Below are 542,159 nucleotides of genomic sequence, written 5' to 3' on the forward strand. Positions count from 1 at the left end.
TACTAAGTGAAGTAAGTCAAAGAAAGACAAATACCATATCATATCACTTACATGTGGTATCTAAAATATGATAGAAATGAACTTATTTACAAAACAAACAGACTCACAAACATAGAAAACACACTTCTGGTTACCAAAGGGGAAAGGAGGGGGGAGGAGTAAATTAAGAGTTTGGAATTAGCAGACACAAACTACTATATATAGAACAGATAAACAACAAGGTCCTACAATATAGCACAGGGAACTATATTCAATATCTTGTAATAACCTGTAATGAAAAAGAATATGAAAAAGATTATATATATGTATAACTGAATCACTTTGCTGTACACCAGAAACTAATACAACGTTGTAAATCAACTATACTTCAATTAAAAAAAAGAAAAAGAAAACCTCCTTAATATCTCTTCTAATATGTCTGTTGAATTCTCATACATGTTCCTGCACTTAATTTGTTGTCATTACGGTACATAATGAATCTCTGGAAAATTTTGCCATACATTCATGAGAAAATGAGAGTGAAAAAGGTAAATAACTTTATCTTACAGACCCTGTGAAAGGTTGACCTAGAAAAATAAAAGAACTCACTCTTTAGTAAAGTGGTATAATGCAACATTATTGAACAAAACTCACTATTTCATTTTGAGCAAATTAGACCATAGATATATTAAAATGTAGTTGATAATATTTAGTTCTTGGTAAAAAAGATGTTTAAAAATTAGCAGGATGACACACTTTAAAAAATAAAGTCGATCAAAGTTTGTTAGAATACAGTTCTTATTAAGAAAACTGAGGTGGCTCTGAAAAGATCCTTTGGTTTGCGATGCTCAGGTGGTCCGGAGGCAGCTCATTTGCCGGTTATGTACCGAATGACTGCCTTGGTGGCGCTGGATATGGCGTGCTTGCCCCTCTTCCCAGGCAGCAGCAGGCGCACGGAGGTCTGCATGTCTCTGGAGGTGAGGGTGGAGCGCTTGCTGGAGCGGACCAGGCGCGCCGCCTCGTCGGCGATTCGCTCAAAGATGTCCTTCACGAACGAATCCATGACGTTCACGGCCTCCTGCGAGAGGCTCAGGCCCTCCTGGACCCGCTGCAGCACCCTTCCGAAATAGGTGGCAAAGCTGTCGAAGCCGTCAGAGAGGCGGCGGCGGCTGCAGCGGCGGCGGCGGCTGCAGCGGCGACGGCGGCTGCAGCGGCGGCGGCGGCGGCGGCTGCAGCGGCGACGGCGGCTGCAGCGGCGCTTCGGGTTCTTCGGCTCGGCTTCCTTGGTGCCCGGGCTTTCTTCAGACGTCTCTTTGGTGCCCGGGCTTTCTTCAGACGTCTCCTTGGTGCCCGGGCTTTCTTCAGACGTCTCCTTGGTGCCCGGGCTTTCTTCAGACGTCTCCTTGGTGCCCGGGCTTTCTTCAGACGTCTCAGACGAAGGCTCAAGCATGTCGGAATCGTCTTCCCCGCAGCTCAGAGGGAAGGACAGTGCGGCCGTCGAGGTCCCTTGGCCCGGCTTCTACTCCCTGCCTTCTATGACGTCACGGGCAATGCTCACATCTGATTGGATAAAATGCAAAGCAGGGAGGTCTGTCACTAAGGAACCCCATGTCCCCTGTGATTGGATGGCCCCCTGCTTGGCCTCCAGTCAGCCAATCACAGTGGAAATCTGGTGACTTTAAACTTTCCGTGACCTCTACCAGAAAATCTTTGAACTATGCCCCATGTAGGCAAAGTTCACCTCAGCTGATTTATGCCTACTATTTATGCATGAGAACTCTGAAAAGATGTCACCCAAGTCACCTACACGGAAGAAAAATCAGTTTGAGCTTCCTGAGCGAGTCTGACCTCCCTAACTCAAGTCGTCGCCGCCATCAGAATGACTTTAGCCACTTGGCGGGCCATTTTACTCCCACATAGTATCTTGTCTTTCCATGGCTGAGCCTCCGTGGCTTGAGCCGGAAGTCTCTGACATGGTCTGCAGAGTGCTCCTCGAAATCATGGGACATAATTGACCACCTACTGCCTCCAATTACGATCAAAACCCCCAGTGAATTAGAAAACATTGGAATCTCAAAGCCACATTGTCCAAAGTTGGAACACAAACAGAAATGGGAATACTTTTAAAATTAGTAAAAATACTTAAACATTTCTCAAATATAAAATTTTCTTAACATTCCTTAGGTCCTCAAAATACCCCACATGCTTGAATTTGTGAACAAACGTAAGAGTTGTTGATTGAAAACAATGATTAATTCTCTAAGAAAACACCATAGGAAGAATGGAAGGAATAAATGGGAAGTTCTTTAAAATAAAAGCGTATTTCTTGCAAGAACACATGACAATACAGACAAAGGCATTTCTTTAATGTGTTTCCTTACCAATAAATTGCAGAATTGGAATCAAAAAATGACTTAAGAAGAATTGAAAAAAGGGGGGGGTGGTTCATCAATGTGGTTTCATCTGAAATGGTCAAGATTCCAAAGCTGTGTCCATTTGCACTTTTAAAGAACTGCTATTTCTACTGCTCATGAAATGTTTCCAATTATGAAAGCGGAAAGCTCATCTTTATTACCAGAAAATGTAATATGGTGATAAAACCAGTGAAGGAAGCTTGCCGTTCCTTATTTCTAAAGAATCCCATTTACCAATGAAAATACAAAAATCCCACTTGATGTGTTAGTAGTCAAATCCTTCCCTTACTTGTATACAAGGGACAAGAGACACATACAGTACAATCTCTGAATTCAAATCATTAACTTACAGTGATTAAAAACAAGCTAGCAAGCAAACAACAGGGAAGGAACCCCTCCAGTTTCCTCCACAATCTCCAAGTCTGAACCTCCCAAGAATGCTTTTATTTGTTTTTCCCTGGCCACTTTCCCACACTGGGCCAAAGGCTGTGGCTCACAAGCTTCCAGTCCATCACTGGCCGAACCAGTGAACAGGACGTGAGCTGCTCTCATTGGACACTCTTATCATCCAAGTGTTGCATAACTGCAGTATTTAGCTATGTCTTGTTTACTTGATTCTTCAAAGGAACTGTAATCATTATTGCAACTTTTGTGTACAGTCATTGTTTTACATTTACCTCTACTTGCTAATTTATTCTATTAACATTCCTACCTGCATCTCAGATCATCTGCCGTGATCTTTTTCCATCTTCCTAAATTACATTCTTTAGAAGTTCCTTTAACATGGTGTCAGTTGATGTAAACACGATAAGATTTCATTTTTCTCAAAAGTCTTTATTTCTCAGTTAAGCTCTAGAAGGAAGCCAGCACTGAGATGGGGTTAATTATGTGGGAATGTTAATCAGGATTACCATCTGAGGATGGGATGAGACATATATTTATACCCTCCCCTTGTTCAGACATTGGATGTGACCTTCTCAGGAAGTCCCTAACTTTGGGCAAATTAGCTCTCTGAAGCTGAGGAAATATCTGAAAGGGTCAATGGCTGAGGATTAGCACCTGACTGTACTCTCAGCAGCCGGTGGAGCAAGCCTACATTTGAGTGTGGTTTGGGGAGGTCCATCTTCATGTGTAGCATAGCTTCACTATTAAATGATACCTTGGCTAGATATGCAACTCTAGGATGACAGTTACTTTCTCTCAGCACTTGCTTTTGGCTTCGATTTATTAAGACAAAGAGGTCTGCAGCCACACTATTTGGTATTCCTTTTTTAGGCACTGCGTCTTTTTGTCTGCTATTTTGATCTCTAGGGTTACCTTGAAGGTTTACTATGATTTGTCAGGTCTGCTTCCTGAATGGAGGAACTTATGGCTCCCCCTAACTCTGGGAATTACCAGCCATTTTCCTTTGAATAGTATTTTTCCAATATTCACCCAGTTTTATGCTTCTGGAATGCCTATGTGATACTTATCACCTACTTACTCCATTCCTTGAGTCTCTTTGCCTCACCTTTATCCTTTTTTTTTCCTTTTACTTTCTGTGAAGTATTCTATATTATTTCTATTATTTTATCTGTCTTCTAGTTCACCAATCCTCTGTCCAGCTATATCTCATTGGTTATGTAAAATTTCTTTAATCTTTTGTTCATATAATGAATGTTTGCATTTTCACAAAGAATATATTACAAACTTGGAAGGAATAGAATCAGATTCATCTGAATGACTTAGAGTAGCATCTCCAGATATTAGGGAACGGGGAATAGGTTTTGTTCTTGAACTTTTTGATTTTGATATTTCTGTACCATGTTTGGCTTTTCTCTTATGTTTTCAATGAATTCTGTAACAAAGATAATGTTGAATAAGTTTGATTGGGATATGTTTGCTATATTAATACTATTTTCCAGGGTTGCTTATAATTTCTTGTTGAAGTAGTAAACCTGTTTCCCTCAATTAGTCTTTTTTATTGAGCTATAATGGACATAAAACATTAGTTTCATAATGATTCGATATATGTATATATTATGAAATGATCACCCCAATAATTCTAGTTAACAGCCACCACCACACACAGTTACACATTTTTTTTCTTGTGATAAGAACTTTTAAGGTCTACTTCCTTAGCAACATTCAAATATACAATACAGTATTTAACTATAGCCACCATGCTGTATATTACATGTCTGCGAATTATTTAATTAAAACTGGAAGTTTGGACCTTACTTCAATCTTTACTGTTAACCATACCATTAGATCATAATTGCCCCTTTTCTTCAATCACCTTCTGAAGTGAATGATCAGATGTACTCATTTTATCTTCCAGTCTTCAACATCAAAACCCATTTTTCCTCTCTCTATCCTAGATTTCATATCTGTCATTCACCTTTGCACTCCCAGTCTTCACTGTCTATATGGTATATTTTAAATGGCATTTCACTAATCCTTCTATTCTATTTCTGAAATTTTAGGTGCAAAACACCCAAAGAGCTATAAAAATGTCCCAACAGATTCATTTTCTTAAAATAACTTCTCACATAATACAATATGTATGAGACTAGTATGCAAGATCAAGATTGGCAAAACATTTGTATGTCATATGGACAAACACTAGGATTTTGAAGCAGCGGTAGTGAGCATGATGGAAATAAAATGACTTACGCTGTGCATTCCAACTGGTTTACAGTTCTATCTTTGAAATGAGCATGGTTTCAAAAGAGGCTTTGGCTCCCAAAGTTTTGTCCCCTATGTGTATGACGATCTCAAGGCACTATTCAGAGGGATTTACTTGTAGTTGATCTCCTGACAATTTTCCTGATCACCTTGGAAAGAAAATTCTTTTTTTTTTTCAAGTTCTTTAATGAGATTTTTCTAATATTCCCGAATAATTTTAACTAATGACCCTCATGAAGGGGGTCCAATTATCCTAAATCCTTACTCTAATTTCCCAAGGAGAACTCTGGAAGTATAATGGCTCATCAGAGATCTTCCACAATGGGCTGAAAAACAAACAAAGAAATTTGTACCCAGTCCTGGATCAGGCGTTTCCTCCCTTCGTGCTGCACTACTTAGGAAAACAATTTCTAGTTTCTTGCCCTGCCCACAACCTTTCTCTTGAGTTCATACAGTTCTGCTAAAGCTACATAGATTTGTCTCTCCTGGAGGTTCCTGTCCCTCTTCTGATGGGTTCAAGGAAAGTTTTTTTTTTTTTTCACACACACACACTGTATTTTATTTTTACAAGAGATAAATAGACTGACACCAAGCATTGTACATGGCTGACCACAACAAAAGCAACAATGATTGCAATTACCTAACATGAAACACACTCATACTATGTCATAATATTGACATTCGGTCCAGTAATCCTCCACTGTAACAGCTGCTTTACTTTGCAGTGAAAACTGATTTGTATATTCTTTGCCTCTGAGTCCTTGTGGGATTTTTTTTTTAATTCAAACAGAAAGTCACACAAATTATACTCATCCTCATCAGTTCACTCAGTCCCATGTAATTAATTTTTTTTTCATCTTGATCTTTTGTTAGCACTTTTATGAGTTCATCAGTTATTCATTAGAGTTCTGAAAATGCTTATTCATTCAGTTCAGCAGTACAGTCAGTTACCAGAAACCTGTACTTGTCAGAGTCTTTTCCATGAATTTCTTGAAGATGAAACCCTTTTATAGGAACATATTTGCAAAAGCATCAGAGTACACCCAGAACTGTCTGTAAATGACAAAAGACTTAAAAATGACCACGGTTAAAGATTTGATGAAAGTTCATAATAATGCAGTTGACAAGAAAATTAGTTATTTCTGAGATATACATTTTAAAGTAATAACTAGGATTATGACCTATAACATTATACCAGAACATATAAGGTTTTTAGAAATTTCATGTAATGTCTGAAACATTTATATTAACATATTTCCATACAAGTAACCCAATGAAAGTTTAGTCTTCGTTGTTTTGCTTGTTTGTTTGTTTATACTGCAGGTTCTTATTAGTCATCAAGGAAAGTTTTGATTTTTGCAGATTATCCAGCTTTTGCCTCTTTGTTTGGCTCAAAGTGATATTCTTCACAGAAGAAATTACAAATTATTTTAAAAGTACAAATACAGTCCTTTAAAATGTTGAACTAATAATGGAGTTTAAAGAAAGTCATAAACAATTCCTAAGGGTTGAAATCACTGAGTATCTTCTCTCTTCACAGAAGTAAGAAGCTAAAAATAAAAAAATTAAACTAAGCGATGAATAGTCGGAGTGAAAAGAGGATGAATGAAGTCACCTTTTTTCTCTTAATGGGAAACTAAATAATCAATATGATGGAAGAGTCAGCACATGTGCCAATCTACAGCTCAGGTTTCATATCACATATACTTTGAGTTGCGTCCCCTGAAATTCTTATATTGAAGTCCTAAACCCCAGTACCTCAAATGTAATCTTACTTGGAGTTAGGGTCATGAATGAGGCAATCAAATTAAAATCTGATATCCAGACCAGATTCTGGTAGAGTTCTTTGAAGCATGTACTCACTCGAAACATTCTCCTTTCTGTCAATCTGTGTGTCTGTATTTCTATGTCCAGGGGCCCAGGAGTAGGGGCATGGTATGTCTACAATGGTCAGAAACTTCATGCCACCAGAGGGAAAGGTTTGCCCTGGATTATAGGGATTCACTGCATGCAGGAGTTCACCCAGATAAGAGTGAGTCAAGTGGGAAAGTATTCCATAGTTTAACAACACTGTGGCCCAAGGAACCCAGGACCTTGTGCTACGGACATATCATGTGTGTGGCACCCAGCAGCATCTCAAAAAGCATGTGTTGTGTGGCACTGTTTGTTAGATTTGTGAAAGCTGCTCATTCCCAGACACTTCTCGGATGGATTAAGCATGTCTGTTCCCCTGCCTCTTGACTCTGGCAGGCCTATAATTGCCTTGACCAATGGAGTATGAAAGAAGTGATGTTATGCCCATTACAGAGCTAATCTTTAAGAGGACACATAGCTTCTGCTTTGCTGTTTGAGAGTTCTGAGCCGACAAGTAAAAATCTGCCTATCCTGCTGGACAACCCCTTGGAGAGGTACCTCCATGGCACCAGTATGAGTGTTAGTTGTCTTTTACGCTGCAGAGTAGTTTAAAGGGCCAGTTACACTTCTGTTTTGGTCAATAAATGGAATAGAAAATGGGGGAAATTTCCATTCAAGACATGAAAAGTAACTTGACAAAATTATTTATATACATTATTGAAAATGCTCACCTCTGTGTGAAAAGTGACAGAAATTAATACTTCATTGAGATCCTTAATAATTGTGGTTGCTTGAATGGCTGCACCCTTAATGAAAAACTGGACTTTTTCTAATGGAAAGGGAAGATGCCAGAAAAAAAGAATTCTACACCATGCCCTAGATTTGGGGTCAGGAAAAGTCTCCTTGAGAATTTGTAATCACAAAGGTGTCCTCCTGTAGCTTTGGGGTTCATGTTAACACTATCATTATGGTCCAAAGAATTCCCTGTTGTAAACTTTCTTCCATGGTTTGATCATCATATTGTATTTACCAGTAATAAAAAATAGCATTTATCCTTTCATGATTGGAACTATTTTGTTAGCAGTAGAATTAGCCGCTCCTTGAAGCCCTCACAGGAAACACACTTGGAAACCTGACCATTAGGATCTTAGCTCATTGAAGACCTCCATTTCTTCAAGTCTTCCTAAGTCCTTCTTGGTTCAATGTCTGTAATTTATTTTTACATAAATACATTAAAGATATACTTTGCTTGAGTTACGTAGGTTTTTGAAAGGAATGTGTTTCTAATTTTTAAATATTTCCCTTTTACTGATTAGTTTCTTCTCACTCGGAAGGTTTCTAGGGAATTAGAAAAATAATTTCTTTCAACTAACACATATTTTTTCATCAATTCCAGTATGTGTGGTATTTGGGGTACCTAAGTAATGTTAAAAAAATTAAAATTTGCTAAATGTTAAATATTTTTAGTATTTATGTACAAGTATCCGATTTCTGTTTGTGGCCTGTCTTTGGAGAACGTGGTTTTACTGTTCTTTCTGATTCCCTGTAAGTTTGATAAGAATTGGAGGTAAGGGCTGGTCAGTTATGTCCTATGACTGATTTTGAGGAGCGCTCTGCTGACCAAGTCAGAGAGTTCCTGCTCAAGCCACGGTGGCTCAGCCATGGAAAGAGAAAATTCTGTGTTGAGAAAAATGGCCCCCAAGTGGCCAGAGTCATTTTGATGGTGGCAAAGGTTTGAGTTATAGAGACTCTCTCAGGGAACTCAAACTGATTTTTCTTCAATGTAGGTGACTTCGGTGACATCTTTTCAAAGTTCTCATGCATAAATAGTAGGCATAAATCAGCCGAAGTGAACGGATGACCTTTTCCTACATGGGGCATAGTTCAAAGATTTTTCTAGTGCAGGTCACGGAAAGTTTAAAGGTCACCAGATTTCCACTGGGATTGGTTGACGGGAGGCCAAGCAGGGTGGCATCCAATGACACGTGACATGGGGTGCCTTAGTGACAGGCCTCCCTGCCTTGCATTTTGTCCAGTCAGATATGGACGTTGCCTGTGACATCAGAGAACGCAGGGATTATAAACCCGGCCACTGGCCCTCAGCAGCCTCATTGTCCTTCCCTCTGAGCTGTGGGGAAGGTGGCTCCGACATGGCCGAGCCTTGCCGTGAGACTTCTTCTGAGGAAAGCCTGGGCACCAAAGAGCCCATAGAGGCCGAACCAAAGAGCCCAAAGCAGAAGATGCCAAGGCGTTGTCGCCGCTGCTGCCCAGACAGTTTCATCACCTGTTTCCCCAGGGTGCTGAAGCAGGTTTTCACGAGGGCCTGGACATCTTCGAGCCCATCGCCGAGGAGGCTGCACCCCTGGCCAGCTCCACCAAGCGCTCCACCATCACCTTCAGAGAGATCCAGACCTCCGTGCCCCTGCTGCTGCCCAGGGAGATTGGCAAGCACGCCATGTCCTAGGCCACCAAGGCAGTCATCAAGTACACCATCCTCAAATGAGCTGCTTCAGAACCACCTGAGCCTCGCAAACCAAAGGGTCTTTTCAGAGCCACTCACTTGTCAGGAAAAGACCTGTAGCACTGAAGAGTCAGATTGACTCTAGTTTTTCGACCTGTGCCATGCTACTGCCCATCACTAAAACATTTTTAAGTTGAAGTAAACATCAAACATTATCAGTTCTACTTGAATATATGTCTGTAGTGCAGTTTGTGCCAACAAAAATTGTGACTATTCCTTAACCATACTGCATTTCATAACTTACCTGAACAGTCATTTTAGTTCTAGGTCAGCCTTTATAGAGTTCCTTAAGGTCTAAATTATTTTTGTATTAATTTTATTTTGCATTTTAATTCTCATTCCCTGGGAGGATGTTGTGGAATTTACTAGAGATACTTTATGTGTGATATAGCCAGAGATAAAGTGAGGAAGCAAATAAGCCCACCAATACATCCCTCTTCAACCTTTTTCGACATGTCCCATAATATTAAGTCATTTAAATGCACACATGAGTACTCAAACATATTACAAAATAGCTACCTGAAACTTCCAAGAAACAATTCACTTTTTTAAGTCACTGGTTTCTGAAATTACTACTGGAATTCATTCAGATTCATACAATTTATTGTTTCCCAATCGAGAATTTTTTGATTTTTAGAACCTTCAGGACCTTGCAGGAACCTTCAGACCTTCAGGACCTGCAATTTTGCATCACTGGATGATGAGAGTATCCAGTGAGAGGAGCTCAGGCCCCACCCTCCACTGATGCAGCCGAGGAGGGACTGGCAGCCCGTGAGCCACAGCTATTGGTCCAAAGAGTGGTGGAGTGACCAGGCCTGAACCAATAACAGCCTTCCTGTGATACTCAACCCCGAGATAGAGTAGGAAGGAGGTGTGATAGCTTCCCTGTTGTTTTTCTGTTCAAGTACTTGCTTTGCACCGTGGTGATTTAAGTACAGGCATCCAGATTTGGTAGTGGGACATGTCTCCATCTCCTTGCATCAAAATAAGAGGAGGATGTTCAGCAGTTAAGAGAAGTAAGATGACTCCTTCTCCTACCTCAAGTCATTTGAGTGTTAATGCTTATGATAATATTTATTTAATTTAACATCTGTTGTGTTCTCTTCTTGGTGCATTGACTTTTTTAGATTTGGTTTTTCTATAGAGGAGAACGTACATGCGCAAAGAATTAGAGGGAGGTGTCAAATGGACACAGAGGTCAACTTGAAGGGCTAACACTGGCCAATTCTGGGACAATTTGAGCATCAAAATACTTAATGATAATAAACCCTTTGAGAAAAATAGGACTTTAGTGGTCATACTTATACAAACGAAAACAATTATTTAATAATTAATTAATGATGGGGAAAAGGGAAAGCTTGACCCTACACTCAAATGCTAAGTAATAATTCTAGAAGAAATGACAAAATTGGAAAAGCAATACTTAAAAGAAACCATAGCAACAAGTGATTCAGGTAAGAATCATAAATAGATGCTCAGACTGCGTCAAATCTCACTGCAGTCACAGAGTCACCATGGTAACTATGCTGGCCTAGTAAAACTGGGAAAAAACAAACAATATCCACCCTGATTACATTCCAATATGTGATAGGAATTAAATAGAACTGACATAACACACAGTAATTAACCTCAAGTATTCTGCACAATAAAGGTTCCTGGAAGCTTTAGCAATATACACATAAGTGTATACGTACATACATACATACATACCCACATACACACATGCTCTCTCTTTCCCTCTCCCTCCTTCTCCTCCCCCCCCCCATTCTCTCTCACCACCCAATATCCCAGGAATTCACTGAATGGATTCACTGGTGTATAAAGAAGAAAATCCCCACAATTCAACAGATTCATTTCTGATCACACATAAATTTCAAAGCTACTGGACTATTTTAGTGATGGATTTTTCTGGAGATGACTTGTAGAATTGTCTCTGGGACATTTTTCTCCATAATTTCAGTAGATTGCCAATAATGGGTAAAAGCTGATGTGGAAATACAGGAAACGCAAGTTACGCATCAAATACACTTTCCATTCTACAGTAGCCTGTGCTTTCACTCAAAAAGCTTCCCCAACACTTTCTGTTGAATATTTGGCTACTGACAATTCAACAAAAATAAAATACATGAAAATTTTAACATTTTAATTAAAAATACTGCCGTTTATAATAGTAACAAGAAGTACGAGATACTTAGGAATAATTTGTCCACAGATGTGCAATGCCTATACTTTGAACACTACAAAACATTGCTCATAAAAATTAAACAACACCTGAATAAATAGAGAGACATGCCATCTTCGTGGTTTGGAAGACACAGTATTGTTAAGATGTCTATTCTCAAACTGATTTACAGATTCAATGAAATCACAATAAAAATCCCAGCAGACAGTTTTTTTAAAGAAACTGACAGGATGATTTCTAATTTCATATGGAAATAAAAAGGACCTAGACCATGAAAAATCACTCTGACAATAACAGGGTGGGAAGATAAACACTACCTGATTTCAAGACTCATTTTAATTCTGCAAGAATAAAAACAGTGTGGTTTATGGTGAAGGTGAAAATGTATATCAAAGGAACAAAATGAAGAGTCAAAAAATAGACCCACACATATGTGAACAACTGATTTACAACAAAGCTACAAAGGTAATTTGGTGGACAAAAAATAGTCTTTTCAACAAATGGTGCTTGGAGAAGTGGATATCCACATGCACAAACATAAACTGTGATCCATATATAGTACCATATACAAAACTCAACTCAAAATACATCATAAACCTAAATATAATAGCAAAAACTGTAAAATTGTACCAGAAAACACAAGAGAAAGTCCTTGTGACACTAGATTAGGTAAAAATTTCATAGATGATAAATCAATACCACAATCTGTAAACGAACAAATCGATAAATTGTACTTCCTGAAAGGTAAAAATTTCTGCTCTTCCAAAGACACTGTTGAGAGAATGAAAAGACAAGCCAATGACTGGGAAAGTGTTTGAAAATCATATAACTGATAAAGGACTTGTATCCAGAATATAGAAAATCTCACAAAAGCCAATAAGAAGGAAAAAGACACTCAAATAAATGGGCAAAAATTATGAGTAGACATTGCTCACACACCAAAAATCAACTATCAACTAAGTACTACATGGAACAATGCTCAACATCATTAATCATTAGGGAAATGCAAACGAAAACTTCAATGAAATACTACTACATCCCTGTGAGAATGACGAAAATTAAAAAGACTGAACACACCAAGTCTTGGCAAGACTATAGGGGATGGAACTCTCATACAACTGCTAGTGGAAATGAAAAATGGTGTGACCACTTTGGAAAACAGTTTGTCACTTTATTGTAATGTTAATCTCACATCTATCACATGATCCAGCCATTGCACTCCTAAGTATTTATTCTAGAAGAAGAAAGTCTATGTCTCTACAAAGACTAATACGCAAATGCTTATAAAAGCTTTATTTAAAAGACCCCTAAATTGGAAACCACCCAAACATCCATTAACAGGTAAATGGATAAAAGAAATTGTGGTATATTCATATACTGGAATACTACTAAGCAATACAAAAGAATGAACTATTGATATATGCAACAAAATGAACAAATCTAAAAATAATTACAATGAATGAACAAACCCAGACCAAAAAAAAATAATAAAACTTCTTTGGTTCTATTTAAATACATTTCTGGGACATGAAAACTAATCCATAGTGGCAGATAACTGTTTTTGCCTAGGGACAGGGCAGTGGGAGGACTAGGGAGGCCATGTAGTACAGAACTAAAAATGTTATGTGCTGGAAAAAATAATACTAATGACATTTAAACCTATATGGTTATTTTAGGGGACATGGTTTGGTATCATTATAATAGGGCAAACTATAGGGTAATTAATATTTTTGAAAATACAAACATTCTTGTAACTGACATTTTAACTAACAGTTGAAAAATTCCTGGCATCTTAAAAATTTCATTATACAATGGATAAAAACATGGTGTCCATGGAAGAATCCATATTACAATATTAAATTGCTAGGAAGACCTTTGAACCAATGGCATATTTCAACAACCATCTGAGAGATATATAGGAATCACTGATTATTATTTATACAGTCAGAAAAATATATATAAATTTATGCACATGCATGTTAAACATAAAGAGCCTTCCTCAAGCTAGACAATTAATTGCTTTCAAAGAAAGCATCTCTAAGATGGGCATCAGGGCTACTGCAAAGCATGTAGCTGCTGATGGAATTAAATGCCACCTGCTAAACCTCTTCTTCCAAGATGAGATCAAAGTAGTTTCCCTACTTTTAGGCTAGTTTGTGAACCTCACAGGAGCTATTCTACAACATGCTTTTGTTCAGATCTATGAACTCACTTGAGTCAGGTGTCATATCCAACTAAAGATGTGACGTGTTGTGGTTTCCTGAGGACTGCTGCCCTTGAACCTGGAGTAGAAGCTCCAGCAGCCATCAGGACACAGATGCTCAGAACCTGCCTCTTTCAGACACCTGATATGAGCAAGGCCACCAGCATGAGGATCTGCAAAGGGAGAGACAAATCCAGCAATCACCATGCTTTAGCTTTACTGGTGTAACTATGTGCCCCGCACCGTGGTAGGCACTGGGTTAGTGACAATGACACTGAAACAATTGGGTAGTGATTGTAACAACCCAATGTTACAATGGGCTTCTCATCAGGGCTTTTCTTTTTTTTCTCAGTTATTCCTCTATCTACTACTTAAAAACAAAAAACAAAAAATGTTAAAAAGGAATAAGAAGTGGTCTGAATTCATACAGGCACTCATGATCCCGCAACAACCACAGGGCCGCTGGCTTATTCATGTGTTATCACTGAATGTTCACAGCGACCCTGTGGGGAGGGCATTCTTATCTCCACTTTACAGAGGGGAAAGCTGAGGCTCAGAGAGAGTCGTTACTTGTCTCACCTCCCGCAACCCTGCCTTTAGAAGGAAAGTGGCTCCTGGACACCCCTGGAGCAGGACACCGCACCCACTGGGGCCAGGAGGGACCCCAATGGCTTTACCTACGAGACAGCGGAGGCACCGAGCCCCAAAGCGGGAAAGAGGTGACTTGGATGTGGGTCCCTTAATCTCCCCACACCCCAGGGCAGCCCAGCCCCCACCTCACGGACCCACACTCTCAGCTGAGTCCCAAAAACCTGAAGGCGGGACCTGCTTCTCTCATCAAGCAGCGTCCGTCTGTAACAAAAAATCGTCACGGTCGCCATATTGACGTCAGGTTTCTATGGCAACCGCGAGGCGCAGGCTTGTTTCTCCACACCGGAAATGCCTCTTCACAGCCATCCATCCACACCCTGGATTTCGCTGAAAGCAGAGTACATTTGCTCTTCAGGCTGCCACCGGAGAAATAGAGGCACTAGACTGGGACCCGGGCGGTTGGCGGAATTCTGCCCACGTTGTTGTAACAAGGCATGTGCCTGTCGTCAGGAATTTTGTGTTCTTTAAAATGAGACCGGAGGGAAGTATAACAAAACTCAGGGAGGTGTCCTAGGGTTCTTGGAGGTGAACTAGCCCTCGGAGGGTGAACGTGTAAAATCAAAGGCCATGCTAAGCAGTTAGCTATCTGTGGCAGAAAACTAAGAGACTGACTGTAATCATGTGACTGAATGATCGAGGAACACACAAAATAAATGCCATTTAGGCAATTTGGGAATTATTTAAAGAAAGCAGGCCTAGAATATTATAGTTATTTAGTAGGCAGAAACTTAGTCAGTTGGACCATACATTGGTTTGTCCTGGGGAATTCTAATCCTACATTCCTGTTAACTTCTTCTATATAAAGGGGCATCCATGACCAAAACACTTCTAGCCTCTCCATACACTCACTTCTTCTCTATCACAGGAACGACTTACCTGATTAGTGAGACTGGAAGGAGAAACTAATTGCACAGCCCAGGCCCACTCCCTTCAAAACTCTTGGTGGTGAGTTGCCCTTATGGAGCACACGTTCTGCTCTGCCCTCATACGTGGGTCTTACAATTGGCCCACAGTTCTCTCACCTTTCTGTGTCTTGCTGGCTCCCAATTATTCCTATGGTCTTGCTCCAAATGCTTGGGCTTCTAAGGGCTCCCCCACCCCTAATACATCACTGTTCCACATCTGAGCTCTAAACCAATTAAGAAATATGAAAAAAGAATAAGGAGAATATATCAACTTTATTCCTCGTAAAAGTGATATTGAGAAAGTGGCTTAGATCTACAGGCACCGCATTTCCTATTAATGAACCTAGAATCAGATAGACTTATCCACCCAGCAGTGCTACATTGGAACTGTCACAAAGGTCAAGGACTACAGTGCATATCTGTTGGCTGTCTGGTGGCTGTCAGCTCAGGGTGCTATCAGTTCCTAGAGGCAACTCTAATTCCTTGTCACGTGGACCCCTCTTTCTTTGAGCCAGCAACAGCACATTTAATCCTTCTTGTACTTTGAATCTCTGACTTCTCCTCCTGTAAACAGCCAGAGAAAATTATCTGCTTTAAATGGCTTGTCTGATTAGGTCAGGCCCAACCAGATAGTCTCCATTTTGCAATATAACATACCATAAACATGGAAGTGATATCTCTTCATATTCATTGGTTCCACCCACACTCAAAGGTGAGGGGATTATACAAGTTTGAGGATCATTGGAGATCATCTTAGAATCCTGCCTACCACATGGAGTTTCAGACCAAAAAATGTTGTGCAACCTTTAATCAGTGATATCCAGCTTTAAACTGAGTTTTCTGACCCAAAGCTCAGGCTACTGGTATAGAACATCATATTGTTAGGGCTCAGGCCAGAACAAAGGGAGTGTCTCAAACGAGGTTCTATAGTCAGGGATATGTCTGGTCTCCTGACTCCAATTTCCTCTCCAGCATCCACATTATTTTGCTCTGTACTATCTCTTCTACCTCAGAATCAATGGGAAACTGCTCTTCCTTTAGTGTCAAACTAGATGATAAACTAAGGGGACAGGAAAGCATACACTTTAACAGGAGACGGAGCGGTGATTTTCTTCTCTTTCCCCAACTTCCACAAGTAACTCATCCCGTAATTCATAACTGGCACTAAAGCTAATACATTATGGGGATATATTTCAGCTCTTGCTATTACCTTTCCAAATGCTCTTTATGGCAGTAGTGCTCTTTGGATTAGGTTAATGTCATCTCCTCTCTGGAAGGGAGGAGCCCGGTGGGCCAGAACTGATACGTGTTGAAGTCTTACTACGTCCCATATGTACTTTACAGGTTTTCTCATTTACAGCCCAGGACAGCACTGTGAGAAAGGTATCATGATAAATCACAGATAACCAAGCTCAGGCTGACAGAGCCTATGTCACCTTTTCAGAGAAATGGCAGGATGGGATGAGGTCCCATCTCTTTCCCTCCCCACAGTATGACCAGGAGCTTCCCATTTAGAAGATGATAGTTTTACACTTCCCCAGTATTGTGCCCTCATGGGTACACACTCAACAACTTCTCTTGTTGAGGAAGATGATAGATGATTAAATCCTGCTCCTTGGACCAAGATGCCTAGCGGTGGGGTCACACAGTTTGGCTGGTCCCTGAGATCACTCCCAGGCTCACTGATCCCACCCCACTGACATCAGGCTTGGGCATGTGACTAGATGTGGCCAAATATAAGAGGAAATCAAATGTGCCCCTTGAGTGGAAGTGTTAAGAACCATTGAGAGGTTCCGTCAGTACTCTTTTTTCCCTCTGCCTCAGAATGTCCCAGATTTCTTGTAAAGTAGTTTCACTCATCTAATCTTTCAGTAACACTAGAATATGAGAACTTAAATGATGACAGGAATGCTTGTGAAGAGAGAAGCTAAATGGCTTATACCCAAATTTGGCCTGATAGAAGATCAATTCAAATCTTATGCCCTAAAACTGAATCAAAAGCCAGGAGAAGTTATGCATCTTACCCAGGGTCATACAGAAAATAGTTAGGGACCAACATTTCCTTCCTTTTGCTCCATTGCTTTCTCCAGAACACCCATCATCATGCTTGTGCTTCTCTGGATGTTTATGTTTACTGAGCCACAAGATGAACTCACATACCCAGTTAATGGGCATTCCTGATGTTAACTCTCCAAGAGGGCCTCATAAGAGCTCAGTAAAGGTACACTGATTCCATGGAAATGGGGTGACAATTTTTCCCCTAGCTCACCTCCGTTAGACAACTTTACAACACAAAAGTGGCACCAACTCTTAAACACAAGGTGGGTCTGTGTGAGTTACATTCCTTCTTGTTGTCATAGTTCCAGAAGCTCTTTAGGACATAGTTATGCTGTTTAGGGCTATGTAGTTTAGGTTAAAGTAATCTTGGAAGCAGAAGTTAGGAAGTGGGGTAGGAAGGAAACTAACACTTCAAGGGCCTACTACTGGCCAGACAGTGTGTTAAGAACTCTACATACTGTTTTTATAACTTCTTACAACTGTTCTGTAAGTTAAGTATCAGTATTCCCTGTTACAACTCATTCCTCCCCCAAGGCACACTCTACCGAGGCTCAGAGAGGTTAAATACATTTTCCAAGGACACACGTGGTAAGAGTGTATCCTAATCCAGGGTTGTTGGATTCCAAAGTTGGGTTCTACCCTGAATCTGTGCACATAGGGTGGGTAGTAACGTTTACCTTGCTCTAGAGCAGGTTTTCTCAACCTCAGCAATGTTGACACTTTGGGTCAGAGAACTCCTTGTTGTGAAGGCTGTTCTATGTACTGTGGGATGTTTAGCCTCTACCCACAAGATTTCAGTAGCACCCCCAGTTGTGACTACCAAAAATGTTTTCAGACATTTCCACATGTCTCCTGGAGCTGGGGAACAAAATCACCACCATTTGAGAACTACTGCTCTAGATATACATTTCTGACAGGTAGTTGGATACATGGGTCTGGAGACTAGAAAAAAGTCCTGAGATGAAGACATGATTTGTAGGCTTAATGGAGCCTGGCATGTAATAGATGTCCTATAAATATTTGTTAAATAAATGCAAATGGCTTATAAAATTGAGAGTTGTCAAGCCTTTTTCTATCCTTATACCAGTTCTACAAACTGAAGTAGGATCATTCTTATAAACTTTATCAAAATCTGCATTTTCAACCCAACATTTATTGCTTAGCTTTTGTTTCCCTTTGTAAAAGTAATGTATTTGAAATGGAAGAACATGTCTAAGTGAGTTACACTACCACCAGGTAAAGCCAGAGCCAGAACTCAACATTAAGATGGTGGAACATGTGGTGGCCCCCAAGCTGTAAGCTTATTCAGCTTTCTGCTTTCCGGAGAACTGCTTGTCTCTTTCTTGGTATGCACTCCTGACGCTGCGGTATTGAGCGTAAAAAAGGAAAATGGCTTGCGGCCAGTTTCGTTCCAGGTGCCTGCTCTGGATCTAAGAGCCCCTGGTTGTTCCCCAGAAGAAGGACGTGCTGCCCTGAGGGGGAAGTCTGTATCTCCAAAGAATGGCCCATAAGGCATGCTGACGCATAGATAGTGGCGACAGAATTATGTGGAAATACAAGGTTTACTGATTTGTTGTCTAGTATTCGTTCCGTACTAAACCTATATATACATTCATGCTCTTTGAATAAACTTGCCTTGCAACCATCAGTTGTCTTGGCCCTTCTGACCCCATACTGGTGCTTTTCAGTTCCTTACCCCTCACCGCCAGGAACTTCTAGCTTTCTGCAGCCGGTCTGCGGCAGGAACAGAAGACTAAAGGTCCAGTGTACCCTATATTTCTGTGACAGACGCCATGCTAACTACTTTAATGACATTAACATATTTGATCTTCACAACAGCCCTTTAAGGTTTTATCACCATTTATGGATCAGAAATTCAAGGCATGGAGAGGTTAAGGAACTTGTCTAGGTCACACAGTTAGTAGGAGACAGAGGAAGGGCCCTTCCCAGGACTGTATGGTATTAAAGCCCATTGATATTAACCACAAAGATATCCTACCATGCATCAACAGATATCTCTAAAGCCTTGCCCAGGGTCTGGAACTCGGTGACTTTTTAACTGAATTGAACTTAGATACAGTGACTGAATGTAGAATTCTTGTGAGCCTGCAGCATGACTCTTAAAATAAGTCCTTGAACTTACATGGAAAAATATCTCCCTTCTAGAAACTCAAAGTGTTTTTCTGAATAGAAATGACTTTATTCTCTGGCCCAGACCTAGCTGGCTGGGAGAAGAGGCTGGTGTGATCCTCTTTGACAGGTGAGACCACCTCCTCCTTGGGCGGTGACTTACCCAAGGTCATCCCAGAGTTTTGAGGTGAGGTCTGCTGCTGGGACCCAGGGAGATCTCCTGGCTGGTACTGTAGGGTCCTGTACAAAATACACAGAAATAGTTTTTGATCCTATGTAGCACCCTACCTTTGAAAGGTTCAATGGAAAAGTATTTTCTTGAAGTTATCTGCAGGGAGAAGTAAGAGAATATGACAGCACATGGAATGAGAACAAACAGGATGATGACTTTCTTCCTTTTCCCCAGCTTCTCCAGGGGAGGAGAGCAGAAAACAGCAGGTTTTCCAGGGGCTCTCTCTTTGCCCCCTTTCTTACCCCTTTGCTCCAGCCCAGCCCTTTGTGACATTAGAGGAATGTAGACAGAAGCCAGGAACCTGGGGTGCCCTGATAGTAGGGACAGAAAGGTGGGAGGTGCCTGACAACCAGAATGGTGCATCAGGAAACACAGGTACTGAAGTCCATGCCCTGGCCATTGGTTCATCCATCAAGCTCTCAGTTTCCACCTGTTTCTGTTTGCAGTGCCATTACTCTACCCCATAGCAATGAAGCTCACACATAACACAAATATATATATATATTCAGAATTGTTTTAATGACAATAAGATTATAACTGCACAAAAAATAAAAATCTAAAAACCAGACATTGAAGTAACTAACAGCAGAAAAATTACCTTTTATCACACATCATTCCTAAATGTCATTAGTTGTGAATTCCTTTATGCCTTTTTCTACTTTTATATGCACATTCCCATATATAATTATATACCTTAGTTTTTTTTATTAGAGTGCCTGTAACGTACACCATTGATTCAGAAACACTTTTTTGAGAAAAAAGCAAAACCCATCACATAAAATCTACACATATATTTTATGCCATATCCCAATGTAAGAAATGTTGAAGATTTTTTAAAAATTGATGATAACATAGAGTAAGACAATTTAGGTCATATGATATATGCGTTGCTAGGATCTCTGGCATTTTCATGTATTTCCTTGTAGCCTGTTTCTAGGCATGTTTGTATTCAATGTAATTGTGTTTCCACTATGCTACCAGTGGTTCTCAGGTGTTAATGTGCATTAGAACCTCTCAAGGGAACATGATAATAATGTATGTTTTGGGGCCCAGTTGGAAGTGTGTTTGATTCATGAAATCTGGAGAGAGGTGCCAAAGTCTACATCATTAGCAAGAGACACAGAAGACTCTGAAGCAGGTAGTCTTTGGGGAATGCTTCAAAAAATCACTGATACATACAGACAAGGACTCCCTCTTAGACCAAAACTTTACTCAGGCTCCTCTGGCCTTCTTTTCAATGAGGTCTTGTTCTTGGTTCTGGCCTTGGCCTGGTAAGCCCAGTTTTAGCAAGAAATTCTGATTAGACAATTTATCAAGAATTCCCCCAACCTTGATATCTAATGAAGCTTGATACATAGCCAAGTTCCTCTTCATAATTTTCCATCCTCTCCCTCACCCTTCCCATTGGCCATAAATCCCTAGCTGTCCCTGTTGTATTTGGAGTTGAGTTCAATTTCTCTCCCTTATTGCAATAGTCTTGAGTAAAGTATTTCTTGCTGTTTTTAATAAGTAATAGTGTTCAAGAAGCTGGAGGAAAGACTGAAGGTACTTAGTGGAGACATGGAATACAAAAAATATAAAAAAGACCCAAATTGAACATCTAGAGATAAAAACTACAACGTCTGAAATGAAAAATATGTTAGATGGGGTTAATGGCAGATTAGATGTTGCAGAAGATTAGTGAACCTGAAGACACAGCAATTGAAACAATTCAAAATGAAATACAGAGAGAAAAAAGACAAATAAATGAACAGATCTCTTAATCCCATACCCCTATTTTATAGCACAGGGAATTATAGCCCTTTTCTTATAATAACTTTGAATGGAGTATAATCTGTAAAAATACTGAGTCACTATTCTGTATACCTGAAACTAATATCATATTATAATTCAACTGTACTTCAATTAAAAAAATGAACAAGCATTACTGAGTTGTGGGACAATCATACTGATAATCATTTTAAATGGAAATGGTCTAAGCTCTCTAATGACATGACAGAGATTGTCAGAGTGGATAAAAGACTCAGCCCCTAATATCTGAATGTTATGGAGAAGAGAGGCCTGGCTGCACACACAAAAAATCATATACACATGCTGAGAAAAAGATCTTTTTGCTAAAAATATACATACCACGGTCCAAGCATCATTAAGACAGTACTCACCCAAGCTAGTACAATTCTAAGTCAGGTAGAGGATAAAAATGCACACCTCTATAGGAGACAAACTGGGACACTGAGGTGTTTAGAAGAGAAATCTGTAATGATGGAGGGTGGAGGTGGCTCACCACAGCAGAGGAATGGAGTGGGCTTGTGACACAGTTTGGATGCTACTTCCAACAACTGAGGGGAATCTGAGGGACTTGGGTCCTGCAAGTGCAGATGAACATAAGAAGTAGTTAAACATAGCTCACACTCTCTTTACCTATTTTAGTTCTCTAGGCAGCCCTAGAAATTATCTCCATTTTACCAATGAACAGAGTAAAATAACTGAGGCACTGTCATGGTAACAACCACTGTTTATATTACTAGCTAAATGATTCAGAAGTAATTTGAAATTCATTATTCTTGTTTGTTGTTGCTTTTTCATCAAGTTTTCATCAAGTTCTTCACTATCTTTAAGTTGATTGACACATTTAGTTTGCTTTCTTTTTTTTTTTTTTGGCCGTGCAGCATGCAGGATCTTAGTTCCTGACCAGGGATCAAACCTGGGTCCTCTGCAGTGGAAGTGCGAAGTCCTAACCACTGCGCTGTCAGGGAATTCCTGCTTCCTCTTTTAAAAATCAAACTTTAATATAATTAGAGATTAATACTTGTTGATTTAGGAAAAAAAGATAAAAACTTAAAATTAATCTACACACGTGTAATCTCAGTAAAGGAAACAGGGTGTTGAAAGTAAGATTTAAAATTTTTCTTCTTAGTACATTTTCTCTCTGTTCCAAAGCAACAACAAAACCACTTTAGGATGCATATTTTACAGTCAGAAACACAATAAAGCTCTTTCCATTTGTGGGAAAATGATTTTTTTTAATTGGCATACATCTGAAGATTTCTCTCTTCATATGAAATTCACCAAAGTTTATTTTTACTAAATGGAAAATATTTTCCATCAGCCACAAGGGAAAGAGTAAATTTCTAAACAGGCTAATTATAACTTTTAAAATAATGTTTGGGGGAAAATTAAATATACAAATAAATGTTAAGATTTTTAAATTTATAGGGATGCCTTATTTATTTGGTTATGTATGTTTATATTACTCAGAAAGCACTTCGACTGGTTACACAAGATAGCAACTACATTACATGCTATATGCTTGAAAATTTTAAAATGGGATCTTTCTAAACAAAATCAGCATGTTTATTACATGAAATATGTGATATCAGGGAAGAAGACAGTGAATAGACATAGGATTTTGTCCATTTCATTCATGTAATCCAGTTCTTTTTCTACTCTCAGGACAACTTTTAAGTTTCATATATAAATAGCTCCGTTCTATTAAGTAAATGTATTCACTTAATGTTCCCAAAGTTGCCAACTGAGAGTAGACCTGCTGAAACATGACTGTTATTTTCACAGTTTTGAAAAACAGGAGCTAACTGAAAGTTGGTCAAATGTGATCCAATTAGCTTTAAGGAGAGGAGAGGAGACACAAAAAATAAACATAGCAAGTTAAACATCTCTCCTTGGCAGGGGCTTTGAAAGAGGCAGTATTCCTCTTAAGAGGCTCTGAGCCTTGTTTAATCATGACTAAATATAGGATGATGATAGAAAATTTTACAAGTACTTTCTTTGGATGATTGGATTATGGTTTTGTTTATATTTTTCCTTATGTTTTCTGCATAATCCAAATGTCTAATGACCTTGTATTACACAAATAATTATAAAAAGTATTTCATTTAGAAATGTTCCTCATAGGAACTTTTAAACATGAGCGTGTAAAGAAATAAACAACTCACAAAGACTCAATGTTAATTTTTGTTATATGTTATTTTAGATAAATTATAATTGCTAAAATCTTTAATAATAAAAATTAAACGCATTATTATATTATTAAATATCTACTACATCAGACACTGTGCTGGAAATTGAGCTCCAGGGTGATTAAGACAAAATCATTGTTGTAAAAGGGCACAGGCTTGCATAGAAAAGATAATGCCTAATTTATTTAATAGTTATATAATTATACATTTATTATTAATAATAGATTCATAATGCATTAATTTAACAGGATATTTGGAAGGATTACAAAACAGTATTGGTTTAATAACAAGGTCATACTGTATAGCACAGGGAACTACATTCAATATCCTGTGATAAACCATAATGGAAAAGAATATTAAAAAAGAATGTATAAAAATAAGGTACTGGTTTAAATATAGACATACATTGACTGTTGAATGCAATCCAATTTTAGAAATATTAAAATTTGGAAAGGTATATTCCTTGTGAAATCAAATAAGTAAGGTAATTTAGATCACAAGGTTTGTAGAACAGTGTAATCACTGTCAGTGTTTCTCCATGCCTATGCTGGCAAAACTGAGATGCATTAGAATCACCTGAGGAATTTTCAAAACAGTCGTTACTGATCAGGTGATTCAAGGGTGACAATGGGAGGTGGGAGCGGGAAGGGCACCCATGTGTCAGCATTTTTAACATTTCCCTCAGGTGATTATGATGGAAGTAAGGGGTCTGCGTTTACCTAAACACTGGCACATACAAGGTTTTTTAGTACTTTTTTTTTTTTTTTAATTTATTTATGGCTGTGTTGGGTCTTCGTTTCTGTGCGAGGGCTTTCTCTAGTTGTGGCAAGTGGGGGCCACTCTTCATCGCGGTGCGCGGGCCTCTCACTATCGCGGCCTCTCTTGCTGCGGAGCACAGGCTCCAGACGCGCAGGCTCAGTAGTTGTGGCTCACGGGCCTAGTTGCTCCGCGGCATGTGGGATCTTCCCAGAGCAGGGCTCGAACCCGTGTCCCCTGCATTGGCAAGCAGGTTCTCAACCACTGCGCCACCAGGGAAGCCCCACATACAAGGTTTTTAAAACAAGATTGCAGAGCTTGGGTTAGAGACCTTCCTTGCTATGTTCCTTTGGAAATTAAAAGTAATACTTTACAGGTAAATAGTTACTTGCTTAGGCCACTTAATTAAGAACAGTCAGGAACAGTATTGAGCTTGGTTATGAACTCCATTATAGTTTGTGAATCAATTAAAATAATAATTAAATATCTACTATGTTAGACAATACACTAGAAACTGAGCTCCAGGATTATTAAGAAAAAATCATTGTCTTCATATGGGCACACAATCACATAAAAATGATAAAGCCAGACATTCAAAAGTTTTTAAGAACTTACAAAGCAGTTTCATGTTTCATGCATGGAAGGGATAGAAATGGGAAAGGAGTGCATTTCAGCTTTAAAATGTGTTCCTCTAACATAATTTACATGGCCTGTGGTTCTGTTAAACTGGTTGGGCAGGGCTACCCAGACTCTTTTCTGAGAAAAATCCCCCACATAGGGTAGAAACACAGGCAAAACAAAGCTTTCAGCCTGTTTGTGTTTTGGAGGTTTGAGGTAGTACAATTCTGGGCATCTACATGTGTCTCCTGAGCTGGGCCCCAGTGCATTCATGTCTGAGTTTTCAAAAGGAGGAGCATAAAAATAAAACCAAAAGGGCTGTTTTGTTCAGAACCAACATAAGAACAAGAACCATGGGAATGGTACTCTCAGGAATATAACTCCAAAGTGAGGATAAAAGCCTTCTCCACACTTTTATAGAGGTCAAAGGGGGGATTTATCTCACCAGGGACTGCAGAGAGATCAGTGGGGTTTTGTTACCTTGTGGACTCTAGCACATCAGCAACAGGAACAGAAACAGGAGCCAGCAAAAGGGAAAGTATACCCAACTGACATGGCAATAATCAGGTGAGTAGGGGTAGTGCAAATATGATCAGAATGACAGGGTGGAACCCACCTATTTTGCCCTCTGGACTTGTGAGCCTGGGTGAAAACTCCCTTTAGTACTTCCCAAGTATCTGATAAGGGCCAGGGTCCTGCTAAATGCTGGAGAGTTGCCTAGGAGGCAGCCCAACACAGTTCCACACCTCATATATTCCACTCAGCAGCCCTGTAAGGCAAGCATTATTCCCCATTTCACAGAAGAGAAGACTGACTCTTTACAGGAATGTATCTGTAATAAAGGGAGGGTTTACTTCCAGTTAAGACTGGAAGATGCTTAAAGTTCACTTTTCTTTAAGTTTGCTGAACCAGTAATTATTTTGTACATTCACAGACTCATTGAAAAACCGTTTTCATTGCTTCTAAAACTCCAGATAATTAAAGGGAAAAAAGTCACATATTATCCAACCATAGAGAAATGTGCTCCAATTAACATCCTGGGGTATTTGATTTCAGATTTTTGGAGGGTTCATATAATATATATATATATTTTAATGAAACAATAATAAATGTATAGATTGATTTTTAATTGCTTTATTAACTTTACATTTTTCCATGCAAATGGGTGAAACGCTACTGTTGACAGAAACAGATTGCGTGCCAAGGCAATCTCCAATTAGAAGCTGGTAACACAAGAACCCACCTGACACATGGAAATTACATAAGGTTCACAGCAAACGGATCAGTAAAGGCATATCAGGAAAATGCAAGGAAAAGGAGAACAACAGTGGGAATCACAGTATTAATCTCATGGAAAATGGCAGGAGTCAAGGCATAAGGCAAAATTCATCATGATGGTCATGGTGATTAGAGAGCTCCCCCATAAGGATACGCAGGCAATTCCTCAATTGCAGCTCCCTAAGTTTTCTCCTGATTTCTCTCATCTCCTCCATGAACATTTCCATATCATCTCCATCTCCACCCATCCCATCGTTGACCTGCCTATTGGGTATGGCCCATCGGAAATTAGGGGCAAGTCGGCGAGCCTGTCCCCGTCTATTATTTCCTGCTGGCTGGTGGCCTTCGCCCCCTCCCAAAGGGCGGTCTTCCTCTCCATTCTGCACGGGCTGCTCCATTTCTTCGTTTTCCTGGTGGATATTTGCCATGATGAGATTTTTTCCCCTGGTGATTTTTCTTTGAACAACAAGTAAGACAAAGGCAAGGAGAGAGACTGAATGCTTGGTGCACTAACCAGCAGGATTCAGAGCCCTGATATCAAAGACTTTTAAATTTTATTTTTTCCCACCTCAGGAGCCTCGTGCGCCTTCTAGGGAGCCTCCAATTTGAGCCCCTTCCCCAGCTCTCTCCTTTTCTCTCCCTTCCCCAAACCCAAAGCCCACCATTTTTCTTTTCCCAGGATTCTTTCCCAGAGCGCAGCAGGCACCAAAATGGAGGACGGGGGAATAGGGCCTGGGGGAGTTAGGAAGGGGTCTCAGACTGGCTTTGCACCAGCACCCCCCGCACCGACCTGGGCCTATCCTTGCTGTCTCCTGCTCCTCCTGATTCTCGCCACGAGTGCGCCGCCCCGACGCCTAGTCCCGCAGACCTGCAAAGGGCCGGGGTGGGAGCAGGGCGCTGCTGCAGCCGGGCGCTCGGCCCCTTCCCGGCCCCACGCCCCCGCCAACCCCTCCCTCCCCGCGTCCTCCGCCCCCACCCTCAGCCGCTCCCATCCCCGCCCCCCTCCCGGGTTCACCATTGCCCTGCAGGAACTCAGGAATGATTTCCCATTGCTCTTAGTTGCTCTGCTGCCCTCCCTGGAACCCTGCAGTCCCTGTACCCCCACCCAAGGGGCCCCCATTTCTGTTCCCAAGAAAGCCGAGGCGTGGAGAGAGCTCGCCGGGACCCGCCGCGCTGAACCCCTGCGCCGGCCTCTGGGGTTGGCGGGCCGCTGCCGCCCTGGCGTCAGCGCGCGGGCCCCGGGGCCCTTACCTGCTCCGCTTCCCCAGGGCCCGATGCCAGCCCGCCGTGCGCAGGGCAGCGGGGAGCTGGTACCCAGACAAGAGTGACGACTGCACCAAAGGCTGCGTCGCTCTGCAGCTCGCGGTCACGTGAGGGCTTCGCGTCACCGCCGAGCTCTCCCCCAACTCCTGCGGCCGGTGCAGCAGGAGCGCCCCCCTCCAGCCTAGTGCACACACACAGACAGCCCCCTCCGCCTGTTTGTGCGCAGGGCCACAGCGCGCACCGCTCTGTCACTCATCTTGCTTCTCTCCAATCTGAGAGCCCACAAGTGGCATCACCTCCCTGCGGTTGGAGTTTGCCCATCTCTGGTTACCAGGGAGGGTCTGCAACACCCTCCACCTCTCCCACTCCCGCCCCAGGCTTTGGCGTTGGGTTTTTCTGCTCTCTCTTCTCGCTAACCACGGGCCCCCCCCCCCCCCCGCCTCCACTCCCTTGCCACACACATGTGCACAGCCACCATTGCCCACCATGCCCCTGAATTCATACCCTTCTAGGAAATTTAGATTGAGGGCTGGGGTGAGGAGGGAGCAAGGGACTTGTCAGAGAGGCGAGGAGAAGTGGGCTGTATAATATATATCCTTCCTAATAATTTCTCTTTATTTCCTTTTTAAGAAAATCAGCGCGCCATCAAAAAATTAAAAATTATGAGGTTTCATTTTTGAAAGAAATGCTTCATCCTGCGGGATGAAAATGCCTCATTGTTTGATTACATTCACCTATACCACCCAGAAAATATTTTCTCTGGGCTCCACACATCAACAACACTTTTGAAACATTTTATTTTATTTTGAAATTTTGTTTTGAAAAAATACAAGCATCTTCCTGAATACAGTTGGTATTTTCAAAATGACCTGTAAAGTAAATCTTCAGGTAGAAGTCCAGTTGTCAGACCTTGGCCATTTTATGTAAATGTAATGTGATGTTCTTGATACCACAGTCTTTGGAGAAAAGGAGCCTTTTTATTTTCTGCTTTCCTTTCCAAACCTTCCAAACCACTCCTACACATATCTCCTTAGAATGATCTCAGAAGTTAAGTATAAAATAGGTAAAAGTTCCAAAGACATTTGCTTTTTAATGTGAATGTTTTCAAAAAATATTAGAAATAAGCATGGAGTATGAGAAGCAATTAAACTTGAAACTCATCTTGAGTATAACTGTTCCTTTTTTCAGCTTGAAATAACTGAAAACGTTTTTTTTTTTTTCACGGTTAGAAAATAGAGATGTCTTTAGGAAAGTGGCATTATTATAAAAAAATATTAAAAAGTGTTGGTTGTGTTAAAGGAACCGAAAGAGTTATATGTACTGAGTCAAGACAGGCCAGGCAAATTCTTACTGCCTCTAGTTTTGGCTCCAAACTACTATGTAATCTCCTACCCTGCTGAACTAGCTGGGACATTGAATAAAGAAAGAGTATATGCCTACTGCATATGTAGTTTGAAATATATAAAATTATATATATGAGATATATAGAAATATTGACATATAGCTCCAAACGCTCAAATTACAAAATAATTGTCTTTTAAAGGAATGCTAGTGATTCCTGGATTCTGTCTCACTGTTAGCAACTCTTCGTATAGGTAGCTCTATTAATGATATCCACTGGAAGGATGCTGATTAGAGGCATGAGCTGTAGTATCAGACATATCTGGGTTTAAATCCTGTTTCTGCTACTTACTTGTTGTATGACTTTGGGTCAATTACTTATCAAGGTCTCTGTGCTTCCTCTGTGAAACAGGGATTGTTAGAAGAAATAAATCACATATTTCAAGTATGTACCACAGACCCTAAAGAACCATCAATGAAAGTTGATTCATTACTTTTGTTTACTATTATTAGATGGTTTCTAACAAGATTTGAAGAGTAGGCAAAGCATAGTTCCGTCCTTAGCTAGATCCACTTGTCTTTAAAATCTGTGAGAGCCCAAAACACATCTGCTGTCTTCTACTTTGCAAAGCCAGTGACTTATAGAATTCTTTGTACCAAGTAGGTGATTGGTAAATATTTGTTGACTGATACATCCACTACTAAGGCTAATAGGTTGCTTTTCATTCAGAGGACTGTATTTAGAGCAATATGGAAAAGCTTTCATGAAAATTAGGAATTACCTAGAAAGAATCCCCTGAAAGTAGACAAACCACTATGACATAACCATTGAATACAAAGTTAAAGAAGTGGATTTTTAGTTCTCTCAGTGGCTAAATGTTTTGCTATTATCTTTTTGACCCATCTTGGATAAGTCTTTTGCTTGAAACCACCAAATTTTCTTGGATGGAAAACATGCATCTGTATATTTTTCCAGATTAGATGTTATGCTACATAGGAGATTAGTTGTAATGAAGTGCTGTTTTAAAGATAGGTGAAAATTGTCCTGGAAATGATGTTATCTTCACTAAAATGCTGTGAGGTATTGATTGAGATCTTTTCTTGTCCTTGGTGTTTTCTGAGGAGTTGAAGATAACAACCTATTGAGAACAAAATGTTTTTAATTTCTAAGGCTGAGTTAGAAGGACACAAGAGTCTTAGTTTGGGACTCATGTGCCCTGAAGGACAGAGAGAGGGTGAACTGGTTTGATGGCTTTTACCCTAAAATAATAGAGAAGTAGTGTAATACTGGGAAGGAGGAGACTGGGTTCACGTTTGGGGAAGTGCAGTATTCGTGAAAAGAACCTATTTCCTCTCCTTATCTCCTGTAATTATAGTGGATGGTGGCACTTGATTGGTTCCCTTCCCCAAAGCCAAGGGAGTGGGATCCCAAAAGAACTGTACATAAAGTTTAGGGATATCTACAAAATGTTAAGGTTCACTAATTCCTTTGCTGGATATCTGCATTACCATTGGGATTTTGAGCTACCCAGATGCTATAGGAGACTGGAAAGAACATTTTGGAGAGATTATGTGGTGGTGTGGCCAGGTAGAGAAAGGGCTACCAAAGTTCCCAATTCTGGAGAAGCATGAAAAATAAATCCTACCATGCCTACAGGTTCCAGAGTTGGGGAGTGGGGAGTTATTGAGATACAGATTTACCAGTAACTGATACAGAGTAGGGCAAAGAGACCTATGAATCATAGGAATGCCATGTGAGGGTTATAAGAGTCACATGCAAGATATGGCCCAGTCTTCCAAGGAGACACTTGGAAGGGAGCTGCTTGGATGTGAGTCCTTATCAGCAGGTTCTCTAGAAGTCAGACTTGAGCTTCAGTGATGATTAATCACGTGGGGATAGCAATCTTACCCTAGGTATTCACATAAAGAGTTGTCTTTTTATCCGTCTTCAAACTCTCAAGTCATCTGAGTAAACACAGGGAAGGAGGGTGTGATTGTTAATTTTATGTGTCCACTAGGCCATTGGATGCCCACATATGTGGTTAAATAATATTTCTGTGTGTGTCTGTGAAGGTGTTTCTGGAAGAATTTAGCATTTAAATTGGTGAACCAAGTAAAGCAGATGGCCCTCCCCAGTGTAAGTGGGCATCATCTAATACCATTGAGTGCCTGAATAGAACAGAAAGGCAGAAGAAGGTTGAATTCATTCTCTGCCTGATTGCTTGAGCTGGGACTTTGATCTCCTGCCCTTGGTGTTCCTGGTTCTCAGGACTTCTGACTCAGACTGGCACCTGCATGTCAGCTCTCCAGCTCTCAGGTCTTTGAAGTACACCATTGGCTTTGCTGGCTCTCCAGCTTGTAGACAGCATACCATGGGACTTCCCAGCCTACATAATCATGTGAACTTGTAATCAATCAGTCTATAAACCTTATAATCAATAAATCTATCTATCTATCTATCTATCTATCTATCTATCTATCTATCTATCTATCTATCAATCTATCTATCTAGAGTCTATCTAAATGACAGATAGACTCTAGGTAGATAGACTCAGATAGATAGATAGATAGATAGATAGATAGATAGATAGATAGATAGACTCTAGATAGAAAGATAAATCTCATAGAGGGATGAGGAGGATTCTGAATCAAAAGTGATATTGGTGTTTTAAAATACATAGAACCAAGAAGAAAACTGCTATATATAGAAAGGTTAAACAACAAGGTCCTGCTGTACAGCACAAGGAACTATATTCAATATCTTGTGATAAACCATAATGGAAAAGAATATGAAAAAGAATGTATACATATGTATAACTGAGTCACTTTGCTGTACAGCAGTAATTAACATAACATTGTAATTCAACTACAATAAAAAATAAATTTAAAAAAAGACATAGAGCCAAATCTTTAACAGTTTAACTGAACCTATTTTAATAAGCAAAAGTGACTGAAAAGTTGGGGAACAGGACTGAGATACAGTTAAAGAAGCCCATTGTCCAGTAGAAAGTGGAGGGTGGGGATGATAGAGCACTACTGAGGCAGCTACTGGAAAAATAAGACTGTTTTGTAATTTTACGTCAACTAGTTATCCCTCAATCAAATTGTGGTGATAACAGGTTAATATTCCAACAGAGGAAGCTCATTTTTGCTGAGATCTTTTTGCATGTTGCCATGATATATATTGTAGCTCACATGTATTTGGCTGGAAATGCACCCAGTTGGACTGTAGTTATTGTCCTATTCTCCTCTCATTATACTCTCCTGGGTGAGTGCTAGGCTTGGGAGAAGATAGTCTGGCGCATGGTGGGCTCTGTGGGTGTGGATATCTCTGTTCCTGCCTAGAATGGTTCTCTATGTGTCGTCCTGATGCTTCATTGCTGCAGTCTTATTGTGCTTCTCTTTTTTTACTACATTTAAGCACCTATTAACAAAATGAAACTAAGTATTAAAAATCTAGGAAATTATGCCTACTCTAGCTTCCCTATAAGCTATGGCCATTATAACTTTGATGCCAAGACCTTTGAAGAATTGAGAACAGACCTGATAAAATTTTAAGGGTGTTACTGTAAGAGTTTGAAACATTTGAAAGATAATGTATTTCATTCAAGAGATCTAGTCTTAAATAATAACAAAGCTATAAGGCTAAGACGTCTGAGTGTGAAATCAACAGATATTCAGGACCTCACTATCTATTAGAGAGCTGAGGGATGTTATTTTATTTTAGAGACTGCAGATGCTGTCTTGAGACACCAGAGACCCATGGCCACTCATTCCTGTGGTTTAGGACTCTGGTGAAAAAGAAGTTCTGTCCTGTATAGTCTCTAACTGATTAATTGAACTACACTATGTATGGGCCAAGAGAACTCCTTTGACCCTTCTAGCTACAGGCCTAGGCTAGCATCATTCTTACTTTCCCCTGGACTTTGGGATGAACTTAGAAGAGTATCAGGAAACTTAGCATAAATGTTTACCTTGCCTTACTGTTGCTAGTCCCATGTAAGTTCCATTACTGATACAGTTTTAGCACCTAGCAAGGTCCTAGTACCCAGTAGGCCCTATTAGTTCAGGGGTTGCAATTCATATGGCCACAGGTGACATATATTGAGTGAAGCCGGCTGAGCAGGAATCTGGTTAACTAGGGAGCATGTGCTCTATCAAAATGAGATAGCCTTGGGGACTTCCCTGGTGGCGCAGTGGTTAAGAATCTGCCTGCCAGTGCAGGGGACATGGGTTCGATCCCTGGTCTGGGAAGGTCCCACATGCTGCGGAGCAACTAAGTCCGTGCACCACAACTCCTGAGCCCGTGTGCCTAGAGCCCATACTCCACAACAAGAGAAGCCACCGCAATGAAGACCCAACGCAGCCAAAAAAAAAAAAAAAAAGAGATAGCCTCTGCCAATTATTATCATGAGACAATTCAGGCCCTGTGTTGCCAAATATTCCTTTTTTTCCCTCAAGAGATATCAGAAATATAAAAGTTTATGCGAAATTGCCCCCTCCCCCCAAATGAGCTGCTAATTTAAAATTCTGCATTCATTTTCTCACCTTTCCTCACACTTAACTCTATTTGGCAGACTTGATAAAACATTGGCTTCATACTATTGTGTGCCTATAGCTATTGCCTGCAGCATGACCCAGGACTCTTCCAGTTATCTACTGGTAAGTAGCAAACCATCCCAAAATTCACTGGTGTAAACTGTAACTGATATTTATGCTCACAAACTCTGTGAATCAGAGGTTCAGAAAGTACACAGTGGAGGCTACTCTGCTCTAGGATGTCTGAGGCCTCAGCTAGGATGGCTTGGCTGAGGATAACTTGAAAGGCTGTAGATGACTCAAACAGTTGGGTCCTGAAACAGCTGAGACTGAAATGGCTGCAGGACAGGCTTATGTAGGAGTATCAACCAGAGCTCCCACAAGTAGCCAGTCCAGCATGGCTATCTCAGGATGTTAAAAGCAAATGTTCCCTGCAAACAAGGTGGAAGCTATATGCTCTTTTATGACCTAGCCTTGGAAGTCACATAGATCAGTTCTACTGTACTCCATTGGTTGAAACAGTCATAAGTCCTCTTCCAAGATTTAAGGGGAGGGACTATAGACTTCAACTCTTGACGGGAGGAGTGCCAAATAATTTATAGCCATGTTTTAAAACCATCACACACATTACTGGTATGTGCTTCTCACAATTCTTTTCTTACCCTCCAGCAAGACAAGGCAGTCAACATGTTATTGACACTTGCTTGATTACAATCATTAAGTACAAAATAATTTTTGAATAAGACCTAAAATGGAATTCCCACAGCTTAGTTCCACTCATACTTTTCCTGCCTTAAGGATTTCTAAGAAATTAATTCTTACTAGAAAAATATTTAGCATATTTGCTTATTTGTCCACAATTATCCACCTGTGTACTGATTGGGTACTGATGTGCATAGTTATCAGAAAGGATTGGAAATAGGAGATCAAAATAAACTGTGAGCCCAAAAGAATGGATTAGGAGGGTTATAGAACATTGGATTTTATAGTCATGTTTTCTGTGCTTTTGCATAATTTTGGATTTATAGGGTAGGATTTATGATCTCACTTGCAGTCCCAAGCTTTCACAGATCATGTATTGTCAAAACTGGAACGACCTTAGAATTATTTTAGTCCAAGAGCCTATTTAACAAGTTGGAAAACCAAGATAGAACAATTAAGAGGCTTGGCTAGGTTACCAAATAAGATAGTGGCAGAACTAGAAATAGAACCACCTATGCTTTCTTGGCTAATACTACCTATCTATCTATCTATCTATCTATTTGCCTTGTAGGTCTATACATATTTTATATAAAATCAAAGGAAATATACTAACATTTTGTTTATAATTGTTTTTGGCTCTTGTGGTGATGGTTGATAGGCTAAAATCATAAATCCAATTTATGATTTTCCACATTTTCTAAATATTCTACAATAAATTAGGTAGATATGAGAATAAGCAAAAAATTAAAGACTAGTGAAACTGATAATTTTATGTGTTTTTAGTACAGATGAGTTTATCTATCTCTAACTAAAGAGTAAACTAACACCCTCTCACACACACACACACACACACACACACACACACACACACGCAAACACACACTGCTCCCCTTCCTCCCTTCCTCCTCTCTTTTTACACCCCTGCCCCAGCTCCTGAGTCAAGGGCTACTTTTCCCACCACAAATCTAAGACTTTTAGGCATCTGTAGCATGACAGTATCTTGTGCCATATTTTACACTTAGAGACCTATGCCTGGTGACTTGGTGACTCCCCACTCCCACTCTTCCCTCATCCCCTCCCATTTAGTTGTCCTCACCTCTGAGATTAAAAATGCATTTCTAATGCTGGACATCAGGTGGTGATTACCTCTATCTTCGAAATTATCTCAAAGGACAATGTATCCTTTTTGTAAGTAGAAGGGAAAAATCTTTATTTTTCTTTTAAATTCAGGTTATGAAATAGTATGTGCAGAATTATCCTAGTTTCCTTAAACATACATAGTGATGAGGGCTTCCCTGGTGGCGCAGTGGTTGAGAATCTGCCTGCCAATGCAGGGGACACGGGTTCGACCCCTGGTCTGGGAAGATCCCACATGCCGTGGAGCAACTAGGCCCGTGAGCCACGACTACTGAGCCTGCGCGTCTGGAGCCTGTGCTCCGCAATGGGAGAGGCCGCGATGGCGAGAGGCCCGCGTACCGCGATGAAGAGTGGCCCCCGCTTGCTGCAACTAGAGAAAGCCCTCACACAGAAACTAAGACCCAACACAGCCAAAAATAAAAAAAAAATAAATAAATAAATAAATAAATAAATATGAAGTACTGTGTATCTGTAAAAAAAAAAACAAACAACATACATAGTGATGAAAATGAAATAAAACAGCACTTACATAAATGCTGATTATGTCGAGCATTGTTGTATATGTATATTCATTATTGCACTTTATCCTCCCCCAAATCCTATGAGGTAGGTGCTAATATTATCCCCTATCTTATTTTACAAATAAGAGAATTGCAGGATAGCAAAGCTATGCAACAGATAGGAGGTGGTAGAGCAGGAATTCAAACCCATACAGTCTAGTTCCTAAGTCCATGTTCTTACCCTCTACTCAGTTTCATTAATTAATAAGTCCCAAATCTATATCTCATTCTTTCTTTTATTCATCTATTGTTTGAGACCTTTTCTGTGCTATGCACTGCCTGCCCATTACACATCTCAATCTCAGTACCATATTTAGGAGTTCTGATTCCCTTGACATAGTTCTTTCCACTTAATAAAAATATAAGAAATATACTTTTCATTCAATCAATTTATTGAGCATCTACTATGTCCCAGGCAAGGCCCTGGAGATATAAAAGACAATAAGACAGATACAGCCTTCATATTCTTACAGAGCTCATGGTTTAGTGGGAGGAAACCAGGAGAGTGTGGTAATTACTGAAGGGGAGATTGGAGCACTGAGTAAGAGGACTTAAACCAGTTGCCAGTAAAGTCTTCCAGGAAGAAGCAATGTCTAGGAGATCAATTTCTGCTATGACAGTGTGAGGAGCTCTGTGGAACTGCTTTCCTGTGAAACTCATAAAAAAACCAAACAAAATAATTTAAAGGCTCTAGAAATGGTTTTAAGGGCATATATTAAGTGGAAAAACATCTATTCAAGAAAATCTATAAAAACTTCATAAGAAATATGAGTCTGTGGTATTTGAACCTAGACCTCTCCCTCCCTCTCACTCCCAGGTCAAGGAGGCATAAACTGCACTCCTAACTGTCAGTTAAGAACACAGCACATCCTCTTCCTGCAGCTTGCAGCCATGGGGATTTCTTCCTGGGAAGAGAAGGATATCAGCATTCCTTATCCTGCCCCAACTACTGAGATTGTGAGGTTAAGCTCCAGGTGAGTTCAGTTGAGAGGTGGGGGCTCTTTCCTTCCAACTAGCCCCCACTGATAGAATGGAGGCTGTCCTGTGGGTGTGGCACCACTGAGAACACTGGGGCCCTGATCATTCTTGGTTTGGCTTGAAAGGCGTGGTTCCACACTATGAGAAGCAAGGTGAGAGGACATCAGGCTGCTGTTTCCTTTCTACCCACATTGAGACACCAGCTCCTAAAGCAGAAGTGTCATTCAAAGATAAGAGTGCCATTGTCCCCACTCCCAGATCCAGAGCCCTGGCTCAGAGATTTTGCCTGGGGAGAGAAGAAAGCCATAAGTCATATAGGTTCTAAAATTTCCCCAATGGAACTTACTTTATTTGCAACAGAGCATGGAGACTGTTCAAGCCAAAGGTGCTCTAAAAACAGTAGTGGTTGTGGTGGAGGCAATTGGGAAGTGATTCTTAAGTTAACTGTAAGCTGGCTAGATTGTTTTAAAAAGCCAGGTAAGAAGATGGCTGTGGGGAGTTCTCTTACCCTGTTTGGAACAAATATTAAACACTGACCTTTGGAACTATTTCTGCAAGTGAGCCCAAATTTGATTGAATTAGGCTGCAGAGCAATTGATGCCCAAGGGCATTATTAAAAATAACAGATTAATCAACTGGCAATTATAGGAGCCTAACAGCTGGGTATGGTCAGGGCTACGACCTTTACAAGTGCTTCTCAGTCCCTCACCTCGCTCTCACTTAGTTGGGACAGGATGACTAGAGAGGGGTTGGGATTGGATATTGTCCTTCCTTCAGGTCAGTTAGGCTTATAGGTTAGGCTCTGGTAAAATAGTTTCTCTTGAGGGAAGGCCTTATTTAAGAAGAGTAGAATGCTCTGGGTGCATTAAAAAATGGCTACTTTTCCTTTCCCCCTGCCAGAAGCACAAGGAAATTTTCTCTAATATTCACCGTGAGAACCTCATAGGGCTCTGAGAAGTAAAACTCATAAAGTTGTGGGAGCACTCCTTAAGACTGGGCCTCATGGAACAGGATAGAAAGCCCAGAGATAAACCCACACACCTATAGTCAACTAATCTATGACAGAGGAGGCAAGGATATACAATGGAGAAAAGACAGTCTCTTCAATAAGTGGTGCTGGGAAAACTGGACAGCTACATGTAAAAGAATGAAATTAGAGGGGCTTCCCTGGTGGTGCAGTGGTTAAGAATCCGCCTGCCAATGCACGGGACACGGGTTCGAGCCCTGGCCCGGGAAGATCCCACATGCCACGAAGCAACTAAGCCCGTGAGCCACAACTACTGAGCCCGCGTGCCCGTGCCACAACTACTGAAGCCCTCGTGCCTAGATCCCGTGCTCCACAACAAGGGAAGCCACCGCATTGAGAAGCCTGTGCACCACAATAAAGAGTAGCCCCTGCTCTCTGCAGCTAGAGAAAGCCCGTGCGCAGCAATGAAGACCCAACACAGCCAAAAATAAATAAATAAAATAAATAAATTTATTTAAAAAGAAAAGAATGAAATTAGAACACTCCCTAACACCATACACAGAAATAAATTCAAAATTGATTAAAGATCTAAATGTAAGACTGGACACTATAAAACTCTTAGAGGAAAACATAGGAAGAACACTCTTTGATATGAATCACAGCAAGATCTTTTTTAACCCACCTCCTAGAGTAATAGAAATAAAAACAAAAATAAACAAATGGGACCTAATGAAACTTAAAAGCTTTTGCACAGCAAAGGAAACTATAAACAAGATGAAAAGACAACCCTCAGAATGGGAGAAAATATTTGCAAATGAATCAATGGACAAAGGATTAATCTCCAAAATATATAAACAGCTCATGCAGCTCAATATTAAAAAAACAAACAACCCAATCAAAATATGGGCAGAAGACCTAAATAGGCATTTCTCCAAGAAGACATACAGATGGCCAAGAGGCACATGAAAAGCTGCTCAACATCACTAATTATTAGAGAAACGCAAATCAAAACTACAATGAGGTATCACCTCACACCCGTTAGAATGGGCATCATCAGAATATCTACAAACAACAAATGCTGGAGAGGGTGTGGAGAAAAGGGAACCCTCCTGCACTGTTGGTGGGAATGTAAATTGATACAGCCACTATGGAGAACAGTATGGAGGTTCCTTAAAAAACCAAAAATAGAATGACCATATGACCCAGCAATCCCACTACTGGGCATATACCCAGAGAAAAACATAATTCAAAAAGACACATGCACCCCAATGTTCATTGCAGCACTATTTACAATAGCCAGGTCATGGAAGCAACCTAAATGCCCATCAACAGACGAATGGATAAAGAAGATGTGGTACATATATACAATGGAATACTACTGAGCCATAAAAAGGAATGAAATTGGGTCATTTGTAGAGACATGGATGGACCTAGAGACTGTCATACAGAATGAAGTAAGTCAGAAAGAGAAAAACAAATATTGTATATTAACGCATATATGTGGAATCTAGAAAAATGGTACAGATGAACCGGTTTGCAAGGCAGAAATAGAGACACAGATATAGAGAACAAATGTATGGACACCAAGGGGGGAAAGTGGGGGGTGGTGGGATGAATTGGCAGATTGGGATTGACATATATACACTAATATGTATAAAATAGATAACTAATAAGAACCTGCTGTATAAAAAAATTAAAAAAAAAAAGACTGGGCCTCTCTGGAGTTTTAAATCTCAGACTTGTCCACACTGAACTTCCAGCAATTCGTAAATTATAGTTTAGGTTTTCCTACATCAGTACTGATTCCTGGGGAAGTTTCTGTTAATAGGTTTTACTCCAGCAAATTGTGATTCTCTGTATCTGACTGTCTGTCTCTCCTTTTTTGGGGGCAGTGATTTGCTCTGTGATTTCAATTCTCTAATGGATCTAAGAAGAGTTGTTGATTTTCAGTTTGTTCAGCTTTTTACTTATTGTTAGAATGGAGTGATGACTTCTAAGTTCTTTCCATGCCAGACCAAAGCAAGAGGGAATTTAATGATAAAAGAGTTAATCCATAAGGAGTATATAACAATTATAAATATATATGCACCTAACAACAGAGCACCAAAATATATGAAGCAAAAACTGACAAAAATGAAGGGAGAAATAGATAATTCAACAGTAATAGTTGGAGACTTTAATACCCCGCTTTTAATAATAAATAGACCAAATGGGCAGAAGATCAACCAGGAAGTAGAAGACATGAGAACACCACACACCAACTAGACCTAACAGACATACAGAATATGCCACCCAACAACAGCAGAATGCGCATTCTTCTCAAGTGCACATGGAACATTCTTCATGGTAGACCATGAAGGCCATAAAACAAGCCTTAATAAATTTAATGGGTTAGAAGTAAGACAAGATATGTTCTCTGACCACAGTGCAATAAAATTTTGTATAAACAACATAAAAAAATTAGGAAAGTCACAAATATCTGGAAATTAAGCAAGACACTCCTAAACAGCCAATGCATCAAAGAACAAATCAAAATGGATATCAGAAAATACTCTGAGATTAATGAAAAATGAAATATGACATATAGCATACCAGAACTTATGGGAATGGAACTTTGGTATGTAGAAACACAATGTACTCAAAACAATGGGATGGAGCTAAGCTTATGCTTAGAGGGAAATATATAGCTGTATACATAGCTGTAAATGCCTATATTAAAAAGAAGAAAGATCTCAAATCAAGATCTTAATTTTCCACCTTAAGATGCTGGGAAAGAAGAGCAAACTAAGCATAAAGCAAGCAGAAGGAAGGAAATAATAATGATGAGAGCAGAAATTAAAGTAATGGAGTATAGAAATAGAGAAAATTAGTGAAACCAAAGCTGGTTCTTTGAAAAGATCAACAATATCGACAAATCTCCAGCTAGACTGATGAGAGAGAGAGAGAGAGAGATGTGTGTGTCAAGTTACTAGAATCAGAAATGAAAGAGGGGTCAATATTACTGAACTTATAGATATGAAAAAAGATTATAAACGAATAATATGAAATATGACATGCCATTATGTTATATAACAGACAAAATGGACAAATTCCTAGAAAAATACAAACTACCAAAACTATCTCAAGAAGAAATAAACAATTTGAATAGACCTATAACAAGTGAAGAGATTTAATTAGTAATAAATTTTTAAAAACTACCCATAAAGAAAATTCTAGGACACGTGGCTTCACTGCTGAATTCTATCAAACATTTAAAGAAGACTCCTTCACAAATTCTTCAAAAAAAAAAAAATAGAAAAGGAAAGAACACTTCTCCTCTTATTTTATGAGACCAGTATTATCCTGGTATGAAAATCAAAGATATGACAAGAAAAAACTACAGACCAGTATCTCTTATGAATATGGATGCAAAAAATCCCCCAACAAAATACTAGGAAAACAAGTCTAGAAACATATAAAAACAATTATACATCATGACCAAATGGGATTCATCCCAGAATGCAAGTTTGGTTTAACATCCCCAAGCCAGGAATTCCCTCAACATAATAAAAGGTATCACAAAAAACCCTCAGCTGACATTATACTTAATGTTAAAACACTGAATGCCTTGCCCCTAGTATCAGAAACAAGACAAAGATGTGTGCTCTCACAATTTCTATTCAACATTACACTGAAGGTTCTAGCCAGGACAATTAGGCAAGAAAAAGAAATAAAAGGCATCCAGATTGAAAAATAAGAAGTAGAACTGTCTCTATTTACAGATGACATAATCTTATATATAGAAAGTCTTATGGAATCCACTGATAAACTAACAAAACTAACAACTTCAGCAAGGTTGCAGGATACAAGATCAATATACAAAAATCAACCATATTTCTATACACTTGTAATGAACAATCTGAATAAGAAAATTAAGAAAACAATCCTACTTATAATAGTATCAAAAAGAACAAGATATTTAGAAATAAATTTAATAAGGGAAGTACAAAATTGATACTCTGAAAACTGCAAACCATTATTGAAAGAAATTAAAGAAGATGCAATTAAATGGGAAAAAAATTCCATGTTCATGAATTGAAAAATTTAATATTGTTAAAATGGCAATGCTTCCTAAATTGATCTACAGATTCAATACAATCCCTTTCATAATCCCAGCTGATTTCTTTGTACAAATTGACAAGCTGATTCTAAAATTCATATATATTGCAAGGGACCCTAATAGCCAAAACAATCTTGGAAAAGAATAAAGTAGGAGGACTCATGTTTCCTGATTTCAAAATTGCTTCAAAGCAATGGTAATCAAGACAGTGTGATACTGGCCCATGATAGACATATAGGTCAACAGGACTGAATTGAGAGTCCAGAAGTAAAACCATGTGTCAGCTGATTTTTGACGAGGGTGCCAAGACCATTCACTGGGAAAAATAAAATAGTCCTTTCACAAATAGTCCTGGACCAACTAGATAGCCACTTGCAAACTAATGAAATGAGACCCTTACCTCACACCATATACAAAAAAATTAACTAGAAATAGATCGGAGACCTAAATGTAAGAGCTAAAATGATAAAACTCAGGGAAAAAAAACATAGGGATAAATCTTCATGACCTTGGATATGGCAAAGGATTCTTAGATATGACACCAAAGTAATGAGCAGATAAAGAAAAAATACATTGAATTTCATCAAAACTAAAATTTTTAGGGCATCAAAGTATACCATCAGGAAAGTGAAAAGATAACCCACAGAATGGGAGAAAATATGTACAAATCATGTATCTGATAAGGGACTTGTATCCAGAGTATATAAAAACTCTTAGAACTCAATAATAAAAAGGCAAATATCCCAATTCAAAAATGGGCAAAGGATTTGAATAGACATTTCTCCAAGTAAGATATACAAGTGGCCAATAAGCACATGAAGAGATGCTCAATATCATTAACAATCAGAGAAATGCAAATAAAAACCACAGTAAGATACCCCTTCACCTCTGCTAAAATGGCTACAGTCAAAAAGTCAGAAAGTAAAAAGTGTTGTCAAGGACATGGGGAAATTGGAACCCTTACACACTGCTGATGGAAAGGTATAATGGCCAGTCAGTTTAGAAAACAGTATGGCAGTTCCTGAAACAATTAAGCATAGAGTTACTGTATGACCCAGCAATTCAATTCCTAGATATCTACCCAAGAGAAATAAGAACATATGTCCTTAGAAAACTTGTACACAAATGTTCATAGCAGCATTACCCATAACAAGCAAAAGATGAAAACAGCCCAAATATCCACCAATGGACTAATGAATAAACAAATGTGGCATATCCATACAATAGAATGTTGTTCCGCCATAAAAAGAAATGAATACATGGTACACAATGGGCGAACCTTGAAAACATATGCTAAGTGAAATAAGCCAGTAACAAAAGACCACATTTTATGAGTACATTCTGATGAAATGTCCAGGGATAAGCAAATCTATAGAGACAGAAAGTAGATTAATGTTTACTTAGGGCTGGGGGGATAGAGGCGTAGTGGGTGGGGTCATAGGTAAGGTATGGTGTTTCTTTTTGACTTGAAAATGTTCTAAAATTGACTGTGGTGATAGCTGCACATAACTGTGAATATATTAAAACCATTGAATTGTACACTTTAGGTGGGTGAATTGTATGGTATGTGAATTATATCTCAATAAAGCTGTTAAAAAAAAAAAAAGAAGTAACATGTATTCTGGGATAAATGAGTAGGAGTTATCCAGGCTAAGTGCGTGAGGAGTGGTTGAGAGAAAGTTTCAGGCAGGAAAAACTATGGGAACAAAGACCAACACTTGAAAATGCATGGAGCTTTAAGGAAATGATGGGAATCCGTTTAGCACAGTGTTGCTGTTGTTGTTAGTATTTATTAAATACTAACTGTTGCAGAGCAGAGATTAGGAGTGAGGGCTTTGACCTTAGGCAGGCATTCCATTTAACAGCTGGGCGACCTTGGCTTGAGACATGTAATCTCTCTAAGCCTCACTTCCTTTTCTATTAAATAGTAGGTTAATGATATAACACCTGGAAAAGCACTCAGAATTCATGCAAGGGGAGTAGGACTTTGTATAAACCCAAGAAGTTATTTTGACAGTTACAATGCAAGGATAATAGAATTATCTATTAGGAGAAATTTTTAAAAAAAATAATCATTTCTTAAACAATCAGATAGCAGGAGGCCTGGTGAGATATCAAAATGTCACTTTAAAAGACATAATCCCTCCCTTTAGTGAGCTAATGGGCTTTATCTTGGTATTTGTGGGTATGTGTATGTATGTGTGTGTATATACATATATATTATACTGTACCTCCTGTCCTTCATTTTTCTTTTAATAATGCATGGTGAACATGTAGTACGTATGGATCTACCTCATTCTTTTAAATAGATTCTTTACCCACACTATATTGAAAATATTAAGGGGGGTGTTTAGGCAAAATATTTGAATAGACATTTCTCAAAGTAAGATGTATAAATGGTCAATAGTACATGAAAAGATGCTCCATGCCCAACTAAATTATCCAGCAAATGATGCAGCTGTTTTTGCTAAGGCTCTTGCAAAACGCTGGTGTCAAAATATCAAATAATTGCTTTTGGATACCATTATGTGTCAAAGGTTCCCCCTCCCTCGAAACTTTCCCCGTAGAGGGAACAGACCAGCTTTCCTCTTAGCTCTTGGCTTTTCCTTTTATAGAGGCAGTGGCGATTACATGTATATGGAATCTGGGGTTGCCTTACAAACACACACACACTCCTGTTAGTTTTTCAGTGAAAAATTTCACATAAGATTACTCCTGTCATTAGCATCTTGATAAACCCATTGGTTTTGCTCTTCTACTTCTGTAATTTTGTGTGTCATGGTAGCTATGTCTTTAAAGTTCCTCATAGATTATTTACTTTTAGTTTCTTAGTTGATGTTCTTTTCATTGAGTTAATTAGGATTCATTCAAAATCCTATGTATTTAAGTAAAAACTAGAGAGTTACAAATTCCCTGTTTACAGTCTACAGTATAATGCATTATCTGCTTTAACTTGGAATTATAAATCAAAATGTGTGATATTAGGAAAGGCTTACCATTCACATTAAGATTTACTGCACAGAGAAAAGTGTTACCGGGAGAGGCAATCCACCTTGGGTCCTGAGCATCCCTGCATGTTCTTATTGGGTATACCAAGAATGTAAGGCCCTGACCACTCTTTATGCAAGCAGTCCATTTCTCAGAGTTGTGTTTGCAGCAGGCAACTTTGAGGGATGAGGTAACGTCTTTCCCTGGACACAGAGCAGGCTTGCTTTTGCTTACTATGAAAGCAGTGAATTCTCCAAACTCAGGTATCTTTCCTAAAACACAGTGCACTGCATGTGCAGGCATCCAAGGGACTTGAGGATAATGGGGAACTGATATAAACCAATATGAAGCCGTTGCTACTGCTTTTACCATGAGTAATAATGTCCTTAGTCTCTGATCAGGATTCTAGTGTCTTCTGTCATAGCAAAAGCAGGTTAAACAGTAGCAGGTTAATGTTAACTTGTTAATTTGTAAGTAGGGTAAAATCTCAGACTGCACACTTCTTGCCAGGTGTTTCCAGATATTATTCCCTAAATCAATTATGCTAGGGCAATGTTTCCCACTAGGCTGATTTTTGCCATATCTATATACCACCTTTGCTGTTAACACTGTGTTCTACTTCATGTTTGTCTTCAAACAGACTCATTTAATTTGAATATTTTTGAAAAGGAAATTTGAGTACTTTTTTGAAAAGGAAACTTTATAACACCACCCTAAATCTAAACTATCATCATTTGCCTTAAAGAGAGTATTCATTAATACACATTCAAATAAATATCAATACATGAATATTACAACTTAAAATATTTGTGTATTATCTGAAATCATCTCCACCTACCACCAGGCCCTTCTACGTTAATCCCAAGTTATCTGATTGCATCCAGAGTAGTCATGGCTGGGACAAAGACTATCACAACTAATGTTTTCAGTTAGTGACTTTTGAAGTCTTTTCTTTAAAAGTTATATTCTTTCCTTTAAAAGTTCCCATCAAGCCCCCTTGTGAAGGAAAAAAGGGGTAAAGGAAGTCCAGTACTCTGACCTGCAATGGGGACAGTCATTGTCCTCCAGGTATGTATGTCCAGGACAGCCTGGCCTTCAGCCTAGAAGAGTCTGGTGCCTGCTGCAGGCTGGAACACAGAAACCAAAGTCAGACCACCCTGGAGAGGGGTGTGCCTTGGGGGAGCCCTTCCACATCCTGCCCCAGCTCCACCCCTCAGAGTGTCAGGGGGCTGGATTCATACCATCCTATAAAAGTGGCACAGTAAGTCCTTGGACCCTCATCTCACTCCAGCCAGAATCCAGACCGACCAGCAACCATCAGACTGTTGCAACCTTGAATGATAGTCTGGAGAGATTAATTGCCCCAAAAAGAGCATCACAGAGGAAAAATAATACACAACTGGCACAACTGTGAGCCACATATACATATATAGATACATATATAGTTATGAAGATTTGGATGCAGATATACGTACACAGTAAGTCTTACACAGCACTTCATACATTTCCAAGTAAGCATGGGAATATCCCGAAATCTTACTTGAACCTCCCTTTAAAAATTTACACAGGTCTAAGGGTATCTTTTGAGCTGGTGAGGAGGGCCTGCCACCAGTCTTTTGGGAGAGATTGCTCACCCTAAGGAAATAAGAGTCAGGAAAATAAAACCAATCTTTAGGCTCATAAGCAACTCTGACTAAAGCATAATGTCTGTAACTCAGACTTATCTTCTGGTCCCACCCCCAAAGAGACCCATTGTGTCCGAGTCTTATGGGGAAGAGGGGGTCTGTGATTAAAATCCCAAAGTTGCCAAGGTACCAATAAGATATCACAGCCCAAGTGGCCCTGCATAAATGTCTATCTAAATTTAAGAGATGGGCGTTTCCCCCACTTCTGTAGAGGTCAGACTGGAGTCAGTCCATTGGGGGTTCCAAAGAAATATGTTGGGCTTCACTATTTGAGATTTCTAGCACATCAGCAGTGTTAGGGGCCTGAGAAGTACAGAACCTGAATGAAGGGGCAGAAATACCCAATACACATGGTAGTATCAAGGGGAGGAGGATGGAAGGTTGGGCAGGCACAGCAGGGGAGAAACACAAAGGTAGTGCCCACCTAACAGTTGTCTGGATTTGTTCTTAAGCACAGGTGAGAACTACTTTCTCCCTCCAAAATACCTGAAATAAATCTCTTAGGAGGTGGGATCCTGCATGAGCAGATGGGAACAAAAGCTTGTCAAATATAGTTCACAGTCGCTACCTTATTTAGTCCTCATAAGATCCCTGAAAGTTCTTTATTATCTCTATTTTGCAGATGAGAAAAGATGTAAAATTTATTCTTCTAGCTAAGTGGTCTGGTGGTAATTTGGAGTTCACATTTGCTTCTAAAATTCTGCCATTAAATATTGTGTCCCAATGCCTTTAGAAATATACTCAGTACTGTTGTTTACTCCTTTTTTTAAATAAACCTTTTATTATTTTTAACAATAATGTGTGTACATTCTAGGAATAAGGAAAAATACAAATAAGCTGAATAAAAAAATCACTCATAATCCTACCACTGACTGTACTTTTTGTCTTTCATCCTTCACATGTTCTTCTGTGCATATATGTAATATACAAATGTACTCTTCCCTTTCAAAAATACGATATTCACATATTACTTAGCAACTTTTTTTTCATTTTATATCCTGTCAGGAACCTCTTTTTGTACAAATGAGTAAAGTTCTCTTATTAAAAGGCAAAGACTTGTAGATTGGTTTGAAGTAAAATAAACAATGAGATGCATCTAAAACCACTAATAGCAACAAGTTAAAAGTAGAAAGATGGACAAAGGTGTATTGGGAAAACGCAAATCAAAAGAAAGTAATGTTAACATCAGGAAAAATAAAAATCAAGGTAAACTACATTAAATAGGGGTAAGGATGGTTTCGATTAACCTTCCAACGCATCACTATAAGTTTGTTTCTTACTCTCCTTATCTCGTCTAATTCATTCACTTCTCTAAACATATCTTCCTTGCTTAAATGCCTGTTGTGTATATCTTCTTTAAATTCCTGGAGAGACTGAATCAGCCTTTCTCTAAAAGTTCCTTCTGTTTTTTCCTCCCCCTCTGGCTCTTCCTCCTCCTCTGGCTTTTCCTCAGGCTTTGGCTCTTCCTCAAGTTTTGGTTCACTCTCATTTTCTGGTTTTCCTTCAATCTTTTGACAGGGTTTCATCTTGTATCTGTCTCTCTTCCTTCCGTTCCCTCTTCCTTTCTTTTTTTCTGCTTATTCTTCTTTGAAAACAACTACTTCTAGGAAACAAGAAGGAGACATTAAGTCAAAAGCTTGGTGAACGGACCAGTGCTCTGGACACAGGTCTCCGTATTTGCTTTTTGTGATTCAGAGCTATCACCAAATATTTTCCACTTGGGAGACTCAGTCTGCCATCTGGGTTTCCCCGAGCCTGCCGCTCCTACCCCCACTTTCCATCTCCTCACCGCCCTCGTCCCTCCCTCCAACCTTTTCCAAGGCTCTCCTCAACCATTTCTCCCGTCACAAGGCATAACGCAAGACCCTCCTAGAACAGAGTAGGCTGGGGGAAGGGGGGTGCGGGGGAAGAACAGGGGCCGACAACCTCAGTCCCTCCCTTGCCCACCTCCACCCCAGGGGTCTTTATATTTCCTTCACCTACCCGTACTGATCCGGTCAGTTTCTTCCTCGCCTTTTTTAGCCCTGCGTACTGCTACGAACAACAGACCTGCAGACCTGCGGACAAACGGGAAATGGGAGGGGGAGGGGGGAGGGGGGAGGGGGGAGGGTGGGGGTGGGGGTGGGGCGAGCGCTCAGTGGGCCGACCAGCACCACGCACTTTTCTCATTAAGGTTCTCGGTTATGGAAACTTTCCCACCTTCTTATTCCCGCATTTGTCCCCCTCTCCACAGTGCAAGTTAAGTCGAATTTTCCATCAGACAGGGAGTAGGAAAAGCAGATTATTTCCAAACTATCTTTAAGACTGAGGGGGGCGGTTGAGGGGTGGGTAGGTGTTGGGAAAGCGGTCTGAGGTGGCAGAGGATGATTATTTTTAAACTCTCACAGGTCTCCCTGTCCTTCTCCCGGGACCCCAGTCTCTTTCCCAAGGGTCACCATTTCCTGCAGACCTGGAGGTGGGAGGTGGAGAGATGGAATTGACCAGGGCTCCCTCAAGTCTCTGCTCTAGGCCACCCCCACCCTAGAAATTCCCAGACAGCACCTATTTTGCCACCAACCTGAAAAATTCCGGCAAGCTGACTCCTTCTCCTTCTCCTAGCCTCGGGCCCCACCGGCTGCGCTGCTGAAGCAAACTGGTACCCAGACGGGAACAAGGACCAGACTAGCAGGACTTCTGCACACGTCGACTCCTGGTCACGTGATATCTACGTCACCGGTGAGCTCGGGTCCCCAGTTTCCACTCCCACCAAAAGCGCGGCAGAAGTGGGCCGGCCCTCTGCCCCCTCCCCCCTTATACATTTGGCCCTTTCCATCCCAGAGGGGGAAAATGTTGTTTGCCTTTCTCTGATTACTAGGGAGGGGCTGCATCTTTTTCTGGAGCTACTAAACTTTTCTACTTTTTTCAAGAATTGTCTTTTCCTGCCTTCTGCTCCCAGGATTAAGAACTCCAACCTACATCCATCGCCCCTCCCCCAGCCTCCATTTCATCTGCAATCTAGTCCTTGGCTGTTGTGGAGCAGGGTTGGTTTGGCAGCAGGTTGTTTAAAAAAAAAAAAAAGGGTGGTGGGGGAAGCCTGGGACAGGAGTAAGATTTTTTAATGTAGTTTTTTACTTTATTCTTAATACTTTTCTATATTTTTTAAAAAGTAACTGAAGAAACCAAAATTCAGCTGAGTAAATGTGAAGAGCTAATTGGCTTTATACAACAATTCATGAACAGGGCAGCAACCCATCTAGCAGCTAGAAGGGCGCTCCCACGGGTTGTACAAAATGGAAGGTTTTTATAGGCAGAAGAGTGGGGCAAGGGAGCTATTAGCAAAATAAAAGAAAGGATTATTTTTAGGCCAGGACAACTTTTTGGGGGCCGAGGGGAGAGGAAGGGAGCAGCAAGGGTTTTATCATGCAGATTGCTTCTTCTTTCTCTGGGAGATGGAGGAGCCTATGCCACAGATTACCTTACTGTTGCTTGACCAGAAAATTCCAGACTGGTTGATTTAAGATTACATTTCTGGGAGAGGTTGAAACTGCAATTAGGTCAGGTATTAAATCTAGGTTTGGTATCATAGGCTTTAGCACAAGAGATGTGGTTTGGGGCCTGTGGTTTTCTTTTTAACAAATTTTTATCTTTTTATAGTCGGAAAAGACAAAGACAGAATTACTTTAGTTAAGTGAGGTAGTATGTGTACAGTCCTGAGAATAGTGCCTGGCATATGGTAAGTGCTTTAAAAATACAAACTATTATTATAATTATATTAAGATTTCGTTTGGGGAAAAGGATTCAAAATGACAAAAAGTAATGTCTGACTCCAGAGTCTTGGTGGTGGTATTTGCCAAGAAGTAATTGGTTTGGTCCTCTGGATGCCCTCTTCCCCAGGTAGTGAAGTGTCAACCGGGCAAGAAGATGTGCCAACTTGGAAACTTCACTTCTATCCTTCTAAACCACATTCTAGATACCTAGGACCCTAGAATATCCTGCCCAAAGCACCTGGAGCCCAAATGCAAGACCTGCTCATGCCTATTCTCCAGATCTATCCTCCTGAGAGTGACCCACATCCCCTGTGGGTTCACACTAGGGTTGGAGTAGATGATACAGCTGGAAAGGCAGAACCCCCTTCATATGAGGCCATTTGGAGAAAGGGCTAAAGGAAAGGGTGGACTGCCAGGCCAATAGGAGCTCAGAGAAGGCAAAGGCCAGTTAGCCCAAAATAGCCAGAGGAAGCCTCATGGAGGTAAAAGACCTTGACCTGGGCCTCACAGGGTGGGTAAGACCTAGATGGAGGGGGGAAGGAAAGAAGAGACCAGTCTGACTGAACCTAGGCCCTGTGGTCTTACCCTGGCCTGTCTCATGCTGCCTTGCTGGGTCAAGTCCACTCGTTCCTCCTGAAGGGTTTTATGTCTCTTGATGGTGGCTATTGTCCGAAAGCAGGTTCAATGCAAGCACTTTTTGACAAGCTCTGCACTACCCCCAAGGACTTTCTCACTTATTTCCAGGTTACAGAATCTGAATTGGTCAACCTTTATGGATAGTTCTTAGGCAGTTGCTAAGCACTTAAATATGCATTCCCTTTGAGCCTGTAAATCCATTCTTAGGTATTCACCCTGAGGAAATATTTAACAGTAGTCACAATGATTTACAACAACACCGTTAGTTTGTAGACCTGAATTCCTGGCATCAATCCTTTGAGTTGGACCTGAATATGCAAAGAGAAGCCACAGGTGAAAGGCAGCAATGAAGGAAAGAGAATTGTTCTAGGAAATAACAGACATGTGCCCAAGCATGTACATATGCACCTGCACATTCACACGTGTGTATGCATTCTCATAAACCAACGATTCTCCCAGATGAATTTGCTACAAGTTAAAGAAGGCAAACTTCATAATTCTGTTAAAACAATTCAAACTGCACCAACAGTATGTACCATTTAGAAATGGAGAATGACTATTAGGATATTCGACACAATTCTTTATAAAAGGTGCAATTAAGAAGCAAATTAGGGCTTCCCTGGTGGCGCAGTGGTTGAGAATCTGCCTGCCAATGCAGGGGACACGGGTTCGAGCCCTGGTCTGGGAAGATCCCACATGCCGCGGAGCGACTAGGCCCGTGAGCCACAATTGCTGAGCCTGCGCGTCTGGAGCCTGTGTTCCGCAATAAGAGAGGCCGCGATAGTGAGAGGCCCGCGCACCGCGATGAAGAGTGGCCCCCACTTGCCGCAACTAGAGAAAACCCTCGCACAGAAACGAAGACCCAACGCAGCCATAAATAAATAAATAATTTAAAAAAAGAAGCAAATTAAATAGATTACAATAGGGAACAGGTTAAATTAATTATGTAACAACCATATCAGAATTCTAAGAATTAAAATGAGATCTATTGAGAATATGAGTTAATTTTCCACCTATGCAATTAGAAAAAAATGAAAAATATTGATCATATTCAGAGTTGGTGAGGGTATGGAAAAGCAAACATTCACATGTGCTTTTGAGAATATAAAATAATATATGAATGTGAACTAAACTTATTGTGGTGATTTCGCAATATATACAAATACTGAATCACTGTGTTATACACCTGAAACTAATATAGTGTTATATGTCATTTATACCTCAATTTAAAAAGTAAAAGTACAAGCAAGATGCAAAAATAATAAAAGATAGAATAAAATAGTGCATTTCTGGAGGTCATTTTGGCAATATTAAACCTTAAAATATATGTGCTTTTGGACACATCACTTTCTCTTCTAGTGTTTTATCATGCTGAAATACTCCCATGACAAATATGGTCAATGTAGTAGTTGTGGTAATAGATTTTTTTAAAGGAAAAAACTAAATATTCCTAAAAGGGGATTGGCTTAAGAAAAGTTTGATAATTCACTAATGCAATACTATGCAGTGATGAAAAATAATAATGTGGAGTTATATTTACTCACATGAAAAAATGTCCAACATATATTGTTAAGAAAGAAGAAAAATTGAAGGTTAATATATGTGGTAGTACATGTTTGTCACAGCATACATATATTTATTTTTGTGTATTTAAAATATAAGTAAATAAAGAAATTCTACCATAGCATGATTAGTAAAGTCCACAAAATTCATTCCTGTAAAATTATGGGTTATATTATTGAGAGATGAATGAAATTACTGATGTGAGCCTATTTGGTTAGTGTGGTGGCCCCCAAACCGTAAGCTTATTCAGCTTTCTGCTTTCCGGAGAACTGCTTGTCTCTTTCTTGGTATGCACTCCTGACGCTGTGGTATTGAGCGTAAAAAAGGAAAATGGCTTGCAGCCAGTTTCGTTCCAGGTGCCTGCTCTGAATCTAAGAGCCCCTGGTTGTTCCCCAGAAGAAGGACGTGCTGCCCTGAGGGGGAAGTCTGTATCTCCAAAGAATGGCCCATAAGGCATGCTGACGCATAGATAGTGGTGCATAGATAGTGGTGCATAGATAGTGGTGCATAGATAGTGGGACAGAACTATGTGGAAATACAAGGTTTACTGATTTGTTGTTTAGTATTCGTTCCGTACTAAACCTATATATACATTCATGCTCTTTGAATAAACTTGCCTTGCAACCATCAGTTGTCTTGGCCCTTCTGACCCCATACTGGTGCTTTTCAGTTCCTTACCCCTCACCGCCAGGAACTTCTAGCTTTCTGCAGCCGGTCTGCGGCAAGTGGCGCCCAAACAGGGACCTGAGTGCGTGAGGCATTTCGGAAGATTTCAGGTAAGTAGAACTCTCGAGTGAGATAGTGTGGCCACAAGAAATAATTTCGTTTTTAGGACGGTAACTCGAGAAAGAGTCAGAAGTAAAATAATATGGGACAAAAGGGCTCTAAGGAGCGTGATTTATTTGCTCAGGTTTTGCTTTCAATGTTAAAAGCCCGTGGAACTAAGGTAACTACCTCACAACTTCTGGAATTTTTGCAATTAGTATATGATGCTTGTCCTTGGTTCCCTGAAGGAGGATCAGTGGACTTAACAATTTGGACTCGTGTAGGAGATGAATTATCTAAATATCATGAAGCTCATGGACCATCTTCTGTTTCAGTTTCCATTTTTAGCTTGTGGAATTTAATAAGAGATTGTTTTAATCCAATTTATGATTCAGTTCCAAAATTAACAGCTAAATCTGTAGAACATATTGCTGCAGTAGCTACTGCTCCTCCGTTGCCACCGAGGATAAACAGTGTTAATTCACTTGATGATGATGACTTTTCTTTTGATTTAGCGGGTGAAGAAACCAAATATGAGGCTGAAAAATATCCTGATGAAAATATTCTTCCGCGGTTACAGCAATTGCATGTCTCTGTCCCTATCCCTCCTAAGCTTAGTCCTTTACAACAAGCAGTACGGGGAGCTCTTAATAGAGGGGAGGATCCTTTATTCTGCTGCCCGGTGGTGGAACGACCCAATCCTCAAAATCCACAACAAAATAATCGGGAATATCAGCCTCTCTCCTTTAAGGTTTTGAAAGATTTAAAAGCAGCCTGTGCACAATATGGGCCTATAGCCCCTTTCACTATTACTATGTTGGATACTATTGCAACAGAAGCATTGCCTCCAGCAGACTGGAAATCTATTGCTCGTGCTTGTCTCACTGGTGGCGACTATTTACTTTGGAAATCAGAATATTATGAAAAGGCTGCTGAACAAGCTGAAAGAAATACTGCACATAATGTGCTAGTAAATTATGAGATGTTGATTGGGGAAGGACAACATCAGTTATTACAGGATCAATTAGCTTTCCCTTTTGTGGCTTATGCTCAGATCAATCATATAGCTCTACATGCATGGAAACATTTACCTGCCTCCACTAGGACTGAAGACCTTGCTAAAATAAGGCAAGGGGCAGATGAACCTTATGCTGATTTTGTGGCTAGAGTATTACAGGCTGTTAATAGAATTATTTCTGATGGTCCTTCTGGAGCAATTATCGTCAAACAATTGGCTTTCGAAAATGCTAATAATATTTGTCAAGCAGCTATACGTCCATGGAAAAGGAAAGGAAATTTAGAGGATTATATTCGAGTTTGTTCTGATATTGGATCATCTTACTTACAGGGAGCAGCTATAGCTGCAGCCCTAACTAAGGCAGGATTTAGGCCAAATGCTAAAAGTAAAAACTGTTTTAAATGTGGGAAGCCAGGTCATTTTGCAAAAAATTGTACTGTTGATACTCCTAATATGCCTATCGTAAATTCTGTGCCTCAAGGTAAATCTCCTCCTCCCACAATTTGTCCCCGATGCCAAAGAGGACGGCATTGGGCTAAAGAATGTCGATCAGTGACTCATAAAGATGGAACTCCCTTGTCGGGAAACTTCCGGAGGGGCCTGCTCCGGCCCCATCAAACAATTGGAGCAATGTCAATAATCCCCCCACACCCTGCTCCACCGCCTCCAGCTCAGACCTTTGTTCCTCAGGGAATGGAATCTCCTCCCTTCAAAGGGCCACGCCAAATAGTGCAGGACTGGACCTCTGTGCCTCCACCCAATTCTTATTAACCTCGGATATGGGACCCCAAGCCCTTCCTACGGGAACTTTTGGGCCTTTACCCCAGGGAACGGTTGGTATAATCCTTGGAAGAAGTAGTATGTCTATGAAAGGCTTAACTATTATTCCTGGGGTGATTGATGCTGATTATGAAGGGGAATTAAAGGTTATGGTTCAAACATCAAAAGGATCTTTTCTTATCATGCCTGGTATGCGAATAGCTCAGCTTCTATTAATTCCATACATACCAGAAGGAAAAATTTTACAACATAACAAAAGAGGAACTGGGGCTTTCGGTTCCTCTGATGCAGTTTACTGGATTCAACAAATTGGTAGGGAAAGACCACAATTGGTATTAAAAATAAATGGAAGGCCTTTTTCTGGGTTATTAGATACTGGTGCTGATGTTTCTGTTATTTCGTTTATACATTGGCCAAAAAATTGGCCCGTGCACCAAACCATTACACAGTTGCAAGGTATTGGCCAATCTAATTCTCCACAACAAAGTTCGCAATACCTACATTGGCAGGATGCTGAAGGTAATCAAGGAATATTCAAACCCTACGTATTGCCCGGATTGCCAGTTAACCTTTGGGGAAGAGATATATTACAACAAATGGGAATCCTATTGCTTAGTCCCAACCCTACTGTAACTAATATGTTGTTAAATCAAGGGTATGATCCTAGGAATGGTTTGGGAAAAAATCAACAGGGAAATAAATTACCCTTGCAGACTGATAATAAACGGGATAAAACAGGCGTGGGTTTTTTCTAGGGGCCTTGGATTCTCCTCCACCACATGCTGACCCTATAACTTGGATTTCTGATAATCCTGTCTGGGTGGACCAATGGCCCCTTTCTAAGGAGAAATTAATGGCGGCCCATAATATAATTAATGAACAGCTTGCTTTGGGCAGACTAGAAAAGTCTAATAGCCCTTGGAATACTCCTATATTTGTTATAAAAAAAAAATCGGGAAAATATCGTTTATTGCAAGATTTACGTGCTGTTAATCAAACTATGGTAATTATGGGAGCTCTGCAACCAGGTTTGCCTTCTCCTGCAGCCATACCTAAAAATTATATGATTATTATTATTGATCTTAAGGATTGCTTTTTTACTATTCCTCTATTTCCGGCTGATAAGTTGCGATTTGCTTTTAGCTTACCCTCTTTAAATTTTATAGAACCTATGCAACGTTATCAATGGAAAATGCTGCCTCAGGGTATGGCTAATAGTCCTACTTTATGTCAACAGTTTGTAGCTCAAGTTATTGCCCCTGTTCGTAAACAGTTCCCTCAGATATATTTTATTCATTATATGGATGACTTATTACTTGCTTATTCTGATAAACATATTTTACTTAAGGCTTATAATTCCTTTCAAAGTCATTTGTCACGATCAGGACTAGTCATTGCTGCTGACAAAGTACAGATGAACCCACCTTTCTCATATCTTGGTAAGTATATCACAAATTATAATATTACACCTCAGAAGATAGAGATACGGACTGACGTTCTTAAAACTTTAAATGATTTTCAAAAGTTATTAGGAGATATTAATTGGCTGCGACCTTCTTTAAAATTAACTACGGGTCAGTTACAGCCTCTTTTTAATATCCTAAAGGGAAGTCCTGATCCTTCTTCCCCTCGTATTTTAACTTCTGAAGCTCAACAAGCACTCAAGCTTGTAAACAAAGCAATACAATCTGCTCAGTTAACTAGAATTGAGCCTTCTTTACCTATACTATTAATAATCTGTGCTACGTCACATACCCCTACCGCCTTATTATGGCAAGAAACAGGAATTCTTGAATGGATTCATATGAAAAATACGCCTAATAAAGTCATTACACCTTATTATGAGTTAATAGCAACCCTTGTTCAATTGGGTCGTAGAAGACATATTCAGTTGGTAGGATATGAACCAAATTCTATTATTATACCTTATACTACTTATCAATAATTCTTGGCTATTATTTGTCTCTGATTTTTGGGCTCTTGCTTTTGCTGGATATTCAGGAATTATTGATAATCATTATCCTTCTAATAAGCTCCTTCATTTTGCTACTCAACATCTATTTATTTTTCCTAAAACTATCTGTTCAACTCCTATTCTCAATGCCCCAAATGTTTTTACTGATGGTTCTGCCAATGGCATCGCTGTTGTTATTTCTGATGACTTACTTCATAAAGAACAAACAGATCATACCTCTGCCCAACGAGTTGAATTACATGCGATTTCCTTGGCTTTTCAAATATTTTCACATTGTTCTTTTAATCTCTATACGGATAGCCATTATTTGGTTACTATTTTGCGTAACATAGAAACTGCTATAATTGGCAATACTGTTGATTCTCAATTGTTTCAGACTTTCTTTCAACTACAAAAGATTATTCGTCAGCATGACTTTCCTGTAGCCATATTACATATTCGAGCCCATTCAGGTCTCCCTGGCCCATTGTCTTTGGGAAATCAATTGGCTGACGAAAATACAAAGATTATAGGCTTAAGTTTATCTCAACCTCAGGATCTTGCTACTCAATCACATAATTTACATCATCAATCTGCTGCTATGCTTCAAAAACAATTCTCTATTTCTAGAGAAACAGCCCGATACATTGTTAAGTCCTGCTCTAAATGTTTACCCCACCTTCCTGTTCCACAATTTGGAGTCAATCCTCGGGGTTTACTCCCTCATCATCTTTGGCAAATGGATGTTACTCATATTCCCTCTTTTGGTAAATTACAATTTGTTCATGTAACTGTTGATACTTACTCTAATTTTATATGTGCTACGCCTTTGGCTGGGGAATCTACTAAATATGTAATTACTCATTTATTTCATTGTTTTGCATCTATGGGAATTCCTAAAGCTTTAAAAACAGATAATGCTCCAGGATATACGAGTAAAGCTTTTGCCAATTTTTGTGCAACTTTCCATATTTCACATAAAACAGGCATTCCCTACAATCCTCAGGGTCAAGGTATTGTAGAACGTGCCAACCAACAATTAAAAATTACATTACAAAAAATAAAAAAGGGGGAATATGATAGATCTCCTCAGATTATGCTTAATCATGCTTTATTTATTTTAAATTTTTTAACTTTAGATGCATTTAGTCACACGCCTTATGAACGATTGTTTACAGGTCTTTCTGGAACCCCTCCTGAAAAAGCGCTTGTTAAATGGAAAGATCCCATGACTAACCTTTGGCATGGACCAGACCCTGTTTTAGTATGGGGCCGAGGCCATGTTTGTGTTTTCCCTAGGGAAGCAGACTCTCCTAGGTGGCTCCCGGAGCGCTTGGTTCGACATTATCATGCCATCACCAATAAACACCCTGACTCGAAGAATGCATCGCCTGAGGCTCTCGCAATCGACCACAGCACACCCCAACCGGTTCCCCCGGCGGACGAGAAGAATGCAGCGACGGAGTAGGAGACAACTTGTCAGGGAGGCGAGGGGAGATCGAAATCAAATTACTTGGTATCAATTGCAATGTTTAGTATTTCAAGCACGTAGGATTATGGAGGAGAGTGCTCATCCTCGCTCTCCTCTTACCTTTTTTTTTAGCCATGATAGCTGTATTGGCAGCCCCACCTATAGAGGCTAAATCTTATTGGGCTTATGTACCCGATCCTCCTTTATTACAACCTGTTACATGGTCTGAAGCTGACCTTCCAATTTTCTATAATGATTCTACTTTTGGAAGAGTGCTAGGAAATTTGCCTATTACTAATACTTCTGTTAATTACTCTAATTGGTTTAATACTCCCCCTGTTTGTTTAAGTCCTATGAGTACCAATTCGGGTTGTGTTAAGGCTGTTGCTTTAGAACATGCTATTTCTTACCAAACCACTGTAAATTCTCAATTTTTTACTCATTTACGTAAAAATTATAAAGCTGTGGGATCTAATATTTGTCTTCCTTGCAAACAGACTGTTTCTAGACGAGAAGATTTATCCACCTTTGTATTTTGGTATAAGGATAACGTTCCCATTCACATGAATGCTAGAGTAACTAAGCTTGCTTCTAATACTTCGTTGGATCATTCTCTATGCATATATCGCTTGAGGATTGAAGATACTGGACATTATTTGTGTATTGAAACTACCATAGGTAATCAAGGGACGTTATTAGCTGGACATCAAATTACGGTCGTAAAGACTGTCACAGGACTACAATTTCCTGCTTTTATGGCTTCTGAATTCCCGCAGTTTGATTTTCCTGTTTGTAATGATACATGGACTAAAGCCTCTGTCTGGTGTACTTTAGATTATGATAATGGCACCATACTAGTTTCTTCTGTCCCCGTTAATAATAACAGCCTTGTTTTTTACAAGCAATGGGAATTCTGGAAACTTGCCTTATCCTTTTCTTATAGACCAGTGATTACTTGCGTCGCTCCTCCTTATGCTTTATTGATTGGAGATTTAATTGTAGAAAACACTATGAATCCTATAGGTTATAATATTACTTGTGTTAATTGTATCTTTAGTAGTTGTGTTTTGCCCGTTAAAGGATCTACATCTGTTATGATTATGAAGCAACCTTCTTATATAATGTTACCTGTTAATTTGTCTGAACCATGGTATCATAACACTGGCATGCAAGCCTGGCTGGAATTGACTGAAGCATTAAAACGACCAAAGAGATTTATAGGTGTTCTAATATGTGCAATCCTAGCCTTAGCAGCTTTAACTGCTACTGCGGCCACTGCTGGGATTGCTCTTTCACAAACTATTCACCAGGCTCATTATGTTAATCAGTTATCTAAAAATACTAGTGTAGCATTAGCCCTACAAAGTCATATTGATACCCAACTAAAAACGGAAGTAGATGAATTAAAAAATGTTCTAATAGGAATAGGGGATCAAGTTATGGCTTTAAAATTAAAAATGCGTTTGATTTGTCATGCCAAATATACCTGGATTTGTGTAACTCAACATTTATGTAATGATTCACAATGGGATTGGGAAAAAGTAAAAATGCATATATTAAGTGTATGGACTGATGGACACATTAGCCTTGATATTCAAAAGTTAAATGCCGAAATACAAGCTATTCAAGAGGCCCACCTGGACGAAGATGGACCCCAGAATTTGATTCAAGGATTATTAGATCAACTACAAGGGCTAAATCCGATACAATGGATTCATGGAGGGCTCTCAGGCCTGATATCAATTGGTGTACTACTTTTATTGGTGATCGGTTTATTACCTTGTGTTGTTAGATTTGTAATGGGGCGCTTCGCTGTCTTGCGTCAGGATGTTCATGGCTTAAAACTACATTATCAAGCTTTAAAAAATAATAAAAAAGGGGGAAATGTGGTGGCCCCCAAGCTGTAAGCTTATTCAGCTTTCTGCTTTCCGGAGAACTGCTTGTCTCTTTCTTGGTATGCACTCCTGACGCTGTGGTATTGAGCGTAAAAAAGGAAAATGAAAATGAAAAAAAAAAAAAAGGAAAATGGCTTGCAGCCAGTTTCGTTCCAGGTGCCTGCTCTGAATCTAAGAGCCCCTGGTTGTTCCCCAGAAGAAGGACGTGCTGCCCTGAGGGGCAAGTCTGTATCTCCAAAGAATGGCCCATAAGGCATGCTGACGCATAGATAGTGGTGCATAGATAGTGGTGCATAGATAGTGGTGCATAGATAGTGGTGCATAGATAGTGGTGCATAGATAGTGGTGCATAGATAGTGGTGCATAGATAGTGGGACAGAACTATGTGGAAATACAAGGTTTACTGATTTGTTGTTTAGTATTCGTTCCGCACTAAACCTATATATACATTCATGCTCTTTGAATAAACTTGCCTTGCAACCATCAGTTGTCTTGGCCCTTCTGACCCCATACTGGTGCTTTTCAGTTCCTTACCCCTCACCGCCAGGAACTTCTAGCTTTCTGCAGCCGGTCTGCGGCAGGTTAGCTCGCTGCACAACCCAAGTCCATTAGAGACTCGCTGTGTTTTGATGGCACCTCATAACAGTTGTTTACTCAGCACTCAAGCTTAAACATCATCCTTACGTTTTCCCCTTTCCCCATGCCCATCGCCAATCATGTTATATCCAGTGTCAAGTTACTGTGGAGTCTTACTGTGTTTCTCTATCATATTAGAAATTTGAATGAATATATACTGAACTATTCCGATAGGATATATTTGAAATGAGTAGTCAATATAAAAGGAACTTTTCCTTTCTAAGTGTTGCATTTATATATTTAAAATGTATCTTTAATAGGCATGCATTAATTAATAACATTCAAAAAAATGATTGAGATAAAACTTTGAAAACATGCAGAAGAAATAAAATATCTGACAAATATAAGATAGTCATATATATATATAGAAATGAAAGTGTTTTTATGATATATTGGTAGGTGAAAAAAGCAGATTATAAATGGTAACCTGCAGAAGGTCCCATTAAAAAATAATATATATGAGTAGATATTTATATGTATACACCAGAATATTAGAAGTGGGTATGATTGGGTGATTGGTGGGCATATAGGTGATTTATATATTATTTTATATACTTCTTTGTAGATTCTTCTACATTTTCTCAGTGGGTATGTGTAAATTCTATAATAAAGAATAGTCTGCAAACAGTATGACCTTAGCTTATGACACACATTTCGCATATATACTTCTCTGTAGCGGAGCAGAATTTGATTCAAGGCCTCCACTACCTGTTTGAGGTGTGGGCTCCTTGCAGTGGTTGAATGCCTCACATTTGCTTCCCTTGCCCCATTAGTGACTAGTATCCATTAAAACAAGGCTCTCCTCCCCATGCTCTGGCTATACCTCCCTCCAATTCAAGTTTGAGATAGTCAAGCTGTAGTACTAGTCATACATTGGACAGGAGGTATCTCTTTCCAAATTTCACCTTGTGAGAAATCATTTCTTTAGGAAATTTTTTTGCTAGGAAAAGTAATATTGTTGGCACTAATATAATATTTTAAGCAGATTATAAAATAGTCTTAATTACCAATTCAATGCTTTTAAAAATATATATGAATAGAGCAAGAAAGGATTGTATTTCTGGCTTTGCTCGACAAATGGCATTTATGTATAGTTCCTTGACTTTTTTTCAGTGAAAATGTTTTACTTTTGCAAATAAAGGCAATAAATACTATTTAAAAGCAGGTTATAAAACAATGTGTATAAAATTATTCGTTATATTTAAAAACACACACAGAAGGAAAGAAAACCCTCAAAATCTACACTCAATTTCATTTATTTCATGACTCTCAAACATACATTATTCCCTAAGGAAATATTTCTAAAAGTAAAATTGCTAGGTCTAAAAGTCTGAAAAATCTTATGATTTTTTTATGTGTATTGCCTGAAGGGCCAGCAAGATAATTTAACAAATTTACACGTGTACTTACAGCCCATGTGGATGTTCTCATATAAAATGGATGGTATTTTTTTTTTAATTCCCCAATTTGACAAGGGAATAAGAGTACCTTGAAGTTTTAATTTGTATATATATATATTTTAAGAAGTAAAACTTTCTTTATTCATAGATGACATGATTGCCAATTTAGAAAATCCTACAGTCTACAAAAAAGCCACCAGAACTAATGAGTACAGTAGACCTGTAGATAGGATATCAATTATATTTCTAAATACTGAAGCTGAATAACTTACACTTATTTTCCACATAGATGTCTTCTTTGGTCATTACCCTATTGATGGCTTTTCACCAGTTTTCAGGCAGTGATAACTACTGTTGTTTTGTTGATTTTTAAGGAACATTTTATTACAGATAGATAACTATCATTTCAGTTAGTCTCATTGGTTGTAAGGAATAGAGACTTAGGCCAGCTCAGCTGAGGCAGATCCATGGTGAGAATTTATGAGATGGTAAAGAAGACTACGATCTTGAGGAAATCTGAGAATTGACAGCCAGTTTCGAATGGACCTCTAGAAGTTAGGCCTGAGCATTTTTAGTGTTCTGCCATTAACTTGGTTCAGCTGTGGACCCAGTCTCTTCTCCCTTCCTCTCACATCCCCCACTTCTCCTTTGTCTTGTCTCTACTTCATAGCTTCAGCTTCCCCATAATGTTGCCCTGCTCATGTATCAGGCTTTCTCAGGTTCCTAAGGTACAAACCCTCTTCCCACAAAAGTGCATGTACCCCACTCACCCCAAACTTGGACAAATTTGCATAGAATTTCAGGTGGTCCACAGACTTCCCTAGTTGAGAACACCTGGTCTAGGTTAATTAATATGGTCAGCTGGTGAGAGTTCCTTGGACACTGGCCTAAGCCTGGTTGAGGGGCCATCAGGATGGGGATGGACTAGCAGGCAGCAACCCTACTGCAGGGCTAGACTCCTCCTGGGTTTCCTGGAGGTAAAGAGGCCAGAGGTGAGAGGCCTAGCAGGCTGCATCCCTCTACAGAACATAACTGAACTAATTAGTATTTATGAAGATTAAAAACTCCTCAAAGTGGAAGAGATAGATTATTTTTCTAAAATGACAAAAATAAGACACTTACTAAGGCTCTACAGGGATTAATTTCTGAACATGTAAAATGTTGATTTGTTTTAGAAAAATTTAGGTTTAAAAATTTCAAAATAATTAGCCTGTTTTTTTAAAGCTATTTGGGAAGTATCACTAGAAGCATTCTGTAAATGATAAATATAAACATGACCAAGTTATGAAGGATTTCCTATTTAGTAGAAAATCTTATATTTTATTGTAAATTACTTTTCTCCCCAAAGAGTATGTCTTAAAGATTGTGAACAATTAATATGTTTTAAAAAATTGCTCTTTCCTTTGTAGCTGATGGAAAATATTTTCTTTCTTTTTTTAAAAATTATTTTGTGTCCCTCATGACTTTTAAAGAGGGCTCCTTTTTTAAAATTTATTTTATGTATTTATTTTTGGCTGCGTTGGGTCTTCGTTGCTGTGCGTGGGCTTTCTCTAGTTGTGGTGAGTGGGGGCTACTCTTCGTTGTGGTGTGCAGACTTCTCATTGCGGTGGCTTCTCTTGTTGTGGAGCACCGGCTCTAGGCGCACGGGCTCAGTAGTTGTGGCACGTGGGCTTCAGTAGTTGTGGCTCGCGGGCTCTAGAGCACAGGCTCAGTAGTTGTGGCGCACGGGCTTAGTTGCTCTGCGGCATGTGGGATCTTCCCGGATCAGGGCTCGAACCCGTGTCCCCTGCCTTGGCAGGCGGATTCTTAACCACTGCGCCAGCAGGGAAGCCGGATGGAAAATATTTTCTATTTGATATATGTTAAGTTAGCCAAATAACAAAGCACTCAAACGAAAAGAGAAGTCTTAGGATGAACACCCATACTCTTCCTCCCCCCAACATGTAAGTATCGTATTTCTGAAATGTAAAAACAAAGCATTTTAAATTAAAAAATTGGAACATAAAAGTACATAGAAGAAAGATAATGTTCCACTTTCCACTCCCAGCCTCCTTTCCTGATACCTAGCTTTCTGGCCATTTAGGTGCAGGTAAGGGCTTCAGGGGGAAAATAATAATGACTACCAGGAGAGGAGGTTCTGGGGAGGAGCAGGTTGGGGAGCAGTTAGAACAGGGGAAAGGGCTAATCCCACAAGAAGATTAAGTGGACAATAACTCCAAGAGAAAATGCTGCCTCTCTCTTATACTACATCTGACCTCCTGAAATGCCAAGGTGGAAAAAGAGACATTCCAGATCCAGGGTGACAAGAGGAGGAGGGGTTGAGGGTTCCCGCTGCCTTGCTTGGCAGGATCGGGAACCTGAACTCCCTTAGTGTCACTTGATGAGAGTCTACCTGGGCCCAAATCCCTTTCTTCCTGTCTTTTGTATCCTCTGAGTAATGATTCCTGTTGCAGAGGAGGAAAAACTTCTGGTCAAGGAATGGGGGGAAAAGCAACGGTCCAGGAACGCTGTAAGTCTGTGTTCCGACTGAAGAAGCTTGGGGTAAGCCTGGCACCAGGATGGCTGGGGACTGAGGGCAGAATCCTCAAGTGGGTCAGAGTCTGTTTTCTGGTCACACCTTCCTTACCCAAAGTCCATTTTGAGTGGTCCTGGGGGCAAGCAGTTTATGAATATGGACACAGGTATATGCTGGAAAGCTTTCCACTCAGCCCCTGCTCCCAGTGTCCCACACCCATTTTGGTGCCAAACATTTTGGTAGTAGGAGTGGGGAAACCAATCACCGGAGGAGGAAACAAAGAGACACAGAGAGCGAAAGTTTTACTCTAAATAGTCACCCCTCGTCCACCATTGTGGGTATTTAAAAGAGGAGGAGTACCAAAGGCTGAGGATGGCTATGGATAAAGGAGGGACAAAGTTGGGATATATAGTTTTGGGAGACGCCGGGCGGGTCCGGGAAGGGCCGGGCGGCTGCAGGTCCGCACTGAGTTCTTGCTGCAGCCCCCGCTTCACCGACCCCAACCATCCGCAAGTCTGAGGTTCGTCGGGTCAGGCGAGAATGCGGCGGCGGCGGAGGAGACAGCAAGGAAAGGCGCAGTCGATGCGAGGGACAGTGGTGGGGGGCGGGAACAGAGCCCAGCCTGAAGCTCCCCTCCGGATCCTCCCTTTTTGTGCCCGCATACGCCTGGGGAAGCATCTACGTACAGGAAAAAATGGTGAGTTTTAAAGGAGGAAGGAGAGGGAAGCGTGCGGGAAGACGGAGCTCCGTCTGGAGGCCCCCTGGACGGCGCACGAGTCCTCTTAGGTGGGAAAAATAGAATTTCAGAAACCATTGAAATCTGAATCTTGAAAGGTGCATAGTAGGGCCTCTGTCCTCGGTGCTGATCTTCCCGTCAAGCATTCAGTCCTTTCGCTTGCCTCTTGTCTCCTACGAGTAATGGAGTCCAAAGTAGAATAAGCAGGGGGAAAAAAACCTCAACATGGAAAATGTTCCCCAGGAAAAAAAGGAAAAGGAAAAAGAAGGAGGAGATCCTGCCCCTGTGGAGAACGGAGAGGAAGCTCGCCCTGTGGGAGGGAATGAAAGCTAGAAGCCTGAAGGCAATATTAGAAGGGGTTGGGCTCTGCTTTCCCAGGATTTTAGGCTTGTCAATAACATTAACGTGATAGACATAGACGGAGATGCAGATGATACCGAAAGGTTCACGGAAAAGATGAGAGAGTTAAACTCAGGACAATGAAGTTAAGGTATAGTTTATCTGGCCTTAGTAGGACCACCCTCATCATTGCCACCATGAGGAATTTTTCCTTATGCCTTGAAAACTGAGGTTTTCTCTGAGGTTAATACTTTTCAACCTTGTTTTCTGTTTATTTGCCTTTTCTTGGTGTAATTTTACTCATTCAATTGCTTCAAAACTTTCAGTACTGTCAGCATCTATTTGAATATTGAATTCAGACCAAATCCACAAGTTTTTCTTTGTCAGCAGAGGTGTTTCACCCATTTGAATAGAAAGATGTTCATTGTGTGTTTCAAAAGTGAAAAAAAAGTTAGAAAGCAGTGTGTAAATTTATCGTTGCTTCATTTTAGAGCATATATATTTATGTATTACATATATTAACAATGAGTCTTAAAGTATATATACTAAAATGTGGGTGTTTATCTTTAGATGGCATAATTTTGAATGATTTAATTTCTTTCTCTTTGATAACTGTATTTTCCCCAAATTTGTATTTATTACTTACACCCTTAAATGTAATAAAAGTAACAAAAGTCATGTGTCAATCAGCTTTTTAAACAAGTGTCATTTAATAAAAACTTGTTAAAAGAACAAAAAATGCATTTCAAGGTTTTTTTTTTTAGAATTTCTTTTTTAGCAATATAACCCTAGTATTTATCACCCTGACATTCTTTTAAAGGGTCACCCTTGTCATTCATGAAAAGAGAATACTCTTTACCTCCCAGGGCTGCTGAGCGGATCAGATGAGGTACCCTATGTGTGAACTTTGTTGGCTTGGACCCTACCTGACTCCCCTGCCCTTTCAGAACCCTGGACTGCAATGATACTTAGGGAGAACTGAGGGATATCTAACCTATGCCCAGGGACAATTTCAGGCAACTGAGAAGTAGGTGCCACCCTCCTCTGGATACTGCCATGTCTTCTAGACTCTACTGTCATTTCTCCTTCATCTTATTCCTTCTGCTGACAGAGGTTTTGGAGTCCTCAAGGTGACAAAGCCTTACTGATTTCTGTGAGATCATTGTTACACTTATGAAGGTGGGTACTACACAAAAGTGCCTCAGCAAATAATGTCTTAGCCAAGTTCTTAGTAAAAACAGGAATTTCTTATTTTACTTATAGGTCCTCTGCTCTCTAGGGACTCAGACATGATTCCATTTGGGTGGAGAGTGCTGGGTTAAGACATGAATAAAACAAAATGATGACTTGAACAGTTGGAGTCAGCTACTTACTACCTTAATTATAATAAAGACTATATATTTTTTCTGCTAGTAAAAATTTACAAGAATAATCTCCAGATGGTGACAACATTGACTTTCTGCCTGCCATGTTATTTCCAGAGGTGACTTCTCTCTCAGGACACTCTACAGTCTCTCATATAAAAATTCTCGGCAGACCCACTCACTAGGGCAACAGACACACATGAAGTATATAAACTACAGAGATATTCACTTTCTTTGATCAAAACTGAGTAACATTAGCCAAATCTGATATTATCCCTACCTGAAAGAGTTTAAAATATTTTGTAAGATAAAAAAAAATTCCTAAAAGTGTTAGCAATTACTCCTCTGCAGAACTGTGCCATTCTCATAGCATGTACAGTTTCTTTATCAACCTTATACTCCTAGTGTCTATTACAATGTTTGAAATATTGTAAATGTTGAATAAATGTTTAATAGGGCCATTTTGACTTTGTGGGGATCCTCAAGTCCTTTACCTAGTCCTACTCTTGACTAAAGAATAGCAGGTAAGTCATTTCATTTCTCTAGAGGCAAAGACATGCATTTCCTAGGGAGCCTAGTAGAGGCCAGATGGCACACTAAATTAAAACACGAATAAAATTTAGCGAGATTTTCATAGTGTGTCACACAGACTACCTGATTTAGAATCTCCTGTTGTAACAGAGAGGAACAAACCTGACTCCATATTGGATCTACTCCTTTAGCTCTAACTTTTGTGCTCTGTTGCCTGTGCTTAGTTATGCTGGCTCTGTACCTTTGTAAAGGAATGTTGCCTGTAGCCTGAAATATACATAATAGCCCTTTCTCAAGGCTCTGCCTCCCAGGCTTGTCCTTTAAAGGTCTAACACTTTTCATCCATATAGAGATAAAAGTTGTAGAACAGAGAATAACACTTGTCTTGTTGGAGGTTTACAGGAACATCGTGACCAGACCTACCTGGATAGCTGTAAGAACAAAGGATTATCACGTCCCCTCCGGGGTCTGGTGGGCACCAAGAAGTTTGTAACAATCAGCCACACCCTCTCCTCTTTTTGTATAAAGGAAGCCTGAATTTTAACTCTGGTAAGACGGTTCTTTGGGACACTAGTCTGCCATCTTCTCGGTCTGCTGGCTTACAAATAAAGTCGGTATTCCTTGCCCCAACACCTTGTCTCTTAATTTATTGGCCTGGTCTGTGGCGAGCAGTAGGAGCTTGGACTCGGTAACGCTCTCTATTGCTAATAATGTAGACTTTGGCACCCTTCTCTGGATTACATGAATCAATCATACTTCCAACTGGGCCCCAGAACATGTATTGTTAACATGCTTCCCTGAGAGATTCTGATGTGTACTAACACTGGAGAACCACTGGTGGTACAGTGGAAACAGTTATATTAAGTACTGCCTTAGTTCATTTGGGCTGTGATAACAAAAATACCATAGATTGGATGGCTTAAATAACAGAAGTTTATTTTTCCTTGTTCTGGGGGTAGGAAGTCCAAGATCAAGGCACTGGCAGATTTGGTTTTTGGAAAGGGCCCGCTTCCTGATTCGTAGACTACAATCTCCTTTCTGTGCCCTCATACTGTGGAAAAAGCAAGGGAGGTTGCTGGGGTATCTTTTATAGTGGCACTAATCCCATTCATGAGGGCTCCATCCTCAGGACTTAATCACTTTTTAAAGGCCCAAACTCCAATTACCATCACAGTGGGGATTAGGTTTCAACATATGAATTTCAGGGGGACACAACAAATAGGCCTAGAAAAAGACTGCAAGGAAATACATCAAAATGTCAGAGATTCTAGCAATGCATATATCACATGACCTAAATTGTCTTATTCTATGTTAGGATCAATTTTTTAGAATCTTTTAACATTTCTCACATTGAAATATATCATAAAATACATGTGTAGATTTTATGTGATAGTTTTATTTTTTCTTTAAAAAGGTGTTACTGAATCAATGGTGTATATTGCTGATGCTGTAATCTAATAATCAAGAAAGTAAAGTGCATAAACGTATATGGGAATGTGCCTACACAAATAGAAAAAGACATAAAGGAATTCACCATTGAAGACATGTGGGAATGGATGTGTGATAAAATGTAATTTTTCTGCTGTTATTTACTTCAATGTCTGGTTTTTAGATTTTTACTTTTTGTACAGTTATAATCTTATTGTCATTAAAACAATTCTGAATATATATATGTCATCATGTTAATTTGGACTATGCAGAAAAATGGTAATAATAACAATATTCATAACATACTTTTAGCATGCACCATATTAGTGACAGTGTTCTCAGCTATTTACAGGTACTAATCAATCCATTCCTCAGAAGAAATCTGTGAGGGCTATACTATCAATGTACCCATTTTACGTAGGAGGAAACTGAGGCACGTAGAGATTAAGCAAATTACCTGTAGTTGTATAGCTAGTAAGTTTTAAAACCAGGATATAGCCCAAACTATTGGGTCCAGAATCAGTGCTCTCAGCCTCTCAATAAAACAAATACCTAATCCATTAAAGCAATGATTGGAACAGCCACCTAATTTCTTAAATATAATTTTAAAATGGCTGTTTTTTAGATATCTTAGTAGTGGCAAATTGCAATCCTATTGTTTCCTCTAAAGGGAGATGGGTTTCCCCTCACATTGAATAAAATTAGGCATAGTAGAGATAATCAGGCCATCGATGTTGGGAACCAAAAAGGAAAAAAAAGCAAAAGGAAAAAAATGGAGTCCCTAATATTGAGGACTTGAGAGATAATCATGTTAAGTCCAAGGAGTTAAGGAACACCTGGAGACAGCCACCTATTTTCTTAAATATAATTTTAAAATTTTGTTGTTTTGAAACATATTTTAGTAGCAGCAAATCCTAATCCCACTGTTTCTTCTAAAAGGAATTGTATTTTCTCTCACATTGAATAAAACTGGGCATAGTGGAGATAATCAGGCAATCGATGCTGGGAAGCAAAAAGGAAAAAAATGGAGTCTCTGACTGGAGAGGTAATCATGTTAAGTTCAACTTGTGAGGAAGATGAAATTAGGGGAAAGCAGAAACTGTGAAGAAGTAGAAGCAAGGACACAGAGAAAAGCTTTCCAGGAGAAAATTAAGTCACCTGTCAGCAGTGGGTGAAGATAGGCATTTGTTGTATTAATGCATATTTTGTGGGAAAGAACATGCCAAGTAGACTTTGTCAATCTCTTTGATTCATACACATTTTCAAAACTGAATAGGTACTGTGGGGTAGATAATATCTCCTAACTTGTTTTTAAAAATAATGACAGATTTATTTTTCTCTTTTAGCAAAACTTGGATGTCTATTGAAGAAACTTAAAAAGTAAAAGGTCACCTTTGTGACCAGAGCCAGCATTGCAGCTTGAACATCACTGAGCTGGAAGCCTGGGACAGAGAAACAGTGTTAATCTTGATTAATGGTGGAACAAATTTTGGACCTGTTGAGACTGAGGTAAGTTTGGGACATTCAGGAGGAAAGTTCCACTAGAGAATTGGATAAAAGTCTGTAGGGCCAAAGAGTAGTTGGGCTGGACATGTGGAATTGTAGTGATAACTGCAGAAGTGAATGGGATCAGCCAAGGAGAGCATGGAGACCAAGAAGAGAGAGGACTTGCAATATTCAGGGAAGCAATACAGCTCAGGCTCTAAGAGTCCAGGTGTTGGAACTTGTCACTTCTAATTGGTCTAAATCTCCACTCGGCCTCTCAGTATTCCAGTAAAATAAAACTATGAGATGGTTATATAAGATTCACATTGAATATAAGAACAGAGAAAGGGTGAAACCAAGAAAATGTTGAAAGGTATATTATGCAAATTGTATCTGTAAGAATGCTGGTACCGCTTTTTAAATATCAAACAAGGTAGAATTCAAGGCAATGGATATTTATATAGATAAAGAGGGACATTTAATAAAGAGAAAAGATCAATCCACCAGATGGTATCCTAATCCTTTATTTATATGCACCTAAAGGCATAAAGCAAAAAATAAAAATCAGAATAACAGGACAAGTAGAAAAATTCATAATTATAGTGAGAAGGAATAATGTAAGTTTCTAGGTAACTAATAGTATGGTGGTGCAGTGGTTAAGAATCCACCTGCCAACGCAGGGGACATGGGTTCGATTCCTGGTCTGGGAAGATCCCACATGCCGTGGAGCAACTAAGCCCGTGTGCCACAACTACTGAGCCGGTGCTCTAGAGCCCGTGAGCCACAACTACTAAGCCCACGCACTGCAACTACTGAAGCCCGTGTGCTCTAGGGCCCACGTGCCACAACTACTGAGCCCGTGTGCTGCAATTACTGAAGCCCGCGCACCTAGAGCCCGTGCTCCGCAACGAGAAGTCACCACAATGAGAAACCTGCACACCACAACAAAGAGTAGCCCCTGCTCACCACAACTAGAGAAAGCCCGCATGCAGCAACGAAGACCCAACACAGCCAAAATTAATTGATTAATTAATTAATTTTAAAAAAAGAACTAAGTACACATCCCCAGAAATTCCATTCACAGGAATTTTTTAAAAATAATAATACATGTAAAAAAGTATCCAACAAAGTAGGCCTTAAGGAAAGAAATATTACTAGGGATAGAGATATATTTTATAATGGTAACATAGTCAATATAATATGAAGGTACTAAAATTCTAAATCTGTATGCTTCTAGTAACATTGCTTCAAAATATACAATACAAAAAGTATCAGAAATAAAAGGAGAAGTAGAGAAATCTAAAGTAAGTGTGGGACATGTAAATATACCTCAGTAAAAGATTGATAGAAGAATCAGAAAATAATATCAGTAGAAGTATTGAAGATTTAAGCAACTAGAATAACAAATTTGACCTAATTTACACACATAGACCAATACAACCTACAATTGCAGAATATAAATTCTTTTCAAGGCAAATGGGACATTTGCTAAAATTGACCTTCTACTAGGTCCATTAACCAACTATCAATGAATTTCAAAGTATTGGAATAGTTCAGAATATGTTATCTGATGACAGATGAATAATAAAGCTAAGAATTAATAACAAATAGATAACAACAAGAAAATCTCAAAGTGTTTGGAAATTAATCAGTACATTTCTCATGAGTAAAAACAGAAAATCAAATTTAGCATTATTTTTTTTTCTTTTCTTTTCTTTTTTTACTGTATTAAAATACTGAGTTTATTTCACATGTATATTTTTGTCTCCCCACCATTTCCATTTGTCTGACCACCACTACTACTATGTCCTATCATAACATTCCATACATACTTAAAACCAAGCAAAGGGTGGAGTTCCAACTTGAAAAACTAAACAGGCATTTTGGACAACACATTCTTGGCAATGGAACCTGGACAACATTTATCAGACATGGTAGGGAAAGTTCTCACTCTGCATTATAAAAAGGACAGCCAGATATCAACTGTTACAGAGATGAAATAAGATGGAAAAATTTAACAAACTGTTTAAACTATTTTCTTAAAGAGACTTCCTCCACTGCAGAGATCTTGAATAGCCTCCTGGTCTGTCATCCGGAAACAATTCTTCACATAATTGATGAATTTGGCTTCCACTTTGGGAAGGGAACCACCTTTTTCTATACTTGCTTGCATTTTTGCTTTAATGTCTTCTACAGAGCTAGGTCCTTTCGGTGTTTTAGGAGTTTTTTCCTGTTTTTTGAAGGATTCTTGACCTTTTGATCTTGGTGTTGATGGTTTTGAGTCTTTTCCATTCTGGTTTGATTTTTGTGCATTTTTGGCTGGAGTATCTCGTACGGATTTCTTTACTGGAGTTTTTCTTCAGCTTCCTCATCATCAGAGTAATCATCATCATCGTCATCATCGTCGTTGTCATCATCATCATCATCATCTTCATCAGCAGCAAGTTTCACTTTTTTCTGTGGAACCTTGCTACCACTTCCAGGGCCAGAACGCTTTCCAGATATACTTAGGAGTTTCACATCCTCCTCCTCTTCATCTTCTGACTCTGCATCTTCCTCCACAGCTACTAAGTGCTGTCCGCTAATATGCACAGGCCCTGAACCACACTTCAACCATAAGACCACAGGTGGTGTTATTTCAAAGCCCCCAAGGGAAACCGTTGGCTGCACAGACATTTTCAAAGTTGCCAGTGTTACTTTAATTGGACTGCCTTCATAATTCATCGCCTCTGCTTCGACAATGTGCAATTCATCCTTTGCGCCAGCCCCTAAACTGACCGTTCTTAAAGATAACTGGTGCTCATTTTCATCATTATCCACCTTAAAGTGATAATCTTTGTCGGCCTTTAGTTCACAACCGAAAAGATAGTTCTGGGGCCTCAGGGGACTCATGTCCATGTCCATCAAATCTTCCATGGGTTGGTGGCACACACTTCGGTGGGAGAGAAAGTGAACGGAGATAAAAGACTACCATTCGAAGGAACAGTCGCGCAGGACGGAATCAGACCAGGGAAAAAGCTAGCATTATTTTTAATTGAGTGATAATGAAAACACAGCATATGAAAACCTGTGGGATGCAGCTATCTGTGCTTAGTAAGAAATTCTATATCCTTAAATGCATATATTAGAAAAGAAGAAAGGCTGAAAAATATCGATGATCTAAGTTTGCTTGTCAATACATTTTGGAGAAAACACCAACAAAAATCTTAAGGCACAATTCTTAAGGCAGGAAATAAGAATAGAAACTAATGAAAGAGAAATGAAACACACAAAAGAAAGAAACAGACAAAATTTTAGTCTAGGTACATACTAATAAAATCAAAACCCTCTAACAAAATTGATCAAGATAAAAAGAGAAGACACAAAGTAAATGTCAGGGGTAAAAGAACAACAGTACATATTCTACAGATTTTAAAAAAGAGAATAAAAGGATAATATGAACAATTTCATACAATTAAATTTAAGAATTTAGATTGTGCATGAATTTATTAAAAAACAACTTACCAAAAGGGAAAAAAGAAGAAATAGAAAATCTGAACAGTCCCATATCTATTAAATGAATTGAATTGCAAGTGAAAATAATGCAATATATCCACTTTGGTGATGACAGCGCGAGGACCTATGAATACCCACTTGAGAGCTAAATGAACAGAGCAGGAAAAAACTATAAAAACATTTAATGTCTCTAGAAATTGTCCTAAGGGAAAACAGCAAATGAAGAAACATTTATTTCAAAAAATCTACTAAAACTTGGTAAAAATAGCAAGGATTTCTGGCATTTGAATCAGGACCTGCTCCCTCCTTCCTTTCTGTCCCTAGCTCAGCTTAAAGGAAACTCTACTCTGGACAGGCATGGCCAGGAAGGCAGGATTCCCTTTCCCCTCAGCTCCCAATCAAGGCTTATGATATCTTCACTGAGAGGGCAGGCCACCAGCATTTCTCATTCCCTCCAAATCAGAGTTGAAAGGCTAAGTTCTTGGTGAGTATGGCCAAGAGGTCATGGATTCCCTTCTTCTAACCAGTCACTACCCATAGGGCAAAGGCTCTACCCAACAGTGGCAGACCAAGAATATAGTGGCCCTGATTGCTCTCACTCCAGCTTGCTCTTAGAGCAGAGGTTCCAAGCTAGGAGAAACAAGCCAAAAAACCGAAGAGCCTACTGCCCTGCCTAGAGTAGCAGCTCAGAGTCTTTGCCCAGAGAAGGAAGCAGTCCTTAAAAACAGAGGGCTCCTAAGTTCTCCCCAAAAGGACTGGCTTAATGTGAAACATAGTTTGGGGAAGATCAAGCTTAAAGGTACTCTAGAAAACAATATCTTCCCTTAATTAAGAACAACAAGTTAAATCATAGGCCAGCTGGTACACCAGAGAGAATCAGGGAAAGAGTTAGTAAAGAAGAATCCATATATACAATGGAATATTACTCAGCCATAAAGAGGAACAAAATTGAGTCATTAGTTGAGACGTGGATGGATCTAGAGACTGTCATACAGAGTGAAGTAAGTCAGAAAGAGAAAAACAAATATCGTATATTAATGCATGTATGTGGAACCTAGAAAAACGGTACAGATGAACTGGGTTGCAGGGCAGAATTTGAGACACAGATGTAGAGAATAAACGTATGGACACCAAGGGGGGAAAACTGCGGTGGGGTGGGGATGGTGGTGTGCTGAATTGGGCGATTGGGATTGACATGTATACAGTGATGTGTATAAAATGGGTGACTGATTAAAAAAATAAAAAAGAAGAATCTGCTGGGGGTCAGAATAAACGTCAAAGACTGGCCTCAAAAACTACTCCTGACTGAATTTAATTTGATCAGACTGTTGAGCATATTATGCCCCAAGGCTTTGTTGAAAACAACAGAGCACTCAGTCTATAATTAGTGGAGCCTAACAGGCCAAGTGTAATACCAAATGAAGCAGACAGTTTAATACCAAGATTAAAGAAAGAGACAGTCAAAAAGAGTGTTGGTAAAAACCAATTGTAATCCTAGGATACCTGTGCATGTCCCCAAGTTTGCACCATCTGAGGAGTGACACCAGAAGGTTCACATAGTAGGGAAAATGGGCCAAGTCACAAGACAAATGAGTAAACAACAACCAAAGCAAGGAGTAGGAAAAAGGGGGAGGTGAATCAGTATCCAAAGATGTAAAAATACATTAAACTATACAGATTTCAACAAAAATTACAATATATGCTGTCAAAGAAAAATTGCACTGGACAGAGTTAAATATCAAAGGAAGATGTTTTTCTTGAGACTGAACTCAACTATAAATACAACAATGACAGCAGGGGATTTATAATCAAAATGTAGGGAGAGGGAATCACTAGATTAAAAATTAACAAAAGTAACTTGATTAGATATCAAGAGTGAGGGGAAGAGGAACTTAATTGAATTTCAAGTATGGGAGGATTCTTGCTAAACTGGCTTAGCAGGATTCTTGCTAGAACTGGGCTCAGCAGGATTCTTTACTAAAACTGTTCTTGACAGCCCAGTCAAGAAAACTCAAAGGATCCCGATTAGCCGCAAGAGGGAGGGGATATGGGGATATATGTATACGTATAGCTGATTCACTTTGTGATACAGCAGAAACTAACACACCATTGTAAAGCAATTATACTCAAATAAAGATGTTAAAAAAAAAAAAGAAGGGAGTCCTTCTCAGTACAAAGAAACAGGCATATGAGACCCACATACAGGAAAGAGGGCCAAAAAAGGTATAACACATACAGAAAGAAATGGTAGAAGCCCTTCCTTATCAGTAATTACTTGAAAGGTAAATGGATTAAACTCTCTAATCAAAGAGCAGAAATTGGCAGGATGGATACAAACCATGATCTAACTATATGCTATCTACAAGAGACTCACTTTAGATTCAAAGACATATATAGATTGAAAAGATAGTAAAACATATTTCATGCAAATAATAACCAAAAGATAGCTGTATATCTATAGGATTATTAAACAAAATAGACTTTAGGATAAAAAAAAGTTACAAGAGACAAAGGACATTATATATTGATAAAAAGTTAAATTCATCAATAAGATGTAAAAATTATAGGCATATATGTATGAAACAACAGAAGCCCAGAATATATGAAGCAAACATGACAGAATTGAAGGGAGAAATAGGCAGTTCTAGACTAATACTTGGAGACTTCAACACCCCAGTTTCAGTAATGGATATCACATCTAGACAAAAGACCAATAAGGTTAGAGGTCTTAAACAACTCTATAACTCTATAAACTAACTAGACCTAGCAAACATATAGAACATGACACACAACAACAGCAGAATAAACATTCTTCTTAAGTGCACATGGAACATACTCAAGGATAGGACTTCATTTAGGCCACAAAACAAGTCTCAATACATTTGAAAAGATTAGGGTAATACAAAGTATCTTCTCTGGCCACAATTCAATGTAAAAAGAACTCCTACAACTCAACAAGAAGACAAGCAAATTAAGAATGGTGAAAGGACTTGAATCTCCAAAGAAGATATAATAACGAGTGACCAATAAGCACATGAAAAGGTATTCAACATCATTTAACACAGCAAAATACAAAGTAAAAGTAAAATGAGATACCACTTCACACTCACTAGGATATCTATAATAATAAAAAAAAAGGAAAATAACAGGTCTTGGCAAGGATGTGGAGAATTGGAACACTTGAGCATTGCTGGTGGGAATGTAAAATAGTGAAGCTGCTATGGAAAACCTTTGGCAGTTCCTCAAAAAGTTAAACATAGAATTACCATATGACTCAGTAATTCCATTCTTAGGTATATCCCTAAGAAAATTGAAAACAAGGACACAAACATATACTTGTTCATGAATGTTCGTTGCAGCATTATTCACAACAGGTAAAAGGTGGAAACAATTCAAGTTCCCACCAAGAGATGAATGTGTAAACAAAATGTAGTATATGCATACTATTGAATATTATTCTTCCATAAAATGAAGCTCTGAAGCATGCTAACAACATGGATGAATTTTCAAAACATCATGCTAAATGCAATAAGCCAGACACAAAAGGACAATATTGTATGATTCCACGAATATAAAATATTCTAAAATAGACAAGTTAGTTGAGCTGGACAGTAGATTGGGGATTACCAGGGATGGGGGGAAGGAGGGAAATGGGGAGTTATTGCTTAATGGGTACAGAGTTTCTGCTTTAATTGATGAAATAGTTTTAGAAATAGATAGGAGTGATGGTTGCACAACATTGTAAATGTATTTAATGCCACTGATTTGTACACTTAAAACGGTTTAAATGAAAAGTTTTATTTTATATATGTTTTACCAAAATAAAACCCAAAAACTACAGGGATGACATGATCTGAAAATCCGTTGTTACTATGTTGCTTCTCTCAGTATTCAACCTGTTGATTGAATTCTTATTAGGATTCACTTTCAGCCATTAGCTCTCTTAGTTGCTTTACTAAATTTGTGTTTATTTCTTAGAGAAAACTGAAGTAAACAGTGAACGTCAGTTTTAAATGAGACTAGAATAAGATTTTACTTGAAACAAAAATCAATTCTATTTCTATTTCGCATCAATGAGCACACTGAAAATAAAATTAAGAAAAAATCCATTTAAAATAGCATCAAAAAGAATAAAATATGTTGGAATAAATTTGAAAAAAGTGCAAACTTGTACTCTGAAAACTACAAAATATTTTTGAAAGAAATTTCAATACAATTTTTATCAAAATCCTGCTACCATTTTGTATAAATTGATAAACGATCCTAAAATTCATATGGAAATTAATGGGATCCCAAATAACGAAAACAGTCTTGAAAAAGACCAAAGCAGGAGAAGTCCACTTTATGATTTCAAAACTCTCTACAAAGCTACATAATCAAAACAGTGTGATACTAGCATAAGGATAGACATAAAGATCTATGGGACAGAATTGAAGATCCAAACATAAACCCATATATTGATGGTCAATTGATTTTAGATAAGAGTGCCAGAGTGTCAAGACTATTCAATGGGGGGCGGGGGGAACAGTGTTTTTTTTTTTTTTTTGAGGTGAGGTTTATTTATTTATTTATTTTTGACGGATGGATGTCCAGTTGTTCTAACACCATTTGCTGAAAGGACTATTCTTTCTTCATTTTCACCTTTGTCAAAAATCAATTGATCATCTTTGTGTGGGACTATTTCTGGACTGTTTATTCTGTTTCACTGATCTATTATCTTTCTCTTACCAATACCACACTGTCTTGATTACTGTAGCTTTGCATTAAGTCTTAAAATCACATAGTGTGATTTCTCCAACTTTTTTTCATAATTGTTTTGGCTATTCTAGTTCCTTTACCTTTCCATTTAAATTTTAGAATCAACTTGTCTATTTTTTATTTAAAAAGTTCTTCTGGCATTTCGATTGGATTTGCATTTAATTTATAGATCAATTTGGAGAGAACTGACATCTTTACAATGTTTAGTCTTCCAATCTATGAATATAGTATGGGAACGGTCTTTTTAACAAACAGTGCTTGGAGAACAGATATCCAGAAGAATGAAGTTGGATACTTACCTCACACCATATATAAAATTTAGCTCAAAATAGACCGAAGACCTAAATGTAAAAGCTGAAACAATAAAACTCCTAGAAGAAAACAAAAATGTACATCTTTGTGACCTTGGACTAGGCAATGGTTCTTTAGATATGATCTCTAAAGCACAAGGATCAAATGAAAAAATAGGCAAACAGGACATCATCAAAATGAAACTTTTGTACTTCAAAGACAATCAGAATGTGAATAAACAACCCACTCATTTATAATTAAAAAAAACTCCTATTCAACTAAAAACAGTAGGTAACTTCCTTAATGTGATAAATAGAACCTTAAATAATAATTAATAAACCTTCAACAACCCTGATACTTTAATGGTACAAAATGGAGGGTTTACCCCTTGATAGCATGGTGGAGACAAAGATTCCTTTCATCACTTCTACTAAAAAAATGTGTTGTAAGTCATAGCCTATACAGTAAGGTAAGAAAGAATGTTTAAGAATTGAAAAGGAAGAAATAAAGCTGTCATTATTTGCAGGCAACATGATTGTTATATACAAAAATCCAAAAGAATCTACAGACATAATATATACATTAATAAGTAAATTTAGCAAGTAGCTGGGTGCAATGTCAATATTCAACACTGAATTGTATTTCTATGTATCATTAACAAACAATTAAAAAAGAAACAAAAATTTACCATTTACAATTGTGTAAAAGAATATTAAATACTTGGGAGTAAATCTAACAAAGATGTGCAAGACCTCTACACAGTAAACTACAAAATATTATTGAGAGAACTTAATGAATACTTATGTAAATGAATACATAAATGCATAAATAGACAAAATGTGACAAACTCCTCAAATTGATGTATCCCAATGGAAATAACAATATTTACAAAACATCCAGCTATATCAAAAATAAAAACTAATCAAAGAAAACTTTGATCCTCTTTCCTAATCTATTTTTCATCTCTTATCACAAGTAGCTGATTTTGTCCATATTTCCTCAATTTGAATTTTTGAAAACAAAAATTTTATTTCACCAGCTTATCCCCAACCACACTTACAAAAAACGTTAGTCATTTTTATGTTTATTTTACTCATTTAAAAATATTTTGTATTTCCTTGAACCAAAAACATCCTCAATTGTAAGCTGCATCACTTAATTTCAATACTCTTTTCAGGATAAACAATATAAGGGTAAACATTCCACGTAAAATACATTCCAATTTCAGAAATGCTAAAATATGAAAAACCTGCAAGCCTTAGAACTCATAAACAGAAGTTAATTATGTTCATTCTTTGGATACAATGTTCAAACAACAGTGAATAGTTTGATTTGTTTCTCTGTACCCTTTCTGTGTATTATTATAATTAATATTTTTGACATTATCTATAGGGTTTCACAACACTTATTTGCTCTTTCCATTCCTTTCCTTGTCTCCAGGACAACAGGGCGCTAGTACCTGAAAGACTTTATGGGACTAGAAATACTTCAACACAATTCAGTTGTTCATTATGGGAGGGCTATGTCACCAGTGAATGCCAGTCACCAATTTCCCTTCACTCTATCCCTGCCCTCTTATTTCACTCTCCCCCCATCATCACATCACGCATTTTTGTCTTTGCCAATCTGAGAGGTCAAAAGTGTTCTCTTCTCCTTGTGGCATTCATTTCCCTTTCTCTGTTTAACAGAAAGGGACTACAGTTTCCCTTATGGCTACTGGACATTGGCACAAGTTCTCTGATATATTTTTTTTCTTTCCTTTGCTCCCCAGGCATAGATCTCCTATGTCCACTTCTTTCCTCAACATTCACTGATATTCATTTTTCCTGTGTTTTGAAAATGCATGAAATTAATACAGAGCAGCGTGTCAAGATGGGATGAATAGACTTTAAGGAGGGATTTTTCTTTTTAATGTTTTTTCTTTCTTTCCCCTTTTCCCATAAACTTCTCTTATTCTGATAATCAGAAAAGTTAATAAAGGTTTTTTTATTTGACGAAAGAAAACATTCAAGGTAGGAAAAAAATACGTTTCCTAAAGAAAATTATTTGTTTCAGTAGAAATACAACATTACCTTTATAGCACTAATTTGTACCAAGTACAAAGTGTGTTTGTTTGGCTACATACATAATGAAAGTTTTCAGCGTTTTAAAATAGATGCTTCTGATCTGGAGCATGAGTATACTGTGCCCTTCACCCACACCCCACCCTAGTTCATTGGGCCTTTCAACCATCCTCCTATTCAAGGGGCCACAAAGACCAGAGTTTACCATTTTCTGATTACCAGGAAAGCTCTGTACTACCGCCTCTATCCTCGCTAGGCCTGCCTGTTCTCTGCCTTTATTCACAGTGCCCAGGTGGAAGCTGCCCTGGACCCTGTCTACTCTCTCCCACATGGATTATGCAGTCTGCTGCACCTTTCACCTCCAAATTACCATTTCTAGAGCCCTGGGAGGAGCCTAGGCTTACTGAAGTGTTGCTTCCTACCGGACCATCTTCCCAGTGGCCTCTCAACCAGACAGGTCAGTTTCCAAGGAACTCTTACCTTCTGACCAGATTGATTAACCTAGACTGGGTACTCTCACTGGAGAAGTCTGTAGACTACCCAAAATTGCATCCAAGTTCCCTCTGAGTGTGTGTGTGTGTGTGTGTGTGTGTGCACGTGTGCACACATGTTATAAGCAGGGTTATATGCACTTTTGTAGGGAGGTCGTTCTAGTCAAAATATGTAGATATGAGGTCCATGGAGGTTATATAACATGTTTAAGTTCACCCAGCTAAATGAAGAGTCAGATCTGGTATTTATATCCAGGTTGTTGGACTACATGGCATGTGGTCCTAGACATTAAGTTCTGTTGCCTCCCAAATGGTGTTTCTTAAGATCCTGTTATATTTTCACTTCTCTGTTTACAGTGTATCAAACAGCCCCACCTGGATATCCCATAGACATCTCAAACTCAATCTATCCAAATATGATCTTGCCATCTTCCCCTTGCCCTTATAACTTTCCTTACCTGATTCCTCCTCCTTTTCTCATGAACCTTATGGTGATTGGTGCCAACATACAAACAATACCTTCTCTCTCATCCCATACAATCAATCAATCCACAAGTCCTGGAGAATGTAACATTTGGGGGGATATGATTCCATTTGTGTATAATTTTTTAAAAGTAATATTAAAAAGTATTTTTTAAAAGAAAAATTTTAGGGCTTCCCTGGTGGCACAGTGGTTGAGAATCTGCCTGCCAATGCAGGGGACACGGGTTCGAGCCCTGGTCTGGGAGGATCCCACATGCCGTGGAGCAACTGGGCCCGTGAGCCACAATTACTGAGCCTGCGCGTCTGGAGCCTGTGCTCCGCAACAAGAGAGGCCGCGATAGTGAGAGGCCCACGCACCGCGATGAAGAGTGGCCCCCGCTTGCCACAACTAGAGAAAGCCCTCGCATGGAAACGAAGACCCAACACAGCCATAAATAAATAAATAATTAATTAATTTAAAATAATTAAATCTTAAAAAAAAATGCTGACTTCCATCTTAAAAAAAAAAGAAAAATTTTAGTTCACAACAAAATTGAGAGGAAGGTACAGAGATTTCCCATATACCCCTTGCATAGCCCCCATCTTTATCAACATTACTCAACAGAATGGTATATTTGTTACAATTCATGAACCTAAATCAACACGTCAAAATTACCCAAAGCCCATAGTTTACCTTAGCGTTCACTCTTGGTGTTGTGCATTTTATGGGTTCAGAAAAGTGTATGACATCTATCATTATAGTATCATACAGAGTATTTTCACTGCCCTAGAAATCCTCTGTGCTCCACCTATTCGTACCCACCCCCAACCCTTGGCAACCACTGATTTTTTTACTGTCTCCATAGTTTTGTCTTTTCCAAAATGTCATGTATATAGTTGGAATCATATAGTATGTAGCCTTTTCAGATTGGCTTTCTTTCACTTAGTAATATGCATTTAAGTTTCCTCCATGTCTTCATGGCTTGATAGCTCATTCCTTTTCAGCGCTGAAAAATATTCCACTGTCTGGATGTACCACAGTTTATTTATCCATTCATCTAGTAAAAGTCATCTTGGTTGCTTCCAGGTTTTGGCAATTATGAAAAAACTTCTACAAACATCTGTGTGCAGGTTTTTGTGTGGACATAAGTTTTCAACTCCTTTGGGTACATATTAAGGAGCATGATTGCTGGATCATATGGTAAGAGGATGTTTACTTTCGTAAGAAATTGCCAAACAGTCTTCCAAAATGGTTAAACCACTTTTCAGCCCCACTAGCAATGAATGAGAGTTCCTGTTGCTCCACTTCCTTGCCAGCATTTGGTGTTGTCAGTGTTCTGGATTTTGGTCATTCTAATAAATGTGTAGTGTATCTCATTGTTGTTTTAATTTGCATTTCCATGATGACATATGATGTGGAGCATCTTTGTATATGCTTACTTCCCATCTGTATCTCTTCTTTGGTGAGGTGTCTGTTAAAGTCTTTGGCCCATTTTTTAATCAGGTTTTTGTTTTCTTATTGTTGAATTTTAAGGGTTCTTTGTATATTTTGGATAATGGTCCCTTCTCAGATGTGTCTTCTGCAAATGTTCTCTCCCAGTCTATGGCTTGTCTTCTCATTCCCTTGAACTGTCTTTTGCAGAGCAGAAGTTTTTCATTTTAATTAACTCCATCTAGTCAAGTATTTCTTCCATGTATCATGGTTTTGATGTCGTATCTAAAAAGTCATTGCCATGGCCAAGGTCACCTAGGTTTTCTCCTATGTAACCTTCTAGTAGTTTGATAATTTTGCATTTTACCTTTAGGTCTGTGATCCATTTTGAGTTAATTTTTACGAAGGGTGTAAGGTCTGTGTCTACAGTCATTCTTTTGCATGTAGATGTCCAGTTGTCCCAGCACCATATTTTGAAAAGACCATCTTTGCTCTATTGTATTGCCTTTGCTCCTTTCTCAAAGGTCAGTTGACTCTATTTATGTGGGTCTATTTCTGAGCTCTCTGTTCTGTTCCATTGATCTATTCTTCTATTCTTTTGCAAATACCACACTATCACGATTACTGTAGATTTACAGTAAGTCTTGCATTTGGGTTGTAGTGCCAGTCCTCCAATTTCATTGTTCTTCAATATTGTGGTGGCTATTCTGGGTCTTTTACCCCTCCATATAAACCTTAGAACATTTTGTGATGTGCACCAAATAACTTGCTGGGATTTTGATTGGGATCTAACTTTTTAATATGCTTCTAGAACTAGTTTTTCTATCCAACTCTTCTACCACTACACACATTTAAGCTACCACCATGTTTCCCGTCTAAATAAATAATGCCAACATACTTTTAAATGCCAAATCAGAAATGTGGGTATTATCCTTTCCTTTTATTCCCTCACTTCCCTCAATCTCATCAATGACCAGTTCCTTGAGAATTCAACCTTCTAATTATCTTTCGCCTCTGCCTACTTTTTCCCAAACCTACTGCCTGTTATTGCCATGGTTCAGGTTCAAGATACCCAGTTATATTTTTCCTGGAATACCGTGAAAGTTTACTTGCTGGCATTCCTACATCATATATTGTTCCTGTTTAATGGATTCATTTTTTTCAAATATGAAATCTTATAAAATCACTGCTATTCAGTATCTTATTTCTTCTTCCTCCCATAGTCCTGTGAGATAGGTACTTTTGGAGAAATGCTCTTTAAGAGGATGATGTAGTGGGGTAGAAACCTCTACCTTCTCCAGGATAAAAAGGAACTTTGAGTTACTTATTTACATATAAGTTTTTAGCAGCTCACAGCCTTGTTACCATGGAATGCTGAGAGGATAGACAATAAGTACACCTTTGGATTATTTAGAAGATAGGAGTCCAAGATCTTATGTGGGACAACTACTGTAAAAAATGAAAATTATGCATAAATTCCTTTATATAAATTAATTTCAATTTCAATTCAAATTACAAGGAATCTGTTTTGGAACTTGAAAATGTTGCTCAAAAATTCCTCTGAATTATAAATACACATACACAAATTACAAATATACATACACATACAAATACACAAATTGATGAAAACAAATAATAAAAGCAAACTGTACTGCCAGATAAATTAACAATAAATTTTTAAAAGTGACTGCCCAAGAATAAAGAAAATAGCTAAGGAATAGCATTTGAAAGTTGACACAGATCTAGAAACAACTTGGCTTTTAGAATGTAATAAAGATAGCCTTTCAAATCCATATGGTCCTCAGTCCCAGACTTCTCAGCCTGAAGGACGGAAGTTCACTGCCATTCTCATCCTCATCAGGGGGTGTCATTAAGTGAACCTACATATATGCATTATATAGTATGGCCATTAAAATGTGAATGTGTAGAAGCTGATAAACTGGTCTCATCAATTCATAAGAAGGACACACGGAATGATAAGTAGATTAGGTGCTAGAATCCCAGCCTTGACACACTCCAGCGTTAAAAAGTACATAAAAACTTTGAACCTCAGTTTCTTTATCTGTAAAATTAGCATAACATCTATAACATAGTTTTAAGTCCATGGATCTAAATGTAGAAAACACTAAGGCAAAGCACTTTATTTCTAACATTGAGATAGGTTTAAGAGGACACAACTGACCTGTTGGAAATGGTGTTCTGGCTAAGTAGGTAAAACCCATTGACATGAGCATATTTAGAGAATGATTATGGACTAAAATGTGAAGGTCAAAAACAGTTTAGAGAAAGTGGCAGTCTTCAAGAGCTGGGGTAGTCTGAAAAGACTACAGATCAAAAAGGTTTTTAACACAGTCCTGGTGATGTGAGGGGAATAGACAGCCTTATGCATTGCTGATGCTACTGTAAATTGGTACAAACTCTTAGGAGCAAAATTTGGAAATATTTCTAATAATTAAAATGCATATAATTTTGTATTGAAGTGAAATTCACATAAAATAAAATTAACTATCTTAAGTGTACAATTCAGTGACATTTAGTATACTCACAAAGTTGCACAACTGTTACTTCTATCTAGTCCCAAACATTTTCATTACTCCCAAAGGACACCCTGTACCCATTAAACAGTCACTCTCCATTCTGCCCTGTCCCCAGCCCTGGCAACAACTGATTTGTTTTCTGTCTTTATGTATTTACATATTTTGACATTTCATACAAATGGCATCATACAATATGTGACCTTTTATGTTTGGCTTCTTTCACTTGGCATAATGTTTTCAAGATTCATCCACGTTGTAGAATGTATCAGTACTTCATTCCTTTTTAGGAGTGTATAATAGTCCATTGTATGGGCATAACACATTTTGTTTATCAACTCATCATTTGATGGATATCTGGGTTGTTTCCACCTTTAGGCTATTGTGAATAGTGTTGCTATGAACATATCTGTACAGCAGTTTGTTTGAGTACCTATTTTAAATTCTTTGGGGTTCATTTCTAGGAGTGGAATTATTGGATCATACAGTAATTCTGTTTAACTTTTTGAAGAACTGGCAAACATTTTCTCTACAGGGGCTGTAACATTTTACATTCCCACCTGAAATCTATAAGGATTACAATTTCTTCATGTCCTTACCAACACTTGTTATTTTCAGTTTTACGGACTAGGGTCATCCTAGTGGGTGTAAGTGGTATCTCATTGTGGTTTTGATTTCCAGTTCCCTAATGACTAATAATGTTGAACATATTTTAATGTTATTTTTGACCAACTGTATATCTTTTTTGGAGAAAAGTCTAAAGTCCTTTGCTAATTTTTTAATTGAGTTGTTTGTCTTTTTGTTGTTGAGTTGCAGGAGTTCTTTATATATTCTAGATACTAGACCCTTACCAGATATATGATTTATAAATATTTCTTCCATTCTGTAAGTTGCCTTTTCACTTTCTTGGTAGTGTCCTTTGATGCACAAGTGTTTTTAATTTTGATGGCGTGCAATTTATCTATTTTTTTTTTTTTGCTCATGCTTTTGGTGTAATTTTTAAGAATCCATTGCCAAATACAAGGTTATGAAGATTTGCTCCTATGTTTTGTTCCAAAAGTTTTATGATTTTAGCTCCTATATTTAGGTCTGTAATCCAGTTTGAGTTTATTTTTGGATATAATGTGAGTTGGGGTCTAACTTCCCTCTTGTGCATGTAGATATTCAGTTGTTTCATCACCACTTGTGGAACAGCTTATTCTTTCTCCAATTGAATGGACTTGTCACCCTTGTCAAAAATCAATTGACCATAGACATATTTCTGGACCCTCGGTTCTATTCCATTTATCTATATATTTATCCTTATGACAGTACTACACTCTTCTGATTTCTATAAATTTGTAGGGTTTTGAAATAAGAAAGTGTGAGTCTTTTTACTTTGTTTTTTTGCCCAAGGTTTCTTTTTTACCTATTTGGGATTTCTTGCAATCCCATATGAATTTTACTATTAGCTTTTCCATTTCTGGAAAATAGATTGTTCTTGTTTTGATAGGAATCACATTGAATCTGTAGATTGCTTTGGGACTTATTGCCACCTTAACAATATTAGGTCTTCTAATTCATGAACATGGGGTATCTTTCCATTTACTTAGGTCTTATTTAATTACTTTCAGTAGTTTTTTAATTTTCAGTGTACATATATTGAACTTCCTTGGTTAAATTTATTCCTAAGTATTCTGGTCTTTTTCATGCTTTTGTACATAGAATTGTTTTCTTAATTTCATTTTTGGATTGCTCATTGCTAGTATATAGAAATACAACAGAATTTGGATGGCTGATCTTGTGTCTTGCAATTTGCCAAGTTCATCTATTAGCTCTAGTAGCCTTCTTGTATATTCTTTGGGATTTACTATATATAGTATCACACCACCTGCAAATAAAGATACTTCTTTTTCAATTTGGATTTGATTTATGTCTTTTTCTTGCTTAATTTCTCTGGCTAGAACTTTCAGTACAATATTGATGAAAGCAGGCATCCTTGTCTTATTCCTGATCTTACATGGAAAGATTTCAGTCTTTCACTGTTGAGTATTATTTAGCATTGAGTTTCTCATAAATGCCCTTTATTGTGTAAGACAATCCTCTTATATTCTTAGTTTGTTAAGTGTTTGTATTACAAAACAGTGTTGGAGTTTGTCAAATGCTTTCTTTTGCATAAATTGAGATGATGTGGTTTTTTCCTTTCTTATATTAATGTAATATATATTACATCAATTGATTTTCATATACTGAATCACCCTTTCATTTTGTGCATAAATCCCAATTCATCATGATGTAAAATCCTTTCAATATTCTGCTGGCTTAGTTTGTTAGCATTTTGTTGAGGATTTTTGCATCAATATTCATCAGGACTTTTGAGGTGAGGTATATGTTTCTGGCATACACTATGGTAAATAAACAAACAAGTAAAATTATGCACATACCATATGACCCAGCACTTCCACTGCTTTGATTAACCTAGATATATATACACACATGCTCAGAAATGCATAGATGGAATTTTACTGTGGAACTGTTTGTAAGAGTCAAAATGTTGGAAATAGCCCAAGTCATCAAAAGGGAAAGGTCAAATAAACTATCCTCAAAAAAAACTACATAGTCATTAAAAAGAATGATATTCTTTATTGAAGCATCTCCAGGAATATTGTTAAGTAAAAAACAGTAGGACAGTAAATGTAATTTTATAACATTTAGTTAAAATGTATAACAGAAATATATAAATTTCTAGATGGATAGCTGTCAAGCTGTTAAGTGTTTAATTGTGGGGAGGGGTTTGAAATTGTGTTAAGGTGTAGTTAAAGCAGTATATTAAGATGAACTAGGCTATCTCAGTGACTTTAAATGGTTTATTACTCCTTCATGTCAGTTCAGTGAGAGTTATTGGCTCTACAGCATAGCTCTGCTCCATTGATTATTTGGGTATCTAGCCTGCATTCATCTCACAGTTATGTGTTCCAGATGGCACACATGGTTTCCAAGGTTACTGAAAGGAGTGTGGAGAGGTCACCCCGCAGTGTTTATAAGCCTTAGATATGTCTTATATTACATTTGATGGCCCCAACATATGTGCAAGGGAGGCTAGGAAATGTAAAAGAACATGAAATTTTTTGGTTTTTTGGCCTCGCTGCCTGACTTGCTGGATCTTAGTTCCCCGACCAGGGATTGAACCCACGCCCTCTGCAGTGAAAGTGCAGAGTCCTAACCACTGGACAGCCAGGGAATTCCCAGAACACGTACTTTTTGATAAAGCAATCTTACTTTCCAGAATCTATTCTATAGAAATAAAAGCACCAGTAAATTGAATATCTGTACAAGCATGTTCATTGCAGACAGCAATTCTTTTAGTGGGCAAAATATAGAAATAGTTTGAATGTTAATTAACAGGGGAATGGTTTGAATAACATAAGTTATAGTCATACTAGAGAAAGTAGATTCATTTGCATTTGTATTTACTGACCTTTGGAAAGTCCTATAAGACTTCCAAGCTGAAATAAAGAGACACAAGGTAAATGTGTAACTCAAAGTCATATGATGACATAAACGATAATGGTAAAGGTAGCTACATAGCTAAATAAAAAAGCAAGTAGTTTTGCATATTTGGTTTATAACTCCTTTTATTCTATGTGACTTAAAAGACAAATGCATAAAACAATAATTGTAAAGTTATGTTAATATGCACACTCACCATAGACCCTGTTTCAGGTGAGCTGTGCAGAAGGAGTCTTCTTATGATCAGAGAGCCTACTGGTTTATAATTCATAATTAAGAGCTGCTGAAAGTCATAATGTAACATCATAATATTTAGTTAAAATGCAAAACAGAAATATATAAATTTCTAGATGGATATCCCTAAAAGTGATAAGTATTTAATTGTGGGAAGGAGGTTGAAATTGGATGTGTGGTTAAAGCAGTATATTAAGATGAACTAGGTAATTCATTATTTGTGACAATAGCAACATAAAGATATATAATGTCTTTATTTAACAATTATTCCTGGAGAGGCTTCAATATAAGAATCTCATTCTTTATAACTACCATGTAGTTTTCTTGGTATAGCTAGACCACAGTTTATTTGACCTTTCCCTTTTGATGACTTAGGCTAGTTCCAATATTTTGGCTCTTACAATGTCACAAAAACATCCATCTAGGCGTTCTGTGCACATGTGTACATATATCTCTATTGTAATACAAAGCAGTGGAATTCTGGGTAATATGGTATGTGCATATTTTTATGGGTTTGTTTATATTTTTCCTTTCCATTTGTAAAAGCTATTGGGGTATTAGAGATATTTTCCTGTTATCTGTTATGATATTGCAAATATTTTTCTCCCAGGCTATTTCTTGTTTTTGGATATTTAATATTTTTTTCCTTTACAACTTCTGGATTTTCTTTCATGTTTAAGAAGATAATCACATTACAAGACTATATAGTTTTCCTCTTAATTTTCATTGCAATATTTTATTTCTGTTTTTCACATTTTCATCTTTAATCCACCTGGGATGTATTTTTGTGTATGTGGCTAGTAGGAATCTATGTTCATTTTCTTCTGATTGGATAGTCCATGTACTTGATTCTTAGGTTAAAAAACCTCCTTGAAAATGTGTAAAATCTTTAAATAAAAATGCTTATAGCTAAATATTTGCTCACTGCTGTGATTATTTCCTTAGGACAAAGTTCAAGCAGTAGAATTTGGGAATCATGGAGTATGCAGAGTATAGAGCTTTTGGTACTTACTGTGAATAGAAGCAAAAAAAATGAATATAACAATTTACTCTCTCATTGAGTATGAAAATGCCTACATCCTCAATAAAACTGACTATTGTAAGTAAACATTTGTCTATTTGATAGGTAGATAACAACTTGTTTTTATTTTATTCATTTTTCATTTGTCTTTTTGCCTTCTACTAAGGTTGAATAATGCTTATTCTCCACATAGATTTACTTGATGGGTACCCTCAATTTTCAGGCTATGGTACCAACCATTTTGACTTTCGGGAGCCCTTAATTATGAATTGTAAACGATTAGGCTTTTTGGTTATAAGAACACTCCTTCTGCACTGCTCAGCTGAAACAGGGTCTATAGTGAGGATTTTTGAAGCAGTTTTGAAGAACATGATTTCATGGGAACCCCAAAATGAAGATTCCAAGGCCATATGCACAGAAATTCTGACTTTGTAAGAGTATGTGTGTGTATGGGGAACTATTTGTCATAAATTTGTATTTGTAATAAGCACTCTAGAAGATTATAATGTCAGGAGCTGACTTTTTGAGAGACATCAATTAATTATACAAGGTTATAATAGTTTTATAGACTGAATTTGGGGAATAACCCCTTTCTTATTGGGTTCTTTTTGAAAATGTAAGTTATAGTTTCTAGAGAAATAGATTATTTCCAGTTTTATGCAATCAGAAGTAAAACTGGGCCAAGAACACTAGAATTCTAATTAAGTAAACATTTATTAAGTACCCACTATGTGTAAGTCACAGCAGTAATCAAAAGAAATATAATGAAATGATAAAATATAATGAAATATAATAGTCTTTACTTTGAAATGGAAAATGCAAAAAGTCCAGTTAAGAAATAATGCTTAAGTATACATATATACATATACATAAAACGATATATGTACATATATACACTAAAAGGTATAAATACATATATTTCTATATATATGTATATATTCATATATATAATATGTGTTATACATATATTAGTCTTACAAAGAATTCTTACATATGTTTCAGGATTGGAAGGGATGGAGAGAAGGGGATTGTTTCCCTAGATCTATTTCCTGCATTACTTTGTGCAATTTACACATGTCTCCTGAGAGTCTTCTGAACCTGTAGGGCAGGCCTGACAGGAGCCTTCAGGGAGAAATCATCACACAAGAGAAAGAAGACAAAACCTCAGTTCTTAGACTTCGAGCAGCAACTCTGACTATAGTATGACATGTTTTGCTCAAATTTGAACCCTGGTCCAACCCCCAAAATAGACTCATCATGTCTCACCCCTATGGAGGAAGTGTCCTGTGGCTCAAAATGGAAAGGGCTGTGTTACTAAAAACTCTGCTAAACACTGTGGCCCAAGCAATCCTGGAACAGTCCCCACCTGTGTTAAGCATCACTATAAAGCAGAGAGAAGTTTTAGAAGACAGAGTGGGGGTTCAATGCACTGGGGACTCCAGGAAACTCAGTGGGGCTTTGGCACTCAAGGACTCCAGTGCACCACCAGCAGCAGGGACAGCAGAGAGCAAAGGGCCCAGGAGAAAAGGCAGCAGTGCCCAGCAGGCCTGGCAGGACCCAGGGGAGCCAGGGGTGGGGCTCAACAGCAGAGGCCTGGCATGGGAGTCCCCACCTCCCTGCCTGTTGGACTTGCTCCTGAGCGCAGGTTGAGTCATGCCAGGACCCTCCCTCCCTCAAAACTGATGTTCTGTAGTGGGTTGGGGTTCTGTATGCATAGGTGGGAACAAGAGCCCACCAAGCACAGCTCAGAGTCACCTCATTTCTTCTCCACAGCAGCCCTGTGAGGCAAATGTTTTCCCATGAAAAGACTGGGTCTTAAGCAAGTGTATCTACACTAATTGCCAGTTTTATTTCTCTGGCTAAGAGATCCAGAGATAATTTGAAGTTTACATTTCTTTCTTATAGTTCTGTTATTAAGAGTTTATTAAGTGTTTCATTGCCCTTCAAAGGTGATTGACAAGTTCTTTTATTGTGTCTGTTTATTTTAGTTTTTTGTGACACAAGTAATACACACATATACACACATTTATATTATTCATTTTTTTGGAAAATGGGAAGATGCAAATAGGCAAAAAATAAAATAAAATACAGATCACAGAGATTCACTTAACCTTTTGGTGTATAATAATTCAGACATTTTTTGCATTATGACATGTATAAATGTACATATAAGATATATATAGATAGATATATCTATATATATCATTTTGCAACATATTATTTTCACTTTACAATATACAATGAGCATCTTCCCATGCAAACGAATGAAACAACCCTATTAAATGAGTGAGATTGGGTTAAAAGATGAAATGGTAACGAGTCATATGTAAATCAAAGGAACACTGAAGGATTGGAATAAAATAGTAGCAAATATTTAGCAAGAAAACGCAGACAAAAGGAACCAATGTTGCAATATTAATAACAGAAAATAGTTGAATTCAGGGGAGAAATGCATTAAATGGGATAAGGACGGTCCCGAGAATGCCTATGGTTAGAATGCAGAGCCCTAAATTTCTTTCTCAGACCCCTTATCTCTTCCAAACACCTTTCCATCTCGTCTCCCTCTCTTGTCATTTCTTCATCCTTAAAATGCCTATAGTCTATGTCCTCTTTAAATTCCTCGAGAGACTGAAGCAACCTTTGCCTAAAATTCCCTTCTGTTTGTTGGCGTTCGAATTCTCCATAGGGGCGTTCTTCCTCCCTCTTTGGCACGCTGCACTTGGGCTTTCCTTCATTTTCTTTGCAGGATTTTTGCATGATGTTGTGGTTTCCTGCTTAAGTCCAGGGAGAAAATGTAGAGTAAGATTGCTTCATTTCTTTTCATTCAAGATTGTCAGTTTCTCTCTGAAGCTAGATACTCGCCTAATCTCCCACCCCTGCTTCACTGGTCCAGCCCTCCGAAGTTCGAGATGCCCCCCCCCTTACCCCTTCTCCGCCTCCTTTCCCCTCCCTCAGCAGCCCACCATTTCTCCAGCAGACGAGGCTAATGGCCTCTCTGATGGGCGGCAGGAGGGGAGCAGACAGGGAGTTGAGCTGTGGGGCCGCAAATTTTACCCAGCTCTCGCCCTTCCCAACTCCCACCCTCAGAGACCCCCTTCTGAGTGCTTCCCTCCCTGAGACGATTCGTGATAGTCTCCTCCTCTTTTACTTGCCTGCAGATGTCTGTGAACCCAGACCCTCAGACCTGCAGACAGAAAGGAAGGGGCGGGAAGGAGGGAGTTCTCTGTGGATCGACGAGCGCCAGAGACAAGACACACGTTATTATCTTGAATCTAGGATCCTCATCACCGTTGTCGCCCCAAATTTCCTACCTCCTGTTTCCCCTCCTGTTCTTATCCCTTCCTACTGAATCTCTGCCCCCAACCCCCACCCCTCACCCTCAGGCCTAGTCCTGCAAGGGCCCTGTCCCCTCCCTCCCCACTCCCCCGCATCCCTCTCGCAGGCTAGCACTGAAAGAGGCGAACTAATTTCAAATTATCTCTAAATCTCTCTGTCTCCACCTCAGGATTCCAGCCTTTCTCCACGCACCAGCCCACACCTCATTTCCTCCAGCGGAGTTGGGAAAAGAGAAGAAGGATAAAGGGAAATCTTGCTAGTCTGAGAGAAGCTGATTATTTCTAAACTACACTAAACCTCTGGGTGTCTCTCAGGAGACTTCCACCTACTCCAGCGCCACCCCCCTTCAAAAATATAATTATCTCCGACGAGTTTGCACGGGTTTGGAGAAAGCAATCCTAGACATATTCTAGGCACTAGATTCAGCCACTACCACCCCAAGAGTCCCAGTGGTTCCCTCACACCAACCTTCTGGGATTTAAAGAATTTACGTCCTCTTTCTCTTGGCCACAAGCACGAACGCCTGCAGGGCAGTAAGGAGCTGGTACCCAGAGGAGAAAGAAGCCCGGGAATATGAGGACTTCACGTCAGCTCCTGATCACGTGAGAATTATGTCATCCTCCAACTCTGGTCCCCACTTTCCCCTCCCACCAGCTGTGCTGCAGAAATGGAACGGCTTACCAACCTCCCACCACCCCCCACCAGGCCCTGTCACTCATTTTTGTCATTGCTAATTCCAGAGGTCAAAAGTGGCCCCTTCTCCCTGTAGTTGGAATTTGCCTTTCTCTGATCACCAGAGAAGGGCTGCATTTTCCCATAGTCATATTAACAATTGCTACTTTTTTAATGGTTGTGTGGAGAGAGAGGATTATTCATCCTCTTCTAAAATACAGGAACAGAAAGGTAGCAGTCTTCCCTCCACCCACCCTCTCCCCAGTCACTAATAGCCACCATTTTCCTTGCACTTCAGTTCTTGCAACCAAATTGGAGGGGGTGGGGTAAATTAAGAAAGGAAGTAATGACTGGGATTGTGGTTTTTACTTTCATTCTGAAAATGTCCTATTCTTTTCCCCTTTTCCCCCATAAACATATTATATTCTTTTAATAATCAGAAATATGGTAACAGTATGTACATTTGGAAAAAAGATTCAAGATAGGAGGATAAAAAGACCCAGCCACCTGTTTCTGTTGCTGAGTCATAAGATAAATATAGACCCTCCAAGCAGACACATTCTTGGAAGTTTAAAATGTACAGGGCAACTGGAGGCTACCTTTCTGAGGCACTCCTGAGCATGTGAGGCCTTTTCATTAGGTGAGCTCCTGAGTCCATAATCCTACACACCTAGATTTTCAGATCTCAAAAGTCAGTCATGAAATTTTACTACTTCGATCTCAGTATCATGCCCTCTGTCTCCCAGTTTGTACCATGCCCTTGTATTTCCCTCAGTACTGTGTTTAAAAGATCCCACCTTTCCTCAACACTCTTATTTAGAATCCAGGAGTTTTTCATTTCTCCCACACATCTCTATCCTATTTATGTTTCCTTAGACCTTACTCAGCCACACTGGGGAATTAGAAGCACTAACAGAAACTGGCCCCATTTAGTCACTTATCACACAAAACTTTTTGTTGCTAAGGCTTTTGGTACTAATCTAAGTGAATCTGTTGTTGATTGGTTAGCTTGAAATATATGCAACAGAAAGAAGGATATGTTCTTTTTTTTAATTTTTTTTTTTGGCTGCACCGCGTGGCTTGTAGAATTTTAGTTCCCTGACCAGGGATTGAACCGGGCCCTCTCAGGCAGTGAGAGCACGGGAGTCCTAACCACTGGACCACCAGGGAATTCCCAGGGATGTGTTCTTAGTATTTGTTTTTAGGAAAACAGTGGCTCATTATAAATGCAAAGTTGCCACTAACCACTTTGAAGTAAATGGTTCCAGAAAATATTTAAGAAGAGAAAGAGAAGAGATCTTAAAAAGAGTAGAGCATTGTTATCACAGTTATTAAGGAATGGTTAGTTGTGATAGAAGCAAAAGATTTGTTGTTGGGGTGGAGAAATCCTGAATCCTCTGTAAACGGCTTTTCATGCAGATCGTTAGATTTATGTGTTTTTTTTTTCCAATTTGAAAGCAGTCGTTCTTTATTAACTGACCAGATTACAAAAATGATGGCAAATACCATAGTTCATCCTTCTAATAAGCCTGCTTTTCTGGTCTTCCCTGTTGCCAGCATCTCCACCTTCTGTAAAATGCGTGGTCTTTTTCTTCATTGTCTTCATGACTGACAAATACCAAGTACTCCAATAAGTGGCAGGTCTCAATGATTACCTCCAAAGTATCTCAGGAATCCTTCCAATTCCCACTCTGGCTTCACTGCCACTTCCCAAAGGCAAGCAGCCATAAACTCTGACCACTACAACAACATTTACTGGCCTCTTTACCTTACATCTTGCTACCTTCCAATAAAATGAAGATTCTAAACAACAGATATGACATGTCACTGCCCTGCCTTATTTTACTTCATTCTCCAAAAATTCTATTAGATCTGGACAGCTTTGGTTTATCTAAACATTTCACAGAATACATCTCCATTTATAAGTAAAAGCTGTTATAAAAATACATGCAAATGCAAGCAAAGTAAGATATTGAGTTAGATTTAATTTGTTTCCCTACTATTGGTTGATGGGACTCATAGGTGAGGACAAAGAGGCATTATGTATCATGAAAAAAAAGTCCAATAATTGGGACCTGATACCTTCATAAGACCTTACCAAAACCCGCCTAACCCGTGTATCTACAACAATGTCCCAGTCCTCCTTCTCCCAAATCAGTGTAAGGAGACAGGTAAGGGTGACAGGTAAAGAATTGTGGGAGCCATAGACTTTGTGGGGAGTTCAGTGTCATTCATTATAACAACAATAACAACAACAACAACAATAGTACTTCATACTTATGTAATACTTGTCATATACCAGGCACTCTTCTAAGCACTTTACATATACTAACGGAATTACTATTCGTTACTACTCACAATGCTATTATTAGCAAACTAAGGAGTACAGAGGTTAAGTAGCTTGCCCAAAGTCACACAGTAAATAGTGGAGATAGAATTTTAACCAAGGTATTCTGACTCCAGGGTTGGCACATGGTGAAAGTCAATTCTATCCCTTTCTCGTGGATGAAAGGAAGAGCATAGTTCTTTCCTCTTTTAAACCAAGTGGAGGTGGAAGCTGTAAGAGAATTACATACAGAGAGAGGTCTGCAAGAACAAGGTACTGGTGTATGGTTCTTAGTTAGATCACTGCTGATTCTGTTGATCCAAAAGAGATAGCAGGGTGAAGATAGACACATAGTGTACTCTCCCCTTTGCTATGACAAGGAGGGGTGAATTTTCCTGTGTGTTAGGTGGACACCAGGCTGACTTGCTGGTTCCTTTTCCAATATGGCTTCACACAGGGTGAGGGGACTCTATAAGCAAATAGTCCTAGAATTGTGCAAAATATGCTCAAATAAACCAAATGACAAATGATGGAAAAACTTGGATTAGGCATATCCTCCTGCCTTGAAGAACTAGATAACTGGGCAAATATATCAAACAACTACAAATGTTTTTAGACTCTAGACAATTGGCAGAACAAGGGTGTGGTCCCTGAGAGAAGAGAAGCAATCAAGATGAGCCCTATGATTGCTTTGGATTTTGACTAAAGGCATCCTGTGGATTGTGGCATAGAGAGGAGGAGCATTTGCCTTCCTGAGTTGACAAGAAAGAGATTGGAAGTAGAGGTGGCTGAAGTTTGTGAGGAAGAATACCAGAGATGATGGATTAGTGCAGAAAAACATTCTCCAAAAGTCTTTTAAAAGTTTCCCTTGAGCCTGTTGCTATATATTAAGCTGCACATACATAAAGTGAAACTTCATGAGGCTGGGCAAAGAATGACAAGTGAGTTACAAGCCAGACACAAAAGGCCACATATTGTACGATTGTATTTATATTAAATATCCATAATAGGCAAGTCCATAAAGACATAAAGCAAATGAATGGTTTCCAGGGGCTAAGATAGGAGAGAATGGGGGGTGAATGCTTAAGAGGTCTGCGGTTTCCTTTTGGAATGAAGAAAATATTCTGGAGCTAGATAGTGTTGATAACTGTACATTTGTGAGTATACTAAAAGACACTGAATTCTACAATTAAAAATGGTTGACGTGTGACCAACATGGTGGAGTAGGAAGACCCTGAACTCACCTCCTCCCACAGGCACACCAAAATTACAACTATTTACAGAGCAACTGTCTATGAGAATAAACTGAAGACTAACAGGAAAGATTTCCACAACTAAAAATATAAAGAAGGAACTACAATGAGACAGGTAGGAGGGGTGGAGTCATGGTATAGTAAAGACCCACACCCCTGGGTAGGCAACTCACAAATGAGAGGATAATCACAATCGCAGAGGGTCTCCCCAGAGAGTGAAGTGTCCAAGCTCCACATCAGACTCCCCAGTCCAGTGTTCCTGCACTAGGAAAGCAAGTTCCCAGAAAATCTTCTTTGAAAGCCAGTGGAGCTTGTGTATGGGAGAGGTAGAGGGCTGTGGGAAACAGAAACTCTGTTCTTAAAGGGTGCACACAAAATCTAACAAGCTCTAAGTCATAGTGCCTGATTTGGACCCACTTGCTGATCTTGGAGAGCCTCCCAGAGAGTGAGGAGACAACTGGGACTCCGTCTGGGCCATAGATGCTGGCAGTAGCCATTTTGGGGAACTCCTTCTACCACAAGGACACTGGTACTGGCAAGCACTATTTTGGAGTCCTCCCTCTAGCCTATAGCAACAGGAGCTTACCCACCCACCAGCAGGCTGGCACCAGTCTCGGGCCCTCCAGCTGCACAGCCAGCTGCCCCAAGACCCAGTCCCACCCATGAGCAGATTGGCAACCATGACAAGAGGCAGAGCCTGGCAACCAACTGGGCTGGGGGCCAACCCAATCTACCACTGTGACCACAGTAGTCTGCTCCACCACAATAGAAGAGCCCACGTAGCCCACATAGGGGGCATCCTTGGAGCACAGAGCTCTGGTGATGAAAAGGGAGTGTGGTACTGGGCCCAACAGGACATCTCCTACATAAGGTCACTTCTCCAAGATGAGGAAATATAACCAACCTGCCTAATACATAGAAATGAGCACAGAGAATCAGGCAAAATGAGGAGATAGAGGAATATGTTTCAAACGAAGGAACAAGACAAAACCCCAGGAGAAGAACTAAGCAAAGTGCAGATAAGCTATCTACCCAATAAAGAGTTCAAGGTAATGATCATATAGATGCTCACTGAATTCAGGAGAATGGATGAGCACAGTGAGAATTTCAAAAAAGAGTTGAAAAATATAAAGAATCAAACAGAGCTGAAGACTACAATAACTGAAATAAAAAATACAGTAGAAGGAATCAACAGAAGATTAGATGATACAGAGGAATGAATCAGAGAACTGGAAGACAGAGTAGTGGAATGACCCAAGCTGAAGGGAAAAAAGAATTTTTTAAAAATGAGGAGAGGGGGCTTCCCTGGTGGCACAGTGGTTGAGAATCTGCCTGCCAATGCGGGGGACACGGGTTCGAGCCCTGGTCTGGGAGGATCCCACGTGCCGCAGAGCGGCTGGGCCCGTGAGCCACAATTGCTGAGCCTGCGCGTCTGGAGCCTGTGCTCTGCAACAAGAGAGGCCGCAATAATGAAAGGCCCGCGCACCGCGATGAAGAGTGGCCCCCACTTGCCGCAACTAGAGAAAGCCCTCGCACAGAAACGAAGACCCAGCACAGCCATAAATAAATAAATAAATAAAAATTGTATAACTTTAAAAAAAAATGAGAGTTTAAGAGGCCTCTGGGACAAAATCAAGTGTACTAGCATTCACATCTAAATACATAAAGCAAATATGAACAAACACAAAGGGAGAAATTGACAGTAACACAATAATATTAGGGGACTTTAACACCCCAATTATATCAAAGGACAGATCATTCAGACAGAAAATCAATAAGGAAACACTGGCCTTAAGTGACACATTAGACCATATAGACTTGATGGATATATGTAGAACATTCCATCCGAAAGCAACAAAATATGCATTCTTTTCAAATGCACATGGAACATTCTCCAAGACAGATCACAAGCTACACCAAAAAACAAGTCAATAAATTTAAAAAGATTCAAATGATATCCAACATCTTTTCTGACCACAACAGCATGAAAGTCGAAATCCAGTACAAGAAAAAAAACCCTGCAAAAACCAGAAACATGTGGAAGCTAAACAATATGCTACTAAACAATCAATGGGTCACTGAAAAATCAAAAAGGAAATAAAAAAATACCTGGGACAAATGAAAATGGAAACACAATGATCCAAACCTAATGCGACATTGCAAAAGCGGTTCTAAGAGGGAAGTTTATAGTGATACAAGCTTAGCTCAGGAAACAAGAAAAATCTCAAAGAAACAACCTAACCTTACATGTAAAGCAGCTAGAGAAAGAAAAACAAATAAAACCCAAAGTTACTAGAAAGAAAGAAATAATACAGATCAGAGCAGAAATAAATGAAATAGAGACTAAAAAACCCAAGAAAAGATCAATGAAACTAAGAGCTGGTTCTTTGAAAAGACAAAAAAAATTGATAAACCTATAGCCAGATTCATCAAGAAAAAAGAAAAAGGGCCCAAATAAAATAAAAAAATGAAAGAGAAGTTACAACCAACACTGTAGAAATACAAAGGATCATAAGAGATTACTATGAACAATTACATGCCAGTAAAATGGACAGCCTAGAAGAAATGGATAAATTCCTATAACTGTGCAATCTCCCAAGACTGAATCAGGAAGAAATAGAAAATATGAAGAGACCAATTACCAGTAATGAAACTGAATCAGTAAAAAACAAAAAACAGAAAACTCCCAACAAACTAAAGTCTGGGACCAGACGGCTTAATGGGTCAAGTCTAACAAATATTTAAAGAAGAGTTAAAACCTATCCTTCTCAAACTATTCCAAAAAATTAAAGAAGAAAGAGTACTTCTGAACTCAGTCTATGAGTCCAGCATCATCCTTTGTCTGATACCAAAATCAGACAAAGAGACCATAAAAAAAGAAAATTATAGGCCAATATCACTGACAAACATAGATGGAAAAATCCTCAACAAAATATTAGCAAACTGAATTCAATAATAGTTAAAAGGATCATACGCCATGATCAAGTGAGATTTATCCCAGGGATACAAGGATGGTTCACTATCTGTAAATAAATCAATGTGATACACTACATTAAAAATTGAAGAATAAAAACATATGATCATATCAATAGATGCAGAAAAAGCTTTTGACAAAATTCAACATCCATTTATGATAAAAAATCACAACAAAGTGGGCATAGAGGGAACATACTTCAACATAATAAGGACCACATATGACAAACCTACAGCCAACATCATTTTCAATTGTGAAAAACTTAAAGTATTTCCTCTAAGAACAGGAAGAAGACAAGGATGCCCACTCTCACCACTTTTATTTGATATGTATTTGATATATTCCAATAAAATATATATTTTGTTGGAAGTCCTAGCTACAGCTATTAGACAAGAAAGCAAAAGAAAAGTAATCAACATTGTAAAGGAAGAAATAAAATTGTTACTCTTTGCAGGTGACGTGACACTATATATAGAAAATCCTAAACATGCCATGATAAAACTATTAGAACTAATAAATGAAGTCAGTAAACTTGCAGGGTGTACAAAATCAATATACAGAAATCTGTTGCATTTCTATACACTAACAATGAACTATCAGAAAGAAATTAAGAAAAACAATCCTATTTACAACTGTATCAAAAAGAATAAAATATTGATACCTAGGACTATATCTAACCAACGAGGTAAAAGACACGTACTCAGAAAACTATTAGATGTTGATGAAAGAAATTTAAGATGACATCAATGGAAAGATATTCCATGTTCATGTATTGGAAGAATTAATATTGTTGAAATGACCATACTCCCCAAGGCAATCTACAGATTTGATGCAAGCCCTATCAAAATTCCAATGGCAATTTTCACAGAATTAGAACAAATAATTCTAAAATTTGTATGGAAACATAAAAGACCCCAAATAGCCAAAACAATTTTGAGAAAAAAGAACAAAGCTGGAGGTATCATCCTCCCCCTTTCAAACTATACTACAAAGCTACAGTCATCAAAAACAGTATGGTACTGGTACAAAAAACAGACACATATATTATGGAAGGGAATAGAAAGCCCAAAGATAAACTCAATCTTATATATGGTCAATTAATCTACCACAAAGGAGGCAAGAATATACAATGGGGAAAAGACAGCCTCTTCAATATATGGTGTTAGAAAACTGGACAGCTATATGCAAAAGAATCAACTGGATTACTTTCTCACACCATATACAAAAATCAACCAAAGTATATTAAGAATTTAAATATAAGAACTGAAACCATAAAACTCCTGTAAGAAAACATAGACATTGAGCAATTTGATATTGGTCTCAGCAATATTTTTTTTGGATATAGTCTCCTCAGACAAGGGAAACAAAAGCAAAAATAAACAAATGGGAATACCTCAAACTAACAAGCTTATACACAGTGAAGGAATCTATCAACAATACCAAAGGCAGCCTACTGAATGGGAGAAGATATTTGCAAACAGTATATCTGATAAGTGGTTAATATTCAAGATATACAAAGAACTCATATAACTCAATATCAAAAAAAAAACAACCCAATTAAAAAATGGACAAAGGACCTGAATAGACATTTTTTGAAAGACATACAGATGGCCAGCAGACACATGGATAGATGCTCAACATCACTAATCATCAGAGAAATGCAAATAAAAACCACAATGAGGTATCACCTCACACCTGTCAGAATAGCTATTAACAAAAAGACAACAAATAAGTGTTGGAGAGGATGTGGAGAAAGGAGAAACCTCGTGCACTGTTGGTGGGAATGTAAATTGGTATAGCCACTATAGAAAACATCATGGAGGTTCATCAAAAAATAAAAAAAATAAATGTTTGTTGTCTTAAGCCCCTAAGTATTGGGGTTATTTGTTATGTTGCAATACTAAACACAAACAGTAGAATAATAAAAAGGAACAAACTGATGCAGGCAATAATATGGATGAAGCCAGGCACAAAAGAATATGTACAATATGATTCCATTTATACAACATTCCTGAGAAGGTAAAACCTGTCTATAGTAATAGAAATCAGTTTATTTGTTTCCTGGAATAAAGTTTATTGGGGTACTAACTGCAAAGGGGCATGACTTTCTGAGGTAATGGAAATGTTCTATATCTTAAATGCGGCAGTGATTATGTGGGAATATACACTTTTCAGTACTCACCACTCATTAGAAATGTATTCTTCATATGTGTACAATTTAATGTCTGTAAATTATATCTCTAACAGTTGTTAAAAAGTGATCAAAACAAAATCAACACAAGGTGAACCTAACGCTTCTGCAAAAAAGGAAATGAATTTGGACTGTGAAAGGCTATACAGGAGCCCCTCAATTGTCATAATTTTGTAGCAGTTTTATCCTAGATGGACACTGCCTGCAGATTGAGTGAAAACCACAGTGATATTTTGAATAATTGCATGCAACTGTAGAACAAAGAAATGCAGGACTAGTTATATAAACTGGGAAATCACTGAGTCAATTCATGTGGTAGAATTCTTAACAACCCTGATCTTGTTTATTATGAGGTCATTAGGAGACCCTGAAACCTCACTATCACTACCCTTGTTATCATGTTATGATTCTTGAAACTCATGTAAAATAAGAAAGCTTGTAAATTTTAAAGCATTTTTATTATAAAATATAACCTAGAAACATTTAAAATGTACAGGGTAGTGAAATATTGTGAGGTGAACACTCCTGTAACCATAATTCAGATCAATAAATAGAACTTTTTCAGCTACCCCAGAAGCCCCATTAGATGCCCCACACTGAATGAAACTTCCCATTTCCCCCCTGAAAGTAACTGCTATCCTGGCTTTTATAGTAATCACTGTCTTTGGTTTCTTTATGGTTTTATCTTCCAAATGTACATAGCTATATACTATAGTTTATTCTTGCTCTTTAAAAAAATTTGTTTATTTAAAGTCTCCATTAATGTATGGCTTTTTCCTCCATCTCTTTCTTTTCCTTACAAATTATCTATGGAAGAACTTGGGCTGTTTCACTTGTAGGGTTTCTCACAGTCTGGAATTTGCTAACTACCTACTTCTGGTTCAACCTGATCCTCTTTCCTCTAATCCTGCAAATTTGCAGCTATATCTAGGAGATTAAAATATTGACTCCAACAGTTTGCCCTTACGCAGTTGATATAATTTGGTGACTACAGGTCTATGGGGGCCAACTTGACTTTTAGGTCTTCCGTTGATATTTTATAGTCATCTTTGAGTGAGATCGTGTGCCTTTAACATTAATTAACCCAACCTACCATATTAACTTGTCTAGTCACTCTGTCTTGAAATTTCAGAGCCTTGTCTGACTCTCACCCACTTTGATAGCCAGTAAGCCTCCATCTTTCTTTATTGTGACAGCTGAACTTATTATGCTGGTTTAGGCCCTTCTGAGCTTGCATCTGAACTGTTATGGCACACTCTCCTCTGGTGTTCTTCCCTCCATTCTCTCTCTCTCTCCTTTTGAGAGGTTTAAGTAAGGTGTCCAAGGTTACACAGCTGGTTAGTGTTGAGTCTGGGAACCAATCCAGGCTTTAGAATGAAGACTGTCTCAATATAACCCTATGTCCTCTCCCATATTCTCCATTCAATTTCTTCCCTTTGTTCATGGTTGAGTCAATAGGTATTTTGGGGACCTCCTCAGATGCCCAAGCCCTGCCCTGTGTGCTCTGAATGATAAGGGTTAGGTCTCAGAGGAGGGTACTACGCTGGTGAAAGATATACTCTCTCTGGGTAGGCCAAATAACCCTACATATGAGGCCATTTGGAGAAAGCTAAAGGAAAGGGTGAACTGTCAAGGCAATAGGAGCTTGGAGATAGCAATGGCCAGGTTGGCTCAAAATAGAGAAAGCCTTGAGGAGGAAAAGGACCTTGACCTGGGCCTCAGAACATGGGCATTACCTAGAAGTAGGGTGGGAAAGAGGAGACCTGTCTGACTGAAGCCAGGCCCACTATGCTTATCACTAATTACTCTGGCCTGTCTCATGCTGCCTTGTGAGTACAAGTCTACTTAGTCCTCCTTTAGAGGTACTTAAGTCTATTGATGGTGTCTATGGTCTCAAAGTGGGTTCAGTGCAAGCTCTTTATGACACAAAATCAGGAAGTCTGTACTCTACACTCCCCCAAGGGCTTTCTCACTTATTTCCAGGTAATGGAATATGAATTTCTCCACCTTTCTGTATAGAACTCAGGCATTTACATTTAAAATATGGGTGCCCCTTGAGCCCACAAATTCATTCCTAGGTATCCATCCTAAGGAAATAATCAGTGGTGTTCACAAAAATTTAACTATGACAAAGTTATAGTAAATATGGATGATCAGGGTCTCTGTACACCACACGGCTATTCACCCAGTTGATTTTTCTTAGACATAGAGAAAACTTTGTTTTGCACTAAATGGAATTGTGTGTGGATGTAGTATCTCAGATGATCAACTTTACCAGTTTGGCTGATGATTGTTAACTTTATTGCCATCACTTCTTTTACCCAAGACTGCTAATTGCCCCCAGTGACAATTTTCCCTATCTCCCTCTAAGTAACAGGATTTCCTTTCCCAATGTTTTAGAAGAACTCTTGATCACCCAACAAGAAATTAACATTCCCTAGCCTCCTTTGTAGCCAAGTACAGTATGTCTTTTGTTCAAGTTCTTTGCAATAGAATATGAGCAGATGTGGAATGTGCAACTTCTGTATCAATTTTTAAAAGGGAATTGTTTGCCTACTACTTTCTCTTTCCTCCTTCCTGTGTCCTAGAACTCAGACGAAGTATAAGGACAACACTTTAGGAGATAGCAGAGCAACAGAATAGAAGGCACCTGACCTCATACAGCAGGCAAATTCACCTGCTCAAAAGTCCCTTCCTATCTCTGGACTATTTTGTATGAGAGAAATACACTTCCCTCTTGTCTGAACCATTGTATTCTTGGGGTCTCTATTACAGTGGCTTATCCTGTATCCTAAATAAACTGTGAAGGGAGTGATAGATTTTCCATGTGAAAAGAAAGGATTTCTCCATATCACTTTTTTCTGAAGCATGGAAAAATGAGGTTAAAATTGTGCATGTTTCCTAGTTTGTTATTTGCTATGCTTGTTTCTGATGGTTTTATGTACAGAAATTGCTTGTTTTAATATTGATTGTATAAGAATATTCAGAAATAAGGATTGATTATATTTTATCAACTACATTCTATGTTTATATGTATACATATGCATATAGATATATAATACAATCCCATTGAGCATATTGTTTCTAATCTACTTTTCTATTATTTAAAGTGTAAATCATGAAAGGTATTCTTTATCATTAAATACACTTTTACAGTGTACTTTTACTACTTAACAGAACTCAATTATGTGGATAGGCAATAACTTGTTTAAGCCCAATAACCTATATTTGTATACTTTGTTTCTTCTATTGTTTTGCTTTATTTGTTTTACTACAAAGAACATCTTTATGTGCAAATCTTTCCACACATGTATGATTTTTTTCTGTAGAATAGAATGCAAAAAATTAAATGACTATATGAAACAATATGAACATTTCTTTTAATAATTCCTGTCAAATAGCTCTCCAGAAAGAATGAACCAAATTACAGATAAACAACAAGGTCCTACTGTAAAGCACAGGGAGCTAAACTCAATATCCTGTTATAAACAACAATAGAAAAGAATATGAAAAAAATGATATATGTATAACAGAATCACTTTACTGTACAGTAGAAATTAACACAACATTGTAAATCAACTGTACTTCAATAAAATAAAAATTTAAAAAAGAATGTACCAAACTATATACCCACCAATAATGTGAGAATTTTTTTTGAGTTTAACAGTTTACTATGAGAGGAATGATGTAAGTTTGTTCGGCATTTAGGGAACATTTTAATAGAAATAAAATACATATGTAAAAGTGCCCAAATCATAAATATGTAGCTCAATAAACTTTTACAAACTAAAACCATTTAACAAATGCTCAAAACAAAAAACCCAGAACATTAACAACACTGTAGAAATTCCATTCCAGTAATTTACCCAAGACTGCCACTACCCTGAATTCTAGCATCATAGATAGTTATGATGGTTATGCCTATGTTGAAATACATACAAACTCATATACATTATTCTTTTTCACTCTGGCTTCTTTATCTCAATATTATGTTTGTGAGATCCATTTATATTATGTGTAGTTGTAATTTGTACATTTTTTAACATCTTTATTGGAGTATAATTGCTTTACATTGTTCTGTTAGTTGCTGCTGTATTACAAAGTGAATCAGATATATGTATACATATATCCTCATAGCCCCTCGTGCTTGTGTCTCCCTCCCACCCTCCCTATCCCACCCCTCTAGGTGGTCACAAAGCACCGAGCTGATCTCCCTGTGTTATGCGGCTGCTTCCCTTTAGCTACCTATTTTAAATTTGGTAGTGTATATATGTCAGTGCCACTCTCTCACTTCATCCCAGCTTACACTTCCCCCTCCCCGTGTCCTCAAGTCCGTTCTCTATGTCTGAGTCTTTATTCCTGTCCTGCCCCTAGGTTCTTCAGAACCATTTCGTTTTTTTAGATTCCATATATATGTGTTAGCATATGGTATTTGTTTTTCTCTTTCTGACTTACTTCACTCTGTATGAGAGACTCTAGGTCCATCCACCTCACTACAAATAACTCAATTTTGTTTCCTTTTATGGCTGAGTAATATTCCATTGTATATATGTGCCACATCTTCTATATCCATTCATCTGTTGATGGACACTTAGGTTGCTTCCATGTCCTGGCTATTGTAAATAGAGCTGCAATGAACATTGTGGTACATGACTGTTTTGAATTATGGTTTTCTCAGGGTATATGCCCAGTAGTGGGATTGCTGGGTCATATGGTAGTTCTATTTTTAGTTTTTTAAGGAACCTCCATAGTGGCTCTATCAATTTACATTCCCACCAACAGTGCAAGAGGGTTCCCTTTTCTCCACAGCCTTTCCAGCATTTATTGTTTGTAGATTTTTTGATGATGGCCATTCTGACCGGTGTGAGGTGATACCTCATTGTAGTTTTGATTTGCATTTCTCTAATGATTAGTGATGTTGAGCATCCTTTCATGTGTTTGTTGGCAATCTGTATATCTTCTTTGGAGAAATGTTGATTTAGGTCTTCTGCCCATTTTTGGATTGGGTTGTTTCTTTCTTTGATATTGAGCTGCATGAGCTGCTTGCTAATTTTGGAGATTAATCCTTTGTCAGTTGCTTCGTTTGCAAACATTTTCTCCCATTCTGAGTGTTGTCTTTTTGTGTTGTTTATGGTTTTCTTTGTTGTGCAAAAGCTTTTAAGTTTCATTAGGTCCCATTTGTTTATTTTTGGTTTTTTTCCAATTCTCTAGGAGGTGGGTCAAAAAAGATCTTGCTGTGATTTATGTGATATTGTTCTGCCTATGTTTTCCTCTAAGAGTTTTATAGTGTCTGGCCTTACATTTAGGTCTTTACTCCATTTTGAGTTTATTTTTGTGTATGGTGTTAGGGAGTGTTCTAATTTCATTCTTTTACACGTAGCTGTCCAGATTTCCCAGCACAACTTATTGAAGAGGCTGTCTTTTCTCCACTGTATATTCTTGCCTCCTTTATCAAAAATAAGGTGACTATATGTGTGTGGGCTTATCTCTGGGCTTTCTCTCCTGTTCCATTGATCTATATTTCTATTTCCATGCCACTACCATAGTGTCTTGATTACTATAGCTTTGTAGTATAGTCTGAAGTCCAGGAGCCTGATTCCTCCAGCTCCATTTTTCTTTCTCAAGATTGTTTTGGCTATTCGGGGTCTTTTGTGTTTCCATACAAATTGTGAAATGTTTTGTTCTAGTTCTGTGAAAAATGCCAGTGGTAGTTTGATAGGGATTGTACTGAATCTGTAGATTGCTTTGGGTAGTATAGTCATTTTCACAATGTTGATTCTTCCAATCCAAGAACATGGTATACCTCTCCATCTGCTTGTATCATCTTTAATTTCTTTCATCAGTGTCATATTTTTCTGCATACAGGTCTTTTGTCTCCTTAGGTAGGTTTATTCCTAGGTATTTTGTTATTTTTGTTGCAGTGGTAAATGGGAGTGTTTCCTTAATTTCTCTTTCAGATATTTTGTTGTTAGTGTATAGGAATGCAAGAGATTTCTGTGCATTCATTTTGTATCCTGCTACTTTACCAAATTCATTGATTAGCTCTAGTAGTTTTCTGGTGGCATCTTTAGGATTTTCTATGTATAGTAGCATGTCATCTGCAAACAGTGACAGTTTTACTTCTTCTTTTCCGATTTGTATTCCTTTTATTTCGTTTTCTTCTCTGATCGCTGTGGCTAAAACTTCCAAATCTATGTTGAATAATAGTGGTGAGAGTGGGCACCCTTGCCTTCTTCCTGATCTTAGTGGAAATGGTTTCAGTTTTTCACCATTGAGAATGATGTTGGCTGTGGGTTTATCATATATGGCTTTTATTGTGTTGAGGTAGGTTCCCTCTATGCCCACTTTCTGGAGAGTTTTTATCATAAATGGGTGTTGAATTTTGTTGAAAGCTTTTTCTGCAGCTATTGAGATTATCTTATGGTTTTTCTCCTTCAGTTTGTTAATATGGTGTATCACATTGATTGATTTGTGTATATTGAAGAATCTTTGCATTCCTGGGATAAACCCCACTTGACCATGGTGTATGATCTTTTTAATGTGCTGCTGGATTCTGTTTGCTAGCATTTTGTTGAGGATTTTTGCATCTATGTTCATCAGTAATATTGGCCTGTAGTTTTCTTTTTTTTGTGACATCTTTGTTTGGTTGTGGTATCAGGGTGATGGTGGCCTTGTAGAATGTGCTTGGGAGTGTTCCTCCCTCTGCTATATTTTGGAAGGGTTTGAGAAGGATAGGTGTTAGCTCTTCTCTAAACGTTTGATAGAATTTGCCTATGAATCCATCTGGTCCTGGGCTGTTGTTTGTTGGAAGATTTTTACTCACAGTTTCAATTTCAGTGCTTGTGATTGGTCTGTTTATATTTTCTATTTCTTCCTGGTTCAGTCTCAAAAGGTTGTGCTTTTCTAAGAATTTGTCCATTTCTTCCAGGTTGTCCATTTTCTTGGCACATAATTGCTTGTAGTAATCTCTCATGATCCTTTGTATTTCTGCAGTGTCAGTTGTTACTTCTCCTTTTTCATTTCTAATTCTACTGATTTGAGTCTTCTCCCTTTTTTTCTCAATGAGTCTGGCTAATGGTTTATCAATTTTGTTTATCTTCTCAAAGAACCAGCTTTTAGTTTTATTGATCTTTGCTATTGTTTCCTTCATTTCTTTTTCATTTATTTCTGATCTGATCTTTATGATTTCTTTCCTTCTGCTAACTTTGGGGTTTTTTTGTTCTTCTTTCTCTAATTGCTTTAGGTGTAAGGTTAGGCTGTTTATTTGAGATTTTTCTTGTTTCTTGAGGTAGAATTGTATTGCTATAAACTTCCCTCTTAGAACTGCTTTTGCTGCATCCCATAGGTTGTGGGTCATCGTGATTTCATTGCCATTTGTCTCTAGGTATTTTTTGATTTCCTCTTTGATTTCTTCAGTGATTCTTTGGTTATTTAGTAGTGTATTGTTTACCCTCCATGTGTTTGTACTTTTTACAGTTTTTTTCCTGTAATTGATATCTAGTCTCATAGTGTTGTCAACGGAAAAGATACTTGATACGATTTCAATCTTCTTAAATTTCCAAAGCTTGATTTGTGACCCAAGATATGATCTATCCTGGAGAATGTTCCATGAGCACTTTAGAAGAAAGTGTATTCTGTTGTTTTGGATGGAATGTCCTATAAATATCAATTAAGTCCATCTTGTTTAATGTATCATTTAAAGCTTGTGTTTCCTTATTTATTTTCATTTTGGTTATTTGTCCATTGGTGAAAGTGGGGTGTTAAAGTCCCCTACTATTACTGTGTTACTGTCGATTTCCCCTTTTATGGCTGTTAGCATTTTCCTTATGTTTTGAGGTGCTCCTATGTTGGGTGCATAAGTATTTACAATTGTTATATCTTCTTCTTGGATTGGTCCCTTGATCATTATGTAGTGTACTTCTTTATCTCTTGTAATAGTCTTTATTTTAAAGTCGATTTTGTCTGATATGAGAATTGCTACTCCAGCTTTCTTTTGATTTCCCTTTGCATGGAATATTTTTCCATCCCCTCACTTTCAGTCTGTATGTGTCCCTAAGTCTGTAGTGGGTCTCTTGTTGACAGCATATATATGGGTCTTGATTTTGCATCCATTCAGCCAGTCTTTGTCTTTCGTTTGGAGCATTTAATCCATTTACATTTAAGGTAATTATCAATATGTATGTTCCAATTATCATTTTCTTAATTGTTCTGGGTTTGTTATTGTAGGTCTTTTCATTCTCTTGTGTTTCCTGCCTAGAGAAGTTCCTTTAACATTTGTTGTAAAGCTGGTTTGGTGGTGCTGAATTCTCTTAGTTTTTGCTTGTCTGTAAAGGTTTTAATTTCTCTGTCGAATCTGAATGAGATCCTTGCTGAGTAGAGTAATCTTGGTTGTAGGTTTTTCCCTTTCATCACTTTAAATATGTCCTGCCACTCCCTTCTGGCTTGTAGAGCTTCTGCTGAAAGATCAGCTGTTAACCTTATGGGTGTTCCCTTGTATGTTATTTGTTGTTTTTCCCTTGCTGCTTTTAATATTTTTTCTTTATATATAATTTTTTAAAGCTTAATATTGATAGATTAATATGTGTCTTGGCGTGTTTCTCCTTGGATTTATCCTGTATGGGACTCTTTGCAATTCCTGGAATTGATTATTTCCCTTCCCATATTAGGGAAATTTTCAACTCTAATCTCTTCAAATATTTTCTCAGACCCTTTCTTTTTCTCTTCTTCTGGGACCCCTATAATTTGAATGTTGGTGCATTTAATGTTGTCCCAGAGGTCTCTGAGACTGTCCTCAATTCTTTTCATTCTTTTTTCTTTATTCTGCTCTGTGGTAGTTATTTCCACTATTTTATCTTCCAGGTCACTTAACCATTCTTATGCCTCAGTAATTCTGCTATTGATTCCTTCTAGAGAATTTTTAATTTCATTTATTGTGTTGTTCATCATTTTTATTTGCTCTTTAGTTCTTCTAGGCCCTTGTTAAACCTTTCTTGTATTTTCTCCATTCTATTTCCAAGATTTTGGATCATCTTTACTATCATTACTCTGAATTCTTTTTCAGGTAGACTGCCTATTTCCTCTTCATTTGTTTGGTCTGGTGGGTTTTTACCTTGCTCCTGGTGCCTGTGTTCTGGTGGATGTGCCTGTGTTCTGGTGGATGTGTTCTGGTGGATGAGGCTGGATCTTGTCTTTCTGCTGGGCAGGACCGAGTCCTGCCTTGTCTTTCTGCTGGGCAGGACCGAGTCCAGTGGTGTGTTTTGGGGTGTCTGTGAACTCAGTATGATTTCAGCCAGCCTCTATGCTAATCGGTGGTGTTGTGTTCCTGTCTTGCTAGTTGTTTGGCATGGGGTGTTAGTACTGGAGCTTGCTGGTTGTTGAGTGGAGCTGGGTCTTAGTGTTGAGATGGAGATCTCTGGGAGAGCTCTCGCCGATTGATATTACATGGGGCCAGGAGGTCTCTGGTGGAGCAATGTCCTGAACTTGGCTCTCCCACCTCTGATGCTCAGGCCTGACACCTGGCCAGAGCACCAAATCCCTGTCAGACACACAGGCAGGTATGTGGAGAGTTTCTTGACTTTTGGGAAGTCTGAGGTCTTCTGCCAGCCTCCAGTAGGCGTTCTGTAGGTGTTGTTACACATGTAGATGTATTTTTGATGTATTTGTGGGGAGGAAGGTGATCTCCACGTCTTACTCCTCTGCCATCTTGAAGGTCCTCTAATTTGTACATTTTTATTGCTGAATAATACACTGTGTTAATACACAATTAACCTGTACATTTTCCTGATGAAGAACATTTGAGTACTTGGTAATATTGGGCAGTTTAAAAAGTGCTATTATGAACATAGGTGTAAATGTTGTTGGGTAAACCAATGCACACATTTTTATTACGGGCGAATCTAGAGTAAGAGTGCTGGGTCATAGAGTATACATATGTTTACCTTTATATATTCTGCCAAATAGTTTTCCAAAGTGATAGTACCAGTTCTAATTGTACTTGTAAAACACTTGGGGCTTCCCTGGTGGCGCAGTGGTTGAGAATCTGCCTGCCAATGCAGGGGACACGGGTTGGGGCCCTGGTCTGGGAGGATCCCACATGCCGCGGAGCAACTGGGCCCCTGAGCCACAATTGCTGAGCCTGCGCGTCTGGAGCCTGTGCTCCGCAACAAGAGAGGCCGTGATAGTAAGAGGCCCGTGCACTGCGATGAAGAGTGGCCCCTGCTTGCCGCAACTAGAGAAAGCCCTTGCACAGAAACGAAGACCCAACACAGCCAAAAATAAAAATAAATAAATAAATTAATTAATTAAAAAACACTTGATATTTTCTGTCTTTATTATTTTAGACATTCTGGGTGGTGTTTAGTGGTATCACATTTTGGTTTCAATTTGCATTTCTCTGCACACTAATGAAGTTGAGCATATTTTCACAAATTTACTAGACATTTGGATATTCTGTTTTTTGAGCTGCTGTTTTAATGTGTTTGCCCATTTTTCTCTTGGATTGTCTATTTCTTATTCATTTTTGAGAGTTCTTTATACATTATAGATACAAATCATTTCTCAGATATATGTGTTCCAAAAACCTTCTCCTAGTTTGTGGCTTGCTTCCTTATTCTTTTGATATGTCTTTTGATGAATGGAAGTTTCTGATATTAATAAAGTACAATTTATAATCTTTTTTATCCTTTGTAATTAGTCCTTTTTGTGCCCTCTTTAAGAACACTGCCTACTCCAAAGTCATGAAGATGATTTCCTGTGCATTTTGCATTAGAATGACATTTTTACCTTTCCCATTTAGATCTGCAATCCTCTGGGAATTTATTTTTGTGTGTTACTTAGGTGGAGTTAACAAATATTCTTCACACATGGATATTTATTTGACCTGCTATGACTTTTTTTTTTTTAAATCCTTTCTCCACTGCACTGTCATCTTTGCCATAAATCAAGTGACAGTATGTGTAGGTATGTTTCACAGGTCCATACGTGTGTGTCTGTGTCTGTGTGTATACACATATATGTTAATATTTGAGACAATGTCATACTATTTATTCACTATAGCATTGTATTAAGTTTGGTATCTAGTATGGAAATCTTGGAGCTCTCTTCTTCAAAGTTGTCTTGGCTATATTTGGCTCTTTCTTTGCATTTTCATATACATAGTTGGAATCTGCTTGCCAACAGAAAAATAACCTGCTGGGATTTTTATAGGGATTGCATTGAATTTATATATCAATTTGGGAATAACTGACCACTTGAAAATATTGAGTCTTTCAATCCATATTTCTATACTTATTTAGGTCTTCTTTAATGTTTCTCAGAATTATTTTATAATTTTCAGTGTAGAGGTCTTATAAGTATTTAATTAGATTTATTCCTAGATAATTTGATTTTTAATTTCCTTTACTGGGGTGTAATTTACATACAATAAGATACATACATTTTAACTATACAATTCAATGATTTCAACAAATGTATTTTCCAGTGGAGTCACTACTCTGTCAAGATAGAGAACATTTCCCTCAGCTAAGAAAGTTCTGTTATGCCCCTTTTACAGTCAGAAAAATCACAACCTTCAAGCCAGGCAAACATTGATTTGATTAAATTTATATCAATATAATTTAGTTTTGCCTCTAACTTTATATAAATGGAATCACACAGAATGTACTATTTTGTGTCTGGTATCTTTCCCTAAGTATAATATGTTTTGAGATGCATCTCTGTTATTGCTTGTACCAGTAGTTTGCCTCTTTCTATTGCTTAGTAGTATTCTAATTCATGAAAACATCAAATTTGTTTCTCTATTCATTTCTTGATGGACATTTGGATTGTATCCACTTAGGGCCTATCATAAATGAAATTGCTGTGAACATTCCTGTGCAAATCTTTTTGAGGAAATGTTTTAAATTCTGTTTGGGAAAATTCCTAAGAGTGGAATTTCTGGGACATATGGTAAGTATAAGTTTAACTTTTCAAGAAACTGTTGAAGTCTTTCAAGGTGGTTGAACTTCTTACCAGCAATGAATGAGAGTTCCAGTTGTTCCATATCCTCAAAAATACTTAGGATTGGGAACTTCTCTGGTGGTACAGTGGTTAAGACTTCGCCTTCCAGTGCAGGGGAATCGAACTAAGATCCCACATGCCTTGTGGCCAAAAAAACCAAAACGTAAAACAGAAGCAATTTTGTAACAAATTCAATAAAGACTTTAAAAAAAAAGTGGTGACGTAAAGACATGGATAAGAGACTACTATTTAAAAAAAATACTTAGGATTGTCTGACTTTTAAATATTAGCTACTCTGATGAGTGTGCAGTGATATTTAATTCTGGGTTTTGTTTTGTCTTGTTTTTTACATTTTCCTGATGATTAATGAGATTGAGGATCTTTCCATGAGCTCATTGGTAATTTGCATATGTACTTTTGTGAAATTTTTTAATTGCATTGTTTGCTTTCTTATTTTGAAATTTAAGAGTTCTTTATATATCTTCTGGATACAAACCTTTTGTTGGTTATACATATTATAAGTATTTTCTCCCAGCTTCCCACTTCATTTTCTTAACCATATCTTTCAAAGAGCAGACATTTTTTTTTTTTTGATAAGCCCAATGTCTGTACATGCCACTACTACACTACCTTTACTACTACATCATAAGTCTGGAACTCAGATAATGCAATTTTCCAGATTTGTGGTTTTCTTTTCAAAATTATTTTGTCTATTCTAGGCACTTTGCATTTCCATATAAATTTGGGATTAAGTTTATCAGTTTACATGAAGTTGCCTACTGCAAGTTTTATTCTGACTGCACTGAATTTATAGATCAATTTGGAGAGAATTAATATCTTAAGAGTACTGAATTTCTTGACCCAGGATCATGGTTTACCTTCACATTTATTCTGACCTTTAGCTTCTTTCAGCAGTCTTTTGTAGTTTTCAATGTATATGTTTTCTACGTTTTCTTAAATTTATCCCTAAGTATTTCACGTTTTTGGAACCTATCATACATTTCATACACACACACAAAATTTCAATTTCCAATGGTTCATTGCTAGCATACAGGAACACAACTGAGTTTTTGTATATCTATCCATAACTACAACCATGCTAAATTAAATTCTTACTTCTACAGTAGGTTTATTGTAGATCCCTTAGGAGTCTATCAATACATGATCATGCGATTTGCAAATAGGCATACTTATTGCCTTTTGAATCAGATATTTGTGAAGGCGTTTCTGTTGTTGTTTTAGTTCTGAAAAACAAACAAGGCTCTGCTGCACTACACACTTATTGGCTCACCTCATGGAAGGGCCTCATGTATCTAGTGGCCACTCACAAGGGGAGCCATCAGCTTCCCTGTCCTTTTCCAAATTCTAAAAACGTAGCTGCCTGTAGAGTCTATATTTATATAATGACTGCAGAAGAGACAGGTGGTTGGTCTTTTTTCCAACTTTAACACTGTTTTTCAAATAAAAACGATTTACTTCCTTTTTAAAAAGTATATTGACTTTTTTGTCCAAAATAAAAGGAGCAAAACAGAGAGATATTAAGAATTTTTTAAAATCCTCTCTCCTGGGCTCTTTTCTGGACACATTTCTTCTATGCATTTTTGTGGAGGGAAAAGGGAGAGATTGGTAGCAGAAAGCACAGCAGGTGGAAGGAGGTGTGTCCTGGGAGCAGAGGAGGGCAAAAGCAAGTCCCCAGAAGAGCATTGGTAAGGGTCAACGGCCCCCCGCCCCCCGGGAAGATACTGCCCTTCCGTGGCCTTTAGAGAAAGGCCCAGGAACACACAAAGAAAGGGAAGTGTCGGGGCCCAAGCCGGTGCTTGGACAAGTGACACGGGGGGAAGGGGGAGGTGAGCACCGCCGGCTCTTCGCGACCCCACGGGGCAGAAGGGGGGCGGTGCGAAGGCGTAGCGTCCCGCGGTGACGGAGGGCGCACGTGACCGGCCCGCGCCAACTCGAGCGTGCCCTGCTCTAGTGTTAGACCCGGCCGTCGCTCGCTCCCTTCTCGGTCCCTGCTCCCGGTGGCCCTGAGGGAGTGCGGGCTGAGGTCGGCCCCCAAGAATACGAGGCGCGGGGGCAGCAGGTAAGGGACCCGGAGGGGGGTCCGCAGAGGTGGCGTTGGCGAGCGGACACGGCCTGCGGACCCCTCCCTGGGGGTCCGGTTGCCCCGGGGCGGAGACCGCAGCCCCCACGCCCCCTGCGGCCTGGCGTTTGGCCACAGAAAACGGTAGGCCTTCTCTGGGGGCGGGCCGAGCGGCCCTGAGGCGACAGCCTGCTTCTCGCAACACAGCGAGATTTTCCGACGCCCCCGCCCCGCCCCGCCCCCTTCTTCTCGGGGTAGAAAATGGTGGTCGGCGCGGGGGCGGCTGAGGATGGGAGCGGGGGACGCTGGGTGGGGGTGGCCGGGGGTGGGAGATGCGGGGCCGAGAAGGGGCCGAGCGTCCGGATGCAGCAGCCCCCCTTCCCCCACCCTTACTCTCTGCAGGTCTGCGAGTGGAAGTGTCGCGGCGGCGCACTTGCAGCAAGAATCGGGAGGAGCAGGAGACCGCGAGGATAGGCCCAGGTCGGTGCGGGGGACAGTGGGCAGGTGGGGGGAACGTGTGGATAGCCCTAAGACCCCCCAAATGCTCCCCCCGTACCCCGTCCTCCATTTTGGTGCCTGCAGAGACGTGGGCATGGATAGGCAGGGAAAATGGTGGGTTTTGGGCGAGGGAGGGGGGAGAGCTCGGACTGGGGGCCCCCTAGAGGGCGTAGGGAGCCTCTCAGGTGGGAAAACGAAAATTTGAAGAGCCTTTACATCCGGGGCTGGAAGTCTTGAGAGGTGCTTAGTAGGGCCTCTGTCCTCGGTGCTGATCAGTCCACCCAGAAAATAGTCCCTTCTCTCTTTTGTCTCGTAGGAGCAATGGCGTCCAAAGAGGAGCAAGCAGTAAAAAATCTCTACATGGAAAATGCCAACCAGGAGAATGAAAACAAGGATGAAAAGGGGCAGGATGCTAATAAAGGAGAGCCTTTCGCCCTCCCTTTGGAAGCTGGTGAATATTGTGTACCTAGAGGAAATCGTAGGAGGTTCCGTGTTAGGCAGCCCATCCTGCAGTATAGATGGGACATGACTCAGAGGCTTGAAGAGCCACAGGCAAGGATGAGAGAAGAGAATATGGAAAGGATTGGGGAGGAGGTGAGGCAGCTGATGGAAAAGCTGAGGGAAAAGCAGTTGCGTCATAGTCTGTGGGCAGTTAGCACGGACCCCCCTCACCATGACCATCATGATGAGTTTTGCCTTATGCCTTGAATCCTGATGTTTTCCCTGAAGTTAGTAGGGAGACACACCTGCTTCCTAAACTTACATGTTTGTGATGTACCTTTGTTGTAAACCTTTTGGTGTTACTTGTTTCTTGTGGGTCTCCTGTTACCAGCTTCTAATTGAATGTTGTGTTTCTGACCTAATCTGTAAGTTTCTGTCAGCAGGAGAGTTTTACCTATTGCATGGAGAGATGTTCTTTATATATTGTGACGTTAATAAAGCAGTTTAAAAAAGCATTCTCTGTTTTTTTCCCTTAAAATCGTTTATATTTTATATATGAATAGACAGTCTAAGGATATATAAAGTAAAAGTATCTCTTTCTGGTAGAACTATGAATAATTTTTATTTTCTTATCTCTATTTTCTCGTTTTTTTTTTTTTTTTTTTTACCTGCATTGGACAACTCCCAGATGCTGCTGATTGGAGTACTAGATCTTCCCAACGTTTTCAGTATCACATCCACAGATAATTTCTTGTGTTATTCACAGAGACGGAAAGCCATGTTCATTGTCTATCAGATTTATCCATTTAGAACTCTCAGAGGGCATCCTCATTTTTAAGATTTGAGGTCCTGGCAACCCACACATTATATCCTCCATGTACTTTTTTTTCCTTTGGCCACGCCGCCCGGCTTGTGGGATCTTAGTTCCCAGACCAGGAATTGAACCCGGGCCACAGCAGTGAGAGCTCCGAGTCCTCACCACTGGACTGCCAGGGCACTCCCTCTATTTTCTCATTTTTCAAAACAACACCTACTACTTAATGAAAGAGCTTGACAACCTGATAAAAGCAACGTGAGCACTTACTAAGCACTTGTGACAGAATCTTCGTTTTAGCTTACCTTGGTCTCTTATTTAGAAGTATAAACCTAATAATGATGAGACATACCTCTTTAAAAATCATTATGTTTATCAGCAAGATGAAGATAATAATCACCTCCCAGGGCTTTTGTGTGCACTTGATGAGGCAATAAGTTTGTAATCTTTCTTTAAGCTCTTATTCCCAGTGGCATATGCATGACCCAACCCTTTAGATATTACCTTCAGCTATTTGGGGAAGTTCCCAAAGCCAGGTCTTCCCTATACTCACAAACAAGTCCAATAGGCTAAGGGGTAGGTAAGTCCATTCCTCTGTTGTTGTGCCCCATTCTCACCATCTCCACAGGTTGTTGATGTTCAGGAATCCTTAAGGTGAGAAAGTCCCACTATGTCTCTGGAATTCCCAATGAATTGAATCTTCACTCTGTTCTATAAACTGTGGATAAATCCCCTCTCCCCGTTTAGCTTCATGGAAAAGACCTTGCCTGTCTGGGTCTTTCTTAGGTGTAGTTCTTTCCCAAGAAACTTCCATAATTCATGAGACTATACAAGATGTGTGAGGGAACAGCTCACTTAAAATTTGAGACAGTCCCTCCTCACACCACCCCCGTGAAACCTATGAATGTGAAAAATTATCCTATATTGAGTTGGTTGCCAGGAGATTATGTCAGTGAATTCAGTGGATACCCAAATGTGGAGATCTTTATGAGAAGACTGATTGGAGGACTCTTGGGTTTAAGTGTTCCAGTAGAACTTGGGAAAAAAAGTTGCCTTGCAGTGTGCTAAGTAGGTGAAATACATATTATGCATATTATTTCTTTTGTGGAAATAAACTTAGAATTCTAGAACAGAAGCTGGCAAACCACAACCCATGAGCCAAATCAGGCCTACTGCTCATTTTTTTGGCCAATGAGCTAAGAATAAATTTTATGTTTTTTAATGGTTGAAAAAAATCAAGAATATTTTGTGACATGTAGAAATCATATGAAATTCAAATTTTGGTGTCCATAAAGTTTAATTGGAATACAGACATGTTTATTAATTTACATATTATCTATGGCTGGTTTTGGCCTACAGTGGCAGAATTGAGTACTTGTGAAAGAAATGGTATGGCCCGCCTGTAAAACCTACATATTTATTATCTGGCCCTAACAGAAAAAGTTCGGTAACCCTGCTCTAGAATATAACATCGCAATAGCACTTATGAAACCAAAGGGAAAAGTGGCTAGGCAGGCGAAAATGACATGTAACACAGCAAACCACAGACATCATGAATCAGATGCCTAATCAATTTCAAAGCCCTCCTTCCTCCAGGTACTTGAGACACAAGGTATTACATTCATGTGAGACAGAAGTTTATAGAGAGAAAGGCTAAAGTTGAAAAGACAGGAAAATTGATGAACTGAGAAGCTTATGCCCTACCAAACTTCTCACTCTTTTTCTTATTTTATTTTTTAGCCATGCCATGCGGGATCTTAGTTCCTGACCGGGGATCAAACCTGCGCCCCCTGCAGTGGAAGTGCAGAGTCTCAACCACTGGACTGCCAGGGAAGTCTCCCAGACTTACCGCTCTTGATTGCCAATATTTGCACCAGCTTCTATGGAAAACAGAAGCATTCTGGCTTTCTTGGCCTAAGGATATTCAGCATTTCCTTCCTGAAGAGAAATTGGAAGCTCATATGTGAGTGAATCCATGGTATACCTTGATAGGTTAGACATGCATATGCCCAGAAAAATGTACATCTCTTCGTATATAGGTAGATTCAAGATGCCCTGTCAACCTCAGAGAATGATGAATTTAGGATTCTAGTCTCTGGACAGAATGCTTTCTGCTAACCAGCTTCCCTTGGCTCTTAACAGAGTGTTTGGATCTGAAAGGGCATCTAAGGGAGTAGTATGTGGGTGGTCAGGCTCCATGTAAAACCCTTGGGCAACAAACAACCAGCAGAAAGTGAGCAAAAGACAATAAAGGAGCAGGGCATGAAGTTCCTTTGAGGAGAACAGCTATATCTAAGGTCTGGCTGCATTTGCCTGTTGACATCATCTCTATGTGTTGAGCCTCCTTTTCTCCCTCACAGTGGCCATTCTCCACAAAAGGGATAGACAAATTCTTCCCATAAATGCCTAAAAAATCTAGCAAAGAGAAGGCAGTGAGATTAGAGAGTGTGCCCTTTGTTATCAAAGAAAAACGGTGTTCAAGAAAGTTTTGAGATGTAGATATGGATTGGGTCATTGGAGTTTTAGCACATCATACATATCTAGTAGATATCTGATGAATGTAAAACTGAGTAAGTATAGATTTAGTGATATTCAGCAAATGATAAACAAGGATACATGTTTGAATCTTTATGTATTTCTAACAAAATTGAAATAATAATGCAGATAATATAACAGTTGACTACAAATAATTACTGAATTTTTTTCTTTAAAAATTCAAATCTATTGAAGGAAATTCAGAAAATAAACTTAAGGGCCACCTTGTGACCAAAGAAAGCAATGCAGTTTGAATTTTCTAGCCAGAGGAAGAGTGCACAGACACTGGACTCTTCCAGGGAGTCGAGATACATAGGAAATGCACTTTGGTTAGAAGTGAAATAAAGCCTCCAAAATTAACCATCACGTGAGACATCAAGCCACATTTATGCTTCAAATGAAAATAGAGTAACAGGGACTGGATTTACTTCCCTAACTAAAACAACTAAAATCAGGACAAAATATATAAAAGAACAATTTTCAGTTGCTGAACATCGGACAGTGGAGGGAAAAGTTCTCTGAGAGAGGGGAAACAACACGAGCCTTTGGATTGCCCCCAACTGTGTACTGTAGGATTTATAGCGTGTGGGAGTAAAATATATGTCAATAGTAGCACAAAGGCCAAGAGATAGGGAATGGAAGTACACAATCTTAAAGTTCTTATTCTATACCTTAATATCACTTGAAGGTAGGTTCTGAAATGTTAAAAATGTATATTACCAACATATGAGATAAAATGGAATCTTAAGAATACTCATTCAAAAAAATGTTGGAGGGAAAAGAGAACAAAGAACAGATGGGACAAATGTAAACAGATAGCAAGATGATTAAAACCCAAACATGTCAATACCAATAATCACATTAATGTAAATGGTCTAAAGACCTCAATTATAAAGCAGAGATTGTCAGATTGTATAGAAAAGCAAGACACAAATATATACTGCCTATAAGAACCTTAATTGAAATTTAAAGATACAAACTGATTACAAGTAAAAGAATAGAAAAAGATGAACAATCTTAACCAGTCAGAACAAAGCTTGAGTGGCTATATTGATATCAGTTACAATAAATTTCAGAGAAAAGAATAATACCAGGGAAATTATGGTCATAGAATGTCATTACATAATTTTAAGTGGTGAGTTTGTCAAGAGGACAAAACAATCATAAACATTCACATATTGCAGTGCTTCAAAATACATGAAGCCAAAATTGATAGAACTACAAGGATAAACAGACAAATCCACAATTACAGTCACCTTCTCTAAAATATTGATAGAACAAGTAGACAGAAAATCAGCAAGTACAACACTATGAACCAATTCACCTAGTTGACAATTGTAGAACTTGCCACCAACAACAATAGAACGTACATTTGTTTCACATGCACGTGGAATATTTACCAAGATAGTCCATATTCAGGACCATAAAATAAGCCTCAATAATGTTAACAAGATTCAAATCATAAAATGTATGCTATTTTGAGTACAATAGAATTAAACGAGGAGCTAATGACAGAAAGATCTCTGAAAAATCCCCAAATATTTAAATTAACATGAAATAATACAGATCTAAATAACTCAAAGAAGAAATCAAAAGGGAAATTATATTTTGAACTGAGTGAAAATGAAAACTCAACATATAATAATTTGTGGGATGTGGCAAAAGTAGCACTCAGGAAATTTTATAGTATAAACATTTATATTAAAATAGAAGAAAGGCCTATAGTTGTTAAGTAAATGGAAATTTCATTTAAAACACTTCCTTTGAAGAAAACTATAGGTCGAGATGGCTTTACTGGTAATTCTACCAAACATTTAAGGATGACATAACACCAATTATATGCCAAATCCTTAGAAAACTGAAGAGGACGGAATACTTCCCAACTCATCCTACAAGGGTAGAATTACCCAGATAACTAACCAGACAATTATATTACAAGGAAAGATAACTACAAACCAATCTCCTTCATGGACATATATGCAAAAATTCTTAACAAAACTTTAGTAAAATCTAATTCAATTATATATAAAAATTACAGTACACCATCATCAAGTAAGGTTTATCCCAAGGATTCAAGGCAAGGTTAATCTTTGAAAATCATAATTCACCATATTGACATAAAAGAGAGAAAAACATATGATCATCTCAAGGGAGAATGAAAAAAAATTTGCTAAAATTTTAAAATCTCTTACTGATTAAAATACTCAGCAACCAGATATAGAAGAGACCTTCCTCAACCTGATACAATACATCTATGAAAAACCTACATAATGATGTGTGACTAAAGGCTAAATGTTTTCCCCCTAAGATAAGAAACAAGGCAAAAATGGACACTTTCACAAATTAGATTCAACACTGTATTAGAAGTTCTAGCCAATACAATAAGAAAGAGAAATAAAAGTCATACAGATTGCAAAGGAAAAAAATAGAAAAATCTTTATTCATAGAAAACATGATAGTCCATGTAGAAAATCCTATGTAATATACAAAAACTACTAGAGCTAATAAGTGAGTTTAGAAAGGTTGCAGGATAAAAGATCAGTATACAAATTTAGTTGTATTTCTAGTTTTCTGAGACTGCTGTTAACAAATAACCATAAACTTGGTGGCTTTAAAAAAACTGAGAAATTTATTCTCTCACAGTTCAGTACACCAGAAGTCCAAATCAAAGTGTCAGTAATGCTAAGTTCTCTCTGAAGGCTCTAGGGAAAAATGCTTCCTTACCTCTTCCAGCTCTGGTGGCCCTAGGCATTCCTTGGCTTGTGGCCCATCCTAATTCAGTATGCTCTCATCTCAATTCTTAGTTAACTATGTCTTCAAAGACCCTATTTTCAAATAAGGTCACATTCTGAAGTGCTGGGTGAACATGAATGTTAAGGAAAAATATTCAGCTCTCTACAAGTAATGAACAGCCAGAATAAAATTTAAAACACGTCATTTACAGTAACATCAGAAATATGAATTATTTAGGGATAAACTTGACAAAAGATGTGTAAGATCTGCACATTGAAAACTATAAAACATCCATGACATAAATCACAGCAGTTTTTAATAGAAACTGACAATCTGATTCTAAAATTTACATTAAAAAATCCAAAGAACTGAGAATAGTCCAAACAACTTTGAGAAGAGAAACATTTTGGAAAACTTTCACTACCTTATTGCAAGACTTATAATAATGGTGCCATAATCAAAACAGTGTGGTATCAGCATAAATATAGACAAATTGATCAATGGAACAGAATAGTCAAGAAATAGATTCACACATATATGCTTTTGACAAAGATTCCAAGGCAGTTTGATGGTGGAATAGACACTCTTTTTGATAATTGATGTTGGAACAACTAGTTCCAATTGAACCTTTATTAATGATCATGATCATGATCACCATCATCATCATCATAATTAGAATAACTTTATCTCATATCATATAAAAAGTTGAGTCAAACTGTGTCAAAGACCTAAATGTAAGGTAAAACATAAAATTTCTAGAAATTTTATGTAAAAAATAAATTTTTTATAATATAATAATAATATAATATAATAAATAATTTATAATATAATAAATAATTTTTTAGGTACAAAATAATTTTATGTAAAACAAAATTTCTAGAAAAAAAATAGGAGAAACTTTTAGGGACTTTGAGTTTGTAAAAAATTTTAAATTAGAATTCAAAAAAACAAACTCTAACAGAAAACAAATCAATATATTGGACTTCATCAAAATGTAACCTTTCTCGTCAAAAGACATTTTGATTCTCAGAGATGGATAGAGACAGATTGTTAGAAATCCTAAGACCTCTCTCTACAACAATAAATAAGGACACAGGCTAAGAGAGTACAAGTGTCTTGCCATACATCTGAGAAGCTATAGGACCATAGCCAGACCTGAGCTGGATTCAACTTTATTGAACAGCAAAAATCTGACCTGCAGACTTCCAGTTCTGGATAAGATAGAGCCACACCATCCCTTCCACACCTTTCATCTTACAACTGAAAAACCATAGACATATCACAACAAGAAGCATAGGAAAACACTGGAAAATAGAAAGATGAAGATGGACTGCCCAGAGATCTTGGGTTCCAAAGGAACTCAAGAAAAGTTTATTAAACTTTGACCAATGGGTCAAAGAAGAAATCACAAGAGAACTTAGAAAATATCTGAGACAAATGAAAATGACACATCATACCAAAATTTATGGGAGGCAGTGAAAGCAGAGTTTAGAGGGAAACTTATAGCTACGAACACTTACATTAAAAAAGAAAAAAGATCTCACACGAAAAGCTGACTTTACATATCAAGGAAGTAGAAAAAGAATAGCAAATTAAACCTAAAGCTATTAAAAGGAATGAAATAATAAAGATTAGAGCAGAGACAAATATAATAGATAATAGAAAAGCTATAGAGAAAAAAAATGAAACCAAGAGTTAGTTCTTCAAAAAGATCAACAAAATTGAAAAATCTTCAGCTAGGTTGAGTAGGGAAAAAAAGAATATCTATGTACCTAAAATTAACTTACAGAGGGGACATTACTACTAGTTTTACAGATATAAAAAAGATTAAAAGAGAGGACTATGAACAATTGTATGTCAACAAATTGGATAACCTGGATGAAATAGACAAATTCCTAGAAACACACAACCTACCAGGACTGAATACTGAAGAAATATAAAATGTGAGCAGAACAGTAATGAGTAAGGAGATTGAATCGATAATCAAAAAGTTCTCAACAAAGAATAAGCCCAGGACAGGATGGTGTCACTGGTAAATTATACCAAATATTTAAAGAAGAACTAACACCAGTCTTTTTCAAATGCTTCCAAAAAATTTGGAACACTTTATAACTCATTCTGTCAAGCCAGCTGTATCTTAATACTAAATCCAGACAAAGACACTACAAGAAATGAAAACTACAGACTAATATCCCATATGAATATTAATTCCAAAGTACTAGCAAATGGAATTCAGCAGTGCATTAGAAGGATTATACACCATGACCAAGTGGGCTTTATTCCTGGATGTAAGTATTGTTCAACATATAAAAATATATTAATGTAATAAACCACATTAAGAGAAGGAAGGAAAAAATACATGATTATCTCAATTGTTGCAGGAAAAACATTTGACAAAATTCAACACTCTTTCATGATAAAAACACTCAGCAAACTAGGAATAGAAGGAAACTACCTCAAAATAATAAATGCTTTCTATGAAAAGCCCACAACTAACACCACACTTAGTGGTGAAAAATTGAAAACTTTTCCTTTGAGATCAGAAATGAGAGAAGGAGGTCACCTTCATCACTTCTACTCAATATAGTACTGGAAGGCATAGCCCAAGCAATTAGGTGAGAAAAAAATCCATACTGTATTGGAAAGGAAGAAGTAAATATCTCTGTTCACAGATGACATGATCCTATAGGTTGAAAACCCTAAAGAGTCCTCAATAAAACTGTTAGAACTAAGAAATGAATTCAGCAAAGTTGCAGATAAATCAACGCATAAAAATTGGTTGTGTTTCTATACACCAACTGTGAACAACCTGAAAAGGAAATTAAGGGAATAATTTTTTTACAATAGCATCAAAAAGAATAAAATATTTCGGTATAAATTTAAGCAAGGGTGAAAAGCACTTTTACACTGAAAAATACAAAACACAAATAAACGGAGACATCTTGTGTTTGTGGAATTGAAGACAGTATTGCTAAGATGTCAATACTAGTCAAAACAATTTACAGGATTCAGTGCAACCCCTATCAAAATCCCAACGATGTTTTACTCAGGTACAGAAAAATCTTATTTTAAAATTCATATGAGGACTTCCCTGGTGGCACGGTGGTTAAGAGTCTGCCCGCTGATGCAGGGGACACAGGTTCGATCCCTGGTCCAGGAAGATCCCACATGCCACGGAGCAACTAAGCCCATGTGCCAAACTATTGAGCCTGTGCTCTTGAGCCTGCGAGCCACAACTACTGAGCCCACGTGCCACAACTACTGAAGCCCGCACGCCTAGAGCCCGTGCTCCACAACAAGAGAAGCCACTGCAATGAGAAGCCAGCGCACCACAACAAAGAGTAGCCCCCGCTCTCTGCAACTAGAGAAAGCCCGAGTGCAGCAACAAAGACCCAACGCAGCCAATAATAAATTTTTAAAAAATTCATATGGAATCTCAAGAGACCCTAAATAGCCAAAACAACCTTGAAATTGAAGAACAAATTTGGAGGACTCACACTTGCTGGTTTCAAAACTTACCATAAAGCTACAGTAATCAAACAGTGTAGTTCTGGCATAAAGACACATATAGACCAATGGAATAGAATAGAGTGCCCCAAAATAACTCTCACATGTAAGTCAAGTGAATTTTGACAAGAGTGCCAAGATCATTCAATGGGGAAAGACTTCATGCCAGTCACTAAGACTAGAGTCCCGGCAATGCCTATGTGTTACCTTTCCTAAGACACTGACAAATTGGACACAATAAATTTATTGCTTTTCTCCCTTTGATTTTAGTGATTTTATTACATGTCCTGAGTTCATAATTTACTTAGCCAATGACCCTGGTTTATGTTTTGCTCTCTGCCAAAAGGTGTACACCTCTATACTCTTATGCCTAAAGGGAAATCTTATAGAGGTTACTACAGTACTATTAATGCCATTATAAAAATTAATGGAGATTATTGCTTTCCTCAGGGGGCAACTGCCTCCTAGACCACTCCTCAACCACCTGGAAAGAGGACCTCCCACTCTCTAGCACTTTATCCTACTCCCCCACTCCAACTTTCCACCATTACCTCCTGTCTTACGTCTCTGACCATGAACACAACTACCCCTTCTCCTTGGCTATAAATACCACTAACTTTTTCTATATGTTTTACTAAACTATCAGTTCGTACACTCCAACAACATAACTACTGGACTTGTCACCAAGATTTTTTGTCATAAAATATATAATTCATATTTATAACACTTTTCAAGTCTACCAAAAATATTGTTAGAGACCCTGAAAACTTCAGATCTGTTTTCTTGGCTAACGCCATATCAATAGGGAATTTGGTTATGGCTGGCCTACAAAGACTCCTCATTCTTCTATTTGTTTTCCTTCTTTTAATTCTCACAATAAAATGTTTTCTATGCTGTTTAGGGCAACTTATTCCCTACTCTCTGTAAATATCCTCTACTATTTGGGCCACTCAAATATCCCAAATAATTGAACTTAAAACAGATGTCAAGACATCAAGGGGGTAAATTGTAATATATTTTTTTGCAAAAATGCCTTTTATTCATTTGTGTGACAGTGTGTTGTGCACTGACATCAGAAGAATCTTTACATCTTATAAAGCCATAAAGAAAAATGAACTCGCACCATATTAAAAAAATTAACTCAAAATGGACCCAAGACCTAAATATATGAGCCAAAACTTTAAAACTCTTAGAAGAAAACAAAGTGATAAATCTTCATGTCCTTGGATTTGGCAATGGATTCTTAGATATGACATTAAAAGCATGAACAACAAAAGAAAAACAGATACATTGCATTTCATAAAAATTTAAAAGTTTTGCGAATCACAAGACACTATCAAGAAAGTGAAGACAATCTACATAATGGGAGAAAATATTTGGAAATCATATATTTGATAAGTATCCAGAATATATGAAGAATTCCTACAATTCAACAACAAAAAGACAACCCAATTAAAAATGGGCAAAGGAGTTGAATAGATATTTCTCTAAAGAAGATATATAAATATCCAATAAACACATAAGATGCTCAATATCATTAGTCATTAGGAAAATGCAAATCAAAGCCACTTCTCACCCACTAGGATTATAAAAATTAAAAATGGAAATTAACAATTGCTTTGGAGAATGTGGAGAAATTGGAACCCTCATACATTGCTGGTAGGAATGCAAAATGTTGCAGCCACTGTGGAAAACAGTTTGGCAGTTCCCCAAATAGTTAGATATAAAATTACCATATGAGGAGATTAAACAAGATGGTGGAGTAGAAGGACGTGCTCTCACTCCCTCTTGCGAGAGCACCAGAATCACAACTGGCTGCTGGACAATCATCAACAGGAAGACAGTGGACTGCACCAAGGAGGATACCCCACGTCCAAGGACAGAGGAGAAGCCACGGTGAGACGGTAGGAGGGGCGCAATCAGAGTAAAATCAAATCCCATAACTGCTGCGTGGGTGACGCACAGACTGACGAAAACTTATACCACAGAAGTCCACCCACTGGAGTGAAGGTTCTGAGCCCCACGTCAGGCTTCCCAACCTGGGGGTCCGGCAATGGGAGGAGGAATTCATAGAGAATCAGACTTTGAAGCCTAGTGGGAATTGATTGCAGGACTTTGACAGGACTGGGGGAAACAGAGACCCCACTCTTAGAGGGTGCACACGGAATAGTGTGTGCATCGGGACCCGGGGGAAGGAGCAGTGATCCTGGGGGAGACTGAACCAGACCTACCTGCTAGTGTTGGAGGGTCTCCTGCAGAGGTGGGGGCTGGCTCTGTTTCACCGTGGGGACAAGGACACTGGCAGCGGAGGTTCTGGGAAGTACTCCTTGGTGTGAGCCCTCCCAGAGTCTGCCATTAGCCCCACCAAAGAGCCCAGGTAGGCTCCAGTGTTGGGTTGCCTCAGGCAAAACAACCAACAGGGAGGGAACCCAGCCCCACCCATCAACAGTCAAGTGGATTAAAGTTTTACGGAGCTCTGACCGACACAGCAACAGTCAGCTCTACCCACCACCAGAGCCTCCCATCAAGCCTCTTAGACAGCCTCAACCACCAGAGGGCAGACAGCAGAAGCAAGAAAAACTACAATCCTGCAGCCTGTGGAACAAAAACCACATTTACAGAAAGACAGACAAGATGAAAAGACAGAGGGCTATATGCCAGATGAAGGAACAAGAAAAAACCCCAGAAAAACAACTAAATGAAGTGGAGATAGGCAACCTTCCAGAAAAAGAATTCAGAATAATGATAGTGAAGATGATCCAGGACACAGGAAAAAGAATGGAGGCAAAGATTGAGAAGATACAAGAAATGTTTAACAAAGACCTAGAAGAATTAAAGAACAAACAAACAGAGATGACCAATACAATAACTGAAATGAAAACTACACTAGAAGGAATCAATAGCAGAATAACTGAGGCAGAAGAACGGATAAGTGACCTGGAAGACAGAATGGTGGAATTCACTGCTGCGGAACAGACTAAAGAAAAAAGAATGAAAAGAAATGAAGACAGCCTAAGAGACCTCTGGGACAACATTAAATGCAACAACATTCGCATTATAGGGGTCCCAGAAAGAGAAGAGAGAGAGAAAGGATCAGAGAAAATATTTGAAGAGATTATAGTCGAAAACTTCCCTAACATGGGAAAGGAAATAGCCACCCAAGTCCAGGAAGCGCAGAGAGTGCCATACAGGATAAACCCAAGGAGAAACATGCCAAGACACATAGTAATCAAAGTGGCAAAAATTAAAGGCAAAGAAAAATTATTGAAAGCAACAAGGGAAAAATGACAAATAACATACAAGGGAACTCCCATAAGGTTAATAGCTGATTTCTCAGCAGAAACTCTACAAGCCAGAAGGGAGGGGCATGATATACTTAAAGTGATGAAAGGGAAGAACCTACAACCAAGATTACTCTACCCGGCAAGGATCTCATTTAGATTTGATGCAGAAATCAAAAGCTTTACAGACAAGCAAAAGCTAAGAGAATTCAGCACCACCAAACCAGCTCTACAACAAATGCTAAAGGAACTTCTCTAAGTGGGAAACACAAGAGAAGAAAAGGACCTACAAAAACAAACCCAAAACAATTAAGAAAATGGTCATAGGAACGTACATATCGATAATTACCTTAAACGTGAATGGATTAAATGCTCCAACCAAAAGACACAGGCTTGCTGAATGGATACAAAAACAAGACCCATATATATGCTGTCTACAAGAGACCCACTTTAGACCTAGGGACACGTACAGACTGAAAGTGAGGGGATGGAAAAAGATATTCCATGCAAATGGAAATCAAAAGAAAGCTGGAATCGCTATACTCATATCAGATAAAATAGACTTTAAAATAAAGAATGTTACAAGAGACAAGGAAAGGACACTACATAATGATCAAGGGATCAATCCAAGAAGAAGATATAACAATTATAAATATATATGCACCCAACATAGGAGCACCTCAATACATAAGGCAACTGCTAATAGCTATAAAAGAGGAAATTGACAGTAAGACAATAATAGTGGGGGACTTTAACACCTCACTTACACCAATGGACAGATCATCCAAAATGAAAATAAATAAGGAAACAGAAGCTTTAAATGACACACTAGACCAGATAGATTTAATTGATATTTATAGGACATTCCATCCAAAAACAGCAGATTACACTTTCTTCTCAAGTGTGCACGGAACATTCTCCAGGATAGATCACATCCTGGGTCACAAATCAAGCCTCAGTAAATTTAAGAAAATTGAAATCATATCAAGCATCTTTTCTGACCACAACGGTATGAGATTAGAAATCAATTACAGGGAAAAAAACGTAAAAAACACAAACACATGGAGGCTAAACAATACGTTAGTAAATAACCAAGAGATCACTGAAGAAATCAAAGAGGAAATCAAAAAATACCTAGAGACAAATGACAATGAAAACACGACGACCCAAAACCTATGGGATGCAGCAAAAGCAGTTCTAAGAGGGAAGTTTATAGCTATACAAGCCTACCTCAAGAAACAAGAAAAATCTGAAGTAAACAATCTAACCTTACACCTAAAGAAACTAGAGAAAGAAGAACAAACAAAACCCAAAGTTAGCAGAAGGAAAGAAATCATAAAGATCAGAGCGGAAATAAATGAAATAGAAACAAAGAAAACAATAGCAAAGATCAATAAAACTAAAAGCTGGTTCTTTGAGAAGATAAACAAAATTGATAAGCCATTAGCCAGACTCATCAAGAAAAAGAGGGAGAGGACTCAAATCAATAAAATCAGAAACGAAAAAGGAGAAGTTACAACAGACACTGCAGAAATACAAAGCATCCTAAGAGACTACTACAAGCAACTCTATGCCAATAAAATGGACAACCTGGAAGAAATGGACAAATTCTTAGAAAGGTATAACCTTCCAAGACTGAACCAGGAAGAAACAGAAAATATGAACAGACCAATCACAAGTAATGAAATTGAAACTGTGATTAAAAATCTTCCCACAAACAAAAGTCCAGGACCAGATGGCTTCACAGGTGAATTCTATCAAACATTTAGAGAAGAGCTAACACCTATCCTTCTCAAACTCTTCCAAAAAATTGCAGAGGAAGGAACACTCCCAAACTCATTCTATGAGGCCACCATCACCCTGATACCAAAACCAGACAAAGACACTACAAAAAAAGAAAATTACAGACCAATATCACTGATGAATATAGATGCAAGAATCCTCAACAAAATACTAGCAAACAGAATCCAACAACACATTAAAAGGATCATACACCACGATCAAGTGGGATTTATCCCAGGGATGCAAGGATTCTTCAATATACGCAAATCAATCAATGTGATACACCATATTAACAAACTGAAGAAGAAAAACCATATGATCATCTCAATAGATGCAGAAAAAGCTTTTGACAAAATTCAACACCCATTTATGATAAAAACTCTCCAGAACGTGGGCATAGAGGGAACCTACCTCAACGTAATAAAGGCCATATATGACAAACCCACAGCAAACATCATTCTCAATGGTGAAAAACTGAAAGCATTTCCTCTAAGATCAGGAATGAGACAAGGATGTGCACTCTCACCACTGTTATTCAACATAGTTCTGGAAGTCCTAGCCACTGCAATCACAGAAGAAAAATAAATAAAAGGAATACAAATTGGAAAAGAAGAAGTAAAACTGTCACTGTTTGCGGATGACATGATACTATACATAGAGAATCCGAAAACTGCCACCAGAAAACTGATAGAGCTAATTAATGAATTTGGTAAAGATGCAGGATACAAAATTAATGCACAGAAATCTCTTGCATTCCTATACACTAATGATGAAAAATCTGAAAGAGAAATTATGGAAACACTCCCATTTACCACTGCAACAAAAAGAATAAAATACCTAGGAATAAACCTACCTAGGGAGACAAAAGACCTGTATGCAGAAAACTATAAGACACTGATGAAAGAAATTAAAGATGATACCAACAGATGGAGAGATATACCATGTTCTTGGATTGGAAGAACCAACATTGTGAAAATGACTATACTACACAAAGCAATCTACAGATTCAATGCAATCCCTATCAAATTACCAATGGCATTTTTTACGGAACTAGAACAAATCATCTTAAAATTTGTATGGAGACACAAAAGACCCCGAATAGCCAAAGCAGTCTTGAGGCAAAAAAATGGAGCTGGAGGAATCAGACTCCCTGACTTCAGACTATACTACAGAGCTACAGTAATCAAGACAATATGGTACTGGCACAAAAACAGAAACATAGATCAATGGAACAAGATAGAAAGCCCAGAGATAAACCCACGCACCTATGGTCAACTAATCTATGATAAAGGAGGCAAAGATATACAATGGAAAAAAGACAGTCTCTTCAATAAGTGGTGCTGGGAAAACTGGACAGCTACATGTAAAAGAATGAAATTAGAATACTCCCGAACACCATACACAAAAATAAACTCAAAATGGATTAGAGACCTAAATGTAAGACTGGACACTATAAAACTCTTAGAGGAAAACATAGGAAGAACACTCTTTGACATAAATCACAGCAAGATCTTTTTTGATCCATCTCCTAGAGTAATGGAAATAAAAACAAAAATAAACAAATGGGACCTAATGAAACTTAAAAGCTTTTGCACAGCAAAGGAAACCATAAACAAGACGAAAAGACAACCCTCAGAATGGGAGAAAATATTTGCCAATGAATCAACGGACAAAGGATTAATCTCCAAAATATATAAACAGCTCATTCAGCTCAATATTAAAGAAACAAACATCCCAATCCAAAAATGGGCAGAAGACCTAAATAGACATTTCTCCAAAGAAGACATACAGACGGCCATGAAGCACATGAAAAGATGCTCAACATCACTAATTATTAGAGAAATGCAAATCAAAACTACAATGTGGTATCACCTCACACCTGTTAGAATGGGCATCATCAGAAAATCTACAAGCAACAAATGCTGGAGAGGGTGTGGAGTAAAGGGAACCCTCTTGCACTGTTGGTGGGAATGTAAATTGATACAGCCACTATGGAGAACAGTATGGAGGTTCCTTAAAAAACTAAAAATAGAATTACCATATGACCCAGCAATCCCACTACTGGGCATATACCCAGAGAAAACCGTAATTCAAAAAGACACATGCACCCGAGTGTTCATTGCAGCACTATTTACAATAGCCAGGTCATGGAAGCAACCTAAATGCCCATCAACAGACGAATGGATAAAGAAGTTGTGGTACATATGTACAATGGAATATTACTCAGCCATAAAAAGAAACGAAATTGAGTCATTTGTTGAGACGTGGATGGATCTAGAGACTGTCATACAGAGTGAAGTAATTCAGAAAGAGAAAAACAAATATCGTATATTAATGCATGTATGTGGAACCTAGAAAAATGTTACAGATGAACCGGGTTGCAGGGCAGAAGTTGAGACACAGATGTAGAGAACAAACGTATGGACACCAAGGGGGGAAAACTGTGGTGGGGTGGGGATGGTGGTGTGCTGAATTGGGTGATTGGGATTGACATGTATAAAGTGATGTGTATAAAATTGATGACTGATTAAAAAAAAATTAGAATAAAAAAAAATTAGCATATGACCCAGCAATTCCATTCCTAGGCATATACCCAGGAGAAATAAAAACATACATCCACATAAAAACTTATACACAAATGTTTAAGGCAACACTATTCACAATAGTCAAAAGGTGGAAACAACCCAGATATCCATCAATGTCTGAATGGATCAACAAAATATGATATAGACATACAATGAAATATTATTCAGCCATAAAAAGGAATGAAATACTGTACATGCTACAATGTGAATGAACCTTGAAAGCATTATGCTAAGTGAAAGAAGCCAGGCACAAATGGTCAAATATTGAATGATTTCATTTATATGAAATATCCAAAGTAGATAATTCCATAGAGGCAGAAGGTAGATTAGTTGTTGCTAGGTACTAAGGGAAGAGGAGAATTGGGAGTGACTGCTTAATGGGTATGGAGTTGATGAAAATGTTTTGGAACTAGATAGACGTGATAGATTCACAGCATCATGAATGTACTATATGCCACTGAGTTGTACACTTTAAAATGGCTAATTGTTCTGTTAGTTTCTCCTAAGAAATAGACATAGTCCTATTTGAAAAAAGATGTATATGAAAATATATTTTCTAGGCCAGTTGACCTTCTCCCTTTTTTTTATATTACCCCTTTCAGCATCTAATGAAAGTAATGGATCCTATCCTAGGCAAATGTACACACCCAGTAAAAATGTGTATACCCTACCCCCACACACACACATGCACATTATTTTGAACATAATTCCAGGGGTTTCTTTAGTTAAGAATGCCAGAACCCAAGGAGTAAGTGCTCTCCCTCTAACATAGCTCAGCTGCTATTTGTCTCTTCTCCTTCCTGTCTCATTCCCAAGTAGCTCCTTCTCCTTCTGTCTTTTTTCTGCCTCATAGCTTCTGCTTCTTCATGATGTCAACCTGCTCATGTATCAGGGTTTCTGAGGCTCCTAGGGTACAGCTCTTCTTTTCATAAGTCTACATACTCTACTACCTTCTAAGCATATGCTACCTTGCATATTATTTCAGGTGGTCCACAGACTTCCTCAGCTGAAAACACCTGGTCTAGGTCAATCAGTATGGTCGGCCTGTCAGAGTTCCTTAGACACTGGTCTAAATCTGGCTGAGAGAGCACCAGGGTGGGTGTGGACTGGCAGGAAGCAACTCTTCAGCGTGGCTAGGCTCCTCCTAGGTGCCCTGGAGGTAAAGATAATAGAGTTGAAAGACCCAGCAGGCTGCATCTCCTTAGTTAGGTGGTAAGCAGTAGACAGGGTCAAGGAAGTTTCCACCTGGGCACTGGGAATAAGGGTAGACAGCAAGCAGGTCTGGAGGCTCTCCCCCCAACAATCACTTCTACAGGCTTTATGGAAACCCTCTGCTGCAGGGGTCTAGAAGGGATCTGTTTTGGTTTCCAGTTGTCAGAACAGCATTCCCATCTCTGCTGGAGTTGCGTAATCTCTGTGGGAATTTGGGGGAGGGAGGGAAGGAGCCAAAAGCATTTATTGAAGTCACCACCTTGGTCACCTCTCCATGTATATTTTTGGGTAAGCAACAGTCAGGTGCCTGAATGCAAAGGATGAGAGGCTCTGAAAGGTGAGAAGGGGTCGGGACAGCATATTCCTCCCCTCTTGATAGGGCAGGGAAGATCAGACCATGTCGGCACCCCTCAGATCCTCAGCTGCTTTGCTGCACAGCTAAACCTCTGAATGAAAATAGCCATGGGCCAAATTTTCAAGACTGATATTGTGTTAGCCATCATGTTCCAGCAAGTGCACTTGACACTCAGCTATTGTTTGGGAATATTAAATACATGTATTTTCGGTAGAACATGACAGAAGCAGCTATTTATGAAAACTTTAAAAATTCTTTTGTAGGTAGACAGTCAAATCCATTTTCTAGTAAAAATTAATATTAGGAACTTAAGTTGCTCTCACAATTTGGGGATGTTGGTTGTTTCCTCTACCTTAAACATGTTCTTTTTCCCAAATGAAAATAGCTTTATTTAACTTTTTGCTTATAAAAATAACCCACGGTGAGGGAAATAAGTTAAATAAAACTGAAAAAAATTATTTAGAAGAAAATAAAATCCCTATTTCAACTACCTGCTTCCCTACCTACCAATGCACCCTGTACCTATTATGTGAAGGTCTGGAAGACAGGAATGAGCACCAGTGTCAGAGTGGAGAAGTAGATGGAGGGGGTAGGCACTTTGAGATCAAACGAGAGAAAGAAAGAAATTCCTCAGAGATGGATCAGTGGGGCCAGTAGCCCTGGGAGAAGACGCAGCCCCTGATAAGACAGAAGAACAAATACATACCACAGGGAGAAGGGTTCCCATTTGACCTCTGGGATTAGCCACGACCAAAATGAGTGACAGGGCCTCAAGCAGTCAGGGGAGGGTACTGAAGAAGGGTGAGGCGGGAAGGGGCCAGTGAAGGGAAGAAGTGGGCTGACTCCTGAGGCACTTCCTGCAGGAGGGAGAACTAGGGACCCGAGCCCACTGGTGACGTTTCCTTCATGTGATCGGGAGCCGATGCGTACGGAAGTCCCTCTCTTCCAGGCATCAGCTCCCTATTTCCGTGGAGGAAGATAGATTTCAGACTGAGGGACCAAGGGGAAAACTGCCCTTATAGCCCCGCAAGGTTGCAGGTCGGTACTAGCCGGAGTGGGGAAGGGGACACTTGAGGTAGGGGTAGTAACAGACAGAGGCTACACAGGATCCGGTCTGCTTTCCAGATGCCACCCTCCTCCCACCCTTATTCGTTCTGGCGCAGAAAATTGTGTGAGTGTTGGGGGAGAGGTCCGGGTACCATCTCTTATTTCCCTGGATAAGTACTGGCTTATGGCAGCAAGAAATGTGAGAAGGAGGCATCTCCCTGAGATGGTCACAAATTCACTGCCTCCTGCGGACACCTGGGGTGGGGGTGGCAGAGGGCAAAGACCAGAGCAGGTCTAGGACTGGATTCTCTCTACCCCTTCCCTGATGCCCATCCATTTGGTGCAAGAGATGGAGGGCTTGGTGGGAGGAGATGGAGAGGGGCCAGAGGATAAGAATGGGTACCAGTTGGGATCTCTTAGGAGGCAGGTTATCGGGGGACATCTGACAGAGGGAAAGGGCTAGCGGAGGGGGATGGAGAGGAAATGGCCTGATCCTTCCGGGGTGGAGGGAGGAGGGCAACGCCTGTGAACCCAGGATGGGGAGGGCAGACCCCCTTGCAAAGGGGCCAGGCCTGCTCTTCTCCACCTTCGTCCTTTTTGCAGGGGGGGATGTGGGGGGAGGGGGATGAGGGAGAGGGGAGAGGGAGAGGTGCTACAGAGGAGGGGGACTGAAGTTCAGTCTGGAGACCAGCTCCCTATAGGGCAGGAGTGACTCCTGAACTAGGAAGAGTTGAGAGGAGGTAACATGGACCAAAATTTTTAATGAGTTTGGAAATAATTTGTCTCTTGCATTGCAGGAAAATGTGGTCTTTCTGTGTATGTGGAAAGGGAAGCGGTGGCAGGAATGCTCTGGACATTTCTGCCATGCTCCCTGACTCTACCATCACCATTTTCAGAATGAGGGATGGGCTCGTTCTATCTGGGCACCCTGGGGTGAGGGTTTGGAAGGCAGAGACCTGAGCAAAGCTGGATATGCCTTCTGAACATCACTGTCCTGAACCTCACAAGGAAAAGTGAGACAGAAATTTGGAAGGAAGATTGGGAAACATAGAAACACTTTGGAAATAATCTCTCTCTGCCATTTCTCAGTGGTTAAAAAAAAAAGGAGGCTGTTAGGGAGGAGCTGTAGAGGGGGATCAGAGAAGCAAGGGAAAGGGCAAGGGTATGGCAGGAGCTGGGAAAGTATTGACAGCTAGAGTCGGAAAAGAATCAGTGTCCTCATTGCCACTCATTCACTTCTCAGTCCCTCATTCACCATCTGTCTCCTGTCTCTCTACAGGTCTTTGGGTCTGTGGTTGTAGGCACCAACCCAGACAAGGAAAGGAAAGACCTGCAGTATCAGTGCAGGTCAATGGAAGAGGGCAACTGCCCCAGGACCCCTGGGAGTAGGATTGACTAAAGCCTGAGCAGAAGTTGGGGAGTTCACTACCTGCCACCCCTCCTCCAAGCCTCCCTATTCCGGTCTCAGAATACATGGCCTCTGTCAGGACCCTAAGGGAACCTGGTGCTTTATGGCTGGTGAAGACAGAGGGGAAAACAAGGAAGTGAGAGTTGGCAGGTGTGGCATCTGTGAAGTCCTTGAAGATAACAGAGTATCTCTGATATCTGAGAACTGGCCATTGTCTGGTTGTATCTGCAGTTCTACAAGTCTTACAACTGTAGACAAGGGGAAAAAGAAACTGGCCAGGATTCTTGCGGGTCAGCCTAAGTTGGGACCACCCAGTTAAAACTGTTACCGGCATAGCCAAGGCCGGAGCAAAGTTTAGGGACAAATCTGCTCTTATACACTTGTCAGCACAGCCCACTTAAATGTAGGGAGAAGCACCTGTGGAAGTGTCTGCAAGGTAGGCTCATGTTATCATGTGTGCCAACCTTGCATACACTGGGAAAGAAAGGAGAAAATGTATGGGCGGGAGTGCACACTGCCCATAGGGGTAGGCCATGAAGATCCTAAATCACAGAGGCAAATACTTATCAGAACCTGTATTTCACCACCTAAGTCCTCGGTCTCCTTTGTCTCCGTTTTGTCTCCTAGAACAGGCAAAGGAGGGCAAATCTCAACATGGAGAAGGTCTACAGAGAAAATGAAGGAAAGCCAGAAAATGAAGGAAACCCAGACAATGAGGGAAAGTCAAAAGATGCAGTAGATACAGAAGATGAAGGAAAGTCAGATGAGGAAGAAAAGCCAGAAGTGGAGGGGAAGTCAGAACATGAGCAGGAGCTCCAGAATGAGGGACGGCCAGAAGACGAGGGACAGCCAGAAGATGAGGGGAAGCGAGAAAAGCAGGGCAAGTCCGAAGCTGAGGGAAAACCACACGGTGAGGGCAAGCTGGAATCCCAGGCAAAGCCAGAGAGTCAGCCGTGGGCGGCGGAAAAGCGCCCCGCTGAAGACTATGTGCCCCGGAAAGCAAAAAGAAAAACGGACAGGGGGATGGATGATTCCCCCAAGGACTATCAGGACAACTTACAGGAAGGCATCTGGGCAGTGAGGAGATGATGAGAGAATGTGCAGATATGTCAAGGGCTCAGGAAGAGCTAAGGAAAAGACAGAAAATAGGTGACTTTCATTGGATGCAAAGAGATGTACAGGATCCATTCACCCCAAGGGGCCAACGGGGTGTCAGGGGAATGAGGGGCGGAGGTAGGGGCCAGAGGGGCTTACATGATATCCCATATCTTTAATGCCTTTGGCCTTCAATTCTGACTCCTCTGATGAGAATATCGCTGACCCTGCTTTCCCTGGCAGGCATTTGCCAGGCTATGTGCTTTAACCTTAAGCTGATACTTTGCTTTAGGTGTCACTCTCATTACCAGCAGCCTTTTGATCCAACTACAGTGCTCTCTGTGTTTCAGTAGGGGATTTTCACCCACGTGCATGGAAGAGATGTTCATGGTACATTGTAAAATAACAATAAAGAAAAACACCAGTTTTTAGAACCGCATATACAGCATCTGCCCGTTTTTGAAAAAAAAAACCCAAAAAAGTTACACAATACATCCATGTACAGGGAAAACTGAAACTGAGTAGACCAAAAGCAAAATAATGGTTTTCTCTGGATGCTGGTGGTAGAGATTATCCTTTCACCTGTACTTTTCCCCCTAAAATACACAGATTACTTTTGTCATAAAATAAATAATAAAAGATTTGAAACATAGGAAAATACCAAGCAATCAAAATAACTGCTCAGTGAGTTTATGAAGGTAGTGGAGACACTTAAAATTCCTGTTGTCAGGATGTGAAATAATGCATAAAACACATCATCTCTGGGACTCGCAGCTGGAGGAATCAACCTGGCAGTTATTACAGAACCACTGCCGTAGGGAACAGTTTTCTCATCTGTGAATTGGGGATAAAGCTTGCCTTCCAGGGCTGTGGAGAAGATCCGATGACATACTGAGTGTGTGAACTGTGTTGGGCTGGTTCCTACCCTCTCCCCTGCACTAGCAGGACCAGAACCCCATCAGATGTTTGGGAGAGGGCTGAGGGAGCTCTCACTTGTGTCCATAAATAAATCCAGACAGCTGAGAGGTGGGTGTCACTCTCCCCCAGGTAATGCTGTGTCTGAAGGACACTCTCCCTCTTCTCATGTGTCCTGTACTCTCCTAAGGGCCTCACTGCTGCTGGTGAGCTGAAGTCCTCAAGGTAACAAAGCCCCTTTGATTTCCCTGGAGTCTCTAGTGAGTTACACCCCACTATGTTCCCTACTGAACTATGGAGAAGGTCCACCTTCTCACATTATAGTTTTATTAATCCTGACATGAAATGTGGAAAAATGCTTTGTAAAATCTTAATTAATGCATTTTCAGGCATTATAATTAGCCCACTAGACTTGCCTTATTCAAAGCAAAGAATTTATCTTATTCATTTTGGTACCTACAACACATGATAGAAGCTTAAAAATCAATACATTAATCGTTGAGTCAGAAGGCCTCAATTTTTGGCCCAGTTCTGTCCCTGATTGAATACATAACCTTGAGCACATAATTTCATTCTTTAGCAATTGAAACTCGCCACTCCAAAAGGAACACAGCAAGAGAGGGATTATACCACAATCCATTGTTAAATAACTTTAACATTGGATATAGTAGTGTTTCTCAAAGTTTGCTAGCTACTAGCAGACCACCTGCATCGAAATCACCTACCTTGTTGAAAATGCAGAATCCTGGCTCCTGCCTCAGATCCAAGGTATCAGAATCTCTTTTGACTTTTCCTCAAAATGTCTCTGTGTATATAAGTCCATGCCACTCTCTCACTTCGTCCCAGCTTACCCTTCCCCCTCCCTGTGTCCTCAAGTCCATTCTCTACATCTGCGTCTTTATTCCTGTCCTGCCCCTAGGTTCTTCAGAACCATTTTTTTTTTTTTACATTCCATATATATGTGTTAGCATACGATATTTTAGATTGCTAGTGGGAAGCAGCCACATAGCACAAGGAGATCAGCTCGCTGCTTTGTGACCACCTAGAGGGGTGGGATAGGGAGGGTGGGAGGGAGACACAAGAGGGAGGAGATATGGGGATATATGTATAGGTATAGCTGATTCACTTTGTTATACAGCAGAAACTAACACACCATTGTAAAGCAATTATACTCTAATAAAGATGTTAAAAAAATGTCTCTGTGTAGGTGTCCTTTGTTTTTAGCTCATTTTTATTTTTATGGATATATGTATAAAATTTAAAAATCCAATAGTGTAAAAGAATATGTTATTAAAAACTGCAGTCTGCCTCATCATTCCACATTCTCACTGTCCAGAAGCAACTACCATAAATGTTTTTGGTTTCTTCTGGTATTTACCTCCATATTTCAGAAGAATATGCTTATGCTGCTATTTCTTTCTTTTTTAAAAAATTAATTTAATTTATTTTTTTATGGCTGCATTGGGTCTTTGTTGCTGCACGTGGGCTTTCTCTAGTTGCGGCGTGCGGGCTTCTCATTGCGGTGGCTTCTCTTGTTGTGGAGCACGGGCTCCAGGCATGTGGGCTTCAGTAGTTGTGGCGTCTGGGCTCAGTAGTTGTGGCTCGTGGGCTTAGTTGCCCCGCGGCGTGTGGGATCTTCCCGGACCAGGGCTCGAACCCGTGTCCCATGCATTGGCAGGTGGATTCTTAACCACTGCGCCACCAGGGAAGTCCTGTTATTTCTTTTTTTAACGCCTTTATTGAAATATAATTCACATATCACAACATTCACTCTTTTTTTCATAAAAACTCACCCTCTTAAAGTGCACAATTCAGTGGTTTTCAGTATATTAACAGAGTTCTGAAACCATCACCATTATTCAGTTACAGGACATTTTTATTGCCCTAAAAAGAAACCTCATACCCGTTAGCACATAATGGTGCTCCCATTCCCTCCTCTCCCCGGCAACTGGCAAACGCTGATCTGCTTTCTGTCTCTAAGGATTTGCCTATTCTAGACATTTCATAGAAATGGAATCATATAGTACATGGCCTCTGTTGTCTAGTTTCTTTCATGTAGCATAATGTTTTCAAGGTCCATCCACATCCATATCAGTACTGAGCATTCGTGTACATTTTCTTTTGCCTTTTAAAATAAACTCTATTGAAAAGTCAAAATATAAAATTTACAAGTACAGAAATGATGGTTCTGTCTTAGTTTATTATGTAGATAACCTCAGAGCATGCTAATGATTATGTCCAAAATTGCTTTAACTTCATTTGAATGCTTTGATTCATTTTATGAAGAGGTACTGTAATATATTTGTTTTGTTTCTGATTTAAAAAAAAAACACAGGTATGTAGTATTTGATACACTAGTTAATCATCTCTGCTAGAAGAAGCAAAGGTAATTTTTTTCCCATTTTTTCTTTTTTTAATTAAATTTTTTACCAGTTTTGTTGAGACATAATTGACATACATCACTGTATACATTTAAGGTATACAGCGTAACGGCTTGAGTTACATACATTGTGAAGTGATTACTACAATAATTTTAGTTAACACCCATTATCTAGGTACAATAAAAAGAAAAAGAAGAAAAGGAAAACATTTTTCTCCTTGTGATGAGAACTCAAGATTTACTCTCTTAACAAATTTCACATATATCATACAGCAGTGTTAACTTTTTGCATGTAAATATGTTTTCAATTTTCTTGAGTATATACCTAGGAGTGGAATTGCTGGTTCATGTGGTAACTCTAACTTTTTGAGGACCTGCCAAACTGTTTCCAAAGCAACTGTGCCATATGACAATCCTATCAGCAGTGTATGAGGGCTCCGATTTCTCTGAGGGCTCCTTATTTGCATTTGCTTGATGGCTAATGATGTTAAGCATCTTTTCATGTGCTTATTGGCCATTTGTATATCTTCTTTGGGGAAATGTGTATTCAAGTCATTTTACCCATTTTTAAATTAGGTTGATTGTCTTTTTATTGTTGAGTTGTAACAGTTCTTTGTTTATTCTGGACGCAAGTTCCTTATCACACATATGACTTAACAACTGCTATTTCTTGACTTGTTTAGTTATTACCTATTGACTTTCTGATATGCTACGTGAGTAGTACTCTCTTACCATCATAATCACCACTATCATAATCACTTGCCTCCCAATATAGTTTTCCCACATATAAAGTGTATTTTAACAAGAATTCCAGTGATTCTGTTGCTTAACTCTGAGGACCATTTGTGTGTTTGTCAGGTTAGGCTAAGCTTATGATAGGATAGCTACCAACCCCAAAACATCAGTGGCTTAACACAACAAAGGTTTATTTCTCACACTTCATGAGAATTGGGGATGGAGAGGTTCTGCTCCCCCTAGTTTCCCAGAGATCCAAACTAATCATGATACCACTGCAGCAGAGGAAAAGAATACATGGAGATCTCACACACCTTTTTCTACACTGTGGCCTAGAAGTGATGTAAATCATCACTGTTCACAGTCCATTTTTTCATATTTCTAGCTCTTTTAATTCTGACAGGCAATTTTGAGAGAGGTGTTATTGTGCCTTCGATATAGGTGACTAAACTGAGGCTCAAAGAGTGTATGTGATTTATGCAAGGTTACATACCTGTAAGGGGAAGAGCCTAGATTGGAACCTAAGGATTTGAATTTTATCTTCACCTTATTGCCCAGCCAATCCTTTAGGATGTCCGAATAGCGGTAATGTTTCTTCAGATGACAGACCTAAAGAGCAAGGCTCACAGTGGCATTGCTTCCTCCACCATTAATGCCTTAAAAAGGCATTTAATGCCAGTTCACAGCTTGACTGCCTTAGTACCCAAATCAGATGCTGTGCCTACAACACATGAGGGTATTCAAACAGGTGGTAACACTCGTTTTCTCCTGAGTTGGAGGACCACATGCCTTTGTAAGCTCCCTTTACCTGCTGTCTCCTGTACTTCTGGGACTGGGCTGAATCAAACATCAGAAGCACTGCATCAGGCAGATACAGAACTGAATTCACCACAAAACCACTAAAACAGGCCCAGGCACAACCAAGGCCCTTCTGGGAGTCTGAGCAAGGTTGTTTGGGGTTATTGTCCAACTGTATCCCCATCACTATTGTTCTGGGTGCTACTTCACTGGACTCTGAGAGAAGGGTTCAACCCTTCTACTTTAAACTCAAAATTATCTGGTCAGTCCTAGTTTGTAGCTGAAAAGGAGAAATTCTTTACATTTTTAGGCTATGGAGTTTTATTTCCATCTCTACAAAATTCTCCTTCATACCTCAAAGGGAAAGAGGACAGGAAAAAAATGCAAAGCTTTATGACTGACAATTTATGAGTTCCCATCTTTCCAATGATAAGAATAGTCTCCAGACTATTTAACCTTTCACCTGTTCACCTTGAGCCAACAGACAATGACCAATGTTCCTAAAGACAGCCATACAATGAGGAATATCTACCTTGCTTCTCCCTCACTATCCTCCCAGACCCAAGAATATTTTTGGGATAATGAAAGAAATGTTTCTGAAATAGGCCCCAACTCCCTGTCCAGTGCAAGGCACAAGAGCAAAAGAGATTGTACTGCTTATGGGAACCAAAAGGAACTTTAAATCAAATGCTATATTTAAGTTGTAAAATGAACAAGGCAAATTTTGGTTTCAGCTCCAAATGGAGAGCTGAAAAGAATGCTACTCACACTTAAAACAGGAAAAAAAGTTGGATAAATGCAAAATAACATTTTGCATTTTTTAACATTTATTTATTTATTTACTTGGCTGTGCTGGGTCTTAGTTCGGCATGCGGTATCTAGTTCCCTGACCAAGGATCAAACCCGGGCCCCCTGAACTGGAAGTGTGGAGTCTTAACCACTGGACCACCAGGGAAGTCCCCAAAATAACAAATCTTCTTAAAACCTTTAGAGAACTGAGGTCACAGGGCAAATGATTATCCCAAAATCTAGAGAGAGACACGTGGAGGGAGAAATAGGACCCAAGCATTTGCTTATCTGGAATAGACACCACCAAACACCATGTAGACCAGTAGGAAAATTCAGCTTGAAATTTCTAATGAATTTCTAAAGACTGAAGGCTAGCATGAGAGTGTTCAGTCCCTGAAGTCCACAGACATAAAGAGCTTGCACTCTCTTTCAAGCTTTCATCCAGAAACCCCACTAGATGTTCTCCGGGAAGATCAGGGAGAATTTGAGAGAGCTTTCCCCATAATGCCAGCTAAGAGAGGGAGATAGCAGTCACTGCTGAAATTCCAACCAGACCTATCTCCCCTAGTAAACAAAAGACTTAATCTGCAGGGAAACGGACAACAAAACCCATATCCTAAAGTCACTAGTAGAAACCCACTGCAGCTAGGAAAGGGAAACAGAAAAACAAAAAAATTCTATGAGGGGAGGCTTAGCATTAAACCTGGAGGAGAGGCATGAACACATGTGAAGATTACACCACCAAAACCCAGGTTCACAGTGGCTGCCTAAGATGAAGACCCAATCAAAACACCAGAGAATGCTCGTCCCTCCCCTCAACACCACACTAACAAACATTGAGTAAAAATAACAGTGGAGGACAGCAAGAAACAGATTCCTTTTGGGGAGAAATACAAAGGGAAACTGCAAAACCAAGTGGAAAGACTCAGAGCCAAATAGGAAGAAAACATCAAAGTCAGCCCAACTTCTAACTAGATTAATGCAAACTTCACACTAAAAGCTTTGTAGGAATGACAGGCTCATCTCCAATAATAAACTCCATTTACCTCAGTAATTACTGTCTTATACAAATCCAGTTTTCAAGAAAAAATTATGAGAAATACAAAAAGGAAAGAAAATAAAACATTCTGAAGAGGCAAAGTAATAATCAGAAATGACACAGATCTTGACACCATCAGACAGGAAATTAAAAATAACTATGGTTGGTGTTCCACTTCTGGCAAGGCAATATGAGGAACTCTGAGGATCCATTTCCCAGTGAAATTGTTAAAAGTTATTCTCCTAAAATACAATCATTTAAATTCTTTGGAAATGGTCCTAAGGGCATACAGCAAATGAAGAAACGTTTTTAAAAGACAATCTACTATAACAATAAGAACCATGAGAATCTGTGGCATTTGAACCAAGATTCTTTTCTTGCCTTCCCACTTCCAGCTTAGCATGATGGAAACTCCACTCCAGAAGGGTGCAGTCAAAAACACAGGTCTCCTTCTCCCCCAGCTCACATCTGAAGCGTCACAGTATCTTCCCAGGAGAGACAAAACTTCTCATCCTGCCTTGAGTTGACTGTTGCTCAGGCTAAGTTCCAAGTGAGTGCAGCTGAAAGGTGAGGGCTCCCTCTGCTCCTCCCCCATTCATCATAAGGAGGCTCTACCTTCAGCATAGTGTGCTAAGAATACTGGGGACTCAATTTCCTGGGAGAGGCAAGCCAGGAAGACCTGAAGGAACTGCCCATCCTGAGTCAAGTGTACAGCTCCTAAAGTAGCAGTGTCACTCAGAGAGAATTGTGCTACCGTCACCATCCTTAGCTCCAGAGCCTTGTATCAGAGATTTTCCCAGGGGAGAGGCAGGCCTTAAAACAGAGAGCTCCAAAACTCTTTCCAAAGGAACTGACTTCATTTGTCACACAGTGTGAACTTGAAGGCTAAAGGTGCTATAAAAAATGGAGGTTGTAGTGAATAACAATTAAGGGGAGGTCAGTAGATTCATTAGAGATATAAGCTAAACGTTAGGCCAGCTAGTCTACCAGAGAATTAGGAAAAGAGACAGCTAAGTAGAGTCTTCTTGGAGTCCAAACAAATGTCAAACAATGACCTCAAAAACTATATCTGAAAAGGAGCCCAAATTTAATCCCATAAATCTGTGGAGCAACTTATGCCCCAGTGTATTGTCAAAAACAATAAAGCAATCAACCAGTCAAGTATGTTCAGGTAAGGAGACAGTAAAGAGAGGACTGCCAAAACCACTGTCATCCCAGAGTGACTATGGGCATACCAATACTGTACACTCTGAGGATCAACATAGAGGCATCATATAGCAGGGAGGAAATAGACATGATTGAAATAATTCAGCCAGTCACTAAAAAAACAAGCAAATAACAACAACAATAAACCCCAGAGAGAGAGGATCAGTACTCAGAGTTGCTAAAATATATTATCTGAAAAAGCCAAAGACAAGGAGAAAATGTTGAAAGCAGCAAGAAAAAAAATGACTCCTGACTTATAAGAGAACTCCAGTAAGATCAACAGCTAATTTATCACCAAAACAATAGAGGCCAGAAGGAAGTAGGACAGTATATTCAAACTGTTCAAAGATACAAACGGTCAACCAAGAATCCTGTATTCACCAAAGCTATCTTTCAAAAATAAAGACATTCCCAGACAAAGAAAAAAATGAGAGAACCTTTCACTAGCAGACCCACCTTACAAGATATACTAAAGGAAGTTCTCTACTTCTGAAAGCAAATGACCCCAGACAGTAATTTGAATCCACTGGGGAAAAAAAGCACATATAAAGTTAATTATGTAATTATAAAACACAGTTCAAATGTATATTTATTTCCCCTTCCTTCTCTCAACTGGTTAAAACAGTACATATATAATGTATTATTGGGCTTATAACAGAGAAAAGAAATATATTTGCCAATAAAAGCACAAAGGAGATGGGTGGGAGCAAAGCTGCATTAGGCTAAGGAAACAAATCCAGAGGGTAACTAAAATCCCCTGGAAGAAATGAAGAAAACCAGAAGTGATAAATAAAAAGGTTAACATAATAAATTCTATAAATATATACTTGCTTTCCTTCTTTCATTTTCCATAAGAGATGTAAAGTTATGTAAAGTAATAATGGTAACAGTGGATGGGTTTATAACATTTTTGTTGTAACATGTATAACAATATCACAATAAGTGGATAAAGGGAATAGAACTATATAGGAGTGATGTTTCTATACCTCACTGGAATTAAGTTAGTATAAATCTGAAATAGAACCCAATAAATTAAGATGTATATGTCAAGTCCTATGGTAACCACAAAGGAAATAACTCTAAAAGATATAATGAAAAAGTAATTAAATAAATTAAAATCCTTCAGTAGAATATATTTAACTAATGTAAGAAAAGTGGAGGAGAAGAAGAGAGGAACAAAAAACACATGAGATATATGACAGACAAAAAGTAAGTTGACAGAGGGACTTCCCTGGTGGTCCAGTGGCTAAGACTCCGCACTCCCAATGCAGGGGACCTGGGTTCCATCCCTGGTCAGGGAACTAGATCCCACATGCCGCAACTAAGAGTTCGCATGTCACAACTAAAGATTCCACATGCCACAACTAAAGATCCCGTGTGCTGCAACTAAGATCCGATGCAGCCAAATAAATAAATAAATAAATATTTTTTTTAGAAAAAGTAAGTTGGCAGAAATAAATTCAATCATATCAATAATAACATTAAATATGAATGGATTAAACAATTCAAACAAAAGGCAGGGATTGTCAGATTAGATTTTTAAAAGATCCAACTGTATGCTGTTCACAGGAAGCATGCTTTAGGTTTAAACATATAAAGATTGAAAGGAAAATGATAAAAATATATATATCATGAAAACAGCAACCATAAGAAAGCTGGAGTAACAATACTATTATCAGACAAAATAGAATTAAAAATAAAAAAGGTTACTAGAGGTAAAGAGTGACATTTTATAATGATAAAATGGTCAATCCATCAGGAAGATAAAACAATATTACAAATATATGGAACTAACAATAGGACTAAAAGTACATGAAGCAAAAACTATGAAAATTGATGGGAAAAATAGACAATTCAACTATAATAGTTAGAGAGTTCAATATTCCACTTTCAATAATGCACAGAACAACAAAGCAGAAGATCAACAAGAAAATTCAAAGACTTGAAAAATGCTATAAACCAATTAGACCTAACAGACATCTATAGAACACTCCACCCAGCAACAGCAGAATATACATTCTCCTCAAATGCACAATGAAACTTCCTCAGGATAGTCCATATAGGATAGGCCATAAAAATCTCAATAAATGTAAAAAAAAAAGAAATAATAAAAAGTATGTGTTCTGACCACAGTAGAATAAAATGAGAAATCAACATCAAAAAGAAATTTGGGATATACACAGATATATAGAAATTTTAAAATGCTCTCCTCAAAAATCATTGGGTCAAAGAAGGAATTAAAAAGGAAATTAGAAAACACAATGAGGTGAATGAATATGAAGATATGACATCCAAGACTTATAGGATGCAGGTAAAACAGTACTTAAAAGGAAATATATAGCTGTAAATATTTATATTAAAAAAGAAGATCCCAAATATATAACTTAAACTTCTACCTTAAGACACTGGAAAAAGAAAAACAAACTAAACATAGAACATAAATAAGGAAACAAAAAGATTAGATTTGAAATGAATGAAATGGAGAAGAGAAAAAAAATCAGTTAAACCCAAAGTTTATTCTTGGAAAACATCGAAAAAATTGACAAACCGTTAGCTAGATTAACTAAGAAAAAGAAAGAGAAGACTCAAATTACTTAAATCAGAAATGAAAGAGGGTGGGCTTCCCTGGTGGTGCAGTGGTTAAGAATCCACCTGCCAATGCAGGGGACACAGGTTCGAGCCCTGGTCCGCAAAGATCCCACATGCCATGGAGCAACTAAGCCCCTGTGCCACAACTACTGAGCCTGCGCTCTAGAGCCTGCAAGCCACAACTACTGAGCCTGCGTGCTACAACTACTGAAGCCTGTGAGCCTAGAGCCTGTGCTCCGCAACAAGAGAAGCCACTGCAATGAGAAGCCCGTGCACCACAACAAATAGTAGCCCCTGCTCGCCGCAACTAGAGAAAGCCTGCGTGCAGCAACGAAGACCCAACGCAGCCAAAAACAATGAATAAAATTTAAAAAAAAGAAAGAAAGAAAGAAAGAAATGAAAGAGGGGCATTACTATTGACCTTTCAGGAAAAAAAAATGATTAAAAGGAATACTATGAACAACTGTATGTCAATGAATTAGATAACTTAGATGACATGGACAAATTCCTATCAAAACTGACGCAAAAAGAAACCAATAATCTGAATAAACCAATATAATAATAAGTTAAGAGATTGAAATAATAATAAAAAATAATTATTTGCCCCCCAAAAGCCCAGGCCTAGATGACTGTGCTGGTTAATTCTACCAAGCATATAAAGAAGAATTAATACAAATCCTTAGCAAATTCTTCCATAAATAGAAGAGGAAGGAACACTTCCCAACTCATCGTAAGACCTGTATTACCCTGATACTAAAACCGGTCAAAGACATCACAAGAAAACTACAGACCACTAACTGTTATGAATATATATGCAAAAGTACTAAACGAGATGATAGGAAATTGAATCCAGCAACATATAAAAATCATTATACACTACAACAAAGTGGTATTTATCTCAGGAATGTTAGGTTGCTTTAACATCTGAAAATAAATTAATATACATCTGTACAATGGAATACTACACAGTAATTAAAAGGAACAAACTTCTGCTTCACACAACATGTATGCATTTCAAATGTATTTTGCTAGTTGAAAGAAGCCAGACTCAAAAACATATGTATTGTCTGATTCCATTTATATGACATTATGTAGAGGTTAACCTATACAGATATAAAAGAGGCTTCAAGGGTGAGGATGGGGGGAGTAGTTGACTACAAAGGGGCCACACAAGGGAAATTTTAGAGTGATAGAACTCTTCAGTATGGTACTGTGGTGGTTGATACATGACTATATGAATGTTTTCAAATTTCACAGAACTGCACACCACAAAGGGTGACTTTTGCTCTATGTCCATTAAAAAATATACAAATCAAGATGTAGGGGAGCCCTAGATGGAAAGCACACTGTTGCAAATGAATCTCCTGTATTATAGATGTATGCCATAACTTCAATAAAAAGGGTAGGGAAAAAAAAGAGCTGACCTAAGTTGCTTTGAAAAAGTGACTGGATATTATAAGGGTCAAGACAAAAAGAACTATACAGAAATGCTGTGTTCTGGTGGGGAAATTTGTTTCTCACAGGGGTACATGATAGAAGTTCTGAAACTACTTTAACTATATACTAGAGTTAAATAAATAAGTAAATAAATTATGCATAAAGGAGAACCAGGTTTCTCACTGTCAGAGATAGAAATTAAAAATAAGAGGAGGGGCTTCCATGGTGGCGCAGTGGTTAAAAATCCACCTGCCAATGCAGGGGACACGGGTTCGAGCCCTGGTCCGGGAAGATCCCACATGCCGCAGAACTAAGCCCGTGAGCCACAACTACTGAGCCTGCATGCCACAACTACTGAAGCCTGTGTGCCTAGAGCCCATGCTCTGCAACGAGAAGCCACCACAATAAGAAGCCCACGCACTGCAACGAAGAGTAGCCCCCGCTCGCCGCAACTAGAGAAAGCCCGCATGCAGCAACGAAGACCCAACTCAGCCAAAAATAAAAATAAATAAATAAATTTATAAACAAAAAATAATAAGAGGAGAGAAAGCTTAATGGATACGTGTGGTAATGGATTAGAGTCACATGTATCAGTATGAACTTGTGTGTGTGTGTGTGTGTGTGTGTGTGTGTGTGTGTATCTGTATATCATCTATATCTATAGAGAGACAGATAGTTACAGATATACACAATAAATAAATGTAGAGATTGTGTATATACAGCTTAATATTACAGGCATTTATCTCCTTGCTCTATCAGCTTAGAAGTTTGAGAAGCAATGACACCCCAGTAGCAACCAGAATACCCTGCATTCAGATCTTAATTACTAAATATGATTATCCAATAAAAGTAACCAAGACTCCTCAGAGAAATGTCTGATTATTAGGCTGGGAAAAGGATAATACAAGATGAATCTGGAACATCTTGTAGCACCAGAAAGTAAGGAAGCAGAAAAAGAATAAAGGTATGCTGACCTGAAAGAGCTCCCAATTGCCAAGCCTGGAAAATTTGGGCAAAAAACCCCAAATGATTGTATTGTATTATAACCCCGAAGACAAAAATTCATGAGTCACACTGATAGAAACAAGTAATCGTATGAATAAATACATGGGGGAAGTGGAAATCTTTCTTACATAATAATTTCAAATACTAAATGTAGAAGGAAATGAGGGATATAAAAAGTTACCATCAGAACATCACAGTAATAATTGTTGCAGGCAAAATCCACAGAATGTTTGCATAGTCTCAAATCAACTGACCCCAAATATTTGTCAATTACTGTGGTTGTTTTCAGATATATATCCACAAATTCTTTGATATTCCTCCCTCCAGGTGGTAGAGTTTAAATCCCTTCCTCTTTAGTGTAGGCTAGACTTAGTAACTTGCTTCTAACAAACAGAATACGAAAAGAGAAAAACAGTAACTTTAGAAGTGGAGAAACCCGGCAGACTCATCTTAACCAAATGATCAAGGTTAACCTCACAAGTGATCAGTCATGTTGATGTCATGTAATCCTGACATTGTGATGAAAAGGGCACTTCAACTCTGTGGTATTCTTTCAAATCAATAACCCCAATGTAATTATAAGAAAACGTGAGACAAACCCAAATTGAAGAACATTCTACAAAATACCTCACTCATTAAAAGTGTGGAGGTTATGAAAAATAACGAAAGACTGAGGAACTGTGATAGAATAAAGAGACATGTTAGGGCTTCCCTGGTGGCGCAGTGGTTGAGAGTCTGCCTGCCAATGCAGGGGACACGGGTTCAAGCCCTGGTCTGGGAAGATCCCACATGCCGCAGAGCAGCTGGGCCCGTGTGCTGCAACTACTGAGCCTGCGCGTCTGGAGTCTGTGGTCCGCAACAAGTGAAGCCGCGGTGGTGAGAGGCCCGCGCACCGCGATGAAGAGTGGCCCCCGTTTGCCACAACTAGAGGAAGCCCTCACACAGAAACGAGGACCCAACACAGCCATAAATAAATAAATTAAATAAATTTAAAAAAAAAGAGAGACATGTTAACCAAATGCAACATTGTATCCTGGATTGAATCCTGGGACAGGAAAAAGACAGTAGTGAAAAACCTGGAGAAATCTTAATAATAAAGTCTGTAATTTAGTTAATAGTATTGCACAAATGTTAATTTCTTTGTTTTTATAAATGTACCACAGGTATTAGGCAAAGCTAGATGTAGGGTTTACAGAAATGCTTTGTACTATCTTCTTTAGAACTAAAATTATTTCAAAACAAAAAGTTTAAAAAATAAACCAGACTGAGTTTCAAAAACCCAAAACAAAACTCTCTTAATGAATGAAAGTGATTGAATAGTTGAGGAAACAAACTGAAATGTCATTAAACGAATTCATTATTCAGTGAGAAACAGAAGATTTGACAGACCATAGTTGACAGCAATTACTGGAAAAAATAAAATTGTTCCATGTTTATACCAGAAAATTAGAACTACTTAATAAACTAGTTGCATGCACATATATGTATGCATTATGTGTATGTGCGTGGAACGGTATTCTCTAAATACTCTTCTGCCACTTTCTTCACTCAAAAATATAACTTCAATATAATTTGATGTCACTACACATTTTTTAGTTCATTACTTTTTATATCTACACAATTTCCACAGTGTGGATAATTTATTTAACCATTCCCATATTAGCGAAAATTTAAATCGTTTCCACCAACTTGAACTTTCAACATTGGAGTGGTTACAAAGTTGAACCAGATAAGGTTTTTGTCCTATGGCACTTACAGATAAGTAAGGGATACAAAGCAGAAAGTCAACAAAACAGGATGAAAGAGTTAGGATAGGTAAATAGAGTGCAGGCAACTAAGGCAGAATCAAGAGGTCAGCAAAGACTTTATTTCCATTATAAACTTAATTTTTAAAAGCACCTAGCCAGCAACAACAGCACTCTCTCCCCAACAACTCTGCTTTTGCCACAGGAAAAAAGTTGCCTGGTCCAAGCTGTAGTACAGCTGAAGTGTGCCTCTCCGCAACCTAGCAAGATGCTCTACATAGATATGAACCTCAATGCTTAAGCAAAGCAATCTCAAGAATCTAGCTGAGGTGGATCTTAAGCATTCTGTCACATAGTAAGAAAGTCTAAGCAGACCAACTCAAGGATTCCTATTACTGTGGTCAACATAGACACCATGGGGACATATGAAATGGCAGTGGTTATGACACAGCATTTCAGGTTCACAGCAATTCATAAGCATTATGCCCTGGATAACTAGAAACTCTTGGCCACAATAATCCACAATGTGTGCAGCATTTAGCTGTGAGTTCAGGAAGTGGGCAGAATTATCTGGAAGAGATGAAAAGTTGTGCTTCAAGTTAAGTTCATTTGCTTGGATGTGGCCAGTGGCTATTCTGAAGAGTTTGTGGAACTTTTGAAACTTATGCATGCCAAATTTCCAAATGTCAGGGAACGTAGTGACAGGAGGGATGGTAGAAGAGTTTACTTTCTGAAGCAGAGACTTACAATCTAAGTGGAAATCAGCCTGGGCTCTGTGTGTACCACTTACCTCAGAACATGAGTGGACTACCCGCAGCTGAGCAAAGTGACGAAATGTGTTGGGTCTGCTTGCACTCCAAAGGGGCAAATCATCTCAGAAGACAACTGCTTGAGTCCATGTACGGCAGCCAAACCTTTGGATCTGGAGCAGATTTTGCCATACTGGGAGGGATGTTTTCAAGCCATAGACAGCGTGCTAGAGAAACGAGGGAGAGAAATAGCCCTCTCAAGCTATTCTATGGGATGAGCTTTGAAAGAGCAGTAAGAAATATGCAGGAGTTGCTGAATACAGAGCCTCAGGAAATGACTTCGAAAGAGAACATAGAAAACAATATTCTGGATATCATATTCTTGTATAAGAGCTCCTTTCTCCTCCCCTCACACCACTTGAAAGGCTTTAGACTTTGGAGCTATCCCCAGTGCCCTCTTGGTGTATAAAAACAGAATATTGATTGGGTCAGAGGTACATGGTGTCTACTCTCCAGAATTCATGTCTTCATTGTTTAAATCAATTTGTGCCCCCTTTTCATTCCTTTTTAAAAAGTTTTTAATTGACAAGAATGCTCTTGTCTCCAAAAATCTTACATTTAAAAAGCTACTGTGATTAACTTAATTTCAAAGGCAGCTGAATGCTATATTGATGCACTGAAATTGCTCAGGGACAAGGATGAAGGTAAAGGCCTGTACCATCTGGCTCTCGGTAAGGTGTGCACCAGTGAGCTGACTGATCTCTCTATGACTATTTAGGAAAACAGGACAATATCCTCTGTCAGTAGCTCCATAAAAATGGTATTAGGGTTGTTCTGACTATCTGTAAGCAGAATAAGCAGAGGAGGGGGACAATGAAACTTCTGCTCCAATTTTTGTGCAAGCAGAAAGAAGGTTCGTCTGTGAGCCAATTGGCATACAGCTCCTTCTGAATCTCTGAGATTTCTGGGAGATGCACTGTTTAAAATCACAAGAGCCACTCAAGCAGCATGAGAGCTGGAGCCTGACCCCCACTCTCCATCAACCCACATCTGAACATCTGCCTGGTTAGATAACCCCCACCCAACACAAACACAAACACACAGGAAAGGGGAAAGGTAAAAGGCAACCTTTGCTAAGGGCAATATGAGGGGTGCAGACCCTACGTGCAGCATTGGTGGGGTGGGGTGGGGGAGAGATCACTTCCAGCTGGGGTGGCTTTAGAGGCTGGGTGATGAAGGCTAGGTCCCTAAGAATGAGCAGGACCAGGATCTAGGAGGAAGAGGAGTGCAATCAGGTGGAAGAACATATCATGCAAAGACAAAGAGAGAGAAGAAGGCATACTTGGGCATAGTGTATGAGAGTTCCTTTAGGATAGGGCAGAGAAGTAGATGACAAGTGTGGCTCAATTCTGATCAACACTGAATGTCAGGATGAGGAAAGTAGGATTTAATTCACAGATGGTGGGGTTGCCATCCAGGGCCTCTGAGCAGGAGAATGACAAGTTGAAAATAAGAAAGAGTGAAGTTTAATTTGACGGTAATGTGCAAAGTAAATTGAAGACAGAGAGGGAGGCCTGAAGGTAGATAGGTCGGAGAAAAGGTTACCCTCGTAGTCCAGTTTGAAGCAATGTTTATAGCAACTCTTTTCATTATTACTCAAAACTGGGAACAACACAAATGTCCTACTGAGGGTACATGGACAAATAAACTGGAACATCCATATAACAGAATACTACTCAGTAAAGAGAAAAGAATGAACTATTAATGCGTGAAACAGCTTAAATGATGAATCTCCAGGGCATTATGCGGAGTGAAGGAAGCCTGTCTCTAAATGTGACATGTTGTAGATTTCATTTATGTAACATTCTGAAAAAGACAAAAGATAGGCGTTGGGAATAGATCAGAGGTTGCCAAGAGTTCAGGAAAGGGGGTAAGGTATGACTGCAAAGGGGTGGCATGAGGAAGTTTTTTGGGGGGTGATTGAACTGTATCCTGATTGTGGTGGTAGTTCCACAAATCTATACATTTCTTAAACTTCACAGAACTGTACACCCAAAAAAGAGTCAATTTCGCTATATGATAATAATTTTATAAAAATATCAGTTGTCCCCTGTTAAATATAACATCTGAAAGGATGGAAATATTTTGTGGTAGTTAATGGTTACATCTTTATAATTCAGTAGCTATATTTATATTAAAAACTCTCCCTCGAATAATAGGAAATGTATCCATCAACTGTGGAATAAATTCTTCATGCTTAAATATAAATGATAAAACATTAAAGACAGCAAAAATACTTTTTCCAACCCTGCTATCTCGGTGGTGGGCTCTGTTTTTGGCTACCGCATCCCACCGTGACCATCCTAGATAAGACACCCCTCTCTGCCTCCTTCCCCTGACTCTCCAGCTGGCTCCACTGGCCAGATTGCCATTCCCGGCACCAACATACCTCCAAGTACCAGTGGATTCTGGGTTGCGGGGACATCAATTTCCTCTTTTAACTAATATTTTTACTGCAATGATGTCCTCTCTGCTTTCTGATCATAACAATTATGCATGTTGATAGTTCTCTTTTCTAATGGATCAAAGTGAATGATATCAGAATATCTCAAGAGTGGCACGCATGAACAAAAATTCCACCTGCTAAAAAGCCTCACACCAAATGGTGAGATACAGGGAACTCTCTCCTTTCTGAGTGTTTCAAGGATGTATGAGAGTTATTTTCCAACACATTTTTTTGAGTTCCAAAGTAAAGTTGACTCCTTTATAGACTCATCTGATTAGCAAGGCACTGGATCCTACAGAGGACATAAGAGGCAGTGTGCCTGAAGCCTCCACTTAAAACTCAAGCGGAAGCCATGCAGCAGTCCTCATGAAAAGGTCAGACATCTAATACTTGATAACTTGAGTTCAGTCAGAAAGAGAAAAAGTAGTGGATTACTTACATAAAATTGCTAACAAGAGAAAACTGGGCCTCTTCCCACAGATTAATTTGGGGTCAGTTTTTAAAGGCGCTGTTTTAATAAGATTTTAAAAACCTTTTCTAACAGATCAATATGTTGTGAAAACTGTCATTTCATTTGCAGCCATTAGAAAACTTTTCCAAAGTCTTAAAAATTCATGTAACTAATTTGTCCTCCATATTGTGTCAAATATTGCTTATGTAGTATCTCTTTTCTAAAAAGCATTTTTAAAAAGTATGCTGATTGTTTAAAACATTACACAAAGCAGAAAACTATTCTAGAGAACTAGTAAAAAAAATCCCACACCCTCACTCTCACATTCTTTTCTAGCTGCCCTCCCGCCCCCATCTACCACCTTCGCCCATTTTAATGCTAGACAGGACTCCAAGGGAAATGGTGGACTGAAGGACCTTGGGGGAGGCGTGGAGGTGAAATTGGAAGCAGGAGAAAGAGATGATTCCCCAAAGAAGAAGGAGAAATGGTCGATTCACCCCGAGAGGCTGATTCTCCCTGGTAACCCGAGAAAAACGAGTAGAAACTGCAGGGACAAGATACCAGTTTTGTTGTCTCTGATTGGCAAATACGAAAAAAGATTGACAGTATCAAGTGGAGGGAACGCAGGGGGCGGGCTGCAGTGTTAAATGGGAGGGGTAACCGAAGACTCGAGCTCATTGATGACGCGACCCTCACGTGACCAGGAGTCGACGTGTGCAGAAGTCCTTATAGTCCAGGGCCTGTTTCCCTGTAGCAGCTCCCTATTGCTGGAGGAGAAAAGTGCCCCGGATCCTTTCAGGTCAGTATAAAGGTGGGCGCTGCCTTCGGGACCCTGGGGCCTAGGAGTCAGAGAGCAGAAACCAAGCGTGGCCGGTACCGCTTTCCCAACACTACGGTTCCGCCAAACTCTCATTTTTGTGCAGGAAATTTGGGGCTGTTTGGGGGTGGGTGGGGGTGGAGAGGGAGAAGGGTAGCCAATTGAGGGTCCCGAGAGAGAGACATAGAAACAATTTGGAAATAACTTGTCTCCCACTCCCTGCTTGCAGGGAACCGGTGGGCACGGGGGAAGGAGGGCGGGGTTGCCTTAAAAGGAGGGAGAGGATGAGGACGTGGGGAAACTTTAGACGAACAAGGCCTAGAATCGTGAAAGGGACCCGTGATTCAGGTACTGACCTGCTCACCAAGCACTCCTGTCTGCAGGACTCTTGGTCTTTTGGGAGCGACCCAAATCGAGTGAGGGAAGAGGGAGGAAAATCCCCTGGATCCCTGCAGGTCAGTGTAAAGCTGGAATTGCCTCAGGTCCCTTGGGGGTGGCCGTGGGGGTGGGGGTGTGAGTGCGGATGACACCAAAGCCCATCCCGGGGTCGCTGCCGCCTCTCTCCATCCGGTTGAAGCGCCGGAGGCCTGTGCAGAGCCTGCAACGGAAATGGGGCGGGGGCGGGGGCGGGGGCGGGGGGGGGGAGACTGGAGAGACGTGGAAGGGGGAGGGGAGGCCAGAGACCGGACCAGCCGGTCTCAGGTGAGAGGCAGGAGGTTGGAATGGCTTGGGAAAGCCCAAAAGGGCGGGAGTGTTGGAGACCCGAGGCGAGGGAGGGGTTAATTGCTTCCGCGCTGCTCCCGTTTCGGTGCTAGGAGAGGTCTGTAGCAGGGCCTGCTGGGAAATGGTGGGCTGGAGCGGGAGCGGAGAAGATGGAGCTGGAGCTGGAGGGGGAGAGCGGGGAGGGGGAGAAAGGGGTGGGGCCAGGGGAGTTCGGAGCCTGAGGATCTAGTCTTCTGTAGTTGGAAAACTTTGACAATTAGGGACCTGAATGTGAAGAGGCCAGTCTCTATGGAAACCCATGCTCTGACTGCTGGTCCATTTGCCTGGCATCTAGTCGTTTTGTTTCTTTGTTTTCCAGGATTAATTTATTCAGGAAGGAAATAAAAGAAAAATACTCAACATGCAAAAGTCTTGTGAAGAAAATGAAGGAAAAGCACAGAACATGCCAAAGGCTGAGGAAGACCGCCCTATGGAAGCTGTACCACAGGAGGCAGAAAGAAATCCTCTACCTTCTGAAGAAGGTGTAAGCCAGGAAGCAGAAGGAAACCTTAGAGGAGGGCTGACTCAGCCTGGTCAGGGATATAAAGAGGACACTCCGGTTAGGCATTTGGACCCAGAAGAAATGATAAGAGGAGTAGATGAGTTGGAAAGGCTTAGGGAAGAGATAAGAAGAGTAAGAAACAAGTTTGTGATGATGCATTGGAAACAAAGACATTCACGCAGCCGTCCTTATCCTGTGTGCTTTAGGCCTTGAATTCTTTTTTTTTTTTTTCTGTCTGATATTAAAATCTGGCCCCTGCTTTCTTTCTGTTAGCATTTTCTGATGTATCCTTGACTTTTGTTTTATTTTTAATCATCTGGTGGAGTTTTGTTTTAGGTAGTGTCCTTATTACCAGCATCTGGATTTTGTATTTTGACACATTCTCCAGGTCTGTTTTTCAATTGGGAAGTTTCACACATATGCATGAAAATATGTTCATTCCATATTGTAAAGTAAAACATAACAGGTTACAAAGCAGCATATTTAGTATCAGCTCACATATGTAGGAGAAAATCTCAAATTGTGTGTGTGTGCGTGTGCGTGTGTATGCATACATACAAATATCAAAAATTTAACTGTGCTTATTTCTGTGTGGTGTGAGTTTTTTTCTTTTTGCTTATATGTATTTTTTAATGAACACGTCACACATACAAAAAGAATTAATTTTTTTTTATAATTAAGAGTCAATCAAATAATTTGCAACCAGCTTATAAGGGCAATGGGGGCACCTAAATTCTTGATGAAAGAACTATTAAAAAAAGTGTAAACCTCAAATTACCTCTGGATCTCTTAGCCAGAGGAATAAAACTGGCAGTTATTACAGATACACTTGCTTAAGACTCAGTCTTTTCATGGGAAAACATTTGCCTCACAGGGCTGCTATGGGGAAGAAATGAGGTGACTCTGAGCTGTGCTTGGTGGGCTCTTGTTCCCACCTATGCATACAGAACCCCAACCCACTACAGAACATCAGTTTTGAGGGAGGGGGGGTCCTGGCCTGACTCAACCTGCGCTCAGGAGCAAGTCCAATAGGCAGGGAGGTGGGGACTCCCATGCCAGGCCTCTGCTGTTGAGCCCCACCCCTGGCTCCCCTGGGTCCTGCCAGGCCTGCTGGGCACTGCTGCCTTTTCTCCTGGGCCCTTTGCTCTCTGCTGGCCCTGCTGCTGGTGGTGCACTGGAGTCCTTGAGTGCCAAAGCCCCACTGAGTTTCCTGGAGTCCCCAGTGCATTGAATCCCCACTCTGTCTTCTAAAACTTCTCTCTGCTTTATAGTGATGCTTAACACAGGTGGGGACTGTTCCAGGATTGCTTGGGCCACAGTGTTTAGCAGAGTTTTTAGTAAAACAGCCCCTTCCATTTTCAGCCACAGGACACTTCCTCCATAGGAGTCAGACATGATGAGTCCATTTTGGGGGTTGGACCAGGGTTCAAATTTGAGCAAAACATGTCATACTATAGTCAGAGTTGCTGCTCGAAGTCTAAGAACTGAGGTTTTGTCTTTCTCTTGTGGGATGATTTCTCCCTGAAGGCTCCTGTCAGGCCTGCCCTACTGGTTCAGAAGACTCAGAATATGCATAAATTGCACAAAGCAATACAGGAAACAGATCTAAGGGAACAGTTCCCTTCACCCCATCCCATCCCCAGTTGATAAGTGAAAAAAAAAAAAACTTGGAAAGGCAAAAACTTTATAAATACACTTAAAATAGAATGGCTACTATGTAAATGTTAGGAATTATATTTTCCCTACAGATCAAAGACTATCTTTTCCTCCTGATATCCCACCTACTTGTAACACATCATGTTTCAATATTTAATTGATTTCTTGATTGATTATTGCTAAGGAGCCAGTAGGTTTGTCCAAATTCTGCTATTGACTCAATAATCTTCCACAAGTCTTTTTTTTTTCTAGTATTATGACAAGCAATTCCAGAAAGAAACAGTTCATGGGATGGATTGCACTCCAAATGTTTTATCAAAGCCTTGCATAATCACCTGCATCAGTATCACCTGGGGAGCATCTTTAAAATACTGATTTCTGGGCCCCACCTAAGACTTACTGCCAGGAGGTGGGCTGTAGAAGTAACAGGTAACAAACTCCTCCAGGTGCTGATGCTATACACTGAAGCATGAGGACAACTGGTATATACAGTATGCTTTCCATTATTACAAATATGAAAGTAAAATAATTAGAAGAAAATACTGGTGAACTTTAACTGAAATTCAGGAAGTAGAAGCCTATAACAGCATTTATCTTTTTAAGTATGAACTTTTAAAGGAAAAGGTTGACAGGTTTATATATAAAATTTTAAAGATTCCTTTTAACAAAGACAAGATAAAAAGTCAAGGTGGGGAACTATATAAGATGCATTTTTCTTGACAGAACACCATCAAGAAAATGTTTGGCCATGCATTCACTCCTTCCAATATGAGTAAAATATATTAAAGTTCTCCTGTGATCAGCTCAGAAAACAATGAGCCATCCCTGTGCTCTTTGGCTTTTTGAAAATTTTTTCTCTGTGTGATGCCATTTTGGGGGAGTCTTCATGTCACCAGCCCATTCTTCAAGGTTATGGCAGCCTGATGGATGCTGGTCAGGCTGGAGTGAGATGAAGGTCCAGGAACTCACTTGCCAGCATTATAAGATGGGATGAATCCAGTCCACTGGCACTGAGGTTTGGAGCTGGGGCAGGATGTGGAAGGGCTCCCCCAAGACACACCCCTCTCCAGGGTGATCTGACTTTGGTTTCTGTGCTCTAGCCTGCAGCAGACACCAGACTCTTCTAGGCTGAAGGCCAGGCTGTCCTGGACATACATACCTGGAGGGCAATGACTGTCCCCATTGCAGGTCAGAGCACTAGACTTCCTTTACCCCCTTTTTCTTTCACAAGGGGGCTTAATGGGAACTTTTTTTTTCACTGTTTGAAAAGCTTTATTTTTTTTTATGGAAAGGCATTTTATTTTAAATACAGCCGTGTGTACATGTCAATCCCAAATTCTCAATCTATCCCTTCCCCCCACCCTTCCCCCTGGTAACCGTAAGTTCATTCTCTAAGTCTATGAGTCTGTTTTGTAAATAAATTCATTTGTATCATTTTTTTTAGATTCCGCATTTAAACAATATCATATGGTATTTGTCTTTCTCTGTCTGACTTACTTCACTTAGTATGATAATCTCCATGTCCATCCATATTGCTGCAAATGGCATTAGTTCATTCTTTTTAATGGAGTAATATTCCATTGTATGTATATACATACCTCAACATAATAAAGGCCATATATGACAAAACCTACAGCTAACATCATACTCAACAGGGAAAAGCTGAAAGCATTTCCTTTAAGATCAGGAATGAGACGAAGATGTCCACTCTCGCCACCTTTATTCAACGTAGTTTTGGAAGTCCTAGCCATGGCAATCAGAGAAGAAAAAGAAATGAAAGGAATCCAAATTGGAAAAGAAGTAAAACTGTTACTGTTTGCAGATGACATGATACTATACATAGAGAATCCTAAAGATGCTACCAGAAAACTACTAGAGCTCATCAATGAATCTGGTAAAGTTGCAGGATACAAAATTAATATACAGAAATCTGTTGCATTTCTATACACTAACAATGAAAGATCAGAAAGAGAAATTAAAGAAACAATCCCATTTACCATCGCATCAAAAAGAATAAAATACCTAGGAATTTATCTACCTAAGGATGGGAACTTTTTAAAGGAAGAAGTTAAGACTTCAAAATTCACTAACTGAAAACGTTGGTTTTGATAGTCTTTGGCCAAGCAGTTGTCTGAACTGGATCTGATCAGGTAACTTAGAGTTAAAGCAGGAAGGGCTGACCCTTCTCTCAGTGTCCAGTGAAATCGCTCCCAAAACAATTGGGGTGAAAATGGGGATAGATCTTAGACAAGATCTCCGTCATGCCTCTCCCACCCACCTTGCTCAGACTTCCAGAAGGGCCTCTGTTGTGTCTGGGCCTGTTTGGGTGGTTCTGTAGTGACTTTAGTTCTGTGTGTGCCTGATGCAGTGCTTCTGATGTCTGCGTCAGTCCAGACCCAGAGGTAGAGGAGAGAGCCCAGGTAGAGGAAGCTTGCAAAGACATGTGACCCTACAGCTCAGGAGGAAAGGGGTGTCGCCTCCTGTTTGAACAACCCCATGCACTGTAGTCCTAGCCCACAACTTGGGGGCCAGGGCAGTCAAGTTATGAATTGGTACAAAGATGCTTTTGCAGGCATTGATCGTGGAGGAAGCAATGCCATTGTGACCCTTGCTCTTTATGTCTGTCATCTGAGAAATCATTACCACTTTTTCTGGTTGGGCAATAAGGTGAAGATGAAATTCAAATTCTTGGGTTTAGGAAGGCAAAGTGGTTAAGTATATGACCTTAGAGTCAGATAAACTTGGGTTCCAATCTGGACTCTTCCCTTTACAGTATGTGACCTTGCATAAATCTTTTCTTGGAGACCCATGGGGTGCCCGCACATAAAACTCTTAGATCAAAAATAAAGTTTCCTTTCCATTACCATCATTGCTGTTATCATCATAATTATCATCATCATCACCATTATGATCAAGGGATAGTACTGAGTGAATAACCAATGGATTCCTGTTGGGCACAGGTGTCATACTATGAAGGATTGTAACAATCACTGGCAAAGCCTTGGAAATCCATCATCTGAAAGGGTGGACCCAGTATAATCAGAAAACACTGGCTAGAATTGGATTCTTTGCTTATAAGAAGTGTGAGGCCAGATTGGTTCATTCATCTGTAAAATGAGTATAACCCACAAGATTGTAGTGGGAAATAATGCAGAAAACTATGAAATTCCTGGCATATAATGGCTTTCAGAGAATGTTAGATCTTTGATCATCGTTATCATCAGTGTTGTCATTATCATTGTCATCATCATTATCATCAGATAATGCTGAGATAATACTCAAATAGGAACCCCAAAAGTCTGTGCTCATTCCTTTCATCCAACCTTCTCCCTTGCCTAAAAGAAACAAATAGTACATAAACTAAAAGGAAAAACTGTCATTCATTTGGAATTATAAAAGAAATAATTGCATTCTATATACATTTACATCATTTATGAACTCTGGTGCCATTTCTGTATTGTAGGATGAGAAAAAATTCCCTTCACATTTCCATTTTATTTAGTTATGTGCTAGAAAATGTGAAATCATGAGGTTGCTGTCAGGAATGACAAAATATAATCTAGAAATGTATCATTGACATGGAAAGCTGTTTCTTACATACTGTTTTGTGAAAAAGCCAGCTGCAAAACACAAACACAGGTTAAGGATAAATATCAAAATATTTGAAGTGAATATTTCTAGATGGTGTTATTACAGGAAATTTATAACTTCATCTTTATCCTTCTCTCTGTTTCCAATTTTAACATTTTCAATGAGCATGTTCAGTTTCTATAATTAGAAAAAAAAAGTCGTGAAGGTGAAAATAGTATAATTCTGTTCCTCTTTTCTCTTTAGCTGAGATAGGGGCTGTTGGATCTTGCAGTTCCTCATTTGCTTTCTGTTCCCTTACTTCTGAGGAGAACCTGGCATAAGTGTCAGAACTCTGTGGGTCCTGGCTGAGAAACTTCCCCTCTCTATGCTACCTCCTTGCCACTCTCCCTTGTCAGCTAAATTTATGCTGGATTTCTGTCTTTGGTCACAAGGTGGCATTTCATAATTACTTTCTAAATATTCTCCCATTAAAATGATCTTATTTTTCAAAAATAAAATAGCAATAAACAAAAATTTCAAAGAACATTATGAAAATGATTCCTAATTCTGCTAAAAAATGTACAGGTATAGCAAAATATTGGAAGGATATACACTCAGTTGAATTTGCTAGAGACTCACAAATTTAATTTCATTTATTTACTCATTCAACAAATACTTACTGGTTGCCAACTATGTGTCAGCCAAAATCAATTTATCCATCTCAGACTTTTGTCCTGAAACTCTATTTTCAACTGCCTGCTGATATTGACCACTTGGACTAAGATAAACATTATCCAACAATATGGGCATAGCCCTACATGGACACATACTCATCACTTTTAGCCAGTTTATCCCTTAATCCTGGAGGCTCACCATGTAAAGTGGAGAACGTATGAAAAAGCAGGAAAAGCAAAGGGTTAGAGTCAGAGAAACTTTTGCTGTAATAGCAATTTTTTTAAATTTCAAAACCTTTGTAAGTGATCAAAAGGATTCTTAGTAAGGCAAGAAGTGGATCAATAATATCAAGTTTCAAATGCAAGACATACCTATACTATTTAAAGTTGATATTCAAAATCTCCATTATGCATTTGAATACCATTGATTTAGATGATTTCCAAGGCCTGCTTCTTTTTTCCCCAATGTTTACTGAGCTCTTGCTAAGTGACCTGGCCCTTCGTTAGTTCCTGAGACTCAGCAGTGAACAAAACAAAGTTCCCGCCTTCATGATGCTTATATTCTGATTTACACACTTTAAAAAATTGAGGTAAAATTTGCTTGCATACAGTGAAATTCACAGATCTTAAGTGAATACTACTGAGTGTAAAATAGGACATTTCCATTACTCCAAAAAGTTTCCTGTCCTCTTCCCAGTCCCCCTCCCCCCACAAGTAATCACTCGGCTTATTTCTATCAATTTATATTATTTTTATCTGTTGTAGAATCTCAGATAAATGGAATCATACAGCATGTACTCTTTTGTGTCTAGCATCTGCCACTCATTTTACTTGATATAATGTTTTTTAAGATTCATCCTTATAGTTGTGTGTATTGGCAGTTGATTCTTTTAAAATCATTGCTGGGTAGTATTCCATAGCGTGAATATACAACAATTTGTTTTTCTATTCAGATGTTCTGGACATATGAGTTGTTTCCATTTTTAATCTATTATAAATATAGCTGTGTTGACTTAAAATGCACAACGTGAGAGTTGTGAGTTAAGTTTTATTTGGGGCAAAATGAGGACTGCAGCCGGGGAGACAGTTTCAGGTAACTGAGAAACTGCTCCGAGGAGGCAAGGCGGGGAACCAGGTTATAGAGAAGTTTTGTAAAGAAAACCAGTTATCTCAAGTTAAGGAATTTAGCGCTTTTCTGTGTATGGGAAGGTGCAAGAGTCTGGGCTCACTGAAATCATTCCTTTGATATGCACCTCAGCTCTCTGGGGCCAGTATCCTGTGTTTTCACATCCTGAGTTTCCTCAGGGCTCACTGGCTCACCTTGGAGGGCTGCAATTGTTGATGACTGTGACACCCTTTGTTTGCTGATATGGCAGGAAATATTCCATTTGTAAATATTCCATTCCAGTATCAGCTGCTATGAACATTCTTGTGTAAGTTTTTGGTGCATATATGTCCTTATTTCTCTTGGGTAAATAGTCAGGAGTAAAATTGCTGGGGCATAGAAGTAGCAACTGTTTGATTTTATATGAAATCGCTGAACAGTTTTCCAAATTTCCTGTACCATTTGGTACTCATATCAGCAATGTTTGACAATTTCAGTTGCCCTACATTCTCACCAAAATGTCAATGCCTTGAAAGAAGACTAGAGAAATGTTCTAGATTAAAACAGATTAAAAGACATGACAACCAAATATAATGTTTGAATAAGGACTATAGTTTAGATAATAGTATTATATCAAGACTAAATTTCCTGAATGTGATCATTGTATTGTGGTTGTTTAGGAGACTGTTCTTGTTGTTAGGAGACAAAATGCTGACGTATTATAAAGTCTGCGATTAACTTAAAATAGTTCAGCATTGAATGAAAGATAGAAAAATATATAACAAGAGAGAGAAAGCAATTGGAAAATATTAATTGGTGAGTCTAATCTAGATGAAGGGAATGAGTATATGGGCATTCACTCTATTATTCTTGAAATATTTTGTAAGTTTGAATTTTTTCAAAATAAAAAGTTGGTGGTAGTGATGGTTGGGGAAAGACAGAGATACCTGGTCAGTTCTCCAGAAGAAAAGGTGGCGCAATGGGAATCTAGAATCAAGATTGACAAATTTAGTTATCTTCAAGCATGAGGTATGTCGACTAAAGAAAAACAACCTAAACTTTATGAGCTATGTTTTATTCGGGGACCTTACTGAGGACTATAGCCCAAGAGACAGCCTCTCAGATAGCTATGAGGAACCGTTCTGAAGAGGCAAGGGAGGAGCCAGGATATATAAGAGTTTTTGCTGAAAAAAACCCCAGAAAATATGTAGTGGAATGAGAGATTACTGCTAATCACAACAAAACAAGACAAAATAAAACCAGACATTTCAAGTTAATGATTTTACTATCCTATGTATGGGAAGATGCACGAATCTGGGCTCATTGAAATTATTCCTTAGATATGTATCTTAATTATCTAGGGCCTATATCTTGTTTTTCTTTTCCATCCTGAATTCCCCTCAGGGTGCACTGTTAGGGGGTGGCTGCACACGGCTTGCTGGCGGCAACATTCTTTGTTTACTGAAATGACAGGTGACATTCTTTGTCCACAGGTGATAGGTTATACAAACAACTTTAGAGGAACACAAAGACAGGGACAGCAGGCTGAACTCTGATTCTGCAAATAGTGTAGGAAATCGTTCCATAGGCCAGCTTGTTGGGACAGACCACCACATGTCACCAAAATTTTTTTGTGAGAGTTAAAATAGCAATATCTACACACCATGAATATGATCAGACTCCTGTGGGAGGAAGAGAGTTAGGGACTTGAGAACATTTAAGTATCCAGTTAAAGTGGACTAGGAGCAACCTTAACATTAAGACAAAAAGAAGAATGTAGTTTAATTAGAAAAACCCATAGTACTGTATCAGATCTTGATGTGGACAGACTATGCGAGCTGCTTTGCCAGCAGTGAAAGTATCAGAAAAAGAGAGTCACAGGGATCAACGTCAGCCCTGTCCCATTCAATCACCATCCAGTGCAGGAGGAAAGCAGTGGTCTGGAACCCTGGAGCAAGTGTTCAGAAAGTGAGTGGAAGGAAACATAAGAATGCTAGGAATGGAGTAACAGGGTATGAAGATGTAGCAAGGATGGGAGTAGAGCAAAAGAATCCAAAACAAGAGTACTGTATTCCGTATTTACACATGGGCTAAAGGTGCAACTGGATTCAGACTAGAAATATACCAGAGCTATAGTATAGTGGTCTGTCAGGACATAAAGTTGCCCCCCAAGAGCTACATTTTACTCTCATCTTCTAAACATTACACAAATGGCGTTCATCTCCAGTAACAGCTAAAAGTTGATATGAGAATACATGAAAATGTTCTCTACACATCAGGTTCTTCTTATCTTTGAGAATTCTGCAAAAGCAGAATGAGAATTTCCCAAAGAGATGCTGATTTCATAGGGTTGTTTTAAGGATTATTAAATGTGACATCTTCCTGTATGGAATTCTGGAATCATCCTTTTATGGGATGGGGCAATTCTTCAGGTAGGAAGTGTGAAATAAAATTCATATTTTATGGTAAGACAAGAAAAATTTAAACATAAAAAACTTTCTCTGCCCTTTGGCCTCCTCTCTCCCCTCTACTGTGCATTGTATATCTGTATTATGCATTGACCAAACCTCCCCATCAGCAGAAATACCTGCTCATCCATAAAGAGCAACATTCTCCTAGCACCAATAAGACAACTCTTTAAAAGATAACATTCCTTCTTGATCTTGTAAGGGGCCATGACAACCCAAGATCCACTACTCACTTTGTACACTTAGATCTGTCAATAATACGTCATTTCATGTACAGCCCTCTGTCTCAAAAACATATAACCGCGCTTTGACCTCTTATGGGTGGAACAGTTCTCAGAGCTTTCTGAGAGGCTGTTTCCGGGTTATAATCCTCAATTTGGCTCGAATAAAATTTTCCATTTCTTTCTTAGAGGGACTGATTAATTTTTCGTCGACAGGAGAACAGAAGGGAGGCTGTTACAGTAGTTTAAAGGAGGATAAGCAGCAGGTGTTGGTGACTGATTGCATGGGGACACTAAGAGAAAGTCTGGTGTGGGGAACTGGCTGAATCCTGGTGCCATTAATTTAGCTATAGACCCCAGAGAGAGATTTTGGGTGTGGAGAGAGAAGAACTGAGAAAACACTTAGTTCAGGGTAGGACATTTAGGTGGAAAAGTCCAAAAGTAAGTTAGATAAAATAATATGGAGCTCAAAAGAGAGATATAAGCTAGAGACACAGATCTGGGAGTCAATGTTTATATGAAAGTAAAAATCATAAGATTATTTGAACATTGTGGTAGGCTGAACAATGTTCCTCAAAAGTATCTAGGTCTTAAATCCCTGGAACAGGTGAATTTTACCTTATATGGTAAAAGGGACTTTGCCGATGTGATTAAGTTAAAGATCTTGAGATGGGGAGATTATCCTGGATTATTCAGGTGGCCCCTAAAATGCAATTGCAAGTGTCCTTATGAAGGGAGGCAAAGGGAGAGTTGACTTCAGAAGATGAAAAGGCAATGTGATAATGGAAGCAGAAAGTATAATGGTGCAACGACAAGCCAAAGATAGCAGGCAGCCAACTAAAAGCTGGAAGAGGAAAGCAATGGGTTCTCCCCTGGAGCCCTCAGAAAGAACCAGTCCTGCCAACACCTTTAGTTTAGTCCTGTAAAACTCAAACTTTGGAGTTCTGACCTCCAGAACTTTAAGAGAATACATTTCTGTCATTTTAAGCCACTAAGTTTGTGGTAATTTGTTACAGTAGCAATAGGCAACTAATATAAACATTTTGAGAATGAAAAAAAGGTCTAGAAAGAACTGTAAGGTATACCAATATTTCAGGGGGCCTACAGTATAGCTTACTGGCTATGACCACAAGTGGTGGTGTCAAACAGATCTGGATTCAAATTCAGTTCTACACTTAAGAGCTGTGTGACTTTGGGCAAGTTTTTAAAACTATATACCTAAGTTTCCCTGTCTGTAAAATTGGGACAATAACACTATACCTCAAGGGACTTTTGTGAGGGTTAGAGGTGAATAGGCAACTAATGTACCTGGTACATAGCAAGTACTTCATAGATGGTAGTTTTGGAGAGCCACATGTGTAAGCATGATTTATAGCTATTATTGTGTAGTTAATAAATGTTTTAATGTGGAGATGAACCAAAGCTCAATGTTATTTTTTAGAGGAGTTGTATTAGTTTGTCCAGCTCAGTTTAGCAATGTAAGAGACTATATGAGGCTTGATGCCAAGGCCTGCACTGTTAATAAAGAATGCATCCATCTGGACTGCCGTACATGTATATGTGTGTTGCATACATATATACATTTGGGAACAAACAGGTAAAAATGCAGTTTGTTGAGGATATGAGATGGCAGAAAAATCTTTTTCTACTTTAATAGTTACTTGATGACTGTGATAATAACACCACGTTCTCTGTTAAGGTCTCTCTCCTTCCTGATCCCCTTAAAATTTTCAGGTATCATTTACATGCAAGTGAATTATGGTTACAAAGTTAATGATAAGTTGCCTCTTTGGAAGAGCATAAACTCAAACTGTTTTTCAAATCCCTTGGTTCTTTCTAAAGTTTCTAAAGTAGAACTTAAAACAACCAATGACCAAGAAATGGGAAAAGAATAATGTTAAAATTGAATCTGGAGCTGGAGGAATGTTAACAATCTTTAAAAAAACCAAAGCAAAAAACATTTTCTCCTCCCAAATAAGATAGCTTTATTGTATTTATGATTTCAAAAAGAAACTATGCAGAAAAATCTTGAGAATTAGTAAAAATCACACTTTAGATCCCTGCCACCTTGCATGACAAAAGCAAGTTACTTGGTAGGCATTGGTGGTTGGGGGGGAAAGGTAGGAGGAGGGAGGGAGGTGGCAGGAGAGGCAGAGGACAGAAAAGCAGAAAACGCCAAGGCCTGGTGGGAGTAAGGATGGGAAGTGGTTGGAGACCTTCATTAGTAACCAGAGAAGTGGAAACTCCAACCTCAGGCTGTGATGCCACTTGTAGTTCCTCAGATTGGTGAGGACCGGAATGAATGACAGGGCAGTGCGCTGACGGGGCTCCCCGTACAGATGGGTGTAAGGAAGGGCGCGGTCTCTGTGAGTGTGTATGTGGCAGGAGTGTGGTGGGAGTTCCTGATGCACAGCCTGCTGGCTGAAAGGTGGGTGGGGGTCCTCGGAGCCAGTTGAGGTGGGTGGGGCGGTTGGCAAGCTCGGTAATGACGCGAGGACCTCCTGTGACCAGGAGCCAAGGTGTGCGTAAGTCCCTCTAGTTCAGGTCTTTTTCTCTGCAGTACTCACTCCCCTTTTCTGTCTTTCTTTTTTTTTTTTTTTGTTTATAGCAGATTTATTCATCATCACTCCAATCTGGAAATATCCAAGATGTCCTTCAACAGGCTCACTCCCCTTTTCCATTGAGGGAGGCTGGCATCTGGCCAAGAGAGGGAGGGGGATGAACACACTTCCCTAGAACAAAGCAGGTCTGTGTGAGCAATTAGACCAGGAACTCTGCGTTGGTGGTGGCATGAGTGGGTGCGTGGAGGCGAAGGAAGGCAAAGAATGAAGTCAGTCTGGGCCTGTTTCATCGACACCTCTTTAACCTTTTGGAACAAAAATGATGGGTTTTGGGATGGAAGGAAGGGCTGGAGAAGAAGGGTCAGGAGGGAAGGAGGGAACACAGAGACTTGGGAATAGTTTGGAAATAATTCGTTGATTTTACAGCCTGTCTACAGGGAAGCGGTGGATAAACACGGAGATGAGTCTTGAAATGAAGAGGGAGGAGGTAAAACAAATGATTATCTAGGGGCGCACAGTGCATTAACAAAGACTAAGAAATCATTAAAACGAATTCCCTACTCCAATAAGGTGGGTATTTCATGGCTGGGGGTGGGGGCGAGGCAGGGCAGGGAGCGGGAGATTTGAGACTTGAAGAGATGGTGTAGGCCAGTCTTAAAGGAGACCCTTGTCTAGTATACTGGTCTGTTCACCAAGCACTGCCATACCACACTGTCTTTCATCTGTCTGCAGGTCCAAATGTCCATTAGCTGTGTCTCAGTCCGAGAGGGAAAAGGGAGGAGGAAACTGCTTGGGATTGGGGCAGGTAGGTATGACACAGTGCCCCGGACTGGAGCCCCTGGTGCTGTTGGGCTGAAGGAGTGAATATGGCCCAGGCCAGAACATAACTAGGACTTCACACTGCTCCTACTTGCCCCTCAGTCAGTAAAAGAAGACTCATAGAAAGAACTAAAGGGGAAATTGTGGAAAGAGACTGAGGGAATCTAGACGTGCCCTTTGGGTATGGGAGAAAGGCAAGAAAGAAACTGAAGAGAACAGAGGAGTGAATTACAGGATGAGAGATACTTTTACACCCCTTTACTTGATTCAAGAAAGCAGATGGGTGATGGAATGAACAACACAATAGAAAAGTGTCTGGAAGAGACAAAAAAGATTAAGAAATAAATTTAGAGTAATGCATTGGAAGCAACCACAGTCCAGGAAGCAGCCATATCCCATTTAATGCTTTTTGCCTTCAAGTCTTTTTTTTCCTATATAATTAGAGCCTGACTTTTATTTTTGGTGGCATTCTCTAGTTATAACTGTGCTCATCTTATTTTTGAACTTTTGATGGTACTGGTTTTATTTTTTTAATTTGTTTTTTATTGAAGTATAGTTGAATTACAATGTGTTAATTACTGCTGTACAGCAAAGTGACCCAGTTATACATATATATACATTCCTTTTCATATTCTTTTCCATTATGGTTTGTCACAGGATATTGAATATAGTTCCCTGTGCTATACAGTAGGACCTTGTTGTTTATCCATTCTATATTTACCAGTTTGCATCTGCTAATCCCAAACTCCTGCTGCTACCCTCTCCCACCCACTCCCCCTTGGCAACCACCAGTCTATTCTCTTTGTCCCTGATTCTGTTTCTGTTTCATAGATAAGTTCATTTGTGTCATATTCTAGATTCCACATATAAGTGATATCATATGGTATTTCTCTTCCTGACTTACTTCACTTAGTATGGTAATCTCTAGTTGCATCCATGTTGCTGCTAATGGCATTATTTCATTCCTTTTTATGGCTGAGTAGTATTCCATTGTACTTATGTACCACATCTTCTTTATCCACTCATCTGTTGATGGACATTTAGGTTGTTTCTATGTCTTGGCTATTGTGAATAGTGCTGCTGTGAACATAGGGGTGCATGTATCTTTTTGAATTATAGTTTTGTCTGGATATACGCCCAAGAATGGGATTGCTGGATCATATGGTAATTCTATTTTTAGTTTTCTGAGGAACCTCCATACTGTTTTCCACAGTGGCTGCACCAACTTACGTTCCCACCAACAGTGTAAGAAGGTTCCCTTTTCTCCACACCCTCTCCAGCATTTGTTATTTTTAGCCTTTTTAATGATGGCCTTTCTGACCCACGTGAGGTGGTACCTCATTGTAGTTTTGATTTGCATTTCTCTAATAACTAGCAATATTGAGCATCTTTTCATGTGCCTATTGGCCATCTGTATTTCTTCTTTGGAAAAATGTCTCTTTAGGTCTTCTGCCCATTTTTTGAGTGGTTTGTTTGTTTTTTTGTTGTCAAGTTGTATGAGCTTTCTGTATACTTTGGAAATTAAGCTCTTGTCAGTCACATCGTTTGCAAATATTTTCTCCCATTCTGTAGGTTGCCTTTCATTTTGTTTCTGGTTTCTTTTGCTGTGCAGAAGCTTGTAGTTTGATTAGGTCCCATTTGTTTATTTTCGTTTTTATTTCTATTGCTTTGGGAGACTGAGATGGTACTGGTTTTACATGTTCCTGTTGTTAGCAGTATCTCATTGGATTTTGTCTTGTGATTCTATATGCAAGTTTGCATTTTAGTAGGGGATTTTTTTCCAATTTTCACAGAAAAAAAGTCATTATATATTGTACTGTGAATAAAGCAGGTTGAAAAGTAGTGTGTGTGTGTGTGTGTGTGTATCAACTGACTTATTATTTTAATAATTTTCAATTTTTTCTTTTAAAACATTTTATTAATTTTTGTGACACAAGTAAAACATGTTCTCTTGGGAAAATGAGAAAATACAGATATGCAAAAAATACAAAAAATGTTTTTCTCTCCACTTTAATATTTACCCAGATAGGTACTGTTGCTTGGGCCCTGATGCATCATACATACAAACACAAAGTTATTTTAACTTACAGGCACCTCCTTTTTATGATGAATGCATTGGGGGCTAGGGAGGTGGGGAAGGAATTAAATTTGAGCAACAGGCACCACACTATAGTGAGGATTGCTCCTGCTTTACCACTCTGACATGCATAACTCTGTCTGCTTCACTGTTTTGTTAAGTTCAAATCATTATATTTTCTCCTATTAAGGCCACTCTTCCAGGTCAGGAGACTTATCTGAACTTGTTAATTTTATAGAGGCCCACTAAGTTCAAGCTGGAACATTACACTCCTTACTCTCACACAATCTATATCCCACAAATCAATCTATAAGGCTAAGTACTGTGTTAAGTATCATTATTTTCCCATATATTGTGCCCAGTTAAAACAAAGATATCTTTTGTCATCTTGGTCTCCTAAGTGCCTACTAAGGTACATTACTATCTAAATATCTTACACATATTAAACACCCCATCAAGGCAGGAATGTACCACTCCTACCTACTTTGGGATCAATTTTTAAAAGGCCCTTTCCTTTGATATTTGGCTTTTGTTCTTGTTCTTGTTATTGGGTTGAATGTTTACCACAATTTCACCACAACTATTACAACTAGTGCAATAGTGGAGTACTGCAACCTCCATCTCCCTTTCCAGAAGTTCATGCTGTTTGGTGGACCAACAAATGTGCTTGGAAAATTCCTGCTTAGAAAAGCATAGTGAAAAGATAGTACATAATGTCATTTTATTCGTTCTCAGGGCTGTCCTGATTGAGTGCTTATGAGACAAGTGCTTCGTATTTGTAACCTTCAATCTGTTTCTTCTGTCTGTCTTGGGCTCCATTATAACCCTGGTGCCTAGAGCAGTGGTTCTCAAACCTTAGAGCACATCATAATCACCTGGCAGACTTGTAAACACAGATGGTTGAGGCCTACCCCCAGAGTTCTGATTCAGTCTGGAGTGGGGCATGAGAATTTGCAATTTTAACAAGTTCCTAGGTGATGCTGCTGGTCTGGCCGTTACACTTTAAGAACTACTGACTTAAAATAGTAATTGGTAGGTACTCAATAAATTTGTTGAATAAATTAATGAAATAAATTAATCTTAACAATAACTATTTGAAATACATTAGAATTACTTTTTACGAACAGGGCACCTGAGGGACAAAGGAGTTAAGCGAATTGTGCAAGGTAAGAACTGAACCCAATTTGCCTATATCTAAGGTCACAGTTCTTAACAACTATGTCTTGCTGTGTCCTCTGGGCCAATTTAATGTTTTTAACTTTAGGATATTAGAAAAGTTATTACCATACTCTAGTGTTTGAATGTTTTTCCTATTAGCATGTTCAAATTTTCTTTTCCTTTTCTTTTTCTCCTATAAGCATGTATTATTACTGTAATCAGAAAATTCCATAAAGAATATTATAAATGCCTTAAAACAAAATAACATCATAAAGCATGTTAAAATACATATAAACAATGCAATGCAATGCAATATTTACAACATGTATTATAGATTTGGAGTTAATCATATTTGAGTGGCTCTAACAACTCAATAGCAAAACGGGCTCAGGATATGAATGGGAAATTCACAGTAAGGGAAGCATAAAGGGCCAATAAACAAATGGAAACTCAACTAACAACAGAAAAATTACAAACAAAAACAAAAGAAATCCTTCTTTTGTCTAATCAAATCAGAAAAGATTAAAAAGGCTGATAAGATTCTGTGCTTGTTTGGGTGTTAGTAAATAGAACTATTATATGCTGTGGGTGGGAGTAATATATAAGCACAACCTTTATGGAGTGGGGTTTGTATACAGATGTCAATTAGAACAATAATGATAATATTGAAATTTGAAAACAACACAAATACCCATGAGTAGAGGATTGGCTCAATACATTATGATACACATAATTAAAGGAATACAGGCATACCTTGGAGATATTTTTGGCTTGGTTCCAGACCACCACAATAAAGGGAATATTGCATAAAGTGAGTCACACTGGTTTTCCAGTGCATATAAAGTTATGTTTACACTATACTGTAGTCTCTTAAATGTGCAATAGCATTATGTCTAAAAAAAAGTACCTACCTTAATTTAAAAATACTTTATTGCTAAAAAAATGTAAACTATCATTTGAGCCTTCAGTGGGTCGTAGTAGTAACAGCAAAGATTACTGATCACAGATCACTATAACAAATATAATAATAATGAAAAAGTTTGAAATATTGCAAGAATTACTAAAATGTGACAGAGACATGAAGTGAGCAAATGTTGGAAAAATAGTGCCAATAGACTTGCTTGACGCATGGTTGCTTCAAACCTTCAGTTTGTAAAAAAGTAGTGTCTTCGAATCACAACAAATTGAGGTATGCCCCTGTATAGATGTAAATGTGTGAATGTATTGATATATATGTGTGAGTACCTATGTCTGTGTGTGTATGTATACACATACAAATATGTCTAATTCCACTCTAATTCTAATTCACTCTAATTCTTTCTCCCAGAGAGCCTGGGAGCCCAGCACCCCAATAGCAATAAGCACACCTAGTATCCATATCTTGTCTTCTAAATACCATTATTCAATAAAAAGAACAAGAATTCCTTGGAGAAATGTGTGATTACATGGATGGGGCAGGTAAAGAACACAATGGGCCTGGAACATTTTGCTGTGCCAGAAAGCAAAGTGCTCAAAAAATGATGGGGTGAGGCATACCAAAAGGACACAGAGGTCAGTCTGAAGAGGCTCCTCACAAACCTGATAGGATAGAAAGAAAATACTACAGCAACACTTCTGTGATATTCCTGCCAAAGATGCATAACCTGAATCCACTCAAGAAGAAATATCAGGCAAACCCAAATTGAGAGGCAATGTAAAAAATAACTAAACTATAACGTCATGAAAGTCATGACTTGAGGGCATATTTTATACTGAAGGATAATAGACATGACAACTAAATGCAACCAGTGATTCTGAACTGGATCCTTTTGCCATTGTTAGAATAACTGCTAAAAATCCACTGAGGTCTGAGTTTAGATGGTAGTAATGTATCAATGTTAATTTCTGATTTTGATAATTGTATTGTGGTTATGCTGGAAAATGTCTGTGTTTGTGGGAAATGTGCACTAAAGATGCTTGGGGTTATGTTCATTTTCTACTGCTGTGTAATATATTACCATGAACTTTGCAGATTAAAACAATGCCTTTTATTAGCTCACAGTTCTGTAGGTCAGTAGTCTGGGAGGGCTTGACTAGTTCTCTGCTTAGAGTCTCACGAGTCTGAAATCAAGGTGTTGGCTGTCCTGGGCTCTTATCTGGAGGATCAGGGGAAGAAGCCCCTTCAAAGCTCATTCAGGTTGTTTGCAGAATTCAACTTTTTGCAGTGATAGGACTGATGTCCCCATCTCCTTGCTTGCTTTTGACAGGGGGTTGCTGTCAGCTCCTAGAGGTTTCTCTCTGTCCTTGCACTTGACCCCTGCCATCTTCAGAGCAGCAATGGTGATGCATCCAAGCCTTATCATGCTTCCAGTTTCTCTGACTTCCCTTCTGCCAACAGCCATATAAAAGTTTCTCCTTTTAAAGGGCTTATGTGATTAAATTAGCCCCACCTGAATAATCTCCCATATATGTAACATAATGGTAGGAGGTGAAAGTCATAGGGGCCCTCTTCAAATTCTGCATACCATAAGATTAACGGGGCATCAGGCTGGCATTACTCTCAAATAATTCAGGGAAAAAAATTCTCTGTACTGTTTTTGCAATTTTTCTCTAAGTTTGTGATTTTTCTTCAAGTTAAAAAATTAAAAGTAAACATAAAGATTTAAACAGTGCTGTTCTGGTTCCAAGTAAGATAGAATAGGCACATTTTAACTTTCTGTAGTACTGAACACAGTTGTGAAAAACCAGACAGAATGTGTGGTGCAGCTATTTGAGTTCTCTGTAAAGGAAACATTAAATGGCAGATGTATTGGGAAAGAACACCAGAATCCAAAGTACCATCAAACTGTTAGATTTAAACAAGACCCAAAATCTCGTAACATGATATTCAATGTCCAATATACAAACCAAAATTACTCAGCATATAAGAAACCATGAAAATCTCAAAAAGCATGGGGAAAGGCAGTCAACAGATACCAGTGATGGGATGACAGATGCTGTCTGTAAATATTTGCTAGCCTTTAAAGCAACTATTATAAAAATGCTCAAAAGAGCCATCACTCTTGAAAAACTAATTAAAAATGAAATTATCAGCAAAGAAATAAATATAAAAAAGAACTTAATGTAAGTTTTAGAACTGCAAAATACAATAACTAAATTTTAAAACTGACATGATGGATTCAATGGAAGTATGGAGATGACAGAGGAAGGAGACAGTTAATTTGAACACAAATCAATAGATATTGTCTAATTTGAACAGCACCCTAGATAAAATAGATAAACTCAGTAGCCCTACAACTATTAAAGAAATCAAGTTCATAGTTTAAAACCATCCAAAGAGAAAACTCTAGGTCCAGATGGTTACACTGGCAAATTCTACCAAACATTTAAAGAAGAAACAGCACCAATTGTACACACTCTCTTCCAGAAAATAGAATATGTGGTAGGCAGAATTATGATCCTCCAAATATCCACACCCTAATCCCTGGAACCTATGAACATGTTATGTTACATGGCAAAATGGACTTTGCTGATTTGATTAAGGGTTTGGACCTTGAGATGAAGAGATTGTCCTGGATTATCCATGTGAGCCCAATCTAATCCTTAAATGCAGAGGACATTTCCTATTTAGGTCAGAGAGATGAGATAGAAGGAGGAGGAGAAATTCAAAATGTGACAAGCACTTTACCAGCCATTGCTGGCTTTGAAGATGGAGAAAGAGGGTCATGAGCCGAAATATGTGGGTGGCTTCTGGAAGCTGGGAATGACCTTTAGCTGACAGTCAGTAAGAAAACAGGGATCTCAGTCCTACAACCACAAGGAACTAAATTCTGCCAACAGTCTTTGTGAGCAAAGAAACAGATGTTCCCCTAGAGCCTCCGGAAAGGAATACAGCTCTGCTGACATCTTGATTTTTGGCAGGTGAGACTTATGACCTAGATAATCATAAGGTAATATATTTGTATTGTTTAAGGCTCTAAGTTTGTGGTAATTTCTTATGACAGCAATTGAAAACTAATACAGAAAAGGAAGAAATACATTCCAACTCGTTTTGCAATGTCAACATTACTCTGATACCAAACCAGAGAAATATAGTACAAATAAAGAAAACTAAAACCAATATCCCTCATATTACCAGATTAAATTTCTCAATATATAGAAAGAACAATCTACTGCAACCAAGTGGGGTTTATCCCGAGAATGAAAGGCTAATTCAATATTTGAAAATCAAGCAATGCAATCCACCACATTAAGAACCCAAAGAAGAAAAATCACATGAGCATAGCCATAGATGCAAAGAAGTCTTTTGACAAAATGCGATCTCTATTAATGATTAAAACTCTTAGCAAACTATGAATAGAAGTCAACGTCCACAACCTGATAAAAGGCTTCTACGAAAAACCTTCAGCTAACATATTAAATGGTGAAGGACCGAATATTTTCTCTCAAGACTGGGAACAAGGCAAGAATATCCACTCTCAGCACTCTTATTCAACATCATAATGGAAGTCTTATCTGGTGCAACAAGGCAAGAAAAAGAAACAAAAGACATACAATTTGTAAAGTAAAGAAAAATTTTCCATATTTGTGGATGACATTATTGTCTATGAACAAAGTCCCAAGAAACATATATTGGAAAAGAAGAAATGAAACCAAAATAATTGGACATGCATAACTAAAAAAAATGGACTTCAAAACACACACATCTTATAAAATACTTATATCTTGAATATTTAAAGAACTCTTAAAACTCAGCAAAATAAAACAAAAAATTCAATTAAAACATTGTCAAAATATCTGAACAGTGACTTAACTGAAGAAGATCTCTGAATGGCAAATAAACATACATGAAAATATGTTCCATATTGTTAGTCATTAGGGAAATCCATATTAAAACCACAGTGAGATACTAGTGTACACCTATTAGAATGGATAAAATTTTATAACTCTCCACAATTGCAAATGCAGGTGAGGATGTGGAACAAGAGGAACTCTCATGCATTGCTTTTGGGAATGCAAAATGATACAGCTACTTTGGAAAACAAATTGGCAGTTTAATATAAAGTTAAACATACACTTACCATATGACCCAGGAATCTCACTTTTATGTATTTGCCCAAGTGAATTTTAAACTCATATTCACACAAAAACCTGTACACAAATGTTCATAGTAGCATTATTCATAGTCTCCAAATTCTGGGAACAATCCAGATGTCCTTCAACAGATGAAAATATAAATAAATACTGACACATCTATAAAATGGAATACTACTCAGCAATAAAAAGAAATAAACTCTTGTTTTATACAACAACATGGATCAATTTTAAGTGCATTATACTAGTTGAATAAAGCCAGATACTAAAGGCTACATATTGTATGATTACATTTATATGATATTCTGGAAAAGCCAAAATTATGGAATCAAAATCAGATCAGTGAAGGAATTCCCCGGTGGTCCAGTGGTTAGGATTCGGCGCTTTCACTGCTATAGTCCGGGTTCAATCCCTGGTTGGGGAACTAAGGTCCTGCAAGCTGTGCAGCCAAAAAAAATCAGATCAGTGGCTCACAGGGGTTGGGGATGATGGATGTGAATGATAACAAAGAGGCTTCACAAGGGAATTTTTAGGGTGATAGAACTCTTCTATATGTTATTATGGTGATTAACATACATGCTCAAACCCATAAAACCGTACACCACAGAGTGACTTTTACCTATGCCAGTGGTTCTCAACTGGGAGTGATTTTGCCTGTCAGGGGATATTTAGGAATGTCTGCAGATATTTTTTTGTTCTCACACTGTGGAAGTTGGTGTTACTGGCATCTAGTAGTTAGAGACCAGGAATACTGATAAACATCCAACAATGCACAGGACAACCATCCAAACAAAGAATGATCCAGTCCAAAATGTCAATAGTGCCAAAGTTGAGAAACCCTTATACATGGAAATTTTAGAAGTCAACTAGAATATCAGGGGAATCCAAGAAGGAGTACAGACTGTAAAAAAATGCATCTAACTGAATTACAAATGTGTCTTAGTCCATTTGGGCTTCTATAATAAAACACCACAGATTGGGTGGCTTATAAACAACAGAAATTTATTTCTCACAGTTCTGGAGGCTGGAAGTCCAAGATCAAGGTGCCAGCATGGTCAAGTTCTGATGAAGGCCATTTTCTGGGTTGTAGATTGCCAATTTCTCACTGTGTCCTCACATGGTGGAAGGGACTAGGGAGCTCTCTGGGGTCTCTTTTATAAGGGCACTAATTTCATCCATGAAAATTCTGCCTTCATGACTGAGCACCTCCTAATACAATCACATTGGGCATTAGAATTTCAACATATGAGCTTTGGGGGGGACACAAACATTCAGACCATAGCAAAATGTATGAGATCACTTCACTGAAGTGGGTGGGAAATAATGGAACTGACCTAAGCAACTTCAGAAAACGATGTTTTGGGCTTCCCTGGTGGCGCAGTGGTTGAGAATCTGCCTGCCAATGCAGGGGACACGGGTTCGAGCCCTGGTCTGGGAGGATCCCACATGCCGCGGAGCAACTAGGCCCGTGAGCCACAACTACTGAGCCTGCGTGTCTGGAGCCTGTGCTCCGCAACAAGAGAGGCCGCAATGAGGAGTGGCCCCCGCTTGCCGCAACTAGAGAAAGCCCTCGCACAGAAACGAAGACCCAACACAGCCAGAAATAAATAAATAAATAAAGAAAAAGAAAACGATGTTTTGACTGGGTACTGCAAAGCAAGACAAAATGACCTGAACCCTAGTTGGTATATCCGTTTTTCTCAGAGTATGGTATAGCAATTCATTACATGTATAGCCATACATTGCATGTGTATGAAGGTTAAACAAAGAAGTTAGTATGTTGTAGATAGTGGGAGCCAAGTTTCTCACATCAGAGAAAGAAGTTGCAAAGAAGAAAGGATTTAGTGTCAGAGATATCAATATGAACTCGTGTGTGTGTGTGTGTGTGTGTGTGTGTGTGTGCGCGTGCATACATAGAATAGTATAGATACATATATTTACTAGTTCTGTCCACTGAGAGGGCCGAGACACAATGCTGCCCCACTAACAATGAACACACATAAGGTGTAGATCTTGGTTTCTAAATACCATTTTCTAATAAAAGGAACCATGACTCCTTGGAGAAAAATTAGTTGATCCTAGCGTCAGGACAGGGAAAGTACAAGATGAACCTAGAACATCTGGTAGTACTAGAAAGTAAAGAAGTGCTTTATAAAGAATATGCAAATGTGTTAGTTCTCTTTTGCTGTATAACACATAACTATGAAGGTAGTGGCTTAAAACAGAAGTCCAGGTGGGCTCAGCTGGATTCCTTGCTTAAGGTCTCAAAATGCTGAAATCAAGGTGTCAACAAGCTTGGGCTCTTATCTGGAGGCTCTGAGAAAGAACCTGCTGCCAGGCTCATTTAGGTTGTTGGCTGAATTCAGTTCATGCACTTGTAGGACTGAGGTCCCTGTTTCCTTGCTGGCTGTTGGCTGAGGGTTTTTTTCAGGTTCTAGAGACTCCCTACATTCCTTAGCTCTTGGCCACCTCCATTTACAAAGCCAGCAATGACAAACTGAATCCATCTCTGGCTTTGAATGTCCCTGACTTCCTCTTCTTCTTTCTTTTCTGCCTTACTCTTCTGCCACCAGCTGGAGAAGGTTCTATGCTTTATCAGCTCATGTGATTTTATTCAACAGATCAGGATAATCCAGGATAATCTCTCAATCTTAAAGTCAACTGATTGAGTATTAAATTACATCTGATAAAAATCCCCTTACAGCAGTACTGAGATTAGTGTTTTATTGAATAACCAAAGGACAGGAATCTTGAGCGGAATATCTTTAAAGTTCTGCCTAACACATTGGACATGTCAAAGGGACATGAACCAACACCAAAGAGCTTCTGAAGGACAAAACTGGATCAATTTGAGAAAAAAAGATGTTATTTGATTATATCCCAATGAATAACAACATCCAAACTGATATAAATTAAGGATTAAATAAATAAATAAACTAATAAGGTAGAACTTACTTACAGAATAATTCCCAGTAATAAATGTAGATGATATGAAGGACATAGAAAATCACCATTAGAACACCAAAGTAGTAATTTGCTGCAGGTAAGATTCACTGATAAATGTTAAGCTTAATGGGTAAAACTTTAAGGAAAAACAGGATATTTGCATAGCTTCAAAGTACCTTACCTCCAAATTTTAATTAATAATTATGGCTGTTTATTTTTAAACATATACCCACAAATTCTTTGATACTTCTTCCTCCAAGAGGTGAAGCTTAATTCCCCTTCTACTGAATATGAGCTGGACTAGGTGACTCACTTTTAAGAAATAGAGCATGGAAATGGAGAAATAGAAATTTACAGAGGAAAAACTTGGCAGGATTTGCTTTTGTGCTTTTCATTACAAGAAACACTATTTGCAGGTAATATGAATTCATAAGTAGAAAGCTGCAGAAAATCTACAATCAGCTACTAGAACTAATAAACGAATGTAGCAATGTCATAGTATACAAGGTTAACATAGAAAAATCAATTGTATTCTTATACAGTAGCAGCAAACAATTGGGAAGCTAAATTTTTAAAATCCCATTTAAAGTAGCAACAAAAACATAAAATACCTAGGAATAAATCTAGCAAAATATGTCCAAGACCCCCACAATGACAACTGCAAAACATTGCTGAGAGAATTTAATAAGATCTGAGTAAATGGAAGTGTATACCATGTTCATACGTTTAAAGACTCTGATAATATAGTTATTATCATTAAGTTAATCTACAGCTTCAAAGCAATCCCAATAAAAATTTCTGCAGGCTTAAATAAATAGATAACTGGCTGATTCTAAAATTTATATAAAAATTCAAAGGATCTAGAATATCCAAAGTAATTTTAATAAAGAACAAAGTTGCAGAACTTTCCCTAATTTCAAGATTTACAATAAGGCTACAGTAATCAAGACAGTTTGATATTGGTGAAGAGATAGACATGTAGACCAATGGAACAGAATAGAGAATACAGAAATAGACCTACACATACATGAGCACTTGATTTTTGACAAAGGTACAAAGGCTATACAATGAAGAAAGGAAGTTCTTTTCAATAAATGGCTTTGTATTAATTGGATATCAATATGGAACAAAACAAACACCAGAATTTACTTCACACTGTACACAAAGATTATCTTGAAATAGTTCATGGACCAAAATGAAAAGCCTAAAACTATAAAACTGTTAGAAGAAAATATAGGAGAAAATCTTCATAACCTTGTATTAGGCAGCACACTTCTTAAATAGAACACAATTATAAAAGAAAAAGTGGATTAACTAGACTTCATAAAAATTTAAAACTTGTTCTTTGAAAGAAACCATTAAGTAAATGAAAAGGCAAGCCAAGACTGAGAGAAGAATTCACAACATATGTATAAAAGAAATTGATTGTAGAATTTATAAAGAACTCTTGCAACTCAGTAATGAGGTCAAATAATCAGATTAAAAAATGAGCAAAATATTTGAACAAATTATTTCACAAAGGAAGATATATGAATGACTAATGACTACATGAAAATATGCTGTGCATCATTAGTCACCAGAGAAATGAAAATGCAAACCACAAGATACTACTACACACTCTTTAGAATGGTTAAAATTTTAAAATATTGACAAAAAAATCATGACCATACTAAGTATTGGTGAGAATGAGGAGAAATTAGAACTCCAATACTCTACTGATAGAAATGTAAAATGGTGAAACCTCCTTGGAAAAACAGTTTGGCAGTTTCTTAAAAATGAAACTTACAATTTCCATACAACATAGCCATTCCATTCCTGGGTATTTACCCAAGAAAATTAAAACATACGTCTACACGAAAATTTGTATGTGCATGTTCATATCAGCTTTATTTGTAATAGCCAAAAATTGGAATGTACCTAAACGTCCATTAACAGATGAATGGATAAGCATTCACCATACCATGTAATACCACTCACCAATAGAAAGGAATATGCTATTATTTCATGTAAAATCGTTATGTTTAATGAATGAAGCCAGACAAAAATAAAAGAGCATGTGCTCTATGATTCATTTTATATTTAAAAATACTATAAAATGAAAACTATAGTGACAAAAAACAGCTCAGAGGTTGAGTGGGGTTGGGGGTGTAAGGAGGGAGGGATTACACATGGGATGAAAGAGATTTTGGGAGACGATGGAAGTGTTTGCTATTTTGATTATGATCATGGTTTCATAGGCCTAAATATATGTAAAACAGATCAAATTGAATACTTTAGGTACTTCTAAAACTTTAATTGTACATTTAAAAAAAATTGAAGTATAGATGATTCACAATGTTGTGTAATTGTACATTAATAAAGCTAAATTAATTACTCACTTGTAGGTACTAACTGAAAAGGCTGAGAGTGATAACCTGTCTTGTTGTTTATTCTCATGATATTTGATTTACTTGTTTTTGCTTTTTTCATTGTAAGTTCATTTTTTTCCTTGCTGGTCTCTTTAAATACTCCCTCAGTGATATTTCCACTTTCTGTAATTTGAAGAAAATAGCATATGCTGCTGAAAGGTTGACCCTCCTCAGAGATCTCCTCTTTTTCTCCTTATTTACTAGACTTCTATCCCAATCCTTCCGTGAAAATCTGTAAAAACATACATATTTTCCTCAAGATACTAAAAATTTACCAACATGAAAGTATAAACAACTGATAGGGATGAATGTGTTAGTCCCTTTTGTTGTTCCTGGTTGACTCACTTTTGTTTTCATAAGAGATTCATTTTATTTCCTTGCAGGCTTCTTTAGGACACTCCCACTGACATCTCTCCATCATCACCTTAGAAAGTCAGATTGTACTGTTCACCAAGATCAGGAAAAACAGACTTTCCTATGGGATATATAAATTAATGGAAGCATTCATGAGGTACTCAGTTCTCTTTCAATCACCTTCTGACTTGGCTCCCTGACTTTTACTTTTTTCCGGAAAGTTCTGGCCTCACTCCACCCTTACAGAAACATCCAGGAAAGGGCACTTCCTTCAGTTCGACTTTAAGCAATCATGTTTTGATCATGGTACCTGAACGTTACTGCTTCTAGAAAATTCTGTACTCATCCCCTACCATAAGAGGAACTCCCAGGAGAGGGATGTTAATTTGATTCTCTTTCCACAATCACATTGTGACCTTATTCCTTGAACTTTATCACTTCCAGAAAGTTCTGGCCTCATCATCCCGCTCCTTCAGAAACACCAATGGGAGGGGATTTCAGTTCTTCAAAAAACCATACTCTGAACCAAAATATTGACCCTTACTTCTTCCAGAAAGTCTGTTCTCATCCCCCACCATCCCCAAAAACCCTGGTGAGGCTTCCTTGCTTTCCTTCGACCAGTCAAGTTCTGATCTCATTCCCATATTTTTTAAAAATTGAGGCTGCCTTGGGAAATCTAGGATTGGGGTAGAAGGCACAGTATTGATTTTCTGAGGGACCAAAAAGCCATTTATGAACATCACTCCATCAGCTAGCCTTTATGAAGTGCCTATGAGTTCACCACCGTGCATTTTCAGATCAGACTCTCCCTTCCTCTAGACAGAAAATGAAAGATCATTCCAGCCCCAAAATATTAAGGGTCAGAGTCCTCCTTAAATATGTTTATCAATTGAACATGCAGGGACTCTGATGACTAAAGTGTGAACATCAAATGAACAGTGATTTTGTATAAGTTGTGCAAGTTTGTCCATACACACCACTGGCAATCAGCACACACTGCAAAAATTTCCAAGTCATGTCTTATGAAGGTACTGTGGTGAGGAGACAATCACCCTGAACTGGAAACTGTGGTCCCAGCTCTACTACTCACTGGCTGTGTGACCTTGGAAAAATCACTTTCCTACCTAGGTTCCTCATCTGTGAAATGAAGTTTGGACTGATAAAATGACTTCATTTTTTTACCCTGTGACCTACAGTTAGAAATACATCTTATAAGGTGACAATATTTCTTACATGTAAAACTAAAACAAGTTTCTCAAAATAATTCTTAACACTACTCATGGGTGATGAACTCTGATGTTTTTTGGTCTATTCTTTTTAAAAAATTGCTTGTGACCCACAAAACTGATTTCAAGAGTTGTAATAGGTGGCAATTCTCACTTTGAAGAACACTGGATTGAAGAATCTTTAAGATTTCTTTCTGCTCTATTCTAAAAATTAAAATGTCTACACTTTTTCAAAGTGTCTACACTGGAAACACTAAAAAGCAAAATATAGAACAACAGCCTCAGTCTTGCTGAGTTTGATCTTCCTCAGCTTGTTATCAGTTACAAAAGTCAAATATTCTCCACCTCCAGATGACAAAGTCCTATAGAAAATATTCCAGATCAGACCCCCCCCCCACCAAGATGTACAGCAGAGGGTAACCTTGGTACTTAGCATCTCTGAACTCCAGTACCCTCATCTGCCACTGTCCCTACCACTCTTATAATCAGTCTATTTTAGGGTCTTGTAGTTTTTTAATGTTTTTGCCCATTGAATTCAGGAAGTATTCATCCTATGTTATTCCACTTACTTTGTTTACACTTAATGACACGAAACACACATACGTTCATGGAATATACATACACACAATGATACACACATATGTACACAGATATCCAACATACATACACACAATACTGGCCTCAGACTTCAGTGTACACTAGAATTACCTGGAGAGCTTACTAATAAATGGAGATTTTGGAATCCAACTCTGTGGGTCTGGAAGATAGGAGCCAGAGGTCCTACATTCTCAAAAAGCTCCCCCACCAAGGTATTTTTATGCAGATGGTGGACTCACACTCCTTGAAAACCAGTACAACATACATTCTTAAAATATCAGATACTGAATTATGAATACGATCCTTCCTGGTTGGTTGAGGACAAGAAAAAATAGTCAAAGACAACTGAGATTTTGAGTCCAGGGAGCTAGGAGAGGAAGGGTAACATTAACAAAAAATAAACACTGGTGTGTCACAGGAAGATTGCTTTTTAAACTGCTTTATTAATTTCATATTATGAAAAGAATAATTTTTCCTTAACTGGATGAAATTGCCCTGCTGACAGAAAGTTTTACAGAGACAAAGCAATATTCAATTAGAAACTGGTAAGTGGAAACACCAAAAGGTTTACAGAAAAAGTAAATCACAAAAACTACAGGTATGTAGAGCAGAGGCCACATTACTGACCTCAGGGAAAAATCTTAGGATTCAAGGTATAAGGCAAAACTCATAATGATTGTCAGGTTCTGGAGTTTGGTAGCGCACATGATGCCTCATTTGCTGCTTCTTAGTCTTCCTCCTGATTTCCATCATCTGCCCTGCATGCTTTTCTACATCATCCCCCACTTCACTGTGATCAATATGCCTGCTGGGTATGGCCCATCGAAAATTAGGGACAAGTCGTCTAACACGTCCCAGCCTGACATTTCCTCCAGGCTTCTGGCCTCTACCCCCTCCCAAATCGCGTGATTCCTCTCCATGTTGCAAAGGGGCCTGGTCCCCCCCTTCGTTTTCCTGTTGGGTATTTTCCATGTAGAGATTTTTTACTGCTTGCTCCTCTTTGGACGCCATTGCTCCTACGAGACAAAAGAGAGAAGGGACTATTTTCTGGGTGGACTGATCAGCACCGAGGACAGAGGCCCTACTAAGCACCTCTCAAGACTTCCAACCCCGGATGTAAAGGCTCTTCAAATTTTCGTTTTCCCACCTGAGAGGCTCCCTACGCCCTCTAGGGGGCCCCCAGTCCGAGCTCTCCCCCCTCCCTCGCCCAAAACCCACCATTTTCCCTGCCTATCCATGCCCACGTCTCTGCAGGCACCAAAATGGAGGACGGGGTACGGGGGGAGCATTTGGGGGGTCTTAGGGCTATCCACACGTTCCCCCCACCTGCCCACTGTCCCCCGCACCGACCTGGGCCTATCCTCGCGGTCTCCTGCTCCTCCCGATTCTTGCTGCAAGTGCGCCGCCGCGACACTTCCACTCGCAGACCTGCAGAGAGTAAGGGTGGGGGAAGGGGGGCTGCTGCATCCGGACGCTCGGCCCCTTCTCGGCCCCGCATCTCCCACCCCCGGCCACCCCCACCCAGCGTCCCCCGCTCCCATCCTCAGCCGCCCCCGCGCCGACCACCATTTTCTACCCCGAGAAGAAGGGGGCGGGGCGGGGCGGGGCGGGGGCGTCGGAAAATCTCGCTGTGTTGCGAGAAGCAGGCTGTCGCCTCAGGGCCGCTCGGCCCGCCCCCAGAGAAGGCCTACCGTTTTCTGTGGCCAAACGCCAGGCCGCAGGGGGCGTGGGGGCTGCGGTCTCCGCCCCGGGGCAACCGGACCCCCAGGGAGGGGTCCGCAGGCCGTGTCCGCTCGCCAACGCCACCTCTGCGGACCCCCCTCCGGGTTCCTTACCTGCTGCCCCCGCGCCTCGTACTCTTGGGGGCCGCCCCCGGCTCGCACTCCCGCAGGGACCGAGAAGGCAGCGAGCAACAGCTTGGTCTACCACTAGAGCGGGGCGAGCGCCAGTCGGCGCTGGCCGTTCACGTGGGGCCTCCGTCACCGCGGGACGCTACGCCCTTGCCACGCCCTCTCCTGCCCCACGGGGTCGCGCAGAGCCGGCCGTGCGCACCTCCCCCTGTCCCCCGTGTCACTTGTCCAGACACCGGTCTGGGCCCCGAAGCTCTCCTTTCTTTGTGTGTTCCTGGGCCTTTCTCTAACGGCCGTGGAAGGGCAGTATCTTCCCAGGGGGCCACTGGCCATTCCCACTGCTCTTCTGGGGACTTGCCTTTGCCCTCCTCTGCTCCCAGGATACACCCCTACACCTGCCAGGATTCAGGCGTAACATTTTAGGGTGTGCAAAACCCCTCTGTACTGAAGATAAATCGCACTTTAATGCAATATTCTAAAAAAACAAAATTAATGCAAGAATATCTATGATGAGCAAGGTGCCTCAAACACCCCACCCCCAAACTGTTGTCCTCCTTGTTACCAATGCCCACCGTTTTCTCGTTTTCTCTATACACAAATGCATGGTGGGGGCAACAGGAAATGAATCAAGGAGATGGAATTGTTTCTAATTATTCTTAACACTTTATTGTTTTGTTCCTATTTTTGATTAAAAATTCCTTCTATTTATAGTTTACATTATCTTTTGTTATGGAAAAATTTCAAACATGCAAAAATAGAATAGTATAATGAAAGGCAATGTACTCATCACCCAGTGTACATAACAACTGGAAGTGTACTGGAACAACTCATGGTCGATCTTATTTCATCTATATCCTTACCCACTTCCCACCCTTAGAGATTATTTTTGAAGCAAATCCCAGATATAATATCACTTTGTGCATAAGTATTTCAAAGTGCACATCTACAAGGACTCTTTTTTACTGACAATCATAATACCATTATCACACCTAACAATTAATCATCCATTAGTACCATTTTATGTCCAATCCGTGTTCAAGTTTCCAATTCTGTTATAGTTATTTTTAACAGTTTGCCTGGACCAGGGTCCAAATAAAACCTGATGCCTACTGCTGCTTTCAGGATACTCTCTTTGTCTTTGGTTTTGAGAATTTGACTGTAATGTGTCTTGGTGAGTGTATCCTGCTTTAAATTTGTTGAGCTTCTTGGATGTATGTATTTGTGACTGTCCTTAAATTTTAAAAGTTTTACCTATCATTTCTTCAAATAATCTTTCTTCTTTCTCTCTTTCTCCTTTTTCTCTTTGCTCCTCAGACTGGGTAATTTCAATAGACTTATCTTAAAGTTCCCTGATTCTTTCTGCTGACTGTCTACATCTGATGTTGAACCTTGCTACTGAATTTTTCATTTCAGCTACTGTACTTTTCAGCTCCAGAATTTCTATTGGTTTTTTTTTTATATAATTTCTTCCTGTTTATTGATATCCCCTATTTGGCGAAACATCATTCACCTGGTTTATTTTAGCTCTTTTTCCTTTACCATTTTGCTCATATTAAAGGCAGTTGATTTAAAGTCTTTTTTTAATATATATAAATTTATTTATTTTATTTTTGGCTGCATTGGGTCTTCGTTGCTGCGCACAGGCTTTCTCTAGTTGGGGCAAGCAGGGGCTACTCTTGATTGAGGTGTGCAGGCTTCTCATTGCGGTGGCTTCTCTTGTGGCGGAGCACGGGCTCTAGGCACGTGGGCCTCAGTAGTTGTGGCGTGCAGGGTCAGTAGTTGTGGCTCGTGGGCTCTAGAGTGCAGGCTCAGTAGTTGTGGTGCACAGGCTTAGTTGCTCCGCGGCATGTGGGATCTTCCCGGACCAGGGCTCAAACCCGTGTCCCCTGCACTGGCAGGCGGATTCTTAATCACTGCACCACCAGGGAAGCCCTGATTTACAGTTTTGAGAGACAGTTTCTATTAATTTTTTTCCTGTGAATAAGCTGTACTTTATTTGCTTGCCTCATAATTTTTTGTTATTGAAACTGGACATTTTGAATATTACTATGTGGTGCCTCTGGGAATCATATTCTTCCCTCTCCCCAAGATTTGTTGTTGCTGGCTGTTGTGGTTTGTGGTTGATTGTTTGTTTAGTGATTTTTTAAAACTATTTTTGTAAAGTCTGTATTCTTTATCATGTGTGTCCATTAAAGTCTGTTGCCTAAGCTTAGTGGTCAGCTGATGTTTTGACAGTTACTTTAAATACCTGGAGTCAATAAAAGTTAAAGAAGAAGAGAAAAGAAGAAACACTCTCCCAGTCTTTGCAGATTGGTCCTTGCTGGGGAACTCATTCAGTCTTAGCCAGGCCATTTACAACTCTGCATTAGTTTTCACTTCCTACTTGCCTGAGTCTGAAGGACAGCCAGAGGTGAAAGCTTTGAGTCTCCTCAGGCTTGTAAAGCACATGCCCACCTTTCCCTTTCATGCCATGTTCTCTCCTTTGGCAGCCATCTCATCTATACTTATATCTTCAATTGCTGTCCATCCACATATGATTCCTGCATTTCCCTCTCTAGCTCAGTCTCTGATCTAAATATCTTGCTGCATTCTTAACATTCCCACTTGGGTATACAAAGATACTGAGAAATCAGGATGGCCCATCATGTTCCCTCCAGAAAGGATCCATTACGTGTTGCTCATCCCAGTTAATATCACTACCTGTCACACAGATAATCAGGTGAAACATCTGAGAATCACACTAACACTTCCCTCTATACCCCCAACCCAACTCTCAAATCTTTCATGAGTTCACCTGTTTGTTCATTCATGCACATATTCACTCATCTAGTAGAAAGAGGAATATTGCTGGCTCAAGGGAAAATGGGGATAATCACACAATCAGAGTCCTGGAGTAGGTGATCCATTGCAAGGAGAAGGGCTACCATAGGAAGATTTGTCACTGCAGGGAAAGTAGGGAGCATAGGTGCTGAGGCAGATAAATTGGTATGTTTGGTGTTGGGGGACATATAGACAATCTCTTCTGTGATAGCATTTATTTTTCCAAAGAAGCAAGAAGCCAAAAGAGCAGTTGAGAATGTTGAGGTGTGAGAGAGTGTTGAAGGTTTGTGCACAGAATAGATGTTGTGCCCCAGTGGTCTCAGATATTGAAAAAGTATACTGACTATGGAAATGTGGTAAAATTGCCTGCTAGGCCTGAGTTTTTTTCCCATATCTTACAATAGCTTTCTTTCTGCTTTGTCTCTCACAACTCTCCCCACTTTTCCCACCAGGCTCTCACACTGGTTTTTGTCTTTTTCTGGAACAAGTCATACTCACTCCCACTTCAGAGTGTGCTGTTCCTTAGGCTAATATCAAAGGTTCTTCACACACTCAGCTCTTTCTTATCATCCAAGTCTCAGCTGAAAAGTCACGTCCATAGCATGGCTTTCTCTAGTGACAAAGTATGGCACAGCTCCAGGGATCATCATGTACGGTGTAGTCAAAGTAAGTGATGGTCTTTGAAGTTGTCAAACTGGGTGGCCCTGGAAATCCTTGACTGTCTTCTCCATAAATGTTATTTTTGATCCCATTTCTCTTTTTTATTTTCTTCATGGCATTCTTCACCCATTGAAATTACATTAGTTATTTTTTATTTTATGTGTATCCAAAAGAGAATGTAAACCCCATAAGGGGGAGGGCCTTTCCTGTCTTAAGGACTCAGTAAACAAGTGCTGCATGTCTCAATTGTTATCTACCAGATACACCAAAACAGAAACATAATTAAAGTTGAATGGCAAAACCAATTGACATTGGAATCAGAGATCACAGTATGCAAAATATTTAAAGAAATCTTGGACATTTGCTATCCAGCAGTTCTCAAACTATAGTGAACATCAGAATCTACCAGAGAAATTGTTCAAAATACAGATTCCTGAGCCTCAAACTCCAGGGAAAGGTCTAGGGTAAGGTCTTAAAAGTTGCAATTTTAACAAGAGCCCAGCTGATTCTTATAAAAGTGGCCTGTGCTTCATGCTTAGACCAACAAATACCTTTTAAAATGCTGTTTTCCTCATTCTCAGACATAAATCGTAGCAATATTTTCTTAGGTCAGTCTCCCAAGGCAAAAGAAATAAAAGCAAAAATAAACAAATGGGACCTAATCAAACATAAACTTTTGCACAGCAAAGGAAACCATAAACAAAACCAAAAGACAACCTACAGACTGGGAGAAAATATTTGCAAATGATGCAACCAACAAGGGATTAATTTCCAAAATATGCTAACAGCTCATACAACTCCATATCAAAACAAACAGCCGAATCAAAAAATGGGTAGAAGACCTAAATAGACATTTCTCTAAAGAAGACATACAGATGGCCAACAGGCACATGAAAAGATGCTCAATATTGCTAATCATTAGAGAAATGCAAATCAAAACTACAACGAGGTATCACCTCACACTGGTTAGAATGGCCATAATCAAAAAGTCTACAAATAATAAATGCTGGAGAGGGTGTGGAGAAAAGGGAACCCTCCTACACTGTTGGTAGGAATGTAAATTGGTGCAGCCACTATGGAGAACAGTATGGAGGTTTCTTAAAAAACTAAAAATAGAGTTATCATATGATCCAGCAATCCCACTCCTGGATATATATCCAGAAAAGACAAAAACTCTAATTCAAAAAGATACATGCACCCGAATGTTCATAGCAGCACTATTTACAACAGTCAAGACATGGAAGCAACCTAAATGTCCATCAACAGATGAATAGATAAAGAAGATGTGATATATATATATATACACATATATGTATATATATGTGTATATATATATATATATATATATATATAAAATGGAATATTACTCAGCCATAAAATGAATGAAATAATGCCATTTGCAGCAACATGGATGGACCTAGAGATTATCATACTAAGTGAAGTAAGTCAGACAGAGAAAGACATATATTGTATGATATCACTTACATGTGGAATCTAAAAAATAGTACAAATGAACTTATTTACAAAACAGAAACAGACTCACAGACATAGAAGACATACTTATGGTTACCAAAGGGGAAAGTGGGGGAAGAGATAAACTGGGAGTATAGGATTAACAGATGCAAACTACCATATATAAAATAGGTAAACAACAACGGTGTACTGTATAGCACAGGGAACTATATTCAATATCTTGTAATAAACTATAATGGAAAAGAATCTGAAAAAGAATATATATATATGTACATATATAATGGAATCACTTTGCTGTACACCTGAAACTAACACAATATTGTAAATCAACTATACTTCAATTTAAAAAATGGTGTTTTCCTAGGGGAAATTGCTTCTATACCATTAGTCTGTTACCTATTATGCAGAGTTCTATGATATCATCAGTTTGACTGCTGGTGTAATTACTGGGAAGCACAGTGTTCATCTAGGACCTCAGACTGCTTTTCCAGATGGGACCTCATTTAACTCTTGGTAAACTATCAGGGTCCACTGCACCCAATTTTTGTTTTTGAGCTTTTCTTTGAGCATTTCTAAGTACTTTTAAGGATTGCTATTTTATGTTTTCTATTCTTTCCTAGAAATCTTCCTAAGAATGAGGAGAATATTATCTCTTATTTTTAAATAGAGATAATAATAATAGAGATGGTGTGTGCATTCTACCTTGCACACACCACGTGGGACAACTGGGCCCTTTTGTAAAATTAACATATGGGATCTTATTGATCTTATTTTTTCTATATCTTGAGACATTCAGCTATTCATCATCCTAAGAATTATTTTATTATTAGCTAATTCCCAGCTATACTAAAAAGACTAAAAAAAATTGAGATAATGCAAGAATGATGGACTAGCTTACATTAAGAATGACGCAATACTGAAACAAGTCATATCACATCACCATTTAGTTTTTTACTGCATTGTCCAAAGTATTACACTATCTTTCAAGAAGGTATAAAAGAAGTCAAAAGACTCCATCTTTGCATTTATTTAATCCAGCTTTCATTGAACACAGGTGAGATTTTTTTTTCCATTTTCTTCCCATATGATGGAAATTGAGAGAGGAATTCATTTTATGGTTATTAGACAGATCAGAAGACGAAAGTACAGTGACAGCAATATCAAACTGTGAGTCTTCAAACGACAGTGTCTTAGATGAACTTTCTCAAACTCAAAAATCAACCAGTGAACAATGTACTTCTAAGGACCAAAATGATAAATGGTGTTCTCAATCAGTTTGACGCTAGTCATACAATATGTTGTGACAAGAACTAGAAATGCCGCGTTTTGCTCAAAGGACATGGGAAAACTTTCTGTCATCTTTATGATATTGTATATTTAATATATGTCCAATATTTAATCAGTAAGTTTCTAAGTAGACAACTGCTGAAATCAGGTAATTAGAAGGAAATAGATCATGTATAAGTGGAAAAAAATCATTGGATTCATCATTCTAATTGGTGTTCATCAATCTAAAAATGAAAATGTTTTGCAACTATGGAGCAAAGATGATGGCTGTCTTCCCTTAAATGAAATTATGAGCTGTCAAAGTTTTGAAAAGTTTTGTTTTGATGATTTAAGTACAAGATGAACCAGAAGTAGTGATAAGACAGAATTTATTGGGGATATAAGTGAGATAAAAGTGAAGAATCAGTATCTACAAGATGTATATATTCCAGATTCAGGCATGAGAGTTGATGAGTAAGTTACATTCACAGGATGATGCCTATTTTGTGTATACCTATCTTCAAAGCCAGGAAAGTGAGGAATAAAATTTGGGTTTGATATGTTTAAATTCTTGTTAAATGTTCTGATTTAGCTGTCCTCTGTTATCTCTTTTTTTTTCACTCCTGTAAATTATTCATAAATTGACTTAATACGCAAAACATCAAATGAGTATTTTGTATCCAGAAGGTGATGATGATTTTGTCCTGGTATTCTTTTTTTTTAAAATATATTTATTTATTTGGCTGCTCCAGGTTTTAGTTGTGGCATGCAGGATCTAGTTCCCTGACCAGGGATCAAACCTGGGCCCCCTGCATTGGGAGCACAGAGTCTTAACTGCTGGACCACCAGGGAAGTCCCTTGTCCTGGTATTCTGAGTGGTAATATTCCTGAGTGGCTAGGAGAACTCAATATTTTTATCTTGTTTAATCAATGCGGCTGGTGGGAGTGACCTCTCCAAAGTGCCTTTATGATGGGAACCCCTGACTCTCATTTCAGTGTTCTACTTAGCCAAGTCAATATCACACTGTGTGCTTCCTTATCAGCTTCTGTGCCTCAAGATCAAAGTTCACAAACTTTTCTGATGTTAAATCTAGAAGTCAAAATAAGACAACTGGAGAGCTTATGAAATAGAGGGGTGGGGGAGATTTTCTTCTCCTATCCTAGACTCGACTGGAGATCCTTCAATTAAATGGAAATGATATAATGACATTCCTTTTTTTAAATTTATTTATTTATTTATTTTTATTTTTATTTTTTTGGCTGTGTTGGGTCTTTGTTTCTGCGCACGGGCTTTCTCTAGTTGCAGCGAGCTGGGGCTATTCTTCATTGCGGTGTGCAGGTTTCTCATTGCAGCGGCTTCTCTTGTTGCAGAGCATGGGCTCTAGAGTGCAGGCTCAGTAGCTGTGGCAAACGGGCTTAGTTGCTCCGTGACATGTGGGATCTTCCCGGACCAGGGATCGAACCCATATACGCTGCATTGGCAGGCGGATTCTTAACCACTGCGCCACCAGGGAAGTCCCTATAATAACATTCTTTCTCCAGGACTCCATCAGGCAGCCAATTCTAACATAACAAATTGGCACAGAAACTCATGTGGGCAGGTAATGAATTTGTATGCATATCCCTTTATTCTGTTACATTTTCAAGTATTCCCTCTAGTAGTCAAGCTTTTCAGTTCATGTCCAGGACACCTCTTTTAAGAAGGGAAGAGTCAAAGTGGAAAGCAAATTGGCATCTCCTGAAGTGTCCCACTAGGTGCCCAACACTGGTGGTTTAAAAATGAGGAAGGCTGAGGGTCAGAGCAGTTAAATATCATTCCCAGGCCCCACAGTTAGTAAAAGGCTGAGGAGATCTTCTCACCAAGGGTTGTCTGACTCTAGTGACCATAGTCTCGCCACTCTCCCACTTGGACTTCTCTTTTAGATGGTAGCCTTGCAAGGATGAGGAATGATTGAGTTTATGCTTTTTTGGGTAGGGGAATCCATGCTGAGTGGTACAGGTTACCAGGGGATTTGTAGTAATATTTATCTTCCTCCATTTCAAGATTTCTGATAGATACACAGGATTAGAGCTCATGTAAGAAGTCTGGAATGAAATGTGAATTGGAGCCTGCATACCTTGATCCCATTAGGTGCCTAACACATGCATGGTGGCCATGTTCTACTTTACTCTTTCTGAGTCTCATTACTCTCTCTGCAAACTGAAGTTGCTGGACTAGGTAACTGCTAAGGTCCCTTTCTGCTCTGTTTTCATAAGGGCTAAAGATGGCCACTTAGTAGTTTCTGGATGCTGCAAAGTGAGTCAGAGCTCCTCATCAACCGCCCCATCCCTCCGTGTAGGCTGCACTTCAGCCATATCAGACTGTCTCCTGGCTGTGTACCCCAAGCACATTGGGTACTTTTCCTCTTCCATGCCCTGTGCATAGCCAGGAATGTCCATATACGTATTCCACTTCCTCTCACTATCCTACACTTCCTGTATGATTTAGCTCAAAGCCCATCTCCTTCTCTGATGATTTTGACTGGCATTGCCTGGCACACAATATTTTCTCAAGAAGGTCATGACAAAAGAATGAGGCCATTAACCAGTGAAGGTTTAATATTCTTAATGCATAAAAAACAATAAATATCAGAAAAGGTGGTTAATTGTATCAGTAATTAGGGAAATGGAGGTGAAAACAACAGAAAGCAATATTTCAGAGTCATCAGTTGAGGAAGACTTATTTTAAAATTCTCTAAATACCAAAGTTCTGGTTTGTTTTTGGTTGTATTTTTTTGTTAGGAGTATGATGTATAAATTGAGAATTTTCACCCACTGCTGGTGGCAGTTTAAAAAGGTGCAAACATTTGGGGGAACAATTTTATAATTTCAAGTAGAGCTTATTCATATCCTAAGACTCAGACATTTCATGCTTAGGCACATAACAGCTGGAAACTCATACATACGTACATACATATATTCATAAAACACTATACCACTTAAGGAATACTGCAAGTATTTCGTAACAATTTTCAAGGCCACATAGCTTGGTAAGAGGCATTACAGGGATTCTAACCCTGATTTTTCTCACTCTACACTAGCACGCAGACAGTCAGTCACCTTCTAGGGCTCAGTGTTGGGTTTGTGTAAACTTATTCGATGTGAAAACTCTGCTAGAATCTTGCAGTTGTAAAGGACAGGGCCACTAAGTAGGCAGTTGTATGGACAAGTTTAGGGCTGAACAGAGAGAGGTGTGAAATGGGAGTTTGAATACAGGTAGCCAGTGCCTGGCACATAGAGGTTGCTCATAAATATGTAGTGAAAGGATGAATGAAATGTCAATTTTGGAATGATCAGCCTCTGGCAGTGATCATACATCTTTACAACCTTTTCCTAATTGTATATGAGATAGAGGCTTGTTTCATACTTCCAGTTTTAGAACCTGCTTTGTAAAAATTATTTTTTAAAATGTTTATACTTTTGACAACGTGAAATATGGACTTTGGGTGATAAAGGGTGTATAGATATAGGTTTATTGATTGTAACAAATGTAGCACTCTGAGGTGGGATATTGACAGTGTGTGGGGGGGGAATTGTGTGGGTTTGTGGGAGCAAGGGGTACATGGGAACTCTCTGTACTTTCTGCTCAATATTTCCTTGAACCTAAAACTGCTCTACAAAATAAAGCCTATTTAAACAAACAAAAATCTTTATTGCTTTGGTTTTCTTTCCTTGCTAAAAAAATATTATATGCTTGGAGAAAATTGAGAAAGTAGAGGTCTTCACCAGCTGGTGGGGAGAATTGCAACTTGAACCTCACAGTTGAGGACAACAGATTAGATGGGGATGAGGGAGGACCAGGGGTTCCCTTAAACCCACTTGATGGACTTTTCTAGATGTGAAATGTGGCACAAGACCCTGTGCTTCCACTGCTATTACCTGTGCAGTCTCTGAGCCTCATGACAGACGGATCCTGTCTGTTGAGTAAAATTTGGGATGATGCTATACATAGTTTCTAATTTGCTTCCTCCCCAGCCCCTTCACTATTAATTATGGACATATTTTCAGAAAAGTAAATCTCTCTGTACAACAAAAAACTTGCAAATAAATTTAAGACCAAATTCAAACCTCCTGTTTTAAAATGTTATTTTTATTATAGTTACATAAGTAGTAAATCTTGGATGTAAGGTAAATTCGAACAACACGGAAGTGTATATAACATCTATATTTCGCCACAACCCTGGAAATATCCATTACTGTAATTTGGTGTATGTATAATTTATATATATTGTACGTTATTTGAAGAGCTTTATAGAAAGACCTTCTTGTAGGAGAACATCCTCCACACCCAGCCACCTGAAAATACTGAATTCAGTGTTTGCACACTGTCCTGGCAATGCAGAAGAGTCAGAAAAACTAAAGGCTGAGCATTTCTTATCTTCATCAACTTTTAGACCTTGAACCCTCTATTTTCTTTACAAGGCCTTTCCTTTTCAACATTAATACGAACTGGCTTATGTTTCTCCTTCCAATGAATAGCTAAACAAATATACCAAAAATCCTTCCCTACAAATCAATATTCCTAAGCCACATCCTCCCCTCTCTCCTCTCATTTTCATAAACAAAAAACTTCTCAAAGCAGGGGGAACTATATTCACTGTCTCCACTTTCTAACCTCCCTGTCATTCCTCAGCCCACCCCTGTCTATTGCCTCTCCATTCAGCTGAATCTGCTCTCAACAAGGTCACCAATGGCATCATTGTTATAAAACCCAAAGGAGTTCCTTTCAGCCCTTATCGATATAAATGAGCCCATGTTTCTGATGAAAACAATACATGCTCCTTGTTTTTGGTTGTTGTTAAAAACAAATCACAAACTTACAGAAAATTTGCTGGTATAAAACAAAGAATCCCCTGCCCCACTCCCTTCCCTGGACCATATGAGAGCAAGTTGCCAACACGATGCCCCATAGCTCCCAAATACTTTACAGTGTATGTCTTACAGACAAGACCATTCTCCTATATAACCAGAAGACAACCATCAAAATCAGGAAATTATCATTAATAAAATTTATCACAAGCTAATCCTCAGACCCTGTTCAAGTTTTGCCAGTTGTCTTAACGATGTCCTTCATAGCAAAGAATCCAGGACAGAATCTTGTACTGTGGTGTCTCTTTAGTTTTCCACAGTCTAGCAAAGTTCCTCCGTTTTGTCTTGACTTTCATGACCTCGACATTTTTGAAGACTGTGGGCCGGTTATTTAGTACCCTTTCCTCCCTCCCTTCCTCTTCCATTGCCTGCTGCCTTGAGACTTTCAGAGCTACAGTTCTAGATCTGATCACCAGGGGAGTATCTAACAACATTGACTACATTTTACAAAGGAAAAGCCATGATTTTCTTTTTTTTCCTACTCTTATTACAGTGACTCACCAAACTGTTTGCTAATTCCTTTCTACTTTCCAGGTCTGTTTTGTGTATGACCTCTCTGGCATGTGACTGATTTGAACCAACACTTCACCTAAGAAATTATATAAATGGCAAATGGGTACATGAAAAGGTGATCAACATTATTCGTCAATATGGAAATGTAAATTAAAATTACAGTGAGATATCACTACACCCCTATGAGAAAGGCCAAAATTAAAAATGCTGACTATGCTAAGCACTGACGATATTGTGGAGGATCAAACCCTCATACACTGCTGATGGGAATGAAAAATGGTATAACCACTTCAGAACCAGTTTGGTAATTTCTTACAACATTAATCTTACATCTACCATATGCTCCAGCCATTGAACCCCTAAGTATTTACCCCACAGAAAGAAAGCATGTGTCCCTGTAAAGACTTAAACCCAAATGTTCATACCAATTTTATTTAAAAGAGCTTCATGTTGGAAACAACCTCATATCCCTCACCAGGTTAATGGATAAAACAAACTGTTGATATATCTGTATAATAGAATACTACTCAGCAATAAAAAGAAACTATCTATACAGGCAACAAATGGATAAATCTAGAAATAGGCTGAATGAAAGAAGCTAGGAAAAAAGTACATTCTATACAATTCTATTTACATAAAATCACAATGAAATTAATTAATAGTGACAGAAGTTCAGTGGTTGCCTGGGAACAGGAAAGGTCCAGGGGAGGAAGTTGGAGGCCAGAGGCAGGTGGGTGGGAGATTACAAAGGGGCACGAGGAAGTTCATTATCTCCACTGTAGTGTTGGTTTCATGATGTAGACATATACAAAACCTTATTAAAGCATACACTTCAAATGTGTGCAATGTATTGTATGTCAATCATAGGTCAATAAAGCATTTAAAATATATTTTTCTAAGTCTTTGATGCAATTAAAATAACCAGGAGAACAATACCCATCAATATGCTCTTATCATATTAATAGGTCCACACCATGTCTCACCAAATTCGTCTACACCACATATTACCAAAATAGAAATCATCTTTTGCAATGAGGTATGTTGAAATATTTAGTGAAAGTTGATGCACATGTCCTTCTGAAGTACAGACTAAAAATATTATTTCTTGGAAAATAATCATAAAGATATTTTAGAATATCTGGTTATTTTAGGGGACATGGCTGAATATTATTATAATAGGGAAGCTCTAGAGTAATTATTATTTTTCAAAATACTAAATCCTCATAACTGACATTTTATACTAACACTTGGAAACTTTTTGGCATTTAAACATTTCATTACGCAATGGATAAAAATGTGGTGAGCAGGGAAGAATCCATGGTACAATCACAGATTTCTTTTGTTTTTTCTTTTTTTTTTAGAAACTGTTTATTTTCCGTCAACCTATTTCCGTTTTAAGAGTTTGTGGAAGAACAGTTTAAGACCACTCAGTGGTTGTTCCTACCCACTCAATGGCCTGAGCAGTGGGAGCTGCAGACCAGTCTTTAGTGGCAGGCTGAGCACTCCAGTCTTCAGGGGGGAACTGCTTAATAGGCACAGAGGGCACCTGCACACCTTCGGACCAGTCCACCACCTCAGGCTGAGTAGCATTGAACTCAGAAGCTGGAGCAGTCCATTCACTCTGAAATTCCTCCTTGGCCACAGCCTTCTCAGCTGCCGCTTGCTCTTCCTTTTCAATCTCTTCAGGATCTCTGTAGAAGTAGAGATCAGGCATGACCTCCCATAGGTGTTCACGGGAAATGGTGCCACGCATGTGCAGAACTTCCCGGGCAAGCATCCACCACATCAGACCCACTGAGTGAGCTCCCTTGTTGTTGCATGGGATGGCAATGTCCACATATCGCAGAGGAGAGTCTGCGTTACACGGAGCAATGGTAGGCAGGTTAGCTTAAGAGGCCCCTGTGAGAGGCTGGTGGTCAGCCCTGGGATCAGTAACCACTAGAAGTCTTGGCTCCCGGAACGCTGCCTGGATCTGGTTAGTGAAGGTTCCAGGAGTGAAGCGGCCAGCAATAGGAGTGGCTCCAGTGGCAGCAGCAAACTTCGGCCCAGCTCGCTGGCCAGTATTCCTGGAGGATATGACACTGACATCAGCTGGGTTTTCAATGGCAACAATGGCACGAGCTTCCAACAGAAGCTTCTCCCAGGTTCCCTTCAGATTTATGATGTAGATGCCATCACTTTTCCTTTTGTAGATGTACTGTTCCATTTGGAAGTCAAGGTTGGTGCCATCTAAGTGGGTTTCTGCTGCAAGGAATTTGAGAACATCCTTCTCCTTCATTTGCAGGACATCAAGGGCTCCGGACATTGTGAAAGTTTCCCTTTAAGTTACAGTGGGAATACAGAACAACGTCGTATGGACCCCTGTCTGGCTGGCGCGGAAAAGGCAATTGCATATTTCAATACCCATCTGAGACATACATGGGAATCACTGACTATTATTTACACAGTTAGAAAATATATATGTAAACTTATTGCAAATGCATATTAAACATCAAGTAGCTCCCTCAAGCTATAGAATTCATTGCTTTTGCACAAATAAGGCATTTCTAAGATGGGCCTCAGGACTACTACAAAGCAAGTAGCTGCTGATGGAATGACATTCCACCTGCTAAACCTCTTTCCCATGATGAGATCAAAGTAGCTTCTCTACTTTTAGGCTAGAATCTCACAGGAGCTATTTCATAACATGCTTTTGTCCAGATCTATGAACTCACTAGAGCCAGGCGTCATATTCCACCAGGAAGTGAAGTGTTGTGGTTTCCTGAGGACTGCTGCCCTTGAATCTGGAGTAGAAGCTCCAGCAGCCATCAGGACACAGATGCTCAGAACCTGCCCCCTTCAGACACCTGATGTGACCAAAGCCACCGGCATGAGAAGCTGCACAGGGAGAGACAGATCCAGCAATCACCATGCTTTACTGGTAACTGTGTGCCCTGCACCGTGCTAGGCACTGGGTTAGTGACATAGACAGTGAAACAACTGGGCAGTGATCCTAACTACCAGATGTTACAATGGGTTTCTCACCAGGGGCTTTTTCTTTTCCTTTCCTCATCTCTCCCCCAACAACGAAGTTGATAATAAATAAGAAGTGGCCAAACATTCATGTTCCCACAATAACCACAGGACTATAGGCTTACTCATGTGTTATCACTGAATGTTCACAGCGATCCTGTGGGGAAAGCATTCTTTTTTTTTTTTTTAAACAAATCAATTTTTTAAATTAATTAAGTTATTTATTTATTTTTAGCTGTGTTGGGTCTTCGTTTCTGTGTGAGGGCTTTCTCTAGTTGCGGCGAGCGTGGAGCCAATCTTCGTTGCGGTGTGCGGGCCTCTCACTGTCGTGGCCTCTCTTGTTGCGGAGCACAAGCTCCAGACGCGCAGGCTCAGTAAGTTGTGGCTCACGGGCCCAGCCGCTCCTCATCATGTGGGATCTTCCCAGACCAGGGCTCGAACCCGTGTGCCCTGCTTTAGCAGGCAGATTCTCAACCACTGCGCCACCAGAGGGAAAGCATTCTTATCCCCATTTTACAGAGGGGAAAGCTGAGGCTTAGAGTCGTTACCTGTCTCACCTCCCGCGCCCCTGCCTTTAGAAGGAAAGTGGCTCCAGGACACCCCTGGAGCAGGACACCGCACCCACTGGGGCCGGGCGGGACCCCAATGGCTTTACCTACGAGACAGCGGAGGCACCTAGCCCCAAAGAGGGAAGGAGGCGACTTGGAAGCGGATCCCTTTGTCTCCCCACACCCCAGGGCGGTCCAGCCGCCACCGCCGGGACGCACACCCTCAGCTGAGTCCCAAACACCTGAAGGCGGGACCTGTGCTACTCGTCAGGTCACGTCAGTCTCTGCAGAAGAGTCGTCACGGTCGCCTCACTGACGTCAGGTTTCCACGGCAACCGCGATGCGCAGGCTAATCCCCCACACCGGAAATGCCTCTTGCACACTCCTCCACTCCCTGGATTTCAGTGAAAGCAGAGGACCTTAGCTCTGGCTACCACCAGAGAAAGCATACTAATTAGAGGCACTAGACTGGGATCCGGAAAATTGGCGAACTCTGCCCAGGTTGATGGAAAAAAAAAAAGTCCCTGTTGTCAGGAATATGTTTGCTTTAAAGAGACAAGAGCGGAGTTATTCTCAGTATACAGAGACCCAGGAAAGTATCCTAGGATTCTTGGAGATGAGCTAGCCCTCAGAGGGCTAACAGAAGTTCGTCGTCTGTGGTAGAACATTAAGAGAATGTCTATAATCGTGTGACTGAATGATCTAAGAAGTCGGAAAAAAGTCATTTATTTATTTATATATTTATTAAGTCATTTAAAGAAACATTCAGAGGTGCTTCAGGGAGGCAGGCCTAGAAAAATATAATCATTTAATAGGCAGAAAGAAACCTAGTCAATTCCCCAGACAACTGGTTTCTGTTGGGGAAATTCTTATTCTCCATTCCTGATATTTTCTTCCATGAGGAGGGACATCCATGACCAAAATACTTCTAGCCTCTCTGTAATTCACTTCTCTATTGTGGGAATCACTTATCTGATGAGTGACTTTGGAAGGAGGAACACACAGCCCAGACCCTTTCCCTTCAAAATTCTTGAAGCAAGCTGCCTTTATAGAGCACATGTTTACTCTGCTCTCAGGGGTGGGTCTAACAATAGATCCACAGCTCTTCTCCCCTTTTCTGAGTCTTGCTGGCTCCCCAACTTTTCCTATGATCCGTTACAAAATGCTTGTGTCTTTAAGGGGTCCCCCAAACACACCCTTTATCCACATCTGGGCTCTATCTCAAGAACTATGACAAAAGAATAAAAAGAACAAAACATCGATTCTATTACTTATAAAGGTGATATTGGAGAAAATGACTTAGATTTGCAGGCAATTGGGCTTCTTTTTTAATGAACCCCAGAATCATACTGACTTGACCAACTAAAGTGCTTCATGAGACAGTCATAAAGGCCAAAGACTATAATACAGAGCTATTTGCTGCTGGTGAAGAAGCTCTGTCTATATGTGCTCAAGGAAAGTAACTTCCTTGCCAAAGGTTATCCCTGTAGCAGGAGAGTGTTTCAGGAAACAATCTTTGAGAATCACTTTTCAAAGTGAGTAAACACCCCTTGTTCTATTAGTCACCAAGCAACGTTCTGAGGGTATGGTGTTCCATGTGGTTCATGGAGCCAATTGTAGCAACAACCTCTCAGTTCCTTAACACAGGAGATTGCATTGGAGGCTCCTCTTGTGGAGGGGGATTGGAATTAGGTTCTAAATTCCAAAAGTAGGGTGAAAATCATATGTCATGAAAATTTCCTGTGGAAATCCCTTCAAGAAGGAATAGAACTGTTCAGAAATCGATACCCACATATAAAGCTATATGCAATCTATAGCCGAAACTATAATGAAGTCCTACCAAGGCTTCAGGAATCAGTGAATCCCTATCCTTTCCAATGATTACAGATCACAGAAAAAAAGTACACCCCAAATGCATGTTTTGGATATCCATTTCTACTTAATAAAGTCCCCCAAATAATAGTCATTTATTATCTCTCAGGATTCAGTATGTTGACTCAGCTGAGTGTTTTTCTGCTCCACATGGTCTCTGTCACTTTAGGTCACAGTCATCTGGAGGCTTAATTCGGCTAGGACATCCAAGAAGGTGTACTCACATGGATGATTGGTGCTGAATGGGGGGCTCAACTGGGGCTGTTAAACTTAGATTCACAGTCTCCTACCCCAGGGTGTCCAGATTTAGCAAATAAAAATAAAAGACACCAAGTTAAATTTCGATTTCAGATAAACAAAATCACATTGCATTTGACATACTTATGCTAAAAATTATCCCTTGGTTCTCTGGAATTCAAATTTAATTGGGTGTCCTGATTTTATCAGGCAACCCAACACAAAGAAGGCTTTGTGGAGGAGAACCAAGGTGCTGGTGGTGAGGTATGGCTGTCTTGTCTTCATGATGTATATGACAAAAAAGCATTGGCGCCTCACCAGAAACAGGTGGCAAAGAGCTTTCTCCCCAAGCCCACTGCCATAGCTATGGATATAACCGGCAACCTGAAGAAGAAACACAGGTGTCAGACAGCTTCTGCTCCAAACCCTGTCACAAACTTCCCTGGAGGCAAGGGGAAGGGGCATCAAGCCTGGCTCCCTGCTGCAGGGAAGGTAAACACAGGAGATACATTGTGTATACCCAGCGATCTCTTATGTAGGTGATAGGCTACCAGGCCTTAAGGACTGGTCATTTTACACTCCCCTATGGGCACTCACTCAAAAACCCCTCTTGGTGATGATGATGATGATGACAGTAATGAAATCCTGTCCCTGGGGCCAAGACACCTGTGAATGGGGACCAAGTGAATTGACTGGTTTTAAGGCGGTAGACAAGGTCTCAGTCAGAACAGGTGCTTCCTCTAGGATAGGTGGTCTGAAGAGTAGGATATTAATGTTGACAAAACTATTTTATGCAAGTGGAACTCTAAATTATATATCCTTTAATCTTCACATTTATTTGAGTAAACTATTATTAAATCCACTGTTTACATCAGAGTATAGGAAGTTTGGAGAAGTTAGATAAAAGGGGGAAACTGCTTTGTTAATGCCTGCTTAGTAGTGTAACCTGGACTTCACTAAAGCTTCTCCTATTGTGTCCTGAAGCCACCAGGACATGTCCTAATCCTAGTTTCTTTCAGTGCTCATATTTCATGCTGCCCAGGGTATCAATTTTTTAAATATAATGAGCCATATTACTCTTAAATTATAATATTAAAATTTAAAAGACTGTATTACAAAATAATCATTAAAACTTGCTTGACAAGGCTGGAGTAAATACTTGAAAATTATATGAAGTGAATTATCATGATACTGAAGCATTCCCAGGAACCAATATAAACAGATAATCTAATGATGTTGTGGTAGGCAGCCCCTAAAACAGTCTCTAATGATCTTCGCCTTCTGGCATTCACTTCCTTATATAATTTGGCCTATTGTGTGTGGGCTGGAGTTAGTGACTTCCTTTAATGGCTAGAATATATGAGAAGAGATGGGGTTCAATTTTGAGACAAGGTTACAAAAAGGCTGTGTCTTCCTTGTTGGTCTCATGCTCATTCTGAGAGAAGCCAGCTACCATATTGTGAGCTACCCAAGTAACAAGGAACCCATGTTTCTGGCCAGAAGTAGTGAGGCCCTGAGACCTGCCAGTAACCAGCTACCTTTGCCTTGATTGCAGCCTTGTGAGAGACCCTGAGCCAGAGCCTTCCACTTTAGCTTCTCCCTGATTCTTGATCCAAAGAAATGGTGTAGTATTATATATTTGTTATTTTAAACATCTAAATTTTTGAGTAATTTATTTTTCACCAATAGATAACTAATATAAATATAAACAGAATTCATTAAAAGAGCAATATACATGTCTTAGAAACATTTAAAAACACAGCTAATGAAATACAAATTAAAACATAAAGAGATACTATTTTTGATGCAAAAAAGCAAGTTGCAAAATATGAATAAGATGATTCCAATATTGAAAAAAATATATGTATGAATAAATATTTTTGTGTATCTGTGACTATGATAATAATTCACCTATAGAGAAACACATCTGGAGAACATGCACCCGTCTGTTGATAATAGACACCTTTGGGTCAGGAGACAGGAGTCAGGCAGGAGGGAGATTCAGGGTAATTTAATTTTATACATGTACAGTTCTATATTGCTTGAAATTCTATAAACAGAAACATTTATTGATAAAAATTTGAAAACACAAAATACTTTCACAGATAAAGTAGTTATAGTTTTATTGTTTTGGAAATGTATTCAAAGAATACTGATTCATACAGAAAAGAATCTGATTACAATTTTTGACAATGGATCTGTACATGTAAGTGTGTGTCAGTGTGGGTTTCTCTGGCTGAAACTTGATAATATCTGTGTGCTTCCATGTCTCAAGTTCTATCACCTTATATATTCATGGGCTGTGGATCCTTGTTATTTGGATTCAAAATCCTTGATGGGCCCCTTTTTAAGTTTGCGAGCTTACGCAAAGTACTTAACCTTTTAGTTTCTTATCTATTTCATCTGTACAATAGGGATGAAAATGCCACATAATAGTTTTATGAATAAATGTTGCCTGGGCCAAAACAAATGTTACTTAATTTTGATATTGTGATGTGTTTAAAGGCCACTAGTATTTTTGCAAGCATAATCATATAGTTGATTTATATCAGTTTCAGGTGTACAACATAGTGATTCAACATTTTTATAGATTATACTCCATTTAAAGTTATTATAAAATAATGGCTATGTTTCCCTGTGCTGTACAATATATCCTCGTAGCTTTTTTATTGTATACATAGTATTTTGTACCTCTTAACTCCCTACCCCTATCTTGCCCCTCCTCCCTTCCCTCTGCCCACTTAGTGAGCAAAATTGGGCACCACTGTGCTATAAGGTAATGGTTACCCACTGGTAACCCCTAGTTTGTTCTCTGTATCTGTGAGTCTTTTTCTTTTTTGATAAATTCACTAGTTCATTTTATATTTTAGATTCCACACATAAGTGATATCATACAGTATTTGTCTTTGTCTAATTTATGTTGATAAGCATAATATGTTCCGAGTCCATCTATGTTGTTGCAAATGACAAGATTTCATTATTTTTTATAGCTGAATGACATTCCATTATATATATACCACATCTTCAACAACCATTCAACTGTTGATGGACACTTAGGTTGCTTCCATATCTTGACTATTATAAATAAGGCTGCTATGAACATTGGGGTGCATGTATCTTTTCCAATAAGTGTTTTTGTTTTCTTTGGAGCTAGACCCAGGAGTGGAATTGCTAGATCATATGGGAGTTCTATTTTTAGTTTTTTGAGGAACCTCCATACTGTTTTCCATAGTGTCTGCACCAACTTACATTCCCAACAACAGTGTACAAGTGTTCCCTTTTCTTTACATCCTCGCCATTTGTTATTTGTAGAATTTTTGATGATAGCCATTCTGACAAGTGTGAGGTGATATCTCATTGTGGTTTTGATGTTCATTTGTCTGATGATTAGCAATGTTGAGCATCTTTCCATGACCTGTTGGCTATCTGTATGTCTTCTTTGGAAACATGTCTATTCAGGTCTTCTGCCCATTTTGTATTCAGTTTGTTTGGTTTTTTGCTATTGAGTTGTATGAGCTGTTTATATGTTTTGGATATTAACCCTTTATTGGTCATATCATTTGAAAATATTTTTCTCGCACTCAGTAGGTTATCTTTTTGTCAAACTGGGTTTTGATGCATCACCAAATTAATCAGATTCAAGGGTTTTGCTCAAAGTATCCATGAGTATGAATGAAAGCATCTTAATTCTTACCTCAATTACTATAGTTTGTTACCTATTGGCAAACGCGTTGTAATGCAGATTTTAATTGTAATGAGTTAAAAGGAAACTCTCTAATTTTGAGAACATAAATTATTTTTGAGAAACGTGTATTTCTACTTGGTTTTGCCAATGATATTCTTACAGCCGTTAATTCATTTCCATTGAGAAATGATATATAGCTTTTCTTTTCTGTTAAAAGCAATATCTCAGTGATATGGTTTTTTTGTGTGTGTGTGTGTGAGTCTATAGGTATAATTTGCTACAAATTGTAACAATTTAAAATTATTATAAATTGGAGGAATAGTCTCCCGTGATCTGAAACTATTACACAGTTCAGCAAAGAAATCACTAGTCATTGAAAAACTAGTGAACATAGTAGTTTCCAACATACATCTTTATTGTTTCACTTTTATAAAACTAATTAACATAAACAAAAATACCAATCAGCATTCATGTAGGAATTATACTTGTTCATCACTGTCTGTTTATGGATACAAACATTGCACCAAAATCAATGAAAGCCTTTTGTAAGAATCAATTGGCTATATGAATTTATAATAAAGAAGATTTTATATTGTATTATTTGTAAATAGCGTGCTGCATATCTTTTTATCACTGAATTTATAATACATATATGAGTGTGTGTGTGTACATGCATGCACATATTTTTTCAGAGAACATATTGTTAAGCTAAACATACCACTGTGTACCTAAATGCTATAATTTCAAATAATCTAGCCTAAATTACCTCCCACTTACCTATTCTAGGCCTCAAATTACTCCATTAAAGATTATCCCATTAGCTTAAAATGTTGAGCCCTTTCAAAAGGCAACTATTTCTCAACAGGGTATTGATGGTAGCTCAATTATATATACTTTTTTTAAACATCTTTATTGGAGTATAATTGCTTTACAATGGTGTGTTAGTTTCTGCTTTATAACAAAGTGAATCAGTTATACATATACATATGTCCCCATATCTCTTCCCTCTTGCATCTCCCTCCCTCCCACCCTCCCTATGCAGCTCAATATCAAAAAAACAAACAACCCAGTCCAAAAATGGGCAGATGACCTAAATAGACATTTCTCCAAAGAAGATATACAGATTGCCAACAAACACATGAAAGAATGCTCAACATCATTAATCATTAGAGAAATGTAAATCAAAACTACAATAAGATATCATCTCACACCGGTCAGAATGGCCATCATCAAAAAATCTACAAACAATAATTGATGGAGAGGGTGTGGAGAGAAGGGAACTCTCTTGCACTGTTGGTGGGAATGTAAATTGATACAGCCACTATGGAGAACAGTATGGAGGTTGCTTAAAAAACTAAAACTAGAACTACCATACAACCCAGCAATCCCACTACTGGGCATATACCCTGAGAAAACCATAATTCAAAAAGAGTCATGTACCAAAATATTCATTGCAGCTCTATTTACAACAGCCAGGACATGGAAGCAACCTAAGTGTCCATCAACAGATGAATGGATAAAGAAGATGTGGCACATATATACAATGGAATATTACTCAGCCATAAAAAGAAATGAAATTGAGTTATTTGTAGTGAGGTGGATGGACCTAGAGTCTGTCAAACAGAGTGAAGTAAGTCATAAAGAGGAAAACAAATACCGTATGCTAACACATATATATGGAATCTAAAAAAAAAAAAATGGTCATGAAGAACCTAGGGGCAAGACGGGACTAAAGACACAGATCTACTAGAGAATGGACTTGAGGATACAGGGAGGGGGAAGGGTAAGCTGGGACAAAGTGAGAGAGTAGCATGGGTGATATGGTTTTAAAACAGTGGAAATAAAAACAAAACTTGTCTCAAATCGTCACAGTAAATTGAAACTAGCTTTTATATTGTTTTCAGTTGTCAGCAAGGGAAACCATAAAGTTAACTATGTATGTCAGTGTTTTGTAGTGTTGCTGTTATTTGCAATTTCCCTCCATCCTTGAATGTATTTTCCACATTGTGCAAACTGAGTGTGAATTCCTGTTATGGTTGTAAACAAAGCCCATAAAATTATATCCAATAAATAAAGCAAGGCCTGGTGAATCAGTAGGAAGAGAAAAGGCCTCGGGTTCAGAAGACGTGGTTTCCAGTCTGGAATCAGCCAATGAGTAGGAGCATGACATGGGGCAGTGTGGGACATTAAGGTCCCAAACCTCAGGTTCCCCATCCCGGGAGTGAGGATTCTCCCCTTCATAGGGTCCTTGTCAGGATTTATTGAAATCACAAGACAGTGTAGCTCACAAAAGTGCTTTAGTCTCAGCCAGGCCTGAAACCTGAGGCTCGGTTTCCTTATCAGTAAAGAATGAATCACAATATGGAGTTTGTAGTTATGTCAAAAGGATTAAATGTTATATGTAGATTAAAAGATAAGCCAGTGTCATATTATGCACATAATTAATGAGAATATAAAAATGATGATATCTCATCAGGGGTTAAAGGAACATTTTGCTTCCTTCCTTAATTTTTTAAAAATATTTTCCAAGTTCATTTAAATATTTTGAAATATATTTAAGAGTATTCCACGCAGCAAATTATTCAAAAACTTTCAAACCTGGAATTTTACCTCTGGAAAGTTCATTTGGTCTTTACTATGCAAAACTACGCCTGCTAAAAATCACAGACTCTCGTTGTAGTACTCTCATGGGCTCTTGTAGAGGAAGGAGCATCAATCCACAGCCTCCTCAGCTTCTCTGAACTACACGCTCTGATTGCTGTCTGTGGAAGAACTCTGCATTTCCGTTGCTGAACTGACCTTTGTCCCCAGCACCCCCCTCAAAAGTGGCAGAGAGAATCTGAGGCAAATCTTCAGACAAGATATTTGAAAATGTCAGCATCTTAAGTCCACTGTGTGATGCTACAGCCTATGAAACATTGTGAGCTCACAGTCTTTGGTCCCCTTTCACATGAAAAATGTGTCTGGAGATGGTAAAGGTGGTGCAGTTACTAGATGCCTAGTGGTAATCACACCAGTAGGGTATGTCTGAGACTTCTCATGTGAAGTGAAGTTTAAGCTGAGATCTGAGCCTAAGAGGCTTTAGCCAGCAGAAGAGGAGAGGGTGGAGACTAGCCAGATATAACAGGAAGGAAATACCCTGTAACCTGGTTTATCCATTTGGAAAATCCAGAGTGGCAATCCCTTACCCAGAAGTTTGTCACGCTGGGAAAAACTTTGTGAAACTTAACAGGACAGTTGTAGAAAGTACCTGAACCCCTTCTGCCCTCCTTGCTCCCACCTCAGGCCTTTACTGACCACCAGCCCTCTAAGAGGAGTCCTATATTATTACTCTGATTTCTGTCTGTGAAACCATAGAGAAGAAGAAAATCGTTAGGTAAAGCAATTTGAGCATGATTTTATTTTACATGTTCTTCCACCACACGCAGTGCAAGGTAACTTTTAATAGATTTTTCTTTCCCTTTCCCAAATAACATTTTTCACTGGAGAAAATTCAGAAATTGGAGGTCTGTGCCACCTGGTGAGCATATCTGGAATGGCAGCTTGGATGTCACATAGCAGGAAGCCTTGGCAGGAGGAAGGGAGCAAGGTGCCCATCGGACGGAAATATCTGGAAGATTTTGTGGCGAATGAAGCATTAAGGGTGAGTTAGAGCCCAGGTACATTAAGTCTAGTGGCAAGAATTTTCTTCAGCCCCTTCCTCCCAATAGTGACAGGAAACCTTTATATGTATAATTGAGAGACAAGGGTAATGTGAAAAAATATATAGATTTATATATAAACACAGTTGTCACATACATAATTTTTTTGCAGTGAAATTCCCAGCTAGGTATATACTATAATGTTATAAAAATTTGCATCATTTATTCTTCTGATTTCAAATTAATATCTTTCTTTCCAAAACTAATGAAATGCAGGAATGTGTATATGCTAGAGAAAATATTTTTCTATTTTTTTTCATCTTTTTACATAGCAAGATGTATATTGTTGGTAAACTCAGCCATAAAAAGAAAAGAAATTGAGTTATTTGTAGTGAGGTGGATGGAGTTAGAATCTGTCATACAGAGTGAAGTAAGTCAGAAAGAGAAAAACAAATACAGTATGCTAACACATATATATGGAATCTAAGGGAAAAAAAAAAGGTCATGGGCTTCCCTGGTGGTGCAGTGGTTGAGAGTCCGCCTGCCAATGCAGGGGACACGGGTTAGAGCCCTGGTCTGGGAAGATCCCACATGCCGCGGAGCAACTGGGCCCGTGAGCCACAACTACTGAACCTGTGCGTCTGGAGCCTGTGCTCCGCAACAAGAGAGGCCGCGATAGTGAGAGGCCCGCGCACCGCGATGAAGAGTGGTCCTCGCTAGCCGCAACTAGAGAAAGCCCTCGCACAGAAATGAAGACCCAACACAGCCAAAGATAAATAAATTAATTAATTAAAAAAAAAAAGGTCATGAAGAACTTAGTGGCAAGATGGGAATAAAGACACAGACCTACTAGAGAATGGACTTGAGGATATGGGGAGGGGGAAGGGTAAGATGTGACAAAGTGAGAGAGTGGCATGGACATATATACACTACCAAACGTAAAATAGATAGCCAGTGGGAAGCAACCGCATAGCACAGGGAGATCAGCTCTGTGCTGTGTGATCACCTAGAGGGGTGGGATAGGGAGGGTGGGAGGGAGGGAGATGCAAGAGGGAAGAGATATGGGAACATATGTATATGTATAACTGATCCACTTTGTTATAAAGCAGAAACTAACACACCATTGTAAAGCAATTATACTCCAATAAAGATGTCAAAAAAAAAATAGTTTATATTTCCCGGATGTATTTCTCTGTGTACAGTACTATATAAGTTAGTTTACGTGAACATACTTATTCTTCCAAAATTTGCTCACAATATGTATGCATACTATGTATACATATGTTATATGTGTATGCTTATGTGTATATGTATATGTAAATATATGTACACATACATACATGCATATATAATTGTTTTTGTATTTGTTTAATCTTTATATGTTTGTGATTCATAGTTCTTATTTAAATTTTTTGATAGACTTTGAATGATGCTCTTTTACTAATCAGATTTATTTATGTTATATAATATTAAACATTTGGCTATAAAATATGTCCCAAACACTTTCCCAATAATTCGCATTCCTTTATATGTGACATTTCTGTTTGGGAGACATGGGCTTTTCCTAACTTTCCTTCAATTTCTCTAATTAAGTTTGTGACAGAGTTAAAAGCTTTTCTTGGGTCACATATATCGTTTTGGTTGTCCTAGTGTCAATGCCACGCTGATAGGGTACTCAAACAGCCCTCTCCCCCATGTCTTGGTCTTGAAGGGGATGTAGATGAAATCTACTCCCTTGAGCCTGGAGGCCTGGATATGGGGTACAGAGATTGAACTGTCCTGGGGAATTTGTGTGGGGCTCAGGTTGAAGCAGAGGAAATTAACCTCCATGGAGGGAAGGAAATGATCATTTATGGAATTATTTTAGGCCAGAGGCACTTTACATGGTGTCTCCTATAAGCAAACATGTATTCAAATATTTTCCCCAATATTCACCAATGTAGAATTTGGTCTAAAGCTCTTTTCCATTTTGCCCTGAAGCCATCAAGGCTTTGAATCTAGAATTCCCAGTGGACTAGTATTTGATGCAACCCTATGTATTACTCATTTTTTCTGTCATAGCTGTGTTATTTTTAAATTTAAAAAATCCATGAAAATTAAAGCAATTTCTGTATTGTCAAAAGAGAAAAAATTAAAAGTTTGAAAAGCTGGGAGACAACATTTGAAACAGTATTACAGATTTTGTGCTCATGTGCGAGAACAAACAGGATTTCTGTTAATCAGCAGAGAAAGGGACAAAAGATAACCACAAATAATTCAATTCATCTAAAAATAAAAATGCTTCTTCAGTAAAGATCTAGAAAGATGCCAAACCATTAACTGAAGAAGCGAAAATCGAAAGATGTCATAATAAATGAAAAAAATCAATTTGCATAAAATTGCTTATGAAATTGAAAATTTTATTTTTATTTATTTATTTGTTTATTTATTTATTTTTGCACCTTGCAGCATGTGGGATCTTAGTTCCCCAACCAGGGATCAAACCTGTGTCCCCTGCATTGGGAGCGCAGAGTCTTAACCACTGGACCGCCAGGGAAGTCCCTGTAATGGCAAAATTTAAGAAGAATATGTACAGAACTGCATAACTACACAAATGTTTTAAGTTAGGTATTCACACCACCTAAAGAGAAACACATCTGGAAAATGTGCACCAATCTTTTTACATTGGATATATTGGGTATCTGTGAGTCATGGTGAGGGGATCACGTAGATGGAAGGTGCAGAATGATTTTATTTTCTAAGTATACATTTTTAATGTTTAAGATTATGTGATTAGGCTAATCTGTCGAGAGGAACACTTGAAAGGATTTAATAATCGACTGACAAAAAAAGTTCACGTATATTTACCATGTTATCAAAGAGTTCACATGATACTGTTTCATAAAAAGTCAGAATTTTCAACTTTTGACTTGACAGTGTATCTGTGTATTCATATGCATTTCTGTCTTACATTTCCCTCACCTCAGATGTTCACACTCTCATGTGCAGATTTTTCTTCACCTCTCTCAGGCATTGGACTTCAGGGCATAGAGATCTAGGAAGGGAAGGAGGGCAAGTAGTGGAAAATTCCAGAAGGTATTGGAAAATTCCACAAAGTTCTGGCTCATAAACTGGAGCCCAGGCTCCTCCCTCCTTCCCTCTTTACAAATCCCTCTGATTTGAGACTTTCAGAGCTACAGTTGTGGTTCTAGCCACTAGGGGATATCTGCCTACAGTGACTACATTTTTTTTAAAAAAGGAAAGGCTATGGGTTTCTGTTTGTTTGTTTGTTGTTTGTTTTCACTGTCATTACAGTGACCCACCAAACTCTGTTTGGTATTTACTTTATATTTTCAAGTGTCTTTTGTTGTTGTTGTTTTGGTATTATCTCTCTGGAATGGGTTAGAGTTAATTCTAGCCATTTGATTATTTTTAGACTATTCAGTTACTTTGTGTAAACTTCAGAAAATCCCCTATATTGCACCAAGAATTTAGTAAAGCTATGCATGGAGAAGTCATCTTCCATTCCATGGAGCTCAATTCCAGTCTCTGTTTCTCTAGGTAGCATCTGAATGACCCTAGACAAGCTCCAGCACCTCAGTAAGCCTCAGCAACCTTGGAAAGTTGGTGATTCTGATATCAGAGTCCCCTTGTGAGGAATTCATGAAAGAATAGAGGCAATGTAGCAAGTACAGAGCCTGGCCTACAGCTGGCACACAGAGTTCTCTGGGTTTGCCGAATGAAGGAACACAATGTAGTGTAGCTGATCCAGAGTCTGGCATACAGAGCTCCCTGTGTTTGTAACCAGAATTACCAAGGTCCCCTAAGCCTCCTGATTCCAGATGGCCTCCTCTGCAAGGGTGGTACAGTTGGAAAGAGTTCCCTGGGTGTTAGGCTGGTAGCAAACTCAGGGGGCAGTAATTACAGGAAGTTAAGTCTCCTCTGGCCCCCAGGGCTCTCCTCCTCTATGCCCTTGGGGAAGGGACTTCCTGTTAGGACGCCATCTTGTTTGTGTGGCTCTGACAAAGTGGTTTGGGGCTTGCACTCTCCTTCTTCGGCAGCCCTTCCTGATATTCTCCAAACCTCCAGCTCCAGACCCACAGATTCTCTTCACGAGCGGCCTGTGAGGAGGGCGGTGACAGATCACTGCCTTCAGGCCACCCCATGGGTGAGTTGGTCAGCATGAGACCTTGTCCTCAGGTCCCCACAGGGCAGGAGGGGTTCTGGGGTCCCTCCCTAACCCCAACCCACAGGACCCCCAACAAGCTAACCCTCCTTTAGAGGAGGCATGCAGAGGGCTCAGGCTCACTATTTCCCACTCTCTTGAGGAAATGGGTCAAGTGGGCTCTGACACACCCATCCTGATTCCATGTGGAAAATCTCCCCTCTTATGGAAATGGCCATGGCTGAGGTGAATTATTTCCCCTGGCTAAGGAAAAGGCACAAGTCATGTGATCTTCTCAGGTCTAGGGTTTGGAGAGTAGGGAGGGTCACCTAGGTGGGGCGTGGGATTGTGTAAACTAATATTCCTTGGATTTATACGAGGTGGGGGAGGGGCAGAAAACCCACCATTACCACTGAATATTACATTAACTAGTCAGGGTAAATTGTATTAGTCCATAGAAGCTTACTGAGGCTTGCTTTGTTGCCCAGCATATGATCTATTCTGGAACGTTCGATGAGTAGTTGTTATGTGCATTGTTCTATGTCAATTAAATACATTTGTTAACTTAAGTAACATTTTGAATCCTTCTCCGTCTAGCTGAGTTTTTGTCTGCCATTTTGTGCATCACCCAGTGAGCTGTGTTAAAATGTCCCACTGTGACTGTGAATTTGTCCATGCTCTATTTCTGTTAGATTTTGCTTTGCATATTTTGGCTCTATTTTAGGACATGTATACAAGTTTAGAATTTTATATTAATATCTCCTTATTGCATTGAACCTGTTATCACAAAGAAATCTCCTTCTTTCTCTAGTGATGCTTTTTTCTTTAAGGTGTACCTTTTCTTTTACTAATAGGGTTATACCAGCTTTCTGTAGGTTGCTGTGGAAAAGGTATACATTTTGCCATTTTTTTAATTTTCAAATTTTCTAGATGATTAAAATTTGCATGTGTCTCTTTTCAGGAGCATTTGATGGAAGGTTTCTTGTCCAGTCTGATAATAGCTGTCTTTCTATTTGGAATATTAATCTGAAATTTTTAATGTAAAAGTAGATGTAATTTGGTTTATATATACTATCTTACTGTATATTTATTTTTGCCTCTTCTAAGTTCTTTTTCCTTTCCTTTCCTTTGAAATGATTAACATTTTATAGCTATTAAATTGTTACCTCATGTGGCTAGATAAACATTCTTTTGCCATTCTTGTAGTGTTTACCCTTCAGATTACAGTGTACATTTTTGCCGTTTCAGTCTAATGTTAGTTAATTAGTTCTTTAAAACTCCTCAGACAATTAGGGGACCTTGAGACACTTTGATTCCATATATCCTCCAAATTTATTGTTATGCATTTTCATTCTCTATATATTTAAATCCCCAGAAGAAATTACTATCATTGTGTTATATAGTCAACACTCATTTAAATTTGCCTACATATTCACAAATGTCATTAGTCTTTCTTTCCTGTATCTATGTGCCTCCACCTGGGAGGATATTTCTTCTGCCCAAAGAAGAGCCTGTAACATTTCTTTTAGTTTGAGTCTTCTGGTCACATATTTTCCAAGTTTTTGCTACACGATGATGAAATGAATGCATATTTTAGGACTGTTTTTCCTTAAAGCATACTTTTTCTCCTATTACAATAATACTGTTACACTGAGTTGATATCTTGTTACTTTTGGAAACTTCTCAACCAAGATCTCTTCAAATACCACTTCTCCGCTGTTCCCTCCCCTTCTTTCCGGGACTCACATTAACCATGTGTGAGGTATGTTCACTGCATCACCTTTAATTATCTCCCCCTCGCTTTTGGTATTCTCCATGTTATGTCTCTCCAGGCTCCATTGTGGATCTTTTCATCGGACTTATCTTTCATACCTCTAATTCTTCCGTCAGGCAGGGAGGTCACCTCTGACCCTTGAACCATCACACCAGGGTAGATTTCAGGGTAGGTTTTATTGTGCTCCTAGAGCCGAGCAGAGAAGAGAGAGTTAGAGATGAAAAGCCACTTGTCCCAGGTCACATAACCTGAACCAAGCAGAGCAGGGACTAACATCACAGACTAAACCCTGGGTCCAGACCCTTTCCTCTGTGCTTGTTTTCTTCTTGGCTGTGAATGCTCCCCACCTCTTGTTTCCTGAGAAGCAGAAACACAGTGAAGTCTCTCAGCCTTTTTTTTTTCTTCCTAACTATGATAATTTCCTATTTAGATTATAAAGTTGGTGATATTTCTTCATTAGCCGGATATTTACCCAGGAATTTTTCTGGTACTGAGACCATTGATGTGATATTCTCAATTTCAGGGTACAATAAGCAAGTTACCTCCTTACAAAGAAGAGCAAGACGCTGGCGTATTTACCAAAGGAGGTATAACAATTGGTCTGAACAAGTCAGGTCTGGTATTCATCCTTCATCCCAGCAACAACAAGATGGAGATCAAGCAACAAGTGATGTTCACAAGGATACTGGAGTAAGATAGTAAGTGACGAGGCAGCATGGCTGACAAGTATCAACCAGTGAAAAACAAAACCTTGTAGTTAAATATGTCATTCTTCTCTCTAACCTGGAAGAGTGAGGAATGATGGGATCAGGTTAATGGTTGAGCAATCTTTATTGTAGCTCTGCTATCATTGGGGAAAATGTAGAGAAGACTTCCCAAGGCTATACGGACCACTTTCTTCTCTCCACTTCCCCACAGTGCTCCCTATGCCATTCCATCCTGTCATCGGAGAGGCAATTTTCAGAAACAAGACGAAACCCATGTTAACAAGGAGACAGAGCAAAAGCCTCCAGAGAGACGAATGGAGAGAAACAGGCAGGATGAGACCTTGGGGAGCTGGTTCAAGACCACAGTGAGTGTGCTGGCTAAATGGACCTGACATGTAGAAGAAGATGACAGAGGGAGTCATGTTGGGCGCGTGTAGAGATGCTGGGAACTTTTCTCTCGTGGCAGTGGAGTTGGTAATCTGTCTTGTTATTACTAGGAGTTAACTTCCTAGATCATGTGAGGGCAGGTTCAGAGAAGCAACATAAAGGGAGCAGACTGACTGCAGGGAGCATGGGAGAGGCTGTCTAAAAGCAAAGGAGGAAACTACTGCCAAGGAGATGGAGCAACTTCACACCAGAAGACGCAGTTTGGCTCAAGCTGAGTGTGGGAGGAGGTTGAGTCTCTGGGGTCCTTGTCAGAGGGGCAGGCCAGGTCTGCCTTAGGTAGGATCTCTTAGAACTTTATAAAAGTAAGTACATGTGAAAGACATGAAGTCGATTATTTCAGGAAAAGTATTTAAGTGGAAAGAAAGGGTATTTAGGAAGTCCATGTCTGGTGTAAAAGTTAGCGATAACAGATATTGTCCTACCTTAAGAAATTACCTAAAGCCTGAAAAAAGGTCCTAAAGCAAGACACAGCTGGGTCTTATCTTAACCTTGGATTCCATTGTATCAATTTTCTTTCCCCAATTATTTCTTTGGCTCCTAGATTCCCTTCGGTATTCAATATGATGAAAAGTGGCTGCTGAATTTGATTCAGAAGCAATGCAGTGTCCCCTTCACCCCAGTCGAAGTAAGAGAGGACATGGAGGCCCATGAGAGGAAACGGGGTAGATGGCAGGCCCAGATGAGAAAAGCCTCTGGTCTCATATTATGCTTCTCTTGTCACTCTCCCTACAGTTTCACTATGAGAAAATGCAGGCCCAGTTCTTCGTTGAGAATGCCAACATTGCCTTCGCACTGAAGAATGTCAACGGCAAGATTTACAATGAGGCTAATGAAAGGGTGTGTGTCAAGGGCATGAGCAGGGCTAGCAGGGGGCAAGAGGGCAGGACAGGGGCATGGTCTTGCTTGTTCCCAGGGCTCAGATTTCCTGGAGCTTACCCAGCCCCTCTTGTGTTCTCAACAGATATCTATCTTTGTTGATCCCTGTGATGCACCCCACTCTGTGCTGAAGGAGCTGAGGTCAGAAAAGGTGGAGCAGATAAAGGTAATGCAGACTCAACACAACCTGTGCACTCACAGCCAGACCCACCTATTGCCCCCGATCACCACCTCAGACTCAGAGCCCTGAACCCCATCCCTAACTCTGCAGCTGCCCGTGAAGGAACGACACGATGCCTCCCAGCAATCTCTTGACATCCAGAGGCTCTGCTCTGACCCTGGTATGGCTACAGCAGTAATTGTAGAGCAGGTGAGGGCAGAGGGGTCTAGCTGGGAAGGATACTCAGGAATGGTACCTCGGGGAGGGGTTGGTGCTGGAGCTGTACCAGCCAGGAGCCTCTCAGCCTCTGTTTCCCTCCTCCTGGCTTCCTGGAGACTTGATGACCCGTGGTACTGGAATGCCGCGAAACCCTAGAAATGGCATGGCCGCCTCCCTGCAGATCCATCCAGGGAATATGCCCAAGGTGAGGACCTTAGACCCAATGTTGGGGCTGGTGGTGATGGTGGGAGAGATTAGGTAGAAGAGGCAGATTGGTCTCAGGTATCCCCTGCTGGGGTCCTCACTCCAACTCTTTCTTCATCATAGCTTTTGCCCTTGGAGCTGAGCAATAAGAAACCCTACCAGCTGCATGGCCTGTCCAACTCTATGCCGAATGCTTCCAACACCAAGAACTTGAACCTCTCCAACACTGAGGTGAGGTGTGGTACCCAGATCCATCTTTGAAGGGAAGGTGGGAAAGCTCATGTGATGGTGACAGAGGAAGGGAAATGGATTTGTAGGAAAAGGAAGGGACTGGGGTGCATGGCCATCTTGGCTCTGTTTCTCTGGCCCATGTGGTTCCTCCTCATAATCACAGGTGAAGTCTGCAGGGGAGATGGACAAGGGTGAGCGGCTGGAGCCAGAAGGGATGTGTGCAGACAGAAACCCCCTGTGCACCAGCTTCCCTGATAAGTCAACCAACATAAGGTCAGATGTATCCTCTGTTACCCACTGGGAGCCTGAGCTACTCCCGAAAGTGGCCGTTTGCAAGGGGCAGCTGACATGGACCTCAGGGAGGACTACAGGCCCTATGCTCTCCTCTCTGCATCACAAAGTTGACAAAGTTTCAACCAACATCCAATGGGCCCCCAGCCCAATATCTGCATATTTTACATTCTTACCTGCTGTGTCTGAGCCATTCTGGGGCAGGTGAAGAGCTGCAAAAGGGGCGCCGTTTCCCCTTTCTTCTCTCTTCTTCCCTTACCCCCACCATGGGAGAGCTTCTTTCCCTTCCCTTTGTTTTCTCTCTCTCCCTTGCCTCTAGGCCCGAATGTCTCTGTCATCTCTCCCCTCGTACCTTCACTCCTTTTCTGTCTTCATCCCCCTTCATCTCCCTCCCTGCCTCCTGAGCCCCACCTCACTCACCTCCCTGCCCCAGCATCCTGGGCCATCCATGGGGGGAGTCCAGGTCTTGGTCCAGGTCTTGGCAGAGTGCTGGACCCCCAGTGAGGTAGCAGAGCCTCGGACACACACCCCATTCCCTCTTCTCTCCACATCCTGCAGTGGGGCCCGGGAGGAAGGAAGGGAGGGGAAGGAAGCCCTGCAGCATGGGTTTGAAATGCTGGTCCTTGTGGCACTGGAGAAGAGAGTCCGGGCATTCTGTGGGGGAGCTACCCAGGGGAAGGAGAGGAAGGGAGGGAGGGAGGCGGAGAGGGAGGTAGGGCATGCTCTCGCTCTGTGTCAGTCGATGGGGAACGTGTTCAGGGCCCTGGAAGGCTGGGACACTGGGGTGTGGGTGTACTTGCTCCCATGAGGAGGAGGGTCACCACCATAGTTTCACTGACTTTTCTGTTTTGTCTTGATTTTGGCAGCTCCATCCTGGAATTGTTCCCCAAGTTACTAACCTTGGTAAGTGTATACCTTGTTCACTGACTCCTCTAACTGGCACTGACAGCACCCACAAACTACTCTGAACCCCGTTGGGTCTTGCCCCAGTTACAGTTTTGAAACTGACCCTTAAAAGTCCTGGGCGGAGGGGGATGGTACAGCCCCTGTGGGAACCTGACAAAGGCTCTGGATCTTCTTCAACCACGTTCTTCACAGGCTTGGGGAACCCACGGTGATGATCCAAACTGTAGTCCTGCCCATGGAATTTCCAGGGCCCTTTCACCCCTCACCTCTGACCCTCACCCTCTCTTGGGCCCATCCTTTTCCCTGATCATCCGGTACCACCTCCTGGTCTGCACTGCTGACTTCCTCTTCTCTTCCCCAGGGCGGCCAGGAGACATCCCCACTGGCTAAGTGTGGTATTGAAGCCTGCAAGCGCTTACCAACCTGCAAGGTGAGGATGGACGATCAAGTCGGGTTGTAAGTGGTGCATGAGAAGGGGGTGTCAGCCCTGGTCCTGAGGACTGTTTTGATTCCAGGGCAGCTACTTTGGATCTGATGAGCTGAAGAGCCTAGTCCTGCAATTCCTGCAGCAGTAAGTACCTCTGGGAAGCTGAGCAAGGGGGGGAGGGCGAGGACAGGTGAGGCCACCTAAGCACAGGTCTGCTCAGGGCAGTTTCCAAGTCTCATGTGAGGTCCAGACCACAGAGATAGACTGTCCTCAATGCTCCCCCTCAGGTACTACTTGATCCATGACTATGGAGACCGACGGGGTCTCGTGGGTGCTTATCACGAGGAGGCCTGCTTCTCCCTGACCATTCGCTTCCACCCCGAGGACCCATCCCCGTGAGTATCACAGCACAGGCTCTGCTCCTGGGTCATGTGGCTCCCCAGCAGACACAGGCCAGGTCCTGCAAACACCCACCACCCACTGTTGCTCTTTGTCTCCTAGAAGCAGCTTGTGCAAGTACTTCAAGGACAGTAGGAATATGAAGAAGCTCACGGACCCCCGTGAGTGTGTGATGGGAAGACTGGGTGGGAAAGGGCGGTGAAGGGGTCAATCATAGGGCCCAGGGCGTGGCAGCCCCTGACCTTCGCTCGCTTCCCCTCCCCTCACAGACCTGCGGGTCCAGCTGCTGAAGCACACAAAACGTGACATTGTGCACACCCTCTGTGTGTTGCCCAAGACTCAGCATGACTTAAGCTCCTTCGTGGTGGACACGTGGTCCCAGACGGTGAGCTCCTGCTTCCTCCCTCGCGGGGGGCCCAGGAAGCCGCAGGTGGGTAGGAGGTGCAGGTGGTGACTGGGCGCCTGGGCTCTTCCCTTTCAGGAAACGATGCTCTGCTTCTCTGTCAGCGGGGTGTTCAAGGAAGGTGAGTGTGTGTAGACCCCCTCCCCAGTTGCCCCACTGATGCCTCCCCCAGGCCAGGCTCAATCCCAGAACCACCCAGCTTCCCTGACCCCTTCCCTTCCTTTCCGTTCCCTTCCCTTTCCTTCCCCTTCTCTTCCCTTCCCTTCCCTTTCTTTCCCCTTCTTTTCCCTTCCTTCCCTTCCCTCCCCTCCTCCCCTCCCCTCCTCGCTTCCCCTCCTCCCTTCCCCTCCCCTCCCTCCTCTGCCCTCCGCTCAACCTCCCCTCCCCTCCCCTCCCCTCCCCTTCCCCACTGTGTTCTCCAGCCCTCAGGCTTCCCACAGACAATCCAGGTCTGAGCTGTGTCCATGCCTGTCTGCCCTGCACACCCTGGGCGTTGGGGACACAGGCTGCGGAGTTTGGTGGCTCTCATCCCAGATACTCACTCTGAGAACTTGGGCCGTTACTTAACCTCTCAGTTTCCTCATTTGCAAAATGGGGTAGTAGTATCCACCTCTTGGGCGGCTGTGAAAAACGCATCCCGTGAACCTGTGTAGTCGTTGTCAGGGGCCCTGTCACTGGGCGCAGACTGCTCCTAGAGTTGCCCTCCCGATTCCCGACACCCTGGCCCCCGTGAACAAATGCCCTCTCAGCATGAGTGTGAAGTCACAGCCTGACTGGGGACCGCCGTGTGAGCGTGTACAGCACGTGCGGCTCTAAGGGGTACTGTTGTTTGTTTGCTGTTGAAGTGGAAGGAAGTTCTCAGGGCTGTGTGCGTGCCTTCACCCGGACCTTCATCGCTACCCCTGCCAGCTACTCCAGGTGAGAGCCCTGTTGTGGGCGGGAATGCCCATCCCCGCCTGCGCTCAGGGGCGTGGGAATGCGGTGGCACAGACCTTAGGTCTACTCGGTATTGTGGGAAGCCAGCAGGGAGATCTCAGGAGCAGTCTAGCCTAGTGGTTAAGAAGAGCATGGCGTCTGGAATCGGCCTATGCGTTCTCTCCTTGACCCAACACTCACTCGCTGTGTGACCTTGGTCAAGTCACATGACCTCTCTGTGACTCAGTGTCTTCTTCCGAGAATGGGGATCAGAGTGTCCACCCCTTGGGCTGTGGTAAAGGGTAAATGCGAAATTGCCCGTGGGTTGGGGATAAACCTATAAATCGAGTGAAGGTGGTAGACAGTCTCTCCAAAGGTGGGCTCTGTGGGGAGGGCCAGAGGTACCAGTCAAGGAACCTGGGAGACAGACAGAGGAGGGGCGTGGAAGGAATCTGGTTGCTGAGTGCCAGTGGCAGCGGAGTCAATATTGGGGGTGTGGGTGTCCATCCAGGCGTAGTCTGAGGGCCCATTTTTCCTTCAGTCTGTGCATCGTGAATGACCAGCTGTTTGTGAGGGACGCCAGCCCCAGTGAGACCCAGAGTGTGTTCTCCATCCCAGTGCCTATGCCCACCTCCAGCTCCATGCACACCCTCTCCCAGGAGCAGCAGGACATCATGCAGGCATCTTCCACCCGACCTGAGGTGAACCGCTAGTGGAATCAGAAGTGAGTGCTTGGTTTGCCTGGGCATAGGAGGGAGCTGGGAAGAGTAGAGGGGTGACTAATGGGAACTTGAAGGTAATTATTTTACATCTATTTTTTTCTTACAACCGTTTAGTTGTGAGAAATTCCCTAATTTCATGCTAATACCTTTCCATGTATTATAAAATACAGGTTTCCTATCTTATATACTGTTTTGAAACTTCTTTTGTTTATTATTAGTACCAGCATTTCCTCTCAGTATATGTGAAGCTACATTATTCTTTCTAAGATCAATATATTAAACAATTGAATTCCAGGAAGCCATAAGCTATTATTGATAGGCATTTACCTTTTCGCTTCTTTTTCAGCATTACATGCTGTGGCATCTGCTCATTCTGGTACATACATGTTGGTAAACTTGAAGGCGTGCTCTTGTAGCATAGATTTAGCTGTGACGTTGTGTGGTCAAGTGTCTCCAGTTTGGTCCTAAGGGAGGTCATCTATCCTCCCCCACTACAGGTGCTTTCAGTACGATGACTAGACTATACCAGAACTAAAAAATTCTTTACTCATTAAAAAGTCAATTCTGAGAATTCAGAGATAAGAAGAAATAGACCTCTAGGGTTTCAGAAGGTGAAGGCGGACAGAAGTCAGGTGCCCTGGGGTTGAAACTCAACGGCTGCTGGCTCTGCTGACATCCCAATTCTTTCTCTTTACTTTCTTCAGCCCAAGGGCAAGATTCCAGATGAATTTTGGGATGAGACCCTCATCCACTGACCTGGGATCTTGAGAACAAAACTCTGCAAATGAGCCTTTAGATGTCATTTTCATCCTCCTCATATTTGTTACCTCTCTTCTCTTAACTGAAGCCATATCCATGACTAAGCTTGCAGTCCAGCTAATCAGGAAACCAAAGTTTACCGTGTAGGCCTGCCAGTTGTTCTGTATTTTTCCCACGCATGATCCTTGTTTATCTTTATATTAAAGAGTAACATTGCACGTTGTATGTTGTGTGTCTTGGATTGCTCTTCCCCTGACCCAACCATGAGTTAGTGGGGCCAGAACCAAAAGGTCCCATCTCCCACATCATCCCTGGCAGTCTCTAGCATTTATAGCCGACCTATACAGTGCTTGAAAATTATAGAGTAAGGACTCCATTCCTGGACTACCCTAAAATCCAAGCTTTGCCTCCTGATAATCTTCTCTCCACCACTTCAGTACTCACAAGTTGTTACCGTTCTGATGTTCACTTGTATAAACAAATATAACGTATTTAGCAAGTAAAGTACCATATTTACTCTAATAATTATGGTATTCTTAATCATTTAACAGGTCTAAAACTGTGCTAACATTTTTATTAGGTTCTTAGGTTGTGTAACTAACACTATTTTCCCCACAACTCCTATGTTGTTTTTTTAACTTATTTACTTTGAAATAATTATTGATTTACCAAAAGTTGCAACAAAATGTGTAGAGAGGTCATGTATACCCATCACTCACCTTCTCCTAATAATAACACCTTGTATTACTTTAGTACAGTATCGAAACTAAGAAATGGACATTGGTACAGTCCACTGAGCTTACTACAATTTCGCCATTTTACATGCACTCATTTGTGTGTTAGAACACCTGTGAATAATACTTATATATATAATTCCATGCACTTTTACCAGCTATGTAGGTGTTCTAACTATCACCACAAACCAGATCAAAAACTGTTTCATCACCACACGTTTCCCTCATGTTAGCCTTTATAGCCACACCCACCTTCTTCCTGATCCCACATCCCTAAACTCTGTCAGACACTTTTATAATTTCCTAAATGTCATAGAAATAGAATCACATAGTATATTATCTTTAGGAATGGATTTCTTTCACTCAGCATAACTCTCCTGAGATCCATCCAAGTTGTAAAGTGGGTCTATAGTCTGTTCCTTTGTATTGCTGAATAGGATTCCATGGTGTGAATGTACCACAGTTTGTTTAGCCATTCCCCCGTTGAAAGACATCTGGGCTATTTCCACTTTTTAACTATTGTGAGTAAAACTGTGATGAACTTCATGTAAAGGTTTTTGTGTAAACATAAATTTTGATTTCTCTGGGTAAACGGCCCAGAGTGCAACTGCTGTATCATATGGTAATTGCATATTTCGTTCTGAAAACCCTGCCACATTGTTTTGCAGACGACCTGTACCATTTTGCTTTCCCATTGGCAATGTATGAGTGACTCAGTTTATCCAGTGTTGTCTGCATTTGGTTTTGTCACTGTTTTTTTCAGCCATTCTGATAGGGGGGTTTAATATTTCATTGTGCTTTTAATTTGCATTTCCATGATGGCTAAAGATGTTGAATAGCTTTTCCTAAGCCTATTTGCCCTCTGTTCATGTCTTTCATCCATTTCATAATTGGATTAAGAGGCAAGAAGTTATCTCTAGAGAGCTGCCCTGGCTCTGGCTAACAGGCAGAGTAAGAGAATATGAGGCCCCTCGAGACTCACTTTTCTTGACAGGGAGGGCAGAAGTGGGGCTGAAGCTATTAAATGTTCCTCAAATTAGGACGGAACTTGGATATGGAACAGGATTAAGAGGTGGGGGCATCTCTGGGTCCATCTGTGGAGATCTGGATACGGCAGAAAAAGAAGGGGGATGTGGGGCAGAGGAAAAACAGTGGAAGGAGGGAGATACAGGGGGATGCCTTCTAAATGATGCTAGATTCATCACTCTCAGCCTGCTCAATGGAGTGCAAAAAACTACTCTCCTAGACATGTGGTTTTCAACTCTGGATATCCATTAGGATCCCCTCTAATGCTCAGATTCAACCAACTGAATCAGAGCCTCTAGGGGTAAGCCCAGTCATCAGTATCTTTAAGGTTCACCTCAGTTGATTCTAATGAGCTGTCAAAATTGAAAACCTTATCTGACGGTGTATTAGTTTGCTATGGCTGCCATAACAAGATACCACAGGCTGAGTAGCTTAAACAACAGAAATTTATTTCTCACAGTTTTAAAGGTTGGAAGTCCAAGATCCAGGTGTTCACAGGTTTGGTTTCTTCTGAGGCCTCTCTCCTTGGCTTGCAAATGGCCTCCTTCTTACTCCTTCTTCACATGGCTGTCCCTCTGTGCATACACCCCCTGGTATCTCTTTATGTGTCCTAAGCTCCTCTTATAAGGAAACCAATCATATTGGATTAGTGTCTACCCTAACGGCCTCATTTTAATTTAATCACCTCTTTAAAGGCCCTATCTTCAAACACAGTCACATTCTGAGGTACTGGGGGTTAAAGCTTCAACATATGAATTTGGGTAGGCCACAGTTCAGTCCACAACAGATGGTATGAGAAATACCTTGGTCTGAGAAATTCATCTCCCTTTTAGCTACCTTCCTGGAACTACTATACAACACTTCTGCCATCACCTCATTAGGTAGAAGTTGGTCATGTGACCATTGTTGGCTGCAAAGCAGGCTATAAATGTGGTCTTTTACTGGAAACATTACTGTACCAAATAAATTTGGGATTCTTTTATTAAGAAAGAAGGAGAATTGGTATAGAACATATGCTACACTTTCATACCCAAGGCAGCTAGAAGCACTACCTCAATTATCATGTCCTTTCTACCCAGTTTTCCACCCACGGTTTTCATGGGTTCAAACAAAACTGCTGCTTCAGGGACACCTGAGCTCACTCTCCCATCCTCCCAAATCCCATGTCCCAGACTATGCCTGAGTCCTCACAACTTAGCATGTTTAATCTACGTCATTCACTCACTCATTCATTCATTCAACAAATATTTATTGGTTACCAATGATATGTGAGGCACTGTGATAGGCACGGGAGATAAATCAGAGAACCTGACAGACAGGGTCATGGTTCTCATGGAGCTCACATTCTACAGGGGTTGATACACTCAAGGTTTAAGAGCCAGTAAGAAAATAATATGGGAAAATGTGACAGAGAATGACTAGGGTGGGGAAGGCAAGGAAGGATGTTCTGAAGACGTAACTTAGATTTAATATTCAAATAACAACAAGTACACAGTCAGCAGTGGGAAGATATAGGAGCTGAGCCCTCGAGGCAGAGGGAAGAGCAAGACGAAAGGCCCTAAGATATGGGCAAGCTTGGCAGTTTTAGGGAACAGCTTGTATGCCAGTGTGTATTGGGAGGACAGTGTTAGAAAATGAGGTGAGAATGGTAGGAGGGGCCCAATAACAGAAGGTCCTGTGGGCCATGGTAAGGACTCTGGGTTTTGTTCTTATTATGATGGAGCCATTGGGTGCTTTCTGAAAGGAAGGGAAGTTATTATTATCATCTCCTTTATTAAAGCTCATTCTAAATGTTCTTTGGAGGACAGACTGAAATAGGGCAACTGTAAGATCAAGAGACAAGATTAGGAGGCTACTACACACATGACAGTGAGAGGTGACAGTCTCGTAGACCACAGTCGTAGCAATGGAAGGGGTGAGATGGGGTTTGAAATGAGATGTATCTCGGAAGTACTGAACTTGTTGATGAAGTTCACGTTTGTGGTAAGGGATAGAGAGCGATTACGTGTGTCCCTTGGAATGTGGATTTTTGCAGCTGGGTTAGGGTGGTTTTCTTCGATGGGGAAGTGAATGGAGGACCAGTTTCGGTGCAATGCCAGGAAACTGACAGTTCTATTTTGACCATGTCGTTTGTGAAGCCTATGAAAAATCTGGGTGGGGAGCATGTGGTTGGATGTATAAGTCAGGAGATCCTGAGAATATTCTTGGCTGTGGCAAAAAAAACCCCAAAACAAAACAAAAAAGCAAGCATGAAAGCAAAGAAATGAAAAACCCAACTGTACAGTTCAATCTGAAAATACAGGTTGATTCCACATATGAGCATGACACAGCTCTAGATTCTGGAAGGGATACAAAGACATATTAAAAACCAACTTCACTGAGCTATAATTTTTGTTCAACATAATGCATCCTTTTTTTTTTTTTTTTTTTGGCTGTGCTGTGCAGCTTGCAGGGTCTTTGTTCCCCAACCGGGGATCGAACCTGGGCCCCTTGCAATGAGAGCACTGAGTCCTAACCACTGGACTTAGCTATAAGGCTAAGATGCTGGCCTGCCAGGGGCTACTAACTGTCAGAGAAGAAAGATATATGTCTGGAATATAACTATCATTCATCCACTTATTCATTCATTCATGCACCTAGTGCATGTCAAGATTAGTGCTAAAAAGGGAAGATAGAACCATGAAAAATTTCAGGCAATATCTCTGTCTTCCTGAAGATTAGGAGTCAAAATAGAGAACTGCAAGTGGCTCTGGTTGCTAAATAGTAAGGGAGGTATTTGGTGAGATAATTGGGCCCCCAAAAGGTCTAACCCCAGTGCACAGAAGCAACTTTTCCCCTTCTGCATGTCTCATAGACAATGCTGTGGCATGACCTAGAATATAGAGCTGTTAGAATAGAATGAACCTGAACCTTCTGTGCATAAATGGCTGAGGAAACAGCTTTCCAAACCTTCCACCTAGCAAACAGCCCTGATTATGTGCAGAAGTATATCTCAATTTCATTGAATTCTCACAGTTGGAGTTGTATGACTAATTATTTTATCTCTGTATCTAATTAAGAAGCTGAGGTTAAGAAGGGTCAAGTGTCTTGGAAGAAAATAGCAGATCTATTGATGATAGGAAAGTGTTAGATTTTAAGCTGTGAGCTATTAACTAGTGTGGAATACTCGTTCCCATCCTTTAGGTCCAGGCTGAAGTAGTAGCAGTGCAAATTTCTCAGTCAAATGCCTGGGATTCATTGGTCATTAGAGAATTTTAGGAACTGGAGAAGCTATAGGAAAATGAAAGCCTAACATACCATCCTCCTGCCTGCTCCGCATCATTGTTCCTGCCTCTGCTCTCTTGTTTTCTATGATAACGTCATCTTAACATTAGGTTTTGTTATTGACTGAACTGTGTTCTCCCAAAATTCATATACTGAAGCCCTAATTACCAGTATCTCAGAATGTGACTGGATTTGCAGATAGGGCCTTTAAAAGGTGATTAAGTTAATTTAAGGCTCTTAGGGGATACGTTAATCCCATCTGACTGGTATGCTTATAAGAAGAGGAGTTTAGGAAACACAGAGAGACATCAGAAGTGTGTATACACAGAGGGACAACCATGTGAAAAAGCAGCAAGAAGTTGGCCATCCTCAAGCCAAGGAGAGAGGCCTTAGAAGAAATCACCCCTGCTCACACCTTGATCTTGTACTTCCAGCCTCCAGAACTGTGAGAAACAAATTTCTGTTGTTAAGCCACTTAGTCTGTGGTATTTTTGTTGTCGCAGTCTGAACAGTCTAATACAGGCATTATGAACGTGTTTCAGCAGGGCATGAAGCAGGTAGAGTAGACTGTCAGAAAGGATGAAAATAAAGTGATAGAAAAAAATAGCAATGATCAATAAAACTGAAAGAAACGTGGTTAATTTGTATTACTATCAGGCAAAATAGGCATCAAGCAATTGCAACAAAGAAGGCCACTATCAAATCATAAAGAAAATGTATTAAGAAGATTAAAAATTCTGAACTTACATTCACCTGATAACATATCTTCAAAAACATATATAGCAGTAAGTAACAAAGTTACAAGTAACAGAAAGTAAAATCCACTTTTGTGTATACGATAAGGAAACATATTTTCTTATATAACTGAGAGCCCAGAGGTAGAGGAGACTTTAGGTTAGTTGATCCAGTGACTCAAAGATATAAAGACTCAGGCCCAATCTTGAACCAATGACTGTGGCTAGGGACATAGGATTATTGCGTGAGATCTAGAGTAACTCTGGTCTCACCCTTGGAACTAGCAGTCAAATTCCCCCCAAACGTGACTGTATGAGGAAGGAAATGCACTCATGAAAATTTGAGACCAGTTAGGAAGAAGAGGAATGTACATTGCGTAGGTAAACAAAAATGTCACCTTCAGGCACCATTTGAAAGCACAATTATCAATATGAGCATAATACCCACAATACTCAAGCTCAAATGGTTTTCAACTACTATGTCTTTCCAGGTAACAGATACTTCTATTCAGGAAATACCTACATTGAATTAGTGAATGGGTAGTTACAAAGCACTAGAGCTCTCACCCCTGCAGTAAGTTTAGGAAGAACCACAAAGGCATCCATGGTAGCGTACTTAAATCTCATTTTCCTTCTCAAATTTTTGGCAAAGCTTTTTCTTTACTATCGTACTTTGATATTCTTGTGTCAGGATAGTTTGACTAGAAGGGAATGGATTCTTTATAGTTATAATTTTATCAAGTCTTACCATTCTGTAAACATACAACACAGAGTTCATAAAGATATGAAAGATGAGAAGCAAGAAAATTGTCAGCATTTATGATCAGCAACAATTTTCTTTAAAGAGCACCATTAAATTTCAATATGGAATATCTTTAAAAGCTTCAAGCTTTTAGAAGAAATTCAGTCTCATAAAAATGTAAAAAAATTAAAGGACATCTTCTGTTAATGTACATATTTGTAAATATGTAAAAAGGAATATTCCTCTTGGAACACTACCCCAAGATCCACCGCAGCCCTGCCGCCTGGCATACCAGGACCCAGCACATACACCAACAGGCTGGCACCAGCTCTGGGACACATTGGGCCCCTCAACCAGCTGCTCCTGGATCTGGCCCCACTCCCCACTCACCAGTGGGATGACGCCAGCTTTGGGACACCCCAGACCGCATACCCAGCCATGTCAGGAACTGGCCCCACACACCAGCAAACCGACACTAGCTTCAGGACTCCAAGGCCCTGCAGCCAGAGACCCAGGAACCTGGCTCTGCCCACCAGCGAGCCAGCACTAGCTCCAGGACTCCCTGGGCCACAGCCCCACCCACCAGCAGGCCAACACCAGTTCCAAGACACCTTGGACCCCTCAGCCAGCTGCCCTGGGATCCAGCCCCACTCAACAGTGGGCCATCACCAGCTTTTAGACACCCCCAAACCCTGGAGCCAGCCATGTGGAACTGGCCCTGCCCACCAGCAGGCTGACACTAGATACAGGACCTCTAGCCCCCACCACCACCCACTGCCGAGCCTAGCACCACCCACCAGTGGGCCAGCACTAATCCCGGGGCTTCCTGGGGCACTGCAACCAGCAGCCTCATGACCCAGCCTCACTCACCAGTGGCCACCAGCCTCTGCACAAAGCAGGGCCTGGCAACCCACTGGACCAGGGGACAGCCACACCTACCCCACCACCCACAGTAGTGTGCCGGTCACAACAGAAGGACACACGCAGCCCTAACAGGGGGCACCCTTAGAGCATATAGCTCTGGTGACTAGAGGGGAGAGTTCGGCTGGGACACACAAGACATCTCCTACAAAAAGCCACTTCTCTGCGGTTGGGAAATGGAGCCAACCTACCAGATACAGAGAAATAAAATAGCAAATTGGACAAAATGAGGCAACAAAGGAATCTAATCCAAACCAAGGAACACGATAAAACCCCAGAAGAAGAACAAAGTGAAGTGGAGATAGGCGATCTACCTGATAGAGTTCAGGGTAATGATCATAAAGATGTTCAAAGAACTCAGGAGAAGATTGGATGAACAGAGTGAGAAGTTTTTAACAAAGATTTAGAAAATATGAAGAAGAACCACACAGAGAAGAATACAGTAACTGAAATGAAAAATACACTACAAGGAATCAACAGTAAATGAAATGATGCAGAGGAATGGATGAGCAAGCTGGAAGACTGAGTAATAGAAATAACTGAAGCAGAATAGAAAAAAGAAAAAAGAGAAAAAGAAATAGGACAGTTTAGGAGACCTCTGGGACAACAGCAAGTGTACTAACATTTGCATTACAGGGTTCTTAGAAGGAGAAGAGAAAGAGAAAGAGAAAGGGGCAGAGAACATATTTGAAGACATGATAGCTGAAAACATCCCTAACCTGGCAAAGGAAAGAGATATCCAGGTTTAGTAAGCACAGAGAGTCCCAAACAGGGTCAAGCCAAAGGAGACCACACCAAGACACACTGCAGTTAAAATGGCAAACATTAAAGATAAAGAGAGAATATTAAAAGCAGCAAGGGGAAAGCAACAAATAACATACAAGGGAACTCCCATAAGGCTATCAGAGCAACTGGAATGAATCCAACTGGATCACGGTGTATCATCCTTTTTAATGTATCGTTGGACTCGGTTTGCTGATATGTGGTTGAGGATTTTTGCATCTATATTCTTCACAGATATTGGCCTGTAATTATCTTTTTTGGTAGTGTCTTTGTCTGGTGTTGGTATCAGGGTGATGGTGGCTTCATAGAATGAATTTGGGACTGTTCCCTCCTCTTCAATCTTTTGGAAGAGTTTGAGAAGTATAGGTATAAGTTCTATGTATGTTTGGTAGAATTCACTGGTGAAGCTGTCTGGTACTGGACTTTTGTTTGCAGGGAGGTTTTTTTGTTTTGTTTTAATTACAGATTCTATTTCACTTCTAGTGATTGGTCTGTTCAAATTATCTGTTTCTTCTTGACTCAAATTTGGCAGGCTGTATATTTCTAGAAACTTGTCCATTTCTTCTTGGTTGTCTAATCTGTTGGCATATAACTGTTCATAGTATTCTCTTATGTTTTTTGGTTTTTGTGGGGTTTTTTTCGTATTTTTGTGGTATTGGTTGTTGCTTCTGTTTCATTTCTTATTTTGTTTATTTGGGCTCTTTCTCTTTTTTTCTTGGTGAGCCTGGCTAGAAGTGTGTCGATTTTGTTTGTCTTTTCAAAAATCTAGCCCTTGGTTTTATTGATCTTTTCTATTTTTATCTCTATTTTATTTGTTTCCCTCTGATCTTTCCCAAAGAACTGACTTTGGGATTTTTTTGGTTCTTCTTTTTCTAATTCTTTCTCTCTTTTTGTTTTTTTGAGATTTTTCTTGTTCCTTGAGGAAGGCCTGAATCGCTGTGTACTTCCCTCTGAGAACTGCTTTGGCTGCATCACATAGATTTTGGAAGGTTGTGTTTTCATTGTCATTTGTCTTGAGGTATTTCCTGATTTCTTCTTTGATTTCATCATTGACCCACTGGTTTATTGGGAGCATGTTGCTCAGTCTCCATGTATTCGTTCTTTTCCCAGTTTTCTTTCTGTGGTTGATTTCTAGTTTCATAACATTGTGGTAATAAAAGATGCTTGAAGTCATTTCTATCCTCTTAAATGTGCTGAGGTTTGTTTTTTGACCTAGTACGTGGCCTCTCCTAGAGAACGTTCCTGGCACGCTTGAAAAGAATGTGTATTCTGTTTATTTGGGGGATGTAGTGTCCTGTAGATAGAAATTAAGTCCAAGTGGTCTATTGTGTCATTTAGGGCCTCTGTTGCCGTATTGATTTTCTGTCTGGAAGATGTGTCCATTGATGTCAGTGAGGTGTTAAAGTCTCCTAGTATTATAGTATTCCTGTTAATTTCTCCCTTTATGTCTGTAACTATTTGTTTTACATATTTAGGTGCTCCTATATTGGGTGTATATATGCTAACAAGTGTAATATGCTCTTCGTTATTGATCCCTTTATCATTATATAATGTCCTTGTTTGTCTTTATGGACTTTGTTTTGAGTCCGTTTTGTCTGATATGTGTATTGCTAACCCCGCTTTCTTGTTGTTTCCATTTGCATGAAATAGCTTTCCATCTCCTCACTTTCAATCTGTCTGTGTCTTGTGCCCTGAAGTGAGTCTCTTATAGGCAGCATATTGTAGGTTCTTGTTTTTGTTTTTGTTTTTGTTTTTTTATCCATTCAGCCACTCTGTCTTTTGATGGGAGCATTTAGTCCACTGATATTTAAAGTAATTATTGATAAGTATGTACTTACTGCCATTTTAAACCTTGTTTTCCAGTTGACTTTGTAGTTCTCTATATCTTTGACTTTTGCCATTTTAATTATGCTACGTCTTGGTGTCACTCTAATTGGGTTCTTCTTGTGTGGGACCCTGTATTCTTCCTGTACCTGGATATCGGTTTTCTTCTTTAGGTTTGGGAAGGTTTCAGCCATAATTTCTTCAAATACATTTTCTATCCCCTTTTCTCTCTCCTCTTCTTCTGGTACCCCTATTATGCATATGACTGTGCACATTATGCATATGATTATGCATATTATGCATGCTTTATATTATCCTATAGATCTTATTTGTTTTCTTCATTTTTAAAAATTTGTCTTTCTGTCTGCTGTTCTGATTTGGTGATTTCCATTATTCTATCTTCCAGATCACTTATTTATTCTTCTGCTTTGTTTAGTCTGCTATTTATTGCTTTTAGTTTGTTTTTTATCTGGGCAATTGAGTTGTCTAGTTTTGACTGATTTCTCTTTATAGTTTCTAGTTCCTTGTTGCAGTGATCTGCATTTCTATCAATAATCTTTCTTAATTTCTTTAGCCTTTTTCTTACCTCCTTTCTGAATCTGGGGTCTAGTAGACTGGTGAGGTCTCTTTCATTATTTGTTCCTTCAGGGGATTTCTCTTGTTCTTTCCATTGGGGATAGTTCCTCTGTTTTTCATTCTACTTAACTTTCTTTGTCTCTGAATGTAGGAGAAGCATGAATCTACTGTGTTCTTGAAGAGGATCCCTGTGTAGACGGTATGAGTCCAATATCTTTGGTGCAAGGGCTGGTTTTGGTGTGGGTGCTTGCCACGTATTTCCTTAAAGTGTGCTGGCCCTTGTTCCCTTGACAGGGGGTGTGTTTGAAGTTGTGTTGACCAGAGCCTGCACTGGTTGTTGGCTGGGGCCTCCTCTTTGCTCTATGGCTGTCACAGCCCTGTTGGGGCTGGGGTCTGCTTCCCAGCTGTTGGAGTAGAAGCCCTGAGGGTCAGGTTCAGTCAGGTTCCATTGCCCCTGAGCACATGCCCTGATGCAAAGGAGGTGACCACTGAAGCAAATGAGGTCCGTGTGGTCACCGCAAACCTAGGTGCCTCCCGTGCAGGCATCCATGGTTGTGCTCAGAAGCAGCCCAAGGTTGCATCCCTTTCTCTGCTGTGTTCATTCCAGACTTAGTGCTGGGCTGTGGTGTGGAGTAGGCTGGTGCTGGGGGCCGGGGCCCTGTGGCTGCAGGAATTGAGGTGGTTGTGCCGCTGCCTGCAACCTGGGCTGCCTCTGTGGCAGACCTCTCCCAGGACCTGTCAGCTCCAGATCTGGCTCCAAGCTATGGTGTAGAGTGAGCGGGGCCAGTGTGCTCCCACCGTGAAATGAACGGCTGCATACTCCTGCCCAGAGCCCTTCCAACCGAGATGCAGTGCCCAGCTGCTGTGCCTTTCCGTGGCGCCATCTGGTGCACGTGCTGGCAAAGTCCACCATGGCCAGACCTGCCCCCACTGTGTGCACACTGACAATGGGCACTGTGGCAGGACCTGCCCCCACTATGTGCGGGCTGACAATGGGCTCCTTGGTTTAGCCAAGACCATACCCCAGGCCATCTGGGCTGTCACCACACATCTAGATCGAGTCCTCTCCCTGGACCTGTCTACCTAAGATTCAATGCTCAGCTGCTGTGTGCATCTGTGGCCCCACCACCTTGTGTGTGCTTTGGATTGGGAAGTGCAGCAAGGCAGCAGCTGCCAGTGCCAATCTCTCTCTGCCCTGATTGTTCGCAAGCCAGCATGCATGCACTCCTTGTGAGTAGAATTTAGGCTTTTCCAGCCCCTCCATCTATCCCAGCGGCTTTTCCAGCAGGCACGGGGGCTCCCTGGGGTAAGGGTCTGCCTATGTGTACTTTTCCTCCTTTACAGATCTCTCCCAGGGGTGCCAGGACCGTCCTCATGCCTTTAAAATTTTTTCTGTCCTTCCTGGATATGTAGAGATATTCCTTGCAGCTTTGGTTGTGTAGGAGATCTTCTGCCAGTTTCCAGTTGGTTTTCTGCGAGAATTGCCTCACATGTAGGGGTATTTTTAATATGTTTGTGGGGAGAGGTGAGCTCCACATAATCCTCCTCCACCATCTTGATCCCCCTCCCTATTTGAGAGACTTTGAATTGCATCAAAGTGTCCCATATAAAAACAGATACACTAGACTAAATTAGAATTTCAGAATCCAGTGATAGTCAACTACTGCAAGTGCCTGTCAGTTTTTAGAGAGCACAGGATATGCCGTGTTTTTCCAGATTTCGTGGGGAAAAATAAGGTAGAGCATCATGTACATTTTAGATTATCATTGGACCCAAGCAGGCTACACGAAGTAGATAATTAAAAAATCATCTGGTGATGTTACGGAAATGTAAAGTTCATTGATAGAACTTAGTCCTCAAAGCTTGCTTTTATTCTAAAGAAAACTGGCAAAGGTCACTCATTTACATCATATGGGAACATATCCACCAGCAGTAGATGGCAGTGTGATATCGTAACAAGAAAACAATGTGGCTGTTTATGTAAAAACCCGTCTCACACTACTCTCAAAGACTATATTTAGAATTATTTGGGGGGTGTGGCAAAAAAATAGTTACAATGAGTGGATAACAAGAGCCAAGCTAGGACCACTTCAATTCTCCCTGTCTAATAATTTTTAAAGCCTTGAACCACACTTATTTAATTTGTAAATGGTCTTCACGCGGATGGGACTTTCGAACTGTACCAGAGAATCATACCATCACAAATGACACAGTTTATGAGCAAAATCCCTGTAAGGAATCCCTGCCTTCTCGCCCCTTTCCATCCTTTGGCCTCAAAAGAAGTTTTCACTGTGGATGTAGTTTTCTGTTTCCAGGCTGTGGTAGTCCCCAAGAATGAGCTCAACCCCTAGAGCTGTTAAAATTTACACTGTGCTGGGGGAAGGGAGCACACTGAGGACTCTGACAGGGAGCACCGTCTACAATTGTTTCTCTTCTTTCCCACTGCTTGACACTGACAGTAAGGTCACGTCTAGTTAATTAACGAGTTCCTTAAAGGAACAAAGAAAAACATGTTTCGATTACCATTTCTATAAAGGTACAGCAATATCTGGTAAGTTCTCTTGGATAACGTTACCAGATTAAGGCAATTTTACTTTCTGAAAGTAAATTCACATAGGATCTCTACTTGAGTTGTACATATCTGTGTTTGAACCAAAAGCATTTGAGTATTTGTGTTTAATTTAGCAGCATCACAAATGTCTGTTATTCTCCTTTCCCATTTCTCTGTGTTAAACAATGCCTCTAGCACTGACCTCCAAAACAGAAATATAAAAGAAGTAAAAGTTGTTCCCAGTAAACCTTACCAAACAACATTCAAGAAGAATAGCTTATCAGCCTGCCTCACCTAAATAGACACAGCATCTGACACATGCAGTGCCTAAACTGCCTAGCTCATGTAAGCAGTGTTCATACAGGTGTTTATCCACAGCCTTAGTGTCCCTTCCCCAATGTATGTTAGAAAGAGCTGACGGGCACCCACTGGTGTAACTAAATATATTTTTTAATCCTAAAATAACTCCTGGAAATCATCGCAGGGAAAGAATAAATGATACGACCATTAGTTCTGACAGGAGAATATCTGACCCTTCCAAAGAAAAGTTATAATTAGAACTCCAGAGTTTGTCTTTTGGTGAAAGAAGTTGACCTCAATCACCATTAGTGGATTTGTCCATTACAGAAACTACAGTTGGGACAGACATCAGGTCTTGATGTCAGAGTCCATCCAGTGATTGTACACAGATGCTTCCTAAATCCATCTTGAAGTTTCATAATAGGCTCTATTGTAAACATGTGGCTCCATTTTCATACCCTGCATTTACATGTGTCCCATAAATAATTTTCCAAAATTATCTAAGTAACACCAATGTACCCAAACAGAGTCACTCCAAAAAATCACTACTTCCTTCAGTAGGCTTAGAACTACAAACACAGTCTGTTATCCTTACTAGTATATTCAAATTTAACCATGGTGCAAAATTTGGTCTGTTGTATTTTCTTCAGTTTATTTATGTAGCCATGCCACGTTGCAGGGTGCCAGCAAAATAATCCCACTGCTTGTAGAGCATTAAGTTTGCCTAAGCCAGCAAACGAGCAAGATCACATCAGATCTATGTTGGATATACAGACAGATCTTCAGTTTTCCACACAAATCAGCAAAAGAGGCGTTTGTAAAACTGCAATTAAAAAAAACACAAACCAAAACTATATCGTATATTCTCCTTTCCCTTTCTCTGTCCTTTCTAGAAAGATGCAAACAAAATATAAGTGCAGTAATATCTAATTCAGATTCTGCTCATTTTTAACTTCTGGAATTCCGTTAAGAGCCATAAAGTCTGCAATATTTCTCTTTAGAGAAAAAGAGCCATAAAGTCTGCAATATTTCTCTTTAGAGTGTTTAAAAATAAAAGAAGGAAACGTTTTCAACTAACGTCTAGCATTTTATACCACCTTTTATATACACAAATCCTTCACTTATTAAGGATAAGTTTATATTTATACCTTAAAATGAATCCGAGGGCCTTAACTGGCTTCAGCTTGGATTAGTTCTAATTACTGGTAGTACTGGAAATTATTTAAATGGCACTTTGAAGAGGTCCTCTATGATCTCCACTTTTCAGTAACTGCAGATGGCTTTCCAGTTAGTCTGAATAAGGAAGACTGAATTATTCTTAATTTTCTTTGGAGAATCTTGTGGGTGATCAAAACACAAAGTCTGGAGCCAGGGTGCCTGGGAGTAAACCCTGGTTTGGCACCTACAGGTTCAGTTACCTCTTAGGCAAGCGACTTAACACATCTGTGCCTCCACTTTCTCATCTGTGAAAACTGGAATAATAATCATAGTACCTAGTTTATAGAATTGCCACTATTAAAGGAGTTGACGCTTTAAAGTGCCTGACACATAGTAATCATTATATACATTATTTTCCAAATTAAGGGCTAAAATTCACTTATTGAGTTTGCTTTAATTTCTCTTAGACTTGCATGAAATTACGGCAACAAAGCTCACCTGTACCCACCGCTTAGGTTTTTGAAGTAGACCCTAAAATATGGCAATGGTTACGGATTTAGGGAGGACCTAGTCCATTGCTATGTGTTAATTTATGTGTTAAATTTCACGTGTTATTAGGGAAAAAATTAGCACATGAAAGAAGCACATTAGCACATTAAAAAGAGGTTGGGGCAGGTGAAGCCAGCTTGTGTTCTGAGGAAGATCATCCGGAGGCACCACCATCAACGGGAAGCCCAGGAATGTGGGCAATCTCAGCTCTCCAGGTCTCGTGAAGAGAACGGCCTCCTGAAACACGCAGCCGGGAGAACCCTACTGTCACTATCCTACACTCAGGAGGCTGACCCAGCTTTTGAGCACCGTGGGCTCCTAAGGCTATGGTCACGTGGATGCGGCCATCAAGTGGCAGGCCCAGACAGTTATGTGGCAGGCCCAGACCTACTGGTCATGCCAGCACCATGAGCCCTTAAACCCTGAGCTCATGTAGTCTCTCTGGACCTATTGCCACTATGATCATGTGGTAGGTCCAGCTTTTCAAGTCGCTAGAGCATGGCAGACTCCTAAACCCTGCCCATCATGTGGATTCATCCTGTCATGTGGCCCTCACTAGCTAGTGGCATGTGGAAGCCTCAGCCCTCCAAGTCACAAAGGTGACCCGCTTCTGAGAGTCGTCTGGATGCTATGGTCGGTCACATATCCCCCTTGGTCACATATCAGGCTCAGCCATCTCTATCTCGTGAAGATTGCTGGCTACCAGAATCTTCAGATCCCTGAGTCAACAGGGATGTGGCCACTTCCATCACATGGCAGGCAAAGCGCCTGCAGTCATGTGAACACCGCACCGCACCTAGCTTTCGGCTGTTGGTCGTGTATATTCTACGGTCACGGGACATGCTGTGGTGTCTTGAGGTTCAGTTCTCTCGGTCAGAGTTCAGGATTGAGGGCTCCTGAACCCTGATGTCACCTGCATCCTTCTACTCTGTGGCATCCGCCAGTCAAGCCCCTGGAAGTCAGGTAGGGCCCAACATCAGAGCGCGTTACGTTACATTACTTCAAGGATAGCAGGAATATGAAGAAGCTCACGGACCCCCGTGAGTGTCTGATGGGAAGACTGGGTGGGAAAGGGCGGTGAAGGGGTCAATCACAGGGCCCAGGTCCTGGCAGCCCCTGACCTTTGCTCGCTTCCCCTCCCCTCACAGACCTGCGGGTCCAGCTGCTGAAGCACACAAAACGTGACATTGTGCACACCCTCTGTGTGTTGCCCAAGACTCAGCATGACTTAAGCTCCTTCGTGGTGGACACGTGGTTCCAGACGGTGAGCGCCTGCTTCCTCCCTCGGGCGGGCCCAGGAAGCCGCAGGTGGGTAGGAGGTGCAGGTGGTGACTGGGCGCCTGGGCTCTTCCCTTTCAGGAAACGATGCTCTGCTTCTCCGTCAGCGGGGTGTTCAAGGAAGGTGAGTGTGTGTAGATCCCCACCCCAGATGCCCCACTGCTGCCTCCCCCTGGCCAGGCTCACTCCCAGAACCACCCAGCTTCCCTGACCCCTTCCCTTCCCTTCCCCTCGCCTCCCCTCCCCTTCCCCACTGTGTTCTCCAGCCCTCAGGCTTCCCACAGACAATCCAGGTCTGAGCTGTGTCCATGCCTGTCTGCCCTGCACACCCTGGGCGTTGGGGACACAGGCTGCGGAGTTTGGTGGCTCTCATCCCAGATACTCACTCTGAGAACTTGGGCCGTTACTTAACCTCTCAGTTTCCTCATTTGCAAAATGGGGTAGTAGTATCCACCTCTTGGGCAGCTGTGAAAAACGCATCCCGTGAACCTGTGTAGTGGTTGTCAGGGGCCCTGTCACTGGGCGCAGACTGCTCCTAGAGTTGCCCTCCCGATTCCCGACACCCTGGCCCCCGTGAACAAATGCCCTCTCAGCATGAGTGTGAAGTCACAGCCTGACTGGGGACCGCCGTGTGAGCGTGTATAGCACGTGTGGCTCTAAGGGGTACTGTTGTTTGTTTGCTGTTGAAGTGGAAGGAAGTTCTCAGGACTGTGTGCGTTCCTTCACCCGGACCTTCATCGCTACCCCTGCCAGCTACTCCAGGTGAGAGCCCTGTTGTGGGCGGGAATGCCCATCCCCGCCTGGGCTCAGGGGTGTGGGAATGCGGTGGCACAGACCTTAAGTTTACTCGGTATTGTGGGAAGCCAGCAGGGAGATCTCAGGAGCAGTCTAGCCTGGTGGTTGAGAAGAGCATGGCATCTGGAATCGGCCTATGCGTTCTCTCCTTGACCCAACACTCACTCGCTGTGTGACCTTGATCAAGTCACATGACCTCTCGTGACACAGTGTCTTCTTCTGAGAATGGGGATCAGAGCGTCCACCCCTTGGGCTGTGGTAAAGGGTAAATGCAAAATTGCCCGTGGGTTGGGGTAAACCTATAAATCGAGTGAAGTTGGTGGACAGTCTCTCCAAAGGTGGGCTCTGTGGGAGGGGCAGAGGTACCAGTCAAGGAACCTGGGAGACAGACACAGGAGGGGTCTGGGAAGAATCTAGTTGCTGAGTGCCAGTGGGAGCAGGATCATTGTTGGGTGTGTGAACCATCAGTTTTCTGAGAGTCCATATTTCCTCCAGTCTTTGCATCGTGAATGATGAGCTGTTTGTGAGTGACTCCAACCCCAAGAAGACTGAGTCTGTGTTCTTCATCCCAATGCCTACATGCTGTGCTAGCTCCATTCCCACCCTCTCCATGGAGCGGCAGGAAATGGTGCAGGCTTTGTCCACCTGGTCTGGGATGAACCTCCAGGATTCTCAGAAGTGATGATGAAGATCACAGTGTGCACATATATTCGTTACCTTGGAAAAGCATTCATTGTGTTCAGTTTTGTGGGGAGATGAAGTAGAATCAAAATGGAATTGACAGCATATCTCTGTGTGTGTTTCTCTTTCTAGGTCTCCTCTAGCCCAATCACCCCCCTCTCACTAGTGTAATTTTTCTTCAGTTCAGACTCTGGCTGGATTCCAATCTCAGGGTTCAATTACCCAGAAAATGATAGATACAGAGGGATTGCTACCAGGTGGTGAAAAATTCCAGAAAACTCTGGTTGAAGCCATTATACCAAGATCCCAACCTCCATCCCTCATTTCCCCTTGCTGAGCACCCTGGTCTGAAAGTCTCAGAGCTGACATTCTGATCTGGCCACCTGGTTGCAGCCATCTTCATTGTTCATTTTTAAGGAAAAGGAGTACATTTTGCAAAGAGTAGCAGATGTCTTGGAGTGGTTTGTTTACTATGAATCCAGTTTTGTTTTGAAAATTCATATGTATATCAAAGTAGTTCCATCTGCTGTTGACCCCAAATCTACATCATGTTCATTGATGTATCACTTCCCTCATCAGTGTAGGTTGACATGTCCACACTGTAGAGGGTCCTTCCCAGGGAGCAGCATGTTTACCCTCCATCACCCACTCCTGTACAGGCTGCCCAGTACTTCCCCAACATCCTGTCTGTCGTCCCATGACCGGGACACTGGATACAGCTGTCCAGACTCCAGTCTGTGCCCCATTCCTCTCAGTTACCTTCCCAAGGCCATGTGTTTCCCCATGCTGCTGACTGTCAATGCACTGCTGCTACCTGGTGAGTCGTTGTATTCATGCCATGGAGTATGTTTTTATGGCTTCTTTAACACCTATCAATTTTTTCAGACAGAATTAGAATTATTTTATACATAGGTCAATACACTGGCTTTTGAGGGAGAACATTGTATTTTTTTTTCTTTTTGCTCTTTCAATAAAGTTTTTTTTAAAATAAATTTATTTATTTATTTATTTATTTTTGGCTGTGTTGGGTCTTCGTTTCTGTGTGAGGGCTTTCTCTAGTTGCGGCGAGTGGGGGCCACTCTTCATCGCAGTGCGTGGGCCTCTCACTGTCGTGGCCTCTCCCGTTGCGGAGCACAGGCTCCAGACGTGCAGGCTCAGTAGTTGTGGCTCACGGGCTTAGTTGCTCCGCTGCATGTGGGATCTTCCCAGACCAGGGCTCAAACCCGTGTCCCCTGCATTGGCAGGCAGATTCTTAACCACTGCGCCACCAGGGAAGCCTCAATAAAGTTCTTTGTAGAGAACTCTGATACTGGAGGTATGTTGGTGCCACCTCATGACAGAAGCCTGAGTGCAGCTTGAACAGGCAGAACAGGCAGGTGGGAGGGAGAGCCTATGTGTGACCAAAATTCACCAGGCAGAGCTTTCTGGAAATGTGTGTAAAGAGAGAAACCCAGTTACAGGTTCACTGAGGTATCCAGACAGAAATCACAGCCTCTCTCTATGTGTTGGCACTCTCTCTACCCTTTGATTTACTTTCTCTGCATCCTCCCAGAAATTTTTCACTGAGGGCCTTCTCCTCATTTGTTGATGAACTCCGTTCATCAGCTCAGTGAATTTTATCAAAACACAACACTTTTGCCAAGTTTACCCCAAATTTAACATTCACCCTCACTACCTTTTGTAAATTTTTATTTGTGGTTAAAAAAAAGCATAACATATAATTTTCTATCTTAATCACTTAACCATTTTTAACTGTATAGCTCAGGAGTGTTAAGTATATTCACATTGCTGTGCAACACATCTCCAGAATGTTTTCATCTTGCAAAACTGAAACTCTATGGCCACCAAACCACAACTCCCTATTCCCATCTCCCCCCAGCCCCTGACAACCACCCCCATCTATCTGTCTCTATGAATTTGATTACTTTAGATACTTCATATAATTGGAATCATACATCATTTGTCATTTTGTGACTGGCTTATTTCACTTAACATTGTATCCTCAAGGTTCATCCATGTTGTAGCATGTGACAAGATTTCCTTCTTTTTAAAGGCTAAATAATATTCTATTGTATGTGTATACCATATTTTGCCTATCCATTCATCTATTTTGATGGATAATTGGGTTGCTTCCACTTCTTGCCTATTGCAAATAATGCTCAATGAACACAGGTGTGACAATATCTCTTCAGGATCCTGATTTCATTTCTTTTGGATATATAACCAGAAATGGGGTTATATGGATCATATGATCATTCTATTTTTAATTTTTTGAGAATGCTTCCTACGATTTTCTATAGCAGTTATATATATATATCATTTTCCATTCCCACCCACAGTGCACAAGGGTTCCAATTTCTCTACATCTTCAACTACACTTATTAGTTTCTTTTTTTTTTTTATTGTGGCTATCATGATGGGTGTGAGGTGACATCTCATTGTGATTTTAATTTGCATTACCCTAATGATTAGTGATCTTGAACATCTTTTCATATGCTTATTGGCATTTGTTTCCTTTTTGTTGAATTATGGGAATTCTTCATATATTCTGGATATTAACCCCTTGTCAAATATATGATTTACAAATACTTTCTTCCATTATGTGAATTGCTTTTTCATATTGTTGATTGTTTCCTTTGATGCCCCAAAGTTTTTAAATTTGATGTAGTCCCATTTGTCTATCTTTGCTTTTGTTTCTTGTGCTTTTGCTGTCATATCCAAGAAATCATTGTCAAATCCAAAATCATGTAGATTTTCCTCTATGTTGTCTTCTAGGAGTTTTACAGCTTTAGGTCATATGTTTAGGTCTTTGCTGCATTTTGAATTAATTTTTCTATATGGTATAAGGTAAGGGTTCAAGCTCATCCTTTTCCATGTGTATATCCAGTTTTTCCAAAACCATATGTTGAAGAGACTATCCTTTCCCCCATTGTGTGGTTTTAGTATCTTTGTTGAAAATCATTTTACCATGTACATGATAGTTTATTTCTGGTATCTCTATTCTAAATATCTGTCTTTATGCAAGTATCACAATGTTTTGATGACTATAGCTTTGTAATATCATGAAATCAGGAAGTGTGATGCCTGTAAGTTTGTTATTTTTCAGAAATGTTTGGCTATTTGGGGTCCTTTGAGATTCCATACGAAATTTGGGATTTTTTTTTTCTATTTCTGTAAAAAATCCATTGGGATTTTCATAGAGATTGCATTGAATCTCTAGATGACTTCAGGCAGTATGAACATTTTAACAACAGTAAGTCTTCCTAGCTATGAAAATGGGATGTCTTCTCATTAAATTTTGTCTTCTTTAATTTCTTTCTTCAATGTTTTATAGTTTTCAGTGTAAAATTCTTTCAACTCCTTTGTTAAATTTATTCCTAAGTATTTTAGTCTTTTTGATGTTATTGTAAATGGGTTTGTTTCTTAATTTACTTTTCAGATTGTTCAGTGCTAGTGTAAGGAAACACAACTAATTTTTGCATGTTGATTTTATGTTTTTCAACTTTGCTGAATTTACTAGTTCTGACAGTTTTTTTCCGCCTGGAATGTTTATAGTTTTCTACATATAAGACCATATCATTGGCAAACAGAGATAATTTTCCTTCTTCCTTTCCATTTGGATGCTTTTTATTTGTTTTTCTTGTCTAGTTTCTCTGGCTAGGACTTCTAGTACTATGTTGAATAGAAGTGATGAGAGTGGGCATTCTCGCCCTGTTGAATTTAGAAGAAAAGCTTTCAGTCTTTCAAAGTTGAGTATGATATTAGCTATAGGATTTTCATATATGACCTTTATTACATTGAGGTAGTTTCCTTCTCTTCTAGTTTGTTGAATGCTTTTATCATAAAAGGGTGTTAAATTTTGTCAAGTGCTTTTTTTTTTCATCAATTAAGATGATCAATTTTGTTTTTTTTCCTTCATTCTGTTAATGTAGTGTATTACGTGATTGATTTTTGTGGTTGACTCATATTTGCATTCCAGGAGTAAACCCACTTGAGCATGGCATATAATCCTTTTAATAAGTTGTTGAATTCAGGTTGCTAGTATTTTGTTGAGGCTTTCAACATTAATGTTTATTAAAGATATTGGCGTGTAGTTTTCTTGTAGCATCTTTGTCTGGCTTTGGTATCAGGGTAATGTTGGCCTCATAAAATGAGGTTGGAAGCATTCCCTCCCTTCAATTTTTTTGGAAGAGTTTGAGGAAGACTGGTACGAATGGTTCTTTAAATGGTTAGTAGAATTCTCTAATAAAGCCATTCAATCCTGGGCTTTTCTTTTTGGGGAGAGATCTGCTTACTGATTTATTCTTTTTACTATTTATAAATGTGCTCAGATTTTGAAAGAAAATTTCTTCATGGTTCTGTCTTGGTAGGTTGTATGTTTCTGGGAATTTATCCATTTTTTTCTAGGTTATCCAATTTTTTGGCATATAATTGTTAATAGTATTCTCTTATAATCCTTTTCATTTCTGTGGCATCAGTTGTAATGTCCCTCTTTAATTTCTCATTTTAGATTTTTAAAAATTATTTATTTGGTTTCGCTGGGTCTTAGTTGTGGCAGGCAGGCTCCTTAGTTGTGGCTTGCTGGCTTTTTAGTTGTGGCATGAGTACTCTTAGTTGCAGCATGCATGTGGGATCTAGTTCCCTGACCAGGGATTGAACGTGGGCCCCCTGCATTGCGAGCACGGAGTCTTAACCACTGCACCACCAGGGAAGTCCCTAATTTCTGATTTTAGTTATTTGAATCTTCTCTCTTTATTCTTAATCTACCTAAGGGTTTGTCAATTTCATTGATCTTTTCAAAAAACCAACTCTTAGTTTCATTTTTTCCTATAGTTTTTCTATTCTCTCCACTTTCATTTACATATTTCTTTTGTGCAGTTATTTCTTTAAATTTAAGATCTGAACTCCCCTCCAAAACAGAGCCATGTATGTTGCCTAAACACTCAGATATGGTTGGGCAATTCTGTGCTGTTGTAGAGTTATGGGGTCAGCATACTTTACTTAAATGTGTACTTAGCTATCATCCACACTGTCTGACCAGTTCCACTGTGTTCTGTAGAATATCTGCACAGGATTTCCCCTAGGATGTGATCGTTTGTTTCTGGATTCTCACCATGTTATCTGGAACTCTTTTTTTTTTTTTATACACAGTTGACTCTATGAATTTGAATCCTTGTTGGAGAGCTTCATTGGTTTACCATGGCAGCCCACAATGCCCCGTTCTTGTGTCTTTAAAGTGATCTGTCTGCCAACCTAGTGAAGGTAAGGATTATCGAAGATATAGGGAATGAGTCCTGCACTGAGCTGAGTCCTTTGACCTTGGAGCAGAATCATTTAATACCCAGGGAGTGGATGTGACAAAATGTAATTGGTGGTGTTATAACAGTTTATGACATCTGGAAAGTGTTGCCTTCCAAAAGATATTTTGGGAGGAGACCTTCAAGATGGCAGCGGAGTGAGACATGGAGATCACCTTCCTCCCCACAGATACATCAGAAATACATCTACATGTGGAACAAATCCTACAGAACACCTAATGAATGCTGGCAGAAGACCTCAGACTTCCCAAAAGGCAAGAAACTCCCCAGGCACCTGGCCGTGTGGCTGACAGGGTCTCCAATACTTCCAGGTAGGTTTCTGGACCTGCTGTGGGCACTGTGAGGCCAGCTCAGACTCTGATCTAGCCTTACTCTGGCGTGTACTTGCCCCCAAATTCCACAGTTGCCCCCAAGGTCCACAGCCTCAATTGTGGGAACACTCATTGTCTATTCAGGTATTCCACAGATGCAGGATTTACCAAGCTGATTGCGGGGATTTAATCTGCTGCTCCTGCAGCTGCACGGGGATATTTCCCTTTCTCTTCTTTGGTCTCACAGATCCTGGGGTTCAGCTTTGGTTTTGGCTCTGCCTCTGCATGTGGGCTGCCCTCAGGCATCTGTTCCCCACTCAGGCAAGAGGGGGGCGAAAGCAAGGGCTGATTAAGGCCCACTTGCTCACTCAGGCCAGAGAGAGGAATGGATACAGCAGTCACAGTAAGAATGTGTGGGGAGTGCCTGCGGCAGCAGAGGCCAGCAGGACGTTGCCACAGTGTGAGGTGCGCCATGCATTCTCCAGTGGAAGTTGGCCCCAGATTGCAGGGTCTTCGGCAGTGGCAGGCTGCACAGGCTCCCAGGAAGTTGTGGGCAGTGGCCCGCGCTTGCACACAGGATCCTTGGTGGCGGTGGCAGCAGTCGTGGTGTCCTCCTGTGGGGTCCGAGATAACAGCCGCGGCTGGCTCCCGCCTCTGGAGCTCACGTAGGCAGTGCCCTGCCATCTGTGGGCACATGGAGCAGTAAGTTCCTATGGCGGGCCCACCCCTCTCCTTGCATACCCCACAACAACGGTCTCTTGCCTCTCTGGCAGGCCCAGGGGAGGTGTGGACAGTAACCTGTGCTTGCACACAGGCTTCTTGGTGGCTGCAGCAGCAGCGTTAGCATTTCATGCCCGTCTCTGGTGTCTGCGCTGATAGCCGCGGCTCGCGCCCGCCTCTGAAGCTCATTTAGGCTGTGCTCTGAATTGCCTCTCCTTGCGCACCCTGAAACAATGGTCTCTTGCCTCTTCGGCAGGTCCAGACTTTTTCCTGGACTCCCTCCCAGCTAGCTGAGGCGCACTAGCCCCCTTCAGGCTGTGTTCACACAGCCAACCCCAGTCCTCTCCCTGGGGTCTGACTTCCGAAGCCTGATCCTCAGCTCCCAGCCCCCGCCCGCCCCGGCGGGTGAACAGACAAGCCACTCGGGCTGGTGAGTGCTGGTCGGCACTGGTCCTCCGTGCGGGAATCTCTCCACTTTGCCCTCTGCACCCCTGTTGCTGCGCTCTCCTCTGTGGCTCCGAAGCTTCCCCACCACCAGCCCCCATCTCTGCCAGTGAAGGGGCTCCCTAGTGTGTGGAAACTTTTCCTCCTTCACAGCTCCCTCCCAGAGGTGCAGGTCCCATCCGTATTCTTTTGTCTCTGTTTTTTCTTTTTTCTTTTGCCCTACCCAGGTACGTGGGGAGTTTCTTGCCTTTTGGGAAGTCTGAGGTCTTCTGCCAGCGTTCAGTAGGTGTTCTGTAGGAGTTGTTCTACGTGTAGATGTATTTTTGATGCATTTGTGAGGAAGAAGGTGATCTCCAAGTATTACTCCTCCTCCGTCTTGAAGGTCCCCTCCCCCACCGCTGAGAACAATTTTAAAAGTAGATACACAGATTTCTTTTCTAGAGTTGCTAATTTAATAGGTCTGAGATGTAGCATGGGAGCCTGCATTTTGAAAAATCACCCCAGGCATTCCTAAAATCAGTTAAATTAGAGAAACCCTAACTGGGATAGGTATAAAAATGGTTGCTTATTGGTCTGCCTGATGAACATTGTTTTTAATCTTAGTTCATCACATATAAAATTTATCTTGCCTATTATTTTACTACTATTATCTTTAGCAATTACCCGTTTTAAATTTTTTAAACAACACAAACACTAGTAGCATACAATATGAAACAGTTTAGAGTTTTACTTTCAATTCATGTAGAAAAGTACATACCATATATTTATATGTTTTAATGAAATCACATGCTATATAGTCAGTCCTCTGTATCTGCAGGTTCTGCATCCTTGGACTCAACCAACTGCAGATAGAAAATATCCAGGGAAAAAATTCCAGAAACTTCCAAAGAGCAAAACTTGAATTTGCCGCATTCCAGCAACTATTTACATAACATTTACATCTTATGCACAGCTATTTACTTACCATTTACATTGTATTAGTTATTATAAGTTATCTTGATGACATTTAAAGTGTATGGGAGGATGTGCATAAGTTATATGGAAATACTACACTATTTTATATAAGGGACTTGAGCATCTGCAGAATTTAGTATCTGCAGGGGTCCTGGAACAAACTCCCTGCAAAGACAGCTGTATATGGTTCTTCCACTTGCTTTTTTTCCCCCCTTTAAAAATATTCCTTGGATAATTATTCATGTCAGTAAACATACAAGTATTCATTCTTTTTTTTAAAAAATGAGATAGAATTTATATATAATGTTGTTTAACTTTAAGGTGTACGACATGTTGATTTGATGCATTTATATTTGGCAATATGACTACCACCATAGCTTTAGTTATAACCTCTATCACATCACATAATTATCATTTCTCTTTTGTGGTGAGTACATATAAGATCTAATCTCTCAGCAATTTTGAAGGATAATACCGTACTGTTGACATAATCACTATGCTGTGCATTAGACTTCCAAAATTTATTCATCTACTGGATGCAAGCCTGTACCCTTTAACAACATCTCCCCAATTTCTCCACCCGTAGCCCCTGGTAACTATCATTCTACTCTCTGTTTCTACGAGTTGGGCTTTTTTAGAGTCCACCTATAAGTGATATCATACAGTATTTGTCTTTCTCTGTCTGGCTTATCTCACTAGGCACACATCCTTTGACAGACACTTAGGTTGTTTCCACATTTTGGTTATTGTGAATAATGCTGCAATAAACATGGGAGTGCAGATATCATTTTGACATTCTGTTTTCATTTCCTTTGGATATATACCTAAAATGGGATTGCTGGATGACATAGTAGTTATATTTTTAATTTTATAAGGAAACTCCATACTGATTTCCATAGTGGCTGAACCAAGTTACATTCCCACCAACAATGTATAAGTGATCCCTTTTCTCCACATTCTTGCCAAAACTTGCTATCTCTTGTCTTTCTTTTTTTTAACATCTTTATTGGAGTATAATTGCTTTACAATGTTGTATTAGTTTCTGCTGTATAACAAAGTGAATCAGCTATATGTATACATATATCCCTATATTCCCTCCCTCTTGTGTCTCCCTCCCACCCTCCCTATCCCACCCCTCTAGGTGGTCACAAAGCACCGAGCTGGTCTCCCTGTGCTATGCAGCTGCTTCCCACTAGCTATATCTTTTACATTTGGTAATGTATATATGTCCATGCCACTCTCTCACTTCGTCCCAGCTTACCCTTCCCCCTCCCCGTGTCCTTAAGTCCATTCTCTACGTCTGCATCTTTATTCCTGTCCTGCCCCTAGGTTCATTAGAACCATTGTTTTTCAGATTCCATTCTTGATGATAGCCATTCTAACAGGTGTGAGGTGATAGCTCATTGTGGTTTTGATTGCATTTCCCTAGTAATTAGTGGTGTTGAGCATCTTTTCATGTACCTTTTGTCCATTTGGATGTCTTCTTTGGAAAAATGTCTATTTAGATCTTCTGTCCATTTTTCAATCATCTGATTGTTCATTTTTTTGTTATTGTTGTTATTGAGCTGTATGAGTTCTTTACACATTTTGGATAGAAACCACTTATTTAATATATGGTTTGCAAGTATTTTCTCTCATTCTGTAGATTGCCTTTAATTATGTTGACGTTTTTATTGATTTGCAGAAGCTTTCTATTTTGATATAGGCCCACTTGTTGATTTTTGCTTTTATTGTTTTTGCTTTTGACATCACGTCAAAAAAAAAATCATTGCCAAGACCAGTATCAAAGAGTTTTCCCCTATGTTTTCTTCTAGGAGTTTTACAGTTTCAGGACTTATGTTTAAGACTTTAATCCATTTTGAGTGTATCTTTGTGAGTGGTGCAAAATAGGGTCCAATTTCATTTTTCTGCATTTGATTATCCAGTTTTCACGACACCATTTCTTGAAGACCAATATCCTTTCTCCAATGAGTGTTCTTGGCTCCCTTGTCAAATATTAGTTGACTGTATATGCAGGAGTTTATTTCTGGACTCTCTATTTTGTTCCATTGGTCTATGTGTCTATTTTTAAGCCACTAACAAATTGTTTAGTTACTATAGCTTTGTAGTATAGTTTGAAATCAGAAAGTGTGATGCCTCTAGCTTTGTTCTTCTTTCTCAGGATTGCTTTTGCTATCCAGGTCTTTTGTGGTTCCACACAAATTTTAGGATTTTTTTTTTCTATTTCATTTTAAAGTGCCATTGGAATTTTTATACAGACTGCATTGACGCTATAGATGGCTTTGGGTAGTATGGACATTTTAACAATATTAGTTATTGTGATCTATGAACACTGGATATCTTTCCATTTGTGTCTTCAACTTATTTTATCTGAGTCTTGTAGTTTTTATTGCACAAATCTTTCACTTCCTTAGTTAAATTGCTTTGTAAGTATTTTATTTTTTTTGATGTTTTTGAGAATGGAATAATTTTCTTTATTTCTTTTTCAGATACTTTGTTGTTAGTGTACAGAAATGCAACTGATTTCTGTATGTTGATTTTATATCCTGCAACTTTACTAAATTTGTTGATTAGTTCCAGTAGCATTTGATTGAGTCTTTACGATTTTCTATATATAAGATTATATCATCTGCAAATAAAGACTTTTTTCTTCCATTCTTATTTGGATGCCTTTTATTTCTTTGTCTTGCCTAATTGCTCTAGCTAGGACTTCCAGTACTATGTTGAATGAGAGTAGTGAGAGTGGGCACTGTTGTCTTGTTCCTGATCTTAGAGGAAGTGCTTTCAATCTTTTGCCATTGAGTATGACGTTAGCTGTAGTTTGTCATATATGGCCTTTATTATATGTTCATTTTACACCGTTTGTTGAGAATTTTTATCATGAAAGAATGTTTTGTTTTGTCAAATACTTTTTCTGCGTCTATTGAGATGATCATTTTTATCTTTCACTGTAAATATTAATGAGGTGTATTCCATTTAGTAACTTGTGTATAGTGAACCATCCTTGCATCCTAGGGATAAATTCCACTGGGTCATGGGGTATGATCCTTTTAGTGTGTTGTTGGATTCAGTTTGCTAATATTTTTTGAGAATTTTTGCATGCATTTTTATCAGGGATATGGGTCTATAGCTTTTTTTCTTTCCTTGTAGTGTCCTTATCTGACTTTGGTAAAAGGGTAATGCTGGCCTCATAAAATGAATTTGGGAATTTCCCCTCTTTTTCAATGTTTTGGAAGAGTTTGAGAAGGATTGGCATTAATTCTTTAAATGTTTGTTAAAAATTCACCAGTGAAGCACCTGGTCCTGGTCCTGGGCTTTTCTGTGTTAGGAGGTTTTTGATTACTGATTCAAGCTACTTACCTGTTATTGGTCTGCTCATATTTTCTCTTTCTTAATGATTCAGTCTTGGTAGGTTGTGTGTTTCTAGGAATTTATTCATTTCTTCTTGGTTATCCAATTTGTTGGCATATAATTTTTCACAGTAGTCTCTTTTGATCCTATGCATTTCTGTAGTATCAGGTGTAATGTCTCCTCTTTTGTTTCTGATTTTATTTGGGTCTTCTCTCTCTCTCTCTCTCTCTCTCTCTCTTTTTTAGTCTAGGTAAAGGTTTGCCAATTTTGCTTCTGTTTTCAAAAATTAACTCTTAGTTTCATTGATTTTTTTCTATTGTTTTTCTCATCTCTGTGTCATTTACCTCTGCTCTGGTCTTTGTTATTTCCTTTCTTCTGCTAACTTCGGACTTACTTTGTTCTTCTTTTTTAGTTCCTTGAGATGTAAAGTTAGGTGGTTTATTTGAGTTCTTCCTAGTTTCTTAATACATGCATAAACTTCCCTTTCAAACTGCTTTTGCAACATCTCACATGATCTGGTATGCTGTGCTTCCTTTTTAATTTATTTTGAAATAGTTTTTCAGTTTGCTTCTGATTTCTTCTTTGACCCATTGGTTGTTCAGGAATGTGTTGTATAATTTCCACATATCTGTGTGTCTTCCAGTTTTCCTCTTGTTCTTGATTTCTAGTTTCATAACACTGTGGTCAGAAAATATATTTGGTACTATTTCAATCTTAAACTTACTAAGACTTGTTTTGTGTCCTAGTGTATAGTCTATCCTGGAGAATGTTCATTTTGCACTTGAGAAGAACATGTATTCTCTTTCTTTTGGATGGAATATTCTATAAATATTTGTTACGTCCTTTTGGTCTAATGTATGATTCAAGTCTATCATTTCCTTGTTGATTTCCTGTCTGGATGATATACCCAATGCTGAAAGTGGGGTATTGAAATCCCCTACTATTATCATATTGCTGTCTATATCTTTCTTCAGGTCTGTTAATATTTACTTAATACATTTGGGTGCTCTGATGTTGAGTGCATATATATTTACAATTGTATATCTTCTTGGTAAATTGACCCCTTTATCATTATAGAATGATCTTCTTTGTCTCTTATTAGCATTTTTGGTTTAGAGTCTGTTTTGTCTGATATAAGTATAGCTACTCCTGCTTTCTTTTGTTTTCCACTGCATGGAATATCTTTTCCCATCCCTTCACTTTGTGCCTATGTTTGTCCTTAAATCTGAAGTGAGTCTCTTGTTGGCAGCATGTAGTTTGGTCTTGCTTTTATATCCATCTAGCCACTCTGTGCCTTTTGATTGGTGAATTCAATCCATTTGTTTACATTTAGAGCAATTATTGATCTGTAAGAATTTACTAAAGCCATCTTCTTAATTGCTTTCTGGCTATTTTGTAGTTCCACTGTTTCTTTATTCCTCTTTTTCTGTCTACCTTTTTGAATTGGTGATTTTCCGTGGTGGTATTCTCTGTTTCTCCTTCCTTTATCTTTTGTGAATCTACTCTAAGTTTTTGCTTTGTGGTTACCATGAGGCTTACATAAAACATCTTATAGATAAAATAGTCCATTTTAAGCTGATAGCAACTTAACTTTGATTGCATACAAAAGTTCAACACTTTTATTCCCTCCTTTTATATTTTTGATGTCAAAATTTAACAAGAAAGATGTCTCTTTTTATATTGTGTATTCATGAATAAATTATAGTAGCTATAGTTATTATTATTTTTTTAATTTAATTTTTTATTTATTTATGACTGTGTTGGGTCTTCGTTTCTGTGCAAGGGCTTTCTCCAGTTGTGGCAAGCGGGGGCCACTCTTCATCGCGGTGCACAGGCCTCTCACTATCGTGGCCTCTCTTGTTGCAGAGCACAGGCTCCAGACGCGCAGGCTCAGTAATTGTGGCTCACAGGCCCAGTTGCTCCGCGGCATGTGGGATCTTCCCAGACCAGGGCTCGAACCCGTGTGCCCTGCACTGGCAGGCAGACTCTCAACCACTGCGCCACCAGGGAAGCCCGCTATAGTTATTTTTAATACTCTTTTCCTTTAGCCTTTATACTATAGTTAAGTGGTTAATTCCCTATTTTGTTACAAAATTAGAGTTTTCTAAATATGACTGTATATTTACCTTTACCAATGTGTTGTATACTTTCATATGTTTTTATGTCACTGACTAGCATCTTCTAATTTCAGCATGAAGCCATTCTTTCAGCATTTCTTGCAAGGCAGGTCTAGCAGCAATGAGATCCCTCAGCTTTCATTTGTCTGGGAAAGTCTTTGTTTCTCCTTTATATCTGAAGAATAACTTTACTGGATAGGGTATTCTTGGCTGATTTTTTTTTTCTTTTGACACATTGAATGCATCATTCCACTCTCTTCTGACCTGTAGGGTTTCTTCAGAGAAGTATTCTGATAGCTTAATGGGGGGTCCTTTTTAGGTTACAATCTTTTTCTCTCTGATGGCTTTCAGGAATCTCTATCTTTGATTTTTGACAGTTTCATTTAGTGTGTCTTGGAGAAGGTCTTTTTGCATTGAGATGAGGGTGATTTATTAGCTTCATGAACTTGGATGTCTAAGTTTCTTCCCAGGTTTGGGATGTTCTCATCTATTATTACTTTAAATAAACTTTCTGCCCCTTCTCCCTCTCTTTTTCTTCTGGAGTCCCACTTATTTTAATATTTTACATTTGGTTTTCTTTGTTTTTTTAAGTTCTTATTTCTTTGTTCTCTAATTCTGTTATTTCAAATTTTCTATCCTTCGGATCACTTATTATATCTTCCATTTGGTCTACTCTGTTGTAGATACAGTTTATTGCATTTTTCATTTCATTTATTGAATTCTTCAGCTCCAGAATTTCTGTTTGGTTCTTTTTAATGATTTCTGTTCCTTTGTTAAATTTCTCATTTTGTTTATGTATTGTTTTCCTGTTTCATTGAATTGTCTTTCTGTGCTTTCTTTGAGTTTCCTCAAAACTGCTATTTTGAATTCTTTATCAGCTAGATCTGTGTCATTGAGTTTGGTTATTGGAAGATTTATTATTATCTTTTGGTGATGACACAATTCCTTGATTCTTCATGTTCCTTGAGGTTTTCTGTTACTGCTTTCACATTTGAAGTAGCAGTCACCTCTTACAAACTTTATTAGCTGTCTTCAAGTGGGGGATATTTTTCATTGGTCTTGCTTATATCTAGGGTTTTCTCAAATCTTGTATGGATACACCTGCTCTGCACTTCCGGCTCCCTCTTGTAGCAGAATTCTTAACCTTTTATGTCCTCTCTGGTTCTTACAACTTGCCAGGCTATTTGCTGGAAACCTCTCTTTTGTTTTCCAAAAGGTGGCACTATAGCTCAAGTGTGTGTTTTTTCCCCTGCCTAGAACCGTGGTCTGTTTTTCTGAAAACACTCTGTTTACCTCTGCACTTGGGGGTGCACACATGGAGCCAGCCTCAGAATGGGGAAAGTGTGGGCTTAGTGCTCAGAGTTTTGGGAGTGCTCATGGGCCCAGTGGGGGGATCTTCCAGTGGAGTTCTCTCAGAGGCTTGTGGTCCAACTTCCTGTTGAAGTCCTGTGCACAGTGAGCAAGTAATGTCCCTTTAATACCCTTCAATATTCTTATCTGCCTCTTTCCCAAAATACTCCCTTTCCCAAGTCATCAAGTTCTTGCCTCAGTTCTTTGGGTGCTTCTGGAGAGAAATGAGTCCAGCAGCATCCCACAAAGCTGGAGTAGCCAGGTACTCACTCACTGCTCTCCTTTTCCCCTATGGGAGAGGTCACCAGCTAGGTCACCCCCATGTATTTTTGCCTTAGGGGATGGGCAGCATTGGTAAAGTTCCTCTTACCCTCTTGAATGCATCCAAACTCAAGGAAAAATATAATTATTTAGAATGGTAAATAGCTTCTAAGCAGAGTATTCCTTATACAAAAAACTATTGTTCACTAACCTAGAAACTCACGTGGTAGATAAGAATTGTTCTAATGCTGAAAGTTTTATTACTGTTTTATTCATGGTCATTAAAGATTTTTTGTTGCATTTATTTCAAGTTGAAACATTTTCCATATGATAACACAAGTTGCAAACAATGGTGATTGTAAAAATTATTGGTGCTTTAAAACGTGTAACAGTTAATGTAACATATCTAGTTCAAAGCTTAATAAGATTTTTATTAAAGAAAGAATTTTGTTCATCCCCTATGAAAGCCAGATTGTCTTGATAAAATCAGGAAGGATTATTTTAAAATTTTCTTCCAATTGAGACAGAAGCAAAAGTGAGTGTGATAGTTTTCCTAAATTTTAAATACAATGCAAAAGATTGTGTTTTATTTACATCTCCATCATGCAGAATCACATATAAATTATATGCATACATAGAAGCATCTCACTCCTTTCCATGGCTGCGTAGCATTCCACCATATTGGCGTACTCAAAATTGTTTAACAACAAGTGTTGTTGATGCCTCACAAGAAGATTGATCCCTCCCCACCAAAACACCAATGTTGCTCCTGTTGAAAAACACTGGGGGTTTTGGATTCTTAACAAAATTCCACAATCATCAAATCACTCCTATGAAGCTCCATGAATGTTATTTGTTCTTCAGAAAGATTGTGAAATTTAGATATTACAGTACCTGTTTGCCCACACTGTCACCAACAGTTATTTTTAAATGCAATATGGCAAACATGAATATATATATATATATATATATATATATATATATATATATATATATATATATATATATGCAACAAAGTGCAGAGAGTAATTTGACAAACACCGAAGTACCCATTACCCAGATTTGCCACCTGCTGGTGTTTAGCATTCTCTTTATAGTCCTCACACTAACTGCATTAGAGCAACATACTAGAAAGGTAAGTGACATGCTGTGGATGAACAGCGCATGGGATGGTTCCTGCCAATAGTGGGATTGGGGATTGTAAGTGAAGCCTCAAGAAGGAAGTGCCATTTGAGCTGAGAAAGGATGAGTAGTCAAGGAAAGGTCTCCAGGGAGGCATTCCAGGTATGATCCATGGTACAGAAGAGAGAATGTGCAAAGGTATATACTTGGTAGTTATGATGAACAGTTCAGTGTTGCTTCAGTGTAAGATACTTTGATGGATGAAGTGAGAACTAATGAAGGGATAGGACCAGACAAGTGTCTGAGAGCCTAGAACCTGTGACCAGTCTATTCTTTGACTTTACTAAATTTATCTATTCTTGTTGATGGGCATTTGTTTGTTTTCAGCATCGGGTTATTATGAATGATGCTGCTATGAACATTTTGTATATTTATTTTTGGCGTACATACAAATTGTTGTTAAGTATTATATATTTGCCTATGGGTACAATACAGGCTATCAGGATAACCTGTAGGCTATCAGGTATGTGTAAGTTCAGCCCTAGTAGATGCTGCTTAACAGTTTTTCAAAATGGCTGTACCGATTCACACCCCACTTACTCTACATCTTCACCAACAGTTAGTTTTACTTTCAGCCATTCCAGAAGGCATTGCATTATGTTTTTAGTCTGGATTTTCCCAATAAATAATTATGTTGAGCAGCATTTTATATGCTAAGTAGTCATTTGAATAAAGTAGGGTCATATCTTTTTCTCACAGCATGTGTTATATTTGGCTAAAACATATATATGAAATTTATGTATGTGTGCACTTATACACGTTTATATAAAGAATATGGACCTGACAATTATTAGTGGCAATATTAAGCATTTGTTCTGTGCCAGGTACACTTCTAAAGTGCCTCATTTATATGAACTCATTTAATCCTTATAAAACTTTAAAGGGTACATTTTTCAAGCCAGTGAAGGATTCAAAATGCAGAAATATTAATATCACACCTATTTGTTAAACTGGTTGTCAGTGGTTAATGGGATCCCTGATTATATGCATTTTCTTCTTTATGCTTGATTGAAATATTGAATATTACCAGCACCTCAGAGGACTTCTTCTGCATGTAAAGGGATGAATATGTTACCTTCCCAGTGGTCACTAAAATTCCTCTTAGAACTGGTGTGGCAAACAAATTATGTGGCATTAAGCCCTTGCACTCTGAGTCTTTGTATATTTCATAGGTCATAAAGGTGTTATCTGATATAAGTGCAGAGACAAATGGTCCTAGGTCATTTGGTAAAGTATTTAGAAAACAACAAAGTTATACTCCAGCACCTGCAGTATAGTTCCATTTAATTTTTTTATTGTATGCATAATGTATACATATATGCATCTATGGGCATAGACAGAAAAATAATGCAACTGAAAAATAGTCAAAGATAATGATAATAAGTATCAGGGCATTTTCTCCAAACTTCTGCCCTTCAAAATCTGGCTCCTTTGTCGCATGACAAAGTCCTCTGAAAGTGCAGACACCCTTCCAGTCCTAAAGGTGAAGTGGATGTGAAACAAGCATTATTTTGGTCTCCAGAAGAGTCTTCTGCCCCCTATAGAAAAACCTGCAAGGGGAAATATTGCACAATATTAACAGCGGTTGCCAGCAGATGGTGGGTCTATTGGCTGCCTGTGCTTCCATTATATTTTCACGTGTCCACAATTTTAAGAAATTGTAAATGGTCGCCAATGGAACAGAAATGAGACAGGCTGGGCACTGAGGTAATACATTAATTAGGAAATGGTTCAGACAACAGATAAGGGGTTGGGGTAGATTGAAAGTAAGTATGCCAGCAAGAATGTACCTTTTATCTGCAATTATATGGTTAAGAAGATGGACTTCACTAGAGGGACAAATGTTCCCAGAACATTAATAGATATTTGGCGCTTTAATAGATATTTGGCTTAACATCTTTGTACTTAATGGTCTAGTTTTTGCTTTGCTTTGTTATAGATTTCTGTGGAGAGGGACAAATTTAGAGCATTGAGTGAGTGTATTTGTATATATTAATTTTAATTAAACAAAGCAGATTGAATGACATTATATTGTGACATGTTTCTTAAAAGAATAATTACTACATAAATTGCTAAAATATGCATACACAAAATACAAACACTACATTGAAACTGTAACAGCAGTTGTCATTGGAAGAGTGGAATACCAAAGAATTTCACTTTCTATGCCCTATACTTGTGTACTTATTTTTGTTTTTTACAAATGGAGCTTATGTTCTTTTTTTCATTTTTTTTTATTTTGGTAAAATACATAGAACATAAAATTTACCATATTCACCATTTTTAAGTGTACAATTCAGTGATATTAAAAATTAATAATGTTGTGCAACCATCACCACCATCCATCTCCAATATTTTTTTCATCTTATAAAACTGAAACTCTATACCCATTAAACAATAACTCCCCATTTCCCTTCCTCCAGCCCCTGGCAACCACCATTCTACTTGCCGTCTACTCTAAGTACCTCATATAAATGAACTAATATAGTATTTATCTTTTTATGACTGGCTTATTTCACATAGCATAATGTCCTAAAGGTTCATTCATGCTGTAGCATATGACAGAATTTCATCCATTTTACAGGCTGAATAATATCCCATTGTATGTATATACCACATTTTGTTTATCCATTCATCTGTCAATGGACACGGGTTGGCCCCACATTTTAGCTATTGTGAATAATGCTGCTCTCTATGAATGTGGGTATACAAATATTTCTTCAAGACCCTGCTTTCAAAGTTTTTGGATAAATATCCAAATTTGGATCATATGGCAATTTCCTTTTTAATTTTCATGGAACCACCATACTGTTTTCCACAGTGGCTGTACCATTTTACATTCCCATCAACAATGCACAGGGTTCCAGTTTCTTCACATCCTCACCAACACTTCTTGTTTTCTTTTTTTTTTTCTTTCTGATATTAGCTATCCTAAAGAGTATGAGGTGGTATCTCATTGTAGTTTTAATTTGCATTTCCCTAATAATGATGTTCAGCATTAGTGATGCTGAGCATCTTTTCATGTACTTATTGGACATTTGTATATTTTTTAGAGAAATGTCTATTCATGTCCTTTGCTCTGCTTATTTTTGAATCAGGTTGTTTGGTTTTTGTTTTTGATTTTTTAGGATATTAATTTCTTATTATATGTGATTTGCAAATATTTTCTCTCATTCTGTGGGTTGCCTCTGTGGGTTTACTCTGCTGAAAGTATCTTTTGATGTACAAATTTAAAAAATTTTCATGAAGTCCAATTTTTCTATTTTTTTCTTTTGTTATCTGTGTCTTTGGTGTCATATCCTAGAAATCACTGCCAAATCCAATGCTGTGAAGCTTTTGTTTTCTTTTTAGAGTTTTATTGTTTTAGATCTTACATTTAGGTCTTTGATCCATTTTGAGTTAACATTTCCATATGTTGTTAGGTAAGGGTCCAACTTCATTCTTTTGCATGTGAATATCTAGTTTTCCCAGCACCATTTGTTGAAAAGACTTTTCTTTTCCCATTGAATGGTCTTGGCACCCTTGTCAAAAATCATTTGACTAGATATATGAGTGTTTATTTCTGGGATCTCTATTCTTTTCCTTTTGTCTATATGTCTGTCTTTATACCATTACCACACTGGTTACTGTAGCTTTGTAGTAAGTTTTGAAATCAGGAAATGTGAGTCCTTCAAATTTGTTCTTTCATTTCAAGGTTGTTTGTTTGGGCTATTTATGGTCCCTTGAGGTTCTGTATGAATTTAAAGATAGATTTTTCTATACTTGTGGAAAACATCATGGGTATTTTGATAAGGATCACATTGAATCTATAAATTGTTTCTAACAATTATTTGAACAATATTATGTCTTCCAGTCCATGAACATGGGGTGTGTTTTCATTTGTCTATGTCTTCTTTCATTTCTTTCAGCAATGTTCTGTTTTTATTGTTCAAGTCTTTAACATCCTTAGTTAATTTCTATTTTCTCATTCTTTTTATACTATCATAAATGAAATCATTCTCATAATTTCCTTTTCAGATTATTCATTGTTATAGTGTAGAAATACAATTGATTTTTGCATGTTGACTTTGTATTCTGCTAATTTGCTGGATTCATTTATTAGTTCTAACAGTTTTTTGTAGAATCTTTAGGGTTTCTACATATAAGATCATATCATCTACAAACAGATAATTTTACTCCTTCCTTTCCAATTTGGATGCCTTTATTTATTTATTTTTCTTGCCTCATTGCTCTGGCTAGAACTTCTAGTACAATGTTGAATAGATGTGGTGAAAATAGACATCCTTGCTTTGTTCCTTGCCTTAGAAGGAAAGCTTTCATTCTTTCACCATTGAGTATGATGCTTACCATGAGTTTTTCATATATGTCTTTTATTATGTTGAGGTAGAGTCCTTCTTTTCCTAGTTTATTGAGTATTTTTATCATGAAATGGTGTTGAATTTTGTCAAATGCTTTTCCTGCATCAATTGAAATAGCTGTGTGGTTTTTTTTTCTTTCATTATGTTGATGTGGTGAATTACATTGATCAATTTTTGTATGTTGAACCATACTTGAATTCCTGGATCTAATATAAACTGGATCAAGCCCCCTCAATTTGTGTTTGTCTGAGAAAGTCTTTATCTCTCCACTTCTGAAGGATAATTTCATTGGATACAGAATTCTAAACTAGTGATTTTTTCTTTTCAACACTTTAAATGATTTACTTCACTGTCTTCTTGCTTTCATGGTTTTTGAAGAGAAGTCTGATGTAATTCTTAGCCTTGCTCCTCTATAGGTTTTTTCCCCCTTCTATGGTTTCTTTCAATATTTTCTCTGTCTTTGATTTCCTGAAGTTCGAATATGATATACATTGGTGTACATTGTTTGGTATTTATACTGCTTGGTATTCCTGAGCTTTCTTGATCTGTGGTTTAATATCTGTCATTAATTTTGGAAAACTCTTATCCATTATTACTCAACTATTTCTTCTGTTCCTTTCTTCCTTTTAATTCTGATATCCCTATTACATATATGTTACACCTTTTGTAATTGTCCCACAGTTCTTGGATATTCTATTCTATCATTTTCTTTCTTTTTTTCTTTTTTCTTTTCAGTTTGGGAAGATTCTACTGACATATCTTTAATCTCACTGATTGTTTCCTCAGCCATGCCCAGTCTATGGGCATGAGCCTATGAAAGACATTTGTCATTTCTCTTACAGTGTTTCTGTTTTTAGCATTTACTTTTGACTCTTTCCATCTCCATGCTTACATTACCTACCTGTTCTTGCATGTTGTCTACTTTTCCTATTAGAGCCCTCACCATAAGTTCTTGGTCTGATAATTCCAAAATCTATCATATCTGAGTCTGGTTCTAATACTTGCTCTCTCTCTCTTCAAACTATGTTTTTTTATATTTGGTATGACTTATAAGTGTTTGTTAAAAGCCAAACATAATGTACTGAGGAAAAAGAATTGAGATACATAGGCTTTTTAAAAATAAATTTATTTATTTATTTATTTATTTTTGGGTGTGTTGGGTCTTCATTTCTGTGCGAGGGCTTTCTCTAGTTGCGGCAAGCAGGGACCACTCTTCATCGCGGTGCATGGGCCTCTCACTGTCGCGGCTTCTCTTGTTGCGGAGCACAGGCTCCAGCTGTGCAGGCTCAGCAGTTGTGGCTCACGGGACCATTTGCTCCGCGGCATGTGGGATCTTCCCAGACCAGGGCTCAAACCCGTGTCCCCTGCATTGGCAGGCAGATTCTCAACCACTGTGCCACCAGGGAAGCCCCCACATAGGCTTTTAGTGTGAGGCTTATGTTTATCTGACTAGAAGTTACACCGTTTTCACTGTTTGCTGTAGCTGTAGGTATCAGAGGTTAAAATTTCCTCTGGTGTCCTTGCTTTTGTCTTCCCTGTTGACTTTGGATTTTACTAGAGACTTCTTTTTAAGTAAGTTCTTATACATGCAATGTGCAATTTTTTCCATTGTATTCCTCTCTTATTTTACAGGAGCCTTATTGGTGTGATGGTAAGATGTGGGGGGAAGGGAAGTGTTCTACTATCTTATGATTAAGTTTCAGTCTTCTAGTGTGCCTGTGCCATGGGCTGTGACCTTCAAAAGTGCTCCTCAGTCCTGCCCACACAATTAGGTGAGTCAGGAATGCTAGAGGGGGATATTTCCCTTCCTCCACTTGAAAAACTGGAGAGAACAGGAGTTGGGTATTTTCCTTCCCCCAGTTTAATCAGTTTCTTTTGAGGGCAGGTCTTTTTAAGAAAAACTAATTCTTTGGGTGTATTTCAAAACGGCTACTTTTTCCCTCCCCTTGCTAGAAGCCTGAGGGTACTTTACTCTGATCTTCACTGTGAGGAACTGTATGGCTCTTGGAGATAAAACTCAAGGAAATGAGGAGGGACCCATAGACTGGGTCCACCAGAGTTTTTAACTCTTAATCTTGTCCACACTGAGTCCCTAGAAATTAATTATAGATTGTTTTCCTATCATGGTGCTGGCTCCAGCAGTGGTCTGCTCCTGAGTTTCTGCTCCAGTAAGTTGTAATTCTCTATATACACCTGTTTATCTCTCCAATTTGTGAGGACAGTAGTTTGCCCTGTGATCTCAATTCCCTGATGGTCTAAGAATTGTTGATTTTAAATTTGTAAGCTTTTTATTGTGTGAGAATGGGCATGGTGGCTTCCAAGCTCCTTACATGCTGAACTGGAAACCAAAAAGTGAAAGGTATACTTTTAATAAGGAAAGGCAAAAACAACAACAACATCAACAGCAAAGCAGTCTGCTTTGTTTTATAACATAAGATTTTGCCACAGTATATATCAAATGAACCTACTTCTGTTTGAAATATACATAGAGATGAAAAAAGACTGTGGGAGGTTATACATTAATGGTTTTCATTGGCTGATGTTTCCTAAAACAACTAATTTATTCATTCATTCACTGTGTATTTATGCAGTACCTACTGTGTATCAAATACTGGTAGCCCAAATCAATACCCCAACATTAGATCTTCTTCTTGGACTTAAGTTCTATCTTTTCAAGACACCCAGGAAATACCTGATTTTTGTTCCAATACCTGATTTTTGGTTTTGTTCTAAACAATAATTTTCAAACTTTATTCAGAACTCTGGTAGATTTCGTGACCCTCCCCTTCTCTCAATTGCCCTGCTGATGAGTCAAGGGTCACACCACTGCTGTAACTGCTGTCTCCTGGATATGAGAGGGAAGGAAAAGTTGAATTGTGAAGTGGAGGCAACCCTAAAATTTCTTAGGTTCTTTCTGCCTTCAATACCTCACAGATACTCCACTCCAATGCTGTAATTCTCCAGGGTAAGTAGTTTCTTTCTTCATCATTCAATACAGCCACTGATTTTTCTTTTTAGTCTCTCAGTTGGATAAATCAAATATTATTATGAACTGGCAAAGAACATTGGGGAACTTATCAGCAAAAGGGAGTAAAGAAACATCATATAGAATTCCTTATGCCCTTGATGAGTTAGTTGCCAAAAATAGCTGTGAAAAGGGAGGAAGACATGAAAGAGCATGGGAGGAGATAGAGCTTAAGCAGGAACACAAAACCTGGGAGTGTGAAGCATGGACTTTGAAGAATTCAGTGGAGAGAGACACTCATGACAAGGATCAGAGGTGCTCCTTCCTTTAGAGGGAAGGACTCAGGGTCAGCAACTCAGCCAGATTCCTGAGAGTAAAACATATTTCTCAGGCTACTTTCTCATTCTCTTTTCTTAATAATTCACCTGCCTCGTCTTTCATTAATTCAAAAAGTATTATGTTGCACTTTATGAAGTTGCTGATATGTGCCTGGTTTTTACTTAAATATGGCAATTTAGTAGGATTTAATCTACTATCTCGTGGGACTTACCATGTGTCAGGCACTGGGCTAAATGTTGGATATGCCCTGGTGAATAAGACAGACTTGGTCCCTCAGAGCATGAAATGTACAGTCTAGTGGGGAAGAGAAACACTATACAAACGTGTAATCCCAAATTATGATAAAGAAAGAGAACAAGGTTCTGTGAGGTGTGATATGAGGAACTAGACCAGGGAATGATAGTAGGCATGATATTTAAGTTGAATCCTAAAGGGGAAATGAGGAAATGAGTTAGTCGGGGCTGGTGGGAAGAGGTGGGGGCGGGGAGTGGTTAGCCTTTCAGGAGTCATAGCACATGCACGGGCTCTAGGGCAGGAAAGTCCTTGGCCCAGTTATAACCAAAGGAGGCCAGTGTAGCTGGAGCTTATCAGTAGAGGGGGAGAATGGCCTGGCTGAGTGGGAGAGGTGGCCAGGAACCAAGTCTTGCAGGACCTGAAGGCCATGGTAAGGATTCGTTTTGTTTTATCTTGTTTTAAAGTATTTAAATGTAATGGAGGCATTTAAGGTATGTAATTGAAAGGAGGAGCATGTTCTAATTCTTCTTTAAAATATTCCTTGGATTCCCATATAGAGAGACTGGATTGAAGAAGGGCAAGAGGAGAAACAGACAAGTTCACTGATCACTCAGTGCTCTAAAGTCTATGAAAGATACAAAACAATTATAAACCACAGTCTAAGATATCACAGGGGAAGCAGAACAAGAGGTGCCTGGACAGGTCTGCTATTGCACATAACAACTTCTGGTAAAAAAAAATTGAAAAACTATGGGGTTCTGTCAGCTTAATAAGAGTACAAGAAGAAAGGTACTCACAGAGCCAAGGAAGCTGTCATGAGGGAGAAGGATCTGGGTTGAGCCTTGAAAGGTGGGTAGGATTGGAAGATTTTTCCAGGAGAAGGAGTTCTGGAAAGAAATAATGAGAGAGAGAGAGTAGCCTAGCTCGGGTAGAGGTCATGAGCCTGCCAAGTGAGCAAACAATGCCCAGTGGAAGTCCCTGCAAACCCCAATAAGATTAAAAGCTGAGACAACCAAAGCTTTTGCTTTTTAGAGGTGTTGTTAAACGACATTCAAGGCTGACTTTCTACCTACTTCTGGAGGAAGGGATGTCCCCAACACATCTGGAACTGGTTCATAGAGCAGGGCACAGAAGGGAGGTGTTATGTACGTGATGAAAGTGGAAACTCTGTGAAGAATTTATCTTCTTGGAATTTTCTCCACTTGGTTGTTTCTTGGGTATCTGTGGGCACAGACCCACATGACTTCCACTTAGCCCTGATAACTGGTCTTACTGGACCTGGTACCTTGGAGAAACTGCCCCTTGTTTTGGTTTTTAATTGCAGGACTCCAGGGATCCCTCAGATTTCTATCATTTGGGGAGATTTTGTCAAGTCACATTCAAGATTTCCTCTCTCTTCCTTTCTCTCTCTTTCTCCTCCTCCCTCCCTTCCCCCCACCCTCTCTCTTTTTCCTTCCCCTGCATGTTGGCATGTTTGGGAAACTTCCAGTTTTTATGCTCTACCTCCTTTCCTTCCAAAGTTTATTCAGTGTGTCTTCTGGCTGTTTCATCTACCACTCAAGGCCTCTTGGAGGTCAGAGTGTTCTGAGCCATTCTTATTTTTAAGGCATCCAGTGTAGTATATGCTTACCTAACATCAATTTCCCCTTCCTCACTAACAGAACTCCAAACATCTGGATGTCCATCCCACCTCATCTCACTGATAGCTTCTGGGGGCAAGTCCTAATTATTCTGAACCTATCAGGATCTGGAATTTCTCTGACAACTGTTACTGTTTGAGGGTGGCCAACAATCTTAAAATGGCCCAGTCAGATTGAAAAGTCCTTATATTCCATGGTTGGAAGAGAAGTTTTTTCCTTTTCTCCTGAGGGACAGAAACAGAGAAGAATGTACCCTCAGTCACCATAAGCAGCCTTCTAGTTGCATCAGGGGTAACCATCAGCCTTAGGAAGAAGCTAACACTTGGCATGGCAGAAGCTGACCAGAGATGGAAGGAACCTGGGTCTTGATGACATACTTTAGTTGTTGAATCAATCAGTCCTGAAGCTTGTCCTATCTACTTCTGCTCTTCTGGCTAAGTGAAATCATAAACTTCCTTAATATTTTAGCGAGTTTCAGTCAATTATTCTTTACATACAGCTAAAATTCCCCCATCCAATATAATGGATATAACAATATTTCTTAGAGAATTTTCCATTTCATTCTGTTCAGAGCTACTCCATTATTTATAATGGCTGTATAGCTTTCCAAAGTATTATTGCATCTTAATGTATTCATTTTCACCCTTATTTATAAGTATTAAAGTTGTATTCAGTTTTGCGGGGTTTTTGGTATTTCAAAAATGCTGAAATAAAATCCTGTTATTGCATATAGTAACATACTTGCACACTTGGATGTTTTCACAGCTCGGACATAGAACATTTCTGTGACTTTTCCTCTGGGATGTAGTCACAGGCATAGAATTTTGGGGTTAAAGGCTGTAGAATTATTATAAGGTTTTTGAAACATGTTTTCAAACTAACTTTCAGAAAAGTTGTCAGTTCTCATTCTCACCAGCACTGCATGAAAGTGGCCATTTTTCTGAACCTTCACCTCGAGGATAAATCACTAATAATGGCATGGACTCAGAAGTCAGACTGTCTGTTCAAATTCCAGCTCCACAACTTAATAGTGATGTGGCTTTGGGTATGTGGTTCATTATCCTTAACTACAAAATGGGCCTAACAATGGTATCTGCACGCAACTTGCGTGGTTAGGGAAATTAAATAAGTCATGTAAAGTGCTTAGATTATAAGTGGTCAGTAAATGTTGGTTGTTATCGTTATTAAGATTATTTACCAACCTGTGACTTGAAAATGTTTTTTGTTCTCATTTGCATTTCCTTGAATACTGATGAAACATCATTTATTCCACATGTCTATTACTCAATTGTAAAATGGTTTACCTTTATCTTTCTTGTCCATTTTGATATCTGTGTTGCCGTTTCCTTGATAATTTGAACCCAATTCAATATATAGTTATAATATTAACTCTTTGTTTTTCCTATATGTTATTTTTCCAGTATTTTCTTTGCCTTTTAAAATTATACTAATATCATGTAAAAGCATATTTTTATTTTTATTTTTTTAACATCTTTATTGGAGTATAATTTCTTTACAATGGTGTGTTAGTTTCTCCTTACAACAAAGTGACTCAGTTATACATATACATATATCCCCATATCTCCTCCCTCTTGCGTCTCCCTCCCACCCTCCCGATCCCAATGCTCTAGGTGGTCACAAAGCACCAAGCTGATCTCCCTGTGCTATGTGGCTGCTACCCACTAGCTATCTATTTTATATGTGGTAGTATATATTAATCCATGCTACTTTCTCACTTCGTCCCAGCTTACCCTTTCCCCTCCCCGTGTCCTCAACTCCACTCTCTACATCTGCGTCTTTATTCCTGTCCTGCCCCTAGGTTCTTCAGAACCTTTTTTTTTTTTCTCTTAGATTCCATATATATGTGTTAGCATATGGTAATTGTTTTTCTCTTTCTGACTTACTTCACTCTGTATGACAGACTCTAGGTCCATCCACCTCATTACAAATAACTCAATTTCGTTTCCTTTTTGGCTGAGTAATATTCCATTGTATATATGTGCCACATCTTCTTCATCCCTTCATATATCGATGGACACTTAGGTTGCTTCCATGTCCTGGCTATTGTAAATAGAGCTTCAGTGAACATTGTGGTCCATGACTCGTTTTGAATTATGGTTTTCTCAGGGTATATGCCCAGTAGTGGGATGGCTGGGTCGTATGGTAGTTCTATTTTTAGTTTTTTAAGGAACCTCTATACTGTTCTCTATAGTGGCTGTATCAATTTACATTCCCACCAACAGTGCAAGAGGGTTCCCTTTTCTCCACACCCTCTCCAGAATTCATTGTTTGTAGATTTTTTGATGATGGCCATTCTGACTGGTGTGAGGTGATACCTCATTGTAGTTTTGATTTCCATTTCTTTAATGATTAGTGATGTTGAGCATCCTTTCAAGTGTTTGTTGGCAATCTGTATATCTTCTTTGGAGAAATGTCTGTTTAGATCCTCTACCCATTTTTGGATTGGGTTGTTTGTTTTTTTGATATTGAGCTGCAAGGGCTGCTTGTATATTTTGGAGATTAATCATTTGTCAGTTGCTTCATTTGCAAATATTTTCTCCCAGTCTGAGGGTTGTCTTTTCGTCTTCTTTATGGTTTCCTTTGCTGTGCAAAAGCTTTTAAGTTTCATTAGGTCCCATTTGTTTATTTTTGTTTTTATTTCCATTTCTCTAGGAGCTGGGTCAAAAAGGATCTTGCTGTGATTTATGTCATAGAGTGTCCTGCCTATGTTTTCCTCTAAGAGTTTTATAGTGTCTGGCATAACATTAAGGTCTCTATTCCATTTTCTGTTTATTTTTGTGTATGGTGTTAGAGAGTGTTCTAATTTCATTCTTTTACATGTAGCTGTCCAATTTTCCCGGCACCAATTATTATTGTAGGTGTTTTCCTTCTCTTGTGTTTCTTGCCTAGAGAAGTTCCTTTAGCATTTGTTGTAAAGCTGGTTTGGTGGTGCTGAATTCTCTCAGCTTTTGCTTGTCTGTAAAGGTTTTAATTTCTCCATCAAATCTGAATGAGATCCTTGCTGGGTAGAGTAATCTTGGTTGTAGGTTTTTCTCCTTCATCACTTTAAGTATATCCTGCCACTCCCTTCTGGCTTGCAGAGTTTCTGCTGAAAGATCAGCTGTTAACCTTATGGGGATTCCCTTGTGTGTTATTTGTTGGTTTTCCCTTGCTGCTTTTAATATGTTTTCTTTATATTTAATTTTTGATAGTTTGATTAATATGTGTCTTGGCGTGTTTCTCCTTCGATCTATCCTGTATGGGACTCTCTGTGCTTCCAGGACTTGATTAACTATTTCCTTTCCCATATTAGGGAATTTTTCAACTATAATCTCTTCAAATATTTTCTCAGTCCCTTTCTTTTTCTCTTCTTCTTCTGGGACCCCTATAATTCGAATGTTGGTGCATTTAATGTTGTCCCAGAGGTCTCTGAGACAGTCCTCAGTTCTTTCATTCTTTTTTCTTTATCCTGCTCTGTGGTAGTTATTTCCACCATTTTATCTTCCAGGTCACTTATCCGTTCTTCTGCCTCAGTTATTCTGCTATTGATCCCGTCTAGAGTATTTTTAATTTCATTTATTGTGTTTTTCATTGTTGCTTGATTCCTCTTTAGTTCTTCTATGTCCTTGTTAAACGTTTCTTGCATTTTGTCTATTCTATGTCCAAGATTTTGGATCATCCTTACTATCATTATTCTGAATTCTTTTTCAGGTAGACTACCAATTTCCTCTTCATTTGTTAGGTCTGGTGTGTTTTGACCCTGCTCCTTCATCTGCTGTGTGTTTTTCTGTCTTCTCATTTTGCTTATCTTACTGTGTTTGGGGTCTCCTTTTTGCAGGCTGCAGGTTCGTAGTTCCCGTTGTTTTTGGTATCTGTCCCCAGTGGCTAAGGTTGGTTCAGTGGGTTGTGTAGGCTTCCTGGTGGAGGGGACTAGTGCCTGTGTTCTTGTGGATGAGGCTGGATCTTGTCTTTCTGGTGGGCACGTCCACGTCTGTTGGTGTTTTTTGGGGTGTCTGTGGCCTTATTATGATTTTAGGCAGCCTCACTGCTAATGGATGGGGCTGTGATCCTGTCTTGCTAGTTGTTTGGCATAGGGTGTCCAGCACTGTATCTTGCTGGTCATTGAGTGAAGCTGGGTCTTGATGTTCAGATGGAGATCTCAGAGAGATTTTCGCCATTTGGTATTACATGGAGCTGGGAGGTCTCTTGTGGACCCGTGTCCTGAAGTTGGCTCTCCCACCTCAGAGGCACAGCCCTGATGCCTGGCTGGAGCACCAAGAGCCTTTCATCCACACGGCTTTTGGGAGGTCTGACATCTTCTGCCAGCGTTCAGTGGGTGTTCTGTAGGATCAGTTCCATGTGTAGATGTATTTCTAATGTATCTGTGGGAAGGAAGGTGATCTCCGCGTCTTACTCTTTCGCCATCTTGCCCCCTCCCCCATCCCAGCACCACTTATTGAAGAGGCTGTCTTTTCTCCATTGTATATTATTGCCTCATTTATCAAAAATAAGGTGACCATATGTGCGTGGGTTTATCTCTGGGCTTTCTATCCTGTTCCATTGATCTATATTTCTGTTTTTGTGCCAGTACCATACTGTCTTGATTATTGTAGCTTTGCAGTATAGTCTGAAGTCCAGGAGCCTGATTCCTCCAGCTCTGTCTTTCCTTCGCAAGATTGCTTTGGTTATTCGGGGTCTTTTGTGTTTCCATACAAATTGTGAAATTTTTTGTTCTAGTTCTGTGAAAAATGCCAGTGGTACTTTGATAGGGATTGCATTGAATCTGTACATTGCTTTGGGTAGTAGAGTCGTTTTCACAATGTTGATTCTTCCAATGCAAGAACATGGTATATCTCTCCATCTATTTGTATCATCTTTAATTTCTTTCATCAGTGTCCTATAATTTTCTGCATACAGGTCTTTTGTCTCCTTAGGTAGGTTTATTCCTAGATATTTTATTCTTTTTGTTGCAATGGTAAATGGGAGTGTTTCCTTAATTTCTCTTTCAGATTTTTCATCGTTAGTGTATAGGAATGCAAGAGATGTCTGCGCATTAATTTTGTATCCTGCTACTTTACCAAATTCATTGATTAGCTCTAGTAGTTTTCTGGTAGCATCTTTAGGATTCTCTATGTATAGTATTATGTCATCTTCAAACAGTGACAGCTTTACTTCTTCTTTTCCGATTTGGATCCTTTTATTTCTTTTTCTTCTCTGATTGCTGTGGCTAAAACTTCCAAAACTATGTTGAATAATAGTGGTGAGAGTGGGCACCCTTGTCTTGCTCCTGATCTTAGAAGAAATGGTTTCAGTTTTTCACCACTGAGAACAATGTTGTCTGTGGGTTTGTCATATATGGCCTTTATTATGTTGAGGTAAGTTCCCTCTCTGCCTACTTCCTGGTGGGTTTTTATCATAAATGGGTGTTGAATTTTCTGGAAAGCTTTTTCTGCATCTATGGAGATGATCATATGGTTTTTCCCCTTCAGTTTGTTAATATGGTGTATCACATTGATTGATTTGCGTATATTGAAGAATCCTTGCATTCCTGGGATTAACCCCAATTGATCATGGTGTATAATCCTTTTAATGTGCTGCTGATTTCTGTTTGCTAGTACTTTGTTGAGGATATTTGCATCTATGTTCATCAGTGATATTGGCCTATAGTTTTCTTTCTTTGTGACATCTTTCTCTGGTTTTGGTATCAGGGTGATGGTGGCCTTGTGGAACGTGTTTGGGTGTGTTGCTCCCTCTGCTATATTTTGGAAGAGTTTGAGAAGGATAGGTGTTATCTCTTCTTTAAATGTTTGATAGAACTCGCCTGTGAAGCCATCTGGTCCTGGGCTTTTGTTTGTTGGAAGATTTTTATTCACAGTCTCAATTTCAGTGCTTGTGATTGGTCTGCTTATAGTTTCTATTTCTTCCTGGTTCAGTCTCGGAAGGTTGCTTTTCTAAGAATTTGTCCATTTCTTCCAGGTTGTCCACTTTATTGGCATATAATTGCTTGTAGTAATGTCTCATGATCCTTTGTATTTCTGCAGTGTCAGTTATTACTCTCCTTTTTCATTTCTAATTCTATTGATTTGAGTCTTCTCCCTTTTTTTCTTGATGAGTCTGGCTAATGGTTTATCAATTTTGTTTTTCTTCTCAAAGAACGAACTTTTAGTTTTATTGATCTTTGCTCTTCTTTTCTTCATTTCTTTTTCCTTTATTTCTGATCTGATCTTCATGATTTCTTTCCTTCTGCTAACTTTGGGGGTTTTTTGTTCTTCTTTCTCTAATTGCTTTAGGTGTAAGGTTAGGTTGTTTATTTGAGATGTTTCTTGTTTCTTGAGGTCGGTTTGCATTGCTATAAACTTCCCACTTAGGACTGCTTTTGCTGCATCCTATAGGTTTGGGTCGTCATGTTTTCATTGTCATTTGTTTCTAGGTATTTTTTGATTTCCTCTTTGATTTCTTCAGTGATCTCTTGGTTATTTAGTAGTGTATTGTTTAGCCTCCATGTATTTGTATGTTTTTACAGATTCTTCCCTGTAACTGATATTTAGTCTTATAGTGTTGTAGTCGGAAAAGATAGTTGATAGGATTTCAATTTTCTTAAATTTACCAAGGGTTACTTTGTGACCCAAGGTATGATCTATCCTGGAGAATGTTCCATGAGCACTTGAGAAGAAAGTATTTTCTGTTGTTTTTGGATGGAATGTCCTATAAATATTAATTAAGTCCACCTTGTTCAATGTATCATTTAAAGCTTGTGTTTCCTTATTAATTTTCTCTTTGGATGATCTGTCCATTGGTGGAAGTGGGGTGTTAAATTTCCCTACTATGATTGATTGTGTTAATGTCGATTTCCCCTTTGATGGCTGTTAGCATTTGCCTTATGTACTGAGGTGCCTCTATGTTGGGTGCATAAATATTTACAATTGTTATATCTTCTTCTTGGATTGATCCCTTGATCATTATGTAGTGTCCTTCTTTGTCTCTTGTAATAGTCTTTATTTTAAAGTCTATTTTGTCTGATATGAGAATTGCTACTCCAGCTTTCTTTTGATTTCCATTTGCATGGAATATCTTTTTCTATCCCCTCACTTTGAGTCTGTATGTGTCCCTAGGTCTGAAGTGAGTGTCTTGTAGACAGCGTATATATGGGTCTTGTTTTTTTATCCATTCAGCCAGTCTATGTCTTTTGGTTGGAACCTTTAATCCATTTACATTTAAGGTAGTTATCGATATGTATGTTCCCATTACCATTATCTTAATTGTTTTGGGTTTGTTATTGTAGGTCTTTTCTTTTTCTTGTGTTTCCTGCTTAGGGAAGTTCCTTTAGCATTTGTTGTAAAGCTCGTTTGGTGGTGCTGAATTCTCTTAGCTTTTGCTTGTCTGTAAAGGTTTTAATTTCTGTGTCAAATCTGAATGAGATCCTTGCTGGGTATAGTAATCTTGGTTGTAGGTTCTTCCATTTCATCACTTTAAATATATCCTGCCCGTCCCTTCTGGCTTGCGGAGTTTCTGCTGAAAGATCAGCTGTTAACCTTATGGGGATTTCCGTCTATGTTTTTTGTTGTTTTTCCCTTGCTACTTTTAATATTTTTTCTTTCTATTTAATTTTTGATAGTTTGATTATTATGTGTCTTGGCATGTTTCCACTTGCATTTATCCTGTATGGGACTCTCTGTGCTTCATGGACTTGGTTGACTCTTTCCTTTCCCATATTAGGAAAGTTTTCAACTATGATCTCTTCAAATATTTTCTCAGTCCCTTTCTTTTTCTCTTGTTCTTCTGGGAACCCTATATTTCGCATGTTGGTGTGTTTAATGTTGTCCCAGATGTCTCTGAGACTGTCCTCAATTCTTTTCATTCGTTTTTCTTTATTCTGCTCTGTGGTAGTTATTTTCACTATTTTATCTTCCATGTCACTTATCTGTTCTTCTGCCTCAGTTATTCTGCTATTGATTCTTTCTAGAGAATTTTTAATTTCATTTATTGTGTTGTTCATCACTGTTTGTTTGCTCTTTAGTTCTTCTGTGTCCTTGTTAAACGTTTCTTGTGTTTTCTCCATCTATTTCCAAGATTTTGGATCATCTGTACTGTCATTACTCTGAATTCTTTTTCCAGTAGACTACTTATTTCCTCTTTATTTGTTTGGTGTGGTGGGTTTTTACCTTGCTCCTTCATCTGCTGTGTGTTTCTCTGCCTTCTCATTTTGCTTAACTTACTGTGTTTGGGGTTTCCTTTTTGCAGGCTGCATGTTCATAGTTCCCATTGTTTTTGGTGTCTGCCCCCAGTGGATACAGTTGATTCAGTGGGTTGTGAATGCTTCCTGGTGGAATGGACTGGTGCTTGTGTTCTGGTGCATGAGGCTGGATCTTGTCTTTCTGGTGACAGGACTGCATCTGGTGTTGTGTTTTGGGCTGTCTGTGACCTTATTATGATTTTAGGCAACCTCTCTGCTAATGGGTGGGGTTGTGTTTGTGTCTTGTTAGTTGTTTGTCATTGGGTATGCAGCACTGTAGCATGCTGGTCGTTGAGTGGAGTTGGGTCTTAGTGCTGAGATGGAGATCTCTGAGAGAGCTTTCGCTGTTTGATATTATGTGGAGCTGGGAGGACTCTGGTAGACCAATGTCCTGAACTCAGCTCTCCCATCTCAGAAGCACAGACCTGACACCCAGCTGGAGATCAAAGACCCTGTCAGCCACACTGCTCAGAAGAGAAGGGAGAAAAAAAGAAAGAACAAAGTAAAATAAAATAAAATAAAGGTATTAGAATAAAAATTGAAAAAATTATTAAAAATAAAAAAATTTAAAAGTAATAAAAGAAAGTAAGAAAGAAGAGACACCAACCAAAAAAACAAATCCACCAATGGTAACAAGCACTAAAAAGTATATTAAAAAAAAAAAAGAGAGAGACAGACAGAACCGTAGGACAAATGGTAAAAGCAAAGTTATGCAGACAAAATCACACAAAGAAGCATATACATACACACTCACAGAAAGAGAAAAAGGGGGAAAAATATATATCTATATATTAAAATAAAAGGAAAAGAGCAACCAATTCAATAAACAAAGCTACTAATGATAATAAACTCTAAATACTAAACTAAGATAAACATAAGACCAGAAACAAATTAGATGCAGAAAGCAAACCCCAAGTCTACAGTTGCTCCCGTCGTCCATCACCTCAATTTTGGGATGATTCGTTGTCTATTCAGGTATTCCACAGATGCAGGGTACATCAAGTTGATTGTGGAGATTTAATACGCTGCTCCTGAGGCTACTGGGAGATATTTCCCTTTCTCTTCTTTGTTCGCACAGCTCCTGGGGTTCAGCTTTGGATTTGGCCCCACCTCTGCATGTAGGTCGCCTGAGGGCGTCTGTTCTTCGCTCAGATGGGATGGGGTTAAAGTAGCAGCTGATTAGGGGGCTCTGGCTCACTCAGGCCAGGGGGAGGGAGGGGTATGGAACGTGGGGTGAGCCTGCAGTGGCAGAGACCGGTGTGATGTTGCAACAGTCTGAGGTGCTTCGTGTGTTCTCCCTGGGAACTTGTCCCTGGATCACGGGACCCTAGCAGTGGTGGGCTGCACAGGCTCCCGGGAGGGGAGGTGTGGATAGTGACCTGTGCTTGCACACAGGGTTCTTGGTGGCTGCAGTAGCAGCCTTAGCGTTTCATGCCCGTCTCTGGTGTCCACGCTGATAGCCGCAGCTTGCACCCATCTCTGGAGCTCGTTTAGACAGTGCTCTGAATCCCCTCTCCTTGCGCACCCCGAAACAATGGTCTCTTGTCTCTTCGGCAGCTCCAGACTTTTTCCTGGACTCCCTCCTGGCTAGCTGAGGTGCACTAGCCCCTTCAGGCTGTGTTCACGTGGCCAACCCCAGTCCTCTCCCTGGGATCTGACCTCCGAAGCCGGAGCCTCAGCTCCCAGCCCCTACCCACCCTGGTGGGTGAGCAGACAAGCCTCTCAGGCTGGTGAGCCCTGGTCGGCACTGATCCTCTGTGCAGGAATCTCTCTGCTCTGCCCTTTTCACCCTGTTGCTATGCTCTCCTCTGTGGCTTCGAAGCTTTCCCCACGCCACCCCCGTCTCCGCCAGTGAAGGGGCTTCCTAGTGTGTGGAAACCTTTCCTCCTTCACAGCTCCCTCCCAGAGGTGCAGGTCCCATCTCTATTCTTTTGTCTCTGTTTTTTCTTTTTTCTTTTACCCTACCCAGGTACGTGGGGAGTTTCTTGCCTTTTGGGAAGTCTGAGGTCTTCTGCCAGCTTTCAGTAGGTGTTCTGTAGGAGTTTTTCCACATGTAGATATATTTCTGATGTATTTGTGGGGAGGAAGGTGATCTTCACGTCTTATTCCTTCGCCATCTTGAAGGTCTCTAAAGGCTTATTTTTAATGTAATAAGAGTTATTTTTCTGCATAATTTCAGCCTTGGGTTATATGTTGAGAAATGTCTTTAGCATGCTTAAGTTAAATAATCATCTGTATTTTCTCCCAGTTCTGTCATTATTATATTCAATTTGTCAATCCATTTAAGTAACAACTTTGTTTGAAATAATTCTTAAGGATAGTGGAAAAGGATTATCTTAAAATGTTAAGTGAAAGAGGAACATACAAAACAGTGTATACAGTATTATTCAATTTTTAGAGAACTAGATTTCATTTATGAATATTTTGTGTAGAAAAAAGACTAAAAGAAAAGAAACTGAAATATTTAACAACGTTTAGCAGGATTAAGATGATTTTTTATAATTTCTTCTTTATGCTCCTTTGTGTTTTCCAAAATGAATGTGTATCATTTGCTATCAGAAATTTTAAAAATAAGATTATTTTTTAATTAAAAAATGTGCTGTGGGGCTTCCCTGGTGGCGCAATGGTTGAGAATCTCCCTGCCAACGCAGGGGACACGGATTCGAGCCCTGGTCTCGGAAGATCCCACATGCCGCGGAGCAACTAGGTCCATGAGCCACAATTACTGAGCCTGCGTGTCTGGAGCCTGTGGTCCGCAACAAGAGAGGCCGCGATAGTGAGAGGCCCGCGCACCGCGATGAAGAGTGGCCCCCACTTGCCACAACTAGAGAAAGCCCTCGCACAGAAACGAAGACCCAACACAGCCATAAATAAATAAATTAATTAATAAAAAAAATGTGTTGTATCTTAAAAATGATTTGGAATGTTGCGTTTCAATATAAAGATAATGTGAGCCACGTATCTAATTTTAAATTTTCTAGTAGTCTCATTTTTTAAAAGAAAAAGTAACTGGTGAAATTAATTTTAAAGTATATTTTATTTAACACTGTATATCCAAAATGTTATCATTTTATCATATAATCCATATAAAAATTATTGATAAGATATTTTACATTCTTTTTTTATACTATGTGTTTGAAATCCTGTGTGTGCTTTACACTTTTACCTGTCTCAAATTATATTAATCACATTTCAAGTTCTCAATAGCCACATGTGGCTCATGGTTATCATATTGGACACTGCAGATTTGGAACATAAAAATGTCTTGAGTCCCAAATTAGGCTAAATCCTACTTATCTGCTGAACCATTGCTTCAAATTACTTTTGAAATGCAGTTGATACGGATTAGGGGCTACAAACTGAAGTGCCTCTAAGGGCCAGAGAGGTAACTATATAATTTGAATAAAAAAATCTGGGTACAAAAAGTTAAACTGAAGCACGTGTCTTTCTAAAGAATTGAAGCCACCACTAGCTCCTTCTAGTTAATTGGTGCAACATGGGAATGCAGGCTCAGTGTTGACAGACTTACTGAGTTTTCATGGAAACTTAAACTCTGGATTTTCTTGTGCAATTTCTCAATTATTAATTATCAATAATGATTCAAAAATTGAACAGCACCTTGTGCGACAAATTGTTTTTACCAAATGTAATCCTTTTTATGCCAACTTTTAACTACTGGGATCAATACATACTTTCAAAAATCCACTAATTTTATTAACTTTGAAACATTAGGCTACTCATTTTTGGTGACCTAAACCTTTTTTTTTTTTTTTTTCATTTTACATGTGTTATAACATTAACAGCTAACATTTACTGGGAGCTTAGTATATGACAGGCATCTTGCTAAACACTTTCCACACTTTACCAATGAGAGAAATGAAACTAAGGGAGGTTGACCAACTTTGTTTAAGGTCACAAAACTTGTGATGATGCCAATATTTGAACTAAAGTCTGCCTGACTCCAGTCTGTGCTTTTACAAACACTCCTTTAAATCGCCTAGGAGTATCCATGTCTCGGTAATCTACCAATCTCCCTCCCTCTCTCTCTCTACACATGCACACACACACACACACACACACACACACACACACACACTCCTCTAGTCCTTTTTCTCTTATCTTCTGTTTCTTTTTCTTTTATCTTTCTCTCCTTTATGCTCATCCTACATCTCCTTTCCGAAACACATTTCCTTTTCCCATTCTTATCTTTCATTTTCATTGCATAGTATTGTCTCCGTTTTATCCACCTTGATAAGGGAAGCTCTCAGCCAGTGGTGTGCTAAAGCCAGCTCTTACTGGCTCAGGACAGTTAATTATACATATCTCTTCTGAACTTTGCATTAAGTGACATCATGTTGGTAACTGAAAATCAGCTGTAGTAGGAGTATTTACACAATGGAAATAAGCTAACACTACACATAGTTTACTGGAAACCCAGTTGTTTAACATTTAGTTTATCAGCACACCACTGGCTTTAGCACTGGTTACACATCTGATTTTTTTCTGTCTGGGGATCACTGTAGGTGTTAGGTAGCTTATCTGCCCATCTACTTTTCCCTTTGGTTTTGTAAATTCTGTTATTTTCTGGAACCCAAACTTTTACATTAACTCCTTAGCTTATTACATTGATTCATAATGTGTATGGTGAATTTTAGTTCTTTGACATTCAGAAGACAACTTTATTTTCCAGTTATGCATGAAATGAAATTCCTTATTATTCTTTTTAAAGAGATCTATTTTTAGTACCTCGACTATGCATTAATTGATATCTTTTCTGAATACATTTCCTCACTGGGACAGCTGGATATTATGGTCAGAACCCCCTTCAGCTCATTTTGCTTTATTTTTTGTCGTGTTTTTGCATGTTTCCTTCTCTCTTATGGCACATTTATGCCATCTATTTCATAGTTTTTTCCCTTAAAATCCTTTAAAATGTTCCTTGGACTTCTACCTGTTTTAACCTCAAGTCTCTTAAAGGATTTCCAAGACCTTGCTTCTTATGGGCATATTATTATTATTTTCCTTCCTGGAGCATTTCCATGTTCCTGCTTTCATTGGACAGCTCCCAAATGATGCTGATTGGAATACTAGATCTTCGCAACCTTTTTAGAATCACATTCACAGATAATTTCTTGTGTTATTCACAGAGATGGAAAGCCATGTTCATTATCTATCAGATTTATCCATTTAGAACTCTCAGAGGGGATCCTCATTTTCAAGATTTGAGGTCCTGGGGACCCACAAATTACATCCTCCATGTACTTATCTTTTTTCTTTTTTGGATGCACCATGCAGCTTGTGGGATCTTAGTTCCCTGACCAGGGATTGAACCAGGCCCCAGTGAAAGCACCGAGTCCTGACCACTGGACCGCCAGGGAATTCCCATCCTCCATGTACTTATGTTAGTCCTCTGAATTTTGTGTTTCTTGGGAAAAAAAGACTTCTTAAAAACATACTCCATGCCTTATTCAGTCAAACTAGATGATAAAATGGTTTCATATACCTGCTTGTTCATCCTGTTATCTCAGTCCTACGTTTCCTCTAACCATAAGAGCACTTTTTTTTTGTAGGTATTTACTCAACCACAGGAATGATTAGTAATATGATGATTTATACCTGCATCTTTCCAACATTGCCAGCCTGACAGCCACTTTTTCTATCCAATGCTTTTCTTTCTGGAGTTAAACAGATTATTTTGGCAAATTTGATTAAATATAACTGTTTTCCAATACTTCTGCAAAATGCAGGTGTCAGAATCTCAAATGACTGTTTTGGGTTATGAAGTTGTCTGTGTAATGCCCCTTCCTGACCTTGACTCTACCCTATATTTTCATTGCATAGAACACACTAGTTTCTCTCTTAACATTTGCTAGATTTTCAGAATCTGTGGCTTCAGGTCTATGTTGGATATGAGACTCTTTTTCAAACACACACTCTTGTCAGATTCCCAGTAGAAAACTTTACATTAGGTTGTTCCTGTTATTTGCAACCTGGCAAGGCCAATAGTGTTGGCCAATTTATTTTTTGTTAACATATAGTTTGTGGTTAGAATTTTATTTTTTGTTAGTTTATATAGTTTGGGGTTAAAAAATATGAGACCACTGGAAATTTGAACAATGACTGGATATTAAATAATTGTTTCCCACATTTGTTTGTGATTATGGTACTGTGGTTATGTTTTAAAAGCATCATTATCCTTTAGAGACACATACTGTATCAGCTAACCATTGTTGTGTAACAAATTACCCCAAAATTTAGCAACTTAAAACCACACACAGTTATTATCCTAGAGGTTCTGTGAATCAGAAGTCTGGGTGTGGCTAATCTGTGTCTTCTGCCTCGGGGTCTTTTACAAATCTGCAATCAATTTGTTGTCCAGGGCCAGGGTCTTATCTGAAGGCTTGAGTAGGGAAGCATCTGTTTCCAAACTCACTTATGTTTTTTGGCAAGATTCACTCCCTCAAGAGCTATAGAACTGAGAGTCTTAGTTCCTCACTGCCTGTTGGCTGTTAAGACTCTCAGGTTTTTGCCATATGGGCCTCTCCAACATGGCAGCTTGTTTCATCAAAGCCAGCAAGGGGGTAGGGGACAGGGAGAGAGTCTCCTAGCAAGAGAGAAGTCATAATCTTCTGTTATGCAATCACAGAAGTGACATCACATCACTTTTGCTGTATTCTATTGATTAGAAGTAAGACAGTGATTTTGCCTACATTCAGTAGGAGAGAAAATTAAACCAAGGCATGAATACCATATCCATAAGTAATTTGAAATCTATATATCTTTCTGTCAATGAGAATGTTTTAAGTGCCTCCATTGCATTTATAAGCTCACTGAAGAGTTCTTTGGATCTGGATCTATTATTGGCTTTTATTTCTTTTTTGCACAAGTAATCCATATTCCTTAAGAAAAATGTAGTTTAGTACAAAGAAAAAAATCACCCAATATCCCTCAAGAGATAACCATTGTTAACTTTTTAGTGTATACACTTTCAATTTTTATGTAGTAAATCTAAAGGTCTTTAAATTTTTCTCATCCTTTGCATTTTAATGTTTCTCTCCATTGAATTCAGACATTCATCTTTATGTTCTTCTAATTATTCTTGTTCCTATTGAAGAATTGAGATCATAGTAAGTATATACACAACAGTAGCCTTTTAAATGTTAATGTGCATCAGAATCACCAGGGAAGTTTGTTAAAAACGAAAGTTCTGGAGCTCCATTTAGTAGATTTGGAGTGGGACATTTTCAAGAAACTCCTCAGGTGATTCTCACACAGGTGGCTGATCAGCATACTTTTAGAAACACTAGGACATTATTAAATAAATTCAGTGTTCCTTTAGAAATTGCAAGTAATCTCCTCTAGAGAACTGAAGTTACATATCCAAGGTTATTTTATTCAGGGATGGAATGAGACAAGAACTCAGAGCTCCTGACTCAATCGTTATTAATCGTACTTTGTTAAGTTTTTGTCAGGCAGAAATCACACCTTGACTAGCAGAAATTGCAGCCCTGAAGGGGAAGAGGGATGTTGTATTGGGCAGATCTATCTTTGGCGACTCTGCTAAATATTTGAAGGGAAAATGTGAGGGGAGGGGGTTCTTGCCTAATATGTGGGAATGGGGGCAAAAATAGGGAAACACAGCTCACACACTCCTGACCTTGTTTCACAGTCAAGTAAAGCAAATATAGTCCCTAATTTATAAAGAATTCATGGGTTTATTCATCTAGCTAAAAGATCCAAATTTAGGGACCAAGTATTTATTGTGACCCTATGGCTCTCATAAAGTCATTAAAAATAGTTTGCATATCTTCTCAAACTAAATTATAAAAGAAAACACATCAAACCATCTCATAGAATCGAGTCCCTGTATTAATCTTTTGGTATATTTAATTTCAGCATTTTTCTCCTCATGTATTAGATAAATATGAGATTTGAAATAAAAAAGAATACATAGATTGCTTTTTAAAACTGCTTTATTAACTTCACAGTATATAATAAGCATCTTGCCATGCAATAGGTAAAATTCTTCTGCTAACAGAATCTTACAGACTGGGTCAAAAACACATTCAACTAGAAGCTGGTAATACGAGACCCACCAGAAATGAGTGGCATCAACAGGTTTACAACAGAGGTACATTATGAACATGTAAGTTTAGGAAGCAGGTGTGTCTCCCTATTAACTTCAGGGAGAACATCAGGATTTAAGGCATAAGGCAAAACTCATCATGATGGTCATGGTGAGGGGGGTCAGTGCTAACTGCCCGCAGACTGTGACTCGACTGCTTTTCCCTCAGCTTTTGCATGAGTTGTCTCATCTCTTCCCCAATCCTTTCCATATTCTCCTCTCTCATCCTTGCCTGTGGCTCTTCAAGCCTCTGAGTCATGTCCCATCTATACTGCAGGATGGGCTGCCTAACATGGAACCGCCTATGATTTCCTCCAGGTACACAATATTCACCATATCCCGAAGGTAGGGCCAAAGGCTCTCCTTTATTAGCAAGTTGCTCTTTTTCATCCTTTTTATCATTTTCCTCGTTGGCATTTTCCATGTTGATATTTTTCATCACTTGTTCCTCTTTGGACGCCATTGCTCCTAGGAGACAAAAGACAAGAAAAAGGGCTGCATTTTTCGTGGATAGATCAGCACCAAGGACAGAGGCCTGGAGGGCATGTGTTATTATTATTTTTTTAATTTCATTTTCCCACCTGAAAGGCTTCATGAGCCCTCTAGGGGGCCCCCAGTCCGACCCCTCCCCCCCCTCAGTTCTTTCCCTCCCTCCTCTCAAACCCACCATTTTCCCTACAGATTCCTCCCACAGGCCTCTTCAAACAACAAAGTGGAGGACGGGGCATGGGGAAGGTGGGAGGGGGTATAACGGGGCTCTGCACCCACCCACACACACCGTCCCCTGCACCGACCTGGGCCTATCCTTGCTGTCTCCTCCTCCTCCCGATTCTCGCTGCAAGTGCGTCGCCGCAACACTTGACACTTAGATCCGCAGACCTGCAGAAGGCAGGGATGGAGGGAGCGAGTACTGTCGCCAAGCTCTCGGCGCCGAACCACCGCCCCTCATCGCCCACCCCCCGCCGCCACCCCCGACCTGCGTCCACCGCCCCCTTCCCGGGTTCACCATTGCCCTGCAGGAACTCAGAGATGATTTCCCATCGCTCTTAAGTTGCTTTGCGGCCTGGAACTCTGCTGCCCCTGCAACCCTCACCCCAGGGGGGGGCCCTATTTCTGTCCCAAGAAAGCAAGGGTGTGGAGAGAGCTCACTGGGACCCGCCGCGGTGATCCCCTGCTCTGAACCCATGAGCCGGCCTCTGGGGTTGGCTGGCAGCTGCCGCCCAGGCGTCAGAGCGCGGACCCCGGAGCCCTTACCTGCTCCGCTTCCCCCGGGCCCGATGCCAGCCCGCCGTGCGTAGGGCAGAGGGGAGCTGGTACCCAGAAAAGAGTGACGACTGCACCAAAGGCTGCGTCGCTCTGCAGCTCGCGGTCACGTGAGGGTTTCGCGTCACCGCTGACCTCGCCCTCAGATCCTCCTCCCCACCCACCGGGGCCGACGGAGAGTTCAACAGGACCCTCCCCATAACCTCCGCACGCAAGATCTCCCCCTACACGCAGCTGTACGCTAGGTCTGGTTCCTCAGCTTGGTCCTTTCCGATCCGAGGGCCCACAGGCGGCCTCACTGCCCTTATGTTTGGGGTTTGACCTTCTCTGGTTACCAGGGAGAGTCTGCACCTCCCTTCCCACCACTCCAAGGCCTTGGTATTGACTTTGGCCCTTTCTGCTTTTTTCTCCTGTTCTCACTAGCTGTATAGTATTTGCTTCCTAGTAATTTCTCTTTATTTCCTTTTTAAAAATCAGTATGCCTCTAAAAAACCTGAAATTAGGAAATTTCGTTTTTTGAAAGACATGCTTCAACCTGGGGAAGTTAAAAAAAAAAAAAGAAAACTCATTGTTTATGTTCTCTTGCACCACACAGAAAGTAATTTCTTTGGGCTCCACACAACTTCATTTTTAGAATATTCTAGCTTGTTTCAGAATTTTATGGAATTAAAAAAATGGGGGAAATCTTTCTAAACACAGTCGCGATGTTTTGAAAATTATCTGTGAAGTTAATATTCACGGAGGAGTCTGATTGTCAAATCTTGGCTATTTTATGTAAATAATCTACCTTTATATTCCTTCTGGGACAGATTTCAAGTTTTATTAATAAACATTTATATTTTATTCTACTATAATAAACATTCATTAAATATGGAAAAGTATTTGCTGGCAACTGAAGTCGTCTGCTTAAATTTAACGGCTATTATTAAAGATGGTTTTGAAGACCTAAGCAAAGGGAAGAGCTATGAGGCTGATGCAGGTTGAGGGACGCAGAGATAATCCGATCACCCCTGCCCTGTCAAGAGGTTGGGAAGGGGCTGGTCTTCCTGCTGCCACATTCCAGAGCCTCTTATTTCCTACATTCAAGCTCCTGATTGTTTCTTACTCCAAAAATATAGATGGACAGGTGACCAAGGTCTTGACCTGAGTAAGTTCCTTTGGTTCCTTCCCTCCATTTCTTCCCCAAAATCCTACCTAGTGACTTATCTCCCAGATAGATGAGGGGTTTATTCTCATACTCAAAACCAGATGGGGCTCTTCTACACCTCTGTGGTGGGGGATTACAAGAGTTGTAGAAAAGTAATTGCTTCAGAGAGAGCCTCCCAGGTCTGCCTGCTCTCTCCTTTTTTTCACCTTGTCCATGTGGGAACCTCTTTGGGACCTTTCTGCTATCTCTCACCTGGCTTGGGAAGTGCAGAGAGTTGAGATCCTTACCCTTACCTCCTCACCTCCAGTGCACTCAGGAAGAACACAGCCTTGCTGCAGGGTCACTATCTTCCAGTCCATACCCACCCTGATACTCCCTCACTTATGCCAGGGTCCAAGGAACATTCTCTGCTGACAATCCTGAGTAACCTTATATTAGGCATGCAAACATGGAAGTCTGTGGAACACCTTAAATGTTATTCAAAATTATCTGTATGGGAGGTGATTATATATTCACATTTTTGTGGGAAGAGAGGCTATAATTTTTAGAAGATTCTCAAAAGAGGCTGTGGTTCTTTGCCCCTAAAAAAGGTTAAAAGTGTCTGTATATGCTGTCTCACTAACTCTAGTCATTTATTCTCACCTTAGACCTGCCTCTTTTCCCTTTGTTTTCTGCCTTAGTATCCACCCATTGGCCAACTCAGAACCAGACCATCATCCTTGAATCCTTCTTCATTGTCTCTCATATTCAATTAATAACCAAATCGGGCTAAGACTCTATTTATGTCTTTTAATAACAGCATTATGGAGCTATAATCCACATATCATATGATCTACATTTAAAGTGTACACTTCAATGATTTTTACTTTATTCACAGATGTGTACAACCATCACCACAGTCAATTTTAGAACATTTTCATCACCTCAAAGAAAAACTCAGAAAGTACTCTTTAACTATCACTCTCCTATCCTCCCATCCTCTCCAGGTCAAAGCAACCATACAAAGCAAACGTACTTTCTATCTCTGTAGATTTCCCCATTCTGGACATTTCATATAAATGAAACAATATATAATATGTGTTCTTTTGGGGCTCACTTTTTGATTTAGCATAATGTTTTCATACTTCATGGCAACAATATGATTAATCATTTGAGGAACTGCCAAACTGTTTTCCACAGTGTTGACCCTTTTACATACCTACCAACACTGTATGAGAGTTCTGAATTTGCCACATCCTCACCATTTGTTATCATATGAAATTTTGATTCTACTCATATTAGTGGGCATGAAGTGTTGACTGAAAAACAGTTCACAGCATGATAACTGTCAGTTCAGTTTTATTTGGAGACTTACTGAGAACTGTAGCCTGGGAGATAGCCTCTCAGATAGCTCTGAGGAACTGCTCCAAAGAGGTCAGGGGAGAGGTCAGTGTATATATACATAATTTTGGTGAAGGGAGTATGTGCAATCAAGCACACATCTCAGTAGAAGGTTGCTGCTAGTCATAGGAAGGTTGCTGCTACTCACGAGGAGCAGATGTCTCTGTTAATGATTTTAAGTGCTTTTCTAGTTATGAGAGGATGCAAAAAATTGGGTTCATAAAATTTTCTTCTGAAAATATTTAATTATCTGATGGATTTGAAGGCCTGTTCTGCCAGTTTTCCCAGAGCACAGAGTGCCTCATTCGTGATCTCTGCCCTGATCTCCTTTCAGGGTGTCTTAAAGGTCTGTAACTGCAGTGGCTAAGTGACTTCATTCTTATAGAACCAGGTGGCAAGTGCCATATTTTTGTAGTCAGGGCCCCCCCAACGCTCCCTCCCCTGCTCCATTGTCATAAAATTGACCATGTTTTTTTTTTTTTTAATTTATTATTTTTTTTGGCTGTGTTGGTTCTTCCTTTCTGTGCGAGGGCTTTCTCCAGTTGTGGCTAGCGGGGGCCACTCTTCATCGCGGTGCGCGGGCCTCTCACTGTCGCGGCCTCTCTTGTTGCGGAGCACAGGCTCCAGACGCGCAGGCTCAGTAGTTGTGGCTCACAGGCTTAGTTGCTCCACGGCATGTGGGATCTTCCCAGACCAGGGCTCGAACCCGTGTCCCCTGCATTGGCAGGCAGATTCTTAACCACTGCGCCACCAGGGAAGCCCTGACCATGTTTTGGGAGGCATTTCATGACCATTTTGTCCCACAGTACTAGGAATGTTCATGCGTAGGTCAGGCTAAGATTTCATTGATAGACCATTCAATGTGGTATTACTGGACTAGGCCCTGTTAACAGTAGCCAAAAGTCTTTGGACCATCTGGCTTACTAGTCTGCTATGGTCCAAGAAATGATTCCCTCTTATTGCTTCTTCCCATATCTAGAGTTACACTATTACAATCAATTGATCTTATAGAACTATGTATTTGGTCAACTGTTTCAAGTCACCTAGTCATCATTTTATCAGAGGCACAGTCATACATTTGGTAATATAAGAAACAATAATCTTGTAAAATGGGCAGAATACAAGTAATATAGATAGTAGCATTAGTAAGGTCATAAGTAAGAATTTAAGCCAAGAACTTCCATTAGGTACAGCCCAGTATATCCCCAGGTCATCTGATTTAGTCTGTTCTGTACCAATCCTTGTCTTTAAGGGAAATAATATATTGACATTGTTCGTAAGGCACCTAGCCCAATTTCCTAGTGTTATTAGGCTGATTATCCTTAGTATGGTTTAATTGTTCCCAACACAAGGGAGGTTTTTAAACTTAAATGATTGTGGTCTGGTGTTAACCATATAAATCAATCCCATAACAGGGAGCTTATATTCTTTGACTGAAATTTAGCTCTTTGCTCTGATTGAGCTTAAGTAATTTTAAAAGAAAATTCATATTTATTATTATGGTCAGAGCAAGTAGATTGATTGTCCAAGTGAGGGGCTCCCATTTAGTAATATCAATAGTAGCCTGAACAAAACTGTAACTTCTTTCTTCTAGAATAAATTTCCTAAGGGCCATCCAATTAGAGCCTTGGAAAGGAGAAATCCACCAAGGCAACCCAGAAGTACTGAATGTAGGTAATTGAACATAAACCCAACAATTGGATTGGTTTGTTTTTTTTGAAACTTACATATGATTGAACCCAAGAAAGAAATACATTTGGTTCATAAGCAAAACTGTGAGCAGTTATCAAAGTAATTGGTATACAGGCCTGATCTGGCATCTTGGGTCAGCTGGCTACTTCAGATGTCATCTTCTTCTCATTTTGGTCTCTTAGTTTCTCCTCTGTTTGAGTGTTGTTTTAAGGTGAGTTTGAGGTCAACAGCCTTCTCTATAGACCAGTCCAGTGCAAGGGCCTTTTCTAAGTGGGAAATATGAATCCAAGAGTTAATTTCCTTCAGTTTTGCTGCACATGAGCTAGTTAAGAGCACTTGATAAGGTTCTTTCAATCTAGGTTGGAGATAGTCCTTTAAGTGATGTTTTTTCCAGTATGCATAACCTCCTGGTTGCAGGTCATGGAGCAGCTGATCTTCATCCAAAGATAGTCTAAGCTTCAGAAACAAGCTTAGACTATTTGCAGTAGTCAAGATATGGAAGCAACTTAAATGTCTATGCAGATGAATGGATAAAGAAGATGTGGGGTGTGTGTGTGTGTGTGTGTGTGTGTGTGTGTGTGTGTGTCTATATATCTATCTATATATAGACACACACACAATGGAATAGACTCAACCATAAAAAAGAATGAAATAATGCCATTTGCAGCAACATGGATGGACCTAGAGATAATCATACTAAGTGAAGTAAGTCAGACAGAGAAAGACAAATATCATATGATATCACTTATATGTGAAATGTAAAAAAATGATACAAATGAACTTACTTATAAAACAGAAATCGACTCACAGACATAGAAAACAAACTTATGGTTACCAACGGGGCAGGGGGGCAGGGATAAATTAGGAATTTGGGATTAATAGATACACACTACTATATATAAAATTGATAAACAACAAGGACCTACTGTATAGCATAGGGAAAAATAGTCAATATTTTGAAATAACCTATAATGGAAAAGAATCTGAAAAAGAATATATATATAATGTATATATTATATATATATATAAAACTGAATCACTTTGCTGTATACCTGAAACATTGTAAATCAACTGTACTTCAATTAAAAATGTATAAATAGAAAAAAGAAACAAGCTTAGAATGTCCTTTTAATAATTCAATTAAACTTTGCAATAATGTAACATAGTAATGAGGGATAATGAGTGAGTAGTAAGGAAGTGAGTCTTAGACAAACAGCATTAGAATTTAATATCCACAAAGGTATGTTGCTGAAACAAATTTTTTCTCTCTAAAATTACCTGCATTTCCACCAAATATAGCCAAATGAAGATGAATTTGTTTGCAAATAATTCTGGTTTCAATACACTTGGCCTGACTACTTACCTAAGTGTAGTTGATCATACAGGCTCTTTTAAAACTGGCTTTCCATCAGATTCTGCCTGCAATATCTATAGATTTGGGTGAATTCCTCTCTTCCTGAGATTCCCAAAATATCTTGAGATTCTTGCACCTGTCAGGAGGTGTACTGCTTTACTTACCTGATAAGGCAGCTGGGAACCTAAGAGTTTCCAATCTATGGAGGGATCAGGTAGAGAGAAAAGATAAATTTTTAAATTCTGCTTACAAAAGAATAATTTACCAAATCGCTGTAAGTCATAATTAGCTTGAGGGGAAGTGTTTCTTTTTTTTTTTTTAATTATTATTTATTTATTTATTTATTATTTTTTGGCTGTGTTGGGTCTTCGTTTCTGTGCGAGGGCTTCTTCTAGTTGCGGTAAGCGGGGGCCACTCTTCATCGCGGTGCACGGGCCTCTCACTATCGCGGCCTCTCTTGTTGCGGAGCACAGGCTCCAGACGCGCAGGCTCAGTAGTTGTGGCTCACAGGCCCAGCTGCTCCACGGCATGCGGGATCCTCCCAGACCAGGGCTCGAACCTGTGTCTCCTGCATTAGCAGGCAGATTCTCAACCACTGCGCCACCAGGGAAGCCCGGAAGTGTTTCTTAATATCTGGAAAACACAGATTAAAAGCCATTAACATTTCAGACAGAAACCATAAAAATTATAACAATATTCATAGTTCAGTCTTATGTAGCTAATCCTTGATCTCTTGTTAACAGTTTTATAAAGCCATCAGGGTTTCCATTAGAATTCCTTAATGTTTTATCCAGTTCAGTGGTATTATCTGAAAGTTATCAGAAACCTGTACTTGTCAAAAAGTCCTTTCTATGAATCTTCCTGAAGATGAAGCATTTTTGCAAAGACATCAAAGTAAGACTATAACTGTCTATGAATGACAAAAGACTTAAGAAGGCATGGTTAAAGAACTGATTACAATGCAATTGACAAAGAAACTCAGTTACTGTTGTGACATAAGACATTTTAAAATAATAACTAGATTATGACCAATAACATTTTATCAGGACATATTTAATTTTTGGAAATTCCATATAATTTCTGGAATATTTAAAATAACATTTACCCATACCACACAACATCGGAAGGTTTCTTACTCATTTGACAGTGCTTCCCATGTAATTCAACATATCAAATGAACCTAATTAGTTTAATATCTCTCTTTGGGATGTTTCATGGGCCCTTTGAAGCATTCCAAGGTTAGCTAGAGGTCCAAGGAACTTCATTGGAATTTGATTTGGTAAGTTTGTCAAAAAATATCAAAAGGAAAAAAAAAATCAAAAGGCTTTCAAACACTTGGTCAAATAGGATCATATGTCACTGTGAAACAATACTTATTCACTTAACCAAAGTGACAATAAAATATTTCAAAGGCAAATACAGAAAGTTGTAACAGATTACCAGTTGAAGGTAAAGAAACTTTACAATCTGTTATCAAAAGCAGATCAATAGTTTAAGAAAACTGTGCCCTCTTAAAAGAGAGAGAAACCAAATTCAGGTTTGCACCACTTTACCTTTAATATTAGAACTCAATTAAATTTATTCTAATCTTAGTCATTTCTGACCACACATAGAATACGATTATAAATATTTTTTTTTCTTTCCCAGGAAACTTCTACAAATTTCTATGTCCATATTAATTTGACCCTTATTTTCTTTCTTATTTAGAAATAACCAGCATTGAGACAAAATTACTTTCTTTCCCTTAACAAAATGCAATTTCATTCCTCATACCTTCTTTTTTTTAAAATTTATTTTATTTATTTATTTGTTTGTTTATTTATTTATTTATTTTTGGCTATGTTGGGTCTTCATTGCTGTGTGCGGGCTTTCTCTAGTTGTGGCGAGCAGGGACTAATCTTCATTGTGGTATGTGGGCTTCTCATTGTGATGGCTTCTCTTGTTGCAGAGCATAGTCTCTAGGTGCGTGGGCTTCAGTAGTTGTGGCACGTGGGCTTCAGCAGTTGTGGCTCGCAGGCTCTAGAGTGCAGGCGCTGTAGTTGTGGTGTGTGGGCTTAGTTGCTCCACAGCATGTCAGATCTTCCCGGACCAGGGCTCAATCCCCTGTCCCCTGCATTGGCAGGTGGATTCTTAACCACTGCGCCACCAGGGAAGCCCCTCATACTTTCTTATACTGAAGACACACATCCTACTTTCCTTGTATACTGAAATGTTTCCCTTATTATTTCTAGTAGCTTTAATTACAGATTTAAATTAGAATTCTCAATTCTTATAAACCTTAATTTCTAGTAAAAAGTAAGAAGTAAGCAGTTGTGAACTGTCTTTTACTTTAGCATTCTGTAGATTGGCAAACTTATAAATACCAATAATAATTTCTAAAATTACGTGCTTTCTTATAGAAAATGTCTCAGTGTGGCACCAAACATATTTATTAATAGTCCTAAATATCTTCAGTTTCTATGTAAAAGGAAGCCAATATTCAGTAATTAATGTTTCAGTATATTACTTTATTTTTTTTTTGGAAATAAATATTTATTGTTTTGGCAAGGTTGGTGAAAAGGGAAGTAACCTGATCAGAACAAAGTTTTAGCAAAATTAACCACAGCATACGTCATGTCAGGAGGGCAGATCAAGAACATATGCCCCATTTTTTTTTTCAACCCAGATCCCTCTGGGCCCTTAAGAACAAGTTTCCATGACTTGGGGTCACTGAAACTTTTTACATGATATAGCAGCAGCATCTTCACTGATGACTTCAGCCCTAGGCTGTAGAAGGATTAGTGCTCTGAATCCGAGTTCAGATTCTGGAAAATAAAAGTTGAACTAGGGGAACTTCTTCCGTCTCATGAATTGCAGTGGACATCTTTCCCCCAAGATTCCACACCCTGATGAACTGAAAAGCAGAGCACAGACTCTTTTCCTAATGTGTACTACTTAGATTTTCAGTGGACTCATCAAAGCTCCTAGGGCTGTTCTGAAAGTGTCTGGGTCTCTCTGTTCCCAAATCCCTAGTGAAACTGGCCTCCAAGAGGTATTTGAAGTCTGCATACCATGGAGATCTGCCTTCAGTTAGAAGTACCCGGTGTTGTGGAAAGACCTTGAGCTCTAGACTTGACACATCTGCCTTTGACTGAGGGTGACTAAACTCTTGGCCTCTGTCTCCTCATCTCCAATCCTCCTCACAGCATTTTCAGGGAGATTAACTGAAACGTTATACCTAAAACACTTGATACTCAGTAAATACTCACTACATGGTGGCTACTTCTATTAAGTTCTGAAACAGTTTGGGAAAGGTCATGCCTGAGAATCTTTGCTTTAGTTCAACTGAGTTATAATTTTCTTGCTTGGGGTTCCCTGATTATAAATGTGAAAAAGTTTAAATGAGTATGTATGTGAAAATTACTGTGTTACAAACTGATTTTTACCTGATATCATATCATATCATTTCTTTCTAAATGTAGAAAAAGTCTCTACTCTATATAATATATTGACCAGGATCTGGAAAAAGCTCTTCAGGAATAATTAATTTTAAAATCTGTATTAAATATATTTGTGCACATGCTTATAAAAATCACAATTCAAAACATTAAATATGTATATAAATATATACTTTCTCTCTCTTCAGAGGCAACCACACACTTTAACCATTTCATAAGGGTGAGGGAGTCATCACAGAAGATAGCAAAATGTACAGAACTATGTTTTCAGCATCTTAATATTTCCTGACATTGAGAACATTATACAAATATGTAAGTAGAAATGACAGCCCGATACTTGTAACTTTAGAAATGAGATACAGAAAATACAATTATTATCAGAGAACAGAATGGTATTTTGGGGAGGAATTGCATTTCCCTCCAACTCGTCCCACATAAAACTTGTCATTTCACATTGAAAATTTGTTGCTCTAATACAGGGGTCTACAGACTTTTTCTGTAAAGGACCAGAGAGCAAATGTTTAGGTTTTGCTGGCCAGATGGTCTCTGCTACACAGCAAGCTGCCAGATTTGACTCAGGGTCTTTAGTTTGCCAAGCACTTTTCTAAAGTAACATATGACAAAAGGAAGAACACAAAGCAAGGATAAAGGGACCTGCAGGGTGAGATGATAAAGTTACAGACAGAGAGGTATTGCAACAAAAGAGGACAGTGGTAGTACAGAATGGAGTTCATGCTCTTTTTTTTTTTTTTTTGCGATCATACAGGGATTATAGATTTTATTTGATCCTAAAATATTTTATCCTGGCTTCATCCATGACTTCATCTTATTTTTTCTACCTTTATTTTTCCTACTTTTTTTTTCCACACACACACACTGTATTTTATTTTTACAAGAGATAAATAGACGACACCAAGCATTGTAAATGGATGACCACAACAAAAGCAACAATGATTGCAATTACCAAACAAGAAACACACTCATGCTATTTCATAATATTGACATTCAGTCCAGTAATCCTCCACTGTAACAGCTCCTTTACTTTGCAGTGAAAATTGATTTGTATATTCTTTGCCTCTGAGTCCTTGTGGGACTTTTTTTTAAATTCAAACAGAAAGTCACAAAAATTATAATCATCCTCATCAGTTCACTCAGTCCCATGTAATTATTTTTTTTTTTCATCTTGATCTTTTGTTAGCACTTTTATGAGTTCATCAGTTTTTCATTAGAGTTCTGAAAATGCTTATTCTTTCAGTTCAGCACTACAGTCAGTTACCAGAAACCTGTACTTGTCAGAATCTTTTCCATGAATTCCTTGAAGATGAAACCCTTTTATAGGAACATATTTGCAAAAGCATCACAGTACACCCAGAACTGTCTGTAAATGACAAAAGACTTAAAAATGACCACGGTTAAAGATTTGATGAAAGTTCATAATAATGCAATTGACAAGGAAATTTAGTTATTTCTGAGATATACATTTTAAAGTAATACCTAGAATTATGATTTATAACATTATACCAGAACATATAAGATTTTTAGAAATTTCATGTAATGTCTGAAACATTTATATTAACATATTTCCATACAAATAACCCAATGAAAGTTTAGTATTAGTTGTTTTGTTTGATTTTTTTATACTGCAGGTTCTTATTAGTCATCAATTTTATACACATCAGTGTATACATGTCAATCCCAATCGCCCAATTCAGCACACCACCATCCCCAACCCACTGCAGTTTTCCCCCCTTGGTGTCCATATGTCTGTTCTCTACATCTGTGTCTCAACTTCTGCCCTGCAAACCAGCTCATCTGTACCATTTTTCTAGGTTCCACATACATGCGTTAATATACAATATTTGTTTTTCTCTTTCTGACTTACTTCACTCTGTACGACAGTCTCTAGATCTATCCACGTCTCAGCAAATGACTCAATTTCGTTCCTTTTTATGGCTGAGTAATATTCCATTGTATATATGTACCACATCTTCTTTATCCATTCGTCTGTCGATGGGCATTTAGGTTGCTTCCATGACCTGGCTATTGTAAATAGTGCTGCAATGAACATTGGGGTGCATGTGTCTTTTTGAATTATGGTTTTCTCTGGGTATACGCCCAATAGTGGGATTGCTAGATCATATGGTAAATCTATTTTTAGTTTTTTAAGGAACCTCCATACTGTTCTCCAGAGTGGCTGTATCAATTTACATTCCCACCAAGAGTGCAAGAGGGTTCCCTTTTCTCCACACCCTCTCCAGCATTTCTTGTTTGTAGATTTTCTGATGATGCCCATTCTAACTGGTGTGAGGTGATACCTCATTGTAGTTTTGATTTGCATTTCTCTAATAATGAGTGATGTTGAGCAGCTTTTCATGTGCTTCTTGGCCATCTGTATGTCTTCTGGGGAGAAATGTCTATTTAGGTCTGGGAGAAATGTCTATTTAGGTCTTCTGCCCATTTTTGGATTGGGTTGTTTGTTTCTTTAATATTGAGCTGAATGAGCTGTTTATATATTTTGGAGATTAATCCTTTGTCCGTTGATTCATTTGCAAATATTTTCTCCCATTCTGAGGGTTGTCTTTTCGTCTTGTTTATGGTTTCCTTTGCTGTGCAAAAGCTTTGAAGTTTCAGTAGGTCCCATTTGTTTATTTTTGTTTTTATTTCCATTACTCTAGGAGGTGGATCAAAAAAGATCTTGCTGTGGTTGATGTCAAGAAGTGTTCTTCCTATGTTTTCCTCTAAGAGTTTTATAGCTTCCGGTCTTACATTTAGGTCTCTAATCCATTTTGAGTTTATTTTTGTGTATGGTGTTAGGGAGTGTTCTAATTTTATTCTTTTACATGTAGCTGTCCAGTTTTCCCAGCACCACTTATTGAAGAGACTGTCTTTTCTCCATTGTATATCTTTGACTCCTTTGTCATAGATTAGTTGACCATAGGTGCGTGGGTTTATCTCTGGGCTTTCTATCTTGTTCCATTGATCTATGTTTCTGTTTTTGTGCCAGTACCATATTGTCTTGATTACTGTGTCTTTGTAGTATAGTCTGAAGTCAGGGAGTTTGATTCCTCCAGCTCCGTTTTTTTCCCTCAAGACTGCTTTGGCTATTCGGGGTCTTTTGTGTCTCCATACAAATTTTAAGATGATTTGTTCTAGTTCCATAAAAAGTGCCATTGGTACTTTGATAGGGATTGCATTGAATCTGTAGATTGCTTTGGGTAGTATAGTCATTTTCACAATATTGATTCTTCCAATCCAAGAACATGGTATGTCTCTCCACCTGTTGGTATCATCTTTAATTTCTTTCATCAGTGTCTTATAGTTTTCTGCATACAGGTCTTTTGTCTCCCTAGGTAGATTTATTCCTAGATATTTTATTCTTTCTGTTGCAATGGTAAATGGGGGTGTTTCCTTAATTTCTCTTTTAGATGTTTAATCATTGGTGTATAGGAATGCAAGAGATTTCTGTGCATTAATTTTGTATTCTTCAACTTTATCAAACTCATTGATTAGCTCTAGTAGTTTTCTGGTGGCATTTTTAGGATTCTCTAGGTATAGTATCATGTCATCTGCCAACAGTGACAGTTTTACTTCTTCTTTTCCAATTTGTATTCCTTTTATTTCTTTTTCTTCTCTGATTGCCATGGCTAGGACTTCCAAAACTATGTTGAATAATAGTGGTGAGAGTGGATATCCTTGTCTCGTTCCTGATCTTAGAGGAAATGCTTCCAGTTTTTCACCACTGAGAATGATGTTTGCTGTGGGTTTGTCATATACGGCCTTTATTATGTTGAGGTAGGTTCCCTCTATTCCCGCTTTCTGGAGAGTTTTTATCATAAATGGGTGTTGAATTTTGTCAAAAGCTTTTTCTGCATCTATTGAGATGATCATATGGTTTTTATTCTTCAATTTGTTAATATGGTGTATCACATTGATTGATTTCCATATATTGAAGAATCCTTGCATCCCTGGGATAAATCCCACTTGATCGTGGTGTATGATCTTTTTAATGTGCTGTTGGATTCTGTTTGCTAGTATTTTGTTGAGGATTTTTGCATCTATATTCATCAGTGATATTGGTCTGTAATTTTCGTTTTTTGTAGTATCTTTGTCTGGTTTTGGTATCAGGGTGATGGTGGCCTCATGGAATGAGTTTGGGAGTGTTCCTTCCTCTGCAATTTTTTGGAAGAGTTTGAGAAGGATAGGTGTTAGCTCTTCTCTAAATGTTTGATAGAATTCACCTGTGAAGCCATCTGGTCCTGGACTTTTGTTTGTTGGAAGATTTTTAATCACAGTTTCAATTTCATTACTTGTGATTGGTCTGTTCATATTTTCTATTTCTTCCTGGTTCAGTCTTGGAAGGTTATACCTTTCTAAAAATTTGTCCATTTCTTCCAGGTTGTCCATTTTATTGGCATAGAGTTGCTTGTAGTAGTCTCTTAGGATGTTTTGTATTTCTGTGGTGTCTGTTGTAACTTCTCCTTTTTCGTTTCTAATTTTATTGATTTGAGTCCTCTCCCTCTTTTTCTTGATGAATCTGGCTAATGGCTTATCAATTTTGTTTATCTTCTCAAAGAACCAGCTTTTAGTTTTATTGATCTTTGCTATTGTTTTCTTTGTTTCTATTTCATTTATTTCTGCTCTGATCTTTATGATTTCTTTCCTATTGCTAACTTTGGGTTTTGTTTGTTCTTCTTTCTCTAGTTCCTTTAGGTGTAAGGTTAGATTGTTTACTTGAGATTTTTCTTTTTTCCTTAGGTAGGCTTGTATAGCTATAAACTTCCCTCTTAGAACTGCTTTTGCTGCATCTCATAGGTTTTGGATCATCGTGTTTTCATTGTCATTTGTCTCTAGGTATTTTTTGATTTCCTCTTTGATTTCTTCAGTGATCTCTTGGTTATTTAGTAACGTATTGTTTAGCCTCCATGTGTTTGTGTTTTTTACGTTTTTTTTTTTTTGCCTGTAATTGATTTCTAATCTCATAGCGTTGTGGTCAGAAAAGATGCTTGATATGATTTCAATTTTCTTAAATTTACTGAGGCTTGATTTGTGACCCAGGATGTGATCTATCCTGGAGAATGTTCCGTGTGCACTTGAGAAGAAAGTGTAATCTGCTGTTTTTGGATGGAATGTCCTATAAATATCAATTAAATCTATCTGGTCTATTGTGTCATTTAAAGCTTCTCTTTCCTTATTTATTTTCATTTCGGATGATCTTTCCATTGGTGTAAGTGAGGTGTTAAAGTCCCCCACTATTATTGTCTTACTGTCGATTTCCTCTTTTATGTCTGTTAGCCTTACGTATTGAGGTGCTCCTATGTTGGGTGCATATATATTTATAATTGTTATATCTTCTACTTGGATTGATCCCTTGATCATTATGTAGTGTCCTTCCTTGTCTCTTGTAACATTCTTTATTTTAAAGTCTACTTTATCTGATATGAGTATAGCTACTCCAGCTTTCTTTTGATTTCCATTTTCATGGAATATCTTTTTCCATCCCCTCACTTTCAGTCTGTATGTGTCCCTAGGTCTGAAGTGGGTCTCTTGTAGACAGCATATATATGGGTCTTGTTTTTGTATCCATTCAGTCAGTCTATGTCTTTTGGTTGGGGCATTTAATCCATTCACGTTTAAGGTAATTATCGATATGTATGTTCCTATGACCATTTTCTTAATTGTTTTGGGTTTGTTTTTGTAGGTCCTTTTCTTCTCTTGTGTTTCCCACTTAGAGAAGTTCCTTTAGCATTTGTTGTAGAGCTGGTTTGGTGGTGCTGAATTCTCTTAGCTTTTGCTTGTCTGTAAAGCTTTTGATTTCTCCATCAAATCTGAATGAGATCTTTGCTGCGTAGAGTCATCTTGGTTGTAGGTTCTTCTCTTTCATCAGTTTAAGTATATCATGCCACTCCCTTGTGGCTTGTAGAGTTTCTGCTGAGAAATCAGCTGTTAACCTTATGGGAGTTCCCTAGTATGTTATTTGTCGTTTTTTTCCTTGCTGCTTTCAATAATTTTTCTTTGTCTTTAATTTGTGCCAACTTGATTACTATGTGTCTCGGTGTGTTTCTCCTTGGGTTTATCCTGTATAGGACTCACTGCGCGTCCTGGACTTGGGTGGCTATTTCCTTTCCCATGTTAGGGAAGTTTTCGATTATAATCTCTTCAAATATTTTCTCTGGTCCTTTCTCTCTCTCTTCTCCTTCTGGAACTCCTATAATACGAATGTTGTTGCGTTTAATGTTGTCCCAGAGGTCTCTTAGGCTGTCTTCATTTCTCTTCGTTCTTTTTTCTTAGTCTGTTCCACAGCAGTGAATTCCACCATTCTGTCTTCCAGGTCACTTATCCGTTCTTCTGCCTCAGTTATTCTGCTATTGTTTCCTTGTAGTGTAGTTTTCATTTGAGTTATTTTATTGTTCATCTCTGTTTGTTTCTTCTTTAATTCTTCTAGGTCTTTGTTAAATATTTCTTGCATCTTCTCAATCTTTGCCTCCATTCTTATTCTGAGGTCCTGGATCATCTTCACTATCATTATTCTGATTTCTTTTTCTGGAAAGTTGCCTATCTTCACTTCATTTAGTTGTTTTTCTGGGATTTTTTCTTGTTCCTTCATCTGGAATGTTGCCCTCTACCTTTTCATCTTGTCTATCTTTCTGTGACTGTGGTTTTTGTTCCACAGGCTGCAGGATTATAGTTTTTCTTGCTTCTGCTGTCTGCCCTCTGGTGGTTGAGGCTATCTAAGAGGCTTGATGGGAGGCTCTAGTGGTGGTTAGAGCTGACTGTTGCTGTGGTGGTCAGAGCTCAGTAAAACTTTAATCCACTTGACTGTTGATGGGTGGGGCTGGGTTCCCTCCCTGTTGGTTGTTTTGCCTGAGGCAACCCAACACTGGAGCCTACCTGGGCTCTTCGGTCAGGCTAATGACAGACTCTGGGAGGGCTCACGCCAAGGAGTACTTCCCAGAACTTCTGCTGCCAATGTCCTTGTCCCCACGTTGAAACAGAGCCGACCCCCGCCTCTGCCAGAGACCTTCCAACACTAGCAGGTAGGTCTGGTTCAGTCTCCCCCGGGGTCACTGCTCCTTCCCCTGGGTCCTGATGTGCACACTATTTTGTGTGTGCCCTCCAAGAGTGGGGTCTCTGTTTCCCCCAGTCCTGTTGAAGTCCTGCAATCAATTCCCACTAGGCTTCAAAGTCTGATTCTCTATGAATTCCTCCTCCCGTTGCCGGACCCCCAGGTTGGGAAACCTGACGTGGGGCTCAGAACCTTCACTCCAGTGGGCAGACTTCTTTGGTAAAAGTGTTTGCCAGTCTGTGAGTCACCCACCCACCAGTTATGGGATTTGATTTTACTCTGATTGTGCCCCTCCTTCTGTCTCATTGTGGCTTCTCCTTTGTCTTTCGATGTGGGGTATTTTTTTTGGTGAGTTCCAGTGTCTTCCTGTTGATGATTGTCCAGCAGCTAGTTGTGATTCTGGTGTTCTCGCAAGAGGGAGTGAGAGCACGTCCTTCTACTCCGCCATCTTGGTTTCTCCCCCATATTACTTTATTTGGAAATGACTTTTAGTTATTCAATAAAATTTCACCATTTAACTTAATTTAGCAAAACTCTAAAGTTTCAAGTTACCAAAGTCTGGAGAGATTATTTTAAAGTAGATATTCTTAAAACATAATTATTCCTAAAACGTTTACCTAAAAGTGCTTTCATTTACATTTAATTTATTTATAAAAATTTCATCATACCAAGTTATTTTTCTTGCTGACAAATTTGCAACAGATATAATAAGATCTTATTTGATGTCTAGTAAACCTAGGTACAATTAAAGTATTATACTTAATGCTGATGACTCTAAAGACAAGTCTGTATTAATTAAACCAACTAACTTAAACTAGCTTTAATATTAAATATTAACTTAATACTGAGTTTTTCCTCATTCATGTGAACCTGAAATTTATTTGCGTTGGTTTCTTTTATATTTCTGAGAGTTTATATAAGCACTTAATTTCCTCCAAACCAATTAAATAGAGCTCATTTACAAATTAATTTTGATAATACCATCCAAAGTAAAGATATACTTATGCACACATAGACAGGCAAAACCAGAGATCTCAGCTTCATTTTAAAACTTAGTCATGAATCAAGTATTACAATATAAAACTCACTAGTTTACTGTAGGAATAAATTTTTAAATTAAATCTTAAAAGTCTTTCCCCTCCCCGCCCCCCCCCCCCCCCCCCCGCTTTTCTTCCCTCAGTCTCAGGAATTAGAGATGGTCTAGATAAGATAGTGTTCCTGAGAGCCCTGATAGAACATTTACATCTCAAGGCACAGGGAGAGAAAAGCAAGTTCTCCTAGAAGGATTTGTTCCATTAGGGTCAGAATTCTAAAAAGGTGTTTGTTTTATCAAGCTGGCTTTCTCAAACTTAATTGTGTATGCGATAAATGACCCCCATGTTGGCCATTTTCAGGGCATGACTTCCTTTAATTCCAAATTAAGTAAGTACTTGTAATTAAGTTTTGTACTTACATAAACCTGGTTGGGGTGTTAGTTGGAAGCTGGCTTTCTGATGCCCCTCATTTCTCTGCTTGAGAGACTCTGTTTCCCATTTTAAAGTTGAATTTGTTGAGAATAAAATTTACTAATGAAATTGTTTGGTGGTCCCATATGCTGCTTGTGAGCTTAACTCCTCTGGGTGTCACCCTAGAGTCATTTCAGCTCTGTTAACATGTCTCTGTTTCTCCCTCCAGCAGTCTAAAACCACCATGGGTGCTTGGATCACTGAATGGCCAATTCTTATATCTGATCACCAGACGAGCAAGTCTTTTAATTAATGAGAGAGTTTCCCTATGGGACCACTGTACGGTATGAGGACGCTGCCTCCACCACTCCCATAAATTTCTCAGTTGCCTGAGAAAGCTGTAACTGAACAGGAGGAGTCTTGTCCCTCTTCTTCAGAGCAAAGCTGTCATGCAATATCTTCATTTTTATCCTGACAAATTCTGTTAAGGTAGCTGAATTGAGGAAAGATGTCAGGTCAGCCTCCTATCTAAACACTCATCCCAGACTGCTCAGTGTCTTTCAACTGAGCAAATCCCAGTATCTTTCAACTGGCTGGCCAAGTACATGTTGTATACCACCAAATAAAACTCAGGATCATCAACCAGCAATTGGGAGATCCAAGAACCAGAAGGCACCCAAATTCGTCTGGACTCTGAGCAGGTAGATGGGCACAAAAGGCCTTGCTGGTACCAAGGCTCCAGATCCTCGTAGAGTTCATGTGAAGGAGAGAAGTCTGCTCTGGGTCCCTTTGTTGGTCACCAAAACTGTCCACTGAAAAAAATGCACAATGTGAGAGCTGTGAGTTCAGTTTTATTTGGGGATTTAGGATTATAGCCTGGGAGACAGCCTCTCAGATAACTCTGAGGAACTGTTCCAAAGAGAGGTCAGTGTGTGTGTGTGTGTGTGTGTGTGTGTGTGTGTGTGTGTATTTATGTATTTATTTATTTTTATTTATATTTATATATAATTTCAGTGAAGGGAGTATGTGCAATCAAACACACATCTCAGTAGAAAGTATCTGCTGCTCATGAGGAGGTTGCTGCTATTCACAAGGAGCAGATGCTTCTAATAATGATTTTAGTGATTTTCTAGGTATGAGACGATGCAAGAATTTGGATTCATAAAATTTCCCTTGAAAATAGCTATCTGAAAGCCTGTTCTGCCAGTTTGCCCAGAGCACAGAGTGCCTCGTTCCTTATCTCCACCTTGAACTCCTTTCAGGGTATGATAAAGGTCAGTGACCGCAGTGGCTTAGTGAATTCATTTTTTTTTTCATCTTAAAAAGTATTTATTGATATCTCTCTGTAACTGAATCAAGTGGGTGTAAAGCGGCATAAACACAGCAGTGAAAATCAGCTAAAACCCATTATAAAAATAAATTACAAAAAAAAAAGGCAGTGAAAGAGAGAGAAATTCTTACAAAATTCGTTCAGGGGATGTGATGCAACTTGGATTGAGCACATCTAGACCCACAGCTGGATGAGACATAAGGCTGGACACTCTTGGGGCTGAGAGGATTCTTGAGGTTGGGTGAGCAAATGCAGACCCTTTGAAGTAACACTGCATGGTATCCATTCCTTGGGTCCCAAATCTGCAGGTTCAAGGGAATCTTCCTACAGCTAAAACAAGTATGGGAAACCCAGAGGATGGTACACCGTGTGATCGGGAAAGGTTTCTCAAAGGCACCTCATTTCTGATCTGCTGGTGCTTGGGTTTGCCATTCCAGCCACTTCACTAACAATCTTCCCACTTGGATAATCAGCACCTATAACCACCTGTTTCGTACCATTTGCAATTTGTCCGGAGGATGAACGGGAAGAGGGAGAACCAATGAGAGACTAGGTCTAGGTGTTTGGAAAGGCACATGTCACTCTAATTTCCAATTAGGAAGAAGAATTAACCAAAGGCTCAGCCTGATCCCCGGAACCAGAATAGAGACCGAAGCAATCCTGCGGGTTTGCGGCCAGCTACCAAAAAACCGAGTTGAAAAATGGAGCTCAGGGGAACTACAACTCACAAAACTGCAGTGTTATAAATGATAACTATCGTCTCAAAATATATTGAGGTAAGGCAACGAAGAGGATTTGAAAGCAAGGCAGAATTACAGGAAACAGTTTTCAAGAGGTAGATTGGAGATGCCTTTAAAGCACAAGAAAAGCGGCAAAACGTCGACTATGATGCAGTTGGCTGACTTCATTCTTATAAAACCAGATGGTGAGTGACATGTTTTTGTTATTGAAAGTGATATCTCATGATGGTTTTGATTTGCATTTCCCAGATAACAAATGATGTTGAGCATCTTTTCATGTTATAATTCTGCTCTTATTCCAATCTGTGGGTCTTTTCCCCATATATCCAAGCAATTCTTCAATACCAGTTGGGTGTCCTACAGTTCAACTCAATTCTGACACTATCTATATAGAGATAGTATCAGATTCCACAGGTTAAGGATTCAGTCCCACAAGGCTGCCCTCCTCTTCAGATGCCAATCTCAAGTCTAGGTTGTTACCTGTGCTTCTGACCGACTGTCTATAACTGAGAGGTTCCCAGAACCCTTTCCTTAGGTTCAATTAATTTGATAGAAGGCTCACAGAACTCAGGAAACCAGTTTACTCATTACATTACCAGTTTATTACAAATGATATTAAAGGATACAAATTAACAGTCAAATGGAGACATACATAAGTCCATGTCCCCAAAAAGATCTTCTGTCTCTGTGGAGTTTGCAACCTGGCATGGTGGCACATGGAAACATTCTGGTTTACCAACCTGAAAGCTCTCTGAACCCAGTACTTTTGGGTTTTTATGAGTCTTTATTACATCAGCATGATTGATTAACTCATTGGACATTGATGATTGATTCAACCTCCAGCCCCTCTCCCCTCCCTGGAAATCAGGGGGTGGGACTGAAAGTTTCAACCCTCTAATCAAAGTTGGTTCTCCTGGCAACAAGATCCCCCATATTTAGGAGATATCCCAAAGTCATCTCATTAACTTAAACACAATTGTGGTTGAAAAGGGCTTGTTATGAACAACAAGACACCCATTTTGTTTTTATGGTTCTGAAGTGATTTCAGGAACTGACGACAAAAGACCAATATTAGAGCAAAAGACGCTCCTATTGCTTTTCTCTCTTATGAAACTCCAAGGGTTGGGGAGCTCTGTTCCAGGAACAAGGATGAAGAACAAATATATATTTCTCACTATAAATCACAGTATCACACATGTACTTATCAGCCACTTGTATATCTTCCTTGGAGGAATGTTTGTTTGGATCTTTTGCCCAGATTTTTTGCATGCCTGTAGCTTAAAAGTTTGCATTTCCCCACATCCTCCACAACCCAAGCATTATCAAACTTTTACATATTTGCCAATCTGATAGATTAGAATTAAAATTTTATTTTATTTTTATTTCTTTGTTAATGTACTTGAGAATATTTTCTCATGATTATGACATTCATTTTCATTTGTAACGTGACTCTTTTTGTGTTTTTTGCTAATTTTTTTAACATTTTTATTGGAGTATAATTGCTTTACAATGGTGCATTAGTTTCTGCTTTATAACAAAGTGAATCAGTTATACATATACATATGTCCCCATATCTCTTCCCTCTTGCGTCTCCCTCCCTCCCACCCTCCCTATCCCATCCCTCTACATGGTCACAAAGCACCGAGCTGATCTCCCTGTGCTATGCAGCTGCTTCCCACTAGCTATCTATTTTACATTTGGTAGTGTATATATGTCCATGCCACTCTCTCACCCTGTCACATCTTACCCCTCCCCCTCCCCATATCATCAAGTCCATTCTCTAGCAGGTCTGTGTCTTTATTCCCGTCTTGCCACTAGGTTCTTCATGACCTTTTTTTTTTCCCTTAGATTCCATATATATGTGTTAGCATACTGTATTTGTTTTTATCTTTCTGACTTACTTCACTCTGTATGACAGACTCTAACTCCATCCACCTCACTACAAATACCTCCATTTCGTTTCTTTTTATGGCTGAGTAATATTCCATTGTATATATGTGCCACATCTTCTTTATCCATTCATCTGATGATGGACACTTAGGTTGCTTCCATGTCCTGGCTATTGTAAATAGAGCTGCAATGAACATTTTGGTACATGACTCTTTTTGAATGATGGTTTTCTCAGGGTATATGCCCAGTAGTGGGATTGCTGGGTTGTATGGTACTTCTATTTTTAGTTTTTTAAGGAACCTCCATACTGTTCTCCATAATGGCTGTATCAATTTACATTCCCACCAACAGTGCAAGAGTGTTCCCTTTTCTCCACACCCTCTCCAGCATTTATTGATTCTAGATTTTTTGATGATGGCCATTCTGACCGGTATGAGATGATATCTCTTTGTAGTTTTGATTTGCATTTCTCTCATGATTAATGATGTTGAGCATTCTTTCATGTGTTTGTTGGCAATCTGTATATCTTCTTTGGAGAAATGTCTATTTAGGTCTTCTGCACATTTTTGGATTGGGTTGTTTGTTTTTTTGTTATTGAGCTGCATGAGCTGCTTGTATATTTTGGAGATTAATCCTTTGTCAGTTGCTTCATTTGCAAATATTTTGTCCCATTGTGAGGATTGTCTTTTGGTCTTGTTTATGGTTTCCTTTGCTGTGCAAAAGCTTTTAAGTTTCATTAGGTCCCATTTGTTTTTATTTCCATTTCTCTAGGAGGTGGGTCAAAAAGGATCTTGCTGTGATTTATGTCATAGAGTGTCCTGCCTATGTTTTCCTCTAAGAGTTTTATAGTGTCTGGCATAACATTAAGGTCTCTAATCCATTTTGTGTTTATTTTTGTGTATGGTGGTAGGGAGTGTTCTAATTTCATTCTTTTACATGTACCTGTCCAGTTTTCCCAGCACCATTTATTGAAGAGGCTGTCTTTTCTCCACTGTATATGCTTGCCTCCTTTATCAAAGATAAGGTGACCATATGTGCGTGGGTTTATCTCTGGACTTTCTATCCTGTTCCATTGATCTATATTTCTGTTTTTGTGCCAGTACCATACTGTCTTGATTACTGTAGCTTTGTAGTATAGTCTGAAGTCAGGGAGTCTGATTCCTCCAGCTCCATTTTTCATTCTCAAGATTGCTTTGGCTATTCGGGGTCTTTTGTGTTTCCATACAAATTGTGAAATTTTTTGTTCTAGTTCTGTGAAAAATGCCAGTGGTACTTTGATAGGGATTGCATTGAATCTGTACATTGCTTTGGGTAGTAGAGTCGTTTTCAAAATGTTGATTCTTCCAATCCAAGAACATGGTGTATCTCTCCATCTATTTGTATCATCTTTAATTTCTTTCATCAGTGTCTTATAATTTTCTGCATACAGGTCTTTTGTCTCCTTAGGTAGGTTTATTCCTAGATATTTTATTCTTTTTGTTGCAATGGTAAATGGGAGTGTTTCCTTAATTTCTCTTTCAGATTTTTCATCATTAGTGTATAAGAATGCAAGAGATTTCTGTGCATTAATTTTGTATCCTGCTACTTTATCAAATTCATTGATTAGCTCTAGTAGTTTTCTGGTAGCATCTTTAGGATTCTCTATGTATAGTATCATGTCATCTGCAAACAGTGAGGGCTGTACTTCTTCTTTTCCGATTTGGATCCTTTTATTTCTTTTTCTTCTCTGATTGCTGTGGCTAAAACTTCCAAAACTATGTTGCATAACAGTGGTGAGAGTGGGCAACCTTGTCTTCTTCCTGATCTTAGTGGAAATGGTTTCAGTTTTTCACCATTGAGGACGATGTTAGCTGTGGATTTGTCATATATGGCCTTTATTATGTTGAGGAAATTTCCCTCTCTGCCTACTTTCTGCAGGGCTTTTATCATAAATGGGTGTTGAAGTTTGTCAAAAGCTTTCTCTGCATCTATTGAGATGATCATATGGTTTTTCTCCTTCAATTTGTTAATATGGTGTATCACGTTGATTGATTTGCGTATATTGAAGAATCCTTGCATTCCTGGAATAAACCCCTCTTGATCATGGTGTATGATCCTTTTAATGTGCTGTTGGATTCCGTTTGCTAGTATTTTGTTGAGGATTTTTGCATGTATGTTCATCAGTGATATTGGCCTGTAGTTTTCTTTCTTTGTGACATCTTTGTCTGGTTTTGGTATCAGGGTGATGGTGGCCTTGTAGAATGAGTTGGGGAGTGTTCCTCCCTCTGCAATATTTTGCAAGAGTTTGAGAAGGATAGGTGTTAGCTCTTCTCTAAATGTTTGATAGAATTCGCCTATGAAGCCATCTGGCCCTGGGCTTTTGTTTGTTGGAAGATTTTTAATCACAGTTTCCATTTCAGTGCTTGTGATTGGTCTGTTCATATTTTCATTTCTTCCTGGTTCAGTCTCGGCAGGTTGTGCATTTCTAAGAATTTGTCCATTTCTTCCAGCTTGTCCATTTTATTGGCATAGAGTTGCTTGTAGTAATCTCTCATGATTGTTTGTATTTCTGCAGTGTCAGTTGTTACTTCTCCTTTTTCATTTCTAATTCTATTGATTTGAGTCTTCTCCCTTTTTTTCTTGATGAGTCTGGCTAATTGTTTATCAATTCTGTTTATCTTCTCTAAGAACCAGCTTTTAGTTTTATTGATCTTTGCTATCATTTCCTTCATTTCTTTTTCATTTATTTCTGATCTGATCTTTATGATTTCTTTCCTTCTGCTAACTTTGGAGGCTTTTTGTTCTTCTTTCTCTAATTGCTTTAGGTGCAAGGTTAGGTTGTTTATTTGAGATGTTTCCTGTTTCTTAAGATAGGATTGTATTGCTATAAACTTCCCTCTTAGAACTGCTTTTGCTGCTTCCCATAGGTTTTGGGTTGTCGTGTCTCCATTGTCATTTGTTTCTAGGTATTTTTTGACTTCCCCTTTGATTTCTTGAGTGATCACTTGGTTATTAAGTAGTGTATTGTTTAGCCTCCATGTGTTTGTATTTTTTACAGATCTTTTCCTGTAATTGATATCTAGTTTCACAGCGTTGTGGTCGGAAAAGATACTTGATACAGTTTCAATTTTCTTAAATTTACCAAGGCTTGATATGTGACCCAAGATATGATGTATCCTGGAGAACGTTCCATGAGCACTTGAGAAAAATGTGTATTCTGTTGTTTTGGGGTGGAATGTCCCATAAATATCAATTAAGTCCATCTTGTTTAATGTATCTTTTAAAGCTTGTGTTTCCTTAATTATTTTCATTTTGGATGATCTGTCCACTGGTGAAAGTGGGGTGTTAAGGTCCCCTACTATGATTGTGTTACTGTTGATTTCCTCTTTTATGGCTCTTTGTATTTGCCTTATGTATTGAGGTGCTCCTATGTTGGGTGCATAAATATTTATAATTGTTATATCTTCTTCTTGGATTGATCCCTTGATCATTATGTAGTGTCCTTCCTTGTCTCTTGTAATAGTCTTTATTTTAAAGTCTATTTTGTCTGATATGAGAATTGCTACTCCAACTTTCTTTTGATTTCCATTTGCATGGAATATCTTTTTCCATCCCCTCACTTTCAGTCTGTATGTGTCCCTAGGTCTGAAAAGGGTCTCTTGTAGACAGCATATATACGGGTCTTGTTTTTGTATCCATTCAGCCAGTCTGTGTCTTTTGGTGGGAGCATTTAATCCATTTACATTTAAGGTAATTATTGATATGTATGTTCCTATTCCCATTTTCTTAAATTTTTTGGGTTTGTTATTGTAGGTGTTTTCCTTCTCTTGTGTTTCTTGCCTAGAGAAGTTCCTTTAGCATTTGTTGTAAAGCTGGTTTGGTGGTGCTGAACTCTTTCAGCTTTTGCTTGTCTGTAAAGGTTTTAATTTCTCCATCAAATCTGAATGAGATCCTTGCTGGGTAGAGTAATCTTGGTTGTAGGTTTTTCTCCTTCATCACTTTAAGTATATCCCGCCACTCCCTTCTGGCTTGCAGAGTTTCTGCTGAAAGATCAGCTGTTAACCTTATGGGGATTCCCTTGTGTGTTATTTGTTGGTTTTCCCTTGCTGCTTTTAATATGTTTTCTTTATATTTAATTTTTGATAGTTTGATTAATATGTGTCTTGGCGTGTTTCTCCTTCGATCTATCCTGTATGGGACTCTCTGTGCTTCCAGGACTTGATTAACTATTTCCTTTCCCATATTAGGGAATTTTTCAACTATAATCTCTTCAAATATTTTCTCAGTCCCTTTCTTTTTCTTTTCTTCTTCTGGGACCCCTATAATTTGAATGTTGGTGCATTTAATGTTGTCCCAGAGGTCTCTGAGGCTGTCCTCAGGTCTTTTCATTCTTGTTTCTTTATTCTGCTCTGTAGTAGTTATTTCCACTATTTTATCTTCCAGGTCACTTATCTGTTCTTCTGCCTCAGTTATTCTGCTATTGATCCCATCTAGAGTATTTTTAATTTCATTTATTGTATTGTCCATCGTTGCTTGTTTCCTCTTTAGTTCTTCTAGGTTCTTGTTAAATGTTTCTTGCATTTTGTCTATTCTATTTCCAAGATTTTGGATCATCTTTATTATCATTATTCTGAACTCTTTTTCAGGTAGACTGCCTATTTCCTCTTCATTTTTTAGGTCTGGTGTGTTTTTACCTTGCTCCTTCATCTGCTGTGTGTTTTTCTGTCTTCTCATTTTGCTTATCGTACTGTGTTTGGGGTCTCCTTTTCGCAGCCTGCAGGTTCGTAGTTCCTGTTGTTTTTGGTGTCTGTCCCCAGTGGCTAAGGTTGGTTCAGTGGGTTGTGTAGGCTTCCTGGTGGAGGGGACTAGTGCCTGTGTTCTGGTGGATGAGGCTGTATCTTGTCTTTCTGGTGGGCAGGTCCACATCTGGTGGTGTGTTTTGGAGTGTCTGTGACCTTATTATGATTTTAGGCAGCCTCTCTGCTAATGGATGGGGCTGTGTTCCTGTCTTGCTAGCTGTTTGTCATAGAGTGTCCAGCACTGTAGCTTGCTGGTCGTTGAGTGAAGCTGGGTCTTGGTGTTGAGATAGAGATCTCTGGGAGATTTTTGCCATTTGGTATTACGTGGAGCTGGGAGGTCTCTTGTGGACCCGTGTCCTGAAGTTGGCTCTCCCACCTCAGAGGCACAGCCCTGATGCCTGGCTGGAACACCAAGAGTCTTTCATCCAGACAGCTCAGAATAAAAGGGAGAAAAAATAGATAGAAAGAAAGAAAGAGGATAAAATAGAAGAAAGTAAGATAGAATAAAATAAAGTTATTAAAATAAAAAAAATTAAAAATAATTATTAAGAAAAAAAATTATTTTAAGTAAAAAAAAAAAAAAAGAACCAGACGGACAGAACCCTAGGACAAATGGTGAAAGCAATGCTATACAGACAAAATCTCACACAGAAGCATACACATACACACTTACAAAAAGAGGAAAAGGGGAAAAATTAATATAGCTTGCTCCCAAAGTGCCCCTCCTCAATTTGGGATGATTCGTTGTCTATTCAGGTATTCCACAGATACAGAGTACATCAAGTTGATTGTGGAGCTTTAATCTGCTGCTTCTGAGGCTGCTGGGAGAAATTTCCCTTTCTCTTCTTTGTTCGCACAGCTCCTGGGGTTCAGCTTTGGATTTGGACCCGCCTCTGCGTGTACGTCGCCTGAGGACGTCTGTTCTTCGCTCAGACAGGACGGGGTTAAAGTAGCAGCTGACTCGGGGGCTCTGGCTTACTCAGGCCGGGGGGAGGAAGGGGTAGGATGCGGGGCGAGCCTGCAGCGGCAGAGGCCGGCATGACGTTACACCAGCCTGAGGCGCGCCGTGTGTTCTCCCGGGGAAGTTGTCCCTGGATCATGGGACCCTGCAGTGGCAGGCTGCACAGTCTCCTGGGAGGGGAGGTGTGGATAGTGACCTGTGCTTGCACGCAGGTTTCTTGGTGGCGGCAGCAGCAGCCTTAGCGTTTCATGCCCGTCTCTGGGGTCCGTGCTGATAGCCACGGCTCGCGCCCATCTCTGGAGCTCCTTTAAGCAGCGATCTTGATCCCCTCTCCTCAAACACCAGGAAACAAAGAGGCAAGAAAGAGTCTCTCGCCTCTTCGGCAGCTCCAGCCTTTCCCAGACTCCCTCCCGGCTAGCTGTGGCGCACTAACCCCTTCAGGCTGTGTTCATGCCGTCAACCCCAGTCCTCTCCCTGCGATCCGACCGAAGACTGAGCCTCAGCTCCCAGCCCCCGCCCGCCCCGGCGGGTGAGCAGACAAGCTTCTTGCGCTGGTGAGTGCTGGTCGGCACCGATCCTCTGTGCGGGAATCTCTCCGCTTTGCCCTCCACACCCCTGTTGCTGTGCTCTCCTCCGTGGCTCCGAAGCTTTCCCCCTCCGCCACCCACAGTCTCCACCCGAGAAGCGGCTTCCTAGTGTGTGGAAACCTTTCCTCCTTCACAGCTCCCTCCCACTGGCACAGGTCCCATCCCTATTCTTTTGTCTGTGTTTTTTCTTTTTTCTTTTGCCCTACCCAGGTACATGGGGAGTCTCTTGCCTTTTGGGAAGTCTGAGGTCTTCTGCCAGCGTTCAGTGGGTGTTCTATAGGAGCAGTTCCACGTGTAGATGTATTTCTGATGTATCTATGGGGAGGAAGGTGATCTCCGCATCTTACTCTTCCGCCATCTTCTCTGAGCCCCCTTTTGCTCATTTTTTAAGTGGTGTGCTTTGCTTTGGACATTGGGATATAAAATAGTCACATGTTCAGTAAAGAAAAATGCACAACCTAAAAGTTACAAGTTAAGTTTTATTCAAGGATCTTACTGAGGATTATAACCTGGGAAACAGCCTTTCAGATAGCTCTGAGGAACTGTTCTGAAGAAGTAAGGGAAGAGCCAGGATATATAGGATATTTTGCTGGAAACAACAACAACAACATGTAGTAGAACATCAGAAGATAACTGCTAATTGCAAAGAAAAGACATTTCAAGTTAATGATTTTAGCAATTTTCTATGTATGGGAAGATGCAAGGATCTGGGTTCATTGAAACTATTCCTTAACTATCTAGGGCCAGTATCCAAAGCACAGAATGCTTCCTGTTTTTCTCCATCCCTGAATTCCCACAGTCAGTGGGCAGCTGCAGTGGCTAATGGTTTGATCCTTGTAGAACTGGGATGGTGGGCTACATTCTTTGTTTACTGCAATGGCAGACAACATTCCCTGTCCACACACATTTACTTGGATCATATATTTTACCTTTTTCTGATATTTTATGTTTTCTGAATCTCTTTCTTTTTTCTTGTTCCTTTTCCTCTTCCTTGACTCTTGCTTTATTTTTTTAAATTTTTTTATTTTATTTATTTATTTTTAGGTGCATTGGGTTTTTGTTGCTGCACACAGGCTTTCTCTAGCTGTGGTGAGTGGGGGCTACTCTTTGTTGTGGTGTGCCTGTTTCTCATTGTGGTGGTTTCTCTTGTTGTGGAGCACAGGCCCTAGGCACGTGGGCTTCAGTAGTTGTGGCTCATGGGCTCTAGAGCGCAGGCTCAGTAGTTGTGGCACACGGGCTTAGTTGCTCCGTGGCATGTGGGATCTTCCCGGACCAGGGATTGAACCCGGTCCCCTGCATTGGCAGGTGGATTCTTAACCACTGCACCACCAGGGAAGTCCCGACTTTTGCTTTATTAATCAAGTTTTGTATTAGTTTTTGTTACTCTAGTTTCTATTTTTTTTTTCTTTTTTGAGAAGTGGGAAATACTGCAGTTCATTAGATGTCAAACTTTCCCAAAAATTTAGAATTTACTTTACAATACAATTAAGTACGATATTTCAAGAAGATGATTCATTTAAAATTATTTAATGCTGGCCTTGTTTATTCACAAAAACTCTTACTAGATTAATAAATTACAAAATAGACTGTCAGTGAGGAAGAAAACTTTTCTTTACCCTTCTAGGTTCTTCTGGCTGATCTAAGAATTAAATTTACATGAGACAGTTGTCATGAGATAAAATTAATCAATAGTAAATCTAAGAAAGAAATGGAAAAGTTTATTCGAGCCTGAGGGTTATAACTCAGGAGACAGTCTCTCAGAGAGCTCTGAGAACTGTTCTGAAGAGGTAAAGGGGGAGGCCAATATATATGTGATTTTGGCAAAGGGGATACGTGCAATCAAACACAGCTCAGTAGGAGTTTGCTGCTAGTCATGAGGAATAGACATCTTAGTTAATGGTTTTAGTGCTTTTCTAAGTATGGGAAGATGCACGAAACTGGGTTAACAAAATCTGCTCCTGAAAATATACAAGTATCTTAGGACCAATTCTGTCAGTTTATCCAGAGCACAAAGTGCCTCATCCTGATCTTCACCCTGAATTCCTTTCAGGGTGTACTGTAGGCAAATGACAACAGTGACTAATGACTTGATTCTTGTAGAACTGGATGGTGAACAACATTCTATTTTGCAGTACCCTCCTTTTCCACCTTAATTTCTACCAAGGTTTGGAAGGCATTTTGTGACTATTTTGTCCCACAGTGTTATGAATGCTCATTCCTAGGTCAGGCCAGGATTTCATTGATAGGCCACTCAGTGTGCTATTACTGGACTAGGCCCTATTAACAGTAACCAAAAGCCTCTGGACTGCCTGTCTTAATAGTCTGTTATGGTCCAGGAAATGACTCCCTCTTGTTGCTTCTTCCCATATCTAGACTTACTCTATTACAGTAATTGATCTTATAGAACTATATATTTGGTCAATTGTTACAAGTTGCCTAATCATCATTAATTTTATCTGAGGCTCAATCACACACTTAGTAGTGCAAGAAACAATAGTCTTGTAAAATAGGCAGAATACAAGTTATAACTAGTAACATTAATAAGTTCATAAGTAGGTATTTAAGCTAAGAATTTGTCTTAGGTACAGCCCAGTATGTCCCCACACATCTCAGTAGAAGGTTGCTGCTAGTCATGAGAAACAGACATCTTAGTTGTCTGATCAGTCTATTCTGCACCACTTGCTATCCTTAAAGGAAATGATATATTGGCATTGTACATTAAGTTCAGCAAAGATGTCTACACATACAAGGTGAGTGGTGAGTCATCGTGACCCCTTACAGGATTGAGAAAAGAATGTTATCTTCTAAGGAGTTATATGGCTGTCTCCAGAAGTAGAAAAAAATGATCTTTATGGTTGAGCAGGTTATTTCTGCCATTGGGGAGGTCTGGTTAATGCATAAAGCAGATGCACACTAGAAGGAAAGGAGGAAGCCAAAGGACAGAGAAAATGTTTTACGTTTAAGACATTCCCAGATAAGCAAAAACTGAGAGAATTCATTACCATCAGATCTGCCCTACAAGAAATGCTTATGGGAGTCATTCAAGTTGAAATGAAAGGATGCAAGACAGTAACTCAAATCCATACAAAAATATAAAGTTCTCTAAGAAAGGTAAAAACATGTGAAAATACAAAACCAGTATGATAATAATTTGGGGTCAAAAATTCAGTTTTTTATTCTTCTACAGCATTTAGAAGACGAAAGCATAAAAACTAATAATAAATCTATGTTAATGGGTACACAATAAAAAAGAATTCGTGACAGTAATGTAAATTGGGGGAGACAGAGTTGGAAAGTTGTAGAATTTTGTATGCAATTGAAGTTAAGTTGGTATTGGTTTAAAATAGAGTGTTAAACTCTGGATGTTTTATGTAATCTTAATGGTAACCACAGAGTACATCTACAGAATATACAAAAATAAAAGGAAATTAGAAGGGAATCATAATGTGTCACTACAAAAATAATCAACTAAACATAAAGGAAGGCAATCATGGAGAAGATGAGGGACAAAAAAACTATGAGACACACAGAAAACAATTAACAAAGTGGCAACAGAAGTTCTTCCTTATCAGTAATTGTTTTAAATGTAAATGGATCAATCTCCACAATCAAAAGACATATATGGGTAGAGTGGATTTAAAAAACATGATCCAAAAATATGCTGTCTACAAGAGATTCACTTTAAATATAAAGACGTATATAGGTTGTCTTTCTGACTGAAACCATAATGAATGTATTTGTATGTAAATCTCTGGGTGTACCTGATTATCTCCTTGGGATAAATTCTTTTTTTAAATTTTTATTTTATATCGGAGCATAGTTGATTAACAATGTTGTGTTAGTTTCAGGGGTACAGCAAAGTAATTCAGTTATGCATATACATGTATCTATTCTTTTTCAAATTCTTTTCGCATTTAGGTTGTTACAGAATACTGAGCAGGGTTCCCTATGCTATAAAGTAAGTCCTTGTTAGTCAGAAAGACAAAAAACTGGAAACAAAATAAATGTTCACTATGAGGGGGCTGGTTAAATGATGGTACATCTAGGCAAGGGCTGCCATACAGTTATGAAAATTATTGTTTTAGAAGAATATTTAATGACACAGGAAAATGCTTTTACATTGTATGTTAAGTGAAAAAATCAGGATGCAAAACTGAATATACATTATGAAGCCAGTTTAACAAAAAGTAGAGTCTTTCTTTTTATCTAAAATAAACACCAAAATGTTCACGGTTTTAAAAAAAAGATGTGTATAGGTTGAAAGTGAAAGGATGGTAAAAGATATTCTGTGCAAATATTAACCAAAAGAGAAGAGAAGTGGCTATACTAATATCAGATAAAATAGTTTTAATTCTAAAACTATTACAAGAGGCAAAGAATGATTTATAGCATGATAAAACTGTCACCAAGATAATATAAACACATATGTGCCAAACATGACTGCTCCTAAATATATGAAGCAGACATTGATAGAATTGAGCAGATAAATAAACAGTATTCCAATACTAGCAAGAGCTTTCAATGCCCCATTCTTATTAATTGATAGACTAATCAGACAGAAGATCAGTAAGGAAATTGAGGACATGAAAAACACTATAGACTAATTGGACCTACCAGACATATACAGAACACTCCATCCAACAACAGGAGAATACACATTTTTTTCAAGTGCTCATGGAATATTATCCAGGATAGACTATGTTAGGTCATAAAGAAAATCTTAATAAACTTTAAACAAATCATACAAAGTATCATTTCTGATCACAATGGAATGAATATAGAAATCAATAGAAGGAAAACTGGAAATCAAAAAGCATTCTTAAATAACTAATAAGTCAAAGAAAATATTGCAAGGGAAATTGGAAAATATCTTGAGACAAATGGAAAGGAAAACCCAACATATTAAAATTTAGAGGTTACAATGAAAGCAGTGTTAAGAAGGAAATTTGTAGCTGTAAACACATTTAAAAAAGATTTTGAATCAACAAACTAACTTTATACCTTAAAGAACTTTGCACCTTAAAGGAAAAGGAAAACAAACTAAACACAAAGGTATCAGAAGGAAGGAAATAATAATTAGAGAAGAGATAAATAAGAGATAGAGAGTAGAAAAACAGTAGAGAAAATTCACAAAAGCAAGAGTTGGTTCTTTGAAAATATTTTTAAAATGACAAAACTTTGGCTAGGCTGGCCCCCAAAAAGAGAGAAAACTCAAATAGATAAAACAAGAAAAGAAAGAAAAGACATTACTATCGATTTTAAAGAAGCAAAAAGGATTATAGAAGACTACTATGAATAATTGTACCATCAAATTGGATAACCTAGATGAAATGAACAAATTGCTAGGAACACACAACCTATCAAGACTGAATCATAAACTGAAAATCTAAACTGATCTATAACTTGTAAGGAGACTGAATTACTAAAAACCTACCAACAAGAGAAAGCCTAGGTACAGATGACTTCACTGGTGGATCCAACCAAACATTTAAAGGAAAATTAATACAAATTCTTCCCAAATTTTTCCAAAATTTGGAGAGAAGGAAACATTTCCCAACTTATTCTATAAGGCTAGCATTACTCTGATTTCAAAGCCAGAGAAAGATATTAAAAGAAAACTACAGAACAATATCTCTTATGAACATTGATGCAAAAATCCTCAACAAAATACTAGCAAAGCAAATTCAATAGGATATTAAAATAATTTTATACCACAATCAAGTGGGATTTATTCCTGGAATGCAAGAGTTGTTCAAAATTTAAAAATCAAGCAATGTAATGCACCACATTAAAAGAATGAAAGGAGAAAGAAAAAGATCATCTCAATTGATTTAGAAAAATTATTTGACAAAATTCAACATCCTTTCATGATAAAAACACTCAGTAAACTAGGAATAGAAGAAAGCTACCTCAACATAACAAAGGCCCTAAAGACATACAAAAAGAGCTAACGTTATACTCAATGGGGAAACACTGAAAATTCTTCCTCTAAGATCAGGAACAAGACAAGGATGCCCACTTTCACCACTTGTTTTCAATAAAGTACTGGATGTTCTAGCTGAAGCAATTAGGCAAGAAAAAGAAATAAAAGGCATCCATATTGGAAAATAAGTAAAATTACCTCTGTTTTTAGATGAAATAATCTTTTAGGTAGAAAATCCTAAAGATTCTACCAAAAACCTTTTAGAATTAGTAAATTCAGCAACACTTATGGATAAAAAAATCAACAAACAAAATCATGTGCATTTCTATACACTAATAATAAACAATCTAAAAGGACATTTAAAAGATAGTTCCAGAGCAGAAGCAAGAAAAACTACAATCCTGCAGCCTGTGGACCAAAAACCACAGTCACAGAAAGATAGACAAGATGACAAGGCAGAAGGCTATGTACCAGATGAAGGAACAAGAAAAAACCCCAGAAAAACAACTAAATGAAGTGGAGATAGGCAACCTTCCAGAAAAAGAATTCAGAATAATGATAGTGAAGATGATCCAGGACCTCGGAATAAGAATGGAGGCAAAGATTGAGAAGATGCAAGAAATGATTAACAAAGACCTAGAAGAATTAAAGAACAAACAAACAGAGATGACCAATACAATAACTGAAGTGAAAACTACACTAGAAGGAATGAATAGCAGAATAACTGAGGCAGAAGAACGGATAAGTGACCTGGAAGACAGAATGGTGGAATTCACTGCTGTGGAACAGACTAAAGAAAAAAGAATGAAAAGAAATGAAGACAACCTAAGAGACCTCTGGGACAATATTAAACGCAACAACATTCGAATTATAGGGGTCCCAGAAGGAGAAGAGAGAGAGAAAGGACCAGAGAAAATATTTGAAGAGATTATAGTCGAAAACTTCCCTAACATGGGAAAGTAAATAGCCACCCAAGTCCAGGAAGCGCAGAGAGTCCCATACAGGAAAACCCCAAGGAGAAACACGCCAAGACACATAGTAATCAAAGTGGCAAAAATTAAAGACAAAGAAAAATTATTGAAAGCAGCAAGGGAAAAATGACAAATAACATACTAGGGAACTCCCATAAGGTTAACAGCTGATTTCTCAGAAGAAACTCTGCAAGCCAGAAGGGAGTGGCATGATATACTTAAAGTGATGAAAGGGAAGTACCTACAACCAAGATTACTCTACCCGGCAAGGATCTCATTTAGATTTGACAGAGAAATCAAAAGCTTTACAGACAAGCAAAAGCTAAGAGAATTTAGCACCACCAAACCATCTCTACAACAAATGCTAAAGGAACTTCTCTAAGTGGGAAACACAAGAGAAGAAAAGGACCTACAAAAACAAACCCAAAACAATTAAGAAAATAGTCATAGGAACACACATATCGATAATTACCTTAAACGTGAATGGATTAAATGCCCCAACCAAAAGACATAGACTGACTGAATGGATACAAAAACAAGACCCATATATATGCTGTCTACAAGAGACCCACTTTAGACCTAGGGACACATACAGACTGAAAGTGAGGGGATGGGAAAAGATATTCCATGCAAATGGAAATCAAAAGAAAGCTGGAGTAGCTATACTCATATCAGATAAAGTGACTTTAAGATGAAGAATGTTACAAGAGACAAGGGAGGACACTACATAATGATCAAGGGATCAATCCAAGAAGAAGATATAACAATTATAAATATATATGCACCCAAAATAGGAGCACCTCAATACGTAAGGCAACTGCTAACAGCTATAAAAGAGGAAATCGACAGTAACACAGTCATAGTGGGGGAGGTTAACACCTCACTTACACCAATGGAAAGATCATCCGAAATGAAAATAAATAAGGAAAGAGAAGCTTTAAATGACGCAATAGACCAGATAGATTTAATTGATATATATAGGACATTCCATCCAAAAACAGCAGATTACACGTTCTTCTCAAGTGAGCACGGAACATTCTCCAGGATAGATCACATCTTGGGTCACAAATCAAGCCTCAGTAAATTTAAGAAAACTGAAATCATATCAAGCATCTTTTCTGACCACAACGCTATGAGATTAGAAATGAATTACAGGGAAAAAAACGTAAAAAAGACAAACACATGGAGACTAAACAATACGTTACTAAATAACCAAGGTCACTAAAGAAATCAAAGAGGAAATCAAAAAATACCTAGAGACAAATGACAATGAAAACACGATGACCCGAAACCTATGGGATGCAGCAAAAGCAGTTCTAAGAGGGAAGTTTATAGCTATACAAGCCTACCTAAAGAAACAAGAAAAATCTCAAGTAAACAATCTAACCTTACACCTAAAGAAACTAGAGAAAGAAGAACAAACAAAACCCAAAGTTAGCAGAAGGAAAGAAATCATAAAGATCAGAGCAGAAATAAATGAAATAGAAACAAAGAAAACAATAGCAAAGATCAATAAAACTAAAAGTTGGTTCTTTGGGAAGATAAACAAAATTGATAAGCCATTAGCCAGACTCATCAAGAAAAAGAGGGAGAGGACTCAAATCAATAAAATCAGAAACGAAAAAGGAGAAGTTACAACAGACACCACAGAAATACAAAGCATCCTAAGAGACTACTACAAGCAACTTTATGCCAATAAAATGGACAACCTGGAAGAAATGGACAAATTCTTAGAAAGGTATAACCTTCCAAGACTGAACCAGGAAGAAACAGAAAATATGAACGGACCAATCACAAATAATGAAATTGAAACTGTGATTAAAAATCTTCCAACAAACAAAAGTCCAGGACCAGATGGCTTCACAGGTGAATTCTATCAAACATTTAGAGAAGATCTAACACCTATCCTTCTCAAACTCTTCCAAAAAATTGAAGAGGAAGGAACACTCCCAAACTCATTCTATGAGTCCACCATCACCCTGATACCAAAACCAGACAAAGACACTACAAAAAAAGAAAATTACAGGCCAATATCACTGATGAATATAGATTCAAAAATCCTCAACAAAATACTAGCAAACAGAATCCAACAACACATTAAAAGGATCATACACCACGATCAAGTGGGATTTATCCCAGGGATGCAAGGATTCTTCAATATACGCAAATCAATCAATGTGATACACCATATTAACAAATTGAAGAATAAAAACCATATGATCATCTCAATAGATGCAGAAAAAGCTTTTGACAAAATTCAACACCCATTTATGATAAAAACTCTCCAGAAAGTGGGCATAGAGGGAACCTACCTCAACATAATAAAGGCCATATATGACAAACCTACAGCAAACATCATTCTCAATGGTGAAAAACTGAAAGCATTTCCTCTAAGATCAGGAATGACACAAGGATGTCCACTCTCACTACTATTATTCAACATAGTTCTGGAAGTCCTACCCACAGCAATCAGAGAAGAAAAAGAAATAAAAGGAATACAAGTTGGAAAAGAAGAAGTAAAACTGTCACTGTTTGCAGATGACATGATACTATACATAGGGAATCCTAAAACTGCCACCAGAAAACTGCTAGAGCTAATTAATGAATATGGTTAAGGATACAAAATTAATGCACAGAAATCTCTTGCATTCCTACACACTAATGATGAAAAATCTGAAAGAGAAATTATGGAAACAGTCCCATTTACCATTGCAACAAAAAGAATAAAATACCTAGGAATAAACCTACCTAGGGAGACAAAAGACCTGTATGCAGAAAACTATAAGACACTGATGAAAGAAATTAAAGATGATACCAACAGATGGAGAGATATACCATGTTCTTGGATTGGAAGAATCAACATTGTGAAAATGACTATACTACCCAAAGCAATCTACAGATTCAATGCAATCCCTATCAAATTACCAATGGCATTTTTTACGGAGCTAGAACACATCATCTTAAAATTTGTATGGAGACACAAAAGACCCCGAATACCCAAAGCAGTCTTGAGGGAAAAAAACGGAGCTGGAGGAACCAGACTCCCTGACTTCAGACTATACTACAAAGCTACAGTAATCAAGACAATATGGTACTGGCACAAAAACAGAAACATAGATCAATGGAATAAGATAGAAAGCCCAGAGATTAACCCACGCACCTATGGTCAACTAATCTATGACAAAAGAGGGAAAGATATACAATGGAGAAAAGACAGTCTCTTCAATAAGTGGTGATGGGAAAACTGGACAGCTACATGTAAAAGAATGAAATTAGAATACTCCCTAACACCATACACAACAATAAACTCAAAATGGATTAGAGACCTAAATGTAAGACTGGACACTATAAAACTCTTAGAGGAAAACATAGGAAGAACACTCTTTGACATAAATCACAGCAAAATCTTTTTTGATCCACCTCCTAGAGTAATGGAAATAAAAACAAAAATAAACAAATGGGACCTAATGAAACTTCAAAGCTTTTGCACAGCAAAGGAAACCATAAACAAGACGAAAAGACAACCCTCAGAATGGGAGAAAATATTTGCAAATGAATCAACGGACAAAGGATTAATCTCCAAAATATATAAACAGCTCATTCAGCTCAATATTAAAGAAATAAACACCCCAATCCAAAAATGGGCAGAAGACCTAAATAGACATTTTTCCCCAGAAGACATACAGACGGCCACGAAGCACATGAAAAGATGCTCAACATCACTAATTATTAGAGAAATGCAAATCGAAACTACAATGAGGTATCACCTCACTCCTGTTAGAATGGGCATCATCAGAAAATCTACAAACAACAAATGCTGGAGAGGGTGTGGAGAAAAGGGAACCGTCTTGCACTGTTGGTGGGAATGTAAATTGATACAGTCACTATGGAGAACAATTTGGAGGTTCCTTAAAAAACTAAAAATAGAATTACCATATGACCCAGCAATCCCACTACTGGGCATATACCCAGAGAAAACCGTAATTCAAAAATACACATGCACCCGAATGTTCATTGCAGCACTATTTACAATAGCCAGGTCATGGAAGCAACCCAAATGCCCATCGACAAACGAATGGATAAAGAAGTTGTGGTACATATATACAATGGAATATTACTCAGCCATAAAAAGGAACGAAACTGAGTCATTTGTTGAGAAGTGGATGGATCTAGAGACTGTCATACAGAGTGAAGTAAGTCAGAAAGAGAAAAACAAATATCATATATTAATGCATGTATGTGGAACCTAGAAAAATGGTACAGGTGAGCCGGTTTGCAGGGCAGAAGTTGAGACACAGATGTAGAGAATGGACATATGGACACCAAGGGGGGAAAACTGCGGTGGGGTGGGGATGGTGGTGTGCTGAATTGGGCGATTGGGATTGACATGTATACACTGATGTGTATAAAATTGATGCCTAATAAGAACCTGCAGTATAAAAAAACAAACAAACAAAACAACTAATACTAAACTTTCATTGGGTTATTTGTATGGAAATATGTTAATATAAATGTTTCAGACATTACATGAAATTTCTAAAAATCTTATATTTGTGTTTGTATGGAAATACGTATGGAAATATGTTAATATAAATGTTTCAGACATTAAAAAAAAGACAGTTCCATTTACAGCAGTATCAAAAAGAATAAAATAATTAAGAATAAACGTTACCAAGAAGTTGAAAGATTGGACATTGAAAACTACAAAATCTTCCTGAAAAAAAATTAAGGATACACAAATAATTGAAAAGACATTCTGTGTTCATGGATTGGAAGACTCAATACTGCTAAAATGTCAGTAATACCCAACAATATCTATGGATTCAATACAGTCGCTATCAAAATCAAAATCCCAATGATTTTGGTTTTTTTGCAGAAATAGAAAAACCCATTCTATTTTTCATATGGAATCTCAAGAGACCCTGATTAGTCAAAACAGTCTTGAGAAGAACAAAGTTGGAGGTCTCTCACTTCCTCATTTCAAACTTAAGACAAATTTACAGTGATAAAAACAGTGTGATACTGGCAGAAGACAGGCATGTAGATGAATGTAATAGAACAGGAAATCCAGAAACAAACTCTGGCATAAATAGTCAAATGTTTTTCAACAACTGTGTCAAGACCATTCAATGGGAAAAGTACCGTCTTTTCAACAAATATGAGGAAAATAGATATCCACATGGGAAATAATGAATTAATAATCTTACATTAAACCATGTGCAAAAATTAACTCAAAATGGATGAAAGACCTAAACATGAGAGCTAAAAGTATAAAACTCTTAAAAGAAAACATAAGAGACAAGCTTCATGACATTGGATCTGGCAATGATTTCTTGAGCATGACACCAAAGCATAGGCAACAATGGAAAATAATAGATTAGACTACATCAAAATATAAAAATCTTATATTTGTATTTGTATGGAAATATGTATGTATGGAAATATGTTAATATATATGTTTCAGACATTACATGAAATTTCTAAAAATCTTATATGTTCTGGTATAATGTTATAAGTAATAATCCTAGTTATTACTTTAAAATGTATATCTCAGAAATAACTAATTTTCTTGTCAACTGCATTATTATGAACTTTCATCAAATCTTTAACCGTGGTCATTTTTAAGTCTTTTGTCATTTACAGACAGTTCTGGGTGTACTCTGATGCTTTTGCAAATATGTTCCTATAAAAGGCTTTCATCTTCAAGAAATTCATGGAAAAGACTCTGACAAGTACAGGTTTCTGGTAACTGACTGTACTGCTGAACTGAATGAATAAGCATTTTCAGAACTCTAATGAAAAACTGATGAACTCATAAAAGTGCTAACAAAAGATCAAGATGAAAAAAAAAATCAATTACATGGGACTGAGTGAACTGATGAGGATGAGTATAATTTTTGTGACTTTCTGTCTGAATTGAAAAAAAAAATCCCACAAGGACTCAGAGGCAAAGAATATACAAATCAATTTTCACTGCAAAGTAAAGGAGCTGTTACAGTGGAGGATTGCTGGACTGAATGTCAATATTATGACATAGTATGAGTGTGTTTCATGTTTGGTAATTGCAATCATTGTTGCTTTTGTTGTGGTCATCCATGTACAATGCTTGGTGTCAGTCTATTTATCTCTTGTAAAAATAAAATACAGTGTGTGTGTGTGAAAAAAAAATTGAGTATAGTTTTCTGTGTTATACATGAGGTCCTTGTTGGTTATCTATTTTATATATAGTTACTTTATCTTTTTCTTGTAAAAGTCACTTCAATTATATTCAAACTGGTTGTTTTTATATAGAATATTTTATTTTTGTAACTGCTTTCTAGACAATAAATTCTGGTTATTCTTAAAAAAAAAAATTTGTACATCAGAACTCACTATCAACAGAGTAAAAAGGGAAAATATTTGCAAATAAGATACCAAGTAAGGGATTAATATCCAGAATATATAAAGAACTACAATTCAACAACAACCACAAAAAACCCAATTCAAAAATGGATGAAGGACTTATATAGACATTTTTCCAAAGAAGATATACAAATAGTAATAATCATATAAAAAGAAAAGATACTCGACATTATTAATCACTTGGGAAATGCAAATCAAAACCACAATGAAATACCACCTCACACCCATTAGAATGACCACTATAAAAAACAAAACAAAGTAAAACAAAACAATCAAAAACCCAGAAAATAACAAATGGTGACAAGGATGTGGAGAAATTGAAACCCTACTACGTGGCTAATGGGAATGTAAAATGGTGTATCTGTGGAACACAGTATGGCAACTCCTCAAAAAATTAAGTGTAGAGTTACCATATGATACATCAATTCCACTTCTGTCTATATACACAAAAGAATCTGTCAGATATTTGTACACCTATGTTCATAGCATTATTAGTCACAATAGCCTAAAAGTGAAAATAGCCAAGATGTCCATTTGATAGATTAATGTATAAATAAAATGTGGTATATATATATACATATATATATATATATGTATGTATATATATATGTATATGTATATATATACACATACACACACAATGGAACGTTATTCATCCTTAAAATAGAAAGATATTGTGATACATGCTACAATATGGATGACCTTTGAAGAAATTATTCTGAGTGAAATAAGATAGACACAAAGGACAAATATCATATGGTTCAATTTATATGAGGTACCTAGATTGGTCAGATAAGTAGAGACAGAAAGTGGAATGATGGTTGCCAGAATCTAGGGGAGAGAAGAAGGGAGAGTTATTATTTAATGTGTACAGAGTTTCAGTTTGGAAAGATAAATATGTTCTAGAGCAGGAAAGCAGTGATGGTTGCACAACAGTGTGAATATTCTTAATGCCACTGAACTGTATGCTTAAAATGGTTAAAATGGTAAGATTTTGTATTGTGTATATTTCACCACAGTTTTTAAAACCTGAAATAGGTGTAAATTTTACAAAACATGTACAAGGCTTGTGTGTTGAAAATTACAAAATAATTATAAAGGAAATAAAAATGATCTAAATAAATGGAGAGACATACTGTGCTAATAGACCAGAAGACACAACATAATAAAGATACCAAGTGGTGGGAAGAAAATTCGCTGAGAAGGACGGAAACTTTTCACACCAGATGTGGGTGGGTGTAGCTCATAAAATGTGATGTGAATTGAGTTTGCTGGCCGACATTTGAGGTCTGTGGGGTTTTCCTTATCGGGTATTCATACGTGGTTTAATTCCGCTGACTACAGTTTGTTTCACCTAGTGTTCCTCACATTGCATTTTGAAAGCAAGCTTGTTGAAAAACACACTTTGAGAATAACACCCTCATTGATAAAAACTGTAAGCTAATTTCTAGCCTAGAAATTTCAGTTTCTATAGTAGAAGATAATATTAAACAAGAGAACACCCCAAAGATGATCTAGACAGGCAGTTGGTATCTCTTTTTTTATTTATTACATCTTTATTGGAGTATAATTGCTTTACAATGGTGTGTTAGTTTTGCTTCATAACAAAGTGAATCAGCTATACATATACATATATTCCCATATCTCCTCCCTCTTGCGTCTCCCTCACACCCTCCCTATCCCACACCTCTACGTGGTCACAAAGCACCGAGCTGATCTCCCTGTGCTATGTGGTCACTTCCCACTAGCTATCTATTTTACATTTGGTAGTATATATAAGTACATGCCACTCTCTCACTTCGTCCCAGCTTACCCTTCCCCCTCCCTGTGTCCTCAAGCCCATTCTTTATGTCTGTGTCTTTATTCCTGTCCTGCCCCTAGGTTCTTCAGAACCTTTTTTTTTTAGATTCCATATATATGTGTTAGCATACGGTATTTGTTTTTCTCTTTCTGACTTACTTCACTCTGTATGACAGACTCTAGGTCCATCCACCTCACTACAAATAACCCAGTTTCATTTGTTTTTATGTCTGAGTAATATTCCATTGTATATATGTGCCACATCTTTATCCATTCATTTGTCGATGGACACTTAGGTTGTTTCCATGTCCTGGCTATTGTAAATAGATCTGCAATGAATATTGTGGTCCATGACTCTTTTAGAATTATGGTTTTCTCAGGGTATATGCCCAGGAGTGGGATTGCTGGGTCATATGGTAGTTCTATTTTTAGTTTTTAAAGGAACCTCCATACTGTTCTCGATAGTGGCTGTAACAATTTACATTACCACCAACACTGCAAGAGGGTTCCCTTTTCTCCACACCCTCTCCAGCATTTATTGTTTATACATTTTTTGATGATGGCCATTCTGACTGGTGTGAGGTGATACCTCATTGTAGTTTTGATTTGCATTTCTCTAATTATTAGTGATGTTGAGCATCCTTTCATGTGTTTGCTGGTAGTCTATGTATCTTCTTTGGAGAAAAGTCTATTTAGATCTTCTGCCCATTTTTGGATTCGGTTTTTCGTTTTTTTGATATTGAATTGCATGAGCTGCTTGTAAATTTTGGAGATTAATCCTTTGTCAGTTGCTTCATTTGCAAATATTTTCTCCCATGCTGATAGTTGTCTTTTCATCTTTTTACGTTTTCCTTTGCTGTGCAAAAGCTTTTAAGTTTCATTAGGTCCCATTTGTTTATTTTTGTTTTTATTTCCATTTCTCTAGGAGGTTGGTCAAAAAGGATCTTGCTGTGATGTATGTCATAAACTATTCTGCATATGTTTTCCTCTAAGAGTTTTATAGTATCTGCCCTTAAATTTAGGTCTTTAATCCATTTTGAGTTTATTTTTGTGTATGGTGTAAGGGAGTGTTCTAATTTCATTCATTTACATGTACCTATCCAGTTTTCCCAGCAACACTTATTGCAGAGGCTGTCTTTTCTCCATTGTATATTCTTGCCTCCTTTATCAAAGATAAGGTGAATATATGTGCATGGGTTTATCTCTGGGCTTTCTATCCTGTTCCATTGATCTATATTTCTGTTTTTGTGCCAGTACCATACTGTCTTGATTACTGTAACTTTGTAGTATAGTCTGAAGTCCGGGAGCCTGATTCCTCCAGCTCCGTATTTCTTTCTCAAGATTGCTTTGGCTCTTCAGGGTGTTTTGTGTTTCCATACAAATTGTGAAATTTTTTGTTCTAGTTCTGTGAAAACTGCCATTGGTAGATTGATACGGATTGCACTGAATCTGTAGATTGGTTTGGGTAGTATAGTCATTTTCACAGTGTTGATTCTTCCAATCCAAGAACATGGTATATGTCTCCATCTGTTTGTATCATCTTTAATTTCTTTCATCAGTGTCTTATAGTTTTCGGCATAAAGGTATTTTGTCTCCCTATGTAGGTTTATTCCTAGGTATGTTATTCTTTTTGTTGCAATGGTAAATGGGAGTGTTTCCTTACTTTCTCTTTCAGAGATTTCATCATTAGTGTATAGGAATGCAAGAGATTTCTGTGCATTAATTTTGTATCCTGCTACTTTGCCAAATTCATTGATTAGCTCTAGTAGTTTTCTGGTGGTATCTTTAGGATTTTCTATGTATAGTAGCATGTCATCTGCAAACAGTGACAGTTTTACTTCTTCTTTTCCAATTTGTATTCCTTTTATTTCTTTTTCTTCTCTTATTGCTGTGGCTAAAACTTCCAAAACTATGTTGAATAATAGTGGTGAGAGTGGGCACACTTGTCTTCTTCCTGATCTTAGAGGAAATAGTTTCAGTTTTTCACCATTGAGAATGATGTTGGCTGTGCGTTTCTCATATTTGGCTTTTATTATATTGAGGTAGGTTCCCTCTATGCCCACTTTCTGGAGAGTTTTTATCATAAATGGGTGTTGAATTTTATCAAAAGCTTCTTCTGTATCTATTGAGATGACCATATGGTTTTTATCCTTCAATTTGTTAGTATGGTGTATCACATTGATTGATTTGCATATATTGAAGAATCCTTGCATTCCTGGGATAAACCCCACTTGATCATGGTGTATGATCCTTTTAATGTGCTGTTGGATTCTGTTTCCTAGTATTTTGTTGAGGAATTTTGCATCTATGCTCATCAGTGATACTGGCCTGTAGTTTTCTTTTTTTGTGATATCTTTTTTTTTTAAACATCTTTATTGGAGTATAATTGCTTTACAATGGTGTGTTATTTTCTGCTTTATAACAAAGTGAATCAGTTGTACATATACATATGTTCCCATATCTCTTCCCACTTGCATCTCCCTCCCTCCCACCCTCCCTATCCCACCCCTCTAGGTGGTCACAAAGCACCGGGCTGATCTCCCTGTGCTATGCGGTTGCTTCCCACTAGCTATCTATTTTACGTTTGTGATACCTTTGCCTGGTTTTGGTATCAGGGTGATGGTGGCCTCGTAGAATGAATTTGGGAGTGTTCCTCCCTCTGCTATATTTTGGAAGAGTTTGAGAAGGATAGGTGTTAGCTCTTCTCTAAATGTTTGATAGAATTCACCTGTGAATCCATCTGGCCCTGGGCTTTTGTTTGTTGGAAGATTTTTACTCACAGTTTCAATTTCAGTGCTTGTGATTGGTCTGTTCATATTTTCTATTTCTTCCTGGTTCAGTCTTGGAGGGTTGTGCTTTTCTAAGAATTTGTCCATTTCTTCCAGGTTGTGCCTTTTATTGGCATATAGTTGCTTGTAGTAGTCCCTCATGATCCTTTTTATTTCTGCAGTGTCAGTTGTTATTTCTCCTTTTTCATTTCTAATTCTGTTGATTTGAGTCTTCTCCCTTTTTTTCCTGATAAGTCTGGCTAATGGTTTATCAATTTCCTTTATCTTCTCAAAGAACCAGCTTTTAGTTTTATTGATCTTTGTTATTGTTTTCTTCATTTGTTTTTCATTTACTTCTCATCTGATCTTTATGATTTCTTTCCTTCTGCTAAATTTGCGGTTTTTTTGTTCTTCTTTTTCTAATTGCTTTAGGTATAAGGTTAGGTTGTTTATTTGAGATGTTTCTTCTTTCTTGAGGTAGGTTTATATTGCTATAAACTTCCTTCTTAGAACTGCTTTTGCTGCATCCCATAGGTTTTGGGTCATCGCGTTTTCATTGCCATTTGTTTCTAGGTATGTTTTGATTTCCTCTTTCATTTCTTCAAAGATCTCTTAGTTATTTAGTAGCATATTGTTTAGCTTCCATGTGTTTGTATTTTTTACAGTTTTTGCCCTGTAATTGATATCTAGTCTCATAGTGTTGTGGTCAGAAAAGATGCTTGATATGATTTCAATTTTCTTAAATTACCAAGGCTTGATTTGTGACTCAAGGTGTGATTTATCCTGGAGAATGTTCCATTTGCACTTGAGAAGAAAGTGTATTCTGTTGATTTTGGATGGAACGTCTTGTAAATATTGATTAAGTCCATTTGGTCTAATTGTCATTTAAAGCTTGTGTTTCCTTATTTATTTTCTGTTTGGATGATCTTTCCATTGGTGTAAGTGGGGTGTTAAGGTCCCCTACTATTATTGTGCTACTGTTGATTTCCCCTTTTATGGCTGTTAGCATTTGCCTTATGTATTGAGGTTCTCCTATGTTGGGTACATAGATATTTACAATTGTTATATCTTCTTCTTGGATTGATCCCTTGATCATTATATAGTGTTTACCTTGCCTCTTATAATAGCCTTTATTTTAAAGTCTATTTTGTCTGATATGAGTATTCCTCCTCCAGCTTTCTTTTGATTTCCATTTGTCTGGAATATATTTTTCCATTACCTCACTTTCAGTCAGTATGAGTCCCTAGATCTGAAGTGGGTCTCCTGTAGACAGCATATATATGGGTCTTGTTTTTGTATCCATTCAGCCAGTCTGTGTCTTTTGGTTGGAACATTTAATACATTTATATTTAAGGCAATTATTTATACGTATGTTCCTATTACCATTTTCTTAATTGCTTTGGGTTTGTGGGGGATTTTTAAAATTTATTTAATTTGTTTATTTTGGGCTGTGTTGGGTCTTTGTTGCTGCGCATGGGTTTTCTCTAGTTGTGGCAAGGAGGTGGTCCCCCTTCGTTGTGGTGCTCAGCCTTCTCATTGTGGCGTCTTCTCTTGTTGTGGAACATGGGCTCTAGGCGTGCTTGGGCTTCAGTAGTTGTGTGGCATGGGCTCAGTACTTGTGATTCACACACTCTAGAGTGCAGGCTCAGTAGTTGTGGTACATGGGCTTAGTCGCTCCACAGCATGTGGGATCTTCTCAGACCAGGGCTTGAACCCATGTCCCCTGCATTGGCAGGTGGATTCTTAAGCACTGCACCACCAGGGAAGCCCCTTGGGATTGTTTTTATAGGTCTTTTCTTTCTCTTGTGTTTCCTGCCTAGAGAAGTTCCTTTAGCTTTTGTTGTAAAGCTGTTTTTTGTGGTGCTGAATTCTCTTAACTTTTGCTTGTCTGTAAAGCTGTTGATTTCTCCATCGAATCTGAATGAGATCTTTGCTGGGTAAAGTAATCTTGGTTGTAGGTTTTTCCCTTTCATCACTTTAAAATATGTCCTGCCACTCCCTTCTGGCCTGCAAAGTTTCTGCTGAAAGATCAGCTGTTAGCCTCATGCGAATTCCCATGTATGTTATTTGTTGCTTTTCCCTTGCTTCTTTTAATAGTTTTTCTTTGTGTTTAATTTTTGCTAGTTTGATTAATATGTGTCTCGGTGTGTTTCTCCTTGGGTTTATCCTGTATGGGACTCCCTGTGCATCCTGGATTTGATTGAGTATTTCCTTTCCCATGTTGGGGAAGTTTTTGACTATATTCTCTTCAAATATTTTCTCAGACCCTTTCTTTTTTTATTATTCTCCTCGGATGCCTATAATGCTAAAGTCGGTGCACATAATGTTGTCCCAGAGGTCTCTAGACTGTCCTCCATTCTTTTCATTCTTTTTTCTTTATTCTGCTCTGTGGCAGTTATTTCCAGCATTCTATCTTCCAGCTCACTTATCCATTCTTCTGCCTCAGTTATTCTGCTATTGATTCCTTCTAGAGTATTTTTTTCATTTATTGTGTTGTTCATTACTGTTTGTTTGCTCTTAAGTTCTTCTAGTTCCTTGTTAAACGTTTCTTGTATTTTCTCTATTCTATTTCCAAGATTTTGGATCATCTTTACTATCATGACTCTGAATTCTTTTTCAGATAGATTGCCTATTTCCTCTTCATTTTTTGGTTTTGTGGGTTTTTATCTTGCTCCTTTGTCTGCAAGATATTTCTCTGTCTTCTCTTTTTGCCTAATTTACAGTATTTGAGGTCTCCTTTCCCTAGGCTGAAGAGTTGTAGTTCCTCTTGCTTCTGTTCTCTGCTCCCGATGTTGGGGTTGGCCCAGTGTGTTGTGTGGGCTTCCTGATGGGAGGGACTGGTGCCTGTGTTCTGGTGGGTGGAGCTAAGTCTTTTCCCTCTGATGAGCAGGGCTCATATCAGGCGGTGTGTTTGGGGGTGTCTGCGAGCTTAGTATGTCTTTAGGTAGTCTGTGTGATGATGGGTGGGTTTGTGTTCCTGTCTCTCTTGTTGTTTGGTGTGAGGTGTCCAGCGCTGGGAGCTGCAGGCAGTTGGGTGGAGCTGGGTCTTGGATTCAGAGAGAGGCCTCCGTGAGATCTCTCAGTGATTAATCTTCCCTGGGGCCAGAAATTCTCTAGTGTTCCAGCGTCCTGGACTTGGTGCTCCCACCCCAGAGCCTCAGGCCCAACTTCTGGTCGAGGAACCAAGACCCCGCAAGTCACTCATCCTGGCAGTAAAGGGGATTAAAAAAAAAAAAGAATAACAAAACTCCAGGCAAATGGTAAAAAGTAGAATCAAACAAATAAAACAGAAACAAGGAAATACACACACACACACACACACACACACACACACACACACAAAAGAAACAAAAACAGAACCAAATAAAACAAAACGCAAGAGAACAACCACACAAACAAAAGAACCGCAGAATGAAATCAAACAATTAAAAAGAAAAGTAAAAAAAAACACAAAACCAAAAACGAAACCAAAGCAGAGTACCAACTGATATGTGAAGCAAAGAAAAAACAAACTGAAAAAAAGATTTTAAAAAATTAAAAAAAGAGAAAGGGGAAACAAGACAGAACAATAGAAAAGCAATGTAGAAATAGAAACATAAAAAATAAAAGATATATATATTAAAGAACGAAAAAAAAGACAAACAAAACCCCAGAGAAATGGTAAAAACAAAATCAAACAAACAAAAACAGAAACAAGGAAACACACACATGCAAAAGAAACAAAAACAGAACCAAATAAGACAAAAAGCGAGAGAACCACCAGACAAACAGAACCCCCAAACGAAATCAAACAATTTGAATCAGAACTCAGAAAAACACAAAACCTAAAAACAAAACCATAGCAGTGTGCCAATTGAGGAATAAAGCAAGGAAACAGAACAATCTGATAAAACTGATTTTAAAAAAATAAAATAAAATGAAAAGGAGAAAAACACAGAACAACAGAAGAGGAAAGTAGAAATGGAAATATATAAAAAAATAAAAATATGTTATAAAACACGAAGATCTCAAAAGACTGAATAAAAAAAATTTTGTTTAAATACTAAAACAGCGACTTCCCTGGTGGCGCAGTGGTTAAGAATCTGCCTGCCAATGCAGGGGACATGGGTTAGAGCCCATGTCCAGGAAGATCCCACACACTGCGGAGCAACTAAACCCATGTGCCGCAACTAATGAGCCTGCACTCTAGAGCCCGCGAACCACAACTACTGAGCCCGCGTGCCACAACTACTAAAGCTCGCACACCTAGAGTATGTGCTTCATAACAAGAGAAGCCACTGCAATGAGAAACCCACGCACCGCAATGAAGAGTAGCCCCCGCTCGTCGCAACTAGAGAAAGCCCGCATGCAGCAATGATGACCCAAAGCAGCCAAAAGTAAATAAATAAATAAGTAAACAAATACTAAAACAACAACAAACAAACAAAAAAGAGTGCTTATATAAATTAAGTATACTTTTTTCAGAAGTATAGAAACTAACTGAAATATTTTTCAAATTCAAGTGATCTAGGTTAATCTTTAGTACATGAAAAGCTAAATTTGTTGGTTTAATTAAAATAAACACATCAGAGTTATCAGTATTAAATATAATGCAGACATACAACTTTCATTTTATCTGGGTATAGTAGTCATAAGTTCAAGTTATCTGTTACAGAATTTGTTGGCAAGAAAAATAAATTAAGATTGTTTAAAACATGACAACAGGTCCAAAATGGAGTCACCTATGGTAAGCCCCACCAAACCAAGACTTCATTACTGTTTTGGCTTTCCCAGAAATGGAACCTTATACCAGTCAATCAGGAATTGCCTGATCAGCACTTGTTTGGTAATCTGCCTAATAGATCTCTTCTGTCCTCTGAAGAAAAGTAATCTGGCAATAACCAATCTACTTTGTTGCCTATATAACCTCCTTATTCCTACTCTCTTCCATGTATAAGTCATTTTGTACAGCTCTTCAGAGCTACTTTCTCTCTGCTAGATTGGATGCTGCCCAATTCATAAATCACTGAATAAAGCCAATAAGATCTTTAAAATATACTCAGTTGAATTTTGTTTTTTAACACGATGATGGTCAGCTGTTTAATGCCTCATGAAATTTTCATGAGTAATCTAAGCATGATTGTTAAGAACAAGTAAATTAAATAGATGTAAGTAAGATAAAAGTTTACAAATGAACATTTCAATAATAACTATGCTTTATGGTATATCTACTTAAAAATAGTCTCCAAAATCTTTTTGGTAACTTGAAACCTTAAAGTAACTAAATTAAGTTAAATGATGAATATTCATTGAATATCTAGATCATTTCCATATAAGATGATATACTGAAACATTGGTTACTGAATATAGGCTTATCTACTTTTTATTACAGAGGAACTAAAGATATTTGGGTCAATTAGTCAACATATTTTATGGCAAATTAAAAAAATTTACTATGAGGAAGAATATACTTCTAGAAATTATGAAATGTATCTATAAATTTGCTAATCCACAGAATGGTAATGTAACAGGCAGTCCACGATTACTTCTTGGTTTTCACTAGAAATTAAGAATTCTAAGGGTTAAGAATTCTTATCACTCCAATAAAGCTGTTAAAAAAAATGCTTAAGGTGGTAAAAAAAAAAAAGAATTCTTATCAGTGTATGTAATTAAAACTTTGAAAGTAATAAGGGCAAAAGAAAACAACTGTGTATGAAAAGTGGGTAAGGATATTAGAATGTAGTTTTTGAATAAGGAAAGGTATTAAGGACATGTTTTTTTCCTGAGGAAAAAGGAAAGTAATTTTGTCCTAAAGTAGACTGGCTGCTTGTTCCAGAATGAAAGAGAAGAGAAAATACAGGACAAAACCTGAATGTATAGAAGGTTTGTGGAAAAGGAATCTTGAGAAGAGAATTGTATGTGTGGTCAAGCTTGCTAAATTGGAATGAATTTATTTTTGTTTTTAAAGAATGAGTCTTAATATCAAAAGTACATTGGTGTAAAATCAGAATTTGGTTTTCTCTCTGTTAAAAAAAATTTCTTGGACTATTGGTCTTATCTTGATAAGCTGTTGGGAAAGGTTTTTCTTTACCTTTTGGTAGTCTGCCTGGTCAACAAAGATTTTATGTCATACCAAAATGATTTCCTGTGCTTCTTGTTGTCTTTATCAGGTCTTTGGTTACTTGGGAAAACTGAGTCTTCTCAATGTTAAAAGTGTTAAGTTTTCTTCACAACTATGTCACCTTCTGTATTTGCCTTTAAAATCTTCTATTGTCACTTTGGTTAAATAAATAAATAATTATTTCATAATGATCTATGATCCTATATAATCAAATGTTCAAACGTTTTGACATTTTTGACAACTTCCCAAAACCAAATTATGAATGGAATCTTTTTAACCTTAAATTAACTTTGAGATTTCCCAGAGGGCTTCTGGAAAATCTCAAAGGTTTTGTCTCTCACCTGGTAAGATGTTAAAATAATTAGGTTTATTGGATATGGTGAAATACATGGGAAGCATTGTCAAATAAGTGATACTAAACCTTCTTAGGTTATATTTGCATGGATATATGTCTTTAATATGTGTTCCAGAAATTGTATGAAAGTCCTAGAAATCTAATATGTCCTGGTATAATGTTATCAGTCAAATTCTGGTTATTATCTTGATATGTTTTATGTCACATAAATAACCAAATTTCATAGTCAATTTCACAATGATAAACTCTCATCAGATATTTAATCGTGGGCATTTAAAATTTTTTTTGTCATTTACAGACAGTTGTTGTTTTACTCTGATGCTTTTGCAAAAGTGATTCATCTTCAGAGAGATTCATGGAAAAAACTCTGAAAAATACTATAGGATACAGGTTTCTGAAAACTTTAAGAACGTACTACTGCCTGGGTAAGAATTTCCAGAGCTCTAATGGAAAAACTAGATTCAAGCAGAACAAGAATTAATAACATGGGTTGAATGAACTGATGGGGATGATTATAATTTTTATGACTTTTTATGTGAAACATTGCTGGTTCTTTAATGTTTTATTTACAGGTTTAAAGAAACCTTTTTCTTTTAAGCTATCTATGATGTATAGCAATTTGATAAAGTATACCTTTGTAAACAGAATTGAAACATTTCATTTTTCTCCATATCTGATCCCTCCAGAATTGGGAAATTTGTTGAGTGTTCTTATTTTCATGGCAATTTAGTTATTTGTATAAATTCAGTAAGAATCTGTTTTTAGAATACAATTTGAAACATTGTTTATATTATGGCTTTGACAGAATATCATATTTCAGAATATGCATAGAATATAGACCACACAACTTTAAGGAACTGAGGCTGACTTTATGGAGCCAGTAAAGCCTCTTGGAAAACCAGCCAGTTACCTTGCTTGCTGGGTTCCCAGCAGCTTTCCCAGGTAAGTAAGGAAGGTCTCTTCCTGCAGGCCCGGAAACCTCAAGAAATTGGGGAGACTTCAAGAAGAAAGGAATTAACCCAGATCTATAGGTATTGTAGGCAAAGTTTGATGGCAAGTCTTAGGCTTGGCTTCTTAGCCTCAAGAGGCTTTTAAATGTCCAATTGAGATTCCTTATGAAAAGTTCCAGCAAAGAAAAATTTAAAATAGCCTCTGTGGTCAGTCACTACTCTTGCTACAGTTATGTAAACATCAGGCCGAGTTTAATGAGATTAGACCTATTTTGCAAACAAATTGGTCTTACTGTGATTATCTTTAATAGAAGTGAGAGAGTGGTTGTAGAGAGAAGGAGATGTTTAGTAAAAAAGTATAAGACATCCTTGTGGATATCAGGTTCTATTCATGTTCATTGTCTTTGAGGTTTTGTTATCTACCTGTAAATTGGACTGGATCCTGAATTCTTCCAGTTTCCTCAGATACTGGCTACAACTCTCCAAACTAACACTTCCAATTTTCTCCCACCCTTCTGATCTGCAATCAATAAGAACAAAGACTTCCTTTCAACCTCCTTGAAAGGGACCATACCATGTCCCCCTCACTATCCAGAAAGCAGCCAAACTGCAGGCACTTGAATCTTGACCCAGGATTCAAGAGTCAAGTTTCAAGAATCACTTCCAGACTCTTGAAACTGCATACCAGCTGGAGATCTAAACTTAAAATTGACTAGGGAGGTTCCTCAGCATCTTGAGGCATCTAGAGGTGGACAGCTCTCCCAAGATCACAGATGAAGATCTTTATCTCCAATATGAAACTTTTATTCCTTTTGCCTTTTGGTACTTGCTTTTTGTCTCTGTTAATGCATGGGAAGACAATGCCTCTTAACTCTGGCAACTATTGATGAATACAAAAAAAGGCCATAGTTATACAACAGAGTCCCTAGACTTTTCTTGCTAAGATGGCTTTAGATAAGAGATTTCCTTTAGATTACTTATTGGCTGAACAAGGAGCAGTCTGTGCCATAACAAATACCTATTGTGGTACCTGGATAAACACCTCTGGTATTGTAGCCAATACAAGGAATTAACAAACAAGACACTTATCTAAAACAAGTTGATGCCTTTTCAGGTACATTCTTTGATTTATTTGATGCCAACTGGTTTGGTTCATGGGGGCCCTAGCTAAAGAGTATACATTACTCTCTTGGTATTATCCTCCTGATAGTCATCATTGTAGTCTCCCTGGTGCTCTGTGTTCTGTCAAAGGTCTTAAATGCATGTTCACAGCCATCAGATGGTCTCACTGTGCTTGAAGAAACAGGAACAAGATGAACAATGAGATAAATAGCAAAAGTAATGCTTCTATGGACCTGATATCATAATCTACAAGTTTTCATGGTGAGACAGGAACAATTTTGATGGTGACTGAGAGTGACACTAATACCAAAAGGTGGAATTGTTAAAGTAATTAAACAAGGGGGCCATTAGTGGTGGCCCTAATGTCATGGTGGCCTATGTAAGCAAACCAAAATCTAAGCCTGTAAATGCCTCAAGGTTACAAAATCAAAAACCAAGGACAACCAACCACAAACAGCCAAGTGAGCTTTAAGCTGTTGCCAGCCAAATAATTTCTTTTCTTTGCTTCCATACCTTCCCTAAGTAAGTCATTCTCCTGGCTCCTGTCAGTGGAGCACTCCTATTCACTTCCCATTAGGTGCTCAATTAGAATCAATCTTTGTTCAATTAAATTTGTAAAAATTTTACTATGCCTCAGTTTATCTTTTAACAGAACTCAAGAAAAGAAGAACAGTCTATTATATTTACCCAGATATTTACCATCCTGTTCCTTTTCCTCTGCAAGTATAGTCATACTTCTGTCTAAAAATAAAATTTCATCTTTCTTACAGTGTTATACCCTGCCTTTCTTCACTAGCAACACGAATTGAATGTCATTCAATGTCAATAAACATCGATTTGCATCATAATTTCAGTGCTTACAAGAATACTAATGGCCCATAAAAACATGAAAGTATTAAAATTAGCCAACATTTGTTTTGGGTCAAGTAACATTTATTCTCAGAATTGCAGTGTGACATTTTTCATTCTTATTTTACAGATGAAGATAGTAAAGAACTGGGAGGTTAAGTACTTTGCCTAAGCTAGCATACTTAGAAAGCGACACATCATGGATTTGAACCCGAATAGCATGGCTCCAGAGCCCATGAATATTTAGGGTGATAGAACTTGAGGCACAGAAGCACACAGATTAACTATCAAGTTTCAGCCACAGAAACCCAAACTGAGACACACTTACACATACAAATGCATTATCAAAAATTGTACTCAGCTTCTTTCCTCCATAAATGGGTATTCTTTGAATCTATTTCCAAAACACCAAAATCTCAAGTAACTTATTTATCTGTAAAAAGTATTTTCTATTTTCAAATTTTTCTCTTAATAAATTTTCCTGTTTACAATTCTTCAAACAATACAGAAATGTATATTTATAATATGAAACTACCCTGACTCTCCCTTCTGCTTGATACCTGTCCTCTGACCCAAAGGTGTCCACTCTCAATAGATTGGTGCATTTTCTCCAGATGTGTTTGTCTGTAGGTGAAACATTATCATAATCAGAGATATACAAAAATATTTATTCATACATGTTTTCTTTTTCAGTATAGAATCCCATTATTCATATTCTGCAACTTGCCTTGTTTTCATTGAAAATAACAGCTCTTCATGTTTTCATGTATTTTGTTAGCTAATGTGTCTTCAAATGTTACTTGGTATATATATTGTTCTTTACATGAATACTCCATTTATATTTGTACTATCCATTGCTGTGAAGGGTAGCAGAACATGCCACCCAAAATTTGCTTCTGTGGTGTAAGGAATATTTTGAGCTGACTATTTTAAGAAACAGCAGACACAAGAAAATCTCAAAAAACAGAGTAGAAGTTACCCTTTTGTAAGGGACGTTTACATTTATAAGGGAAATCTCCGCTAGTAAGTGTCGTGTCACCCTCTCTGTTCTTCCCTCTGAAGGAGGACTTTAAATCACATGAAACTCTTGTCAATGGAGAAGGCACCAACTTTAATCTGCATAACAAACCTTACCCTTGTTAACCTTGCTTTTCTTGGTAACCTCGAATAACTGGCCTCTCCTCCCTCCCCCAACATCTTTCTTCGCCTTTGGCTGAAGATTGTTTTTAAGGTGGTGGCATGGGCCATCTCAAGGAGTTACTCAGTTTCCCTGGGTATCTCCCATGTGTACATGAAGTATACATATTAACAAACTTATTTGTTTTTCTCTTGTTAATGTCTTTTATTACAGGGGGTCTCAGCCAAGAACTCTGAAGGGTAAAGGGAAAATTATTTTTCCTCTCCTACCATTTTGGCAACCATGAAGGGCTCCACTGGGGCACCTCACTTGCTCTGGAGTCTACAGATGGGATCCTGAAAAACTGGCAGAAGCTGGCTAAGGGTAAGAATTCTTACCAAAGTCAGCTCTCCTGGATCTCTGTCTGTAGTGTCCAGTCAAGAGGGGAAGGTTAAAATCTTACAGTGTCTCTTCATTTCCAAATTCCAATTGGCAGAAGAAAAACATTTGTAAGGTTTAATTCTTTGAATTGTGACTGGTGAATTTGGTTTTAAGTGCCCGTTGGCTATTGATCCTTTTCCTCCCAGGGACAGCTATCACTTTCCTGTTTGTCTTGTATGTTCTGAGAACTTGGCTTGGCTTTCTGCCTGCCCAGGGCACATAGGTTGTCATTTCTTGTGTGTGCAGGTGGCTCGAATGTCAGGATGTAGGCCCCAAGAATACAGTCAGACAGAAATGTGGGTTGCACCCCATTTGCAGCTAGTGTCCTACTGACTGTTGCCTACTCTTAGGGGGCATATCAATAATTACCTTGAATGTAAATGGATTAAATGCTTCAACCAAAAGACACAGACTGGCTGAATGGATACAAAAACGAGACTCGTATATATGTTGTCTACAAGAGACCCACTTCAGACGTAGGGACACATACAGACTGAAAGTGAGGGGATGGAAAAAATATATACCATGCAAATGGAAATCAAAAGAACGCTGGAGTAACAATACTCATATCAGATAAAATAGACTTTAAAATAAAGACTGTTAGAAGAGGTAAGGAAGGACACTACGTAATGATCAAGGGATCGATCCAAGAAGAAGACATAACAATTGTAAATATTTATGCACCCAACATAGGAGCACCTTGATACATAAGGCAAATGCTAACACCCATAAAAGAAGAAATGGACCATAACACAATAATAGTGGGGGACTTTAACACCCCACGTACACCAATGGACAGATCATCCAGACAGAAAATAAATAAGGAAACACAAGCTTTAAATGACACAGTAGACCAGATAGATTTCATTGATATTTATAGGGCATTCTACCCACAAGCAGCAGAATACATTTTCTTCTCAAGTGCACACGGAACGTTCTCCAGGATAGATCACATCTTGGGTCACAGATCAAGCCTCGGAAAATTTAAGAAAATTGAAATCATGTCAAGCATCTTTTCTGACCACAATGATATGAGAGTAGAAATCAATTACAGGAAAAAATATATATAAAAAACACAAACACGTGGAGGCTAAACAATATGCTACTAAAGAAGAGATCACTGAAGAAATCAAAGAGGAAATTTAAAAAATACATAGAAACAAATGACAAAGAAAAAGAAGGAAATTTTAAACAATAATTATCCTAGGCCTTTGATAATAGGCAAATATGCACCAAAACTCATTCTTAGAGAAAATTTACATCTTTTCTCAGTGCCTTTGAGATGTAGACTTTCAACTCTGTCTTCTCTAGGACCTGAGAGCATCTCTTTTAAATGCAAACTTCAGGGAGGTGATTCTTGTCAGAAGTTAAAGAAATAAAAAAGGAGCTATTTGGAAACTAGACAAATGAAAAAATCTTAAAAGTCTTCTCTACAAATAGTGGTAAAAAGCTTTAGCCATCTGAGCAGATAACCTTAACTTTTCCATCTGCCAGAAACACAGTTTGAATCCAAGTGTTCTATTATAAATTAGTGAGTTTTAAACTATTGTACCTATATCATTGCTAAATTTTAAAATGAAAGCTATATCTTTATTTGTCTGTATGTCTATGTGTATGTTAGAGATGTGTGATACTTCTCTACCTCCAAATGGTAAAAGATTTGTAAAAGATCTCTATTTGATTGGCTTAAAGAAAAATAAGTGCTTATATAAATTAAGTATCGCTAAACTCTCAGAAATAAAATAGAAACTAACACAATTGTTTTTCAAGTTCACATGATCTGAGATAATCTAAAGTAAATAAAAACTAGTTGGTTTGTTGGATTAATTAAGACAGACATGTCTTCAGAGTTATCAACATAAAATATAATGCAGATACAACTTTTGTTCTACCTAGATGTACTAGTCATAAGTTCATGTTAGCTCTTACAATATTTGTCAGCAAGAAAAATAACAAGATTATGGCTAGCTGCTTAATGTCTTGTTAAAATTTCATGAGTGATCTCCACATAATTGTTAAGAGCAAGTGAATTAAGTAAATGTACATAAGATAAAAGTGTATAAAAGAACTTTCAAACAGTAATTCTTTTTTAAAAAATATTTATTTAATTTATTTTTGGCTGTGTCGGGTCTTAGTTGTGGCACGTGGGATCTTTCATTGTGGCGCGCAGGCTCTTCACTGCAGCACGCGAGCTTCTCTCTAGTTGACTCCAGAGCACGTGGGCTCAGTAGTTGGGGCACACAGACTCTCTCGTTGTGGTGCATGGGCTCCAGAGTGCGTGGGCTCTGTAGTTGTGGAGTAATTATGTTTTATAATGTCTCCTTAAAAATAGTTTCCCGGGCTTCTCTGGTGGCACAGTGGTTGAGAGTCTGCCTGCCGTTGCGGGGGACACGGGTTCGAGCCCTGGTCTGGGAGGATCCCACATGCCGCGGAGCAACTGGGCCCGTGAGCCACAATTACTGAGCCTGCGCATCTGGAGCCTGTGCTCCGCAACAAGAGAGGCCGCGACAGTGAGGGGCCCGCGCACCGCGATGAGGAGTGGCCCCCACTTGCCGCAACTAGAGAAAGCCCTCGCACAGAAACGAAGACCCAACACAGCCATAAATAAATAAATAAATAAATAATTCCCATTAAAAAAAAAAAGTTTCCCAAATTAGTAACTTTTAGTAACTTCCAACCTTAGAATTTTGCTGAGTTAAATTATGGATATTCTTGGAATATCTAGATCATTTCAAAATAATACACGGAAACATTAATTGCTAAACATACGTCTAGGTTTACCTACTTTTGTCCCCTTATTAAAAAGGAACAAAAGATATTTGGTCTTGTTAGCAAAAATGTCTTGTGCCACATTGAAAGTTTGCACTATGAGGAAGCACATGCTTTTAAAAATTATCAAATGTATTCATAAATTTGCCAATCTACAAAATGTTGGTATGGAACAGACAGTTCACAATTGCTTACTTCCTAGTTTTCACTATAGTTTATGGTTTGTAAGCATTAAGAATTCTAATTAATACATATAATTAAAACTGCTAAAATTACTATGGGAAATTATTTCATCTCTGTATGTAAGAAAAGTAGGAGGTTTGGGGATAAGAAAAGGTGTGAGGTATGGAGATGCATTTTTGGTAAAGGAAAAGGTAATTTTGTCCTACAGTAGAATGACTTATTGTTTCAGAATGAGAAAGAGGAGAATACAGGACACACTAAATGGATATAGAAAGTAGAGGAGAGAGAAAGAGAAATTTACTTTGTATGGTCAAGCTGGCTAAAATTGAACGAATTTATTATAAAGGTTTAATTTTTTTATTTTATTTTTTTGGATGTATGTTTTTAAACTTTTTATTTTATATTGGTGTATAGCTCATTAACAATGTTGTGATAGTTTCAGGTGCACAGCAAAGCGACTCGGCCATACATATACATGTATCCATTCTCCCCGAAACTCCCCTCCCATCCAGGCTGCCGCATAGCATTGAGCAGAGTTCCCTGTGCTATACAGTACACCCTTGTTGATGATCCATTTTAAATATAGCAGTGTGTACATGTCAATCCCAAACTCCCTAACTATCCCTTCCCTCCACCCTTCCCTCCTGGTAACCGTAAGTCTGTTCTCTAAGTCTGTGGATCTGTTTCTGTTTTGGAAATAAGTTCGTTTGTATCATTTCTTTTTAGATTCCCCATATAAGTGATATCATGCAATATTTCTCTTTCCTGTCTGACTTACTTCACTCAGTATGACAGTCTCTAGGTCCATCCATGTTGCTGCAAATGGCATTATTTCATTCTTTTTATGGCTGAGTCATATTCCATTGTATATATGTGCCACATCTTCTTTTTCCATTCATCTGTCGGTGGACACTTAGGTTGCTTCCATGTCCTGGCTATTGTAAATAGTGCTGCAATGAACATTGGGGTGCGTGCATCCTTTCGGACCATGTTTTTCTCTGGATGAATACTCAGGAGTAGGATTGCAAGATCATATGGTAGCTCTATTTTTAGTTGTTTAATGAACCTCCATACTGTTCTCCATAGTGGCTGTACCAATTTACATTCCCAACAACAGTGTAGGAGGGTTCCCTTCTCTCCACACCCTCTCCAATATTTATTGTTTGTAGACTTTTTGGTGATGGCCATTCTGACTAGTGTGAGGTGATATCTCATTGTAGTTTTGATTTGCATTTCTGTAATACTTAGCGATGTTGAACATCTTTTCATGTGTTTGTTGGCAATCTGTATGTCTTCTTTGAAGAAATGTCTATTTAGGTGTTCTGCCCATTTTTGACTGGGTTGTTTGTTTTGATGATATTAAGCTGCATGAGCTATTTGTATATTTTGGAGACTAATCCCTTGTCGATCACATCATTTGCAAACATTTTCTCCCAATCTGTGGGTTGTCTTTTCGTTTTATTTATGGTTTCCTTCGCTGTGCAAAAGCTTTTGAGTTTAATTAGGCCCCATTTGTTTATTTTTCTTTTTATTTCCATTACTCTGGGAGATGGATTGAAAAAGATATTGCTGCAATTTATGACAGAGTGTTCTGCCTATGTTTTCCTCTAGGAGTTTTATAGTGTCCAGTCTCATATTTAAGTCTTTAATCCATTTTGACCTTATTTTTGTGTATGGTGTTAAAGAATGATATAATTTTATTTTTTTTACATGTAGCTGTTCAGTTTTCCCAGCAACATTTGTTGAAGAGACTGTCTTTCCACCATCGTATAGTATGTCCTCCATTGTCATAGATTAATTGACCATAGGTGCATGGGTTTATTTCTGGGCTTTCTATCCTGTTCCATTGATCTATCTTTCTATTTTCGTGCCAGTACCATACTGTTTTGATGACTGTAACTTTGTAGTATAGTCTGAAGTCAGGGAGCCTGATTCCTCCCGCTCCATTTTTCTTTCTCAACATTGCTTTGGCTATTCAGGGTCTTTTGTGTCTCCATACAAATTTTAAGATTTTTTGTTCTAGTTCTGTGAAAAAATGCCATTGGCAATTTGGTAGGGATTGCACTGAATCTGTAGATTGCCTTGGGTAGTATAGTCATTTTGACAATATTGATTCTTCAAATCCAGGAACATGGTACATCCTTCCATCGGTTTGTCTCTTCTTTGATTTTTCCATCAGCATCTTATAGTTTTTGGAGTACAGGTCTTTTGTCTCCTTAGGTAGGTTTATTCCTAGGTATTTTATTCTTTTTGATGTGATGGTAAATGGGATTGTTTCTTGAATTTCACTTTCTGATCTTTCATTGTTAGTGTATAGAAATGCCACAGTTTTCTGTGTATTAATTTTGTAGCCTGCAACTTTACCAGATTCATTGATGAGCTCTAGTAGTTTTCTGGTAGCATCTTTAGGATTTTCTATATATAGTATCATCTGCAAACAGTGACAGTTTTACTTCTTCTTTTCCAATTTGGATTCCTTTTATTTCTTTTTCTTCCCCGATTGCCATAGCTAGGACTTCCAAAAACTATGCTGAATAAAAGTTGTGAGAGTGGACATCCTTGTCTTGTTCCTGATCGAAGAGGAAATGCTTTCAGCTTTTCACTGTCGAGTATGATGTTAGCTGTAGGTTTGTCATATAAGGCCTTTATTGTGTTGAGCTATGTTCCCTCTATGCCAGCTTTCTGGAGAGTTTTTATCATAAATGGGTGCTGAATTTTGTCAAAAGCTTTTTCTGCATCTATTGAAATGATTATGTGGTTTTTATTCTTCAATTTGTTGATGTGGTGTATCACACTGATTGATTTGTGGATATTGAAAAATCCTTGCATCCCTGGGAAAAATCCCACTTGATCATGGTGTATGAACCTTTTAATGTATTGTTGGATTCGAATTGCTAGTATTGTGTTGAGGATTTTTGCATCTATGTTCATCAGTGATATTGGCCAGTAATTTTCTTTTTTTTTTGTGGTATCTCTGTCTGGTTTTGGTATCACTGTTATGGTGGCCTCACTTGAATGAGTTTGGGAGTGTTCCTTCCTCTGCAATGTTTTGGAACAGTTTGAGAAGGATAGGTGTTAGCTCTTCTCTAAATGTTTGATAGAATTCACCTGTGAAGCCATGTAGTCCTGGGCTTTTGTTTGTTGGAAGATTTTTAATCACAGTCTCAATTTCAGTGCTTGTGATTGGTCTGTTCATATTTTCTATTTCTTCCTGGTTCAGTCTTGGGAGACTGTACCTTACTAAGAATTTGTGCATTTCTTCCAGGTTGTCCATTTTATTGGCATACAGTTGCCTGTAGTAATCTCTTATGATCCTTTGTATTTCTGTGGTGTCAGTTGTAACTTCTCCTTTTTCATTTCGAATTTTATTGATTTGAGTCCTCTCCCTTTTTTTCTTGATGAGTCTGGCTAAAGGTTTATCAATTTTGTTTATCTTTTCAAAGAACCAGCTTTCAGTTTCATTGATCTTTGCTGTTGTCTTCTTTGTCTCTATTTCATTTATTTCTGATCTGATCTTTATGATTTCTTTCCTTCTACTAGCTTTAGGTTTTGTTTATTCTTCTTTCTCTAGTTGCTTTAGGTGTAAGGTTAGGTTGTTTATCTGAGATTTTTCTTGTTTCCTGAGGTAAGATTGTATTGCTATAAACTTTCCTCTTAGAACGGCCTTTGCTGAATCCCATAGGTTTTGGATCATTGTGTTTTCATTTTCATTTGTCTCTAGGTATTTTTTTAATTTTCTCTTTGATTTCTTCAGTGAACCATTGTTTGTTTAGTAGCATATTGTTTAGCCTCCACGTGTTTGTGTTTTCTATAGTTTTTTTCTAATCTCATAGCATTGTGGCTGGAAAAGATGCTTGATACATTTTCAATTTTCTTAAATTTACCGAGGCTTGCTTTGTGGCCCAGCGTGTCATCAGTCCTGGAGAATGTTCCACGTGCACTTGAGAAGAATGTGTATTCTGCTGCTTTTGGGTGAAATGCTCTATAAATATCAATTAAGTCCATCTGGTCTAATGTGTCATTTAAGACCTGTGTTTCCTTATTGATTTTCTGTCTGGATGATCTGTTCATTGATGAAAGTGGGGTATTAAAGTCCCCCACTCTTATTGTGTTACTGTCGATTTCTCCCTTTATTGCTGTTAATATTCCCCTTAAATATTGTGGTGCTCCTATGTTGGATGCATATATATTTACAATTGTTATATTTTCTTCTTGGATTGATCTCTTCATCATTATGTAGTGTCCTTCTTTGTCTCTTATAAGAGTCTTTATTTGAAAGTCTACTTTTTTCTGAGATGAGTATTGCGACTCCAGCTTTCTTCTGATTTCCATTTGCATGGCATACCTTCTTCCGTCCTGTCACTTTCAGTCTGTATGTGTCCCTAGGTCTGAGGTGGGTCTCTCGTAGACAGCATATATACGGGTCTTGTTTTTGTATCCATTAAGCCAGTCTGTGTCTTTTGGTTGGTGCATTTAATCCATTTACATTTAAGGTAATTATCGATATGTGTGTTCCTATTGCCATTTTCTTAATGTTTTCGGGTTTGTTTTTGTAGGTCATTTTCTTCCCTTCCTCTTTCGTTCTCTTCTCTTGTGATTTGATGACCATCTTTAGTGTTGTGTTTGGGTTACTTTTTCTTTTTTGTGTGTGTATCTATTGTAGTTTTGGGGTTTGCTGTTCCCATGAGGTTTTGATATAGCCGTCTATATATGTACAGGGTTGTTTTAAGTTGCTAGTCTCTTTCCCACCTAGAGAAGTTCCTTTAGCATTTGTTGCAAAGCTGGTCTGGTGGTGCTGAATTCTCTTTGCTTTCGCTTGTCTGTAAAGCTTGTGATTTCTCCATTAAATCTGAATTAGAGCCTTGCTGGGTAGCGTATTTTGGCTGTAGGTTCTTCCCTTTCATCGCTTTAAACATATTGTGCCATTCCCTTCTGGCTTGCAGAGTTTCTGCTGAGAAATCAGCTGATAACCTTATGGGAGTTCCCTTGTATGTTATTTGTCATTTTTCCCTTGTTGCTTTTAGTATTGTTTCTTTGTCTTTAATTTTTGTCAATTTGATGACTATGTGCCTCAGCGTGTTCCTCCTTGGGTTTTTCCTGGCTGGAACTCTGTGCTTCCTGGGCTTGGTTGACTGTTTCCTTTCACATGTTAGGGAATTTTTCAGCTATTATCTCTTCAAATATTTTCTTGGGTCCTTTCTCTCTCCTCCTTCTGCAACCCCTGTAACGCGAATGTTGGTGCGTTTAATGTTGTCCCAGAGGTCTCTTAGGCTGTCTTCATCTCTTTTTTCTTTATTCTGTTCCACGGCAGTGATTTCCACCATTCTGTCTTCCAGGTTACTTATCTGTTCTTCTGCCTCAGTTATTCTGTTATTAATTCCTTCTAGTGTATTTTTTAATTTCAGTTATTGTATTGTTCATCTCTGTTTGTTCTTTAGTTCTTCTAGGTCTTTTTCAAACATTTCTTGCATCTTCTCCATCCTTGCCTCCATTCTTTTTCCGAGATCCTGGATCACCTTCACTTTCATTATTCTGAATTCTTTTTCTGGAAGGTTTCCTATCTCCACTTCATTTAGTTTTTTTTCGGGGGTTTTACCTTGTTCCTTCACCTGGGACATAATCCTCACCTTTTCATTTTGTCTAACTTTCTGTGGTTGTGGTTTTCATTCTGCAGGCTTCAGGATTGTAGTACTTCTTGCTTCGTCTGTCTGCCCTCTGGTGGATGAGGCTATCTAAGAGGCTCGTGCAAGCTTCCTGATGAGTGGAACTGGTGGTGGGTAGGCAGGGCATGCTCAGTAAAACTTTAATCCACTTGTCTGCTGATGGGAGGGATGTGTTCCCTCCATGTTGGTGTTTGGCCTGAGGCGACCCTGCACTGGAGCCTGCAAGCTGTTTGGTGGGGCTAATGGGGGCCTCCGGGAGGGTTCACACCAATGAGTACTTACCAGAAGTGGTGCTGCCAGTGTCCTTGTCCCCATGGTGAGCCAAAGCCACCCCCCAGCTCTGCAGAAGACCCTCCAACACTAGCAGGTAGGTTTGGTTCAGTCTCCTGTGGGGTCACTGCTCCTTTCCCCTGGGTCCTGGTGCACATAAGACTTTGTGTGTGCCCTCCAAGAGTGGGGTCTCTTGTTTCCCCCAGTCCTGTGGAAGTCCTGCAATCACATCCTGCTGACCTTCAAAGTCCGGTTCTCTGGGGATTCCTCCTCCTGTTGCTGAGCCCCCAGGTTGGGAAGCCTGACACGTGGCTCAGAGCCTTCACTCCAGTGGGAGAACTTCTGTCGTATAATGGTTCTCCAGTTTGTGAGTCGCCCACCCAGCAATTATGGGATTTGATTTTATCATGATTGTGCCCCTCCTACCGTCTCATTGTGGCTTCTCCTTTGTCTTTGGATGTGGGGTATCTTATTTTGTGGGTTCCAGCGTCTTCCTGTCAATGGTTATTCAGAAGATAGTTGTGATTCTGGTACTCTGGCAAGAAGGGGTGTGCACACATCCTTCTAACCCCCCATCTTGAGCCACTCTTCCATAAATGTTTAAATGATAAGCTTTAATATCAATAGTATATTTATGTTAAAATAAAACAATTTTCTTTCATCTGCTATGAAGACAGGGTTTCTTTGACTGTAGGTCTGCTCTTGATAGGAGATTGGGAAAGGTTTTTCTGCACCTTTTAAATAATCTGCCTAGAAAGGGGATAGTTTTTCTCTTTCCAAAATAATTTCCTGTGCTTCATGTTGTGTTTATCATGTCTTTAACTACATAAGAAAACTGTCTTCTCAGTATTAAAATAGCTAAGTTTTGCTCACAACTATGTATCCTGCTGTATTTGCTTTAAAATTCTTTTATTGTCACTTCGGTTAAATAGATAATTAAGTATTGTTCCATAATGGTCTGTGATCCCATTTAGTCAAATGTCCCTTTCTCTTAAACTATCTAGAACCCCATGTTATTTTGGAGATCTCAAGAAGAGATAAAAATAGCAAAAATCATTAGAAAACCTTGGTGTCTACTGTTCATGGATAAGTACTCTTAAGAGGTGAGTGTGTCCATTGTAAAGCAATTATACTTCAATAAAGATATTAAAAAAAAAGCATGCATCCATATATAAGAAGACTGGAAGGAAAATAAAAATGTTGATGCATTGGAAAAAAAAAAGTACAGAGCTCTTCAATTCTAAACCCTTAATTAAAAGCCTTTTACTTGAACACCCCCAGCCACAAAAATGTACAGAGATGGCTCCATCTAGCACCGTATATTATTTAGATGCATCTGTATACACAGTGAGATTAAAAGAGTGCAAGTATTAGTCTACTAAACAAAATCAATCAATCAGTCAATCAGTCAATCATGGGCAATTTGCCCCCCTCCAATTTAAACATTGTGCATTTACCAGGCACCCTGTTTTAGATCATTTTTATTTTAATCTGTCAGAAATTCCAGATTTTTACTATTTATATTAAGTAACTTCTAAGGGACACGTCATTAAATAATATCTAATATTAAGAAAAGGAAATGTATTTGATCTGCAGTATGTAGTATTAATATAATCTGTATAATGTGTTATTTGAAATTTCCACTCTATTTTCCAAGGAATAAAGCATTGATACTAAATACAAAAAAAAAAAAGAGGTGAGTGTGTATTTGTTTTCAGAAATTTTGTTATGCAAATATAACCTGCATTTTTAAGATGAGCAATGAGATGATACCCTACATACGGTTTTGTACACTGATTTTTTTCTACAAACACCATATTATGGAGGTCAATTCACGCCAATCAGTATAAGCCCACATAATAATAAAATGGCCTTAAACACTAATGGTCAATTTAGGTATGATAATCATAAGAACTGTTAATTATAACTGCTGACTCCCTCAGTTCCCCACACTGTGGTAAGTGCTAAACCTGTACTCGCTCATTTAATCCTCATCACAACCTATGAGGAGGAGCTCCTGTTGCCCGACTAACCATCAGGGGACTGAGGCACAGTGATGGCAGTGCTAGCCAGTCACAAGATTAAGATATGATTTCTGGGTGGCAGCTGAGCCCCACATCTAACTAGTGTACACTAGTGCTTCTTATCTGATAAGACCCTCAACCTTACTGTTCATCAGGGCACAGCAAAATAAAACTAACGTCCCATGATTTTTTCTCAGTTAGCTGGGCAAAAGTTTAAACAACAGACCTTAATCAGTGTGGTTTGGAATTTGGAGACCTGTGTCCTGTTATATTGTGGAAGGGGCTCCTCCAACATTCTGTCTCCCTTCCTGTGCCTCAGGGATGTTCCCCTACTAAAGTGGATAACTCTCCTGTGCTTGGAGCAGAAAATGTTTATGTTTCTCCAGCCTTTTTAATATTTTGTATAATTGCAAGGGCACTAGGAATTTATTACAGTTAAAAATAGATAACATACAAAGGGAAATAAAATAATAATACCTCAAAGCCCACCATCTGAAGAAAAGCCCTTCTAGGCGCTTAGCGCCGAGCCGGCTGAGAGGAACATGTGTTGGGTGCAGGGCTTGGGCTGCTGCTCTCGCCCCTTCGGTCACCGCCCCTGGAAACCCCTTTTGTAAAGCCTATACAGTTCAGACCCCCGATCAGACCCCCGAGAGTACGTCTCCAACTGCTGCTACAGAGGTTTATTCAACAGCTTTAGCTGTTTGCCATGGACCACTGGACCTCTCTGACTTTCTGATCAAAGCTCGTGAGCTAAAGGACGATGAACATCAAAGAAGAGTCATACAGTGTTTGCAGGAATTACATGAGGACCTTAAAGGATACAGTATAGAGGCAGAAGGCCTTTTTTTCTAAGGTACAGGGAAAACAATGGTGATGGACATGTTTTATGCTTATGTGGAAATGAAGAGGAAAAAACGGGTTCATTTTCATGGTTTCATGCTAGATGTTCACAAAAGAATACACCGCCTTAAACAGAGTTTGCCAAAAAGGAAACCAGGACTCATGGCTAAATCATACGATCCAACAGCTCCTATAGCTGAAGAAATCAGGGAAGAAGCATGTCTCTTATGTTGTGATGAATTTCACGTCACGGACATTGCTGATGCCATGATTCTGAAACAGCTTTTTGAAAACCTGTTCAAAAATGGGGTCGTCGTTGTGGCAACATCCAACTGGCCACCAGATGATCTCTATAAAAATGGACTCCAAAGAGCTAACTTTGTACCATTCGTAGCTGTCCTGAAGGTCTCTGAGGCAATGAGAGAGTGGGATGCATGTACGTGGGCAATGCTGTATTTCTTTCTGGAATACTGTAATATGGTCCAGCTAGATTCTGGGATAGATGATCGGAAAAAGGAACTTCCTGCTGCAGGAGAACTCTACTATCTCACAAGTGAAGCTGATGTGGAGGCTGTCATGGATAAGCTGTTTGATGAGCTGGCTCAGAAACAAAGCGATTTAACTAGACCAAGGACTCTAAAAGTGCAAGGCAGAGAGCTGCGGCTGCATAAAGCCTGTGGAGCCGTTGCCGACTGCACATCTGAAGAGCCATGTGAGAGAGATCCCATCCAGGACACCACATTACCTTTAGTCATCATGCCTCCTTAGATTCCTCTTAGCTGTGACAATTTCTCAGACTTTCCTTCTTTTTGATGACCCTGACAGTTTTGAGGAATACTGGTCAGTTATTTTGTAGACTGTCCCTCAAATGGGATTTGTCTGATGTTTTTCTCATGATTTGACTGGAACTGTGGGCTTTGGGAGGAAGACCACAGAGGTCAAGTGCTATTTTCATCAGATCATATCAAGGGCACATATGATCAATATGACTTAACACTGTTGATGTTAACCTTGATCACACTTGTCTGAGGTAGTGTTTGTCCCCACTGTAAAGTTACTCTTTTCCCCCTCTTTCCATAGTGAACTCTTTGGAAGGAAGTTCTTGCTGAGTTTTCATGTAGCAGTGAAGAAGAAAATCCACAATTATCTAACAAGGCTGTTAAAATACTTTTCCCTTTTCCAACTACACATTTGTGTGAGGCTAGATTTTCTTATATGACTCAACCAAAGCAACATATAACAATAGTCTGACTGTAGAAGCAGGTATGAGAATTCCACTATCTTCTATTACGCCAGACATTAAAGAGATTTGCCCAAAGTATAAAACAATGCTACTCTTCTTACTATTTTCATTTTAGAAATATAATTATTTTCATAAAAATGTTATTTCTGTTAATTTTATGGGTTGAATATAATGGTTTTATCATTGTTATTTTAAATAAATTAATAAATATTTTATAAAAAAAGAAAAGAAAAGCCCTTCTAATATTTTCATCTGCATTATATTCCTCCAGAATTATTCTTATGCAGGTATTATATATTTATACATGTATGCATACATTTATATATTTACATACAAATCATAAGATCTCATCTTACATTTAATTTTATAACTTATCTCACTGTAGTGGGTTGAATTGTGTGCCCCCCAATATTGCCAAATCGTAACACCCCCATACCTTAGTTGGAAATAGGGTCTTTGCAGATATAACTAAGTTAAAGATCTCAAGAGATGATTGGATTTAGGATGGTCCCTAAACCCAGTGACTAACGTCCTTATAAAAGAAAGGAGGGGACTTCCCTGGTGGCGCAGTGGTTGAGAATCTGCCTGCCAATGCAGGGGACACGGGTTCGAGCCCTGGTCTGGGAAGATCCCATATGCCGCGGAGCAACTGGGCCCATGAGCCACAATTACTGAGCCTGCGCGTCTGGAGCCTGTGCTCCGCAACAAGGGAGGCTGCGATAGTGAGAGGCCGGCACACCGCGATGAAGAGTGGCCCCCGCTTGCCACAACTAGAGAAAGCCCTCGCACAGAAAAGTAGACCCAACACAGCCATAAATAAATTAATTAATTAATTAAAAAAAAAAAAAGAAAAGAGGGAGATTTCACACACACAGGGAAGAAGGCCATGTGAAGACAGAGACAGAGACAGGAGTTATGCTGCCACAAACCAAGGGAAGCCAGGAGCCACCAGAAGCTGGAAGAAGAAAGGATGAATTCTCCTCTGGAAGCTTCAGAGGAAGCTTGACCCTGCCGAAACCTTGATTTCAGATTTCTCGTCTCTAAAACTATGGGATAATGCATTTCTCTTGTTCTAAGCCACGAAGTTCCTGTTAATTAGTAACAGCAGCCCTAGGAAACAAACACACTCACTAACCATATCCCCCAAATGTCATTGATTGTGAATAAACACCACTCTGTATCCTATTTTTGTGTGTGTGCCTGTGGGGATAGTAATGATAATAAAGGTAAATACGAAAAATAAATATGGCTAAAGTTTTTAGCTCCTAATGATTTTTACTGTATTGATTCATTTAATGCGCCAGGCACCCCTATGAGGTATGTACTGTTGCTCAACCCCATTTTGTAGATGAAAAACTGAGGGACAGAGAGAACTTGTCCTAGGACTACACAGTTAGAGAACAGGAAAGCTTGGGTTTGTACCTCACGCTCCAGAGCCTGGGAAACTGTCGAAGCTTTGTTGTTAAGTAACAGAAGCAGTCTGCATAGCATGTATAATTTAGGAGGTCATTAAGGCAATTTTCATGTATTAACATATTTATACAAATAGCTGGACCTAGTGACCTTGGTGAGAGCACGTTCATTGCAAGATTCAATAGTGCAGTGAGATAAGAGGTTAGTGGGAAGTGAAGAATGTTAACCGGGAATGCAGAAAATGCTTTCTGGAACTTTGATTTTGAAGGACGGGGGAGAAAGGGAGAGAGAAACACAGACAGACACAGAGACAGAGAAAGAGAGAGAGAGAAACAGAGACAGACACACAGAGAGAGAAGGCCTGTGACTGAATGGGGAAAAGGGGTCCAAAGAGGGATTTTTTTTTTACATCTTCAGTTCCTTGAAAGTATAAAAGTTAATACTGCAGGAGTCATGTCATCTCAGATTTAACCTTTGAAAGAATTTCCCCATATTTCCCTCTTATTTCCACTTTAGAGTTAATGGGATGCCTCCAATGAACAGTATGGGTTTTTGAGCTCAATATCTATTTAGCTATGAGTGATAGGAAGAATGGATAATTGTGTGTCAAAGAAATGGTAGTAATTTGTGGATTTTTGCCTCTCAGGGAGGCAGCACATGGCTGAAATCTTTGTGTGACATGATCTGAGGACCCCTGCACAGTTGAATGGGAAACAGGTCTAGAATTTTCCTATAAACATATTAACATACAGAGCAGTCCAGGAGCAGCAGTTAGACAAACACCGCAACTCGCTGCCCTGGTGCCACCTCTCACTGAGCCCACCAGGTGAGTCAAAGGCAAGTCTGTCTTCCCAGCGTGGGGAACTGGATTAGGGTCTGCTCAGAGGCACCATGTTGGGCAGCTCTTAGGAGCTTCTGAGTCTCCCAAGAAACTAGAGATCCTTCTGTCTTTAAAACTTTGAACTCAAGGCATACCAGAGAGAGATTTGCTTCCTTCATAAAGGTATCTATATTCTCATTAGGAGAAAGAATGAAGAACACCTTTCCACAGTGCCTGCCTTAGCCCTAAGGCTCAGTCAGCCCCTGCTACTGAGTCTTGACTTTTAAAGAGCCCTCGAAGTCCCACAATATGCCATATACTTTGGGCAGGTTTTCTCATTTTCTCCTTGGGATGGCTGTGTGACAAAAGGTTCCTGAGTCTCATTTCATAGACAACAAAGCTCAGGCTCATAGAACCGACAGCACCTCTCCAGATAAGTGGCAGGATTCAAATGAAGTTACATCCCTTGCCCTAAGGAGAGGACACAGAGCAGCCTCCCTTTGAGAAAAATGGGCTTCCAAGGCTTGAGAAGTGAGCCTCTTACACTCCCCTGATATTGTGGCCCCATGGGTACTCACCCAAAAATCCCTCTTGACGATGAAGATGATAGTGCACATATGTGTGCACATACATTCTTCACGTTATAAACATTCATTATATTCAATTTTATAGAAGAACAAAGTAGATTTTAAAATTGAACTGACAGTGTGTTTGTGTGTGTGTGTGTGTTTCTGTATGTCCTATGGCTTGTACACTCCACAATCTTTATCTTCACATCAGACCAGAGCTTGATTCCTATCTCAGATTTAGATATGCCAGAAAAATGGTAGATACAGAGAAATTGCCACCAGTAAGTGAAAAATTCCGGAAAACACTGGCTAAAACCATTAACCCAGAGCCCAAACTTCGTCCTCACTCTCCTTTGCCAGGCTCCCTGGTCGGAGCCTCAGAGCTGCAATCCTGGATCTGGCCAGCAGGTGGCTTCCACCTCCATTTTTCTTTTACAAAGAAAATGAGCACATGATGCCAAGAATAAGAAGATCTTGGAATGTTTTGTTTACTAAGACACTAATTATGTTTGTGAAACTTATATGTATTGCTAGAGCAGTCCCATCTGCTGTTGACCCGAAAAGAACATCGAGTTCATTGAGGTATCTCCTTCCCTCCTAAGTGTAGGTTGAAGTGTCCACACTGCAGAGGGGGGGGTCCCTCCCAGAGAGTAGGGTATTCACCCTCCAACCCCACCCACCCCGTAGAGTCTGTCCAGAACTTTTCCCACTCCTTGTCTGTCATACCCTGTCCATGACACTGGACACAGCCGCCAAGACCCCGCTCTGGAGCCCCATTCTCTCTTCCACCTCCCACCAGTCCTGCAAAGCCCTTCAACAGCCGACCATTGCCAACACGCTACTGCCACCTGGTATTTCGTCTTCGTATTCAAGACCCGGAGTATATGTTTTTACACTCTTCTTTTACACCTAACAGGTTTTTCAGGCAAAATTAGAATCATTCTGTACATAGGTTCAAGGGCTGGGTTTTGAGGAAGAGGATGGTATTTTTTTTGCTCTTTGAATGAACGTCTTTGTAGAGAAGTTTGACAATGGAGGTACGATGGTGCCACCTCGTGACAGTGGACTGAACTGCAGCATGAACATCGCTGAGCCAGAAGGTGGGAGGGAAAGGCCTAAATCCAGAGAGCTTTCTGGAAGTCTGGGTGGAAAAGGGACACACTCCGGGTACAGGGATACTGAGGTATCTAGACAGAAAGTGCAGCCTCTTTCTATGCTGAGTGGAAAGCTCTATGTGATTTCAACAGAAAGACCATTTTTATTTTTATGTTTTAACAGAAAGATTTTTTATTTTATTTTTAAAGACCTCTGGATAAAGAGGTATACACCTATATAAGCAAAACTGGATCCCTGTCATTTATGATCATTGTAACCCACCTTGGCACTTATTGTGACCATATTTCCATGTAAGTGAATTTCTGTGATAACGTTTTAAGTTACTTGACAATAAAATTTCACTTATTTTTTTATATTGACCTGTTGTTGCATCATATGGATGCTCCAGAATTCACTTTTCCAGTACTAGTGATGTAAATATAGTTCCTTTACCACGTTTTCTATTACAAACTATAGTGTGCTTAACATTCTTGTTCATATACATGCAGATATCTTAGTAAGCATTTTTATAAGTTCCCGAAGTGTTCTTTCAAAACAATGAAAAAACTATTTTATTTGAACAAACTATTACTGTTTTATATTTCTAACAATACTATATGAAAATTCCTGTTTCTGCACACTTCAGAAATAATGTGAATCGTTGCTAATCTGATAGGCAACAAATCCTCTCTCCTTGTTGTCACTATAACTCGTTTCTGCTGCCTGACTAGAACTCCATCCTATGGATGTAACATAATGGATTCTCACTACCTCGTGTCATTTGGAATTCAGTGTTTCTTATATTCCCCATTGTCAAGGCTGTGTGGATGGCATTTAACTGTGCTGAAGGGCACAGTTCAGGATTCATGTGGCTATTTGCACATGAGCTGAACGTGTCCTCTTTGAGCACACATTGCACTCTCTTGTGAGAGTCCTAGGATTCAAAACGCAGCCTGGTCGATGTATGAATATATATGGTGTGAGTGTGTCAGTGTATGGGTGCATGTGTGTGTGTGCACACTGACAACCACATTTCCTTCTGTTTCTTTCAACCCCTTCGTGGCCTTGCTACTCATTCATTCTCCCTTCCTAAATCCAGGCCCAGGAATGAAGGTAGGGAATTATCAGGATGGCAATCCTTATAACCAACTCCTATCACCATCCTTAACTACGTCCGTCCTGAATGTAATTTGCTTGTTATGGTGGTACAAAAGAAGACCAGGCCAACATCATATTTTATTTTTATTTTTTTTTATTTTAAACAGCTTTCTTTGGGTAAAATTTACAGTTAATAAAGTTCACACATTTTAAGGGTACAGTGTGATGATTTTTAGTAAATGAATGCAACCATCAACATAATTGAATTTAGGCATTTCTGTAGTTCCCAAAACTTGCATAATCCTTGAAAACACTAAACCCCCGTACCCAGAGTTAGTACCAGGCAAGCACTGATTTGCTGTCTGTCTCTATGGATTTGCCTATTTTGAACATTCCCTATAAATTGAATCATATAGTATTTGGTCTTTTATGTTTGACTTTGTTCATTTAGCATAATGGTATCAAGGATCATATATGTTGTACATGTATCAGTGCTTCATTCATTTCACGGCTGAATAATAGTTTGTTGTATGGCTATGCCAAATTTTACTTGTGCATTTATCAACTGATAGGCATTTGAGTTGTTTCCACTTTTTGGCTGTTATGAGTAATGGTACTATGAATATTTTTCTCCGAGTTTCTATGTAGACGTGTTTTCATTTCTCTTGAGTATGTAACTAGAAGTGGAACTGCTGGGCCATATGGCGCCTCAACACGTGAGACAACATTACAATTTCAGATGATTTCATTCCATAATTGGAAATACCTTGAGAAAAAAAAAAAGAGACAGGTGAGACACAGTCTAGTGAGGCGACCCTAATAAACATTGTTATCCTGCTGTAGACCTATTTGTAAAATCCCTTCCAATGATGCAAAAGTATGAGACATGTGGGGGACATTTTCAACTTAATTTGAAAGCCTACTGTCTATAGCACACACTTCCCCATTATCTGACTTGGTCTCCATGGAAGGTGTTTTACAATTCTAGATTTCAGGTAACTGACAGTATCAGTTTGCAATGTAATCCTGGTCTGTAGACAAGCAACTTAATTGTATCTTGGGAAGAGAAACCTCTGTCTCCATTTGACCATGCATTTCAACACTCATGATGTGTATAAATGTGACAAAAAGGTGGTTGTTGACTTTGGCAAGATAAATTTCAGTGGAGGAGTGGAGGGACGTCCCCATTAGATGAGAGATGAAGACTGAGTTGGAGGGGAGGTGGGGGGATGTGACTTGAGTATCAAGAATTCACTGTAGATCTTTGGTTGCAGAGTGCAGAATATATATGTAAAGAGGTCAGTAACCAGAGATGTGGACAGAGGTCCACAGCATTAAATGATGTTCTATAATCACCATTTATAAGACACTTGAGCAGCTTGAAATCTTAATGCGAAGGATCTATCTCTTCTTAGATTTAACATCTGAATTTACCACACCAGCCTTCCCACACTTTATTTCCTTGTTTCCATTCTGGAGAAGCCTAAAACTTACTGAAGGGATAGTGTAGAGTTTCTTCTTAATGTCTGTTAAACGTATGAATGGATGAATAGGTGGATGCACGACGTGTCAAAGATGTGCTAAGAACTTAAGGATTTTTATCCCTGAGTGCAGAGCTCCTCATGCAGATGACTGAACCCATGGTGGTGGGTGGCTGAGAGGATGCGGCTTCTCAGGACTCTGCAACTGACGGCTGCAAGATGGGCGCCCTCAACGTCAGTGTTCAGAAGCGCATTTAGGCAGACTGCCACACCTTATGTCCTGGAGGGATCCATCCCTGACCTGAGCAGGTGAGTTCACAGACAGACTTGCCTTCCACCTGGGGGAACGGGACTACTGTCTGCTCAGAAGCTTGCTGTGGTCCAACTCTTGTGCCATTTAGAAAGACTCAAGAACGAGCAGATCCAGCTCCTCTCTAAACTTGAACTCAACATATATCACAAAGAGATATTCTCAATCTCTTTCTAGGGATACACATTGTCCTTAGGAGCCCCCAGAGGACACACACACACACACACACACACACACACACACACACACAACCTGGAGCCTTCATGCAGGCAGTAGCCCTAGGAGAACTTGCTGGCTTATAAGGCCGTCACTCATTGTTTGTTAGGTTGCAGATGTCACTGGACCTTTTTGCATTAATAACTAATGCAAATGATGATTAGCAGAATAGTCTGCATACTAGGAATACTTTTAAATAACCTTACTATCCAATTAAATCTGATGACAATAAGAGAATTTCTATGTTCATGTTTTTCAAGTGTAACAATAAACTACTGAGAATTTCCAGTGTGGGTGTGCATAGGGGGAATCCTACAAAGTCTGATATTGCTGGTGGGGATTGCACTTAGCACAACTTATTCACAGGTTGATTTATCAATATGCATTAATGAATCCAGGAACTTTTGACCTTCACGCATTTGGAGACTGTTCCTTCAATTATTCATCCTCAGCATAACACCTGCCCCTCTATTATACTGTGCATATTCCTCATGTTGTCTGGGAATTCACTTTCAAACACTAATGACCTAATCACATTCCCTTGTCTCTACAGAACAGGAAATTGAAGTACAATTGATGTTCACCGACTTGCATAAATACAAGCAGGACTATCAGCCTGGCGTCGCAAGTGAAGATAGATTTCAGAAGTGACACAGAGCAGCAGGAAAGCAAGACTTATTTGAATACGGTGTCATGTGCAGCTGAGCACCATGCAGTCTGCACTCGGACATATAGGGTGTCTGTCAGTCTCTGCTTTTCCTCTTAAGAGAAGGATGACCCCCCAGCCAAGTTGCTTAACCTCTGTACATTACTGTTTCTCCAGCTACAACATGATGTAAAGATATGTTATTCTCTACCTTCCAGGAATGTTGTGGAAAATGCATGAGAGAGAAAAAATGCATGCATTCACAATAGACTAAGTCCCTATGACTTTCTGGGTCAGAGGTCCTGCCCTAATATATAACTTTTCAGTTCCAGCCACCCTAAGACTACTCACAAATGGCCGTTCAAGTACAAAGTAATGCAAGGACTTATGCCTATTGAATTCATTCAACACAGAGTATGATAATATCTGAAGTGTAGATTGGAAAGTAATTACGTAGAAATAACAGCTTCTTCTATCCTATCTAAGGTCTCAAAAGTGCTTTCCCAGATGGTATCTCATTAGCCTCTACATCTGAGAGGTTTTATCCAAAAAAATGGCCAGCATGGGGGAAACGATTTACCCAAGAACCTATGATGTGCCTGGCCCCCAGTGATTTACTGTAGTGTTCTTCTGCAAAGCCCATTCTTGCTGGGTTACAGTACATGTTATTCTTTTTTTTTATTATTATTGAAGTATAGTTGATTTACAATGTTGTGTCAGTTTCTGCTGTACAGCAAAGTGATTCAGTTATACATATATATACCTTTTTACATTCTTTTCCATTATGGCTTATTACAGCATATTGAATATAGTTTCCTGTGCTATACAGTAGGACCTTGTCGTTTATCCATTCTCTATGTAATAGTTTGCATCGGATAATTCCAAACTCCCAATTCGTCCCTTCCCCACCCCCTCTCCCCCTTGGCAACCACAAGTGTGTTCTCTGTCTGTGAGTCTGTTTCTGTTTCATAGATAAGCTCATTTGAGTACACATGTTATTCTTAAGAAATTAACATAATTATTAAAAGTGGAATGGGAAAGGATATGAAATAGTGTGAAATGGACCAATGGTTTTCTTTCACACACCCAATGGAAATGCTAGAGTCAGTTTCCCTTTTTCCTAAATTATCTGAGAAATGACTCCAGCACAGAGAAATGACACTGAAGTGAATACGTAATGAAAACTTATACATTTCCCTTCCATTTAATATTTCCACATTATTGTCTTATAATCATGCTGTTTGGATTGTATCAAGGGAATCTCCTTTAAAGGAAGGTCAGGTATGAAATAAGACTATTCATACCTATTCAGTACTGTATGTATCATCTGCCCGATTGACTTTTTGCTCCTCACAGTAACTGTCTAATATGGATAGAATTGTTTCCATTTTACAAGTGAGGGAAGGCAAATTCAGAGACACTGTGACGCAGCTATTATAAAATTTCCCATCTGCTTTTCACATCCCTTTTTTGCAGCCTCTAATGATCACTGCCTAGAGCTACATTTCATAACAGGTTGCAAAAGCATGATGTACAAATTCTTTAATTACTTCTGCATGTATTAGCGGAAATTCTTTTATAAAAGAATTCTTCCCTCAACAACTATGCGTAGGTATAACATGCACAGGAAAGGCAAGGTGTATATACAATTCATTGGCAATATTTCCACTTTCAAAAACCAGGTGTTTCCCTAGGACTCTCAAAGGTGAGCAGTGAGTTGGTTTTGTTGGCTTTTTTTTTAGAGTGTCATAGATGTTTCTATATTTGACTTGTTTTAGTGCACGATACTCATTAATGTTTTTGATGTTCAAATTGTTCTACCTTTGGCCAATGGGAGGCCCTGAGGTTATGAGTCTTTTTGATATAATTTCTGGTATGAGAGTTCAGTCCAGACTCACCTGGTACAATCCTTACCTAGACCAAAAATCAGGCATTTCTCCAAGGAAGCCTGGTTCCTTTTAGTGGGAAATTCAGTCTAGGGACTACAGTTGCTGATTACTACTGTGTTGGTCATTGTTTCTTGCCCTTTCAGTGCATAGAGCCAGTAAACCTAGGTTTCATATTTAAGAGAATTTACATCATTGGCTTGCATCCTGGGCTGCTCTTCTGTCCCCTTACAGGTACGCATTTTTATCATCTTTTGTATTAACTGTACAGTTCTTAAAGTATAAGAAAATATAACATACACTTGTTTTCTCCCCCTTTCATATGTAAAAGTTGTCATATGCTACACCAGTGCTACCCAACAGAAACTTCTGTGGAGAAGGGAATGTTCTGTACCTGTGCTGCTCAACACAGCAGTCATTAACTACCTGAGTTTTATTCAGGAATTGAACATTTAGCACCTAAAACGTGGCAACTGTGACTGAGTAACTGATTTTTAAATTTCATGTAATTTTAATTTAACTTACTGTAAATAGCTACTTGAGGCTAGTGGCCGTCATATTGGACAGCAGCAGCTCTACACACTTTTCCGCACCTGGCTTTTATCACTGAACAATATATCCCGGAGATGACTCCACAGCAGTACAGAGAAGGAGTCGTCATTGCTTTTTATAGCTGCACAGTCCTCTCAGATGTAGATGGACCACGGCTTATCCAACCAGCCCCTTATTGGTGGATATGTCTTGTTTCTTGCCTTCTGCTGTATGAACTGTTCCGGCAGGAATGGCTTTGTGTTTATGTCTTTTTGTCTTTTTACACTGTTACTTTGGGATAGATTCTTAGAAGAGACATTGCTGGTTCCAAGGGTAAGTACCCTGGTAATTTCATAACATCGTATCAAATCCCCTGGCTAGGAGTTATACCATGTTAACATTACCACCAGCAATGTACGTGACTGCCTATTTCTTCACAGACTTATGTAAATGATGAGAAGAGGCATCTCGGTGTTTTGTCTGTTTGTTTGTTTTCTTTGCATCTCTTAATCCAGAGTTAGGTTTCACACTTTTTAACGTGTTTAAGGAACAATTGTTGGGGAAATCCTTTTTGTATCTAGTGCCCTTTCTCCTTCAGAATGTTCTAATTTGCCTTTGCTTTTTCATAATCTTTCTACTACAAGGTAGATAACCTTTGTCATTGATGTAAGCTGTACGTTTCCCAATTTGTAATTTTTCAGTTTAATTTGCTTATGGGATGCTTTCTGCCTCACAATTTTTAATGAAATCAGGTGTATTATGGTTTTCCCTTATTGCTTCTGGATTTGAAGCCATATTTAGAAAACTTTTCTTCACTACTGGCTTTTAGAGGAATTTATTGTGGGTATATGTTTGTGGACAGGAGAGAGAGAAAGGGATCATATTTGAGCGTCAGGTGTAAGAGGACCCCAGAAAAGAAGTGACCATCATGTGAGAAATATGTGAAAACCATTTCACTAAGTCAAGAGAATTAGGCGTTTGGACCAGAGTCTTGGTCCTGTGTTTGTCTTGATAGCTCGGTCTCTACTCTTTTCTGTCTCTTGTGGGTATGGATCCAGGCTCCCCCTGACTGGCAGAGAAGGTCTTCATGAAGCAGGAACTCCATGTCACCTCAAATGGACCTGTCAGATGACTAAATGGATAGAACCACCCTCTCAGGGATAAAACATACAAAACCAGTTCTGAAATGTACCACTCTGACAGAGCAAAGGTCTAAGAGAAAATAAAACCTCCAGCTGGAGCCTGTGAGGAGAAGCAAAACTGAGACCAACACTGTTCACCTCATCCTTGACTCTCTGAGTGATGTCCCGTCAGGAGAAGGTAATAGCCTATTCGTCCTATGCAAAAAGACGGGGGTTTGAGTTAGAAGGTGCCACAGTTTTCCCAAGTTATAGCCTCTCCCACTAAGCTACATCATTTCCTGTTTCCATGCTGATTTCCAGGACTCAGGGTCAAGCTTGGACTAATCTTGCTTAGAATGGAGCCTGAGGTCATGGGGCTCCATGGGGTGGGCACTAACATCCATCTTGTTTCCTGGGGGCTTTTCCAGTTATGCAGGTCTGGAGATGAAGAGAGGGAGGTTGGGATGCAGACAAGGAATTGGACTGACAGTTCCTGCCACATAGTACACACACAGTACACATTAATAAATTAATGAGAAGCGGGATAGAAACTACACATACGCCCTTTTAGTCTTTCTATACACATCTGAATTTTTCAAAGTAAGTTAAGATCACACTGTACTTGTTTTTTTCCAGTAGACTTTGAGGAAACTTTTCACTTCTGTTTTAAAACTATGTATCTTCCATTGAGGGGAAAAAGAAAAATGTGTAGAAAATGGAGAGCGATGCCACCTGGTGACCAGAGTCAGAACTGCAGGTGTAAAAGTCTGAACTGGGGGCTTGGCAAAGGATGGGGGATGGAAAGGACTGTGGTGTTGGTGGGGAGGGGAATGAATTTCATCCTAAAGGCAAGATTTCTAGGCTTCACACTGGCAGCGATCCTTCTGTATTCATGCCCATGCTGGGATCTTCAAGCCCTGGGACCGGAAATCTGGCCCGTAAGTGAACTGAGTAGAAAGCTGCATGAGTTAGTGTATGAATAATTGGTGTAAAGAAATTTGAGACAAAGAGACATATACAAATACACACACATACAAAAAACTGTCAAATCAACTGTTTTGATCTGCTTCCGAATCCATGAATATATGGATAGCGTATTGGTAATCAGTTTGCAATTTTTTGTATTTTCAACATTTTAGTCAATGTTTCCATTCTGGAAACAGCATAGAAATGCAAAGTTATAAAACAAAAACATCTTCTGTCTTCAACAATCCACACTCAGTGATTTATTATCAAAGAAATCTGTTTAGTGTCTAAGTCAATAAATGTATTTCTACACTATTATTTTGTGACTTGGCTGCTGATATACCGGTTTTGCAAAACTTTGTCTCAGTACTTTGTTAGGGCACCAATTAATACTTCTCTTTGTTTAACACATATGGAGAAATATAGACATGCGTTTTTGGAAACCAAAATTACATTGCCACACCCATCTGTCCCTACCTTTTGGCCACCATAATACAAAGAGAGTTTCTCTTAACTTATTGGTGCCTACTTTCCAGATTTTTCTCTGTATGTAATGCACTAACATATTTAACCACCCTCATACACCCATGTTGATATATATTCTTTTGCAGAAAAAGGGTCATCATATTTTACTTTGTACATCATGACAACCCTGTTCGCTTAATATGATTTATTTCCTATTAATTTATTTAGCTTGGTTTGTTTTCAAGTGGTTTTTCTTTGCATCCGCTCTTGATATCATCGACCTAACTCTACTGTTTAAGAATATTTTGTACATTGAAGAGATAAACCCACGTCTGAATACAATATCCCCCAGATTTTCACACACCTTTTAATGTTTGTAATGCAGAGGGTATCTAATCCTTTTTAATGAGTTTTAGTGTTTTTATTTCACTTCACGTTGTTTTAAAAGGAACAACTGAATAATAATGCCTTCTGGGATGCCGAATGTCAGTTCATAGGATAAAATGTAACTCCAGATTACTTTCTGTAACTCCAGATTATGAATCCTGGAGCAGCAATTGATAAGGTTGTTTCTAGGTCATGTTACTTAACTTTTAAATTCTGTTCCCTGAAATGAATTCAGCAAGGTAGCAGGGTACAAGATTAATATACAGAAATCTGTTGCATTTCATTACACTAATAATGAAATATCAGAAAGGAAAGTAAACAAATAATCCCATTTAAAATCCCATCAAAAAATGAAATACCTAAGAATAAACTTAACCAAGAGGTGAAAGACCTATACGATGAAAACTATAGAACATTGATAAAAGAAATGGAAGGTGATTCAAAGATATGGAAAGATGTCCCATGCTCTTAGACTGGAAGACTTAATATTGTTCAAATGGCCATACTACCCAAAGCAATCAACAGATTTAATGTAATCCCTATCAAAATACCTGTTACATTGTTCACAGAACTAGAGCTAAAAATCCAAAAATGTATATGGAACCACAAAAGACCTAGAATTGCCAAAGCAATCCTGAGGAAAAGAACAGAGCTGGAGGCATAACCCTCCCAGACTTCAGGTTATACTACAAAACTACAGTAATCAAAATAGCATGGTACTGGCACAAAAACAGACATATAGATCAATGGATAGAATAGATAGCCTAGGAATAAACCCACCCACCTACAGTCAATTAATCTTCAATAAAGGAGGCAAGAATATACAATGGAGAAAAGACTGTCTCTCCAACAAGTGATGTTGGGAAAGCTGGACAGCTACATGTAGATCAATGCAATAAGAACACTCCCTCACACCATATACAAAAATAAACTTGAAATGATTTCAAGACCTAAATATAAGACATGACACCATAAAACTCCTAGAAGAGAACATAGGTGAAACACTCTCTGACATAAATCGTAGCAATATTTTCTTAGATCAGTGTCCCAAGGCAAAAGAAATTAAAGTAAAAATAAACAAATGGGACCTAATTAAACTTAAAATCTTTTGCACAGCCAAGGAAGCCATCAACAAAATGAAAAGACAACTTATGGAATGGGAGAAAAATGTTTGCAAGTGATGTGACTGACAAGGGGTTAATATCCAAAATATACAACTCCGTATCAAAATATAAACAACCCAATCAAAAAACGGGCAGAAGATCTAAATAGATATTTTTCCAAAGGAGACATAAAGATGGCCAACAGGCACACGAAAAGATGCTCAACATCACTAATTACTAGAGAAATGCAAATCAAAACCTCACATGAGTCAGAATGGTTATCATCGAAAAGTCTGCAAATAATAAATGCTGGAGAGGGTGCGGAGAAAAGGGACCCTCCTACACTGTTGGTGCGAATGTAAATTGGTGCAGCCACATGGAGAACAGTATGGAGGTTCCTTAAATAGCTAAAAACAGAGCTGCCATAGGATCCAGCAATCCCACTCCTGGGTATATATCCAGAAAGAAATGAAAACTCATACACACACACACACAGTGGACAATTACTCAGCCATTTGCAGCAACATAGTTGGACTTAGAGAATATTATACTTAGTGAAGTAAGTCAGACAGAGAAAGACAAATATTATATGATATCACTTATATGTGGAATCTGAAAAATAATACAAATGAATCTATATACAAAACAGAAACAGCCTCACAGACATAGAAAACAAACTTATGGTTACCAAAGGGGAGAAGGAGGGGGGAGGGACAAATTAGGAGCATGAGACTGACAGATACAAGCCACTATACATAAAATAGATAAGTAACAAGGATTTACGGTAAAGTACGGGGAATTGTATTCAATATCTTTTAATAACATATAATGGGAAATAATCTGATATCCAAATCACTTTGCTGTGCACCTGAAACTAACACAATATTGTAAATCAACTGTACTTCAATTTTTAAAAATACACACAAAAAATTCTGATTCTGATCATTTATAAGTACCTATTGGTCTTGAAAAGAGTTTAGGATTAAATGAGATAACATGTAAAACCCCTTTCATATAGTGGTTGTGTACATGTTAATATCCTACCATTCCGGTTCTCTTTCCAAAGGGCAACAGCTTGTGCTGCTTTCTGGGTCCAGTTCAGCACCTCAAGAATCAGCTAGTCATTGTGGCCCCCACACCCAGTCCTCTTGGCCCACGGAGTAGGATTTCATCCCTACCATCATCTTCATGTCCAATGGGGAGCATGACACAGCCCAGATTCCACATCAGGCGAGTTTTCCACTATCAGTCTTTTAAGCCCTGGAATTCTATCATCTAAACAGGAGGCTGCTGCTTGATCTGTGTAGAGGGCAAAGTGTAGACATTTGACCCTGGAAAATTTACATACTTCGCGAATCTGAGGTTGGCCCTCTGTAAAATGGGACTCAGGGCGCCTACTTCTAGACTTGTAAGAAGAAAAGGAGAAAACCTCAAAGAATGTCTGGCATGCAATAGGACTTTGAGATATATTACTCCTGGCCCACCTTGCCTCCTCTGTCCTATAAAATAGATTTGAAACAGCACCTGGAAATGTAGCAGCAAGAAGAGAACTTTGGTGCCATCTCATCATTTCCTTTTTCCTCATGCTTTCTTGTCTCCTTTTTTTCATTCCAGTTTGACCAGAAGCAATTTCTTATTGAGCCCCAGGAAGAAGAATCAGCACAGAAGAGCAAAGAATAGGAACAGGTCAGCTAGACAGAAGTCATCAAACATATGTCCAGTTCCAGAGCCATCAACTGACCACAGGACCCGGGTTGAGTCTCTTCCCCTGTGTCGGCCTGAGTCCTAACATAGAAGTACACTCAATATAGAAACAGGGGTTAGGGGTGGGGCCTTTTCGGTCAGAAGACCAGGATTTGATACTGGGAACCATTACTGGCTGGTTGATTTACCTTGAGCAAGTAATTTATCTAATATGTGTGCTATAATTGTTGCTATCTTTTATTACTATTGTGGGTTTATTATGCTTTCAGTTTTATGAGTATTATTATTTTTCTTACCACCCAGCCAAGTGTGAATGGTAGGAGTGGTGATTAGCACAAAGTTAGGGATGAACCCAACTGAGGGTGGAGAATATAGGAAGTGAAAACAGAGAATGGAGGTGAAGTAAGCAGACAAGCCCTGGGCCCTCCCTGGGTGCCAGGCCCTGTGCCCACCCTTTCATGACCCAGGGAAGGTTCTTACCCAACAGCACTCCTGGTTCTCAGCTGCAGACAGTGATGACCTGGGGGCTGCCAGGGAGGTGCCCAGATGAAGGACTATACCCTTATTAGCTCCCTCCCCATTGAAGACCACCAGAGCTGCCTCTCCATTGCCATCTCCCTGCTCTTTGCCTCTGGGTATCGGAAAAGGTACCCCGTGGAAACTTCCACACCTGACCCTTGAAGGGCTTTCCTCATACAAAAGATACTCTACCTTCCTCAGTCCTCAAAAGTTGTCCTGCACAACTTACATTCCCACCAACAGTGCAAGAGGGCTATGACCCAGCAATCCCACTACTGGGCATATACCCTGAGAAAACCATAATTCAAAAAGAGTCAGGTACCACAATGTTCATTGCAACACTATTTACGATAGCCAGGACATGGAAGCAACCTAAGTGTCCACTGACAAACGAATGGATAAAGAAGATGTGACACATATCTACAATGGAATATTTACTCACCCATAAAAAGAAATGAAATTGAGTTATTTGTAGTGAGGTGGATGGACCTAGAGTCTCTCATACAGAGTGAAGTAAGTCAGAAAGAGAAAAACAAATACCGTATGCTAACACATGTATATGGAATCTAAAAACCAAAAACGGTTCTGAAGAACCTAGGGGCAGGACAGGAATAAAGACGCAGACGTAGAGAATGGACTTGAGGACATGGGGAAGGGAAGGGTAAGCTGGGACGAAGTGAGAGAGTGGCATGGACATATATACACTACCAAATGTAAAACAGACAGCTAGTGGGAAGCAGCCGCATAGCACAGGGAGATCAGCTCGGTGCTTGGTGACCACCTAGAGGGGTGGGTTACGGAGGGTGGGAGGGAGACGCAAGAGGGAGGCGATATGGGGATATATATATACATATACCTGATTCACTTTGTTATACAGCAGAAACTAACACAACGTTGTAAAGCAATTATACTCCAATAAAGATGTTAAAAACAAAAAAAAGTTGTCCTGCACACTAAGGAAGGGGGACTCTGTGGTAAAGAAGGAAGTGCCTGCCTCTCAGAGGTATGTCATCTCCACATTTTTACCTGACATATTGTACTTTTATCACTAATGACTTTATACATTTCCTATACACAGCCCATCGATACACACACACAAACACACACACACACGGAGATATGCTGTCAATTCCACTTGGTTCTACTTTATCTCCCCCATGAAATTGAGCACAATGAATGCTTTTCCAAGTTAATGAATGCATGTGCACATGTATGTGCACTATCATATTCATCAATAGGGGTTTTGAGGGAGTACCCCTTGGGCCTGTTATATCAGGGGAGAACAAAATGACCATTTCTCCAGCCCTAGAAGCCCACTGTCTAAAAGGGAGGCTGCTCCATTGTCCTCTAGAGAGGGCGAGGGATGGAACCTCATTCCCAAACTCCCACTTATCTGGATAGGTGATAGAAGCTATATGAGGAGGAGCTTTGTCATCTGTGAAATGGGACTCATCTTTAACACAGAGCTGTCCTGAGGGGTGAATGAGAAAACCTGGGGCTAAGGCAGGCATTATGGAAAGGTGTTTCTCATTGTTTCTCCTAATGAGAATATCGATATCTTTATGAAGGAAGCAAATCTCTCTCTGGTATGCCTTGAGTTCGAAGTTTTAAAGACAGAAGGATCTCTAGTTTCTTGGGAGGCTCAGAAGCTCCTAAGAGCTGCCCAACATCGTGCCTCTGAGCAGACCCTAATCCAGTTCCCCACGCTGGGAAGACAGGCTTGCCTTTGATTCACCTGGTGAGCTCAGTGAGAGGTGACACCAGGGCAGCAAGCTGTGGTGTTTGCCTAACTGCTGCTCCTGGACTGCTCCGCATGTTAATACGTTTATAGGAAAATTCTAGACCTGTCTCCCATTCAACAGTGCAGGGGTCCTCAGTTCATGCGTCATCCAGCCACGTCACACCACAGTTTCAACCATCTGCTGTCTCCCTGTGAGACAAAAACCTAAAACGTACTACCATTTCATTGAAATACAATTGTCAATTCTTTCATTCACTAATAACTAAATATATATTGGGCTTAAAATTTATACTGTTCCATTTGAGGTGTCTCATTAGCTCTGTAGTAGAAATAAGATAAGAAGGAAAATTAATATATGGGCAAATTTAAGAGTTAAAAATGAGCTGAGATGGCTCCTTCACATTAGCTGTCAACTTGCTCAAGTTTCAAGGCATTGAAGATTAAATAATCCCTCTTTGGACCCCTCTTCCCCATTCAGCCAAAAGCCTCTCTTTCTCTTTGTCTCTGCCTCTCTATTTCCTTCTCTCTCTCTCTCTCTCTCTCTCTCTCTCTCATGATGAGACCTCATTTTCTGTAGATAAATATAGAAATATATAAACGTGCATAATAAATATGTAAACACCTACATAAGCAAACTTACAGGAAGATATGATGAAGATGAAAACATTCAACGGTTACCTTTGGGAAGTATGTTTTGGGGTAATGATTTTTTCCCCCTCCACATATACTGTGACATACACAGTGGAATGAACCTCATGCACACTCCTGAACACCCAACTGTCTGTTAATACAGAAGCAGCATCCATGAAATTAATAAAAATAATACAAGGCTGCTCAAAATAACTAGTTTCATATGTAACACGAATGAAATGCTCAGATTAAAAATGACTGAAATAAACAAGGACAACAAATTAGCTCCAAGTTCCCATTAATCACTCCTCTACTCCTCCCAGCTCCCTCCTATGCCCACGCAAACCCAGCACTCACTTCTGATTCCACTAGAGGTTCACCTCAGGTCGGGTGGAAGATGCCTGCATGATGTCCTGCTGCTCCTGGGAGAGGGTGTGCATGGAGCTGGAGGTGGGCATAGGCGCTGGGATGGAGAACACACTCTGGGTCTCACTGGGGCTGGCGTCCCTCACAAACAGCTCGTCATTCACGATGCACAGACTGAAGGAAAAATGGGCCCTCAGACTACGCCTGGATGGACACCCACACCCCCAATATTGACTCCGCTCCCACTGGCACTCAGCAACCAGATTCCTTCCACGCCCCTCCTCTGTCTGTCTCCCAGGTTCCTTGACTGGTACCTCTGCCCCTCCCCACAGAGCCCACCTTTGGAGAGACTGTCCACCACCCTCACTCGATTTATAGGCTTATCCCCAACCCAGGGGCAATTTCGCATTTACCCTTTACCACAGCCCAAGGGGTGGACGCTCTGATCCCCATTCTCGGAAGAAGACACTGAGTCACAGAGAGGTCATGTGACTTGACCAAGGTCACACAGCGAGTGAGTGTTGGGTCAAGGAGAGAACGCATAGGCCGATTCCAGAGTCCATGCTCTTCTTAACCACTAGGCTAGACTGCTCCTGGGATCTCCCTGCTGGCTTTCCACAATACCGAGTAAACCTAAGGTCTTCGCCACCGCATTCCCACGCCCCTGAGCGCAGGCGGGGATGGGCATTCCCGCCCACAACAGGGCTCTCACCTGGAGTACCTGGCAGGGGTAACGATGAAGGTCCGGGTGAAGGCACGCACGCAGCCCTGAGAACTTCCTTCCACTTCAACAGCAAACAAACAACAGTATCCCTTAGAGCCGCACGTGCTGTACACGCTCACACGGCGGTCCCCAGTCAGGCTGTGACTTCACACTCATGCTGAGAGGGCATTTGTTCACGGGGGCCAGGGTGTCGGCAATGGGGAGGGCAACTCTAGGAGCAGTCTGCGCCCAGTGACAGGGCCCCTGACAACCACTACACAGGTTCACGGGATGCGTTTTTCACAGCCGCCCAAGAGGTGGATACTACTACCCCATTTTGCAAATGAGGAAACTGAGAGGTTAAGTAACGGCCCAAGTTCTCAGAGTGAGTATCTGGGATGAGAGCCACCAAACTCCGCAGCCTGTGTCCCCAACGCCCAGGGTGTGCAGGGCAGACAGGCATGGACACAGCTCAGACCTGGATTGTCTGTGGGAAGCCTGAGGGCTGGAGAACACAGTGGGGAAGGGGAGGGGAGGCTAGGGGAAGGGAGGTGGAGGGGAGGGGGGAGGGGAGGGGAGGGAAATGAAGGGATGGGAGGGGAAGGGGAGGGAGGGGAAGGGAAGGGAGGGGAAGGGAAGGAAACGGGAGGAAAGGGAGGGGAGGGGAAAGGAGGGGAAAGGCAGGTAAGGGAAGGGAAGGGCAAGGAAGGGAAGGGAAGTGAAGAGAGGGGTAAGGGAGGGGAGTGGAAGGGAAGGGAAGGGGAAAGGAGGGAAAAGGCAGGGAAGGGAACGGAAGGGAAGAGAAGGGAAGAGAAGGGGAAGGGAAGGGAAGGGGACGGAAAGGAAGGGAAGGGGTCAGGGAAGCTGGGTGGTTCTGGGAATGAGCCTGGCCAGGGGGAGGCAGCAGTGGGGAATCTGGAGAGGGGACTCTACACACACTCACCTTCCTTGAACAACCCGTTGACAGAGAAGCAGAGCATCCTTTCCTGAAAGAGAAGAGCCAAGGTGCCCAGTCACCACCTCCACCTTCTACCCACCTGCGGCTTCCTGGGCCCGCCCGAGGGAGGAAGCAGGCGCTCACCGTCTGGAACCACGTGTCCACCACGAAGGAGCTTAAGTCATGCTGAGTCTTGGGCAACACACAGAGGGTGTGCACAATGACATGATTTGTGTGCTTCAGCAGCTGGACCCGCAGGTCTGTGAGGGGAGGGGAAGCGAGCGAAGGTCAGGGGCTGCCACGCCCTGGGCCCTATGATTGACCCCTTCACCGCCCTTTCCCACCCAGTCTTCCCATCACACACTCACGGGGGTCCATGAGCTTCTTCATATTCCGGCTGTCCTTGAAGTACTCGCACAAGCTGCTTCTAGGAGACAAAGAGCAACAGTGGGTGGTGGGTGTTTGCAGGAGCTGGCCCATGTCTGCTGGGGAGCCACACGGCCCAGGAGCAGAGCCTGTGCTGTGATACTCACGGGGCTGGGTCCTCGGGGTGGAAGGGAATGGTCAGGGAGAAGTAGGCGCTGTGGTGATAAGCACCCGCGAGACACCGTCGGTCTCCATAGTCATGGATCAAGTAGAACCTGAGGGGGAGCAATGAGGACAGTCTATCTCTGTGGTCTGGACCTCACATGAGACTTGGAAACTCCCCTGAGCAGACCTGTGCTTAGGTGGCCTCACCTGTCCTCGCCCTCTCCCCCTTGCTCAGCTTCCCAGAGGTACTTACTGCTGCAGGAATTGCAGGACTAGGCTCTTCAGCTTATCAGATCCAAAGTAGCTGCCCTGGAATCAAATGGCATTTGAGACTATGCAGTGGATAAAGCCTCCCTGCAACACCCCAAATGTTGTTTGATCCTCTTCCTCACCTTGCAGGGCTTTACTACGTAGGGAGTGTCAACATCAACGGTAACTGGTGATGGTAACTCCCGGCCATCCTGGAGAAGGGAAGAGGAAGTCAGGAGTGGAGACCAGGGGAGTGGCCCTGGATGATCGGGGAAAAGGATGGGCCCAGGAGGGTGAGGGTCAGAGGTCAAGTGTGAAAGGGCCCTGGAAATTCCATGGGAAAGCTTACACTGGATGTCTTCATCATGAGGTCCTGGAAGTCTCTAGTGTTATATTCAACTTGTGTGTGTGTGTGTGTGTGTGTGTGTGTGTGTGTGTGTGTGTGTGTGTGTGTATTTATGGGTATTTTTCCAGCAAGTCTATCCATGTCATTTTCAGGAGCCCATGTCCCCCAAAATGGTTAAGGTTCTGATGCTAATATGTGATCTAGGCAAGACCCAAAGGGCTTGAGGGCAGGTGCAGAGGCCACCGACATTCGTAAGAGACAATGATTTACGTAGGCACTTACCAGGCGTAACAACTTCGGGAAACATTCTCTGATGGCCCTGTCCAAAACCAAAAATAGAGAAGAGGTGGTTGATAGTTCAAGGCTGCAATGCTTCCTTTGAGTTAAAACAGTAATACCATAAACAGAGATCAGTGTGTTCTGGCCCATCCAGCAGCGCCCTTTGCCCACCTCTGCTTCTGATTTTAAGGGTTTTCGGTCCACTTCCCTGTTGAGCACTGAGCATCTGTCATCTTACTGTCTGAAAGGCACTGTCTCCTCATCTCTCTCAATACCTTCACTTTAATATTCCTTCCCTCCCTCCCTTCCTCTCCTTCGCCTGGGTAGCTCCCACCCAGACTACTCGCACTCCCTTCTCCAGTGCCACAGGGAGCAGCATTTCAAACCCATACTGCAGGGCTTCCTTCTCCTCCCTTCCTTCCTCCAGGGCCCCACTGAAGGCTGTGGGGAGAAGAGGGAATGGGGTGGGAGCCCGGGGCTCTGCTACCTCACTGGGGGTCCAGCACTCTGGCAACACCCAGACACCCCCCAGGGATGGCCCAGGATGCTGGGCCAGGGAGGTGAGTGAGGTGGGGCTCAGGGAGGGAGATGGAGGGAATGAAGGCAGAAAGGGAGTGAAGGTAGGAGGGGAGAGATGAGAGAGACATAGGGGCACAGAGAAGGGAGAGAGAGAAAACAAAGGGAAGGGAAAGAAGCTCTCCCGTGGTCGGGGTCGGGGAAGAAAAGAGAAGAAAGGGGAAACGGCGCCCCTGTTGCGGCTCTTCACCTGCCCCAGAATCGCCCAGACACACCAGGTAGGAATGGAAAATATGCACATGTTGGGCTGGGGCCCCACTGGATGCTGGTTGAAACTTTGTCACCTGTGTGAGTTCAGCCAGACTTGGGCATGGGAAACAGGGCCGCCATGGGGGCACATCTCCCCCAGAATGAGGAAAGGGTCAGGTCCCAGCTCAGTATGGGGCTGAGGATCCGTGGCCCACTCTTATGATCACCGTCTTCTCTCCTGATGACCCCTGCACCTGTCTGAGTTCGTTCTTTATCTGAGGAATCGTACCTGTCTCAGGCTGCCCAGGGCTCCTGTGAAGGACCAGATGGGATGATGTGACGTGTGCAGGGAGGGATGGGAAGTGCCCCTGAGAGCCCTGTCCTTCTGTCTCCTCTACCACCTCTGCCCTCTGCCTTCCACTCCTGCCTCAGGAAGCCCTCTGATCACTGGCGGGGGCCCACGTCTGGCCCCTTGACTCAAGGAGCCCTGCTTTTTCCCAAGAAGGGTCCAGCTCCTGGCATTGGGCCAGCAGAATGGATGTCATGACAGCAGCCACCCATGGCCTCAGCCCTCAGCATGGCGCAGGAAAGCCCCCATGTCAACCTGGGAGACGAGGGGGGACCCCTTTGGAGGAAGGGGAAGAGGGCCCCTCTCAGAACGGGGGAGGCAAACGCCATCTCAGCACGAAGAAGGAAGGCTTCTCTCAGCAAGAGGCCCGGGACTGGAGGACCCTTCTCAGCCCAGGGCGCCAGCATCTGGATCAAGGCTGGTCACTCCTGGTCCTGGTGAGGAGGAGAAGCCCTGCTTCCTGCGGCACACTCTTGGGAGGCCTTGGCGGAATATAGCTGGGCGCAGAGAGCTGGAAACAGACCCCAGAGCCCCTGCAGAGGTGAGCAGGTCAGGGGAAGGAAACTCCTCACCGGTGATAGGCACACAGAGAGCAGAAGGTGGGGCCTGTGATCCTCCCAGAAGACCAGGGCTGCCACCTTTGGCAAAGGGGCACTGTCACAGATAGTCTAGGCTCCCATGGGTGAAGGTCACCAGGAAGGGTGACAGGGTGTTCACACTGACCTTACATAGGTGGACCAGTCTGGGAAGGTGCCACACAATGGGTTCCCTTGCAGCCACAGCTCTTCAAGCTTCAGCCCTTTAAGCTTGCTCAACTCCCACACAGACTTCAGCTGAGAAATATGGGGCGGAAGTGGGAAAAGGAATCCCAGGGAAAGAGGGACATCTGGATCTCTGTACCCCCAGCCCCCTCCCTCCCCCACAGGTACCTTCACCTGCCTCCTGTCATCACTCTGATGGCCACTAACACGCCCCCCCCCCTACTCTCAACCCAACTTTGATCTGGCTCCCTCTTCTCACCTTATTTTTGGAGAGGTTCAGGATCTTGACCGTGGGGGCCATCTGTATAATGTCAGACAGGCCATCCAGCTGGTACAGTTTGCTGCTGCTCAAGTTCAAGGACAACAGCTTTGGGGCAAGAAGAGGTAGAGTGAAGGTTACTATCTAGGACCTTGGAGACAAATCTGCCCTCCACCCCATCTCTTCCACCCCCTACCCTAATACCAGCACTGGGCCTACAGCCTCACCTCAGGGAAATTCTTTTTGATGATCTGCAGGGTGGCAGCCATGCAGCTTCTTTGATTCAGAATTATATCAATATCATGGCCCAACAAGCCTTCAGGAAGGAGATGGGAGGGAATCAGATGGCTGAGTGGGGTCTGGGGCCAGCAACAGCCCCGCCCCACGTTACCATCCCTAAGTCTCCCTCTAGGAAGACCCCTCTGCCGTCGCCCGCCCTAGAATTACTGCTGTCAGCCGTACCTGGGTCAACGCGGAGCCTCCGGAGGTCAAGAGCTTGCTTGGAGACATCAAATCGTTTGCTCAAGGTCAGCTGCGGAGAGAGAGATGGAGAGAGCCGCTCAGAGGCTGTGGTGGTGGCAGGGAAATCGGGGGAGAGGGGGACAGGGGCCTGGAGGAAGGAGAGGTGGGTCTGAGCGCTGGCACACAACATGCCTTGAGTTTGCATTACCTTTAGCTGCTCCATTTCTTCTGGCTTCAACTTATCCCGCACAGAGTAGGGAGCAGCGGAGGGGCTAACAAACACAGGTATCTGCAGGAAGAAGAGGTGGGGTAAGCACCAGGAACTCTAGTTCCAAAGAAGACAACCAGCCCCTGGCCTGTACTCCTTCCTCAGGATGAGGTACAGGTAATGCCCGCGACACACACCTTTCGGCTCTCCTCGTCACAAATCTTGTTGCTGACATCCATCAATGCAGAGGCAGTGCTAGCTTCTTGGACAAAGAACTCAGCCCCATTGTGCATAAAGTGGAACTAAAGGGATTGAATGCAACAGCAATAGTATCAGAAGCCAACAGACCCTGCTGAACCAGGTCTCTCTCTCCCCCTTCCCTGTGCCCACGCGTCTGGCTTCGGCATCCTCTCTTACGTCCACTGGAGTGAAGGGGACACTGCAATGGCTCTGGATTGAGTTCATTAGCCATGTCCTGTCATACTTTACCCCATAAGGAATCTAGGATGAAAAGAAGGGATGGGAGAGAGGACAGACAACAGGGAATTTAGGCTGGAGGACGAACCTTTTCCTATTCTTTTCCGGCCTTCTACTGAGCTTGACAGGGCTTCTAAAGAAGGGACCACTGGCGTGATTTCTTATGGGTGTGCGTAATATGGATTTCCTAAATACTCTTTCTCTCCAGTCAAACTCTCTTCCAAATAATCAAGGTGTCAGAGATCATCTTCCTTTTATAAATTTCCAGGAGATCCTACCCAGTGCAGACACTGCTTGACCCTCAGACAAGGTCTCCAGAGGCTCGACCCTCCATCTCCCACACTCAGCTTGCCAAACTGAGACCTCCAATGTGGAGTTGCTCCATATCCTTGGCAGTAGTTTCCATCTTTGCTCTGAGACAGGCTCCTCCGTTCTCCTCACAGTCAGCCTGTTCCCTTTACACTGCTTCTCTGAATCTGCTCTTAGATGAACAAGATTGTTAACTCCTGGTCATAAAAAGGACAGATTACAAGCTGTCCCCAGTGAAATAAACCAGCATCTCTACATGAGACCAACACAACTCCCCCTGACTTTTCTCTCCTGCACATTCCATACATTTTTCAGGATACTCACGGTGACCCTGAACCAGCTCCCTGGGGTTCCATCTTGTGTGTTCTCCTGCATTTCTCTCTCCAGAGGTTTTCTGTTTCCCCACACAGTCATATGCATGTGGCCTTCACTGTGCCATCTCACTCTCCTCTCGTTGCCTCGGATGGTACAGGGAGAGCTGCAGGGGGGATGTGGAGAGAAGGAGGGTGAGTGGCCATATGTGCTAAGAAAGTCTTCTGTACACCCTCGTCTCTTTGACACCAGCACTACAATTAGGAGTGCTCAACCATTATTTCACTTCTAGCATGCTTCAGTTTTGCAGTGACAGAAGAAAAACAAGTCCACGGAGAGTGAGAGAGGTGCATAGTCCCAGGGGCTGCCGTGTACAAACCCTGCTGCCTGGTCACTTACTGTCTTACTTCGGGGTCCTCCTGGACATCCCTCTTCACCACGTTTCCATCATCCTCCTGGAGGTGTGAGGGCTGAGGCTCACCCCCACCGTGTTCATAATGAGGGCTCCTCTTGCCAGAATTACCTGGGAAAGAACTACAACCTTTCTTTCTTCCTTGAGGTGGTCTACCACCATCACTGTATTCTGAAAAGAGGAACAAAAATACAGGTTTGAAGACACATCTGTGGTGCACTTACCACATACCATGTCTTAGGCTAACAGGATGGTAGGGCAGGCACAGTGCCAACCTGGCCTAAGGGACCAATCCCACAAACCTCAGAAAGGACACTCTTCTGCCTGTGCAGAGAGGACAGCCTTATCGGACAGATGGCACTACCAGGGGAAGAATCGAGGAGGAGCAGGATGAGGAAGGGGAGGACAACGAGGAGAAAGAGGGAGGAGAAGGAGGAGGGAGGAGAGGACAACTGCGTTGAAACTTTTAACACAGTGGAGCAGGACTGATAAGGAACCAAGGTGTATGCGTCCATGGGTTAGACTGGACACCAGTCATATATGTACCAGGAAGGCACCCGAATCTTGCCTTCTCTCAGGACCTTCCAACAACCACACCAATACCTCTCTCGTGCTTCCCAAATCCAATCAGCCACCACACCGATTCCACTAACAACCAGCAAGCTAGCTGGACTTCCTTTGCCAGTGCACTAGGAGCTTTAATGTCAGGTGGCACTGATGTCACAGCCTCCTGAACTGTCTCCCTCCCTCCAGCCTTGCCCTGAACAATACTCTGTTTGAAAGAGCCAGGGTGAGCTCTCTTTTGGGCCAGCCTGAAATGCCTTTCAGCTCAGCAGGCAACTCTTCCTCACTTCAGCTCTTCTATAACAAGGGTGTGAATGATAACCTGGAATGATGTGTCAGCCACCATTTCCAAGTGTTTAGGGATTCTTCTTTTTGCTTTCTATTACTGGTTTCTAATTTGATTCCATCGTGGCCAGGGAACACACTCTGGGATATTTCAATTCTTCTTTTTTTTTTTTAATAAGTTAATTTCTTTATTTATGTCTGCGTTGCGTCTTCGTTGCTGCACACGGGCTTTCTCTACTTGCGGCTAGTGGGGGCTACTCTTCGCTGTGGTGCACGGGCTTCTCGTCGCAGCGGCTTCTCTTGTTGTGGAGTTTGGGCTCTAGGCACGTGGGCTTCGGTAGTTGTGGCACGTGGGCTCAGTAGTTGTGGCTCGAGGCCTCTAGAGCGCAGGCTCAGTAGTTGAGGCGCACGGGCTGAGCTGCTACGCGGCATGTGGGATCTTCCTGACCAGGGCTCGAACCTGTGTCCCCTGCACTGACAGGCGGATTCTTAACCACTGCACCACCAGGGAAGTCCCTCAGTTCTTTCTGAATTTACTGAGGCTTGTCTGATGGTCGAGGAGATGGTCTAACTTGGTGAATGTTACAGAGACCCTCGGGGAAAAACCTGTACTCTGCTGTTGGTGGGCGGACTGTTCTATTTATGTCATGAAGATCTCGTTAGTTTCCTGTGTTATTCAGGTCTCCTATATCCTTGCTGATTTTCTCTCTGGTAATTCTGTCACTTGCTAAGAGGGAGGTGGGTGTGGAAGGCCCCCACTATATTTATAGATCTGGCTCTTTCTCCTGTCAGCTCCACCAGTTTTTGATTCATGTACTTTGAGGCTCTGTTGTTTGTGTTCATACACATTTAGGATCTTTATGTCTCCCTGGTGTCCTGATCCTTTCATCATTCTGTAAGGCCTCTCTTTGGCTCTTGTTCATTTTCTTTGCTCTGACTTCTACTGTATTGGATACTGAAGCCACAGGCACGCTTAGAAAGTGTCCTGGTTATACCTCACCTTTTATTCACTCCTAGGAGTTGTGTTGTTGTTCACCCCTCCGCCCACAAATTCTCCCCTCCAACATATCTAATTCACCATGGGAAAAGATTTGGAAGTTTTTCGGCACCTGCAGAAATAAGATCGTGTCCATTCTCTTCCCCATAGGTGGATTCACTAAGGGTATTTTATTTTTAACACATTCCACTGAAACAGGGAACCAGCAGATAATCATACCAGTGGCTTGTGGGGAGGGAGGATTATGGTAATTACACTGTTAGAAACTAGCTTCCTTTGGGTTGTAATACTTAAGGCTCTCTAGGTTTGTGGGCTGTGCCTTTTGTACATTAACTATTCCATGTTGTCTCAGGGCACGCTTACGAGTAAAGATCCGTCCAGGGCTGATCACTCCACGATGGAGTGATTACGACCAGGCCTCAGATGAACTCCTCTGAGGAGCCGTTGCTTTCCCTGTGTGGCCCGCTGTCAGGGCAGTCCTGCTACTCACAACCTTGGGACTTTCCCTGTGTGGCACTGGAAGTGAAAGTAAACACAGATAGGGCATTGGACCACAAATGCCACTTGCTCGGTCCCCAAACCTCGGAGGGGGCCTGGCGTGCTTTCTCCCACACTCCACATCCAACTGGTCAGGAAATTCTCTCGGCCCCTCTCTCAAAGTATGTTCAGAAGCCAGCCACTTCTCACCACCTCCATTACCACCACCCTGGCCAAGATACCAACATCTATCTCCTGGACTGTACTGCTGTCCAGCTGGCCCCTCTGCTTTCATCCTGGCTCCCTTACCTGTCTGCTTTCAACCCAGCAGCAGAGCGCAAGTCAAATCATTTCACTCCTCTGCTCAACACCACGTAACAATGGTTTGAAGCCCACCAACATGTTCAAAAGCCAGGAGTTCATAATGATACTCATCAACAATAACAACAACAAAGAGGAACCTTATTGGTGACCTTTGTAGAATGCCGGGCAACCAACTCGTTTTCAGGAAAATCCAGCAACGAAAGGGAAAAATTCACATTTTAAAGGGAGCAGTAAGGGTGTGTGGTCTATGTACGGTGTATAGGAAGAGTCAGAGTCATTTGCAAGAACGCACATTCCTTCAGAAATAACGTTGCCAAGGGGAAAGCGTAGAAGGGGGCCAGCTAACAGCTACCGCAGTCCCCCGGCTGACCAACTATGTCGGGTGCCTAAACAGGGCTAGAGACCTCCCTCATCAAGGTGATTCAGACACAAGCAATCTCAGACATCGCCTTGTCAAGTACTTGATAGAATAATCCAGTGAAGCCATGTGGTCCTGGGATTTACTTTGCTGGGAGATATTTGAGAACTGATTAAATCTCCTTCCTCATTAATCGATCTGTTCATATTATGTATTTCTTTACGATTCAGTCTTGCTAGATTGTCTGTTTGGGGGACTTTATCCATTTTTTCTAGGTTTTCCAATTTGTTGGCATACAATTATTCACAGTATTCGCTAATAATCCTTTTAATTTCTGTAGTATCAGTTGTAATGTCCCTCTTTCATTTCTGATTTTAATTATTTGAGTGTCTTCTATTTTTTTTTCTTAGTGAGTCTAACTAAGGCGTTTGTCAATTTTGTGTAGCTTTAACAAAAAGCCAACTCTTAGTTTCATTTACTTTTCTTCTATTGTTGTTGTATTTCTTCTCTATTTCATTTATCTCTGCTCTTATATATCTCCTTCCTTCTGCTAGTTTTGGCTTTAGTTTATTCTTCTGTTTCTAATTTCTTGAGGTGTAAAGTTACGTTGTTGATTTGAGATCTTTTGTCTTTTCAATGTACACATTTAAAGCTATAAACTTCCTTCTTAGCACACCTTTGCTGCATCCCATAAGTTTTGGTATGATGGACTTTCATTTTAATTTGTCTCAAAGCAGTTTCTAATTTCCTTTGTGACTTCTTCTTTGACCCATTCATTCTTTATGCGTGTGTATGGAGATTCCAAAAAAAATGAAAAATACAACTCCCATATGACCCAACAATCCCACTTCTGGGTATATATCCAGAAGAACTGAAAGTAGAATCTTGAGGAGGTACTTGCACATCTATGTTCATAGCAGCACTATTCACAACAGCCAAGAAGTAGAAACAATTAAAATGCCCATCAATGGATAAATGGATGAACAAATTGTGGTATGTATATATGTATATATATATATATATATATATATATATATATATATATATACAATGGAATATTATTCAGCCTTTTAAAGGAAGGAAATTCTGTCATATGCTACAGCATGGATGAACCTTGAGAACATTACGCTAAATGAAATAAGCCAGTCACGAGAAGACAAATACTGTATGATTCCACTTGCATAAGCTTTCTAGGGACTTCCCTGGTGTTCCCGTGGGTAAGACTCCATGCTCCCATTGCAGGGGGCCCATGTTCAATCCCTGGTCGGGGAACTAGATCCTGCAAGCATGCTGCAACTGAGAGTCCGCATGCCACAGCTAAGAAGCCTGCATGCCACAACTGAGTCCACATGCTGCAACTAAGAACTCTGCATGCCGAAACTAGAGATCCCGCATGCTGCAACAAACAGCCGGCACAGCCAAAATAATAAATAAATAAATACTTTTTTTTAAAAAAGTTGGGAAAACTATAGTAAACAGAGTCCATGGGTTTAAAAAGAAAAGGTATCTAAAGTAGTCAGATTCATAGAAGCAGACAGTAGAATGGGGTTACCAGGAACTGGGGGGAAGGGACAAAGGGGAATTGCTGTTTAATGTGTAGAGTTTCAGAATTGAAAGATGAAAAAGTTCTGAAGATTGGTTTCACAACAATGTGAATCAACTTAACGGTACTGAACTGTACACTTAAAAATGGTTATGATGGTAAATTTTATGTTACGCATTTTTACCATAATTTTTAAACCTGTACATTAGAGTGTGATTACTCAAAAGGAAATATTAAGAAAAGTTTTTGTTTGGATATGTAAATACAAACGTAAAGAAGTCAACATAAAGAACACGTGAGAATGTCAACTGTGCTCATGAGTAGGTGTTTGGAATGCACAAGAGGTGTACTTTCATGTCCATGCTCTACTTGTATAAAAGGCTGGGTCAGGGTTTTGCCACGGGCTTGGGGGAAGCACTATTGCTACTGACTCATTACCTAGCATAATAGAAACAATTACTGATAATCAGATCCACCTGTCTTCTCTCTGATTATTAAGCTGCATCACCTTGGACAATTCACCCGACTTCTCCTGATCTCAAATTACTTACGTGTAAAAATCAGGGATTAGAGCTAACCACCACCTCAATCAAGATATAAAGCATATACCACACTCCAAATGGTTCCCAGTTAATCTTTCCATCTCCCAGCTCCATATAAACCTTGATCTGCTCACAGTCCCTATATATTCGTTTTGCCTGCTGCAGAATTTCTTGTAAATGGAATCATACATACTGCACACCTTTGTGTCTGGCTTTTTAAAGTCAGCATCATGTTTTTGAAATCCGTTTATGTTCCTGCCATTTTTATTGCTGAGTAATATCCCACAGTATGGGCTGTAGTTCTCCACCTCGTTTACACAGTAGAGCCCCTTGGGGAGTTTGAGAATGCCACCAGCTCCAAGCTATACCCACAATAATTAAAGCAGAATTGGGTTGAGACCCAGGCACCCACATTTTCTAAATTCTCCACGTGACTGCAGTGTGCTACCACAGTTGAAAGCTACTGTATTAAAGTATCAGCTTTTGGTTTATGCTTGCCAGAGACCCTAGGAATGGATGCCACCTCATTTTGCTGGCTTTCCACTCTGTTGTTTTAGGGACCTAGTGATTCCATTAGCTTAAATTAGAGATTGGCAGACTACAGCCCATGGGCCAAACCTGGCCTGTGGCCTGTTTTTCTAGGGCCTGCAAGCTAAGAATGGTTGTTACATATTTAAATGGTTACAAAAATAATATTTCTTGACACGTGAAAATTGTTTGAAATCCACACGCCAATGTCCATATGCAAAGTTTTATTGGAACACAGCCATACTTGTCTCTGGAGCCTTCCGCTCTACAACAGCAGAGCTGAGTAGTTACGAAAGAGACAAACTGGCCCACAAAGCCTCAAGTATTTGTCACCTGGCCCTTTCCAGGGAGTTTGCTGAGCTCTGGCTTAGAGCAAGTGTGCTAAAAGCAAATGCACAGTAACTGTGGTAAATGGCTGACGGTCCCTTTGGCTAAGCCTGGGAAGAAGATTTACTGCAGTAACTTGCGACTTCACCATAGGGTCCTTCCTCAGTAGTCCACTCATTCATGGTGTTCTGGCTCAAGTGTGGGAATTGAGTAAGGGACTACCATTTGCCATCAAGATAGGTCAAGTCACCAGACCTAGAGCTTGATTTCTTTATTTTTATGTTCTTATATTTTATTACAAATATTTATTTATATTTTATTTATTTTTACACTGATCAAATGCAACTTTGGAGTATGTCAGATATTTCAAGATCCAAGGGATCTGTTGATCAATTAGCCACATTCAGAGGTTGCTACAGGTCAAACCAATGTGACTACCCTTCCATCCTTGCTGTTTATTAGGTAAACAGCACTCACCTTGAGGCAGGAGATTCAGTGCTCCTACTGGGCCTGCAACACCAGAACCCCAACATCTCCACTCAAATGAGGGTGACCATGTCAATGGCAGAATCTCCCATCTCATCTGTGGCCTACACAAGTCAGCCACTTCAGAACACTTCACAGATGAAGATGCCCTCCACACTAATGTGTTTCTCAATGCTGTGGGGGAAAGGAGTGTCCTCTGGGTCCCAAACAGCAGCTGCCTGGTCCACCAACACATTGACTTCAAAGGCATTTCAATTCAAGTGACCACAGGTGGTAACTCTTGAAACCGAGTCCCCCTAAAACTGAGTTCCCTTGCCAGGTTGATGACTAACTTCTCTATCCAAAACTTTATTCCCTCTCTTGTCCCACTCATGATCCCCTCAGGATTGAGGAGTATCAAAGAAAAGGGGGAACTGACACTGAACAGAACCCTTCAGGGCCCTCCTGGGTACAAAAGCCCCGCTGTGTTCCCTGTTTCTTGTCTGTAGAAAAAGGCTTTGGCCTCCTAGGCCTTCCCTGAGTTCCAAAGAACAGACTCAAGCAGTTACTAATTAGGGAAGTGAGGAAATGCAGAAACAAAGGAAAAGCAGTCAAAGAAACGAAATTGAGTTATTTGTGGAGAGGTGGATGGACATAGAGTCTGTCATACAGAGTGAAGTTAAGTCAGAAAGAGAAAAACAAATACCGTATGCTAACACATATATAGGGAATCTAAAAAGAAATGGTCATGAAGAACCTAGGGACAAGACGGGAATAAAGACACAGACCTACTAGAGAATGGACTTGAGGATACGGGGAGGGGGAAGGGTAAGCTGGGATGAAGTGAGAGAGTGGCACGGACATATATATACACTACCAAACATAAAACAGAGAGCTAGTGGGAAGCAGCCGAATAGCACAGGGAGATCAGCTCGGTGCCTGGTGACCACCGAGAGGGGTGGGATAGGGAGGGTGGGAGGGAGGGAAGGGGTGGGATAGGGAGGGTGGGAGGGAGGGAGACGCAAGAGGGAAGAGATATGGGGACATATGTATATGTATAACAGATTCACTTTGTTAGAAAGCAGAAACTAACACACCATTGTAAAGCAATTATACTCCAATAAAGATGTTACAAAAAAAGAAAGAAAGAAAGGCAGTCAAGAAACAATAGTGCAGTGATAAAGCAGAGTCCTAGTTTCTCCGCAAGAGATAACAACTTGATACATATCTTTGAGCTGCTATGCAGAAACTAAGATCCCCTGCCCAGGTGGAGGACGGTGACTCCATGCTGACCAGAAGCACACAGACCCCAGACTGGTTAGAACCAGAATGCTGATGATTAAGATCCCTGAAACAGCACCCTGTTTCTTCACCACCAACCAATCAGAGGAAAGTCATGCACCCTGCAGCCCTCACCCCAGATATTGCCTTTAAAACCCTTCCCTGAAAGTCAGCAGGGAGTTAGAGTCTTCTGAACACAAGCAGCCAGTTCTCCTTGCTTGGCACCCAGAAAATAAACACTGTACTTTCCGTCAGCAACAACCCAGTGTCAGTAGATTGGTTTTGCTGTGCAGCAGGTGAGTGGACCCAAGTTCTGTCCAGTAACGCAACTGCAACTCTTTCACCATTGTGTGCCATGGAACACTAATGATTCATCCTCTATTACCAACTGGGTCCTTACTATCTTCAGATCCACCTAGACTGGATGACCTATCCCCGACCCCCACTTCCTTCAGGGCCCTTTGCTTGCAACCAATTTTGGTGTCAAGTACTCTATTAATCAAAGTTCCCACTTCCTTATGCCAGATATTCATTCTAGCTGTTTTATAAAAATAAGACATCTTTAATAAAACATATCACACAGCTTACAAAAATTCTGTGAGGGCCAGAAAAGTGGGCTTGGATGCCGCACAGCCAGGGGAAGCCCCCTCACACCATGGGACTGGTATAGCTGAAACACCCCTGCTGCCTATGAGCTAACCAACATGTATGACAGAGACTGAATTCTAGGCACTCTGCTGTGGCTGCCCGTAAAAGCCAGAGACCTCTCCCATCATACATTGCTGATCCTGCCTGTGGCTCCCACATTACTCAGTTCCACCTCCAAGTTTCACTATGGTGCATAGGCTTGATACATAGAGATCTTCTTTGGGACCCTAGACAAAAGGGGGTCTAGGAAACATACACACACACACACACACAGACACACACACACACACACACACACACACACACACATACGAACGTAGGTCTCCATTCTTGTTTTTAGCTTTCCAGGTCTCTACAGTACAGGAAAACACGTAAGAGTGTTTATGAGTGTTGGAATAGTTGCCAGCTGAGCCAACTTGAGGTATATTCCACAGGACCAATTTTTTTGCTCTCGTAAATGGTATACTCACAATGAAAATATTATTTTCTATTTTGTGCAATTATCTTGTGTATATTAGTCTTCCATCCAATAAACTGGTTAATCACTATTATTATAATTTTCCATAGATCCTCTTGAGTTTTATATGAAGACAATTATACTCACAGTTTTGTTCCCTTTCACTTTTACACATGTATTAATTAATGTATGTATGTATTTTGGCTTACTGCAATGCCTAGGAGACTCAGTAAGATGTTGAACAGAAGTGATTATATGAATCATCTTTGCCTCTTCTGAGTTTGAATGGAATGCTTTTAATGTCTCACTATTACGTACGGTGTTTGTTGTAGTTTTTGTAAAGTACACATTATCATTTTAAAGAAATATCTTTCTCTTCCCAGTTAGCTAAGAGTTATTTTTGTGGTTGTTTAATCTTGATTGGTTGTTGAATTTTATTGCATGCATTTTTTCTCTGGAATCTTTGCGATAATCATCCTTTTCTTGCTCCTTTACCTATTAATGTGTTGAACTACATTATGAATCTCCTAATGTTAAACCAACATTGCAAGTTTGGTATAAGCACAACTTTGCCCTGCTGTATTATCTGTTTTAGCCATTGCTGGATTAAGTTTGCCATTATCTTATTTCTATTTTTGGCATTTTTATAACTAATTAAGATTCACCAGTAATTTTGCCTTCTCATGCATGCTTTGTCAAGAATAAGCTTAAGATTAATATTTTCTGTTTCCCCAATATAAATTTCTTTTTTCTAGAATTTACCCATTTAGTATTAATTTTCAAATTATCAGCATATCTTTTTCATAATATTATCTTTTAAATCTTTACTGTCAGTACAAGCAAGACACCTTCTTCAAAAGTGGCTTATCTGTGCCTTCTAATTTTCTTGACCCATACTGCCAAAGCTTTCCTTATTTTTTTATATTTTGAAAGCACTAACATCTAGCATTTTTACTCAACTCTTCCATATCTGTTATCGATTTCATTAACTTTGGCTCTTACTTTTATTATTTTTTTCCTGCCAATATGGAAATGCATGAGATGATTTGTATCAAGTATGTGACAAATCCACAGTCTTTTCATCTACCGTCATGTTTTCTTTTATAATTGCTATCCTCGAATAGCACGGATGTCCAAATATCCAGTACATTTAATTACTTGGAAAAGACCTGTGGCTTACCAATGTGGGGGGTTTAATTAAATCCATTGTTGGAATATCAGATGATTAAGGGAGATGGAACTGCAGCATTGAAGCAAAGGAACTGCTATGATAAGTACATATGAACTTCATTGAAGAGGACAGCATACAATATAGAAAGGAGTAGGAACAGAAAGAGCACGGACTTTGAAATCATATATCCAGAATGTGCTCTGTCACTTACTGCGTATGTGATTTTAGGCGAGTATTTTACCTCTCTGAGCCTCAATTTCATCATGCGGTAGTGCTGTTTGCCATGGGTTTCCATTTGTCCCTGTTCCCGGGACCTGGAAGAGCTGTACTTCTTAACCTCCTTTGTTTGGGCAGGGCTGTGTATGTGACTGGTTCTGGCTAATGGGTTGTGAGTGACATGTGCTATTTCTGGGCCAGAACATATGGTTGTTGGTTTGAGACCTTGCAGGGTCCTCTTCTCCTCAGGCACAGGGACTGACAACTCTCTAGATGATGGCTGCTCTGTCAGTTTGGGTCTCCAAGTCATTCCAGCAAGAATGGCTCAGACCCCCATAGTCCACCATCCCGTGAGGGGCATGCACCTGCCATGGACATGTAGTCGAAGTGAGGAACAAGCCCCTGAGATACGGGGACTGTCTATTACCACAGCATAATCTAGCCTATCTTGATTCTTGTATCTTATCTGTAAATTAAAATGACATCCTCTCAGGATTTTTCTGAGGATTAAATGACAAAGCTGGTATGACAAGGTTGCCACAGTGCTTGACATATAACAGGAACTCAAAAAATGGCAGCTATAATTATTAAATAATAATAACAAACTAGTTTTGAAAAAGTGTGGAAAATTGGTATAAAATGAGAGCTATTTCATCCACTCATCCTTACGGGTAAGTTGTATCGTCTTTTCAAGAGTGGGGCATTTTATTTTATTTTGAAGGCTTCCTAATGACTAGCACTTATGCATTTATTTCTTGCCATCATGATATCAGAAACATAAATTGAGGTTATATGTAAAGAATGAAAAAGTGGAAAGATTAAGCAAAAGAGAGAATGACTAATGACATAAGATAAAATGAGCTAGCAATAAGTAGTTTCTTAATGAGAAGAACAGATTATAATTATTAGTAAGCATACATTGTTCTTAGTAAACAAAGGTACAAGGTATTAATGCGGTAGAAGAGATTTAGTTTGAACAGGCATTCCCAAAATGTTTTCTGAGGAACACTAGTACTTCCAGTGGTCTGTGGAAAAATGTTCCATTCCCATATAGCTTGACGAAACTACCTGCTACAGACTGAATGTTTATGTACCAACCTAGTCTCCAAGGTGACAGTATTTGCAGGTAGAGTCTTTGGTAGGTGATTAGGTCATGAGGGAGGTGCCGTCATGAATGGGATTAGTGCCTTTATAAAAGAGCACCTAGAGAGCTCCCTTGCCCTTTCTGCCATGTGAGGACACAGCGTGAAGACAACCCTTTATGAACCAGGACGCAGGCTCTCACCAGACACTGAACCTGCTGGTGCCTTGATTTTGGACTTCACAGACTCCAGACCGTGAAAAATAAATGTTTGTAATTTATAAGCCACCCAGTCCATGGTGTTCTACTACAGCAGCCTGAACAAGCTAAGACACTACCCTTCTCTTTGAGATTCAAGTGGCATATGATCTTAAAAATATGACAATATAGAAATCCTTTTTACCTTCATTTTTGTATGTCCCGTATTTCTTCAATGGATAAAACCATTTTTCTTGTTGCTGTCTCTCAGACATAGTGTCTTGTAGAACAAACCTGAAAGTGCTGAAATGAGAGGAAAGAAATGGCTATTATATAATAAAAAATATATATACCACCCCTTTAACCATCTCTCAAACAATATTTAAATCCCTCACAAATGTAAGCACCATCTTTTTCTTGCTGCATTTTACTCATTAAGTACCATCTACGTGATTTTTATGAAATGTATCATCTATAATTTTACTTAACATGGTTTTCTTAAATAAATTCACTGTTTTTTTCCCACATGAAGGAAAGGGGAGAGCTTTCAAGGAATGTAACAAGAAATGGTTAGAAAATCAGGAGGAAAGTCAGAAGCCAGTGGTGTCTGGCTGGACTAATTTAAGCCATTTAGAGAGTCCAAGGAGAAAAAGATTATGGCATCCCACCCCACACACACTTTGAAAAACTACTGATCAGCAAAGCAAATACACAGAACAAATTCTGAACCTTAACGTGCTGGCTACTTTCACACTTTTACTGAAAAAATATCAAATTAAAAAAAGTCTCTCTCCTTGCCTCTCTCTACAGAACAAATTAAGAGACAGAAATTCCGATCAGATTTGAAATCATCGATACGAACTGGCATCTAGGAGTTCTCTGGTGTTCTTAATAACAAACGTGGTCAGAGGAGGGCAGAGGATGCCATCACATGGCACGCAGTGAATAGGAATACGGAAGAGAGATAAGCAAGAGTAGGGCTTTAATGTGGGGGTTGGGAAGGAAGGGGGAAGGGAGGGGTCCACCCAGTTTCCCGAGCCTAGCTGCCGAGAGCAGCCCATGAACGCCTGCCGCCCGCTGTCCCGCCAATTCCGAGTAAACCTCCAGGACAGGCGGGCGCCCCTCCTACCCGACTACCGCCTACCGCCTACCGCCTACCGCCTACCGCCTACCGCCTACCGTGGCAGAATATGAAAGTCGGGGGAAAGGTTGGGATCGGAGCCAGAGCCTCATCAAAGTTCCCCCTCAGCCAGGACAAGTACCTTAATTCTAAAGGTCTTCACCTCTCGGTCTGACTCCTCAGAAGGCCAAGCCGAGCTACCCGCCGCTGGGCAGGCTCTCCACACGCGGAAAGGGCGCCCCCCTCGGTCGCGACCTTACGGCGTCACATGACTGCGGGACGTACGTAACGTAACGCGCGCCGCCGTGGGGCCCCACCTGACTTCCAGGGGCTTGGCTGGGGGAGGCCACAGAGTAGAAGGATGCAGGTGACCTCGGGGTTCAGGAGCCCTCAATCCTGAACTGTGACCGAGAGAACTGAGCCTCAAGACACCACAGCATGTCCCGTGACCGTAGAATATACACGACCAACAGCCGAAAGCTAGGTGCGGTGCGGTGTTCACATGACTGCAGGCGCTTTGCCTGCCATGTGATGGAAGCGGCCACATCCCTCTTGACTCAGGGATCTGAAGATTCTGGTAGCCAGCAATCTTCACGAGATAGAGATGGCTGAGCCTGATATGTGACCAAGGGGGATATGTGACCGACCATAGCATCCAGACGACTCTCAGAAGCGGGTCACCTTTGTGACTTGGAGGGCTGAGGCTTCCACATGCCACTAGCTAGTGAGGGCCACATGACAGGATGAATCCACATGATGGGCAGGGTTTAGGAGTCTGCCATGCTCTAGCGACCTGAAAAGCTGGATCTACCACATGATCATAGTGGCAATAGGTCCAGAGAGACTACATGAGCTCAGGGTTTAAGGGCTCATGGTGCTGGCATGACCAGTAGGTCTGGGCCTGCCACATAACTGTCTGGGCCTGCCACTTGATGGCCGCATCCGTGTGACCATAGCCTTAGGAGCCCACGGTGCTCAAAAGCTGGGTCAGCCTCCTGAGTGTAGGATAGTGACAGTAGGGTTCTCCCGGCTGCGTGTTTCAGGAGGCCGTTCTCTTCACGAGACCTGGAGAGCTGAGATTGCCCACATTCCTGGGCTTCCCGTTGATGGTGGTGCCTCCGGATGATCTTCCGCAGAACACAAGCTGGCTTCACCTGCCCCAGCCTCTTTTTAATGTGCTAATGTGCTTCTTTCATGTGCTGATGTTTTCCCTAATAACACGTGAAATTTAACACATAAATTAACACATAGCAATGGACTAGGTCCTCCCTAAATCCATAAGCATTGCCATATTTTAAGGACCACTTCAAAAACCTAAGCAGTGGGTACAGGTGAGCTTTGTTGCCGTAATTTCATGCAAGTCTAAGAGAAATTAAAGCAAACTCAATAAGTGAATTTTAGCTCTTAATTTGGAAAAAAATGTATATAATGATTACTATGTGTCAGGCACTTTAAAGCGTCAACTCCTTTAATAGTGGCAATTCTATAAACTAGGTACTATGATTATTATTCCAGTTTTCACAGATGAGAAAGTGGAGGCACAGATGTGTTAAGTCACTTGCCTAAGAGGTAACTGAACCTGTAGGTGCCAAACCAGGGTTTACTCCCAGGCACCCTGGCTCCAGACTTTGTGTTTTGATCACCCACAAGATTCTCCAAAGAAAATTAAGAATAATTCAGTCTTCCTTATTCAGACTAACTGGAAAGCCATCTGCAGTTACTGAAAAGTGGAGATCATAGAGGACCTCTTCAAAGTGCCATTTAAATAATTTCCAGTACTACCAGTAATTAGAACTAATCCAAGCTGAAGCCAGTTAAGGCCCTCGGATTCATTTTAAGGTATAAATATAAACTTATCCTTAATAAGTGAAGGATTTGTGTATATAAAAGGTGGTATAAAATGCTAGACGTTAGTTGAAAACGTTTCCTTGTTTTATTTTTAAACACTCTAAAGAGAAATATTGCAGGCTTTACGGCTCTTTTTCTCTAAAGAGAAATATTGCAGACTTTATGGCTCTTAACGGAATTCCAGAAGTTAAAAATGAGCAGAATCTGAATTAGATATTACTGCACTTATATTTTGTTTGCATCTTTCTAGAAAGGACAGAGAAAGGGAAAGGAGAATATACGATATAGTTTTGGTTTGTGTTTTTTTAATTGCAGTTTTACAAACGCCTCTTTTGCTGATTTGTGTGGAAAACTGAAGATCTGTCTGTATATCCAACATAGATCTGATGTGATCTTGCTCGTTTGCTGGCTTAGGCAAACTTAATGCTCTACAAGCAGTGGGATTATTTTGCTGGCACCCTGCAACGTGGCATGGCTACATAAATAAACTGAAGAAAATACAACAGACCAAATTTTGCACCATGGTTAAATTTGAATATACTAGTAAGGATAACAGACTGTGTTTGTAGTTCTAAGCCTACTGAAGGAAGTAGTGATTTTTTGGAGTGACTCTGTTTGGGTACATTGGTGTTACTTAGATAATTTTGGAAAATTATTTATGGGACACATGTAAATGCAGGGTATGAAAATGGAGCCACATGTTTACAATAGAGCCTATTATGAAACCTCAAGATGGATTTAGGAAGCATCTGTGTACAATCACTGGATGGACTCTGACATCAAGACCTGATGTCTGTCCCAACTGTAGTTTCTGTAATGGACAAATCCACTAACGGTGATTGTGAGTTCACCTTCTTTCACCAAAAGACAAACCCTGGAGCTCTAATTATAACTTTTCTTTCGAAGGGTCAGATATTCTCCTGTCAGAACTAATGGTCGTATCATTTGTTCTTTCCCTGCGATGATTTCCAGGAGTTATTTTAGGATTAAAAAACTATATTTAGTTACACCAGTGGGTGCCCGTCAGCTCTTTCTAACATACATTGGGGAAGGGACGCTAAGGCTGTGGATAAACACCTGTATGAACACAACTTATATGAGCTAGGCAGTTTAGGCCCTGCATGTATCAGGTGCTGTGTCTATTTAGGTGAGGCAGGCTGATAAGCTATTCTTCTTGAATGTTGTTTGGCAAGGTTTACTGGGAACAACTTTGACTTCTTTTATATTTCTGTTTTGGAGGTCAGTGCTAGAGGCATTGTTTAACACAGAGAAATGGGAAAGGAGAATAACAGACATTTGTGATGCTGCTAAATTAAACACATATACTCAAATGCTTTTGGTTCAAACACAGATATGTACAACTCAAGTAGAGATCCTATGTGAATTTACTTTCAGAAAGTAAAATTGACTTAATCCGGTAACGTTATCCAAGAGAACTTACCAGATATTGCTGTACCTTTATAGAAATGGTAATCGAAACATGTTTTTCTTTGTTCCTTTAAGGAACTCGTTAATTAACTAGACGTGACCTTACTGTCAGTGTCAAGCAGTGGGAAAGAAGAGAAACAATTGTAGACGGTGCTCCCTGTCAGAGTCCTCAGTGTGCTCCCTTCCCCCAGCACAGTGTAAATTTTAACAGCTCTAGGGGTTGAGCTCATTCTTGGGGACTACCACAGCCTGGAAACAGAAAACTACATCCACAGTGAAAACTTCTTTTGAGGCCAAAGGATGGAAAGGGGCGAGAAGGCAGGGATTCCTTACAGGGATTTTGCTCATAAACTGTGTCATTTGTGATGGTATGATTCTCTGGTACAGTTCGAAAGTCCCATCCGCGTGAAGACCATTTACAAATTAAATAAGTGTGGTTCAAGGCTTTAAAAATTATTAGACAGGGAGAATTGAAGTGGTCCTAGCTTGGCTCTTGTTATCCACTCATTGTAACTATTTTTTTGCCACACCCCCCAAATAATTCTAAATATAGTCTTTGAGAGTAGTGTGAGACGGGTTTTTACGTAAACAGCCACATTGTTTTCTTGTTACGATATCACACTGCCATCTACTGCTGGTGGATATGTTCCCATATGATGTAAATGAGTGACCTTTGCCAGTTTTCTTTAGAATAAAAGCAGGCTTTGAGGACTAAGTTCTATCAATGAACTTTACATTTCCGTAACATCACCAGATGATTTTTGAATTATCTACTTCATGTAGCCTGTTTGGGTCCAATGATAATCTAAAATGTACATGATGCTCTACATTTTTTTTCCCCACGAAATCTGGAAAAACACGGCATATCCTGTGCTCTCTAAAAACTGACAGGCACTTGCAATAGTTGACTATCACTGGATTCTGAAATTCTAATTTAGTCTAGTGTATCTGTTTTTATATGGGACACTTTGATGCAATTCAAAGTCTCTCAGATAGGGAGGGGGATCAAGATGGTGGAGGAGGAGTATGTGGATCTCACCTCTCCCCACAAACACATTAAAAATACCCCTACATGTGAGGCAATTCTCGCAGAAAACCAACTGGAAACTGGCAGAAGATCTCCTACACAACCACATCTGCAAGGAATATCTCTACCTATCCAGGAAGGACAGAAAAAAAATTTAAAGGCATGAGGACGGTCCTGGCACCCCTGGGAGAGATCTGTAAAGGAGGAAAGGTACACATAGGCAGACCCTTACCCCAGGGAGCCCCCGTGCCTGCTGGAAAAGCCGCCTGGATAGATGGAGGGGCTGGAAAAGCCTAAATTCTACTCACAAGGAGTGCATGCATGCTGGCTTGCGAACAATCAGGGCAGAGAGAGACTGGCACTGGCGGCTGCTGCCTTGCTGCACTTCCCAATCCAAAGCACACACAAGGTGGTGGGGCCACAGATGCACACAGCAGCTGAGCATTGAATCTTAGGTAGACAGGTCCAGGGAGAGGACTCGATCTAGATGTGTGGAGACAGCCCGGAGGGCCTGGGGTATGGTCTGGGCCAAACCAAGGAGCCCATTGTCAGCCCGCACATAGTGGGGGCAGGTCCTGCCACAGTGCCCATTGTCAGTGTGCACACAGTGGGGGCAGGTCTGGCCATGGTGGACTTTGCCAGCACGTGCACCAGATGGCGCCACGGAAAGGCACAGCAGCTGGGCACTGCATCTCGGTTGGACGGGCTCTGGGCAGGAGTATGCAGCCGTTCATTTCACGGTGGGAGCACACTGGCCCCGCTCACTCTACACCATAGCTTGGAGCCAGATCTGGAGCTGACAGGTCCTGGGAGAGGTCTGCCACAGAGGCAGCCCAGGTTGCAGGCAGCGGCACAACCACCTCAATTCCTGCAGCCACAGGGCCCCGGCCCCCAGCACCAGCCTACTCCACACCACAGCCCAGCACTAAGTCTGGAATGAACACAACAGAGAAAGGGATGCAACCTTGGGCTGCTTCTGAGCACAACCATGGATGCCTGCACGGGAGGCACCTAGGTTTGCGGTGACCACACGGACCTCATTTGCTTCAGTGGTCACCTCCTTTGCATCAGGGCATGTGCTCAGGGGCAATGGAACCTGACTGAACCTGACCCTCAGGGCTTCTACTCCAACAGCTGGGAAGCAGACCCCAGCCCCAACAGGGCTGTGACAGCCATAGAGCAAAGAGGAGGCCCCAGCCAACAACCAGTGCAGGCTCTGGTCAACACAACTTCAAACACACCCCCTGTCAAGGGAACAAGGGCCAGCACACTTTAAGGAAATACGTGGCAAGCACCCACACCAAAACCAGCCCTTGCACCAAAGATATTGGACTCATACTGTCTACACAGGGATGCTCTTCAAGAACACAGTAGATTCATGCTTCTCCTACATTCAGAGACAAAGAAAGTTAAGTAGAATGAAAAACAGAGGAACTATCCCCAATGGAAAGAACAAGAGAAATCCCCTGAAGGAACAAATAATGAAAGAGACCTCACCAGTCTACTAGACCCCAGATTCAGAAAGGAGGTTAGAAAAAGGCTAAAGAAATTAAGAAAGATTATTGATAGAAATGCAGATCACTGCAACAAGGACCTAGAAACTATAAAGAGAAATCAATCAAAACTAGACAACTCAATTGCCCAGATGAAAAACAAACTAAAAGCAATAAATAGCAGACTAAACAAAGCAGAAGAATAAATAAGTGATCTGGAAGATAGAATAATAGAAATCACCAAATCAGAACAGCAGACAGAAAGACAAATTTTTAAAAATGAAGAAAACAAATGAGATCTATAGGATAATATAAAGCATGCATAATATGCATAATCATATGCATAATGTGCACAGTCATATGCATAATAGGGGTACCAGAAGAAGAGGAGAGAGAAAAGGGGATAGAAAATGTATTTGAAGAAATTATGGCTGAAAACTTCCCAAACCTAAAGAAGAAAACCGATATCCAGGTACAGGAAGCACACAGGGTCCCACACAAGAAGAACCCAATTAGAGTGACACCAAGACGTAGCATAATTAAAATGGCAAAAGTGAAAGATATAGAGGACTACAAAGTCAACTGGAAAACAAGGTTTAAAATGGCAGTAAGTACATACTTATCAATAATTACTTTAAATATCAGTGGACTAAATGCTCCCATCAAAAGACAGAGTGGCTGAATGGATAAAAAAACAAAAACAAAAACAAAAACAAGAACCTACAATATGCTGCCTATAAGAGACTCACTTCAGGGCACAAGACACAGACAGATTGAAAGTGAGGAGATGGAAAGCTATTTCATGCAAATGGAAACAACAAGAAAGCGGGGTTAGCAATACACATATCAGACAAAACGGACTCAAAACAAAGTCCATAAAGACAAACAAGGACATTATATAATGATAAAGGGATCAATAACGAAGAGGATATTACACTTGTTAGCATATATACACCCAATATAGGAGCACCTAAATATATAAAACAAATAGTTACAGACATAAAGGGAGAAATTAACAGGAATACTATAATACTAGGAGACTTTAACACTTCACTGACATCAATGGACACATCTTCCAGACAGAAAATCAATACGGCAACAGAGGCCCTAAATGACACAAGAGACCACTTGGACTTAATTTCTATCTACAGGACACTACATCCCCCAAATAAACAGAATACACATTCTTTTCAAGCGTGCAAGGAACGTTCTCTAGGAGAGGCCACGTACTAGGTCAAAAAACAAAGCTCAACACATTTAAGAGGATAGAAATGACTTCAAGCATCTTTTATTACCACAATGTTATGAAACTAGAAATCAACCACAGAAAGAAAAATGGGTAAAGAACGAATACATGGAGACTGAACAACATGCTCCCAATAAACCAGTGGGTCAATGATGAAATCAAAGAAGAAATCAGGAAATACCTCAAGACAAATGACAATGAAAACACAACCTTCCAAAATCTATGTGATGCAGCCAAAGCAGTTCTCAGAGGGAAGTACACAGCGATTCAGGCCTTCCTCAAGGAACAAGAAAAATCTCAAAACAACAAAAAGAGAGAAAGATTTAGAAAAAGAAGAACCAAAAAAATCCCAAAGTCAGTTCTTTGGGAAAGATCAGAGGGAAACAAATAAAATAGAGATAAATATAGAAAAGATCAATAAAACCAAGGGCTAGATTTTTGAAAACACAAACAAAATCGACACACTTCTAGCCAGGCTCACCAAGAAAAAAAGAGAAAGGGCCCAAATAAACAAAATAAGAAATGAAACAGAAGCAACAACCAATACCACAAAAATACGAAAAAACCCCCACAAAACCCAAAAAACATAAGAGAATACTATGAACAGTTATATGCCAACAGATTAGACAACCAAGAAGAAATGGACAAGTTTCTAGAAATATACAGCCTGCCAAATTTGAGTCAAGAAGAAACAGATAATTTGAACAGACCAATCACTAGAAGTGAAATAGAATCTGTAATTAAAACAAAACAAAAAAACCTCCCTGCAAACAAAAGTCCAGTACCAGACAGCTTCACCAGTGAATTCTACCAAACATACGTAGAACTTATACCTATACTTCTCAAACTCTTCCAAAAGATTGAAGAGGAGGGAACAGTCCCAAATTCATTCTATGAAGCCACCATCACCCTGATACCAACACCAGACAAAGACACTACCAAAAAAGATAATTACAGGCCAATATCTGTGAAGAATATAGATGCAAAAATCCTCAACCACATATTAGCAAACCGAGTCCAACGATACATTAAAAAGGATCATACACCGTGATCCAGTTGGATTCATTCCAGTTGCTCTGATAGCCTTATGGGAGTTCCCTTGTATGTTATTTGTTGCTTTCCCCTTGCTGCTTTTAATATTCTCTCTTTATCTTTAATGTTTGCCATTTTAACTGCAGTGTGTCTTGGTGTGGTCGCCTTTGGCTTGACCCTGTTTGGGACTCTCTGTGCTTACTAAACCTGGATATCTCTTTCCTTTGCCAGGTTAGGGATGTTTTCAGCTATCATGTCTTCAAATATGTTCTCTGCCCCTTTCTCTTTCTCTTTCTCTTCTCCTTCTAAGAACCCTATAATGCAAATGTTAGTACACTTGCTGTTGTCCCAGAGGTCTCCTAAACTGTCCTATTTCTTTTTTTCTTTTTTCTTTTTTCTATTCTGCTTCAGTTATTTCTATTAATTACTCAGTCTTCCAGCTTGCTCGTCCATTCCTCTGCATCATTTCATTTACTGTTGATTCCTTGTAGTGTATTTTTCATTTCAGTTACTGTATTCTTCTCTGTGTGGTTCTTCTTCATATTTTCTAAATCTTTGTTAAAAACTTCTCACTCTGTTCATCCAATCTTCTCCTGAGTTCTTTGAACATCTTTATGATCATTACCCTGAACTCTTTATCAGGCAGATCGCCTATCTCCACTTCACTTTGTTCTTCTTCTGGGGTTTTATCGTGTTCCTTGGTTTGGATTAGATTCCTTTGTTGCCTCATTTTGCCCAATTTGCTATTTTATTTCTCTGTATCTGGTAGGTTGGCTCCATTTCCCAACCGCAGAGAAGTGGCTTTTTGTAGGAGATGTCTTGTGTGTCCCAGCCGAACTCTCCCCTCTAGTCACCAGAGCTATATGCTCTAAGGGTGCCCCCTGTTAGGGCTACGTGTGTCCTTCTGTTGTGACCGGCACACTACTGTGGGTGGTGGGGTAGGTGTGGCTGTCCCCTGGTCCAGTGGGTTGCCAGGCCCTGCTTTGTGCAGAGGCTGGTGGCCACTGGTGAGTGAGGCTGGGTCATGAGGCTGCTGGCTGCAGTGCCCCAGGAAGCCCCGGGATTAGTGCTGGCCCACTGGTGGGTGGTGCTAGGCTCGGCAGTGGGTGGTGGTGGGGGCTAGAGGTCCTGTATCTAGTGTCAGCCTGCTGGTGGGCAGGGCCAGTTCCACATGGCTGGCTCCAGGGTTTGGGGGTGTCTAAAAGCTGGTGATGGCCCACTGTTGAGTGGGGCTGGATCCCAGGGCAGCTGGCTGAGGGGTCCAAGGTGTCTTGGAACTGGTGTTGGCCTGCTGGTGGGTGGGGCTGTGGCCCAGGGAGTCCTGGAGCTAGTGCTGGCTCGCTGGTGGGCAGAGCCAGGTTCCTGGGTCTCTGGCTGCAGGGCCTTGGAGTCCTGAAGCTAGTGTCGGTTTGCTGGTGTGTGGGGCCAGTTCCTGACATGGCTGGGTATGCGGTCTGGGGTGTCCCAAAGCTGGCGTCATCCCACTGGTGAGTGGGGAGTGGGGCCAGATCCAGGAGCAGCTGGTTGAGGGGCCCAATGTGTCCCAGAGCTGGTGCCAGCCTGTTGGTGTATGTGCTGGGTCCTGGTATGCCAGGCGGCAGGGCTGCGGTGGTTCTTGGGCTAGTGTTCCAAGAGGAATATTCCTTTTTACATATTTACAAATATGTACATTAACAGAAGATGTTCTTTAATTTTATTACATTTTCATGAGACTGAATTTCTTCTAAAAGCTTGAAGTTTTTAAAGATATTCCATATTGAAATTTAATAGTGCTCTTTAAAGAAAATTGTTGCTGATCATAAATGTTGACAATTTTCTTGCTTCTCATCTTTCATATCTTTATGAACTCTGTGTTGTATGTTTACAGAATGGTAATACTTGATAAAATTGCAGCTATAAATAAATCCATTCCGTTCTAGTGAAACTATCCTGACACAAGAATATCAAAGTACGATAGTAAAGAAAAAGCTTTGCCAAAAATTTGAGAAAGAAAATGAGATTTAAGTACGCTACCATGGATGCCTTTGTGGTTCTTCCTAAACTTACTGCAGGGGTGAGAGCTCTAGTGCTTTGTAGCTACCCATTCACTAATTCAATGTAGGTATTTCCTGAATAGAGGTATCTGTTACCTGGAAAGACATAGTAGTTGAAAACCATTTGCGCTTGAGTATTGTGGGTATTATGCTCATATTGATAATTGTGCTTTCAAATGGTGCCTGAAGGTGACATTTTTGTTTACCTACGCAATATACATTCTTCTTCCTAACTGGTCTCAAATTTTCATGACTGCATTTCCTCCCTCATACAGTCACGTTTGGGGGGAATTTGACTGCTAGTTCCAAGGGTGAGACCAGAGTTACTCTAGATCTCAATCAATAATCCTATGTCCCTAGCCACAGTCATTGGTTCAAGATTGGGCCTGAGTCTTTATATCTTTGAGTCACTGGATCAACTAACCTAAAGTCTCCTCTATCTCTGGGCTCTCAGTTATATAAGCAAATGTATTTCCTTATCGTATACACAAAAGTGGATTTTACTTTCTGTTACTTGTAACTTCGTTACTTACTGCTATATATGTTTTTGAAGATATGTTATCAGGTGAGTGTAAGTTCAGAATTTTTAAACTTCTTAATACATTTTCTTTTATGATTTGATAGTGGCCTTCTTTTTTTTTTTTTTGATAGTGGCCTTCTTTGTTGCAATTGCTTGATGCCTATTTTGCCTGATAGTAATACAAATTAACCACGTTTCTTTCAGTTTTAGTGATCATTGGTATTTTTTACCATCACTTTATTTTCATCCTTTCTGACAGTCTACTCTACCTGCTTCATGACCTACTGAAACACGTTCATAATGCCTGTATTAGACTGTTCAGACTGCCACAACAAAAATACCACAGACTAAGTGGCTTAACAACAGAAATTTGTTTCTCACAGTTCTGGAGGCTGGAAGTACAAGATCAAGGTGTGAGCAGGGGTGATTTCTTCTAAGGCCTCTCTCCTTGGCTTGAAGATGGCCATCTTCTTGCTGCTTTTTCACGTGGTTGTCCCTCTGTGTGTACACACTTCTGCTGTCTCTCTGTGTGTCCTAAACTCCTCTTCTTATAAGCACACCAGTCAGATGGGATTAACGTATCCCCTAAGAGCCTTAAATTAACTTAATCACCTTTTAAAGGCCCTATCTCCAAATCCAGTCACATTCTGAGGCACTGCTAATTAGGGCTTCGGTATATGAATTTTGGGAGAACACAGTTCAGTCAATAACAAAACCTAATGTTAAGATGACGTTATCATAGAAAACAAGAGAGCAGAGGCAGGAACAATGATGCGGAGCAGGCAGGAGGATGGTATGTTAGGCTTTCATTTTCCTATAGCTTCTCCAGTTCCTAAAATTCTCTAATGACCAATGAATCCCAGGCATTTGACTGAGAAATTTGCATTGCTACTACCTCAGCCTGGACCTAAAGGATGGGAACGAGTATTCCACACTAGTTAATAGCTCACAGCTTAAAATCTAACACTTTCCTATCATCAATAGATCTGCTGTTTTCTTCCAAGATACTTGACCCTTCTTAACCTCAGCTTCTTAATTAGATACAGAGATAAAATAATTAGTCATACAACTCCAACTGTGAGAATTCAATGAAATTGAGATATACTTCTGCACATAATCAGGGCTGTTTGCTGGGTGGAAGGTTTGGAAAGCTGTTTCCTCAGCCATTTATGCAGAGAATGTTCAGGTTCATTCTATTCTCACAGCTCTATATTCTAGGTCATGCCACAGCATTGTCTATGAGACATGCAGAAGGGGAAAAGTTGCTTCTGTGCACTGGGGTTAGACCTTTTGGGGGCCCAATTATCTCACCAAATACCTCCCTTAGTATTTAGCAACCAGAGCCACTTACAGTTCTCTATTTCGACTCCTAATCTTCAGGAAGACAGAGACATTGCCTGAAATTTTTCATGGTTCTATCTTCCCTTTTTAGCACTAATCTTGACATGCACTAGGTGCATGAATGAATGAATAAGTGGATGAATGATAGTTATATTCCAGACATATATCTTTCTTCTCTGACAGTTAGTAGCCCCTGCCAGGCCAGCGCCTTAGCCTTATAGCTAAGTCCAGTGGTTAGGACTCGGTGCTCTCACTGCAAGGGGCCCAGGTTCGATCCCTGGTTGGGGAACTAAGATCCTGCAAGCTGCGCAGCACAGCCAAAAAAAAAAAAAAAAAAAAAAAGGATGCATTATGTTGAACAAAAATTATAGCTCAGTGAAGTTGGTTTTTAATATGTCTTTGTATCCCTTCCAGAATCTAGAGCTGTGTCATGCTCATATGTGGAATCAACCTGTATTTTCAGATTGAACTGTACAGTTGGGTTTTTCATTTCTTTGCTTGCATGCTTGTTTTTTTGTTTTGTTTTGGGTTTTTTTTTTGCCACAGCCAAGAATATTCTCAGGATCTCCTGACTTATACATCCAACCACATGCTCCCCACCCAGATTTTTCATAGGCTCCACAAATGACATGGTCAAAACAGAACTGTCAGTTTCCTGGCATTGCACCGAAACTGGTCCTCCATTCACTTCCCCATCGAAGAAAAGCGCCCTAACCCAGCTGCAAAAATCCACATTCCAAGGGACACACTTAATCCCTCTCTATTCCTTACCACAAACGTGAACTTCATCAACAAGTTCAGTACTTCCGAGATACATCTCATTTCAAACCCCATCTCACCCCTTCCATTGCTACGACTGTGGTCTACGAGACTGTCACCTCTCACTGTCATGTGTGTAGTAGCCTCCTAATCTTGTCTCTTGATCTTACAGTTGCTCTATTTCAGTCTGTCCTCCAAAGAACATTTAGAATGAGCTTTAATAAAGTAGATGATAATAATAACTTCCCTTCCTTTCAGAAAGCACCCAATGGCTCCATCATAATAAGAACAAAACCCAGAGTCCTTACCATGGCCCACAGGACCTTCTGTTATTGGGCCCCTCCTACCATTCTCACCTCATTTTCTAACACTGTCCTCCCAATACACACTGGCATACAATCTGTTCCCTAAAACTGCCAAGCTTGCCCATATCTTAGGGCCTTTCGTCTTGCTCTTCCCTCTGCCTCGAGGGCTCAGCTCCTATATCTTCCCACTGCTGACTGTGTACTTGTTGTTATTTGAATATTAAATCTAAGTTACATCTTCAGAACATCCTTCCTTGCCTTCCCCACCCTAGTCATTCTCTGTCACATTTTCCCATATTATTTTCTTAATGGCTCTTAAACCTTGAGTGTATCAACCCCTGTAGAATGTGAGCTCCATGAGAACCATGACCCTGTCTGTCAGGTTCTCTGATTTATCTCCCGTGCCTATCACAGTGCCTCACATATCATTGGTAACCAATAAATATTTGTTGAATGAATGAATGAGTGAGTGAATGACGTAGATTAAACATACTAAGTTGTGAGGACTCAGGCATAGTCTGGGACATGGGATTTGGGAGGATGGGAGAGTGAGCTCAGGTGTCCCTGAAGCAGCAGTTTTGTTTGAACCCATGAAAACCGTGGTTGGAAAACTGGGTAGAAAGGACATAATAATTGAGGTAGTGCTTCTAGCTGCCTTGGGTATGAAAGTGTAGCATATGTTCTATACCAATTCTCCTTCTTTCTTAATAAAAGAATCCCAAATTTATTTGGTACAGTAATGTTTCCAGTAAAAGACCACATTTATAGCCTGCTTTGCAGCCAACAATGGTCACATGACCAACTTCTACCTAATGAGGTGATGGCAGAAGTGTTGTATAGTAGTTCCAGGAAGGTAGCTAAAAGGGAGATGAATTTCTCAGACCAAGGTATTTCTCATACCATCTGTTGTGGACTGAACTGTGGCCTACCCAAATTCATATGTTGAAGCTTTAACCCCCAGTACCTCAGAATGTGACTGTATTTGAAGATAGGGCCTTTAAAGAGGTGATTAAATTAAAATGAGGCCGTTAGGGTAGACACTAATCCAATATGATTGGTTTCCTTATAAGAGGAGCTTAGGACACATAAAGAGATACCAGGGGGTGTATGCACAGAGGGACAGCCATGTGAAGAAGGAGTAAGAAGGAGGCCATTTGCAAGCCAAAGAGAGAGGCCTCAGAAGAAACCAAACCTGTGAATACCTGGATCTTGGACTTCCAACCTTTAAAACTGTGAGAAATAAATTTCTGTTGTTTAAGCTACTCAGCCTGTGGTATCTTGTTATGGCAGCCATAGCAAACTAATACACCGTCAGATAAGGTTTTCAATTTTGACAGCTCATTAGAATCAACTGAGGTGAACCTTAAAGATACTGATGACTGGGCTTACCCCTAGAGGCTCTGATTCAGTTGGTTGAATCTGAGCATTAGAGGGGATCCTAATGGATATCCAGAGTTGAAAACCACATGTCTAGGAGAGTAGTTTTTTGCACTCCATTGAGCAGGCTGAGAGTGATGAATCTAGCATCATTTAGAAGGCATCCCCCTGTATCTCCCTCCTTCCACTGTTTTTCCTCTGCCCCACATCCCCCTTCTTTTTCTGCCGTATCCAGATCTCCACAGATGGACCCAGAGATGCCCCCACCTCTTAATCCTGTTCCATATCCAAGTTCCGTCCTAATTTGAGGAACATTTAATAGCTTCAACCCCACTTCTGCCCTCCCTGTCAAGAAAAGTGAGTCTCGAGGGGCCTCATATTCTCTTACTCTGCCTGTTAGCCAGAGCCAGGGCAGCTCTCTAGAGATAACTTCTTGCCTCTTAATCCAATTATGAAATGGATGAAAGACATGAACAGAGGGCAAATAGGCTTAGGAAAAGCTATTCAACATCTTTAGCCATCATGGAAATGCAAATTAAAAGCACAATGAAATATTAAACCCCCCTATCAGAATGGCTGAAAAAAACAGTGACAAAACCAAATGCAGACAACACTGGATAAACTGAGTCACTCATACATTGCCAATGGGAAAGCAAAATGGTACAGGTCGTCTGCAAAACAATGTGGCAGGGTTTTCAGAACGAAATATGCAATTACCATATGATACAGCAGTTGCACTCTGGGCCGTTTACCCAGAGAAATGAAAATTTATGTTTACACAAAAACCTTTACATGAAGTTCATCACAGTTTTACTCACAATAGTTAAAAAGTGGAAATAGCCCAGATGTCTTTCAACGGAGGAATGGCTAAACAAACTGTGGTACATTCACACCATGGACTCCTATTCAGCAATACAAAGGAACAGACTATAGACCCACTTTACAACTTGGATGGATCTCAGGAGAGTTATGCTGAGTGAAAGAAATCCATTCCTAAAGATAATATACTATGTGATTCTATTTCTATGACATTTAGGAAATTATAAAAGTGTCTGACAGAGTTTAGGGATGTGGGATCAGGAAGAAGGTGGGTGTGGCTATAAAGGCTAACATGAGGGAAACGTGTGGTGATGAAACAGTTTTTGATCTGGTTTGTGGTGATAGTTAGAACACCTACATAGCTGGTAAAAGTGCATGGAATTATATATATAAGTATTATTCACAGGTGTTCTAACACACAAATAAGTGCATGTAAAATGGCGAAATTGTAGTAAGCTCAGTGGACTGTACCAATGTCCATTTCTTAGTTTCGATACTGTACTAAAGTAATACAAGGTGTTATTATTAGGAGAAGGTGAGTGATGGGTATACATGACCTCTCTACACATTTTGTTGCAACTTTTGGTAAATCAATAATTATTTCAAAGTAAATAAGTTAAAAAAACAACATAGGAGTTGTGGGGAAAATAGTGTTAGTTACACAACCTAAGAACCTAATAAAAATGTTAGCACAGTTTTAGACCTGTTAAATGATTAAGAATACCATAATTATTAGAGCAAATATGGTACTTTACTTGCTAAATACGTTATATTTGTTTATACAAGTGAACATCAGAACGGTCACAACTTGTGAGTACTGAAGTGGTGGAGAGAAGGTTATCAGGAGGCAAAGCTTGGATTTTAGGGTAGTCCAGGAATGGAGTCCTTACTCTATAATTTTCAAGCACTGTATAGGTCGGCTATAAATGCTAGAGACTGCCAGGGATGATGTGGGAGATGGGACCTTTTGGTCCTGGCCCCACTAACTCATGGTTGGGTCAGGGGAAGAGCAATCCAAGACACACAACATACAATGTGCAATGTTACTCTTTAATATAAAGATAAACAAGGATCATGCGTGGGAAAAATACAGAACAACTGGCAGGCCTACACGGTAAACTTTGGTTTCCTGATTAGCTGGACTGCAAGCTTAGTCATGGATATGGCTTCAGTTAAGAGAAGAGAGGTAACAAATATGAGGAGGATGAAAATGACATCTAAAGGCTCATTTGCAGAGTTTTGTTCTCAAGATCCCAGGTCAGTGGATGAGGGTCTCATCTCAAAATTCATCTGGAATCTTGCCCTTGGGCTGAAGAAAGTAAAGAGAAAGAATTGGGATGTCAGCAGAGCCAGCAGCCATTGAGTTTCAACCCCAGGGCACCTGACTTCTGTCCGCCTTCACCTTCCTGAAACCCTAGAGGTCTATTTCTTCTTATCTCTGAATTCTCAGAATTGACTTTTTAATGAGTAAAGAATTTTTTAGTTCTGGTATAGTCTAGTCATCGTACTGAAAGCACCTGTAGTGGGGGAGGATAGATGACCTCCCTTAGGACCAAACTGGAGACACTTGACCACACAACGTCACAGCTAAATCTATGCTACAAGAGCACGCCTTCAAGTTTACCAACATGTATGTATCAGAATGAGCAGATGCCACAGTATGTAATGCTGAAAAAGAAGCGAAAAGGTAAATGCCTATCAATAATAGCTTATGGCTTCCTGGAATTCAATTGTTTAATATATTGATCTTAGAAAGAATAATGTAGCTTCACATATACTGAGAGGAAATGCTGGTACTAATAATAAACAAAAGAAGTTTCAAAACAGTATATAAGATAGGAAACCTGTATTTTATAATACATGGAAAGGTATTAGCATGAAATTAGGGAATTTCTCACAACTAAACGGTTGTAAGAAAAAAATAGCTGTAAAATAATTACCTTCAAGTTCCCATTAATCACCCCTCTACTCTTCCCAGCTCCCTCCTATGCCCACGCAAACCCAGCACTCACTTCTGATTCCACTAGCGGTTCACCTCAGGTCGGGTGGAAGATGCCTGCATGATGTCCTGCTGCTCCTGGGAGAGGGTGTGCATGGAGCTGGAGGTGGGCATAGGCACTGGGATGGAGAACACACTCTGGGTCTCACTGGGGCTGGCGTCCCTCACAAACAGCTCGTCATTCACGATGCACAGACTGAAGGAAAAATGGGCCCTCAGACTACGCCTGGATGGACACCCACACCCCCAATATTGACTCCGCTGCCACTGGCACTCAGCAACCAGATTCCTTCCACGCCCCTCCTCTGTCTGTCTCCCAGGTTCCTTGACTGGTACCTCTGGCCCTCCCCACAGAGCCCACCTTTGGAGAGACTGTCTACCACCTTCACTCGATTTATAGGTTTATCCCCAACCCACGGGCAATTTCGCATTTACCCTTTACCACAGCCCAAGGGGTGGACACTCTGATCCCCATTCTCGGAAGAAGACACTGAGTCACAGAGAGGTCATGTGACTTGACCAAGGTCACACAGCGAGTGACTGTTGGGTCAAGGAGAGAACGCATAGGCCGATTCCAGAGTCCATGCTCTTCTTAACCACTAGGCTAGACTGCTCCTGAGATCTCCCTGCTGGCTTCCCACAATACCGAGTAAACCTAAGGTCTCTGCCACCGCATTCCCACGCCCCTGAGCGCAGGCGGGGATGGGCATTCCCGCCCACAACAGGGCTCTCACCTGGAGTAGCTGGCAGGGGTAGCGATGAAGGTCCGGGTGAAGGCACGCACACAGCCCTGAGAACTTCCTTCCACTTCAACAGCAAACAAACAACAGTACCCCTTAGAGCCGCACGTGCTGTACACGCTCACACGGCGGTCCCCAGTCAGGCTGTGACTTCACACTCATGCTGAGAGGGCATTTGTTCACGGGGGCCAGGGTGTCGGGAATCGGGAGGGCAACTCTAGGAGCAGTCTGCGCCCAGTGACAGGGCCCCTGACAACCACTACACAGGTTCACGGGATGCGTTTTTCACAGCCGCCCAAGAGGTGGATACTACTACCCCATTTTGCAAATGAGGAAACTGAGAGGTTAAGTAACGGCCCAAGTTCTCAGAGTGAGTATCTGGGATGAGAGCCACCAAACTCTGCAGCCTGTGTCCCCAACGCCCAGGGTGTGCAGGGCAGACAGGCATGGACACAGCTCAGACCTGGATTGTCTGTGGGAAGACTGAGGGCTGGAGAACACAGTGGGGAAGGGGAGGGGAGGGGAGGGGAGGGGAGGTTGAGCGGAGGGCAGAGGAGGGAGGGGAGGGGAAGGGAGGAGGGGAAGCGAGGAGGGGAGGGGAGGAGGGGAGGGGAGGGAAGGAAGGGAAAAGAAGGGGAAAGAAAGGGAAGGGAAGGGAAGAGAAGGGGAAGGAAAGGGAAGGGAACGGAAAGGAAGGGAAGGGGTCAGGGAAGCTGGGTGGTTCTGGGATTGAGCCTGGCCTGGGGCAGGCATCAGTGGGGCAACTGGGGAGGGGGTCTACACACACTCACCTTCCTTGAACACCCCGCTGACAGAGAAGCAGAGCATCGTTTCCTGAAAGGGAAGAGCCCAGGCGCCCAGTCACCACCTGCACCTCCTACCCACCTGCGGCTTCCTGGGCCCCCCCCGAGGGAGGAAGCAGGAGCTCACCGTCTGGGACCACGTGTCCACCACGAAGGAGCTTAAGTCATGCTGAGTCTTGGGCAACACACAGAGGGTGTGCACAATGTCACGTTTTGTGTGCTTCAGCAGCTGGACCCGCAGGTCTGTGAGGGGAGGGGAAGCGAGCGAAGGTCAGGGGCTGCCACGCCCTGGGCCCTATGATTGACCCCTTCACCGCCCTTTCCCACCCAGTCTTCCCATCACACACTCACGGGGGTCCGTGAGCTTCTTCATATTCCTACTGTCCTTGAAGTACTTGCACAAGCTGCTTCTAGGAGACAAAGAGCAACAGTGGGTGGTGGGTGTTTGCAGGAGCTGGCCTGTGTCTGCTGGGGAGCCACATGACCCAGGAGCAGAGCCTGTGCTGTGATACTCACGGGGATGGGTCCTCGGGGTGGAAGCGAATGGTCAGGGAGAAGCAGGCCTCCTCGTGATAAGCACCCACGAGACCCCGTCGGTCTCCATAGTCATGGATCAAGTAGTACCTGAGGGGGAGCATTGAGGACAGTCTATCTCTGTGGTCTGGACCTCACATGAGACTTGGAAACTGCCCTGAGCAGACCTGTGCTTAGGTGGCCTCACCTGTCCTCGCCCTCCCCCCCTTGCTCAGCTTCCCAGAGGTACTTACTGCTGCAGGAATTGCAGGACTAGGCTCTTCAGCTCATCAGATCCAAAGTAGCTGCCCTGGAATCAAAACAGTCCTCAGGACCAGGGCTGACACCCCCTTCTCATGCACCACTTACAACCCGACTTGATCGTCCATCCTCACCTTGCAGGTTGGTAAGCGCTTGCAGGCTTCAATACCACACTTAGCCAGTGGGGATGTCTCCTGGCCGCCCTGGGGAAGAGAAGAGGAAGTCAGCAGTGCAGACCAGGAGGTGGTACCGGATGATCAGGGAAAAGGATGGGCCCAAGAGAGGGTGAGGGTCAGAGGTGAGGGGTGAAAGGGCCCTGGAAATTCCATGGGCAGGACTACAGTTTGGATCATCACCGTGGGTTCCCCAAGCCTGTGAAGAACGTGGTTGAAGAAGATCCAGAACCTTTGTCAGGTTCCCACAGGGGCTGTACCATCCCCCTCCGCCCAGGACTTTTAAGGGTCAGTTTCAAAACTGTAACTGGGGCAAGACCCAACGGGGTTCAGAGTAGTTTGTGGGTGCTGTCAGTGCCAGTTAGAGGAGTCAGTGAACAAGGTATACACTTACCAAGGTTAGTAACTTGGGGAACAATTCCAGGATGGAGCTGCCAAAATCAAGACAAAACAGAAAAGTCAGTGAAACTATGGTGGTGACCCTCCTCCTCATGGGAGCAAGTACACCCACACCCCAGTGTCCCAGCCTTCCAGGGCCCTGAACACGTTCCCCATCGACTGACACAGAGGGAGAGCATGCCCTACCTCCCTCCCCGCCTCCCTCCCTCCCTTCCTCTCCTTCCCCTGGGTAGCTCCCCCACAGAATGCCCGGACTCTCTTCTCCAGTGCCACAAGGACCAGCATTTCAAACCCATGCTGCAGGGCTTCCTTCCCCTCCCTTCCTTCCTCCCGGGCCCCACTGCAGGATGTGGAGAGAAGAGGGAATGGGGTGTGTGTCCGAGGCTCTGCTACCTCACTGGGGGTCCAGCACTCTGCCAAGACCTGGACCAAGACCTGGACTCCCCCCATGGATGGCCCAGGATGCTGGGGCAGGGAGGTGAGTGAGGTGGGGCTCAGGAGGCAGGGAGGGAGATGAAGGGGGATGAAGACAGAAAAGGAGTGAAGGTACGAGGGGAGAGATGACAGAGACATTCGGGCCTAGAGGCAAGGGAGAGAGAGAAAACAAAGGGAAGGGAAAGAAGCTCTCCCATGGTGGGGGTAAGGGAAGAAGAGAGAAGAAAGGGGAAACGGCGCCCCTTTTGCAGCTCTTCACCTGCCCCAGAATGGCTCAGACACAGCAGGTAAGAATGTAAAATATGCAGATATTGGGCTGGGGGCCCATTGGATGTTGGTTGAAACTTTGTCAACTTTGTGATGCAGAGAGGAGAGCATAGGGCCTGTAGTCCTCCCTGAGGTCCATGTCAGCTGCCCCTTGCAAACGGCCACTTTCGGGAGTAGCTCAGGCTCCCAGTGGGTAACAGAGGATACATCTGACCTTATGTTGGTTGACTTATCAGGGAAGCTGGTGCACAGGGGGTTTCTGTCTGCACACATCCCTTCTGGCTCCAGCCGCTCACCCTTGTCCATCTCCCCTGCAGACTTCACCTGTGATTATGAGGAGGAACCACATGGGCCAGAGAAACAGAGCCAAGATGGCCGTGCACCCCAGTCCCTTCCTTTTCCTACAAATCCATTTCCCTTCCTCTGTCACCATCACATGAGCTTTCCCACCTTCCCTTCAAAGATGGATCTGGGTACCACACCTCACCTCAGTGTTGGAGAGGTTCAAGTTCTTGGTGTTGGAAGCATTCGGCATAGAGTTGGACAGGCCATGCAGCTGGTAGGGTTTCTTATTGCTCAGCTCCAAGGGCAAAAGCTATGATGAGGAAAGAGTTGGAGTGAGGACCCCAGCAGGGGATACCTGAGACCAATCTGCCTCTTCTACCTAATCTCTCCCACCATCACCACCAGCCCCAACATTGGGTCTAAGGTCCTCACCTTGGGCATATTCCCTGGATGGATCTGCAGGGAGGCGGCCATGCCATTTCTAGGGTTTCGCGGCATTCCAGTACCACGGGTCATCAAGTCTCCAGGAAGCCAGGAGGAGGGAAACAGAGGCTGAGAGGCTCCTGGCTGGTACAGCTCCAGCACCAACCCCTCCCCGAGGTACCATTCCTGAGTATCCTTCCCAGCTAGACCCCTCTGCCCTCACCTGCTCTACAATTACTGCTGTAGCCATACCAGGGTCAGAGCAGAGCCTCTGGATGTCAAGAGATTGCTGGGAGGCATCGTGTCGTTCCTTCACGGGCAGCTGCAGAGTTAGGGATGGGGTTCAGGGCTCTGAGTCTGAGGTGGTGATCGGGGGCAATAGGTGGGTCTGGCTGTGAGTGCACAGGTTGTGTTGAGTCTGCATTACCTTTATCTGCTCCACCTTTTCTGACCTCAGCTCCTTCAGCACAGAGTGGGGTGCATCACAGGGATCAACAAAGATAGATATCTGTTGAGAACACAAGAGGGGCTGGGTAAGCTCCAGGAAATCTGAGCCCTGGGAACAAGCAAGACCATGCCCCTGTCCTGCCCTCTTGCCCCCTGCTAGCCCTGCTCATGCCCTTGACACACACCCTTTCATTAGCCTCATTGTAAATCTTGCCGTTGACATTCTTCAGTGCGAAGGCAATGTTGGCATTCTCAACGAAGAACTGGGCCTGCATTTTCTCATAGTGAAACTGTAGGGAGAGTGACAAGAGAAGCATAATATGAGACCAGAGGCTTTTCTCATCTGGGCCTGCCATCTACCCCGTTTCCTCTCATGGGCCTCCATGTCCTCTCTTACTTCGACTGGGGTGAAGGGGACACTGCATTGCTTCTGAATCAAATTCAGCAGCCACTTTTCATCATATTGAATACCGAAGGGAATCTAGGAGCCAAAGAAATAATTGGGGAAAGAAAATTGATACAATGGAATCCAAGGTTAAGATAAGACCCAGCTGTGTCTTGCTTTAGGACCTTTTTTCAGGCTTTAGGTAATTTCTTAAGGTAGGACAATATCTGTTATCGCTAACTTTTACACCAGACATGGACTTCCTAAATACCCTTTCTTTCCACTTAAATACTTTTCCTGAAATAATCGACTTCATGTCTTTCACATGTACTTACTTTTATAAAGTTCTAAGAGATCCTACCTAAGGCAGACCTGGCCTGCCCCTCTGACAAGGACCCCAGAGACTCAACCTCCTCCCACACTCAGCTTGAGCCAAACTGCGTCTTCTGGTGTGAAGTTGCTCCATCTCCTTGGCAGTAGTTTCCTCCTTTGCTTTTAGACAGCCTCTCCCATGCTCCCTGCAGTCAGTCTGCTCCCTTTATGTTGCTTCTCTGAACCTGCCCTCACATGATCTAGGAAGTTAACTCCTAGTAATAACAAGACAGATTACCAACTCCACTGCCACGAGAGAAAAGTTCCCAGCATCTCTACACGCGCCCAACATGACTCCCTCTGTCATCTTCTTCTACATGTCAGGTCCATTTAGCCAGCACACTCACTGTGGTCTTGAACCAGCTCCCCAAGGTCTCATCCTGCCTGTTTCTCTCCATTCGTCTCTCTGGAGGCTTTTGCTCTGTCTCCTTGTTAACATGGGTTTCGTCTTGTTTCTGAAAATTGCCTCTCCGATGACAGGATGGAATGGCATAGGGAGCACTGTGGGGAAGTGGAGAGAAGAAAGTGGTCCGTATAGCCTTGGGAAGTCTTCTCTACATTTTCCCCAATGATAGCAGAGCTACAATAAAGATTGCTCAACCATTAACCTGATCCCATCATTCCTCACTCTTCCAGGTTAGAGAGAAGAATGACATATTTAACTACAAGGTTTTGTTTTTCACTGGTTGATACTTGTCAGCCATGCTGCCTCGTCACTTACTATCTTACTCCAGTATCCTTGTGAACATCACTTGTTGCTTGATCTCCATCTTGTTGTTGCTGGGATGAAGGATGAATACCAGACCTGACTTGTTCAGACCAATTGTTATACCTCCTTTGGTAAATACGCCAGCGTCTTGCTCTTCTTTGTAAGGAGGTAACTTGCTTATTGTACCCTGAAATTGAGAATATCACATCAATGGTCTCAGTACCAGAAAAATTCCTGGGTAAATATCCGGCTAATGAAGAAATATCACCAACTTTATAATCTAAATAGGAAATTATCATAGTTAGGAAGAAAAAAAAAAGGCTGAGAGACTTCACTGTGTTTCTGCTTCTCAGGAAACAAGAGGTGGGGAGCATTCACAGCCAAGAAGAAAACAAGCACAGAGGAAAGGGTCTGGACCCAGGGTTTAGTCTGTGATGTTAGTCCCTGCTCTGCTTGGTTCAGGTTATGTGACCTGGGACAAGTGGCTTTTCATCTCTAACTCTCTCTTCTCTGCTCGGCTCTAGGAGCACAATAAAACCTACCCTGAAATCTACCCTGGTGTGATGGTTCAAGGGTCAGAGGTGACCTCCCTGCCTGACGGAAGAATTAGAGGTATGAAAGATAAGTCCGATGAAAAGATCCACAATGGAGCCTGGAGAGACATAACATGGAGAATACCAAAAGCGAGGGGGAGATAATTAAAGGTGATGCAGTGAACATACCTCACACATGGTTAATGTGAGTCCCGGAAAGAAGGGGAGGGAACAGCGGAGAAGTGGTATTTGAAGAGATCTTGGTTGAGAAGTTTCCAAAAGTAACAAGATATCAACTCAGTGTAACAGTATTATTGTAATAGGAGAAAAAGTATGCTTTAAGGAAAAACAGTCCTAAAATATGCATTCATTTCATCATCGTGTAGCAAAAACTTGGAAAATATGTGACCAGAAGACTCAAACTAAAAGAAATGTTACAGGCTCTTCTTTGGGCAGAAGAAATATCCTCCCAGGTGGAGGCACATAGATACAGGAAAGAAAGACTAATGACATTTGTGAATATGTAGGCAAATTTAAATGAGTGTTGACTATATAACACAATGATAGTAATTTCTTCTGGGGATTTAAATATATAGAGAATGAAAATGCATAACAATAAATTTGGAGGATATATGGAATCAAAGTGTCTCAAGGTCCCCTAATTGTCTGAGGAGTTTTAAAGAACTAATTAACTAACATTAGACTGAAACGGCAAAAATGTACACTGTAATCTGAAGGGTAAACACTACAAGAATGGCAAAAGAATGTTTATCTAGCCACATGAGGTAACAATTTAATAGCTATAAAATGTTAATCATTTCAAAGGAAAGGAAAGGAAAAAGAACTTAGAAGAGGCAAAAATAAATATACAGTAAGATAGTATATATAAACCAAATTACATCTACTTTTACATTAAAAATTTCAGATTAATATTCCAAATAGAAAGACAGCTATTATCAGACTGGACAAGAAACCTTCCATCAAATGCTCCTGAAAAGAGACACATGCAAATTTTAATCATCTAGAAAATTTGAAAATTAAAAAAATGGCAAAATGTATACCTTTTCCACAGCAACCTACAGAAAGCTGGTATAACCCTATTAGTAAAAGAAAAGGTACACCTTAAAGAAAAAAGCATCACTAGAGAAAGAAGGAGATTTCTTTGTGATAACAGGTTCAATGCAATAAGGAGATATTAATATAAAATTCTAAACTTGTATACATGTCCTAAAATAGAGCCAAAATATGCAAAGCAAAATCTAACAGAAATAGAGCATGGACAAATTCACAGTCACAGTGGGACATTTTAACACAGCTCACTGGGTGATGCACAAAATGGCAGACAAAAACTCAGCTAGACGGAGAAGGATTCAAAATGTTACTTAAGTTAACAAATGTATTTAATTGACATAGAACAATGCACATAACAACTACTCATCGAACGTTCCAGAATAGATCATATGCTGGGCAACAAAGCAAGCCTCAGTAAGCTTCTATGGACTAATACAATTTACCCTGACTAGTTAATGTAATATTCAGTGGTAATGGTGGGTTTTCTGCCCCTCCCCCACCTCGTATAAATCCAAGGAATATTAGTTTACACAATCCCACGCCCCACCTAGGTGACCCTCCCTACTCTCCAAACCCTAGACCTGAGAAGATCACATGACTTGTGCCTTTTCCTTAGCCAGGGGAAATAATTCACCTCAGCCATGGCCATTTCCATAAGAGGGGAGATTTTCCACATGGAATCAGGATGGGTGTGTCAGAGCCCACTTGACCCATTTCCTCAAGAGAGTGGGAAATAGTGAGCCTGAGCCCTCTGCATGCCTCCTCTAAAGGAGGGTTAGCTTGTTGGGGGTCCTGTGGGTTGGGGTTAGGGAGGGACCCCAGAACCCCTCCTGCCCTGTGGGGACCTGAGGACAAGGTCTCATGCTGACCAACTCACCCATGGGGTGGCCTGAAGGCAGTGATCTGTCACCGCCCTCCTCACAGGCCGCTCGTGAAGAGAATCTGTGGGTCTGGAGCTGGAGGTTTGGAGAATATCAGGAAGGGCTGCCGAAGAAGGAGAGTGCAAGCCCCAAACCACTTTGTCAGAGCCACACAAACAAGATGGCGTCCTAACAGGAAGTCCCTTCCCCAAGGGCATAGAGGAGGAGAGCCCTGGGAGCCAGAGGAGACTTAACTTCCTGTAATTACTGCCCCCTGAGTTTGCTACCAGCCTAACACCCAGGGAACTCTTTCCAACTGTACCACCCTTGCAGAGGAGGCCATCTGGAATCAGGAGGCTTAGGGGACCTTGGTAATTCTGGTTACAAACACAGGGAGCTCTGTATGCCAGACTCTGGATCAGCTACACTACATTGTGTTCCTTCATTCGGCAAACCCAGAGAACTCTGTGTGCCAGCTGTAGGCCAGGCTCTGTACTTGCTACATTGCCTCTATTCTTTCATGAATTCCTCACAAGGGGACTCTGATATCAGAATCACCAACTTTCCAAAGTTGCTGAGGCTTACTGAGGTGCTGGAGCTTATCTAGGGTCATTCAGATGCTACCTGGAGAAACAGAGACTGGAATTGAGCTCCATGCAATGGAAGATGACTTCTCCATGCACAGATTTACTAAGTTATTGCTGTAGTGTGGGAGATTGTCTTAAGTTAGTACAAAGTAACAGAATTTTCTGAAAATAGTCAAATGGCTGGAATTAACCTCAGCCCACCTCAGAGAGATAATACCAAAAAACAAAAAAAATCCAAAAACCAAACAACAAAGAACAGACCTGAAGACTATAAACGAAATAGCAATCAGAGTTTTGTGGGTCACTGTAATGACAGTAAAAGAAAACAAATCATGTATTTTCCTTTAAAAAAAAAAATGTCCTCAATGTAGATAGATGCCCCTAGTGGTCAGAGCCGGAATTGTATCTCTGAAAGTTCCAGACCAGAGAGGTTTCAAGGCAGAGGGAAGGAGAGAGGAGATTGGGCTCCAGTACATCAGTTAGACATTTCTGGAATTTTCCACTACTTTCTGGAATTTTCTACCCCGTGTCCACAATCCCTTCCTGGATCTCTATGCCCTGAGAAAAGTCCAGCCACTGAGAGAGGTGAGGAAAAATCTGCACATAAGTGTGTGAACATTTGGGGGTAAAAGAAGTGTAAGACCGAAATGCACACACCACACAGATAAACTGTCAAGTCAAAAATTGAAATTTTTTATTTTTTATGAAACAGTGTCATGTGAACTCTTTGATAACATGGTAAATATATGTGCACTTTTTTTTGTTAGTTGCTTATTAGATATTTTTGAGTGTTACTCTCAACAAATTAGCCTAATCACAAAATATTAAACATTAAAAATGTATACTTAGAAAATAAAATCATTCTGCACCTTCCATCTACATGATCCCCTCACCCTGAGTCACAAATACCCAAAATATCCAATGTAAGAGGATTGGTGCACATTTTCCAGATGTGTTTCTCTTTTGGTGATGTGAATACCTAACTTAAAGCATTTGTGTAGTTATGTAGTTCTATACATATTCTTTTTAAATTTTGCAATTACATAAGTAATTTTATGCAAATTCATTTTTTTCACTTATTATGACATCTTCAGATTTTCATTTCTTCAGTTAATGGTTTGTCATCTTTCCAGAGGTTATTGGAGAAGCATTTTGCTTCTTAGGCGAATTATTTGCAATTATCTTTTGTCCCTTTCTCTACTGATTAACAGAAATCCTTTTGGTTCTTGCACATGAGTACAAAATCTGTAATAATGTTTGAAATGTTGTCTCCCAACTTCCCAGTCTTTTAGTTTTTTTCTTTTGACAGTACAGAAATTGCTTTAATTTTCATGGATTTTTTAACTTTAAAATAATGCAGCTATGACAGAAAGGAAAATGAGTAATACATAGGGTAGCATCAAATACTAGTCCACTGGGAATTCTAGATTCAAAGCCTTGAGGGATTCAGGGCACAATGGAAAAGGGCTTTAGACCAAAATCTACATTGATGAAGAATGGTGAAAATATTTGAACATGTGTTTGCTTATAGGAGATACCGTGTAAAGTGCTTCTGGCCTAACACAATTCTGTAAGTCATCATTTTGTGGCAAATGAAGCATTAAGGGTAGCCCACGTACATTAAAACTAGTGGCAAAAGCATTTCTTCTGCCTCTCCCTCCCATGGAGGGGATCCCATGTAGGGGATCATTTTCTCCCCTCCATGGAGGTTAATTTTCCTCTGCTTCTACTTGGGCCCCACATGCCCAGCACACCCGCCCCCAGATAGTTCAATCCCTGTGGCACTCCAGGCTTAAGGGAGTGGATTTTATCTCCATCATGAACTTCCAAGACCAAGACATGGGTGAGAGGGTTGTTTGAGTACCCTATCTGCGTGGCATTGACACCAGGGGAATTCAAAACTGCATATGTGACCCAAAAAACCTTTTAACTGTTACAAGCTTATTTGAGAAATTGAAGGGAAGTTAGAAAAAGAAAACCTTGTCAATCCCAAACAAAAATGTCACATAGAAAGGAATGCAAATTATAGGAAAAATATTTTATAGGCAAATGTTTAATATTCTCATACATAAATAAATCTGATAGTAAGAGTGTCTTTCAAAGTCTATTGAAAAAATTTTAAATAAGAACTATACATCACAAACATATAAAGATTAAACAAGTACAAAAACAATTATAAATGTATGTAAGTGTGTACATATATTTACATATGCACATATACATAAACATACATAACATGAGGAAAAGAGTATACATACTGTGAGCAAAATTTGGAAGAATATATATGTCATGTAAACCTGTTTATATAGTACTGTACACAGAGAAATATATCTGGGGAATATAAACTAAACTATCAAGGATGTACATCTTGCTATGTAACAAGATGAAAAAAAATATAGAAAAATATTTTCTCTAATACACATTCTTGCACTTCATTAGTTTATAAAGATAGCAATTTGAAATCAGAAAAATAACTGATGTAAAATTTTATAGCATAGTAGTATATACCTGGTTGGGAATTTCACTACAAAAATAATAGGTAGGTGGATTAATGGTATATTTCTAAATCTATATGCTTTTTCACATTACTTTTGTCTCTCAATTACACACATATGGGTTGCCCGTCATAGTTGGGAGGGAGAGGCAGAAGAAATGTTTTTGCCACTAGTTTTAATGTACGTGGGCTACCCTTAATGCTTCCTTTGCCACAAAATCTTCCAGAAATGTCACTCTGAATGAGATCTTGCTCCCTCCATCCTTCCAAAGATTCCTTCTGAGTGATGCCTAAGCTGCAATTCTAGACATGTGGACCATGGACAACAAAATGTGGTTACTTATGTCAAAGGGATTGAAAATGGAGCCAGGAGGCTAGTATGGAAGTAGGACTTACATATTTCTACCCCCAAATGCAACATAAACCTTTGACCCGGCCAACCTGAGACCGACTGGAACTTGTTTTCATTATTCCCTGGAGACCAGAGCATGGCAACCAATCTGGTGCCTCAAGTGACTGAATGCCTGCCAGAACCAATCATAGTTCTGTAAAGATAACCTATATAACTTCTCTGGATAGTCTTTATATGTCACCTTTATAAACTCTTGCCATTTTTGTTTCCCCGTGAGCACATTTGAGTTGCTACTCAAATCAGTGCCTCCCAGATTACAATTCATAAGGCCCTAAGTAAAAACTCTTTTTCTTATTTGCAGCCTTCTGCATTTCTTGGTTGACAATATGTTCACCAGTTATCATGGACCTCCAATTTCTGAATTTCCTCCAGTGGAAAATTTGGGAAAAGGAAAGAAAAATTTATTAAAAGTTGCTTTGCATGGTGAGTGGTGGGAGAACACGTAAAATAAAATCATACTCAAATTGCTTTACCTAACGACTTTCTTCTTCTCTATGGTTTCACAGATAGAAATCATAGTAATAATATAGGACTCCTCTTAGAGGGCTGGTGGTCAGTAAAGGCCTGAGGTGGGAGCAAGGAGGGCAGAAGGGGTTCAGGTACTTTCTACAACTGTCCTGTTAAGTTTCACAAAGTTTTTCCCAGAGTGACAAACTTCTGGGTAAGGGATTGCCGCTCTGGATTTTCCAAATGGATAAACCAGGTTACAGGGTATTTCCTTCCTGTTATATCTGGCTAGTCTCCACCCTCTCCTCTTCTGCTGGCTAAAGCCTCCTTAGGCTCAGATCTCAGCTTAAACTTCACTTCACATGAGAAGTCTCAGACATACCCTACTGGTTTGATTACCACTAGGCATCTAGTAACTGCACCACCTTTACCATCTCCAGACACATTTTTCATGTGAAAGGGGACCAAAGACTGTGAGCTCACAATGTTTCATAGGCTGTAGCATCACACAGTGGACTTAAGATGCTGACATTTTCAAATATCTTGTCTGAAGATTTGCCTCAGATTCTCTCTGCCACTTTTGAGAGAGATGCTGGGGACACAGGTCAGTTCAGCAACGGAAATGCAGAGTTCTTCCACAGACAGCAATCGGAGCGTGTAGTTCAGAGAAGCTGAGGAGGCTGTGGATTGATGCTCCTTCCTCTACAAGAGCCCATGAGAGTACTACAACGAGAGTCTGTGATTTTTAGCAGGCGTAGTTTTGCATAGCAAAGACCAAATGAACCTTCCAGAGGTAAAATTCCAGGTTTGAAAGTTTTTGAATAATTTGCTGCGTGGAATACTCTTAAATATATTTCAAAACATTTAAATGAACTTGGAAAATAGTAAAAGAAAAATTAAGGAAGGAAGCAAAACGTTCCATTAACCCCTGATGAGTTATCATCATTTTTATATTCTCATTAATTATGTGCATAATATGACACTGGCTTACCTTTTAATCTACACATAACATTTAATCCTTTTGACATAACTACAAACTCCATATTGTGATTCATTCTTTACTGATAAGGAAACCGAGCCTCAGATTTCAGGCCTGGCTGAGACTAAGGCACTTTTGTGCCCTTCACTGTCTTGTGATTTCAATAAATCCTGACAAGGACCCTATGAGGGGGAGAATCCTCACTCCCGGGATGGGGAACCTGAGGTTTGGGACCTTAATGTCCCACACTGCCCCATGTCATGCTCCTACTCATTGGCTGATTCCAGACTGGAACCCATGTCTTCTGAACTTGGCCTTTACTCTTCCTACTGATTCACTCAGCCTTGCCTCAATTATAGATAAGGGTATACTTTGGAAATATTGTGAGCTTGGTTGCAGACCACGACAATATAGCAAATATTGCAATAAAGTGAGTCAAACAAGTGCTTTGGTTTTCCATTTCTTATAAAAGTTATGGTTACACTATACTGTAGACTATTAAGTGTACAATAGCATTAAGTCTAAAAAACAATGTACATACCTTAATTAAAAAATACTTTATTGCTGAAAGTTGCTACCAATCATCTGAAACTTCAGTGAGACATAATCTTTTTGCTGTTGGAGGGTCTTGTGTCAGTTTTGATGGCTGCTGACTGATTAGGGTGGTGGTTGTTGAAGGTTGGGGTGGCTGTGGCAGTTTCCTAAAATGAGACAACAGTGAAGTGTGCTGCATCGATGGACTCTCCTTTGCAGAAACGATTTCTATGCACTGTTGTTTGACAGCATTTTACCCACAGTGGAACTTCTTTCAAAATTGGGGTCTGCTAAATAGACATTTCTCTAAAGAAGATAGACAGATTGCCAACAAACACATGAAAGGATGCTCAACATCATTAATCATTAGAGAAATGCAAATCAAAACCACAATGAGGTATCACCTCACACCGGTCAGAATTGCCATCATCAAAAAATCTAGAAACAATAAATGCTGGAGAGGGCGTGGAGAAAAGGGAACACTCTTGCACTGTTGGTGGGAATGTAAATTTATACAGCCACTATGGAGAACACTGTGGAGGTTCCTTAAAAACTATAAATAGAGCTACCATACGACCCAGCAATCCCACTACCGGGCATATACCCTGAGAAAACCATAATTCAAAAAGAGTCATGTACCACAATGTTCATTGCAGCTCTATTTACAATAACCAGGACATGGAAGCAACCTAAGTGTCCATCGACAGATGAATGGATAAAGAAGATGTGGCACATATATACAATGGAATATTACTCAGCCATAAAAAGAAACGAAGTTGAGTTATTTGTAGTGAGGTGGATGGACCTAGAGTCTGTCCTGCAGAGTGAAGTAAGTCAGAAAGAGAAAAACAAATACCATATGTTAACACATATATATGGAATCTAAAAAAAAAAAAAAAAGGTCATGAAGAACCTAGGGGCAGGACAGGAATAAAGACGCAGACATAGAGAATGGACTTGAGGACACGGGGAGGGGGAAGGGTAAGCTGTGACAAAGTGAGAGAGTGGCATGGACATATATACACTACCAAATGTAAAATAGATAGCTTGTGGGAAGCAGCCACATAGCACAGGGAGATCAGCTCGGTGCTTTGTGACCACCTAGAGGGGTGGGATAGGGAGGGTGGGAGGGAGGGAGATGCAAGAGGGAGGAGACATGGGGATATATGTATATGTATAGCTGATTCACTGTTACACAGCAGAAACCAACACACCATTGTAAAGCAATTATACTCCAATAAACATGTTTAAGAAAAAATTGGGTCTGTCCTCTCAAAGCCTGCCACATTTTTTATCAACTAAGTTTATGTCATATTCTAAATCCTTTGTTGTCATTTCAACAATCTTCACAGCATCTTCACCAGGGGTAGATTCTATCTCAAGAAACCACTTTCTTCTCTTATCTATAAGAAACAGCTCCTCGTCGGTTAAAGTTTCATCATGAGATTGCAGCAATTCAATCACGTATTCAGGCTCCTCTTCTAATTCTAATTCTCTTGCTCTTTCCACCACATCTGCAGTTACTTCTTCCACTAAAGTCCTGCATCCCTCAAAGTCATCCATCAACTTCTTTCAAACCCCCGTTAATGTGGATATTTTGACGTCTTTCAATGAACCAATAATGTTCTTAATGACATCTAGAATGGTAAATCCTTTCCAGAAGATTCTCAATTTACTTTGCCCAGATCCATCAAAAGAATCACTGTCTATGGCAGCTATAGCCTTATGAAGTGTATTTCTTAAATAACAGTACATGAGGGTTAAAACTACTCCTTGATCTGTGGGTTGCAGAATGGATATAATTTTAGCAGGCATGAAAACATTAATCTCACTATACCTCTACATCAGAGCTCTTGGGTGAGCATGTGAGTTGTCTATGAGCAGTAATATTTTGAAATAATTCTTTTTTTTTCTGAGCAATATGTCCCAACAGTGGACATAAAATATTCAGTAAACCATGTTGTAAACAGATGTGCTGTCATTCAGTCTTTGTTGCTCCATTTATAGAGCACAGAGTAGATTTAGCATAATTCTTAAGTGCCCTAGGATCTTAAGAATGGTAAATGAGCGTTGACTTCTATTTAAAGTCACCAGCTGAATTAGCCCATAACAAGATAGCCAGCCTGTCCTTTGAAGCTTTGAAGCCAGGCGTTCACTTCTCCTCTCCAGCCATGAGAGTCCTAGATGGCATCCTCTTCCAATATAAGGCTGTTTTGTCTACATGGAAAATCTGTTGTTTAGTGTAGGCACCTTCATTAATTATCTTAGCTAGATCTTCTGGATAACTTGCTGCAGCTTTTACATCAGCACTTGCTGCTTTATCTCACACTTTGATGTTATGGAGATGGCTCCTTTCCCTAAACCTCATGAACCAACCTATTCTAGCTTGAAACTTTTCTTCTGCAGCTTCCTCACCTATCACAGCCTTTGTAGAATTGCAGAGAATTAAAGCCTCACTCTGGATTAGGCTTTGGTTTAAGAGAATGTTGTGGCTGGTTTCATCTTCTCTCCAGAGTACTAAAACTCTCCTCACATCCACAATAAGGTTGGTTTGCTTTCTTGTCCTTTGTGTGTTCACTGGAGTAGCACTTTTAATTTCCCTCAAGAAGTTTTCTTTTTAATTCACAGTTTGACTAACTGTGTGGTACAAAAGGCCTAGTTTTTGCCCTGTCTTGCCTTTTGACATGCCTTCCTCACTAAGCTTAATCATTTCTCTTTGTGGAACTTATATTTTGAAGGGGAAGAGGGAGAGAGAGAGAAGGAAAGAGAGACACCTGTGTCTGCATAAGGGTTAGGGGCCCTAAGAGGGTTTTTTGCTGTTGTTGTTGTTGTTGAATCTTCAACGCCATGAAGTTTGAGCAAGTTTAAAATTTAATATGAAGGAGCAATCTCATCTCAGATTTAACCCTTGAATTTTCCTACATGTTCATTTCCTTCCTTATCTTCTTATCTTCTTACTTCACAGTAGAGTTAATGAAACACTTTCAATAAACAGGATGGATTATAATATAAATTTTTAGTTATTAATAATTAAAGAATGGACAATTGTGTCCAAAAACGCTAGTGCTTCTTGGATTTTTGCCTCTCAGGGAGGCAGCAGGTGGCTGAAATCCTGGTGTGACATGATCTGAGGAGCCCTCTCCTGGTGGCTGTGGGTCGGGTTCAGAATTTTCCTATAAACGTATTAACATGCGGAGCAGTCCAGGAGCAGCAGTTAGGCAAACACCACAGCTTGCTGCCCTGGTGCCACCTCTCACTGAACTCACCAGGTGAATCAAAGGCAAGCCTGTCTTCCCAGCGTGGGGAACTGGATTAGGGTCTGCTCAGAGGCACGATGTTGGGCAGCTCTTAGGAGCTTCTGAGTCTCCCAAGAAACTAGAGATCCTTCTGTCTTTAAAACTTTGAACTCAAGGCATACCAGAGAGAGATTTGCTTCCTTCATAAAGATATCTATATTCTCATTAGGAGAAACAATGAAAAACACCTTTCCACAGTGCCTGCCTTAGCCCTAAGGCTCAGCCAGCCCCTGCTACTGAGTCTTGACTTTTAGAGAGACTTTGAAGTCCCACAATATGCCATATACTTTGGGCAGGTTTTCTCATTCACCCCTCAGGACAGCTCTGTGACACAGGTATCATGAGTCCCACGTCACAGATGCCCAAGCTCAGGCTGACAGAGCCTAGGTCAGCTCTCCAGTAAGTGGCAGGATGGGATGAGGTTCTATCCCTCACCTTCTCCAGAGGACACAGAGCAGCCTCCCTTTTAGAAGATGGGCTTCCAGGGCTGGAGAAATGGTCAGATCACGTTCCCTGCTATTGTGGCCCCGCGGGTACTCACTCAGCAACCCTTCCGGGTGAGGAAGATGACAGATGTCAGGTGGCATCGTACCCATCTCCATTTTTGTTCTTTTCAAATGAAAAAGCGTATATTTGGAAAGAGTAAAATATGAAACTGTTTACTATGATAGCAATTCTATTTGGAGAATTTCTACTTATGTTGAAGCAGTTCCATCTGCTGTTGACTGCAAATCTATGTCGCGTGCACTGATTTATCTCTTCCCTCATTAATGTCTGCTGATGTACTTTGTGGACTCTACAGAGGGTTCCTACCAGAGAACACGTGTTAACCCCCATAACCCTACAGGCTGTACAGGCTGCCTAGTCTTTGTCTCACACACTCTGTCATCCCCTGTCAGGACACAGAACACTACTGTACAGGCTGCCCACACCACGATCCAAAGCCCCATCCTCTCTCAGTCACCTCCTTCCTGCCCTTTGCCTGCCCACCAACTGCCAAGTTTTGCTGCTGCCACTTGGTGTTCCATCGTGTGCAGGCTCTGGAGTACATGCTTTCACAATCTTCTTTTGCACCTAGCAGTGTTTTCAGACAGAATTAGAATCATTCTGTACATATATTCATAGGCTGAATGTTAAGGGAAGGTACTGTATTTTTCTTTGCTGTTTGAATAAACTTGTTTGTAAGAAATTTGCAAATGGCGATTCTTTAGTGCCACCTGGTGACAGACGCCTGAACTGCAACTTGAACATTGCAGGACAGGAAAGTGGGAGGGAGGGGCTGTGGCAAAAAGCCACAACAAAGAGCCTTTTGGAAGTCTGGGTGTAAAGCGGGGAATTCCTTGGGTACAGCTATACTAATTGCCTTTTTCTGGACATTGCATATAGATAGAATCATATACTATGTGGTCTTTTGCATATTTGGCTTCCTTCACTTGGCATAATGTTCTCAATGTTCATCTATGTTATGGCATGTATCAGTACTTCATTCCTTTTTATTGCCAAATAGTACACCACATTTTATTTACCCATTCTTTCATTGGTGGACATTTGGGTTGTTTCCACTTTTGGCTGCTGTGAATAATGATGCTACATACATTTGTGTACAAGTTTTTATGTAAAAATATGTTGTCATTGCTCTTAGCTGTGTACCTAGGAGTGGAACTGCTGAGTCATATGGTGACTCTCTGTTTAACCATTTGAGGAGCTGCCACACTGTTTTCATGACCCTGACAGTCTTGAGGAGTACAGGCAGTTTGTTAGTTTACTTGTGACTAGACTGTGGTTGTTTGTTTTGAGAAAGAATACCACAGAGTTGAAGTGCCCTTCCCATCACATCATATCTGGGAGGACATGGTACTCAAGTGACATCACTGGGTCACTGGAGATGTTGACCTTCATCAGTGGGTTAAGGTGCTGTTTGCCCAGTTTCTCCAGTGTACAGTAACTGTTTTCCATTTTCCTCCTCTGTTCTTCAGAAGTGAGTCACTAAGTCTGCTCTACCCTCAGAGGTGGAAGGCAGATTTCAGGTTCACTTCATAGAGGCAGGGTATCAACATGTATTATTTGGAATTATTTGATAAAGACAGTTACTCTCATCACCCATTTCTTTATTAATTCAAACATTTATTGATATCAGTATGGACTGATGTATATGGATTTTGTAGGTTGGTTTTTTTTTTCTTTCTTAATGGATACATCCCAAAAGAAAGTCAAACATCATAATTTCTACAATGCAGTAAGAGAATTTTGACTTAACAGTCAGGAAACTGCAGAAGAGTTCCCTATACCTACCAATATATTGTCCAAGTATGGTATATCACACAGTGCTTTCAGACAATATATTTTCATGGCAGAGCTTGGAACAACAATATAATTTCAGACAATTTTATTCCATAGTTGGTAATCCCTTGAGAAAGAAATAAACAGATAAAACAAAGGTTATTGAAGTGACCATAAAAATAATTATTGCTAACTTGCACTTAACATATTTGCAAAATCCATTTCAGTGAAGTAAAATTATGAGATATGTCCGAGAAAATGTGTGCGTCATTTGAAAGCCAATTGTCAAAAGCACAGCCTTCATGTTATCTAACTCTAACTCCATGGAAGGTATGTTACAGCTTGAGCTTTTCGGTAACTGATTGCCCTGTAATGTAATTCCTTGTCTATACCCAAGTGTTTGAATTCTGCCCTGTGGAAGGGAAATCCTTTTCTCTTGAGGAAATACCTATTTGTCTCTATTTGAAAAATTATTTCGACATTCTGGATCTACAGTATAAGTGTGACAAATAAGTGGTGGTTGAGTTGGCAAGTGTAATGTCAGTGGAAGCGTGGGGGAACACAGCCCTGTTAGATGAGGGATGAAGGCAGAGTTGGAAGGGAGGTGCAGGGAGATGTGAACTGAGTGTGCAGAATTCTTGGTAGAACTTCGGTGCAAGGGGAGAATCTATGTAAAGAGGACAGTAACTAGAGATGTGGAGAGGGGGATAGGGCTTAAAGCATATTTTAAAATCATCAATTATAAGAAACTTGAGCAGGTTGAAATCTTAATGGGAAGGAGCCATCTCTTCCTAGACTTAACAACTGAGCTTACCACACCTGCCTTTCCACTCTTTAATTCCTTGTTTCCATTCTGGAGAAGCCTAAAACTTAACCAAAGAGATCGTGTAAAGTTTGGTCTTAATGCCTGTTAACTGGATGAATAGATGGATGGATGAGGATGTGTCAAACATGTGCTGGGTATTCACGGATTTTTATGTCCCAGTGCAGAGCTCCTCATGCAGATGACAGAACCCGTGGTGTTGTGTGGCTGAGAGGATGCAGCTTCTCAAGACTGTAAATGATGGCTACAACATAGGAGGCATTTCAGTGTGGAGGACAGGGCTGCGCATCGTGGTTGCTGTGGAAACCTAAAGTCATAGCGGCGACCGTGACGACTTTTTAAGGGAGACAGACATAAACTGGGGAAAAGAGCAGCTCCCGCCTTCAGGTGTTTGGGACTCAGCTGAGGGTGTGGGTCCCCGGTGGGGGCTGGACCACGCTGGGGTGTGGGGAGACAAAGGGATCCACATCCAGGTCACCTCTTTCCCGCTTTGGGGCTCGGTGCCTCCGCTGTCTCGTAGGTAAAGCCATTGGGGTCCCTCCTGGCCCCAATGAGTGTGGTGTCCTGCTCCAGGGGTGTCCAGGAGCCACTTTCCTTCTAAAGGAGGGGCACAGGAGGTGAGACAGGTATCGACTTAAAAAAAGTGCACGACGTGAGAGTTGCAAGTTAAGTTTTATTTGGGGCAAAATGAGGACTATAGCCCGGGAGACAGCATTTCACATAGCTCTGAGAAACTGCTCCAGAGAGGTAGGGGGGAAGGTCAGTATATATGTGATTTTGGAAAAGGGGGAGTACATGCAATAAAGCACATATTTTTTTTTGCAGGTCTCGCGAGGGTTACTGCTAGTCACGAGGAGCAGAGGTCACCATGAAGGAATTTAGTGCTTTTCTAGAGATGAGGAGATGCAAGAATTGGGCTCATAAAATCAGCTCCTGAAAATACCTAACTATCTGAAGACCTGTTCTGCCAGTTTTTCTCAGAGCACAGAGTGCCTCATTCCTGATCTCCACCCTGAATTCCTTTCAGGGGGTGTTGAAGGTAATCAGCTGCAGTGGCAACTGATTTAATCCTTATAGAGGTAGATGGCAAGTGACCATGGCAAGTGCCAATTTGTAGTTGACACAGGTAATAACTCTCTCTAAGCCTCAGCTTCCCCCTCTGTAAAATGGGGAGAAGAATGCTTTACCCACAGGATTGCTGAGAACATTGAATGATAACACATGAGTAAGCCGATGGCCCTATTGTTATTCCAGGATCATGAATGTTTGCATGAATTCAGGCCACTTCTTATTCCTTTTCCACTTTGTTCTTAGGGTACGAACAAGGAAAGGAGAAGGAAAGGGCCTTGTGAGAAGGACGTTATAACATGTGCTGGATCTGTCTCTCCCTGTGCAGCTCCTCATGCTGGTGGCCTTGCTCATATCAGGTGTCTGAAGGAGGCAGGTTCTGAGGATCTGTGTCCTGATGGCTGCTGGAGCTTCTACTCCAGGTTCAAAGGCAGCGGCTTCCAAGAGACCCCAACACTTACATTTTGGGTTTTCCTACACTGATACTGGTTCCCACGGAGGTCTCTGCTGATGAGTTTTTGCTCTGGTAGGTTGTATTCTCTGTATTCAATTTTGGAGACAAATTTGCCTTGTGACCTCACTTCTCTGATAGATCTGAGAAGAGTTGTTTTTTCAGTTTGTTTGGCTTTTTACTTGTTAGGATGGAGTGCCGACTTTGAAGCTCCTTACACGTCAGGCTAGAAACTGGACACCTATTTATTTTTTGATTTATCTATTTTGTTGCGTGTGTCAATAGTTTTTTTTTATTGCTGTGTAATAATACAGTATATGGATATGCCACATTTGCTTTATTCATTCACCTCTTGAGGGACATTTGGGTTGTTTCCAAATTGGGTTTCTCTTAAATAAAGCTGCTGTGAACACTGGTGTATAAGTCTTGGCATGGACATATGCCTTCCTCCTCTAGAATACATCCTTACCAGTGCAACAGCTGGATCATATGGTAGATGAAAGATTAACATTGTAAGAAACAAACTGTTTTCCAAGGTGGTCACACAATTTTCATTGCCACCATTAGTGTGTGAGAGTTCCATTCCCCACAACCTTGCCAAAACTTGATTTGATCAGTCTTTTTCCTCGTGACCATTCCCTGTCAGGTGTAGTGGTACCTAATTGTAGTTTTCAATTACAGTTCCTCAATGATGATAATGATGAGCATATTTTCATGTGTTTCTTTGCCATGACTATATCTTCTTTGATGAAGTATCTCTTGAGATCCTTTGTCAATTTATCTATGAGTGTGTCTGTTTTCTTCTTATTGACTTTTGATTCTTTACTCTGTGTACAAGTCCTTTATCAGATACATGATTTACCAATATTTCCCTTCAGTCAGTGGCTTGCCTTTTCGCAGGATGAGGTTTTGCATTTGATTTTCAGCAATCTCACTTTGTGGCTACAGGAAATAATGGTCGCCTTCAGGGCACAAATGGAAGCTTACAGATCATTTATGAAGTGCTTGAGCTGGGAGTTCCAATCCCTGAGCTCATCCTTTTCTTTCTCCATTTCGTCTAGTGACATTAGGAGCAATCGGCCAATCTCATTATATTTGTTATTTTGCAAAAATTTTTGAAAGTATCATATACACAGTCACCCACATCCTTTCTTCTTATAAGTGGTTGATTAGGTGTCTACAGTGGTGACATTTGGGTTATATCTATTCCCAGATCACACCATGGACTATCAGAGCTCTCTTTACTACTGGAAATACAGTCCATAGCACCTTTAAATCTGGTCAGATTAGAGAGCCAATTCCAGAAATCCAAGGTCAATTCACAAAACTCATGCTTAAATTTCTCTTCCTTTAGAACCACTTTTGGTACCAAAATCTGTATTAGTCAGAAACAGAACCAATAGTATATATATGGGGGGGCGGGGGTAGACTGACTTGAGGAATTGGCTCAGGTCATTATAGAGTCTTAGAAGTCCCAAGACCTATGGTCAGCAAGCTAGAGACCCAAGAGAGGTGATGGTGTAAGTTCCAGTCCAAAAGCCAGTAAGCTCGAGACCCAAGAAGAGCCAATTTTTCATTTAGTCAAAATGCAGGAACCAGCCGGCAATATGCTTTACTCAGTGCACCCATTCAAATGTTAATCTCATCCGGAAACATCCCCACAGATGCACAGAATAATGTTTGACCAAATGTCTACGCACTCTGTGGCCCAATCAGTTTGACACATGAAATTAACCATCACACCTTCCAGTTTGTTTGCATAAGAAGCTACATCTTTTGTTCTGTGGAGTTTGCATTGTAGAGTCTGCTGACTGTATCCCTATCGTGTTGTTTATGTTGTTCTGTCCCCTCCCCCTTTTCCATTACATTGGTGATTAGATTCAGAGGCTAGGTCCAATTCAGATTCTTGGCAAGAATACCTCAGATCTGGTGTTGTTTACTCCAGAGCCTTACACCAGGAGGCTCATTGTGTCTAGTTATCTCTCCAGTTGTGACACTAAGGTTGATCACTGGGTTCATGTGTTGTCAGCCTGTTAGAGCCATTGTAACATTTCCTATGTGTTTTTCACCTCAAGTTTGTGGCCTCCAAAGATTGTTGTCAAATCTGCATTTCATTAAAGACTGCAAAATTTATTATGCATTTGTTAACTGGAATTCTTTTATAAAAGGAATTTCCCTCATCAACTATTAGTTTACACAGGAAGATAGGATGAATGTTTAATTCTTTTACAATATTTTCACTTTTCAGAATAACAAGTTGTTTCCTTAGGATGCTCCAAAGGTGAGCAATAAGTTGGTTTTCATGGAATTTTTTCCCATTAGCATGTCATTATTGATACCGAGCAGAGCCCTATGGAGCTCCTGGGCACAAAAGCCTTTCTGTGTCCCCTTTTTCTTCGATTACAGGAAATAGGCTTCATTCAGCCTCCATGACCTTCCCTGAATTCCAACAGGCAGATTGAAGCAGTTGTTAATTAGGGAAGGGAGGGGATGCGAGACCAGTGAGAAACAAACTGTCGAGAGAAACAATAGTGCAGCCTTGGGGCAAGGTCCTGGTCCCCCATCAAGGGATACACACAACAGTATCTTTTAGCTGTTTTGCAGACACTGAAACCCCATCAAGGTGGGAGAAGTTAATGATTAATGATGGTGTGCTGCCCACAAGCATGTAGACCCCAGACCAGTTGGAACCTGAAGGTTGATGATGCTGACTCCTACTTACCTCACCACCAACCCATCAGAAAAATGTCCACAAGCTGATCACGCCCTTTTTGAACCATTACTATAAAGCTTCTCACTATCTTCTCCAAGTTGGGATACATAGTTTCTCCAGGCAGGAGCCTGCTGTGTCCCCCTTTGCCTGGCAAAGTAATAAAGCTATTCTTTTCTACTTCACCCAAAACTCTGTCTCCAAGATTTGATTCGGCACTGGTGTACAGAGAAGCTGAGCTTTCGGCATCATTATGAGCTTTAGATTTTTCTATATTTGGTATGTTTTAATGCATTGCAGTCATTATTTTATTTGACATTCAAATTGTTCCATCTTTAGCCTATGCGAGCCCCTTCTGGTTGACTTTTGTGTCTTTAATGTGCTTTCTGGTATGAGAGTTTGGTCCAGACTCATCTGGTACAATCCATACGCAAACCTAGAATCAGACATTTTTCCAAGGAACCCTGGTTCCTTTTAGTTGGAAATGTTTTCAGAGGATTCATTCTGGGTACTAGTGTTGCTCATTGCTGCTTTAGTTATGATCCCGGTGAATTTGAGGTTCTTGCCTCATCGCGAAAGAATTCAGAGACGAAGCAGGGAGGTTAAGAAAGTAAGGTGAGAATTTATTTAAGCAAGAATACACTCTCAGAGGGAGAGTGGGCAGACGGGTGAGCAGCTGCTGCCCTGGGATTCTTTAGCAAGCCGGTTATGAGGGGCATACAAATGAAGGGGCGGAATATTCACTGGGGAAGGAGGAGTTTGGGGGTCGTATTCCCCGATTTTCATCCCAGCTCCATCTTCCTGAGGGGAAGAGGAATTTTTGCCCTTATTTAGCTTAGATCAGAGGTGTCAGTGCATGATGGGTACTCCTTTTTTTTTTTTAATGGGCCATCCATTTTAATGAAGGGAAGAAGTTATTTAACAAATACAGAGCAAACAGAATATTAAGTTTTGTCCTCCATTAATATTAGTAACAGATAAAGTGGGCTGCAACGCCTTCAAGATAGCTTGAGACCATCATCTCTGTGTCATGGTCAGGGGGATGTTCAGCCAGGATGTCTTTCTCTGTCACTGAGAAAAATTTCCATAATGTATAATGATACTTACTGAAACAGATATGGGGCATTTGAGTAATTAGGAATCCATTAGCATATTTTTTCCAGAAGCCTTGACTACAAAATGAAAACAGTAGATTTGGACACTTTTAGCTATGAAGAATTTGTTTGGGTATTCATCTTTATGCCAAATGAAATAAGCTTATTTCATCTCTGCAGCTTCCCATATACCATTTTCCAACCTCTGTTTTGTGTTTGGCAACAATTTTAGAAATTAAAAATCAAGTTAAAAAGTAAGTGACAACTGAAATGATATATGGAATATTTTGCTGACTTACAAGAGCATGCAGAATTAAATATGACCCAGTTCAAATGTTAATTTTATTTTATTTATTTATTTTTTAACATCTTTATTGGAGTATAATTGCTTTACAATGGTGTGTTAGTTTCTGCTTTATAACAAAGTAGATCAGTTATATATATACATATATCCCCATATCTCTTCCCTCTTGCGTCTCCCTCCCTCCCACCCTCCCTATCCCACCCCTCTAGGTGGTCACAAAGCACAGAGCTGATCTCCCTGTGCTATGTGGCTGCTTCCCACTAGCTATCTATTTTACATTTGGTAGTGTATATATGTCCATGCCACTTTCTCACTTTGTCCAGCTTACCTATCCCCCTCCTCGTATCCTCAAGTCCATTCTCTAGTAGGTCTATGTCTTTATTCCCATCTTGCCCCTAGGTTCTTCATGACCATTTTTTTTTTTTTAGATTCCATATATATGTGTTAGCATACAGTATTTGTTTTTCTCTTTCTGACTTACTTCACTCTGTATGACAGACTCTAGGTCCATCCACATTACTACAAATAACTCAACTTCGTTTCTTTTTATGGCTGAGTAATATTCCATTGTATATATGTGCCACACCTTCTTTATCCATTCATCTGTTGATGGACACTTAGGTTGCTTCCATGTCCTGGCTATTGCAAATAGAGCTGCAATGAACATTGTGGTACCTGACTCTTTTTGAATTATGGTTTTCTCAGGGTATATGCCCAGTAGTGGGATGGCTGGGTCGTATGGTAGTTCTATTTTTAGTTTTTTAAGGAACCTCCATACTGTTCTCCATAGTGGCTGTATCAATTTACATTCCCACCAACAGTGCAAGAGGGTTCCCTTTTCTCCACGCCCTCTCCAGCATTTATTGTTTGTAGATTTTCTGATGATGCCCATTCTAACTGGTGTGAGGTGATACCTCATTGTAGTTTTGATTTGCATTTCTCTAATAATTAGTGATGTTGAGCAGCTTTTCATGTGCTTCTTGGCCATCTGTATGTCTTTTTTGGAGAAATGTCTATTTAGGTCTTCTGCCCATTTTTGGATTGGGTTGTTTGTTTCTTTGATATTGAGCTGCATGAGCTGCTTGTAAATTTTGGAGATTAATCCTTTGTCAGTTGCTTCATTTGCAAATATTTTCTCCCATTCTGAGGGTTGTCTTTTTGTCTTGTTTATGCTTTCCTTTGCTGTGCAAAAGCTTTTAAGTTTCATTAGGTCCCATTTGTTTATTTTTGTTTTTATTTCCATTTCTCTAGGAGCTGGGTCAAAAAGGATCTTGCTGTGATTTATGTCATAGTGTGTTCTGCCTATGTTTTCCTCTAAGAGTTTGATAGTGTCTGGCCTTACATTTAGGTCTTTAATCCATTTTGAGTTTATTTTTGTGTATGGTGTTAGGGAGTGTTCTAATTTCATTCTTTTACATGTAGCTGTCCAGTTTTCCCAGCACCACTTACTGAAGAGGCTGTCTTTTTCTCCACTGTATATTCTTGTCTCCTTTATCAAAGATAAGGTGACCATATGTGAGTGGGTTTATCTCTGGGCTTTCTATCCTGTTCCATTGATCTATATTTCTGTTTTTGTGCCAGTACCATACTGTCTTGATTACTGTAGCTTTGTAGTATAGTCTGAAGTCAGGGAGCCTGATTCCTCCAGCTCCGTTTTTCTTTCTCAAGATTGCTTTGGCTATTCGGGGTCTTTTGTGTTTCCATACAAATTGTGTAATTTTTTGTTCTAGATCTGTGAAAAATGCCATTGGTAGCTTGATAGGGATTGCACTGAATCTGTAGATTGCTTTGGGTAGTATAGTCATTTTCACAATGTTGATTCTTCCAATCCAAGAACATGGTCTATCTCTCCATCTATTTGTATCGTCTTTCATCAGTGTCTTATAATTTTCTGCATACAGGTCTTTTGTCTCCTTAGGTAGGTTTATTCCTAGATATTTTCCTCTTTTTGTTGCAGTGGTTAATGGGAGTGTTTTCTTAATTTCACTTTCAGATTTTTCATCATTAGTGTATAGGTATGCAAGAGATTTCTGTGCATTAATTTTGTATCCTGCTACTTTACCAAATTCATTGATTAGCTCTAGTAGTTTTCTGGTAGCATCTTTAGGATTCTCTATGTATAGTACATGATGGGTACTTCTTATCTGTAATGCTAATTTTATTGTAATGAGAGCATAATGAGCAACAGGTTATATTCAGATGTAAGAGATTCCCATCTTTCCCAGACTTTCTTTGTCTGCTTCCAGAACACTTATCACCCCAAAGGTGTGGTTTCCCGTCAGTCTGGAGGTTCCTGCTTTTCTTTGTCTGCCCGTGGACCCCTGCTGTTTACAGGATGCGTGATTTACTGCCACCTGGCCCCTGCCCCCATTTCTCTGCTCATGTCTAGCTTCCTGCCTGCTGTAACAGTTGGATTCTGATATGTTGTGTTTTCATTATCATTATCCTCATTGAATTCTGCAATTTTAATCTGTATTTCTATTTGGGCCCAAGATTTGTTTACCAGCCTCAGATAGAATCAATTTTCATGAATGTTCCATGTTCATCTAAAAAGTAACCATATTGTCTAATAGGCTTCACAATTCAGTATGTTCATCTATCAGATCTACTCTTAGGATTATGTTGTTTAAGTCTTCTCTGCAATGAGTAAATATTTCTCCACTTGACTATTTTGGATTAAGGGAAGTATGATAGAATCATCTATTATTAGTACATTTCTTCCTGTATCCCTTGTACATACTGTAGTTTTTGCTCTATGACTAGTTCTGCTGTGTGATTGGTTATATAAGCGTTAATATTTCATATCTTCCTTCTGAATTTTAGCCTTTAGCAATAGCAACTGTGTTATTTTGTCTTTCTGAATCCATTTTGGTCTCATTTCTGGTCTTTTAAATATCAAGATTATAACTTTCTTGTTATTGGCAATGCCTAATATGTATTTCCTTATTTTTTACATTTTTAACCTATCTGAATTCCTTTAAGTATATCTCTTGCAAAAGCATATTTTTGGATTTTGCTTCAATAGGCCATATGAAAACATTTTTCTTTTAATAACTGAGTTAAGCACATTTCCATTTACTGATATGATCAATGTCTTTGATCTATTGTGTTCAATTCTGTCATATTGTTTATAAACATACAGAAGTTATATTCTCTTACACTAGACTGTCTGTTTTACTTCTCTCTTTTAATTTTATGTAGAATGATTGTTGTTCTGTTCTACTGGTACTTTAATACAAAACCTTACCTACCCCACTTAATATCCTTGATACAGAATGAAGTCTTACTAATGAATAGAGAAATGGTCAGATGGTATGATTAGGTAAATCATATAACAAATAATATACATATCATTAAACTTTAAAAATATATGCCAAGTTACTAACCAAAGGAATGCAAATTGGTATCCTGGGCTATCATGCTGACGGAAAAAGATAAGTTGCTTAAAAATATGTATAATGTAATAACTTGACAAAAAATAGGTAAATGAACATGTTTTTTGATATATATATATAAAATGCATGTATAATATATATAAATTTGTAGAACTCCATTCCTTCCTCTGAATAGATATGTGTGACACTACAGTAGTGAGTTACCCTTTGTGAGCCTGAAATTGCTCATCTGTAAAATGGGCATATTGATATTTACCTCAGAGAGCTGTTAGGAGGAGAAGGAGCAAACCTTTAGAAAGCATCTGATACATAATATTTTAGCAAATATATGTATCATCTCCCCTGTGTTCTTCCCCTCACAAAGAGATGACTTAAAAATGAACATCTCATACAGATCAATCAGACTGAAGCAGCAGGAAAGGAAATGCATACATATTTATATGAAGGATAAGATTTGCTGATATTTCTTTGTAGTATGAATTACCTGAGGATGGTGGAAATAAGGGAGCAAATCATCCCCTCTTTACTTTTTAATTGATGTTCTTTGTGATCTTTTTCCCTTCTATTTTGAGACTTGAGTAACAACCTTCTTTTGAGCCCCAGAATGGAGACAGTACAGCATAACAGAGTATTAAGATGGGGCTGCTGTACTACAGACTGAAATCAGAACACCTGGGTCCCATATACCAGATCAGTCCTTCTTTACAGTACCACAGTTGTCACCTCCCCTGTGCTGGCCTCAGCCCTAACACAGAAAAAAGATTATATATTTCAGTGGTTAGGGACAGGGAATTTAGAGTCAGACGGAGTTGCTTGTATACTTGGGATCATTTAATAACTGATTTTATGATCTTTGGTGAACGTTGAGTCTCTAGGTATGTAGAAAAACCCACATGTAATGAGTATACATTCTAAATGCATGCACAGAGAATATAATGGAAGGAAGTGCAAGGAGAGGATACTACTTCTTTTTTTTTTAATTAATGAGTGGTAGGGTTACTGATTATATTTCATTCTGGACTTAACTCTATTTTCCACAATGTCTAAATTAATATGAATCATTTTTAAAATCAGAATTAAAGGTCATAGAAACATTTCTTGTTAAGAAATATTTCAGGGGCTTCCCTGGGGGCGCAGTGGTTGAGAATCTGCCTGCCAAAGCAGGGGACACAGGTTCGAGCCCTGGTCTGGGAGGATCCCACATGCTGCGGAGCAACTGGGCCCGTGAGCTACAATTACTGAGCCTGCGCTTCTGGAGCCTGTGCTCCGCAACAAGAGAGGCCGCGATAGTGAGAGGCCCGCGCACCACAATGAAGAGTGACCCCAGCTTGCCACAACTAGATAAAGCCCTCGCACAGAAACGAAGACCCAACACAGCCATAAATAAATAAATAAATAAATTTAAGAAAAATACTGTAAAAAAAAAGAAATATTTCAGGCACAAATTATAAAGATAATATAACATACTTCTATATACCCAATATTAAATAATAAAACATTACATATACAATTGAAACTCATTTGAAGTACTTTTCTGACTCATTAGCCTCCTTCTTATCCAGGAGTAACCACTAATAAGAATTTGGATTTTTCATTCTTTATATATTTCTTTATAGTTTTATTACATATGCATATATCCTTATGTGAAATACACTCATTTTGTTGCACGTTTTATCTATAGTTGCCTGCCTATAATGTGTGTTTTGGTTTATGTGTGGATATAGTTTTTGAACATTTCCTCGATGCCTTCTTGAGGGGACTTCCAAGAGAAATTTTCATGACATATGATTTCATCCTAATCTTGCAATTTGAAAATTAACTCCAATCCCTTCCACAAGACGAGGCTCCACTGCAGTCATGCTTGTGAAGGGAAGGAGAGGGTATTGCTACAAACTGCTCCCTGAGACACATGGAAAGCTGTATCCTCAGAAGGTGGCTTGGTGAGTACGCAGTCAGAACAGGGCTCTTTATTCATTTTGCGAAGGGTTTCTCAAAGGTGTCCTGAAATACTTTCTCCCGCTACAGGGATAGCCTGCAAGGAAGCCACTCTTCTTGAGTACACATAGGATGCCTTCACCAGACCTCAGAGACATATGCATTGCAGTCCTGGTCCTTTCTGACTGTCCCAGCGCAGCACTGCTGGGTGTATACGTCTGTGCAGTTCTGGGGTTCATTAATACGAAGACCACTACCCTTGTGGAAATCTGAGCCACATTCTACAATATCACCTTTATAAGGAATAAAGTTGATGTATTTTCACCTTATTTTTCATATTTCTCAGTTGGTTTAGAGTCAAGATATGGAGAAGGGGTGTATTTTCAAGGCCCCTTAAAGACTCAGTCATTTTAGAGCAAGACCATAGGAATAGTTTGGGAGCCGGCGAGACACAGAAAAGGGAAAGGAGCTGTGGATCTATTTGTAGACCCACTCCTGAGGGCAGAGTAAACATGTGCTCCATAAGGGCAGGTTGGTTCAAGAACTTTGAAGGGAGAGGGCCTGGGCTGTGCAACCTGTTTGTTCATCCAGCCTCACTAATCAGGTAAGTGATTCTCTAGATAGAGGAGTGAGTGTATAGAGAGGTTACATGGGTTTGGCCGTGGCTGTCCCTCCACGTGGAAGAAAATATTGGGAATGGAGGCCAGGAATTCCCCAGGAAAAAAAAATTTATCGTTCAATCGACCCAGGTTTCTGCCTATTAAATGACTATGATGCTTTAGGCCTGCCTCCCTGGAATAACTCTGAGATTTGTAAATGACATTTTTGTACATGTATCAAGATCATTGGGTTACATGATTATAGAGAGTTCTTAGTTCTCTGCCACAGATGGCTAACTGCTTAGCATGGGCTGTGAGAGTACACGTTCACCCTCAGAGGGAGGGCTAACTCATCTGCAGGAACCCTACATACTTCCCTGGGTCTCTGTGTTCTGATAATACACCCCTACTGTCTCTTTAAAGCAAACACAATTCCTGACGACAAGCACATGTTTTGTCCCACGAAACTGGACAGATTTTTTGCCAGTTGCCGGGGTCCCAGTCTAGTGCTTCAAATTAGTATGTTTTCCAAGTGGCAGCCTGAAGAGCTACGGTGTTTTGCTTTAAGCTAAAGACAAGGGGGTGGAGGAGGGTGGGGAGGTATTTAAGGTGGTGGAGGACCTGCCTGAGCCAGGCGGTTACTAGACTATAGAAACGTGACGTCAATAAGGCGACCTTGACGACTGTTTAATGGAGACAGAAGCGGCCTGGCAAGGAGAGCAGGTTTCTCCTTTAGGTGTTTGGAACCGAGTTGGGAGAGTGGGTACCCGCGACGGGGGCTGGACCACCCTGCAGTGTGGGGAGCCAAAGGGATCCACATCCAGGTCACTTCTTTCCCGCTTTGGGGGCTCGGTGCCCGGGCTGTCTCGTAGGCAAAGCCATTGGGGTCCTGCCCGGCCCCAGTGGGTGTGGTGTCCTGCTCCAGGGGTGTCCTCGAGCCACTTTCCTTCTAAAGGCAGGGGCGTGGGAGGTGAGACAGGTAACGACTCTCTCTGAGCCTCAGCTTTCCCCTCTGTAAAATGGGGATAAGAACGCTTTCCCCACAGGGTCACTGTGAACATTCAGTGATAACACATGCATAAGCCGAAGGCCCTGTGGTTATTCCGGGATCATGGATGTTTGTATGAATTCAGGCCACTTCTTATTCCATTTCCCACTTTGTTCTTAGGGGACATATGAGGAAAGGAGAAGAAAAAGGCCCTGGTGGGAAGCTCATTGTACCTTTTCCTCGTTCGCAGCACTATCCAGTTGTTTCAGTGTCATTGTCACTAACCCATTGCCTAGCATGGTGCGGGGCCCACAGTTACACCAGTAAAGCATGGTAATTGCTGGATCTGTCTCTCCCTGTGCAGCTCCTCATGCCAATGGCCTTGCTCATATCGGGTGTCTGAAGGAGGCAGCTTCTAAGGATCTGTGTCCTGATGGCTGCTGGAGCTTCTACTCCAGGTTCAAGGGCAGCAGCTTCCAGGAGACCACAACACTTTGCGTCTTCAGCTGGAGATGACACCTGACTCAAGTGAGTTCATTGATCTGAACAAAAGCATGTTGTGGAATAGCTCCTTGAGGTTCATAAACTAACGTAAAAGTAGACAAGCTACTTTGATCTCATCATGGAAGAAGAGGTTTAGCAGGTGGAATGTCATTCCATCAGCAGCTACATGCTTTGTAGTAGCCCTTGAGGCCCATCTTAAAGAAGACTTTTTTGCCAAAAAGCAATGACTAGTCCAGTTGGAGAAGGAAACTGGGCTTTAACATGCATTTGCAATAAATATACCTAATTTGTTCTCACTGTATAAATAATAATCAGTGATTCCCATGTATCTTTCAGATGAGGATGCAAATATGCAGTTGGTTATTCTTTTAGCAATCTGGCATTGTAATGTAGTTCTTCCCTGGTGACCACATTTTCTTTTCCATTATATAAGGTAATTTTAAAGAGCTAGTTTCCAAGTGTTAGGTAAAAATGTCAGTTACTAGATCTTAATATTTTAAATATCTTAATATTTAAAAAAATGTTTTTTACCCTAGAGTTTACCCTATAATAATGGTATTCAGCCATGTTCCCTTAAAAAACCACTTACTCTTAATATCATTATGATTATTTCTCTAGGATATAATATTTTTATTCATGTACTTCAGATGGAAATAGAAATCAACTTTCTCTAAATATTTGGTTATATTTCTTTGCAAGTGATTATTTCTATTTTGGGTATATGTAGTATGGACCAATATGATAAGACCATGTGGATCTGTCAGTGTTACAAAGGCATAATCTTGGGAATCTTTCAAATGATTAACTGCATTGAAGAATTATGAATATATAAATATATTTCAAACTCTTTCTTGAGGTTTGTTAACATACAATACAGTGCATACTTGAACTGTGTGCTCTAATAAGTTTTGATACATGTATGCACCTGTGAATCCAATACTACCATCAAGATAATGAACATACCGTCAAGATAATGAACAAAAAGCTCCTTTGTGCCCCTCTGTAATGCCCCCTTGTGCCTCCTTCTCCATGTCACCCTACCCCTTTCCCAGGCAACCAGTGGTCTTCTGTCACTGTAGATTAGTTTTCCTTTCCTATAATTTTATGTGCATAGAATCATACTATATTCTCTTTTGTCTTGTTTTCTTCAACCTAATTATTTCTACATTTACCCATTTGTTGCATGTATGACTAGTTCCTTCTGTTTTATTGTTGACTACTATTTTATCAAATGGATATACCACACTTTGTTTTATCCATGCACCTGGTAAAGGATATTTGTTTCCAATTTGAGGCTCTTGTAAAAAAAAGCCGCTATGAATATTTACGTGTTAAGCCTTTGCTTGGATATACGCTTTCTTTCTCTTGGGTGAATACTTAGGACTGCAATGGCTGGGTTGCATGGTAGTTGTAAGATTAACATATATGAAACTGCTAAACTGTTTTCCAAAGTGTTCTCACCATTTTTCACTGCCACCAGCAGTGTATGAGCGTTCCACCCTCCAAAACCTTGCCAAGGCTTGGAATGGTCAGCCCTTTTAATTTTGGCCCTTCTCAGAGGGGTGTAGTGGGATTACATTTACCTTATGATTAATGACGTTGAGCAACTTCTCATGTGCTTATTTGGCATTTGTATATCTTCTTTGGTGATCTGTTCCAATTGTTTGTCTACTTATTTATTGCCATGTCTGTTTTATCTTACTGACCCTTGTGAGTCTTTTAAATGCTGGATACAAATCCTTTATCAGATAGCTGATTTGCAAATATTTTCTCCCAGTCAATGGCTTGTCTTTTAATTCCCTCAACTGTGTTTTTGGGAGAATAGAAGTGTTTAATTTTGAGGAAGTCTGGTGTATCAATTTGTTCATTTATGTTTTTGATTTTGCTTTTGATGTTATAACTAAGAAATCTTCTCCTAACCTAGAGTCACAAGAATTTTATCCTGTGTTTTCTTCTGGAAGTTTCATAGTCTAGGTTTAATATTTAGGTCTGTGATTCATTTTGAGTGGACTTTTGTATCTGGTACATTATATGGATACAGTTTACTTTTGTGCATATGGATACCCACTTGTCCCAATACCACTTGTTGAAAAGATATCATTTCTCCACTGAACTGCCTTTGTAGATTTGTCAAAAATAAGTTGCCTATATATGTGTGGATCTATTTCTAGACTCTTTGATATACATTTCTACCTTCATCCCAATACTACACTGTCTTGATTACTGTAGATTTAAAATGACTCTTTACTCACAGACTTCAAAAACAAACAGTTACCAAAGGGGAAAGGTGGGGGTGTTGGTAAATTAGGAATTAGGGATTAACATACACACTACTAAATAAAAAATAAAGTTATAATGAAGAAGAAAAAACATACACACTACTATATATAAAATAGGTAATCAACAAGGATCTACTGTATAGCACAGGGAACTCTACTCAGTATTCTGTAATAACCTATATGGGAAAAGAATCTGAAAAAGAATGGATATATATATATGTATAACTGAATCACTCTGCTATCCACCTGAAACTAACACAACATCGTAAATCAACTATACTCCAATATAAAATAAAAATTAAACAAAAAATACTTGCACAAAAAATAAATAATAAATAAAATGAGTCTTGAAATAAGATAGTGCTTATCCTCCAATGTTGTTCTTCTTTTCAGAGTTGTTTTCGTAGTCTAGGTCCTTTGCGTTTCCACATGACATTTAGAATAAACCTGTCAATTTCTTTTTTTAAAAAGCATACTAGGTTGTTTCCATGTCCTGGCTATTGTAAATAGAGCTGCAATGAACATTGTGGTACATGACTCTTTTTGAATTATGGTTTTCTCAGGGTATATGCCCAGTAGTGGGATTGCTGGGTTGTATGGTACTTCTATTTTTAGTTTTTTAAGGAACCTCCATACTGTTCTCCATAGTGGCTGTATCAATTTACATTCCCACCCACAGTGAAAGAGGGTTCCCTTTTCTCCACAGCCTCTCCAGCATTTATTGTTTGTAGATTTTTTGATGATGGCCATTCTGACCAGTGTGAGGTGATACCTCATTGTAGTTTTTTTTTTTTTTAAGACACTAATGAAAGAGGGGAGGATTTTTTTTTTAATTATTTATTTATTTATGGCTGTGTTGGGTCTTCGTTTCTGTGCGAGGGCTTTCTCTAGGTGTGGCAAGCAGGGGCCACTCTTCATCGCGGTGCACGGGCCTCTCACTATCGCGGCCTCTCTTGTTGCGGAGCACAGGCTCCAGACGCACAGGCTCAGTAATTGAGGCTCACGGGCCCAGCTGTTCTGCGACATGTGGGATCTTCCCAGACCAGGGCTCGAACCCGTGTCCCCTGCATTAGCAGGCAGATTCTCAACCACTGCGCCACCAGGGAAGCCCCCTCATTGTAGTTTTGATTTGCATTTCTCTAATGATTAGTGATGTTGAGCATCCTTTCATGTGTTTGTTGGCAATCTGTATATCTTCTTTGGAGAAATGTCTATTTAGATCTTCTGCCCATGTTTTGATTGGGTTGTTTGGTTTTTTGATATTGAGCTGCATGAACTGCTTGTATATTTTGGAAATTATCCCTTGTTGGTCGCATCATTTGAAAATATTTTCTCCTAGTCCATAGGTTCTTTTCGTCTTGTTTGTGGTTTCCTTTGCTGTGCAAAAGCTTTTAAGTTTATTAGATTCCATTTGTTTATTTTTGCTTTTCTTTCCATTGCTTTAAGAGACAGATCCAAAAACCTATTGCTGCGATTTATGTCAAAGAGTGTTCTACCTATGTTTTCCTCTAGGAATTTTATAGTATCCAGTCTTACATTTAGGCCTTTAATCCATTTTGAGTTGATTTTTGTATATGGTGTTAGAGAATGTTCGAATATTCTTTTACATGTAGCTGTCCAGTTTTTCCAGCACCACTTATTGAACAGACTGTCTTTTCTCCATTGTATTTTTTATACAATTTCCAGGTGTTATATTTTCACTGAACTTTCAGTAGCCATATATTTTCACTGAACTTTCAGTAGCCAGATGTTGCTGGGGAATCTTTTTGGCTGAAAGCACAGGCTTACTGTAGGACAGAAAAGATACTTGATGCTTAACACCTGTATTAGTCAAGGTTCGCCAGAGAAACAGAACCAATAGGATGTTTATATATAGATATTTATTTTATAGAATTGACTCATGAGACTATGGAGGCTCGACACGTCAAAAATCTGATGAGGAAGGCCAACAGGCTGGAGACTCAGGAAAGACTTACATACAGTTGGAATCTGAAGGCAGTCTGCTGATCAGCCACAAAGAGTCGATCTTATAGATGAAGTCCAAAGGCAGTCTCCTGGCAGAATTCCCTCTTGCTTAGGGGAGATCAGCCCTTTGGTCTATTCAGGCCTTCAACTCATGAGATGAGGCCCACCCACATTATGGAGGTCTAACTGATTTACTCAAAGTCTACATATTTAAATGTAACATCTCGGAAATTCCCTGGCGGTCCAGTGGTTAGGACTCAGTGTTTTAACTGCTGGGGCCCGGGTTCAATCCCTGTTTGGGGAATTAAGATCCCATAAGCCACGCAGCCAGAAAAAAAACCCCAAAAAACCCCATACAATTAAAAAACAAGTAACATCTCATCCCAAAACACTCTCACAAAAACATCCAGAATAATGTGTGATCAAAATCCGGAGACTGTGACCCTGGTCAATTAGACACGTAAAATTTACAACCACAATATTAATGCCTATATTTCCATATCAGCTGTTGGATGTTACTGACAATGTATTTAAACTAGGGAGGAAAATGTCTGAGAGAAAATTCTACAGGTCATCTCCAGAAAATCAGTCACTAAAATGAAATAGTTTAGTACCTTTCAACTTTACTGTGTGGTTAGAATTGAATTGTGGAGTTTTTTTCTTTATCCTCAAGCAAATCCATCTCGATGAATTCTTGGGTTGTTGGGTGGTAAGAAAAAGTGGGAGAGAGCATTATGAATGTGGGTACACATGTATGTGCATGTGTGTGTTTGTGAGTATGTGTGTGTATATTGGTGAAGCTGTGAGGAATATTTACTGTGAGGAATATTTGAGGTTAATTACTGTGTGTTATGTCAGTCCTGCTCAGTTCTGGGCACATGTTAGGAAACAAATCAGAATGGTTGCTGTTTGTTTTATCCCAGCTTTCCTTGGTCAGCATGGTTACCATGGTGACTCAGTGACTGCTATAGGATTTGGTACAGACTGAAAATACATTCCTGATTCTTACCTGAATCCATCATGACTATGTTAGTTGTTAAGTGTTGCTTTTATAATTCTGTCATCCCTTCTAGATTAATAGACATTCAAATGTACGGTGGAGTTTCTCTTCACCCCATCACTTATTTATTTACTCATGTATTTATGTTATGAGTATGGCTCACAGGTTCCTATTTTCCTCAAAGAGTTACCATCTATCATTATAATTACGTATTTCGATGCTAAATTGTCCCAGAACTGGCCAGTGTTAGACCCGTCAAGTTGGCTTCTGTGTCCATTTAATGCCTCTCTAGAATTCTTTAGCATGTACTGGGCTCTCTGAGCCTCGTGTATCCCAACCTGTAAAAAGGAGGTAATGATGTCCACTTCAGAGCGTTACCTTGAGGATTTAGAGAGAAAAAGGCGGAAAAGAACAACCTACACTGTGTGGCATTTAGTAGTCCCGCAAAAATTTAAGCTTCCCTTTCCAACTTTACCTCCTCCATCCTGTTTAGTGTGATGTCTCTGACATTACCATAATAGCATGACCTCCAGAGAGAATACTTAGACATGTAACACAGCAGGGATAAGCCCGCATGTCCATGATGTGAGAGCCTCAGTGTCACTGCTGTGTGTGGAGGGGGCTGTGTGATGGAGCTGGGGAAGAGGAAAAGCATCACTGCACAGCTTCCAGTGAATTGAGCGGGGACAGGCAAGTACATCCTCACTCCTGCCCCCTGTATTTCATGTGCTTTCCCTTCCTTTCACTTTCCTCTCTATTCCATGTGCTGTCTTTTCCCCTTACTCTTCCCTGCAGTGGAACATCAGAGAAGGATGTGGACACTGAGCCCCAGAAACAAGAGCCGATAGAGAAGAACCAAGTGTGATGTTGAATCTGCTAGACGGGTTCCTGGACCAAGAGTGAAGAGATCGGGCCCCGTCATTGGGACGCTTCAGGTACCTCACTACCTTTTCCCATGCCTCATCTATACAACAGGCTAACAGTACCCAATGCTCCCAACCACCCAGGAATATTGTGGATTTAAGTGTGATCCCATGTGGGAAAGCAATCTGTGGTTGTAGGTGGGTTGAAGAACCAGTGCACTTTCTAGTAATTACATTAACAGACACACTGTGGATATCATAGAACTCTGCATGGTAGGCATTAAATTAATGTTAATCAAACATCACCATGTTTAAGTCGGGATTTTTCCAAGTGGTCCATGAACTACCTCATCAAAATCATCAGAGGGTACTTGTTAAAATAGCAGATTCCTGGGCTCACTCTAGGTCTGCTGAATCCAAAAGAGGGAGGTGCATTCGGAGGAGTCTACATGTTGGAACAATTTCTCCTGTTGGTTGTGGTATCATCCAAGTTTGAAAGGCACTGCTGTGAATTTGCAAGAAGGTGTTCTTTTTTTTTTTTTTTTTTTTTTTTTTACTTTTGGCCATGTCACGTGGCATGCGGGATCTTAGTTCCCTGACCAAGGATTGAACCCATGCCCCCTGCAGTGGAAGCATGGAGTCTTAACCACTGGACTGCCAGGGAAGTCCCTGCAAGAAGGTGTTCTTACAATTTTGAATCCTTTTGTAAAAAAATTTTTATTGGAGTATAGTTGATTTACAGTGTTGTGTTTGTTAGTTTCTGGTGTACGGCAAACTGAATCAATTATACATATACCCACTCTTTTTTAGATTCTTTTCCCATATAGGCCATTACAGAGTAATGAGTAGAGTTCCCTGTGCTACACGGTAGGTCCTTATTAGTTATCTATTTGTATATATAGTAGTATGTATATAATTTTGAATCCTTTAATGTCTATCTTTGGTGTCAATTTTATCTGCAACTTGGCTTTAAATATCTGTGTCTCCTCTCAGTGGGTCACAAAGGGAACAATTCTTTCTTTTCAGTAATACTCAGTGTTTTATATGGGAGGGACTGCAATAGTTTCCTAAGGCTGCCATGACAAAGTACCACAAGCTGAGTGGCGTAAACAATAGAAATGTATTGTCTCACAGTTCTGGAGGCAAGAAGCCTGAAATCAAGGTATTACCAGGGCCGTGCTTCCTCTGAAACCAGTTGGGGAATCTATTTGCACTTCTTTGTAGCTTCTGGTGGATTGCTGGCAATTTTTGCATTTCTTAGCTTGGTTCTGTGTAACTCCAACCTCTGCCTACATCGTCACATGGTGTTATCCCTGTTCTTCTGTCTCATGTGGCTGTCTTTTCTCCATTGTATATTCTTGCCTCCTTTGTCATAGGTTATTGACCATAGGTGAGTGGGTTTATATCTGGGCTCTCTATTCTGTTTCGTTGATCTTTGTGTCTGTATTTGTGCCAGTACCATACTGTTTTCATTTACTGTAGCTTTGTGGTATAGTCTGAAGTCAGGAAGTGTGATTCCTCTAGCTCCATTCTTCTTTCTCAAGATTGTTTTGGCTATTCAGTGTCTTTTGTGTTTCCATACAAATTTTAAAATTATTTGTTTTAGGTCTGTGAAAAACGCCACAGTATTTTGATAGGGACTGCATTGAATCTGTAGATTGCCTTGGGTAGTATGGACATTTTAACAATTTTCTTTCAATCCATGAACATGGAATATCTTTCCATTTATTTGTATTATCTTCAATTTTCTTCATCAATATCTTATATAGTAGAATTTTTTAAATGATGTGATTCCTGACCATTCATCCTTGTAAAAACCAAAACACTAGGCAAGATTTTTCTTCTAACCTTTTTTCTTCTATGGTCAGTACTGTATTGTAGAACTGCATTTTGCAGATGAGACAATTTAAGTGACTGTAAAGTGAAGTAAAAGTATTCAAACTTACACAGTTTGTAAGTGGCAGAAATAGGGTTTGGACCTATCTGTCTTCAGAGCCCTCACTTCTAAATGGTACACCTAGGAAGATGAAAGAGACATTTGCTGAGCTGTGTCAGCCCATGGACAGTGATGTTAAGTTAGGGCCCTATCTCTTTTAGTGGAAACTATGTATCAGTAGGCATTTTCCCACACACATGGGGGTATTTATTTAAGAAAAATGAAAAGATAAGAATTATAAAGCAAAAAGGTATTAACTGTCATAATTTCTATGCATTAGATAATTTTCTCATTAAAAAATTGTCTTGGACTCCCCTGGTGAATTATTTTTGTCATGAACTCAGAGTGCTTTTCAGATGGCATCTCATTGCTCTGTGTCTGAGGCCTCCCTTCTTGGGCATCAGGGATGGTCTGACCCCCTTTGATAGGCGAGGGCAGAAGAGGTGTGGTGACTTACTCAAGGTCACCTAGAGTTAGTGGGTGTGGGAGGCATGCAGTCTTAGCCGGAGGTAGCTCCTGGTGGAGACAGTATGTCTCTCACAAAAAGCAAAGTCACTTAAGGGCTTTGCCCCCTTGACTTGGAATGCACTCTTTGTTCCAGGCCTGAGGGATGTAAAAGAGATTAGCGAAGCTATCTCAAGCCAGGAGACCTCAGGGAACTGAGAGTCCTGGTTGTTCCTTATGGCTGGGGGCTGTGCGTGCCTCGTTAAGGGAAGTTATTGTTCAGGAATGATCGTTGTAAACTTGCTGACATCCGTGGTGGTGATTGAACTGAGACGATAAGCAGTTTTATGGGTTCATTGTCGGATAATGGGTTCCTCTTCTGTCTATATAAGATTCAGTAGATTCTAAATAAAGTGCCTTGCAACCATCAGTTGTCTTGGTCCTTCTGATCCCATACTCGCGGTGCTATTCAGTCCCTTGCCTCTCTCCGTCGGGACCTGGAAGACCCTCTGCAGTGGCTGGACCATCGCAAGTGGCGCCTGCACAGGGACCTGACGGCTGAGGAAGTACAGAAAAAGAGGTAAGCGGATTCTTATGCAGAATATAGAAGAGTAAGTGGCCGCCACGAATATAATAAGTGAAACAGGAAGCATAAGGCAGATAGAGTCAGAAGTAAAATAAGATGGGACAAAAAGGCTCTAAAGGAGCGTGAGTTGTTCGCCCAAGTGCTGTTGTCTATGTTAAAGGCACGGGGCACAAAAGTATCTACCTCACAGATCTCTGAGTTCTTACAGCATGTATATGAGGTTTCTCCTTGGTTTCCTGAGGGAGGTTCTATAGATGCCGCTATATGGGAGAAAGTAGGGGAAGATCTTTGCAATCATTATAAGGCCAATGGCCCAGCTCAAGTTCTGATTATGACTTTTAGTATATGGAATTTGATCAAGGAATGCTTGGAACCCCTTTATGAAGGGAAACACATTAAGCCTATTTCTTCTGCTCCGCCACTTGCGGAGGTTGCAATCAGCCCTCCATTTTCAGATGAGGATGTGCCTTTTGATCTTGCTGAGGAAGCTGCACGATATGAAAAGAATAAATATCCTAATGATGATGTTTTATTAGCTCTGGTGGAAAAGTCTCTTAAAAAATTGAATGTGAGTAAGTCACATGATGCTGTCCCTTTGAGCCCGCTGCAGAGGGCTGTTCAAGGGGCAGTGCAGAGAGGAGAAGATCCTTTGTTTTGCTGCCCAGTTATTGAAAGACCAGATCCTAATAATCCTCAGCAGGGTATTAGGGAACATCAGGCTATCCCTTTTAAAGTTTTGAAAGACCTAAAGGCAGCATGTGCCCAATACGGGGCTACAGCCCCTTTTACAACAGCTCTGATTGATACTATAGCTGGGGAGGCTTTACCTCCCTCAGATTGGAAATCTATTGCACGAGCCTGCTTAAATGGGGGGGATTATCTCATGTGGAAATCAGACTTTTATGAGAGGGCTGCTGAGCAAGCTGAAGAGAATGCTGCTCACAATATTCCTATTGGTTATGACATGTTGGTAGGAGAAGGACAATATATATCTTTGCAAGATCAGCTCACTTACCCAGCAATGGCCTATCCTCAAATTAATCATTTAGCTCTACAAGCCTGGAGAAAATTGCCTTCCACTCAAAAAACAGAAGATATTTCGAAGATTAGAGAGGGGCCCGATGAACCTTATGCAGATTTTGTGGATCTGCTGCTTCAGGCAGTGGGGCGCTTGATAGTGGATGGCCCTACTGGAACTATTATAGTGAAACAATTGGCTTTCGAAAATGCTAATAGTGCTTGCCAAGCGGCTATTAGACCTTGGGGAAAAAAAAGGAACCTTAGAGGATTATATTCGCCTTTGCTCAGATATTGGACCTGCTTATGTACAAGGAGCTGCTATTGCTGCCGCACTTACAAAAGCCGGCATAGTCCAACCTACTAGAAAAAGGGGTCCATGTTTTAAATGTGGCAGAGCTGGTCATTTTGCCAAAGACTGTAGGGCTCCCCCCGGTGCCAAGGCTGGCTTAGGGGTGGAGGCGCCTACAGGACCCAGGGCACCTGGTTTGTGTCCTCGATGTCAGAGAGGAAAACATTGGGCTAAGGAACGTCGATCTCAGACCCATACAGATGGAACTCCTCTGTCGGAAAACTTCTTGCGGGGCCCTCCCCGGCCCCGCCAAACAATAGGGGCAATGACCATCTGCCCTCCACAGAGTGTCCCCAAGAGTCTAGGAAACCTGCCTATTTGTCCTCCTCAGACTACACCCAAGAGTTTTATGAAGCAAAATCTCGGCCCGGTATCTCCTCCCTGTTCCGAGCCACGCCTGATAGCGCAGGATTGGACCTCAGTGCCTCCTCCAGATATGTATTAACACCTGGAATGGAGCCTCAAGCTTTACCTACAGGAGTTTTTGGGCCTTTACCTCCGGGGACAGCTGGCCTTGTTTTAGACCGGAGTAGTGTTTCTATGAAAGGATTAACTATCCTGCCAGGAATTGTAGATGCTGATTATGAGGGAGAAATTAAAATTATGGCTTACACATTGAAGAAACTTATTACTGTTAACTCAGGTGATAAGATTGCTCAACTTATTCTGTTTCCATATGTGCCTGAGGGAAACATATTACAACATCAGAAGAGGGGAACTAAAGCTTTTGGCTCCTCTAATGCAGCTTATTGGGTTCAAAAAATAGGAAGGCAACGCCCACAGATGCAATTGATGATTAATGGTAAACGGTTTTGGGGGCTCTTGGATACTGGAGCTGACGTGTCAGTTATGACACAAATCCATTGGCCAAAACAATGGCCTGTTCATTCATCCATTTCGGAGCTACAAGGAATAGGGCAAACAACGGCTCCTCTACAAAGTGCTCAATTGTTAAAATGGCAGGATTTAGAAGGACATATGGGTTATTTTCAACCTTACATTATTCCTGGATTACCCATTAACTTATGGGGCCGTGATATACTTAAAGATATGGGAGTGTTATTGTGTAGCCCTAACTCTACTGTGACTAATATGTTATTAAACCAAGGTTTTCTTCCTAATGGAGGCTTAGGCATTAATCAACAGGGAATTGTTGAACCTGTTGTTCCAAGGACTTTCACTAATAGACAGGGACTGGGTTTTTCTTAGGGGCCTTGGAGTCTCCTCCACTCACTGCTGATCCCATAACATGGTTGAGTGATTCACCTGTGTGGGTGGACCAATGGCCCCTGACTCAGGTGAAATTATTAGCTGCTCGTCAATTGGTCAATGAGCAATTATCATTAGGACATTTAGAACCTTCTATTAGTCCTTGGAACACTTCAATATTCGTTATACAAAAACAGTCAGGAAAATATCGACTATTACAAGATTTAAGGGCTGTCAATCAAACTATGTTAATTATGGGAGCATTACAACCAGGTCTTCCTTCTCCTTCGGCCATTCCTTATACTTTTCATATTATTGTTATAGATTTAAAGGATTGTTTTTTTACTATTCCCTTACATCCTGAAGATAAAAAGCGTTTTGCATTTAGTGTGCCTGCTGTTAACTTTCGAGAGCCTATGAAACGATATCAGTGGAAGGTATTACCTCAAGGTATGGCTAATAGTCCTACCCTATGTCAGAAATATGTTGCTCAGGCATTGCAACCTGTCCGTCTTCAGTTTCCTGCCTTATATTTAATTCATTATATGGATGATATATTATTAGCTCATTCTAATGTTACTATGTTACAACATGCTTTTGAACAACTACAAAGATCACTTCAAAGTTTTGGCCTAGTACTAGCAGATGATAAGATTCAAAAAACATCCCCTTTTGCTTATCTGGGAAAATTTATCAATGCCACGAAAGTTATTCCACAGAAAATTGAGATACCTACTGACCAGTTACATACATTAAATGATTTTCAAAAACTCTTAGGAGACATTAATTGGCTGAGACCTTCTTTAAAATTAACTACTGCCCAATTACAACCTTTGTTTGATATTTTAAAAGGCGATTCTAACCCTTTATCTCCGTGTACACTGACTTCTCAGGGAGCCAAGGCCTTACAATTGGTCAATGCTGCTATACAGCAAGCTCAATTAACTCGTGTACATTTAGATTTGCCTGTAAAATTAATCATTTGTCCTACTCCACATGTTCCTACGGGAGTTTTGTGGCAACCTGTGGGGATTCTTGAATGGCTTCATATGAAGGTAACTCCTTCCAAAGTTATTACTCCTTATTATGAATTGATTGTTTCTTTAGTACAGATGGGAAGAACTCGATGTATGCAACTTTTTGGCTATGACCCTACGCACATAATTTTGCCTTATAATTCAGAACACTTTACTTGGTTATTACAACACAGCAATCTATGGGGGCTAGCCTTTTGTGGTTATTCTGGCCCTATAGACAACCATTACCCTGCTGATAAAATAATACAATTTAGTCTCACTATTCCTTACATTTTCCCCACAATTATTAAACGTTTCCCTCTACCAAATGCCTTTACTGTTTTTACAGATGGATCATCTAATGGCATTGCAGCTATAATCACAGATACTGGCATCCAAATTACAGAACATACTAACCTGCGCTCTGCTCAGCGAGTTGAATTACATGCCATTATTATGGCCTTTCAAAAATTTTCCACGGTATCTTTTAATCTATATTCTGATAGTCGTTATTTAGTTGAGGTCCTAGTAGCTTTGGAAACTGCCACACTTGGCCATACTAATGATGCTCAGTTGTTTCATACCTTTATGACTTTACAGCATTTAATTCGCACACATCAAGGTCCCGTCACGGTGCTTCATATCAGAGCACATTCTTCCCTGCCTGGACCATTGACTTTTGGTAACACTTTGGCTGATTCTCTCACTAAATCTTTAGCAGGTGTTGTGACCCAGCCTGCTGCTGTGCAACACGCTCAAAATTCTCATTCTTTACATCATCAATCTTCAGCCATGTTACAAAAACAATTTGCTATTTCTCGAGAGGCTGCTAGACAAATTGTTAAACAATGTTCCCAATGTGCTCCACATCTCCCAGTTCCTCATTGCAGAGTCAATCCTCGCGGTCTTCGCCCTGCTCATATATGGCAAATGGATGTTACTCATGTTTCTTCCTTTGGAAAGCTTCAGTTTGTTCATGTAACTATTGACACTTATTCTGGCTTCCTTTGTGCTACTGCCAAGACTGGAGAAGCCACAAAGCACGTTATTACCCACTTATTTCATTGTTTCGCCTTCATGGGAATTCCCCAAATACTTAAAACGGATAATGCCCCTGGATACACTAGTACCTCTTTTGCTTCTTTCTGTGCTACTTTTAACATCACTCACCTTACTGGTATTCCTTATAATCCTCAAGGACAGGGCATTGTTGAACTTGCAAATCAAGCTCTGAAGCTCACTCTTTCTAAAATACAAAAGGGGGAATATACTAAGACACCCCATGCCTTATTAAATCATGTCTTGTTTATTTTAAATTTTTTGACAGTTGATCGAGCAGGTAACACAGCTTTTGAACGTCTGATGGCCGCTTCCACAGCTCAAGGAGCTTCGGCACAGGTGCTGTGGAAGGACCCTCTGACAAATATATGGAATGGACCTGATCCAGTTTTAATCTGGGGTCGAGGTCATGTTTGTGTTTTTCCTAGAAGTGCTGACTCCCCTCGGTGGTTTCCTGAACGTCTTGTTAGACAGACAGATGACAAGAAAGACCCCGCATCTGGTTCGGAAGATGCGGCGCCTCTCGCTGAATGCGAAGACTGTTCCAGGGATGGATTCCAAGAGAAGAGGTCGGAAAAGGAAGCGTCCAGCACGAAGGACTCGGCAAAGTGATCCTCCAACTTGGGGTCAATTGAAGAAATTGGTGGCTCAAGCTCAGGGATTAGTGACTGCTCAAAGGACTCCTTTTACCCCTATGACAATGTTTTTGGCTATGTTGGCTGTTCTTTCTACCTCTTCTGTTCAAGCTGATGATTTATACTGGGCTTATGTTCCTGACCCCCCTTTGCTACAACCTGTTTCCTGGATGGATGCCGATTTCCCTGTATTTTATTTTATTTTATTTTATTTTTTTAATTTATTTTTATTTATTTATGGCTGTGTTGGGTCTTCGTTTCTGTGCGAGGGCTTTCTCCAGTTGTGGCAAGTGGGGGCCACTCTTCATCGCAGTGCGCGGGCCTCTCACTATCACGGCCTCTCTTGTTGCGGAGCACAGGCTCCAGACGCGCAGGCTCAGTAATTGTGGCTCACAGGCCCAGCTGCTCTGCGGCATGTGGGATTTTCCGGGACCAGGGCTCGAACCCGTGTCCCCTGCATTGGCAGGCGGATTCTTAACCACTGCGCCACCAGGGAAGCCCCTGTATTTTATAATGATACCATTTTGGGGGATTTTATTGGAAATATTAAGATGGCAAATATGTCTGTGAATTATTCCAATTGGTTTAGTTATTTTCCTGTATGTTTTAAGTCCGCTAAATTTGAAATCAGGATGTGTTAAAGCTATAGCTTTCGAACATACTATGCAATATGCTGGAAAGGCAGAATCACAATATGCAACTAATAACAGAGTTGCGTATCGCTTTACTGGTTCTTCTCTTACTTTATATTGTAGGCAGATAGTAAAACGAGGAGATTCATCTACATTTGTGTATTGGTATAAAGATCATCAATTAATTAACATTCAGGAACGTATTACCCGAGTTAACCCTAAAGATCCTTTTAATCATTCTATACTTATTAAGAGTTTACAACCTTCTGATTCTGGACATTATCTATGTGTAGAAACTTCTACAGGAGGGCAAGGCACCTTACTGGTGGGTCATCAAGTGACCGTGTTTTCCCGGCATTCGCGGGGTCTTTTGCCTTCATTTATCCCTACTGCTTTTCCTCAGTCAAGTTTTGAGGTTTGTAATTCTACTCGGATCTATGTAACGGTGCATAAGTACAATGAATCTGACTGGGATTGGGAAAGAATCAAAATGCATATTCTTAGTGTATGGTCTGACAGCAAGATTAGTTTAGATATACGTAAATTAAATGCAGAAATTCAAGCTATACAAGAATCACATCTAGATGAAAATCATCCAACAGAAATTATAAAAGGGTTGGTTAGTCAACTACATTGGCTCAATCCCCAAAACTGGATTTAGGGTGGCTTATCTCTAGCCATTATGTGTTTTCTTATGTTGGCAATTATCCCATGCTTTGTAAAATTTGTTCTGCAAAGATATGTTCATCTCAGTACTGAGCTCCATGGTTTGCATTTACAACAACATGCTTTAAAAAAGAAAAAAGGGGGACCTGTGGGAGGCATGCAGTCTTAGCCGGAGGTAACTCCTGGTGGAGACAGTATGTCTCTCACAAAAAGCAAAGTCACTTAAGGGCTTTGCCCCCTTGACTTGGAATGCACTCTTTGTTCCAGGCCTGAGGGATGTAAAAGAGATTAGCGAAGCTATCTCAAGCCAGGAGACCTCAGGGAACTGAGAGTCCTGGTTGTTCCTTATGGCTGGGGGCTGTGCGTGCCTCGTTAAGGGAAGTTATTGTTCAGGAATGATCGTTGTAAACTTGCTGACATCCGTGGTGGTGATTGAACTGAGACGATAAGCAATTTTATGGGTTCATTGTCGGATAATGGGTTCCTCTTCTGTCTATATAAGATTCAGTAGATTCTAAATAAAGTGCCTTGCAACCATCAGTTGTCTTGGTCCTTCTGATCCCATACTCGCGGTGCTATTCAGTCCCTTGCCTCTCTCCGTCGGGACCTGGAAGACCCTCTGCGGTGGGGTGGCTGGACCATCGCAGTGGGTTAGGTCTGGCCCTTGGGCCAGGTGTGTCTCCTGTCTACTACCCAGTCTTCTGTCCATTATACATGGCACTAGCCTATGTTCCTATGTGTAGTGAATCACTTTTCAAGGGCTCAGAGGATACACGCTTCTCTGAGGTTAACCAGCAGGTAATATAAGAAGACACTAAGTACCCTCAAATAAAAGGAAGTGAGGTATTAATTTTCCTCTCTTTCCCTAAACTCTTCTGGTAGATTAGAAGAAAAATTCTTGGAACCATGCAGCATATACTCTTCAGTATGGCTCCTTTCCTGAACATAATGTGTGTTTTATATCACTGTTGTCCACAGCTGTAGATTGTTCATTCTCATTGGTATACAGTATTACATCATGTGGGTGTTTTGTAATATATCCATCCATTATGAGTATTTGGGTTTTTTACAGCTTTGACTAATTATGAATAATGTTCCTATGAATGATCTTGTATATACCTTTTGAATGGACATTTAATTTCCTTTCTCTTGGGCCTGTACCTAAGAATGGCTTTTCTAAGTCATAGGGTTTTTGTATGTTGAGCTCAGTAGATCCTGCCAAATGGTTTCTCACAGTGATTGAGTCCCATCAATATTCCAACCAGCAGTGTGTGAGAGTTCTTCTGCTCCATATCCTTGCCAACACTTGCTATTTTCCATCTTTCTCATTTTTTTTTGTTCTTGTAGGCACGTGGTGGAATATTTTGTGGTTTAAAGTTTAATTTCTCTAAAATCTTAAGTCTCTTTACATCCAAATACCCTCCTCTTCTTTTAATTTCCATTTATTTACTTCAACTGGATCTTTTTCATGTGAAAGTTTGCATTCTGGATTATGCTGATTGTATCTCTACTGTGCTGTTTGTTCTGCTCCTCTGGCCCATCCTACTTCCTTTAAATTGGTAATTACTGTACATATAGAGGCTTGCTCAGATTCAGATTTGTGGAAAGAGTACCTGAGAAGTGGTGTTGTACTTCCTATAGCCCTACGTCAGGAGCCTCATCATGTCAGGCTGTCTTTCCTCCTGTGCCCTTGAGACTGATCACTGGGTCCAGGTGTTATCATCCTGGTCCACCCATTATGAAATTTCCCATCTGCCTTTTGACTCATGGCTTTTGTAGCCCCTTAAAGATTATGGCCTAGATCTACATTTCATTAGTGGTTGTAAAGGATGATGTTTTAATTTAATAATTTATTAGCTAGAATTCTTCTGTAAAACAAACTTCCCCTCCTTAATTACAAGGTTACCTTGAGGTCTGGTCCACACAGAAGGGAAGGATGAATGTTTAATTCTTTTACACTATTTCTACTTTCAAAAATAGTGATTTGTTTCCCTGGGATCCTCCAAAGGTGAACAGCGAGTTGGTTTTATTTGTTCTTTCATAGATGTTCATATATTTCATGTTTTAATACATTGCAGTCATTAATGTTTTTGGTGTTCAAATTTTTCCTTCCTCAGTCTCTGTAACCCCCATCTTTTGTGTCTTTTGTGTCCTTGACATACTTTCTGGTAATGGAATCTTGTCTAGACTCATCTGGTACAATCCCTATCCAGACCTGGTATCAGCCATTTCTCTAAGGAAGCCTGGTTCCTTTTAGTGGGAAATGTTTTTATAACATTCAGTCTGGGACAAGAGTTGCTCATTGCTACTGGGTTGGTCTTGTTTCTTGTCCTTTAAGTGCATGGAGCTGGTAAATATGTATTATATTTGTTATGAGACTATACATCATGTCCTTCCATCCTGGGCTGCTCTTCTGTCACCTATAAGAAATCATTCATATCAGTTTTGTTTTAACCTTTCCAAAAAATATAATCAATTATAACATGTATATTAGTTTTCTCCTCTTTTCATACATAAAAGGTGGCATATTCTACTCCAGTGCTGTGCAATGGAAATTTCTGCAGAAATGAAAATGCTGTGTATCTGTGTGTCCCACACAGTAGTCACTGGCTACCTAAGAGGCTGAACACCTAAAATGTGTCTACTGTGACAGAGGAACTAATTTTTAAATTATTTAATTTAATCTACTTAAATTTTAAATAGTTAAGTATGGCTAGTGGCTACTGTATTAGACAGCAGCAGCTCTACACAATTTTGTGCACCTTGGTTTTTCACTGAACAATATATCCTGGAGATGACTCCGTAGCAGTACAGAGAGGGAGTCCTCATTGCTTCTATAACTGCATAATCCACCAGATGTAGATGGACCATAGGTGATCATCCAGCCCTCTGTTGGTGGACATGTCAGGCATAAGAGCAACCCAGAGGGGAGGTCCATCTTGTGAGAAATCTGTGAAAACTATCCACTAAATCAGGAGACTTAGATGTGCAGATCAGGGTCCTGGTCTGGGCTTGTCTTTGAGAACTTGGTCTCTATGCTTTCTGTCTCCTGTGGATCTGGGTCCAGGCCCCCACCACTGGGAGACAAGGTCCTAAATGAAGAAGAAACTCCATGTCACCTCTGATGGACCCCTCAGATAACTAAATGGGAGGGACCACCCTCCTAGGGATAAAGACAGACACAAAATCACTCTCGACATCTATCATGCAACCTGGCCAAGAGCTAAGAGAAAATAACCCTCTAGCTCGCACCCATGACAGAACCAAGACTGAAACCACACAGTGTTACTACCTTGACATTCACTGTCCTTCTGGGAGGGAAATCTTGTCAGGAGAAAGTAGTAGCCTCTTAGGGCTCTTCAAGAGAACAAAGGTGTGGGTTACGAGTTGCCTCGGTCTCCCAAGTACAACCTCTCCCCTCTCAACTGCATTATTTCCTGTTTAGATGCCAGGTTTCCAGGACTCAGGGTGAAGCCTGAACTAAACTTGTTTGGAATGGAGTCCCTTTGAGGTCATACCTCACCACCCTATGGCGTGCGCACTAACATCCACCTTGCTGCCTGTGGATGTCTCTAGTTACCCAGGTCTACTGATCAGGAGGGGAAAGGTATGGGATGCAGATGTGGAATTGGACTGACCATGCCTGGTACACAGTAGACACCTAATTCACATTTAATAAAGAAATGAGATGTAGATGCAGGAGTAAGCAGGAAATGAAAGCTACCTATATGTCCTTTCATTCTTTTTATACACATAAATTCTTCAAGGAGCAGTGGGATTACACAACAGCCTCTAAGTAGATTTGTGTGACACTATAGTGGGTTATCTATAAAATGGTACATTGATACCTACCTCACAGGTCTGTTGTGAGGAGAAATTAACAAACCAATAAGAAAAGGGAACCCTCATACACTGTTGGTGGGAATATAAATTGGTGTAGCCACTATGGTCGATAATATGGAAGTTCCTTAAAAAACTAAAAATAGAACTACTATATGATACAGCAATTCTACTCCTAGATATATAGCCAGAAAAAAGAAAACACTAATTCGAAAAGATACATGTACCCCAATGTTCATAGTACATTGTTCATTATTTACAATAGGCAAGACATAGAAACAACCCAGGGTCGAGGAGAACACCCAAGATGGTGGAGTAGAAAGACCCTGAGTTTACCTCCTCTCATGAGCACACCAAAATCACAACTATCTGCAGAAAAAACATCAATGAAAAAAAAAAAGGAACCTAGCAGAAAAGATCTTCTACAACTAAAGACATAAGGAACCACAACAAGATGGGTAGGAGGGGCGTATTCACAATAGAATCAAATCCCATACCCCATGGGTGGGCGACCCACAAACTGGAGAATAATTATATTGCAGAGGTTCTCCCACAGGAGTGAGAGTCCTGAGCCCCACATCTGGCTCCCCATCCCATGGGTCTGGCATCAGGAAGACGAGTCCCCAGAATTTGTCTTTGTAAGCCAATGGGACTTAATTGCAGGAGCCCCACAGGGCTGGCAGAAATAGAGGTTTCACTCTTAAAGGGCACACACAATCTCACATGTGCCAGGACCAGGACAAAAGCATTGATTTGATAGGAGCCTAGGCTAGACCTACCTGCTGGGCTTGGAGAGTCTCCTGTAGAGGTGACGGGGGGGGGGAGTGGCTGTGGCTCACCCTGGGGACATGGACATGGTGTCAGACATACTGGGGAATATTCAACCCTGTGAACACTCCTGGCAGCTGACATATTGGCTCATTAGTTCCAAGACCTGGTGCCAACCAACAGCCTATAGGCTCCAGTGCAGGGACACCTCAGGCCAAATATCCAACTGGGTGGGGACACAGCACCATCCATCAGCAGACAGGCTGCCTAAAGGATAAAGAGCCGATAGCCACCTCTGGGCACACCCCTAGACACAGCCTAGCCCACCAGAGTGCCAAGATCAAGCTCCACTGAGCAGTGGACAGGCATCAGACCCTCCCAGCAGGAAGCCTACACAAGCCTCTAGACCATCCTCAACCACCAGGGGGTAGACAGCAGAAGTAGGAAAACTACAATCCCACCATGCAGGCCAGACCCTACCCTAGTGCCAGCTGGGCCCTGATCCTGCATGCTAGCAGGCCTACGCAACTTTCAGGACACCCCGGGCCCCATACCCAACTGTGTCAGGAACCACCCTCCCCCATCAATGATCTGAAACAAGTTCTGGGATCCCTGGGCCCTGCAGACAGACTCCAGAAACCAGCTCTGCCTGCCACTAGTGTGGCACTAACCCCAGGATCTAGCTTCATCTGCCAATGGGTGAGCAATAGCCCCAGAGGCTTTGGGACACTGGCTCTACCCACCAGTGAGCCAGCACTAGCCCTGGGGCCCCTAGGATTCCTCAATGAGCCACCTCATGATCAGGCCCTGCTAAACAGCAGCCAGCAGCATCAGTACAAGGCAGGACCTGGCAACCAACCAGACTAGGGCCAACCAAGCCTACAAGGCCACCCACAAAGTCAGCCCACCACAACAAAAGGACCCATACAGCCCTCTTAGGGGGAACCCCTAGAGCATATACATTGGGTGATTAGAAGGGAGTGCACTGCTGGGACACATAGGATGCCTCCTACAGAGGGTGACTTCTCCAAGGTTGAGAAACATAACTAACCTACCAGATACATAAAAATACAAATAGCAACTTAGACAAAATGAGGCGGCAGAGGAATATGTTCCAGACGAAGGATAAAGTTAAAACCCTAGAAGAACTAAGTGAAGTGGAGATAGGCAATCTACCTGAGAAAGAGTTCAGAGTAATGATTGTAAAGATGATCAAAGAACTTGGGAGGAGAATGGATGCACAGAGTGAGAAGTTAGAAGGTTTTAACAAAGAGAAAATATAAAGAACAACCAAACAGAGATGAAGAACATAATAAATGAAATGAAAAATACACTAGAAGGACTCAAAAGTAGACTAAATGATTCAGAAAAACGGATCAGTGAGCAGGAAGACCATCCATCAGGAAGCAGAGTTGTGGAACTCACTGCTGAAGAACATAAAAAAGAAAAAAGAATGAAAAGAAATGAGGACAGTTTAAGAGACCTCTGGGACAACATCAAGCACACGAATATTTATATTATAGGGGTTTCAGAAGGAGAAGAGAAAGAGAAAGGTCCCAAGAAACTATTTGAAGCGATAATAGCCAAAAACCTCCCTAATCTGGGAAAGGAAATAGTCACCCAAGTCCTGGAAGCCCAAAGAGGCCCATACAGGATTAACCCAAAGAGGAACACAACAAGACACATTGTAATCAAAATGATGAAAATTGAAGCTAAAGAGAGAAGACTAAAAGCAGCAAGGGAAAAGTCACAAGTAACATACAAGGGAACTCCCATAAGGCTATCAGCTGATTTTTCAGCAGAAACTCTGCAGGCCAGAAGGGAGTGGTCCAATATATTTAAAGTGATGAAAGGGAAAGCCTACAACCAAGAATACTCTACCCAGCAAGGCACTCATTCAGATTTAATGAAGAAATCAAAAGCTTTACAGATAAGCAAAAGCTAAAATAATTCAGTACCACCAAACCAGCTTTACAACAAATGTTAAAGGAACGTCTCTAGGTGAAAAAAAAAAGGTCACGACTAGAAACAAGAAAATTATGGAATGAAAAAGCTCACTGGTAAAGGCAAACAGTAAAGGTAGGAAATCATCCACACACACAAAGTTAGTAGGGAGGTTAAAAGACAAAAGTATTAAAATCATCTGTATCCACAATAAGCAGTTAAGGGCTACACAAAACACTTAAGTGTAAAATATGATATCAAAAACAGTAATCATGAAGGAAACCAAGATGGCAGAGGAGTAGGGGGATGTGGAGTTCATCTCTCCCCACAAATGCATCAAGAATACATCTACAGGGCTTCCCTGGTGGCGCAGTGGTTGAGAATCTGCCTGCTAATGCAGGGGACACGGGTTCGAGCCCTGGTCTGGGAAGATCCCACATGCCGCGGAGCAACTAGGCCCGTGAGCCCCAACTACTGAGCCTGCGCATCTGGAGCCTGTGCTCCGCAACAAGAGAGGCCCGCGCACCGCGATTAAGAGTGGCCCCCGCTTGCCACAACTAGAGAAAGCCCTCGCACAGAAACAAAGACCCAACACAGTCTAAAATAAATAAATAAATAAAATTAAAAAAAAAGAATACATCTACAGATTAAACAATTCTTACAGAACATCAGCTGAACACTAGCAAAAGACCTTGGACACTGGAAAGGATAAGAGAGATCCCTGCATAACTGGGTAGGATGAAAGAAAGAAGGGAAAAAGAAGAGGAGAGGAAGCAGGACTGGATCTGCACCCCTAGTGGGGCGGGAGCTAAAGCAGAGGAGAGGTTCCTGCATCCAAGGAAGCCCCCTCACCAATGGGGAAATCAGTTGGGACAGAAGGGGGAGTATCTGAGGCTGTTGGAGGAGGGTGAAACAGCCGGTCTATGGTAGACAGGACAGAGTGAGACTTACATAGATGGTCCATGCCACAGCCCTGTGTGCCCCAGACTGGGATGTGTGTCCACCATACATGGGGGCTGAGAGCTGGAACCTGGGGATTGGAGAGCAAATTGTGGGGAGGACTGCTGTTGGCTGTGAGGAGACAGCCTGACGGGATGGGAGGGAGGAAATCCACAACCAGGAATGCTTGTGGAGGAAACCCAGACTGCCATAGAAGCAAGGCTCCACTGTTGAATGACACGCAGGGGGTGGAGCCACCATTGCAGCCTCTCTCTCCACACACCGGCCCCTCCCCCACCCAGGTGCTAGGAAAAGCCCCCACCAGGGCTGGCCTTTCTCGTGCCTGCCGCCAGGTGCTAGGAAAAGCCCCCACCAGGGCTGGCCTTCCCGTGCCTGCCGCCAGGTGCTAGGAAAAGCCCCCACCAGGGCTGGCCTTCTCGTGCCTGCCGCCAGGTGCTAGGAAAAGCCCCCACCAGGGCTGGCCTTCTCGTGCCTGCCGCCAGGTGCTAGGAAAAGCCCCCACCAGGGCTGGCCTTCGTGCCTGCCGCCAGGTGCTAGGAAAAGCCCCCACCAGGGCTGGCCTTCTCGTGCCTGCCGCCACACCTGCTGCCAGGCACTAGGAAAGGCTCCCACTAGGGCCGGAGCTCTCGCACACGTGGCTGCTGGCTTTCTTACACAGCTGTCGCCACCGGGGCACCTGCGACCCAGGCAGTTGTGCCATCTCCACACCCTGCCCTTGCTGGGGCAGACCTGAGTGCTCCAGGGAAGCCTCGGGAGCAGACTAATGTGGGTAGCCCACAGGCAGAGGTGGGGCAAAACCCACAGCTGAGCCCCAGGGGCAGGGTGATTAAGGAAGAGGAACAAAAATCTTTCCATGAAGCTGCACAAACCACAGATTAAATCCCCATGATCAGCTTGGTAAACCCTGCATCTATGGAATATCTGAACGGACAATGAGTGTTCCCCAAACTGAAACCGGTCTAGTTCTAGCAGCTGTGGGCTTTGGGGACTAGTACACACAGGAGATGGGCCAGGTCAGAGTCTGAGCTGCCCCCACAGTGCCCACAGAGGGACCAGACACCTACCTAGAGGTTTTGGAGGGCCTGGTAGGGAGGTGGAGAGTGGCTGTGACTCATGGTGGGGGCAAGGATACTGACAGCTGAGACCCCAGGAAAATATAATTATTACTATTTTTTAATGTTTTGTTTGTTTTGTTGTCGTTTTATTATTATTTGTTTTTATTTCCTTCTTGTCATGAAGAACCTAAGGGCAAGATGGGAATAAAGACACAGACCTACTAGAGAATGGACTTGAGGATACAGGGAAGGGGAAGGGTAAGCTGGGACGAAGTGAGAGAGTGGCATGGACATATATGCACTACCAAATGTAAAACCGATAGCTAGTGGGAAGCAGCCGCATAGCACAGGGAGATCAGCTCGGTGCTTTGTGACCACCTAGTGGGGTGGGATAGGGAGGGTGGGAGGGAGACACAAGAGGGAGGTGATATGGGGATATATGTATATGTATAGCTGATTCACTTTGTTATAAAGCAGAAACTAACACACCATTGTAAAGCAATTATAATCTAATAAAGATGTTAAAAAAATGTGGTATATATACAATGGAATACTACTCAGCCATAAAAAAGATAAATTAACACCATTTACAGCAACATGGATGATCTAGAGATTATCATAGTAAGTGAAGTCAGACAAAGACAAATATCACATGACATCACTTATATGTGGAATCTAAAATATGACACAAATGAACTTATCTATGAAACAGAAACAGACTCACAGACATAGAGAACAGACAGGTGGTTACCAAAGGGGAAGCGGGGGGAGAAAGAAAGTAGGAGTTTGGCATTAACAGATACAGATACACACTACTATATATAAAATAGATAAATAACAAAGACCTACTGTATAGCACAGGAAACTATATTCAATATCTTGTAATAACCTATAATGGAAAAGAATCTGAAAAAGAATATATATATATATATATATATATATATATATATATATATATATATATATATATCTGAATCACTTTGCTGTACACCTGAAACATTATAAATCAACTATAGTTCAATAAGAAAAATTTTTAAAAAAAGAACCCGTGTCCTCAACAGATGATTAGTTTAAGAAGATGTGGTATATATATACAATGAAGTATTACTCAGCCATAAATAAAATGAAATATTGCCTTTTGCAGCAACATGGATGGACCCAGAGATTATCATACTAAGTGATGTAAGTCAGAAAGAGAAAAACAAATATTATATGATATCACTTATATGTGGAATCTAAAAAATACTACAAATGAATCTATATACAAAACAGAAATAGACTCACACATATAGAAAACAAATTTATGGTTACCAAAGGTGAAAGGGAGAGAGAGGAGGGGTAAATCAGGAGTATGGGATTAACAGATACAAACTAATATACATAAAATATATAAGCAACAAGGTTTTACTGTATAGGCCAGGGAACTATATTCAGTATCTTATAATAACCTATAATAGAAAATAATCTGAAAAATATATATATATATAACTGAATCACTTTGCTGTATACCTGAAACTAACATAATAATGTAAATCAAGTATACTTCAAAAAAAACCCAATAGATGATATCTAACACATACTAATGTAAAACTTCAACAAATGTATGTATGGTTTCTCCTGTGTTCTCCCCCAACAAAAGAGATGACTTACACATGAACAATTCATAGAGATCATTGGGATTTGCAGTAGCAGGAGAAGAAATGTATACATATTTATATGATGGATTAGCTTCTGTGCCACTTCGTTGTAGATGAGTTAGCTAATTATGGTGAGGAAGAAGCAAATCATCCCGTCATTATTTTGTGTGTGTGTATGTACAATATAATGATTCAATATTTTTATATATGTAAATATATATATATATATCTCGTGAAATGATCACAAATAAGTCTAGTTAACATCCATCAACTTACATAGTTACAATTTTTTTTCTTGTGATAAGGACTTTCAAGATCCATTCTCTTTAGCAACTTTCAAATATGCAATACAGTATTTTTAACTGTAGTCTTCATGTTGTACATTACATCTCCTGACTTACTTATTTTACAACTGAAAGTTTGTACCTTTTGACCCCCTTCACCCATTTCGCCCATCCCCACCCCCAACCTCAGGCAACCACCAATCTGTTCTCTATATCCATGAGCTCAGGTTTGTTTGTTTGCTTGCTTTTTGTTTTCATTTTTTGTTTTTCAGATTCCATATATAAGAGAGTTCTTATGGTATCTGTATTTCTCTATCTGATTTATTTCATTCAGCATGATGCCCTCACGGTCTATCAATTTTGTCCCAAATGGCAAGATTTTGTCCTTTTTTAAAGCTGAGTAATTTTCCGTTGTATATAAACATTTTCTTTATCCATTCACCCATCGATGGACACTTAGATTGTTTCTATGTCTTGGGTATTGTAAATAATACTGGAGGTTAACATGGTGGTGCAGATATTTTTTTGAGTTAGTGTGTTCATTTTCTTGGGATAAATATCCCAAGAAAGTGGAATTGCTGGAACGTGTGATAATTCTATTTTTAATTTTTGGAGGAACTTCCATAATGTTTTCCATAGTATGTGCACCAATTAACATTCTCATCAACAGTGCCAAAGGGTTCCCTTTTCTCCCACCCTCGCCAGTACTTGTTATTTCTTGTCTTTTTGATAATCGCCATTCTGACAGGTGTGAGGTGATATATCATTGTGGTTTTGATTTGCATTTCCTTAATAATTAATGATGCTAAGCATCTTTTCATGTACTTGTTACCCTCTCTGTCTTCTTTGGAAATTTTTCTTTTCACATCCTTTTTTTTTTAAATCAGGTCGTTTGGGATTTTTTGCTGTTGAGTTGTATGAGTTACTTAAATATTTTGGATATTAACCCCTTATCAGATATCATTACTTTTTATTTGATGGTTGCTGATCTTTTTTACCTTTCATTTTGACATTGGAATAGCAGCCTCCCATTGATCCCCAGAAAGGAGAAAGGACAATAACAGAGTATAAGGATGGGTCTGCTGTACAATAGACTGAAAACAGGAGACTTGAGTCCCAAATATCAGATTGGTCTTTGCCTACAGGACCATGGGTAGTCATTTTCCCTGTCTGGTCTCAGCCCTAACACAGAAAAACATTGCATATCCCAATGGTTAGAGTGGGGGGAAAACTTGGGCACATTTAATTACTGGTTTCATGATCTTTAGCAAATGTTGAGCCTCCATATAGATGAGACCCAAATGTAATGTCTATGAATTACTTATGCATACATGGAGACTATAAGGAGAGAGTTATGGACTGAATTGTATCTCCCCAAAATTCATGTTGAAATCCTAACCCCTAGTACCTCAGAATGTGGCTGTTTGAGGAGATATGGCCTTTAAAAAGGTTATTAAGGTAAAATAAGTTCATATGGAAGGGCCCTAAACCAATATAGCTGGTGTCCTTAAAGGAGGAGATTAGGACACAGAAAACACAGACCTGGGAATGACCATGTAAGGATACAGTGAGAAAGTGGCCATCTGTCAGCCAAGGAGGGAAGCCTCAGGAGAAACCAAACCTACTGAAACTTTTACCTTGGGCTTCTAGCCTCCAGAACTTTGAGAAAATAAATTTCTGTTGTTTAAGCCACCCAGTCTGTGGTATTTTGTTATGAAAGCCCTAGAAATCTAATATAGGGAGGAAATGCACAAACGTGATATTTTTTAAAAAACTTAATGAGTGGTAGATGGCAAATTGTTTATTAATATCTGGGTTTGGCTATAGTTTTCACTTTTTCTAAATTAGTATGGGTCATCTTCAAAATCAGAATTAAAGCTTATGGAGGAATTCCCGGGTGGTCCAGTGATTAGGACTCTGTGCTTCCACTGCAGGGGGCACGGGTTCGATCCCTGGTTGGGGAACTAAGATCCTGCATGTTATGCGGCACAGCCAAAAAGATAAAAAATAACAAAATAAAGCTCATGGAAACAGTGGCTGGTAGGAAATATTTCAGACATAGAGATAGTATAGAAAATAGTATATCAGGGAATTCCCTGGTGGCCAATGGTTAGGACTCTGCGCTTTCACTTCTGTGGCCCAGGTTCAATCCCTGATCGGGGAACTAAGATCCCACAAGCTGTGCAGTGCCGCCAAAACAAAACAAAACAAAACAAAAACAGACACTGGGGATCTCTCATCACACCAGAAACAACCATGCTAGCACCATGATCTTGGCCTCTAGAACTGTAAGAAAAATTTAAAAATAAATAAATAAAAATTAAAAAAAAAACTTCTTTAAAAAAAACAAGAAAATAGTATATCAGACTTCAGTATACTCACATTAAGAAATAAAACATTACATGTAGAGGTGAAAGTCACTGGTGCACCCTTCTATGATTTCCCAGAGGTAACCATTATCAAGATATGGGGGGTTTTACTCTTGAAATCTTTCTTTACATTTTCTCCTCAAGTGAAGTATAGTATTGTTTTGTTGCATGTTTTACTCATAGATGCCTGGCTCCCTAATGGAAAAGGAGAAAGGAAGAAACATAAGGAGAACAAATCCACATTCACCTCTCAACAGTGTGACCTGCCATTTATGCTTCCTTGCCATGTGAATTCTCTTTCTAGAGTTTCTAAAATGGACACACCCATTGTCTCACTTTATATGCTGTAGGTGGCACCAATAGAATATTATTATCCACCACATACTATTTTCAGTCACTTTTTTATCCACTGTGTCAAAATCTTAGAGTTCCCAGGTGCCAGGTAGCCCAAAACAATGACGCAGTGTCTCCTGAACATGAAACTTCTTCCCTTTATCCAGGCCTAATTTTCTGTCTTTCATTCACACTGTTGCTTATCTAGGCCTGTACATCTAGAACCTAATATGAGCCAACCGGATGAAAGAAGACAGTGATTGAAGGGAGTTAGTTTTCCTGTGTCCAGATTAACACCCAGATCTCTCAGTTGGTTTAGGGATGCAGGCTGTATAGAACTTGAGCTGAATTTGTATTACAAGTGTTGGGCATGTGTATATTTTCCTTTCCTTTTATTATTTTTATTTGCACAAGGAAGTACTTCAAAGGTGTTTTCATTCACCTGTGTTGATTGTTCCTGGGGACTTACCTGAATGATCCTGTGACTAAACTTCCCCTGAATTCTCCCTTCTGGAAACTGTGGGGCCGAGTGCTGGGTGATCTCATGCAGTTCCTCACCCTTTCCCTCCCCTGTGGCACTCACTGCTTTGCTAACTGGGTGGCAAAACTGATGAACATGCTTTCAATTCAAGGGGCTTTATTTGGAGGGCACAGAAGAAAGCATGTTGTGAAATTTACTTTCATCTCTTGACCTTCACTAAAATCCTGGGAAGTGGAGACATTGTCTGACTGCTGAATGTAAGGTTTATTTGAGAGACATACTTGCCTGTCCGCTAGGCATCTGTTATGTCCCTGAAGCTGCCCAGTTGGGACTGTCATGTGGTATATTCATGAACTACTTCTGGAACCATGCTATTCTATTACCTAATTCCCTTGGCTTAGGGATGTTCCTCATTCTGACACTGACCAGTTTCCTGGGCTGGAGTTTTTTTGTTTTTTTTTTTCACTTCCCAAACTAAGACACTTTTGTTGTAAATAAAAATAGAAAGTGCAGGAGGTGGGAAAAATTGTTTGAAACCCTTAAAGTCTACTACTTATGAATAAGCACTGTTACCATTTCTTCATATATTTTCTCAGAAATTTTACTTTGCAAATGTTACCGTATTTAAGAATGTAAATGAGATAATATCCTTAAGCTTTTGTAAAATGCCTGTTTAATATAAATATCATATTATGAAGGTCAATTCATGCCAATCAATATAAATGCACATAATAATAAAAATGGCAGTAGAAACACTAATGGCCAATTTAGGTATGGTAATCATAAGAACTGTTAATTATAACTGCTGACTCCCTCAGTTCCCCACACTGTGGTAAGTGCTAAACCTGTACTTGCTCATTTAATCCTCATCACAACCTATGAGGAGGAGCTCCTGTTGCCCGACTAACCATCAGGGAACTGAGGCACAGTGATGGCGGTGCTAGCCAGTCACAAGATTAAGATATGAACCAATTCTGTGTGGCAGCTGAGCCCCACATCTAACTAGTGTACACTAGCGCTTCTCATCTCATGAGACACTCAACCTTACTGTTCATCAGGGCACAGCAAAATAAAACTAATTAAGGTCCCATGGTTTTGTTCTCAGTTAACTAGGCAAAAGTTTAAAATATTGATTTTAATCAGTGTGGTTTGGAATTTGAGGACCTGTGTCCTGTTACATTGTGGAAAGGGCTCCTCCAGATCTTGCTCCCTTCCTGTGTCTCTGGGATGTTCCTATTCTAAAGTGAATGGCTTTTCCTGTGCTTGGGGCAGAAAGTGCTTGTTTCTCCAGCCATTTTAATATTTTATGTAATTGCAAGAGCAATAGGTATTTATTATAGTTAAAAATAGGTGATATAGGGGTTTCCCTGGTGGCACAGTGGTTGAGAATCTGCCTGCCAATGCAGGGGACATGGGTTCGAGCCCTGGTCTGGGAAGATCCCACATGCCGCAGAGCAACTAGGCCCGTGAGCCACAATTACTGAGCCTGCGCGTCTGGAGCCTGTGCTCGGCAACAAGAGAGGCCGCGATAGTGAGAGGCCCGCGCACCGCGATGAAGAGTGGCCCCCACCTGCCGCAACTGGAGAAAGCCCTCGCACAGAAACGAAGACCTAACACAGCCATAAATAAATAAATAAAAATTAAAAAAAAAATAGGTGATATAGAAAGGTAAACAAAATAATAGTACCTCAAAGCCCACCACGGAAAGAAAAGCTCTTCTAATGTTTTCATCTGCATTATATTCCTCCAGAATTATTCTTATGCAGGTATTATATATTTATACATGTATGCATACATTTATATATTTACATACAAAGCATAAGATCTCACCTTACATTTAATTTTGTAACTTATCTCACTGTAGTGGGTTGAATTGTGTGCCCCCCAATATTTCCAAATCATAACACCCCCATACCTTAGTTGGAAATAGGGTCTTTGCAGTTATAAATAAGTTAAAGATCTCGAGAGATGATTGGATTCAGGATCGTCCCTAAACCCAATGACTAATGTCCTTATAAGAGAAAGGAGGGAGATTTCACACACACAGGGAAGAAGGCTATGTGAAGAGAGAGGCAGAGACTGGAGTTATGCTGCCACAAACCAAGGGAAGCCAGGAGCCACCAGAAGCTGGAAGAGGAAAGGATGAATTCTCCTCTGGAAGCTTCAGAGGAAGCTTGGCCCTGCCAACACACCTTGATTTCAGATTTCTGGTCTCTAAAACTACGAGATAATGAATTTTTTTTAATCATTATGTTGTACACCTGAAACTAATATGTTATATGTCAATTATATCTAGATTTTTTTTTTTAATGGCTGTGTTGGGTCTTCGTTTCTGTGCGAGGGCTTTCTCTAGTTGCGGCAAGTAGGGGCCACTCTTCATCGCGGTGCGTGGGCCTCTCACTATCGCGGCCTCTCTTGTTGCGGAGCACAGGCTCCAGACTCACAGGCTCAGCAATTGTGGCTCATGGGCCTAGTTGCTCCGCGGCATGTGGGATCTTCCCAGACCAGGGTTCGAACCCGTGTCCCCTGCATTAGCAGGCAGATTCTCAACCACTGCGCCACCAGGGAAGCCCCAAGAGATAATGAATTTTTGTTGTTCTAAGCCACGAAGTTCCTGGTACATAATTAGTTACAGCAGCCCTAAGGAAACTAATACACTCACTAACTACATATCCTAAATGTCATTGAATATACATCAGACTGTATCCTATTTTTTCATGTCTATGGGGACAGTAATGCCAAAAAAGATATATTTTAAAGATTAATATGACTAAATTTCTCTTAGGTGCTATTGATTTTTATGTATTGATTATATTGTTGCTAATCTCCATTTTTTTTTAAAGATTTTTTTTGATGTGGACCATTTTTAAAGTCTTTATTGAATTTGTTACAATATTGCTTCTGTTTTATGTTTTGGTTTTTTGGCCACGAGGCATGTGGAATCTTAGCTCCCCGACCAGGGATCGAATCCATACCCCCTGCATTGGAAAGCAAAGTCTTAACCACTGGACCACCAGGGAAGTCCCACCAACCTCATTTTATAGATGAAAAACTGAGGAACAGGGAGAACAAGGACTTGGCCCAGGACTGCACAGTTAGGGAGCAGGACAGCTTGGATTTGTACCCAGCACCTCCTGCTCCAGAGCTTGGGAAATTGTCAAAGATTTGTTAAGTGACAGGAGCAGTCTATACAAGCACACTTATTTTGGGCATCATTAAAAGTAGTAGTATTCATATATTAATATATTTATATAAAATATCTGGACTTCGTGACAAAAAGTAGCTTGTGACCTTGGTGTTGTTCATTGTATCAACAACATGAGCATGTTCATTGTAATCATGGGGGCAGAATTGATCTACAGTGAGATAAGGAGACAGTGGGAATGAGGAATGTTTACAGGGAAAGCAGAAAACTTTCTGATGTTAATAAGGAATGCAGAAAACTCTTTCTGGAAGTTTGATTTTAAAGAGGAAAAGAGAGAGCGAGAGACATAGAGATAGAGACAGGGACAGAGATGGAGACAGAAAGGCTTGTGGCTGCATGGGGATGAGGGTGCCAAGGAAGGATTCTTTCAAAATCTTCAGTTCCTTGAAAGTTTCAAAGTTAATATGCAGGAGCCATATCATCTCAGATTTAACCATTGAATTTTCCCATATTTCCCTCTTATCTCCACTTTAGAGTTAATGAGATGCCTCTAATGGAATAGTATGGGTTTTGAGCTCAATATATATTTAGTTATTAGTGAATGGAAGAGTGGATAATTGTGTATCAAAGAAATGGTAGTACAAATAATAAATGCTGAAGAAGGTGTGGAGAAAAGGGAACCCTCCTACACTGTTGGTGGGAATGTAAATTGGTGCAACCACTACGGAAAACGGTATGGAGATTCCTCAAAAAACTAAAAATAGAGTTGCCATATGATCCAACAATCCCACTCCTGGGCATATAGCCAGACAAAACTCTAATTTGAAAAGATACATGCACCCCAATGTTCACTGCAGCACTATTTACAATAGCCAAGACATGGAAACAACCTAAATGTCCATCAACAGATGAATGGATAAAGAAGATATGGTACATATACAATGGAATACTACTCAGCCATAAAAAAGAAAGAAATAATGCCATTTGTGGCAACATGGATGGACCTAGAGATTATCATACTAAGCGAAGTAAGTCAGAAAGAGAAAGACAAATGCCGTATGATATCACTTATATGTGAAATCTAAACCATGACACAAATGAACATATCTACAAAACAGAAACAGACTCACAGACACAGAGAACAGACCTGTGGTTGCCAACGGGTGGTGGGGAGCGAAGGTTGGGAGTTTGGGATTAGCAGATGCAAACTATTATATATAAGATGGATAAACAACGAGGTCCTACGGTATATCATAGGGAACTATAATCAATATCCTGTGATATTGATGCAAGAGGGAGGAGATATGGGGATATATGTATATGTATAGCTGATTCACTTTGTTATACAGCAGAAACTAACACAACATTGTAAAGCAATTATCCTCCAATAAAGATGTTAAAAAAAAAAGATATCTCACACACATACACACACACACACAAAGAAAATTAAAGGCCAATATCACTGATGAACAGAGATGCAAAAATCCTCAACAAAATACTAGCAAACTGAATCCAATACTTTAAAAGGATCATACACCATGATCAAATGGGATTTATCCCAGGGATGCAAGGATTTTTCAATAGCCGCAGATCAATCAGTGTGACACACCACATTAACAAATTGAAGAATTAAAACCATATGATCAACTCAGTACGTGCAGAAAAAACTTTTGATAAAATTCAACACCCATTTATGATAAAAACTCTCCAGAAAGCAGGCATAGAGGGAACATAACTCGACATAATAAAGGCCATATATGACAAACTCACAGCTAACATCATACTCAATGGTGAAAAGCTGAAAGCATTTCTTCTAAGATCAGGAAAAGACCAGGATGCCCACTCATGCCACTTTTATTCAACATAGTTTTGGAAGTCCTAGCCACAGCAATCAGAGATGAAAAAGAAACAAAAGGAATCCAAACTGGAAAGGAAGAAATAAAACTGTCACTGTTTGCAGATGATATGATACTATACATAGAAAATCCTAAAGATGCCACCAGGAAACTACTAAAGCTCATCAATGAATTCAGTAAAGTTGCTGGATACAAAATTAACATACAGAAATTGTTTGCATTTCTATACACTAACAACAAAGTATCAGAAAGAGAAATTAAGGAAACAATCCTATTTACCATCCTTTATTAATTTTTATGTAGACAAATTGTCATATTTTCTCTTGGCTGTGTACCTAGGCGTGGAACTGCTGGGTCATATGGTAACTCTCTGTTTAACTGTTTGACGAACTGCCAGACTGTTTTCATGACTCTGACAGTCTTGAAGAGTACAGGCATACTTTGTTATCTTCTCGTGATTAGACTGTGGTTGTGGGTTTTGAGAAAAAATACCAAGGAGTTGAAGTGCCCTTCTCATCACATCATATCTGAAAGGACATGGTACCCATGTGACACCACTGGGTCACTGGAAAGGCTGACCTTCATCACTGGGTTAAGATGCTGTCGAGTTTCTCCAGTGTACAGTAACTGTTTTCCATTCACCTACTCAATTCTTTAGAAGTGACTCACTAAGTCAGCCCTGCCCTCAGAGGTGGAAGGGGGAAGGTTCACCTCATGGAGGGAAGGTATCTATATATATTATTTTGAATTGTTCAATAAAGAAAATTTATCTCCTCTCCCACTTCTTTATTAATTCATTTATTTATATTAGTATGGATTCATGTATATTTTTATTATAAAGTTTGTGTTATTTTACTGAATGGATACATCCTAAAAATGTGAATTCTGTGATGCAGTACAAGTATTTTGACTTGAGTCAGGAACCTGCCAAAGAGTTACCACCACCATTATATTTCAGCACTAGTATATTGTCTAATTGTGGTATATTAGACCATACTTTAGGCAATATATTTAACCATGGCAGAGTGTGAGACATCACTTTAGATGATTTCATTGCATACTCGGAAATCCATTAAGAAAGAAATAAAAACAGGTAAGACAGAGTTTATTTAAATGACCATAAAAATTATTGCTAACATGCCTTAAATTTATTTGCAAAATCCTTTTCAATGAAGCAAAAATATGGGATGTAAGGGGAAATGTATGCTTCATTTGAAAGTCCAATGTCTAAAGCACAGCCTTCAAATTGTCTGACTGATTCTGTGGAAGGTATTTTACAATTTGAGCTTTTTAGCAACTGGTAGCATTACAACATAATCCTTGTCTATATACAAGCAAATGAATTCTGTCCTGGGGACAGAAATACCTCCTGGAGAAATACTTATTTGTCTCCATTTGAACCTTCATTTCAACACTCATGGTCTGTAAATTTGACAAAGAGGTGGATGTTGACATTGTCAAGGTAAATTTCAGTGGACGTGTGGGAGAACACAGCCCCGTTAGATAAGGGATGAAGTCTGAGTCATAGGGCAGATGCAGGGAGATGTGAGTTGAGTATCAAGAATTCTTTGTAGAACTTTGGTACAAAGGGAAGAATCTATGTAAAGAGGACAGTAACTAGAGATGTGAAGAGGGGTTTGAGGCATTAAATTATGTTTTCAAATCATCAATTATAAGGGACTTGAGCAGGTTGAAATCTTAATGGGAAGGAGCCATCTCTTTTTAGATTTAACATCTGAATTTACCGCACCAGTCTTTCCACATTTTACTTCCTAGTTTCCACCTGGAGAAGCCTAAAACTTAACCAAAGGGATGGTGTGGAGTTTGATCTTAATGCCTGTTAACTGTATGAGTGGATGGATAGATGGATGCAGGATTTGTCAAAAATGTGCTGGGAATTCACAGACTTTTATCTCCAAGTGTAGAGCTCCTCATGCAGATGATTGAACCCATGGGGGTGGGTGGCTGAGAGGATGCGGCTTCTCAGGACTCTGCAACTGACGGCTGCAAGATGGGAGCCCTCAACGTCAGTGTTCAGAAGCGCATTTAGGCAGACCGCCACACCTTATGTCCTGGAGGGATCCATCCCTGACCTGAGCAGGTGAGTTCACAGACAGGCTTGCCTTCCACCTGGGGGAACGGGACTACTGTCTGCTCAGAAGCATGTTGTGGTCTAGCTCTTGTGCCATTTGGAAAGATTTAAGAAAGTATAGATTTGGCACCTCTCTAAACTTGAATTCAACATATATAACAGAGATATTTTTTACCTTCTAGGCATACACACTATCATTAGGAGCCCCCAGAGTCCACACACATACATACACACACACACACACTGGAGCTTACAAGCAGGCAGTAGCATTAGGAGAACCTGCAGGCTTATGCGGCTGTCGCTCATTGTTAGGCTGCCTAGGTAACTAGACCCATTTGCATTAAAAAAAATAATGACAATTATGATTAACAGAGTCTTTTGTATAGGAGAAAAGCTTTTATTTTAAATAACTTTGGTATCTAGTTAAATATGATGACAACAGATTTTCCACTTATCACGTCGGAAAGTATAACAATAAACTATTGAGGATTTCCAGTGGGTGAGCATGTGGGGAAGCCTACACATTCTGATATTGCTGGTGGGGACATCAGTCAGTACGTCTTTCCGGGTTGATTTGTCAATGTGCATTAAAGAGTCTGTGCACTTGCAGTCTGTATGTATTTGGGGCCTGCTTCTTCAAGTATTAATCCTCAGCATGACAACTGTCCCTCTATTAGAGAGTGCATATTCCTTATGACATAGGTTGTCTGGGGACTCTGCTTTCAAAATAACGGTTCAAACATACTCCCTTGTTTGTTTGTTTTAGCTTTATTGAGGTATAATTGATATACCAAAAAATTACAAATGTTCAATGTATACGTCTTCTTGAATTTGGACGTATGCATACACCCATAATACAATCACTACAACCAACATTCTAAACATATCCATCACCTCCAAAATTTTCCTTGTGTTCTTTTCACACTCCCCTGTTTTTACAGAGTAGGAAATTGAGGTCGAATCAGGTTTGCTGACTTGTAAAAATACAAGCAGACCTAGCATCCTGGAATCAGAAACGAAGATACAGATTATAAAGGTGACACAGGTCAGCAGGAAAGCAAAATTTACTTGACTTTGGTGTGATGTGTGGCTGAGCATCATGCAGTCTGTGTTTGGACATGTAAGGTGCTGGTCTCTGCTTTTCCTCTTAGTAGCAGGATGACCCCCAGCCAGGTTACCTAATCTCTGTCCATCGTCATTTCACCAGCTACAAATGGTGTAGAAATCATATTCTCTACCTACCAGGAATGTTGTGGGAAGTATATGAGATTAAAAAGTAGCATACATTCAGGAAAGCTGAGTTCTCCATGGTTTCCTGAGGTCAAGAGTCCTGCTTTTTGCAAGTTTTAAGTTCCAACCATCCTATGACCTTGCATAAATGGTCATTCAATTATGAAATAGTACAAGGACTTATTGAGTTCATCTGATACAGAGTGTGATAAGAGCTGTAGTGAAGACTGGAAAGTTATTACTTGGAAATCACTGCTTCTTCCTTCCCAACTACAGTCTTAAATGGAAAGGCTCTTTCCTAAATGGGATCTCATTTACCTCTATATCTGAGAGATTTTATCCAAAAAACAACGAGCACAAGGGAAATGACTTACCCAAAGCTGGATGATGTGCCTGGCCCCAGTGTCCTATTGCATTGTTCCTTTGTAAAGCCTCCTCTTTTGGGGTTATGTTGCACGTACTATTCTTGAAAAATTAACACAGAAGATAAAAAGTGGGATGCGAAAGTATATGAATAAAGTGAAATGGGGTAATGGTTTTGATGGTTTCTTTTTCAAACCCTATGGAGCTGATCCAGTGATTGTTTACCTTCTTCCTACACTAACTGACAAGTTACTCCAGCAAAGAGATAGGACACAGAAGTTAATACATAATGGAAACTTATACATTTCCCTTCTGCTTAACACTTCCAATTATCATCATACAGTCATGCTATTTATCAATCCCAAACTCCCTAACTATCCCTTCCCTCCACCCTTCCCCCCTGGTCAGTCATGCTATTTGGATTACGTCAAGGGAATCTCCTATCAAGGAAGAATGGGTATGGGATAGGAGAGGAACTAACATCTATTGAGTGCCCTGTGTACCATATGCTGTGTATGACACCTGATATATTTTGTTCTTTTGCTCCTCGAAACAACTGTCTCATATAGCTATAAATGTTTCCATTTTATAAATTAGAAAAGGCAAACTCAGAAATATTATGTAATTTCTAAGACTATTGCCATAAGTGTAGAGATCACAGAAATCCTAATCCTGAGGCAGTGCTCTCCTCATTTTTACTTTGTGGCCATGCAAGGCTTTGGGATAAGTGTTTTGAACTGAGTATGCTTTCCTTGACAAGTCATGCATGTATGGATGGATACTAATACTTTTCTTTCTCCAAGTGGACACTTTCAGTAAATATAAGCATCTAGATCTCAAAAAGAGATCTGGGCCATGGCTTTTCGCTGGAGTGTCTGGCAAATAATATTCACTCAGTAAAAATGCATTGAAATCACGAATCCATGGATCAGTGAATGCATGTAGAGCTCCTACAACAAAATACCAAAACGATCTGTAAACAGTTCACAGATGAAGAAATGGCCAATAATCACAAGAAAATATGTTCTAACTCACCAATAATTTAAGGAATGCAAATGAAAGCATTTAAATATCCTTTTATCACCTATCATCTGACAAATATAGAAAAAAACGAATAAAAATCAACAAAAAAATCACAAATAAAAACTTGAAAACTGGCTATGTGTGTGGAGGCGGAGAAGCAACTTCAGTACAAGTCCAGGATACAGAACGCTGTTAGAAATAAATTTAAATATTATGGACAACAGTTTAGAGGTGGGTAAGAAATGAGAATGCCCCGATGCTTTATGAGGGAATTTAAACTACTGAAATAAGCCACAGGGGGACTTCCCTGGCAGTCCAGTGGTTAATACTTCGCCTTCCAATGCAGGGGGTGTGGGTTCGATCCCTGGTCAGGGAGCTAAGATCCCACATGCCTTGCAGCCAAACAACCAAAACATAAAACAGAAGTAATATTGTAACAAATTCAATAAAGACTTTAAAAATGGTCCACATCAAAAAAAAAAAAAATCCGCCCCCCCCCCAAAAAAAAGTGAAGTCCCAGGGAAGATGTTTAGCATTGCAGGGAAATTTTTTCACATGGACAAAAGTAAGCTGGTAAGAGGATATTTGCTGCAGCATTGCATGAAATAGAAAAGAAAAAAGGTAAAATATAGGAAGCAATCTAAATGTCCATAACTATATGACTAAAGGCTAACAAACCATTTATACTTCTCTATGGGCTTCAAGGCAAAATAGAAAAAACTTTAATTCCAGAATTAGCTGCTGATCAGGAGATAAAAAAATTGTATCCCTGATTAATTAAAATCCACTACAGTCAATAATCTGGTCTGAATAATGGTCATAATAATGGATAACTTGAATAGTTGTTAGGATTAAAGGACATGAATATAAAGTACAATTTCTTAAACCACCTCCTTACATAACATCTTCCTTCATATCACACTTTCCTAACATATCACAGTGCAGAAATAAATGAAATAGAGACAAAGAAGACAATAGCAAAGATCAATAAAACTAAAAGCTGGTTCTTTGAGAAGATAGATAAACAAAATTGATTAACCTTTAGCCAGACTCGAGAAAAAAAGGGAGAGAACGCAAATCAATAAAATTAGAAATGAAAATGGAGAAGTTACAACTGACGCCACAGAAATACAAAGGATTATAAGAGACTACTACAAACAACTACATGCCAATAAAATGGACAACCTTGAAGAAATGGACAAATTCTTGGAAAGGTACAATTTTCCAAGACTGAACCAGGAAGAATTAGAAAATATAAACAGACCCATCACAAGTAATGAAATTGAAACTGTAATTAAAAATCTTCCAACAAACAAAAGTCCAGGACCAGATGGCTTCACAGGCGAATTCTATCAAACATTTAGAGAAGAGCTAACACCTATCCTTCTCAAACTCTTCCAAAAAATTGCAGAGGGAGGAACACTCCCAAATTCGTTCTACAAGGCCACCATCACCCTGATACCAAAACCAGACAAAGATATCACAAAAAAAGAAAATTACAGACCAATATCACTGATGAACATAGATGCAAAAATCCTCAACAAAATACCAGCAAACAGAATCCAACAACACATTGAAAGAACCATACACCATGATCAAGTGGGATTTATCCCAGGAATGCAAGGATTCTTCAATATACGCAAATCAATCAATGTGATACACCATATTAACAAATTAAGGAATAAAAACCATATGATTATCTCAATAGATGCAGAAAAAGCTTCTGACAAAATTCAACACCCATTTATGATAAAACCTCTCCAGAAAATGGGCATAGAGAGAACCTACCTCAACATAATAAAGGCCATATATGACAAACCCACAGCCAACAACTTCCTCAATGGTGAAAAACTGAAAGCATTTCCACTAAGATCAGGAACAAGACAAGGATATCCACTCACCACTCTTATTCAACATAGTTTTGGACGTCCTAGTCACGGCAATCAGAGAAGAAAAAGAAATAAAAGGAATACAAATTGGAAAAGAAGAAGTAAAACTGTCACTGTTTGCAGATGACATGATACTATAGATAGAAAATCCTAAAGATGCCACCAGAAAACTACTAGAACTAATCAATGAATCTGGTAAAGTTGCAGGATACAAAATTAATGCACAGAAATCTCTTACATTCTTATACACTAACAATGAAAAATCAGAAAGAGAAATTAAGGAAACAATCCCATTTACCATCACAACAACAAGAATAAAATACCTAGGAATAAACTGACCGAAGGAGACAAAAGACCTGTATGCAGAAAACTAGAAGACACGGATGAAAGAAATCAAAGATGACATAAACAGATGGAGAAATATACCGTGTTCTTGGATTGGAAGAATGAGTATTGTGAAAATGACGGTACTACTCAAAGCAATCTACAGAGTCAATGCAATCCCTATCAAATTACCAATGACATTCCTCACAGAATTAGAACAAAAAAATTTACAATTTGTATGCAAACACAAAAGACCCAAGACATCCAAAGCAATCTTGAGAAAGAAAAACAGAGCTGGAAGAATCAGGCTCCCGGACTTCAAACTATACTACAAAGCTACAGTAATCAAGACAGTGTGGTACTGGCACAAAAACAGAAATATAGATCAGTGGTACAGGATAAAAAGCCCAGCGATAAACCCACGCACATATGGTCACCTAATTTATGACAAAGGAGGCAAGAACATACAGTGGGGAAAAGACAGCCTCTTTAATAAGTGGTGCTGGGAAAACTGGACAGCTACATGTAAAAGAATGAAATTAGAACACTCCCTGACACCATACACAAAAATAAACTCAAAATCGTCTAAAGACCTAAATGTAAGACCAGACACTATAAAACTCTTAGAGGAAAACATAGGAAAAACACTCTTTGATGTAAACCACAGCAAGGTCTTTTTTGACTCACCTCCTAGAGTAATGAAAATAAAAGCAAAAATAAACAAATGGGACCTAATGAAACTTAAAAGCTTTTGTACAGCAAAGGAAACCATAAACAAGACAAAAAGACAACCCCCAGAATGGGAGAAAATATTTGCAAAGGAAGCAACGGACAAAGGATTAATCTCCAAAATTTACAAGCAGCTCATGCAGCTCAATATCAAAAAAACAAACAACCCAATTAAAAAATGGGCAGAAGGCCTAAATAGACATTTCTCCAAAGGAGACATACAGATGGCCAAGAGGCACATGAAAAGATGCTCAACATCACAAATTATTAGAGAAATGCAAATCAAAACTACAATGTGGCATCACCTCACACCAGTCAGAATGGCCATCATCAAAAAAATCTACAAACAATAAATGCTGGAGAAGGTGTGGAGGAAAGGGAACCCTCTTGCACTGTTGGTGGGAATGTAAATTGATACAGCCACTATGGAGAACAGTTTGGAGGTTCCTTAAAAAACTAAAAATAGGACTACCATATGACCCAACAATCCCACTACTGGGCATATACCCTGAGAAAACCATAATTCAAAAGGACACATGTATCTCAATGTTCATTGCAGCACTATTTACAATAGACAGGACATGGAAGCAACCTAAATGTCCAACGACAGATGAATGGGTAAAGAAGGTGTGGCACATATATACAATGCAATATTACTCAGCCACACAAAGGAATGAAACTGGGTCATTTGTAGAGATGTGGATGGATCTAGAGTGTGTCATACAGAGTGAAGTAAGCCAGAAAGAGAAAAACAAATATGTATATTAACACATATATGTGGAATCTAGAAAAATGGTACAGGTGAACCTATTTGCAGGGCAGGAATAGAGACGTAGCCATAGAAAACGGACATGTGGACACAGTGGGGGAAGGGGATGGTGGGACGAATTGGGAGATTAGGATTGACATATATATACTACCATGCGTGAAATACATAGCTAGCAGGAACATGCTATTACGAACATGCTATAAAGCACAGGAAGCTCAGCTCAGTGCTCTGTGATGACCTAGATGGGGGGGATGGGGGGGTCGCTGGGAGGGAGGTCCAAGAGGGAGGGGATATAGGTATACATATAGCTGATTCACTTCACTGTACAGCAGAAGTAACACAACACTGTAAAGCAATTATACTCTAATAAAAAAAAGTACAATTTCTTAAAGCACTTCCTTACATATCACTTTCCTTCCCTCCAGATCACCTGTCTCAATGGCAACACCTGAGCTTCTGTCTGAGCCCTACTCCCCGCTTCAGGGATCAGCCAATGGATGTGGCCCAGACACCCAGGTCTCTTGGCACAAGGGGCAGAGTTTCATCTCCTCTGTCATCTTCCTCACCCTGAGGGTTTGGTGAGTGAGTACTCATGGGGCCACAATAGCAGGGAGTGTGATCGACCACTTCTCCAGCCCTGGAAGCCCATCTTCTAAAAGGGAGGCTGCTCTGTGTCCTCTAGGGAGGGCGAGGGATAGAACCTCATCCCATCCTGCCACTTATGTGGCCAGGTGACCTAGGCTCTGTCAGCCTGAGCTTGGGCATCTGTGACGTGGGACTCACGATACCTGTGTCACAGAGCTGTCCTGAGGGGTGAATGAGGAAACCTGTCCAGAGTATATGGCATGTGGTGGGACTTCAGTGCCCTTTAAGTGTTGGGGCACAGAAGTAGGGGCTGCCTGAGCCTCGGGGCTAAGACAGGCATTGTGAAAAGTCATTTCTCTCTGTTTCTCCTACAGAGATTACATACATCTAGAGGAAGGGAGCAAATATCTCTCTGACATATGTTGACTTGAAGAGTTTGAGATAGTAGGTTCTCTTCATTCTCTGGTGTTACAGAAGCTCCTAAGAGCTGCTCCACATCATACCTGTGTGCTGATCCTAATCCGGTTCCCCACGCTGGGAAGACAGGTTTGCCTTTGACTCACCTGATGAGCTCAGTGAGAGGTGGCACCAGAGCAGCGAGGTGTGGTGTTTGCCTAACTGCTGCTCCTGGACTGCTCTGTACGTTAATATGTTTATAGGAAAATTTGGGACTCACCCCACATTCACCAGTGCAGGGGTCCTCAGATCATGCATCATCCAGCCACATCACACCAGGACTGCAGCCATCTGCTGTCTCCCTGAGAGGCAAAATTCCGAGGGTTACTAACATTTCTTTGACACACAATTATCCATTCTTCCACTCACTAATAACTAAATATATATTGAGCTTTAGAGCCCATACTATTCCACTGAAAGTGCCTTATTAACTCTATGGTTCAAATGAGAGGGTAGAAAGAGAAATGCATGTATGGGCAAATTCAGGGGTTATTTCTGAGATGAGCTGGCTCCTTCACATTAACTCTTAAAGTTGTTGAAGTTTCAAAGAATTGATTTTTTTAAAAGCTCTCTCTTTGTTCCCTCATCAAAGTTCCAGAAAGAGTTTTCTGCATTCCCTGTTAACATTCCATTTCCCACTGTCTCCTTATCTCACTGCGCAGTAGCTTCTGTCTCCATGATTGCAATGAACGTGTTCTCACCAAGGTCACAAGCTACCTTTTTGTCACTAAGTCCAGATATTTTATATAAATATATTAATATATGAATACTATTACTTTTAATGACCATCTAACATATGTATGCTTGTATAGACTGCTCCTTTCACATAACAACAAATCTTTGACAGTTTCCCAGGTTCTGGAGCATGAGGAGCTGGGCACAAACCCAAAATGCTCTGTTCCCAAACTATGCTGTCCTGAGCCAAGTCCTTATGTCTCTGTCCCTCAGCTTTTCATCTATGAAACACCATATCTAATTCATAATACACCTGTGAGCATAAATGAGTCAATGCCTAAAAAACACTTGGTTATAATGCATTTTAGTCATTTTTATTTCTTTGTCTCTATCTTTATTGGGTATGAGCATTTCTACTATCTCTATGGTATAGACTGATTTTTAATCACAATCACTGACCCTTGGAGGTATGCTGATAGAAGATGAGCAGGTGACAAAACCATATGTAGGATGAGAGCTTATCTTTTGTACATAAATATGTAAATCCAGGCATGCATGTGTAAATGTATAAGTACCAGCATAAGAAAATTTCTGAAAGAATGTAATACAGATGAAAACCTTAGCAGGGCTTTTCTTTTGGTGGTATGTTTGAGGATATTTTATTTCCTTTTTATGTTAATTAATTTTTAGTATAAAAATGCTTTATGTTATTTATTTTTTACTATAATAAACACCCCACAATACACATTCTTTCACTTATATAAAATAATAAAATGCAGAGAAATTTAAGCATTCTCAGCCCTACAGGAAACCTACAAGAAAGCCACTCAACTTTAGAAAAGGAACATCCAGGGGCACAGGAAGGGAGACAAGATGTTGGGGGAGCCCCTACTGGCAGGACAGGTCACAGGTCCCCATATTCCAAACCACACTAATTATTATCAGTATTTAAATCTCTGCTTAGTTAACTAGGAAAAAAGCATGGTATCTTACTGTGTTTCATTTTGCTTTACCCTGATTGAAAGTAGGGTTGAAGGTCTTATCATCTGAAAGGCAGTAATGTACACTGGTTAGATGAAGGGCTCAAGAGCCACAAGCCTGTGTTCAAATCTAAGCCTCAGCACTTGCTAGTCCTGCCCTTGCTGTGCCTCAGTGTCCCCTTCTGTTTAAAGTCTCCTCATAGGTTATAGTGAGGATGAAACAAGTAGGTATAAGTTTAGCCTTTACAACAGTGTTGGGCACTGAGGAAGTCGGCAATAAATATTAATCATTCTTATCACACCTAAATTGGACATTAGTGTTTCTACTGCCATTTTTATTGTGTGGGCTTATAATGACCTTCATAATATCATGTTTGTCAAAAACAGCAGCTTACAAAGCTGTAACTAGGATATCATCTCATAACTATTCTTTAAATATGCAGTTATATTTGCATAATAAAATTTCTGAAAATAAATATTCAAATGATAACAGTGCTTATCCATGAGTAATAGACTTTTTAGGGTTTCTAATGATTTTTCCCTCTCCTGCTTTATCCATTTTTTATCTGTATCAAAAGTGTCTTGATTTTGGAAGTGAAAAAAAATATAAGAATAAATAAATATCCCTAGCCCTTTCCACAGGAAAGTGGCTCAGCATCAGAGTGAGGAACATCCTTAAGCCAAGGGAATTAGGTAATAGCATAGTGCCAGAAGTAGTTCATGACTCTACCACATGACAGTCCCAATTGGGCAGCTTCAGGGACATTACAGATGCCTAGGAGAGGGGCAAGTATGTCTCTCAAATAAACCTTACATTTAGCAGTCAGACAATGTCTCCACTTCCCAGGATTCTAGTTAAGGTCATGAGATGAAAATAGTTTCACAACATGCTTCCTTCTGTTCTCTCCCAAATAAAGCCCCTTGAACTGAAACCAGGTTCATTGGTTTAACCACACAGTTAGCCAAGCTCAATTTGCAGCTTATCTGTCAGGAGGAAAAGTAGAGTGATTCATACATCAAATATTCTGGCTCTTCAGGGGCTTCCCAAGGGACTAGTTGCTGTCTCACCTGACCGGAGGCACTGACAGGGAACCAGTATACCTTGGATGCCTGGGGGCTACTGAGAACGAATGAGAGCTCTGCAGCCTATTGTCCAACCAGAGAACCTGCAGTACCACAGACAGACACCAGAGGGAGAAAGACATTACAAACTCAAAAAAAAAAAAAAAGCCCAGCAAATCTCTCAAATTAGGAAATTACATGAACAAGTCCAGAGAAGATGCATCATCAAAACAGGGTTGCAAGGCCCCGAGAATCTCTAGCCAGGCTGAGTGGAGACGATCTTACCCTGTATAAAACCAGTCCATAAAGACTGAGAGAGAAGACTGCTTTTTCAAATGCACAAATCCCAGAAAATAGTAATAAGGCATACAGAGAAACAGGGAAACTTGGCCCAATCAAAGGAACAAAATAAATCTCAAGAAACCAATCATAAAGAAATGAAGATCTACAAATTATCTGACGAATTCAAAATAATCATCTAAGACAACTAAACAAAATCAGGAAAATGAGCATGCACAAAATGAGAATATCAACAGAGATAGAAATTATAAAAAAGAACCAAACAAATTCTGCAGCTGAAGAATATAATAATTGAATTGAAAATTTCGTTAGAGGGGTTCAACAGAATATTTGATCAAGCAGAAGAAAGAACCAGCAAATGTGAAGATAGGTCATTTGAAATTATGGAGTCAGAGGAACAAAAAGAAAAAAGAATGAAGAAAAGTGAAGAAAGCTTAAGGGACTTACAGTACACCAACAAGAAGATCAATATATACATTACAGGATTCCAAGAAGGAGGAGACAGAGAAAAGGGGGCAGAGAGTTTATTTGAAGAAATAATGGCCACAGATTTCACAAATGGACATCCAGCTTCAAGAAGCTCAAATGACTTTAACTAGGATGAACACAAACAGGCATTATAATCAAACTGTCAAAAGTTGAGACAATGAGAGACTCTTAATAGAAGCAAGAGAAAGTGGATGACCACGTACCAAAAACTATAAGTGGATTTCTCAGAAGACCAGAATGGAGTAGGATGATATATTCAAAGTGCTGAAAGAAAAAAAAAAAATCCCAAACAAGAATACTTTATCTGAAAAAACTTTCCTTCAAAAATGAAGGAGAAATAAAGACCTTCCCAGATATACAAAAGCTGAGGGAGTTCATCATAATTAGACCTACCTTATAAGAAATGCTAAAGGGAGTCCTTCAAGTTGAAACCAAAGGATGTGAGACAGCATCATGTGTATTCAGTAGAAACCATATTTCAAATTTTGAATTTTGATCTTTCCCCAGGCTAGTGATATGCGATATGATACTCTCTTGTAATGCTGGGTGGCAGCATCGAGCCACAGCTCCTGGTCAGTCACAAGATCACTAGGGTAAACAACCGATACCCTTCCAACCATCCTGTACCCATACAACCATTTTGCTTTTCACCTCCAGTTCAGTATTCAATAAATTACTTGAGATACTCAACACTTTATTATAAAATAGGCTTTGTGTTTGATGATTTTGCCCAACTGTAGGCTAATATAAGTGCTCTGAGCATGTTTAATGTAGGTTAGATTTGGTAGATTTGGTAGGTTTGGTGTATTAAATGCATTTTCAACTTACAATGGGTTTCTCAGGATGTAACATCTCTGACCAATCAAGTAGCAATGAATGACTCTAGTCCCCAGTCTGAATCCTCTAAACACATATCCCACTGAAAGAGACCAGACTCCTTTGGAGAAATGGCTGATTCCAGCTCCAAAGAAGGAATTGTACCACATGTGTCTAGACCGCACTCTCATACCAGAAAGCACGTCAAAAGGACCCATAAACCAGCTTGAAGGGTCTCCCACTGGCCAAAGATAGAACAATTTGACATCAAATTAAATAATGACTACAATGGACAAATATACAAATGTCTATGAGTCATGATAACATTCTAAAAGAAAAGCAAAACACAAATAAAACCAACTCACTGCTCACCTTTGGAGGATCCCAGGGAAATGACTCTCATTCTTTTAAAAAGTGGAAATACTGCAAAAGAATTAAAAACATTCATCCTTCCCTTCCTGTGCAAACTATACCTCCGCATAACCTAACTGTTGATGGGGGGAGGTTCCTTTTACAGTAGAATTCTGGCTAATAAATGCAAAAGAAATTACAGAATTAGAACATCACCGTTTTACAAACTTTAATGACAAGCAGATCTAGGCAACTATTTTGGGAGGTTGCAAAAAAATGAGGTAAAAAGCAGATGGGGAAATTTAATAATGGATAGATCAGGTTGACAACACCTGAACCCAGTGATCAATTTAGTGTCAGAAGAGACAGCCAGACAGAATGAGCCTCCTGGTGTAAGGCTAAAAGTAGTACAACACCTCATCTGGAGCATTCTTGCCAAAAAATGTGAACTGGATCAAGCCTCTAAATCTAATCATCACTGTTACAGAAATAGGGGAGGAAGGCAGAAGAACATAAACAACACAATAAGGATACAATCAGCAGAGTCAAGAACGCAAACTCCACAGGACAAAAGATGCAATTTCTTAAGCAAATAGTTGGAAGGTTAAAAAAAACAAGGAGGCCTTTTTTACATACATGACACTTAAGACTTCAGAGAAATTACAATGAAAACCACAATGAGATACTACAGCATGCTCTCCTGAACAATAAAAATGAGAAAGATGGAAAATATCAAGTGTTGGTGAGGATAGGGAATATAGCCTGAAAAAACCACTTTGAAAACGACTTGGCAATTCCTACTGAGCTCAACATACACAAACCCTATGACGCTCCTGGGTGGTCAGGAGCATTGTGTACTGTTAGCCTGCTGTACAGATGAGGCATGTGAAAGGGTAGTGACTTACCTCAAGTGTCCCAACGATGGGGCCCGATCTCCTCACTCTTGCTCCAGGAACCCGTCTAGCAGACTCGACAACACATTTGGTTCTTCTCTATCAGCTCATGCTCCTGGGGCTCAGAGTCCACACCCTTCTCTGATGTTCCACTGTAAGGAGATAAGACAGCACATGGAATAGAGAGGAAAGTGAGATGACGGGAAGGCACATGAAACACCGGGGAAGAGGTGAGGATGTTCTGCCTGCCCCCTCTCAGTTCACTGGAAGCTGTGCAGTGGTGCTTTTCCTATTCCCCAGCTCCATCACACAGCCCCCTCTGCACACACAGCAGTGACACTGAGGCTCACACGTCATGGACATGTGCACTTATCCCTGCTTTTGTTACATGTCCAAGTATTCTCTCTGGAGGTCATGCTATCATGGTAATGTCAGAGGCATCACACTAAACAGAATGAAGGTTGCAAATTTGGAATGGGAACTAACATTGCTGAGGACCTACTAGATGCCACATGCTGTAGGTTGTTATTTTTTATCTTCAAATTCTCAAAGCAATGCTCTGTGGGCATCATTACTTCCTTTCTACAGATTAGGAGATACTCAGGCTCAGAGAGCAAAGTACATGTTCAAAGAATCCTAAGGAGACATCAAATGGACACAAAATCCAAGTTGAAGGGGATAAGACAGGCCAATTCTGGGACAATTTGAGCATCAAAATACACAATAATAATAAACCCTCTGAGCAAAATAGGAATCTATGACTCATACTGATATAAATACTTGAATAAATGCATAAATAAATAAATCATAGGGAGAAGGAAAAGGTCTGCCACACAGTCGAAAGCCAATGAATAAATCTAGAAGGAATAACAAAATTGGAAAAACAACACTTGACAAATATCATAGTAACAAGTGATTCAGGCAAGATCCCTAAATGGATGCCCAGTCTGCACCAAATCCCACAGCAGTCATGGAGTCACTATGGTAACGATGCTGGCCAAGGAAAGCTGGGGAAAAGCAAACAACCACCACCCTGGTTTGGTTCCTAATATGTGCTAGGAACTGAGCAGGACTGACATGACACACAGTAATTAACCTAATGTATTCCTGACAATAAAGATCCCTGGCAGCTTTAGCGATATACACATACATGCATACATACCCATATACATACATGCTCTCTTCTTCTCCTCTCCCCACTCAAGATCCCAGTAATTCATTGCGGTGAATAGCTGGGGGGTGGGTGAGAAAGGAATATACAACAGTTCAACAGATTCAATTCTAAACACACATATCCATATATAGTTGAAAGGTACTAAGCTATTCTAGTGATGGAGATGAACTGTAGAATTGTCTCTGGGACATTTTCCTCCCTAGTTTCAGTACATTGCCAATAACCTCTAAAAGCTGATATGGAAATATAAGCATATGCATGTTATACATCAAGAATCATTTTCAGGGCTTCCCTGGTGGCGCAGTGGTTGAGAATCTGCCTGCTAATGTAGGGGACACGGGTTCGAGCCCTGGTCTGGGAGGATCCCACATGCCGCGGAGCAACTAGGCCCGTGAGCCACAGCTACTGAGCCTGTGCGTCTGGAGCCTGTGCTCCGCAACAAGAGAGGCCGCGATAGTGAGAGGCCCGCGCACCGCGATGAAGAGTGGCCCCCGCTTGCCACAACTGGAGAAAGCCCTAGCACAGAAACGAAGACCCAACATAGCAATCAATCAATCAATCAATCAATAAATCTTAAAAAAAAAAAAGAATCATTTTCAACCTAGAGTAAGTAGCCTAAGCTTTCAACCAAAAAATTCCTCAATGGCTACTTTTTGACATTTGGCCACTGAACAGTTTAGTGAAAAGTAAACACATGTAAATTGCAATTTAAAAATACTATCATTCATGATAGCACTAAAAAGTATGAAATACTTAGGAATAATCTCTCCATATATGTGAAAGGTCTATACATTGAACACTACAAAACATTGCTGACAGAAATTAAAGAAGATCTAAATAAATGGAGAAACATACCATCTTCATATGTCAGAAGACTCAATGTTGTAAAGATGTAGATTCTCTTCTAACTGATCTATAGATTCAGTGCAATCCTAATAAAAATCCTAGCAGATATTGTTTTTTTAAGAAATTGACAGGCTCGGGACTTCCCTGGCAGTCCAGTGGTTAAGACTCCACACTTCCACTACCGAGAGCGCAGGTTTGATCCCTGATGGGGGAACTAAGATCCCGCATGCCACAGGGTGTGGCAAAAACAAACAAACAAAAAAGAAATTGACAGGCTGATTCTAAAATTCATGTTGAAATGCAAAGGCCCTAGACTATGGAAAACAACTCTGAAAAAGAAGAACAAAGCTAGAGGATCAAAACTACCTGACTTCAAGAATCATTGTAAACTTTCAGTAATCAAGACAGTGTGGTACTTACTGGCATCAAGGAAGACAAGTAGATCAGTGGAATAGAATAAGCAGTCCATTTCTGGACTCAGACAACTGATTTTTGACAAAAGTCGTAATGGCAACTCAGTGGAGAAAAGATAGTCTTTTCAACAGACGGGGCTGGGACAAATGGATAGCCACATGCACAAATATAAACTTTGATCCATGTATTGCACCATATACAGAAGTCAACTCAAAATGGATCACAGACCTAACTATAAAATGTAAAACTTCTGGAATAAAACACGGGAGAAAATCCTTGTGACCTTGGGTCAGGGGAAGATTCCATAGATGCAAAACCAAAACTACAATCCATAAGTGAACAAACCAATAAATTGGACTTCTCAAAGTTAAACATTTCTGCTATTCCAAAGACACTGTTGAGAGAATTAAAAGACAAGCCACTCATTGGGAGAAAATATTTGCAAATCATGTATCTGATAAAGGTCTTGTATCCAGAATATAAAAATTTCACAAAGGTAAATAAGAAGAAAACAGATACTCTAACAAATAAATGGACAAAATATTTGAATAGATGCTCCACCAAAGTAGATATACAAATGTCAAATAAGTACATGAAAAGATGCTAATCATCTTTTCTCAAATATTCAAAGTCATTAGGGAAATGTAAATGAAAACTATGAGATACCACCGCACCTCTCTGAGAAAGGCCAAAATTTAAAAGACTGACCATATAAAGTCTTGGCACGGTTGTGGAGGATGGAACTCTCAAACACTGCTGTTGGCAATGAAAAATGGTGCAACCACTTCGGAAAACAATTTGGCGGTTTCTTATAATGTTAACCTCACATCTATCACATGATCCAGCCATTGCACTCCTAAGTATTTATCCTAGAGGAAGAAAGTCTATGTCTATGCAAAGACTAGTATACAAAGGTTCGTAACAGCTTTATTTACAAGAGCCCCAAATTGGAAACCACCCAAATACCCATTAACAGATAAATGGATAAAACAAATTGTGGTATATCCATATAATGGAATATTAGTCAACATTAAAAAGAAGGAACTATTTGTACATGCAACAAATGGATAAATCCAGAAATAATTAGGTTGAAGGAAAGAAGACAGACAAAAAAAATACATTGTATGATTCCATTCATATAAAATTATAGGAAAAGAAAACGAATCTATAATGACAGAAGATCACTAGTTATCTGAGAACGGGGTAGGGTGATGTAGAGAGAGAGGCAAGAGAGAGTTAGATGGGAAGATTACAAAGGAGCACTAGGAAGCTTTTTAAGTTGATGGATATGTTCATTATCTGGACTGTAGTATTGGATTCACAGGTGCATACATATATCAAAACATTAAAGCATATACTTTAAATAAGTACAGTATATTGTATGTTAACCATACCTCAAAAAGTATTTGAAATATATTTGTATATTCATAATTCTCTGATGCAGTTAATCAGTTGAAAGATTCCCACAATTATGCTCTTACAGTATTAACAGGTCCACACTCTATATTATCAAATTGGTCCACACTACAGACAACCAAAATAGAAATAATCATTTGCCATGAAATATATCCAAATATTTAGGGAAAGCTGATGTCCATTTCTACCTGAAGTACAGAAATAAAAATATTACATCCTAGAAAAATAATCATAATGATATTTAAGAGTAACTGGTTCTTTTAGAGAATGAGGCCGAGTATCATTATAATAAACTCTAGGATAATAATTATTTTTTAAATATTAAGTTCTAATAACTGAGATTTTAAACTAACACTTGGACTTCCCTGGCACTCCAGTGGTTAAGACTCCGCACCTCTACTGCAGGGGGCATGGGTTCGATCCCTAGTCAGGGAACTAAGATCCTGCGTGTCGTGTGGTGCCGCCAAAAATAAATAAATAAACGAACACTTGGAAATTTTCTGCCTCTTTAAAATATTTCATTATATAATAGGAAAAAAAACGTGGTCAGCAGAGAACGATCTATATTACAATCTCAAATTGCTAGAAGAGCTAACAACTGCATATTTCCACACTCATCTGAGAGATACATGGGAAGTGATGATTATTATTTGTACAGTAAAAACAATTTGGTATATTTATTGCAAATGCTTGTTTAAGACCAAGTAAGTTCCTTCCTCAACTGGACAATTCATTGTTTTTCAGCCAAAAAGAAAAAAAAAAAAAAAAGGCTTCTCTGAGATGGGCCTCGAGGGCTACTGCAAAGCATGTAGCTGCTGATGGAATGAAATTCCACCTGCTAAACAACTTCTTCCATGATGAGATCAAAGTAGCTTCTCTACTTTTAGGCTAGTTTGTGAACCTCATAGGAACTATTCCACAACATGCTTTTATCAGATCTATGAACTCACTTGAGTCAGGCAGCATAACCAACTAAAGATGTGAAACGTTGGGGTCTCCTGAGGACTGCTGCCCTTGAACCTGTAGTAGAAGCTATAGCTGCCATCAGGACACAGATCCTCAGAACCTGAGTCCTTCAGACACCTGATGTGAGCAAGGCCACTGGCATGAGGAGCTGCAGAGGGAGAGACAGATCCAGCAATCGCCATGCTTTACTGGCGTAACTGTGTGCCCGGCACTATACTATGTCCCCTTTCACCAAAAACAAAACACCTTCCCTCTTCAGACCAGCTATCTGAGATGACCCTTCCTATAGGGCAGGTCTGGGGAAATGAGCAATCAATCAGATTCACAATAAAGACATAGGATGGTAATAGCTGGTGTTGGAGGAATGAAGGGGCAATAGATACTGGCATACACTGTTGGCGCCAAATGAGCATATCCATTTTCTGATGCCCATGTTATTAGAGCTGAATAACTTGAATGGCCTTTGATACAGAAGTCCTATTTCCACCAACAAGAGAGTTTTGGGTGAGGGAGAGTTTTGGGAAGGATTCCCAAGGTGATTATGATCTGCATCCAGGTTAAGGGGCCCTAGCTGAGGGGAGGCAGATAAAGGAGCTACATGAGTTCTCAGATTTGTGGGGGACGGACAGCTAATATTTATGAAGCTTTTTTAAAAACAGGGCCAATGAATAGGTTCTTCACATTGTTGGCTGAATTTAGTCCTCACCACAAACTTGCTAGTGAGGTATCAGTATCCTCTCCATGGATGTTAATGACTCCAAGCATGCATTCCTAAGCACAGAGACAGATGGCAAAGAAGATAAAAATCCAGGTTCCCCACTTAGCCTTTACTAACATGGGGGATGGGGCAGGGATGGGAGTGGACGGGAAGTGGTGCCTTGTTAGTACTGCTTGGTTAAAGTAGGATTTCACTCCCCACCAGGCCTCCACCGACACTACCCTGGAAGGTGGGGAAAGACACTTCCTTACTGCTCTCCATGTGGCCTCCCCCGACACTGTGGAGGGCAGTGAGGTGGGTGTTCGTTTCCACCAGGTGGGGATGAAAGTCCCACTTTCCCATGGGGTCTTCTCTGATACCACCCCAAAGAGTGGAGAGGGGTACCTGTTTACAATCAAGTGGGCACGGAGTCCACATTTCCCACTCAGTCTTTGCTGCCATGGTGAGGGCGCAGCTGTTTCACTCTGTGATGTTAGGGCAGTTGTTGTCTAAAAGCTTTCTTTCTTGCTAGGTTCCCCCTTTTTCTGGTCCTGTGTCTAGATACAGCAGGCTTTTCTTGGAGCTCTTCTTGTCTTTTCCTGTTGGCATTTTTGGTCACTTGCTCTTCCAGCACTCTGTCTGGGATATATGAGGCAAAAATAAAGCCAAGGGAATTCACTGCATGTCATACCTTGGGTCCCAAAGTCCCAAGCCAGTCTGCCTTTTTTCTCTCCACCTTTCAGAGTCCTATATTTGTTTTACATATAATATCCAGAGATTTTAGCTGCACCTTGCAGGAGTAATAGGGAGAAGTGTATCTACTCCTTCTGGTCTCCAAAATAGAAGTCCTTTCCTTCTACTTTTAATATAAGTAAATAGTACCACGCCATTTAAACCTTCATGTACATTGACTTTTTCACTAAACATTATATTCTGGAGATCTCTCCACAGCCCTATGTGGAAATTTTCATCATTCTTTACACCTTACGTACTGTACGCCTTTGTGTGATTGTTTGATGCTTTATTCCTCCATCACACAACCGATGAATATTTAGGTTGTTCCCATTCTTTTGCTATTCACATAGTGCCAGAATGAATATCTGTATCTATATTTTTATTATATTTATATCTAAAACCGTTTGTGTCATTGCCAATATATCCTTAGGATATCCCTGGAAATAAGATTTGTGAGTCCAAAAGTAAAGGCATATAAAAAATTGCTACATATTATAAAATTCCCCACAATAATTGTATTAGTTTCCAATGACCACTATAATAAATTACCACAGGGAGTTCCCTGGCGGTCCAGTGGCTAGGGTTTGGCGCTTTCACTGCTGTTGCCCCAGGTTCAATCCTTGGTAGGGGAACTAAGATTCTGCAAGCTGTGTGCGTGCATGCGGCATGGCCAAAAATAAATGAATAAGTAAATAAATAACAATAAACTTGGTGTCATTAAACAACAGACATATTCTTTCATAGTTCTGGAGGCTACAAGTCCAAAAGTAGTTTCAGTGGGCCAAAATCAAGGTGTTAGCCAACTTAACTCCTTTCGGAGACTATAGGGGAGCCTCCTTGCCTCTTCCAGCTTTTGTTGGCTGCCAACATTCCTTGGCTTGTGGCTCTATCACTCCAGCATCTGCATCCTTGGCCACATTGCCTTCTCTTCTGTCTGTGTCAACTCTCCCTCTGCTCCTCTCTTATAAGGACACTTGGGTTTGCATTTAGGGCCCATTTGGAAAATCTAAGATAATCTCCCCATTTTAAGATCCTTAATCTAATCACATCTACAAACACCCTTTTTCCATATAAGGTAATATTTAACAGGTTCCAGGAGCTAGGACCTACTATCTTTATGGAGACCATCAAGCCTACTACAGTGATCATACCATTTTGCATCCCTGTGAGCAGGGTGTGAAAGGACATGTTTTTCCACATCCTCACCAACTGACTGTGTTGACAAAAATCTGGATCTTTGCTAATCTAATACTTAAGAAACAGTATCTTAGTGTAGTGCTAATTGCATCTCTCTTAATTAAAGAAAGCTGGAGACTTTTTTCATACGTCTAAAGACAATTTATATATATTTTTTCTGTTAACTTCAATAGGACTTTGTTTTTTCATGCCTCTATATTGACAAGCGTTTATATTGGAGGGATATGAATGCTTTTTCAAAGACGTTAGCCGCAAATGTTTTTTCCCAGTGTCTTTATTGGCTAGTGTGTTTTTGCCATGCAGAGTTGTCATTGTTATTTTTATGTTGTCAAATATGTCAATCTTCTTCCTTAATGCTCCTGCATATTGATTTATACTTAGGAAAGTTTCCTCTGCTTCCAGATTATAGAATTCACCTATATGTTCTAATACACTTGTATGGATATTTCTTTTATACTTCATTCAGAACCATTTGGAATCTATCCTGCTGTGTGACAGAGAAAGGGATCCCTTTTTACCTTTTTAATCTTATGGTTATATAGCTATCTCAATACCACTTCTTAATCCTCCATCACATCTCCACTGATTTGTAATGCTGCTTTTGTCATAGTCTAAATTTCTAATTATAACTGGGGCTATATCACTATTTTTTATTGTTTCAATAATTTTTCAGTCAATTTATGGACCAGTAAAATAAAAATTAAAATATTTTACCTCTACTCACGTAGAGCTTTCTCTTCCACTTAGAAGGAGGCTGCACTTTCTGTCTGGAGGTCATCAACATCCCTGTACCATGGCGAACCCCACCCCACCCCACCCCACCCTAGGCTTTCAGAAAGCTCTGACGGGTGGATGTGGGCCACAGCCCCTCCCTCCCACCTTCCTGCTCCGCGATGCTCAAGCTGCAGTTCACGCTTCTGTCAACAGGTGGCACCAACGTACCGCCATCATCAAACTTCTCTACAAAAATGGGTCAGTTAGAAGCAAAAAAAAAAAAAAGCAATACCCTCCCTTCAAAGGCAGCCTGTGAACGTCTGTGTTGAATGATTCTTAATTCTATCTGAGAAGAACTGTAGGTATAAAAGAAGACCATAGAAACATATACTCTGGGGACTGCACACGATGAAACACCAGGTGGCAGCAGCACCATGGCAGTGGGCGGTGGGTGGGTGAAGGGCAGCGCAGGGCAGGAGGGAGGTGACAGAGAGGATGGGGCATAGGAGCTGGATCTAAACAGCTGTGTCCAGTGTCGTGGACAGAGGATGACAGACAGGGGGTGTGAGAAAGTCTGAGAAGCCTGTACGGGTTAGGCTAATGGAGGGTGAACACCCAGCTCTTGGGGAGGGGCCCCACTACCGTGTAGACAAGTCAACCTACACTTATGAGCGAAGAGATGACTGAATAAAAATGATGTAGACTTGGGGTCAACAGCAGATGGAACTGCTTTGAATACATATGAATTTTCCAAACAGAACTGGTATCAGAGTAAACAAACCATTTAAAGACATTTCCTACTCTTTGTAAAATGTACGGTTTCACAGCTGTGTGGCGTGAGCGCCGTGCGATGGAGCTGGGGAAGAGGCAAAGTATCACCACACAGCTTCCAGTGAACTGAGAGGGGACAGGCAAGCACATCCTCACTCCTGTCTCTTGTATTTCATGTGCTTTCCCTTCCTCTCACTTTCTTCTCTATTCCATGTGCTGTCTTATCCTTTACTCTCCCTTCTAGTGGAACATCAGAGAAGGGTGTGGACTCTGAGCCCCAGAAACAGGAGCTGATAGAGAAGAACCAAGTGTGTTGTCGAGTCTGCTAGAGAGGTTCCTGGAGCAAGAGTGAAGAGATCGGGCCCCATCCCTGGGACACTTTAGGTAACTCACTAACCTTTCCTCCATCGTCTTCTATACAACAGGATAACGATACCCAATCCCCCTGACTACCCAGGACTATTGTGGAGTTTAAGTATGATCCATGTGGGAAAGCAATCTGTGCTCAGAGCTGGGAGGGAAGGACCAATGCATTTTCGAGTAATTATATTAACAATGACATCCCAGAAATCATAGAACTCTGCATGGTAGGCATTAAATTAATGCTACACAAATGTCAGCTGTTTGGTCAGAATTTTCCCAAGTGTGGTTCATGGCAAGATTCCTGTTTCACTCTAGTTTGAGAAAACTGGCAATAAGCAGGCAAGTCAATAAGCAGGGCAATTTTATATGGGGATGAGTGCTTTGAAGAAAATAAACACATAAATTGAGTAGAAAACATCAGGTCAGGGAATACTATAGATGGCGTTGTCAGTGAAGCTTTTGCCTTGTGTACCATTAGTTTGATGCCTACCATGCAGTGAAGTTCCAATACTAGATTGAATAGAAGTGGCAAAAACAGGCATCCTTGTCTTGTTCCTGATGGGTTGTTGCTTTGAGATTTATTTGAGTTAGATGAAATCCCTTTGAATAATGCTACACACACAGTAAGAGCTCAATAAATGTTAGATTTTGTATAAATATGAGCAAGTTGACATTTTTACAGTTTTGATAGTTTTACAGTTTTCATGTGTCTTTAGTAAAGTTTAATAATCTTGCAACTGAATCCTATTCATCAACTAAGGCATATTTTCTTGTTTTATGGATTTTAAGCAGATAAAAAATTGATATATAACATAATATTAGTTTCAGGTGTACAACATAATGATTCAATACATTAACTCAATTAAAGAGCTTCACTGACAACCCTATTCAATGGGGAAAGAAAAGTCTTTTCAACAAACGGTGCAGGGGAAAGTGGATATCCAAATGCATAAAAATGAAGTTACACCCTTACTTTATACCACATATTAAAATGAACTCAAAATGGATCCAAGACCTGAACATAAGAGCTAAAACTATAAAACTCTTAGAAGAAAACATGGGGGGAACCTTCATGACACCGGATTTGGCAATGATTTCTTGGATATGACACCAAAAGCATAGGCAACAAAAGAAAACATAGAGAAATTGGACTTCATCAAAATTAAAAACTTTTAGTGTGAATCAAAGTGATAGTGAATCAAAGCACACTATCAGGAGAGTGAAAAGACAATCCACAGAATGGGAGAAGATACTTGCAAATCATATATCTGATAAGGGATTAATATCCAGGATATATAGAATTTTTATAACTCACGAACAAAAAAACCTAACAACACAATGCAAAACTGGGCAAAGGACTTGAATACAAATTTCTCCAGAAAAGTTATACAAATGGCCAATAAGCACATGAAAAGATGCTCAACATCACTAGTCAGCAGGGAAATGCAAATCAAAACCACAATGAGAAACCACTTCACACCCAATGGTATGGCTATTATCAAAAACAAACAAACAAACAAACAAAGGAAAGTAGAAGTGTTGGCAAGACTATGCAGAAACTACAACACTTGTGCACTGTTGGTGGGAATGTAAAATGGTGCAGTCTGTGCAGAAAGCAGTATGTTGGTTCCTCAAAAAAAATAAACACAGAATTACCATATTATCTAGCAATTCCACCTCTAGGCATATTCCCAAGAGAACTGAAAGCAGGGACTCAAACAGATACTTACACACCAATGTTCATAGCAGCACTATTCACAATAGCCAAAAGGTGGAAGCAACCCAAGTGTCCATCAACAAGATGAATGGATTTTTTAAAATGTGATATACACATACAATGGAATATTATTCAGCCTTAAATCAGAAGGAAATTCTGATACGTGCTACAACATGGATGAACCTTGAAAACATTCTGCTATGTGAAATAATCCAGACACAAAAAGACAAATATTGTATGATTCAACTTATGTGAGGTACCGAGGATAGGTAAATTCACAGAGACAGAAAGTATAATAGAGGTTACCAAGGACCGGGGAAGAGGGGAATGGAGAGTTATTGTTTACTGGGTACAGAGTTTCTATTTGAGATGATGAAAAAGTTCTGGAAATAGATAGTGGTGATGGTCGCACAACATTGTGAATGTAAGTAATGCTACTGAACTGTATACTTGAATTTGGTTAAAGCAGTGAATTCTGTTATGTATATTTTACCACAATTTTTAAAAAAGAGTCCTTTCAAGGGAAAGAGGGAGGCAGAAGAGTCAGAGAAAGAGATGTGACAACAGATACAGGGGTAGTAATGAGAAAAAGATTGGAAGATACTACTGTGCTGGCTTTGAAGATAGAGGCCACAAGCCTCAAGCCATAAGCCAGGAAGGGCCACAGGCCTAGGAATGCAGTCAGGCACTAGAAGGGAATAGGCAAGGAAATTCATCCTCCCCTAGACCCTCCAGAAGGGATGCAGTCCAGCTGATATCTTAATTTTAGCCCCAGTAATACCCATTTTGGACTTCTGAACTCCAGAACTGTACGATGATAGATTTTGTTGTTGTTGTTGTTGTTTTTTTTATTGCTTTTTGGTCACGCTGCTTGTGGTATCTTAGTTCCCTGACCAGGGATCAAACCCGGGCCCTTGGCAGCAAAAGCACGGAGTCCTATCCACTGGACCACCAGGGAATTCCCTAGATTTCTGTTGTTTTAAGCCACTAAACAAAAAGTGAGTTGTGGCCAAATAATGGGTTTCTGTTCATTTTGGCATCCCCTTGCTTGTTCTTTTTTGTGATTTCCTTGCTTGTAAATAACTAACTTAATCTCTGGTTTGTCATTTTTAACAGAAAATATTTTATTTCTTGTATGAGGCATTACTTCCTGTCTTAGTCCATTCGGGCTGCTATAACAAAAATACCATAAACTGCATGGCTTAGAAACAACAGAAATGTGTTTCTCATAGTTCTGGAAGCTGGAAGTCCAAGATCAAGGTATAAACATGGTCAGGAAAGGGCCCTCTTACAGGTCACAGATTTCTCACTGTATCTCCATGTGGTAGAAGAAGCTCTATGAAGTCTCTTTTATAACAGCACTAAGCCCATTCATGAGAGCTCTGGCCTCATGACCTAATCACCCCAAAGGCCCCATCTCATCACTTTAGGGCTTAGGATTTCAACATATGAATTTTGACCATATGTTGAACATTCAGACCGTAGCACTTCCTGTATCAACAAGTTTTAACCGTGTTAATATTTTTATATTATTAAATCTGCCTAGGCTTTTGTCATATGTACATTTTACCACACAGACTTTTTCTAAAATATGAACTGACAAGAATCAGCCTCACTGGTAGAATTGAGCATAATTTTGTATGTCTGCTGCCTATCTTATGTTTTGGTGGTTACAAAGACCATTTTCATTAAGTTCTAAACACACTTAGCATTGTTCTGATGGAATAGAATGATTTCCTCTCCATGTATCTAGAATTTCCTTTACCTTTGCTTTTTGCTAGACCACACACACACACACACACACACACACACTTAGTGCTCCTTAGAATATGGATAATCAATGCACATGATTAAAGAGAAAGTTTAATGAAGTGTCAAGAATGGAATCAGGACCAATTCCATTCTACTGGGCATTGAACTGGGATGTACTTTTCATTGTGCCAAGTTAACATGGTGGGTTTTATTTGTCAAACACAAGTACTTGAAAGTGAAAAAAAAAAACCTCAACATTCAACTCTTTTGAGGAAAAAGAAAGAGCACCACCCTGTTAGCTTACTTGGTCGCCATAATTTTTGTAATTTGCTGCAAGAGAGGAGAGGTATGCCCACTGGTAGCTCTAGATGCATGTCCATGTCCATCCATGATTAAAAGCAAGCAAGCAGGGACTACCCTGGCAGTCCAGTGGTTAAGACTCCATGCTCCCAATGCAGGGGGCCTGGGTTCGATCCCTGGTTGGGGAACTAAGATCCCACATGCTGCACAGTACGGCCAAATAAATTTTTTTAAAAAGCAAGCAAACAAACAAGAGACAAGTATCACACAAATTCTGAACATCCCAGAAAGACTCTTACTGACTCAGCCTGAATGACTTTCCCACACTTGGAGGCAAAGGCTGAAGCCCAGGGGCTGCAATTCCTGATTGTCTGGGGCCAGAGAACAGTAGGGTGGGAGGGGGCTGCTCTCACTGGAGGTTCCCGTTAGTCAAATGACACATAAAGGCAGGTAATAAAGGTTTCTGGTAAAAAATGAAAGATTCTAGGGTGGAAAATAAAAGAATAGAATGATACTAAATGAAATAAAATACAGACTTAAAAAAATGAAGCCACATTGATATAAACAGATAATTATATATATATATATTTGAATTAATAATGAATGAGAGGAGACAAATTGTTTTTATTGAATAATTCTAAATAATATATGTTGATACCCTGCTTCTGTGAAAGGAACCTGAAATCTGCCTTCCACCTCTGAGGGTAGGGCAGACTTAGTGACTCACTTCTGCAGAACAGAGGAGGCAAATGGAAAACAGTTACTGTACACTGGAGAAACTGGGCAAACAGCACCTTAACCCACTGATGAAGGTCAACATCTCCAGTGACTCAGTGATGTCATGTGAGTACCATGTCCTCCCAGATATGATGTGATGAGAAGGGCACTTCAACTCTGTGGTATTCTTTCTCAAAACCCACAACCACAGGCTAATCACAAGAAAAATAAGAGACTATGCCTGTATTCTTCAAGATTATCAAGGTCAGGAAAACAGTCTGGCAGCTCCTCAAACAGTTAAACAGAGAGTTACCATACGACCCAGCAGTTCCACTGCTAGGTACACAGCCAAGAGAAATGACAACATATGTCTACATAAAAACTTGTACGTGAATGTACGTAGCATCATTATTCATAATAGCCAAAAGTGGACACAACCCAAATGTCTACAAATTAATGAATAAATAAAATGTGGTATATTATTTGGCAATAAAAAAGAAATGAAGTACTGATACACGCTACAACATGGATGGACCCTGAAAACAGTATGTCAAGTGAAAGAAACCAAATATCAGAAGAAATAAGTGGAATCATTGTATGAAATGTCCAGAATAGGTGAGTCCCTGGGTTCCTGGGGTTAGGGGTGAATGTGGGCATTAACTGCATTCAAGCACAATGGGACTTTTTGGGGTGATGGAACATCTAAAACTTGATTATGATAATGGTTGTATAACTCTACACAGTTACTAAAAATCATCAAACTGTACTCTTAAAATGTGTGGACTTTGTACATTGTAAATTATATTGCAAGAAAGCTGTTAGAAATATGATACTGGCCTGGTCTTGTTTCACCACAGTAACAACCAATCTTTTCCATACAAAGGTCTAGATGCACGTGTTTTACATGTCACGTGTTTTACATAAATGTTATTTTATATAAATGGGGGCTGTATCCCAGACCCGCTGACTCTATGTCCTCTGTTCCTCCAAGCAATGCTTTTCCCCCACAAATATTACTGCAGGTTGTGCTTGTGTGCAGAGTTTAATTTATGTGTGATCACGTCCACATCTTCCCACTGTGGTGGTGACTTGAGAGTGGGTCTACGATAGAATCCAGGGCCTGGCCTGTGTGACACAGTATCAGCCTTACGACTTTGTTCACTCCACTGTGGCCTTTCTCACGTGACTCCACTTTGGGGAGATTACACTGGAACTATCTTTCTGGGTGTCAGTATGGCAGGACTTCTCAAAGGGCCATATAGTTGCACACCCTTTGTACCAACAATTTCCCTTTTAGAAGTTTGCAGTTAAGGGTGGTGATTAGGATTTGGTTATAAAGACGGCCATCCTGGTAATTCCCTAGCTTCACTTCTGGGTCTGAATTTAAGAAGGGAGACCAAATGGCAAGCAACGCCATGAAGGCACAGAAGGAAGCAGAAGGAAATGTGGCTGTCAGTGCGTGCACGCGCGCTCACGCGCACGCGTGCACACACACACGCACACACACACACACACACACTCATACACCAAACAGATTCTGTTATCATAATACTAGAATTCTCCCAAGACAGTTTTCTAGACTCAAAGAGGACACAGTCAGCTCAATAGCAAATAGCCATGAGGAATGTGTCCTTTAGCAGTATACAGACACTTTCAGATGCCATCCACAGTGTTAGTAGGGAATATCAGAAACACTCTGTAACACAAGGTTGTGAGAATTAATTATGTCACATCCATAGTGATAAAAGAAATGTTCACATATTGAGGTATGGAGAAGTCATTCTAGCTTATACATGAGTTAACTTGAATTTTGTGCTAACTAAAACGGCCTCTTTGTGGCCTTTCAAGCATACATTGTACATCTGCTTTAATTACTAAAGAAAAGGGCACACTGACCAGAAGTAAAGAATGTCCATGTTAAAAGTCAAGATGAAATGCCCCTCTTTCTGGGATGCTAATGCTGGTACTCCTTTGACGATAAGACTCCCTCCCTAGCTGCCAAGGCCATACTGTACTTGCTGTGCTGTACGCGTATGTGTGCTGGTCTGTTTTTTTGAAACATTGGAGAAATGTGTCCCTGACTTGTTTAATGTTCTTTGTTCTGACAAGATATAAAACTGCTAAAAACCATGCTTCTCTGGAGCAGTTCCTCAGAGCTATCTGAGAAGCTGGCTTCTGGGCTACAGTCTGCAGTTTGGCGCAAATAAAACTCTTTTCTATTCCTATTATAGATTGTTAATTGTGTATTTCCATCGACATTATGACGGAATTCTAGAAAAGCAGCAAAAACAAGTGATAATCAAAACAATGAGGAGAGATGATTTGCTGCCTATAGGAAAAGCAAAGATTCACATTATTTCTAATGTGTGGAGAAACAGGCACTTTCTTACAATGATGTTAGGAATATAAATTAGTAGTATTATTTCCAATGTTGTGTAAATATAAAACATTACATATTTCCTTGTTTATAAAGAACATTTTCAAGAAATTATATAAAGAAACACTTCAAAGGTATATATGTATATATGAGCAAGGGTGTTAAGTATACTGTTGTTTGTAACAGGAAATATGGTAAGGGCACTAAATTTTCACTACTTGGGTACTGGTGAAATAATTTGCAGCATCATATGATGCAATGCTCAATCAATATTAAAAATTGAAATTATAAAAATATTTAAAATATATCATAGAAACGTATTTATGTGAAAAGATGGCCATAAAAGTACAAAAGAAAATCACAAAGATTTTAAGTGGCCTTGATCCATTTTGGCTAATAAGATTTCTAGCTATTCATCCAGAGATCTCAAAGAGTAAAATGTTTAAATGATCTTTTATTTCCACTCACATAAAACTTTTTCTTCACCGTAGAAGGAGGCTGCACTTTCTGTCTGGATATCTCAATGTCCCTGTACCCTGGGAATGCCCCCCTTTCCACGCAGACTTCCAGAAAGCTCTGCCAGCTGGGTGTGGGTCACAGCCCGTCCCTCCCACCTTTCTGCTTCACGATGTTCAAACTGCAGTTCAGGTTTCTGTCACGAGGTGGCATCAATGTACCGCCATCATCAAACTTCCTGACAAAAATGGGTCAGCTTGGAGGGGAAAAAAAAACACCACAAATACCCTCCTTCAAAACACAGCTTTTGAATCTATGTACAAAATGATTCTAATTCTGTCTAAAAAAAAAAGATAGGTATAAAATAAGACTGTAAAAACATATACGCTGGGGGCTGCACATGATGAAACACCAGGTGACAGTAGCGCCTTGGCAGTGGGTGGTGGGTGGGCGAAGGGCAGCACTGGGTGCGGGGGGCGGGGGAGAGAGGATGGGGCATCCAAGTGGGATCTGAACAGCTGTGTCCAGTGTCCTGGACAGAGGATGACCGACAGGGCAGACAGGGGGTATGAGAAGGACTGCGCAGCCTGTACAAGGGTGGGGTAATGGAGGATGAACGCCCTGCTCTCTGAAAGGGACCCCTCTACGGTGTGGACCCAACAACTGACAAGAGAGAAATCAATGAACACGATGTAGATTTGTGATCAACAGCGAATGGAACTGCTTTAAGAGACATATGAATTTTCCAAACAGAATTGGTATCTCAGGAAACAAACTGTTCAATGACATTTATTCCATTTTGCTACGTGTACTCATTTTCCTTAAAAAATAAAAATAAAAATAAAAATGGAGATGGCAGTCTGCAGGTAGCTGGATCCAGGATGCTAGCTCTGAGAGTCTCAGACTCAGAGGCTCAGCAAGAGGGAGGGAGTGATGGAGGTTCAGATATTGGTCTAATGGTTTCAGCTAGAGTTTTATGGAATTTTAAAATCTACTGGCAGCCATCTACCTGTTTCCATCATTTTCTAGGAAATCTAAACCTGAAATTGGAAGTCCAGCTTTGGTTTGAACTGAAGATAAAGCTGCAGCTGTGAGAGTGTGAGTACTTAGGGTGATAGAGCTGGAGGAGACATCGAAACACACACCTGTGCAGAGACACTTGCAACCCTATTTTTTCCTGCTTTGTTTTTCCGTGTAACCGAAAAAATAAAGGCTTTTCCAAAGTAATGAATGCCTGTGTACATTACTTTTCTGAATCTGTTTGCAAGTATGTTCTGCTTTCAAATTTTTGTCAAAATACTTTTTCCCTGAATACAATATTTCAAACAATATATGAAAGTACATCTATAAAATGAAATTATCCAGTATCTCTCAGTAGCGTGACCCTACCCCCTGACCCAAAGGGGTCTGTAATCATTGAATGATGCCTCCCTTCCAGACGTGTGTCTGTGGTGAAGGCACATGACACCCTGCACACCCACAGGGTCTTTTCCAAAATAAGAGTCACATTACTCATCTCTTGCATCTTGTCTTTTCCACTCAATATGAATTCTCAGGATTTATATCTGCATCTTATTAATGCTTGTGGTTTGGGCAGATTTTGACATGTTTATTGTTCATTTATAATTTTACACAAATTTGCTGTTTAAATTATGAGCCAATCTCTTTGTTTGTTATTAAGCATGTATCACAAACCAGGGATACTAACCCAGTAGCTGAGTAGTAGTTTGCATATGCTTTCTCCCCTGTTTTCAAACAATTCTTAGTATATTCTCCATTTAGAATGTGTTTTAAATCTCAGTAATATTGCAACTTAAAAATTATGTAGTTCACAATTCTAAAAATACAGTGAACAACACTCCAAGAGCAAATAAGGCAGCCCCTAGAGTTTAAATCATTCAGAGCCCAAGAAGAGTCAAGACGAAAAATGAAAAACTTTAGAATAATCCCACAGTTAGCTGTTGATCCTGAGAAAATAAAGTTGTTGCCCTGATTTATTTAAACTCCCTTAAAGTCAGTATCCTGATTTGAATTATATATAGATAGATAGATAGAGAGAGAGAGAGAGAGAGAGAGAGAGAGAGAGAATAGCTGGTTATGATCAAAGGAGATGAAATATAAAATGCATTTGCTTAAAGTAGCTCTGTACATATCACTTTCCTTCCCTCTGGGTCACCTGTCCCATCTATGCTTCTGCACCAGTCCAATTCAGCACTTCAGGGATGAGCCAATGGATATGGCCAACACCCAGGTCTCTTGACACAAGGGGCGGGATTTCATCTCCTCTGTCATCTTCCTCACCCAGAGGGTTTGGTGAGTGAGTACCCATGGGGCCACAATAGCAGGGAGTGTGATCGACCACTTCTCCAGCCCTGGAAGCCCATCTTCTGAAAGGGAGGCTGCTCTGTGTCCTCTAGAGAAGGTGAGGGATGGAAACTCATCCTATCCCACCACTTACCTGGAGAGGTGACCTAGGCTCTGCCAGTCTGAGCTTGGGCATCTGTGATGTGGGACTCACGATACCTGTGTCACAGAGCTGTCCTGAGGGGTGAATGAGGAAACCTGCCCAGAGTATATGGCACGTGGTGGGACTTCAGTGCCTTTTAAATGTTGGGATCCAACAGTAGCGGCTGTCTGAGCCTCGGGACTAAGGCAGGAATTATGAAAAGTCATTTCTCACTGTTTCTCCTACAGAGATTACATACATCTAGAGGAAGGGAGCAAATATCTCTCTGACAAGTGTTGACTTGAAGGGTTTGAGATAGTCGGTTCTCTTCATTCTCTGGTGTTACAGAAGCTCCTAAGAGCTGCTCCATATCATTCCTGGGTGCTGATCCTAATCCGGTTCCCCACGCTGGGAAGACAGGTTTGCCTTTGACTCACCTGATGAGCTCAGTGAGAGGTGGCACCAGGGCAGCGCGCTGTGGTGTTTGCCTAACTGCTGCTCCTGGACTGCTCTGTACGTTAATATGTTTATAGGAAAATTTGGGACTCACCCCACATTCACCAGTGCAGGGGTCCTCAGATCATGCATCATCCAGCCACATCACACCAGAACTCCAGCCATCTGCTGTCTCCCTGAGAGGCAAAATTCCGAGGGTTACTAACATTTCTTTGTTTCACTCTTTCATTCACTAATAACTAAATATATATTGAGCTCAAAACCAATAGTATTCCATTAGAGTTGTCTCTTTACCTCTAATGTGGAGGGAAGAGGAAAATATGGGAAAAGTCAATGGTTAAATCTGAGATGACATGGCTCCTGCACATTAACTTTTATACTTTCAAGGAACTGAAGATTTTTTTTTTTAATCCCTCTTTGTACCTCTCATCCCCATACAGTCACAGGCCTCTGTCTCTCTTTTCCCCTTTCTCTCCCACCCTTCAAAATCAAAGTTCCGGAAAGCATTTTCTGCATTCCCTTTTAACACTCTTCACTTCCCACTGTCTCCTTATCTCACTGCACTGTAGCTTCTGTCCCCATAATTGCAATGAACATGCTCCCACCAAGGTCACAAGCCTCCTTTTTGTCACTAGGTTCAGATATTTTGTATAAATATGTTAACATACTGAGTGTTACTTTTAATAACCACTTAAAATATGCATCTTTGTGCAGACTGCTCCTGTCACTTAATATCAAATCTTTGACAGTTTCCCTGGCTCTGGAGCATGAGGTGCCAGGTATAAACCCAAGCTGTCCTGCTCCCCAGCTGTGCAGTCCTGGGCCAAGTCCTTATTCTCCCTGTTGCACAGTTTTTCATCTATAAAATGAGGATTAGCAACAGTATCTACCTCATAGAGGTGCCGGAAGCACTGATAAACTCATACATAAAAGGCACTTGGTACATAATACATTTTAGCCTATTTTTTATTTCATTTTCCCTGTATCTTTATTGATATTACTATCCCAGCAGTTATGAAAAAATAGGACTTTGATGCTTATTCAGTCAGTGACGTTTGGAGGATGTTTTTACTGAGTGTATCAGTTTCCTAAGGTTGCCATAAAAAACAAAAAACAAAAAAACATGGAATTCATGGCTTAAAACAACAGAATTTTTTTTCTCTCTCTCACTTCTGGAGGCCAAAGTCCAAAAGTAGGGTGTTGGCAGGGCCATACTAGAGCAGCAAACTCCAGTCTCTGCCTCCATCTTTACGTGGCCTCCTTCCTTGTGTGTGTGAAATCCCCCTTTCCTTTCTCTTATAAGGACACCAGTCATTGGGCTTAGGGGCCACCTTAAATTCAATATGAACTCATCTCAAGATTAATTACATGTGCTCAGACCGTACTTCTAAATAAGGTCGCATTCACAGGTATGGGTTAAGGCTTGGACATACCTTGTTGGGGGATATAATTCAACCCACTATAGTGATATAAGCAGGTTAAAAAACTAAAATGAGATCTTACCTTTTGTACAGAAACATAGGAATGCATCCGTTCATGCATAAATACCCAAATTCCCATATAAGAAAACTCTGGGGAAAACATAACCCAGATGAAAACATTAGCAGGGATTACCTTTGAGTGCTGTGTTTAGGGTATTGTTGTATTATTTCCTTTTCTATGTGTTTTATTTTTACCTATAACAAATATGTATTACTCTTGTAAATACACAAAATAATAAAATCACTGGGAAACATAAGCAATCTCTGCTCCGCCTACAGGAGAGCCATAAATTTAGAAGAGGAACATCCCTGAGGCACAGGAAGGGAGAACAAGATGTTGGGGAGCCCATTCCACAGTATAACAGGACACAATTCCCCCAATTCCAAACCATATTGCTTGCTATCAATATTTTAAATTCCCTGTTATTAAACTGGGGGAAAATGTTGTACCTCGGTTTGATCTGTTTTATTGTGCCCTAATGAACAGTGAGGCTGAGGGTCTTATCATATGCGAAGCACTAGTTAGTGTACACAGGATAGCTGTGGGGCTCGGCAGCCACACACTGTCTGTTCACATCTTAGTCTTGTGACTGGCTAGCCCTGCCCTCATGGTGCCCCAGTTCCCTGATGGTTAAAGTGGGGCAACAGGAGCTCCTCCTCATAGGCTGTGGGGAGGATAAAATGAGTAAGCATAGGGTTAACGCCTACATCAGTGCTGGGCAGTGAAGAGGTCACGAACAAATATTAATGATTCTTATTATTATCATACCTAAATGGATCATTAGAAATTATAGGATCATTTTTATTATTATGTGAGCTTATATTGACTGGCTTGACTTTCAAAATATGGTGTTTATCATAAAAAAGTAGTTTATAAAACTGTAAGTAGAGAAAAACAAATATCGTATATTAACGCATGTATGTGGAACCTAGAAAAATGGTACAGATGAACCGGTTTGCAGGGCAGAAGTTGAGACACAGATGTAGAGAACAAAAGTATGGACACCAAGGGGGGAAAACCGCGGTGGGGTGGGGATGGTGGTGTGCTGAATTGGGAGATTGGGATTGACACGTATACACTGACGTGTATAAAATTGAAGACTGATGTAAAAAAAAAAAACTGTAAGTAGGATTTCACCTCATTGCTATTCCTAAAAATGCATAATTATACTTGCATAGTAAAATTTCTGAAAAAAAATATGTGGACCGTTCTTATCCACGGGAAATAGACTTTTAAGACTTTTAATGATTTTTTTTTCCTTTCATGCATTGTCTATCCATTTTTATCTACAACAAAAGTGTCTTGGTTTTGGAAGTGCAAAATATAATAAGAATAAATGTCCCTAGCCCTTCCCATAGGAAAGTAGGTCAGCGTCAACATGGGGAATCCTTAAGCCACGGGAATTAAGTAATGGGTGGTCTCAGAACTAATTCATGAATCTACCACATGACACTCCTAGTTGGGCTAGGAGAAAATCAGAGATGCCAGCAAGCATTTCTCTCTAATAAACCTTACATTCAGCAGTCAGATGACATCTCCACTTCCCAGGATTTTAGTGAAGGTCATGAGATGAAAGTAGTTTCACAACATGCTTCTTTCTGTTCTCTCCCAAGTAAAGCCCCTTGAGCTAAGAGCAAGCCATGTATTTAACCACCAGTTAGCCAAGCAGTGAACTCCACAGGGAAGGGAAAGGGTGAGGGTCTGCATGAGATCACCTAGCACCCGGCCCTACAGCATCCAGAGGGGAGAATGCTTAAACAGCAGGATTCAGGGGAAAAGTTTAGTCACAGGATAAATCAGACAAAGTCCCCGGGAACAATCATCATGTGAGAATGAAATCAACTTTAAAGTACCTTCCTTATGCAACTAAAAATAAGAAAAGGAAAATACACACATGCCCATCACTTGCAATACAATATCAGCTCAAGTTCAAAATGGGATACATGCCCAAACCAACTGAAGGATTTGGGTGTTAGTCTGAACACAGGGAAACTAACTGCCTGCAATCACATCTTCTTTCACCAGGATGACGCAGATTAGGTTTCGGATGTACAGGCCTAGCTGAGCAACAGTGTGAATGAAAGACAGAAAAATTAGGCCTGGACAAAGGGAAGAAGTGTCATATTCAGGAGGCACTGAGACACTGTTTAGAGCTAGCTGAGACATGGCAACTCTAAGACTTTGAACACAGCAGATAAAAAGCGACTAAAAATAGTGTCTGCTGATTCCGTTAGCAAAGAAACTGAGAAAACAGGTGTGCCCATTTTAGAAGCTCTGAAAGAGAATATATATGGCATAACATTCATAACATATACATTTCCTTTCTGCTCCTTCAAATCCAAATGATCTCTATGAGCTCTTTTTATTTTAAGTCATCTGTTTTCTTAGGGGAGAACAGAGGAGAAACCATACATATGTTTATTGAAGTTTTATGATATTATAGATCAGATATCTTCTCTCGGTTTGTTCATTTTTCCTCACAACAGATCTGAGGTAGGTATCAACATGCCATTTCATAGATGACCCACTATACTGTCACACACATCTACTTAGAGGAATCTTTCTTCATTTTCCACGGGTTATTTTTTTCCCAATGAAAAGATATAATTTTTAGGAATAGAAACAAAAAGTTTCCTTTAAAGCAGATTACAAAAATTAACTGTTGCATGATCCCAATGCCCGTTAAAGAATTCATGTGTATAAAAAGAATGAAAGGACATATAGGTAGCTTTCATTTCCTGCTTACTCCTGCATCTGCATCTCATTTCTTTATTAAATGTGAATTAGGTGTCTACTGTGTACCAGGCATGGTCAGTCCAATTCCACATCTGCATCCCACACCTTCCCTCCCCGATCAGTAGACCTGGGTAACTGGAGATGTCCACAGGCAGCAAGGTGGATGTTAGTGCGCACACCATGGGGTGGTGAGTTATGACCTCAAAGGGACTCCATTCCAAACAAGTTTAGTCCAAGCTTCACCCTGAGTCCAGGAAACCTGGCATCTAAACAGGAAATAATGCAGTTGAGAGGGGAGAGGTTGTACTCGGGAAACCGAGGCAGCTCGTAACCCACACCTATGTTCTCTTGAAGAGCCCTAAGAGGCTACTACTCTCTCCTGACGAGACTTCCCTCCCAGAAGGACAGTGAGTGTCAAGGTTATAACACTGTGTGGTTTCAGTCTTGGTTCTCTCATGGGTGCGAGCTAGAGCATTACTTTCTCTTAGTTCTTGGCTGGGTTGTGTGATAGATTTCGAGAGTGATTTTGTGTCTGTCTTATCCCTAGGAGGGTGGTCCCTCCCATTTAGTTATCTGAGGGGTCCATCAGAGGTGACATGGAGTTTCTGCTTCATTTAGGGCCTTGTCTCCCAGTGGTGGGGGCCTGGACCCAGATCCACAGGAGACAGAAAGCATAGAGACCAAGTTCTCAAAGACAAGCCCAGATCGGGACCCTGATCTGCACATCTAAGTCTCCTGATTTAGTGGATAGTTTTCACAGCTTTCTCCCAAGATGAGACCTCCCCTCAGGGTTCCTGTAATTCCCCACACCCCTTATGATCCATCGTTCTCTCTTCCCTCTCCTGTCCACAGAAGTACACCCACAGTGAAGTTCCTCTATAAACTTGCTGGTGAGAAACCATTTCCAACTATGACTAAATGTCCAGAAGGAATTAGGGAAAAGATGATATATTCATTTTTAAAAATACATTGCAAAAGAAAAGCACATAAGCAAAGCAAAATGAAAAATTAAAAATTGGGAAAAATATTTAGAACTTGCATACAACAAAGGGTTATATCCGTAATACGTAGAGAACTCATGAAAAAGTGAGGGGGGGGGGACCAAAAAACATGAAAAACACCAAGAAAGAAAAAGGGGCAATAGATACTAACAGGTATGTCACCAAAAAAAAGGTCCTTAAACATGTAAAAGTTGTTCAATCTAACTCATGATAAGAGATACAAAGAAAAAAAAATAACTACCTCTTCTCACTAAGTATATAGTCTGTGAGGAAACAGGCTTCCCAGGCATTACTGGAGCTTATGTGAAATGGTCCAACCCCCATGGATAGGGTTTAATGCTATCTAGTAAAATTACTAGTAAAATGTATTTCCCCTTGGAACCGGTAATCACTCTTCTAAGTAACTATCCCAAAGAAACAATGCAAAAGATAAAAAGGCATAAGCACAAGGTCATTCCTTTCAGAAAAATTTGTAACAGCAGAAAATTAGAAACAAGACAAGAGTCCACCAGCAGGGAGCTGGATGATCACCAATGGTCCATCTACATTCTAGCAGACTATGCAGCTGTGGAAGCAATGAGGACTCCCTCTCTGTGACGTGACTCTGTGGAGTCATCTCCAGGATATATTGTTCAGTTAACAAAGCCCGGTGCAGAGAAATGTGTAGAGCTTCTGTCCAATACAGTAGCCACTAGACACACGTGGTTATTTACATTTATATTAGTTATATTACTGAAATTAAAAATTCGGTTCCTTAGTCACAACAGCCACATTTTAGGTGCTCAACACCCGCAAGTAACCTGTGGCTACCATGCTGAACAGACAGATACATAGCATTTTCATTTCTGCAGAAACTTCTATTGCACAGCACTGGTGTAGAATATGCCACCTTTTATCTATGAACAGGGGAGAAAACTAATATATGTATTGTAATTGATTATATTTTTTTAAATGGAAGGTTAAAACTCAGACTAACAAAAATGATTACCTATAAGATGACAGAGGAGCAGCTCAGGATGGAAGATGATAGATATTCTCATTAAAAATGTAATACATTTTTTCTTTTTTTTTCTTTGATTCCATATACATGTGTTAGCATACAGTATTTGTTTTTCTCTTTCTGACTTACTTCACTCTGTATGACAGACTCTAGGTCCATCCACCTCACTACAAATAACTCAATTTTGTTTCTTTTTATGGCTGAGTAATATTCCATTGTATATATGTGCCACATCTTCTTTATCCATTCATCTGTTGATGGACACTTAGGTTGCTTCCATGTCCTGGCTATTGTAAATAGAGCTGCAATGAACATTTTGGTACATGACTCTTTTTGAATTATGGTTTTCTCAGGGTTTATGCCCAGTAGTGGGATTGCTGGGTCGTATGGTAGTTCTATTTTTAGAAAAAATGGTCATGAATAACCTAGGGGCAAGACGGGAATAAAGACACAGACCTACTAGAGAATGGACTTGAGGATACAGGGAGGGGGAAGGGTAAGCTGGGACGAAGTGAGACAGTGGTATGGACATATATACACTACCAAACGTAAAATAGATAGCTAGTGGGAAGCAGCCGCATAGCACAGGGAGATCAGCTCGGTGCTTTGTGACCACCTAGAGGGGTGGGATAGGGATGGCGGGAGGGAGACGCAAGAGGGAGGAGATATGGGGACATATGTATATGTATAACTGATTCACTTTGTTATAAAGCAGAAACTAACACACCATTATAAAGAATTATACTCCAATAAAGATGTTTAAAATATATATATATATATATATATATATATAATACATAATTACTGACTCCAGGTACTGAAAAGGACAAGAAACAATGACCAATCCAGTAGCAATGAGCAACTCTAGTTGCTCAGATTGAACTAAACACATTTCCCACTAAAAGGAACCAGGCTTCCTTGGAGAAAAGGCTGATTCTGGGACTAAGCAGGGATTGTAGCAGATGAGTCTGAACCAAACTCTCATACAAGCACACATGTCAAAGACACAACAGCCAACCCAAAGACTCAGAGGCCAACCCAAAGGCTCTCACACGGTCCAATAATAGAACAATTTGAACATCAAAAATATGAATGACTGCAATGGATTAAAACATCAAGTATATAAACGTCTAGAGCCTATGATGACCCTCTAAAAGAGAAAACAAACAAACAAAACCTCCAGCTTTGGAGGAGCCCAGGGAAACAACTATTGTTTTTTTTTTTTTTTTGGTTGCACTGTGCAGCTTACAGGATCTCAGTTCCCTGACCAGGGATTGAACCTGGGCCATGGCAGTGAAAGCCCAGAATCCTAACCACTAGGCCACCAGGGAACACCCAACAACTCACTATTTTGAAAAGTAAAAATACTGCAAAAGAATTAAGCATTAATCCTTCTCTTCTGTGTCAACCAGACCTCAGTGTAACCTCATAGCCGATAAGGAGAAGTTTGTTTTATAGAAGAATTCCAACTAATAAATGCAAAAGAAATTATAGAATTAAAACATTATTGGGAATTCCCTGGCAGTCCAGTGGTTAGGACTCCACACTTTCACTGCTGAGGGCATGTGTTTGATCCCCGGTCAGGGAACTAAGATCCTGTAAGCCGTGTGGTGCGGCCAAAAAAAAAAAAAAAAAGAATTAAAACATTACCATTTGCAACCATTAATGAAATATAGATCTAGGCCATAATGTTTAAGAGTCTAAAAAACCATGAGTTAAAAGGTCTATGGGAAATTTCATAATGCATGGATCAGACTGACAACACCTGGACCCAGTGGTCAGTCTCAAAGACACAGTAGGAAAGACAACCAGATATGATAAGGCTCCTGATGTAGGGCTACAGGAAGTACAACTCCACATCTCAGGTACTCTTTCCACAAATCTGAATCTGGGCAAGCCTCTCTATATATAGTAATTACCAATTTAAAGGAAATAGGATGGGCCAGAGGAATAGAACAAACAGCATAATAGAGATACAATCAGCATAATCCAGAATGCAAATTTCACAGGAAAAAGATCCAGTTTGTTAAGTAAATCAATGGAGATTAAAAAAAGAGGACATTTGGATGAAAAGAGACTAAGATTTCAGAGAAATTAAACTTAAAAACACAATGAGATACTACCACATGCATATAAGAACAACAAAAATGAGAAAGATGAAAAATATCAAATTGTCTAATGCATAGTAACTGTGATGATTATCTTTTAACTTTTATAATTAGTATCTTCACATTTTTGTTAAATAAATATGGTCTGTATATGCAAAAATGCCTACTAAAGCATAGTTTCCACCTAACATCACCCAACATTGGCTGACATAGTTCAACAAATGTCTCTTTCTTCTTCCTAAGTATATTGGCTAGGAGCGTGGGCTACGGAGACAGACCAGGTCCAAACCATTGTTCTACCATTTATAAATGGTATGAATTTGAGCACTTTTACTTCACCTCATAGTCACTCAATTGCCTCATCTGCAAAACAGCAATTATACAGTACTGACCATAGAAGAAAGAAGTTCAAAGCAAAAATATTGCCTTGTGTTTTGGTTTCTACAAGGATAAATGGTCAGGAATCACACAATTTTTAAAATTCTACTGCAGAGACACTGGGATAGCTGGCTCTCTCTGAACCCTAGGAGAAAGAAAGAACCTCTATGTGCCTCAGTTTCGTCTTCTGTAAGATGAGGAAAACAACTGTCCTTACCTCGTGGGTTGTTGTTTTGAGAATTAATTGAGTTAATACATGCAAACACTCTGAACGATGTGAGGTACACAATATCAGCTCAATAAATGCTAGAATTTTCATAAGTACATGCAAGTTTTGATAGTTTTACAAAAAGTTTTCATGTGTCTTTAATAAAGTTTGTCATTTGGGACTCAGCTCAAATAAAACTTCCTGAGAAAGAGCTTCACTGACAACCCTGTCTACAATAATCCCTGTCCTCGTCATTTTCTACTCAATGGATTTTATTTTGTTGCAAGCATTTATTCCCATATAAAATGGCCCTGCTTACTGATTTGTTTCCCTGCTTATTGACAGTTTCCCCAAACGAGAATAAAAGCTCCAGGGAGGGCTTCCCTGGTGGCGCAGTGGTTCAGAATCTGCCTGCCAGTGCAGGGGACATGGGTTCGAGCCTTGGTCTGGGAGGATCCCACATGCCGCGGAGCAACTAGGCCCGTGAGCCACAACTACTGAGCCTGCGCGTCTGGAGCCTGTGCTCCGCAACAAGACAGGCCGCGATGGTGAGAGGCCCGTGCACCGCGATGAAGAGTGGCCCCTGCTCGCCGCAACTAGAGAAAGCCCTCGCACAGAAACGAAGACCCAACACACCCAAAAATAAATAAATAAATAAATAAATTTATTTTTAAAAAAAATTAAGAAAAAAAAAAAAAAAAAAGCTCCAGGGATACTGCCCTGCCTTGTTCACTGTGTTGCATCCCCAGGGACTAGCTCAGTGAGTGTTATGGGTTGAAATATGTCACCCCAAAAAAGGTATGTTGAAGTCTTAACCCCCAGTACCTCGGAACATAACCTTACTTGGAACTATGGGTGTTGCAGATGTAGTTAGTTAAGATGAGGTCATACTGGAGTAGGGTGGCCCCTAAACCAATGTGACTGGTGTCCTGATAAGAAGACAGCCACATGAAGACAGAAGAACAGGGATAACACCATGTGATGATGCAGGCAGAGGTTGGAGTTACGCAGGGCCAAGCCAAGAAATGCAAAGATTGCCAGCAAACCACCAGAAGCTAGAAGCACAGATAGATTCCCCAACTGGTTTCAGAGGGAGCATGGCCCTGGTAATACCTTGATTTCAGGTTTCTCGCCTCCAGAACCATGAGACAATACATTTCTATTGTTTAAGCCACCCAGCTTGTGGTACTTTGCCATGGCAGCCTTAGGAAACAACTGTAGTCCCTCCCATATAAAACACTGAAAAGTATTACTGAAAAGAAAGAACTGTTCCCTTTTTTACCTACTGGATCAAATGCAGGTACTTAAAGCTGAGTTGCAGGAGAAGTTGACGCCAAAATTACACATTAAAGGATTCACAATTTTAACACCACCTTCTTGCAAATCCACAGCAGTGCTTTTCAAACTTGGATGATACCACAACCAAGAAGAGAAATTACTCAACACGTACACACCTCCCAAACCACCTCCCTATTTTAGATACAGCAGACCTAGGATGAGCCCAGGAATCTGCTGTTTCAACAAGCAGCCCTCGACAATTTTGATGAAGTTGTCCATCGACCACACTTGGAAAAATCCTGACCTACACATCTGACGTTGGTGTACTATTAATTTAATGTCTACCATACAGAGGTCTGTGATAGCTGGTGTGTCTCTGTTAATGTCATTTACTCAAAAGTGCACTGGTCCTCCCCTCCCACCTACAACCACACATTGCTTTCCCACAGGGGATCACAATTAAGCTCCTTTGGATTTTTTTCTTTTTTTTTTTCTTTTTTTTTGGCCATGCCATGTGGCTTGTGGGATCTTAGTTCCCCCGACCAGGGACTGAACCCAGGCTCTCGGCAGTGAAAGTGCAGAGCCCTAACCACTGGACCGCCAGGGAATTCCCTCCTTTGGACTTTATCTAAAACATCAGCTCCTCGTGACTCACCAGCACACTACCTTCAGACTACAACTAAAACACTTTCCTGAGTCTCCAGCCTGCTGGCTTTCCCCATCAGACTCCACAAAGCCTCCACAAACTAATGAGTCAATTCCTTAAAATAAATCACTATCTATATATAAACATCCTACTGGTTCTCTTTGAGAACCCTGGCTAATACAGGTATTAAGAATCAAGTATCTTTTCCATCTTAGAGTAACCTGTGCTTTCAACCAAAAAGATTCCCCAGCAACATTTGGCTACTGACAGTTCAGTGAAAATATAATACCTAGAAACTGTAATAAAAATATTCCCATGACAATAACATCAAAAAGTATGAACTACCTAGAGATAACCTATGTTGCACATCCATGTCCACAAATGTGCAAGGCCTAAACTCTGAATGCTGCAAAACATTGCTGAGAAAAATTAAATCAGGACTAAATAAATGAAGGGATATACCATACTCCTAGGTCAGAAGACTCAGTATTGTTAAGATGTCTATTCTCCCCAAACTGATCTATAGATTCCTTGCAATCCCAATAAAAATCCTAGTGTGGGACTTCCCTGGTGGTGCAGTGGTTAAGAATCCACCTGCCAATGCAGGGGACACGGGTTCGATCCCTGGTCCGGGAAGATCCCATGTGCTCCAGAGCAACTAAGCCTGTGTGCTACAACTACTGAGCCTGCGCTCTAGAGCCCACGAGCCACAACTACTGAGCCCACGTGCTCTAGGGCCTGCATACCACAACTACTGAGCCTGCGTGCTGCAACTACTGAAGCTCACGCGCCTAGAGCCCATGCTCCACAACAAGAGAAGCCATGCAATGAGAAGCCCGCGCACCGCAACGAAGAGTAGCCCCCACTCGCCGCAACTAGAGAAAGCCCGCATGCAGCAACGAAGACCCAATGCAGCCAAAAAAAAAAAATCCTAGTGTGCATATTCTTTTAAAAAATTGACAGAATTATTCAAAAACTCATGTGAAAATGTGAAGGGCCTAGTCTATGAAAAACAACTTTGAAAAGAAAAAAGTTGGAGGTTAAGCACTTTTTCAAAACTCATAAATCTACAGTAATCAAGGCAATGTGGTATTGGGATGAAGGTAGAAATGTATATCAAAATTTAAAAGTCCAGAAATAGACCCACACATATATGGACAACTGATTTTCAACAAAGCTACAAAGGCAATTCAGTGGAAAAAGGAGTCTTTTCAACAAATAGTACTGGAGCAAGTGGAGAGCCATATGCACAAACATAAGCTGTGATCCATATAATGCACCACATACAAAAGTTAACTCAAAAAGAACCACTGACGTAAACATAAAAGCTAAAACTATTTAAAAATTCTAGAAAAATTACAGTAGAAAATTCTTGTGACCTTAGGTTTGCTGAAGATTTCTTAGATATGAAATCAAAAGCAAAATCTAAACCATAAATGAACAAATCGATGCACTAAATTTCCACAAAATTAAAACTGTTCTTCCAAAAACACTGTTGAGAGAAAAGACAAGCCATTGAATGAATGAGAGAAAATGTTTGCAATTCATAGATCTGCTATCCAGAATTAAAAATCTCACAAAGGTCAATAAGAGGAAAACAGATACTCCAATAAATAAGTGGACAAAAGATTTGAACAGATACTTCACCTGAGATATACAAATGTCAAATAAACACATGAAAAGATGTTCATCATCATTAGTCACTACGAAAATGTAAATGAAAACGATGAGAAAACACTACACCCCTCTGAGAAAGTCCAAAATTAAAAAGACTGACCATACTAAGTATTGGCAAGGCTGTGGAGGATGAAACTCTCGTATCTCATACACTGCTAGTGGCAATGAGAAATGATTTGACTACTTAGGAAAAAAATTTAGCAGTTTCTAACAAAGTTAATTTTACAACTACCATATGACCCAGCCGTTGCTCTTCTAAGTATTTACTTAGAAAGAGAAAACGTATGTCCCAGCAAAGAGTTATATACAAATGTTCATAGAAAGTTTATTTACAAGAGCTCCAAGTTGGAAACAACCCAAATATCCATTAACAGGTGAATGGATAGAAGAAATTGTGGTATATCCATATAATGGAATATTTCCACATTACAGGAAAGGAAAACTAATCTAAAGTGACAAAAGTCAGTAGTTGTATGAGAATGAGGTAGGTTGAAGTAGAGACAGAGGCAGGAGAGAGCTAGGTGGGCAGATTACCAAGGAGCACAAGGAAGATTTTTGAGGTGATGGATATGTTCATTATCTCGAGTGTAGTATTAGATTCACAGGTGCATACATATATCAAAACTTAGAGCATATACTTTATTTTTTTTTATTTTATTTTATTTATTTGGCTGTGCCGGGTCTTAGTTGCAGCACACAGGATTTTCGTTGCCGCGTGCGGAATCTTCGCTGCAGTGTGCGGAATCTTCGCTGTGGCGTGTGGGATCTTTAGTCGTGGCATGCGAACTCTTAGTTACGGCATGTGGGATCTAGTTCCCCAACCAGGGATCAAACCCAGGCCCCCTGCATTGGGAGTGTGGTGTCTTAGCCACTGGACCACCAGGGAAGTCCTTAGAGCATATACTTTAAATAAGCTCAGTATCTTGTATGTTAACCATACCTCAACATAATATTTGAAATATATTTATATAGTCATAATTCTCTGATGCAACTAAGTTGATCAGGTGAAAAATTCTTACAATTATGCTCTTGTACATTAACAGATCCACACTATGTCATCAAATAACCAAAATAATCATATGCAATAAAGTATGCCCAAATATTTAGGGAAAGTTGACGTTCATTTCCTTCTGAAGTACAGAAATAAAAACATTATATCTCAGGAAAATCATAATGATATTAAAGAGGAAATGGTTATTTCAGGGAATGTAGCTGAGTATCATTCTGTTAGGGCAAACTCTAAAGTAACAAATGCGTTTTTAAAAATAAATTCTATCAATCACTGACATTTTAAACTAACACTTGGAAATTGTCTGGTTCTTTTAAAAATGTCATTATAAAAGGAAAAACAACCATAGTCACCAGGGAAGAATCTACATTACAATGTCAAATTGTTAGGAAGATCTAACTACTGCATATTTCCATACTCATCTGAGAGATACCAGGGAATCACTGATTATTATGTAAAAGGTGAGAACAATTTAGGTATATTTATTACTAATGATTGTTAAAGGCCAACTTCCTTCCCAAATGGACAATCCATTGCTTTTCAGCACCAAAAAAGAAAGAAAGAAAGAAAGAAAGAGAGAGAGAGAGAGAGAGAGAGAGAGAGAGAAGGAGGGAGGGAGGGAGGGAGGAAGGAAGGAAGGAAGGAAGGAAGGAAGGAAGGAAGGAAGGAAGGGGAAAAAAAGACTTCTATCAGACGGGCCTCAAGGGTTACTACAAAGCATGTAGCTGCTGATGGAAATCCCAAGTGCTGAACCTCTTTCCCATGATTAAATCAAAGTAGCTTCTGTACATTTTGTGAACCTCACAGGAGCTATTCCACAGCATGCTTTTATCAGATCTATGAACTCACTTGAGCCAGGCGGCATATCCAAAGAAAGATGTGAAGTGTCGGGCTCTCCTGCCCTTGAACCTGGAGTAGAAGCTCCAGCAGCCATCAGGACACAGATGCTCAGAACCTGCCTCCTTCAGACACCTGATATGAGCAAGGCCACCAGCATGAGGAGCTGCACAGGGAGAGACAAATCCAGCAATCACCATGCTTTACTGGTGTAACTGTGTTCCCCGCACCGTGCTAGGCACTGCGTTAGAGACAAGGACACTGAAACAACTGGGTAGTGATCCTAACCACCAGAAGGTACAATGAGCTTCCCACCAGGGCCTTTTTCTTCTCCTTTCCTCATATATCCCCTGAGAACAAAGTGGAAATGGAATAAGAAGTGGCCTGAATTCATACAAACATTCATGATCCCGGAATAACCACAGGGCCATCGGCTTATTCACGTGTTATTGCTAAATGTTCACAGAGACCCTTTAGGGAAAGCATCCTTATTCCCATTTTACAGAGGGGAAAGCTGAGGCTCAGAGAGAGTCGTTACCTGTCTCACCTCCCACGCCCCTGCCTTTAGAAGGAAAGTGGCTCAAGGACACCCCTGGAGCAGGACACCGCACCCACTGGGGCCGGGCAGGACCCCAATGGCTTTGCCTACGAGACAGCCCGGGCACCGAGCCCCCAAAGCGGGAAAGAAGTGACCTGGATGTGGATCCCTTTGGCTCCCCACACTGCAGGGTGGTCCAGCCCCCGTCGCGGGTACCCACTCTCCCAACTCGGTTCCAAACACCTAAAGGAGAAACCTGCTCTCCTTGCCAGGCCGCTTCTGTCTCCATTTAAACAGTCGTCAGGGTCGCCTTATTGACGTCACGTTTCTATAGTCTAGTAACCGCCTGGCTCAGGCAGGTCCTCCACCACCTTAAATACCTCCCCACCCTCCTCCACCCCCTTGTCTTTAGCTTAAAGCAAAACACCGTAGCTCTTCAGGCTGCCACTTGGAAAACATACTAATTTGAAGCACTAGACTGGGACCCCGGCAACTGGCAAAAAAGTCTGTCCAGTTTCGTGGGACAAAACATGTGCTTGTCGTCAGGAATTGTGTTTGCTTTAAAGAGACAGTAGGGGTGTATTATCAGAACACAGAGACCCAGGGAAGCATGTAGGGTTCCTGCAGATGAGTTAGCCCTCCCTCTGAGGGTGAACGTGTACTCTCACAGCCCATGCTAAGCAGTTAGCCATCTGTGGCAGAGAACTAAGAACTCTCTATAATCATGTAACCCAATGATCTTGATACATGTACAAAAATGTCATTTACAAATCTCAGGGTTATTCCAGGGAGGCAGGCCTAAAGCGTCATAGTCATTTAATAGGCAGAAACCTGGGTCGATTGAACGATAAATTTTTTTTTCCTGGGGAATTCCTAGCCTCCATTCACAATATTTTCTTCCACGTGGAGGGACAGCCACGGCCAAACCCATGTAACCTCTCTATACACTCACTCCTCTATCTAGAGAATCACTTACCTGATTAGTGAGGCTGGATGAACAAACAGGTTGCACAGCCCAGGCCCTCTCCCTTCAAAGTTCTTGAACCAACCTGCCCTTATGGAGCACATGTTTACTCTGCCCTCAGGAGTGGGTCTACAAATAGATCCACAGCTCCTTTCCCTTTTCTGTGTCTCGCCGGCTCCCAAACTATTCCTATGGTCTTGCTCTAAAATGACTGAGTCTTTAAGGGGCCTTGAAAATACACCCCTTCTCCATATCTTGACTCTAAACCAACTGAGAAATATGAAAAATAAGGTGAAAATACATCAACTTTATTCCTTATAAAGGTGATATTGTAGAATGTGGCTCAGATTTCCACAAGGGTAGTGGTCTTCGTATTAATGAACCCCAGAACTGCACAGACGTATCCACCCAGCAGTGCTGCGCTGGGACAGTCAGAAAGGACCAGGACTGCAATGCATATGTCTCTGAGGTCTGGTGAAGGCATCCTATGTGTACTCAAGAAGAGTGGCTTCCTTGCAAGGCTATCCTTGTAGCGGGAGAAAGTGTTTCAGGACACCTTCTTTGAGAAACCCTTCTTGAAATGAGTAAACACCCCTTGTTCTGACAACGTACTCACCAAGGCACCTTCTGAGGATACGGCTTTCCATGTGCCTCAGGGAGCAGTTTGTAGCAATACCTCTCCATCCCTTCACAAGCATGACTGCAGTGGAGCCTCGTCTGTGGAAGGGAATTTAGGAATAAATTTCTAAAATTCCAAGAGTATGGTGAAAATCATACATCGTGAAAATTTATCTTGGGAATCCCAGAAGGAATTGAGGAAATTTCAAAAACTATACCCACATATAAACCCACACAGAGACTATAGCCAAAATTATAACGACGTCCTATCGAACCTTCAAAGATCAGCAAGTCCCTCTCTTATCCAAAGATTACAGACTATAGAAGAAGAGAGTTCACCAAAACTACATGGTTCAGATGTCCATTTCTGTTTAACAAACACCACCAAAACAATAGCCATTTTTTAATTTCTCGGGATAATGTGGGTTGACTGGGTTCAGCTGGATAGTTTTCTGCTCCATGTGGTGTCTCACCTGGGGCTGCCATCAGCTGGAGGCTCCATTAGGCTGGTACATCTGAGAGAGCTCACTCACAGGGATGAGCATGGGTTCTGGCTTCTGCTTAGGGGCTCAGCTGCGGTTGTTGACTGGAGCACCTTGGTTCCCTTCCAGATCCCTCCATGTGTAGGGTTACCAGATTATATTTAAACCATTTACATTTGAATTTAAAATAAACAAAAAATCCTTTTTTGTGTAAATTTGTCACATGCAATATTACTTTGTTCATCTGAAATTCAAGTTCAGCTGGGCATCCAGTATGTTTATTTGCTAAATCTGGCAACCCTAGGGGAGGAGCCTGTGAATTTATAACATCAAGGACAGACCTTCTGAGGTGACTCTTCCACTGGGACTGGTCTGGAAAAAAGAAGAGATCATATTTAGCAATAAAGACAAAAGCTGTTCATAACTGATGCTGGTGGAATGAAGGGGAAATGGACACTGCCACACACTACGGGTGCCAAATGGGCATATCTGTTTTTTAAGGCCCATATTATCGTGGCTGAATAACTTGAATGACTTTTGATACAGAAGCCCTCTTTCCACCAACAAGGGAAATTCATAGGAGGGTTTAGAAAAAGATCCCCAAAGTGATTCTGACCTGCAATCTGGTTAAGGGGCCCCAACTGAAGGGGCGGGTGAGGACCACATGAGCTCTCTGATTGACGGAGGAAAGGGCTACTACTTATGAAGCAGGTTGTTTAGAGGGGCCCCGATCTAGGTTCTTCATGTTAGTGACTGGATTTAATCTCACAACAGCCCCACTAGTGATGTATCACTATCCTCTCTTCATGGATGTGTGTGACTACAAAGCAAGTGCTCTTGAGCACAGAGACAAACGGCAAAGAGGTTGTTCCCCACGCCAACAGCCAGAGCCAGGGCTGGGACCTGGCAGCCTGGTCACCTTTAGTTGCTGGTGGCAGATCTTTAGCAAAGGTATCAGGACATGTACTGCTGAGGTGGTTAATCTCTGTTCTCCCTGTGTTAACCCTCCCAGCAGCAGGAAGCCAAGCCTGGTGTTCCTTCCCCCTGCCGCGTGGGAAGTTTGTGACCAGGCTGGAAGCAGAAGCTGTCTGAAGCCAGTGTTTCTTCTGTCCTTTGTGAAAACTTATGGAAATGATTAGGCTGCTTGTACCTGCTAGGGAGGAAAGGGCATCTGAGGACACAGAGAGGAAAGTGAAATTTCTCCCAGAGAGGGATGAGGGTGGCTCCATGGATGGTCTATCAAGGCTGGGCATCTAATCATGACAGATTTTCTAGTGTGGATCGAGGGATGTATGGAGCAGGAATGGGATTCCAGCTTTTGCCCTAATCACAATATACCATGCATTCTCAACAGATGACATCACCCCCAAGAGGTCAAAGATTGGTTCTTGAGGTTAGGGTTTTCACAGATATTACAACGGTCTGTGAGCTTCCAAAGGACCACAGTACATAAACAGATAAACTACATCTGGAGTATTAACAATTTCACATTCCGCCGGGGAGTGGGGTTGGGGGTAATTAGGCAAAAAATGTCTGAAAGGGCTCCTGGAGGGTGATAATGAAAGAAGACTGACAAACGCTTCATATACACAGTGACCTCTTATGCAGATGTTGGTGTTGGTGATGATGATTGATGATGATGAGAATTAAGTATGGGGATTATGTGAATGACTGCTTTCTAAGATGGTGGGTAGAAAGGGATCAGTCAGAACAGACGTCTCCTCTGAGAAAGATGATATGGAGGGTAGGAAATGAATGTAAACAAATGGTACTCTAAATTGTATCTCCTTTACTCTTAACACTTATTCAGTTACCTATTTAATCCTATAATTTAAACATTTCTTTTAATTTATTTATTTATGTATTTATTTATTTATTTAATTTTTGGCTGTATTGGGTCTTCGTTGCTGCGCGTGGGCTTTCTCTAGTTGCAGAGAGTGGGGGCTACTCTTCGTTGTGGTGTGTAGGCTTCTCATTGCAGTGGCTTCTCTTATTGTGGAGCACTGGCTCTAAGCATGTGGGCTTCAGTAGTTGTGGCATGCAGGCTCAGTAGTTGTGGCTCATGGGCTTAGCTGCTCCAAGGCATGTGGGATCTTCCTGGGCCAGGGCTCGAACCCAGGTCCACTGCACTATCAGGCGGATTCCTAACCACTGCACCACCAGGGAAGTCCCTATTTAATCCTATAATTTAGATAAGGGTAAGAAGTTAGGAGAGGTGAAGTAAATCAGGGGAACTGCTATGGGTACCTGCTCAGTACGTGAGCTTGAAATTACTCTAAAGCTTTTCCCGTTGTATCCTGAAGCCACCAGGGCTCTAAATGCTCTAATTTCTCTGGACACTGGCATTCAATGCTGTCCAAGGTATTGCTTAATTTATTAATAATGACCTATTTTACTTTTTTTTTAACTGAAGTATAGTTGATTTCCAATGTTGTATTAATTTCTGGCGTACAGCAAAGTGATTCAGTTATAGATATATATACATATATTCTTTGTCATGTTCTTTTCCATTATAGTTTATTACAGGATATTGAATACAGTTCCCTGTGCTATACAGTAGGTTCTTGTTGTTTATTTTACATATGGTAGTGTGTATATGTTAATCCCAAACTCCTAATTTATCACTCCCTCCCCCGCTTCCCCTTTGGTTACCCTAAGTTTGTTTTCTATATCTGTGAGTCTGTTTCTGTTTTGTAAATAAGTTCATTTGTATCATATTTCAGATTCCACATATAAGTGATATCATATGGCATTTGTCTTTCTCTTTCTGACTTCACGTAGTATGATAATCTCTAGGTCCATCCATGTTGCTGCAAATGGCATTATTTCATTCTTTTCTGTGGCTGAGTAGTATTCCATTGTATATACATACCACCTCTTCTTTATCCACTCATCTGTCGATGGACATTTAGATTGTTTCCATGTCTTGGCTATTGTAAAGAATGTTGTTATGAACAGTGGGGTGCATGTATCTTGAATTAGAGTTTTCTCTGGATATATGCTCAGAGAGTGGGATTGCTAGATCATATGGCAACTCTAGTTTTAGTTTTTTAAGGAACCTCTGTACTGTTTTTCATAGTGGCTGTACCAATTTACATTTCCACCAATTTAGAATTCATGGAGATCTAGGGAGAAAGTGAATATGAAGATGCAGCTGAATGGGTTTCCAAAATCATGGTAAATAGTGGAAAATCACAGCAAAATATAACATTAACAGATGGAGTTTTCAATAAAGTAGCTATAGTAGGTATCTATGTAGATTTCAGTGTAGTTATAATACATAAGGCAAATGTAATGTAAAGGGGGGAGGGTAAGGGGATCTATTAAGGTGAGGTTTCTACATATCAACTGAAGTGGTAACATAATGATTCTGAGTATTGATTCTGAATAGACTGTGGAAAGTTAAGTAGGGAGTTTGTAATCCACAGAGCAACCACAAAAATATTATACAAAGAGATATATTCAAATTCAGAATAGAAAATTAAAATGAAATACTAAAAGGCATTCAGATAAGCCAAAGAAAGGGGAAACAGGGTAATGAAAAACAGAGAGGACAAACAAAACATGCAAAATAAAGTGGTAGATCTAAATAGAAACATATCAATAATTAATTGTCAACGGTCTAAATACATAACTAAATGACTTAGATCGTCAGAATGGATTTATAAAACAACAAAAAACAAAAATGGCCCAACTATATGTTGTCTACAAGAAACTCCCTTCAAATATAATGATATAGGTAGCTTAAGAGTAAAACAATGAATAAAAATACACCACGCAAACACTGATCAGAAGAAAGCAGGAGAATCTATAGATTCTTTACATTATCAGACAATGTCGACTTGAAAGCAAACACAGTTACCAGGGATAAATAGAGTCAGTCAATTCACCCGGAAGATACAACAATTTTAAATATGTATTATATCTAACAACGGAGTCTTAAAATACAAGAGGCAAAACTGACAGAACTGAAAGGGGAATAGACAAATCCACAATTATAATTTGGGTCTTCAATACTCCTCTCTCAGTAATAGAATTAGTAGACAAAAAATTAGCAAGGTTATAGATGAACTGAACACCACCATCAACCAACTAGATCTAACTGACATTTATAGAACAGTCCACCCAAAAACAGCAGAATACACACTCTTTTCAAATGCACATGGAACATTCAGCAAGATAGACTATATCCTGAGTCATAAAACAAACCTTAACAGCCTAAAAAAATTGAAACCAAACAGAATGTGTTATCTGACAATAATGGAATAAAATTCTAGAAATTAATAATAGAAAGATAACAGGAAAATCTCTAAGAACTTGGAAACTGAGCAACACATATCAAGTAAATTCATGGGTCAAAGAGGAAGTCTCAAGGGAAATCAAAAATATGTAGAACAGAAATCAACTATACTTCAATTAAAAATACATAGAACAGAATTAAAATGAAAATAAAAGTGAAAACCTACAGCTATCAAAATTTGGGAGTCAGAAAACAAATAGGTCGTTGTCAGGGTTGAGGTGGGGAGAATGGGTTGACTACAAAAAGGCACAGGAGAATTTTTTGGCATAATGGAACTCGTATATCCTGATTGTGGTGTGGTTATACAACTGTATACAAGTGTACATATACAAGTGTATGTACTTTTCAAGACATAGAACTGGACACTGAAAGGAGTGAATTTTATTTTCTCTAAATCATACCTTAATGAAAACAATTTAAAGAGCACACATCTTGTTAAATGAAGAACATAAGTAGCAGATCAGTGTTATTCTGTGATTCCAATTTCATATCTAACAAACAAATCAGTTAATGTGTAAACCATTGTATCTATTTACGTATGTGTATTTCAATATGCACAGAAAAATGCATGCCAAATACAAATCAAACAATAGCAGTGGTTACCTTTGGGGAGTGGGATGCAGGAATATTGATTAGAAAAGAGACTTTCACTTTGTCCGGCTGTGAGGCATTTTAAACCACACATAAATTATTTATATTTATAACCCATTATGAAACAATATATATGGGAGATATTCTGATAGACAGTGAGGGTACTGAGGAGAATAAAAATAATATTCATTATATACTTAAAAC

The 542,159-nt window shown here is 40.0% G+C and overlaps 9 protein-coding genes, 1 long non-coding RNA gene and 5 pseudogenes across 25 annotated transcripts in view; 6 read left to right on the plus strand and 9 right to left on the minus strand.

Annotated features, from left to right (window-relative positions):
• Positions 1–735: 735 nt before the first annotated feature.
• Positions 736–9,104, minus strand: LOC309653240 (uncharacterized protein). Its single transcript, XM_082447804.1, has 2 exons — positions 7,541–9,104; positions 736–3,775 (listed from the first exon to the last, which is right to left on the minus strand). Exon 2 carries the CDS (start codon positions 1,427–1,429, stop codon positions 848–850), a length of 582 nt encoding a protein of 193 aa, XP_082303930.1. The 5' UTR covers positions 1,430–3,775; positions 7,541–9,104; the 3' UTR covers positions 736–847.
• A 17,161-nt stretch (positions 9,105–26,265) lies between these two features.
• On the minus strand, positions 26,266–291,892 carry BEX3 (brain expressed X-linked 3). 3 transcript variants are annotated; one of them, XM_082447792.1, is made up of 3 exons: positions 291,818–291,892; positions 27,216–27,293; positions 26,266–26,881 (listed from the first exon to the last, which is right to left on the minus strand). In XM_082447792.1, the coding sequence occupies exon 3, from the start codon at positions 26,851–26,853 to the stop codon at positions 26,515–26,517; it is 339 nt and encodes a 112-aa protein (XP_082303918.1). In that variant the 5' UTR covers positions 26,854–26,881; positions 27,216–27,293; positions 291,818–291,892; the 3' UTR covers positions 26,266–26,514. The 3 variants fall into 3 exon arrangements, with proteins under 3 accessions (XP_082303918.1, XP_082303920.1, XP_082303919.1); XM_082447794.1 differs by lacking the exon at positions 291,818–291,892 and adding an exon at positions 27,677–27,823; XM_082447793.1 differs by lacking the exon at positions 291,818–291,892 and having other exon boundaries at positions 26,266–26,835; positions 27,216–27,299.
• On the minus strand, positions 47,575–49,409 carry TCEAL9 (transcription elongation factor A like 9). Of its 3 annotated transcripts, XM_082447831.1 has the most exons (3): positions 49,242–49,409; positions 48,668–48,741; positions 47,575–48,287 (listed from the first exon to the last, which is right to left on the minus strand). In XM_082447831.1, exon 3 carries the CDS (start codon positions 48,208–48,210, stop codon positions 47,896–47,898), a length of 315 nt encoding a protein of 104 aa, XP_082303957.1. In that variant the 5' UTR covers positions 48,211–48,287; positions 48,668–48,741; positions 49,242–49,409; the 3' UTR covers positions 47,575–47,895. The 3 variants fall into 3 exon arrangements, with proteins under 3 accessions (XP_082303957.1, XP_082303958.1, XP_082303956.1); XM_082447832.1 differs by lacking the exon at positions 49,242–49,409 and having other exon boundaries at positions 47,575–48,284; positions 48,668–48,749; XM_082447830.1 differs by lacking the exon at positions 49,242–49,409 and having other exon boundaries at positions 48,668–48,749.
• Positions 57,440–60,334, plus strand: LOC309652293. Its single transcript, XR_014258674.1, has 2 exons — positions 57,440–58,662; positions 59,115–60,334. It is a non-coding gene; the product is annotated as an uncharacterized lncRNA (long non-coding RNA).
• On the minus strand, positions 72,675–73,939 carry LOC309653217 (nucleophosmin pseudogene; annotated as a pseudogene). The gene has a single exon. The product of its transcript is annotated as a nucleophosmin pseudogene (transcript).
• Positions 92,809–95,105, minus strand: TCEAL7 (transcription elongation factor A like 7). 3 transcript variants are annotated; one of them, XM_082447834.1, is made up of 3 exons: positions 95,021–95,105; positions 94,369–94,439; positions 92,809–93,987 (listed from the first exon to the last, which is right to left on the minus strand). In XM_082447834.1, the coding sequence occupies exon 3, from the start codon at positions 93,971–93,973 to the stop codon at positions 93,671–93,673; it is 303 nt and encodes a 100-aa protein (XP_082303960.1). In that variant the 5' UTR covers positions 93,974–93,987; positions 94,369–94,439; positions 95,021–95,105; the 3' UTR covers positions 92,809–93,670. The 3 variants fall into 3 exon arrangements, with proteins under 3 accessions (XP_082303960.1, XP_082303961.1, XP_082303959.1); XM_082447833.1 differs by having other exon boundaries at positions 92,812–93,987; positions 94,369–94,400; positions 95,021–95,098; XM_082447835.1 differs by lacking the exon at positions 94,369–94,439 and having other exon boundaries at positions 95,021–95,104.
• On the plus strand, positions 117,802–119,499 carry LOC309653253 (protein BEX1 pseudogene; annotated as a pseudogene). Of its 2 annotated transcripts, none has more exons than XR_014268775.1 (3): positions 117,802–118,045; positions 118,448–118,525; positions 118,860–119,499. The product of XR_014268775.1 is annotated as a protein BEX1 pseudogene (transcript). The 2 variants fall into 2 exon arrangements; XR_014268776.1 differs by lacking the exon at positions 117,802–118,045 and adding an exon at positions 118,052–118,189.
• Positions 119,618–151,532, plus strand: LOC309653221 (annotated as a pseudogene). Its single transcript, XR_014268777.1, has 2 exons — positions 119,618–121,761; positions 140,876–151,532. The product of XR_014268777.1 is annotated as an uncharacterized misc_RNA (transcript).
• On the plus strand, positions 160,326–162,034 carry TCEAL8 (transcription elongation factor A like 8). Of its 2 annotated transcripts, XM_082447824.1 has the most exons (3): positions 160,335–160,481; positions 160,883–160,954; positions 161,581–162,034. In XM_082447824.1, exon 3 carries the CDS (start codon positions 161,623–161,625, stop codon positions 161,974–161,976), a length of 354 nt encoding a protein of 117 aa, XP_082303950.1. In that variant the 5' UTR covers positions 160,335–160,481; positions 160,883–160,954; positions 161,581–161,622; the 3' UTR covers positions 161,977–162,034. The 2 variants fall into 2 exon arrangements, with proteins under 2 accessions (XP_082303951.1, XP_082303950.1); XM_082447825.1 differs by lacking the exon at positions 160,883–160,954 and having other exon boundaries at positions 160,326–160,481.
• On the minus strand, positions 191,100–192,663 carry BEX4 (brain expressed X-linked 4). Of its 2 annotated transcripts, none has more exons than XM_082447820.1 (3): positions 192,512–192,663; positions 192,027–192,104; positions 191,100–191,692 (listed from the first exon to the last, which is right to left on the minus strand). In XM_082447820.1, the coding sequence occupies exon 3, from the start codon at positions 191,685–191,687 to the stop codon at positions 191,325–191,327; it is 363 nt and encodes a 120-aa protein (XP_082303946.1). In that variant the 5' UTR covers positions 191,688–191,692; positions 192,027–192,104; positions 192,512–192,663; the 3' UTR covers positions 191,100–191,324. The 2 variants fall into 2 exon arrangements, with proteins under 2 accessions (XP_082303946.1, XP_082303947.1); XM_082447821.1 differs by lacking the exon at positions 192,512–192,663 and adding an exon at positions 192,368–192,505.
• Positions 205,519–207,103, minus strand: LOC309653215 (small ribosomal subunit protein uS2 pseudogene; annotated as a pseudogene). The gene has a single exon. The product of its transcript is annotated as a small ribosomal subunit protein uS2 pseudogene (transcript).
• LOC309652735 (nuclear RNA export factor 3-like) lies at positions 216,082–229,977 on the plus strand (the record flags this gene model as incomplete). The annotated part of the gene is made up of 18 exons (XM_082446754.1): positions 216,082–223,777; positions 223,998–224,151; positions 224,775–224,858; positions 224,966–225,070; positions 225,195–225,275; positions 225,381–225,450; positions 225,605–225,693; positions 225,816–225,923; positions 226,087–226,196; positions 227,081–227,117; positions 227,482–227,550; positions 227,636–227,691; positions 227,835–227,942; positions 228,049–228,107; positions 228,216–228,331; positions 228,428–228,470; positions 229,195–229,267; positions 229,806–229,977. Exons 1-18 carry the CDS (start codon positions 223,416–223,418, stop codon positions 229,975–229,977), a joined length of 1,896 nt encoding a protein of 631 aa, XP_082302880.1. The 5' UTR covers positions 216,082–223,415.
• Positions 290,394–291,797, minus strand: LOC309653246 (protein BEX2-like). Of its 2 annotated transcripts, none has more exons than XM_082447811.1 (3): positions 291,713–291,797; positions 291,358–291,442; positions 290,394–291,031 (listed from the first exon to the last, which is right to left on the minus strand). In XM_082447811.1, exon 3 carries the CDS (start codon positions 291,024–291,026, stop codon positions 290,640–290,642), a length of 387 nt encoding a protein of 128 aa, XP_082303937.1. In that variant the 5' UTR covers positions 291,027–291,031; positions 291,358–291,442; positions 291,713–291,797; the 3' UTR covers positions 290,394–290,639. The 2 variants fall into 2 exon arrangements, with proteins under 2 accessions (XP_082303937.1, XP_082303936.1); XM_082447810.1 differs by lacking the exon at positions 291,713–291,797 and adding an exon at positions 291,570–291,659.
• A 66,991-nt stretch (positions 291,893–358,883) lies between the features above and the next one.
• On the plus strand, positions 358,884–361,633 carry LOC309653226 (AFG1-like ATPase pseudogene; annotated as a pseudogene). Its single transcript has one exon. The product of its transcript is annotated as an AFG1-like ATPase pseudogene (transcript).
• Positions 361,634–417,679: 56,046 nt separating this feature from the next.
• LOC309652176 (nuclear RNA export factor 3-like) overlaps positions 417,680–542,159 on the minus strand; it is a gene marked incomplete at its 3' end in the record, with an annotated part of 158,908 nt that continues 34,428 nt past the window's right edge. The window contains exons 3-26 of the mRNA XM_082445689.1: positions 536,581–537,436; positions 534,475–534,628; positions 520,197–520,278; positions 500,601–501,820; positions 499,717–499,767; positions 495,243–495,324; positions 423,880–424,054; positions 423,506–423,659; positions 422,799–422,882; positions 422,587–422,691; positions 422,382–422,462; positions 422,207–422,276; positions 421,964–422,052; positions 421,734–421,841; positions 421,239–421,570; positions 420,540–420,576; positions 420,107–420,175; positions 419,966–420,021; positions 419,715–419,822; positions 419,550–419,608; positions 419,326–419,441; positions 419,187–419,229; positions 418,390–418,462; positions 417,680–417,851 (exon numbers count right to left, since the gene is read on the minus strand). Coding sequence (XP_082301815.1) covers positions 417,680–417,851; positions 418,390–418,462; positions 419,187–419,229; positions 419,326–419,441; positions 419,550–419,608; positions 419,715–419,822; positions 419,966–420,021; positions 420,107–420,175; positions 420,540–420,576; positions 421,239–421,570; positions 421,734–421,841; positions 421,964–422,052; positions 422,207–422,276; positions 422,382–422,462; positions 422,587–422,691; positions 422,799–422,882; positions 423,506–423,659; positions 423,880–424,054; positions 495,243–495,249 — 1,938 coding nt within the window. The 5' untranslated portion in view covers positions 495,250–495,324; positions 499,717–499,767; positions 500,601–501,820; ... (1 more) ...; positions 534,475–534,628; positions 536,581–537,436. The remainder of the gene's footprint in view (positions 417,852–418,389; positions 418,463–419,186; positions 419,230–419,325; positions 419,442–419,549; positions 419,609–419,714; positions 419,823–419,965; positions 420,022–420,106; positions 420,176–420,539; positions 420,577–421,238; positions 421,571–421,733; positions 421,842–421,963; positions 422,053–422,206; positions 422,277–422,381; positions 422,463–422,586; positions 422,692–422,798; positions 422,883–423,505; positions 423,660–423,879; positions 424,055–495,242; positions 495,325–499,716; positions 499,768–500,600; positions 501,821–520,196; positions 520,279–534,474; positions 534,629–536,580; positions 537,437–542,159) is intronic.

Source organism: Balaenoptera physalus (assembly GCF_965194825.1).
Source record: "Balaenoptera physalus genome assembly, chromosome: X".
Classification (NCBI taxonomy): domain Eukaryota; kingdom Metazoa; phylum Chordata; class Mammalia; order Artiodactyla; family Balaenopteridae; genus Balaenoptera; species Balaenoptera physalus.

Bases quoted from the DNA above. Each gene is read 5' to 3' on its own strand.
- BEX3 (XM_082447792.1), bottom strand. From the start codon at position 26,853: ATGGCAAATATCCACCAGGAAAACGAAGAAATGGAGCAGCCCGTGCAG.
- TCEAL8 (XM_082447825.1), top strand. From the start codon at position 161,623: ATGCAAAAGTCTTGTGAAGAAAATGAAGGAAAAGCACAGAACATGCCA.
- BEX4 (XM_082447820.1), bottom strand. From the start codon at position 191,687: ATGGCGTCCAAAGAGGAGCAAGCAGTAAAAAATCTCTACATGGAAAAT.
- LOC309653240 (XM_082447804.1), bottom strand. From the start codon at position 1,429: ATGCTTGAGCCTTCGTCTGAGACGTCTGAAGAAAGCCCGGGCACCAAG.
- TCEAL9 (XM_082447831.1), bottom strand. From the start codon at position 48,210: ATGAAACCCTGTCAAAAGATTGAAGGAAAACCAGAAAATGAGAGTGAA.
- LOC309653246 (XM_082447810.1), bottom strand. The intron at 291,032-291,357 runs GTCGGTGCAGGG...TTTGTCTCCTAG, and splicing joins GACAGCAAGGATAGGCCCAG to GAGCAATGGCGTCCAAAGAG.
- TCEAL7 (XM_082447834.1), bottom strand. From the start codon at position 93,973: ATGCAAAAATCCTGCAAAGAAAATGAAGGAAAGCCCAAGTGCAGCGTG.